General features: G+C 41.5%; 3 protein-coding genes and 2 non-coding genes across 8 annotated transcripts; 2 read left to right on the forward strand and 3 right to left on the reverse strand.

Moving 5' to 3' along the window:
- Window positions 1-11,231: 11,231 nt before the first annotated feature.
- On the reverse strand, window positions 11,232-81,017 carry NUP155 (nucleoporin 155). Its single transcript, XM_056112050.1, has 35 exons — window positions 80,794-81,017; window positions 78,184-78,321; window positions 76,503-76,599; window positions 75,033-75,103; window positions 72,454-72,546; window positions 70,977-71,143; window positions 67,944-68,049; window positions 65,516-65,589; window positions 64,300-64,391; window positions 62,588-62,685; window positions 60,799-60,951; window positions 54,458-54,558; window positions 52,671-52,841; window positions 51,572-51,682; window positions 49,135-49,229; window positions 48,460-48,548; window positions 48,005-48,067; window positions 47,107-47,254; window positions 44,058-44,124; window positions 41,802-41,917; window positions 40,939-41,036; window positions 39,176-39,306; window positions 37,825-38,016; window positions 35,400-35,538; window positions 32,978-33,113; window positions 28,063-28,216; window positions 27,772-27,876; window positions 26,527-26,681; window positions 20,668-20,797; window positions 19,992-20,105; window positions 18,587-18,707; window positions 17,807-17,917; window positions 14,422-14,558; window positions 12,141-12,247; window positions 11,232-11,441 (listed from the first exon to the last, which is right to left on the reverse strand). The coding sequence occupies exons 1-35, from the start codon at window positions 80,948-80,950 to the stop codon at window positions 11,303-11,305; spliced, it is 4,176 nt and encodes a 1,391-aa protein (XP_055968025.1). The 5' UTR covers window positions 80,951-81,017; the 3' UTR covers window positions 11,232-11,302.
- An 8,167-nt stretch (window positions 81,018-89,184) lies between these two features.
- WDR70 (WD repeat domain 70) lies at window positions 89,185-397,797 on the forward strand. 2 transcript variants are annotated; one of them, XM_056112067.1, is made up of 18 exons: window positions 89,185-89,274; window positions 89,366-89,431; window positions 91,439-91,522; window positions 101,779-101,905; window positions 111,761-111,944; window positions 143,276-143,335; window positions 154,387-154,520; window positions 170,188-170,341; window positions 196,281-196,357; window positions 268,412-268,586; window positions 333,965-334,064; window positions 337,270-337,354; window positions 338,764-338,902; window positions 365,163-365,263; window positions 367,285-367,364; window positions 369,213-369,329; window positions 371,748-371,910; window positions 397,629-397,797. In XM_056112067.1, the coding sequence occupies exons 1-18, from the start codon at window positions 89,250-89,252 to the stop codon at window positions 397,714-397,716; spliced, it is 1,959 nt and encodes a 652-aa protein (XP_055968042.1). In that variant the 5' UTR covers window positions 89,185-89,249; the 3' UTR covers window positions 397,717-397,797. The 2 variants fall into 2 exon arrangements, with proteins under 2 accessions (XP_055968042.1, XP_055968043.1); XM_056112068.1 differs by having other exon boundaries at window positions 89,216-89,274; window positions 89,372-89,431.
- LOC130021476 (U6 spliceosomal RNA) lies at window positions 385,026-385,132 on the reverse strand. The gene has a single exon (XR_008792176.1). It is a non-coding gene; the product is annotated as a U6 spliceosomal RNA (small nuclear RNA).
- A 50,973-nt stretch (window positions 397,798-448,770) lies between the features above and the next one.
- GDNF (glial cell derived neurotrophic factor) lies at window positions 448,771-476,896 on the reverse strand. Of its 3 annotated transcripts, none has more exons than XM_056112177.1 (3): window positions 476,549-476,896; window positions 472,083-472,181; window positions 448,771-451,833 (listed from the first exon to the last, which is right to left on the reverse strand). In XM_056112177.1, the coding sequence occupies exons 2-3, from the start codon at window positions 472,153-472,155 to the stop codon at window positions 451,355-451,357; spliced, it is 552 nt and encodes a 183-aa protein (XP_055968152.1). In that variant the 5' UTR covers window positions 472,156-472,181; window positions 476,549-476,896; the 3' UTR covers window positions 448,771-451,354. The 3 variants fall into 3 exon arrangements, with proteins under 3 accessions (XP_055968152.1, XP_055968151.1, XP_055968153.1); XM_056112176.1 differs by having other exon boundaries at window positions 472,005-472,181; XM_056112178.1 differs by lacking the exon at window positions 476,549-476,896 and adding an exon at window positions 474,430-474,566 and having other exon boundaries at window positions 472,005-472,181.
- Window positions 476,897-500,928: 24,032 nt separating this feature from the next.
- On the forward strand, window positions 500,929-501,090 carry LOC130021451 (U1 spliceosomal RNA). The gene has a single exon (XR_008792157.1). It is a non-coding gene; the product is annotated as a U1 spliceosomal RNA (small nuclear RNA).
- Window positions 501,091-576,716: the final 75,626 nt, after the last annotated feature.

Genomic DNA, 576,716 nt, shown 5'->3' on the forward strand with positions numbered 1-576,716 from the left:
CTCGTAGGGAGCTTTATCTCATTTATCTCATATCTCGGGAAGCTGAGATATACCAACAATATGCAATTATTTACAGAGGACATCTTCTCCACCATATTCGACGATGTATACTTATGTGAAAGTTTTGCAATTTAAAAGGATGAGGAAAGATAACGAGCCATTTAAAGATGCGAGGACTGCGCCCTGTGGGACCTGATGACGTCAAAACTCTTAAAAATCACCTCGTTATCTACGTTGCAAAGGTTTCCCGTCTTCTCTCTGCTGAAGTGTACATCAGTAACGCCGATGACGACGAAATCAACATCACGAATAAGTGAAACGGAAAACAAAAATCACACTCACCAAACCTCAGCCGGGGGAAAGAGGTTAATGCTCACCCCCAAAGTACCTTTCTTCCAAACACACAAGGCGAACGCAACGCCCAGGGAATCTTCCAAGTTCTGCTGCGATTCCCCTCACAGAGGTGTCGGAGGGAGCCGCGTACACTCCTCGGTGCTGGGTTTCTCGCCAGCTCAGGGCAATCACGGCAGATTCCCCGCGACGCCCTGGGAAAGATCAGTCCCTGGGGCCCCGCGCACGGTAGGAAGGAGCCGCCCGGCGCCCACCGCGACCGGCAGGAGGCCGCGACCTCTCAGGCTGGGACCTCGCCCCACGCCGGCCGGAGGACCAGCGGTCCCGCGGGACTCCCGCGCCTTTCCCCTCAGGGATGCTGCAGCGGCGGGGACGACGCCAGCGGGGGAGCGAGGCAAGGACGAGGCCTGGGCGGAGGGACCTTGATCCAGGGGGCCGGGTGTGGGGAGGGGCCGTGCAAGAAAGGAGCAACGTGTCGGGAGGCTCCGAGGAGGCCGCGGCGTGAGGTGCAGCGGGACTAGGAGAGAGGGGCAGGCTTCTTCGGGCAGTTACCTCAGCCCGTCCCGGGCGGCGAAGGCGCAGCCAGGGCGACGGCCCAAGCGGGCAGCGCGGCGGCGAAGCGGGAAGGTGACGGCTGCGGGCCCAGTGCCCGCCCTGCCGCGAGCCTGCGTCCAGGCGACGACGGAGCGCTGTGTGGGTGCGCGGGGGGGGGGGTGGGGGGGAGGGACGCGGGCGGCGATTTAGGCGCACGCCCGCGGCCAGCCGGGAGCACGGGCGGGAAGCTCCGAGGTCTCCTCCTCCAGCCCGTGCTCCCCCGCTCCTCTCCCTACCTCCCAGCCCGCGTCTCAAGCCCACCCCAAAGCCCCGCCCACACTCCGGGCCCACACGCCCCGCCTCCTATGCCCCGCCCCACACGCCGTCCCACACGCCCGCCCACGACCAGCTTCATACGCCCCGCCCCACAGCCCCGCCTCGCACGCCCCGCCCCGCCCCGCCCCGCACGCCCGCCCCACACACCCAACTTCTTACGCCTGCCCTACACGCCCGTCCCACACGCCCCGCCCCACACGCCGTCCCACATCCCGCCCACGACCAGCTTCATACGCCCCGCCCCACAGCCCCGCCCCGCCCCGCACGCCCGCCCCACACACCCAGCTTCATACGCCTGCCCTACACGCCCGTCCCACACGCCCCGCCCCACACGCCCCGCCCCACAGCCCCGTCCCACACACCGCCGCCTCACACTCTCACACTCCGGTCCTATACGCCCCTTCTCACAGGCCCGGACTCAGATGCCACGCCCACACGACGGCCCTATAAGCCGCTTCCCACACGTCCCGCCCCCCCCCCCCCCCCACGCGGCCTTCAATATGCTCCATCTCATAGGTCCGTCCCACACGCCCCGCCCCACACGCCCCGCCCCACAGCCCCGTCCCACACACCCCCGCCTCACACTCTCACACTCCGGTCCTATACGCCCCTTCTCACAGGCCCGGACTCAGATGCCACGCCCACACGACGGCCCTATAAGCCGCTTCCCACACGTCCCGCCCCCCCCCCCCCCCACGCGGCCTTCAATATGCTCCATCTCATAGGTCCGTCCCACAGCCCCGTCTTTTGAATGCCCCGCCCCAGGTCGCCACGCCTCCAGATCCGCACGCCAGGGCCAATCTTCGCCTAGTCGCGCCGCCAGCCTCCCGCTCGTTCCTCAGGGCAAACTTATCCTTGCCTTTGGAGTGCGTAGTTACTGTGCATCGCTTTTTTTAGAAAACCTTAACAGACTGGCAGGTAATTTACGGAACGTCACCTAGTTAGTGGAGATCTGCCAGTACCCGAAAATAATGAAATTGGTGAACTGCCCGTACCCCTTAAAGATCTGGGTGTGACTTCAGTCGGCACTATTAGAAGGGTAAGTTAGCCTCAAGTCTAGCCATTTTCTGTAAATTAGGTTTGGACGTCTAACAGTGGCATGTCCCAGCCTGCCTTCTTCTTTTTTTAATGTAGGAGAACTATTTATTCAGCTATTGATTAAGCTGATTGAATTGGGCATGAACTCCACATTACTTTTTTAAAAAATGTAATTCGATATCCATGAGATAGACCATTATAAAGCTGTTTATAATTGGGTTGTAGTCATACAATGATCCAGCACCCATCCTTCCTCCAGTGTTGCTCCTTTCCTCACCACCATCTCCCAACGTCCAATCCTTAACCCCAGCCTCCCTCTATGGGAGACACTTTCCTTCTTGCTCTCTCTCTTCTTTTCCTTTTATGCATTATGGTTTGCAAAACAGGAAATAAGAGGTCATGGTGTTCTTTCAGGGCATTTGGTATGTTTATCAGGACATTAAGGCTCAAGTAGCTTTTCAACTGGGTGGAAGCTTTGGGGTGTGGATGTGACTGCCAGGGCTTCCTGAAGTACAGGGAGGTGAGGGGGAGGTAGCCCATACTGACTCTGAGAAAGCTTGGAGATTTCAATCACAAAACCCGCATACCAGATTTTACAACAGATTATATCTTGGTGAAGTTCGTCCCAAGATGGTGGAGTCAGGCCCGGGGTAGGTACAGCGGTGATTTTGGATTGTGAAAACAAGCAGCTGCTGGAGCCTCTGCTTGAGTGGCACAGGTCAACCCACTCCCCTCTGATTTACCCCGGTCTGTTCAGCCATGAGCAGGTCCGAGCTTAACTGCGGCTTTTGATCTTTTTCGAGATTTATTTATGGGTCTGTGAAGCAAGCCTGCCCTCTTCTATGATGATGTCACTGGTTGGCTGAAAAAAGTGCCCAACACTCAATTGGCGAGTTACAAGATGGTGTGTTGTTTTGTTTGCCTTTTTGCGTGGGGTAGTTTGGCCCATACTGGGTGGTGACACTAGTGGTGATGCTCAAGGGACCATAATGGGGGTCAGTATGCAAGGTACATGCCTTAACCCCTACACTATCAAGCCCGGGTTGGCTTATCTGAACAATGTATATAGGGCAGGAGAACTTTCAGCAACCTTAACTACATCTCTATGTGTCTGTGAGGAGTAAGTGGTAACTGGTATTTTACCCTATATATATCACAAAGGCTGTAGAACTGCAGTCACTCAAGTCCTCCCAGTCAGGAACATCTTTTTGCTCCCCCTGACTGAGGATGGAACCCAGGTCTCCTGCATGCAATATACTACCACTAGGCCACGTCCCTGACTGCTGTCCCCTCAGGAACATGTTACATATTTTTTTTCTAGAGTTAGCACAAAAAGTCTCAAGCAGACACATTCAGGAACCAGTGGCTCCTTGGGCACCTGGCTTGCAAGTGTGAGGCTATGAGTTCCAGGCCCGGTGCCAGCAGCAATGCTGTGTGAGACTCACAGCACCCCCACACCCCTACCATCACAACTAAAGATGTTCAAACTGCTTACAAAAATCAACAACAAAAAAATCCACAAAATGGGGTGGGTAGATGAACAGACTTTCCTCAAAGAAGACATGAATTGCCACATCATATGAAAAAGCGCTAATTGTCATGATTGCATTGTAGCACTGTCCTCCCATTGTTCATCAACTTGCTTGAGCGGGTACCAGTAACATCTCCATTGTGAGACCTGTTGTTACTGTTTTTCACATATCAAATACATCACGGGTAGCTTGCCAGGCTCTAATAATTGTAATGATTAGGGAAGTGCAAATCAAAATAACAATAAAATATCATTTCACACCTTTAAGAATGGTACATATACAGGGCCAGAGAGATAGTGAAGCAGGTAGGATTCTTGACTTTCACACAGCCAACCTGGGTTTAATCCCAGCATCCCATATGGTTCCCCAAGCACCACCAGAAATAATTCCTGATGCAGAGTCAGGAATAACCCCTGAACATCACTGGGTGTGGCTCCAAAACAAAAACATTTCTTAAAATGAATGGCACATATCCAAAAGTCTGGAAAAAGCTAGTGTTAGGGGGCCTGCGATGAGAAAGAAACCCGTACCCCCTCTTTTTTTTATTGGCTCACCCACTCTTGGTGGCAATGTCATCTGATTTATCCTCCATAGAAAGCTATATGAAGATATGTTAGAAAATAGTAATACAACTACATACGACCCAGTGATACCACTTCTTGGCATCTATTTCCAAATATAAAAACACGAATTCAAAAACATATTTGCATATCTATGTTCATTGCCACACTTTAGTATGATAGCCAAGATTTAGAAACAACCCAAATGCCCTGCTACAGATTAATGGATCAAAAAATTTTGATCTATGTATGGGATGGAATACAATGCATCTCTAAGATAAAACAAAGTCATGCAATTTGTAGCAACACAGATGGAACTAGAGTATCATACTGAGCAAAGTCAGTCAGAAGGAAAGAGGTAGATATAGAGTATACTCTCAGATACACCACAAATGTCCAAGGGCAACACAATGGAAGAACTAATTCACAAAATTGAGTGAAGTGGGTACTTGAGAAGAGAGCGTTGGAGCCCTAGTGGGAGAAAAGTGGGTACACTGGTTATGAGTGTGGTGTTGGTATTATATGCATGAAAAGTATTGCAGACCACATAATGTCAACCAATTTTAAAAACTGGGAGCTAGAGCAGTAGTACAGCAGGGAGGGTATTTGACTTGCACATGGCCAACCCCCATTTGCTCTCCCCAGTGCTTTCCAGGAGTGATTCCTGAGTGCACAGCCAGGAGTAAATCCTGAGCACCACTGGGTTTTTGAACCTCCTCCCATACACACACACGCACATTCATTAGAATGTTAGAGAGTGGTTCGTTCAAAGGAGTAAATCTATTTTGTTATTACTGGGCGTGAACAAGGCCCTGGGTTTGATTCATGGCAGCGTATAGCCTCCTGAGCATCATCAGGTGCAACTCCCATGGCCCCCAGAATCTCTAGGGAAGCCCCAAACCAAAAAGAATTTATTATACCAAAGACTCTTTTAGATTCAATTAGGATGCTGATGAATGGGAGGTGAATAGCAACAACAAAAATTCTATGTTCACCAGGCACTATTTCATCCATTCTAAGATGCATTTTCTATTATTTTGGGTTTTTTTTTTTTTTTGTGGAGAGGGGATGGACATACCTGGTGGTTCTTGGTGTATCAAACTGCCAGGTAGTTGGCTTAGTGACGGGGCTAAACCCAGGGGTACCACATACACAGCAAATACTTTAACCCTTTGAGTTATCTCTCTGGACCAAGAGATAACACTTGCTACTTGGGGGGCTGGGTGGTGTCACACCAAACAGTTCCCGGGGCACTCAAGAATTACTCTTGGTAGTTCTCAAAGGACCATATGCGATGCTGGGGATCAAACCCAGGAGGCTGCATATAAGGCAAGCACCCTACCTACCCACTGTTCTATCACTTGGACCCCCGGAACTTGCTATTTTAGCCTCTCAAATTGGATGAGTTTTACAGCTTCTGTCCACCAGGTGGCAGTAGTTGCCTGTAAGTGTGCATTAAAACTTGCAGAATGAAGCTGTCTGTGGCTCAACACAAAAAGGCTAACTAGGGGCTGGAGGATTAGCACAGCAGGTAGGGCGTTTGCCTTGCATGTGGCAGACCCAGGTTCGATTCCCAGCATCCCATATGGTCCCCCGAGCACTGCCAGGAGAAATTCCTGAGCGCATGAACCAGGAGTAACTCCAGTGCATCTCCAGGTGTGATCTAAAAAAGGAAAAGAAAAAAAAAGGATAACTATTGCTTAGGGCTGGACAGATACCACAGCGGGTAAGGCTCTTATCTTGCAGACAGTCAGCCCAAGGTTTATCTCTGACACGTCTAAGAGTGTTCGCAGAGCCAGAAGTAAGACCGAAGTTGTGGCTCTGAAATAAAAACAAAGGGGTCGCAGTGCCGCAAGCAAGTCAACCTGTACCGAGGGCAAGTGCTTCAGCAGCCTGATGGTGAATTCAGGCTTCTTGATACTCCAAAATTGCCACTGTGCCCAGAACCCAACAACTCAGGACCAAGTTTCCCGAGAATTTAAACAGCCAAAATTAAGGTATGTGGGAACCACATCCACAAACCACCTCCTGTTCAGCTATACAAGCTCATTTATCAGCCTTGCTTCAGAGACACGTAAATAAGTCTCCAAAAAGATCAAAAGCTTTACTTTTGACTGTGCACATGGCTGAACAAACTAAGATGAATCGTCAGCCTGGTGTCTGCCCACGCAGAGCTTTTGGCAGCCACCTGTTGCCAATACAAAATCGCTACCATCCCCTGGCCAGACTCCATCATCTCAGGACGGACCTCACCAAAATATTAACCTGTTGAAAGTTCGGATAGGCGGGTTTTGTGACTGAAATCTGTAGGGTTTTTCGGAATTGAGGTGGACTACCTCCCCCAACTTCTATATTCCTGGTCAACTTCCAACTTTTGGGGTGGGGGGGTAGGTGGGCAGGAACAGGGGTAGCAAAGTCAAGCCCAGGACTACATCCATGCTTAGCACACATTCCACCCCTGAGCTCCATTCATGGCCCCACCATTTGCCGTCATGGCAAATAATCTGAGCCATTGTTTGGGCCATTACCTCAGCAACTCTCAGATATAATCTAGCAGACTGGGCAGAGCTTTGCATTCTTGACATTCTCTGCCAGGACATGGGACATGCAGGGCCCTGGTGACTGCCTGGCAAGCATGTTGTGAACACATACTTTAAGCTCTGAGTGAAAACAAATTCAGAAGGGGGCTTTGCTTGCTTGCTTTACTATGGCTGTTTCTCTGGCAAACCTGCGTTCTCTCTTAAATGTGTTACCTTCTTTTACCTGAAAATAATATTTACTGTAATATTATATATATATATATATATATATATAAATCTGGACTCAGGGGCCAGAGACAGTACACACATTGTTGCTTTAACACACAGCCAACCTGGGTGTGATGATCCCCAGCATCTCCTATGGTCCCCTGAGACTGCCAGTGCCATACCCACTGTTCCTATCGGCCCAGCCCATGGCCTGTCAATGTAAAATCATTTTTGGAACTAACTTACTGTCCTAAATTGGAAGCAATTATTTAGCAACCCACAATATAGGAACCAACATAATCAATTTATTCAGCTCCTAGTGTATGTATGCATAGTGAGTGTACAGAATCAAACCCAATACCTCAAATGATTATTTTAAATGTACAGACATAGTATGAAGGGCTGGATAGTAAACCATGCGGGGCACTTGCCTTACACTCAGCTGAGCCAGGTTCAATCCCCACCACCATGTATGGTGTCCTAAGTACTGCCAGGAGTTATCCTTGAGCACAAAGCCAGGAGTAAGTCCTGAGCACCATTGTGTGGTTCAAAGACTTTAAGGGGGAGGGTATAATATTTAAATTATCTGTTGCTAGTATTTAGAATTGCAACTTACTTTTGTGCACTCTCACCTTCTATCTAGAGATCTTGATAGAGTTGGGAAACTGGAACTAGTAATTTTTTGTGTGAATTTTCAACAAAGGGGAAGAGAAACAACAGTGGGTAGGGCACTTGCCTTGCATGTAGCTGACCCAGGTTTGATACCCAGCATCCCAAATGGTACCCCAAGACCGCCAAGAGTGATCCCTGAGTGTGGACCAAAAACAATGAAAGTTAATCTTCCTGCTAATAGTGACTGCAAAAAGCATGACCAAGAGTCTTATAACAAATATTTATTTCAAACCTGTCACAATGCTGTAAATGGCTTACTTGAAATGAGAATAAATGGTATATGACTAATATTGGAAGCAGAATAAAATTGAATAAATAGATTGCATTATCTCCTACAATTTTTTTTCTTTTTTTGCTTTGTGGGTCACACCTGGCGATGCACAGGGGTTACTACTGGCTCTGCACTCAGAAATTAACCCTGGCGGTGCTTAGGGGACTATGTGGGATGCTGGGAATTGACCCAGGTCGGCCACGTGCAAGGCAAACGCCCTACCCACTACCTATTGCTCCAGCCCCTCTTCTACAAAATTTTGGATTTAAAAAGAACACTTAGTTTCAACATCATTTGGTGAAAGTAAAACTTAGAAGAGTTTAAATGACTTATTAAAAAATATAATGAAAAATCTTTAAAGAAAATTGAAGAATGAAAAAGAATTGAAAGAAATTATGTGCCATCCCAAGACAGATTCAGTATTCTAGTTCTTAACTTTCTTGACACAAGTATGATTACCATATTCCCACCATATTCCCATTCACAGATAAGTGGGAAAAGATGGAGGTATAAAGTACCCCAAGAGTTATGAGGTAGGACATAAAAACTAAAGGTCAGACTAAAATGTAGTAGGTGTTAACACGGTTAGGAGAAAGATGATCAAGGAACAACATTCTACTCAAAACATCCATCAACTGCATGCGTCTTAGGGTTAATATCTCATACCTTGCAGTTAGTCAGTGCTTATTTTTCTTTAACCAATCTAAAATGATCTATATATTACCAGAATGTCTTTACTGCCTACAAAGAACACACTTAGAAAAATATTCAAATGATTCACATATACTCTAATCATTCATTGACTACATCTGTTTAGTAGGCACTATAAATGCATGAGCATCACAAAGAAGGTGGAATTTAATGCTTCAAATGACTGTCTCGACAAAAGGTTAGTATCTATGTTCTAGAGGAATAAAAAGAAGTGGTCCTAATTTTCTCTTTCTTAGGAAACTTACCCTTCAAAGGGTATTGAAACTTGTCCTCTGAATCTGGGATTCCTTTCTTTTTCCTTCAATCCCAATCACAAGAAATTTAATGTATTTTGTTTGGGGGCTACACCCAGAGGTGGTCAGGGATCACTCCTGGCAGGGCTGGAACATCATCTGGGATCAAACCTGGCTCAGCAACATGCAGGGCAAGGCAAGGCAAGAGCCCTACTCACTTCAGCCCAAGTAGAGATTTAATTTTAACCCACACTGGGTTAACACGTTTAGATTATTTCTTTATATCCTTTCTGAAAGTTCACTGGCACAGAAGGTGAAATTCCTGTACAGGTTTTGGGGGCACACCTGAGTGCTTTCTCAGGGGCAGGGGACCATGTGATGTGGGGAATCAAACTACAGATTCCCATATGCAAAGCAGGGGCTCCAGGCACTGCTGTGACTCTTGCTCTGAATATCCCCTACACAGATTTCTCAGACTCTGCCTTCTTCTCCTCGAGAAATCTTCAAGCTCTCCTTAATGGTCCAGAAGTCTGGAGTCAAGCAGTGGAATTTTTCTTCCTTTCAACTCCAACTGGATCTGGAAGTGATGGAAGTACTTGTTTTTCACTACTGCTTCGATGTCTTAGTTTCTTTTTTTTCCTCTTGCTTTCTCTCTCCCACTGGTGGGAGCACTTTATTAATTTTTTGGCTATTTGGGTCACACCTGGTGATGCTTAGGGTTACTCCTGGCAGTACTCAGAGGACCATATGGGATGCCAGGGATTAAACCGAAGTAGGCTGCGTGCAAGGCAAACGCCCTCCCCACTGTGCTATCACCCAAATGTCTTAGTTTCTTCATTTTTTTTCTCCGAAAGACTTTCAACAACGTGGAAGCTCACATACCACATGTGTGTGAGCTGCAATCTTGAAATCCTTTTTTTTTTTCCTTTTTGGGTCACACCCAGCGATGCTCATGGGTTACTACTCCTGGCTCTTCACTCAGGAATTACTTCTGGAAGTACTGGGGGACCATATGGAATGCCAGGGATCGAACTGGGTCAGCCGCGTATACAAGGCAAATGCCCTACCCACTGTGCTATCACTCTGGCCCCTTGAAATCCTCTTAAAATGTCCTATGTAACAAAAGGGCCGGACCATTCAGCTCAGTAACCTACATCACTTTTTCAAAAAAATTATTTTATCTTATTTATTTTTCTTTTGGAGTCACACCCAGCAATGCTCAGGTGTCACTCTTGGCTCTGCTTTCAGGAATTACTACTGGCGGTGCTCAGCTGATTATTTGGGATGCTGAGGATTGAACTCGGGTCAGCTGTGTGCAAGGAAAACACCCTACCCGATGTACTATCACTCCAGGCCCACCTACAGCACTTTTAAAAGCTATAGCTTCAATATTGTGAGTTGAATACAATGAATATTCATATCTATATATTTGGGGGAGGAAGGGCGGCATGCGGTTCTCAGGTTTTACCCCTGGCTTTGCGTTTAGGGGACATGCCTGGCAGTGCTCAGGGGACCAGGGATGCCAGGGATCAAACCTGGGTCAGCTGTATGTAAGGCAAGCACCCTACCCACTGTACTACTGCTCCCACCCTGTGAAAATCTGAATTTCTAATATGTACCGAGATGATGGCAATAAACTAGCTTAGTGCACAAACACACTGAATGATTTCTCTGTCAATTACTAGTCAAATGACCAAAAACACTAGCAGAAATAAAGGGATATGTTACCTGTCTATATAGTTCTTACAAAAAGAAAATTAGTTCCAAGTAGGTTACCTGTTTAAAATAACAATACAAGGTAAACAGGGTATACTTTAATCTTCAAGTAGTGTTACTGGCCAAAAAGCAGGTAGAGGAAATTTCCTTAAAAAACAATCCCAAAACCTAAATGTTTTAAAGTATTTATTTGACTACTTAAAGATTATTGGATCCAATATTATATGACTGTACATGTTGAGCTAGCCTGTTTAAGGTTTGATATCAGTATCCAGGTATCCTTGGACTACCTTAAAAATGAATAAAAATTTAAAATTTCTGCTGTAGTAAAATTTTTCAGGTAAGTTTCTAATATTTTTATGTGGGTTAGATAATGTAATCTTATTTCAATTGTTTATACACTGATAATTAAAAAAAAACAAAATAGCAGTAAAAAAGAATTCATTTAGCAAAAGTACTGTTTGTAGATACTAGTCACATTAAAAACACACCTGTATGAAAATTGTTCTTAGCTAGTTAGATTTAGACCATTTGATATTTGGATTTAGCTGAGCATTTATTTTACAGATCAAAATGTATGGATGAAAATACATTACAATAATTAATGAATACGTTCTAATTTAGCTTGAAGAGATTTAAAATTCCCAGTGATGGCTTGTACTATTGCTGTAGAGCACATTGACTGAAGCTCAACCAGATAACCACAAACAGCATCCAGGCAGAGATTTGTAAATCTTCTCCTGTAACATAAGAAAAAAATTGATGAGTTACCTATATGTTTGGATAAATTTTCTCTTATACAATTTCATTAGCTTTTAAAGTTCATTAATTCTCTTAAGAGTCCATCAGTATTTGAGTAAATAAATAGAAAATGAATAAAAGAAGGGCTGGAGAGATAATACAGAGGATAGACCTTGTAGAATGGATTCAAGATGAACATATGGGGAAAAGAACTGTCCAGATTTTCATATAATCCCTCCCCTGCCCCCTCTCAATCTTATCCTTCTGCACATCTGAGGCCAGATAGATATGACAGGCTGAACATACATGGGAGACCCAGGCTCAACCCTAACACTGCATGGACCCTCAAATCCTGTCAGGAGTGATCTCTGGCACATAGCTGGGAAGCCAAGCACCACCTGCTGTGGCCCCCAACCAAATATTCCCCACGTCTTACCCCTTCTCTCCAAATTTGTTTCCCAAATATTTAAAAAGCCTTTTCTATAATAAGATCTCTTACACAGGGTCAGAAAGATAGTACAGTGGGTAGGTGCTTGCCTTAATGCAGTTGACCCGAGTTCGATCCCTAGTAACCATATGGTCTCCCAAGCCTGTCAAGAGTGATTCCTGAGTGCAGAGCCAAGAATAAACTCTGAGCATCACTGAATGTGGTCCTAAAACAAAACATAACAAAACAAAATAATCTCTAATTCAGTTACCTCTCACAATTTAGAACTTGACTAGGATTCTCAACATATCTTGCCAAAAGAAAATGTATACAATCTAAAAGGTGCAGTGGCTTCTTTATCCTGTTCCAGAACGGATCCTATAAAAGAAAAGAAACACCGTAAGTTCTAAGAAAAACTGGTAGTTGACATTTTTTTCTTTTTTGGTCACATATGCTCAGGGGACCATATGGGATGCCAGGAATTGAACCCAGATCAGCCTTACCCACTATATTATTTCTCTGGCCCCTGACATTTTTTTTTTAACATTTAACCATTTATGTTGGTTAAAAGTTACTAGCAGGCCAGGAATGTGGTTCAGAATCTGTCCCAGGAATGTCAACACAAACACCCCCCAAAATCTGTCCCTGATATGGCCAAACACACACACACACAACACACACACACACACACACACACACACACACACACACACACACACACCCCTCAAATCGAAATCCTTACCACCAAACAATCCAGTCATCAGAATTCAGAAAATTTACTGATATTAAATTTATCTTATTTAAATAAGTGTAAATAGGGGGCAGAGCAATAAAACAGAGGGTAAGGCATTTGCCTTGCATGCAGCCAACTTGAGTATGATCCTTGGCACCCCATATGGTCCTGAGTCCCTTCAGGAGTGATCCCTAAGTATAGAGCCAGGAGTGAGCCCTGGGCATCTCCAGGTGTGGCACAAAAAGAAAATGACAAAAATGTATAAATATCATATGGTTACCAAATTATATATCTGGTGTTGTTAGTACCTGAATACTCATTGTGCTCTCATACAGGAAAAATATTTGGTTGTATAATCCACTTTGTAGAGATGTAATTTCTTATATAGGGGTACAAGGAAAGCAGCAAAATATATCCATAAATATGATACCTATAAATATGGCACATATGCTGCCCAAGCCCTGTGCTGCTTGTGCCCACAAAGCTGAGCAGATGTGGCATTGCATCTCTCTTCCTGAGATGTGTACTTGCATGCCTAAAGCTGGGAGATGTGTAAGGACTCTCTCTACCCTTGGAAAAGCCAGGGTTCTCTCAAGCACGTTACTCTCCACTCTCTCCTATTTTCTCTCCCTCCTCCCCTTCAAAACCCCCCAAATAAAATCGGTTTTTTACATCTAAATAAATAAATAATAGTGTGCTTTTTGTGGGAGACCACACCCAGCTGTACTCAGGGCTTACTCCTGGCTCTTGTCCAGGGATCATTCCTGGCGTGCACAGAGGATGCGATATGGGATGGCATATGGGATGCTTGGGATTAAATCTGGGTTGGTCACGTGAAAGGCAAATGTCCTAGCACTCATAACTATCTATCCAGCACCTCAAAATAATCTTTTATGATGACACATAGGCAAAGAAACTCACATTATCACCTTTAAAAGCCTGAAGAAAAATTTCACATGTTTTTTAAAAAAAAAAGGCAGCAAATTTCAGATGCAATGTATTAGATCAAGTAACAAGACAAGCTAAAGTCACTGTCACTATCCTCCCATTGTTCATCGATTTGCTCGAGCAGGCCCAGTAACATTGAGACTTGTTACTGTGTTTGGCATATCGAATACGTCACAGGGAGCTTGCCAGGCTTTGCCATGTGGGTGAGATACTCCTGGTAGCTTGCCAGGCTCTCCAGGAGGGGTGGAGGAATTGAATTAGGGTCAGCCATGTTGGCTGCATGCAAGGCAAACACCCTATCCGCTGTGCTATTGCTCAGCCCAATAAAAATTCACTCATATCTAAAAGACACAGTTAATTTTATTTCTGTCACCGTCACTGTCCTCCCATTGTTTATCGATTTGCTTGAGCGGGCCCAGTAACGTCTCCATTTTGAGACTTGTTGTTACTGTGTTTGGCATATCGAATAAGTCACAGGTAGCTTGCCAGGCTTTGCCGTGCGGGCGAGATATTCTCGGTAGCTTGCCGGGCTCTCCGAGAGGGGCGGAGGAATCGAACTTGGGTCAGCCATGTTGGCTGGGTGCAAGGCAAATGCCCTACCCGCTGTGCTATCGCTCCAGCCCAACTTTATTTTTATTTTCTTAATTTTTATTTTTTGCTTTTTGGGTCACAGCCAGCGATACTCGGGAGTTACTTCTGGATCTGCACTTAGGAATTACTCCTGGAGGTACTCAGGGGACTATTTGGGATGCCAGGAATCTAACCCGTGTCGGCCGCATGCACCCTACCCACAATATTATTGCTCCAGCCCCACCAAAATAGTTAACTTTAACTCAACAGAATTCTTGTTTTCTTAAATTATTTTCCTTACCCGTGACTTGAACAAGTGATCATATACTTCCAGTAGTCTAGGCAATGGCACTCCAATTTCAGTCATTGTCTGTATTACAAAACCCACATCCCAGTTCAAAGTACAGACTTGTTGTTCTAAAAACTGCACAATAAAATCTGGAAAGAGAAAAACATCAGAAAACGGATTGTTAACTTCTCCTCTCCAACTTCACTAAGAATCAATAAAGCGTACTTTGTTTGCAAAATTGTTAAAACTTAGTAATAAAAGAACTCATATTAAAGGCTAGTGAGAGTTCAATGGGCTTTTGCATGCAGGACTGGGTTCAACCCCTGAGCACACCAGGAAAAAATTCCTATTCAGGTATTTCAAATCATTTTAATTTAGCCTTGGAAGGCTAAATCCTTTCTGGGGCCAGAATGATAGAAAAGCAGGTAGGCTTTTGCCTTGCACACGACTGACTGGCGTTTGATTCCTCATACCCCATATGGTCCTTTGTGCATTGCCAAGAGTGATCCCTGAGAATAAAGTCAGGAGTGGTTCCCAAGCATACACCCGAACCAGAACCAGGTTTGAGAGTTTGTATGACAAGAGCCTTACACTCTATGCTATTTCTCTGACCTGAGGCAATTTCTTCTGATGGTTCTAATTACGTAATCAGGACCCCATTCTCACTTGTTACCACCTGTCTTCTTGTTCTTGTTCTTTATTTTTTAGGGGGCAAGAAACAACTCAGTTCTTAGGGAGCACATACTGCTGTGGACCAAACCCTGAAGAAGTATGCATTCAGCCCATTGTAACTCTCAGCCTGTTACAAGCAGAAACTTATCATACACAAGAGCATAACAATAATGGTCAAATTTGTTTATGATAACTGAAATTAGACACCAAAGTGAATTATCTGGAAAAATATAAGAAAAAACTGCCACTGAATCTGCATCTCCTCCAGAATCTAACAGTCAAAAATAGGCTAAATAATTAAAGTTCTAGAAAGTCTCAACTTTGTTCCACCTAACGTTTATTAGAGTTTGTTTTTCATTAGGAGAATAATAGAAATGGAACCAAACTTACCTGATGTAAGAACTGTGAGCATTTTCTTATTTTTCCAATAATAAATCAGTACTTAGCATTCTATTTTATTTTTTTTATGTCCAATTGTTTTATAAGAGAAGAAAACAGATCAGAACAAAGCACAGTCATAAAATTAAAACCAACTTGTCTGGTACCTGCCTTGCATCCTGCCAACCCTGGTTTGGTCCGTGGTACTCACTACATATCAGGGGTCACTCCCAGCACACAGAGCCAGGAATAGCCCCTGAGTACCAATGGTTGAGGACCAAACCCTCCCTTACCACCAAAATTAGAAATCTGTCTGGCTGAAAAAGGGGTTAAAAAATTAAATTTTAAACAAAAACACTAGTTATTTTAAAGAAAAATAATTCTCTCAATAGGAAATCAGTTGAGGGCCTGGAACGATAGCACTGCGGGTAGGGTGTTTGCCTTGAACGTGGCCAACCCCTGGGTTCTATTCCCAGCATCCCATATGGTCCCCCGAGCACCGCCAGGAGTAACTGCTGAGTGCATGAGCCAAGAGTAACCCCTGTGCATCACCGAGTGTGACCCAAAAAGGAAAAAAAAAAAAAAAGAAACCAGTTGACTTAATCACTGGTCACCTGTAGGATAACAATGGGTTTGTCCTTTCAGTCTTGCCACAGGGAACTTAGTTTACCTTAAAGCAATGTCCTTTCTGTATGGACACAGGAAGACAGTTAATATTATGCTTTGTAACTTGGGAGTTGATTGACTCCAATAATGTTTACTCCTGGGCATCTGCTCTCGACTTAGTTGCCCTTAGTTCCTAGCACTCCAAAAACAAGGTCCCGACGAGGGACTGAATGGACCCAGGGCAAGCTGTGAGCTACCCTGGCATCGAAATGGGCTAGGCCAAAGCACCACACACTCAACTATAAATTGAGAGCATGATCATAGACAAATGCTGTCATAATTCAAAATTAACGATGAGACTAGGACCCTGCTGGGGTTAGGAGGACTAACCTGGCCTGAGGACTGTGAAAGACATCCTCAGGAAGAACCAAACTTTAAGTTGATATATCTCTTACTGTGCTCATATAGAATTGCTAGAAATATGAGAAGTAGATTTACTACAACTATTTAAGTGGATTATTAGCTGAGGAAAGAAGAAAGTGACACACCCTGAATGGGATCCTGCCTTTAAGGGGATCTCCTAGTAATCCAGAGTAATCTCTTTTAGATGATATTTTATCCTTGAGTTAATCTCTTGGAGGAGTGATCTTACCTCTCTTTGTTGATTTGTTAATGTTCAACACACCTTTGTGTCACCACCCTATGTGATTGCTATGTAAACCAAGAATGTAAGAGCAGAGGGAAGCAGATTCAGAATCCAGAGGCCAGAGTCAGAATCTAGAGAGCAGAGTTAGAATCCAGAGACCAGAATCAGAATCCAGAAGGAGATTCAGAATCCAGGGACAGAGTCAGAATCCAGAACGAAGGGCTCCAGAGAGAGAAGCAGAAGAGCTCCAGATATATATATATATATATATATATAGAGAGAGAGAGAGAGAGAGAGATTGGAAGAGACCAGAGGAGAGACTACAGAGACAGAGCCAGAAATAGAGAGACAGAGAGAAGAGAGCACAGCATCACGCACAGAAGCAAAGCACAGAGGAGCCATCCTGATTCGGTCCATACTCAGCAGCTCAAGAGCACGGAACACTGGCGACGAGAGACAGCTGCCCCGACTGCCCGTCAACACACATCATCATCTTCACATCCCTCCGCCCGTGCCTAAGATCTAGTTTTTACATTCACCCATGCATAAAAAAAAGTTTGGGAGGGTGGGGGACTGGAGCAATAGTGAAACAGGGGAGGCATTTGTTTTGCATGCAGTGACGTGTGAGTGAAGAGCCAGGAGTAACCACTATGCATCACCAGGTATGCAGCCCCCCTCCCCGCAAAAAGACCAGTCTGGGGGGGGGGGGGCAGGGTAGTTAAAGATGACTGGGAAGGCTGGGCCACAATGGTCAACCTGGCAGTGTTCAGGAGTCATGTCCATCAGTGCTTGGGGTACCATATATGGTGCTCACAAGCAAGGCAATCTCTTAATTCTGGTACTATCCCTCTTGCCCCCAGCAGCACTTCCACTTTCTCTTCGCAAACAGTGTATGGTTACCAACAATACAACCTCTGTATGTTAGCACTAGCTAAGCTAGATAGATTTGGAAAGTTAGTCAAAGAATGTTTCATACTTATCAATTAACTCTGCCAGCTTCTGGAGGGCCATCTTTTGAAGAAGTAAAATTAATATTCTGAAAAATGAATTATACAGTGAAATAGTTTCATTACAACACCTGTGATTACTGCTTACCTAAAGGAAAGAAGCGAGGAGTGCCAGCATAAATTTTCCCAAGGAGCACAATCTTGAGACTAAGAGCATGCATTCGATCTGGAGAGCTCAATGCCACACTTTCATTCAGTTCTGAAAAAACATGTCATTAGAAATCCAACTTGTTTTTGATGTAAAACATTTGGTTACTTTCTAAATATCTGTAAATATTTTGTACTTTTTTGCTTTAAACAAAATACCCTAGAATTGACAAAGCCGACTTAGGATTTTTGTTAGTGTTTGATATACTCTCTTTAATTAGGTCACTGATTAGAAGATTCCTTTTTGGGGGGTGGGGGTGCCTCACCCGGCCATGCTTAAAGGCTACTCCTGGCTCTGTGCTCAAGGGACCATGCACTGTGAAAGATCAAACCTGGGCCTCTTGCATGCAATGCATGTGCTCAATCTAGTAAGCCATTTCTCCAGCCCCTCATTAAAAGAACCTGTCTCTCTGACTTAATACTCAACAGGTCCTTTTTCTAAAAATTAAACGTTTCTCTTTACTATTCACTGGGATCATTCTATAGAATGACCAATCAGTGGTTTCAACAGCTGATCTGCAGACAAGCACTGGGAGGCAGGTGTGAAACACTTAGAAAATACTGCACTACAAGATGACCCTGTGCCATATCCAGTATTACCCATTTATCTCCTACCTTGGCATAAGACATTTTCATGACAATTATATGAATTGTTAGTTGCTTGGATTTCTTTATCAGGTCATTAAACAATATGTTAATAGACATAAAAGTGAACCCTTACCTTTTTCTATGATATCTTGCCAAAGTGTCTGTACCAAAATAGGATCTGAATAACCGGCACAATGAATTATTGCAAGTTTACACTCCGCAAGTTTAAAGGGATCAGCAAATTCCCCATAAAGCTGCAGGAGAAAATGCCAACATTATATAACCAGAGGTCAGCACTCCAAAATGAAAAGTTATGCACTGCCTGAAAATGAAAAATAACCAGTATCTAACATTCTTATAAAATTATGTGTAGCCAGCCAGAGCTGCAGATTTAAAAATATTTAAATGAAGAAGCAAGTAGGAGATCACAGGGCAACAGGCAGGACTTTGGGCACATCACTGGCCCAAGTAGAGGTGAGATATATGTATATATCTAACCAAGGAGCCAACAGCACTGTAAGCAGGAGACCCAAACTCCAACAACTGAACTTACAAATGTGCCTGCAAAGGAGGTGGGACATGGGAGGAAACTCTGGGACAGGAGTGGTGAGACCGGTGCTGGAACACTGTATTTCTGAAACTCTATTACGAGTAACTTTATAAATCACAGTGTCCTGATGTAAAACAAAAAAAGTTAATTGATTATAGTTGATCAATAGTCTGGGGGAAAAAATCAGGAAAAACAAAACAAAAAGATGATCATAACTGGGGCTGGACCAACAGTACAATGATTAGGGCGTTCGCCTGGTACGAGGTGTACTGGGTTCCATCCTCAGCATCCCACATGGTCCCTTGAGTACCACCTGTGGTAATTCCTGAGCACAGAGCCAGGAGTAAGCCCTGAGCATTACCAGGTGGAGCCCAAAAAAGCAAAAAAAAAAAAAAAAAAATCATAATTTGAGTCAAAAACATTTATTTCAGTATTTGTGCTTCCATCCTCCACCCCACCAAAGATGGTAATTTAATGGCATTTGAGAATTAGTTGGCTAAACTAGGGCTGAAGAATGATGGAAATACTGATACATCTACCTTGAATCATGTTCAAGAATAACTGAAAGTGGAACTGCCCATAAAGTTATAGTTTCAAGAAGTTTAAAGAATTAAGCAAAGTACTTATGTGCATGTGTGTGTTCTCAGGAAGAAGCCTAGAGCCTTACAGATGTGAGGCAGGTGCTCTGCCATGGAGCTGTTTCCATCCCCAACCCTTAAGAAAAGCATTTTCATAAGACATGATCAAGACCATAAAATAGTTGGTGAGGAGTTTTAACAAAGTCCCTATGAGGCAGGTAGATTCTTGAAAACTGTCTGCTATCTCAGCTCTTTAGTCTGATTTCTCAGGTGATGGCAGCCCCAACACCACACTGTCAGCAATGGTTCATCTTACTTTGAGACAGACAGGTCTTTCCCACAAAAGTGCCAAATGAGAAATGTGTGGCTACTAGGTGATGCTACAGGAATTTTACTTGCTTTCTTATTACCTTAGTTATGTCCATTAGCTCAGAATCCAGCTGAGAAATTGCATCCTGCACAGAAGAATGATGGGAATACTGCCTTTGTAGTGTCTCTTGGATTTGAAGCTGGATCCTAGCAACCTAGTTTAGACAGAAAAATGAAGTCCACATAACAAATCAAAACAAATCAACAGCTGCTTGAACATTCACTTTCAGTGATTTTTTTTTTTTTAAAATAAAGGGCTGGAGAGACAATGTAACAGGTAAGGCTTGTCTTGCATGCAGCAGACCCGGGTTCAATCCCCTGAGCCCTGTTAGGAGTTCTGAGCACAGAGCAAGGAGTAAGCCCTGAAAGCAGTTGGGTGTACTTCACAAGCCCCCATCGCCCACACAGAAAAGTCTGCTGTCATACAAGACAAGTAGCCTTCAGCAAAACATTTTTATAGGCAGCATACTGTCGCACACACAGAGCCTTGGCTGCCCTCCATATGTGTTTCTCCCATGACTGCAGTCAGACAAGTGGCAAATGCTTCCGAGTCTCCTTTACAGGAAGTACAATATGGATAAGGTCTATTTAAAAGAACATGAGCGGAATTAAAAGATGTCATTTTAAGACAGAATTTTTTTTGCCAGGGAAAGAGGGAGAAGTAGAATTATGTGGCTACTCAACGTAGATGAAGCTTAAATGTCTTTTAGAACTTACTTCCATTTTTTCTTCTAATTCATGAAGGAATTCACCATCTGCAGCTATTGATGAAATGGCAGTGGAGCTTTTGGCACTAAGAATGGCTCGAGCAATGTACTCTAGTCGCTGCTGAAGTGAAATTTCTGTACTAGGGAGAGCAAAAACCCTTATATTTATTTGTAGGAATTCTTAAGGATCCAAGATACACACAGACCAACAGACCAATTACGATGCCCTCCCTCCCTTCCTCTCCCCACGATGCTCAAGGGTTACTCCTGGCTCTGTACTCAGGAATTACTCCTGGCGGTGCTTGGGGGACCATATGGGATGGCCCCCAGGTGTCTTGAACTCAGGTAAGTCTCATGCAAGGCAAACGCCCTACCCACTGTACTATCATGCCAGCCCAATGCACTATTTTCTATCAAAGAAAATGGTCATTTGAAACTTGAAAAACTAGAGACTTCTGGGGACCAGAGAATGCATGCAGCCAATCAGCATCCCTGAGCACCAGCAGGAGTGACTCCTGAGTAGTCAGGATTAACCTCTGAACATCATTAGGTGTGGTAAAAAACCAGAGAACAACAACAACAACAAAAAACTTGGGATTTTTAAAAGAGAGATTAAGACATGAAGGTAATAAGGAAATATGTATGGTTATTTAAAAACTTTCATTTTCAATCTTTTTTCAAATCTCTTTTAGTTTGGGGGCCATACTGTCTGTGCTCAGAGAACCATATGAGATGCTAGTGACCAAACCCAGGTGGGCTGCATGCAAGGCAAGCGTCCTACTCACTATACTATCTCTCTGGTCCCCCAAACCTCCATGTTTTAAAATATAATAATGGATACCCAAAGGCGATGGAAACAAGGAACACGAGAACTGGTATTCAGTAGGAAACATGCCACCTGAGGGGGCTGGGGCTGGTGGTTTGTACAATGAGGGGGCAATCTTATTGAAGGGAAGGGTTCGACCAGGAGCAGGAGGTGGCGCTGAAAGATGGTAAAGTGTTGTGTATGAAATCCTATCAGCAACAGCACTGTAAACCACACTGCAAAAATGTTTCCAACCTCATCGCTATCTTTTCTCTTACCACCTCCAGCAGTCCAACTGGCTTACATCATTGTATCTAAAGCAACATAATGTGAGGCAGTGCTTCTGCACGAATTATGCCTTGTGCTGGGGCCACATTTCCACTCTTTCTTTCCCTTCTTTCCTCCTTCTCAACCTCTCCCCTCTCCTTTCTCTTTGGATTTTTGGGGCACACTCAGTAATGCTCAGGGATTACTTCCGGCTCTACACTCAGTACTCTTGATGGCGCTGAGGAAATTTATATAGGAGATGCCAGGTATTGAACCCAGCTGTGTGCAAGGCAAGCTACCTAACAACTGTACTACATCTTCAGCTCCTCCACCATTTCTTTACAATACTTGCTACTAAATTTGAGATCTAATTTTTTGGGTTTGGGGATCACACCAGGTAGAGCTCAAGGGTTACTCCTGGAGGGGGTAGAGGGAATATTCATGGTGCCAGGGATGAACCTAAGCTGGTAATGGGCAAGGCAGGTGCTACCAGCTGTACTACTTCTCCAGCCTGAGAACCCATTTTGTTTATTTATTTAGTTTTCTTTATACATTTTTAAAAAAATTTTATTAGTAAAACACCATGAGGTACAGTTGTAGACTTACAAATTTTTGTGCTTGGGTTTCAGTTATACAATGATCAAGTACCCATCCCTCCACCAGTGCCCATTTTCTACCTCCATGGGTCCCAGTATCCCTCCCACCCCCATCCCCCCCATCCCACCCTGCCTCTGTGGCAGGGCATTCCCTTTTGTTCTCTCTCTCCTTTTGGGTGTTGTGGTTTGCAAAAGAGGCACTGAGTGGCAATCATGTTTGGTCTATAGTCTACTTTCAGCATACTCTGAGAACCCATTTTAAAGATAAATTGTCTAAGTCCTTTTCTGACCAACTAAAGCAGAGTTCTACCAGGTACTCTACAAGATTTTTACTATACTTATTTTTACTGTACTTTACTCCAAACTTCTTTGTCTGATTTCTTATTTGTTCTGATTAAAGCCACACCCATAGGTGCTCAGGGATCACTCCTGGAAGTGTTTATGGGACCATATGCTCTCATTGCAGGGACTGAATCCAGGTCAAGTACAAGTAAGATCAGTGTCTTACCTATGGTACCATCTCTCTGGTCCCTGTCTCTATCTTTTCATCTCTTCTTTCAAGTCTTGGCTATGACTGGTACAGAAACCCTATCTGCAAGCAGACTTACAGGGACAGTAAGCTCTGCACACATCTGCATCTCACTGATGGCAGCTTCACTTTTTCCTACTCCTATAAACCTATCTCTTCAGCCCCTCCACCACAATTTCTTTACAATACTTGCCTACTGTCATTTGGACCCAATTTTTTGACATTATAAAGCACTTTGAAAATAAGTAACTAAATTTAGTGGTTGAAAACGTCTCAGATCAGCCAGTATTAAACCTTTGAAAACCCAGTTCATTTCTATCTACATTAGGGAAAAATGTCTTTCCTTTACTGAGGTCTTACTTAACCTTTCCAGAATAGATATGGCTTCTATAATATTCACCGCCCAAAAAAGAATCCAAAGAACTTACTTTCTCCTTTCTTTCAAAGCACATACATGGATCACATTAATTAGCACTGAGAATTTTTAAGGTTACATATAATGAAATCTATATTTAGGAGATCTATTTCTAAAAGTGCCTTCTCTTCATTCCCCACTCATCTTTTAAAAAGCCCAAATTAGCTGAACATTTAAAAACTAAATTAATAGCCCCAAATTACTTAAACAGAACATCTCATAGTTGTCAACTTATTTGGTGTCACTTCTAAATGCAAAAAGGGTGTAGTGAGAAGAAATGTAATACATGGGACTTGTATTACACCAGTTGGAACAAAATCTTCTTCAAATTAAGAAAAAAAAATTTTTTTTTTGTTGTTCTGGATGTTAGGCCACACCTGGTGATACCCAGCTCAGGAGAACCATATGAGGTGCTGGGGATCCAACATAGGTCGACAGCATGCAAGGTAAGCACTTTACCCACTACACTATTGCTCTGGCCCCTGGGAAAAAATATTGATGTGAAAAGACAGTAATCTGAAAGCTAAGAAATGATGAACTGGGGCAAGAGGATGCTATACCAAGTAGGGCTCTTGCCTTGCATGGGGTCAACCCAGGATCAATCCCTGGCACCCTATATGGTCCCCTGAAACCGCCAAGAGTCATCCCTGAGCACAGATCCAGGAGTAAGCCCTGAGAACCACTAAAAAAACCCCAAACAAACCAAAAAGAACAAAAGTTAAGCTTTCTGAATATTTTATGAAAATATTTACATTTTTTATACCAAGGATGAGGCCAGAGAGATAGTACAGTAGGTAGGGCGTTTGCCTCGCAAGCGGCCAACATGGCTGACCTGAGTTCAATTCCTCCTCCCCTCTTGGAGAGCCCGGCAAGCTACCGTGAATATCTCGCCCTCTCACCCGCACGGCAAAGCCTGGCAAGCTACCCATGATGTATTTGATATGACAAACACAGTAACATTGTCACAATGGAGATGTTACTGGGCCTGCTCGAGCAAATTGACGAACAATGGGAAGACAGAGAAAGTGACAGTGATACCAAGGAAAAAGATAAACATAAGAGAGGAAGGAAAATTAAGAGCCTTTTAAAGTTTATGAGCAACAGATAGAGAAGGGAACACCTAGTAAAGGGTGTTTGGAGGATCCTCTCAAGATGAGAGATGCATGCTGAAAGTAGACTACAGACCAAACACAATGGCCACTCAATACCTCTACTGCAAACCACAACACCCTAACAAAAAGAGAGGGCAAAAGGAAATGCCCTGCCACAGACGCAGGGTTTGCATGGGGAGGGATGGGAGGGTTACTGGGATCATTGGTATTGGAGAATGGGCACTGGTGGAGGGATGGGTACTCAATCATTGTATAACTGAAACCCAAGCACGAAAGTTTGTAAGTCTACAACTGTACCTCATGGTGTTTCACTAATAAAAATTAAATGAAAAAAAAAAGAAAATGATCACACACTGACAAAAAAGAAAAAAAATTAAAGTTTCTGAGCAAAAAAATCTAAAGATGGCCTACAAAAAATTATATGGCAATTAATTCAGAATTATCTAAAAAGCAATAATCTAGAAATAAGATACTGAATGCCTGCATGAAGGCCCACTCCAGATTTACCTCTGGCAAAGTATAGTATTTAACAGATACTTTTATCCATATAAAAGTAACGAATAGTATTAAGATACAAAATGTTTTTTGTATTCACTGTTGTTAATTAAATATTCAAAAAATGCCATACATTTTAAATTTTACAAATTATGAATTAATCCATGTGTTTAGAGTAGTTACCAGCTTAAATGATCTTTTTCCCCTTTACTAAACCAAAGAAAAAATAAATAAGTCACTTATGTATATGTCATTTTCTGTGAGGGAGAACTTGGAAAACTCAAGTGGATGTTATGAGAATGAGGGTAAGAACAAAAGCATGCTCAGGCTCCATGCAATGATACACCCAGGTGAGTTTAATACACACTGTGCACTCACACCTGTTATTGGCTGTCTGGACTCTGGGATGAATTTTATTAACTTGAGTTCATTGTGGCTTGATCACAACAGGCTCCTCTTCCTAATTTTATTTCAACCTTTTTTTTTTTTTGAAGGAGGACTGCTTGTTACAGTGATCAGAGAGCTCAGTGCTGCTGGGGTTTGAACACAGCATTTTCTAAACCTAATGCATGGGCTGTACCATTTTAGTTCTATCTCTGGTCCTTGTCTTGGAAACTTAAATAATCTCCAGTTTTCAAAAATAGCACATGATATTTTGGGGGATTAGGAGGGTAGAACCTAGCTGCACTCAGGGCTTATTCCTAGCTATATGGTAAGGAACCACAACTAGAGGGGTTAGCAGACAATACGGAGTGCTGACGATCAAATCGCGGTCTGCCATGTGCAAAGCAAGTGCCTTACTTGCTGCACTATCTCTCCAGCCCACTTGCGTTATTTTGGCAAAGAAAATTAACAGATGAAAAAGGAATAATGGGTATGGCGCTTACACTCAGCCAACCCAGGTTAATTCCTGGTACCTCATATGATCTACCTGAGCACTGCCAGGAGTAATTCCTGAGCATTACTAGGTATAGACCTAAAACAAAACAAATCAAAGAAAAGAAATTGCAACTGAAAAATAGAACCAAATTAATGATGTGTCTAGGTTTTCATTGTTTTTTAAAATTAATTTGTTTTTTAAACCTCATTATGCTGTTTTTGATGTAACAATCTAACTTAAAATTTCAATACTTCCCCACCAGGAGTAATTCCTGAGTATAGAGCCAGGAGTAGCCCCTGAGCATCAACAGATATGACCCCAAAAGAAAAAAGAAAAAGAAAAAATCAATGCTTCAACAAATTCTTAAATATTCTCATTTATATGCACTAATATATTTTTTAAATTTAAATCAATGAGGATAGTAGGCAAAATTAGATAAAATTTAGTAAAAATATGTAAATCAAAGTTTTCCTTTTAATGAAGATTAGCAAATACAGGCTGGAATACATACAGCTCAGTAGCAAGGTATTTGAGGCCCTGGGTTAGATCTGGAAACCTCATTCCTCCCAAGATTAATTAACTACTGTAAGTAAAAATAACAACAAAATTGTAAACACATACTTTAAAGGGATTAAAAAAAACAAAAAAACCCACAAAAAACAAAAAACAAGCAGAGACTGAATAAAGTTTTTCTTAATTTCTGAAATCCATCTGTCACCAGATAAAGCTTAACCATCAATCATTCTTACAGGAAGACTATTATACCATACCTATGCATGTCGGCCAATTTGGACAGGACACGAGCAGCATTACTGAAACTTCTGTTCTTCTCATAGTATCTCCAGAGTAAATCCATATAACGGACCTTGTTTTGATCAACTTTGGCCATTCGGACTAGATATGGTTCCAGAAATGGAGAAGCAATCTGAAAATTGTAGAGGCACTCAGAAACATTTCCTGACAACCCACTCACTCTTATGTAGTAAATTCAACACTTAAAAGATAACTATAGGTATGCCAACTTTATGAATACTTAAGCAAAACTGACAGTACGAGAATAGACCAAAGAACAATTTTCTCTATAGGTTTTTTTGAAAGGCCCCCACCAGGTGGTGCTCAGGAAATCACTCCTGGCCAGCCTCAGGGGACTGTAGTGGTGAAGATGCAGTTGTGAAGATGCAGCAAGCAGTGAAGTATGCAGCAAGTGCCACACCCATTATACTCTCTTTCTGGCCTCTCATTATGATTATTTGGGCTAAGTGCCACGGAGCAAACCCAGGAACTCACACATATGAAGCATGTGTTCTGCCACTGGGCTATATCACAACCATATTATATGGATTTATCTATTTGGGGGTCTTTCAGATCACACCCAGGCGTGTTCTATGTTGCCCTGGATATTCTAGACTCACTGCTCCGAGTTACCTTCAGGAGGTGCCGGGCTGTCTATTCAGTGGTCGGGATAGAAGCCTGGGTTCCCGCATGCAAAGTATTATCACTCTGAGCTATCTCCTGGGCACAAATGACTACAGTGTTTCCACAATATGAGATATCACAGCTGCATTAGGCTGATTAAAAAATAGTAATCTATTTACAAATCATTTAATGAACTTGAGAAACTGGTTTTGATTCTGAGACTCCGAGTACAAAGGCAAACTTGCAAATCATCAAATGTCACATACTCATTTTACTGAGGAATACAAAAACACAGGGAGTCAGTCAAAAGACATGTGAGGTGACAAAATGACTTACTGGCAGAGCTAAGATAAAATTTGGGTACTGTAATTGATAATCTAATGATTCCCATCTCGCAATATAAACACTGCTGCTGAAAGCTTAAATAACAAGAAAAGTAAGTATTAGCATACTTTGTCCACTAGGAACATTATCATATTATTTGGCTTTATACTAGTAATCAATAGTAGATAATGAAGAAAAAACAAATATCTATGTGCTTACCCCAGTGACCTATTTAAGAATATAAATTAATAATACAGCAATAAAATATTTCTTACCTGCAGCAGCTTATCTGCAAGATCAGCTTGTATAAGCCAGTTATAAAGGGCAATGCTGAAGAGTTCATCTTTCGATCGTTGAGACAATTTAAGCATTTGCTCAAACTACAATAGAGAAAGCAATAAAAATTATCACAGTTTAAAGCTCTGTTATTAATATAAAGGCCTTAAACACCTGGAAGAAATCAAGATCCTTACATCGGAGTTCTAAGAACTGTCCCAAGATAAATCACCACCACCACCTAGAACACTGAAACCTACTGTTTTTAGAATAAAAATAAGGTTCCTTACGTGATGTCCAGCTTCTTCGTTACTCAGCATATTGGGGTCAGAGGACAACACAGGAGGCCCAGGTTTTTTGGGTACACTGGGAGACTGAGGAGCAGCCTTACTTTGATTCACCAGTTCTTGAAGTGTATCAGTAATACACTTATAACTGTTCAATCTGAAAATGAGATTAGAAGCAATTACATTATCTAATCAGAGACCAACTTTTTAATTTTATCTAATTTACATAAAAAGAATCTGAAGATTAGTTTGGAGTGTCTATGTACTTATTTAGGTCCCCCCCACTCTTTCTCCTTTGGTTTTTGGGCCAGACTTGGCCATGCTCAAGAGTTACTCCTGGCTCTGGACGCAGGAATCATTCCTGGAGGTGCTTGGTGGACCATATGGGATGCCGGGGAACAAACCCAGGTCAGCTGCATGCAAGGTAAGTACATTACCAGCTGTACTATATCTCCAACCCTGTATGTACTCACATTTAGTATTAAGAGTAACCCAAATAATATAATACATCATATCAGTACAAGAAAAAGTAAAAATCATATAATCATATCAACAGATGCAGAGAAATCATTTGACAAGATCTAGTACTCATTCATGATAAAAATTCTCCATACAATGGGAAGTTTAAAAATTTTTCCTCAATATACTCAAAAAGCCACTACAGCAAGTATTATACTCAATAGGAAGAAATGAAAAGCCGTTCCTCATAAAAGGATCAGGCATAAAACGAGGTTGCCCAATCTCACCACTTCTATTCAACAAAGTACTGGAAATACTTACCATAGCAATTATGCAAAAGATATAAAGAAAAGGAATACAGGAAAGGAAGAAGTCAAGTTATCACTATTTATACTTTAAGAAAACCCTTAAAGACTTAAAAAAAAAATAGACTTGCATGGTAAAGTGGCAGGCTACAAATATCAACATGTAAACATTCAAGCCTTTCCCATAGAAAAATAATGAATAAGGACCAGAGTGACAGTATGGTAGGTAAGATGTTTTGCCTTGCACTCAGCAGCAGAAACAGGTTTGAGCCCCAGCACCTCATATGGTCCTCTGAGCACCATCAGGAGTGATCTCGAATGTAGAGTGAGGAATATGCCCTGTGCACCACTGGGTCTGACCCAAAAATAAACAAATGCCATTTACAACTGTGCCTCAGAAAAACCAAGTACGTAAGAACAGGCTTAAGAGTCAAAAGACCTACACAAAGAAAACTGCAAAACACTGTTAAAGAAACAAACAAAAAATGACAGAAAAAAATGGAAACATCCCCTGATCATGGATTACGTGGATTAATATCAAAAGTTTAGCAATACTGAGGTTGGAGAGATAAGGAGTTTGCCTTGAACACGGCCAACCTGGGTTTGATTCCCAGCATCCCATCTGGTCCCCTGAGCACCGCCAGGAGTAACTCCTGAGTGCAGAGCCAGTAACCCTTGTGCATTGCCGGGTGTGACCCAAAAAGAAAAAAAAAAAGAAGAAAAAAGTTCAGCAATATGACTGACTGGGTGTAAGATTTGGTTTAAAGTTATTCTATTCTAAAAACATAGCATCAAACATTTTAAAACTTCAGCAATGAAATTAGTACTCTAGCTTGTCTAAGGAAGAAAAAAAAGGGATAACATTTACTAAGTTCATATTTCATATTTCAGATACTTCAGAAAGGCTAATTGTATCTATACATAAGAGTAGAAAAAAATTCAACCTCTTTTATCTTATATGGAGTGATAGCACAGCGGGTAGGGTGTTTGCCTTGCACGCGGCCAACCCGGGTTCCCTCTCGGAGAGCCTGGCAAGCTACCAAGAGTATCCTGCCCACACGGCAGAACCTGGCAAGCTTCCCGTGGCCTATTCAATATATCAAAGGCAGTAACAAGTCTCACAGAGGAGACGTTATTGGTGTCCACTCGAGCAAACCGATGAACGGGAGGCAAGTGCTACAGTGCAATATCAAAATGGTAACACCCCAAAGCATTCTACAGATCCAGTGCAGTCCCCGTAAAGATATCCACGATATTTTACAAAGAAATAGATGAAACTCCTGAAATTCAATAGAACAATGCCCACCCTTCCCCCTGCCCCAATCCAAACAGTTTCAGCAATCCCTGGGGTAAAAGAAGATGAAAATGAAAGGCACCATTTTTCGCAACTTCAAACTACGAAGTGGTAGAAATTCAAACAGCATGGTACTGGCATAAGGATACGCCCTCTGGTCAGCTAAACTTTGATAAAGGAGCAAAAATTATGAAGCGGAGCAAAGAAAACTCTTCAACAAGTGATGCTGGAGAAACTGGTTGACCACATGCAAAAGAATGAAGAGCCCTAGCAAATATCATGTTCAAAAGTCAACTCAGAAGACCTTGTTATCAGATCTGAACACAAAAGGCACACAGAGGAAAATATTGACAGAATTCTTCTTAACATTGAAGCTAGAGGTATCTTTAAGGCTGAAAACTCCACTGACCGAGCAAGTGGAACCAAAGATAAACACATTCAATTTTTTGTCTTTGGCTTTGGGCCATACCTAGTCATGCTCAGGGCTTACTCCTGGCTCTATACAGGGACCACTCCTGGCAGTGCTCAGGGGTCCATAAGAAGTACTTGGATTGAACCTGATCAGTTGCGTTCAAGGCAAACGCCCTCCCACTCAGGACTACATTAAGACGCTTCTGCACCTCAAAGGAAACAGACCAGGGGTTGGAGCAATAGTACCTTGAGTAGTATGCTCGTTTTGCATGCAGCCAATCCGGGTTCAATCCCTGGCACCCATAAGACCTGATGATCTCAGCAAGAAATATTCCTAAGTATAGAGCCAAAAGTAATTCCTGAGCACCATGAGATGTGGCCTCAAAACATTAAACCTAAATAAATAAATAAAGATCAGAATCCAAAAACCACCCACAGAGTGGGAGAAATTATTTGCTCACCACCATATGATAAAGGGTTATTATCAAAGATAGAGTGTAAAGTTCTAGTAGAACTTTTTAAGTTAAAAAAAAAAAACCCAACCAACACTATCAAAACATGGGAAGAGAGATGAACAGAAACTTCCTCAGAGAAGAAATACAAATGGTGAAGAAGCACATGAAAAAATGCTATCACTAATCAGGGAAATGAAAATCAAAACAAAACTGAAATATTGCCTCACAACAAAGAGACTGGTATTCATGACAAAGGAAAATTAGTAACAACAAGCAGTACTGGTATGGATGCAGGGGAAAAGCTCACACTGGATTCACTGTTTGAGAAAGTGATAACTATGTTAGCCTCTTTGGAAGGCAATATTGGACATTTCTAAAAGAAACTAGGAATTGAGCTTCCATGAGCCTCATGAAAATATATCCAAAAGGCCCAAAAACACTGAATAAAAGGCATCTACATTCCCATGTTCATTACAGTACTAATCACAAAAGCCAAAATCTGTAATCACAAGAGCCAAAATCTGTTAACAACGCCAACTGTCCAAGGACAGAAGACTGAACAAAGCAACTATGGTACAAACATACATAATGGAATACAATATAGCCATTAGGAAAGATGAAGTCATGAAATTTCCAAGTACACGGATGCTTAGTGAAATGAGTCAGAGGGAGAGGGACAGACATCGAATGATGAGCTCATATGTGGAATGTAAAGAAACAGTAGGAGAACAATGTCCAAAGACAACAGAAATAAAAGGCAGGAGAACTGGTCCTCAGTAGGAGGCTTGTCACGGTGATTGGAGCAGGGTTAGGACAGGGAAGGGACCACTAGGGCAATGATAGGGGAGCTGGTCACTCTGGACAGGAACTGGGTGCTAAAAGGAAGTAAAGTGAGATGCATGATACCTTTTTAGTAACAGTATTGCAAACCACACTGCCAAAAGGAAAAGGAAAAAAAGGAAAAAAAGTGCCTGTAATAGGCTGGGAGACTAGAGAGAAACTGGGGTCACTGGTATAGGGAAGAGGACACTGGTAAAGGGATTGTATAGCTAAAATACAATCATGAATAACTTTGTAATTCAGTGATTCAATTAAAAAAAATAAAAAGCGATCTCATTTAAAACTGACATTAGGGCCAGGTCTAGTGTTCAAGCCTTATGCATGGCCCTAAGCACTGCTGACAAGTTGTAAAATTATTTTTCTAATTCAGGCTATCTTTGTTCAACAAGAGACACTTAAAAAGCATATTTTTGTTTTTAGGTTTTTGGGTTTTCTTTTTTGCAGTGCTGGGGTGCTTGGGAATGTAACTCAGGGCTTCATGCATGAAAGGGTATGTTGTGCTCTATTGCTGCTGTGCAACATCCCTAGTACAGTTTTATTTATTTATTTATTTTTTGGTTTTGTTTCGGGTTCACAACAAGCGATGTTCTGTAGTTAATTCGGGCTCTCAGGGGGACCATATGGGGTGCTGGGGATTAAATCTGGGTCAGCCGCATGCAAGGGAAGTGCCCTTACCCATTACTTCGACCCCTCCCCCTGAGACCAGTTTGAAAAGGTTTACTAAAGGCTGTATTTGGAAGAAAAAAAAAATTTTTTCCCCCTTCGGGGAGAGGTTCGGGACACACCTGGTGATGCTTGGGGGACCATGTGATGCTGTCAATCAAAATCGGGTCAGCCACATGCAAGCAAGTGTCCTATTCCCTGTACTATAACAGTGGCCCCTGTACTTGAAATATTATTCTCTTATATTTATCATTCTTGACATAAAAAAAAAAATCTATAGCCATAAAACCATTGATGTAATAAAAGTACTTTCTGTTCTGTTTTGGGGCCATCCCTAGTGGTGCTCAGGGCTCACTCCTGGCTCTGAGTTCCTGGATCACTTTTGGTGGGGCTCAGGAACCATAGGGATGTGACAGGGATTAAACCCAAGCTGGCTGCATGTAAGGTAAGAGCATTCCCCATTGTATTATCTCTCCAGACCCTAAACTTGCCTTTCTTGGAAAGCCTGAAGGCCCACGACATCTTCTTCTGGTTCTCCATGTTTATAGAAATGAAGTCCAAGACCCTGAGGGTCCTTCTTCTCTGCAGCAGTTAGAGACAGTTCCACAACACCCTCATAGAAACGCACTGTGCAAAAAAAACGACAGTGTAGAGGCTTATACTGACCAGGACACACACACACACACACACACACACACACACACACACACACACACACACACACACACACAGAGAGGCTTACATTGAGCTACATGTGGTACGATAATTAAATCTAGGACTTCTACATGCAAAGCAAAGAAAGTTCAGTTTGTTTAGCTATCTATCATTTCTCTGGCCCATGGATATATTTTTTTACAAGCTGGACAATAAAAAGATAACAATGACTATTTCTCTAGTATATATATTAATTACTTTGGAGATAGCATATCGGAATATTTCTCATGAGTCTAACTGACTTAAGTCCTAATGTGCCTTAAAGCCATTAAATACATGTACTCCAGTGGTAAAAAAGAAAACTTACACTTTAATTTTTAAAATAGAGTATTCTAATTGTATATATTTTTAAAAATATCTTGAAATTCAAAATACTTTTTCTTATTTTGAATGTCAAGTTATTACTTTTACTGTATTTAATTTAAAGTGAGCAGGGTTAGTCAAAAGAATTTAAAACATTTAAAAAATGTGGTCAGGGATGTGATACACCACACATCTCACAAGTGTGAAGTCATAAATTCAATCCCTGGCATTAAAAATAATTTTTTAAATTAAAAAATAAAGGCCATCCTGTGAGGCAAGTGCATCAGCAGCCTGATGGTGCCTTCTGACTTCTAGATGCCCCAAAATTGCTGCTGTGCCTTTGGCCAGACCACAAAAACTTGGGGCAAAGTTTACCAAGAAAGTAAACAGCCAAAATTTCGGTATGTGGGAGACACACCCACAAACCACCTCGGGCTCAGCTATATAACTGGAGGCCCAATTAGATCCTGATCGAACTGCTTAATGGTCATGACCCGAGACTCAGAAACAAATCTCGGAACCCAGCGGCTTTTGGCAGAAATGCGTCTGGTCCCTGCAGTAGGTTACCAGTGCCGGGCCACCCCAGGGGGGAAAGGGTGCTGTCCCTCCACCTGCTCCCCCTTGGTGGCTCAGTGGCCACCATCCTCCAGAGGCCACTGGAAAGTCAGGTTTGGGCCCGCAGTGATGAGACACATGGGGCCTCATGGGATGGGGATTAAGCCGGCCCTTTCCTCCCCACCCCAATGAGACTCTAAGTTGCCACCCACAAACAGCCTCTCTGGCTCCTGATCAAGGTGCTTAATGGCCATGATCCAAGAGACTCAGAAACAAATCTCGGAAACCAGCAGCTTTGCGCAGAAATGCGCCTGGTCCCTGCAGTAGGTTACTGTCGCCGGGCCACCCCAAGGGGGGAAAGGGTATTGTCCCTCTGCCTGCTCCCCCTTGGCGGCTTGGTGGCCACCATCCTCCAGAGGCCACTGGACAGTCAGGTTTGGAACCACAGTGATGAGACACATGGGGCCTCACAGGATGGGGGTGGAGCCGGGCCTTTCCTCCTCGCCCCAACGAGACCGAGTCACTGCCCACGAACCACCTTCTGGCTCCTGATAAAGCTGCTTAATGGCCATGACCCAAGAGACTCAAAAACAAATCTCAGAATGCAGCAGGTTTGGCAGAAATCCCTCCAGATTTAATTGTTAAAATTTCAGAATTCCAAAATCATGCAATCATTACTGTGGCCGCTCAACATATGTTATTCATAACCAGTAATAGAAAAATTTACAAAGTTTCCTTTTTGGCAGATCTAAGTGTTGGGGAAAAATCCCAAACAATAATGGTGGGTCTGGGGTCAAAATATTGAATGAAATCAAAGTAGAGGGAGAGTAAAGTGGAAATTATCTGCACCACAGATAGGAGGAGGGTATGGGATAGGGGATATATGCTGGGGTTTTTGGTGGTGGAAAGTGGGCACTGGTGAAGGGACAGGTGTTTCATCATTGTATGACTGAGACTTAAACCCAAAAGCTTTGTAACTGCTCTCATGGTGATTCAATAAATAAATTTATAAAAAGAAAAAAAAAAGTAAGGTGGAGTTCATGCCCAATTCAGTCAGCCTAATTAATGGCTGAATAAATACCATTACTCCTACATTTAAAAAAAAAAAAAAACCTCTTTGCAGTCAAATTGGTAAATTCAGTGTAACTTGCGAGATTATAATAAGTACTTTGATAAAGATAAGCAAAAACTGTTTTAAAATTAATTAATTAATAAGTCAATGCCTTAAGTTAAAATAAATAATTTACACTAAAAAAATAAATTAAGGCCATAAACTTGTTTTGCTCACACAGACATTCACATTCTTTTCTAAGAATACATGAAAAATATCTAATGTCCCACCTTGTCTATATTGGACACAAACATTGGAAAGGTCCACTTGATTGCTAATTTTTTGATACTCCTTTAATGATTCCCTTAACATTCTTTCCTTTTCAACCTTATTTTGAATTTGTCGGGAACGTTGCAAAAGTTCATTTGCCTAGAAGCAGAGATAATCAGAATTAAAAAGATATAAAATCAGGTACTAGATTAATGTTTCTCAATGCGGTAACAATGTTCCCGAGTGCTGGAATGATGGGAATTGGCAGATGTAAATAACAAATGATACAACTGGGCAGGGCTGGAGTGATAGCACAGTGGTAGGGCATTTGCCTTGTGCATAGCCGGCCCGGCCAAACCAGGTTCGATTCCTCTGCCCCTCTCGGAGAGTCCGGCAAGCTACCAACGCTATGTCCCCCGCACGGCAAGCCTGGCAAGCTACCCGTGACATATTCAATATGCCAAACACAGTAACAACAAGTCTCATGATGGAGACATTACTGGGCCTGCTCAAGCAAATCGATAAACGGGAGGACAGTGACAGTGACAGTGACAACTGGGCGAGGTGAGAGGCTATTGCTATTTGCTTAAATAAATAGGTTCAGGGTTCGGGGGTGGGGCTGAGTCCATCCCCCAAAAAAAGAGTGGGTAGTTGGCCAAATAAGTTTTTAAGTCCGTGCTCTGTGCTCTACCTGGCACATATACTTGCTTATCTCTTCATTATTTCTCTTCCTTGTCTCTGTCTGCATTTTTCCCCCTCTGGAGAAAGCTGCTCTCTCTTCAACACTTATTTTCTTTCTTTCTTCCCTCCCCTCACATATTTCTAAGTAAGTTTCATGGAATAAAAATACCAAAAATAATTTTTAAAATAAAATAAAACCAGGGTTTGGGAGATAGCTCAAAGGGCCTCGGCACCACATGGTTCCCTGACCATCACTGGAAGTGAATCCGGAGCACCAGAGTACGGCCCCCAACAAAGTAAAATAAAATAATATACAGACTCAGCAGTGAACCCTGGAAGACAGCAGCTTGCCAGGAATCTCTCCAGACTCCATGCTGAGCCGATTTCACTTGGACACCTCAAATGGAATGGATGTCCCTATTCTGTCCACTCCAAATGAACCCCCGGTGGCCACAAACTTTCAGAAGAAAACCAAGTATGTGGGAACAGGGTCTGAAGACACCAGGTCATATGGTGGGGAGGTTTGTCCTTTCCTGTCTCCCAGCCCACCCCTTTGGGGTTCTGTCTGCCATGCCCACAAACTGACTCAGGGCGACATTTAAGTGTGCTACTGGCCTGGATCCAGAGACTCACAAATGAATCTCAAAATAGATTAGCTCCCTACAGAGATGTCTCTGGATAGCAATCATTTACATATTTAGAATTCCAGAAGCATGCGACTGCAAAAGTGGCCACACAACCTCTCATGATATTTATAAGCCAAAGAAAACAGATTATCTAGAATCTGCCTTTGGCAAGCAGGCTTGAAGAGTGGTGGGAAAATTCAAAATAATGGTGGTGGGAAGGTGTAATGGTGGTGGGATTGGTATTGAAATATTAACTGTAATCAATTACTGTGAACAACCTTATGAAAATAAAATTTAAAAATTAAAAGAACTATATAAAAAACAAACTTCCGTCTTAATTTTAGGAGAAAAATTCTGACACAATACTAGCTATTTATAAATCCTCTCACAAACATACTAAGATGGGCAAATCTCGACACTATTGGTCACCAAGCAGACCCTATGACAATGATTGACAATGATGCATAAATTTCCACTTGGGCCAGAGTGATAGTACAGCAGGTAAGGCACTTGCCTCACACGTGATGACCTGGGTTTAATCTCAACATGTGGTCCGCTTAGCCGTGTCAGGAGTGATTCCTGAGCGCAAGGCAGGAGCAACCCCTGACCATTGCCCAGTGTGATCCTAACCCCTCCCTACAAAAAACTCCCTACAAAAAGATGTTTTGTTGATACTTCTTACTTTCCCAAAATGAGGCTTTAGTTAACCACCCCTTTAAAATCCTATAAATAAGTAAATAATTAAAATACTATAAATTTTTTTTCTGGGGCCTCCCAAATGGTGCTCAAAGGTCTAGGGGGGACTCCCAAGATAGAGACAACATGCTAGATGGCTCAATTCTAGGGTCCACATATACAGGGCTGCTTGGAAGGCCAGGCAGTGACTGGCCTTATACTAGCTTCCTGGTCCTCAACGATTCTTTTTTGAAGTAACTTAAATCGGCCTGAATTTTAAAATATGCACCTCAACCCCATTCTTAGGCAGATGCTTGAAGCTTCTGAGGCCTTCAACAGAGGGCGAGAGAGTCAAGGTCACATATTAAGTAAAAGATGCCAGTTCTGATTCCAGCTATCATGTGTTTTACATCATTCTATGAAACCTTTCTTAATGTAGGTGAACAGGAAACAAGGCACATACCTTAGAACAAATGGCATCATCAGTGCTATACAGAAGTGGGCAGATATCCTGTAAGTGTGAACTAATGCCGTCAACAGCAGCATTATCTCGGATATAGCAGTTGATAAGAGAAGCAATTAAGGCCCCAGTCAGTTCTTTGTCCCGGATTACTAGATCTTTAAAAGTGGTAATTTTCAGCTGTTCTTGAAATTCCTAAGAATAAAAGAAACTACTTTTTGGAACAAAAATATAATATCACATTTCCACATAGAATAAAATTTCTTTAAAAATTTAATACAAATAAAACCATTCAGATTATATTTCAAAAGAGAAAAATAAGAAAGGATACGGAGTTATAAATTTCTGCAAACTTTAATGCAATCACACAAAGTTAGAAAACTCACAGATATAGTTCAAATCTCTTATTTTACAACTCAGAAAAATCTAGGTACAGTAAAAACTAGAGACCAATCGTTCAGTCAAGGGAAAAAGCTACATTAAGTCTTAGATGTAAATTAATTTTTTCCTAAATAATATCAGAATTATGTAATTCAAGGTCTTCCAACACTGGAGATAACACAGTGGGTAAGATGTTTGCCTTATAGGAGGCTGACGTGGGATCACTGGGATCAGTCCAAGGCACCCCGCAGCCCCATCAGGAGTGAGTGCAGTGCTCAGGGCTTATTCCAGACTTCAGAGTGAGGAATAAACTCTGAACATCACCAGGTTTACCCCCAAATAAACACACACACACACACAAAAAAACAGGAATATGCCGTTGAAATCACTCATCACCTTAAAATTACATGCGATACTTCTAGTGTGTGTTTGTGATTCTACAGATATTTTTTAGGTTCAGGAGAATTTTGATCAGATTCCAAAAGTGATCTGTAGCTCAAATAAAGTCAAGTAAATCATTCACAAATTACTGTAAAGTTCTCATATATTGTAACCTGTGGTTTTGACAGAGGATACCTAGTTTCCTCATGATAGTGCAAGCATGATAACAAACTAACATAATTAAAACCTAGATGTGTTCCAAAACAACTCCCAAATTCAAATCTAAGATTAAAGCTCAATGAAATGTAAAGTATAGGGCTGGAAAGCCCCCAACAACCTGAGCAAATGCTTTGCCTGAAGGAGGCCTAGGTTGGAGAATCACCATGAGAGAGAAAGAGAGAGAGGGAGAGAGAGAGAGAGAGAGAGAGAGAGAGAGAGAGAGAGAGGAGGGGGAGGGGGAGGGGGAGGGGGAGGGGGAGGGGGAGAGGGAGAGGGAGAGGGAGAGGGAGAGGGAGAGGGAGAGGGAGAGGGAGAGAGAAAATTACTTGTAGTATTAAGGTATGATCTTGAGAAAAGAAAAAAAATATCCTACCTTCTGCAGCTCTCCAACAATGACAGCGACTTGATGTTCACAAAGAAGCTTCCACAGAGCCAGAGCCTGGTAGGATTTCCGAACTAACTGCTGGATTGCCTGAAGTGAAATTTTTTCATTCACTTGAGCCTCTAAAGACAAAACACAACTGATAAGGTTTCATAAAATAACATTTCAGTAAAACTTTTATTTCAAGTAAAATGAAATTTTTCCAGCTTAGGATGTACCTCAGTGGCGGAGAAAGTCTCACATGCATAAGGCCATCAAAAAGACCATGAACAGTTTTACAACCGTGTATTTCAAGGTGGTTCAATTGAAAAAGAAAAAAGGAAATCAAGTGTTTGTTTGTATAGCAATACTGCAGCAGGTAGGGCTCTCACTGTTCACACAGCCGACTGGGACTTGATCCCCGGCATCCCATATGGTCACCCAAACACTACCAGGAGTAATTCCTGAGTGCAAAGCCAGGAATAACCTCTGAGCATAATCAAGTGTGACCCCCCCCCAAAAAAAAGAATGGAAGGCCCTTAGTGGTAGGGCATTTGCCAGGTATGATGAAGGCCTGGGTTCGATTCCCAGCACTGGCCAAAAAAAAAGACAAAAAAAATGAGAAAACTTGGATGGCAGAGATACTACAGTAGGTAAGGTGCTTATCTTCCATATAGCTGGCTCAGATTCTATCCTCAGCATTCCTTATTGCCCTCAAACTCCACCAGGGGTGATCCCTGAGCACAGAGCCAGAACTGAGTGTGGTCACAAAAAGACGCAACAAAAAGAAAGAATTCTTATTAAGGAATAAAAAAGAATTCTCAAACACAATATAAGTAACTTTAAAGATATTATGGTAAGTATAACAGACCAGACAGCCAAGGGGAAATATTCTAGACTCCATTTCAATGATACGCCTATGGCTGTTGGTCCCAAAGACTGGAAACGAAACTGGAGCTTTCAGACAGGAAAAAATGGGAGTTACAGTTCCATGAATTCAGAGTTTCAGTTTTAAAAGATACATAACTTGGGAGGTGCCCAAGCACCGCAAGGAGTGATCTTTGAGCACAGAGCCAAGAGTAAGCCCTGAGCCTCACCAGGTATGGTCTAAAAACAAAACAAAATTAAAAAAAAAAAACAAGAGACTTGGAAATGTAGTGACATGTAAACAAGAGATACACTGAAATGATGAATACGGCAAATTTATGTAACATATATTTTATTACTACAACAAAAAAATTTTCTTCTTTTATTTTGTAAAACTACATATATCTAATGTAGAATAGAGGGAAAACACTTATGGACTGAATAATGTGGAAATAAAAGATCCTAACTTATCCAATTCCATTGATATTTCAATGAAAAGAGCAGCAGAAGAGATAGTACAGCAAATAAGGCTCCTGCCTTGCACACGCCAGGCCGAGGTTTGATTCCCAGCATCACATATGGTCCCTCAAGTCCCACCAGGAGAGATCCCTGAGTGCAGAGCCATGAGTAAGCACTGAGCACTGCCGGCTGTGGCCCCAAACAAACAAAATCTGCTACTGGCTTTATTCCACTCTAGAGAAGCCAGTGTTCTCTTGTGAATATGATCCCCCCACTCACTCACACTTTTTTAAAGTAAATTTCTTTTAATAAAGCCATTTTGCTTCACTAAAGAAAAACCTATTTACACAAAGCAGGTCTTATTGAGGAACATCCATTATTTTCTATTAAAGCAATATGACTCTTTACTGGGGTCCTGAGCATTTAACTGATCAGCAGCAATGATTTACCATGTAACTTCCTCTGAAGCTCCTGCTGCATTTGCTGGGTGTTTCCATTTTCAGGCCGCATGAATCCTATGAGCCTCTGAGGTACTTTGGCAGTAGTACTGAAGCAGAAATTACACAGTGAGTATTTGTGATACTGAGACACAGGTCATAGAACTCTGTCATTTAAAGTATACAACTTAACTTTTAAAATATATTCATATGCTATACAATTATTACTGCAATAAAAGACCTAGGTGAGAACATTTTTATCAATTTCTCTAGCAATCAATTATTATAACCTCCCCACTTCTTCCCTAAGCGAGCATTAATTTCCGTCTCTACAAATCTGCCTGTTCTGAAATTTTGTTAGTTTTTGTTTTGTGCTGCACCCAGAGGGGCTCAGGCCTTACTCCTGGATTTATACCTGGCAGGGCTCAGGGACCATATGTGGTGCATGGGATCAACTGATAGGTAGATCATGTGTAAGGCTAGTGCCTTATCTGCTATACTACTTCTCTAGCCTCTGTTCTGAATAGTTAAACATACTAGAACATATTATGCATAATTTTCCTTTGGAGTTTTATGAAACAGTCCTTGGAAATCAATGAAACAATTTATATCTGAGCATGTTAGTCTCTCAACTCTGGACTCAACCTTCAAGCTATGTATGTATAAGACACATAGCAAAGATTCAAAGACCTGAGCAGATACATAAACCCTCTGTGAAAATCTAAAATACTTCAAGTGGGATTTATGTGAGGGACAGACTCAAAGAGCATAGCAAAGGCTTTTGAAACTAAACTGACATTAGAATCACTGTCAAGAACATAAGACAGAACCTGTAGTATGCATAACATCTAATACTAAATCCTTTTTGTTCTTACTTTGGATTTCCTAATGGTCCACCGGCAAAATGGGAGTTTTTGTCTAGAAATTCTTGCAGGCCTTTTAGTTCTTGTAACACTGACTCCAGCAGTTGGGAAGAAACACTACTTTCAATCTGTAAGAAAGGAAGCATTCTCAACAGTCTAAAAAAGATATCAGAAAAGTTCATAATAAAAAAACACATATTCTATATATGCGTAATTGAATACAAAGTTCAAATTGTGAGTCACCCTACCATCAGGAATAAATACTAAAATTAATCCTTATATCAATTCACGCTATTGACCAGAGTAAGGGCTAGATACTCACAAGTCTCCTTATCAACTTTTATTTTATTGGTATCATTTATAGATAGTAAAGTTGAAAAATCTTAAATGAACACCATGATTAGCTTTTTACATCTGTTTTCAATTTTGTTTGCTTGGTGGGGGGGGCAATCCCAACAGTTCTCTGGATTTATACCTGGCTCTGCATTCAGGGATAACTCCTAGTAATTTTGCAGGGCCATTAAGTGGATCTGAGGATATAATTTGGGTCAGACGCATGCAAGACAAGAGCCCTACCCTACCACATACACCTCAACTTTTTTTTTTTTTTTGCTTTTTTGGGTCACATCCAGCAATGGACAGGGGTTACTCCTGGTTTTGCACTGAGAAATTACTCCTGGCAGTGCTCAGGGCACCATATGAGATGCTGGGAATCAAACCCGGTTTGGCCGCATACAAGGCAAATACCTTACCTGCTGTATGATAGCTCCAGCCCCCACGCCTCAACTTTTTACATTTTAATAGTTACTCCTCAGAACCAGAAAACAAAAAGAAATATCTCCAACACCTATGAAAGTTCCTTGACACCTCTTTCCAGTGAAAAATTATTATACAAAGATTAAAGCAGCAGCACAGCAGGTGGGAAGGAGCTTGGCTTGCCTGCTGGGTTCCACTCCTAGCACCACAGAGGTCTGCCGAGCCACCAGGAGTGATCTCTGAGCACAAGAGCTACAGAAAGCCCTGAACACAGGTATGCGCCTCCCCTCACCCCGATCATGAAACCTTACTTACTCTAAAATGGTTTTTGCCTATTTATGAACTTCATGAATAAAATCATATGTTAGACTAAGAAAAATTCTTATATTTATCAAAATCGAGATGAATCAGAAAGACAGAACAAGGTATAGGGCTATTGCTCTTTATGCAGTAGACCTGGTTTAAATCTCCTGTATAACACAGTGTCCCAAGCACTGTCAGGAATGACCCCTGGCACAGAATCAGCAACAGCCCCTGAGCACCAACACCCAACAACCCCCAAAGCAAACTTGATGGCAGAGAGAAAGAGAGAGAGAAAGAGAGAAAAGAAAGCGGCAAGGGGAGAGAGGAAGGAAAGGGGTAAGGGGAGGTAGGAAGAGAGGGAAGGGGGAGGGAAAGAGAGAAGGAGCAAGGAGGGAGGGGGAGGGAGAGAGAGAGAGAGAGAGAGAGAGAATATTTTAAGATAAACTGTGTTCAGGGACTGAGTATAGCAAATAAGGTACTTGCTCGCCTTGCATGCAACTGACAGTGTCTAGATCTCTAGCATCCCATAGGATCCTCTGAGGACCGCCAAGAGTGATTCCTGAGTGCAAAGCTGAGAGTAATCCCTGAGCAGTACCAGATGTGACCCAAAAATAAAAATAATAAATTGTTTTCATATTTCAAGTTAAAACATCTTGCGAGGCTGGAGTGACAATACAGGGTTAAAGAGTTCATCTTCATATGCCAACTCAGGCTCAACTCAATTCCCAGCATTGCAAATAGTCCCCAGAGCACCCAAGAGTGATTCTGGAGCATAGTCAGGAGTGTGTCCTGGGCACTGGTGAGTGAGAATGCCAAATGAAAAAGGATGCCCACCCCCTCCCTGGAAAAAATTAAAACAAATAAAAGAATGGGATCAGAGAGAGATATACAGGAGATAGGGCACTTGCCTTGCATGCAGCTGGCCATGATATGAAAGCCCTGAGCACCCCCAAGAATGACCCCTGAGCACAGAGCCCAAAAAAGAAAAAAGAAATGTATTGATAATGAATGGCAGAAACGTATTGGTTAATGAGATAACACAATAAGATAATACATGGACAATGTACTAGAGAAATGCATAAACATGTAACTGAAAGAATAATCACTGCACCTTATTCATAACATCTTAAAACAAAGAACAATTAACTACTAATAGCACAAACCAATTGCATAAAGATAATGGAATACGGTATTACACAACATACTTACTGCAGTGATCTCTCTGTTGCCACTCCTGAATATTCTCTCCACAACTAAACTAGCATCCCAGATATTTCTAGAAAAAAAAAGTTTCAATTATTGTGCTGTAGTCGAATAAATGCAATCATGATATAATGAGTACTTCTTATGTCTTGATGCATTTTTACAGCACAGTAAAAGTTTTACTTAATGTTTTAATAAGCCTATGAAAGAATAAAAAAATAGCAAAATTTCCAATTCACTATATCTAAATCATTTCATATGAAGAAATGTTGTTAAAAAATATAATATGGGGCTGGAGTTAAAGTGGAATGAATGGGCATGCCTTGCAGGCAGCTGACCTAAGTTGCATCCCATTTGATCCCCAGAATACCACTAGGAAAGATCCCTGAGCACAGAGCCAGAAGAGAGCCACGAGCACTGTTAGGTGCAATCCAAAAACTCAGGGGGAGAAAGAAAGAAAAATATTAAGATCTGGGTAACAAATTTGTTAAACAGAAACTTATAATGCAAAAACAAACTTACATAGTTCTGTCCTGTTTCATATTTTTAAGCAAATGACTTAAACAAAAGCATACATCTGAAATCTAAGATATACTACACATAATATAGTACTCTAACTGCAAATTGCTAATTTTTTATTCTTCAGTCATACCCATTCCCTTTATGACACTACTTTAAACCTCTCATATTCTATGGGAGGGGACAGTTCAGATAGAGAAGGGAGCACGAAATGGAGGGTGTTTGGAGGATCCTCCCAGGAGGGGAGATGCAGGTTGAAAGTAGACTGGACTGAACATGTTCGCCACTCAATGCCTCTTTGGCTGATCACAGCGCCCAGGAGGAGAGAGAGAACAGGGGGGAATGCCCTGCCACAGTGGCAGGGGGGGATGGGGGGATGGGAGGATGGGGGGGGAGGGATATTATCCTGGTGGTGGAAAATGGGCACTGGTGGAGGGATGGGTATTTGATCGGGGTATGACCGAGATCCAAGCACAAAAATTTGTAAATCTACAACTGTACCTCATGTCGTTTCACTAATAAAAAAGGAAAAAAAAAAAAAGTAGTCTGATTATACAATCTAGCAATTTTGCTCTTAGTATTTTGCCCAAAAAAGAGTTGAAAACTATGTCCACACAAACCCTAAACTCATATTTATAGTAACTTTATTCATAATTGCCAGAAATACTAAGTTAATGTGTCCTGCAAAAGATGATTAAATAAACTGTGGTATACCCATACAATAAAATATTACTCAGTGGTAAAACAAACAAGTACAATATGTTAAAAAATGAACTTTTGGGGATGGAGCAAATGCACTGTGGGTAGAGCATTTGCCTTGCACGCGGCCGACCCGGGTTCGATTCCCAACATCCCATATGGTCCCCTGAGCACCGCCAGGAGTTATTCCTGAGTGAAGAGCCAGGAGTAACCCCTGTGCATTGCCGGGTGTGACCCAAAAAGCAAAATAAATAAATAAATAAATAAGTAAATAAACTTTAAGCAACAAAACTGACATGGAGGAACCTTAATAGGAACACTGTTGAATGAATGAGTCTGAGTCTAGAAAGACTACATTTTGCATGATTCCAACCTTATGGCATTCTGGGAAAAAATATAATATTCAATAAATAGACCAATTACTAAAATGATTAAGATGTTAAATTTAATGTTATCTGTATTCAACCACAACTGGGGACTTTTAGGAAAAACTCTGATATTATCTTAGTGGATATATAATATGCATTTCATAAAATCTATAAAACTGAAAAAACATACAGAATGACTAATGTAAACTGACTTTAGTTAAGGGCATATCAATACTGGCTGATAGAAATATATGTAGGATAGCAATACAAGTTGTTAATAATAAAGGGAAATTGATGTGCATAGTGTGAGGGATATATATGCATATACTTAAAATTTATGTTTATCAATTTGGGGGCTTTTATGGATTTTTATGCCACTCCCAGCAGTGTTTACTATTTGATATGGTGCTGAGGTGACTATCTGCAGTTGCATATATTTGATTCTCAATAAGACTAAGATTTGGTGTATGCGTTTTATTCTTTGGTTGAACAATGAGATGGATGCATATAGAAATAAATTTTAATCTATACCACAAAAAAAAAACAAAAAAAAACCTCTCATAAAAGATTTATTTCTACCTTTTGAATTTGGAATGATCTGGAGATACTTTCCTGGCCAAATGGATGCAGTAGAAATGAAGGAAGGCCAGTTAAGATTGCAGGCATCAAAGGGACCAGAGATATAACTTAATGTGTACTTTGCATGCAAGAATAATGGGTTCAATTGCTGGCACAGTATGGACCCCAAATGCTAGGGCACCAAGAGTGACCCCAGACCAAAATCTAGAATAGAGCTCAGCACCACTAGATGTGGTCCCTAAGCAAACAAACAAAAATATAAACCAAAATAATGAAAAATGAAGAAGGCATCAAAATCCCTTTCTACTTTCTACTCTAAGAGAACCTTGGAGTGAATCAAGTGAATAATCCCTAGCTAACCAGTTAGTGGATGAGAGAGATCACATGCAGAACCCGAAGTCCCAGCTGGGGCCATTCAAGCCGAGGGAAGAAATGTGATTCCAAACATGTCAGAGTACAGCCACGATTGGCAGAGTTCTTGTCAACCCTGCACATGTGTATGTCTACCAAAAACCAGAACTGCAAAGCTGACTAATAGGCAAACACCACTGAGTAACCGGATGCTATATACTGTTGATGTAGACATATTTTGAAACTATGTATACAAAACAGCTCTACGTGTGTGTGTGTGTGTGTGTGTGTGTGTGTGTGTATATATATGCATGTGTGCACGCACACACACACACACATACACATACACACAGAGGGAGAGAGAAAGGGTTAGATAATTAAAAACTGAGTGACATAAAATAACCTTATTGATAAGACAAGTGAGCTGACACCTTAAATAAAAATTAGTAGGAATGAGCCCCCAAGTTTGAGTTACAGATAATTAGTTACACAAAATAGGACACGACAAACAATAGTAAATTATTCCATTGAAAACTTACCCCATGATTCGAGAAAAGTAAATGCAAATACCATTGTGTTTTCCAGAGTACACCATCTCTGCTCCACCCATACAACTCATACTTGAGGCCTGAGCTGCTGGGTTTCCAGAAATACCAACCGGGGTTGACATGGCATGAGGATGTATACCTTATATGCACAAGAAAACAGGTCTCATAACTCATCCTTAGATGGTACGAACCACCAGTAACCCAAGGTGGTTAAAAATACATCCAGTGGGGGAAAAATCTTCTAAAATGCTGCGATAATCAATACTTAGTTTGGCTATCTTCGATAACAAGTCAAACTTCGACTCCAATATAGGTTCCAAGGTAAGCTTTCACCTGTGGGCAGCTTGCTTGCAATCACTGATCCTTACTTAATGCTTAACTTCTCAGGGCGTATTACTAGCTGGTTGTGTTACTAGCTGTTTTTAATCCAATTATAATGTCACCTTATAATTCGCATATAAGAGAGGTCATTCTCTTTTCCCCTGTTCCTCTGAATTGACTTCACTCAGCACAATGCCCTTTAATACTATCCATGTACAGCAATTCACAGAATTTCATTTTTAAAGCCAAATTCATTTTTACTTACTTTCAAGTGGCTAACTCAAGTTAATCTGGTTCACACTAAATATTTAAGGTTAATAATTCACAATGCTAGTTCATCACACATAACAGAGGAAGAATCAATCAAAGGACAAGGGCTGGAGTGATAGAATAGCAAGAATGGCACTTGCCTTGCACACAGCTGACCCAAGTTTGATCCCTGGCATTCCATATGGTCCCCCAAGCCCCGCCAAGAGTGATCCCTGAGTCAGGAGTAAGCCCTGAACACAGTCAGATTTAGGCCCCAAAACAAACAAAAAATAATCCAAAACACACACTAGAGCGATACCTTGAGCTGGTGTCCCCAAAAACGATGGATTTGGATATGGACTACCACTAGAAAGAGGAGAACCTGAAATGGAAAGAATGTAAACAATAAAATAATCCCCAATCCTTCAAATCTGATAAAAATCAGTGCCAGAAACTGTTCCTAAGAACTCACAATATACTAAAGAAATTAGTGCCTCAGCTCCTTTCCCGTGAGCTTTCTAGGGAAATCCACTTTGGAAATCATGAAGGTAGGCACCGGTTATTAAATCATTCATTTCCTTTCTTTTACATTAATTTTGCCCTTAGCTATGTTAAAAGATTCAATATTATTATATTCTCACTTTTTGGAGTCAGAAATCTGTAGAGTACGTCATAGAAATAAGTAAAATATAATAGAAATTTTTATTAAGGTAGGCAACAAACTTTCTGAAATTCAAACTTTACTGCAAATTTGTTTCAATGTTTCATACTCACTAGAGTACACAGGTGACCCGAGAATAGGACCAACATTACTTGGAGCAGGAAGAGTGGGTGGAAACTTCATCTGTGCTTCACCACCATACCTAGATTTGTGACAAGAAGTTGTTATTCAGAGAAACTGGCATATTCAAAGCTGGGAGTCTTCCAATTCCTGTTTACCTCCCAAGAAAATACTTTAGCGATTTTATTGTATTGACAGTGAAATATGTGTGTGAATACCTAATAAAAAATAGCCCTATAATACATAAAATTATTAACAATATGACACTAGAATTTTTTTTTTTAACTATGGCTGGGCTATATGTAAAAATATCCTTTAAAATTCTAAATTCTTACTCTGGGCTATGTGTTTTCCAAGTATCCTTAAAGATTTTAAGAATCTCTCAAAGTGAACGATACACTAATGCAAAAATCAGTATTTTTAAAAGTGAAAAACATGGAAACAGTAATTATGAAATAGAAAGACTTGTAGAAAGGAGACAAACAGAACTTGGAGTATCTAATATGGCATTATGGCGAATTACATGACATCACTAACTAATTTTAGTTGCCTGCCTAGATAGATTCTCAGCTCTTTGGCAAGACCTGAAACTATCCACATTGGCCAATGCCACAGGCCAACGCAACCGCTTTTAAAAGTGGCAAAGATGAAAGAAAACTGACATCTACCTGAAGAAAGCCCGAGCAGCCCAAGCAGATACTTCTCTGTCACAGGCAGCAGTAGAGCATGCAAGGATAAGGCAAGTCGCACAAGCCTGGTCTTCCTGCAAAAAAGGAGTATCTTCCCTTACATTAAACAAACACCACACACGCAAGCTTTGCTTACTGCTCTCTCATCTCTGTCTGGCATAGAGCAGGTACTTACTAGCTGATGGCTAAATGAAACCACAGTTGGTATAAAAAATAAATAGTATTCAATGAATATTAAAAGTATTCTCTTTTTCTTTTTATTTACTTTGTTCAGGTTCTAGCTTACTCCCTAATTTTTCCTTTCGCCTTTTAGAAAACAACAATTACAATGGTCAGTATTGATTAATATCATTTGTCAGTCATTACTTTTAAGAGTTTGGCATATGGGAGCTGGAGCGATAGCACGGCAGGTAAGGCATTTGCCTTGTACCGGCTGACCCAGGTTCGATTCCCAGCATCCCACATGGTCCCCTGAGCACTGCCAGGAGTGATTCCTGAGTGCAGAGCCAGGAGTAACCACTGAGCATCGCCAGGTATGACCCAAAAAGCAAAAATTAAATACAATTTTAAAAAGGGGGAAAAAAAAAAGTTTGCCATATGCCCAGATTAACTTTTATGTATACAGACTGTTCCAGGCCGAGAAAATTGGAAAAAGTTGTATATAATCTCCCAAAAGCTATTCTTTGCTTTTTTGCTACCCCAGAGGGGCCCGTATCCTGGAGGTGTGTGTAGGACCATATGTGGTGCTGGAAAGGCAAGCTATCTTTTTTTGGGGGGGGTGGGGAGGCTTACTCGTGGCACTGCACTCAGGGACTGAATCCTTGCTCGAGGCATGCAAGACTAATGGCCTACCTGCTGTACTACTGTTCTGCGCTCCCTCTACTCACTAGTCTATTTCCCCAAGCCCCATTCCTTTCATCCTGCATTCTCTCCTGAACATGTATCTCTCTCTCTCCCCCAACTCATATTTCTCTAAATTTAGAACTATTTCGCCTCACATAAAAAAAAGGGGGGGGGGCTTGGCACATACTATTAACCTCCAATGTTATTATAACGCATAATTTACACATAACAAACTCAAGTCCACAGAATTTAGGTTCTTTAACCATATTGCAGAGTTCATGGTCGAATTCAATCTCTGCATTCTTTGATTGTTTGGTCTGGGTCACAACCAGTGATAGTCAAACTTGAACCTGGGGCTCTAGCAAGCAGAGCAAATGCTCCAGCCCTTTGAGATATATCCCCTTTTAAACCATGCATTCTTAGTGTTGATTTGTCGATTCTAGTTATGGCTTTGGAATATTATTATCTCCCATTATTACTGACTCAATATTTTCCAGTTAATTAAGCAAAATTCCTTATAAAAAAGAATCCATAAATGCCAGTCACTTTTATGAAAAAAGCGTTTACTATGAAACTTGAACATAGGTCAGCTCGGGGCAGAGGGCAGGGTTTGGATGATACCAGACAATGCCTAGAGTTATTCTTGGCTCTGCACTGAGAAATTACTCATGGTGGTACTCAAAGGACATATGAGATGCCAGGGATTGAATCTGGCTAAGTCATGTGCAAAGAAGCACCCTACCCACTGTATTATCGCTCCAGCCAATTACTGGTATACTTCATTTATTTATTTATTTATTTATGGATCACACCCAACCATGTTCAGGGGTTACTCCTGGCTCTGCACTCAGGAATTACTCCTAGAGGTGCTTGGGGGACCATATGGGATGCTGGGGATCGAACTTGGGTCGACTATATGCAACGCAAATGCCCTACACCCTATACTATCGCTCCAGCCCCTTATTGGTATTCTTTAATAAGAACTTAGTAACAACAGAGTTAAAAATCTGGTCAAAAAGGATTGAAGGTGGAAAAAAATAGGAATACCACATTTGCTTGTAAATATGACCCCATCACCACCTCAAGTGACCCCTGAATATATGATCAAGTACAGTATCTAAGAAGCAGTGAAACCCCAAAACAAAACAAAACCCACAAAAAAAAAAAACGAGCATTTACTGTAACACTTGTATTAATACTGCCCTCAATTATCAGTACATATGGAGTAACTATAGATTTTTAAAAAACAAGGTCCCCACAGCCCAGAGATAAAGTACAGGAGGTAAAGCCTTTGGTCTTGCATGCAGCCACTTTGGCTAACCCTTGATTGGACCACTGGTACCTCAAGTAACCTCCTGAGCACTGCAAAGGGTCACTTCCGAGCAGTTAGAAACAGTCCTAAAAACTGCCAGGTATGGCCCAAGCACACACACTTACCACCCCCAACACTCCCATCCCCAACCCAACACTGGTAAGATTACCTACTAATTTAAATATTCTGGTAATCTAGCAATCATTTCCCACTGTTTCAATATTTATAATATCATGTTAAAAATAAAGTACAAGTAATTACCTGATGTAATTTAAAGAATCTTTCGATCTCTTCTCCATCTCCACCCACATTACTCACAAGTAGATGTCTCAGTTGATCTACAGGTCTAAGTTTATGAAACATAAGACTCCCCTAAGAAGATAAAATATGAATATATGAATAGTAGATAACAGCAAGATCACTGGCTACCTTATTTAACAAAATCACACACCCCAAAAACCCTTCAATACACAAAGCCAGCTGGGCAAAATGTTCATCTACATTTCAACTGACAACCTAAACCTGGAGTTATATTTCCACAGAGCATATTTAATAAGATACCTACTCTCTTCTCCAGACTAAAAAGATACAAGCTTGGTTATACACAACATGACAAAACTTCATGTGCACATCATTCAAGTGAAGCTAAACTTCTGACAAGAGCGCAAGTAAACAGCAGAATGTGGCCTGTGATAAGAGTTGACTCAAACTTCAAGAATAAACTAAAATGATATGCTATTTTGGCACAAGTATGTCTACTTAGAAAAAACAATGTGGGCCAGAAAAATAGCACAAGGTCAACCCGGGTCCTAACCCTGGCACCTCATATGGTGCCCTGAGCACAGAGTGATCCCTGAGCACACAGCCAGGAGTACCTCCTGAGCACCACTGGGTATAGCCCGAAACAAACAAACAAAATGGTGGATATGAATTTATACAAGCTACAAATTCCAAATAGAACAGACCTAAAGGACGTAACAGTGCCAACAAATATCATGGATAAATACATTTAAGAACCTCAGAATGACTAAGATTTTTTACATATGACATAAATTCCCCCAAATTAATGAGTAAAATTTGACTAATAAGAGAGAAACCTCAGTAAATTACATTAAATGACAATCTCAAATCTCAAAATAGTGGATTTGAGATTAAATCACTAAAATGTAGTGTCACTTGGGCCAAAGCAATAGTACAGTAGTAATTTCTGAATGAAGAGCGAAGAGCAACCCCAGAACATTACTAGGTGGGTGACTCAAAAACCCAATGAACAAGCAAAAAAAGAATATAGTTAAGAGTAAACATTCCCATGTATTTACGTGAACTTGACTTAGCAACAATGGTACAACGCTTGACATACCTGTGCTGAGAGGAGAACAAATTTCTTTGGAGGTAACATGTGCTGCTGTACAACCACAGGTGAGTCAGTTATTGGAATATGATCCTTATTTAAGGGTGTGATTATCTTATCTACTTTCAAGTCATCTATTGCAGAAAGAGCCCAAGAATGACCATCAACTCTGGTAGTCATCTATGTTAAAGGAAATAATTTGTTTACACATTATTACAGATATAGAGCAAAATCTTATAAAAACATGTAATAATATTAACACAAATATTCTCAAAAGCCTGAAATTCTACACTATTATATATCTAATCAGACATCTTGGAGCTGGAGCAATAGTACAGTGAGTAGAGTATTTGCCCGGTATGGGCTGACCCAGGTTAGATCCCCAGCATCTCATATGGTTCCCCAAACCCTTCAGGAGTGATTCTTGAGTGCAGAGCCAGGAGTAAGCCCTGAGCACCACTGGGTGTGAGCCTATACCAAAATAAACGCAAAACAAACCCACTCAAAGCAAAACCAAAAAGGACCAAGGGAAAAAAATGCTAAGAACTCAAAGCTCAAAACTGTCTAAATGTGCAATAAATTAAATGCTCAGCTCCCAGATTCCATTGTCTGACATCTATCTTATTTGTTTTCCTTTAGTATCGTTTTTCTTCTACTGATCCATTTGAAAATATATGGTGAGGGCTGGAGGGTAGCTCAACGGCTGGTGCACATGCTTTTACAAGACGAAGGCCTGGATTTGATTCCAGCACCTGGTCCCCAGGCATGGGGAGCGACAATGTGGGGAGAAGCCGGGAGCACTGCTAAGTAGTCTCAGCTCTTTTCAGCTGGGGGCCTGAAATAGGTGGCCCAGAAGAAGGTCTGGGGTGGGACAGGCTGAGCTGTGCCGGATCTCTGTATCAATGAAACACAATTTTTTATCTGTGTGTACACATTTATATACAAATCAAGTTCCTTACAACTACATCTTCAATTAAAATTCTACCAAGAATTCTTGACATGACTCAGGTTTAAGTCTAACTTACTTGGGTTTCCATCATGGGTTTTTGGAAAGGAAATGTATCATGATTGACACACCACAGAATGTCATATATATATGTAGGGAAGAAATGTGAAAGATGAAGAAAAGCTGGTAATTCACTAATGTGGGGATTCTCTAGTTGATAAAATGTTTGATCACTGTGTATGTTTTAAAAGTTCTATAAATAAAAAACTGTTTGACCCAGTGAGCATTACAACTGAAAAATGTAAACAGCAGAGAGAAGAGTATGTTAATTGGCTAGCACCTGGTTGAGTACTACAGTGAACCCAAAGACCACTACAACCAGGATGTGAGTGAGCTCCACAAGGAGAGAAGGAGGCCCCTGGCAAACATGCCTGCAAAGATGACAACTGCAGGAATGAAACCCTGGTGAGCACTGTGGAGTGTGCTAGCACCCCAACCTGCTGTGTTGCACCCAGACAGGGCTATGTGCAGCCAGAGCCCAGCCATCTCCACATCTCCACGACAGCAATGGAGTGAAAACAATTCTTTCCCAGGTCTGAGAGATGATACAGGATGCATGCAGCTGACCCAGGACCCAAGACCCAGGTGCAAATCCCTAGCAACATATCTTGTCCCCTCAAGCACTGCCAGGAGAACTCCTGAGCACAGACCCAAGAGTAAACCCTGAGCACTGAATATTGCTGGGTATGGCCCAAAACAAACAAAAGCCAGATCAAGTTCCTTATAACTACATCTTCAATTAAAATTCTACCAAGAATTCGTGACATGACTCAGGTTAAGTCTAACTTACTTGGGTTTCCATCATGGGTTTTTGGAAAGGAAATGTATCATGATTGACACACCACAAAATGTCGTTATCTTCGTTTTCTGAAGCTGCCATCAGTAGGATACCTAGAAATTCAATGCACAGAATCATATGGTGCCACAAACTACACATCCTCATTAAATCTAAATATTAATTACAGATACACACACAGCTTTCATTTTTGTAAGAAAACAAATTACAAAAATAAGTCCATGAACAAGGTCATATAGCCAAGGCCAGGTCAATCCCTGGAACCCTGCACTAGCACTGCTAGGTTTTATCCTGGACCTACTGAGCACCAATGCGGGTTGCCCTGGTGGTCCCCTGCAGCAAGCCTCTGGCCCCTTGCACTGAACTACCTACCTAGCTGACAAGAGTATCCACAGGAGTGGCTCCTGGGCCACCAGAGTACTGCCTAGGAGGCACATCCCCCGGCCCCCAAAACCTAATACAGGTGTGCGAGCAATAGTATAGCAGGCAGGGCACTTGCCTTGCAAGCAGCAACTGGGATTCAATTCCCCCATACCCCACAGTCACCAAGCACTGCCACAGGCAATTCCAGAGTGCCCAGTCAGGAGGAAAGGCCGTGAGCACCACCAAGTATGGCCCCAAAATTAAAAAAAAAAAAAGAAAAGATAATGTGAGAGCTGTATTAGGCCAAATCAAGAGTAACAGTGGTCACATTATTGGTGTGTGCGGGGTGGGACACAGGGAGACAGGGACAGAATCTTTTGTTTTGGGGCCAAACCTCAGAGTGCTCAAGGTTTACTCTTTCTTGCCTTTTGGCTAAGGTATTACTTGTGGTGGGATTTGGAAGACCATATGGGGTTCTGGGAATCAAATTCAGGCCGGCTGAGTCCAAGACAAGCACCTTACAAACTGTATTATTTCTCTGGTCCAAGGAACAGAATTTTTTTTTTTAATTGAATCACCATGAGAACAGTCACGAAGCCTTTCAGTTCAAGTCTCAGTCGGTCATACAATGATCAAACACCCGTCCCTTCACCAGTGCACATTTTCCACCACCAAGAACCCCAGTATACCCCCCTCCCACCCACCCCCCGCATGTGGCAGATTTCCACTTTACTCTCTCTCTTTACGTGGATCACATTCAATATTACGACAAAAGACCCAACATTATTATTTGGAATTTTCCCCAACATTCAGACCTACCAAGAAGACATCATTAGATAATTTGTTTTCTATTGCTGATTATGAAGAGAATATGATGTCGTGTGGCCACAATAACGGCCATGCGAATTTTCATTTCTGATATTTTAGTAATAAACCTAGGGGGTGTACTGCCAAAAGCCCTTGGGTTCCGAGACTGGTTTGTGTGCCTCTGAGATCATGGTCGTTCAGAAGCTGGAGGAGGCGTTTGAGGGAGGTAACCCGGAGCATTGTCATGGTGGGAGCAGGGCCGATTCCACCCCCTATCCCACAAGGCCCCTCATGCCTCATCAATGCAGTCTCATACCTGGGTAACAGAATTCTTATGAGAAAAAATAATAAAGAGAATTCCCCAAAGATGAGGTAAAAATAAGTTACCTGGATCTAAAAAACTCAAAGAATTCCCAAACTAAATAAACACACTATCAGATTTTTTTTTCTTTTTGGGTCACACCCAGCAACGCTCAGGGGTTACTCCTGGCTCTGCGCTCAGGAATTACTCCTGACAGTGCTTCGGGGACCATATGGGATGCTGGGGACTGAAGCCAGGTCGGCCGTGTGCAAGGCAAAATGCCCTACGCACTGTACTATCACTCTAGACCAACCATCAGATATTTAAACCAACCGGACTCAGATCGCAAAGTCAGTCTCTTCGTACAGAGTTCAAATTTCTGCTCATTTCTTTTCCCCCTCATTGGGAATGCTTTATTTTAATCTTTGCACATGTAACTTAGGGATTAGTAAGATATTTAAACATAATTTATATGGAATATTTCTTATAAGATTTATATCATCATTCCTAGCTTTCTAGTGACAAAAATATGACATTAAATTTTATTTTGCTCACGAGTCCCAGAAGACACCAGAGTGGGAGATCTCTCCGGGCCCCTTACTGAGTCAATTTCATTGGGGCACCCCAGATGGAGCAGGTGCAGTCTCCCCACCAACTCTAGATGGAATCCCAGTGACCAAGAGCTTTCACAAGGAAGGCCCAGGTATGCGGGTTCCAGGACTAAATCCCCATGTTGAGTGGTGGCAGAGGTGGCGGGTTGTCCCTTCCCAGCTCCCTGCCCGCTCATCGGTCTGGCTGTCATGCCCACAATGTGCCACCAGGCGCCATCTTAGCACACCAACAGCCCCAGTCCAGAGATAGCCAACTGAATCCCAAAATTGATTAGTGCCCTATGGAAATGTCTCTGGAACCCAATTTACAAACTAGGATTCCAGAAGTGCGTGGCATGGTTCCCAAGATATTCTAAATCAGCAATGGACAATAAATGATCTGGTATCTGCCCCTGGCAGGCAGGCTTAAATGGTGGTGGGAACATTCGAGCAAAACAAAATACCAAAAAGTAGAGAGATAATATTTATGGGGAAATTGCCTGCCATGGAGGCAGGGTGAGGACTGGGATGGGGGGTGGGGGGATATATGCTGGGGATACTGGTGGTGGAGGGTGAGCACTGGTGGAGGGATGAATGTTAGATCATTGTATGGCTCAATCTCAAGCATGACAGTTTTGTAACTATCTCACATTTTTTTTTTTTTTTTATAATTTATTTATTTATTGAATCACTGTGGGAAAAGTTACAGAGCTTTCGGGTTTAGGTCTCAGTCATGTAGATACCGAACACATTTCCCTTTACCAATACTCATTTTTAACCCCGAACCCCAATAGACCCCCACCTCCCACCCCTCCCAATTCTTATGAGGCAGATGAGTTCTAGTTAATACTCTATCTACTTTGACTAGATAGATTATTTCGATAGAAGATGCACCATTATTGTTTAGAGTTTACGACCCACCCCCCCCCCCCCAATCAGACATGCTGAAACAGCGTTGTGAAATGATTTGCTTTCTACAACTTGGTTTAAGAATAAAATGATGTCGCGCGGCCGCGATAGCGGCCACGCGGTTTTGAATTTCTGCTATTTTACTTATTGACCCTGGAAGAATTTCTATTAAAAGTTAGCTAGTTAAGAGATTGATTTCTGTGCCCTGGAGTCGTGGCCGTGCCGGAGAGCCGCTCGTGGGGGGCAGCTGGCGACCTCGGTGGGGCGTGGGGGACGGCCCACAAAGCCCCCCTTCCCATGAGGTCCCCGCCGCTTCCCCGAGCCCGGCTCAAACCCGCTTCCCACAAGGCTCCCGTGTGGCCGCCATCTTTCTTTCCAGAGAGGAGCGGGCGGGCCGGTCAACGCCCTTCCCCCTCTGGGCAGGCTTGGTGGCGCGAATCAACACAAGTCCATTTGCTTTTCTGCTCCAAGCGGCTGGTTCTCTGTGCTAAGTCCTTGTGCCTCCGGGGCCGTGGCCGTGCCGGAGAGCCGCTCGTGGGGGGCAGCTGGCGACCTCGGTGGGGCGTGGGGGACGGCCCACAAAGCCCCCCTTCCCATGAGGTCCCCGCCGCTTCCCCGAGCCCAGCTCAAACCCGCTTTCCACAAGGCTCCCGTGTGGCCGCCATCTTTCTTTCCAGAGAGGAGCGGGCGGGCCGGTCAACGCCCTTCCCCCTCTGGGCAGGCTTGGTGGCGCGAATCAACACAAGTCCATTTGCTTTTCTGCTCCAAGCGGCTGGTTCTCTGTGCTAAGTCCTTGTGCCTCCGGGGCCGTGGCCGTGCCGGAGAGCCGCTCGTGGGGGGCAGCTGGCGACCTCGGTGGGGCGTGGAGGACGGCCCACAAAGCCCCCCTTCCCATGAGGTCCCCGCCGCTTCCCCGAGCCCGGCTCAAACCCGCTTCCCACAAGGCTCCCGTGTGGCCGCCATCTTTCTTTCCAGAGAGGAGCGGGCGGGCCGGTCAATGCCCTTCCCCCTCTGGGCAGGCTTGGTGGCGCGAATCAACACAAGTCCATTTGCTTTTCTGCTCCAAGCGGCTGGTTCTCTGTGCTAAGTCCTTGTGCCTCCGGGGCCGTGGCCGTGCCGGAGAGCCGCTCGTGGGGGGCAGCTGGCGACCTCGGTGGGGCGTGGGGGACGGCCCACAAAGCCCCCCTTCCCATGAGGTCCCCGCCGCTTCCCCGAGCCCGGCTCAAACCCGCTTCCCACAAGGCTCCCGTGTGGCCGCCATCTTTCTTTCCAGAGAGGAGCGGGCGGGCCGGTCAACGCCCTTCCCCCTCTGGGCAGGCTTGGTGGCGCGAATCAACACAAGTCCATTTGCTTTTCTGCTCCAAGCGGCTGGTTCTCTGTGCTAAGTCCTTGTGCCTCCGGGGCCGTGGCCGTGCCGGAGAGCCGCTCGTGGGGGGCAGCTGGCGACCTCGGTGGGGCGTGGGGGACGGCCCACAAAGCCCCCCTTCCCATGAGGTCCCCGCCGCTTCCCCGAGCCCAGCTCAAACCCGCTTTCCACAAGGCTCCCGTGCGGCCGCCATCTTTCTTTACTATCTCACATTTAAAAAATTTATTTTTAAAAAAAATTTTAATTGATTCAATTTTTTAAAAATGTAACGTGGAGTTCACGCCCGATTCAATCAGCTTGATCAGTGGCTGAATAAATAGCAGTACCCCTACATTTAAAAAAAGTTTTTTTTCTATTGCTCTAGTTGATTCAAACTCTCTCAGAAGAGAATGGTGAGGAAGGCCTAGTGGATGTTTTCATCTATAGTTTTAGCCATTCTACGTTATAATGATGATGTCCTACCCTCAGACCAGAAACTAAAAAATAGAAAAACCAACTTGTACCCTCTCTCTTGTCAACCTTCCAAAACCTCCTGCATTTCTATACACAACAGCTTCAGAGTTGTAAATACATTGATTTCTTAATCTATATTTTGTACACTTTATAGTGGTTCTGTAAAAGTGCTAATGCAACAACAACATTTTCACACAGAAGTGGCACTATTAAGACCCGTTATAGTAAGTAGCACTATAAGATCCCTTATAGTAAATAAGTAATGACATCATATTCTTTTTTCTACCATCCACATCACAAACTTTTGTTCTTATCTCACCAAAAACAATGGCTTTCAAAAATCATTGTCTGAGGAACTGGAGAGATAGTACAACAGTAGGATGTCTGCCTTGCACGCGGCTGACCTGGGTCTGCAGCTGACCTAAGTTCAATCCCTGGGTTTGACCCTGATCCCCAAGATTCCATATGGTCCCAAGTACCGTCAGAAGCTATTCCTGAGTGCAGATCAAGGAGTAAGCCCCAGAGAAACACCCAATGTGGCCCAAAAACAAAAAGCAAACTCATTATTTGTTTTATATTTTGTGGGCTTTTTTTGTTCTGTTTTGGGGCCACACCTAGTAGTGTTCAGAACTAACTCCTGGCTCTGCACTCAAGATATCACTTCTGGAGATACTGAAGAGGGGTCATATAGGTCTACTCAGGATCAACTCTGGTTGGCCGCATGCAAGACAAACATCTTACCCACTGTACTCTTGCTCAGTCCCTCTAATATTCAAAAATATTAGAATATTTTTGCTTGATTTGGTTTTCCTGCTGAAGAGGCATATGTATAAAAACTAAAATATTTCCAAGTTGTAGCAATTAAATTAATTTCATTTCAGAGGCTGAAGCGACAGTACAGCGGGTAGGGTGTTTGCCTTGCACATGGTTGACCCAGGTTCGATTCCCGGTATCCCATATGGTCCACAAGCTCCACCAGCAGTGATTCCTAAGTGAATAGCCAGGAATAACCCTGAGCATCGTTGGGTGTGACCCAAAGTCAAAAATTTAAAAAAAAATTAATTTCATTTCAGAGAGCCTGAGAGATAATGCAGTGGGTAGGGCGCTTGCCTTGCATGCAGGTGACCAGGCTTGGCTCCTGGAACTCCATACGGTCCCTTGATCCACCAGGCGTGAACCCAAAGCACTAAACCAGGAATAAATCCTGAACAGAGTCAAGAGCAGCCACAAAGCAAGCAAAAACCCCATCTCATTGAATAAACTGTTATTTTCAAACACCTCAAAACATATACCGCATTTTCCGTTTGGAGAATGTGGGATACTCAGTGTTGCATACCCCCAGCACTGAAAGACCATAAAGTACCAGGGATCAACCCTGAATTTTCCGCAAAGTACACACTCCAACCTATTTAGTAACTGCACCGATCCCTAATTTTAATAATCTTAAGAATCCCACTTTAAGTGCTTATTTCCGAACTTACATTTACTTTTTTTCCCTTTTTTTTATTGAATCAGAGTGAGATAGAGCTTTACAATCTGAACTTACCCTTACTGTAAAGAGCTTTGTGCACTTTTGAAGGCTTTTCCACTGTTGACGATGCTGAGAATCCAGGAGGTAGGCGGACATGAACCAGAGTCAATGTGTTAGGTCGCGCTAATGGCTGTCTGAACGGACAAGTGCTGAAATACAATCTTACACCTGAAGAAGAGTAAAATTATTAATAGGTAATAGAAAATGAAGAAGACCCAAGGAATATGTTATTACTCACAGTCTTAGGAAGATATACATCATTCTCCTAATATTTCAGAACCCTTTTTTAAAATTTTTGCTTCTGAACTTTCTTGCCAATTTTTTTTTTTTTGAGGGTCACACAAAAGCAGTCTTCAGGGGCTACACCTGGTACAGAACGAGGAAGATCATCTGATGCTGGAGACTGAACTTGGGTCTCCCACATGTAAAGCATGGCCCTTTAAGCCAGACTCCGCCCCCGCCTCTTTCTTGTTGATCTTAAATCACTATTAGCAGAAGTGGATTTCAATGACATTGTCATTATCCATACATTCTATACAGACAACCTGAAAACTATAAGCATAGGAGCCTGAGTTCTAATTTAGGTTGCCACTGAAGTTAAAAAATGACTTTATTGTTCAGGACTGGTTTTGCTTATTTATAAAAAGATAGAATCTCAGGAATCTCAAATTTTCAAAATCCTTTACTTTGTGAATTATTCGTAATGCAATGATAATTTAGAAATGGAAAATGATACAAAAGCAAAAACAGGTTTGGGTTCGCAGTGATGAGACACGCGGGGCCTCATGTAATGGGGGTGGAGCCAGCCCTTTTTTCCCCCACCCTAACATGACCCCGAGTCGCCACCAATGAACGGGCCTCTCTGGCTCTTGATCAAGCTGCTTAATGGCCATGATCCCAGAGACTCAGAAATAAATCTCGGAACCCAATGGCTTTTGGCAGAAATATGTCCAGACCGTGCAGTGGGTTACTGTCACCCCAAGGGGGAAAGGGTGCTGTCCCTCCACCTGCTCCCCCTTGGTGACTCGGTGGCTGCCATCTGCCAAAGTCATTGGACAGTCATGTTTGGGCCCGCAGTGACAAGACACACGGGGCCTCACAGGATGGGGTGGAGCCGGCCCTTTACTCCCCGTCACGAGACCCCAAGTTGCAGCCCATGAACGGCCTTTCTGGCTCCTGATCAAGCTGCTTGACGGCCATGATCCAAGAGACTCAGGAACAAATCTCGGAACCAGTAGGTTTTGACCGAAATCCCTCCAGATTTAATTGTTAAAATTTTGTTAATTCAAAATTGTGCAACCACTACTGCAGCCACGTGGTATCATGTTATTCATAACCAGCAATAGAAAACAAATTGTCTACTGTTGCCTTTTTGGCAGATCTGAGTGTTGGGGTAAAATCCCAAATAATAATGGTGGGTCTGGTGTCAAAATATTGAATGTAATCAAAGTAGAGAGAGAATAATGTGGAAATCATCTGCCCCACAGTTAGGGGGAGGGTTGGGATGGGGGTATACTGGGGATTTTGGGGTTGGAGAATGGGCACTGGTGAAGGTACGGGTTTCACTGTATGACCGAGACTTAAACCCGAAAGCTCTGTACTGCTCTCACAGCAATTCAATAAATAAAATTACAAAAAATGAAAAAAAAAAATAAGGTAGAGTTCATGGCCAATTCAATCAGCTAATCGGTGGCTGAATAAATAGCAGTACTCCTACATAAAAAAAAAAGCAAAAACATTTTCAAATTATAACTCCCAAAATCTGAAAACTGCATATACAGACAGAAATATAAATAAAACATACCTGCATGTGTTACAGCCAGTAACTGACAGTCCAATGATTCAGAGTTTTCAATCACTGCTATCTGGACAATTGGTTTAAAAACAGAACGATCTATGGTTCTAAAAGAAAACAAAAAATTTTCGGTTTTAAAAATGTATTGCTTTTAAAAAATTCACAAAAATTTTACACAAAATCATACAGAGCATTTTCTATCAGTATTTCTACAGGTCTAAAAAAATAGTTTAAAACTTCTTAGGAAAGCAATACAATAGCCACAAAGAACTACCAAAAACTCTTGCATGTTTGTTACATTATTATTATGATGATGATAAAGCCTGCTTCAAGGATTCTAAAAGGGTACATCTATTAGATTAATAGAAGATAGGGAACATGGTATTATTATGGCATAAAAAATAAAACAAAAACAGAGTATTATAGCAAAAATCAAGAACAAAAATGGGGATAAAAACAAACCTTTATATTAAAGAGATCTAGTCAACATCTTAACCATGTATTCAACAGTGGGAAAACTAGTTTGATGAGTTTCCTTTTCCTTTCTTTTGTGGTGCCTGCAGTCAAACTCAGGTCACACACACAAAAGGCATACACTTTACCACAGAGACCCATTTCTGGTCCTATTAGTCTTCTGATACAGTGCTACTAAAAGTTCATATCAAATTTAGTGACAATAGCTTAAAAAGAATCATTCTAAAGGTTGGGGCCATACCATAACAGACAGGGAAAACCAGTTTCAAACCCCAATACCACCTAAGCGCACCAGGAGTTATCCATCAGTATAGAACCAGGTGGTGCTCGTGGGACCATATGGAATGCCAAGCATTGAACCTAGGTTGGCAGCGTGCAAGGCAAACACTCTACTCGCTGTACTATCTCTCCAACCCTGTGGCAGCACTTTTTGAGATCAGACATTACACCATCTTCTAATTTAAGTTTTCTCAAAAACAATGCAGATAATAAAACTGGAAACTGTGTGCATTGTGTCCAATATTAGACTAAATTTGAACCATGCCAATCTAAAGGGGGACTTTGAGACATGTAGCTCCCTAGTGAAAACAACTAACTGGATAGACCAACTAAAACTTAAAAGCTCCAGGGCTGAGAAGATTGTATTGTGGGTAAGGCGCTTGCCTCATGTACAGCAAGCCCAGTTTTGAATCCCAACACCCCATATGGTCCCCCAGTCCCGCCAGGATTGTTCCTTGAACTAGAGACGGGAGTAGCCCTGAGCACCACCAGGTGTGGCCCCAAAGCAAACAAAACAACACTTAAAAGAACCAAGAACAAACATAGGCAGTTATACAGTTAAGCAGCTATACAGATGGACCACTGTTCCTGAAGTTTTGACCATTCATCTTAGATTATATGGAGCAATACTACATTGAATAAGGCACTTGGTTTGCACACAGCCAACCCAGGCTTGATCCCTTGCATCCCATATGGTGCCCTGAGCCTGCCCAGAGTGATTCCAGCGTGCAGAGTCTGGAGTAATCCTTGAGCACCACTGAGCCCCCAAATCAAAAAAATTTTTTATTTTAATGAAAAAAAAAATGAAGGCATTTTCAGCAGCCCTTTCAAATATAGCCAGTGATGTCATTTCCTTAAATATCCCTAGATTTCCAAAAAGGTTTTGAGGAAGTAATATTAGTACGCTGCACATTAACAGCAGAATTACACCTTTCAAATGAAATGCCAAAAATAAATTACATTATTACCTAGCAATGTTCCCAGCAGCAGAGACAATAGAATTCTGTGACACTGAGGCAACTCTGCTCATTCCTTGTCCATCCTGACCCAAATCATAAACCTGTGAATAAAAATTACACAATGAATTAAACTTAACACAAACTTAACACTTAACACAATGAATTAAACTTAACACTTAACACAATGAATTACAAACATTTTACAAAATAAAAATTCAAATACAACTTTATTAAATATAATTTTTCTTTTTAGGAATACTTTGATTTTGGTATCTCATAGCAGTAAAGAAATAACTCGAAAATTTTCATTATAAAGTCTGAATTTTTTCTGCTGGGGGAGCAGAGATAGGGGGTTGTCAAACCCAGTGATACTCGGGGTTACTCCAGGCTCTACACTCAAGAACTATATCCAGTGGTACAGCGGGGCCACATGAGATGCCGGGAATAGAACTTGGGTCGGTCACAAGTAAGCTAAGTGTCTTACTCACTGTACTATCTCTCTAGTTACTAACGTTAGAATTTTTAAAAAATGAAGTTCATAGGAAAAGTCCAAGAGTGAACTTTTTTTTTTTTTTTTTTTTTGCTTTTTGGGTTACTCCTGGCTCTGCACTCAGGAGTTACTCCTGGCGGTGTTCAGGGGACCATTTGGGATGCTGGGAATCGAACCCAGGTCGGCCGCGTGCAAGGCAAATGCCCTACCCGCTGTGCTATCTCTCCAGCCCCAAGAGTGGACTTTTTTTCCTAAAAAATTATGTTCAAAAAAACTAAAATGTTCCATCGGACTAACGATCTCATTCTATGGGCTAAAAGCAATTTTTTGTATGCTGGAGGTCCAAGTTTCATATCCAGCTCCACATGCTTCTCTGAAAACAACAGTTTAAGTAATCCTCGAGCACTACTGGGTATAGCTCCCCAAATAAAACAAAACAAAGATCCAAGACATCCCTTTCCCCTAAAATAGATAGCACTGTAACACTACCTAGCCGTAATTCATCGACTTTTGCTCGAGTGGCACCAGTAACATCCCCATTGTGAGACTTGTTACTGTTTTCGTATTCATATCAAATACACCACCGGGAGCTTGCCAGGCTCTGCCGTGTGGGCGGGATACTCTCAGTACTTGCTGGGCTCTCTGAGAGGGAGGGAGGAATCCAACCCGGGTCAGCCACATGCAAGGCAAACGTCCTACCCACTTTGCTAATGTTGGTGTAATATTAATACTTACTTGTATTACTCCTCTCTCAGATCGTGTATATAAAATATTCCTAGAATTATCAACTGCAATTTGAACAATAGGATCTAAAAGACAAAAAAGAAAAGAGAAACCCTGAAATTAACAAATCAAACAGTAGTGTAAATTGCTCACCTAAATCTTTACTGGGGACTGGAGAGGTAACACAGAGGGTAGGGCACTTGCCTTGAACACAGCTAACTGCGAGTCCCATATAGTCTCCCAAGAACTATGAGGAGTAATTCCTGAGCGCAGAGTCAAAAGTAATCCCTGAGCATCAACAGTGGCAACCCCCCACCCCAAAACAAAACAGAAAAGAACTTTGCAGTACATGACTTTCTATCACTTTTAGATTAATCCTAGGAAATTTACATAAGGACAAAAATCAAGAATTTGAGAAAACAGTGAAAAAAGCAAATAGCAAGCAGGCTACATTATGCACATCGCCCTCAAAGTTATTCTGTCATCTAAATGAATTTTAAGACAAAGAACAAATTCTATCCTTTCTTTTTTTGGGGAGGGGGTTAAGGGGGGCATCACACCCTGCAGTGTTCAGTGTTTACTGCTGGCTCTATACTCCTAAATCACTCCTGGAGGTGCTTGGCGGACCACATGGGATGCTGGGGACTGAACCCAAATCGGCTGCCTGCAAGACAAGGATCTATCCAATGCACTATTTCTCCAGCTAACAACAAATTCTAGATTTCCTCTGGATAAGAACTGTATGCTAAAAGTAGGTAAAGGAACATACATGATAACCTCTCAGTACCTGTATTGCAAACCATAATGCACAAGGGTGGGGGTGGGGTGGGAATTGGGGTAAGAAAAGAGAAAGGAAAGAGGGGAGGAAAGGGGGGGAGAGAGAGAGCCAGAGAGAGCCAGAGAGAGAAAGATTGAAAGGAGAGGCAATGAGCATTGGTGGTGGGAAATGTACAGTGGTGGAGGGATGGGTGTTAGAAAATTGTATGACTGAAAACCAACCATGAACAGCTTTGTAACTGTACATCTTGTGATGATTCAATTAAAAAAATTCTAGATTTTATTCCTTTCCTTAAAGAACGTTATAGTTTGCTTCAGTAATTCACTCAACAAACCGCAAGAAATTTAGTTATAGAAACATCTTTAGGTGTATTTATTTTACTAAAGCATTCTAAAAGCATTATTTTCATCTAAACCTCTCAATTCTTAAACAATCACATATAAATTTCATACTGGAGATTTAACTAACCCCTCCCGCCAAAATTAAGTGGATTCATGCAAAATTGAATCAGCTTAATCAATGACTGAATAAATAGCAGTACTCCTACATTATTAAAAAAAAAGAAAAAAATTAAGTCTCAGACTTTTATTTTTTACATGTATGTGTATACATATATGTAAATAAACACATATTTCTATATTATACATAATATATATAAAATATATAACTATATGAGCATATGTACATATATATAAATCAGATCATGCTCAATAATTTATAGAAACTTTGGAATAAAACACACAACCTGTTTGGTATACCTCTTGTCCTTTCAGAGACTTCATGAATCTACCCCAGGGCAGAGATAGTACAGCAGGTAGGGCATTTGCCCTGCACGTACCTGATCCAGGTTCAATCCCTGGCACCTATGTGGCCCACCCAAGCACCACCAAGAGCAATTCCTGAGTGCACAGTCAGGTATATGCCCTGGGTATTGTCAGGTTTGACTCAGAAACAAAAAAGAAAAAAGCAACTTGTGATTTCATACCAGACTATTTAATAAAACATTGGGGGGGGGGGGGGGGGCGAGGACATTTGAGTCCCAGCTGGTGGTGCCTAATGGGACACTCCCAGCTCTTGTGCTTATGCTCAGGGGACCATCTGGTACTGAGGTGAGCCGCACACAAAACAAGTCCCTTAACCCCTGTACTAACTCTCCATCCCTGAGAAATTTTCAATTTAAGGATAAAGTTAGATATTTTCGTTTATTTTTGGTTCCTGGACCACATCCGGCAATGCTCAGGGGCTATTCCGGGCAATGCTTAGGGGACCGTATGGGGTGTCGGGATCAAACCTGGGCCACCCTCATGCAAAGCAAAAGCCTTACATGCTGGACTCTCTCTATAGCCCAGAAATGAGACTTTCTAAAGAAAATATTAAAGTCAATAATATTTCAGATTTTTGTTTTCCAGGGACCCCCATGTATGGCTCAGGGGTTGAACACTTGCCTTGCATTTTCAACACCCTGAGTTTGATGGGTTACACTGCCTAGAGGGCAAGAACGGTGGAATCCCAGCATTACTGGCGGGGAAATTTCTGGATTCAAAACAGTGTGTGACCTCCAGCACCACAAAAATATGTGCTCCATCACATGGCCATCCCAGGATGGGATTACAACCCTCTAATACAACAGCAAATCTGTGCACCAAATTGGTTTCTACTTACCATCTTCCGAGAATGTGAATTGCAGCAATGAAGGAACAAGGAAAGAAAGGGAGCTCTTTGAATGGTTTATTTTCCTACACCTTTGGCTAAACCAACCTGCTTCTGCCTTGAAAGAAAAAAGGATTCGTAAATGTGGATACTCCTTCCTGTCATAATAACACTATATATTCATGTTTGAAACAATTCTCAAATCTTAGTGAAACAACAGTAATTATAGACATATTACTTAAAAGTATTATTTTCAGCTCTGTAATTAAAAATAGAAAATATATTTGGCTATCATAAAATCACTGCTTTCAACTTATTAGCTGTGTCTATTTCAGCAAGAATGGCACTGCTATATTAGGAAGCCCACATTTTAATTATGTTAATTATTTTGAAAATTATCTTATTAAGAGGCCAGAGCGATAGTACAGCAAGTAGGGTGCTTGCCTTGTGCACAGCCAACATGAGTTTAATCCCTGGCAATCCATATAGTACCCCAAGCACTGCCAGGAGAAATTCCTGAGTGCAAAGCCAGGGGTAATCTCCGAGTATCATCAGGTGTCAAACAAAAACAAAATTCTTTTAAATAATAATAATATTAATTTTATTAAAAAAAATTCTATTTGAGGGCTGCGACATAGTATGAAGGTTAAGGCATATGCTTTGCATGCAGCCAATCTTGGCTAGATTCTTAGGCAGTACTTATGGTCCTGAGTACTACCAGGAGTGATCCTGAGCACAGAACCAGAAATAAGCTCCGAGCACAAATAGGTGTGGCCCAAAAACCAAATCAAAAAAAAGCCCTCCTATTTGAAAGTAGAAAGCAGGAGACTGGAGCAATAGTACAGCAGGTAGGGCATTTGTTTCACCTGCTGCTGACCTGTGGTCAATTCCCAGCAGCCCATATTGTCCCGTAAGCTCACCAGAAGTGATCCCCAAGCACAGAACCAGGATTAAGTCCTGAGCAATGCCAGGTGTGACCCCCCGGACCAAAAAATAAATAAGTTCTAAAAATAAAAAGGCTACAGGATCTTCTTATGGTACAGTGAGTAGGGAACTGCTGCAACCAATCCAGGTTCAATCCCTGTCATCTCCTATGGTCCCCAAGGACTGCGAGGAGTAACTAAGAAGAGTCAGGAATAAGCCCTAAGAATGGACAGGTGTAGCCCCAGAAAGAGAGAGAGAAAGAAAGAAAGAAAGAAAGAAAGAAAGAAAGAAAGAAAGAAAGAAAGAAAGAAAGAAGGGAGGGAGGGAGGGAGGGAGGGAGGGAGGGAGGGAGGGAGGGAGGGAGGGAGGGAGGGAGGGAGGGAGGGAGGAAGGAAGGAAGGAAGGAAGGTAAGTCGGTCGGTCAGGCCTGGAGATAGTGCAAAGGGTTACTGCAAGCTACGCATGAGGGAGACCTGGGTTTATCCACCAAGCACTGCTGAAACCTAAACGTGCAGACTGTAATCCCTGAGTACTGCCAGGTGTGACCCCCAAACCAAAAACATTATAAGCACTACTCATAAATGCCAAACTACACAAAGTATAGGCCTTTATGTAATCTTTTCCCATTATAGCTAAAATGAAATCTAAATGACAAACAGTGACATCATAATCTACAGTCTCAATGACTGGGTTCTGCTAGACTGTAAAGCAGTTTCTAGGGTTCAAATCTAAACAGTGATACTAATTAGTTATGAGACTATTAGACTATTATTTTGCAAGTTTAATGTTAACTTCATAAAATGACAACAATATAGTATGGAAAAAACAAAGGCACTTTAAAGAAAATACAAACGACCGATAAAATACACACACCAAAAATTCTCAATCCATCCAGTAGAAATCAGTATCCCTTTATCAGATTAATCAAAATTAGTAATTCAATCATAATATTAAAACTGAATTGAGAAAACAGAAACACATTTATAAATGTCAGATAAAAGTCCAAAACATTTAGAGGGCAATTTGGGAATACTAAATATATAAACACAATAACCCAAACATTAGAATTTTAAGCCTCTACCCTCAAAAATATTTACATACACAGGAGGCATATCACAGCATGATTCACAAGAAGGAAAACTGAAGTCCAGCAGAAATGAAATCCAGCAAGGTAATGTGCAAACAACCCTCTAAAGGAATTCAAACTCTCAGAAAGCACTACAACTTGCTGTTCATCCCTAGGCTTGCTTAACTAAGTATGACAGTATCACAAAGAAGGAGGTATGCAAACTCCCACCCCGTCATCTCAAAAATAGCAAGAGAGCCAAAGAAAAAGTGCAGGGGAAAAGGCTCTTGCCTGGTATTCAGCACCACAAAAGGCGTCTTGGCACCACCAGGAATGTGCCCTGAGCACTGCTGCTGGGAGTCCTCCCACCCTTCTCTCCCCCCAAAAAAACAACAAAAATATGAAAATACAGATGAAAAAGAAAATACAGATGCATGAAAACAGAAAGACCAGGGCCAGAGACTGTACCGTGGGAAGGGCACTTCCTTGCAAGTGGTCCACCTGAGTTCGATGCCAGGCACCCCAGATAGTTTCCCACACCCTGCCAGGAATAAGTCCTGAGCACAGAGCAACTGAGCACCACCAAATCCTTATCTCCCCTCACCCCACAAAAAAAAGTTAATAGGGAGCCAGAGAGATAGCCTTCTGGTCAGGAATACATGAACTGCAAACATAAGGCCCAGGTTCAATCAAAAGCACAACATGAACCCCAGACCAGAGAGCTTGGAATAGTCCCAAAGTACCACCAAGTGCAGTTAAAAAAATAAAATAAAAAAATCAATGAAATAGTATTTTAATAGACCTGGAGAGACAGTGTACTGGGCTGGATCACATGTTCCATACAGAAGTCGCAGGTTCAATCCCCAGTACCACATGGTTCCCAAAGGGAGTGAATCCCTGGGAAATGAACCAAGAGAAACCAAGAGGAGAAAAGGTGGTAGCCCAAACACCAAAAATATACATATAACTGTTTGTGTAAGCAGAAATAAAAGTTACTCTATCATTTCTCATGTAGGAGGAAGAGGAAAAAAATGTTTATGAAATGACAGACTTACTTGGTATGCTACTTCATATAAACATCCATCCTTTCCAGCCAAGAAGATTCTGCCATTATCAGTGGATGTTATTGTTAAAAGGTAAGTATTGTCAGTAGGAAGAGAATATAAAGGATCTGGAAGCAATTGCATTCCACCACACATACTGTCATTGAGAACTCCAGAACCTATTATTTAAAAAGAAAGAAGAATATAGAAATACTTATTAGCTTTTAAGAACGTCAAAATGTTCACTGTATTATCTTCAGAACTGATATACTTACTGAATTCATATCATATTCAGGATTCTAGAACACTCAAAAAACTTTAAAAATCTGAAATAATTTGATAATTCAAGTTAAAGAGAATCTACAACTATATAACATAAAATATATGATATGATTATTATTTTTTGGGGGGGGGAAGAGTCATACCCAGTGATGCTCAGGAATTATTCCTAGCTCTGCACTCAGGAATTATTCCTGGCGGTGCTGGGGGGTCAGGTGGGATGCTGGGGATTGAACCCTGGTTGACCGCACACAAGGCAAACACCCTACCTGCTGCACTATCACGCCAGCCCCTTATACATAATTATTATATAACATAGTAAACTATCAAAAAGTAACCTACATTGAGTCAGCCATGTGGCTCAAGTGGCAGAGCACAAGATTGGCCCGTGCAAGGCTATGAATTCAATCCCTAGCCTTGCATGCCACTCCTCAGATTCTGTACCACTGGGAGTGGCACTGAGCCCCAGCAATCCTGACGGTGACACACCTCAAACGCCCACAAAAAAAGAACCTAAATCATTCAATTTTTGGACAAAAGAAAAAAGAGATGGTGCTAATAATCACTAATTTAAATCACTCAAAATGAGTTATTATTACCCCACTGCTAAAGCTAAAGAAGTCACTGAATGCGACTACAATAAACTGCAAGTTTCTTATGACAGTAAGAGAAAAAAAAATGTAGTATCTTTCAATTCAGGCCAAAACGGCCATTTAAAATTATTTATTTAGTATCTGGGCCATACCTGACTGTGCTCAGTCAGGGCTTACTTCCGACTCTGCACTCAGGTATCACTTCTAGTAGACTCAGGGAACCATATGGGGTGAATATGTGATTGAAGCGGTATCAGCTGCAAGCAAGGCAAGCACTCTACACATCATACCATCACTCGACACAAACAACACGCTTTAATTAAAAGACAAACCAAAAAAACCCAACGACATTGGAGCCTGAGTGAGCAATAGTGCAGCATAAGGTGTTTACCTGACACACAGTCAACATGGTATCCCACATGATTCCCCACATACCACCAGGAGTGAACCCTATGCATCGTCAGGTGCCCCCCATTAAAAAAAAAACCTAATAAATCAAATTTAAAGAACAACATTTGCGAGGAATGTGGCTCAGTGACAGAGGCATAAGCCTTGAATTAGTGAGCCCATGACTTTGATCAAAAGTACAACAAAACACAACATATGGACAGATATACCTGTTTGCAAATTAGCATAGCTGAGTCCAAGAATCACTATGTCCACTGGAGTTGCCAAAACCAGAAGGTGTCGGACATGTGGCTGAAAGATGCCTAAGATAAAATACATGCAGGTAAGGATTATTATTCAATAAACAGCCAGCACATAAGCAGTAAGAAAATAATGTTTTTAGCACGAATGAGTCCCCAGAATTCTGACATGTTATACATAAACCTTTAGAACATAAGTAAAAAACGTCAGTCACTAAAAGATGATTCCTGGGCTAGAATGACAGTACAGTGGATAGGGCACTTGCCTTGCATGCAGCTGAACAGGGTTCCATCTCCAGTACCTCGTATGGTTCCCCTGAGGAGCACCACAGCCAGGATAAACCCTGAGCGTAGCTGGGAGGGAACCAAAACCAAAAGAAAAAATTCCTTTTTTTTCCCCCCTCCATCATACCTGGCGATGCTCAGGGATGGTTATTCCTGGCTCTGTACCTGGGAATCACTCGTGGAAGACCATATGGCAGCTGAGGATCAAACCTAGGCTGGCTACATGGAAGGCAAATGCCCTATGTCTTAGCATAAACTAGCTTTACTTTTAGGATTGACTTTTCAAAGTATGAATCAGTACTTTCTGAAGGGATGTTAATAAATAAGGAAAAAGAAAGTTTTAAAAAATTTATTTTAGGGTGAAAGTATAGGCGTAAAGTGCTTGCCTTGAGTGCCTCAAGAGGAATGATCCTTAAGCACAGCCAAAACAAAGCAAAAAGTTTTATTCCAGGGGCCAGACACTGCCATGCATGCAGCCAAACCAGATTTCATCCTAGGTCTCCCCTGACTCAGGAGACAGCCCTGAAAGTAGCTGAATGTGGCCCCAAAATAAAACAAAACAAAATTTTTTTTAAGAAAGGTTTATAGGGCTGGGATGATAGTACAGGAGACAGGGCATTTGCTTTGCAAGTGACCAACCCAGGTTCAATCCCCAGCATCGCATATGGTCCCCCAAGCACCACCAAGAATAATTCCTGAGTGCAGAGCCTGGAGTAACCCTTGAACATTGCTGGGTGTGATTCAAAAAGCAAAAAAAAAAAAATCTAAATCCTGTTCTTCTATGGGCTTCTGAGACCTAAAATACAAATATAGGGGCCTGAGAGATAGACAGGTAGGGTGCTTGCTGTAGAATAACACTGCCACAGGGAGCTCAAGTTTATTGGGTTACACCCATCACAATGCTCCCGAGTCACTCCCATTCCTCTGTTTATCTGTAAACTCTTCTCTGTGCTTTCCTCCCTGGCCAGTTAATCACCTTTTCTCCCAATTCAGATTCTGTTATCTTGTAAGATCAGATCCTTCTAAGGACACTGAACTTGTATTGTAAGTTATGTCCTTTGCATAGTTTACCTTAAAGCAATGTCCTTTCTGTATGGACACAGGAAGACAGTTAATATTATGCTTTGTAACTTGGGAGTTGATTGACTCCGAATAATATTTACTCCTGGGCATGCTTTCTTGACTCAGTTGCCCTTAGTTCCTAGCACCCCAAAAGCAGGGTCCCGACGAGGGACTGAATAGCAAGCTGTGAGCTACCCTGGCATCAAAATGGGCCAGGCCAAAGCGCCACAGATATTCAATTGTAAGTTGAGGGCATGATCATGGACAAATGCTGTCATGATCCAAAAGTAAGTAACGACGAGACTAGGACTCTGCTGGGCTAGGAAGACTAACCTGGCCTAAGGACTAATATATATGTATGTATGTATGTATGTATATATATCGGAATATATAGCGAGATTTCCTCAGGAAGAACCAAACTGTAAGTTTATCTCTTACTGTGTTCATGCAGAATGACATTGCTAGAAATATTAGAAGTAGAGATTTAATCCTTGAGCTAATCTCCTGGAGGAGTGGTCTTACCTCTCTTTGCTGATTTGTTAATGTTCAACCCACCTTTGTGTCACCACCCTACGTGACAGCTATATAAACTAAGACTGTAAGCCCGAAGGAGGCTTGGGTTGGAGAGAGCAGAGACTGAGGCTCAGGCTAAGACTCGGGCAGAGGCTCAAGATTGGAATAAACTACAATTGATACCGACCAGCCTGGCCCTCGTTCATTGCTTCGCCTGCCCATCGCCATCGACCTCCCTGGGGTGGGGGAAACGGCTCAAAACTACCAAACGCAGGTGGAGGGAGAGATAGAGCGCTGCCGGACCTTCTGAAAACACACACTTGCCTTACATGCAGCTTATTTGGTTTCAACCAGAGCACAACATATGATCCCTGAACCCTTGCTAGGAGTAATCCCTGAGTAAAGAGCCAGGACATAAGCATAGCAAGGACTGGACCCCAAACAAAAAACAAAAAAAATGTCCAGACAGAGGCCAGAGCAGAGGGTCGGCCTCTGTCTTGCACACACCAACCCTGGTTCAATCCCTGCCATCCCTTATAGTCCTGAGAGTTCCCTAAGAGCAGAGCCAGGAATAAACACTGAACATTGCCAGATGTGGCCCAAAAACAAACAAAATGAGATGTTATTCAGTTAAAACAGAGATTATATATATGCAAATATAATGTTATCCTTCAAGTTTTCTTTCTTACCAGCTTTCGGTTTCACAAGTCCCACAGCAAGGATAGTCTCACTAAGTCCATCAAAGTAGGCAAGGTCTCCTCTGTCAAAAGTCAAAAAACATGTTTACATGTTTAAAAGAAATGCGTATATATTCTATACATAAGTATGAGAGAAAACATTTTTTCTCTTAAATCTATTTTTTTTCCATTACATCTCAAGCTCTACAACACTAATAAACCAGTAGTAGTAGCACACCAGCTTTGATGGGATGTAATGCAAAAGGCAACCAATCTCGACTAACCAGATAGTAATATATCTTGTTACACAAGGCCTCACCTGAAACATCTTAATAATCTTTCATACAAGGACTTTATGTCTCCATGGTGAGATACAATAATTTACACTAATTTTCTTCTAAGGAAATGTTTTTTGATCATTCTGTTAGTAAAATTATTGATGACAAACAATATAAAATAAATCATTGAGGGCATGTTATGGGGACAGGCTTAAAGGGCGGTTGGAAAAATTGGAGACAATGGTGGAGGGAGGATGGAAGTGGTGGTGGGATTAGTGTTGGGATACTGAATGCCTCTGACGAATCATCATGAACAGCTTCAAAAACTAGTGTTTACATAAAGTAGGGGGAAAATTTACATATGTAGGCCTTACATACTCAATGTAAATTGCAAAATTTACATTTATATATTAATATAGAATAGACTCTATATTAATATAGAATTGATTTAAGTTTATTAATGACAGATGAGACATGATTATTACTATGAGATTCAAGTATAAAATTGAATGTAATATGCTTTAGATTCCAGAATTGAAAACTTACATATGTAAATGAGAACAGGCATTTCATTATATCGTATTAAACGGTTTTAATTTTATTTACAAAGGTCAAAATTATAGAGTAATCACAAATTGGCTGTTACGGATTTATTTTCTGACCATTCTCTCTACCATTTCTTACAGTTTTGTTGGAATAAACAATATAAAGTAAATTTGTTATGTGCCTAAAGGGGCTGCTTGGAATTGAGAGGAAAACTAGGGATATGGTGATGGGAAGGTCACATTGGTGCTGCTGGAACACGAAATGCCTGAAATGACTGTATAATGAACAACTTTGTAAATCACAGTGTTTTTAATAAAAATTAATTTAAGAAAGAAGCGTGATCCCTAAGAGCAGAGCCAAGAGTAAGTCCAAGAACTGGCTAGTGTAGCCCCTTTCCAAAAGAAAAAAATATATACATTTCAAGTTCATCCAAGTAACACAGTAACAACAAAGTCTCCAATGGAGACGTTACTGGGCCTGCTCGAGCAAATCGACGATCAACTGGAGGGCCTTTACTTTTACTTTACTTTTCAAGTTCATATTAGACCACCAAGATGCTGCACAAACAAAAGATGAAACAGCAACTTCAGAGTAGAACTCTAGCCAAAACACTTTCAAACTCGTCTCCCGCTCAAGCAAACCAGCCTTCAATCCATACCCATCTTCATAGTTCCACATGAATATGTCGCTGTCGATGGTGAGCCACGCTCTGCTGATAGGAGGGAACACACCCATCATGCAATTACACTGCATATCTGTGAGAGTATGGATGTAAGGTAGAAAGATTTCAATCTCCTGTTTCTTAAAGTTTTTTTAAAGTTTCAATTTAAAAGTCATGATTTAAAAATTATGACCTATCGGCCAGAAAGATGGTACAGGCAGGTAGGGAGGTTGCCTCGCACAGGGCCGAACCAGGTTTGATCTCCAGCAAAGCAAAGGATACCCGAAGCCCCACTTAGGAGTCACCCCTAAGTGTGACATCAGGAGGAGGCCCTAAGCATCACCAGGTGTGGCTCAGAAACAAAAAAATTCTAACATGTTTATTCTTTAGTAAAATGTGCAAAAGAGAGCCAAAGAGAGGGATGAGAGGGTTAAGGGCATGCTTTGAAGGTAGGGAGTCCCTTGCTGAACCCCCAGCAGTACACAGGGAGTGATCCCTGAGAACTACCAGGTATGGCCCCCCAAAAAACAAACAAAATACAGAGCAAAAGAAACAACTTAATTTCTAAAGGTTTAATAAAAGTTATGTGACAGAAATAGTTGTAATCTATAACAACTGCTATCAGTACATTTGAAATGTATTCTGAAGAATGGATTCATTAGCTGGAAAGAAACACTGATCATGAACAATCTCACTGAATTATGACACTAGAAACTGTTTTACTGGAGACCTTTCATATTAATAGTCAATGATTAAAAAAAAGACATGTTAAACTAGGTGGCATAGTTAGATGACAATTTTTGAGCTTTTTAATAGCACAACAAAAATAAAGTCTGGGGCAGGAGGGATAGTACAGTTGAGTATGATGCTACTCTTAAAAGCTTCCAATCTAGGTTTGATCATTGGAATCTCATATAGTCCTCTGAGCACCACTAGGAATAACCTAGGGGCCCAAAAACAAAATAAAAAATAGACAAATAATTGATTTTTGTTTCATTATGAGACAATGGAACAACTGCAAAAAGAAAATAATTCCTAATATAAGGAAATGTCTCTAGCAGAAAGTTAAGAAATATGGGGTCAGAGATTGTTTAATGGGTAGGACACTTTCTTGAATGTGGTTGAACTGGGTTCAATCCCTGGCACTCCATATGGTCCCTAGAGCTCTACTGGAAACGATCCCTGAGCACAGAGCCAGGAGTAAGCACCAAGCATACCAGGCATAGCCCAAAAGCAAAGAAACAACAACAAAAAAAGAAGTTCCTTGTAAACAATCCACTTTCTCATGGCCCACAAACAATTCAAAGGTGACTCAACTTCAATATTCAATGTATGAAATGTTCTAGGCACATAGCAAAGTAGCCATAGTTTAACTTATTTTCAGTTAAACTCTTAAATGAACTCATATACAACATATTAAATAAAAAATCAAAGCGGGGTTGGAGAGATAGCACAGCAAGTAGGGCACAGCTCTGCACAGGGCTGGCCAGATTCGATCCTTAGCATCCCATATGGTCTCAAATTCCTGGGTGCAGAGCCAGGAATAACGGCCAAGCATCTCTGGGCATGGTCCAAAAACCAAAACAAAAACCAAACAAACAAAATAGTAAAAATTCAAAGTGCCACCAATTTAAAGTTTGTTTGTTTTTTTTTTAAGAGTTAAATTGCGGTAGGATACGTCCAAATTGTTCCACAAGCTCAGGTGGGAGAGGAACTCTTCGAATGGAACTGATCTCTGGAAGATTCGGCACAGATAGCAACCCAGGTCCTTGTAGAGGATAATCCATATCTGACATGCCAGATACAGTGGGATTACCTACAAAAAACCAGAAACATTTAATTAACAAAGTACTGTATACCAATAGGGGATACAAAACTATACACTAAGGGGCTCTATGCTTTAGAAAAACTAAAGTTCTGACCATAAACAAAAGAGACCAATGCTTTTGTTTTGGGACTACACACAGCAGAGCTCAGGAATCACTGCTGGAAGGGCTTAAAGTTTATATAGGATTAAACCTGGGTCAGCTGCAGGCAAGGCCAAAAGTCCTACCCACTACTATCTCTCTAACCCCAGATGACCCATGTTAAAATGGGGGTAACAACAAGCATGGAATGTTAAGTTCAGTCATTTAGTTTTGCCTATTTTACTAATATAAGTGGGAAAATGTGAAACCATGGGACATTTACAAGCACTAAAACTTTGTAAAAGGGTTCACTCAGTCTGTCATTCCTTTTCCTGAACAAGGTGCTCAGTAAACCTAACTGATGACTATACAATTCCCAGCTACAACAATTCCAGTAACATGCCCAACCATACTTCATTTATATTACTCTCCGTTCCTCTCCTTAAAGCAAATCCCAAACATCCCATTTAAAACAATTAAAACTTAATTGTAATAAGTGTGTTGAGTGGCAACAAAAAAAAAACACAAAAGACAAAGAACTTTAGTGAGGATGTATAAAAGGCTAAGAAACTTTATAGATGGTCAGAGCAATAGATCAATGGGCTGAGAGCAAGCTTTGCATATGTGCAGGTAAGATCCAATCCCTGACACTAGGGTAGAAAAGTAGGAGTGGAAAAGGCTCTTGCCTTTGTTGTGGCAGAACCCAGTTTGCCACAACCCATGTAGCCCAGAACTACATATGGGACCCCAGCATCTTGATGGATCACTGAGGAGCAGAAAGCCAGAAAAGACCCTCACCACCACCAACTGTGGCCCCCAAATCAAGCAAAACAAAAACCAAATCAGTATGTTGCACTTTGTGAACCCCTAAGCAACTAGTTAAGAATAAGCCCTAAATCTGGAGAAAGTCTGTCAAGCAAAGATAGATATTCCAGATACTCCAGAAATGGGGTGGGGGGAGTGAGGGAAAAGGTAGGGGGAATCCAGTGTGACTGGATCAAAGGGGCTGAGAAGAAGATGGGAGAAATCAAGAGAATAAGATAAAAAACAAGAGAACAAAAATGGAGAAATTAAGAGAGAGCCTGGAGTAATCCCTGAACATCCCTGGGTGTGGACCAAAACAAAAAAAACGAAGTTGCTAACACCAAGAATCCAATCCAGGGCCTCATATAGACAAGACAGGAACTCTACTACCAAGCTATATCTCTGGTCTGTACTCAACTCTTTATTATTAAATATTAAGGGCCACTTCCCACAGTGTGTGTATGGGGGGGTACACCACGTATCTTTTAAACTTTGCACTCCCTACTCATTTCTTTCAAGACTGAAGTCTGGGGGCCGGAGTAATAGTACATCATGTAGGGCATTTGCCTACACGTGAGGGTCCCAGGTAGAAACCCAGCATTCTATATAGGTTCCCAGAACACCACCAGGAGGGATCCCTGAAAACAGAGCCAGAATTAAGTCCAAAGCACTACGCGGATAAGTGGGTGAACCCAAAACAAGAAAAAAACACTAACAGGAGGCTTACAGGTGTCTCTAAGTTCACATCCGACGTATCATGCTGGCCAAACTATCTTGGTCCTTGCCTACTACCTAAGCTTTTTTTAATCCTCTGCTTTTTCTATTTCCATTTCAGTTAAGAATCACTTTTCTGTTTTGTTACTGTTTGTTTGGGGGCCGGTAGTGCTCAGGGAAAACCCTGGTTCGGTTCTAGAGGTCATAGGTAGTGCCAGAGATAGAACCTGCAGTTGGCTGCATGCAAAGCAAGAGCACTGCTCGCTTTACTATATCTCCGGCCCCAAGACTCACTTTTTTTTTCCCAACAGCCTAGGTAATTTCATATGTGTTGAGAAAGCACCCTCCTTGTCCATAGTAGCTGCTAATTTCCCTGTTGCTTCCCTTAAATTTCACTGGAAGCTTCCTATTACACTAACCGTACACATAATACAACGAGCATCAGAGACACCATAGTAAATCTCCCAGTTATTTCGCTCTTCGGTCTCACTGTAATATGAATTCAAGAAATTAACAAGAAAGTGTATGATCAGGAGAGATCCTTCACATCCCGCCTTAGCGTTAAACGTTTCCTTGAGAGTCAGGGAGACACTTGTTAGTTACACTCACTGCTTCTTTCTGCTTAAGACTTTTGTTGTTGTTGTTGTTGTTCACCCTTATGGTCTTGATCTAAAAATGAGGAAAAGGTGAAAAACAAAGCAAATGGAAAATGGGTTTTCTAGTGCAGCAATCAGTACTCCAAGAAAACTACGCCTGTCTTAGCTGGGCCCACCCTGAAAAGAATAAAACCCAATCCTTCTTAGGGGGTGGGGGTTAGAGTGCTCTGAAGCGAGAAAGCAGCAAAAAAGGCTCCGATCACTCACTTGGGGCCGACACCATGAGTAGGTCGGAAAGGTCCGGGTACATGCGGTCTTCCTGCAACAGTCGGTCGATGAGCCGCCCGGCATTTTCCAGGGCTTCCTGCAAAGCCGCAGCCGCCGTGGAGGCCGGCATCGCCAAGCTCGATAAAGCTGACGGCATCTGTAAAACTGGATTCACCAGCGTCCGGCCCAAAACACAAAAAACCCCGGAGAGAAAATGAGATCAACACCCGAGAAGCTAGCGGAGAGCCGCCACTTCAGGCGCGCGCGCCAAAGGAGCACGGCGGCGCCTAAACATGACGCACTTCCGGCCCGCCCCGGGCGCTCTCGGAGGTGGCCGGGCTGGGGCCGGGGCCCGGGCCGAGGCAACTATCAGCTGAGCTGGACCTGGAAGGGCGGGGCGAGGGAGCCCGACGCATGGCCGGGAGGGCGCGCTCGGGAGTGGGGAAAGGAGAAAGTGCTGGGAGAAAGACGGAAGCCAGAAGAGAGGGAAGGGAGAGGGGAGGGGCCGGGTGTGGGCCGGGACGGATCGGGTGGGAGCGGAGGAGGGCACGGGGGGGGCGTGGTCACGGGTGCAGGGGTCACGCCCCCAGGCTCGCGGGGGTTCTTGGGGGTGGGGGGGATACTCCGGTCCTGCTGCAGCTCCTCAGCCCTCACTGTGGTGAAAGTGCCACTGGCCGTTGCTGAGAAAATGCCACCTATATTGCAATCCACATGCCCAAAAGGAGAGAGAAAAAAAAGGAAAACGCCTGCCATACAGGCAGGCAGGGGGTGGGGGGTAGGGGGATGATGGAAGGGAACCTGGGGACACTGGTGCTGGGAAATGTACACTGGTGGAAGGATGGGCGTTAGAACAGTGTATGACAGAAACCCAATCATGAATAGCTTTGTAAGGGTCTATAACAGTGATTCAATAAAAAGTTTTTTAAAATGTGCCACTAGGCTTCTTTCCTTGTCTTGTCTTTTTTTTGGGGGGGTGGGGGAGGCTAGGGACACACCCAGCAATCCGCAGGTAGTTATTCCTGGTATGCCATTGGTGGGTGGCCCCCATCCCAAAAGGGCCCTCGTGTCTCATCACTGCAGGCTCGTACCTCTCAGGCTAATAGACTCTGAAAGATGGCGGTCACCATGCCGCTGAGGGGAATAAAGTGGAGGAACAACACCCTTTCCCCCCCCTCCCGTGACACGGACCGTAGCTTAATTCACAGTCCAGAAGCATGAGCCACCGTGAAATACACTTACAAAAGTTTCATGTTTGATATTCTGCTATACAATGATCAATCACCCATCTCTCCAGCAGTGCAAACTTTCCACCACCAATATTTCCATTATCTGCAGATGTGGCAGGAGAGAAAAGCATTTGCAATGCCCGCCGTTCCTTCACCAACTACAAGACCAAGATGACTGCCCTCCGATGTACTAATAGATCTACCACATTTTCCAGAAGGGCAATGGAGAAGATTATCCAAGACTTCTACTCAGATCTCTTCAATAGCCATCTCCACCTGCCCACATACCAAAATTCTGCAAGATGGATATGTCGTTCCCAAAGTTCTCCCTTCCGAAATTTGACATGCCATTTTGTTGGTAAAGAAGCAAACAGCACCCGGTCAAGACAAGGTCAGACCCGAACACCTGAAGAACCTGCCATCAGTACTCATAAATATACTGGCTTGGCTCTTCACACACTACCTGTCTGAATACAAGGTTCCATCTCAACGGAAAACCAGCAGTACTGTACCACTGTACAAGAAGGGAGACATCCACGACATTGGCAACTATCACCCTATCTGTCTGTGTCTATCATCTACAAGCTGTTCACTCTTGTCATCCTGAATAGGATTGGCAGAACACTAGATGAAGGACAACCATGCAAGCAAGCCGGGTTCCACAAAGGATTCAGCACAATCGACGACATGCACATGATAACCAAGCTCATTGAGGTTTCTCGGGAGTTGAAGATGCCACTCTGTCTAACGTTCATTGATTTAAAGAGTCTTTGATTCTGTTGAGACGGAAGCGGTCATCGAAGCCCTAGCTGAACTGGGCATTCAAACTCAATACATCAGGGTCTTCCATGAGCTGTATTATGGATTCACCACCAGGATCTCACCATTCTACAAGGAAGTGATCATCCATGTCAAGAGAGGGGCTCGGCAGGGTAATACCATTTCATGGAAACCCTTAATTTCCATCCTCGAAAACGTCATGCGATGACTGGAATGGGAAGGAATGGAAGTGAAGATAGACGGTCGGCAACCACACCACCTCCGCTTTGCTGGTGACATCATTCTAATAACACCAAACATTAGCCAAGCGGCACAAATGCTGGCTGACTTCGACCGTGAGTATGGAAAGGTGGACTACAGCTTAATCTCATGAAGACAATGTTTATGAGAAATAGCTTTGTTCCTCAATGGAAGGACAACAGAACGAGGGAAGCTGAACTCTGTTATCTTGAACTTCAGGCTCAATGGACCTAGGAACAGAGATCCTCTGCCTATTCCCAGCAGCCCGGCAGACCTCCATTACCTCCACTATCTCCACTACCTAGCCGCTGACACACTCCAGGACGCTTTCCGGAACGCATGGCCACATTGCGGCTGCACGACACATCATAAAACACTTAATACAAGATTACCACACCATATTAGATTGTGTAGAAATATGGTTTGAACCCTGGGAACACCTACAAGGATGATTAGAGGCTGCCCTAAAAGCCTTTATCCCTCTCGGAGAGCCTGGCAAGTTACCAAGAGTGTTCCACTCACACTGCAGAGCCTGGCAAGCTATTCCTGGTGTATTTGATATGTCAAAACCAGTAAATACAATGGGTCTCATTCCCCTGACCCTGAAAGACCCACCAATATGGCAGCATTAAGAAGGATAAGTAAGGAGAAGCTGATAAAATCTCAGGGCCAACCTAGGCTGTCGCAACGAAGAAAGACAAAAATGACTGTCTGTACTTTCAATTCACGTACTCTGACATCGGATGCATCCATCGAGGACCTGATTATGCAAGCGTGAAAGATCAAGTATGATATCATTGGTCTGACCGAGATAAGAAGGCACCAATCACATCACGTCATTTTTGACACTGCGGAAGAACTGTTCCTCGGAACATGCGACAAAAGAGGCATCGATGGTGTCGGTGTCCTTGTCTGCACAAACTAGCCATAAACATTGATTGATTCGAATGCCTAACAACCCGAATCGGACGATTACACTTGAATAGATGTGGCTCACTGCCAGCAATTTCTATCTTTGTTGTCTACGCACCAACATCCAATTATGATGAAGGAGAAATTGAGAAGTTCTACATGGAGCTGGAGAAGTTCTATAAAGAAGACCACACCTTCTACAAGATCATTCTTGGTGATTTTAATGCCAAGATAGGACTGAGAAGATCAACCGAAGAACTCTACATTGGGATGCATGGCCTAGAATAGAACGAACAGGGTGAGAGACTGTCTGAGTTCATCATGTCGACCAAGACCATCTGTGGTAACTCACAATTCCAGAAGGCTGAATCTAAACGTTGGACATGGGAGACTCCAGGTGGACTGTTCCACAACAAAATTGACCACATATCCAATCGATGGTCTTGCCTGACCGATGTTGCTGTTGTCCCAAAATTCCAAAAGAGATCGGACCACCATCTCCTTTGTGCAAAATTCTACTTCACAGAGTGGGGAGAAAGGGCTGCAAATTTTAAGAAGAGAACTCCCAGAATGACCACCAACTAGGAGCTCTTTGACACTATTGCGGCAACATGGGAAGATGCCATCATTGACAACATTGACGAGGAATACGATCGACTGGTTCAGCACCTCCATAATTGTGCAAAGAACGGCCGACAGAGAGAGAGATAACCACAAAAAGACGCCTGTCTTCGAAATCTCTTGAGCTCATTCACCAACGTGGCTTGGCGCAATCCTCAGGCAACTGCAAGCAAATGTCCGAGCACGCAAAGCAGTGCAGACAAGTGATAAAAGAAGACCTCAAAGAGAGAAGAGCAACAGTGCTGACAGATGTGGCAGAAGCTGGGAAAAGCATTCGCAATGCCTGCCTGTCCTTCATCAACTACAAGACCAAGATGACTGCCCTCCAACGTCCTGATGGATCTATCACATCTTCCAGAAGGGCAATGGAGAAAATTATTCACGATTTCTACTCGTCTCTTCGATAGCCACGTCTACCTGCCCACATACCAAATTCCGCAAGATGGATATGTCGTTCCCAAAGTTCTCCCTTCCGAAATCTGACATGACATTTCGTCAGTAAACAAGCGAAAAGCACCCAGCCCAGACAAGGTCAGACCCAAACACCTGAAGTACCTGCCATCAGTACTCATCAATACACTGGTTCAGCTCTTCACACACTGCCTGTCTGAATGCAAGTTTCCATCCCAATGGAAAACCAGCAGGACTGTACCACTGTACAAGAAGGGAGACATCCACGGCATTGGCAACTATCGCCCGATCTGCCTGTTGTCTGTTGTCTACAAGCTGTTCACTCGAGTCATCCTGAATAGGATTGGCAGAACACTAGATGAAGAACAATCATGCGAGCAAGCCGGTTTCCAAAAAGGATTTAACACAATTGACCATATCCACACGATAACCAAGCTCATTGAGGTTTCTCGGGAGTTGAAGATGCCACCCTGTCTAACGTTCATCGATTTAAAGAAGGCCTTTGATTCTACTGAGACTGAAGCAGTCATCGAGACCCTAGCCAAACAGGGTGTTCAAACTCAATACATCAGGATCCTCTGTGAGCTGTATTACAGATTCATTACCAAGATCTCACCATTCTACAGGGAGGTGATCAATGATATCAAGAAAGGGGTTTGGCAGGGTGATACCATTTCACTGAAACTCTTCGTCCACCCTCAAGAACATCATGCAACAACTGGAATGTGAAGGAATGGGAGTGAAGATAGACGGCTGGCAACTGCACCACCTCTGTTTTGCTGATGACATAATTCTTATAACATCAAACATCTGCCAAGCGGCACAAATGCTGGCCAACTTTGACCATGAGTATGGAACGGTCGGACTACAGCTGAATCTCACAAAGACAATGTTTATGAGAAATGGTCTCATTCCTGACTTTCCATTCACTCTCAACGTGATGAACATCTCCGAATGCAACAGTTATGTGTACCTAGAGAAGTCAACATGACGAATGACCTGGCACCTGAGTTGCGCAGGAGGAAGAGAGCTGCTTGGAACTCCTTCAAGAGCCTCAAAGAAACAGCTAAGAGGACGAATAACCTCCAGCTCCGGGCACATCTCTTTGATTCCACTTATCTTCCTGCATTAACATATGTCTCAGAGACCTGGGCCCTACAAAAATAGGATGAGAACACTATCCGGGTCTCCCAAAGAAGAATCGAAAGAGCTATGCTTGGAGTATCACGCTTCACTCAAATGAGAGAAAGAATCCGGAGTTCCGACCTCCGTCAATGGTCAAGAATCAGGGAAGCTGTCTCATTTGCCAAGGCGTCGAAAATCAGATGGGCTGGACACGTAATAAGATTTGGAGATGACTGCTGGACTCGAGCTATTACTGATTGGATTCCATGGGACGTCAAAAAGATCGCCTGGCCTCCCACCTATGAGATGGTCAGACTTCTTCGTCAAGACCCTGAATGGTCAGTTTGAGGCTCTTCATATTCCTAGAACGAGCAGATGCCATTGGGCTACAGTGGCACGTGACAGGAATAAATGAGACATTACTGGCGCCTGCTGGAGCGAATCAATGAGTAACGGGATGTCAAGTGATGAAGTGATCAAGAGATCCCCTTCGTTTCCATCTCAGTCCTTACCCTGCCTCTACAGCAGACATTTGTTCAGATACTCTCTCTTTGGTTATGGGCATTATACATATATACATGTGTATATATATATATTATATCTTTTTTTGCTTTTTGGGTCTCACCCAGCGATGCTCAAGGGTTGCTCCTGGCTCTGCACTCAAGAATAACTCCTGGCAGTGCTGGGGGGACCATATGCGATGCTGGAAATCGAACCCGGGTCAGTCGCATGCAAAGCAAACACCCTACCCGCTGTACTATTGCTCCAGCTCCCAGGCATTATATTTTGTTTGTATATTCCCACCACCATTCAAGCCTGCCTTCTATGGGCAGGCACTAGATAATCTATTTTCCATTGCTCACTTTGTATATATCAGGTTCGGAGGAATAGTCCTGGTGCCCACACATCAGAGCCATGCTTGTAGAAGCTCATGGTTGCCGGGATTCCATCTGGAGAAGGCAGGAAGACTGCACCTGTTCTATCTGGGGCACCCCGGTGATATTGACTCGGTTTGGGGCCCTGAGAATTTCTGGTGTTGTGGTGCCCGCCATGTTTCTTCAATGCTGAGTTGGTATGGGATTTTTAAATTAAAAAAATAGTGTAGTTTGGGCTTTGAGTGATAGTATGGCAGATAGTGCTTTTGCCTTGCATGCGGCTGATCTGGATTCAATTCCCAGGACCCCATATGGTCCCCATAGCCATGCCATGAGTGATCCCTGAGTGCAGAATCTGTAGTAAGCTCTTATTGAGCATTATGGGTGTGTTCCTCCACCATAAAAAATATAGTTTAGGAAATGTGATTCCAATAGTATCACAATGCTATTCCAATGGCATTGATATACAAAGTTCCTGTACCCTATCATAGCCAAGAGTCCCAAGACTCTTTGCTATTGTCCTTTTGTCTCCTCTAACCTAACTCTTCATCCTCTAACTCCTTCTCTGGGTAATCAGTTTTGTGATCCAAAACCAAGGCTTTGCCCTTGTCAGATACTGTTTACTCCCTATCTTTGTTTCTCTACAGCTCCAGGGTGTAGGCAATTGCAATATTTCATCTAGTGCTGTTTCTTATGGGACTTAAATGTAAAATTACAAACACTCAGATCATGGGCTCCACTGATAGTACAGCAGGTAGGGTACTTGCCTTGCATGTGGCCAATCTTGGATCAGTCCCTGGTATGCCATATAGTCCCCTGAGCTCAGGGCCATAAGGGAGCCTTAAGCACCACTGTGTATAGCCCCCAAACCAAGAAAACACAATTAGTCAGATCTTTCTGAATATGTATTAGTATACGTTAGACCTGTGGCTTGTTATTGCAAAGAATGATGTGTTTAATGAATCATTCACTGCATGAGGGATCTTCTGATTAATTTTCTCTTATTGAAATTCTATTTATTTGTTTTTGGGGGTCATACCTGACGATGCTCAAGGGTTACTCCTGCCTCTGCACTAAAGAGTTACTTCTGGCAGTGCTCAGGGGTCCACATCAGATACTGAGGATACAAACCAGGGTTGGCGCATGGGAGGCAAGCTGCTGAAATATAAATAATAATTCTTAGCATCAATAGAGTTATGTTGCAAAGACACTAATAATTTAGGAAGTGAAAACATTATGGATTAAGTGTTTTGGGGAATTATAACCATGCACAGCTTGTCCCAAAGCTTGATTTCTTCTGAAGTTATGATATATACTTTAAAGTTAAAGATATGATCATTACAACCTTTAATAACATATTAGTGATTTCTTATAGAAGACTTAATGCCCCCTCAGTGAAATTCAACAATCTTCACACTCTTTCCTGTAAGAAAACTTTTGGGTAGCATTTCCAGCATTTTTTCATAACAAACAGTACAAAATATATCACTTTGGTTCTGATTTGGGGCAGAGGTTGAGATTTAGGATGGAAACATCTCAAATATGGTGGTGGGAAGGTGTAATGGTGGTGGGATTGGTGTTTGAAGAGTAAATGTAATCAAATATTGTGAACTAGTTTATAAAATAAATTAAAAAAGATATGAGCTTTAGCTTGATTTCTCTTAAAATTAATCCTTTTTTTTGGGGGGGGGGCGCACCTGTTGGTACTCAGGTGTTATTCTTGGTTCAGTACTCAGGCATCATTCCTGGTGTCCTGGGGGGGGCCATATGGAGTGCAGGGGATCAAACCCAGATAGCATCCAAGGCCAGTGCCTTGCCCTCTGTACCCCAGTCCCTGCTCAGTTCTTTTTGACCTTCCAGCGTTTTCAGTTACAGGGTAGGTATGTTTCTTTGTTTAAACACACCTACCCTGTGGAAAAGTGGAGGAGGTGGACGAAGAGCAAAAGGAATTTTGTTGGCTTTTCTTTAGAATTCCATGAGGCTGAAAGTGTCATCTGGGAGTTCAAAATGAAAGGGTGTTCCCAGACACTACAGGCACCTTTCCCACTTCCTATGGGAAGGCGGCCTCGGTGACGCAATTCCCTTGCAGGCCTGTGGGGGCGCTGCGCCATCCGCGGGCTGCGCTCCCGCCTCGCCGTAGCCCCTCTTGGCGCCGGTGGCCCTGCGGACGTTCTGCGGCGACACTTCCGGCCAGCTTTGCCGCGAGTCTTCATCCTCTGTTTGGGATTTGGGTTGTGCGTTTAGTCTGTGCTACGGGTGGCCGGCCATGGAGCGCCCGGGGCCCAGCGAAGGTGGGTTCCGCGGGCGAGCCCGTGCTGGGCGGGCCGGGCGGGCCGGGCGCACCGTACTAACGAGGCCTTCTCTCTCCTCTTCCTGTTCCAGTGACAGCTGCAGACCCGTCGGGACCGGACCCGCAGCTAGCGGTCACTATGGGCTTTACGGGGTTCGGTAAGTATTATTACCAAGCGGGGGAGTGCACATCCTGCAGTGCCCAGGGGTTGCTCCTGGCTCTGCACTCTGGGAGCGCTCCTGGCAGGCTCTGGGGACTATATAGAACGCTGGGAATCGAACCCAGGTCAGCTGCATGCAAGGCGAGTTCCTTACCCGCTGTCCTATCGCCCTGGCTGCCTGACTTAGCCCCTTCACCTTAGGGTGAACTGTTCAGGACCTCAGGACAGGAGGGGAGGTCGTGCTGTTACCTGCCCTTCGCCTCCCCTTGTGACAAGCCCTTGTCACCTTAGCTCTGGTGTGTCTCTAGCAGTTTCTGGACAAGCTCTTCTCCCCTACTTCTCCGTTGGGACAGACTCACATGACACTTCAGGGCCGCCTTAGGGAAGGAAAGTTCACACTGTCATCCACGCGGTGGCTGCAGTCCGGTGTGTCTGTGGTCCCCGCTCTGATCCTGAGACTAAGCATTAACCATTGGCTGCAGTTTGCAGTGAGACAGGCCACTGGGCTGCCAATGGGAATGAAGTGAAGTCATGGTTGTTGCCAAGTCCACTTAGATTCAAGGCCTTCTTTGCCACAACTACCTATATCAGGACTCATAAGGAAGGAAAAGGTCTGTGTGTGCGCGCGCGCGTGTGTGTGTGTGTGTGTGTGTTTAGCGGGGGCAGGTTGGGCCATACCCGACAGTGCTTGTGTTACTCCTGGCCCTGCGCTCAGCAGTTACTCTTGGCAGTGCATGGGTGACAATATGGGATGCCAGGGATCAAATCCTACTTGCAGTGAGTATCCTGTGTACTATTACTCTGGCCCCTAGAAAAGGGTCTTGAGGTGTAGCCACTTTTTTTTGCAAATAGTTTTGCTGTTTAAGAAGAAATGACTATTTTCTCAACTCTAGTTTCTCCTGAGTGCGATCAGGACTAAGTCTCAAGCAGTATTCTGTGTGTGTGTGTGTGTGTGTGTGTGTGTGTGTAAAGGTAGCAGACATAGTTCTTTTAGACCACTTGCCTTGAATGTGTGGGGCTCTGCGTTGATCCTGAGGCATTGAGGAAACCAAAACAAAACAAAAAAAATTGAGTATGTATCCTTGAAAACTTACTGATATGCACTGTCATAATGTTCAGAAAGGCTGTTTCAGTTCATATCAAATCAGTAGTACTTAAAAATACCATTTTTATATATTTGTGCCATTCCGGGAAGTAGGTATTATTTTTTAAAAAGTAGGCAACGAAAACAAATGCAACATTGCAGCCACAGCTCACTCATTTTCTTGGAATTTACTTGTGTCTTTGGATCTGCAACTCCTATTTCCTTATTTACTCTCAGATGTGAGTTTTTGGTTGCTTAACTTTCCTTCCTATATTAATTATCATCTTAACTGTCTCATCTTCCAAGCAGCTACAGTGCCTCCATCCCTCAGCTTCATGTCTGACTGCCCTGCTTAACTGTTCTGTATCCTTACTTCAAAGCGTGTTTATGATTAGAATAGGCTGACTAGGATAAGCACCTTGTTTTGGTTACTTTCTTGGGGAACCATACCCTCTGGTGCTTGGAGGGGGGGTTTCCACTCTTTGCTCTCTCTCTCTCTCTCTCTCTCTTTCTCTCTCTCTCTCTGTTTTGCACTTAGGGGTATTAGGGGGATCTACCTCCTTGTCTTTGAAGTCTATAAACTTAATCAGAACCTTTGCGAGCCCTTTTGCCATGTAATGTAACATATTAACAGCTTTCAGTGATTAGGGTACTGACCTCCCCCATTTTGCCTTACTCATCAGTATATGTTTTCAAGGTGTAGGATCTAGGTGAATTAGAGGAGGACAGAAAAGTTGGCTCATTGATGGTGCTTAGTGATGAGATTGTCATTAAAGGTTCCCTGGAAGTTCATTCTTCCTTGCTTTTCTGTGGTAATCTTGTCGCCATCTATAAATGAGACAGCTCAATGGCTATTGGTTAGTCGTTATATATTGAGTACCTCAAGTTTCACCAGCTAGGTTTTGTTTATTTCTACTTTAGGAAAAAAAGCTCGGACGTTTGATTTGGAAGCAATGTTTGAACAAACTCGAAGAACTGCTGTGGAAAGAAGTCGAAAAACACTGGGTAAGAAATTCACTTATCTGCTCTTTATTGACTTAGATATGGTATACACCTTTTGTAAGTAAATTGACAATTACAGTTGAAAAGACTGAAAACAATTCAACATTATTAAACCATATGTGTTGGTGTTTTGGGGTAGAGTTGAAGATTTAAAAAAAACGAATTAAATTAATTTTTTTTTTTTTTGCCATATATAGTGGTGCTTAGGGGCTACTCCTGGCTTGGCACTAAGGGCTCACTCTTGGCAGTGCTCGGGGAACCATATGTCATGATTTTAGCCCAAGTCTCCCGTTTGCATAGCATGCACACCAGCGGATTTGAGCTATGTCTCCGGCCTCTTATTTTTTATTTTTAACATACTAAAGTTGTATATAAAGTGGATAAGAAACTTTGAGTGTTAAGATCTTTTACAAGTGTTGCTATGAACAGACAACTAAGTTAAAATTTAAGACTCAGAATAGCAGTTTCTTTATTACCTCTCATCCCACCTCTATCTGATTTCATTTCATTTTTTTCTTTCCTGCTTACAGCGGAACCACTATTTGGAAGGCTGGGCGAGAGGTGGCTCTCAGAGCTGTGTACACCACTGACTGTTGACCCAGACAGTGTAGAAAATTGAGACATACACTGACTGGCTGCTGCTGTTGAATCTCTGCACTAGTAATTGCACTAGACTTGACTTTGAAGGCCTTACTTTCCAGACTGGCATCTGGGTTGATACCAGGTGGTTGGTAATTCTAACTACTTCCTCAGGGTTATGGAAGGTGACTGACCGCTCTACTGCTTTCTTTGGATCTCATTCAGACCATTCTCTCACTAGACAAGGGATAGAAGTAACCTGATAGAGCAGAAAAGACTGGAAATTCAGACAGAACTACTGGAAAAATTTAAGTGAATGATGTTCTGGTACTTGTCACTGTTGATTTTAAAATAGTATATCTTAGGGCAGTAAATATCTAGTACTTGGAAAGTGAGCTTGATGTGAAGTGATTTTGGTTTTTGGAAGAGGAGCAATTCTTTTATGGTTAAACAATAGTTACATAATGATTTTTAAAACACCTTCGATTATTTTGGTACTTTTAAATATAGGAATACAATAGTGACTCCCATGTACCTGTCACATATTTACTGTACCCACACCTGGCTATGCTTAGGGCTTACTCCTAGCTTTGCATTCAGATATCACTTCTGGAGAGTTCTGGGAATTATTTGGGGTGATGGGGATCAAACCCACATCAGTTGCATGCAAGGCAAGTGTCCTACCCATTGTACTGTTTCTTCTGCTCCAGAATACATTTATAATTTGTATTTATCACTTTTACCATAATTGAATACAAGTTTTGAGTGGTTATTATTTACCTAAGGTGTTTGGAGCCATACATAGTGATGCTTGAGGTGATTCTCAGCTCTGTATTGACTTAAAAAAAAAAGACTTTCTTGTTTCTTTGAAAAATATTTTATTTCTTTTGGTTTTGAGGCCCCACCAGGTAGTGCTCAGGGCTTTCACCTGACTCTCTGCTCAGGAATCATTCCTGGTGGGTTTGGGAGACCATATGTGGTGCCCGGAATCCAATCTGTGTTGGTCATATATAAAGCAGGCACCCTACCTAGTGTAGTATTGCTTTGGCCCCAAGGTTTTCAGAGTTTTAAATTTTCTTAATTTTTCTTTTCTTAATAAGCTGCCTTAGGTTACTGAAGGGATCACAATTGAATGTAGTACCTTGTAAGCAGTAAAGCACTTTATTAATAACTTTTTTTTTGGTCTTTTGGGGGAGGGGAGTGAGGGAGGCACATCCGGTGATGCTCAGGGGCCACACTTGGTAGTGCTTGGGGGAATCAACCATAAGTAGTCTTGGGGATTTGAACCATGTTGTGGTTATAACTTCTTACAAGGCAAGCCCCTTAACCTTTAGGCTATTTCTCTGCCCCTAAATAGCACTTTTATTTATTTATTTATTTTGCTTTTTGGGTCACACCCAGCTATGCACAGGGGTTACTCCTGGTTCATGGACTCAGGCATTACTCCTGGCGGTGCTCTGGGGACCATATGGGATGCTGGGAATCAAACCCGGGTCGGCCCCGTGCAAGGCAAATGCCCTACCCGCTGTAAATAGCACTTTCAAATTTTAGTTTCCTCAGTAAAATGTGTGCATTTCATAGCAAAAGAAATCTAGTGAAGAGCTACTAAATTTTTACATTTTGAAAAATTATTGCAAAGCCACGTTTTCATCATGATGCTTCTGAATGAATTAAATATGTTTATTTGTTTATTTCTTGGACTTAAATTTCCCTCTATCCTTCATTTAAACACATAAATCCCAAGTTTCTTAAAAATTCAGAAATTCTGATGTGGGCATTATTTGTTTTATTGTTTTGTAGGTTTTTTTTTCCTATCATTAACATTAGACGTTAGGAGCGAGATAGTACAGCAGGTTGGGTGTTTCCCTTGCCCGTGACCAACCTGGAATTGATCTCCAGTATCCCATATGGCTCTCTAAGCACTGCCAGGAGTAATTCCTGGGTTCTGAAGCCAGGAGTAACCCTTGAGCATTGTGTGTGGCTCAAAAACCAAACCAAAACAAAATGACCAGGAGATTCAGGAAATTAAGAATTTTGGTTCTTTATTTTTATTCATATTTTTGGCTTTGGGACTGCACTTGATGGTGCTCAGAACTTACTACTGGCTCTGCATTCAGGAATCACTCCTGATGGTGCTCAGTGGATCATATGTTGTGCCAGGGATTGAACCTAGGTTGACTGCATAAAAGTCAAGCACCCTAACATATATACTATTGCTTTGTCCTTGAGAATTTGGTCCTTTCTCATGACATACATAATGGTCTATATCAATAATAAATAGTTTTGGTTGCTGAATACTATTTAAAAAATGAATCACTGTAAGACCTCAATAAAGTATACAGTATGTACAATGTTATAATAATAGCATACATTTTCCTCAATATTTTAAATGTATAAAATTTTATTATTGAAGTAGTATGGTTTAAAGTAGTATTAATGTGTATTATAAATGTTTTTAATTTTTAAAAAATATTTTAATAGCTTTATATGTGAAACATATGAATCCACAGATCCCTTTTATGAAATGTTATTCTATAAATAATAAATGGGGAAGAAAAGTTCTGTTGAATTCTGTTTCTTTTGGCTGTGGGGATGGGGTAATGATGGGTGTCAGAGGTTGAACTCAGGACCTCATCTATGCAAACCATATTCTGTGTCACTCAGCCATATTCCCAGTCCCTCATTTTGGTTTAGTCAATAATGTGGAAAAGAGTTGTTCTAAAATGTTTTTCCCTTTCATGTCTTTAAAAAAATGAAGTAGCGGGTTTCAATAGGAACCTTTGAATAGAAAATTCTTATAGATATGAAATTAAATTTCTGATTGAAAAAATTGTATCCTTTATCAGTATGGAACAAAGTAGTTCGGAGAACTTAATCCCCAAACTTAATAACTTATTAGTTACCTAGTAGGTCACTGTTTTCAGACTGTCTGGGACAAGTAAGCAATAAAGCACATTATTTTATAGCCCTTTGAGAGACAGGCAAGCTCAGCATTGCGTATGGTAAATAATAGTCTGGTAATTTCAGTTTCTAGAAAGTTTGATCAGATCGCAGAAAGGTTTTTTTTTTTAAATTAATTTATTTATTTATTGAATCGCTGTGGGAAAAATTACAAAGCTTTCAAGTTTAGGTCTCAGTCATGCAAATATCAATCACAATTCCCTTTACCAATACTTATTTTTCACCACGAAGAACCCCAATAAACCCCTCCACCCCCCCCAATATCTGTGGGGTAGATGAATTCTAATTAACACTGTCTACTTTGACTAGCTTCATTGTTTGGATAAAGGTTGCACCATTATTATTTAGACTTTACCTTCCCCCCAAACTCAGCCATGCTGAAAAGGCATTGTGAAATGATCTGCTTTCTACAGCTGGGTTCAAGAATTAAATGATGTCGCGTGGCCGCGATAGTGGCCGTGCGGTTTTAGATTTCTGCTATTTTATTTATTAACCCTGCAAGTATTTCTACTGAGAGTCAGATAATTAAGAGATTGGTTTCTGTGCTCTGGAGTCATGGCCGTGCCAGAGAGCCACTCGTGGGGGGCAACTGGTGACCTCGGTAGGGCGTGAAGGACAGGCCGGAGCGCCCCTCCCCCCCCATGAGGTACCCATCGCGCCCCACCCCCGGCTCAGACCTGCTCTCCACCAGGCTCCCATGCGGCCGCCATCTTTCTTTCCAGAGAGGAGAAGGCGGAAGGGAGCAACACCCTTCCCCTCCAGGCAGGCAAGATGGCGCGGATTAATGCATAGTCCATTCGCTTTTCTGCTCCAAGCCGCTGGTTTTCTGCGCTAAGTCCTTGTGCTTCTGGGGCCGTGGCCGTGCCGGAGAGCCACTCGTGGGGGGCAACTGGTGACCTCGGTCGGGCGTGAAGGACGAGATCGCAGAAAGGTTTAGGTGTGGAACTTCACTTCCTATGCTGGGCCTTCGTAACTTACTTAGCTTCTTTGGGCCTTTTGTTCCTCAACTGGAAAATAAGGACTATAGTACCTATTGTTTAGTACGTTTGTTTTTGGGCCACATCTGGTGATGCTGAGGGGTTACTCCTGACTCTGCAGTCAGGAATGACTCTAGGCAGTGCTCAAGGGACCATATGGGATGCCAGGAATTGAAATGGGTTGACTGTGTGCAAAACAAGCACTTTACCCTCTGTACTACCTCTCTGACCATGTTGTACCTATTTATGCTGCATTGTATCATTAACATTCACTAAGAGAGTACAACTAATATATTCTCCCACATAACAAAATGGGAGGTAAATTTATAGAGTGATGCATTATTGCATTCATTGATGCCTTGGGGAGAATTCCTTCACAATATATGTATATCAGGTCATTGTATACTGTCTTACAGTTTTTCCTCTTATACCTCAATAAAGCTTAAAAAAAGTACTACAGAAGTTGGTACAATTAAAAATTAATTTGTAACAAGGGCTTAAAACAATAATGTCATGTACTATTATTTTTGTTCATTTTTCTTTTTTGGACCATGCCACCTTTTTTTTTTTTTCCTTTTAAATCAACATCTGGCAGTGCTCAGGCCTTATTCCTGGCTCTGTGCTCAGGGATCATTCCTGGTGGGACTCAGGAGTATATTGTATCGCGGGCAATGAACTTGTGTGGGTTCAGCACACAAGGCCAGCACCCTACCTGCTGTACTGTTGCTCTAGCCCTCAGACACACTGACATTTTATTTTATTTTATTTTTTTATTTTTATTTTTTTTTGCTTTTTGGGTCACACCTGGTGATGCTCAGGGGTTACTCCTGGCTCACAATGAACTTGTGTGGGTTCACCACACAAGGCCAGCACCCTACCTGCTGTACTTTTTTTTTTTTGCTTTTTGGGTCACACCTGGTGATGCTCAGGGGTTACTCCTGGCACACAATGAACTTGTGTGGGTTCACCACACAAGGCCAGCACCCTACCTGCTGTACTGTTGCTCTAGCCCTCAGACACACTGACATTTTATTTTATTTTATTTTTTTATTTTTATTTTTTTTTGCTTTTTGGGTCACACCTGGTGATGCTCAGGGGTTACTCCTGGCTCATGCACTCAGGAATAGCTCCTGGCGGTGCTCGGGGGACCATATAGGATGCTGGGAATCGAACCTGTGTCAGCCATGTTGGCTGCGTGCAAGGCAACCGCCCTACCTGCTGTGCTATCGCTCCAGCCCCCCACACTGACATTTTAAAGGAAAATTTTTCCTAGTACAAAAATTAAATTTCTAAATGAAAAGATTTCTTGACAGGAATGGAATGGTAGTTTGGAGTTCTTATCTCCAATAACTGCAGGTGGTGCTCCAGGACCACTCCCAACTCCATGCTCAGGTTTGCTGCTGCCAGTGCTTGGGCATTGCTTTTTTTTTTTTTCTTTTTGGGTCACACCTGGCGATGCACAGGGGTTACTCCTGGCTCTGCACTCAGGAGTTACTCCTGGTGGTGTTCAGGTGACCATATGGGATGCTGGGAATTGAACCCGGGTTGGCCGCGTGCAAGGCAAATGCCCTACCCTCTGTGCTATCTCTCCAGCCCTGCTTGGGCTTTCTTGATACCTGCCCAGGATGAAACCTGGGCTCCAAGCAGGTGCTCAATCCTCTGACCTAATTCGTGGCCACGTTTTTTTTTTTTTTAGACTAAGGCTGATGTTAAGATGGTTTGAACTATTTATGATAAGTTATAGACAATTCAATGGAAACTGGTTCAAATAAAAGTTTTAGTATTGCCTGTAGTAAGAGTTCTGAAATTGGACTCTTTCATTCTGATTCCTGACATGAAGTACCAGAAGTTTTCCTTTTCTTCCCTGTCTCTGCTAGCTTGAGGTGTTGGTCTGTCCTAAGCAGATTGTCCCAGTGATTCGTGCTTTGTTAGTGAAATTTTGTTACCTGCAGATGACAAGTGTAGGCTGAAAGAATACTTTTGTCTTCTTTTAGGGGTAAGAAAACCTTTCTCAAATGTACCTCTAGCAGATGACCTCTCATCTTAGTTTGACACGTCCTGTTCCAAAGTCAGTGATCAGCTAGAGTGAAATGGTTTTCTTGCAACAAACATCACCCTTTTTAGGTAGGGAGTAACCAATCATCTCTTGAAGCATAGGCAGTTCCCTGGAGAAAATTTTGGTTTTCTTAGGGGAAACTTATTTTTGGGTAAGAAGCCAGACCTATATGAGTATTAGTATTTTTTATTAAGGTCAAGGCCCTGAGACCTAAGTTTGGATCCAAGTGTGGCCCACACCTTTGCATCTCTCCTTTCCTCTCACTGCTCCAGATACCTTATTCTCTTCTTGTGAGGGTGGGGTCACACAGCAGTCATCAGGCTCTGTACTGGCTGTGCACTCAGAGATTACTCCTGCTGGTCTTGGAACCTTACTGAATACTGAGAATTGAACTCTGGTTTGCTGCATGCAAAATGGATGCTTAACCCACTGTCCCTAAACTGACTCACTAATAAAGTTGGACATTATCCTTTTGATTGTATTTATATACATAAAGTGGACATTATCCTTTTGATTATATTCATAATGTTGGACATTACCCTTTTTATTTTGATCTTTCAACCTATTCTAGCGCTGGAATGCAGAATTGTTGACTGAGCCCAGTGAAAAGTGTGTGTGTGTGTGTAACTCTGTCTCATACATACACACATTAACTGTCTGTCTCATACATACACACGCTTAACACAAATTCACCTGAGCTGGAGCTATAGAATTTGCCTTACTTTTTCCTGGAGAGTTTTATCATTGAACTGTTATTACTGTCTTTTTGTTTTGGGCCACACATGATGGTGCTCAGGAGACCATATGGTACTTAGCATGGGGTCCCGCAAGCAAAGCACACATTCCAGCCATTTGAGCTATCACCCTGATTCCATCTCCCATATTTTTTTAATTTTGTTTTGGGAACTCATCTGGCAATGCTTGGAGTTACTCCTGGCTCTTGGAGTTACTCCTCTCTCAGTATTTTTTCCTCCTAATTTTGAATTTTGAGCCACACCTAGCAGTGCTCAGGACTTGGGGGACCAGGTGGGGTACTGGGATTGAACACAAATTGACTGTGTGCAAGGCAAGTGCCCTACCCGCTGTACTATTGCTCTGGTCCTTTGAAGGTTTTTGTTGTTTATGTTTTGCGAGGCCACATCTAGCAGTACTCATGGTTTATTCCTGGCACTGTGCTCAGGGATCAATCCTGGTGGAGCTCAGGGGACCATAAGGAGTGCTTGGGTTGGGACCTGGGTCAGCCATGTGCAAGATGAGACCTTAACCTGCTGTACTACCTCTCTGACCTCTAATTTTGCACTATTATATTTTGTTTTTGGGCAACACCTGGCTATGCTCAGGGCTTAATTTTGGCTCTGTTCTCAGCAATAACTCTTGGCAGCGCTCAGAGAACCATAATGGGTGCTGGAAATCAAACTCAGGTGGGCCGCATGCAAGGCAAACACCCTCTGTACTTTCTGGCCCCTTGTTTTTCATTAGTAAGTTAAGGAAAAATGTTGCAAAGTTTTTTCAGTTTATTTAGGATGGTGTCAACTGGGAAACTATTCTTTTAATTAATTTCCTTTCTATGTACCCCCAGCTGCAGAGTGAGATTTATCAAAAAAATGGTTAAAGTTTCATGAATAATTTCTTTTTGTCTTTCAAATAGCAAATCATGTTATGAATCTAATGTAATTGATCTTTTCTCAGGATTTTGGTAGGATATATCAGACCAAAAATGAGTTGGAGAGTTTAGAGATAAAGTGGTGAATTTATGGTTAAAACATGAAAATACAAAGCAGGAGGTACTTCTGACATTGGATAGCAAGAAGAAAGCTTTCAAGTTGCCTAAGATTGAATGGTAGGGAAAAAAACAATATCCATAGGCCCTTCCAGTATCAGACCTTGAGGCTTGGAACCAGAGGAGAGTGTAGAAGACTGGAGAATGAAGAAGCACTGGCGCATACTGATTAGATAATGCTTTTATGTTACAACTGCTTTGAAAACAATTTGGTTTCAAGTGTGCATGTATGAAACCAATAAACAGGAAAAATGAATAAATCCCTTTGGGGTATCAAAAGTGAAATTAAGGGGGGGCTGGAGAGACAGTATAATGGGTGATTGTTTTGCCTGCACTGACCTGGCTAGAATCCCAGCATCACATATGGTCCCCTAAAGCACTGTCAGGAGTATTCCCCAAGCCAGGCAATAGTAAGCACTGCTGGGTATGTGCCATCCCTCTTTCCCACCCCTCTTCTCCGCCAGAGAAGTTAACTAAAATCTTAATTTTTAGATACTTTTTTTACTTCTATTTTTTTTTTTTTTTTTGCTTTTTGGGTGACACACAGCATTGCTCAGGGGTTACTCCTGGCTCTGCACTCAGCAGTTACTCCTGGCAATGCTTGGGGGACCATATGGGATGCCTGGGATTGAACCCGGTTGGCTTTATGCAAGGCAAATGCCCTACCTGCTGTACTGTCGCTCTGGCCCCTACCTCCACTTTTCGTATCTTTTTGTTTGTTTGTTTTTGAGGGGGTCACACCTGTCGATGTTCAGGGATTACTCCTGGTTGGCTTGGGCGGCCATGTGGATTGCTGGGGACTGAACCTAGATTAGCCACATGCAAGGCAAGCACCTTACCTGCTGTACTATCTCTCCAGTCCCATCCACTTTACGTTTATTTTTATGTAGTGCCATTGTGGTTCTTAAACTGTTCACATGAAAGTTTTTTGAGGAGGATTTACCATTGAGTGATAGATACTGACCCTCATGTTCCCCCTTGGATCCTTTGAGCTATGTCCCTAAACCCTTGTTTATGGAAACATGCTCATTTTGCTTAGTGTATACACTAATTTTTGTATGTGTTCCATCACAGTTTTTATTGGCTGTGTTGATTTATAATAATTCAGTTGTTTCCCAGTGTTGGGCATTGCGGTTAATAGGTTTTTGCTCTTACTGGTGATATGTTAATTTTCATCTTTTAAATAAAACCTACACATTTTGATGTCTGTTAGAAATATTTATATGTATATATATATATTTTTGTTTTTTGGGTCACACCCGGCGATGCACAGGAGTTACTCCTGGTTCATGCACTCAGGAATTATTCCTGGTGGTGCTCGGGGGACCATGTGGGATGCTGGGAATCGAACCTAGGTCGGCTGCGTGCAAGGCAAACGCCCTACCCGCTGTGCTATTGCTCCAGCCCCTAGAAATATTTTTAAAAAAGTCTTTTCAGAAGCAAAATCTAACTGTTGGAATTAAAAAAAGAAGGTTTTTTACTAAAATACTGTGATCGGTAAGGCATTTGCCTTACAAGCGGCCAACATGGCCGACCTGAGTTCGATTCCTCAGCCCCTCTCGGAGAGCTGGGCAAGCTACCGAGAGTATCTCGCCCGCACGGCAGAGCCTGGCAAGCTACCCGTGATGTATTCGATATGCCAAACACAGTAACAACAAGTCTCATGATGGAGACATTACTGGGCCCGCTCGAGCAAAATCGACGAACAACAGGAGGACCGTGACTGTGATTCACAAAGTTGTTCATGATATAGTTGTTTCAGTCATTTAGTGTTCCCACACCCCAATGGGACTTCCCTCCCCCTGTGACCCTAGTATCCCTCCTAACCCCAGCCTGTCCCCTTAGTCACATAAATTTACTTTATATTGTTTGCTAACTGTTGCAAATTTTTAAAAAATCTTTGCAGAAGCAAGAGAAAAAGAGGAAGAAATGATCAGAGAGAAAGAGCTAAGAATGCAAAATGAAGATATTGAACCAACATCTTCAGGCTCCAATTCCAATGTGATGAGAGATAGCTCCAAATCATCTTCCAGGTGCTTGACTTTTTTTTTTTTTGGTCCACACCCAATGGTGATAAGAACTTACTCCTGGCAGTGCTCAGGAGGACCTTATGAGGTGCTAGGGACCAAACCTAGGTCAATCAGGTGCAATAAGATAAGCACTCTACCTGCTGTACTATTGCTCTGACCAGTGTTTCTTAAAAGGGTCAATAAATTTTCATTTTCTGGGGTGTTCATGTACATAGCACAATGTAGGGTAAATTCCAGCTATTAAAATCTTTAACAATTTTAGCAATTTTAGGCAGGTTAATTCCCTACTTTATTTTGTGGATGCTCAATATTCATTATTCATTTGTAGTGATTATTTATTCCTTTTTTCTTTTTTTTTTTTTCTCTTTGTGTTATACCCAGCGATGCTCAGGAGTTATTCCTGACTCTGCGCTCAGGAATTACTCCTGGCAGTGCTCAGGGGACCATGTGGGATGCTGGGATTTGAACCTGGGTCATCCGCATACAAAGCAAATGCCCTACCTGCTGTGCTATTGCTCTAGCCCCTCTGTTTTTGGGTCAGCCACATTCAAAGCAAACACCATACCTACTGTACTATAGCCCCAGCCCTGATCTTTACTTTTTAAATGCATGCCTCTGTAATTGTATATTATAATTATATGCTATGTATAATACATGTTATTTATAAAATTTTTCTTATAGTTATTTGAACTCTATTTTGAAATTGCTCTTATTCACTCCTGACTATATACATTCTTTTCAGTCTGATATATTTTTGTTTTTGTCTTTGTGCCACACCCAGTGATGGTTAGGGGTTGCTCCTGGCTCTGTGCTCAGGGATCACTCCTGGCAGTGCTCAGGGAACCATATGGGATGTTAGGGATCGACCCCAGGTCAGCCATGTATATAAGGCAAGCACCTTGAGTGTACAGTGAGTACTGTATACTGTTATCTCCAGACCCTTCAATCTATTTTAAATAACTTTTCATATTAATATGTTGAGAGTCTATTTTACAAAACTTAAATAATTAAAAAAAAACTAGGGTTATAAAATTTGATTTTGAGATTTCCTAACTTTATTTATTTATTTTTGTTCTCGGGGCTATACCCGGTGATACTCAGGGGTTACTCCTGGCTCTGTACTCAGAATTACTCTCGGTGGTGCTAGGGGAACCATATGGGAATGCGGAGGTTCTAACCGGGTTGTCCTCCTGCAAGACAAATGCTCTCCCTCTACTATCTCTCTAGCCCCAGGGGAGGCCCCTCTTAACAAACGAATTTGAAAGTAAAATGAATATTATTTATATATTTTGATCCTAAATAGAAATGATGCAACTGTGTGTCGTATTTAGTGCTTACCTAAAATTTCTTCAAAGAAACTGGCTGTGGACAGAGAGAGAGTGTACAGGGAAGGTGCATTCTTTACCTGCTGTTGACCCCTGTTTGGTCCCTGGCCACACATCATCACCTCAGCAGAGAGCCAGGAGTAGACTCTGAGCACCACTGGATATTCTTCCCCACTCCTTGCCCTCCAGATTTGCTGAAGAAAGAAATTCAGATTTGATCGGTCACTGTTTTCTCATTAATTATTTGTCTGGCTCTGACTCAGGGTTTTGTTTTTGTTTAGTTTTGGGGCCACACCTGACAGTGCTCTGGGTTTACTCCTGGGTCTGCACTCAGGAATTACTCCTGGCAGTGCTTGGGGAACTATATGGGATATCAGTCGTGTACAAGGTAACTGCCCCACCCACTGTACTGTTGCTCTAGCCCATCTGACTGAAGTTTTGGCATGAAATCAAATCAAGGCATAATTTAAACCTGAAATTTTCTGTTTTCTGCCAGAGACATTTTTGGACATAATTTCAAGGACTTTTGTTTTTCAGAATATGAAAATATGTTAAAATTGTTATTTTTTTCAGGGAGGGGGCTTGTGCACATTAGGAAAACAAAACAAACAAAACAAAACAAATGGAGTGAGAAGCTGCATAAAAGCTGCCGCATTCCATCCAGTTTCATGTGGAGGGCCAGCACCATCAGCTGTGGATCCGTTCAGTTCTCAGCCCAACATTCCCTGCTGAACCTGCCACCCACGTAAAGCATGGGCGCTGCAGATTTGCATTTCTGTCCACTCTAATGACCTGACTGAGTCTGGTTATGAAAGTGAGGCTTTTATTTACTTTTGGGTTTTGGGACCACTTCCGGTGGTCTCACGGGCTTGTGTTTAAGGGTTACTCCTGGCAGTGCTGAGGAGACTATATATGGAGCCAGGAATTGGACTGGTATCAATTGCATGCAAGGCAAATGCCTTACCCCAGAAGTGTCTCTCTGGCTGTCAAAAGTGTGACTTCAAAGTTGGAGATTTGTGGTTTAATCACAAGGGAGAAAAAGATAAGTGTGACTACGTTAATATTAGCATAATCATTCAGTTAATGTGTATTGAATGCCACGGGTCACACCCCGCTTTAGGCACTGAAGATAGAGCTCTCAGCAAGTCAGATGAGATCCCTGAGGTTCTTTTATTATAGTGGCATTATCTTTTGTTTCTTTTTGGGTTACACCCGGCAATACTCAGGGGTTCCTCCTGGCTCTGCACTCAGGAATTACTCCTGGAGATGCTCTGGAGACCAAATGGGATGCAAAGGATCAAACCTGGGTTGCCTGAGTACAAGGCAGTCTTCCTACCCGCTGTACTATCTTTAAGGCCCCTACAGTGGTATATTTTGTTTATATTTGTTTATTTGGCCACACACGGTGATGTTCAAGGGTTACTCCTACTCTATACTCAAGAATTAGAATTAGTCCTGGGGCTGGAGTGATAGCACAGTGGGTAAGGCATTTGCCTTGCATGTGACTGACCCGGGTTCGATTTCCAGCATCCCATATGGTCTCCTGAGCACCGCCAGGAGTAATTCCTGAATGCAGAGCTGAGAGTAACCCCTGTGCATCACTGGGTGTGACCCAAAAAACAAAAAGCAAAAAAAAAAAAAAAAATAGAATTAGTCTTGATGGGGCTTGGGGAACTGTATGGGTGCTGCAATCAAATCCAGGTCAGCCTCATGCAAGACAAGCACCCTACTGGTGCTCCTACCCTAGTTATTACAGCGGTATTTTAGAAGATAAATAGTGTTGCTTAAAAGTAAATAACCAATTAAATAGGATAATTTAGCAATGTTTGTAATGAAGATAATATAAACCTTCTAAGGTAATTAAGATATGGCTTATGAGAGCTTGTTGAAATTTAGAAAAGGAGGACACTGAAGGCCTTATGACGGTGATGCTCGAGGAAACCTTGGGTGATGAGCAAGGGGCCATGTCCTGATGACCATGTCCATTGGAGAGACTGATGCATCTAGAGAGCATCCTGCAGAATCAAGCAGACCTATTCAGTTAGAAGGACATGGCGGTGATGGAGCAGAGAGAGTGCAGCACGTATGGCGCATGCTACACCAGCCCAAACATAAGAAAGACTTTTGGAATGGACCATGGTGAACTCCACTGCACAGAGAGGCTCTCTTTCAGCAACTTTGCTAGTTTTGTCTTTATAAGGATAATTGTATTTGGGAGAAGGTGCTCCAGGATGTATTGTGAATTCTACACTGGAACATGGAATATTGCAATCACAATAGAGTTACATGAACTCTTCAGTTTCCCAGTGCATATAAAAATTACTTTTTTTGGAAGGGAGGTCACACCGGCAATGCATAGGGTTTGCTTCTGTCTCTGCACTCAAGAATTACTCCTGGTGGTGCTCAGGGGACCATATGGGATGCTGGGAATAGAACCTGGGTTGGCTGCGTGCAAGGCCCTACCTGCTGTGCTATCACTCCAGCCCCAAAATTATTTTTTCTTGCTTGCCCCTCAAATCTGTGTTGTCCCTTGAACATGTATCTCACTTGCTTGTCTCTGTTTCTTTGCTTGCTTTTTTTTTTTTTGCTTTTTGGGTCATATCCAGCTCAGGGGTTACTCCTGGTTCTGCACTCAGGAATTACTCCTGGTGGTGCTCATGGGACCATATGGGGTGTTGCGAATCGAACCCAGGTTGGCCGCGTGCAAGGCAAACGCCCTACCTGCTGTGCTATCGCTCCAGCCCACTGCTTTCTTATTTTTTAAAAAAATTTAAAAAAAATTTTTAAATTTTATTTTCATCAAGTTGTTCACAACAATTGATTACATTCAATATTTTAACACCAGTCCCACCACCATTACACCTTTCAGTCACCATTAGTTTGAATTTTCCCACTACTACATAAGCCTGACCTAGGCAGATGATAAATAATTTGTTTTGTATTGCTCTTTGTGAATAGTCTGGATGTTACACGGCTGTACGCTCCAGATATTTGGGATCCGGAGGCATCTCTGCTGTGTGCTGTTTTCTTACGATGTTCATTTGTGAATCTCTGGATCATGGCTGTTAATGCACTTAAATGGTGCCCAGAGGCAGTTTGTGGGCATGACTGCCAGGAAACCCAAAGGGTGGGGAGATGGCGGGAAGACGCCCATTCCCAACTCCGTGAAGCCTGGAGTTTTCAATCACAAGTCCCATGTACCTGGGTTTTTCAGCAGATTCATTCTCGTGTGGGGAGCTTCAAACGAGCTTGTGAAGGTTGGTCATGACTTTGCTTGATTATTTCCATGCTGGAGAGGCCTGCATTCTCTTTTGAATATGTACTTCTTCGTCTTTCCCCACCTCACATCTTTCTAAGTAAGTTCCAATAAAAACTACTTTGCTTCACACACACACACACACACACACACACACACACACACACACACACACATACACGTTATGGGTATTTTTTCTTTTTGGTTTTTGGGCCACACCTGACAGTTCTCAAATGTTAGTCCTGGCTTTGCACTCAGGAATTATGTCTGGCAGTGCTTGGGGGACTTGCGAGATACTGGGTATTGAATCTATGTCGTCCTCTTGCAAGGTAAACACTCTACCTGCTGTACTATTGCTCTTGTTCCAAGGTTTGTGTGTGTGTGTATGTGTGTGTGTGTGTGTGTGTGTGTGTGTGTGTTTTGAGGGGGAGGGGAGCATACCCATCAGTGCTCAGGGTTTGCTTCTGGCTCCGAACTTAAGGATCACTTCTGGGAGGGCTTGGGGAACCGTAGGGGTGCTGGGGATCGAACTTAGGTTGGCCATGTGCAAGGCAAACATCTTACCCTCTTTACTATGTTTTAGCCCTAAAAGTTACAAATTTTTGTTTTTGGACCACACCCTGCAGTGCTCATGCCTTGCTCCAGGGATGGCTTATTTTATTTTGTCTTTTTGGCTACATCCAGCAGCTCAGAGGTTAACCTTGGCTCTGTGTTCAGGGATCACTCCTGATGGGCTTGGGGAATCCTAAGGGATACCTGGAATTGAACCTGGGTCAGCCACATGCAAGGCAAGCATCTTATCCTTTGTAGTATTGTTCCAGTCTCTTTGGATAACTTCTGGCAGTTTGGGGAAACTGTATGGAGTGTTGGGGGATTGAACCTGGTTTACTACTTGCAAAGCTTTACCTCTTCACCCCTTAAAAATTATTATTAATTTTATTTTGGGGGCTATGCCTGGCAGTGCTCAGAGCTTACTCCTGGCTCTGAGCTCAGGGATAATTCCTGGGAGACTCCAGGGACCATATAGAGTCCTGGGGATGGAGCCTGAGTTGGCTATGTGCAAGGCAATTTCCCTGCCTGCTGTAATATCTCTCCAACCCTAAAAATCACACATGTTTTTTTTTTTAAACTAAGTTTTATTCTAATAAGTGTGCATTAGTATATTCTTTATAACTACAAATGTGACTAAAAACTAAAAATCCTAGCACCATCTGATTCTTTAGTGATCTATAATCTTTTTGGTAGTAGAGTCTTCTAAAAAATTAAATTATTTGGGAAGTTCAGTAAAGCTATATGTAATAAAATGAGGTATGTCTTCATCCCTTACAGTATTTAACCTGGAAGTAAGAAAAAACAAATCTTGTTTTCTTCCTCAATATATATATAGTACTTATTGTCATCAATTAGGTGATGGAGATACAGCTATGAACACAGTGGACATAAATTTCTTTTATAGACTTTACATACCAGGGATTTTAAATTAGAAGGCAAGGGCACTGAATTATATGAAGCATTTGTTTAGTTAGTACAACTAAGAATGTAATCCCCCCCCTTTTTTTGGTGGGGAGGCCTCCCCGTTGTTGCTCAGGAGTCTGGGGACTGTTTCTGACAATACTTGGTCCAGCAGTGCCAGCTTGATGCTCAGGTGTGTGGGCTGCTGCTGCGGCTGCTGCTTGGACTGCGCAGGGCTCCAGGTGCTAGGGCTCGGGGGTACAGGTTTTGAGGTGCAGGAATTTGAGGCCTTGAATACAAGGCCCATCCTTTTTGCTATTTTCCTAGCCCAAGGAATGTAATTCCCAACCTTTTGGCTTGTGGTATGAGATAGAGGGAGGGTACGCGCTTTCAGAATGTCTTAAAGGTGTTTGCTAAAGACTCTAATAGATGCTCTAATGGGTGGTCTTTGGGTGTGTTATGTAGAAAAATGATTAAGGATCTATTTCCTAGAGTAAGGTTTTATTGGGCTGGAGCGATAGCACAGCGGTAGGGGTTTGCTTTGCACGCAGCCAGCTTGGCCGAGCCGGGTTCTATTCCTCCGCCCCTCTTGGAGAGCCGGGCAAGCTACTGAGAGTATCTCACCCACACGGCAAAGCCTGGCAAGCTACCCGTGACGTATTCAATATGCCAAAACACAGTAACAGCAAGTCTCAAAAATGGAGACATTATTGGGCCCGCTCGAGCAAATCTATGAACAACAAGAGGACAGGACAGAACAGGAAGGTTTTATCAGGGTATAGAAATACTATATTTAAATAACTATGTTAGCAACCCAGTAGACCTGGATTAGCAATGAGAAATAATTTGTATTTCAGAAAATGTCTTAGGAGTACAACGTCTTGGGAATGTTATTTGCTTCCTTATGACTGTCTGCTTTTGCTTCCTTGCCAAATGGTGATTGTATCCTGATACAGTAAATAGAAGCATTGGCTATTTAGTGATTTTTATTCATGTGGATATAGTTGTTTGTTTTTCTTCCACATGCTAGTAAGTGTCCTGACTCTATGGGTGATGGTGCTGTAATGGACTTATAATGAATTACTCCTGCCACATTTATCTCCAATTATATATATATATTTTTATAATTTATTTCTTTATTGAATCACTGTGGGAAAAGTTACAGAGCTTTCGGGTTTAGGTCTCAGTCATGTAAATATCAAACACATTTCCCTTTACCAATACTTATTTTTAACCGCGAACCCCAGTAGAACCCCACCTCCCATCCCTCCCAATTCCTGTGAGGCAGTTGAGTTCTAGTTAATACTCTATCTACTTTGACTAGATACATTGTTTCGATAGAAGATGCACAATTATTGTTTAGGGTTTACGACCCCCCCCCCCCCCAATCAGACATGCTGAAACAGCGTTGTGAAATGATTTGCTTTCTACAACTTTGTTTAAGAATAAAATGATGTTGCACGGCTGCTGCGGTTTTGGATTTCTGCTATTTTACTTATTAACCCTGGAAGAATTTCTATTAAAAGTTAGATAGTTAAGAGATTGGTTTCTGTGCTCTGGAGTCGTGGCCGTGCCGGAGAGCCGCTCATGGGGGGCAGCTGGCGACCTCGGTCGGGTGTGAAGGACGGCCCATTACGCCCCCCTTCCCAAGAGGCCCCTGCCGCGCCCCCCCCCCCCCCCCCCCCGTGGCTCAAACCTGCTGTCCACAAGGCTCCCGTGCGGCCGCCATCTTTCTTTCCAGAGAGGAGCGGGCGAGCGGGTCAAGAGCGGGTCAACACCCTTTCCCCTCCGGGCAGGCATGCTGCCGCGGTTTAACACATAGTCCATTTGCTTTTCTGCTCTAAGCGGGTGGCTCTCTGTGCTAAGTCCTTGTGCCTCCGGGGCCGTGGCCGTGCTGGAGAGCCGCTCGTGGGGGGCAGCTGGCGACCTCGGTCGGGCGTGAAGGACGGCCCATTACGCTCCCCTTCCCATGAGGCCCCTGCCGCCCCCCACCCCCGCGGCTCAAACCTGCTGTCCACAAGGCTCCGGTGCGGCCGTCATCTTTCTTCCCAGAGAGTCCAATTATATTTTATTCCTAATCTCTGATTTTGTATATAGGTAAGATAAATAAAATACTTTTTTTCACATAAATATAAAATAATACTGAGTTGTATATTTAATGTTTGACTTACACATTTAAAAACATTGAAAAAACTTAATAGTTACTAGGAGGAACAGGGTTTCCTGAGAAATTAACGCTGCCTTTTCTTTTACATTAGGCTAATTGCAATTCTGATCTTAATCACGGTCCACGGTCCTCCCGTTGTTCATCGATTTGCTCAAGCGGGCCCAGCAACGTCTCCATTGGAGACTTTGTTGTTACTGTGTTTGGCATATCGAATATGTCACGGGGAGCTTGCCAGGCTCTGCCGTGCGGGTGAGATACTCTCGGTAGCTTGCCGGCTCTCCGAGAGGGGCGGAGGAATCGAACTCAGGTTGGCCATGTTGGCTGCATGCAAGGCAAACGCCCTACTGCTGTGCTATAGCTCCAGCCCGCTGATCTTTTTTTTTTTTTTAAGTTACCTTGCAATTGTGTATCTCACAGTGATTGATTCTTTTTTTTTTTCTTTTTTTAATTAGTGAAAAACCATGAGGTACAGTTATAGGCTTACAAATTTTGTGCTTGGGTTTCAGTTATACAATGATCAAGTGCCCATCCCTCCACCAGTGCCCGTCATCCATCACCACAGGTCCCAGCATCCCCCCCACCCCCCATCCCCCCACCCCCCGTCCCATCCTGCCTCTGTGGCAGGGTATTCCCCCTTGTTCTCTCTCTCTTCTTTTGGGTACTGTGTTTTGCAAGAGAGGCTTTGAGTGGCAATCATGTTTGGTCTATCGACTACTTTTAGCATGCTTCTCCCACCCTGGGAGGACCCTCACAACACCCTTCATTTGGTACTCTCTTCTCTATCTGAGCTCCAGCCCGCTGATCTTAATATTAACTAATAACATTTGGTGAAACTGGGCTGGAGCGATAGCACAGTGGGTAGGGTGTTTGCCTTGCATGTGGCCGACACAGGTGACCTGGTTTGGATTTCCCCGCCCCTCTCAGGGAGCCCGGCAAGCTACCGAGAGTATCTCGCCCGCCCGGCAAAGCCTGGCAAGCTACCTGTGACGTATTCCATATGCCAAAGACACTAACAATGAGTCTCACAATGGAGACGTTACTGGGCCTGCTCCAGCACATTGATGAACAACGGGAGGACCGTGCTACAGTGCTATTTGGTGGAACTAGAAAAAAATATCCTGTAACATACTTACAGAATTATCTTTTTTTTTTTTTTTGACTTTTTGAGTCACACCCAGCGTTGCTTAGGGTTATTCCTGGCTCTGCACTCAGGAATTACTCCAGGCGGTGCTCAGGGGACCATATAGAATGCTGGGAATCGAACCCGGGTTGGCCGCGTGCAAGGCAAATGCCCTATGTGATGTGCTATCACTCCAGCCCCCAGAATTATCATTTTTGTCTGTTAATACATAACTTTATATGCTGCACTTCTCCACATTATTATAATTGTATGTTTTTTTGTCAAGGGTTTTTTTTTGTGTGTGTGTGTGAAAGAGATAGTTGTTATTAAAAATTATTTAGAAAAATGTGAGGGGGAGAAAGGAAGAAGTGCATGTTCAACAGAGGATACAGGCTTCTCCAAGTGGAATATAGGGAAGCAAATAGATAGATCCAGCAAGTCAGATACATGTTCAGAGGAGAGCAAGGGCTTCAGAAGCAAGCTTTACTTTGTGCTTTGTTGAAGCAGAGATGAATTGTTTCTGCTTCTGTATTTTCAGGGAAACAAGTAGCAGTGGAAGTGAAGAGAGCTCTGATTCTTCTGATGAGTTAATTGGCCCTCCCGTAACCCTTAAAAAGGCGGATGAATCAGTTGATATGGAGGAAGATATTATTGGTCCTTTACCCCCACCTCTCAGTGAAGAAGAGGATGATGATGATGATGATGATTCAGAAGAGGAAGAGGTAAGTGTTTCATCTGTCACTTAAGAATTTAATGAGGTCTGGCACATATGCTGCCTAAGTCCGTGCACTGCTTGTGCCCATGTGAGTGAGCGCGTGTGGTGCCCGAGCACTTGTGTTGTCCACATCTCCCCTTTTGAGATGTGTACTTTCCTTCTCATGCTGGGGTGTGTGTAGCAGCTCTTTCCACTCTTAGAGAAGTCTGGGTTCTCTCTTGATCACGTTACCATCTCTCTCATTTTCCCTCCCTCCTCACCTTCAAAAACCTCCAAATAAAATCTGTTTTACTTAAAAAAAAAAGGATTTAATGAAGTTTTTAGTGACCTTAAAGATCAGTTCCTTTGTCAGTTATTCATGAACAATTAAAAAATGTTTTAAAAAGTAACTGAATTCACTACCCAACAAGTTTTGTTGATGCAACTCTAAGGGATGTCTATCAGTTACAAAAATTCAGAACAAAATAATAGTGGATAAATATAAATAATGTATATTGTATATCACAAAAATAATGACTAGTATAGGAAAGAATGTATTAAAAAGTAAGCATTTTATTATATCATGCTAGCATTGAGTATATATATATATGCTTGCATTCTGTATATGTACACACGCAATTTATTTCTTGTATATATATATGTATACACACATATATTTGAGATTACAAGGAAGCTTGGAGAATTTAAAGGCACAGCAAATTGAAAATCATTGTGTCTAATGTGGAAGATGGGAATCAGTTTATTTTGAAGTTTTTATATTATATTTTATATTATATATTATTATTATCTTTGAGGTAGGGTATAGGTTAGGATTTTAAAAGTTACTGCCAAGAGACTAGAAATAAACTGTGTGACTTACAGAACAGTAAAGGGAAAAATACAGGTCTAGAGAAATAATACAGGGGTTAAAGCACTTTCCTTGTGTGTGGCCAACCTTGATGCAGTCCTGGTACTATGCATGGCTTTCTGAGCACTGTCAGGAATAACTCCTGAGCACATGAGCCAGGAGTATCCCCTGATTACTACTGAATGTATTCTCAACCCCCCCCTTCACTCCCCAAAAGATGAAAAATACAAAGACAATTGGTTTTTTGTATATTTGATTTTCTCTCTTTCTCTACCTTCCCTCCCTCCCTCCCTCCCTCCCTCCCTCCCTCCCTCCCTCCCTCTCTCCCTCCCTCCCTCCCCCCTCCCTCCTTCCCTCCCTCCCCTCCTCCCTCTGTCACTCTCATCCATCCTTCCTTCTTCCTGCCTTCCTTCTTGATTTTGGGACATACCCAGGAGTGCTCAGGGCTTATTCCTGACTCTGTGTTGGGGATCACTCTTAGTCATGCTTAGGTGATAACATGGGGTGATGGGGATTGAGTCAGATTTACCAAGAGCAAGGCAAGTGCTTTTACCCCATACTATCTTTCTAGCCCCCATTGTTTCAGTAATTAAACATACCCACAGTAGTGTTTGGTTGCTCACATGTTTGGCTGTGGTGCTTGCGGTGGGGTTGCACATCAGATTGTGATGCTTATACATTTAGTGCCACACTTGGCAGTGCTGGAGAATTCTTCTGGATCTGTGCTGAGGGTTGCTCCCAGAGGTGCTTGGAGGGGACCATGTGGTGCCAAGGATGAGCCAAAGTTGGCTGTATGCAAGACAAGTGCCTTAACTAACTCTGTACTGCCTCTGGCCCAACAACATCAATTTTAAGGTGTACTAATGCATAATTCAAAGCTTATTACCATTGTTGGTCGCGTGTAAGGCGAACGCCCTACCCGCTGTGCTAGAGTTCGATTCCTCCGCCCCTCTCGGAGAGCCCGGCAAGCTACCGAGAGTATTCGATATGCCAGACACAGTAACAACAAAGTCTCCAATGGAGACGTTACTGGGCCTGCTCGAGCAAATCGACGATCAACGGGAGGGCCTTTACCTTTACCTTATTACCATTGTTAAAGGATTACTTATGAAACAGAAGTGGAAATTTTTTTCTTTTCCTTTTCCATTTTCTTTACAACACATGTCATATCAAATGTATCTAAGCGAAGGACACAGATCATGGCTGAAATAGTATGGAAATTAGGAAATGTGAATATGACTTAATAGAAGTCTAATTCAGGTCAATTATTCTGACTTTGAATGAAGGAGATGTACAATTTTCAGGTTTTGTCATTTGATAGTAGATTGATAGCAGATGGATGTTAAAGATAGGCTGTATTTTATTTTATTTTTCTTTTTAAAATTTATTATTTTTTAATTGAATCACTGTGAATTACAGGATTATAAAGTTACTCAATGTTAAGTTTCAGATGTACAATGTTCTAGCACCAATCTATTCAGCAGTATCACTTCCCTCCACCAATGTGGTGGAATTGGAGTTTCCCTCCAGCACCCCAGACTGTCTCTATGGCAGTTCCTTTCCCCCTTCACTATTGTCCTGTGTTCCCTTCCCCAATTTTTGCTCCCTTCCCTCCCACTCCCCACCCCCTGCCCCCGCTGGCAGGCTTCCTACTGAAGACCAGTTCTCCTGCTCTTCGTATTAGGCTGTATTTTATTTTATTTTTTTATATTTTTGCTTTTTGAGTCTCACCAGGTGATGCTCAGGGGTTACTCCTGGCTCTGCACTCTGGAATTACTCCTGGCGGTGCTTGGGGGACCATATGGGATGGTGGGGGTCGAACCCAGGTCCACCGCGTGCAAGGCAAACGCCCTACCTACTGTGCTATTGCTCTGTCCCCTTTATTTTATTTTTATAAAGTTGTTCTCAGTGATTTGTTTCATTCAATATTCTAACACCTATCCCATCATCATTATACCTTCCCACCACCATTATTTTAAATTTTCCCATCCACCACCCAAGACTGCCCCAATAGCAGGCCCTAAATGATTTTTTTTGTGTGAGTTCAAAGCATGGGTGCATTCGATAGTGAGGAACCATTTCCCTGACCAACTGCAACCCTTGAGTGAAGGAACTGGAGGAACAGGGACACAGTCAGGTTGGTAATCAATGACCGTTTATTTCATTCCCACTTCTCTCTTACAGCATAGTTATACTGAAATCGGGAAGTGTGGAAGTACACCTAGGTGGTGTTGAACATTATCATAATGATAAAGAGATGTGAAGCTCCTCCTTCACGGAAAGTTTTTCTAGGAGATTAACTCAGGGACAAAATCTCATCTAGGGGTTCAGCACCCTAGATTACTAGGAGATCAAGGGTAGGATTCCATTTAAGGGCATATTGCTTTCTCCTTTCCTGAGCTAGTAAACCACTTATTTCTAATAAGTTTGTATGGACACAGTAAGAGATACATTAAGCCTAACAGTTGGCTTTTCCTGGGGACGTCTTGCTATACATCCCAGACTCAGTCTTCAGGCCAGGTTAGTCTTTCCTAACCCCAGCAGGGTTGATTAGTTACTTCTTTTTCGAGTCATGACAAGAGTTTGTTCCATGACCTTGCTCTTAAATTGTTATACTTCTTAAGGTATAAGAAGTTTAGCCTGGGGGCTGGAGTGATAGCACAGTGGGTAGGGCGTTTGCCTTGCACGCAGCCAACATGGCCAACACAGGTTCGATTCCCAGCATCCCATATGGTCCTCCGAGCGCTGCCAGGAGAAATTCCTGAGTGCATGAGCCAGGAGTAACCCCTGAGCGTCGCTGGGTGTGACCCAAAAAGCAAAAAAAAAAAAAAAAAAAAAAAAAAAGAAGAAGTTTAGCCTATCAGTTAACTCCCGTGGTACCAAATCATAGCATTAACTGTCTTCCTGTGTCTGTACAAAAAGGACATTGCTAAACCATGCAAGGACAAAGAGAAAATCAATATAGGATTACAAGTGCTTGATGGAATTAGGTATGCCTTGGGAACACTATGGTGGGTGTAACTTAATAAACCTAAGCTCCTTGCAGGAGGAGTAAGGACAAACCAATGTTATCCAACAATTTTGTATTGCTTGTCATAATTAATTCACTAAAAATACTCAAAAAGATTTCCTTAAAAAAAGTGTGTGGGGGCTAGAGCAATAGCATAGCGGGTACAGTGTTTTCATTGCACACTGCCAACCCAGGTTCGATTCCTAGCATCCCATGTGGTCCCCCGAGCACCACCAGGAGTAATTCCTGAGTGCAGAGCCAGGAATAACCCCTCTGCGTTGCCGGCATGACCCAAAAGCAAAAAAAAAAAAAAAAAGTGTGTGAAGATTGTTGTTTCTCACCATGGAGCCATTAAACTCTTGTATAAGAGATTACCAAAGTGTTGGTACAGATTAAGCCTTGTGTGTTAATATTTTCTTAATTAAGATTGGTTGCCTTCTACTTTATATCCCATCCAATGTGGTTTGTTACTCTTGGTATGTAGTGACTATATCACTGTCACTGTCATCCTTTTGGTCATGGAATTACTCGAGCGGGTGCAAGTAACGTCTCTATTCCTTCCCTGGTATATCAGTAGTATGAAGTGTAAGATGTCACATGGCCCTGTGCTCCAGGAATTCTAAAATTTTGATGGGGTGATACAGCTGGGGTTAAGTTTTTAACTAAATGGTGACGTTGGGATCCGGAAGCATCTCTGTAGCTCACAGATCTCTTTCAAGATTTATTTAGGCTCTCAGAAGAACAGGGGAGTGGGGGGAAGTCACCTTCTCCGACTCCAGGAGAGCCTGGAGATTTTGGTGACAAAACCCACATAGTAGAGTGTTTCAATAAATTCATTCTGGGATAAGGCTTGTCCAAACCTGTGGGGCCCAGCTGTGAGCATGGCGGTGATTGCATTCTGGAGGTTTTCGTCCCTCAGGGCTCTGTTTGGGCAGGTGGGGGACTTACCCTTCCCTTTCTGGAGTGCCCCAGTTGTGAGATTCATAGGCTGTATTTTAGTTCTGAGCAAGAACACAGATTTTTTGCTTTGTTGTATTTATGTTTGCTATTCACAGACTTCCAGGTAATAGTCAGCAAAGAAAATCTAATGATTGTCCTGAATGTAAATTTTTATTGTGATATCCTGACAGTCAAGTTAGCATAAGTCATATTAGGTAATTTGCGTACCAATATTTTGCCTCTGTTAGAATGTTTCTGGCCTTTGAAAGAGGGTTTTTGTTTGTTTGTTTGTTTTTTGTGGTTGCTTGGACTCAGGTTTCTTACTTATCAGTTCTGAAACTGACTTTCCACTTCTCATTTGTAGTACTGGAGCACGTTGACTTTTCTTCTTTGAAACTCTTCATTTTCTGTTTCTTTACACCATTAATTTGCTGTGGGTCTCTTTGTTCATTCAACAGATAACTCATGAGGTTTACAGCAGTTAATAAAGCAGACAATTCCTTGCTTTGATGGGGTTTGCCATTTCTAATAGTTTCTTTTATTATACATTTTCTTTCATTTTCCCAACCACAAGTATTTCCCCAGGCTCTGTCTTTGCCTATCTTATTCTTATTCCGGGTGGAGATCTTACATCTTCCCGGCCCTTTGACTCAGGACAAACAAGGAATTCACTCATGACAAACATGGAATAACCCCATCTCATTAAAATGTAGCATTCAACTTCTTAGCCACATAGGAAGCATGTCCACATATAAGCTACAGTATTCTAAATTTGGCTCCCAGAGCTTAAATTTAGTTTTTCATTTTCTCTCAAACTTTGTGGTAACACTTAATTTTTCTCTCTGCTTCCAGCATCTTTTATTTCAATCTCTTTTCTTTTCTGCTGCAAGGTTCAACTGTTTGTGACATGAATCATATTGCAAATAATGGTACTCATAGCCTAAATGAGAAAAATAAACCACCAAGCAGGCAGGATTCCATCTGGGGATTCCTGAGTTCAATTTGATTATTTTGTTGTTCAGAAACATGCAAAGTGCTGTGGGTTTTTAGGGAGAGGTTCCATTTAGTTGGAAAGCAGCCAAGTCACATACTTCACTGGCCAGATATTTCAGCAGGTACTATTTGCAATCTATGGAAAAATACTTAAAAAACAAAACAAAACATACAACCCAAACTTTTGTTTGGCAGTTGCGCCACCCCTGGGGTACTTGGGTGGCTTGGTGCTTTGGGGGAGCTTGTGGTGCTGGGGATTGAACCTGAGGCTCCTGCATGCAGAGCACCTCTTCTAGCCCGTTGAGCCATCACTGGGGCCCATAAAATAACTGTGCTCCATAACTTATATTCAGTTCATATTCTGAATATGAGAGTCTGGACGTGGATTCTGTAAGATGGGGTGTGCCCTGCATCAGGTCTGGCAATCTGTGTTGTAGAGCAAGGCTCTATAGGACATTTTTTTTCTTTCTGGGTCATACCCAGTGATGCACAGGGGTTACTTCCTGGCTCATGCACTCAGGAATTACTCCTGGCGGTGCTTGTGGGACCATATGGGATGCTGGGAATCTAACTCGGGTCAGCCACGTGCAAGGCAAACACCCTACCCGCTGTGCTGTTGCTCCAGCCCCGCTCCATAGAATGCTGACAGGGTGTCTTCTGATCTGCCTGGGACTGTTCACGGAAGCTGCCACAAGCTAAGTTCATTAGGAAGCCTCAATTTTAACATGTTTCTGCTTGTGAAAATTTTATCCAGCCTTTCAGAATGGCTTCCAATAGGATTTCCTCTAACCTTTCCAGATGCCAGCTGCATGTTCTACTTCCGAGACTGGATTTCTAGCAAGCCTAAACCATTTTTCTTGTGAAATGATGATTTCTGTGTTCATCTTAACTCTTTGCCTCCCTTTTGCCATTATAGAGATTTGCCCACAAATGGTAAATTAGAACATTATTAAAACTTTTATGATAGTGCCTTTTGTATAACGCAGACACAGAATAAATATTTGCCAAGTAGAATTAAGTTTACTTTGTTTTCATAATTAAAATGTTCATTTTAGTAAAATTGTAAGTGTTTTCTCTTTGTGGCATATCAACCACTACATTTTTGTTTGTTTGCTTTGGGCTTTTTTTCGTTGGTGAAGCCAGAACGTTTTTATTGAAACTTATTTAAAAAGATGTGAAGGGAGAGTAAGAGAGAAGTACATGTTCGAGAGGGAGCACAGGCTTCTCCAGAGTGGAAATAATCAAGCAAAGAAATATAAAGATAAGCAAGTGAGATACATGTTCAAGGGAGAACATGGGCTTGAAGAACTTCACCTTCTAATTTCAACTTGGGAAGCGGGAATAGGGATAGCAGAGTGAACTGAAGACACATGAATAGGAAAGTAAAAATTGAAGCCTTTTTTTCCTTTTTTCATTTAGTTTTATTTTTATAAAGTAGTTCACAATATTTGATTACACATAATACTCTTAATATTTCTTAATAATATTGTTTTTATGTATTTGCTAGAACACAAGTGATTTTTGATTTTTTTTTTTTATGAGTGAAACACCATGAGGTACAGTTGTAGATTTACAGACATTCGTGCTTCGGTTTCAGTCATACAATCATCAAGTGCCTGTCCCTCCACCAGTGCCCCTTCTCCGTCACCAGTGATCCCAGTAGCCCTCCCATCCCCCACCTCACCTCTGTGGCAGGGCATTCCCTTTTGCTCTCTCTTTCCTCTAGGGTGTTGTAGTTTGCAAGAGAGGCATTGAGTAGCCATCGTGTTGGTTCTATAGTCTATTTTCAGCACACATCTCGCATCCCAACCGAGTCCTCCAAACATCCGTTACTTGGTGTTCCCTTCTCTATCTGAGCTGCCTTTTCCTCCAGCATGTGCTGCCGGCTTCCAAGCCATGGAGCAGACCTTCTGGTACTTATCTCAACTATTGTTGGGTGTTCGACTCCCACTCTGTTACTTTATATTCCCCAGATGAGTGCAGTCTTTCTATATGTCTGTCCTTCTCTTTCTGGCTCATTTCACTTAGCATGGTACTTTCCATGTAGAATCACTTGTATGTAAATTTTATGACTTCATCTTTTCTATCAGCTGCATAGTATTCCATTATGTAGATGTACCAAAGTTTCTTTAGCCAGTCATCTGTTCAAATTGAGCCTTTTCTGTGGCAACAGTTTCTTGTGCTTCATCCTACATTTAATATGTTCTCAGCAGAATAGTTTTTAATAACTATTAAATTTGTCCCATGGCTGAATGAGATCAATGGATTTAATTGCAAGTGCTTATGACCCAGTCTATCAAATTAGGCAAAAAAACAAACAAAAAAAGAAACAAAAAACAGAAACAAAAGTCAGGCCTCACACATGTGAAGCATATATTCTACCACTTAGTTACATTCCTAGCCTAGTCACAAAAGCTTGAAAAAATGGCTGTGTAACCCAGAGCAGTAATACAGGGGTAGCGAGCACCACACAGTCCCCCAAACGTGCAAGGACTGATCCCTGAATGCAGAGCTAGGAGGAAGCTGAGTGTGAGCATAGTGAAGTGTGGCCCAAAGCAGCAAAAACAACAAAATGAATTTTCTATTTAAAAAAATATTTTAGGTCATACCTAGCAGTGCTCAGGAGGTAGGTACTCCTGTGCTTGAGGGATGCACCTTGTGGTCCAAGAGAACCATAAAGTGCCTTCGATGAAACTGGACCTTTATTGTGAAGGCATGTGTGAGTCCCGTTGAATTGTCTCTCTTGTCCTGAAAATGAGTTTGATAGCACTAATGTTTGAGGGAGGGTGGGGGGAAACATGTGGACAGTGGTGGTGGGAAGTGTAAGTTGGTGAAGGAATGGGTATTGGAACATTGTATGACTGAAACCCAATCATGAACAACTTTGTAACTGTGTATCTCACAGTGATTCAGTGAAAACAAATTCTTTTAAAGTTTGAGGGAAAATCACCAGAGAACATATTGATAGATACAACTAAGATCTTTACCACCTGAATGTGATTCTGAACATGATTGGTGTTTTGTTTGGAAGTGGGGGAATAGGGATTTGGAGGTCACATCTGTAGGCACTCAGGGGGCTGATCCTAGCTCTGTGCCTGGGGTTTGCTCCCTGAGGTGCTTTGGGGGACCATGTGGTACTGGGGTACAAACCAGAATCAGCCTCATGAAAAACTAGCACCTTAACTCCTATACTGTATCTTGCTCATTCTTGTTTTTGTATTTTATCTGCATTTTCTTTCAGTTGATTTAGTCTAGTTCTTCTAAAGTGAATAGATTGCTAATGTTAATGTTGCACACAACAACAATATGGACATTCTTCAAATATTAGAAATTGAGCTCCCGTTTGACCCAGCAATACCACTTCTAGGAATATACCCAGCAGCCCGAGTGCCTCAGAACAGACAAATGGGTAAAGAAACTACGGTACATCTACACAATGGAATAGTACACAGCTGTTAGGAAAAAAATGAAGTCATGAAATTTGCCTGTAAGTGGATGAACATAAAGAGTATCGTGCTGACAATGAGATACCATCTCACACCTCAGAGACTGGCCCACATTCAAAAGAACAAAAGCAACCGATGCTGGCGTGGATGTGGCGAGAAAGGGACACTCCTTCACTGTTGGTGGGAATGTCCACTGGTTCAGCCCTTCTGGAAAACAGTATGGATGATTCTCAAAAAATTAGAAATTGAGCTCCCATTTGACCCAGCAATACCACTCCTGGGAATATATCCCAGAGAGGCAAAAATGTGTAGTCGAAGTGACATCTGCACTTGTTTGTTCATTGCAGCACTCTTTACAATAGCCAGAAACTGGAAGAAACCTGAATGCCCAAGAACAGATGACTGGTTAAAGAAACTTTGGTACATCTACACAATGGAGTACTATGTAGCTCTTAGAAAAGATGAAGTCATGAAATTTACATACAAGTGGTACAATATGGAAAGTATCATGCTAAGCGAAATGAGTCAGAAAGAGAGGGATAGACATAGAAAGATTGCATTCATCTGGGGGATATAAAGTAACAAAGTATGAGATTAATACCCAAGAATAGCTGAGATCAGCACCAGGAGGATTACTCCATAACTTAGAGGCCAGCCGGGTATCCTAGAGGAAAGGGCAGTTCAGATAGAGAAGGGAGCACCAAATAAAGGATGTTTGGAGGATCCTCCCAGGAGGGGAGATGCATGTCGAAAGTAGACTATGGACTGAACATGTTTGCCACTCAATGCCTCTTTTGCAGACCACAACACCCAAAAGGAGAGAGAGAACACAGGGGATTGCCCTGCCACAGAGACGGGGGGATGGGGGGATGGGGGTGGGAGGGATATTATCCATGGTGGTGGAAAATGGGCACTGGTGGAGGGATGGGTATCTGATCATTGTATAATTGAAACCAAAGCACAAAAAATTGTAAATCTACAACTTTAAAAAAAATAAAATAAAATAAAATAAAATAAAGGGAAAAAAAAAAGAGTATCGTGCCGAATGAAATGAGTGAGAAGGATAGGGATATATATATAGAATGATTGCATTCATTTGTGGTATATAAAAATATGTATAGTAGAAGACTGATATCCATGGCCAGGGAAAACTAGGGCTTAGGAAGACTGGTCAATAGTAGAAATTAACCCAAGTGTGTGTGTGGCAGAGGGTAAGGTAGAGAAGGGACCAGCATGACATTAATACATAAATAGTTGGAAATGAGCATGCTGAAGAACTGAGTGTTAAAAGTAGAAAAAGGGATATGCACAGCAGTGTTTCCCTATCTGTATTGTAAACCAGAATGCCCAAAAGGAAAGAGGGAGGGAGGGAGGGAGAAAGGGAAGGAGGGGGAGAGGGAGGGTGGATAGAGGGAGGAAGGGTCGAAGGGAGGGAGGGGGATTAACGGGACACTGGTGCTGGGAAATGTACACTGATGGAGGGATGGGTGTTTTAATACTGTTTGACTGAAACCTAATCATGAATAGCTTTGTAAAGGTCTATCTCACAGTGATTCAATAAAAAAAATAATTTGGGGAAAAAATATTGCAAACAACAAATTCTTTCACTCATTCATGCTTTATTTCTCTGAAGTAGTAATAAAATAATTATTTGAAATGCAGATGAAAGTGGTATTCAAGTTATTACTGAACTCAGTCAAACTCTGACTGCTGTTATTTGGAAGTATTATTGCTAGTTTTCTTTGAGTTTACTTAGTGACCAGAGCTTCAAGAAAAGAGGGGAACTACTTTTTTATTTCCTATGTCATTTTTATTTAAAAATTATTTTTTGCTCAATGAAGTAAGTAGTTTTATTTAAAGAAATTTACTTAGAAATGTGGGGGAGGAGGAGAGAGATTTGTATTCAAGAGAGAACATGAGCTTCTCCAGAATAGAAAAGCGCGCATCTATTATTTTTAAACGGTAGCTTTTACTTGTGCTTTATTCCAATGTCCTTTAAAGGTAAAGATGGTTGTAAGAGTTAAGTGGAGACTTGGGGATTACAGGGATTTTCATTATCCTTACTATTCTGTTTCCTGTTACTACAGAAAATTGAAAGTTGCATATTTCCGACTGTAACTAAAGACTCTATATAACAGTGACTTTTTAGTTCTGAGCACCTGTTTTCTGTGACCTTTCTCTGACCCCCTGGCTGGCACGTTCTGTGGTGGAGTGTCCAAGTTAGAGCCCCCACTGGTGCTTTCTCCGACTTCTAGTTTGAACCTCCTCATCCCTTTGGCCTTGGTCATTGCCAACCACCTGTATCAGTCAGTCTCTCCCTCAAGTGTGGGGAAAGATTAAAGAATGAAACTTTTTTCCTCCTGAAAAGCTGATAGTAAGAGATGGTTTGTGTAAATACAGATCTAGGGATTGGCTTATACTAAACTGAGATTTTTTGGGTTTTATGATTGTTTTCATCCTTATTGCCAATATTTGATGAACACTCTTAATTTCAGCTGACTGGAAGTAATAGTTAACTGTTTTTATAAAATGGTACAAGAAGGAATTGGTGGCGTAGCCCAGTAGAAGAGTACATATATGAGCCCTGGGTTTGACCCATGACACCAGATCAAAAAATTTTTTTTTGATGTAAGGAAGCTTAATTATTTCAAATTCAGAGGAAAATATATGTGCTTTGAACCACACCAATGTTATTACACCTGCAAGAGTCTGTCAGTAGAGGATGCTAGAAGCTCTATTCGAAACCCTGCAGTAGTTACCCTTATAGTTTCTGAATTGTCAATGTGTGGAGGGTTTCACTCTTTAAAATGGGCACTAGAGGGCAATAGAAGATTTTGACTTTTGGCAAAAATCCACTTTTTCCCCAACTGTCTCTTGTACAGAGGCAGGGAAGAAAAGAATCTCGTAAGGAATGTCTTTTACAAATTGGAAAGAGAGGTTTACATTTGAGATTAATGCTAGAACAATAACTTTCCCCACTTTATATTCTTTTGTGATTAAGACAAATACTTAAAAATTTTTTTTAAACTTGTTTTTCCCTTCCTAACTACTGCTCAATGTGCCCAGGGTCCATTTCATGCATTTTGGTGCTTCCCCAATGATGTGAACTACCCCTAGCGCTACTAGGGGGACCTGTCATGCCAAGGATTGAATTTGGGGCCTTAGCATACCAGTCATTTGCCTTTTGAACTGTCTCCCCAGCCCTTCACTGTTTAAGTTTTTAAAAATCAGTAACAGATTCCTATGTAGGATAAGACTTAATGACAGGTATTTTAGGGATAGTGTCTTTATAACAAAGAATTCAGTTTATAAATAAGAAGGTTTGTTTCTCTGTTCACCTACATAATTCACTGGCTTTAGAGGAGGCGGCAGGGGTTGAGTCACACCCAGCGGTGCTCAGGGGTTACTCCTGACTCTGCACTCAGGAATTACTCCTCGCTGTGTTCAGGGAACCATATGAGATGCTGGGAATTGAACCTGGGTTGACTGTGTGCAAGATGAGCGACCTGTCCGCTGTATTATTTCTCTGGCTGCAAAATTTATACTTTTAAGAACATACCAGATTTTGTCACTTTCCTGACTCCTTTGTTGCTTTCTTATCATTCAGTGCCCCAGTTTCTTCTGAAAAAATTAAGAAATCCAGGCTCCTTGCCTTGATCTCAAAGATACTGTCTGGATTGATATCTGCAGATTTTTTGGATTTATGCTCCTTAAGTGACTGGAGCGATACCGCAGTGGGTAGGGCATTTGCCTTGCATGCAGTAACCTCGGTTCGGTTCCTCTGTTCCTCTTGGAGAGCCTGGCATGTTCGATATGCCAAAAAACAGTTACAATAAGTCTCACAATAGAGACATTACTGGTGTCCACTCAGTCAGTGAACAACGGGAGGACAGTGTTACAGTGTTATGCTCTTATACTGATTTTATTCCTCAGATTTTATTTCTGTACTAATATCTACTCTTCTGCCATTGTGTGTGTGTGTGTGTGTGTGTGTGTGTGTGTGTGTGTGTATGTGTGCAGTGTCCTTCCAGTTTACTTCCTCATGGATTTTGTTTACGCTTTTCTCTATGGAATAACCCTTAGAATTCCTACACATGACTTCCTCAGTTCTTTCGTTCCTTCCTTCCTTTGTTTGTTCATTCGTTCATTCATTCGTTTGTTTATTCCTTCCTGCCTACCTTCCCTTTTTTTTTTTTGTTGTTGTTTATTTGTTCTTTGACCACAATGGCAGTGTTCAGGGGATACTCTTGGCTTTGCACTCAGGAATCACTCCTGGCGGGACTTGGGGCACAATATGGGATCCTTGAAAATAAACCTGGGTCTGCCACATGCAAGGCAAGTACTCTTAACTCCTGTCACTCTGGTGTCCCTCTGTTTCATTTAGGTATTTGGTCAAGTGTTACTTCTTTGATTTCACATCATTTACTACTTTTAGGCACTTACTATTACCAGACATTCTTGTTTAGGGCAGTTTGGTCTTTCTCCCCAAGGTAATGTAAGGTCCGTGAGGGCGGTAGTACTGATTCTCCACCTGTTGCATCCTGGTATCTGGTACTTAGTAGATGCTCAAAAAATATTTGTCTTTGGTATGATTGTAGTTACTCTCTTCCCACTAAACTTTTCATTGATTGAAAGGTAGTTTCTGACTAGTCCTTTAGAAATTCAGGAAGCATTCCTTTACCTTCTTCTCTCTAGGTGAGTCCTGCCACAGTGCTCTGGGCAAGGCCATAGTCATTTGTAAGCTCCCTGTTAGGAAGACTTTTGTATCAGTTTCTCATAGGGCCCTTTCTGCCTTTGAGCACTATTGTTTATTTTGTTCAGCAAACATTTTGTACACAAGTGGTATAAATGACATGGGTATTATGAGTTTTCTTTTTCTTTCTGGTTTTAATGCCACACCCAGCGATTCTCAGAGTTTGCTCCTGGCAGTGTATGGGGAGGGGACCATATGCAGTGTTGGGGGTCAAACCCATGTCAGCTGTATGAAAGGTGAATGCCTAAGCCACTGTACTGTATCTCTGGCCCAGCATTTTTTTTTTAAATTTTATTCAGTCACTGTGAGTCATGTTTGGGTTACAATCATACAATGATCAAACACCCGTTCCTCCACCAGTGCACATTCCCCACCACAAATATCCCCTGTAAACCTCCCACCCCTTCTTTCCTCCCCTCCCCCTGCCTCCATGGCAGACAATATTCCCCATACTCTCTCTCTACTTTTGGGCATTATGGTTTGGCCCAGCATTTTCTTTAATCACAATAGTAACTGACAAATGGCTTGAATTTCATAGGATTACTAATTTCTGAGAAATTTCATGAAGACTTTGAGATTTTTCTTTATTGTTTTATAAAATCATCCATATTTTGATTTTTTTTAAAACTTGACTTTATTTTTGGGACCACATCTGGCTGTACTATGTATTATGCCCCTACCACCTCCAGCCATACTCAGGGCTTGCCCCTGGCCCTACTTAGGGATCACTCCTGGCAGTACTTGGGGGACCATGTTGGGATGCTGGGGATTGAAAGCAGGTCAGCTGTGTGTAAGACAAGTGCTTTACCCACTGTACTATCTTGCCAGCCCTCAAACTGGCCATATATATATATATACACATATATATATATCACTATGAGATACAGTTACAAGTTTTCATGTTTGAGTTATAATCACACAGTGATCAAACACCCATCCCTCCACCAGTGCACATTTCCCACCACCAATGTCCCCTGTCCCTGGTATATCCCTGCTTTCTCACCGTCCTCTGCGTTCATGGCAGTTTCCCCCATACTCTCTCTCTACTTTTGAGCATTATGGTTTGCAATACAGATACTGAAATGTTATCATGTTTGGTCCTTTATCTACTTTCAGCACACATCTTCCAACCCGACCGGTTCCTGAAGCCATCATTGTCCTAGTAATTCCTTCTCTATTCCAGCTGCCTTCTCCCCCAGCTCATGAGACAGGCTTCCAACTATGGGGCAATATTCCTGCAAACCGGCCATATTTTTAATCCTGCCAGTCAGTCTTGTAAAGCCATAAAGTCATGTTACGCTCTAATAAATTTTAGTTGAAAAAATTACCTGATGATTTCCATAAAATGAGACTTGATTGGTTCTTTGTGGATTCCAAATTTAGTGTATTTTAAGATTTGGTTCAGTTATGACTTAAATTTTGTTAAGGTTTAAATAAACTTCCATTTAACATTTTAAATCTCATTTTAAGACATTTCTTTACTTTTTAAGCCATATCCAGCTGTGCTTGGGGCTTGCTCCTGGCTCTGTGCTCAGGGATCACTTCTGGCAGTTCTCGTGGGACCACCTACAGCCCTAGGAATTGAACTGGGCACTTAATCCCTCTACTCTCTCTCTGCCCCATTATGTTTATCTATTTGGTTTCTGTGCCACACCCAGCAGTGTTTAGGGATTACTCCTGGCTTTTGCACTGAGGAATCACTCTGGGCGGACTCAGAGGGCTATAAAGGATGCCGGGAAAAGAACCTCGGTCTGCTATGTGCAAGGCAAATGCCCTACCTGCTGTACTCTCTCCAGTACCAGTTCCTTTGTTGTTGGTTTTTTTTATTGGGGCCAGGAACCAACCCCAGGCACGTGCATTGTGCTTGAGGTGTTGAGCCCTCACTTGTTTCATCCCCCATCACCTTTCTGAGGGTACTTTGAATTGCAGTAATTTAATTAAAAAATTTTGGAGTGTGTGTGTTTACTTGGGGCCATACCCAAGTGGTACGCGGGTATTACTCCTGAATCTGTGATTGGGGTTTGCTCCTGGCAGTGTTGGGAGACCCTATGGTACTGGAGATGGAGCTAGGGCCTCCCGCATGGAAAGGAAGTGCTCAGTTCTTGAATTGTCTCTCCAGACTGAAATGCAATAATTTTAAATTTTGGTGAAGTTCAGTTATTTTATCCCCTTCTGTTGCTGCTTGTGCTTTTGGTGTCAGATCTTAGCAGCCTAATCCAAGGTCATGGGTATTTATGTCTGTATTTTTTCTAAGGATTTAGTGGTTTTAGTTCTTAATAACTTCAGTTTAATTTTGTTTATGATTTAATGCTCTTTTTTGGGGACAGATGGGGGAGGAAACAGTGCTTGCAGTGCTTGGGAATCAAACCCAGGACCTTACACATGCAATACTCCTGAACATTTTTACCCTGGCCTTTGATATAGGATTCTTTATTCTCTCTCTCTCTCTCTCTCTCTCTCTCTTTTTTTTTTTTAGGTGGAGGGTGGTGGTGGTGGTGGTGGTGGTGGGGATAATGGTGGTGGTGGTGGTAGCGTAGTTATTGTTGGTGGTGGGTGGGGGGGGACATTAGAACTTTTATTTGAAATTTTCTGTACTTCTTGTACTGAATGTTTGCTTCCTCCTCCAGATTAGAGATGTTTTGAGCAACTACATAAAAAAAAAAATTTTTTTTTCTTAAGTGTTGGTCCTTTTCTCTCTTTATCTGGGATTCTTTTGATTTTTTTTTTCTTTTTGGGTCACACCCGACGAGGTACAGGGGTTACTCCTGGCTCTGCACTCAGGAATTACTCCTGGTGGTGCCTGGGGGACCAAATGGGATGCTGGGAATTGAACCCGGGTCAGCCACGTGCAAATGCGTGCAAACGCCCTACCTGCTGTGCTACTGCTCCAAACCCCTTCTTTAATTATTTTAATTTTTTTTTTTGAATTGAATCACAGTGAGATACACAGTAACAAAATTGTTCATGGTTGGGTTTCAGTTATATAATGTTCCAACACCCATCCCTTCCCCAGTATACATTTCCTACTCTGGGACTCCTTTAATATGAATGTTATTCCTTTTGATCTTGTCCTTGAGATGACTTAGGGTATCATCATCCTAAATTTTTCCCCTCCCCCCTTATCTTTCCTTCCTTTTTGTTAATTGTTTGCAGTAATCAGGGGTCACACACATCCTGGGTGTGGTGCTTGCACACTTGGTTGTGGTGCTTTCTGCGGGGGTTGTACACTTTAAATTTACACCCATGCTCGCAGGGCATCATCCTGATTTTTTTTTTTTGGGTCACACCTGGTGATGCACAGGGGTTACTCCTGGCTCTGCACTCAGGAATTATCCCTGGCGGTGCTCAGGGGACCATATGGGATGGGATGCCGGGAATCAAATCCGGGTCGGCCACGTGCAAGGCAAACACCCTACCTGCTGTGCTATCGCTCCAGCCCCATCATCATCCTGATTTAGTTATGCTCACACCCAGTATGTGGCTGTGCTCACTGGGGTGCAGTGGTCATTGGTGCTCATACATGTGCTTGCTGGTAGTCACACTTTTGGTTTTAGTCCTCATGCATGTTTAGCTGTGGTGCTCAGACACATCTTGTGTGTGCTGAAGATCACACAATCTGTTGTGCTGGAGGTTCCAGACAGCAGAACTGCTGAGACCATGCTCAGTGCAGATGATAGTACCAGCCTCAGATTCATCGTCTCCTGCTTGTAAAACATCTGCCCAGTCACTCCTGGGCCCTCGTAAATCTCTCTTTTAAATTTTTGTTTTCATTTTGTGGCTCTATCTGGATGAGCACTTGTACTTTGCTTTGTCTTCCAACTTACTTGTTTACTCTTTTATTTAGACTGCTGTTTGTCTCTGTGTTGTACTTTTTAGTTTCATTATTATATTCTGCATGTCTATGATTTTGGCTAGTCTTTTCCTTAACCTTTTGAATTTCATCCATTCTCACAAGATTGGTGAACATCTTTAAATCCCTTGCTCAAACTTCTCTCTCTTCCCTCCCTCCCTCCCTCCCTCCCTCCTTCCCTCCTCTCTTCTCTCCCTTTACTTTCTTCCTCCCCCTATTTCCTATTTTGGATCATACCTGGCTGTACTCAAGACTTGCTACAGCTTCTATGCTCCCATACCACTCCTGGCAGGACTCAGGGGACCATATGGGGTGTCCAGGATCGAACTCAAATCAACCATGTGCAAACCTGCTGTACTGTCATTCTGGTTCCAATAATTGCTATCATTTGTTTCTTTAGGTTCTTTCCCCAAAATTTATTTATTTATTTATTTATTTTTGCTGGGTTAAGTGCTGTTCTCTTACTCGTTTTGCCCAGTTCTCTGTATTTAATTCTGTATTTTTTTTTTAAAGAAATGTTTATTTCAGTGGTATACTCAGGGGTTACTTACTTCTGGTGGTGCACGGCGGATGCCAGGGATCAAACCTGGGTCTGCTGCATGCAAGGCAAATGCCCTACCTGTGCTGTACCATCACTCTGGTCCCTTTAATTCTGTTTTAGGCAATGCCTGTACCTTTTCTAGTACTGAGAATACTGGCGCTGCTCTATTCTTAGGACAGAATCCAGGAGCACTACTGAGATGCTCAAGGTTGGTCGAGACTGTACCCCCTGCCTGCTGTGCTGGGGCACCACTTTGGGTAGGACTTTCAGAGCTGCCAGGCAGTGGCTCATTGTCCGTGTTGGCCGTGTCTCTGGGCTCAAAGATCCTCTGTGTTGGGGCTGTACTTACATGGCTTGTAACTGCCCAGAGTTGCTATTCGTTGTGTGCGTCTAGGTTGCCTGCAGTGTTGGTGCTCTCTGGGCCAGCTCCAGACTGCAGTGCCTATAGCAGTATTGGTTCTGTCAGGGTGCCTGGCTGCAGGATGCTGGCCCTCAGCATGACTCCTTTATATTTGTATTTATTGGTATTATGGATTTTAAAAATAATATAATTTCTGACAGATGTATATAATCTATCCTTTTTTTGATAGATTTTGCACAAATATAAATTGCTTAACAGTGTACTCTTAGGTCATATTACGAAGACGTATTCTTTAAGATTTGCAGTTTGCAATAGGGCATTAATGGTTTGAAGGTAATTTAGAGGTGTTTTGGGAATACGGTTAATTAAAGAATTGAAACCAGCTGTGAGAATTAGCTAGGAAATTGTTTTTACTTCCTGTAATATTTTAGGTATGTAACTTTACATTTTTAAGGAATAGTTTAACCATTTGATAAATGATTTGTTTTGAAGGGCACCTAAAGTTTTTTAGGGCACTAAGTGTTGAGACTTAGTATTATATATTTCTTAATTATTTTTGTTTGCTTATGTGGGTTCTATTTCTTACATTTGTAAAAGATTTGGTAAAACACATAACATTAAATTTACAGTCATGACTATATTTAAATGTACAATTAAATTGTGTTACATTATTGTATAGTCAATCTCTAGAATGTTTTTATCTTGCAAGGCAGAAACTTTATACTTTATTTCTCCATTTATGCATCTCTCGTGACCTGAATTTGACTAGCTGAGTAGTACTATGAGTGTCCCTCTGTTTTTAAATAGAGACCATTCCCAGTAGAACTTGACTGGACTGTGGTGGGCCTGGGCCACTCTTGGCTGTTTTCAGCATGGTGGTATAGGTCTTACCCAGCCAGGCACTACTTGAATTGTCTCCTTGTCCTGTAGTAATTTATCTTTTGTGACTTCCTTATTTCACGTAATTTTCTTCAGCTTATTCATATTTCAGGCAGAATCTCTATTTTGTATAGCTGTTGTCCATTGACAGATCTTTGGGTTGCTTCTACCTTTTTGATTATTGTGTGAAGGTCCTTTGCCCATTATTATTTTGTCCCTTCTGTCCTCACTTCCTTTTACTGTTGTTGAGATGCCTGGGGTTTGTACTAGCACCTTCCATTCTATAGGTTGCCTTTTTCACTGTAGATTACGTCTTTTGATGCACACAATACTTTCATCTTTTTTAAAAACTCAGATCTTGCTATGTTACTGTATATCACTCTTTTAATTCTAGTGAAAGAAAAATATTTGTACTTCAAAAAGTGTCAAGACTTGTATTTCCTATGTGTCCTCTACATTTACCCAGAAAACTTCAATTTACTTTTTCAAAGCTATTTCAGACATTTCTATTTTTGTGGGGGTGGGGGGATCCATACATGGCAATGCTCAGAGATCACTCCTAGTTCTGTCCTCAGGAGTTACTCCTGGTGGTGCTCAGTGAATTGAATTTGGGTTGGCCGTGGGCAAGGCAAGTGCCTTAACCATTGCACCATCTCTCTGGCCCCTCAAATGTTTCTTTAATATGATCTTTTCGTTAGTTCTGTTTCCCTGCCCAGAACAGAAATGTGCCTGTTCCCCCTAGAGTTGTCTGTGCACTTGAAATGTTTTAGTTTGCTGGTTTACCTATCTGTTTTTGCTTTATTGAACTGTCAGTTCCTTGAGAATGAAACTTTGTGATTGGCTTTTTATGCTTTTGTTCTTATTTTTGGTGGGGGGCTCTCCCCAGGTCTGGGGGGCCACAGGTCTATCCAGGGAAGTGCTTGTGAGGCTGTCTGGTACGGGGATTGGATCTGAGGCATTGCACATGCCATACATCTGCTCCAGTCTTTTGAGTTATCTTCCTAGCCCCTGGTCTGTATTTTTTTTTGTGATATATACATGTTTAATTTTTTTTTTCATTTTTATTAGAGAGATACCATGAGGTACAGTTGTAGACTTACAAATTTTGTGCTTGGGTTTCAATTATATAACGATCAAATACCCATCCCTCCACAAGTCCCATTTCCTACCACCATGGATCCCAGTATCCCTCCCATCCCCCAACCTCCCCCATCCCACCCTGTCTCTGTGGCAGCGCATTCCCGTTTGTTCTCTCTCTCCTTTTGGGTGTTGTGGTTTGCAAAAGAGACATTGAGTGGCAATCATGTTTGGTCTATAGTCTACTTTCAGCATGCTTCTCCCATCCTGGAAGGATGCTCCCAACACCCTTTATTTGGTGCTCCCTTCTCTACCTGAGCTGCCTTTTCCCCTAGTATGTGTGGCTGGCCTCCAGGCCATGGAGCAAACTTCCTGGCACTAATCTTGGCCACTCTTGGGTGTTAGTCTCCTATTTTGTTACTTTATGTTCCCCGGATGAATGCAATCTATGTCTATCCCTCTCTTTCTGAGCTATTTCGCTTAACATGATACTTTCCATGTAGCACCACTTGTATGTAAATTTCATGACTTCATCTTTTCTAACAGCTACAGAGTACTCCATTGTGTAGATGTACCAAAGTTTCTTTAACCAGTCATCTGTTCTCGGGCACTCAGGTTTTTTCCAGATTCTGGCTATTGTAAAGAGTGCTGCAATGAACAAACAAGTGCAAATGTCACTTCGACTATACATTTTTGCCTCTCTGGGATATATTCCCAGGAGTGGTATTGCTGGGTCAAATGGGAGCTCAATTTCTAATTTTTTGAGAATCGTCCATACTGTTTTCCAAAAGGGCTGAACCAGTCGGCATTCCCACCAGCAGTGAAGGAGGGTCCCTTTCTTGCCACATCCACGCCAGCACTGGTCTGTATTTTTTTAAATCTTTAATCTAATCTCAGTTCCTGATATGTGGCATGTTCCTACTCACTAAATGTGAGTGAATGAATACATGAATTAATTTTAAGTCAGCCCCATTGGATCTCCAGAGGTTTGCTAGAATAGGGCTCTTAATTCTGATTTCCTGGTACGGTACTGTTAACTCTTTCCCTTCCATGGTTTCTGGGAGAGAGTTGCACTTGTCTTCAAGCTTGTGATTGGTATACCCATCATCTCTTCCCAGCTCCCAGATACTTTGTGACATTTCTTGATTAAGGCAGGCTTTTTATTAAGGCTTATAGGGTTATCCAGATACAACTCTAAACCTGCGACAATTTTACACTGGAAAGATTCTTTTCTGATTTGCAAGTATTTTGTAAACATTGTAAGTATGTGGGTCAGATGGAATTGCTCCTGTTATTCCAGTTATGTTTGCTATCATTTTAGTTATTGGGGGTGGACCAAAGAGCCTGGGAAATAATCCTTTGCTTGGCATTTCAAACCAAACCCAAACAAAAGCTGGTATCTTTCCCCCTCTTCCATTAAGACTGTAGCTCTTGTTATGAATTCTGGTAATAAAGGACTTCATTGAAGTCTCCTAGTTTATGACGTTCTCTGGCAGGAATATTTTGAAAATATTTTTACTGTTACAGCAAATTTCACACTAAGCCATATTTCAAAAAGTCATTAGTAAAGATCTGGAAAAAGAACAGTCACCATCAACTGATATGTACGAAAAGATGGATTGCTACTATTTTAGATGATTTAGTTGTGCCAATTATATGAGCTTTTCATGAGTTATGCCCTAGATTATTTCCAGTAAAACTTGGATTTTAAATATAAACAATATTTATTTAAACATTTAATTCACTCCTAATGTAAATACTAAGTTGTTCTGTGTTTTTGTACGTTTTATTATTTCTTAAAAATTTTAAATGTCATAATTGGCTATATATAGATGCATTCTGTATTGAAGTCAATGAAGTGATTTTTTTCTTCCTTTTGGTGACAGTGTTTCTGTTTCCTGAGTGATTTAAAAATAAGTACTTATGAAAAGAGATGCAGGCTTGTGATAGATTCTTCACCAAGTGAAACATTTGAACTGTTTCTCCTGGTTCCTTTAAGAGTGCTTAGCTTCTTAAACTTATTTTTAAAAAGTACATGAATTATTTTTAGAAAGTAGAAAAGTTTATTGGAAGAAGGAGAAAGAAACTGGAACTCCCCCTATTGTGGGCAACTTAGTATAGGACTAACTTTATGCATGAAATTTTATTGCTTATAAATAGTCAACAGTGAAGGGAATAGTGGACTCACCTAATTAAATATAGGGGTAATCCAGAATTCATTTATTTGATTTTTAGATTACTTTGGACTATCTATTGGGATGTTGGTATCTCTGAAGTAGATATATGTAGTACGTCCCAGAGCATAGTAAAACATACTGAAATGTTTATACTGAAATGTTTTTGTCTTGAAATAAACACAAACTACAGCAGTTTCTTTATTTGGGCAGTGGGGGAAGGAAGTCCAAACCTGATGTTTCTTGGGAGACCTCACAGTGCTGTGGCTTGACCCCAAGTGTCCTACATATGAAGTGTTAACTCCAGTCCTTTGTGCCATCTCCTCGGGCTTTCCAGCAGATTTTTATATTTTTATTTTTGGGGGGCCAGAGAGATAGTACATTAGGTAGAGTGCTTGCCTTGTATATGGCTGACTGAGATTTGGTCCTTTGCACCCATATGGTTCCTTGGGCCCTGCCAGGAGTGATCCTTGAGCACAGGGCCAGGAATAAGCCTTGAGCACCGCTTGATTGAACCTCCCCAATTTTTTTCTTCTGGTAGTGTTAATGTCGACCACCCCACTCCCCTCAGCCCTCTGTTTTACTCCCTTGCCATTGATGGCCTTGTTCTTTTTTTTTTTTTTTTTTTGCTTTTTGGGTCACACCCAGCGATGCTCAGGGGTTACTCCTGGTTCATGCACTCAGGAATCACTCCTGGCAGTGCTCAGGGGACCATATGGAATGCTGGGAATTGAACATTGAACCTGGGTCGGCCATGTGCAAGGCAAATGCCCTACCCACTGTGCTATTGCTCCAGCCTGTTCTTTTGTCAGAGTGCAAGATTTGTTTTTATTCACTCTTGTCCATCCATTACATTTTTCTTTATATATCACATTTGAGTGAGCTCATCTGATATTTTGTCCTTCCTCCAACCTTCTGTGCTTAATATGAAACCCACTAGTTTAATCCAAGAGGTTACAAAAGGCCAGATTTCATCTTTCTTAGTGCTGAAGTTGTATGCCATTGTGTGTATACCTACCACTGTTACTTTACTCATCTGTTGTTGGGCATCTGAATTGTTTCTGGCTCTTGGCTATTTTAAACGCACTGCAGAGAAAAGAGGTGTACTCATATCTTTTTAAATTAATTGCTTCCAGTTGTTCTTTAGGTGACTGTGATATGTGTTCCTGTCCAGTGCCTTCTTGACTCATAGTTGATCTGTGGGGGCAAGGACTATAATAACCTTTCAGATGTAAACATTCTAAAATCAAACTGCTTTTGCTTCTCTCTACATTATAATTTTAAATTTGATTTTACTCTGAGATACGATAATTTTGTGTTAAAGGTTTTTATTTTTTTGATGAATTTCTATTATTTATGACTCTTAGTCACTCGACTGCTCTGGTGAATAGTTCTTTTGTTTTGGGACTAAATCTGGCATTACTCAGGGATTACTCTTGGCTTGGTATTCAGGGATCACTCCTGTTGTGGCTTGAGGTTCTTATGGGGTTCCAGGGATAGAACCTGAGCCAGCTGCCTGCATGGCAAGGGCTCTACCCCACTGTACTATGGCTCCAATTCTTAACTGCTCTTTTTTTTTTGGTCATAAAATTAATGTTTGAAAGTAAATTATTATGACCTAATCATGATGGTCAAGGAGACATTTGTCCATTAATTTACTTCAGATACTTTTGTGTCTGCCTCACACCAACAGTTTTTTGTACTGGGGATCCAGTTTCTGTCTCTATATCTTTAACAATATGGATACTTTTTTTCCCCCCTGCTTTTTGGGTCACACCCGGAGATGCACAGGGGATACTCCTGACTCTGCACTCAGGGATTACTCTTGGTAGACCATACAGGATGCTGGGAATCTAACCCCGGTTGGCCGCATGGAAGGCAAATGCCCTACCCGCTGTGCTATCACTCCAGTCCCGGATACATATTTATAGTCTTTGAGAATTGACCATTTTGCAGTTTGTTTTGGGAATGGTGGTGGTGGGGAGACAGATCAGAAACTATAATGCAGTGTGATATGTGCTGAAATGAAGAGAGGAAGAGGTTGTGGAGTGATGAGAACCAGGAATTAACCTAGGGTTTGACATAGGGAAATACTTCGAGGAGGTGGTGTGAAAGACCAGTAAGAACTTGCTAGAGAGGTTCTTTCTAGGAAGAGCAAGCTGGAAGTAGACAGTGTTAATTTCACCAGAGATCTGAAGTAAGCCTTGAAATAAATGGTTGTTGCAAACTATTGAGTGCTAAACTGGTAGGTGCCTTTATCCTCTGTTTGCAAATAAGGAAATAGAATCATATCTGTCTTGATTATCTTGAGGCTGAAAGAGAATCAGTGAGTGACAGAAGTAGATTATAAAACCCTTAGTCTGTGTGACCCAGAGTTTGACTACTGGAACTACAATCCCCCAAAGAAATATTCTACAAAAATCAAAGTCCTCCCCAAAGCTTAAGCCTTTCTCACTTTTTCTAGATTCTTTTTCCCCAGGAATGAACGGTTTTGAGGTGGAGGAAATGGTTAAATAGTTACCATGTTGCTGAAAGTTTGGGTGTGCAGGTTAAATTTGAAAAGTGTCCAGGAGAATTTATAATGGTTTGTATGTTTATTCAAGAAATCATAATTAAGAATCTCTTTAGGTGCCAAGAACTATCCTTTGCAATAGGAATAAAGTACATAAGTGGTTAAAATAGTTAAAAAAATCAAAATATGAAATAAAAAAGTGGAGAAAGGGTGAAAGAAGAGACCCTGAATAAAAGCTCACATGTGAAAAAGCTTGATTGCAAAATAAGAAAAAAAATCAGTGATACAATTCACAATAGCCAAAATCTGGGAACAACCCAAGTGCCCTAGAACAGATGACTAGTTAAAGAAACTTTGGTACATCTACACAATGGAATACTATGCAGCTGTTAGGAGAGATGAAATTTGCCTATAAGTGGATAGACATGGAGAGTATCATGCTGAGTGAAATGAGTCAGAAAGAGAGGGACAGACATAGAAGGACTGCACTAATTTGTAGAGTATAAAATAACATAACATGAGGCTGACACTCAAGTACAGTAGATGCAAGGGCTAGGAGGATTGCCCCATAGCTGGAAGCTTGCCTCAAGAGCAGAGGCGAGATAGCAGATGGAATAGAGAAGGGATCACTAAGAAAATGATAGCTGGAGGAATCAGTAGGGATGGGAGATGTGTGCCCAAAGTAGATAATGGACCAAACATGATGACCTCTCAGTGTCTGTATTGCAAACCATCATGACCAAAAGTAGAGAGAAAATATGAGGAATATCGTCTGCCATGGAGGCAGGGGGAGGGTGCGAAAGGGGGAGTATACTGGGGAGTTTGTGGTGGGAATGTTCACTGGTGGAGGGATGGATGTTTGATCATTGTGTGATTGTAACCCAAACATGAAAGCTTGTGACTATCTCATGGTGATTCAATAAAATTAAAAAAAAGTCAGTGATACAGCAGTAAATATAGGGAAATCAGTTATGTGTTTATTTTTTTAAAATATACTGAATTTTATTCATACTATTTTATTTTCAAATAAACATTTAAAAAAATTTTTTTAATCACCAGGAGTTACAGTTGTTCATCAGTAAGTTTCAGGCATACAGTGTTCCAACACTGGTGTCTATTTCACCAGTGTCTGCTTTTTCCCTCCCACCCCAGATTCTGCCTCTAGCTCAAGCAGTCCCTCCACCCCGCCACTGTCCTACAGTTCCCTTCCCTAACCTAACTCCCCACCCTGCCCCAGTGGCAGTTTCCTACTGAAGAACAGTTCTGCTCTTCATTTGTGTTGCCTTTGTAGTTTTGTTACACCCTTACAAAGTTTCTTTATATCCTACATGAGAGAGATCATTCTGTTTCTGTCTCTCTCCCTTGTACTCATTTTACTCAATACGGTACTCTCCAGATTCATCCACTTAACAGCAAATTTTATCTTTGCTTACTGACAAGTAGTATCCCGTTGTATATTTGTAATGTAGTTTCTTTGTCTAGTCATCTGTTTGTGGGCATTTGGGTTGTTTCCAGGATTTGGCAATTGTGAATAGTGCTGCAGTGAACATAGGAGTGCAGATGTCTTTTTGGCGTTATGCTTTTGGATCCTTGGGGTACATTCCGAAGAGTAGGATTGCTGGGTTGTATGGACGCTCAATTGCGAGTTTTTTGAGTAATGACCCAATTGACTTCCAAAAAGGCTGGACCAGTCAACATTCCCACATGTGAATAAGGGTTCCCTTTCCACATATCCTCACTAATACCAGTTGTTCTTTTTGAGGTGTGCCAATCTCTCTGATGTGAGGGGTTATCTCATTGTTATTTTGATTTGCATTTCCATGATGATTAGTGATATAGAGCATTTTTTCATATGCCTTTTGGCCATTCGTATTTCTTTGAGGAAATTTTTGTTCATCTCTTCTCCCCATTTTTTTTGATGGGGTTAGATTTTTTTTCTTGTAGAGTTCTACCAGTGCTTTATACATTTTGGACATTAACCCTTTTTTGGATTAGTGGTAGGCAAAATTTTTTTCCCGATCTATGGGCTGTCTTTGTATACTGATCATTGTTTCTTTTCTCTTTTTTTTTTTTTTTTTTGGGTCACACTCAGCGATGCACAAGGGTCACTCCTGGCTCATGCAGTCAGGAATTACTCTCGGCGGTGCTGGGGGTGGGGGAACCACATCGGATGCTGGGGATCAAACCTGAGTAGGCTACATGCAAGGCAAATGCCCTACCCACTGTGCTATCGCTCCAGCCCCTCATTGTTTCTTTTGAGGAGCTGAAGCTTCTTTATTTAATGTAATCCCATTTGTTTATAATTGTTTCCACTTGCTTGGTCAGTGGCATTTCATCTTTAAAGATTCCTCTAGCTTTAGTGTCGTGGAAAGTTCTGCCTAATTTTCCTCTGTGTACCTCATGGATTCCAGTTTGATATTAAGGTCTTTGTTTCACTTGGATTTGACTTTTGTGTATGGTATTAGAAAGAGGTCAGAGTTCTTTTTTTTTTTCTTCCTATGGCTGACAAATTTTCTTAGCACCATTTGTTGACAAGACTTTTGTTGCTGCACTTCGTATTTTTTGCTTCTTTATCAATTTTAACCAACTATATAACTGTGAGTCTGTCTCTGGATTTTCTGTTCTACTCCACTGATCTGAGGGTCTGTCTTTATTCCAGTACCATGCTGTTTTAGTTAGTGCTACTTTATAGTACAGTTTGGGAAAAGTGATGCCTTCCATCTTTTTTTCCTGAGGATTGCTTTGGCTATTTGGGGCAGTATTTGGGGGAGGGGTACAGGGGTATGTTCCATACGAATTTCAGGTGTGTTTTATTTTTTTAAAAAATCTCATGGTTATTCCTACAGGGACTGAATTTAATCTATTTGATACTTAGGGTAGTATTAACATTTTGAATGTGTGAATCCTTCCAATCCATAAACAGGTGATGTGTTTCCATTTTTTCATGTCTTCTTTTATTTAAAATACAGTTTCTAATTTTCTTAGTATAGGTATTTCACCTATTTTGTTAAGCTGATTTCTAGGTGTTTGATATACTGAGGCATAATTGTGAATGGGATTAAAATTTTAATATCTTGTGTGTTAGTTTAGTTAGTTTAGTTTTTCAGACACACCTAGCAATGCTTAGGGGCTACTCCTGTCTTTGCACTCAGGAATTACTACTGGCAGTACTTTAGGGGCCACATAGGATGCCGGGGTTCAAACCCACATGGGCTGCATACCAGGCAAACACCCTGCTGGCTTTCCTATCACTCAGACCTCAGTATCTATCTTTTATTTCATTATTCATGTAAAGGAAAGCCATGGGCTTTTGTGTGTTAATTTTGTACCTGCCATTTTACTGTGCAAACTATTGTTTCTAGGTGCTTGTATTATAGAGTTTTTAGGGTTTTCTAAATACAGTATCATATCATCTGCAAATAGGGAAACCTTGACTTCTTCCTTTCCTTTTGGGTATATTTGATATCTTTCTCTTGCTAATTGCTATGGCAGGTACTTGCAGTGCTATATTGAATAGAAGTGAAAGTGGACAGCATTATCTTGTGTATGATGTTAGAGGGAAGGCATTTAGTTTTTCCCCATTGAGTATAATTTTTATTGTGGACCTGTGATTAAAAGGGCTTTGGTTATATTGAGGAAAGTTCCTTCAATTCCTATTTTATTGAGAGTTTTTATTGCGAGTGGGTGCCGAATCTTATATGCTTTCTGTGTATCTATGATAGGATTATATGATTTTAATTTTTTTACTCGCATTGATATGGTATATTACATTTATTGATTTATATATGTTAAAACCATCCTTGCATCCCAGGAACGAATTCCACTTAGTAATGGGGTATGATCTTTTTTTTTTTATGTTATGGTGTATGATCTTTTTGATCAATGTTAGATTTGATTTGGTTGTATTTTGTTGAGAATCTTTGCATATGTGAGTATCTTTGCCTCTGTCAGGGATTTTGGTTTGTAATTCTCCTTTTTTGTGGTGTCTCTGTCTGCTTTTGGTATCAGGGTAATGTTTGCTTCATAGAGGTGGTTTGAGAGTGTTTGTGTTTCTTTTATTTACTTTAAAAAGACTGATTTATTTAAAAAATTAAAAACTAATTTTTATATTTTGGTTATAATCTATTAATAATGATTTCTCATGGGCATAATTCCAACAGCATACTCACCACACCTAGCAATACTGTTTCTTGACAGCTACTCCCAAAACACAGAAGCATGAATTAGAAAAGAAGTATGCACACCTATATTTGTCACTGCATTTAGTACAATAGCCAAGATATGGGAACAACCCAATTGTCCAAAACAGATGACTGGAACAAGAAGTTGTAGTATATGTACAGAGTGGCACATCATGCAGCTCCAAGAAAGAACAAGATCATACAATTCTCAGCAACATCAATGGAACTAGAGGATATCATGTTGAATGAAGTCAGTCAGAATATGTGTGTTTAATATGGGAAGTACTTTTGTTGTTTCTATGCTGAGGAGAAAAAGCCACAGCAGGGGAAAAAACTTAAGATAAAATAGGAAGAGCTGGTGATTTATTGATCAAGGAATCCAAACAGTGAGAAATAGGGGCCAGTGTAAGGTTGCACACATTTGATTAAGTAGATTGCAGGATAATCTTAACATAAATTTAAAATGGCCATTTTAATATAGAATTTTAGTATAATTACCCTGCTCTTAAAGGATACTTGTCTAAGCAATAAAACTTGTTATTTAAATGATCATTGTGGCTTCTTATCTATGGTTAAAGCATTCATCTTCTCTCTGTTATTTTGTTCATACCCATATCTGTCATGGAATTCATGTTGTTTGATCAGAGTCTTTGATATCTCTCTGAAACTATAAGATTGGGGGGATAAGTAGAGGCATGTCTAATGTCACCTGGCATGTGATATAGTCTCACTTTAGTAAATGTTTATGGAATCATTGAATCAATGACTGAATTCCCCACTAGTATGCTTTTGAATAGTAGTTTGTTTGTTTTTCTTAATGTAGAAGGATTAAAAAGGTAGATATCATCAATATTGCAAACCACAATGCCCATGCCCAAAAAGGGGTGGGGGTGGGGGTGGGAGAGAGAGAGAGAGAGAGAGAGAGAGAGAGAGAGAGAGAGAGAGAGAGAGAGAAAGCCCGTTTGAGAGAGAAGGAGAGAGAGAGAGGGAGGTAGGAAGGGAGGATGGGAGGGAGAGAGAGGAAAAGCACTTGCCATAGAGGCAGCAGTGGGCCGGGGGTGTGGGATGATGGAGGGAACCTGGGAACACTGTTGCTGGGAAATGTACACTGATGAAGGGATGGGTGTTGGGACACCGTATGACTAAAACCTAAACATGAGCAGGGTTGTAAGGGTCTGTCTTACAGTGATTCAATAAAAAAGTTAAAAAAAATGGTACATATCTACCGTGTGCAGATTTCATTTTCTGTTGCAGATGAAGAATGTAAGTTGTCTGATGTGCTCATATTCTAATTTAAAAAAGAATTTTAATTAAAAATTTATTTTAAGCCATACTTGGTATTACCCAGGGGCTTCTTCCGGCCATGTGTAGGGGACCGTGTCGTGGTAGGGGCTAAACCTGGGGCTCCTACATACAAAGCATATGCTTCAGCCCTTCGACTTATCTCCCTGGCCTAAGGAATTTGAATAATTTTGCATTCTCAAAAAAAAAAAAAAAGAATCAACCCAAACCTATGTGTATATATACAATTAAAAGAGTTTCTTTGATTTTTATTTTTGGAGTGTTAAGATAAATTATTACATTTTCAAAGTGACCAATATACATAGAAATATAGAAATAAAATCTCCTTGAACTCTTTCCATTGATTTTAAACTTTATGTTAAAAATCCAGTGATGCAATGATGAAGAAAATTGTGTTTCCTGTGAATGTTGTTTGTATTTCCCTCCAAATACCTTAAGTTCCTCATTGATGTCATGGAATTTTCTTCTTTCAGAGTCCTGTACGAAAGATCCCAGACTCACATGAGATAACATTAAAGCATGGCACGAAAACAGTAAGTTAAAAAATTTTGATAATTCTAACTTAATGATAGGGCTTTCAGGGAAAAGTGAAATAAAACTACACTAATTACTACACTACTGATTACTACATTACTATTACTACTGATAATTCTAACTTAATGATAGGGCTTTCAGGGAAAAGTGAAATAAAACTACACTAATTAATAAAACTAGACTAATTACTCATTCAACTTATAAAAGCTATAGGCATTAAGGAAAATGGAAATATTACATTTCTATTCAGTCAACTTAGCCATTGCCTTTCATTTAAAATAGGAACACTTATTATTGTCATTATTATTGTTGGCTTCAAAACCTCTTTTTCCTTGATATTGGAAAATTGCAAGTATAAAAAAATGAAACTCAAAAATAGTTTTTTTTTATGGTGTGGGAAAATTTCTCATTACCCTTAGTTTTATTTCTTTATCAGTATAAGATTTGATTATTTTTTAGATAAATGTTGAGATAAGTAAATGTAAAAGTCACTGTATTACTCTTAAGATTATATTACTTAGATTCATAGATTATAGTTTATATTGCTATTCTATGTTATTTAAAGATTAATAATAAGTATTATTGAAATACAAGGTGAAATCTTTTACTATTGTACCATTCAAAAGTGACAGTGGAAACATGCTTGTGAGTGAACAGAAGAATAAAATAATCTTACCTTCCCTTTTCCTTGTTTACTTTCTTTGCTTTTGGGCCACACCACGTGGTTTCTGGGGTGTCTCCCAGCTCTGTGCTTGGGGGGCCATGTGTTGCTGCGGGTCTCTCCTGGGCTTCCTGCACAGAAGTTTGTGCTCCTGCCCGCTTAAATATCTGCCCAGCCCTTTGTTTTCCCTTTCCAAAGAAGCTATTCTTTATTTGATGCTTAACCTAGAGGGAAGTAGGAAAATACACATTAATAAATAAAATAGGCCTAGAAATGACACAAAAGCTAGATTTAATAGACATGGGTATTAAAGTAATGGTACTATCTCACTTTTAATTTTTTACTTTTGAGAATAACATTTTAATAAAAAATGTAAATAAAATGTTTACATTGCAATGCAGTTTTTTTTTTCAAGGTAGTTTTTATTGAAACTTTTTAGAGTGTGTGTTCAAGAGAGAACATTGGTGGGGCTGGAGCGATAGCACAGCGGGTAGGGTGTTTGCCTTGCATGCGGCCAACCCGGGTTCGATTCCCAGCATCCCATATGGTCCCCCATGCACCGCCAGGGGTGATTCCTGAGTGCACCAGGTGTGACCCAAAAACGGGAAAAAGAAAAAAAGAGAGAGAGAACACTGGTGTCTCCAGACTGGAAAAATGGAAACAGAGAAACTTAGAGACAAGAAAGCAAGACACATGTTCAAGGCAGAATATGGACTCGAAGAGCAAACCTCAAAGCTATAGACACTAAGGAAAATGGAAAGATTACTTTTCTATTCAGTTAACTTAGCCATCACCTTTCATTTAAAATGCCCTGCATTGGTGGTTGTGACCCCTGTGCTACAAATGCATCCTCCCCTGCAACACACACAGTTTAGCAATAGTCACAATAATAACAGAAAAGTCTTAGTTTTTTTTTTTTTCCCATCATAGTCATGATAATTCATACAAGTTGCATTAACAGATGCTTTCTGAGGTCCTCAGTAAGAATTTAAGACTTTGGAGCCGGAGAGATAGTGCAGTGGGTAAAGTGACTTGCATGCAACTGACATGGCTGTAATCTGTGGCACCACGTAGGGCTCCATGAGCTCAAAGCCAGGAGTAAGCCCTGAGTACAGCTGGATATAGCCCCCCAAACAAAATTTAACCCCCAAAAAGAATTTATGAGTTTAAGGGATCCTGAAAAATCACTGCCCTGAAGAATCACGGCCATCTGGCTGGGACCCTAACTCAGTTTTAGAGAATTTACTTTGCATATCTGAGAACTTGGGTTTGATCCCTTGCATAGATAAGCAAAATCAATTAGAGATTTTAATTGTACTGTTAGTTAATAATTGTTTTTACGGTTCTTTGTCTTGCTTGTAAGTATGTCAGCTGTTGGGGGCCAGAGTGATAATAGAGCGTGTAGGGCATTTACCTTGTGTGTGGCCAACTTGGGTTTGATTACTAGCACCCCATCTAGTTCTCCAGGTACCGGGAGGAGTGATTCCTGATTTCAGAGCCAGGGGTAAGGCCTGAGCACTGCTGAATGTGGCTTAAGCTCCCCCACCTCAAACCTCGCAAATATGTCAGCTGTTAGGAAGATAACTTTTTTGGTCTGGTCTCTTTTTAAAAAAATACTATAAATGTATTGAGTGGGAGAGATAGTATAGTGGGTAGGTTGATTGCCTTGCATGCTGATCTCCAGCACTATATACAGTCCCTTGAGCACCACCAGGAGTGATTGCTGAGCATTGAGGAGTAAGCTCTGAGCACCACTGGGGGTGACCTACGAAAAAATTTTTATACATTCACAGAAGCATAGAGAGCACTATTAGGAACCCATATATTTATCTGTGAGCCTTAATAATGATTTGTTTAGGGCACTCCTGTTTGTTGTGTGCTTGACTTTTCTAATTCCACCCCTTCCTGTTTACCTTGTGGAATCAATGAAAAGGAAATTTCAGATCTTATCTGTAAATCTTTTAGTATCACTGTCTCTTGTATTCATAAAATGAATAAGAGGCCCGCGGCTCTCTTTCACCTCCTGAATTTGGTGCTCTCTGACCGCTTACCCATCCGGGACGGCCGATGCCAAGGGCAGACAAAGGAGGACACGAGGGCCAGGCTGGTTGGTATCAATTGCAGTTTATTTCTTTTTTCATTTATTTCTTTTTTTCCTTTTTTTAATTTTTCTTCTTATATTTATTTATTGGGGCTGGAGCGATAGCACAGCGGGTAGGGCATTTGCCTTGCACGCAGCCAACATGGCCGACCTGAGTTCGATTCCTCTGCCCCTCTCGGAGAGCCCGGCAAGCTACCGAGAGTATTCGATATGCCAGACACAGTAACAACAAAGTCTCCAATGGAGACGTTACTGGGCCCGCTCGAGCAAATCGATGATCAACGGGAGGGCCTTTTTATTTATTTATTGAATCACTGTGGGAAAAGTTACTAAGCTTTCAGGTTTAAGTCTCGGTCATACAATGATCAAACACCTTCTCCTTCACCAGTACTCATTTTTCACCACCAAGAACCCCAATATACCCCCTCCCACCCCTCCCAATGCTTGTGAGGCAGGTAATTTCTACTTAACTCTTCTCTACATTGATTACATTCATTATTTCGACAAAAGATGCACCATTATTGTTTAGAATTTCCCCCCCAACAATCAGAATTGCCGAAAAGGCATTGTGAAATACTTTGTTTTCTATAGCTGGTTATGAGAATCATATAATGTCACACAGCTGCAAATTTGGATTTCTGCAAAGAGCCAGATAATTATGAGGTTGGTTTCTGTGTGTCTAGTGTTATGGCTGTGGTGGAGACCTATTCGTGTGGGGCAACTTGTGACCTCGGTAGGGTGTGAAGGACCAACCGGTACCACCCCCCTTCCAATAAATTGCAGTTTATTTCAATCTTGTCTCCATTCTCCTATGACTCTCCTTACCCGAATCTCTTTTCCTTCTCCTGGATTCCCCTTGATTCTCCCTGATTTCCTGATTCTCCTTGATTCCTCTTCCCTGGACACTGCTCCTACATTCTTCTTGCCTGCATTCTTTTCCCATGTTCTTCTCCTCTGTCCCCTTTGCTAGTCTTTCCGTGCTCCAACTCGCTGTCCTGGTCTCTGTAGTCTCTCATACTTTCCAAACCTTGGTGGTAACAAAGTCCGGTAGCACAGTCAACATATCAAAGCCCTTCCTGATCTCCTGCAGCCAGGAGATCTGCTCAAGGGCAAAATACCATTTAGGGTGCATTTCTCCTTTTCTTAGTCCAATAGCCATTTAAACATTCATCTTAAGTTCTCCTTAATAATATTAGTCATTTTGTTTGGACACAGTAAGAGATACATTAAACTTATAGGGTATCTCTCCTGGGGACATCTCCCTGTAGATCTTAGAGTACAGTGCTCAGACCAGGTTAGTCTTTCCTAACCCTAGCAGTGTCCTAATCCAGTTTTACTTTTTGGATCATGACAGAATTTGTCCATGACCATGCTCTTAACTTACAGTTAAGTATTATGGTGCTTTGGCCTGGCCCTTTTCAATGACAGGGTAGCTCACAGCTTGCCTGGATCCATCCAGTCTCTCGTCGGGACCCTGCTTTTGAGGTTCTAGGAACTAAGGGCAACTAATTAGGGGATACGGGTGATTGTCTGGTTGGGGAAACAGCACAAAGAAAGAGGTTACAAATAAACACTGAGAATAGGAGTGCCTCGGGACCACTGTGATGGGTGTAACCTAATAAATCTAAGCTCCCAGTGGCAAGGCACTATAGCACTGTTCTTCCATTGTTCATCGATTTGCTTGAGCGGGCACCAGTAATGTCTCCATTGTGAGACTTGTTACTGTTTTTGGCATATCGAATATGCCACGGGGAGCTTGCCAGGCTCTGCCCTGCGGGCGGGATACTCTCGGTAGCTTGCTGGGCTCTCCAAGAGGGACAGAGGAATAGAACCCGGGTCGGCCACATGCAAGGCCCTACCCACTGGCTATAGCTCCAACCTGTTGTGGCAAGACTGAAAGGACAAACCCGTGTTATCCTACAACTGTCTAAGAGATAAAGTGGGTCATATCTTGCTGCTTTCCTTTTCCATTTCACAGTCAGAACATCTTTATTATTAAGATTCATATCCAATAATTTTTACTATAATCCAATATCCTATTAGTGTTAAAATTTCTTCAAGTGTCCCATAGTTTTATAGTTAGTTCATTCAATTCAAAACACAAATGATGTCTGACTCACTCTGGAGTCTCGTCATTGTTATGTTTGTATAAATGTGTGACAGATTTTCTGCTCTCTTTTCATACTTGCCATTAAAGAAACATCTCTTTGGTGATATACACTGGGGTATTATGGTCATCTGAATGATTCCAAGTAAGTGTGGTGCTTTTCTGGTGTGGCTTTATTTTAATGGTTTTCATGTTCAACCTTTTTGGGTCATTTTAATTCGACAGTCTGATGAGATTGGAAAGTTGACTAAAAAATCAACTGATGATTGTTTATGAATGTTACCTATATGTACAAACACTTTCTCGATATTGTAGAACAAAATAACAATTATTATCTATATTGGATTCTAGACTTCCGTAAAAGAACTATCTGCTTTTGTCTGATACTTTCAAATTAAGTTTGTATTCAGGATAGTGTCTTAGGTTTTTAGCAACTGTATATATAGACAGCCCTAGTTTTTCTCAGTTACCAGTTTCAGGAACCTCTGCATATTGGGTCTGTGTCTTCACTTTGCTTGGTTTTAATTTGCATCAGTTTCAGTTGAAATTGTATGGTCTAATGCCAACTGAGCACTACCCTTGAGGAATAGCACAGTGGCCTAGAGAGCCTGCCTTGGGTGATAGTCATTAGTTCAAATCCCCCGTGCCCACATGTGCCAAATGCGATCTGGCCAAACAGCTCTGCTGTTTGAGTCTGGAAACTCTGCAGCCTGCCATTCCCAGCTGTGCCACAGCCAGGCGTGTGTAAGCAACACAGAAAGGGGTGTGTCACCCCTTTTGAGATCCGTGGCCAGCATCTCTTAACTTCTGGTGAACATATGTTTGTGTCTGAACTGCAACTATTCATGATGAGCACCACAACCATAACTTGTGTGCCTCATCTGACAGTGCAGCCCTTGGCAAAGCATGTGAGTGAGCACTGCAACTACAGAAGTGCCAGTCTCGGTGAGCACTGAAACCGAGTGAGTGAGTACTGCAGCTGAATGAGTGAGCATTGAAGCCTGACGTGTGACTGACAGGGAGCACCACACAACTGCAACATCAGCGAGGAGGAGAAGGTGAAGGAGGGGGAATTATAAAACAAAACAAAAAGGTGCCAAAATACAGTGGGTAGGGTGCTTGCCTTGCATGTAGCCAATCTGGGTTCGATATTTGCATCCCATATGATCCCCTGAGTACCACCAGGAGTAATTTCTGAGTGCAGAGCTAGGAGTAAGAGCTGAGCACTGCTGGGTGTGCCCTCCTCGAAAAGCACCCTCCAAAAATTACTTAAGCATGTCAGTATTAATAAGTTCAGTTATTATTTAGTTATTAGTTGATTATAAACATCAATTTTGGCTATTTGATACAATGCTGTAGTGAATAGGGGATCATGTGTCTGTAATTTGTGTTTTTATATTTCCTGGATAGGAATATAGGAATGGGTTATATAATAGGTCTTGACTGTTTTGAGGAACCTCTATACTATTGTAGATACCGGCTGCACAATGCCTACAGCAGTGTACAAGGATTTCTTTTTCTCCTCAGCCACACCAACTCTTGACATTTGCGGTCTCTTAATACAGGCCATTCTCAGAGGTACAAACTGATACCTCATTGTGCTTTTGATTTGTATTTTCTCAGTGTGGTTTTGATTTCTATTTGAGAATAAGTGGTGAATATATTTTTTCATATGTCTGTTGGCCATCTGTATGTCTATTCAAATTATCTATGATTTGATTTTGTTATATATTTTAGTGTTTTTAAGTTGTATTGGATTCTTTATACATCTTAAATATAAGTCTCTGTTGGATGTATGATGTACAGATATTTTCCACTTTCAGTAGGATGTCTTTTTTTTTTTTTGGTCTCCCATGCTGTGTTCAGGGCCCAGCCATACTTGGTCAGATTGAACATTCAGTTCACTGCTTGGGCCAGCAATGTGATACTGCCCCTCCTCCTTCTTTTTTGGTGAGGGGTTTTCAGAGCCGCTCAGAGCTTATTCTTGGCTCTGTGCTTAGGTATCACTCCTAGCAGAGCTTCAGGAATTATATGTGGTGCTGGGGATTGAACAGGAGTTGGCTGCATGCAAGGCAAGGACCTTACCCACACTATTCCCACACTATTTCACTAGCTCTGTTTTTTTCCATTAAATGGTAATACCTTTCACTGTACAAAAGCTTTTCAGTTTGATATAGTCTTATTTGTTTGTTTTTGCTTTTGTTTTCCTTGCTGTTGGAGCTGTGTCCCCAAACATATTACTGAGGTCACTTTTGTGACCTATTTCCTTCTGTTTCGGATATATTTGTTTTTGTTTTTGGGTCCTCCCGTTGATCGTCGATTTGCTCAAGCGGGCCCAGTAACGTCTCCATTGGAGACTTTGTTGTTACTGTGTCTGGCATATCGAATACTCTCGGTAGCTTGCCGGGCTCTCCGAGAGGGGCGGAGGAATCGAACTCGGGTCGGCCGAGTTCGATTCCTCCGCCCCTCTCGGAGAGCCCGGCAAGCTACCGAGAGTATCTGATATGCCAGACACAGTAACAACAAAGTCTCCAATGGAGACGTTACTGGGCCCGCTCGAGCAAATCGACGATCAACGGGAGGGCCTTTACTTACTTACTTACTTACTTGTTTTTGGGTCATACCAATGCTGAGGGGTACTCCTGGCAGTGCTCGGGGAACCATATGGGAAGCCGGGGATCAAGCCCACGTTGGCCATGTGCAAAACTAACATCTTACCCACCATACTATCACTCTGACCTACGGTTTTGGATATTATGTTCAAGCCTTTAGTCCATTTTGAATTAACTTTTGTATTCAATGTGAGATATTTGTCTATTTTCATTATTTTGTAAGTGGCTTTTTATTTTTTCTAACAGTGTTCATTGAGCAGACTGTCCTTTATTGTTTGTTCTTAGCTGTTTTATTGTAAATCAACTATTCATACATGACTAGGCTTATTTATGGGCTCTCAGTCATATTCCATTTATATCCATTCTATTCTTAAAATTTTATTTACTTTTTATCATTTAGCTTAGGAGATATTTTATAATGGTGTAGGTTTACAGTTCGTTTTGTTGTACAAAGTTACCGTACCTCACTACCACCAGAATGCCTGAAACCTTTCCTTCTGTCACCTCTAGTCCACCCACTTCCACACAATCCTCTTGGGACTCTCAGCTTTGTAACTCAAGGACAAGGGTTTCTCATCCCTTGGGACTGTTCATTCCCTTGTTTCTCTGCATTCCACAGATGAGTGAAATCATCTGGTATTTTCCCTTCGCCCTCTGATTTATTTCACTCAGCTTGATACCAGCTAATTCCACCTAAATTGCATCCACCTGCAACATTGTATTATTTTATTCCAGTACCATACCGTTTATGGTACTAAGGCTTTGGTGCTTAGTTTCCAGTTGGGAAGTGTAATTTTTTCATTTCTATTCAATTGTGTCAAGTTACTTTTGCTATTAGGGTCTTTTGTGTCTCCAGAAAATTTTGGTAATGTTTGTTTAGTTTTCTTGAAGAATCTCATTGGAATTTTAATAATTGAATTGAAATTGTGTATTTTATTTTTTGTTTTTTTTTTTGGTGCCACACCTGGTGGTGTTCTCACTCTGAGCTCAAGAATCTTACTTGTTGGGGCTTGGGGAAGCATATGGGGGTCCTGGGGATCAAACCAGGTTGGCTGTGTGCAAGACAGGCACTTACTCACTACATTATTGCTCCAGCCCCTGAATCTGTATATTTCTTTGGGTAAGAGGGCAATTTTAAAAGTTATTTCTTTCAGTGATATAAACATGGAATATCTTTCCATTTCCTTGTGTTTCCATTTTTTTCTTAATTTTTTTATTTGAACCAGCATGAGATATGTCACAAAGCTGTTCATGATTGAGCTTCAGTCATACCGTGTTCCAATACCCATCCCTCACCAGTGTGTATTTCCCACCACCAATGTTCCCAGTATCCCTCTTTATTTTTTGTTTCCAGTTTTTTTTTAAATTTTTTAGTTTTTGAGCCACATCGAGTGATGCTCAGGGGTTACTCATGGCTCTGTACTCAGGCATCATTCCTGATGGTGCTTGGGTATCAGATGGGTGCAAGCAAGTCATGCGCCCTACTTGCTGTACTATCTTTAGTCCCATGACTTCTAGTTCTTTTAAGTGTTTTAAAGTTTTCATATTCACTCCCCTTGTTAGTTTTATATGTGATTTTATTTTATTTAAAAAAAATCTTTTGTTTTTTGGGGCTGGAGTGATAGCACAGCGGGTAGGGCGTTTGCCTTGCACACGGCTGACCCGGGTTTGATTCCCAGCATCCCATATGGTCCCCTGTGCACTGCCAGGAGTAGTTCCTGAGTGCAGAGCCAGGAGTAACCCCTGAGCACCGCCAGGTGTGACCCAAAAAGTAAAAAAAAACAAAAACAAAAACAAAAAACTTTTGTTTTTTGGGCCATAGCCTGCTTTGCTCAGGGCTGACTTCTGGCTTTGCGCTCAGGAATGACTCCTGGCAGAGCTTTGGGGACCATATAGGTTGCTGGGAATTGAACCCAGTTTGACTTTGTGCAAGGCAAGCTCTCTACTCACTGTACTGTTGCTTCAACCCCTTGTATTATTTTAAATGGAATTAAATCTTTTTCGAGTTCTTTGTATATAGAAATATGGTAGAAATTTGTGTGTATACATAGTTTGTTTTGTTTTGTTTTGAGGCCCCACCCAGCGGTGCTTAGGGCTTACTCATGGCTATGTACTGAGCAGTCACTGTTGGCTGTGCTCAAGGGACCACTTGGGACTCAGGGGATAGAATCTGGGGCATCTGTATGCAAGACAAGTGCCTTACATAGTCTCCCACTTTATTGCACCCATTTAATGTTTCAAATAGTTCTTAGTGAAGTTTTTAGGGTTTTCTCTGTTTGTTATTTTGTGATTTACAAATACTGATATTTTGACTTCTTTTCCAATTTGAATTCCTTTTATTTTGTTTCTTTTTTTTTAATGTATTGCTCAGACTAAAACTTCAACCCTATGTTGAATAATAGTGGTGAGCATATACATTTTTTTTATTTTTAAAGGAAAAGCTCTAAAATTTTAATACTTATTGGTATTCTTGTTAACTAGAAAAGTTAACAGAGAAAGCAAATGTTTTATGAAGCCAGTGTAAGTGCTATTATAATGTGGTTACTTAAAATTTTAACTTTAAAATACATAAGATACGTAAGATGGTCTTTTAACTATATCACGTCACAGTCACAGTCCTCCCATTGTTCATCAATTTGCTTGAGCGGACCCATTAACGTCTCCATGAGACTTGTTGTTACTGTGTTTGGCATATCGAATACGTCACGGGGAGCTTGCCAGGCTCTGCCGTGCGGGCGAGATACTCTCGGTAGCTTGCCAGGCTCTCCGAGAGGGGCGGAGGAATCGAACTCGGGTTGGCCATGTTGGCTGCTTGTAAGGCAAACGCCCTCAGAATAATAATTTCTATTTTGCCTTTTGTAAGTAGCTTACTTCAGTTTCCATTGGCATTACTCATTCCAGTAATTTTAGTTTATGGGTCTTCATTTTCTGGTAAACTATCTTAGTTCTTCAAAATTACTTATTGAAAATGCCGAATTATTTGCAAGATTTCTTCCTATATACTAAAACCACTTAATTCATCATAAGGAATTGCAGTGTCAGTCATCCTAAGTACATGAAACATTGGAACAAAGCTTGTAATTGGATTGTTAAAATATTTCCTCACTATTTTAAGTTTTTGCTTTTAATAAAAAAACATTGAATTATCATGAGGTACAAAGTTACAAAGTTGGTCATGATTGAGTTTCAGTCATACAATATTCTAGCACTGATCCCTTCACCAGTGTTGCTTCCCGCCACCAGTAACCCCTGTTTCTCTCTCTCTCTCTCTCTCTCTCTCTCTCTTTCTCTTTCTCTACTCCCAGTCTGTCTTTATAACAGACACTTTTCTTTTTTTCCTTGTTCAATTTAGGCACTGTTTTCCCACTATTTTAAATGAAAATATAGTCATTGAAGTAAGTTATGAAAAGTTCTTAAACATTCCCACTCTTCAGGGGTGCCATTAGTTGCTGTTTTATACTTATGATGCATATAGGATTGGAGGTCAGGGTGGTTAAGGGATCAGAAAAAGGAAATGAGGTTTATAATAGGCTAGAACTAACTTTTCTCCAATTACTTTTTCAAATCAGGTTTCTGCTTTAGGTCTGGATCCCTCAGGTGCCCGTCTGGTGACTGGAGGTTATGACTACGATGTTAAATTTTGGGATTTTGCTGGAATGGATGCTTCCTTTAAGGCATTTCGATCACTGCAGCCCTGTGAATGGTATGTACTGTGTTACAAGATCTTCGGTTGGAAGGCATGAACAACAAGTTTATATATTCATGTATTGTCTTCATTATTCAAAGGAAGGTAAAATATCTTAGGTTTCTTTGCTTTAATTCTTATTGTTGTTGTTGTTTTGATTTGGGGCCACACCTAATGGTGCTCAGGGATTATTCCTAGCTCTGCACTCAAGGATCAATCCTGGTGGACTCAGAGGACCATGTCGGATGCAGAGGATGGATCCCAGGTCTGCCATGTGCCAGGCAAGCATCCCACCTGCTGTACCATGTCCCAGGCCTCCTAATTCGTGTTTTAAAAACATTTTCTGCCTGTTGAGTTTTGAAATATTTTAATTAGAAGTTAAATACACTGGCTCAGTGTATTTTGTTTGTCTTGGGCAGTGCTGGCAGTGCTCAGCATTTAATAGGGGTGCTCAGTGTTTACTCCAGACTATGTTCAGGGATTACTTCTAATGGGCTTGAGGGAACCATAAAGGATACCAAGAATTGAAAGCAGGTCAGCAGCGTGCAAGGTAGGTGCCCACCTGCTGTCCTATCACTTCAGTCCCTGGCATAGTGTATTTTTTTTTCTGTTTCAAATGAAGGGAAATTCCTATAACTCTTCATAATTTATTTTTTAATTTTTTTATTGAATCACCATGATATATACAGTTACAAAGTTGTTCATGATTGGATTTCAGTCATACAGTGTTTCAACACTTGACCCTTCACCAGTGTATGTATGTTTCCCACAACACCCCTACCCCCACCGCAGCCTGCCTCTGTAGCAGATGCTTTTCTCTCTCTCTCTCTCTCTCTCCCCGCCCCCTTCTCTCCCTCCCATTTTTTCTGTCTCTGTCTCTGTCTGTCTTTCTCTCACTCTCTTTTGGGCATTATGGTTTGTAATACAGGTACTGAAAGGTTATCATCTATATCCCTTTATCTATTTTCAGCACTCAGTTCTTTTCCAGAGGGTCATTTCTAACTATTATTATCAAAGTAGTCCCTTCTCTGTCCTAACTGCCTTCTCCCTCAACTTGTGGCAAGCTTCCTGTCATGGACTAGTCCTTCTGGTCCTCGTTTCTGCTGTCATTGGGTATTAGCTTCATACTGCTTTTTTATATCCTGCAAATTAGCGCAGTCATTCTATGTCTGTTGTGTTAATAGAGTGTGCAGAGTTTAAGAATCTAGTTTTGGACCAAAGAGATCTTACAGGTGTTAAGGCTCTTGCCTTGTATGCATCCAACTCTCTTTCAAATTCCCAGGACCACATATGGTCCTTGAGCACTCAAGGATCTCTGTTGCGCACAGAGCCAGAATCAACTCCTGAGCGCTGCACGGTGTAGCCCCTCTCCCCCAATCTAGTTGTGCCTTCAGCCTAATCTCTTAAAGAGATAATGTTTTTGTTAAACTTGCATTTACATGCGAACTCTGGATTTTGTCAAATATGTGGAGCTGTTTGGTTCTGGACCATTGACTGTTTGGTTTCCAGTGAACCTTTTATGAAGGTGATGGTTGGGGGGAAAAAAGGAGATGTTCTTTGGAGCATCTGAAAGGCTAGTGTGCTGGTATTTTTCTTAATCTTAAAGGACATGTCATGTGAATTGTTTTTGCTTAGTTGCTGATAAATGCTTAGATAATAAGTGTTTGTATGTGGTTGAGAATTGGATCTGTGGCTGTGAATTTCTCTGGTAGCTATTTGACTAACGTGCCTCTGGTTTGTTGTCTATAAATCATACCAATTTGTAAATTTTGAAGCCATAAGTCTTTAGCTATCTTTAGTAAAGATTTGAGAATTCACATAGCAGATCTCCAATCAATTGGACAGGGGGAAAAATTCCAGAAAAACAAAAATAAAAAGGGAGTGTTTTCAATGACAGCTCTATTATAAATAGTCCTGATGATTTAAAATAGTAATATGTGATCTTGAATTAGTATGATGCCATTTAAAAATATTGTTGTATCCCCTTTCCCACACGATATTCTCTTGATTCATCTAGGATTGTGTTTTCCTACTATCTTTGTAGTTATAAACTCACCAGCACTGTCTGGCACTCTCTTACTGATCATCTCTGAATGTAATGCGTATCATGAGTATCAAAGTAGGGCTCTGTCACTGAACTCTTTACTAATTGTAATGTCATCATTGAAAATGCAGAAATGCCCAAGAATGAGTTCATGGTATTTTATCTTCCATGAGATGTAATTAAATGTTACATCTTATATATAGTAGTATATAATAGTGTTATAGCAAAGGGTAGGTGCATGAGAGAAAGAGAGTTCTTAAAAAACATACAAAGTTAATATAATATCTAGTACTGGAAACATTATAGGAACGTTACTGTTTGTAATCATGGAAACTATTTAACTTCATTGTCATTTGCCCCTAATTTCGAGATAATATTGCTCTACTTTTCATGGCATTGGGTGTTTTCGACTCAATTTACATTTTATATCTATTTATTTCAAAAAAATTCTTCCTGATTTTTAAATTTTTATTTACTTATTTTTTCTTTTTTGGGTCACACCCGGCGATGCTCATGGGTTATTCGTGGCTCTCCACTCAGGAATCATCCCTGGCGGTGCTCAGGGGACCATATGGGATGCTGGGAATTCAACCCCAGTCGGCTGCATGGAAGGCAAATGCCCTATCCACTGTGCTATCGCTCCAGCCCCTCTTCTTAATTTTTTAAAATCACTTCCCTTGATATCAGTCTCTAGCATTTTCTATGGCTGACTTAAAGCTTGATTATAATCCTTATTGTATCATACCAGGTGGCATATTTTGTACAAAGTCATTAACATGCCACTATTAATGACTAATAATTTAGATTGATCCTTGGATTTACTTGGGGTGGAGCGATAGCACAGCAGTAGGGCATTTGCCTTGTGCGCAGCCGGCTGGCCAAGCTGGGTTTGATTCTTCCACCCTCTCGGAGAACCCCGCAAGCTACCGAGAGTATCTCACCCACACGATGGAGACGTTACTGGGCCCGCTCAAGCAAATTGATGAACAACGGGAGGACAGTGCTACAGTGCAGTGCTTGGATTTACTTGATGACATCTAATTCCTCTGTTGTAAAGTTGAGCATATGTACTTGCAGTAGGTAGAAAATGTGTGAGATGTTTCGGTATCTTCTAATTGTTCAGTTTCTCATTCTTCCTTCAGTATGTTTAGCATCCACTGATGGCTCATACCTGATTCAATAGTTCAATGAGGATTTTAAGTCAGTGATTTTCTAATTATAGGATTTCATCTATATTTTGTCTTCTCGTCTTCCTCCTCCTCCTCCTCCTCCTCCTCCTCCTCCTCCTCCTCATCTTCCTCCTCTCTTCTTCCTCAGCAGTCGCCTCCTGCCACACCCAACAATACTTAGGGATTATTCCTGGCCCTGTACTCAGGAATTACTCCTGAGTGCTCAGGAAACATATGGGATTGGGGGTCAGACTGGGGCTAGCTGCATATATGGCAAACCCTCTACCCACTGTGCTCTCTCTCTGGACCATTTTTCAGTATCTTCTAAAAGAACAACTTTTCTTCATTAACCATTGACTTAACATCATTCCAAAATACCACCATGCTTGGTCATTACATTTAGTTTCATCTTGAATGTTGGGTAATGAATTGTTGCTGTGGCAGTGTGCATGGTTTTGTTTTCCTATTCTTTCCCCTTTTCTCTTTTGAGTATCACTATTTGTGATTTTGAAATGTTCATGTGTTTCAGTCAATTGCAGTCATTATTCTTTCTGATGCTTAAATTGTTCCAGATTTGGCCAGTGGGAATCTTTGAGTAGTATGTAGTTTTGACATGACCTCATTAGTCTTTAAAAACTTACTTGTTTTCTGACACAACATGATGTAGGCTTCTTGGACATTCCTTCCCATGTCTTGGAATCAGCATTTCCCCATGGAGCCCTGGTGTGTAGTCTCTCTCTCTCTCTCTCTCTCCCTCTCTCTCTCTCTTTTTCTCTCTCTCTCTCTCCCTCTCTCTTTCTCTCTCTCGCTCTCTTGTTCATTGTCTAACTTATTAAGTGATTTTGGAGCTTTACTTAATGCACAATTGAAATCTTGCTTAAAATGTTTAGCACTGAACCTCCTCTTTAGAATTTTGAATTATTTAAATTTATAGCTTCTTTGCATTTGCGTTTCTAACAATTTTTCAGGTGCTACAGATGTCCCTGGTTTGAGGACATACTCTAAACAGGATTGCATTCTCTCATTAATGGAGTCTAATGGCCAGTTTTCCACTTTGATAAATAAAAAGCAAGAGTTTTATTTATATTTTTATTATTATTTATATTTCATTGAAGATTTTAAAATGTTGACAATGTCATATAACCCTCCTTTGATTCTGCAATTTTTTAAGGTATGTGGATTCTATCACTGGGAGACAAGGATGCAACATAACTACACGCTTTGCTGTCCATGTGTAAATTGAATAACGCATGCACAGTGACCAATCAGCAACAGTCTTTGAAAAAAGTGGTGATTGGTCATTGGTCAGGATGCACATCTGTTATTTATATAATGATATTTGAACTAAGAGCTAGCAGCAAAGTTTGTACTTTATGCAATTACTCACAGTTAATATACCATAGTAACTAAAATTTGAACCATCTTGTCAGAATATGGTATTTATCTCAACCATGGTAGCTGAAATTCATGCATATCAGAACCATGCGAAGCAAGGATTGCCTTAGTTTGACATAAAAATACCAAATCCTCAATGGAACATATAGAACAAAACAGTTTACTGTGGAAAATAAATTACATCCCTTTACCCTGATTTTCTGGTCTACTAACATATCAACAAGTTAATGATTAAGGATTTATATGCCACGTGTTTGTTTTAATTTCTGGGATAATTTAGTCAATTATCCCAGAATGTTGTTTGGACAGATGCAAGACAATCACTGTACAATAAGTATTGATTTAAGTGATTGTGTACTAATTGTACTAATCATATTTAGTGAACCCATCTGGACCAGGGCTTTTGCTCCTGGAGAAAACTGTTATGTTTCCTTTCTTGTGATTGGTCTGTTTAGATTTCCTGCTTCCTCCTGACTCTTGTGAGGTTATATAGTCTATAAATTCATCCATTTCTTTTAGGTTCCCTGTCTTAGAGGCATGGAGTTGTTCATAGTAACTTCTTATGATCTCTACTCCTCCTCTCCCCCTGCCCACCCCTCTGTTTTTGGGCTACATCTGGCAGTGCTCAGGACTTACTCCTGGCACTGCAGTCAGGTATTACTCCTGGTAGGGCTCTGAGGACCATATGGGATGCTGGGGATCGAAGCTGGGTTGACAGAGGTTAAGGCATTTAACTTGCAGGTGACTGTGGGCTGCAACAATGGTTCAAATCCTGGCACCATATATGATCACATAAACACTGCCAGGTGTAGCCCGAAAAACACAACTACAGCAAAAATTCTCCCCAAACCAAAAAAAAACACCTATAAATTCACAGTTTAAGAGTAAATACCAATTGTACCACACCCACAAGAATTACTGTCTTGTGGCTGGAGTGTTGGTACAATGGGTAGGGCACGTTGCCTTGCACAGAGGCAACCTGGGTTTGATTTCAGCACCCTTATGGTCCCCTCAGCCTGCCTGGAGTAAGCCCTGAGCAGAGTTCAAAGAAAAAATTAACAATTCAATACCAATACTCTAGTATTTCATGAAAACTAGATTCAGAAATTTCAAAGAAAAATTCTATTACTAGACTCAAAATGAATGAAGTTAGTGTTCTAGCCATTATACACAATATGTATCATCTCTGATAATTTAGGTAAGCTTGTGTCATAATTCTTGGTTAGGGTAGATTTGGGGTAAGTTTTTATTACTTTACCAGAATTTGTTGAAGTACTCCTCTCCCCCTCTTTCTTTCATGTAGTAGACATGTAAATTCAGTCTCACAACTAAGTATCTGGGGCCTGGAGCCATAGGACAGCAGTGGGGGCGCTTGCCTTGCATGCGGCCTACTCAGGTTCGATCCTTGGCATCTCGTGTGGTCCCTTGAGCACTACCAGGAGTAATTCCTGAGTGCAGAGCCAGGAATAACCCCTGAGCATCGCCGGGTGTGACCCAAAAAGCCAAAAAAATAAAAAACCCAAAAAACTAGCACTGTTAAGTCACTGTGCATGATAGGTAAGAATGTGGGTTTAGAGTTAGATAAACATGAATTTGAATTATCTTGATGAGTTCATTTTCTAGTCCAGTTAATGGCTTTGGCCTTTGGTCCCTGACTGTAGGTAGTGTTAATGATACCCATTTATGTGGTTTGTAATAATGATTAACAGTGAAATCATGAATGCAAGTACAGGGCACAGTGTCTGATATTTAGTCAGGCACTCAGTAAATATAAGTTGGTTTCTTTTTTTTAAATTTTAGTATTAGTTTAACACGGAAGAATTGTAGTGTACAAAGTCTTATAAGTTGCTATCTCTCCTATCTTTCAAGTATTACTTCTCATTATTGAGTTGTTAGTATAAGATTAGATTTACCCAGACTGCTATTTAGATTGTCATCTGTCTTGATTTCCCCTTTTAGTTGTACTGGTTTCTAGTTTTGATGCTATTGTATCTCTTCTTCCATTTTCTCCCCCCCCCCAATCTTATTCTCACCCTTTCATTCCCTGCAGTTTATGAAAATATCTTAGGCCAGTTCACTTTGCTAATTTCTTGCTATTTTCAGTTCCTTTTTGCTGATAGCAAACTTTTAAAAAGTTGCATTTATAAAATGTAGTCAAAGTAGTTCTTTTTTAGTATTCAGTTCTACGAGTTTTGAAAAATGTATATAGCAGCACTACCTCGTCAGGATATAAAACATTTTCTTATCTAAAAAAATCCCCTTTGAGTATTCTGCAGTAAATCCTGTCCTTGTTTGCAAAGTGTTTTTAAGTTTGAAGGATCCCATATTTATATTCTTTCTACACTATCTTATGTGTCTCATTTATTGACAAAATATATTTATTTTCTTGAGTGACTGTTCACAAGTCTGTAGTGTGTAAAATTTTCATTTATATTCTCCAGTTTGTAAAAGGAGGAAGAGCAGTTGTTTCTATGCTGACTTAGTGGCCCACATCAAAGAACTCTCTCTTCTAGAAAGGTTGGCAATGTTCAAAGGATCTTTCAGAGGGTGATGGTCATCTCTTAGGAGATGATTTTTCATTTCTAGGGTTTAGGAGTCAGTATCAAATCCCTAATGGGTAGACTGAATCTAACACTTTTATTGTATTTTTAAATAGGAATGTACATTTTAATAAAAGGGGGGTTATAATAAATCATATATAATCCTAGATAGAAATTTTCAGTGACTTTTGTTTAGTTTGACAGATACAGAGATCATTTTTTAAAGTTCTAGCTTGGTAGCTATTAGTACATTTAAACTAGTTGACAGTGTATTTTCAACTAATTTTTCAATGAGAAGCTCTCACCTTTTTCTTTTTCTTGTTTTGGTGGAGGGGCACTTCCGGTGATGAGTAAAGAACATTCCTAGCTTAGGGCTCAGGGCTTATCCTGGCTTGGCTTAGGGGAATCATGTAGTACTATGGATTGAACCTGGGCCTTCTGCATGCAAAGCACATACTCCAGCCTGTTGAACTCTCTTTCTGGCCCTAGACATCTATTCTTAAATTAAAAATATATGATAGAATATTGAAATAGCAGAAGATTTACTTTGGCATGGATTAAGTAGTGTTTCCTGATACCCTGGTACTCTCTTAACAGTTGTTTTTTTCTCCGTTTTTTTTTTAATTGAGGTATTTATAAGAGTAAAGTGTATGTGTTTTTAGGTCTCGTGTACATTGGTATCACATTGTACCCATCCCCTCACCATGCCAGTGTTCCTCTTCCACTGTTTAGGGCACCATTCTCATCCACCTCACTCCCGTGGCAGTGATTCATTCTTCTTGGCAGAGGGTTTGTTTGATTTTGGCCTCGTTTTGTTTTTTTATATATCACATATGAATTAAATCATCTAGTGTTTGTCTAACTCGGTCTGACTTATTTTCTTTAAAATAATCCCCTCTGGTTCCCTCCACATTGTAGTAAAATGCAAAAATTTATCTTTTCTTACAGCTGAATTTATCTTTTCTTATAGTATTCCATTGGGTGTATATACTACAACTGCTTTATCTAGTCATATGTTGTTGGGTGGGTATTTGGGTTGCTTTCAAATCTTGGCTATAGTAAACAGTGCTGAAACAAATATTTGTATGCATGTGCCTTTTAACTTAATGTTTGACTTTTTGACTCACTTTTCTTTCTGAACAATGCTCCCCTCCCCTACAGATAATATATTGCATAACTGGAAGGCATAGACTGTCTACTTAAATACTGCAGGAAGGTGACATGCAAATATTAAAGTATATTTTTTCCTCATTGTTACTGCTTTCCCTCCTAGAGTATAGTAGTTCTATAGTACATAGTATTTGCGGTTTTGAATTTTTTTTGAAGGGGTGCAGAAAATCAGAAAAGACATAGGAACATTTCTCTGTCGTATTTTGTAGTAGTAATGAAAATGTGTATTAAACTTCTACTAATTTGGAATAAATTTGAAATCTTCATTGTATCCACTTCAAAAGTATTCATTATAGTGGGGTGTCTGAGTCACCATTCTGTGGTAATAGGAGTCCCTGGTGTGTTTGGTGCTGATGACTGTCCTTCTAGCTAATGGATGAAGAAATGTGTTCACAGGCTGGTAACCAGTGGCAGTTTATTCAAATCAATCAGGATTATTGTAGAGAAATCGTTGAAAGGTTGGGGGACAGCAGTTACAAATAGGTGTGGTTGGACATTAACATAAGCAGTGAACAGTTATAAAGTCCCTCCTTCAGGGCAACTTCTTTTAGGAGATCCACCAAAGGATGGAATTTCATGTTGGGGTTCCAGCACTCTAGATTCCTTCTAGGAGATCCACCCTGGGGCAGAATTCCATCTAGGGGCATATTGCTTTCTTCTTTCCTTTACTGGTAATCCATTTAAACAATCATATTAAATTAACTTCTTAATGTATTTCTAGTCATTTTGTCTAAACACAGTGAGAGGTAAGTCTATACTTTAGATTAAGCTTAAAATGGTCTCTTTGGTCTCATGGTAAAGGGAGGCTTCTCCTGGGGACGGACATCTCGCTATATTTCCCAGACTACAGTCCTCAGGCTAGGTTAGTTTTTTGTAACCCCAATAGGGTCCTTATTCAGTTACTACTTTTTGGGTCATAAATCAGAGTTTGTTCTGTGACCATGCTTTTAACTTACCGTACTTCTTATGGCCCTTAGGCTGACCCATGTCGAAGCCAGAGTAGCTTACAGTTTGTCCCGGCTCCATCCAAGTCCTTCTGAAGACCCAACATTTTTTTAAATTAATTTATTTTTATTTTTATTTTTTTGCTTTTTGGTTCACACCTGGCAATGCTCAAGGGTTACTCCTGGCTTTGCACTCAGGAGTCACTCCTGGCAGTGCTCAGGGGACCATATGGGATGCTGGGAATTGAACCCAGGTTGGCAGCATACAAGGCAGACACCCTACCTGCTGTGCTATTGCTCCAGCCCCACACCCAACTTTTTGTGTGTAAGGAACGACAGTCAATCTAAAGGCAACTGAGGCTTAAGTCATGTAAATATGATAGATATGCAGGGGTAAATACTCTTTGGAGTCAGGTAACTTCCATATTATAAAAACATAGCATTAACTGTCTTCTTGTGTCTATACAAAAAAGGACATTGCTCTAAACTGAAAATATGCAAGGGAAAGAGAAAGGAAAGAGAAAAGCAATATTTTACTCGCATATACAAAAATCCAGAGCTATCAGAAGGTTTGACTTTACAAGTTCCCACGTGTGACTTGGAGATAATTCTGACTAACAGATAGAGAAAGAGCACAAAGGAGATATTAAAGATAAACAGGGAAGATTGGGAGTGCCCCCAGGAGCACTAGAGTGGGTGTAATTCAATTAACCTAAGCTCTCTGCAGGAGGAGAAAGGACAGCCCCCTATTAAGCCTAAAATGTTTAGAACTATAATCCAATAGTCGGGTGCTAAAATTTTATTATACCCCTCAAATAATTTTATAGACCTTGGAAATGATTAGTAATAGTAATAGCAATATGTGTTTCAGGTACTATGTTAGATCCTTTAAATGTTGTAAATTATCATATTTATTTATTATTTTGTTTTTTTGGTCACACCCTTGATGCTTAGTGCTTACTGCTGACTCTGTGTTCAGGAACCACTCCTGGCAGTGCTCAGGGTACTATACGGGATGTTGAGGATCAAACCTAGGTTGGTTGTGTGTGAGGCAAACACCCTACTCACTGTGCTATCCCTCTGGCTCTTAAGATTTTATTTTTTATAAGGGCCACCCCTGACAGTACTTGACTGATGGTGCTCAGGGGCCATCAGGGTATTACCTGGTGGTGCTTGGGGGCATTGAGTGCTGGAGGTCCAACCGAATCCCTTGAACATGCTAACATGTATTCATTCTACCACTCACATGGTCTCCCTGGCCCCTTTACATAATTTTTAGTTCTCATCCCAATCCTGCACATTTTATTTCCCTTTAGCTGAGGAAACAAGGGTTCAGCAAAGTCTGTAGCTGATACATGAACTTTGTTTCTAAAAAACACCTCTGCTGAGTGCTAACATCTGTCCCATCTATTTCTTTTTCCCACTGGGGAGACTGAGTTTAGTGAATCTAAAGGGCTTGTTCATCCTCGCGCAGCCAGAGCGAGGACTTGGATCCCGGGCCTCCTGACTCACATTCCGGTGCAAATTTCACTCCATCAGGACACCTTGGCTCCTGAGCTCCGAGTGACATCCCCAAACAGCTGTGTTTATCTGTCCTACATGTCCCAGCTTGTTTTGCTAGCTGAGCAAAAACTACTTAAAAGGATCCTCAATCTTCACCTTCCCACTCCCCTCCACTTACACTCATGCACTCCCACTTGCCCCGTGAATAACTTCACAGAGAGAATTGTGCAATGTCACTAAGCCTTCCCCGGTGTCACAGTTCCTCCCTGAGAGAACAGTCACTTCCTCCTGACTCTAGTTTACTGTCAGATTGGCTTTCCCTCCCTTCTCTTTGATCGGAATCTTAGTGTTTAGGCAGGAATTTGAGGAGCAGATGTTCTTCCCCTTGAAAAACCTCTTTAATTCTCCTTACTACTGTGTCTAATGGCTCAATCTTGTCCTTTTTAACTCTGTGGTCAACAGAATTAAGAGAAAAGTGGGACAGAATGGTCAGCTTGATACTGAACATTTCATTTTATTGGTGACAAAGAGAGCACATGAAGAACTTACGAGACAGTGTGGGGAAAGTAAAGTTTTCTTTTACGCTAAAAAGAAAAGTGAGTATTAATGAGGTCTCACTGAGATTTGGTAGTTCCCTTTGAAAGTAACTCGAGTCATTTGATAGAGCAGTAGCTGGGTAAATGGAACCCATAGACTGTTTCCACTTGTCAACTTAAATTTTTCCGTTTTTTTAGATTTTGATTTCTCTCTGGGAGTGAAAATGATTCCTCACCAAAAAAATGTTCACTTATATTACTTGAACTTTAAGGGCCAGTGAAGAAAACTCAGTTTCCCTCCAAATGGGAGTACTGTGAACAAAAATATGTCCTGTGACTAACTGGTTCTCTTATTTTTACATACTTTACTTAATTTGGGTTAGCTGTCTGAACTAATTATCAATTATTTAGATATAAAAAATTGGACCAAATAGCCTATGGTTTCATTCATTCTTTATTAACTGCTTGAAATTTGCTTTATCAGGATCTGATTTAAGTGTTTTTAGTTTTTGTTTTGTTTCTGCCAGGGTGGGGTTGGGAGGGGAAAGGGGTTTGGGGCAGTGCTCAGGGCTTAGTCCTGCTCTGTGCTCTGTGAAAAATATTTTTGAAGATCCCACATTAGTTTTTACTGAGCAGACAGTGAAGGGTAAATTTTGAAGTTATCAGTGTACAACTGTCACATTTGCTCAAGCATAAATTTTCTCTCTTACTATTACTGGTGCCATCTCTGGACTTTTGCTTTGGGCCCAAGTCAGAGAGGTTTTCTGAAGATTCTCTCCTTTCCAGTATTTTAGGAAGGCGACCTTGAGGCCAAGAAGCCTTTAATTTTTTTCCAAAGAAGGGGCTTGGGTGGCATTCCTCTTTGATTTTTCTAGATCTCTCTATCCTGGGCATTTGTGGTTTGAAAACTTCATTTTCTCCGTAACCAGGACATTTTGTTGCAATTGTGGTGCAATAGGTCATGTTGTTGTCATTCATTCTACTAAAGCCCACTTAGATCTTCCTTTACTTTCTCTTCATCACTGGAATCAGTACCCTGAATCAAACAAACTGTCCACTGTCCTCTCGTTGTTCATCGATTTGCTTGAGCGGGCCCAGTAACGTCTCCATTGTGAGACTTCTTGTTACTGTGTTTGGCATATTGAATACTCTCAGTAGCTTGCCAGGCTCTCTGAGAGGGGTAGAGGAATCGAACCCGGCTCGGCCAGGCTGACTGCGTGCAAGGCAAACACCCTACGGCTGTGCTATCACTCCAGCCCAATCAGTGTACTGAAAATGGATTTTTGAAGAACAAATATTTCAAAACCAGTCTAGGATTTCATCACGATTGGGTAAACAGTCAGGATACATGTTGAGCAGTATTTTCTGGTTATTGTTATTGTCTCTGTAAAGAAGCAGCTTTAATAGGAAGTGTCTGATTGAATTTGTAACTAACTAGGCAGAATAATTCTGGTGCACCCCAGCCAGACAGTCATACATTTTAGCTTTTAAAAAATATCAATGTATTATCTTTCCAGAAGACAAAATTATAGAGTTGATAATTTTCCTCCCTGAAATATCCACTTCTTCGTCTTGAAGTTGTAAACTTAGAAATGAAATAGAACTTCAGATAGAGAAGGGAGCACCAAATAAAGGATGTTTGGAGGATCCTCCCAGGAGGGGAGATGCATGTCGAAAGTAGACTATGGACTGAACATGTTTGCCACTCAACGCCTCTTTTGCAGACCACAACACCCAAAAGGAGAGAGAGAACACAGGGGATTGCCCTGCCACAGAGACAGGGGGGATGGGGGGATGGGGGTGGGAGGGATATTATCCATGGTGGTGGAAAATGGGCACTGGTGGAGGGATGGGTATCTGATCATTGTATAATTGAAACCAAAGCACAAAAAATTGTAAATCTACAACTTTAAAAAAAATAAAATAAAATAAAGGGAAAAAAAAAAGAAATGAAATAGAACTTAAATAAAAAGGTAAAGGTAAAGGCCCTCCCATTGATCATCGATTTGCTTGAGCGGACCCAGTAACGTCTCCATTGGAGACTTTGTTGTTACTGTGTTTGGCATATCGAATACGTCATGGGGAGCTTGCCAGGCTCTGCCGTGCGGGCGAGATACTCTCGGTAGCTTGCCGGGCTCTCCGAGAGGGGCGGAGGAATCGAACTCAGGTCGGCCATGTTGGCTGTGTGCAAGGCAAACGCCCTACCGCTGTGCTATCGCTCCAGAACTTAAATAACAGCCTAAAATTGTCTTTTTTTCTCAAGTTTATTTATTTCAAGATTGTCTTGAAAGGATAACTTATTAGATTTTTTTTAAGTAACAGAATTGCTTACATTTAGGAAATTATGAAAAACAGCCTAACAATATTCGTTTATATGCAGCTTACTGAGGTTGGATCTTGGGCTCTTCATGTGGTCCCTTGAGTACTGTGAGATATGATCCCTGAGCACAGAGCCAGGAGTAAGCCCTGATACAGCCAGGTGTGGCCCCCAAAACTAAACAGAGCAAAATAAGTTCATTTTTAATGTTTAGTATAGAAATTTCATGAACTCTCTGTAAAGCATAAAAGTATTAAGGGATTGCTCCCAGTGGTGCTTGGGAGATCACACATTGTTGGGGCTTGAATATAGGACTTCTGCATATAAAACATGTGCTCCATTCCTTTAAACCATATTCCCCACTAAACACTGAGACAAGAGTAGCTCCAGCTATTCCCCCTTTACTCTCTCCTCTCCAAAAAAGAACACTATAGAAGTAGAATGCTGATATGCATACAGATCAATGGAGTAGAATCAAGAATCCAGAAAAAACGTTTGTTCTAAATTCATTTCGATAACATGAGAAAAGCAGTTTAACTTGAGGAAAGAATTTTTTATTTCTCTTCCTTGCTGTAGTTGTGATGACCTGATATTTGGTGGTATTTGGTTGCAGCATTCATAGACTGCCGTAGTGGTCTGGTGGGTTACTCAACACTCTGCTCTGGTGCTCTGGTAGGGTATTTACACACTGTTGTGGTACACTTGTGGAGTACTCACACTCTGGTGCTCTAGTAGGGTAATCCCACTCTGTTGTGGTGCTCTGCTGGGGTATTCCCACTATGCTGTGGTGCTCTGGTGGCATATTCACACCTTCTGTTGTAGTGCTCTGGTAGGATATTCCCACTCTGCTATGGGTGGGGTATTCACACATTCTGTTGTGGTGCTCTGGTGGGGTATTCACAGACATTGTGACAGTGCGTTAGGGATGGTCCACACGTTAGTTGAGGCGTTTGCCCTTGTGCTTGCTGGGAGTCACGCTTGTTTAGTTGTGTTCATGCACATTTGCTTGTAGTGCTTGGTCCACCTTTTCACCTGTTCAGGTAAAACACTCTTAACACCTTCAGTCCTTCTGCTCCCTGGGACTGCTCAATTGTTAACGTGCTTGCACACACTGGCTGTGTCCTGCAGATTGCACGCTCCTTCATGACCCCTAAAGCAATGCTGCCAGGACTGCTCTTGGCACATGGAATGACTTTGGGGGTTGACTCAGGCATCATGCATGAACGGCAGGCATTTTTTTGCCATTGTACACCCTCTAGGCCTGAAAAAAAATATTCATTTCAGTTTATTTAAACCACCTTCAGTAGTGCTGCAGGGGCCTGGTACCATGTTCAGTGATGATCAGGCAAAGGTGCTAGGAGATAGAAGCAGGGTCACCTGCTAGGTGGAGGAGGGACCTGGGAGCTGAACCCAGGTCTTGCACATGCCGGGCTTATACATCAGCTCTTTGAGTTTTCTCTCCAGCCTAGGAATATGTATGTTAACAAATAATGCTGGAGCAGGAGATCCGAACTACAGCAACCCAAACTTAAAAATATGCCTGTCAAGGAGGCAAGCTGGGAGAGGGGTGAGTGGGTAGGTGGGTGGGGGAAACTGGTGAGTCTGGTGAGGAGAAGTTGACACATTGGCGGGACTGGAGCTGGAACATTGTATGCCTAAAACTCAACTATGAATGACTTCATAAATTGCAGTCCTTTAATTAAAAATAAAAATACATTATTCAAAAATGCTGCTGGATAGTCCCTATATTAAAGAAGGATGGTGAACACCTACCTCACACTATATAGAAAAATTAGCAAAGATTGAGGAGAATTAGCTGTTGAGGGAGGATTGGTTGACTTGAAGATTTGGGTGGGCTGAGATTTTTTAATAGTGTTATGAAAAGTGGGAAATGCTAACAGGATAGTCACTGGTGCTGAGGGCCCAGTTGCAATTAATGCTCCCGACTTTGGAGAATTATCGATTTTATGAACATGCATAACCTCCCCCCCACTCCCCCACAATGTTTAATGTATGAACTGTACGCTTAGATATTTTACAAGATAATTTTCTTTTGCTTTTCCTCAGCCATCAGATCAAGTCACTGCAGTACAGTAATACAGGAGACATGATTCTTGTTGTATCTGGAAGCTCTCAGGCCAAAGTGATTGACAGAGATGGTTTTGAAGTAATGGAGTGTATAAAGGGAGACCAATATATTGTGGACATGGCCAATACCAAGGTAAGTAACATCAGGTAGAATTTTTTAGCAAGTTGAATTAATTGATTGCTCATCTATGTGTGTTAACAACTTGTCTGAGTTGCCATAATTCATCCCAAAGTTAGCATCCTATTTTCAAAATTTATATTTTATAATTCTGTGAATATGAGGAAGTTCTTTTATTTCATATGGTGTCAACGGGGGCACTTAAATGACTATAGGGTTCAAATTGGCCTTAATCGATGGTTTACAGTCATTGTTCTTTCCCATGATGTTCCTTTCTTTATCCCACTTCCTTTCCACATGTCTAGTCTGGGCTTTCTCACTGTGTGGTGGACTTAATTGGATTTGACTTCTTGCTTGTTGACTTGCTTGTGAAGATGAATATGGAGACTTCAGTTTTCTCAAGGTGTGGCCTCAGGTTTTCCACAGCCTCCTGGAGCCAATGGGAATCTGAGGAGAGAGGAATCACTTATCACTTAATCACTTAATCCCCGTTATTCATCGATTTATTCGAGCGGGTGCCAGTAACGTCTCCATTCATCCCGGTTGCGTGCTAGTGTAGCCCAATGGTATCTGTTCGTTTTAGGAACATGTAGAGCCTCAAACCGATCATTTAGGGTCTTGACGAAGAAGTCTGACCATCTTATAGGTGGGCGTCCACGTGATCTTTTTATGTCTCGTGGAATCCAATCATTAATGGCTCTAGTCCAGCGGTTGTCTGTAAACCTCATTACGTGTCCAGCCCATCTGATTTTTGATGTCTTGGCAAATGAGACAGCGTCCCTGATTCTTGAGCGTTGACGAAGATCAGAACTCCGGATTCTATCTCTCATTTGAGTGAATCGTGATATTCCAAGCATAGTTCTTTCGATTCCTCTTTGAGAGACCCGAATAGTGTTCTCATCCTGTTTTCGTAGGGTCCAGGTCTCTGAGGCATATGTTAATGCAGGAAGAATAGTGGAATCAAAGAGATGTGCTCGTAGCTGGAGGTTCTTTGTCCTTTTAGTTATTTCTTCAATGCTCTTGAAGGCATTCCAAGCCGTTCTCTTCCTCCTGCGCAACTCAGGTGCCAGGTCATTCATCATGTTGATTTCTCGACCTAGGTATATATAACTGTTGCATTCGGAGATAGTGGTTCCGTTGAGAGCGAATGGAGCGTCAGGAACAAGGCTGTTTCTCATAAACATTGTCTTCGTAAGATTCAGCTGTAGTCCGACCTTTCCACATTCACGGTCAAAGTCGTTCAGCATTTGTGCCGCTTGGTTGATGTTTAGTGTTATTAGAACGATGTCATCAGCAAAGCGGAGGTGGTGTAGTTGCCGACTATCTATCTTCACTCCCATGTTTTCCCATTCCAGTCGTCGCATGATGTTCTCGAGGGTGGCATTGAAGAGTTTTGGTGAAATGGTATCACCCTGCCGAACCCCTCTCTTGATATGGATGATTACTTCTTTGTAGAATGGTGAGATCTTGGTAGTGAATCCGCAATAGAGCTCACGAAGGATCCTGATGTATTGAGTTTGTACGCCCTGATTGGCTAGGGCTTCCATGACCGCTTCCGTCTCAACAGAATCAAAGGCCTTCTTTAAATCAATGAACGTTAGACAGAGTGGCATCTTGAACTCCCGAGATACCTCAATGAGCTTGGTTATTGTGTGGATATGGTCGATGGTACTGAATCCTTTTCGGAATCCAGCTTGTTCACATGGTTGTCCTTCATCTAGTGTTCTTTCCAGCTTGTTCACATGGTTGTCCTTCATCTAGTGTTCTGCTAATCCTATTCAGGATGACTCGAGTGAATAGTTTGTAGATGACAGACAATAGGCAGATTGGGCGATAGTTGCCAATGTCATGGATGTCTCCTTTCTTGTATAGTAGTACAGTCTTGCTGGTTTTCCATTGGGATGGAACCTTGCATTCAGACAGGTAGCGTGTGAAGAGTCGAGCCAATGTATTGATGAGTACTGATCGTAAGTTCTTCGGGTGTTCAGGTCTGATCTTGTCTGGGCCAGGTGCTCTTTGTTTCTTTACCGACGAGATGGCATGTTGGATTTCGGAAGGGAGAACATTGGGAACGACATATCCATCATGTGGTATGTGGTATGTGGGCAAGTGGATGTGGCTATTAAAGAGATCTGAGTAGAAGTCATGAATAATTTTCTCCATTGCCCTTCTGGAAGATGTGATAGATCCATCATGATGTCGGAGGGCAGTCATCTTGGTTTTGTAGTTGGTGAAGGACAGGCGGGCATTACGAATGTTTTTCCCAGCTTCTGCTGCATCTACCGGTACTGCTGCTCTCCTGTTTTTGAGGTCATCCTTGATGGCTTCTCTGCACTGTTTTGCCAGTTCGGACGTTTGCTTGTGGTTGCCTGAGGCACGTGCCAAACCACGTTGGCGAATAAGTTCAAGAGTGTTCGAAGAAAGACGGTTTTTTGTGGTTATCTCTCTCTTGGCATTCCTTGCACAATCATGGAGGTGCTGAATCATTCGATCGTATTCCTCATCAATGTTGTCAATGATGGCATCTTCCCATGTTGCCGCAACAGAGCCAAAGAGTTCCCAGTTGGTGGTTGTTCTGGGAGTCCTCTTCTTAAACCTTGCATTCTTTTCTCCTCGTTCTGTGAGGTAGAATTTTGCACGAAGAAGACGGTGGTCTGATCCCGTTTGGAATTTTGGGACAACAGCAACATCGGTTAGGCAAAACCGCCGATTGAATATGATGTGGTCTATTTCATTGTGGAACCGTCCATCGGGAGACTCCCATATCCAACGTTTAGATTCAGCCTTTTGGAATTGTGAGTTACCATGGAAGGTTTTGGTTGACATGATGAACTCAGACAGTCTGTCACCCTGTTCGTTCCATTCCAGGCCATGGGTTCCGATGTGGAGTTCATCGACTGATCTTCTTGGTCCTATCTTGGCATTAAAATCACCGACAATGATCTTGTAGAAGGTGTGATCTTCTTTATAGAATTTCTCCAGCTCCATGTAGAATTTCTCAGTTTCTCTTTCACCATAACTGGATGTTGGTGCATAGACAACAAAGATAGAAACTGCCGGTAGTGAGCCACATTTATTCAAGTGTAATCGTCCGATTCGGGTTGTTAGGCATTCAAATGAATCAATGCTCATGACTAAGTTTGTGTTGACAAGGATACCGACACCACCAACGCCTCTTTTATCACATGTTCCAAGGAACAGTTCTTCTCCAGTGTCGAAAACAGCATGATGGGATTGATGTCTTCTCGTTTCGGTCAGACCAATGATGTCGTACTTGATCTTTCGCACTTGTACCATAAGGTCTTCAATGGATGTAGCAGATGCCAGCGTACGAGCATTAAAAGTACAGACAATCATTTTTGTTTTTCTGCGTTTTGGCAGCCTATGTCTGCCTTGGTGTTTTATCAGCCTCTCCTTCCATATCCTTCTCGACTCTGCATATTCAGGGTTAGGGAAATGAGATCCATTTATTACTGGATTTGGCATATCAATTTGGTCTATTTGGCATAGACCACGGATAGCTTGCCAGGCTCTGCCGTGCGGGTTGGATGTTTAAGGATATTTAAGGTACCCTGAAAATTTAGAGAAAAGTAAATAAATAGTCGAGAGGAAATAAATAAATAAAAATAAATAAATAAAGGAGAGAGGAAAGACTCCCTTATTCTGTGGGCAAGAGGCAAGATCACATTGTAAGAAAGTGATTACATGGGTGGCAGATAAGGATATAATCATCCTAGGAAGCCCAATTTACCACAGATCTACTCTAGACTAAGGAGAAGAAGGAAAGTAGATCTCATATAAATCTTTCTTAAAAAATATTTTTATTATAACCCTATGATATGCCAAGTTATTTATAATACAGTTGCTGCAGGCATTTTCTGATCCAACACCAGTCTCATTACCAGTTCCACACCAGTGTGACCTCCCCTCCACCAACGTCCCCAGTTTCCCACCCACCACCCCAGTCTTCCCAATAGCAGGCACAAACAAATTTACTTCATGTTTTTTGTTAGACAAAGGCAAATAGAATTATCAAAACTTAGATTAATAAGCCAGTCATATAGACTTTTTTATGTGAAGATTTTAGTGGGATAGTGGTATTTTTAATGAGTGTATATTTAACTATAACCACAACAATGCTTTACGACTTAGTGGCTCATTTATAATTGCTAACATATCTGTGACTTGGTTTCTCTTGACTGGGTTTGGCTTTAGGCTACAGACAGAATCTAGATATGTTCCCTGTGTCTTTATTTTTATACATAAGTAGACTACCTGAGGACATGTATTTTTTATGGTCATGGTAGAAACACAAAAAGAAACCTCAGCTCTGGAAGTACTTTTCAAGCTTCGCTTATAATCATACCCATAAAACGAACATTCTGCTGGCCACAATGAATCACATGGCCATTGGTAGCATCAATAGAGTAGCGATTTATGTCCTAGAACAAATCTCCACACTTGGAAGTGCTAAGGGCTTACTCTTGGCTTTGCTTTGCTCAGGGATCACTTGGGGCCATCTTGGGGGACCATATTCTCCAGGTGCTGGGGACTGAACCCAGGTGAGCCGTGTGCTAGGAAAATGCACAATCTGCTCTACTATCTATAGATATCTGGAAATCTACTATATCCAGACCAGTCATTCTGTTTTCTTTGGTGTTTTGTGTTGGTGGTTTTGGCCTTTTATTAATTTTTTTTAATTAAATTTTTTTTTCCCTACTCTGTGCTCAGAGTGTTCTGGGTTCACTCCTGGTATTACTGCTTAGAGCCACTGTCATGGTGCTTAGAAGATCATACAGTTCCAGGAATTGAATCTGGTGCCTTTACACACCAGGCATATGCTGCAGTATGATCTGAAGCCAGGTCCCCTGCCCAGTGTTTCTGTTTAAATGGCTCCGAAGTGTGGCTGAGTGTCCAGTGAGTTACCAGTGATGCAATGGTACTATCCAGAGTGCATGAAGGCTCTGATGGGTCTTGCAGAGAGAATGTTTGTGCTCATAAGCTGTGTTCAGTCAGGAGTTACGGTGCAGTGGGCTGTGAGTTCACCATTAATGACTCAAGAAAAAGTGTTAAGTAATATGTCCTTTGGGCTGGAGCGATAGCACAGCGGGTAGGGCGTTTGCCTTACACGCGGCCAACATGGCCGACCCGAGTTCGATTCCTCCGCCCCTCTCGGAGAGCCCGGCAAGCTACCGAGAGTATCCGATATGCCAGACACAGTAACAACAAAGTCTTCAATGGAGACGTTACTGGGCCCGCTCGAGCAAATCGACGATCAACGGGAGGGCCTTTACCTTTACCTTTTAATATGTCCTTTAGTACAAACATCGCAAGCAAAGTTATATATTGATTGGTGGATAAAAACTTGATCAGAGGCTTCCAAGGCCTTAATTCTGTATTATAATTGGGTGGTTGCAGAACTTAACAGGCCATAATTACTGTAAATAATATGAATTGACTGTAGTCTATTTTTGGTGCTCTAGTTCAGCTTATTGGAATAAATGAATTTAATATGTTTCAAACAGCGTCTGTTAAACCCTAGAGAAGTGCTTCTTAACCTTAATGAGGATCACAGTATCATGCCTTTTTCTGTTTACTTATTGACTGTCCAGTCTGTATTAGATCCATGAACAGAATTCATATCTAATTTAAACATCAAATCACATACAATTATATTATAATGGGATATTGAGAAGTTTGTTTCTTTTGTCGTGTTTTTTCATCCTGGTCGAGTTTTTCCCTCTCTCCTTAGAATCATTGTTAGGCAGCCCAATGAAGAGGTTCTTTGAGCTGATGACTCTTGGTGGTAAGGAAATAAAGCAAATAGGACTCCAGGTTTTTTTTTCCTATTTTAAACTTGATTCTCTTATTATCTGTTTATTTGAAGCTTTTGAGAATCCAGAATTGTATTTTGACTCTGGTTTATCGAAATGAAAGCTTTAAGAATATCTACTTATAATAATAATAAGAATAATTTGGAGAGCCCGGCAAGCTACCGAGAGTATCTCGCCCGCACGGCAGAGCCTGGCAAGCTCCCCATGACGTATTCGATATGCCAGACACTGTAACAACAAAGTCTCCAATGGAGACGTTACTGGGCCCGCTCGAGCAAATCGATGATCAACGGGAGGGCCTTTACCTTTATTATTCTTTAAGTTTTTGTTTATCATAGACAACTTTCCTTGGAAATTAGTGTGAGGAAGAGAATAAACATATAGCTTCCCTTTCCCCCTCCTTTGTTGCTGCTAGTATTGTCCCTGAATGGGGGTAGCACACTTGTCTGTGACGTTCACCCTGAACCTCGGGGCTGCCCATGCTCTTCAGCTGTGGTGCTTGGACCTATTCTGGCTGTGCTACTCTCCAAGGGATCGCTCTCCTTGCTGCTGGGCTTACACTTGGAGCTCAGTGCGGACTCGAGATGACACACTTGAGTTGCAGTGCTCACACAGATCTAGCCATGGTGGGCTGGAGATTACACATTGTATGTGGCATCTAACTTCTCTCGGGCCAGGCGGGAGTCAGCTCAGAACCTCAGTGCTTGCAAGCCAGGAGTTTTAAGGTGCTTTCAGCCAGCCATTCCCCAGGTCCCCAGAAAGTTTGTTTTAGCCAATCTTAGTCCTTCTTGAGTATTTTGCTATTCAGGGCATCTTACATTATAAAATGACTAAGAAGATTGTGGATTTAGCTTTTAGCCACGAAAATTTCAAGAAGAGAGAAATCCATTTGGTTCTATTTTTTTCCTTCTGTTTTTGCTTTTTGGGTCACACCTGATAATACTCAGGGTTACCCCTGGCTCTGCACTCAGGAATTACTTCTGGCAGTGCTCAGGAGACCATATGGGATGCCAAGGATCAAACCCGGGTCAGCCACATGCAGGGCAAATGCTCATAATCTCTGTAATATTGCTCCAGCAGCCCTCCAGTTGGTTCTGATTCTGGTAGTTTCTGCAATCTCATATACTGAAGTACATGTAGTAAGATGAGTAGGAGTGGGAAGTAAAGGTGGATAAGCGAATTTTTAAAGAAGAGAGAAAATCAAAATGTTAATTATCAATTGCAAAACTGCTATATAACTGTATATCATCTGTCCCTCCCTTGCCCCTTTGTTGTTATTTCTATCTTGATTATAACATTATGATTACCATGTATTCTTTCCATTTCCTAGAAGCAGCAACAAAGGACTTTGTCTAGTAGATGTTACTTTTGATTCCTTAACTGTAGGTTTTAGTTTGAATGATGGATTTTAGAAATGCAAGCATTATTATTTGAAAGTAGTATATTTTGTGACTTTCACTCCTTTTTACTTTTTAACTCCTTTTCTAGTTATAATTATTGACCCTGTGACGCTACTGAAGAATTCAATGAACAGGACGTTAAAGTAAAAAGTGAAATATATCTGTTCTATTACAATTAAATATTATATACTCCAAATATAAACAGACAGTTCTAAGTTTGAAGTTAAATTTTTTGTTTGTTTGTTTGTTTTTACTTTTTGGTCACACCCTGCAGTACTTGGGGCTCACTCTGGGCTCTGCACTCAGGAATCACTCCTGGTTGATTAGGACAAGGACTATATGGGATGCCAGGAATTGAATCTGAGTTGGCTGCATGTAAGGCAAGTGCCCTACCCACTGTACTGTCTTTCTTCCCCCTAAGTATGCAGTTAAATAGTATTGTCATGTATGTTTGTGTGTATTTTTGTCTTTTTATTTGTCTTTTTAAGCACCTTGATCTATAACATTATTAATGATAGGGTTTCATGTATATACCATCCCAACATCATAGCATATTTACTTCCCTCCGCCATTTGCTTCAGTCTCACCCCAGCCCCACCCCCTCATTTATCATTTCCCGGAAGTGGTAAGCTCAGTTCTGTTGCCTTTGGCCATTTGTTCCTACTATGTTTCTTTACAGCCACATAAGAAAGAAATCATTTTATCTCTATTCCTCTCCTTTTAATTTCACTCAGCATGATCCATCCATGTTGTGTTATATTGCGTGATTTCATTTTTTCTTATTGCTAATTGTATTCCACTTGTTGTATTCTAAATCATATTTTCTTTACACACAAATCTGTGATTGGAGTCTGTGTGTGTGTTTCTTTTCTTTTTGGGGGGGATGGGCCACACCCAACAATGTTCAAGGGGTTACTCCTGGCTCTGCACTTAGGAATTACTACTGGCATCATGTGGCACATCATATGGAGTGCTGGGGATAAAACCTAGGTCAGCCATGTGCAAGGCAAACACCGTACTTGCTGTACTAGAGCTCTGGCCCTGTGTGTGTGTTTTTAAAAGTATACTTATAGATGCATGCCATTGGAATTGCCCAAGTCCCAGCTTGGGGTGTTACTTTCTCTTCCCTCAAGGAACTTTTTCCTCTCATAATTCCTAAATAAAATTATATTGCTTCACTAAAAAAATGTATATTTGTAGTGGTACAGAAATATTTTTTCCTATTACCTATTACAGTAAAATGCACTGTGGAGAGATTAATTACTATTTCTGTGTTCAGGAGTGGCCCCTAGCAGTGCTTAGGGTACTGTAAATGGTGCTGGGACTCAAACTAGAGTCGTGGCTCAAGCAGCCACTTCCAAGACAAGTTCCTTACTTTCCGTTAAGGAAAACATATGATTATGAAGTTTTCAATCTCTCATAAGAACTATTCCTGTATATCAAAGCTCCATGTAATAAGTTTTAAGTTAAATTAAAAATATTATCATGATGCCTAAGGTAAAAGTCTTATAATCAATTTCATATAATAAGCTTTCTATTATAAATCCATTTGGAGTTGACATAATTAAGCATATTCCCTCTGAATTATCTTCAACTCTTTTCTTTCAACCTTAGCATAAGCCTGTACCTTTTTTTGTTTGTTTTTATTTTTGGACCACACCTAGTGATACTCAGGGGGTTACTCCTATCTCTGCACTTGGAATCACTCCTGGCAGTGTTGGGGTGGGGGTGGGGGGCAAATGGAATACTGGGGATTGGGGATTGAATTTAGGGCAGCTGCATACAGGGCAAACACCCTACCTGCTGTCATTCTGACCAAGTACCATTTATGTTTTAATTGTATGATTAAAGTGGGACAAATTAGGTGAAGAGACCCAGACTGTGTGCGCCTTTCAGTGGGTGACCTTCCCAGGAGAGACTTTAATTATGGAAATTGTAAGTTTCTTAAGGAAACTCAGGAAAAGTGGTTTTAAATGTTTTATTTATATTTGAGTAGTACATGCAATTATTCTGATATCTTATCAACACCGAAAAAGGGCCTTATTATTTGGAGATCAAATATATTAGTCATGTACTTTTAATGGTAATTGCTGTTGTCTAAGTAGTAAAGTATTAAAAATTGTGAATTCTAGGTATATTTTGTTTCCTTAAGCAGTCTTAGCTGATGTTGCAACCACAAATATAAACCAAAAAGGAGTTCAAGGACTTAGAGTACATTGTGTTTTCATCAAGTTTCTAGGTAATAAAAACTACTGACTCTGGTTTATGTCCTTTTGCTCTCTTCCCATCATTTTGGGGATACTTTCTTCTGTTCTTGTACAACAAAATGTTCCAGTCTCATTTTTACTTTTGTTATGATGTTACCCATTTCTCCAGTGATCCTGGATCCTTATATCAGGAACTGACCGATGAATTTATTCATTGCTGTTGAAGTGTCATTGCTTCTGAACTATTTCAGAGGGTAGAGCTCTGGAGGAGATATTAATTACCCCCCAATCAAAATGTATAAAAGCTTTGTGTAAATGTGTATGTGTGTGTCTATCCACTGTCTACTGACCTCCCTTTGTTCATAGATTTTTGCTTGAGTGGGCACCAGTAATGTCTCCATTGTGAGACTTGTTAATGTTTTTGGCATATGGAATACGTCATGGGTAGCTTGCCAGACTTTGCTGTGTGGGGCGGAACACTCTCTGTAGCTTGTCAGGCTCTCCGAGAGGGGCAGAGGAAACCAACATGGGTCGGCTGCATGCAAGTCATACGCCCTACCTGCTATGCTGTCATTCTGGCCCGTGTGTGTGTGTGTGTGTGTGTGTGTGTGTGTGTGTGTGTGTGTATAACTTTGTTACTAAGCAATGCATAGTAATTGTAATAACCTTGTATATTGATATCATATACTTTGACCCTGGCTTAACTACCTAAACTATAATTCATAAAAGTAAAAAAATATTAAAAATCATGAGTTTGTTCAGATACATTTAATTCTTACTAGATTCTCATACTTTTCCCCATCTGTATGTCCCGCTCCCCCCAGTTTTAGCCCTGCCCCCACACTTTTTGTTGCTATTATTGTTTCTGCAGTGACTGGAGGTTGTACACACTTGGCTGGTGGTACTCACTTCTTCAAAGTGTGTGCTTACTACGTGCTGCATATCTTAGTTGCAGTGTTCACATGCACTTGGTTTTGGTACCAGAGATCACAAACAGTAGAGCAACTGACATCACACTCCTGCACGTGGGTGGTTCCAAAGATTGAGTCTGAGGCTTCAAGGGCCTGGTGCTTGCTTGGCAGGTGCGCTACTGCTAAGCACTGCTGGTTCCTCTCCCCTCCTTTTGTTAGTCTTTCACTCTCCCAGCATTGAGAAACAACTTTCAGCACCATCACCGTATTTGTTCATTTGTTCAGTGGGACAGTGCAGCACATGTTGTTTCTGAATGGTTATATCCGTAGTCCTTGTTGGAAGAATTCAGAATGTTGCCTCCCTTCCATGGTTGTCTCCTTCAGTATGGCTGAGAATCATAAGTAAGAGATGCTTTTTTGATTAGGTTATATAGATGGCACAATTGACTTTAAGGAAGTAAGATTAGGGCCAAGAGATAGCTTCAGAGGTTAAGATGCTCGCTTTGCACATGGCTGACCCAGGTTTACAAACTGGCACTGCATATGGTCTTCCAGGACTGCCAGGAGTGAGTACTGACCAGAGCCAGGAGTAAGCCCTGAGCATATTACGGTATGATCAGGCACCACCTTTCTAACCCCTTCCCAGTACAATTAAAAAAGAAGAAGAAAGCAAGATTGTCCCTAATGGATCCAGTCTAATCACATGAACCCTTTAAAGGGAATTCGCTTTTCCTGCCAAAAAGATTTAAAGTATGGGAGGGATTTTGAGGGAGACTTTCTGTTGCTGACTTTGTTGAAGATGGAAGCAGGCCTTGAGTAATAAAGTTGGATCAATAGCTAAGTACATTCTCAGGTACAGTGTTGAAGGTATGGCCTGGTTTCTTCTCAGTGTTTACAGTAAAAATATGAGAGAAGAAAGATAAATCGAGAGGAATCGTTATAAAAGGGAACCAGAACTAGATGATTCATTAATTTTGAGCAGATGGCAAAATAATGTCAAGATGAAGAAATTGCTTCTGAAAGTGTGCCATAGGGAGAAAGCCAAGGATGTGTATATTCTTTGGCTAAGACTTCAGAAAGGTCAAAAGGTCAGAGTATTCAGTTATATTGAAGGCTTTTTCAAGAAAATGAAGCATTTACTTCATATCTCAGCCTAGCCAGGTGAGCCCTGGGAAGCTTGCCTTTGTCATGTGCCTGCCTTTACCTTTACCTTTACCTCTAGATAAAGAATGGATTGTTTTGTGAAGATTTGAAGGCAGGACTTTTGTCCAATTCAGACTCAACATGAGAAAGATTCTCATGTGCTGGCTCTCTAGTTGGAGGAATCTGAGTGGCAAGGAGAGTGCACAATTTTCAGGTGCTGAGAGCAGTCTCCCGCCGACAGACCACAGGGAAATGGGGCAGCTCAGAACCACCACTGTAATGAACTTGATCCTGCCAGTAACTGGAGTGAGCTGGGAAACAGATTCTTCCCTAGAGCCTCGAGAAAGAATGCATTGCTACCAGAGACCCTGAGCAGAGACTCCAGCCGGTAGTGGTGTGGCCAGGCTTTAGATCAACAGAACTGCAAGCTGATTAACTGGAGGTGCTGTGAACCCCCCAGTTTCTGGTGATTCATTATACATCTATGGAAGACTAATGTAATTCCAGAAAGAACAATTGGACTAAGTGATCAAATCTCTGAACAAAGAGTAACTGGAGAGTTAGTGCAGTGGGTAGGGTGCTTGTCTTCCTGACGCAGGTTTGATCCCTGGCACCTGCTGTGGTCCACTTACCCCAGCCAGGAATGATCCCAGAGTGCAGAGCCAGGAATAAGCCCTGAGCATCACTGTATGTGCTCCCTCCCCCTCCTTAAAAAAGAAAGAATAAGAGTAGTTGGTAGGTTTGAGGGAGAGGTGGAGTATATTAATTTGGGACTGGAAAACTAAGGATAGGTATGTAGGCAGATGTTAGATTTGGTGTGCCTTAGATAGGAAATAGAGAGCATCTCCATCTTCAGGTTCATTGCTAGTTTAATGCTGGGAAATGTTGGGAGGAAGTTTTCAGTAGATATTAAGACTTCATATAACCATTAAGGGTTGTAACAGAAAAATTACTGAAGAATTTTAGGAGCATTAAAGACTACAAATATATAAATTTGCAGAGATAATCATTGTACATAGTCATACAATATTCTCAAGTATTATTCAGGGGCTTGGGTGTTTGAATGAAAGATAATGATGAGGGGAGGAGTTATTTCAGTATAAAAGTTATTTGTTTCAACTAGAGCAAAAAGGATATCCAGGGAGTTACTGAGAGAATGCTTGAAATTTAGAATACCAGAAATTAAAAAAAGCAAACAGCAAAAAAAGAAAAAAAAAGCTAAAGAAGTAGGAGATTTATGTGACCAGAACATGGTACTTATTTTCTTTTTCTTTCCCCCTTTTTTTTTTACAAAAAAATTGAATCACTATGAGATACATAGTTACAAAGCTTTCGTGATCAGGTTTCATTCATACAATGTTCCAGCACCCATCCTTCCACCAGTAGAGCATGGTATCTAGAGTCTAGAACATATCAGGTGATAAATATTGGAAGTGCATGATAACAAAAATGGAATTATTCATGGTAATGGCAGAATTTGCTATGATTAGGGTTTCAGAAATATCTTGGAAGAGCTGATTGTAGTTGACTAGATGAGATTTCTCTCTTCAGTATGTTCAAGTGGATTTTGAAATTGTTAAGGAATTAGCAGAACTTGACTTTGGAGTTCTTGATTCACAGAAGAAAATGATCAGAGTCTGATAGATTTCAATGGGATAAAGGGAAGCAGTGGATGGCCCATGGGCCCAAATTATGCCACCCGTTAAACAAAAGTTTTATTGGAGCACAGCTATAACTACTCATTTAATCTCATCCATGATTGCTTTTGCATTCCTCTGGGAGAGATGAGTAGTTGCAGCAACGCCCAAATGCTTACTACTATCCGGCTCATTAGAGACTTTGCTTACTTTCAAATTAGAGCTATGAATATTTTCTCCAGCAGAATGTACTCATACAAAATTTTGCTGATAATCAAAACAAAATGGTGATTCACGAAAGCCTGTGACTGAACTCTGATTAGGAGGAACTTTGGGATCCAAGTGCATGGCGTATTTATTCTCTGTTTTATCTTTTCACAGGAGTTGCCTTTCTGTGTGATATACCCACTGTGCTAAATATGTGGGAACTTTCATTCTGGACCACAGAACCTCCCCTCATTCTATAACCATCAGTAATATTCATTGCAACGGGCAACATGCCTTGCTCTGGTGCTCACACATATTTATCTGCTGTGTTGCTGTGGGAATTTGGGGGCCTCATACATAAGGTTGTGTATGTGAAGTCATAGGGACAACCACAAGACTATATATATACAGATTAGTGTACTTTTCTCTCTCATTGCTTCTTTCTCTCTCAATTTCCTTCTCAGAACCTCTTTCCCCTCTTCTTATTCCTCGTTTCTCTCTCTCTCTCTCTCTCTCTTTGTGTGTGTATGTGTGTGTGTGTGTGTGTGTGTGTGACTGTGTGACTGTGTGACTGTGTGACTGCGCGTGCTCACCAGGAAACCGGTCAGGTACCAATCATCTTTCTTCATACAAATCAGCATATTAAGAGAGCCCAGTAGATGATTCTTTGATTTAGGCTCTTTCCAATTTAAACTGTTAAATTAAGTAAGGGATTTCCCTTATGTCCAGTAGCATCTTCTCCTGTTTAGATAAAGGAGAGAAAATTTGTTTATTTGATAAAAATATGTTTTAGTCTCTATTCTTTAGTCGGTATCACTCTAAAAGTTTTCCACTGTTTAGATCTATATAAGAATCCTTAGTTGAACTTCATTTTTGTTATGTCTAATTTTGGTCACTGTTTTAATAAAAGGGTACTTAACATTCCCATTGCCTTTGTCATGTGCCTGCCTTTACTAGCTAGAAACTGCATTAAGTCTTTCGGATTTTTTTTTTCTCTCTCAGTTAAACTACTATTTGTGTTCATATTCTGGGTACAAAGCATGAAAGGACCAGATGTTCTGTTTATCTTAATGTCCTCTGTACCTGGGATCATTTTTTTGGTTCTTTAAAAAGTAGCCTTTATTTCCTAAGATGCTGTTTAAACTCGAACTAGTGATTATCAGTAAAAGACCTGCTTTTTGCTTTTTTGGGGTGTGCCTGGAAGACCTGCCTGGGTGGGTGAGATGGCAGGGCATTGTTGAGAGCGTGCCTTGCTATGGTGCTCACACAATTTTTTCTGTTGTGTTGCTTGCGGGCATTGGGGACCATCATGCATCATTTGTGTTGTGTATGTGAGGTTGTGATGGTTGTGTATGTGAGGTTGTGATGGTTCCGTTCTTGACCGAGGTGTTCACTGTGGTTTGCAGTCCATTAGTTATGGTGCCTGTACACATCCTGACACAAAGGTCCTTCAAAGCAATGAACTAGTATGTATTACACTGTAATGGAAAACACCTGTCATAAATTTATCCAAAGCCATATACTGTACAGCATAGAGAGTGGATCTTCATAGAAACTGTGGACTTTGGATTCAGCAATGTGTTGGTGTCGGCTCATGAGCTGTAACAAATGCCTCTGATGGAAGACCTTGATAATTGGGGGAGACTATCCATATGGGCAGGGGTCTATGGGAAGTCACTTTACCTGCCACACAGGATTGCTTTTAACCTAAAACTGTGATAAAAAGGGGGGGAGCTTTTAAACACAATAAACTGTCCACCTCTTGATTATTATTCCCTACTTTCCCTCTTGCCTTTTGAGGACAATTTTAGACACTTAAACGTGTTCATAACATTTCATATACCCACAAGTATTGTGGGAGAATTCCAATTTCTCACTAACTGGTTGTTTTTCTGTTTATTGTTATGGTATTATTATGACTCTTCTTTAATTCAGTTTTTGCTTTTGAAACAGATTTTTCTAAGAGATAGCTGTAATATTTTTATTCATTTTGATTTAATTTCAGACCTTAGAACAACAGCCCATAGAGCTTCTTTATATTCTCTTTCAGAGTCACCGCTTGCTAGCATTTACCCCATTGATTTATCCTTCCTTCAGCCCTTCTTCCTTCCTTCATTATTAATACAAACTCTCTTTCTCCCACACTCCTCCATCTTGTAGAGTTCTACCAGTATATCTTTGATATTAACCCCTTACCAGAAGGGTATTGGTTGAATATTCCTTCCCATTCCATAGGCTGTCTTTGTATACTGGTCACTATTTCTTTTGAGGTGCAGAAGCTTCTTAGTTTAAAGGTAGTCCCGTTTGTTTATCTTTGCTTACACTTCCTTGGTCAGTGGCGTTTCATCTTTGAAGATGTCTTTAGCTTCAATATCATGGAGAGTTTTGCCTACCTTTTCTTCAGTGTACATTATGGATTCTGGTCTGATATGAGGTCTTTAATCCATTTTGATCTGACTTTTGTGCATGGTTTTAGATGGAGGTCTGAGCCCATTTTTTGCATGTAACTGACCAGTTTTTTCAGCACCACTTGTTAAAGAGGATTTTCTTGGTCCACTTCATATTTTTTGCTCCCTTATCAAGATTAAATGATCATATATTTGAGGGTGTGTGTCAGGATATTCAACCCTATTCCATTGGTCTGCACATACTCTTATAATTTTGCAGTACTTTCTTTTCTTCTTCTTTTTTTTTTTTTGCCGCAAGAAAAGGATCTATGATTATCTTGTGCTTTCCTATAAGCCTAGTCCTAGAGTCAATCCAAGGGTCCTGGTTCCTTTCAGTCGGAGAGGATTTAGAATCCAGTATTTCTGTGCTAAATTTGCTAGAGTATCACTGCCTCTAAGCATTCTCTAGGTAGTCTCAATGTATAGATAGAGGATAATGTACATATTCATCTATAGCTGCATTTTTTCCTTCTAATTTTTATTTAGTCACAATAATTTACAAAGTTGTTCATAGTAGAATTGCTTCAGGCATACAGTGTTCCAACATCAGTCCCACCACCAATGTCCCTTCAATGCTGTTTCTATCTACCTGTTTAAAATGATGAGTTTCTATTGTTATCTTTGATTTCAAACATCATGAATTTGCTGTAGCCTGTCTCTTTTTTTTCAGTTTAGTAATTCTCTTCTCTAAACAGTGAGAAATCTGACTCCCATTACCCTTAACATATTTCCTCATTTATTTAATTCTTCATTATATTGAAAGCAGTTTCAGAATTGTTAATGCATACCACTGCAAAAAAGAAACAAATGTATTAGCTAGAATTTGTTGCTTATTTACAGTTCTTTTGGTCTTCAGACTAAGTGCACATATTAGTTTCATAGGACTACTGTAATAATTTACTACGCATTTGTTGGCTTAAAACAGCAGAAATTGTTTCTTTCACAAGTTTGGAGGCCAGAAGTTGAAAGTCTAAAGGCACAACCCTGCTACTTATGTGGTACTAGCAGGGAACCCCCCTGTGCCGTACTCCAGCTGGGGGCACCTCCAGGTGTCCCATGATTTGTAGCTACTAAACATCAGTCTCTGCTTCTGGTTTCACAAAGCCTGGTTGTCTGTCTTCCCCTGTTCTGTCTCTGAGAAAGGTACTTGTTATTGGATTTAGGACCCACTGAAGATATGATAAGGAATCATCTTGATTCCTTATCATATCTGTAATTACTCATTTTCCAAATGAAGACACACAGACTTTTGCATTTAGGGTATGGAATTTTTTTTTTCTTTTTAAAACACTTCAATTTGTTGAGGTACTATGGTTTACCAAACTGTTAATGATGGTTTATTGTGTACATAATTCCAATACCACACCAATCACCAGTGTACCCCTTTCCCATTCCCAATGTCCTCAATGACCCTCCCTTTCAAACCTTTCCCTTTCCCTGGTTCAGTTCTTTGGCTCAGTTCTCCTGTGTGTTGCTTTGGCCCTTTGTTGCTGCCTTGTGATATATATATATATGTATATATATATATATATATTTTTTTTTTAATGGGATCACCTTGATTTGCAAAGGTACAAAGCTATTCATGATTGAATTTCAGGTAGACAATGTTCCAGAATCAGCCCCTTCACCAGTGGCTGCTTCCCTCCCCAATGTCTCTACTTTTCCTCCTGCCCCCCAGTCTGCCTTGATGGCAGGCACTTTATACTTTCTGCTCTTTGTTTTTTTTAGAGAGTGTCCACCAATGTTATAACCCCGTCCTACCCCCACCTTCTTCTTTCCCCTAATGGCCAGCTTCCTACTGGAAACCAGTTCTCATACTTTTTGTTTCTATTGCCTTTGGGCCTTTGTTATGCCCCTATTATGTTTCTTTATATCCCGCATATGAGAGAGATCATTCTGTGTCTCTCCCTCTCACTGTGACTCAGCATGATACTTTTTCACTCATCAGGATACTCTCCAGATCATCCTTGCATCAGCAAACTGTTTGATTTCATCTTTTCTTATGGCCTAGTAGTATTCCATTGTGTACCATGCCGTAGCTTTTTTCTCTCTTCATCTGTTCTTGGGTGCTTGGATTATTTCCAGATTTTGACTATTGTGAATAGTGCTGCAATGAATACGTGAGTGCAGATATCTTCTCTACATTATGCTTTTGGGACCGTGGGGTATATTCCTAGGGGACAAATTACTGGGTTACCTTGCTGTGTACTTTTTGTTTTATTCTTTTTGGGCCACACCAGTGGTGCTCAGGGCTTTGTCCTGGCCCTGCTCTTAGTGTTTACTCCTGGTAGGGCTTAAGCAACCATATGAGTATGCATGCAGGACAGACACCCTACCCGTTGTCCTTATCTTTCTGATCCCCCATCTTCCCATGTACATTTAAGTCCCACATATGAGAGAAATCTTTCCCATGTATCTTTGAGTCCCACATATGCTGTATCTTTCCCTTTAGTTCTGACTTACTTCATTCAGCATCAAATCCTCTAGTTTTATCATCTTGTGACAAATTGCATAATTTTGTTCTGTCTTAGAGATGTTAGGTATTTTATTGTCTATAAATATGTTACAACTTCTGAATCCCTAGGTGGGCATTTGGGTTGTTTTCATATCATGGCTATTGTAGTAAATGCTTTAAATTAATGTTTCTGAGTTTCGGGAATGGATGCCAAGAAGTGGTATTCCTGGGTTGAATGGGAATTCTATTCCTCTTTCTTTTGAGAGATTTCTGTATCGCTTTCCATGTAGGCTGATCCAGATGACATTCCCACCAGACAGTGACTAAGGGTTTTTTCTCATCACAATCCCTCCAACACTGGCTGTTTCCAGACTTTTTGATATATACCATTCTCACTGGGCTGGAGCGTTAGCACAGAGGCTAAGGTGTTTGCTTTGTATGCAGCCGACCCGGGTTTGATTCCTCCGTCCCCTCTCGTAGAGCTCAGCAAGCTACCAAGAGTATCCTGCCCACATGGCAGAGCCTGGCAAGCTCCTTGTGGCGTATTCTATATGCCAAAAACAGTAACAAGTCTCACAATGGAGTCATTATTGGTGCTCGAGCAAATCGATGAACAATGGGAGGACAGTGCTACAGTGCTACCATTCTCTCTGGTATGATGATATCTCATTGTTTTGATTTGCATTTCTCTAATCCTGAGTGACATTGAGCACTTTCATTTGAATATTAATCATCTGCTTGTCATTTTTTGGGAAAGTGTTCTTCTCTCCTTCCCATTTGTGGATGGGGTCATTGAAATTTTTTGTTGAGTTTTGTGAGTGCTTTATAGATCCTGGTTATTAGCCCTTTGATCTGGTGTATTGTGTGCAAATGTTTTCTCCCATTCAGTAGTATATGTAATTGCTGTTCCAAGGACTTCCAAAACTTTGTTGAGTAAGAGTCCTGCTATTAAACATCCTTGCCTTATGCCTGCTTTCAGGAAAAAGGCTTTCGGTTTTCCACTATTGAATATGATATTGTCTGTGGGTTTTTTGTAGATAGACATTATTATCTTGAGATATTTACTATGTACCTCTTTCTCTATATTATGTGATAATGTATATATATATATTTTTAATTTTTATTAGTGAGATATCATGAGGTACAGTTGTAGACTTACAAATTTTTGTGCTTGGGTTTCAATTATACAATGATCAAATACCTATCCCTCCACCCATGCCCATTTCCCACCACCACGGATCCCAGTATCCCTCCCACACCCCATCTCCCCCCCCACCGTCTCTGTGGCAGGGCATTCCCTTTTGTTTTTTCTTTCCTTTTGGGTGTTGTGGTTTGCAAAAGAGGCATTGAGTGGCCATCATGTTTGGTATATAGTCTACTTTCAGCATGCTTCTCCCATCCTGGGAGGATGCTCCCAACACCCTTTATTTGGTGCTCCCTTCTCTATCTGAGCTCCCTTTTCCACTAGCATGTGTGACTGACCTCCAAGCCATGGAGCAAACCTCCTGGTGCTAATCTCGGCCACTCTTGGGTGTTAGTCTCCTATTTTGTTACTTTATGTTCCCCAGATGAATGCAATCTTTCTATATCTATCCCTCTCTTTCTGAGCCATTTCGCTTAACATGATACTTTCCATGTAGCACCACTTGTATGTAAATTTCATGACTTCATCTTTTCTAACAGCTACATAGTACTCCATTGTGTAGGTGTACCAAAGTTTCTTTAACCAGTCATCTGTTCTCGGGCACTCAGGTTTTTTCCAGATTTTGGCTATTTTGAAGAGTGCTGCAATGAACAAAGAAGTGCAGATGTCACTTTGATTATACTTTTTTGCCTCTCTGGTATATATTCCCAGGAGTGGTATTGCTGGGTCAAATGGGAGCTCAGTTTCTAATTTTTTGAGAATCGTCCATACTGTTTTCCAAAAGGGCTAAACCAGTCGGCATTCTCACCAGCAGTGAAGGAGGGTCCCTTTCTTGCCACATCCCCGCCAGCACCGGTTGCTTTTGTTCTTGTGGATGTGGGCCAGTCTTTGTGGCGTGAAATGATATCTCATTGTGGTTTTGATCTGCATCTGTTTGATAATTAATGATTTGGAGCATTTTCTCATGTGCCTTTTTGTCATTCGGATTTCTTCTTTGAGAAAGTTTCTGTTCATTTCATCGCCCCATTTTTTGATGGGGTTGGATGTTTTCTTCTTGTGGAGTTCGACCAGTACTTTGTATATCCTTGATATCAACCTCTTGTCGGATGTGTATTAGGCGAATATCCTTTCCCATTCTATAGACTGTCTTTGTATTTTGGTCACTGTTTCTTTTGAGGTGCAGAAGTTTAAGATAGTCCCATTTGTCTATCTCTGTTTTCACTTGCTTGGCCAGTGACGTGACATCTTTGAAGATACCATTAGCTTCAATGTCATGGAGGGTTTTTCCAACTTTTTACTCAATGTACCTTATGGATTCCGGTCTGATGTTGAGATCTTTAATCCACTTTGATCTTACTTTTGTACATGGCATTAGGCAGAGATTTGAGCCCACTTTTTTGCATATGTCACTGTCACTGTCCTCCCGTTGTTCATCGAGTTGCTCGAGCAGGCCCAGTAACGTCTCCATTGGAGACTTTGTTGTTACTGTATTTGGCATATCGAATACATCACGGGTAGCTTGCCAGGCTCTGCCTTGTGGGCGAGATACTCTCGTAGCTTGCTGGGCTCTCGGAGAGGGGCGGAGGAATCGAACTCGGGTCGGCCATGTTGGCTGCGTGCAAGGCATACACCCTGCCGCTGAGCCATCCAGTTTTGCCAGCACAATTTGTTAAAGAGGCTTTCCTTGTTCCATTTCACTTTTCTTGCCCCCTTATCGAAGATTTGATGGTCATATGCTTGGGGGAGATGTCAGTATATTGAACCCTGTTCCATTGGTCTACAGCTTTGCCTTTGTTCCAGTACCATGCTGTTTTAATTATTACTGCTTTGTAGTAGACTTTGAAGTTAGTGAGGTTGATTCCTCTCGTTTTCTTTTTCCCAAGAATTGCTTTAGCTATTCGTGGGGGCTTATTGTTCATATAAATTTCAGGATTGTTTGCTCCATTTCTTTGAAGAATGTCATGGGTATCCTAATAGGGATCGCGTTGAATTTATACTGTGCTTTGGGAAGTATTGCCAGATAATGTATATTGTTATGTGCCTTCTGTCCCTATTTTTGGAAATTTTTTTTTATCATGAATTGATGTTGCATCTTCTCTGCATTAATTGATATGGCAATATCATTTTTAGTTTTTTGTTGATACGGTATATTACATTAATTGAGTTTCATATTCTGAATTATTCTTACATCCCTGGGATGAGCTCCACTTGATCATAGTGTGTAATCCTTTTGGTATATTGCTGGATTTGATTTGATAGGATTTTATTGAGGATCTTTGCATTTATGATCATCAGGAATATTGGTCTATAATTTTCCTTTCTCTATTTTAGTGTCACTGTATTTGGAAGGATTTCTGTTTCCTCAATATTTTACTTTATTTATTTTTTGTTTTTGTTTTTGGGCCATACCTGGTGATGCTCAGGAGTTATTCCTGACTCTGCCCTTAGAAATTACTGCTGGCAGTGCTCAGTGGACCATATGCTGGGGATTGAACTCAGGTCCAATGTGCAAGGCACTTTCCTTCCCACTCTAATATAACTGTGTCTCCAGTTTCCTCAGTATTTTAGAAGAGCTTGAGGAGTATGAGTACTAAATCTCTGAAGTTTTGGTACAACTCACTAGTGAATTTATCTGAACCTGGGCTTTTGTTCTTGGGGAGATTTTTAATTACTGTTTAATTGCTTTACTGAAGATTGGTATGTTCAGGTTTTCTTTTTACTCTTTGTTCAATCTTAGAAGTTTGTATGATACAAGAATTCATCCATTTCTTTTAGGTTCTGGAGCTTGGTCTTATACTTTGTTTATAATAACCTTTAAGACTTTTTAAATTTCTGAGCTGTCAGTTGTAATTTCTCACCCATCATCTCTGATTCTATTTATTAATTAATTTATTTTTCCCTCTTCTAGTCTTAATGCTAGCTGGAGCTATAGCACAGCCGGTAGGCCATTTGCCTTGCATGCAGCTGACCTGGGTTTGATTCCTCTGTCCCTCTCGGAGATACTGGCAAGCTACTGAGAGTATCCCCTCTCGGAAGCTCCCCATGGCATATTCGATATGCCAAAAACAGTAACAACAATTCTCACAATGGAGATATTACTGGTGCCCGCTTGAGCACAGGAGGACATGCTACAGTGCTATACTTAATGAATCTAGCTAAGAGTTTCTTAGTCTTGTCTATTTTTTCAGAGAACCAACTGCTGATTTCAGTCACCTTTTTTCCTTCTTCTTTTCTTTATCACTGATTTCCACTCTAATTTTATTATCTCCTAGCTTTGAGATTTATTTTTTCTTTCCCCAGTTTTTCTGAGAAGTTACAGCATTGGTTTGAGCCTATTGTTTCTTCCTGGTATGCATGTGAATAGCTATAAACTTTCCCCTTAATAGTGCTTTTGCTGTTGGACCTAAGGCCACCATTCATCCCACTACAAGATATGTAGTTGGAATATTAGCTTCAGCTTGTTCTTACAGAGTATTGTTATTCATTTAAAGTATTTCTGGCTTTATTAGATTCTATTTAGATTAAATTTTAGGTTTCTCTATTCTGAACATGTAAAATGCTAGTGGTTTTAGCAGTCATTTCCATATTTATAGATACAGCCTGACAACTTATAATCATTCTTAAGAAAATGGACAAGCGTTCTGATAGGGAAGAGTGGAATCGTATGTGTTTCCTCATATAGAAGGCAGGGCTTACTTGAGCAAGTGCGATATGAACCAAGATCAACGTGTTGAAAAGAAGCCATGTATCAGGGAAAAGAGATTTTTCAGCAGGTGAAAAAGAATATGGGAAGGACTTGGTATGGCAGAGAGCTGCGCATATTGGAGAAAATGAAAGAAGGCCAGTGAGGTAGCACATGTTGAGCTAAGGTGAGCAGAAAATAAGTGAAATTGTAAATAACAGATAGGAACCAGAAAAGTAAGTTCTTGTAGACCGCAAAGATGCTAGAAAGCCAGTAGAAGATAAGCATGCTAGAAGAAAACATGTTAGAAGTATATTTGTAAAGGGTTATATTGATTGCCATGTGGCGCACAAGAGTTAAAAGTGAAAGAGAGAGCCTAGTTAAACAAATCTGTTATAGTATGTAGTCATTAATGGGTAAGCATGAGATAATGGTAGCTCATACAAGAGTATGAGGTGGTAGTGATGACAGTGCATCAGACTAAGGACTAATATCCAAGATATATAAAGCACTCACAAAATTTAACAACAAAAAAATCCAATAGCCCTATCCAAAAATGGAGAGGAGATTAACAAGCGTTTTCACTGAGAAGACATACAGGCTAGAAGGCATGTGAAAAAGTGCTCCGCATCACTAGTGATGGGGAAATGCAAATCAAAACTGATTGCAAATGAAGTGAGCAAGAACCAGTTTTTTTTTTTCTGAGAAGCCATTACATTTAAAATGCCCATGACATGCAAATGGAAATGTCAAGTTGATAAGTTGATAAATGTACAGGTGTAGTACACAGGAGAGGAAAATAGATTTTTTCTCATTCCTGAAAAGATTTTTTTTAGGAGCCAGAGAGATAGTGCAATGGGTAAAGTGCTTGCCGTGCATGTGGTTGTCTGAGGATCTGCTCCCACCCCTGGCACCCCGTAGGGTCCCCTGAGCATCACCAGTAGTGAACCCTGAGCCAGGGATAAGCTCTGAGAACAGCCGGAGATGTGCTGCCATTTGCCCCCATTTTCTCTCTTCCCCCTTCCCCCGTATCTTGCTTCAATTCTTTTGTCCTTATCGCAGAAAGAGGTGTCACCTTTGTGGTCACCAGATAGTCTGTTGGCATGAGCAGAACACAGGGCTTGGTCTGATACCCTGAGGTTTTGGAGATAACCTTGGCTGAAAGCAGTTTACCAATTCATGGGTTCCAGTCTGCTGAAACCCAGATTCAGATTGTTAGTACTTCCCAGAGAGTTATTTTCCTTTTCATGTAAATAAATATGTGCGTTTGCCTCCTTTGCCATAGTTTGTACCATTTTAGAATATGAGATGCTGACATTATTACCCTGTAAAGTATTTGGCTCTTTCCTGCCCCCTCTGGACCTGACCAGCACAAGGCCGCTCTTGCTGACTCTGCTACCTGCTAGAGAAAAGTGTGTATTTGAAATAGTCTCTGTGGCTGCTTTCTGTTATATCAGTTCTCAAACCAACATCACACTCTTTAAGTTACAGTGTTTTAATCTGACATTTTAGACTGAGTAGGGCATATTTTCCTGAATTGTTTAAAAGCTGTTTTTCATTTCTCATGTAATTGTTGGTACAGGTATATTGTACAATCAAATCTTAAAAATGCACTTTTTTTGGGGCTGGAGTGATAGCACAGCGGGTAGGGCGTTTGCCTTGCACGCAGCCGACCCAGATTCGATTCACAGCATCCCATATGGTCCCCTGTGCACCGCCAGGGGTAATTCCTGAGTGCAGAGCCAGGAGTAACCCCTGTGAATCGCCAGGTGTGACCCAAAAAGCAAAAAATAAAAAAAGCACTTTTTAAGAATCGTAGACTTTTTCTACCATCTACTTGCCTTTGCCTAGTTTGGTATTATTGTTATTTGGTGGGGGGGGGGGGGTGGGGGTGGGAGGTGCTGGTACCAAGAGGTATATGGGGCTCCTCTCAGTGATTCTTTGCTCGGGCCTGAGGATTCATTGAAGCTCATTGCCTGTAACCTGTGTGCTAGGGATCACTCTGCCACCAGCTGGGCCATAACCTCTGCACCTTCTCTAGGCCTTGCCTTTGCTATTATTGTTGCTATTACTTTACATATAGCTGGAGCGATAGCACAGCGGTAGGGCCTTGTGTGCAGCCGCCCGGCCGACACGGGTTGGATTCCTCTAACCCTCTCAAAGAGCCCGGCAAGCTACTGAGAGTATCTCGCCCGCAGGGCAAAGCCTGGCAAGCTCCCCGTGACATATTCGATATGCCAGACACAGTAACAACAAGTCTCACGATGGAGACATTACTGGGCCCGCTCAAGCAAATCAGTGAACAAGGGTAGGACAGCGCTACAGTGCTACTTTACATATGGGGCTTATGTTTGCTGAAGCGTTGTTTGGGGATGTGGACCACCCCTGACTCAGCTCAATGGCTACTCCTGGTTGTACGCTCTGGAATCATCCCTGGCAGCGCAGTGGTTCAAACCAGGGTTGCCTGCATGCAGGGAAGCGCTTAAACTTTTTTCTATCTCTTCGGCCCCCCCTGCCTTGATTATTTATAAATAATTACTTTTCTTCTTTTTTTCATTAAGAAAAGAATCCTAGGCACCTTTCTGTCTTTCTAATTGAGGGTTTACCTTCTCTTAGTTTCCCCCCTTTATTTACATCCTGAGAAAGTGCCACATATACTAATGCTAATTTCTTGGTAAAGGGTTGTACAAGTAAATTAAACCGTGTAAAAAATAAAGATCTATATATAGCATATTCTGAAATAAAATTGAGAGAAAAAAAATCTGAGTTTGTAATTAAATTGGGCTTTTGGTGAACTAAATATTTTTGTTTTTTACTTTCAAACATGATATAATTTCTGATCAGTTTATTTTTGTTCTTTTGAAATATTTTTATCTTTTTTTTTAAGGGTCACACAGCAATGTTACATACTGGCTCATGGCACCCCAAAATAAAGGGAGAATTTATGACGTGCTCAAATGATGCGTGAGTATTGTTAGAAATTAATCTATTAATATCTTTTTTGCAGCATTTTTATGTCTAACAATATTTATGGTAAAGTAGGAATTCTGAAGCTTTGTATTTTTGTTAATTTTACTGTAGCCAGTAGCTAAGGTGATTAAATAAACATGGAAACTTTGACAGTGTGAGTTGCTATGAATTCTGGTAAGTTTGTTGGGGAACACAATGGGTCAGATTGGTGCTGTTAAGTGTACTCAGACTTTGAGATTGTAATAATTTGTTACTTTTTATTGTAAAGCTGATTTCTTTCTGATATAAGATGAGTATATAATCCAGTATCTAATAATATAAGATGATCATATAAATGATTGTTTTTCAGAAGTAATCATAGAAAAAGCTGTTTAGGTGACTGTTAAGATTCTTATGCATTATTGCTGTGGCTGAGGAATGAAGACTATTCTACAGAATGTTTGAATACTTTTTCTTATTTTGTTATGCTTTAATCTACCCAAGAATGTACTACATATAGTAGCACTTGCAGCACTGCCCTCCTGTTGTTCATCTATTTGCTCTAGTGGGCACCAGTAATGTCTCCTTGTTACTGTTTTTGGCATATTGAATACGTCTCGGGTAGCTTGCCAGGTACTTAAGAGAAAAATTAAAAAGAAAAATGTTATGAATGAAAATCCTGCAAGTAAAATCACTTGAAAACAAATAACTTTTTTTTTGCATTTTTTTGGGGGTGGGGGGGTCACACCTGGCGATGCACAGGGGTTACTCCTGGCTCTGCACTCAGGAATTACCCCTGGCGGTGCTCAGGGGACCATATGGGATGCTGGGAACTAAACCAGGGTCGGTTGCATGCAAGGCAAATACCCTACCCACTGTGCTATTGCTCCAGCCCCTGAAAACAATTAGCTTTTGTTCTCAGAAGCATGTAAAGCTCAGTCTGAAGAATGGGTGCTCATAGTTGTACACAAACTACATGGTATTACTTAAGTGAAACCTATTTTACATTTAAAAGGACATTTTTGTTCTTAGATTTGTAGATTTGTGTGTGTGTCTCTCTATTTGCATTCTGGCAGTTATAATTTCTCTCACTAAATGTCATGATTGCTGTTGATATTTTTGCATATTTTATTTTTATGTAATCTTTAAACAAAAACGTGTTTTTATTTCTGGATTGTAATTTATTAACTTGATTAATATTAAAGGCGTAGAATTTTTGGAATTCTTATACAATGGAAACGATTAAGTATTTTCAACTAAAATTTGATTGCTAGAGCATTGTAATTTATTTTTCCTTTTTTGAGGGGGTGTGGGGGACAGTACCGGGGATCGAACTTAGCTTTCCTGAATGCTAGGCATGCACTTTACCATAGAGCCCATCTCTAGCCTTAAACTCTATAATTTTAATCTTTTTTTAATCTTTCCAAGTAAACTGTACATGTTTAAAGTGGTATTCTTTAGTTAACATTATGAAATTCAGTTTAGTGATTCACCTTTATAGTACTCCATGACTAAGTAGTTTATTCTATGAATTAGATAATATTTTTTAATTAAGTTTATTAAAATTTCAGCATGTTATTTAAGAAAATGAAAGGTGAGAAATAATGAAATAATCAACAAAGTTGACAACTTGATGAAATTTGGTCTTTTTTAATAGTAAAAGTTCAAAGTAAAATAAAATTAGAACAAGTTACCAAAGCATGATAAAACTATTTACCAAAATTAACAATAAACATTGTATTAGATGTTGGAGTACGAAGGTAGTAACATTTAAAAAAAATGCCTACAATGATTTAGGGACACTGTGTGTTGTAGATTTAGAGACTGACTATATGTTCTATAAGAAAATAAATACTTGATATTAATGTTATAAACTATGGATGTTTTTCATAAGGAAAAGTTGGAAATACTACTACCTTAACTCCATCCCCTCCCCATTCTCTTCCCTTTGTGGTTACTATTGTTTTTTATGTTTGTTTGATTTTTTTAGGGGGTATGGTGGATATACCTAGAAGTTCTCAGGACTTCTGTACTCAGGGATCACTCCGGGTGGGTTTGGGTGGTCATATATGATGCTAGGGATGGAACCTGGGTTGATCCCCAGCACCACATGTTTTGCATGTAAGGCGAGCTCCTTACCTGATCTACTATCTCTCCAGCCCCTTCTCCTCACAATGTTGTAATTTTGGGGGGTCTTGTGGTTCCTTGTGGTAAGTGCAAATTTCAGTTGTGGTGCTCATGTGTGCCTAGTTGTGGTGTGCAGAAGATTGCACAATTGCTCTGGTTCCAGGAATCCTAATAGCAGTGTTGCAGGGTCTGTCTTGGTAGTGTGGGTGGTGCTAGGGATTGAACTCATGACCTCATGCTTGCAAGGCAGATGTTCTACTACTCAGCCACATCCCCAGGTCTAGTGCCTTAACTTTTATTCCATAAACTCAGGTATGAACCTGAACTTAACACGAACCTGAGATCAAACCAATTTGGGAAAAAAAATAAATGGTGAAGAGGGTAATACGTCAATCTTTTCTGGTTTTCCCAAAAATGAAAATGAGACATAGATAGTAAAGTAAAACTTACGATGTTATACTTGAAATTAAATGTTCACAAAAAGTAGATAATAATGAGGATAGAAATGCTTCTTACTTAGCCAGAGAAAGTCAGTTCTACTTTTAGATTTATAAGCTCTGATGTGATGTTATTTTATAATTTAAATTGTAGTAGTCTTTCAGAGGGAAAGTAGAGAGGCTAGGTATGTAGCTCAGTGATTTTCAATCTTTTATACCTGCTGGCAAGTGAAAATAGGGTGCTTTACAGAGCATGGAGACAGAAATGAAAGCCATTATTTATAATATGGATATTTATATTTCAGTATTTGGAGTAGTACCACTACATGCCTCAAATGTGTTAATTGGCAATAACTTTTCTGTGACTGGCAGGTCTTTTCAACTCCGGTCTGCTGACAATTGAATACTATTGCCCTAGCTGAGACTTTTCTAACTTTTATAGACTAAGCTCCACGCTTGTGAAGCACCTTGACGTAGACCATCAGAATTGACATAGATGCATGAGTTAAACCAGCTTAGACAGAACTCCCAAATGACTGCTCACCAGTATACTCAAGTTTTAGCCATTAAAGTTTGGAAATGTTTTGTTCCACATAACTTATTAACTGATAGATGTGATATTATTGAATCATCTTGCATAGAATCATGTTTCTATAGAAAATGATTTTGTTTTTAGAAGTTGTCAGCAGATATGCAACTAACTTTAAATGACATAGCAAAAATAAATTGTGTATGTGTGCTATGTGTATATATTGGATATGTATGTATTTGTGTATTTGAGCCAGATAGATTGAGAATACAAACATTGGGGTGAGGCTCGTCCGAAAGTGTGGATCATAAAGATTAAATTTATTTGTATTCCACTTAAGCTGTTTTTTGGAATTTTTTCAATGTATTTTAAGTTTCTATTTTTCAGTGCTAATTTAGATAGCTTGATCTTTTTAGAAATTGTGTTAAAAGGAAGAAAGAAAATTAATTGGCTGCATTAAATCATATGAAGAAGGATCTCCTAGGTGTGTTCTGGAATGATAGTATCTGTGGGATGTTCTTGGAGAAAGATCTGTAGAATCTTTGTAATTAGTCTTTGGCACAATGATTTTCTATGATTCTAAGAAATAAGTTAACATAGAAACCAGCATTATCTTAACACAGTGATATAGTATCCTCTCCTAAAATCATAATATAATATTTGTTATACTCTGAATGTAGTGCTCCTTGGATGGAAATATAGATCACCACTAGTAAACGCTTTCCATGGTGAGAATCAGTGAAATATAGTCAATTTTAAAATTTGGTTGCAGCTTGTAAAGATGAATTATACCAATTAAAGTTTTGTCAAGGTATAATAGAAAGAACATGCACTTACCAGATCCTGTTTAACTTGGCTACTCAGACTGCTCATGACTCTCAGCTGGTAATGCACTGAGTCTTGGTTTTCTCTAAAATGGGATAATGAGATTAAAATCTGGATTAAATGTGTGAAGCTTTGTGCACAGTTGGCATTCACACAGAGGCTTAGCCTTGGATTCATTTGGGTTGGATTAAAGACTGTGCATAGTTCTCAGTCTATAGTTTTCTTAGAGTTTATCTTGCATCTTGAATACCAGCTCCTGTGTGGACTAAGATGGACCTCTTAGACTTTTGCCGAAGAACTGCTGTGCAGATTTTTTAAAGTAATCAATAACATATAAATATAATTATAAAATTCTCTCAGGAACAATGTTCAGTTCACAGAAATGAAACCCAGCAAAGCAAATGCTTCTAGAACACATTTTTTTTCCTATTTTATTTTCTGGAAAAGAGAAAAATACACCAATTAGTTGTGTTTGAATATAACATAACATCTTCATGATTTTATAGAATTAGTACACTATGGCATAATTTGCCTCAGAAAGTTATAGCATGTGGAGGCATCATTACAGTGTTTTAAGTTCTTGACTGCTATTTTATTTTTTTTTCCTTTCCTATTCTCCCTTCTTGCTCTTGATATAATTGTCTTATGAATGCCTCATTGTTTAGCTTAAAATAAATTTTGCACTAGGGCAGGGATAGCGCAATCTGTGCTTTTTAGAATTTGTGTAAGAGAAGGAAAAAGCAGTTAGTCTAATGTATGATGTTTGGCTGATTTGGGTGGGAGGTTAGTCTATATCTGGCTGGTTCAGGCAGGACTGCACTGAAAAGGTGACTCCTGGCTAGACTAAGGGACCATATGAAGTGTTGTGGGCAGAATCTGAAGCAGCTGCAGACAACGCAAATGACTTAACCCTTGTGCTATCACTCTTGCTCGAATTGCTTTTTATAAAAACATTTAAGTGTGGCTGGAGCAATAGCACAGCAGATAGGGCACTTGCCTTGCACGAGGCTGACTCGGGTTTGATTCCCAGCACTCCATATGGTCCCCCGAGCATGGGTAGGAGTAATTCCTGATTGCAGAGCCAGGAGTAACCCCTGTGCATTGCCGGGTGTGACCCAAAGATCAAAGATGATTTGATGATCATTTTTAATTGTTATTTAACATTATTTGATTATTATTTAACATAATTAACTCAAATTATAATCAAATCTATGTCATTTGATGATTTGATCAAAGATCATTTTTTGTTGTTGTTAACAAAAAAAGTCTAAGAAAAATTAAGTGAGGAGGTACCATGATTTAAAATAATGTTAATGATGGCTTCCTTTGAACTTAATTCCAATATCATATCCATCTTCAGTGTACCTACCATCCTCCTGAAGGAATTTTACATCAAACACAACTATCAAAATTATAACTAGAATTTAACAGAGTCTCTCTCCTGCAAAATTTCCCATTTGAATTTAGAGTTCTGGTGGAATATCTTTGTAAGATATAGGAGGCAAAATTTACTAAGGGACTTTTGGAGTTGGGGGTGGTATCACACTTGGCTATGCTTAGGGCTTACTTCTGGCTCTGTGCTCAGAGATCACTCCTGCCAGGGCTCAGGGAACCACAGATTGTGCTGGAGATTGAATCTCTGTCCGCCATGTGCCAGGCAGGTGTTCTACCTGCTTGTTGTACTATCTCTCCATTTCTATTAGCACTCTTTTTAACTCTCAGTTTGTGAATCATGAGAATTTATTACCAAATAACTACTGTAATTGAAGTGTATATGTTGGTTTTGGTTTGATTTAGTATCTGCTGACAGAATTTTTGTAGGCTTGAATAAAAGCAAGATGTAGATTTTTTTTTTTCTTTTTGGGTCACACCTGGCGATGCTCAGGGATTACTCCTGGCTCTGCACTCAGAAATTACTCCTGGCATTGCTCAGGGGACCATAAAGGATGTTCAGCTGTGTGCAAGGCCCTACCTGCTGTACTATTGCTTCCAGCCCCAAGATTTAGATATTTTAATTTTATCAAAAATTAATTTGGCTCTTAGAAATTTTATTCTCAAAATAATTTTGTTTAACTATTTTTTTAACTGTATTTCATTTGTACTTCAATAAAAAGTTGGTAAGAGTTTCTTTTTGAGATGAGAGAGTTGATAAGATTTTATTTATTTTAAAATTTTATTTTTCACACAGCGGCTCATGGCAGAAATGCATCGGGACCCCACATTAGATTACTGTTGCTGGGCCACCCCAGGGGGGAAAGTGTGCTGTCCCTCTGCCTGCTCCCCCTTGGCGGCTTGGTGGCTGCCATCCTCCAGAGGTCATTGGACAGTCAGGTTTGGGCCCTCAATGACGAGATATGTGGGGCCTCATGGGATGGGGGGTAAGCAGGCCCTTTCCTCCCTGCTCCAACGAGACCCCGAGTTGCCACCCATGAATGGCCTCTCTGGCTCCTGATCAAGCTGCTTAACAGCCATGATCCAAGAGACTAAGGAACAAATCTCGGAACCCAGCAGGTTTTAGCAGAAATCCTTCCAGATTTAATTGTTAAAATTTCAGAATTCCAAAATTTAGCAGCCACTACTGTGGCCGTGCAACATCATATGTTATTCATAACCAGCAATAGAAAACAAATTTCCACAGTTTCCTTTTCGGCAGATCTGAGTGTTGGGGTAAAATCCCAAATAATGGTGGGTCTGGTATCAAAATATTGAATGTAATCAAAGTAGAGAGAGAATAATGTGGAAATCATCTGCCCCACAGGTAGGGGGAAGGTGTGGGTTGGGGGGCATATTGGTGTTTTTGGCGGTGGAAAATGGGCACTGGTGAAGGGATGGGTGTTTCATTGTATGATTGAGACTTAAACCCGAAAGTTTTTTAAATGCTCTCACGATGATTCAATAAATAAGTAAAGTAAAGTAAAGTAAAGTAAAGGCCCTCCCGTTGATCATCGATTTGCTCGAGCGGGCCCAGTAACGTCTCCATTGGAGACTTTGTTGCTACTGTGTCTGGCATATCGAATACTCTTGGTAGCTTGCCGGGCTCTCCGAGAGGGGCGGAGGAATCGAACTCGGGTCGGCCATGTTGTCTGCGTGCAAGGCAAACGCCCTACCATCAATAAATAAAATTATGAAAAAGTAAGGTGGAGTTCATGCCCAATTCAATCAGCATAATCAATGGCTGAATAAATACAATACTCCTACATTTAAAAATTATTTTTCATAAAGTTGTTCACAATAATTGATTACACTCAATATTTTAACACCACTCCCACCACCATTACTCCTTTCCACTACCATTATTTCGGATTTTCCCACTACCACTCAAGCCTGCCCCATAGGCAGATGCTAGATAATTTATTTTGTATTGCTTGTTATGAATAGCATGAGATGTTGTGTGGCTGCAGAAGTGGCCATTTGCTCATGGAATTCTAAAATTTAAATAATTGGGTCCAGAGACATCTCTGCAGTGAGCTGCTTGGTTCCGAGATTCATTGTGAGTCTCTGGATCATGGCCGTTAGTGTGCTTAACTGGCATCCAGAGGCAGTTCGTGGGCATGTCAGCCAGGACACTGAAGGGGCATGGAGATGGGAAGGACCAAGCCATACCCGATCCCTTGAGGCCCGGACTTTTCAGCCACTGGTTCCATGTACCTGGGGTTTTCATTGGGTTCTGGCAGTTTGTGGCTACTGGGATTCATATGGCGCAGGTGGAGGGATGATGCCTGCTCCTGTCTGAGGCACCCCGGTGAAGTTGACTTGGCTCTAGGTTGGTTGATAAGATTATAAAATAGTCAGTTTCAGTTTCAGTTCAAATTTCTCAAGAGATCAGGTTTAGAAATTGTAATTAGGGTTTATAGTTTAGTTGCCCTGTCAGTGTCACCATTCAAATTAATGTGTGTTAATCACAATTTTAAATCTCAGGCCTTAATAGAATTTGTTTTTTTAATTTTTATTAGTGAAACACCATGAGGTACAGTTGTAGATTTACAAATTTTTGTGCTTGGGTTTCGATTATACAATGATCAAATACCCATCCCTCCACCAGTGCCCATTTTCCACCACCATGGATAATATCCCTCCCACGCCCATCCCCCCCATCCCACCCTGCCTCTGTGGCAGGGCATTCCCTTTTGTTCTCTCTCTCCTTTTGGGTGTTGTGGTCTGCAAAAGAGGCATTGAGTGGCAAACATGTTCAGTCCATAGTCTACTTTCAACATGCATTTGCCCTCCTGGGAGGATCCTCCAAACACCCTTTATTTGGTGCTCCCTTCTCTCTCTGAGCTGCCCCTTCCCCTAGAATGCCCGGCTGGCCTCCAAGCCATGGAGCAGTCCTCCTGGTGCTGATCTCAGCTATTCTTGGGTATTAATCTCCTGTTTTGTTACTTTATATCCCTCAGATGAATGCAATCTTTCTATGTCTATCCCTCTCTTTCTGACTCATTTTGCTTAGCATGATACTTTCCATGTTGTGAAATTTTCGTTTTTGTATTTGTTTCAAAGCCACACCTGGGGATGCTCAGGAGTTATTCTTGGTTCTATACTTGGGAGTCACTCCAGACAGTGGTCAGGGGACCATATGGAATACCTGGGATTGAACCTGGGTCTGCTGTACGCAATCCAAGTGCTTTTCCTGGTGTGCTATCTTTAGTCCCAATCAACTACAGAATTCTTTTTTTTTTTCCATTTAATTAAGGAACTGTATGTTACAAACTTATTGATAGTTGAATTTTAGGCATGTAATATTCTAACACCAATCCCACCACCATTGTCAACTTCCCTCCACCAGTGTTCTTTATTCCTTCTCCACTCGAACCCCCACCTATCAACGCCCTCGCTGTCAACTTGACAGCCTCAACCATAGAATTCTTAAGTTAACTTTTTATACAGAAAACTGAGGTTGGGTTTTTAAAAATATTTTAATGTATTGGAAATAGAATAATGTCAATGTTCTCCTCTCCCATCTTGAAATAATAGTAGAGAGCTAAAAGCCCTGGAAGTGTCTAATTTTAATTGGAAAGTAAAACATAGTTACTGTTTTTTACATGCAGCATTTGGAACTCTCAAGCTAGTTTTTCCTTAGGGATTGGTAATAGTCTAAATATACAATTTTTGTTTCCTGCAGTCAGCTATCTTGAAGTGATTTGAAAGTAACACTTCAAAAATAGTCTAGAGATGTATTTATTAATTTTTAGTTGATTAATGATTTAAAGTAATTGAATGTTGGTCTAAAACAATCAAATGCTAGAGGTTGAGGGGGAGTCTTTCAGGCTTTACTTTAGACATGAGTTTTCCATAAGCATGTTCATTGGTGAAATTATTTGGTTAACTCATAAACCTGCTATAAAATATCTCAATTAAAGCTTGGGCTGGAGATGTAGTTCAATAGTAGAACACTTGTCATGTCACTGAGGGCCCTGAGTTTGATCTCTGGCACTGCCAAAATTAACAACAGCAATCAAAATCCTGTAGCATGATCCACCAGGTCTATGTACAAAACAATACTATAAATTATGTTTTGTGACTCAGATCTAAGCTAACAGTACACTAGTGGGAAAGCCAATATACTAAATAGGCAAATTTTGCACATTTTAATTAAAAAACATTTTTTGTCGGGGTGACACATGGCTGTGCTCATAGGTTACTCCTGGTTCTGTGCTCAAGTATCACTCTCTCTAGTGCTGTGGGAGGGGTCATATGCGGCACCAGAAGAATAGCACCATTATTGTCAATAAGTTAAATCTTAAGTCAGCTCAGCTTTAACAGTAGTGTTTATTAAATTTTATTATGGTATTATGGAGCGATAGCACAGTGGGTAGGGTGTTTGCCTTGCAAGCATCCAACATGGCCGACCCAAGTTCGATTCCTCCACCCCTCTTGGAGAGCCTGGGAAGCTACCAAGAGTATCTCGCCCACACGGCAAAGCCTGGCACACTACCCGTGACGTATTTGATATGCCAAACAGAGTAACAACTGTCACAATGGAGATGTTACTGGGCCCGCTTGAGCAAATCGATGAACAACGGGAGGACAGTGACAGTGATATTCGTCCTTAATAATTGAATATGAATCTCTGTGAATGGCTAATGTGCCTATCCTGCTATTCTGGGGGGCTGCCCTTGCTGGCCGTTTATGATGGATATCAAAAAGAATATTGTTTTTGTGAAAATGGATGAATTGTACTTAGTTGCAGAAATGGGAATGAATAAGTTTTTTTTTAAATAGTGACTTTGATTAAAAACTCCATAATTAACAAAGTTGTTCATTATACAGTTGTTTCACAAGCATTTAATGTTCCAACACTACCAGTGTGACCTTCCCTCTACCGGCATCCCCAGCGTCCCTCCCAACCCCACCCTGCCCCCTTTGGCATATAAGAAATTTACTTTATATTGCTTATTCCAACAAAACTTTAAGAACTAGTAAATTAAAATGATCAGAAAATAAATCAGTAAGGGCCAGTTAGTGATTACTATAGGATTTTGACCTATGTAAATAAGAAAATTAAAACCATTTAATATAGTATGAAAGAATGTTTATTCTCACATATGTATATTTTCAACTCTGGAATCTATAGAATAAATGAACTTTATATGTTGTGCTTTTTTTTTAGCCCCCAATTAAAAATCTTCGCCTTTCCCTTTGGTTGTCATGTCCAAGGATTCCACACATTTGGCTGCTGTGCGTGGGAGATTAAGCATTTTATTACCGGGTTGGGGATCCCAAGTGGCATTGCTGCTGGGACTACATTTGACTTGTGAGGTGGGGCTGTGTGCCCCGCTCAGGCCTCAGCCCAGCAGGACAGATGCTCTACCCTTGAGCCTTAGACCCTTCCGTTGTCTGATCTTTGCGTTTTTCAGCTTATAATTAATGTTTTTTCTTTGACTCTCTGCTAAAAGACTTGGCCCCCAGAAGTGACATTTCTTTTTAAAATTATCCTTTTCATTTCTCCTTAAGTTTCTCTGAGTACTTTGCAAATTGATGTAGACATTTTCTTATTCTCTTCTCTTCTGTTATGCCCAATTAGCCCATTGAATCCATTCCCAATTTTGATAAAATCATCACTGCTCTTTTACAGTTCCATTTGACAGAGGTGATGAATTTAGAGGGGGCACGTTATTATATAGTTTGCAAGAAGTCTGAATAATGAGGTGCCTTGTTTGTTGTGTCTTTTTAAGTCCTGTAAGTTTACATGACTTTGTGAAACTATTTCTGTTTTATAAACCCTTCTTTCTGGTGAATAATGCTTCAGAAATTTGTCTTGATGAAAATATTAGCTTTTGTTAGTGCTTTTAAAAGTTCTTGGTGTTTAAAAAAGTACTTGGTGAAAGTCACTTGGTAACATTTGTCTGTGACTGTAGCAGTAATAATAAACTAAATAGATTACAAAATACGTCTCTTAAATTATTAAATGCAGGGTTACCTTTGATATATATTTCCTTAATGTGTTGGGTTCTAGTAATTAGAATTAGACAAGTGATATTTTTAGAAAGCTTTGCTAGCCTATCAACAAATAACACCTAGTACAGTACCTAGAAACAGTTTTGTTTATTTAGTGACACTTCATCGAGTCACTTAAATCATGCAGTTTCAGTCAATAGCTGTGTCTTATGGAATAGATAAAGGAAATTCTTTCCAGCAAAAATTGCATTTCTTAGCTACAGAGAACAACTGAAGTGAAAAGTCATCTTGAGATTTATACCACACAGTTGTGTTGTGTTTAGCATTCTTTATCTTTCCTACGCATTTTTCCTTATATGGCCGCCAAAAAACTGAAGATAATAATCTTTTCAATAACCCACTGCAAATTTTTTTCCACAGGCAAATACAGCTTTTGAAAACACAAATTTTGACTTTCTTAACTTCATTCTGTTCCTGTTTTAAAACCATGTTGTCTTTTAATTGGCATTGATTGACAACTTCCCTTGTGCCTGACTTTAGGGAAACATTGGATACAGGAAATGGCTCTGGCTTTTTTTGGAATTCATATTAAAATGGGAAGGTAGTACACAATGGAATACTACATAGCTGTAAGGAAAGAAGAAATTTGCTGCTACGTGGACTGAACTGTAGAGTATCATGCTGAGTGAAGTTAGTGAGAAGGAGAGGGACAAATAAAGAATGATCTCTGTCATATAGTATAAGAAGAAACAAAATAGATGAATAACACATGCCCAAAGGGAACAGAAATAAACTTAATTTGTGAAATACCAAATGGTTTAGATTTTGTTATGCTGTTGTAGATCCTTATAATAAAAAATTTTTTCCTGCTGTGACATACTGTTTTATTACCGTAGTTTTTAGTTGTGGCACTATATGCACTTTTGTTTTTTAAACTTAGGTTTCTATTTATTACTGGACATTAGTTTGTTTCTGGACTTAAGTTTTTGCTTCTTCAGTTTCTTCTGTGATATCTATTTCTTTTCTGCAATCTCCTTTTCAGGTATAGGACCTTTTAAGTACTGTAATTTGTCAAGCCATCTGTTAACTATTTTTCTCTATTATAATGTGTGGACTGGAGCAATAGCACAGCGGGTAGGATGTTTGCCTTGTACACTGTCAACATGGCCGGCCCAAGTTCGATTCCTCGGCCTCTCTCAGAGAGCCCAGCAAGCTACCAAGAGTATTTCTCCCGCACGGCAAAGCCTGGCAAGCTACCCGTGATGTATTCGATATGCCAAACACAGTAACAAGTCTCACAATGTTACTGGACCCGCTCGAGCAAATCAGTGAACAACGGGAGGACAGTGACAGTGATAGATAATTGTTGATTATTTCGATGTTTGCAACTTTCTTCATACTTGAATTTCTTCCTTTAAAAAAGTATATTTGCTATTAATGTTCATATTTAGATGTAGAAAATTATGTGGGAGAGTTTCATTTGCCAAGAATTTACTTTTGTGTACTTAATCTTTGAATTATATGATTTGATTAATTTCATTAGTTATTATTCTCTACTTACTTTACTTATTATTCTCTAGCTTCTATTTGTTAATGTCTGGTGTATCAGATAGCTGGGTGGACTGCCCCAATAGGACTTTTTTAGTCTACTCGTTTTGGATGTGAAAATTTTATTGGAAAATCTAGTTTACTGATTCTGGATAAAGGTAATTTAGTAGCACTTATTACTTAAATCTTTATTTATTTGAGTCACAGTGAACACATTTCTTCATGAGTGGCATTTTTCTTTTAGAGATCCTTGAGTTTAAGCAAACTTGTCAGTGTTGTTTGAAATATCAACTACAGTGTTTATCTTCACGTTTTTCAGTAGCGCATTCTTTTTGACATTTCTTGTGTGCATGTCTAGTCAACCTAAAGTCCCTTTTACTTGGGCATATGATTTCAGACTGTGAGATATAGCAATAGTAATCAGAGGAAAATGGAAAGGGTAGGCTGGTCAATTTGCCTGTGGAAGTAATTCAATTCGAAGAGTCAAAGAAAAGTCCATTAAAACTAAATGTGCAGTTAAAACTTAAAGTGCAGTTAAAACTTAGAGATGTTATGTGCCAGTTTCTAATGTAGTAAAATCTTGCCATAACACTCGGACAGCGGCTAATCAATTTGTGAACAGTAGGATGACATTAAACACAATAATACTGTTTCATTCGATTGATGAACTGATGGGGGTCAACCTATCATGGAGGATGGGAGTGAGTTTCCTTCTGCTTTGCATCTGAAGCATTGTCGAGGAATAGCCTATCATTTAGGAATTTTTCCTAGATTGCAATTTTTAAATTTCCCCTTGAAATTAAATTATGCATTAGAAATGAAATCTAATCAGAAATAAGAATTTGGGGTCAGATACCACTGGAGTTAAAAAGATCAGCTGGTAGCACTTGTATTCTAGAATGAAACGTGTGATTAGCCAGCACAAAAGATTATAGCTTTTGTTTCAGCACAGAAAAATGAACGTTTGACATTTAGGAAATTCATGAAAACAACAACAACAACAACAGCAAAAATAGCTGAACAAAAATCATGGATGTTAATGGCTGTCCAAGTGGTAGTTGTCATTAATGCTGATGAGCTTTGAATTGAGCACTTGCTTTATGCCGGATGGACTGTTCTAAACACATTTTATATATCAACATATTTAATTCTCTTATAAGAATGGTACAAGCTCCTTTTTCCCCCCTCTACTGCTTTTGGTTTGTCTGTCTCCTTGTTTATTTTGTTTTTTAAATAGGAATATGAAATCATTGCTTTGTTTTGGATATGCACTTTTGGCAAAGGAGTGAGGATGCTATGATTCTGTGGGAAGAGGCAAGTTCCAATTTGTAGCAGAGACTTTGATAACTACATAATTTCAAATGCCAGATGTCTTCTAATAAGCATTTTATCGTGAGGGTTGGAGAGATTATACTGAGGTGCTTGCCTTAAAGCTCAATTATCTATCGCTGATGTGGTTCTCTGAGCACTACCAGAAGTGACCACAGGTATGACTCAAGGAAAACAACAACAAAAAATTTTTACTCTCTTAGCTCTAACTATTTTATTGAATATGTTTTCCATGAATACATCTATGAGATAGTCTGACACATAGGATTTGAGTTTATAATAAAAAATGGATTTATTTACATTTCACTGTGTGATTGATTTCAATTTCATCGTGGAATTTATTTTTTAAAATAATTGAGTCACCGTCACATACACAGTTACAAAGTTGTTCACGACTGGGTTTCATACTCTGTTCCAACACCAGTCGTTTCACCAGTGTACTTTTCCCACCACTAATTTCCCCAGTTTCCATCCGCCCTCCCTATTCACTCTCTCAGGTACCAAAAGGTATATATTTTGTAATTTGTTTTGAAATATATATTTATAATTTAGATGACATGGTTGTACGGTTCTGATTCATGAAGTTACTGGACCCATCACCACTAAAGTGCCCATGATGTTCATCACTGCTCTTGTATCACCTCTGATCTAGCTTCATTTCCTGCATCTTTCCCCCATGGTAGTTCTATAATTCAAGGCCAAGTCTTAGTCATGGTTTGATACTATTTCCGTGTTACCTTTCTCTGTATTCAATAGATAAGTGAGATCATCAGGTATTTGTCCTCCCTTTGACTTATTTCACTTAACATGATCCCTTGCAGTTCCATCCATGGTGCAGTATACTGCAAAATCTCTTCTATTCTTATAGCTGACTAGAGTTTTGTTGTGCATCTTTGCAGCAACAACTTTTTTTTTCAAATCCATTTATCCATCATAGAACATTTGGGTTGTTTCCATATCCTGGCAATTGTTTATTTAACAACAACAACAACAAAAAAAAGCAGTAACTGGTTCAATTTGTTAGAAGATTGATGACAGTTGGAATCACCGGACCTTCCAGGATGCCTTGTTAGCTGCTCATCATTGATTTTATTACATAGCTAGGGCTTGCAAAGCCAGTCTTGTGAACAAAATATAAGTTAAAGTGGTTTGGTATGACCTTAACTTTGTTTGAGTCAGTAATAGTGGTTCCTTGTACCAATGAGTGGAGAGCTCATGCCTCTGTTCACTATTACTACATCCACTGAGCATTTGCTTTAATTCCATGGGCTGGATTGATCTATTATACATCCTGGCAGGGTTAAGATGCTGAGAAGAGTAGCTGAGCTTGACTCATCTCACCTCAAAGTTATGGTAGGAGAAAAGCTAGTTGGAAGTAGCCTAAAGTCTTCAGTAGATTTTCATCCATTCAAATGTTTTCTAATTATTTTTCTTTTCTTTTCTTTTCTTTTCTTTTCTTTTCTTTCTTTCTTTTTTTTTTTTTTTTTTTTTGCTGTTTGGGTCACACCTGGTGATGTACAGGGGTTACTCCTGGCTCTGTATGGGGTGCTGGGAATCAAACCCGGGTCGGCCACGTGCAAGGCAAACGCCCTACCCTCTGTGCTATCTCTCCAGCCCCCTCTAATTATTTTCAATTCTGTTAATATCTCTTTGAATATTATTTAAGTGTCATGAAGGCAGAGATATTTTATTCTTAGTGGAATCTTCTTTAAGTTTCTCTCAAGTTCTAGAAAATGGAAACCAGCCAATATTGAAAATGTATTATTTTAGGTAACCTTTAAGTCCTTATTTTTAAGATTTTTTTTAAAGAAACAAACTTCACTGCTGATTGATATTGCAGAATTGACATTTGAAATTGTATAACATGTTTGTAGAAGACTTGCTCAAATGCATGATCACAGAAAAAAAAATTAGCCAACTTGATTAGTAGAGTGACAGTTCTTTAGAATCAGGCAGAATTCACTTCTGACAGCTGTTATGTTGGCATGGTGCTAAGGCTTGTTTTGTTCCCAACAAGGACAGAATCTGCTGGATGAGGGTCTCAGCAATAGGTCCTATCATTATGAGTTATTTTTATAAAGGAACTCTGTTGTATTGGCAAGACTTAATCTCTGGCAGATAGAATTCCTATTACTTGGAGTTTATATTATGACATTGAATTTTTAAAAAAATTTTTACTAGTGAAACACCATGAGGTACAGTTGTAGACTTACAAATTTTTGTGCTTGGATTTCAATTATACAATGATCAAATACCCATCCCTCCACCAGTGCCCACTTTCCACCACTATGGATCCCAGTATCCCTCCCATCCACCATACTCCCCCACCCCACCCTGCCTCTGTGGCAGGGCATTCCCTTTTGTTCCCTCTCTCCTTTTGGGTGTTGAGGTCTGCAAAAGAGGCATTGAGTGGCAATCATGTTTGGTCCATAGTCTACTTTCAGCATGCATCTCCTATCCTGGGAGGATCCTCCAAACACCCTTTATTTGGTGCTCCCTTCTCTATCTGATTTACCCTTTCCCCTAGAATGCCCGGCTGGCTTCTAAGCCATGGAGTAATTATCCTGGTACTGATCTCGGCTATTCTTGGGTATTAATCTCCTATTTTGTTACTTTATGTTCCCCAGACGAATGCAATCTTTTTATGTCTATCTCTCTCTTTCTGACTCATTTCGCTTAGCATGATACTTTCCATGTAGTACCACTTGTATGTAAATTTCATGACTTCGTCTTTTCTAACAGCTGCATTGTGTTGATGTACCAAAGTTTCTTTAACCAGTCATCTGTTCTCGGGCACTCAGGTTTTTTCCAGATTCTGGCTATTGTAAAGAGTGCTGCAATGAACAAACAAGTGCAAATGTCACTTTGATTATACATTTTTGCCTCTCTGGGATACATTCCCAGGAGTGGTATTGCTGGGTCAAATGGGAGCTCAGTTTCTAATTTTTTGAGGAATGTCCATACTGTTTTCCAAAAGGGCTGAACCAGTCGGCATTCCCGCCAACAGTGAAGGAGTGTCCCTTTCTCGCCACGTCTGTGCCAGCACTGGTTGCTTTTGTTCTTTTGGATGTGGGCCAGTCTCTGAGGTGTGAGATGGTATCTCATTGTGGTTTTGATCTGCGTCTCCCTGATGATTAATGATGTAGAGCATTTTCTCATGTGCTTTTTTGCCATTCAGTTTTTTTCTTTGAGAAAGTTTCTGTTCATTTCATTACCCCATTTTTTGCTGGGGTTGGATGTTTTTGTCTTGTGGACTTCAGGCAGTACTTTATATATCCTCGATATCAACCCCTTGTCGGATGTGTATTCGGTGAATATCCTTTCCTATTCTGTAGACTATCTTTGTATTTTGGTCACTGTTTCTTTTGAGGTACAGAAGCTTCTTAGTTTAAGATAGTCCCATTTGTCTATCTCTGTTTTCACTTGCTTGGCCAGTGACGTGACATCTTTGAAGATACCATTAGCTTCATTGTCATGGAGGGTTTTGCCAACTTTGTCTTCAATGTACCTTATGGATTCTGGTTTGACGTTGAGGTCTTTAATCCATTTTGATCTTACTTTTGTACATGGTGTTAGGCAGAGTTCTGAGCCCATGTTTTTGCATGTTGCTGTCCAGTTTTGCCAGCACAATTTGTTAAAGAGGCTTTCCTTACTCCATTTACATTTCTTGAGCCTTTATCAAAGATGAAATGATCATATGATTGAGGGGAAATGTCAGTTTATTCAACCCTGTTCCATTGGTCTGCAGTTCTGCCTTTGTTCCAGTACCATGGTGTTTTAATTATTACTGCTTTGTAGTAGAGTTTGAAGTTAGGGAGGTTGATTCCTCCCATTTTCTTTTTCCAAGAATTACTTTAGCTATTCGTGGGGGCTTATTGTTCCATATGAATTTCAGGAGTGTTTGCTCCATTTCTTTGAAGAATGAATGACATTGATTTTTTAAAGTAATAATCTATAAAAATTCTTTTGCCTTAACATAAAGTTAGCATCTGAAGTTTTAGGTGCGCTTTTAATTCATGTATAAAATTATTTCATTTGTTGATGTATAGGGAAAAAAGTACATGAGTTGAGATTATGAAGACTTAAGGTAATAGGGAGGGAAACCAACATTGGAAGAGAATGGGCAGGACCCTTGTATTCTACCTAAGATAAACTCATGATCCTGGAGTCTGCATCTGAGAGGGTGATACAAAATGCGTTATTAGATTTTGTATTTAAGTACAAAATTTTCCTTGTTCTTTAACTTTCTAGAAAACACATAGGACAAATAAAGTGTGTTTGGAGAATCCTCCCAGGAGGGCAAATGCATGTTGAAAGTAAACTATGGACTGAACATGTGTGCCACTCAGTGCCTCTTTTGCAGACCACAACACCCAAAAGGAGAGAGAGAACAAAAGGGAATGCCCTGCCACAGAGGCAGGATGGGATGGGGGGGGTGGTGGGAGGGATATTGGGATCCATGTTGGTGGAAAATGGGCACTGGTGGAGAGATGGGTATTTGATCATTGTATAATCGAAACCCAAGCACAAAAAACTGTAAATCTACAACTGTACCTCATGGTGTTTCACTAATAAAAAAAATAATAATAATAATAATACCAAAGATAGAGCCCTAAACTCTGGAATTTATGAGCAGTGAGATGTTAATAATGCACTCAGCATAGGGCACAGATTTGAAATTTGAATGTTATTTATTGACTTTGTGGCTCAATTTTCTTATTAAATATGAGTAAATCTTTACGAGTAAGGTAAAGTTAAAGGCCCTCCCGTTGATCGTCGATTTGCTCGAGCAGGCCCAGTAACGTCTCCATTGGAGACTTTGTTGTTACTGTGTCTGGCATATCGAATAAATATGAGTAAATAAGATAGTTTTATTATCCTAGCTCTTTCACTAGAGGTGGCAAAAATTGATTTTCTTTTCTTTTTTTTTGGGGGGGGTGTGTCAGAACTTTCTAGACATTCAAGCAGTCCTCAGGAGGGTCAGTGTGGGGGCCATTACCGTTGATCCTTAGCCAGTGGGGCCAGATGGTTCAATGCTCAGGTCCATCTGGGCGCCCTTTAAGCAGATTAACGGCCATGATCTAGATTTACCAATAAATCTTGGAAGAGATCAGCATACTCCAGATTTCTTCAGACCCCCAAATCACCATCTAGGTAAATCAAAATTAACTCCTGTTCTAGCACCCTATAAAAAAATTGCAGAATTTCAGGAGTGTGTGGCTGCTTTTGCAGCTGTGTGACATTTCATAAAGTTATGCCACTGATATACCAGGAACAGCACACCACATTTATTGGATGTAAGGTAGAAGACAACCATTCTTGATAAAAAATATATACTGATACATGTACATATCACTGTCACTGTCACTGTCCTCCCATTGTTCATCGATTTGCTTGAGCGGGTCCAGTAACGTCTCCTTTGTGACAATTGTTACTGTGTTTGGCATATACAATACATCACGGGTAGCTTGCCAGGCTTTGGCGTGCGGGCGAGATACTCTCGGTAGCTTGCCAGGCTCTCTGAGAGGGGCGGAGGAATCAAACTCGGGTCAGTCATGTTGGCCGCTTGCAAGGCAAGTGCCCTACCCGCTGTGCTATCACTCCAGACCATGTACATATATATTTATATATATATATATGTATACACACACACACAAGACTCAAACTCTAACAACATGTTAATGATCCCTCTAATTCAGGGATCCAAGGGATTCAGTGGCTCCAAGATGAGATACAACAATTTTCACACACTTTCCTCTAAGGAAACCTTTTTGGATTTTTTTTAGTAAATTATTCATAACAAGCAACACAAATTAAATTATTTATTATCTGCTTTTGGGGCAGGCTTGGGTGGTGGTGGGAAAATTTGAACTAATGGTGGTGGGAAAGTATAATGGTGGTGGGATTGGTGTTGAAATATTGAATGTAATCAGTTACCACTAACAACTCTTTGGGGCACACACACACACACAAAAGAAAAAAGGTAAACAACAGCAACAAAATGCTCAGGTCCAGCAGTACTTGGCGACTACCAAGACCACCTGGGAAGTACTCAGGGTTCACCACACACTTCGCTATACTTGGAGTGCCATATGGTTTTACGGATTATATGCATTACAGCATACACTCAAGCCTTTTGAGTTATTATACTGCCCCTTCTTTTCCTTTTGTAAGATTAAATTGTGAGCATAGAGTTGGTTTGACAGATGTATACAATCTTCCCATGAAATTCATGATGTAAATAAGAAAATAAGCTTAGGGGGCTGGAGAGATTGTACAGCTGGTAGGATGCTCACCTTGCATGTGGCATACTTGGTTTTGATCCTTGGCAATCCATATGGTCCCCCGAGCACTGGCAGGAGTAATTCCTGAGCTCAGAGCCAGGAGTAACCTCTGAACATCACTGGGTGTGCCCTCAAAATAAAACAAAATTTATAAGAAAAGGAAAATGATCTATTTCTGCTGCTAATTATGAGTCTCACTGTTAGCACTGTTTGTTCGAGTTTTAGATCACACCTCGTGTTTGAGAGCAGCTTCGGACTCTGTGATGAGAGGTCCCTCCTCAGTGGTGTTTAGGGGACCATGGGGTATGAGAGATTTAAGCAGGGTAGTCTACATGGAAGGTAACTGCCTTAACCTCTTTACCATATCGCCATCCCTTCTTTAATAACGCTACCTATTTTCATTGGAATATTTCTGAATTATGGTCTTAGGAAAGGTTTTCCCCCTGCCCATTAACACTGATGTTTTTCTAATTGTTTTTGTTTGATTTGAAAGACAGTTTAAGAACAGCTAATGTTTTCATGTACAAACATTTGCAGTAACTCATGCAGTTAAAGTTTAAAAACAGAATAAACTTTTATAGCCCTTTAAAAATACTTTGGCTATAAAAATGAGTTCCTTTATATGACATTTTAACAGTGCAGAAAATGATTGTATATCTTGCTCTTTCTTGATGTTCTAATTGTGGCAAATTGATTTCTGCTATAAAATAGTAGTATGAAGAAACTGCTAAAATTGCTGTAGATTGTTTTTGTTTGGGGGCCACACCCAGCAATACCCAGGGATTACTCCTGGCACTCAGGAGTTACTCCTGATGGGAGTTGGGGGATGCTGGTGTTTGAACCTGGGTCAGCTGCTTCCCAAGGATTCACCTTATCTGCTGTACTATCATCAAATTACTATAGGTTTGAAAGATTTATTACAGCTTCAGACTGTGTACAGTTGAGAACAATTGTGTTTGTCAGCACAATTCAGGGATACTCATCTGGATACATTAAACTCTGAAGTATAAATAACAATTATAAGGTTGTTTACAACCTCAGTAAGTCTGGTATTTCAATAATTTATTTTTTGCTTTCTACAAGATTGCCTTTGTGTCATTAGTGTCTAAGTTGGAGAAATAGCTTAGCTGGTAAGCATATTTTGTTGCAAAAGTTATTCTTGTTTCATTTTAGCAAGATGAGTTGTAGTCATTTATCCTTAGAGTTTGTTATCTATTGAAAGAAGAACTTTGAGTCGTTTTTTGAAATTGCATATCAACTTGATGTGTGAAATTATTTAGGTTGTCTATATTTGCAGCTATTAATTCCTAGGAAAATAGGAGTCTTTACATCTTGTATATTAGTGATATGCCTAATATTAGCGAAATTTTAATTTTTTTGTTTTTGTTTTGTTTAAGGTAAGGTAAAGGTAAAAGGTAAAGGCCCTCCCGTTGATCGTCGATTTGCTCGAGCAGGCCCAGTAACGTCTCCATTGGAGACTTTGTTGTTACTGTGTCTGGCATATCGAATACTCTCGGTAGCTTGCCGGGCTCTCCGAGAGGGGCGGAGGAATCGAACTCGGGTTGGCCATCTTGGCCGCTTGTAAGGCGAACGCCCTACCGCTGTGCTATCGCTTTGTTTTGTTTATATTAAAAATACTGTAATTTACAAAGTTGTTCATTATACAGTTGTTTCAGGCATTTAGTTTTCCACCACCACTAATGTGACCTTCCCTCCACTAGTGTCCTCATTTTCTCTCCCATCCCCATCTTGCCCCATGGCTCATAAAAGATTCACTTTATATTACTTGTTCCAGCAGCATTTTAAGAGATGGGAAATAGAATAATCAGAAGATAAATCAGTAAGAGCCAATTTGTGATTGCTATATGATCTTCACCTATGTAAATAAGGAAAATAAAACTCTTTAATACAATATAATAAAATACTTACTCTCATTTACATAAGTATATTCTCAGCTCTGAAATCAAAAGTATATTGCATTAAATTTTATTTTGTATTTGGTTCTCATTGTGGTAATAATCATGCCTTACAAATCTTTAATAAAACTTTTTTTTAATTGAATCACTGTGAAATGCAGTTACCAAGATTTCATGTTTGAGTTTCAGTCATACAATGATCGAGCACTGTTCCTTCATCAGTGTACATTTTCCACCATCAGTGTCCCTGGTATCCTTACAGCCCCATCCCACACCTCCCCCTGCCTTTATGGCAGACAATTTCCTTCTTACCCTTTCTCTACTTTTGGCTATTTAATAAAACTTTTAAGGAAATTCTGTGCTAATGTATTTTGGAGTTTACATGAAATAGGCTAAGTCTACTTATGTACATTTCCTCCTCTACACTTCATATAAACACTGTTTTTTGCCAAGTTGTTGATGATGATTTCTTGTAGGAATTCAGTATTCCAGCATCAGTCACACCACCATTATCACCTTCCCTCCATCACTGCCTTTGATTTTACCAATCACCCCTCAATCCTGATCTCATGACAGACAAACAATAATTTATTTTATATTGCTTGTTATCAATAAATTGCTAACAAAATGATCAAAACACATTTTCCTGAAAGAAAATCACTGTAAAATGTTGTATCTCACCATGGAGAGAGTTAAGTCCTTGTCTAAGGGATTACTAAGACGTTACAGTTAATCATTGTGTCACTGTTTGATTAGTCGAGATTGGTGGCCTTCTATATTATGTCCCATCCAATCTGGCATGCTCCTACTGGGTTATGGGTGTTTTAGAGTTTGGAGATGTCACTCCAGGCACTCCAGAATTTTAGATTGAGTGGTACAGCTAAAGTTAAATTTTTTACTGATCAATGGCTTTGTGGTGTGGTTGTGACTCCTGGGCTTCTGGAAATACAGGGTGTTAGGGGAAGTAGTCCATCCTGACTCCAGGAAAGCCTGGAGAGTTCAGTCACAAAGACCAGAATACATGAGTTTTCAGCAGGTTAATTTCTGGGTGAGAATCCATCCTAAGACAGTGAAGTCCAGCTGAAGGCATGGCAGTGATTTTGCTGTATGGCAATAGTGGTTTTTGTTTGTTTTTTTGTTTACACTATGGATTTGTCAAAGTAACAAATCCTTAAGTATATAATGTCATTTCTATATTTTGAAGAGTTTTAGAGATGTATGGATATTTTGTGCATTAGAGTAAATGTAAAGGTAAAGGCTCTCCCGTTGATCATCGATTTGCTCGAGCGGGCCCAGTAACGTCTCCATTGGAGACTTTGTTGTTACCGTGTCTGGCATATCGAATACTCTTGGTAGCTTGCCGGGCTCTCCAAGAGGGGCGGAGGAATCGAACTCGGGTCGGCCATGTTGGCTGCGTGCAAGGCAAATGCCCTACCCGCTGTGCTATCGCTCCAGTGGGAGATAATTTTCTAGAAAAGAGTAGACAAAGGTTTACAGATCAAAAATTTGAATGTGCTTTTCATATTAAACTGAAATAAATAATTATTTTTCTCTTTAGAATTATATGATTAGTTAAGGTCTATAGTGTTACCCCCCCCCCCCACACACACACCTTTTTGATGGTAGGGTGGAATTCAGAACCTTTACATATTGAGCTGTATCCTCAGACTTACTTTTTATTTTATTGAGATATAATTCAACTGCTATTAAACCTTTAATATTTTTTGCTTTTGCTTTTATTTTATTATTATTTAAAAAATTTTTATTAGTAAGACACCATGAGGTACAGTTGTAGACTTACAAATTTTTGTGCTAGGGTTTCAATTATACAATGATCAAATACCCATTCCTCCACTTGTGCCCATTTCCCACCACCAAGGATCCCAGTATCCCTCCAACCCCCCATACTCCCCCACCCCACCCTGCCTCTGTGGCAGGGCATTCCCTTTTGTTCTCTCCTATTGGGTGTTGTGGTTTGCAAAAGAGGCAATGAGTGGCAATCATGTTTGGTCTATATTCTACTTTCAGCATGCTTCTCCCATCCTGGGAGGATGCTCCCAACACCCTTTATTTGGTGCTTCCTTATCTATCTGAGGTCCCTTTTTCCCTAGCATGTGTGGCTGGCCTCCAAGCCATGGAACAAACCTCCTGGTGCTAATCTCGGCCACTCTTGGGTGTTAGTCTCCTATTTTGTTACTTTATGTTCCCCAGATGAATACAATCTTTCTATGTCTATCCTTCTCTTTCTGAGTCATTTCGCTTAACATGATGCTTTCCATGTAGTGCCACTTGTATGTAAATTTCATGACTTTTCTAGACTTTTCTAACAGCTACATAGTACTTCATTGAGTAAATGTACCAAAGTTTCTTTAACCAGTTATCTGTTCTCGGGCACTCAGGTTTTTTCCAGATTCTGTCTATTTTGAAGAGTGCTGCAATGAGCAAACAAGGGCAGATGTCACTTCAACTATACTTTTTTGCCTCTCTGGGATATGTTCCCAGGAGTGGTATTGCTGGGTCAAATGGGAGCTCAATTTCTAATTTTTTGAGAATCGTCCATACTGTTTTCCAAAAGGGCTGAACCAGTTGGCATTCCCACCAGCAGTGAAGGAGGGTCCCTTTCTCGCCACATCCGTGCCAGCACTGGTTGCTTTTGTTCTTGTGGATGTGGGCCAGTCTCTGTGGTGTGAAATGATATCTCAATGTGGTTTTGATCTGCATCTCCCTGATGATTAATGATTTGGAGCATTTTCTCATGTGCCTTTTTGTCATTCGGATTTCTTCTTTGAGAAAGTTTCTGTTCGTTTCATCGCCCCATTTTTTGATGGGGTTGGATGTTTTCTTCTTGTGGAGTTCAACCAGTACTTTATATATCCTTGATATCAACCCCTTGTCAGATGTGTATTGGGCGAATATCCTTTCCCATTCTGTAGACTGTCTTTGTATTTTGGTCACTGTTGCTTTGGAGGTGCAGAAGCTTCTTAGTTTAAGATAGTCCCATTTGTCTATCTCTGTTTTCACTTGCTTGGCCAGTGGTGTGACATCTTTGACGATACCATTAGCTTTAATGTCATGGAGGGTTTTGCAAACTTTGTCTTCAATGTACCTTATGGATTCCGGTCTGATGTTGAGATCTGTAATCCACTTTGATCTTGCTTTTGTACATTGTGTTAGGCAGAGTTCTGAACCCATGTTTTTGCATGTAGCTGTCCAGTTTTGCCAGCATAATTTGTTAAAGAGGCTTTCCTTGGTCTACTTTACTTTTCTTGCCCTCTTACCAAAGATTTTAGATGATTGAATGCTTGGGAGGAGATGTCAGTATATTCAGCCCTGTTCCATTGGTCTACAGCTCTGCCTTTTGTTCCAGTACCATGCTGTTTTAATTATTACTGCTTTGTAGTAGACTTTGAAGTTAGGGAGGTTGATTCCTCCCATTTTCTTTTTCCCAAGAATTGCTTTACCTATTTGTGGGGGCTCATTGTTCCATATAACTTTCAGGCGTGTTTGCTCCATTTCTTTGAAGAATGTCATGGGTATCCTAATAGAGATTGCGTTAAATTTGTACAGTGCTTTGGGAAGTATTGCCTTTTTGACAATGTTAATTCTCCCGATCCAGGAACAGGGGATATCTTTCCATTTTCTCATGTCCTCTTTTATTTCCTGGAGTAGCGTTTTGTAGTTTTCTTTGTACAGGTCCTTTACTTCCTTAGTTAAGCTGATTCCTAGGTACTTGATTTTTTGGGGCACAATTGTGAATGGGATTGTTTTCTTCATGTCACTTTCTTCTCTTTCACTCTTTGCATATAGGAAAGCCATGGACTTTTGGGTATTGATTTTATAGCCTACAACTTTACAAGTCTATTGTTTCTAGGAGTTTCTTGATAGAGGTTTTAGGGTTCTCTAAGTATAGTATCATATCATCTGCGAATAGTGATAGCTTGATTTCTTCCTTTCCTACCAGATGCCCTTAATAACTTTTTCTTGCCTAATTGCCATTGCAAGTACTTCCAGTACTATATTGAACAGCAGTGGAGAGAGTGGATATCCTTGTCTTTTCCCTGATCTTAGGGGGAAGGCTCTCAGTTTTTCTCTATTGAGGATGATGCTTGCTGTAGGCTTGTGGTAGATGGCTTTAACTATATTGAGGAAAGTCCCCTCTATCCCCATTTTGGTGAGGGTTTTCATCATAAACGGGTGCTGGATCTTGTCAAATGCTTTCTCGGCATCTATTGATATGATCATATGATTTTTATCTTTTCTTTTGTTTATATGATGAATTATGTTGATTGATTTCCGAGTCTTAAACCATCCTTGTATCCCCGGGATGAATCCCACTTGATCGTGGTGTATGATCTTTTTGATGAGTAGCTGAATTCTATTAGCTAGTATTTTGTTGAAAATCTTCGCATCTGTGTTCATCTGGGATATTGACCTGTCTCCTGGCTCGGCTCCCAGGAATTCTCCTGGGTGTGTTCAGGGATCCATGTGGGATGCTGGGGATCCATCCTGCGTCCACTGTGTACAAGATAAATGCTCTACCTTATGTACTATCACTTTATCCCCACTTTCAAAAAAATTTTTTGGGGGGTCTTTTTACAGAATTGGACACACCCCTTTTAAATTTTTAGAATATTTACTTTCCTGAAAAGGAAACCCCACACCTACCCAGAGTCACACTTTCTCTCTTTGCAGCCCAATGTATCCTGCTGTGTATATGTGGTTCCTTTTTAAATGTGGCTACATTTAAAAGGTAATTGAAATAATTTGAAATGGAAATAAACATTTAACTTCATTGAGATTTTTCATATTAATGAAGTTATATAGTTTAATTCTTCAGTATGTTAAATATTAGTAGCAATGTGTTATTAAAATTATATTTACCTCAATGGTAGGCAATGATTCATTACCACTGTATGCTGTAATTAGATATAACATATTGTTAATTGCATAGTATTAGGACATTCATTTTGATCCTTCTTTTTGTTTTTTTCTGGTGAAGCTGTTAACTTCAGAGACTGGAATAAATCCAATATGCTTGATTTTTTAAAAATAGGGGCTTCACCCATTAGTGCATGGGGAGGGACAGGTCTCCCCTTGGAGGCCTAATGTTGAAGCATTGTGGTGTTCGGGTGTCACCAGGGCCACCCTTGGTGGTGATGGTGGTGATCCACTCTGCAGGGGTGTGAACGCAGGACCTCACACATGCTGGGCATGTGCTCTGCCACTTGAGCTCGCTCCCTGGTTCCAATTAGAATGTTTTTCCAAAAAAAAAAAAAATCTTTGCTTAGACTGCTTTCTAACAAAATATAAATAAATATGCAGATAGCAATGATAGAAGAAAGGTTTAAAATACACTGCTATTTCTCTCAGTCATGGAAGCTTCCTTTTTCTGAACATAAGCATCAGGCATTCTTTAAAGATCATACTTCCTTGTGCACGAACACAGCTCTTCAGTTCCTTGCCTGCTGTGTGACTCTGGGCACTGGATTGTTGGAAGGAATGGTGCATTAATAACCACCAACCTTAGCCTTCAAGGTTGGTCTAGCTTTTCCTGGTTTAAATCAAGCACTGAGAGTGAGAGGTATAGGTAATATTTATTTGAAGTTGGCATTTGTTCTGAGGATTGTTGGTGATGAGATACGTTTTTAAGATATGTTCACAAGATAAGTCCTTTTCACCTGGGACTTAGTTTAGTAGAGAGCTGTCAGAAGCCTCCTAAAATTGTTATTATATAAAACTTCAATATGTGTATGGAGAGAAGAGGATGTTGTGAAATTGATTACATAAATTTCTGGGACAAGGGCCTATTTTAACTTCTCTGACTTCACTTAAGAAGTAGTGACAGAACCTGAGGTCTCCAGAAATAAATAATAGTAATTCTCTGTGTTGGTTCCTCTAAGAGCTGTTTTTTTCAAATTCTGTCTCTGTAGTAATGGGCAATAACAAATACCGTCACCATCTAAGATACTAGAAGAAAGCACAATTTGAACAGGTACTGCATTTTCTAATTCATGCATCAGCTGTGTTCTCTGGATACAAAGCTCAAAATGTTATCTTTTATTTGCAAATAACCAGGAAGGCGAAAACAGCCACTGCTTTTTATTGACAAGGAACCTTGGAGCCTAGACTAGCTGGAGAGGTGGAAAATGAGTACCGTACAGTTGGGCATTATCATTTTTATTTTATTGTGGTATTGTGGTACATAAAAATATCACCTAAAGCTGTGGTCTTGGGAATATGCTTATATATAGAAGCGCATGTTGAAATTTTACAATAGCTTTCAAGGGAAGAATGGATTTTACTTACAGTATTATTCTACCTACGTAGTTTTAATCATAAATCTCCATATAACTTGATGCTCTTGGGTAAAAGTAAAGAAAAAAGCTCTGCCACCTAAATATAATAAAATAGGTCTTGATAAGGCCTAATGTATAAGTCCTAATGGTGTAGTTTGGTTATGAACTTTGCAGTTTATGTTAAAATTTCATGGGAGGTGAACAATTTCATGAGCATCAGGGGATGCATTTTCTTGGTGTGTCTTGAGCAGGCTGGTTTGCCCTTGCTTATAAGAAGAGTTCTTTCATAGTGTAATTGGGTAGTCATTTGAAAAAAAAAAAAAAGGTGGTGCTGGCTAACCTTTGAAAGTGATATTCTTTTCAGCCCTGGCAGGCTCAGTGTTCTATCTTTGTCTCTGAAATCCACATCGGAAATGCCAAGAGTTCCCAAGCAGGAGCTAGCAGAGGTTGTTGTCAGGAGGATCCTGTGGCACTTTTCAGAAATTAGAGGGTCAGCCACCAAAACTAGGCCACATAGCCCAAGGATCAAGTGCGCCCAATAATACCCCGAGATTTGAATATCTGCATGCCTACAAACTTATCTGTTCTTTGGCTTGGTTTCTACTCATCTTTTCTAGCCCAGCACAGTTTTTGTGGTTATTAAATTTTTTTTTATTAATACCAATCTGCACATGTGCAAATACATTTCCACTTAAATCTAATTTTCTAGTGAGTTGGCAGGTTTATGTGTATTTGCTGCAAGAACCCTTTCCTTTTGCTTGGTCCACCTGTTCACCTGGCTCTTTCTTGTGTAAGAGTGTAATCGTTAGTCCAATGGATGTTTTTACAGATATTTTCTCTGTGACTTGTTTTTTCTGGGTGGGGACTGAGAGGTGCACACGCAGAGGTGATGCTTAGGGGTTACTCCTAGCTCTCTACTCAGGATTTACTCCTGGAGGTTGGGAGACCATATAGGATGGCGAGGATTATATCTGGGTTGGCTTTGAGCCGAGGAAGTGTCCTACCTACCTGCTGTCCTAGTGTTCCAGCTTGCTTTTTTCCTAATTATCTAGTATACATTTTCTTATAGACTGTAGAGATCTGACTTTGGTATAGCACTCTGTCTTTTGCTCTGGCTCTGTATTCAAGGATCACTCTTGTTAGGGGTCTGGTGACCATATAATGTGCCAGCAGTTGAACCGGCTTGGCTGCGTGCAAGGCAAGGGCCTTGGCCATTGTATTATCTCTCTGATCTCTGGTTTGGTCTCTTAATTAAACCAATTAGTTTGTTATAGAATGAAATGAAGTTATTACTTCCTCAAACCTTGTTGGTAGCCTGGCTCGGATTCAGAAATTACTGCTGTACAACAGCTTTCTGTGAAACCAGTGGGAAATGAGGGCAGAATTGTCCAGTGCAGATCCTTTAACCTTTCTGATCATGGAAGTATTTTACAGCTGACTTCTTTATAATATACTGTATTAAAATAGTGTGTGGAAGACTGATTACAAAAATGGCTCTGATCGTTGCCCCTCTTGCAATACGACTCTGCAGAGGTAGCTAGAGTCTGTTTACTTCTTATATCTGGACTGGACTTGGAAATTTCTTTGGCTGGTAGATGTGGCAGAGGTGATGGTGTGTCAATTACATAGCTAAGCCTCAAGAGGCCTTGTGCATTTCCGCTCATGGAACCCTGTCTAGCTGCCATGAGAATTAGCATGGGCTAGCCTGCTGGATGTGTCCCCAACATACCTGTCACCCACCCAGGAGCCAACCAACCACAGTGTGTGTGAGGGAGACTGTCACAGGTAAGCCAGACTTGCCAGTGTATCAGACTATTACACAAACATCAGCCAGCACAGAGAAATGGAATTGCCTGTGACCTTTAGAGTTAAGAGTAAGAAATGTTTATGTTTTTAAGCCCCTGGGTTTGGGATAGTCTGTTATGCAACACATTGAGCACCCTTTCTCTTTCCCACCCCCACCCCGGCCCCAAGTGTACACACACACACACACACACACACACACACACACACACACACACACTCTTCAATGATAGGGCCTTTTTTTTTCTTTCTGCAGGGGAAAAGCCCTTTAGATATCAGTTTGCTTTTTGGTCACCTGTTGCTTTCTCAGAAATTTGTCCTGAATGATATTTCTAAAAAATTATTGAATCAGGGCTACAATGATAGTACAGAGTGCTTGCCTTTCATGCAGCTGACCCAGGTTCTATCCCCCAACACCCCAAATTGACCTCTGAGCATGGCCAGGAGTGATCCCTGAGCACTGATCCAGGAGTAACCCCTGAATATAGCTGGGTATGGCCCAAACCCCCCTCCCCCAATGAATAAATCAGACACAAAAGTTTATTTCTAATCATTTTGGGCTACCCTTGAGTCCCTTGAGTGTTTGTTGAATTGAAACTATCAAATGATTCTTTTCTTCTTTTTGTTCTTTTTCAATAGTATTTTGTGTATCATCTGTTTAGATTAGCTTTATTTGAAGGGGAACACCAGGAAGTTCCCTGTCATCTTGTATCCATTTAAAAAATTTTATGTGTGCTTTGTGTTTTGATGTTGTGTGTTAAGGATTTCTTCATCATTTGAAAAATTTCTTCATTTGTTTAGTCAAAAAATAGTTTTGAACACTTATAGTATGTATAGGCACTGTGCCAGGAGCTTTCGTGAGCATACTGTCTAGAAGATACAGACTAATAAACAGCAGTCTAGCAATAACCTAAGAAAGAAACATGTAACCAGATGCAAAAACAGTACTGCCTAGTATCACAGATAGATGGAATCTAAAAAGAAGAAAAAAAAACTATTGAAGTCATAAAAGTCGAATAGAATGCTGGTTGTCTGTTACTGGAGTCCAGGGGGTTACAGGGAGAGCTTGATAGAAGGGGACACACTTCCCGTGATAAGATGTAGAAGAGCGAATCTAATATAGATCATTGTGACTCCTCTTGATAATAGTGAATTAAAGAACAGAAATTTGCTATGAGGGTCGAACATAAGTATTCTCTTACACAGAAAATAGCCCTGTGTGGTGATACAGTGCTCATTAATTTGAATGCAGTGATTCCTTTAGCACACAATTATGTCATACAGTTAGGTCATACACGTTATATTGTATGTTTAAAATTTTTTTTTAAATTGAATCGCACTAAGATACACAGTTACAAAGGTTTTCATGATTGGATTTCAACCATATCTTGTTCCAACACCCATCCTTTCACCAGTGCACATTTCCCACCACCATTGTTCCCAGGCTCCCTCCAGTGCCCCCATACCTCTGTGGTAGGTTTCTCTCTCTCTCTTCTCTCTCTCTCTCTCTCTCTCTCTCTTTCTCTCTCTCTCTCTCTCTCTCTCTCTCTCTCTCTCGCTCTCTCTCTCTCTCTCTCTCTCTGTCTTCCCCACCTCGCCTTTCCTTTTGGGCATTATGGTTTGCAATACAGATACCAAAAGGTTACATCCCTTTACCTACTCTCAACACTCAGTTCTTGCCCAGAGTGATCATTTCCAACTCTTATTATCATACTGATCCCTCCTCTATTCTAACTGCCCTTCTCCCCCACGCACTTGTGGTAGTTTCTATATGTTTTATAATGTAGTTCTGTTAACTATGTCTCAGTGAGGGAAAAAGTATTTTTAAAGTTCCCATTTAAAACAATAAGAAAAAAGAAATAAAACAATAAGAAAAACAGTTTGGGCATCAGTGGCTTCCCCAAGGTAATGGAATGTATTTTTAGACATAAAGGATAAAAAGAGAATTAGAAAATTTTGCATAAAATAAAAGATTAAATTTTATGCATGGAGATGCTTAAAAAAAAACTAAAGCAAGGATCAGAGTGATAGTACAGTGGGTAGGGCACTTGCCTTATATGTGGCTTACCCAGGTTCAGTCCTCAGCACTCTCTATGTTTCTCTAAGTCAATCAGTAGTGATCCCTGAGCACAGAGCAGGAGTAAGCCCTGAGCACAGCCAGGCATGGCTCAAAACCCAAAAAATAAGAAAACCAAAGCCAAAGCAAAACAAATCCTCTCAAAACTAAAGGTAACAGAAATAGTTGAATATGTCTATATTAGTAGAAAATATGTCTAGAATAGTATAAAAATATATAGTGCTTTTGTTCAGAATGTAATTAGGAACTAGGTCATACAAAATGTGTAAGATATATTTGCATTTTGGGGATATAAATGAGAGGGAAGTGGCTAGAGCAAGGGAGTTCATTGAAGAGGATTTTATAGCAATTTATCTAAGAGGTGATGAGATCGTAAATCACAAAAATAGTAGTGTGATGAAGTAATGTAGATGAATTCAAATAAATGGCTGTATTGCTGTTCTGCATTTAAGAGGCCCTGACATTGCCAAGAAAAAAAAAGGGGGGGCACACAAAATTTCTGGACAGAGGGAGGAGGGAGGAGTGTTTTGTAAAGGACAGCGCTGGCTGGATTTCTGCAGTCGAGGGCCACCCGGAGAGTAGAATGGTGTTTGGGAGGCAGTTTTAAATTTTTATAGTGTTAAGTTTGAGATCCTTATGAAGTTGCAAATAAGTGTCCAGAAGCCAGTGGACATTTGGTTCTTAAAACTAAGAACTATCTGTCTAGAGATAAGCATTGGCTGTCTTAAGGACACACACATTTACACGTGAATTGAAACTATGGAAGGGGATGGGATCAGCCACAGAGAGGAGAGAGAGGAGATACTCAGAGATAGTACAGCGGGGAGGGTAGGGAGTTTTCCTGGCGTACAACCTACCTCAGTTCCATCTCCAGCATCCAGAATGGTTTCGTTAGCACTGCCAGGAGTGACTGTTGAGCACAACGGGTTGTGGCCCCCAGACAAACAAGCAGACAAACAAAAAACAGAAAAAACACGAGAGAGAGAGAGAGAGAGAGAGAGAGAGAGAGAGAGAGAGAGAGAGAGAGAGAGAAGAGAGACTTAGTTGATAATGGTCATCAGGTTCAAAACCTTGTTCGGATCAAGTGAAGGGAGAGCTGAAGAAAGTTCTGCGGTTTGAAGAACATGTTATCTGTTTCTAAGCACAGCTGTTCTCACTACTTAGAATGTTTTTTCTTAAAATCAAACTCATAAAACTTAACAACAACAACAACAACAGCAACGAAAAACCACACTAAAAAGTAGGCAGAGAACCAGAGTATACTTCTTCAAAGAAGATATGCAAATAAAAAATAGGTTCATGAAAAGATGTTGATTATCTCTAGTTGTTAGGCAGTGCAAATCAAAGCAGCAATGGTGTGTCAGTTTATACCTTTGAGAACGGTTTTTATCCAGTACCCAAGAAACAACAAGTGTTGGAGAAGATGTAGAAGATGTGGAGAGAAGGAAATCCTTACACACTGTGGGTGGGAATATGTGTGAGTTGGCGCAGCCATTATGGAGAGCAGTATGATTATTCTTCAAAAATTTAGACCGGAATTACCATTAATCTAGTGGTCCTACCTTTGAGTATTTATAAATAAATTAACTACTAACTCAAAGGATGCATTCTTGTTTTGGTTACAGCAGTATCTACACTCTCCAAGAGTTGGAAGCAACTGATAAATGGATAAGGAAGGTGTGCTGTATGTACAGACTGGAATACTATTCAACTCTTAGAAAAGATTTACTCATTTACTAAGTTTACTTCCATTTGCATCAACGTGGATAGGCCTAGAGAAGTGAAATAAGCCAGATGGAGAAAAACAAACACTATATGATCTGATTCATATGTGGCATATAGGGAAAACAACAGACGAACTAAATAAAATAAAAATGAACATTTGGACAGAAATACCAAATTAGTGGTTACCAGAAGGAAGGCAGAGGGGAGGTTGGTAAACTGGTACAAATGGGAATCAAATGTGTGGTGAATTGGACTTTCAGGAGTGACTTAATATAGTATAAACAGATGCGGATCTCTAAAATACAATATAATTTCATTTCAGTGAAAAATTCTTTACCCCTTTTTGTCTTGGAGTTTTATTAAACTCAAAGTATATTTTTCAAGGTGTTTCTCACATGTTCTCTCTGCTGTGAAGTCCTTACCAGCCAAATAAGTTATTTCCGTGTTGTGGTGTGATGGTTATCCATAGGGTTATATTCATCCCAGTGATTCAGTCTATCTTTGTCCTTCCTCCATATGGCAGTGAATTCCTGAACTCACCTAGTTTGTATCATTTGTATTTTCAGGTCTGGAGTTTTGTAGAATTCCCCTGTTGCTGCTGCTGCTTCTTCCCTTCCGCTCCCGATCCTGCCTGCACCTCCCCATTCCTCCCTCCCTCCCTCCCTCCCTCCCTCCCTCCCTCCCTCCCTCCCTCCCTCCCTCCCTCTTCCTCTGCCTCTTCTTTGTATCTTGATAGTTGAGTTTTGGGGAAACAATTTTCCCACACCTATCCCATCACAAGTGTCAACTTCCATTCACCAATGCCCGCATTTACCTTCTCTCTCACCTTCTAGCCTGCCTCCTTGACAGGCACAGTTTTAAGTCTAATTGTGTAGTCTGGATCTCCTCTTTTGTTTCTTAATACTCTTCACAGTGTCTAACAAGTTACATGCAGCTTAGTATTTGTGAATTTGAATGCATGATATTGAATATAGTTCTCGGCAATGTTACATTAAAAATCGCACATTAACAGTCACTTCAGAGCCTATATATATATATGTATATATATATATATATATATTTTTTTTTTTTTTTACTGAATCATTGTGAGATACAGTTACAAAACTTTCATGTTTTAGTTTCAGTCATACAGTGATGGAACACTCATTCCACCACCAGTGCACATTCTCCACCACCAATGTCCCCAGTATTAACCCCCACCCCGTCCTCCTATGGCAGATAATTTCCCTCATTCTCTCTCTCTACTTTTGGGTTTATGGTTTGCAATATAGATACTGAGAGGTTATCACGTTTGGTCCTTTATCTACTTTCAGCACACATTTTCTATCCCGAATGATTCCTCCAACCACCACTGACTTAGTGATCCCTTCTCTATTTCAGCTGCTTTCTGCCCCAGCTCATGAGACAGGCTTCCAGCTATGGAGCAGTATTCCTGACCCTTGTATCTACTGTCCTTGGGTGTCAGTCTCATATTATATTATTTTATATTCCACAAATGAGTGCAGTCCTTTTATGTCTGTTCCTGTCTTTCTGACTCATTTCACTTAGCATCATACTCTCCATGACCATCCACTTATAAGCAAATTTCATAACTTCATCTTTCCTTACAGCTGCATAGTATTCCATTTTGTAGATGTACCAAAGTTTCTTTAACCAGTCATCTGTTCTCGGGCACTCAGATTGTTTCCAGATTCTGGCTATTGTGAACAGTCTTTAATGCAGTGATACCTATTGAATTCACTTTTTCACATGCTCTTTTTTTATGATACATGTCCTGAACATAAGTAAAATTATATTCTATAATATGTGTCATCAATGTAACCTCAGAGAAGTAGGATGGTAGTTTTCTCTAATGGGCTAGGAACAAACTATCTTTGCTCTTCTAGTAAGCCTCTGAATCCAAAAATGATGTTTTAGTAGGAGAATGCCAAAATAAATATGATTTATTTGGCTAGTTTATTTTTGTATAGAGGTTAGGACACCCAACTATGCTTTGGGGCTGATCCTGGTTCCATACTGGGGACCTAATGAGGTGCATGAGATGGAACATAGGGATTCAGCATGCAAAACTGGATTTTTCTAAATCCTTGTGTCATTTTGCATATGAATATTGAACCATTTTCTGTGGAAAAATTAAACTACCTAATTTCTTTACATTGGATGAGAGTTACTCTTACACTGTAGCACTGTCCTCCCGTTGTGCATTGATTTTGCTTGAGCAGGCACCAGTAACGTCTCCATTGTGAGACTTGTTACTGTTTTAGGCATATTGAATACACCATGATAGCTTGCCAGGCTCTGCCGTGCGGGTGGGATACTCTTGGTAGCTTGCCTGGGTCTCCGAGAGGGATGGAGGAATCAAACCTGGGTCGCAGCATGCAAGGCAAACACCCTACCAGCTGTGCTATTGCTCCAGCCCACTCTTACAGACACACATATACTATATATATATACATATACACACACATATATATATATGGGTAATAGTTTAACTCAGCTTTTATACACACACACACACACACACACACACACACACACACACATATATGGGTAATAGTTTAACTCAGCATATAACACCCACTGCGTTGCATACATGCCTTTAGTTCTTTTTAGTTAAGAAAACATTCATTTACAAGACTGTATGTATTTTAGGAGTAAATTTTCTCCCCTCTTCTAAATATATCTTATCATGCATACTCACTACAGCTCATTGGTACCTGCCTCCTTCATTCCTTCCTTCATGCTTCCTCTCCTAACTTCAGGTTGTGGTTAGAGGTCAAGGGTTTGTTTTTGTTTGTCTTTATTTCCTTCCTTTGCTTTTTTTTTTTTATACTACATGTGAATAAAATCATTTAAAATTTGGCTCTCTCCTTACTGACTTCGCTCAACACAGCTACCTGTAATTTCATCCGTGTTGTCACAAGAAGCAAGATTTTTATCTTATATGAGGGTATTTTTTTCCTCCATACTTCAACACTTGTTGCTTCTGATTCTTCCCCTCACCCCTCTTTTTTTTAGCATTAATTAACTAATTTACTTATTGGGGGAATTAAGCTTGATCGGGGCTTGATCTTTTGTTGTATTTCTTTGTAAAGGATATTTAGAACTATAGGAACCAAAATAATGATCTCTCTTTTTTTTTTCTTTTTCTTTCACTTTTTGGGTCACACCCATCGATGCACAGAGGTTACTCCTGGTTCTGCACTCAGGAATTACTTCTGGTGGTGCTTGGGGACCATATGGGATGCTGAGAATTGAACCTGGGTTGGCTGTGTGCAAGGAAAAAGCCCTACCTGCTGTGTTATCACTCCAGCCCCAGTAATGGTCTCTTTAATGGGGGTGGGGTGGGGTGGGGAGTTTAAGAACTACTATTTGGTATTTAGTGATTATTTTACTTAGGACCAGCAAAATGGGACCAGTTCATTTTAGCAAGAATTTTTAGTTCCTAGGAAAAGTGTAAGGAGAAATCCAGTGATAATAACTTCAAAGCCTGCTCATAAATAAATTGCTGAACTGAGGGATATGGTCTGCTCCCAGAATATGTATGAAATTATATGTAAAGGTCAGAAGAGCAGCATTACTATGTACAGCCAGATTCCATCTGTAGTAGGCAATCTATTCCCTCGGGCATCTAATGAGATAGTTGAGCTTTGAGGGAGAAATATGCTGTGTAAGTCTGTGTTGTATAATACAACGATGTAGAATATTGATATGGAGCTGGGACAACTTGGTAATGTCACTAAGGAAAGGGGCTATTGTGCCTCTGTGGAGGGTGGGTCACTGGGACCTCTGCAAAGTTGCTGGACCTTTGCTGGGCATCATAACCAGTTCTGCTCAGCTGATTGGGTCAGGGTGCCCAAGAAATTGTCCTAATAGTCCCTTTCCTTTAACACTGTGCTCTAGCCTTAACACCCTTCTCTCTGTTTCTCACACCAAGCTTTTTCTCACATAAAGGATTTTCACTGTGTTCTTTCTCCTTTCCTTGATCAAAGGCTCCTAATCGTTCAATAAAGGTTTCAGTGTCAGAACTTTATGATCTCTGGGACATTGTCCCCTTTTGTGTGGACTTTAGCACTCTTCCCTGACATTCATTCCAATTTTGTGACACGCTTGTATCTTATCTTTTTACTACTAATTACCATAGATATTTTAATTTATTTATTTTGACATAAAGTGTTAGAAAAGTGAAGTTTTTCATGATTTTTAATTAATTGCTACCCAGCTCTTTTTTCCCCAGCGCTGTTTAACAGTCTTTTCTCTTTCTCCAATGTATCAAATGTAAGGTGGCAAAAGTAACTTAGACAAGGGACTGGAGAGATAGTACAGTAAGTAGGGGTGCTTGCTTTGCATGCAGTTCTCCTGTGTGTGTGTGTGTGTGTGTGTGTGTGTGTGTGTGTGTGTGTGTTTTAATTTAATTTTTGCTGCCAGGGATTGAGCCAATTACCTCACACATTCAAGGTAAGAGCTCTAAGAATGCTACCACTGAGCCATATTCTATTTTTGACATGGTAATTCCTAGGTTCCTATATGATGATCACATGTCTCGTTGATGGTTGTAGCTCAGAGTATAACTAAACTAGATAGTAAATTTAGGCCTGAGAGTGATTGGTGAGGTGGTAGTTGAAACCATAGGGTTTGCACAGTTAGTTCAGAATCCTGAGAAACTCCAGCTTTTTAGACTCACTTCAGATATGGTTTAGCAGAAGAGACAGGAAAATTTAGAGGGAGAGGAGGTAAAAGCTGTAGAGGCAAGGTGGACCAATGATGTGCCTAATTCATATTTGGAAATCAAGGGGTTACTGCTGGTCTCACACAATTCAGTTCCAGAAAAGTAGCAGAAATTAAAAAAAAAAAGGCCATATGGAAAATGTAAAAGAGGTGTTGGTCAAGAAGTAAGAAGGAAATAATTTTTTATTTTATTATTTTTGTTTTATTTGGGGGCCACACCCAGCTAGTTGAGTGTTTACTCCTGACTCTGCACTCAAGGATCAGTCCTGGAGGGTTTGGAGGACCATACCACTATGTAGTGTCAGGGATCAAACCCAGGTTAGCTGCATTCAAGGTAAGCGCACCACATGCTGTACGATCACTCCGGCCCCAAGATGATAGAATTGTTGTTGGGCCATACTTTGTCGTGCTAAGTGGACAACGTGGTGCTGAGGATTGAACTCTGGTTGGTTGCATGCCAGTTATCTTAATTCCTGCATTACCTCTCTGACCTAAGAGGATAGAATAAGGGAACTATCATTGAGGACGGTGCATTGATGCTGGCAGAGTAGAGAGGAAGAATGAATCTAATACTTTGAAAAATTATAAATATGCAACATTTTTAGGATCTTTGCTCTCTTTTAGGTTTCTTTGTGGGAGTGTGGGGGCACAACTGGTGGTGCTCAAGGCTTATTCTTTCTTCTTTTCAAAATTTTAATTTTATTATGCTACTATTTGATTATTATTTATATGGTATTTAAAGTCTATTTGTCTTCTGTTATTAAAATGTATGAAATAGGAGCTACTTTTTTATTTTAAATTTTTATTAGTGAAACACCATGAGGTACAGTTGTGGACTTACAAGTTTTTGTGCTTGGTTTCAGTTATACAATGATCGAGTACCCATCCCTCCACCAGTGTCCATTCTCTACCACCAATGAGCCCAGTATCCCTCCCACCCCCATCCCCCATCCCATCCCGCCTCTGTGGCAGGGCATTCACTTTTGTTCTCTCTCTCTCCTTTTGATTGCTGAAGTTTGTAAAAGAGGCATTGAGTCTCAGTCATGTTTGGTCTGTAGTTTGCTTTCAGCATGCATCTCTCATCCTGGGAGGATCCACCCAACACCCTTTACTTGGTGTTCCCTTTTCTATCTGAGCTGCCTTTTCCCCTAGCATGTGCGGCTGGCCTTCAAGCCATGGAGTGAACCTCCTGGTACTTATCTCAACTATTCTTGGATGTTAGTCTCCTATTTTGTTACTTTATATTTCCCAGATGAATGCAGTCTTTCTATGTCTGTCCCTCTATTTCTGATTCATTTCACTTGGCATGATACTTTCCATGTAGTACCACTTGTATGTAAATTTCATGACTTCATCTTTTCTAACAGCTGCATAGTGCTCCATTGTGCAGTTGTACTAAAGTTTTTTAAACCAGTCATCCATTCTCGGGCACTCAGGTTTTTTCAAAGCTTATTCTTGCCTATGCTCAGGGATCACTTGTGGCAGACTCAGGGGATCATATGAAATGCTGGGGATCGAACATAGGTTTGCCACGTGCAAGACAAGTGCCCTACCCACTGTGCTATTTTTCCAGTCCCTTTTTGTAGGCTCCTTACCAGAGCATTGGCACTTTATTTTATAGATTTAAATATAATAAACCCACTGTTAGTGGAAACCCTATAAATGTTAGAGAATTGCAGAGTAACAGTGTAATCAACATGTGGAACCAGCCTTCCACAGCTTAACCATTCATCCAGAATAACTTATCAGCTTCTCGACTATATATCCATGACCCTTAGTTTTGATGATCAAAACAATTTTTTTAATTGTTTTTCTATAACATGTTGGGTAATTGAACACTAAATTCAAGAAGCTTATTTGAGCTAATTTGCAAGGCACAGTTCTTGGTGTCAGAGACTCAGAAATGACTAGAACTAAGCTCTGCTCTTGAGTTGGTTAGTCTCATGTGATAGAGAAAAAATACAATCTGCTGTGGCAAATGAAATATTATGGCATCATGATTTTCAAAGTTACCCATAATTGATTTTGAGGCATATCATGTTACAACACCAATTGAGTCACCAGTGTCAACTTCCCCCTTCCAGTGTCCCCAGACTGCCAACTTGATATTGGTAAGTTTGGGTCTCCTGCTCCCAGTGCTATTGGTTCCATGCTTCAGATATGTAGATCTGCCCCAGCTCTACACCACCAATGTGTGCGAGGCTTCTATGGAAGGTTTCATAAAAGAAGTGTGACATACCGGACTCTTGGAAACAGGATATAACAATAAATTCTGCCTGGAGAAGCCAGAGGATGCATCCCCATGTGGGCTGTGACCTGAACCTGACCCATGTTTCTTTGTGTTTTTGATTGAATCACCGTGAGATACAGGTACAAAGCTTTCATGATTGAGTTTCAGTCATACAATGATCGAACACCCATCCCTCCACCAGTGCACATTTTCTACCACCAATGTCCCCAGTATATACCCATCCCTCCCATCCCATCCCTCCCCCGCCTCTATGGCAGACAATTTCCCCATATTCTCTCTCTACTTTTGGGCATTATGGTTTGCAATATAGATACTGAGAGGCTATCATGTTTGCCTGACCTGTGTTTTTTCCACATGTTGTATTCTTGTTTAAATAGCTAATTTGAGGTTTAACTTTTCTGCATTATCTTACTCCCGGCATTTTTGTTCTCCCTATTCCTGGTGTCTCCAAACTGCATTTCTTGAAGACACGCAAATAGAGATACTGAAGCAAAGAAACCAGATCGCTTTCCAAGGACATGGGTGTTTGTTTTGCTCGGTGTTTCTAGTCCTTAGACAGTACTCAGCCTTCACGTTAATCCTGAATGACAGAATGAAAGAAAAAGGGAAGAGGAGGAGGAGGAGGAGGAGGAGGAGGAGGAGGTGGAGGAGGAAAGCTTAAAGAATATATTCACTTTCAGAACAAAATAAAGAAGGAGAAGAAAATCCAACAGACATTTTGGAAAAATTAACTAGAGTATTGAGAATTTGGGTTATAGTCAAATTTGGTTGTAGTTAAATTTCTTTATCTGTTTCATTCTTTTTTGTTTTGTTTTGTTTTATGTAGGAGTACTGCTATTTTATTTATCCAGCCACTGATTAGCTGATTGAATTGGGCATGAACTCCACCTTACTTTTCTTTTGCATAATTTTATTTATATATTTTTCCTTATATTTATTTATTGAATCACTGTGGGAAAAGTTACAAGGCTTTCAGGTTTAAGTCTCGGTCATACAATGATCAAACACCTTTCCCTTCACCAGTACTCATTTTTCACCGCCAAGAACCCCAATATTCCCCCTCCCCTCCCAATGCCTGTAAGGCAGATGATTTCTACTTAACTCCTCTCTACATTGATTATATTCATTATTTCAACAAAAGATACACCATTATTGTTTAGAATCCCCCCCCCCCAACAATCAGAATTGCTGAAAAAGTATTGTGAAATACTTTGGTTTCTATAGCTGGTATGAGAATCATGTAATGTCATATACTGATTTTGGATTTCTGCAAAGAGCCAGATAATTACAAATTGGTTTCTGTGAGTCTGGTGTTATGGCTGTGCTGGAGAGCCACTCGTGGGGGGGCAACTTGTGACCTCGGTTGGGCGTGAAGGACGAGCTGGTACCTCCCGCCTTCCCATGAGACTGCAATTGCCTTGTCACTGCCAGCTCATACCTGGCTTTCCTATAAGCTTTGAGGCGGCGGCCACCTTGCTGCCAGGGGGTGGAAACGGTGGAAGGGAGCAACACCCTTCCCCTCCCGGGAGGCATGGTGCTGTATTTTAACGCATGAACCATTCACTTTTCTGCCATAAGCTGTCAGGCTCGAATTTAAGTCCTTTTGCCTCTGGAGCCGTGGCCGTGCCAGAGAGCCGCTCGTGGGGTGCAACTTGTGACCTCAGTAGGGCGCAAAGGACGAGCCGGTACCATCCCCCTCCCATGAGACTGCAGTTTCCCCATCACCGCTGGTTCATACCTGGCTTCCCAATAAGTTCTGAGGTGGTGGCCACATTGCTGTGGGGGGGAAAAAGGCGGAAGGGAGTAACACCCTTTCCCTCCCAGGGAGGCATGGCACCATAGTTTAATGCATAGTCCATTCACTTTTCTGCCACAAGCTGTCGGGCTCTAGATTGAGTCCTTTTGCCTCTGGAGCCATGGCCATGCTGGAGAGCCACTCGTTGGGGGCAACTCGTGACCTCGGTAGGGCATGAAGGACGAGCCGGTATCGTCCCTCTTCCCATGGGACTGCAGTTGCCCCATCACCACTGGCTCATACCTGGCTTTTCTACAAGCTCTGAGGCAGCAGCCACCTTGCTGCAGGTGGGGGGTGAGAGGGATGGCGGAGGGAGCAACACCCTTTCCCTCCCAGGGAGGCATGGCGCTGTAGTTTAACACACTTTTCTGCCGCAAGCTGCCGGGCTCTGGACTAAGTCCTTGTGCCTCTGGAACCATGGCCGTGCTGGAGAGCCATTCATGGGGGGCAACTCATGACTTCTGTAGGGCGTGAAGGACGAGCCGGTTTCGTCCCCCTTCCCATGAGATTGCAGTTGCCCCCTCACCTGAGGCTCATACCTGGCTTTCCAATAAGCTGTGAGCCACCTTGTATGTGGTCCAGATGCATTTCTGCCAAAAGCCGCTGGGTTTCGAGATTTGTTTCTGAGTCTCTGGGATCATGGCCTTTAATCTGCTTGATCAGGAGCCAGAGAGGCCTTTTGTAGGCGGTAACTCGGGGTCTCGTTGGGATGGGGAGGAAAGGGCCGGTTCCACCCCCATCTGGTGAGGCCCCCGCGTATCTAGTCATCACTGCAGGCTCAAACCTGACTGTCCTATGGCCTCTGGAGGATGGCGGTCACCGGGCCGCAAGGGGGAACAGGCCAAGGCACGAAACCTGTTCCCACCTGGATTGGCCCAGCACCAGTAACCTACTACAGGAACAGGACTTATTTCCGCCAAAAGCCTTTGGGTTCCGAGATTTGTTTCTGAGTCTCTGGGATCATGGCGATTAAGCAGTTCGATCAGGAACCAGAGAGGCCATGCCTCCAATTATATAGCTGAGCCGGAGGTGGTTTGTGGGTATTTCTCCCACTTGCCTAACTTTTGGCCGTTTACTTTCTTGGTAAACTTTGCCTCAAGTTTTTGGGTCTGGCCGAAGGCACAGCAGCAATTTTGGGGTATCTGAAAGTCTGACATCAGTGCTGCTGATGCACTCGCTTCACAGGTACAGATTGACCTGCTGGTGGCACCATACCCCCATATCTATTTTATTCTTGTGAATACTTCCAACAGGGAATCATTCATTCCATCTCCCCCCTCCCCCAACCAAACTTTGAAGATGGAGTTCTAATAGACAACAACTTTTACAAACAAGGAGTCCACTGAATATTTTATAGCATATTTTCTTTAGAACTCTACTTTGTCTTCTCTTTTTTCCTCTTGCCTCAGAAGTGATGTTCAGGTTGCCTTAGGTCCTTCATGTTTTCTGTTTTGTTTTGGTTTGGTTTGGGGGCCATACCTGGCATTGCTCAGGACTGACTCCTAGCTCTGCACTCAGGAATCACTCCTGGTGGGGCTCAGGGGACCCAGGGGTTGAACCCTGGTCAGCTGCATGCAAAACAAATGCCCAATCTGCTCTGTTATCTCTCTGCCCCTCATAGTGGTTCTTCTCAGCTGGGCAGGCAGTCAATATGAGGACCCAGCAGTGCTCTGAGACCTTCTAGGGTCCTGGGGGACTATGTAGTGCTGGCGATTGGCCAAATGCAAAAGCCATGGGCCTTATCTCCTGTGCTGTCTCTCGTCTGGCCCCTCGTCTTCTTTTAAAATTTTATGTAATTTTATTTCTTTACATTCCTTTCAATTTGGCTCTTCTGGGATTTTGAAGTTATGTACGTAAAAATTGTTGAATTGTATTCTATGTACTGATTCTTTGGAGGACACACTTACTTTTCTTTTAAAACAAATGCTTTCTGCCACTTAGTGTCTTTTGTTGTATGCTTACAACAATATGCAGCATGAAAGTATAGTAGAATTCTAATATGTCTAAAAAATTAGCCCAGATACCAGGGTATGAATTAGTGAAAGTAATTTAAAATTTTACCTATTTAATGAATTTGTTTAATTTTTTTCACTGCCCTGTTTTCAATTTTCCACTCATTGCATGTGAATTAAATTAAGATAGTTTATTTAGAAGCTGCATTGCCAAGCAGCTATGGAAAGCTTCTTTGGCTTACATTTTGAAATTTTTTCCCCTTTGTCTTCGGCCAATAACTCAACCCTTTTGGTGTCCCATCTGCTTAACACACGACAGCTATGGAACATTTCCATTTATCTGGGTCAGAAATAAAGAGACCTATAAGTCCCCTTGATATTACCTGCCATTGCTGTGGGTCCCACTGAAGTTAAAGACAGAGGTCCCTCACTGTTACCCCAGGAATTGTCGCAATTAAACCTATAGCTATGAATCAGTACCTTCATTTTGAAAAGTTCTTCACTACATTCTAGAAATTATTTAACTTTGGGAACATAGAAGCATTCACTTCAAAGGGCTAACACGTCATCGCATGCCACCATTCCTTAAATCACTCTTCATGGTAGGTTCACATTATCACACCAGGGATTTGCTTTACTTTTGGACTCTTAAGTCAGCGTTCCTTTTAGAGTGTAAACCAGTCTCGAGCAGATACCATTTTTGTAAGGGCAAAGAATTTTATTTTCTCCTGACTCTATGGCTAGTACACCTGTGAGCTTTAAAAAATAAGCTTTTAAATTCATAGCCTTGAAAGCAGTTTTGCAGGCATTGAAGGAGCTTCTTATACAGCAAGACAGACTTCTCAACACTTCACCATCAAGTGTGGCATTTGTTCATGGCAATTTTGATTGCTGTCTGTCTACTAGATTATAGAAGGCCTTTTTATTCCTAGTTTACTGTGGGTTTTATTTATTTATTTATAAATGTAGGAGTACTGCTATTTATTCAGCCATTGATTAAGCTGATTGAGTTGGGCATGAACTCCATATTAAAATTTTTTTTAATTGAATATCTGTGAGATAGACCATTACAAAACTGTTCATAATTGGGCTTCAATCATACAGTGATCCAGCACCCATCCCTCTACCAGTGTACATTTCTGACCACCAATGTTCCCTGTTTCCCTACCACCATCCCAAAACACCCTCCACCCCTAGCCTCCCTCTATGAGTGGCACTTTCCTTCTTGCTTTCTCTCTCATTTTCCTTTTGTGCATTATGGTTTGCAGTACAGGTGCTAAGAGGTCATGGAGCTTGTTCAGGGCATTCTGTATTTTTATGGAGATGATAAGGCTGGAGTAGCTTTTCAATTGGGTAGCAGCTTTGGGACATGGATGTGACTGCTGAGACTTCTGGAAGTACAGGGAGTTTGGGGAAGGTAGCCTTTCCCTACCCTGAGAAATACTGGAGATTTCATTCACAAAATCCGCATACTCAGATTTTCAGCAGATTTTGTCTTGGTGAGATCCATCCTAAGATGGTGGAGCCAGGCCAGGGGTATGGTGGCGATTTTGAATTGTGGAAGCAAGCGGCTGCTGGGGGCTTGGCTTTGCTTGGGCAGGCACCAGGCCAACTCGTACCCCTCCGATTTACCCTCGTTTGTTCAGCCATGTGCGGGTCTGAGGTTAATTGTGGCTTTTGATCTCTTTCAATATTTATTTATGGGTCTCTGAAATAAGGCCAATAAATGAGTTTGTATAGCTGAGCCGGAGGTGGTTTCGTGGGCATGGGTCTCACATTACCTAACTTTGGCTGTTTATTTTCTTGGTAAACTATGTCCCATGTTGTTGGGGCCCAGCTAAAGGCACAGTGGTAATTTTGGGGTATCAGGAAGCCTGAAGGCATCATCAAGCTGCTGATGCACTCGCCCTGCAATATAGGTTGACCTGCAGTCGGCACCATACCCCCTGGTTTTATAATTTTTAAATAAGCAATTAGTTTTAAATTTATTTTAAATGCTGTTTATTTATTTGCTTGTTTGTTTGTTTGTGTCCACACCCAGTGGTGCACAGGACTTACTCCTGGCTCTGCACTTAGGTATCACTTCTGGTGGGGCTTAGGGTGGAGGTCATATGGGGTGCTGGAAATTAAACCTGGAGTTGACTGCATGCAATGCAAGTGTCTTACCTGTATCTACTGGCTTTTTTTGGGCCACACTGTGTGACTCAGGGATAACTTCTGGCAGCCCTTAGGGAAACATGTGGTTCTGGAGATTGACCCCACATCAAAAATGTGCAAGGTTCCATTCCCCATTCCCTCCCCACTTCACTCATCTCTCCTCCCCTCTCTCCTCCCCTCCCTTTCTCCCTCCCTGGCTCCCTCCCTCTTTCTTTCTTTCTTTCTTTCTTTCTTTCTTTCTTTCTTTCTTTCTTTCTCTTCTTCCTTCCTTCCTTCCTTCCTTCCTTCCTTCCTTCCTTCCTTCCTTCCTTCCCTCTCTTTCTTTCTTTCTTTCTTTCTTTCTTTCTTTCTTTCTTTCTTTCTGTCATACCTGGCGATGCTCAGGGTTACTCCTGGCTCTGGACTCAGGAATTACTCCTGATGGTGCTCAGGGGACCGTATAGGATGCTGGGAATCGAACCTGGGTCGGCTGTATGCAAGGTAAATGCCTAACTTGCTGTGCTATACAGCAGCCTCCTTCCTTCCTTCCTTTCTTTCTTTCTTTCTTTCTTTCTTGCTTTCTTGCTTTCTTGCTTTCTTGCTTTCTCTGCTTTCTCATGTCCACCTGTGCTCAAGGCTTCCCCTGTGCTCTACACTCAGGGATCACTCTTAATGGGGCTCAGGGGACCATATGTAGTGCCAGGGATTGAACCTGACTTGACCACATACAAGGCAAGTAACTGCTGTACTATTCCTAGAGTCGACTTATAGTGTGTGTGTTTGTGTGTGTGTGTGTGTGTGTGTGTGTGTGTATTGAGGACGAGGCGTGGGCAGAATGATAGTACAGTGGGTAGGGCATTTGCCTTGCATGCGACTTGACCTGGATTTAATCCCTGGCATTTCATATGGTCCCCTAACCACTGCCAGGAGTAATTCCTGTGTGCAGAGCCAGGAGTAACCTTTGAGCATTGCCAGGTATGGGACAAAAACAAACTTTTTTTTAAAAATCAATTCATCGTTGATTTACAATTTTGTGGAATTTCAGTTTAGATTTATTCATTATATGTGAATGACACCACCTCCACAATCAACAAAATCTCTCTCTCTCATATGGTATATAAAGAAACATAGCAAGGAATAGCAGTTAGGCAAGAAAAAAGATATTAAGGGCATTCAGGTAGGAAAGGAAGAAATCAAGCTCTCACTATTCACAGATGATATACTATATTTAGAGAACCCTAAAACCTCTACCTAGAAACTCCTACAAACAGTAGACTTGCATAGTAAAGTTTCAGGCTATAAAATCAATACCCAAAAGTCCATGGCTTTCCTGTACATAAATAATGAGAGAGAAGAAAGTGACATGAAAAAAACAATCCCGTTCACAATTGTGCCCCAGGAAATCAAGTACCTGGAATCAGCTTAACTAAGGACGTAAAAGATCTGTACAAAGAAAACTATAAAATGCTACTTCAGGAAATAAAAGAGGACATGAGGAAATGAAACTGTATCCCCTGATCATGGATCCAGAGAATTAACATTGTCAAAATGGCAGTACTCCCCAAAGCACTGTATGAATTCAATGTGATCCCTATAATGATACCCATGACATTCTTCAAAGAAATGGAGCAAACACTCCTGAAATTCTCATGGAACAATAATCTTTCACGAATAGCTAAAACCATTCTTGGGGAAAAAAATGGGAGGAATCAACCTCCCCAACTTCAAACTCTACTACAAAGCAGTAATAATTAAAACAGCATGGTACTGGAAGAAAGGCAGAGCTGCAGACCAGTGGAACAGAGTTGAATACTGACATCTTCCTCCAAACATATGATCATCTAATCGTTGATAAGGTGAGCAAGAAATATGAAGTGGAGTAAGGAAAGCCTGTTTAACAAATGGTGTTGGCAAAACTGGACAGCTATATGCAAAAATATTCGCTGAGATCTCTAGCTAACCCCATGCACAAAAGTAAGATCAAAATGGATCTATGACCTCAAAATCAGACCGGAATCCACATTGAAGACAAAGTTGGCAAAACCCTCCACGACATTGAAGCTAACGATATCTTCAAAGATGACACACCACTGGCTGGCCAAGCAAGTGAAAACAGAGATAGATAAATGGGACTATCTTAAAATAAGAAGCTTCTGCATCTCCAAAGAAACAGTGACCGAAATACAAAGACAGTCTAGATAATGGGAAAGAATATTTGCCCAATACCCAGCTGACAAGGGGTTGATATCAAGGATATACAAAGCGCTGATTGAACTCCACAAGAAGAAAACATCCAACCCTATCAAAAAATGGGGTGACAAAATGAACAGAAACTTTCTCAAAGAAGAAATCCGAATGGCAAAAAGGCACATGAGAAAATGCTCTGCATCACAATCATCAGGGAGATGCAGATCAAAACCACAATGAGATATCATCTCACACCACAGAGACTGGCCCGCATCCAAAAGAACAAAAGCAGCCAGTGTTGGTGCGGATGTGGTGAGAAAGGGAACCTCCTTCACTGTTGGTGGGAATGTCGACTGGTTCAGCCCTTTTGGAAAACAGTATGGATGATTTTCAAAAAATTAGAAATTGAGCTCCCATTTGACCTAACAATACTACTTCAGGGAATATATCCTGGAGGGGCAAAAAAAGTACAGTCGAAATGACATCGGCACTTGTATGTTCATTGTATGAACATTGTATGTTCACAATAGCCAAAGTTTGGAAAAAATCTGAGTGCCTGAGAACAGATGATTGGTTAAAGAAACTTTGGTAGATCTACACAATGGAATACTATGCAGCTGTTAGAAAAGATGAAGTCATGAAATTTACATACAAGTGGTTCTACATGGAAAGTATCATGCTAAGTGAAATGAACCAGAAAGAGAGGGACAGACATAGAAAGACTGCACTCATCTGGGGAATATAAAGTAACATAATGGGAGTCAAACACCCAAGAATGATTGAGGTAAGTACCAGGAGGTCTGCTCCAAGGCTTGGAAGCCAGCAGCAAATGCTGGGGGAAAAGGCAGCTCAGATAGAGAAGGGAACACCAAGTAAAGGATGTTTAAAGGACTCGCTTGGGATGTTAGATGCATGCTGAAAGTAGACTATAGACCAACCATAATGGCCACTCAATACCACTATTGCAAACTACAAGACCCTGAAGGAAAGAGTGAGCAAAAGGGAATGCCCTGCCACAGAGGTGGGGTGGGGTGGGGGGGATGGAGTGTGGTGGTGGGGGGCTACTTGGATCATTGGTGGTGGAGAACGGGCACTGGTGGAGGGATGGATACTCGATCTTTGTATAACTGAAACCCAAGCACGAAAGTTTGTAAGTCTACAACTGTACCTCATGGTGTTTCACTAATTAAAAAAAAAAAAGAAAGAAGAAACATAGCAAGGAAACATCAAGTGGACAGAGTCATCAGAACTGGAGATTTTGTCTATAGAATTGAGCTTACCTGATGAGGGCAGGTAGGAGGTGGGTCCTGGGGTCACTGATGGATGGAAGTAGGCACTTTGGTTGTGGTGAAGTGTTGGGATGATGTTTCATGAAAAGTATAATGAACAATATCATAATCACATCTCAAAAAAAATGATGCTGGAAATTAAAAGTAAATTTCTCTCTTTTTTTTTTGAATCACTGTGAGATAGTTACAAAGCTTTTGTGTTTGAGTTTTAGTCATACAATAATTGAACACCCGTCGTTCCACCAGTGCACATTTTCTACCACCAGTGTCCCCAGTATACCACCACCCTCCCCCTGCCCATCCCAACCTTCCCCCTGCCTCTATGCATACAATTTCCCCCATACTCTCACTTTACTTTTGAGCATTAGGTTTGCAATATAGATACTGAAAGACTATCACGCTTGGTATAAAAGTAAATTTCTAAACCACATCGCCAGCACTTTAAAAATAGGGTTATTTATTTTTTGCTTATTATTTAATTTTATATATCTTATTTGATAGGAAAAAAAGGAATCAGAAGAGGCTCAAACAATACATAGCATTAGTGTTATAAGAAATGAAGTTTAGGTTCATGGGGAAGTAAGGCTGAAAAGGATAAAGCTACTTACAAAAATACTTCCTTCAAGAAGTTTTTTGAAGGAACTGAATGAGAAAATATACCTAAATCTCTATTATAGTGTTTTGTCCATAGTAAACACTCTATTACAAAATGTACTATTTGTTAATTGGGAAGATACTGTTATAATTACCAGTGTTCTTGGTTAAGAAGCTATCCCGGTGGACATTTTTCTTTTATATTTCTCCTTCCCTCTCGGAGAGCCCTCAAGCTACCAAGAGTATCCTGCTCACACAGCAGAACCTGGCAAGCTCCTCGTGGCATATTCGATATGCCAAAAACAGTAACAACAAGTCCTACTTCGTGTTCCTGGAGTGAGCAGACAGGGAAGAATGGAGACGTTACTGGTGCCCACTCAAGCAAATCAATGAACAGTGGGATGACAGTGCTATGACAGTACCAGCCATGACTCTACTCAATGGCTGGAACAATTGCATAGTGGGTAGGGTATTTGCCCGGGTTTGATTACTCCACCCCTCTCAGAGAGCCCGCAAGCTACCAAGAGTATCTCACCCACATGGCAGAGCCTGGCAAGCTCCCCATGGCATATTGATATGCCAAAAACAGTAACAACAAGTTTCACAATGGAGACATTATTGGTGCCCGCTTGAGCAAATCGATGAACCACCGGAGGACAGTGCTACAGTGCTACTCTGCTGAAAGAAGAGCTGTATGCTTTCATCATATGGATCCTGAACCCTTTCAACTAAGCATGTCTCCAGCTTTGTTCTGGTCACTAGCAAATCCAGAAATTCAATTTTAGATTGAATATGGCTGAAGCTATAATCCAACTTTACTCATTGAATAGAAATACCTCCTCCTAATAATATATATATATTTATATATAAATTATAAATTATAAAATTGTTATAATTATATACATGTTGTATATTATATAATTATATATAAATATATATTTTATATATTTATTTATATATTTATATATAAAATATCTCCCACAGGAAGGAAACTGGGACCATAAGTAGTAGAAAAAGTACACTGGTGAAGGAAAAGGTTTTGGAACATTATATGACTGAAACCAATCATGAACAACTTTGTAAATGTGTTTATTAATGTGATTCAATTAAAAAAAATTTAAAAGGGGCTGGAGTGATAGCACAGCAGGTAGGGCGTTTGCCTTGCATGCAGTCAACATGGCCGACCCGGGTTCGATTCCCAGCATCCCATATGGTCCCCCGAGTACCGCCAGGAGTAATTCCTGAGTGCGTGAGCCAGGAGTAACCCCTGAGCATCGCCGGGTGTGACCCAAAAAGCAAAAAAAAAAAAATTTTTTTTTAAAAAGAACAAAACTGCAGGACCAGAGCAGTAGTACAGCGGGTATGGCATTTGCCTTGCACATGGCCAACTGGCGTTCAATTCCCATGACCCATATGGTCCCCCGAACACCGCCAGGTGTAATTCCTGAGTGCAGAGCCAGGAGTAACCCCTGACCTTCTCTGGGTGTGACCCAAAAGCACACCCCCCCCTTTGAAAAAAAAAAAAGGAAAGTGAAAACCAAGTACAGCAGCATTGCAGCCTTAAGAAATTATTCTTCAGTGTACCATTTGGGCAGCAGAGGGCCCAGAGCAGTAAACTCTCATAGATATTAAATGTGACAACTGGAAGCAAATTCTTTTGCATTGGCTGTTCGGTATTAAGTGGTATGTCTCTTCTTAAATTCAGAAGTTGGAGGAACTGGAGAGATAGTACAGAGCCAGGCCTTGCACATGGTTGATCCTGTTTCAATCCTGAGCACCTCCCAGAGTGATCCTCGAGCACAGATTCAGGAGTAGCCCTGAGCACTACTGGGTATGGCCCAGCTGCTCTCCCTTAAAAAAGTATACATAAAAGTTATACATAATTTATGTGTTTACAAGTTCCAGTGTTCCAGTTCACACAGTACTTTAGATAATTCCCAGGAATGAGAAACATATGTAAATATTTTTACTTATAGAAATGTCAAGTCAATATCAAAGCTTTTAATCCATTTTGAACTAATCCATTTTGAACTAAGTACAGTTTGAGATAGGGGATTTTTTCTCTTCCTTCCTCAGCACCATTTGCTGAAGAGGCTCTTCTTGTTCCCCTACACCCCTACATTCCCAATCCCATTGTCACAAATTGTCGCAAAAGTGCCTGTGTGTCTGAGGGTTTATGTCTGGGATCTCATTTCTATCTTTTTTTTTTTTTTTTTGCTTTTTGGGTCATACCCGGCGGTGCATAGGGGTTACTCCTGGCTTTGCACTCAGGAATTACTCCTGACAGTGCTCGGGGGACCATATGGGATGCTGGGAATCGAATCCTGGCCAGCCGCGTGCAAGGCAACACCCTACCCGCTGTGCTATTGCTCTAGCCCCAATTCTGTCCTCTTGATAAGAAAATCTGTCATTTGTTCAGTACCACAGGGTTTTGATGCGGGTTAAAGTCTGGAAATGCAAAGCCTCTCATCCCCTCCTGCCCCCGCACCGCCCCCCCCCCCCCCCCCCCGGGATAGCTTTGGCTATTCTGGAACTTTTATGGTTCCTTACAAAATTTAGAATTTTTTGTTCTTTCTCCTTGAAAACTACCATAAGTCTTTTGATGGGAATTGCATTCCATTTGTAAGATGCTTTGGATTAGATGGTTATTTTAATGATGTGGATGAACAAGAATATATTTCCTTTTTCTTGTGTCTTCTAAGTGAAGTGAGTCAAAGGAAAAAGACAAATAACAGATGTTTTCCCTCCTATGAAGAGCATAAAGGAGCAAGGGACTGAACTCCAATGGAAATGAACTCTGAGATATTGTCAGTAGAACTATGATTGGTGAGGAGAGACCTTGCCATAGAAGTGGAGGGATCCAGGCATTCTGGGGCCTGGGGAGTCTTTGCAGCAGTGCAAGCATAGAACCATCATACTGTTGTAAAAATAATAGTAATATTGAAAAGTGTAGCACTGTAGCACTGTCCTCCCGTTGTTCATCCATTTGCTTGAGCAGTCACCAGTAACGTCTCCATTGTGAGACTTGTTGTTACAGTTTTTGGCATATCGAATACATCACGAGTAGCTTGCCAGGCTTTGCCGTGTGGGCGGAATACTCTCAGTAGCTTCCCAGGCTCTTCAAGAAGGGCAGAGGAATCAAACCCGGGTTGGAAGGCAGACACCCTACCTGCTATGCTATGGCTCCTGCCTATTGAAAAATGTATTTGTTTAAATTGACTCAAGAACCTTTAGTGTATTTTGCCTTAGTTTTGTACAGTTTAGACAGCGATTTAAACATAGCTATCTTGAAGAATTAAGGTACTTCAAGATAGTAGTAATTACTGGATGAGAACGCTGTTTGGGTCTCCCAAAGAGGAATTGAAAGAGCTATGCTTGGAGTATCACGTTTCACTCAAATGAGAGAAAGAATCCGGAGTTCTGACCTCTGTCCACGATCAAGAATCAGGGACGCTGTCTCATCTGTCAAGGCGTCAAAAATCAGATGGGCTGGACACATAATGAGATTTGGAGATGAACGCTGGACTAGAGCCGTTACCGACTGGATTCCACAGGACGTCAAAACGACCGCATGGCTGCCCACCTATGAGATGGTCAGACTTCTTCGTCAAGACCCTGAACGATCGGTTTGAGGCTCTTCGTGTTCCTAGAACGGACAGACGCCATTGGGCTACACTAGCACGCGACAGGGACAAATGGAGACGTTACTTTCGCCCGCTCAAGTCAATTGATGATTAACGGGAAGTCAAATGATCAAGTGATCAAGATAGTAGTATTAAATATTAAGCATTAAGTATTAAGCAAGACTGGCCTAGGTTAGAATCTGAACTGTGGCTCTCACTCATGATCATGAACATAAAAAACAGTTTCGGACACCAAGTCTATAAAATGTGGAATGATAAGTGTATTTACCTCAGTACTGCACTTAAAATGGGATACAGTGTGTATATTTTTATAATGTGAACATATGAAATAAAATATGTATTTTTTTAAAGCCAGCATTCACAGCTGTGCGACATCTTATTATCTCATTCTTAACTTTGGACAGCCTGGCAGTTGACCGAATGTAACCTGCCCACACGGCAGAGTCTGGCAAACTCACCGTGGCGTACCCAATATACCAAATACCAGTAACGATGGGTCTCATTCTCCTAACCCTGAAAGAGCCTTGAATATGGCGCTTTTTAAAATCTCAGGGCTGGGACGAAGGAGACGTTACTGGTGCCTGCTCAAGGCAATTGACGAACAACAGGATGATCGTGATCGTGATAGTGTTGATATTATAAGGAATTAATTGTGTTGCCTGGTGATGTAATTATATATAGTAGTAATGCTGTGGCCAGGAAACATTTTGACATCCTGTCTCTGTGTGACTGAAGCCTTGGAGAGCTTGCTGAGTTCTAGCCTGTTTTCAGCATGGGTTTTTCTTGTGTGTAGCACTGTGTTCACATCATCTCCACTGATGCCTTTTTTTAAGCTGACTCTGATGGGGAAATGTTTCCTGGGTTCCCCTTGTTCTGTTGATCCCAGTATTTATTTCAGTACCCCTGTTCAAGACATTAAACTATGTTGTGCATGTTGTAAGACTTTTCCTGAGTCTACGTTGTTTATTTCTCCAGCTGAACCTGTGTGTTTCCATTGTTGCTGATTCTCATTGATTTATTCCCAGGGAAAATGCTACACTTGTGAACAGATATGTGGGGTGGAGAAATGAGGTGGGTGGGGTGGTGGTTGGAAAGAATGTGAGGGATGGAGGCATATATACGCACTGGAAGTAAATGGAATCTCTTATACTTCTGTCATTGTGAAAGTTTTCTCATTGATTGCTTTCATTGAAAGATAAAAGTTGTTATTTATATCATTAAATAGGAAGAATTATATTTATATAACACAATACGTTGTTACACTATTAAGTCTTTTCAAATCCCTGTTTATTCCTTTGAGATACAATTAATGTTTAATTTTAGTTTTCATTAGTTTTATAGATATGGAAAATTTTGGTATTCATTTCAAAGTTTTCACTGAATCATCGATATTTATAGCATATCAATCTAAAATTGTGACCTTCCTGTTTTCAGGGACTAATATTGTCAAGACTGTGAAATATAAGTAGGCAGTAATGTTCTTGACAGCAGGTATAGGGTTGATTATTCTACTCCTCTGAATATTGATACTAATTATTTCTTAATCCTTTCATTTTTTCCCTCAGTAAGGTTAAGATAATAATAGTACCTTCACAGAGTTGTCAGGATAAAGTGCTTGGAAGAGGGCTTACTTCATTATGAGGACGTTAGCTAAATTGGCTATCAGTTTAAATCTTAGCTCTTATTCAGATGATTATTTCTATGTTCTGACTTCATTATCAAACACAGTTTGGTATTCATGATTTCTGAGAATAATCATCAAATACAAGCGTTCTTTTGTAGACTAATTTATTAGAATTGAAAAGGTTTATTGTTTTTGGTGTAAGCTTCTAAGTAATGTTGACTTCACTATTTAACTCTACAACTTGATTAAGCATTGTTTAGCATTTTAGTCAGGAAAAGTCATCCATTCCTTTTCAAAGGGAGAATATTTATCTCATTTTCAAATTTTCACTGACTCACTCTTTGGCACATGCAATTTTATCTTTAGAATCTGTTTCGCAGATGTGAACTCTGCTGTTTAAAACTTGATGCGTTGAATGAGAAGTTCATATATATGGTGCATTTTTGAGACATCTAAATGAAATAAATAATAATGGCTATAATTATTTTCAACTTCAGTGGCTTGTTGGAAAGCCTGCACCTGCTAATATTCTGGGAGAAGTTGGTCCAGAAATACTATTGAGCCCTGGCAGCATCCGGGTAAAGGGTGGGTGGTGGCAGATTTCTGTGAGATTTGTCATACCCGCTTGATCCTATGCTGGCTACCATAATCTCTTTCCTCTTCCCCTTCTCCCCCATTCTCCACCTCCTCATACTGTGCTCTGTCTTGTTCTTGTCAGAAGGTAATAATTACTTAGGATAAATTAAACAGTCATCTGTAATTACACAGATGAGTACATCTTTCTCCCTCTCTTAAGGTCAAATCCAGTCATGTTTCTTTTTTTTAACTTGATAAATTGACCAGTGGGCTAGCACTGAGTGACTTGCTTTAAGCCCTAGATGGATGCATTGTGAATTTGCCCCTCCCCCAGTGCAGTCAGAATTATAGAACTTGTCTCTTCTCGGTGCTCTGTCTGTAATAGCTGATTTTCATAAGTGACATCTTCATGTATGTTTTCAATTAGCAATAATATGGAAGCACGGATATTCAGCATTTTAATTTCATTTCCCCATGTCTTTGTCTCTTCAAGTTCACTGTTAATGTACTTAACAGTATCATCTCTCTCTCTCTCTCTCTCTCTCTCTCTCTCTCTCTCTCTCTCTCTCTCTGTCTCCGTCTCTCTGTCTCTGTCTCTCCTTGTTTTTTTTGGGCCATACCCAGCAGTGTTCAGGGGTTATTACTCCTGACTTTGCACTCAGGAATCACTCCTGGTGGTGCTTGGAATGCCCATATGGGATGTCGAGGATCGAACACAGGATCCAAGGATGCAAGGCAAGCACCTTAACTGATGTATTGTTTCTCTGGCCCCAGCATCATTCTCTTTTTACCGTGTTCTTTGCTACATTCCTTACTTGGGTCTGTGCTCTTTTGCTGTGGATCAGGCTCTAATACTAGAGAATCAGCCAAGGCAGACTTTGGGGCACATGACCCATCCTTCATGGTCCCAAATATCTTATTGGGGTTGATTCTATTGTGCCCCATAATTTATAGAATATTATGTCCACTCCCTACTGGGGACAGTCTTTGCACAGTCTTTCCCCTCCAGTCCTGTTTGCACATTCATTTCCTGATGCCCCCATTTCTCAACCCCACTATTCCCTTTGAGAAGGCCTTTGCTCACGGTGTTCTGCCATAAATCCCTCCTTGGAGTCTGCCTCACAGAGAGAGTCAGAAAAAAACTGCCTACCATTCAGGCAGAGGGTGGGGTGGGGTGGAAATGGTGGGAGGGATACTGGGGACCATTAGTGGTGGAAAAACTATACTAGTGCACTAGTACACTAGTGGAGGGGTGGGTGTTCCATCATTGTATGGGTGAAACTCAGGCCATGAAAGCTTTGTCACTATATCTCGTGGTGATTCAATTAAAAAGAAAGAAGAAAGAAATTACCTCACGGTTCCTTCTTTCCATTTAGGAGCCAGATCAGATGTTCAGATCTTAAATTCTGCCTCCAGCCTGTTCTTTCCATTGTCTTGCATCTTAGCTCTGCTTTATCAGTTCCCATTTGTATTTAAATAGCATTTTCAGCTGAAGTACTCTTACCTGCTGTTTCTCCCATATCACCTCTCACTTCCAATTTTATATCCTGACTTCTGCCTCCATCAGCAGAAAGTTGAATTATGTTTTCTGATCCGTTATGGCACCCTCTTCAATGGTAAACTCTGGCCATTGAATTTCAGTGAAATTATTTGTATGTAAGTATTTATTTCCTTTTTCCATGTAGACTTTAGGTTTTTTTTTCTTTTTGTAATTTATCTGTTATTTTATTCTTATTTTTTTTAGTACTTTAAGATCTGGCTTCTATGTAGTGATTAGGTTGCATTTACCTTGCCTGTCTCATTTTTTTTTCTAAGTATTTTGTGTTTCAGTGGTTTTCCTTTTTGCCAGAGATCAAATGTAAGGACTTGTACATGCAAGGTGTATGCTCTATCACTGAACTGCATCCCTGACCCATTTCCATGATGTTTAATAGGAATGTAAGCATATAGCCTATTTAAAGATTTTTATTGTTATTGAGGTAACATCATTTACAGTAGAATTAATGTTAATGCTTTAGGTGTGCAAAGTTTAGGGACCCTACCACCGCAGCTTGTAGCCTATTTTAAATGAAAAGTAATGGAAAGGAGAGGGTGTGTGCAGATCAAACAAGGGGCCTTGTGCAAGGAAAACATGCACCCCTCACCTCTGAGCTGTCTCCCTGGACCCTATTTTCAAAGAATATGCTTTATTATTTATAGAATATGCTTTAATATAAGGCTGGAGTGATAGCACAGCGGTAGGGCGTTTGCCTTGCACGCAGCCAACATGGCCGACCCGAGTTCGATTCCTCCGCCCCTCTCGGAGAGCCCGGCAAGCTACTGAGAGTATCTTGTCCGCACGGCAGAGCCTGGCAAGCTCCCCGTGACATATTCGATATGCCAAACACAGTAACAACAAGTCTCATGATGGAGACGTTACTGGGCCCCCTCGAGAAAATCGATGAACAACGGGAGGACCGTGACCGTGATGCTTTATTAGATAAAAAGGCGTCATGATTTACAGTTCAGCTGAGTTTCAGGCTTATAGCATTCCAACACCAATCCCACCACCAGTGTTGACTTCCCTCCACCACGGCCCCAAAGTTCCCTTCCACGCCCTGAGTCCTCCTGGACACGTACATTTTAAATTTTGGTTGTTGGGGCCAGGGTGATAGTTTAGTACATAGGGTATTTGCCTTGCACATGACTGACTTGGGTTTGATTCCTCGGATCTCATATGGTCATCCGAGCACTGCCAGAAGTAATTCCTGAGTACGGAGCCAAGAATAACTCCTGAGCATCACTGGGTGTGGCCCAAAACAAAAAAAAATTGTTGTTGTTGTAGTTTGATATATTATTGGCTACGTCTTTTAGATATATATTTGTGGCCTCTACTTCCTGTGGTTTCGTACCTCCTATGTTAATGCTATAAGTTTAGAATCTGAGATTCTTTTTCTTTTATGGATTGGGCATTGTTGACACTGGTGCTGCTACTTTGAGTCCTGTAGCCAGTGAGTCTGTTCCTGAGATTAGGGACTGAATTGTATCCTTTCTTCAGAGCTTTCCTGTACTTACTTCCCTCTGGCCCTCAAACAGATGTTGCAGGGGCTTATCTCTGAGGCTAGAGGTGCTGACTGTTCTGCTGCCTGCCCCTCACCCACTCCCCAGGTGGAGTTCCATACCTTGAACATTGCTGAGCACCACACGTTACCCCATGCTGGGGTTTCTTTCTTGGCAAGGGTATTTGTCTTTTGATCTCTTCTGCTGGAGGTCCTTTTGCAAATCCCTTTGATGGATGTGCTGTTTGTCCAGTTCTCAGGTCATCTTCTGAATAACAAATTAAACTAAGTTTTATTGTGGATGTGCTGTGACTGTAGGAAGGGATAAAGCACAGGTTCTCCCTGGTCTCTTATCTTGGTCTCATATAACTCCCTAGAGTTTTCATTGGATGTTGGTAAGAAGCTCTTGATTACACTTCCATGTCCAGTAATCCAGCAGGTCACTTGTGCTAGAACTCTATAATTTAGAGTCTTTTGCTTCTTAATCTACACATAGTAGACTTTGATCTCTCTTCTATTTGATTCTTAAGAAATCTTCTTCAAAAAAAAAATCTTGTAAATTAGAAAGCAACCCCCCCCCCCAAACCTTGTAAGTTAGGATGCTGGGGTGAAAAAAAGAAATCTTCATAAGAAAATCTTATGGCACTGTCCTCCCGTTGTTCATCGATTTTCTCGAGGGGGCCCGGTAATGTCTCCATTGTGAGACTTTGTTGTTACTGTGTTTGGCATATCGGATACGTCACGGGTAGCTTGTCAGGCTCTGCCATGCGGGCGAGATACTCTCAGTAGCTTGCCGGCCTCTCCGAGAGGGGCGGAGGAATCGAACTTGAGTCGGCCATGTTGGCTGCGTGCAAGGCAAACGCCCTACCGCTGTGCTATCGCTCCAGCCCTATAAGAAGATCAGATAGTGATTATTTTATTAACAAAAAAAAAGTTGGAATATATTTTAGATCGAGAATCCCTGCCAACTAAACATATACACATGGTTCAATTTCCTCATTTGGGCCTCAGAAATGATCAAATATTCTTGCTCTTTAATTAATTAGCCTTTCAGTTATACTTACTCTAGTTGAAACAGAAAAAAAAGGGACAGTATAATGATTTTATTTATCTCCTCCTCCTCCTCCTCCTCCTCCTCCCTTTTTTAAATCACTGTGAAAACAGTTACAACAGGTTTAAGTCTTGGTCATACAGTGATCAAATATCCATCCCCCTGCCTATGTGGCAGATGATTTTCACTTTACTCTCTCTTTACTGTGATTACATTCAATTTTTCGACAGAAGACCCACTATTATTATTTGGAATTTCCCCCCCCCCCCCCAACTATCAGACAGCTGAAAAAGCATCATTAGATAATTTGTTTTCTATTGCTGATAATGCAGAGCATATGATGTTGCACGGCCACTGTGATTTTGGATTTCTGGTTTTTTAGTAATTAAACCCTGAGGGATTTCTGCCAAATGCTGCTGGGTTCTGAGATTGGTTTGTGTGTCTCTGGGATCATGACCATTCAGGAGCAGAGGAGCCATTCGTGGGCTGCAACTCGGGTTCTTGTCTGGGTGAGGAGAAAGGCCGGTATCGCCGCCCCATCCCGAGAGGTCCCACGTGCCCCATCAGGCAGTATAATGATTTTAAGTCTGTTACAGAGTTCTGCAATCTTCTTAACAATCTATTTCATTTCCACTACCCTAAAAATAATCCACATTCCATCATTTCTAATTCTTGCCCCCTGCCCTAATACTGAGTTAGTAATGGAAATTCATGAGGGAAGGTGTGAATTACTCCTGAAGTGCTCAGGGCCTACTCTCAGCTCATTGCTCAGGAGAAATTTCTGGTGATATTTGGACAAATGTAAGTCCAGGGATTGAACTGAACCTCCCATATGGAAAACATGTGTTCTAGCTCTTCGAGTTGTTGTCCCAGCCACTGTGCTTCATTTTAAGTTAATTTTGGTGTGGTGTGAAATATAGGTCTATACTTTTTTGCATATAGGTGTCCAGTTATCTCAGCATTTAAAAAAAGACTTAAAAACTTTACTGGTGATTACTGCATTGTTTAAAACCAATTAGTTATAAACTTACGGGTATATGTGTCTATCTGTTGTAGCATTCATTTTTTGACTCTGGATTTCATAAAGCCTAACTTGTAATTTTAAATAAAAATTAGCATAAAATGTATCCATGCTAATGCAGTTGTATTTGTACTGCAATTACTGTGTGTGTCTGCTTGTGTGCATGTGTTTATAAAGATTATTGTGGGTCTCTGTTGAAGCTAGAATATTTTCCTGATTTCTGAAGAGCTTCCATATCTTGGTATTTGGGCAGTTTTGAAAAGTAGATTGTTCTTGCCTAGATTTGTTCTGCCACAGGTGCCAGCAGTTTCAGACTATTACATCACTCAAGTTCCTTGTATAGTTTTTGAGAAAAATTAAGCCAAGATCTCTTAAGTGATTTCCATGCAAAATTAATGCTTCCCTTGACTTCTGCCAATTGTTATGATGCGTTTAGGCAGCAGATGCCAAAAAAGTTTAGAACTTGTATCTGGAAAGAATTCAGATTTTTAGACAGAAAGCATTTGTGCCTGGGGTAAGATAATGGTCCCACCTGTGTCTTTTTCTTGTCTTCTGGGAGTCTTCATCGTATGTCCCAAAAGGCCAAAGCAGATCCTCTTTCTATTTAAAAAAATTGTTTTTTAAATGAAACACAGTTTTAACTTTGTAGGACCAGATCTAACTTCAAGTTTCAAAATATGTGTTCTTTAGCTCTTTAGGGCTGGAGCGATAGCACAGCGGGTAGGGCGTTCGCCTTACAAGCGGCCAACATGGCCGACCCGAGTTCAATTCCTCCGCCCCTCTCGGAGAGCCTGGCAAGCTACCGAGAGTATTTGATATGCCAGACACAGTAACAACAAAGTCTCCAATGGAGACGTTACTGGGCCCGCTCGAGCAAATCGACGATCAACGGGAGGGCCTTTACCTTTACTTTACCTTACCTTTAGCTTAAAATGTTTTGACAGCTACCTAATGGCCTGCCACTTTAGCATCTTATTTTTTTGTTTTGTTTTAGGCATAGAGTCAGAGAATCAAAGCCATTAAAACCATACTGTAATTAGTCATTGTCAGATCTACATAAATTCATTTCATATATCTGTATGTCAGATTAGCTGCTTTTTTCCCTGTACTATTTTGATAACTAGCTTAGTCTGTTAATATGCCACTGAAATAAGTAAAACATACTCAGTTGTTGGGTTTATTAACTTTAAAATTTTATTTATAATGTAATAAGGAAGAAAAGAAAGGAACTAGTATTTATCGAGTGCCTTCTGTATTCCAAGTACTGTCCTAGACATGTTTATATCCCTAATCTTATTTAATCCTCATAACCCTTCATGCTTGGTATTATTATTCCAGTTTTAGAGATGAAGAACTTTAAACAAGCTAGATAATAATACTTTATGCTTACATAGGGCCTTTCATATAATTGTAAAGTATCATCTGACTTTTGGAGATGTTCAATCGGAAAAAAAAGACAAACTAGCATAGTTTCCCCACTGTTGCATAGCTACAGATAGAAAAAAAAGATGCACATGGTATTTCTCAACTGTTTGTGAATATTAATTATGGGGAGTATAGTGAATGGAGATAAGAGACAAGCCATACAGAAGGGAAATTTTCGGTGGCCAGATAGAAATGGAGTAATCGGATGTTCATATGCAAAAATACAAACAAAGCTTGTCCTTGTACCCACAACTCAAATAGATCACAGATTTAGTTTTTTTGATTTTTTTTTTTTTGCTTTTTGGGTCATACCCAGCGATGCACAGGGGTTACTCCTGGCTCTGCATTCAGGAGGTGTTCAGGGGACCAAATGGGATGCTGGGAATCGAACCTGGGTTGGCCACGTGCAAGGCAAACGTCCTACCAGCTGTGCTATCACTCCAGCCCCCAGATTTAGTTTTAAGACCTAAAAATAGAAAACTTCGAGAAGAAAACAAGAGAATATCTGACTTTGGGTTAAGTAAAAATTTCTTTGTTATGATTATATGTTTAACATTATAATGAATAAATCATACTCAATATTTAAAATGAAAGACTTTGCATAATAAAAATAAGCTGCAGGGGCTGGAAAGATCTTACAAGTGGTAAAGTCACCTGCCTTGCATATGGTAGGTCTTCATATAAGGTTCCCTGTGTCCTACGAGGAAGGATCCTTGAGCACAAAGCCCTGAGCACCACTAGATATGGCCAATCCCTCCATCCCCATCCCCAATACAAGCTACAGATTTGAAAAATATTGGACAGTCACACTTGGTAAAAATAGAGATCTGATCAAAGTTGATAAAGAATACATTCAGAGTATCTAGATAACTAAAAATGCATTAATACGAGATTAGCTAGTTAATAAGGGCAAAGAGCATGTCACTAAAGAGGAGAAATGAGTAGAAAATAGGACATGGCAATATTCTCAATACCATTGCTAATTGAGGAAGTTGATTAAGGCCGCAATGTCCATACATACTAGAATAGTTTCACTTTTTTTTTTGTGTGGGCCAAACCTGGCAGCTTATTCCTGGCTTATTCCTGGCAGCTTATTCCTGGCTCTGCACTCAGGGATCACTCTTGGTAGGCTTGGGGGACCATAATGGATGCTGAAATTGAACCTGGATCAGCTGAGTACGACACAAGTGCTCTGCCCATTGTACTAGATCTCTGGCCTCTAGAATAGCTTTTTTTTTTTTTTTAAAGAAACCAGCACCTGATAATATAAAGTGTTGACAGATTATATGGAGCAATTGGGACTCTCATTCATTGCTGGTAGGAATGCAAAATAGAAGCCCCCATTTGAAAAAAGTTTGTCAGTTCTTAAAGGTTAAACATATGACCAGTAATTTTATATGTATATATATGTATCTATATATATATACACCTATATCTGATTATATATATTTGTATATATCTATTCATATTCTCGTGGCTCTGAGCTCAAGGATGACTCAGCAGTGCTAGGTCACCTTATAGGATGTTTGAGATCAAACTCAGGTGGTCAGCCACATGCAGAATTCTTCATGTCATTCAATCTAGAATAATCTCCAGTAATTCAGTGAATAAACAAGCAGAAGTAAAAAATTAAAAAATGGAACTACATCAAATTAAGAAGTTCTGCACCTCAAAGGAAATGGTGACAAGAATTTAAAAATACTCCACAGATTGGAAGACATTATTGACATACTACTCATTTGAAAAAGGGTTAATGTCCAAGATATATAAAGCACTTGTAAAGCTTAGAGTAATGACAGCAAAACAATCCCATCAAAACAAAACTTACAGTTGCCCAGTAAATAATGAAAAATGTTTTCTATCACTTTTCTATCACCATCATGGGCTGGAGTGATAGCACAGCGGGTAGGGCATTTACCTTGCACACAGCCGATCCGTGTTCTGTTCCTCTGCCCCTCTCAGAGAGCCCGGCAAGCTACCTGTGACATATTCGATATGCCAAACACAGTAACAAGAAGCCTCGCAATGGAGACGTTACTAGGTCCACTCAAGCAAATCGATGAATGGGAGGACAGTGCTACAGTGCTACAGTTTCTACCATCATGGAAATGCAAATCAAAACAGTAGTGAGGTATCACCTCAAACCAGTGAGATGGGCACACATAAAAGAAAATAGAAATAGCAAACATGGTTGTTTCTGTTGATGTGGGAAAAGGTAATCCTCATCCATTGCTGGTGGAAATGTCATTCCAGCCTCTTTGGGAAACAATATGGACACTTCTTAAAAACAAAGGATTGAGCTTCCATACTACCCATCAATTTCATTTCTTGGCATCTACCCCAAGGGCCCAAAAACTGTGTTCAGAAAAGACATTTGTGCCCCTATCTTCATTGGAGCACATTGACAATAGCCAAAATCTGCAAGCAACCCAAGTGTACAAGAAAGGATGACTAGATAAGGAAATTGGGCTATATATACACATATGTATAATACTGCTCACTTATAAGAAAAGACAAAATCGTTTGTTTTGGTACTATGTGGAATGGCTTTGTAGAGTATCATGCTAAGTGAAGTTAGAAGGAGAGGAACAGATAAAACATGATAACTCTCATGTATGGGATATAAAGAAATTTAATAAGGGAATAACAAATGACCAAAGGCAACAGAACCTGAGAACTGTTCTATAGAACTGAGCTTAACGTGGTGCTTGGATGAGGAGTTGCGGGTTGGAGGGGAGGATGAGAAAATAGTGGAGGAGGTGCACACTGGTGGTGATGGGGTATGTTGGAATGTTGTGTACATGAAACTCATGAAATATTAACAGTATTATAAATAAAAAATCTAAAAATATTTCATTTTAGGGTAACTCCTTTCAAGTCTTTATTGTTTATTGGAATTTTTTTTTCTTTTTGGGTCACACCTGGTGATGCACAGGGGTTACTCCTGGCTCTGTACTCAGGTATTACTGCTGGTGGTGCTCGGGGTCCATATGGGATGCTGGGAATTGAATCTGGGTCAGCCACGTGCAAGGCAAACTCCCTACCCTCTGTGCTATCTCTCCGGCCCTGATTGGAAATTTTTTGTTATTATTTTTTGGGGAAAAAATTTTAATTGTAGCTTAGGTTGTAATAGTGTCGATGTTTATAATTTTGATGTACAAATTTACTGCATCTTTACCACCACCATGGTGCCCAAAACTCTGTACCACTGTCCTTATATCATTTCTAGTCTGCCTCTTCCTTCTCCTCCTCTACTCCCGCTGAGGCCTTTATTGTTTTCTTAATATGTAATTAATTCTACATCTTTCCTCTCTGCTTTTACTGAAAGCCATTAATTCTGATATGTTGTATTTAATATTTGTTGGATTCAAAATATTTTCTAGTAGCCCTTATGATTTTCCTTTATTCATGGATACTTTAGTATTATTTCTTAATTTCAGAATGTTTGAGTAAATATATATTCATATATACATTTCTGTTATTGACTGCTATCCAGTTTTTTTGACAATGTATAATGGTAAGAGTTCATTCTATTTTTGTAGTTGTTTCTGGGCCACACCCAGCACTGTTCAGGCCTTATTCCTGGCTCTGCACTCAGGGATCACTCCTAGTGGTTCTTGGGGGACTATGTGAGGTGCTGGGTATAGAACCTGTGTTGGCTACATGCAAGGCAAACGTCCTGGCTTCTGTGCTGTCCTTCCAGTCTCAAGTTCATTCATTATTAACATGTTCATATTTGACATATTACCTTGAATATGACTATTTTAGTATTTTTTTGTTTGCACCTAAAATATTATATTGTTGGGTGAAATGTCTTATATATGTAGGGGTGTGTGTGTGTGTGTGTGTGTGTGTGTGTGTGTGTGTGTGTGTGTGTGTGGTTTCAGCAGAGGAAAGAGTCTATTCTGTTAGCTACTAAGAGAAGTGTGTTTTTTTTTTCAATTTGGTTACCCTGAAATTACAAAGGTGTTCATGATTGGGTTTAAGACATTAAATATTTCAGCACTAATCCCTTCACCAGTGCCCACTTCCCTCCACCAATACTGCCTGTACCCTTCCCGGCTTTGCCTCCCACCCACTAGTCAGCTCCATGAGAGGTGCTTTTTTTTTAATAGTAAGTTTGTGCACTGTGGTTTACAATACTGTTGCTGATAGGGTTTTATGCAGAACACTTTGCCAACTTTCAGCACTCCCTCTTTCTCTTTGTTGAACATTTCCTTCTACCACAGCCATTGCCCCCTCCCTTTCTCATCCTCCAAGACTCTGCATCCCTTGGGTGGCATGTTTTCTACTGTAAAGAAAGGCTACTCAAGTATTTTGCTATTTCCTTTTTGCTTTCCATTAAATTTGCTTTCAGGGACAGGTAGCATGGTTGTATAATTTTAATTTACTTTTAAATAAAAATTTCCTTTTCGCCCCATTATTTTCCTTTTCCTGGAATCACTTTACTTGACATTAATATCGTCACTTCAGTTTTATTTTTTTGTGCTCAAGAATCACCACTGGTGGTGCTGAGGGGGTGGGGGGACCATATGCAGTGCTGGGAATTGAACTGGGCTTGGCAGCATACAAAGCAAGTGCCTTGCCTCCTGTGCTATCTCTCTGACTCCACTATTTTCTTTTTCTTATGTTTACTTGGCATGCCTTGCTTTCTATCCATTGTTAATCTATCTGTATTTTAATTTTGGGGCTACATTTTAGAAGACAGTGTTTTGAGTCTTTATTTAATTCAGTCTGTCTTTAACTTTTATTAGGTCTTTAGAAGAATTTTTTGCTTAATTTAAATTTAAACTTTCCATGTTGCTTCTTACTTTATATTTATTCCATAACCTCTTTATTGTCATTTATTATTTTTGACCTGATTAATTTTTTTTCCATTTTATCACCATCATCACAGTTGTGAAAAATGTGTTAGTTATTGCTCTAGCTTTGTAATACACATGTTTGATGAATCAACTCTCTCTGTTTTTTCCAGAGTTCATAGTTATGTGTTTACTTTAAAAAAAAATTTCATAAAATTGTTCACAGTGGGCTGGAGTGATAGCACAGCGGGTTGGGCGTTTGCCTTACAAGCGGCCAACATGGCCGACCCGAGTTCGATTCCTCCGCCCCTCTCGGAGAGCCCGGCAAGCTACCGAGAGTATTGCGCCTGCGCGGCAGAGCCTGGCAAGCTCCCCGTGACGTATTCGATATGTCAAACACAGTAACAACAAAGTCTCCACTGGAGACGTTACTGGGCCCGCTCAAGCAAATCGATGAACAACGGGAGGACAGTGACAGTGACAGTTTTCACAGTGATTTATTACATTCAATATTCCAACACTCCAACACTAATCCCACCACCGTTACACCTTCCCACCACCATTATTTCCTATTTTCCCAACCACCACCCAAGGCTTTCCCAATGGCAGTCCCTAAATTAATTTATTTTGTATTGCCTTTTATGATTAATTTGCTACAAATGATCAAAAAGATTTTCTTAAAGTATGTGAAGATTGTTACATCTCACCCTAGAGCCATTATGCCCTCGTATAAGAGATTATTAACACACAGGCTAAGCCTGGCTAAGCCTGTGTGTTAATATTTTCTTAATCGAGATTGATTGCCTTCTACTTTATATCCATCCAATGTGGTGTGCTACACCTGGTATATCAGTGATGCAGAGTATGAGATGTTGCATGGCCACTGTTTTTTTGGTGGAGTGCTCCAGGAATTCTAAAATTTTGATAGGATATTCAGCTGGGGTTAAATTTTAAACTGGATGGTGACTTTGGAGTCTGGAAGCATCTCTGCAGCTCTCTAATCTCTTTTGATATTTATTTATGAGTCTCTGGATCGTGGCTGGTTAAGGGGCTTATTTACTGCCTGGGTCAGTTCATGTGCATGACTGCCAGGCTCCCAGAAGAACAGGGGGATGGGTGGAGGTCACCCATCCCTGACTCCGTGGATACTTGGAGATTTTGGTCACAAAACCTGCATACCTGAGTTTTTCAACAGATTCATTCTTTGATGAGGCTTGCCCAAACCTGTGGAGTCCGGTTGTGAGCATGGCAGTGATTGGATTCTGGTGATTTTTGGTTACGGGACCTCTGCTTAAGGCAGGTGGAGAGACTTCCTGTCCACCTCCAAGATGCCCCAAATCTGAGATTCAGGTTGGCAGAGTCTGGATGCATCTCTGCAACTCACTGATCTCTTTTGAGATTTATTTCATGTTTACTTTAAAAAATTTTTTTAATTGAATCACCATTACAAAACTGTTCATGATTTCATTTCAGTCATACAATGTTCCACCCATCCCTCCACCACCAATGCACATAGTTTCCCTCCTGCCACCCTCCTATCCCCACTCCTCCTGCCTACCTCTATGGCAGGCACCTTTCTTCTCTCTGTCTCGCTCTTTGTCTCTCTCTGTCTCTCTCTCTTTCTCCCTCTCTCTGTCTCTCTCTGTCTCTCTTTCTCCCTTCTCCCTATTTGTGCACTATGGTTTGCAGTATAGGAGCTAAGAGTTCATTGTCTTTGTTCAAGGCATTTAGTATTTTTATCAGGAAGGTACATCTGGAGTATCTTTTTTTTTTTTTTAAACTGTGTGGCAGCTTTGTGGTGTGGATGTGAACTGCTGGGGCTTCTGGAGGTACAGGGAGGTTGGCACCCATCCTGACCCCAAGAAAGCATGGAGATTTCAGTCACAGAAGCTACATACCTGAATTTTCAGCAGATTAATAGCTCAGTAAGGTTCATGCCAAGTCAGTGCAGTCCTGCTGGGGGCATGGCATCGGTTTTGGTGTGTGGTAGCAGCCCCCTGTTTGCTTCTGGGGGCTCTGCTTGGAGGAAAATCAGGCAATTCCATGCCCCTTTGATCTACCCCAGTCTGTTTAGCCTTGCATGGTCTGAGATTAACTGTGGCTTTTGATTTCTTTTGAGATTTATTTATGGGTCTCTGAAGCCAGGCCAGTAGAAAGCTTACATGGTGGTGTTAGAATTGGTTTGTGGGGGTGACTGCTGGTGCTTCTAGGCATAGAGGGAGAGGTAGCCGATTCCCCTCCAAGAAGCCTGGAGATTTGAGTCACAAAACCCGTATACCTGAATTTTCAGAAGATTAATATCGCGGTGAGGTCTGTCCCAAGATGATGGAGTACAGTTGGGAGCATGGGGGTGATTTGGATTATGGGGCCAAGCAACTGCCAGGGGATTGGGTGGGCACCAAGTAAACCCATTCCCTTCTAATTTATCCCAGTCTATGTGAGTCTGAGATTATTTGTGGCTTTTGATCTCTTTTGAGATTTTTTGAGTCTCTGTAGCAAGGCCAATACATGAGCTTGTATGACTGAAGTGGAGGTGGTTTGTGGGCATGGCTTACACATACTTACACATACCTAAGTTTTGGCGATTTAATTTCTCAGAAAACTTGATCCTGAGTTGTTGAAGTCCGGCCAGAGGCATAGTGGCATTTTGCAGTGTCAGGAAGGCCAAGGGCACCATCATGGGCACCATCACGCTGCTGATGTCCTTGTGACCCCCATCCCGCCATGTCCAGGTTGACTTGGCAGCGGCACTATGTCCTCTTAGCCTCAGTGGTGCTGGCAGTGGTGGCCTGGCAGGGACTGGCACTGAGGCCAGGGCTGTTTTTGTTCATGACTCGGGCAATCTCCAGACAGTTGTCACTCAAAGAGGTTTTCCTCCATAATATGCTGTGTGCGGCACTGGTGGTGTGGACTGGTCTGGAGAAGAAATGGTGGTGGAGACCTCCTGCCAGCGTTGAGGTGCCCTCGCCGCCCTCCCATGGTGAGAACTAGGGCACCCCCTCAACTCTGGGACCTTGCAATCCACTGCCTTGGTGAATCAGAACTAATAAAAATGAGAGATTTCAAGTAGAAATTGCCACTTGGCTGTTTGACAGCGTGATTCAGGTGGCTCAACTTATTTTATTGAGTAAACTTGTTTAAACTCATTTTATTGAAAAATAATGATTAGGTTAATAGGGCTGGAGCGATAGCACAGCGGTAGGGCGTTTGCCTTGCACGCAGCCAACATGGGCGACCCGAGTTCGATTCCTCCGCCCCTCTCGGAGAGCCCGGCAAGCTACCGAGAGTATCTCGCCCGCACGGCAGAACCTGGCAAGTTCCCTGTGACGTATTCGATATGCCAGACACAGTAACAACAAAGTCTCCAATGGAGACGTTACTGGGCCCGCTCAAGCAAATCGATGATCAACGGGAGGGCCTTTACTTAACTTTACTTTTAGGTTAATAGGTTTAAAAGGTGAAGCTGTGGGAGCTGGAGAGAGAGCGCAGCAGGTAGGGCGTTTGCCTTGCACACGGCCGACCCGGGTTCAATTCCCAGCATCCCATATGGTCCCCTGAGCACCGCCAGGAGTAACTCCTGAGTGCAGAGCCAGGAGTAACCCCTGTGCATCGAAGCAGTCTCTGTGGAGTCTTCTTATTTCAAATTCTTTTCTTATTCTTTTTAGGACTGTGAGGACTTGGGACGTTGAAAACCCAAAGAAGCAAAAAAGTGTGTTTAAACCACGGACGATGCAGGGCAAAAAAGTAATTCCTACCACATGCACATATAGTCGAGATGGAAACCTCATAGCAGCTGCCTGCCAGAATGGAAGCATACAGATCTGGGACCGAAATATGACTGTAAGTAAAGGACATTTAAGTCTACTTTTTAAAAAAATAAAAGAAGAAACCACCTAATAAAGACAAACATTATGTTAAAATATTATGAAGGTCAATTTCCTGAGTTTAGCTCTAATTTAAACTTTAGTGTTAGTTGACAAAACATTGGGACTTTTACAGTAAACAGCATTTCAGCGAACATTCCAGTATTTTCCAGTGCGTATTAGACTTTTTTTAAAAGATAATTCCAATTTTTTTGGTATAAAATTTAAAAGATCATTTTCTTTTAAAAATTTTGAAGCTGTGGTTTTCGGTGCTGTTAAGATAGCAGTGTTTCAGGCATTTAGTATTGCTACACCCTCCATTGCCTCCCTCTCTCAGTAAACTCTGTTCTCTGGGCTATTTTCTTTCTTTTTTTTTTTTTAATTTTTATTAGTGAAACACCATGAGGTACAGTTGTAGACTTACAAATTTTTGTGCTTGGGTTTCGATTATACAATGATACCATCCCTCTACCAGTGCCCATTTTCTACCACCATGGATCCCAGTATCCCTCCTACCCCCACCCCTCCCATCCCACCTTGCCTCTGTGGCAGGGCATTTCCTTTTATTCTCTCTCTCCTTTTGGGTGTTGTCGTCTGCAAAAGAGGCATTGAGTGGCAGTCATGTTCGGTCTATAGTCTACTTTCAGCATGCATCTCCCATCCTGGGAGGATCCTCCAAAAACACTTTATTTGGTGCTCCCTTCTCTATCTGAGCTGCCCTTTCCCCTAGAATGCCCGGCTGGCCTCTAAGCCATGGAGTAATCCTCCTGGTACTGATCTTGGCTATTCTTGGGTATTAATCTCCTATTTTGTTACTTTATGTCCCCCAGATGAATGCAATGTGGGCTATTTTCATAGGGTCTGTTTTTACCAGCCTCTCTCCCCAACCCCCATTAATATGTTCTTTTATACTCCACATATATGAGAGATCACTTGGCATTTTTCCTGTTTCTTTTGACTCACTGTGCTTATTCAGACATGATTCAGTATAATACATATGACAGCAACTTCAGGAATTTATCTTTTCTCATAGCTGAGTACTAATCCATTATATATGTGTATACACACACACACATATATTATAATTTCTTTATCTAGTCATCTGTTCTTGGGCAGTTGGGTTTTTCCCAGATCTTGGCAGTTGTGAACAGTGCTACAATGAATATAGGAGCACAGTATAACTTACTGTGTATCTTTGCTCTCAGTTTTAAACTTGAAGAATTTCATGGTTGTGTAAAAGAATACATTTCATTAAAAGATTTAGAGAAACAGCAAAATGACCTGGACCATCCAACTGTAATCTTGCAATTATTTCTAATTTAAATAATACTAAGTAATTTGGGGCTGGAGTAATAGCACAGCGGGTAGGGTGTTTGCCTTGCACGTGGCTGACCCGGGTTCGATTCCCAGCATCCCATATGGTCCCTCGAGCACTGCCAGGAGTGATTTCTGAGTGCAGAACCAGTAGTAACCCCTGAGTATTGGCTGGGTGTGACCCAAAAAGCAAATAATAATAATAATAATAATAATAATAATAATAAGTAATTTAAGCAATATTTTAATATTTCATGACATTCCAGTTGAATATGTATCAGATTTTTTTCTTTATAGTTTTAGGTCATTGTTAAAATAAGTTTTGAAATGGGAAAGATCATAAATTTTTAAAAAATTTTTATTAGTAAAACACCATGAGGTATAGTAGTAGACTTACAAATTTTTGTGCTTGGGTTTCAGTTATACAATGATCAAGTACCCATCCCTCCACCAGTGCCCATTTTCCACCACCACGGTTCCCAGTATCCCTCCCACTCCCCATCCCCCCCAATCCCACTGTGCCTCTGTGGCAGGGCATTTCCTTTTGTTCTCTCTCTCCTTTTGGGTGTTGTGGTTTGCAAAAGAGGCATTGAGTGGCAATCATGTTTGGTCTATAGCCTACTTTCAGCATGCTTCTTCCATCCCAACACCCTTTATTTGGTGCTCCCTTCTCTATCTGAGCTCCCTTTTCCCCTAGCATGTGTGGCTGGCCTCCAGGCCATGGAGCAAACTTCCTGGCACTAATCTTGGCCACTCTTGGGTGTTAGTCTCCTATTTTGTTACTTTATGTTCCCCAGGTGGAAGATCATAAAATTTTTTAACTATAGAAATACTGTCTTTTGGTTATTTCTCTTACTTACAAATATGATTAATTTATTTGCATTTATAAATGGTAAAATTTTTGACAAATGGAATGATTCAAATTACAAATGTTAAAATTAAAAAAGTTTACTAATTTTATAACAATGCAATTTTCTTTTAGGAAAAAATTTTTGTTAAATTTTTATTTTATTAAATGTTTATAAAATGGCAGGCACTATTCTAAGCATAGGGATGGCTACACATTCTCAAAAATTCCTGCCTTCATTGTGTTTGTCATTCTGCTTCCTTTAAACTAACATTTTTTCCAAAAACATTGTTGTTCATACTTTTATAGTTTTAATAGGACACCAGGAATAGTAGTTTATTGTTATTAATTTTTATCTGCCTTTTAGGAAAATGTCTTGTCATAGAATAAAGTAAAAAGTAATGATAGGGAAAAAATATCCATGTAGATAATGCTGGAAATATCCTTGGCATTTTGTGTTTGTCAGATCTTTTTATTTCTGTTTTCATCTGAACTATAAACTCCATAAAGCTTCATAACAGCACAGAGATTTAAAAAATTCTTTTAATTGTAAACTGAGTTTTAAGCAAGCAATAAATTTTTTAGTAACTGGTTTTTATCGTCTTTTGGTGTTATTGACTTAAACAGAGATTCTGAAATCTGACATTTTCTTGTGGAACTGTTGAGTGCTATATGTAATAAGTACACTGAGAGGTATACTGGTTTTGGAACTATTTTTCATTTATATAAAGTTCAGTTTATAAAAAGTTTTTATAAAGTTCAGCATGAATTTTAAATATTGCCTTTTTATATCTCTTTAAATTATGAATATCTTCTATTTTTAGTTCTGTTGAAGACAAAACTGTTTAATTTCAGTCTTCTTCCCAAAGGTCTTCTTTGTTTTTGTTTTTGTGCCACACCCAGTTATGCTCAGGGGTTATTTCTGGCTCTGAGCTCAGGGATCGCTCCTGCCAGGGCTCAGGGGACCTTAAGGGGTGCCAGGGATCAAACCCAGGTCAACTATGTGCAAGGCAAGTGCTCTGTCTGCTGTACTGTCGCTCCCGCCCCATTCTTAAAATCTTTTACACCATTCTGCTAATCCAAGCCTTTGATTCTGTCTTGCTGGAACTTGATAACACATAAGTCTATGACATTATTTGACATCACATTTATTATGTTTTATTCATCTTCTATATTTGCGCATTAAATGTGTTTCCTGCAGACAAATCAGAATAGAAAAAAAAACTTGCTAGCAGAAAATACACTTGATTTAAATACAATTGACTTAGCTATTACTTTTACAACAATAAATCATCTATAGGGACCTGTTACACTGAGGTAAGAAAGCCTAAGAACTATAGTTTTTCTTGGCTTGTACTCCTTGAAACCCTGCAGCATTCTTTTTCAGTTTGCAAGCACCACCCTTTATAAAATGATAACCTCCCCTCCCGGGGCAGCCTCCTGTCCTCCAATTTTCTTCCATGGTGCTGATCAGTATCTGACATGCTTTGTTTTCCTCAAATAGGATGTTAGCTCCCGGATATAAAGGCTTCTTGTCTGTTTTGCCCCCTCCAAATGGCAATGCTTCACATTTAGCAGATTCTCAGTAATAGTTTATTAAATGAATGCGTAAACGAACATTTTCAGATAAGGCAATATAAAATGAGATTGTTCACTACTAAGAAGAGATTTAAAACACTATTTTAGGTAGGGAATGAGTGCTAATACAGGGCTTTAGATGCAGCAACCTCATTTTGATCCCTGCTACTGCCTGGTCCTCTGAACATCTCCAGGTGTATCCCTGGAGGCTCCCAAGCGCTGCTAGGGCAGCTCGGGTCATTACCATAGGGCCTGAGCAGCACCACATCTTTGGGCCCTTGCACTGATCCCTTGGCCAGTTTAGCTAATTATCATGGGAAGGGATCCCAAGAAATAAATGAGAAATGATTCTAGGTATACATAAACTGAGTGAGATAGAGATGGAGGGGAAGGAAGGAGAGCTAGATAATGATTTTAGTTTTGACATATTGCTAATGATAGAAATATTTAGCATGTAGAAACATAGAGGTGGGTTTTATGAAAGTGTTTCCATGTCTTAAGTATAGTTTTTGATAGCATGAATATCTTTATCATACCTGATAGTTTCTCTTCTAATTTTTTGTTGGTTTCTGTGCAAGGCTACATGCAGTAGTGCTCAGGGGCTACTTCCAGGCACATTTCTTTGGGGAGACACTGCCTGTAGTGCTGGGGGTAGGCCCAGCGGGTGCAAACCACAGGTAGCAGGGATCAGACCTGAGTCTCCAGCCTGTAAAGCTTGTGCCCAGCCCTTTGAGCTATTTCCCTGTCTCCAACTGTTTTTAAGGTATCTACCAACATTTTTTTCCACTTTGCTTAAAGCACATTGCAATTCTTTAATATTATAAAAGATCTACACAATTTTAGACTCTTGGTTCAGCGAACATGCTTTATTTGCTTGTGTTGCAATCACAAATTAGGTTTGGACAGGAAAATGTGAATCCATCATATTCATGGGATTTTGCCTTTCCTAGACACAGGTTTTGGGAGGGAATATATTTTCTTTTTGTTTTTCCTTTTTTATGATTTTATTTATTGAATCACCATGAGAACAGTTAGTTACAAAGCTCTCAGGTTTAAGTCTCGGTCATACAATGAAAAACCCGTACTTTCACCAGTGCCCATTTTCCACCACCAAAGCTCCCAGTATACTCCCCATGTCCCTAACTGTGGAGCAGATGATTTCCATACTACTCTCTCTCTACTTTCATCACACTCAGTATTTTGACATCAGACCTACCATTATTATTTGGGATTTTACCCCAACACTCAGATCTGCCGAAAAGGCAACAGTAGACAATTTGTTTTCTATTGTTGGTCATGAATAACATGATGTCGTGGGGCTGCAGTAGTGACTGTGAGATTTTGTAATTCCAAAATTTTAACAATTAAATATGGAGGGATTTCTGCCAAAATCTGCTGGGTTCCGAGATTTATTCCAGAGTCTCTTGGTCCTGAATCTCTTGGATCATGGCTGTTAAGCAGTTGATCAGGAGCCAGCGAGACTGTTCATGGGTGGTGACTCGGGGGTCTCATTGGGACAGGGAGGAAAGGGCCGGCTCCACCCCCATCCCATGAAGCCCCATGTGTCTCATGTGTCTCATTACTGTGAATTCAATCCTAACTGTCCAGTGACCTCTGGAGGATGGCGGCCACCGAGCCGCCAAGGGGGAGCAGGTGGAGGCACAGCACCCTTTCCCCTCTGGGGTGGCCCGGTGCTGGTAACCTCTGCAGGGACCAGACACATTTCTGCCAAAAGCCGCCGGGTTCCGAGATTTGTTTCTGAGCCTCTGGGATCATGGCAGTTAAGCAGCTTGATCAGGATCCAGAGGGGCCATTCATGGGTGGCAACTCGGGGTCTCGTTGGGGTGGGGAGGAAAGGGCCGGCTCCACTCCCATTCCATGAGTTTCCGCATGTCTTGTCATTACAGGGGCAGGGAATAAATTTTGATGGTATTTGATTTGGCAATAGGATACTGCTAGTAACTTGACCAACTGTCCACCTGACTGCCTCCTCCTGCTGCTCTTTGGCCTGCCATCCTAGTTGTCCCCTTTGGGAAAGTGACCACATAGGACAACGCCTTAGCAGGCAAGCTTCAAGCCTGTGAGGTGCTGCAGAGATGCTTCTCCAGCTCAGTGGCTGATCAGTGTCTGCTCTCCTCTTTGCCAGAGAATGATTGGTATGGATGAGAGAAAGCTGGGGCAAGAACTGTTAATCACACCAGGAGAGAAGCCTCTGGGCAAATGAAGCCTCTGGTGAATCAGAGAGCAAGCATGCAGGAGAGAGAATACAGAAAAAGTCCTAATAGTAGTGTTGCTAGTACAACCCATCTTTAAGCATTCTCCAGTCACTGTTAGATTAGGTTGATTTATGCTCTTTTCTATAAAGTTATATATACATGGGTTAATTTTTTGTTTGTTTCTTATGTATTGAGAGAGAAGTTTCAGTTTGCTTTTTGCTTGAAGATTAGCATGGATAGGAATGGGAAAGGTGTAGGGCTTAAGTCATTTGCCTTATCTCTGATTCACCCAGGTTTCATTTCCAGGTTCAAACATCACCTCTTTACCAAACCAAAAATAAAAATAATAATAATAAAGCTAACATGGATAGGCAGTCCTTTAACTGAGTGGATATAGCTCTAATTTCCCCCGCCCCTGAATTTGTTTAAATGGAAGTATTTGAAATGTGTATTTTTCCCTAAACATTGCTATTTTTATTAAATGTCTCTCCTCTCTGATCTTATCATTCTGTCTCTATCCTATAATGCTTATACAAATCATCTACTGTGCTGTTGTATTTTGCTCTATATCTTTATACCTCTCTCTGTCTATCTAGCTAACTACCTAGTTATCTAAATTAGCATTTCAATTAATGTTTGTGAGCACCCACCACTTTTCTAAATAGGATGAGAAGTGAGTGGCCAGAGCAATAGTACAACAGGTAGGGAGTTTGCCTTGCATGTGGCTGACCCAGTTTTGATCCCTGCTTCCCAAATGGTCCTCAGAGCACAGCCAGGAGTAATTCCTGAGTGCAGAACCAGGAGTAAAATCAGAAGTGAAAACCACCAAGTAATTTGTTAGAGTCATCCATAGGATAGCTTGACACCAGATTCCACAGGACTTTCTTCCCTGAGTTTCCTAACAGCATTGTTGTTTTTCTTATTTGTCTGATGAGGACATATCCCTGCTATATCAGGTTACTTGGAAGACATTAGGTAATGCATTTTAGGCACCCAGACAAGGACTAACAAATAAAAGATTTCTAATAATTGTTGGTTCTCCTTTATCTTTTTAGTTCCTAGTTTAGTTGTGTGTTTTGTAGAAAGCAAAAGTTAAAATTTAGGTTGCTCTTAAACTCTGGTTGTGAAAGTGTCACAAATCTGCATTTAATAGATTCCTGGATGACTAAATTGATGGTAGATATTTAGGGAGATAATATAGATATCTGCTATAACCTGCCAATCATTCTGCATCTGAAGAATGAAGTGAAGCCACTATAAATTAGAAGGTGATATAGCCCTTGGTTGGTATGCTTGCGTATATAGATGAATTATAAATATTTTTTATGAACATTCAAGAAAAAACATCTGACATACAAATTTCTTTTAATTTTACTTTTTTTTGACATGCACATGTTTTGAAAAATGATGTCAAGAAAAGTATGTCATTGATTAAAACCACGAATAATGACAAAAATATGCAAAATTACTTGCAGGCCCTCAAACCCTAATTTTCAATTTTTTTTCTGTCTCCTTTTGTGTGGGGCCACACCTTGTTGTGCTGAGGCTGTACTCCTGGCTCTGTGCTTAGGGATCACTCCTGGAAGGTCTTGAGGGACAATATGGGGTCTGGAGATCAACCTCAGGTTAGCCTCAGATAATGCCTTACCCACGGTATTATCTCTCTGGCTTCTAATTTTCAATAATTTCAACAAAAGCATATAGTTTTTCTTACAGTGTTCTTGTAAGATACCATATAGTGTTGAAAGTAACATTTTAAAGTGAGAAAACACTAATTAAGACTTTTAAGTGGCCAAATTAAGTTTTCTTTTGTGTAGAGTTGATTATTATTCATGTTTGTTGAAGCTAGAAGTAATAGGATAATTAAATTTAATATTCCAGCTAAACATGATATGCTGGACAATTTCATTTTCTTCCACTGAAATGAGAGAAAAGATATTTTTTAAAGTGTAAAGCCATGTGAATGAAGAGATCAGTGAGGAGATGACAGCAGAAAAGGCTCTACTGGAAGTTGGAACCCCAAGGCAAGAATGGTTTTAGAGTACCCAAAACCTTAGCAGTGGGGGAAAGGTTGTGAAGAATTGATGTATCCAGTAGTTCCCTTCTCTATGCAACCAGATCACTGGTATTATCATACCTTCATTCATCCCAGATAATAACTTTTAGAGAGACTTGTATTTCATGCAAAATTGAGTTCAGGTAAAATCTTCATCTAGAACCATGTTCCCTCACCCCTTCTACTACTGCTCTTCCTTTTTCTATCACTACTATAATAATAATTATCATAGCATTTATTGGAATATTTCTATGAGTTAGTAGTTTTCAATCTTTTTATATCTGAAGACTGACCTAGGTCAGTCTGCAGACCAGTCCTTTTTTTTTTTTTTAAATTTTTATTAGTGACAAACCAAGAGTTACAGTTGTAGACTTACAAATTTTTGTACTTGGGTTTCAATTATACAATGATTAAGTACCCATCCCTCCACCAGTGCACATTTTCCACCATCAAGGATCCCAGTATCCCTCACACCTCCCATCCCCCCCACCCCACCCTGCTTCTGTGGCAGGGCATTCCCCTCTGTTCTCTCTCTCCTTTTGGGTGCTGTGGTTTGCAAAAGAGGCACTGGGTGGCAATCATGTTCGGTCTATAGTCTACTTTCAACATGTATCTCCCCTCCTGGGAGGATCCTCCAAAAACCCTTTATTTGGTGCTCCCTTCTCTATCTGAGCTGCCTTTTCCCCTAGAATGTGCGGCTGACCTCCAAGCCATGGAGCAAACCTCCTGGTGCTAATCTTGGCTGCTCTTGGGTGTTAGTCTCCTATTTTGTTACTTTATGTTCCCCAGATGAATGCAGTCTTTCTATGTCTGTCCCTCTCTTTCTGACTCATTTCGCTTAGCATGATACTTTCCATGTAGTACCACTTGTATGTAAATCTCATGACTTCGTCTTTTCTAACAGCTACATAGTACTACATTGTGTAGATGTACCAAAGTTTCTTTAGCCAGTCATCTGTTCTCAGTTACTCAGATTTTTTCCAGATTCTGGCTATTGTAAAGAGTGCTGCAATGAACAAACAAGTGCAGATGTCACTTCAACTATACTTTTTTTGCCTCTCTGGGATGTATTCCCAGGAGTGGTATTGCTGGGTCAAATGGGAGCTCAATTTCTAATTTTTTGAGAATCGTCCATACTGTTTTCCAAAAGGGCTAAACCAGTTGACATTCCCACCAGCAGTGAAGGAGGGTCCCTTTCTCGCCACATCCGTGCCAACACTGGTTGCTTTTGTTCTTGTGGATGTGGGCCAATCTCTGTGGTGTGAGATGATATCTCATTGTGGTTTTGATCTGCATCTCCCTGATGAGTAATGATGTGGAGCATTTTCTCATGTGCCTTTTTGGCATTTGGATTTCTTCTTTGAGAAAGTTTTTGTTCATTTTGTCACCCTATTTTTTGATGGGGTTAGATGTTTTCCTCTTGTGTTCAACCAGTACTTTGTATATTCTTGGTATCAACCCCTTGTCAGATATGTATTCGGCGAATATCCTTTCCCATTCTGTAGACTGTCTTTGTATTTTGGTCATTGTTTCTTTTGAGGTGCAGAAGCTTCTTAGTTTAAGATAGTCCCATTTGTCTATCTCTGTTTTCACTTGCTCGGCCAGTGGCATGAGATCTTTGAAGATACCATTAGCTTCAGTGTAATGGAGGGTTTTTCCAACTTTGTCTTCAATGTGCTCTATGGATTCTGGTCTGATGTTGAGGTCTTTAAGTCATTTTGAGCCTACTTTTGTATATGGTGTTAGGCAGCGATCTGAGCCCATTTTTTTGCATGTTGCCATCCAGTTTTGCCAGCACCATTTGTTAAAGAGTCTTTCCTTACTCCATTTCACATTTCTTGCTCCTTTATCAAAGATTAGATGATCATATGTTTGGGGAGATGTTCAGTATATTCAACCCTGTTCCATGGGTGCAGACCAGTTCTTGAAATCCGCTGGGCGAAGCAGTATTTTAAGCACTTCAGATGTGATTGTCTATTTAATCCTAAAAACAGTGTTGTTATACAAGTACTTTTACTATTGTCATTAAAAAAATTTTTTTTTAAATTGAGATACCTGGATCTACTGTTAATTATACCTTTCATAGACACGTTATTCCAATATTACACCACCACCAGAGAGCCTTCCTTTCTCCATCAGTGTTCCAAAGAACCCTCCCCTAACCCCCACCCCTCTACTTAACTGGTAGATGCTTGCCCTGACATGGGATTTAGGGGGAGGGTACATCTTTTATTGTTTCCGTTGTTTTTATTTTTTTTTTGAGTCATGCCTGGTGGCTCAATGCTTACTCCTGGCTCTTGCTCAGGGGTTTCTTCTGGCTAGTCTTGGGGAACCACATGGAGTGCCAGGGATGGAACCCAAATTGTCCATGTACAAGGCAAGCATGCTGCTTGCTGTACTGTCTCTCCTGTCCCACAAATTTTAGTCTTTTCCTGATACCACCTGAGGCCAGAAGCCTATGCCTGAAGTGCTGGCAGGAAACAGATGTTGGTGTTTGTGACTACAATAGTTTTTGCCTGTCTTGGAGCTGCTGGGCCTCTGGATCAACTTCTCACCTAGGCCTTGTGCAAGTAAAGAGCCCAAAGGTCTTGTGTGCATTTATAGCTTATAGATTCTGCTGTGTGATCTGTCACTGTGGTCAGCTGCCTCTGATACTGCCACCACCTGCCACAGCACCTCCATGTACCTTCTTCACCCCTCTCCCCACCCTGTAGCTGTTAGTTAGCATACTATATAATAGCTACTTTATACAGTATAACCCTTTACACGTATTTGCTCCTGGAAGAACTCTTAGCTAAGTACTTCTTAGCCACACTTCTCCTCTGTAGGACCACTCATGGAATCCTTTGGTCTTTTCTGTTATGTTACTCTGTGGGTTGGGGGTGGGGGAGGGCCCACCTGGCTGTGCTCAGGGATCACTCCTACTCGTCCTCAGGGGAACCTTATGTGGTGCCTGGTATCAAGCTGTGTGTGAGGTAAGCACGCTAGCCAGTGAGCTATCTTTTCATTGCATTTTTGACCTGGTGCAACTCACACGGCTCACTTTTCCACCTTGACAATGCTTCCACCCTTCCATTTTTAAGTCATAGGTTTTTGAAGAGTACTTGGACACAGTTAGCTCAGGGTGATGCTGTTTCTTGAGCTGCAGAAATGTCCATTTAGTGACTCAACATTGGCTCAAGAATTGTGTAGCAGTCTGGGTGTCTTATCTGCTTAACCTCATCGTCTACCATTTTTCCTCTTGCTCACTGAACTCCAGGCTCCCTGACTTCCTTCTGTGCTACAAATATAACTAGGCCTTGTGCCAACTGGCAGCCTTTGTTGTCCTGAGTGACTCTTTTTTGTCATGGCTATTGCCCTGAGTGTAGCTTCCCATTCTGTTAAAATATCATTTCAGAGACTCAACGGAAGTTTAGTAGTAGAAGTTACTGAAGAACGTTGTATCAAGAGCTGGACTCATGGCATTGCGTAACTAACTGTATGTAGAGATCCCCCCCAAATATTTTGAAAAGTTATTATCAGTACTTGTGTGAGTTCCACACTGATTTATATACCTCGGTCACATAAAAATTTCTCAGATGAAAGGGTTGTTGCAACTGGAAAATTTTAAAAAGTCCTAGACTAGACTACGGATAGATTTAGTATTCTTGCATCTCCTTGTGTTGTATCTATACTGTTGCCTTGTTTTTATGCCATTGTGCCTGCACTATCTTTATAAAGCTTATTTTGTCATTCATTTGCTTTGATTTTTATCTGCTTATTTTTTTGTCTCCCTCTAAACTTCCTAAAATCAGGGACTTAAAATATTTCTACTTTCCTATTTCTAAAAAGAGAATGGAATTTGAACATGCTTCTAGTAGTATTTATTAGATGAATGGGTGATATCAGAACATCATACTTTTTAATTGTGATTTGTTTTTGGTTTTAATATGGAGTGATGCTTATTGTATCAACAGTATTTTGGCCACACCCGCTGGTGCTTAAGGCTTACTCCAGGTTCTGTCCTCTGGACTACTGGTGAGGTTCAGGAGACCACATGGTGTACTGGAGAGTGAAACCGGTCTGTTACATGTAAGGGCAAACACCCTGCCTGCTATACTGTCTCTCTGGACCCCATGTATCCAGTTGTTTTCTATAAATAGATTTTAAAGCGGCCGCGTGACATCTTATCAGAACTTTTCTTTATGACATCTTATTGTCTCATTCCTACTTTGGACAAACTTGCAGGCTATCGAATGTAGCCTGCCCACAGGGCAGAGTCTGGCAAACTCCCCGTGGCCTACCAAATATGCCAAATACCAGTAACAATGATGGGTCTCATTCTCCTAAAGAGCCGTGAATATAATCTCAGGGCTAGGATGAAAGAGACGTTACTGGGGCCTGCTCGAGGCAATCGACGATTAACAGGATGATGAAATGAAAAAAAAATGAAAAAAAGCCCATAACAGCCATAGTTAATATTGATTGAGTACTTCATGTAAATTATGTCCAGTGTTATGTATGTATATGTGTGTGTGTGTGTGTGTGTGTGTATGTATGTATGTATGTATGTATGTTAGTATTTGACCCTGGGAACAATCCTGTGAGGTGTGGGTGTCACAATTAACTGCTTATTTTAGAGGAGACCACTAAAGCACAGCAGAGAAGGGTTACCAGCCTGGCCTGAGCCATGCAGCTGGTAAATTGTGGAACCAGGTGGTCTGCACTCGAACCTACACTTCTAATTACTGTGCTGCCCATTTTAGGCTCAAAAAACGAGGATCCTGATGGAGATATTCTACAACTAGATGGGCTGATGGTTCCACAACTCTCTACATTTACCACAGATAATTAAATTGTGCCCTTAAAATGGATGAATGAAATGATACTGAGATATACTTTGATGGGAAAACTAAAAAAGTTAAATGATCCTTATTTATTTACCTGTGGTTTTTATTTGTCTGTTTGTTTGTTTTGTTTCGAGGCCACACCCAGGATTTAACTGGGCGCAGGGTTTACTCCTGGTTCTAGGCTCAGGAATTACTCCTGGTGGGCTCTGGGCATCATATGGATTGCCTGGAAACAGGCCCTGACTGACTATGTGCCAGGCAAGCACCCTATCTTTTGTACTATGCTCTAGCCCTTGGTCCTTGTTTTAAAATTGATAATTATTCAACACTGAATCTGCAGTGCACTTTATTTGTTATTTATTTGATTTGGGGCCACACCCAGCAATGCTCACTCCTTACTCCTGGCACCTGTACTCAGGAATTACTCCTGGCAGGGGATGAAGTAGGTAATACTTTGTTCTACTAAGTTTATGTGTTCTATGCTCTTCAGAGGCAAGACTTTTTCCTGTAAGCATTGGGTCCTCAGGTATGTGAAGCATGTGATAGGAAATTTAGTTTTCCTTTTCCCTCTTTTATTTATTTATTTATTCATTTATTTATTATTTTGTGGCACCTAGGGATTGAACATAGGGCCTCACATATGCAAGGCAAATATTTTATTGCTGAGCTACATTCTTAGCTCTCTGATAAGGACTTAATAAGTATTTCTGAATTAAATTTTGAGGAATTTAATTTACTTTTGTGCTCGGTACTTAATTTTATCCCCAAACTTCATATTTTCATACTCCAATTTTGAGATACAGACCTTGTGCATTATCTTTAAAAGGGCTAAATTGTGCACTGCCTCAGTGCATAGATATTAATATATGTAGAAAGGAGAAACTAACATGAAAATAATGTATGAAAAAATGCCTAGACTTAGGAGGTCTTACACGGATCAAAATTGTTCAGGAAAGCCTGAAGAAAAATTAAAATTGAGTTAGCATAAATAGTCACAAGATTTAAAAAGTATTCTTAAAGCATGTTAATGCCCAAGTATAACTAGAAGAATTTGATTTTTTCCCCTAAACATGGTAGGAACAGAAAACAGAAAACTTACATGAATATTTATGGAAGTGTGTTGATATTTAGGGCAGGAAAAATGGAGATCAGTCATGAACCCAAAACCTCCAGTTTAAGTTTTATATGATTGAGAGCTGCTTTTACAAGGTCAAAGTGCCTTACTGCTATCTTGTCTCTCCAGCCCCCTTACTGGGGGTTTTAATGATTTCAGTAATTATTACTCCTTTCCTCTACATGGTTTTAAAAAAATTATTAAAGTCACTAAAGCATCACAAATCAAGGCTAAATTCCACCCTTGTTATTGGTGGTAAAAGCAGATTGTCAAAGACTTGTTGAGTATCTTCAAGGATAATGAAAACAAAGATGAAAAATTATAGGAGAACAACATGGTCTCAAGTTACCTTTTTAAAGAAATCATTCTGGCTATTCTGAATGGAAATAACCACAGAAGGGAAAGGTGAAGGGAAAATACTGGAGATGGATTGTTGTAGAATTGAGGTGATTTTTGGGGGGGCGAGTTGGTACTGATTGGGTTTGAGAGAATTTTTTGAAGCTGAAATTGACAGGTAAAATATCATGGAAAGGTGACTTTTCTCAGTAATTTAAATTATATTTTTAAAATAGTTGTATACTGGTATAATATAGACAGTGTAATTTGGAAAATCATTTCAGAACACATGCTTGATCATTCTCTGGCATGGGGCCTGATTTATTTATTTACTTAGTGGTAAGTTTAGGAGTTGAAAGTATGAAAGGTAGTATGAAAAGGTGAAATTTGAAAGTATTTGGGTAGTATGAAAGCCCACTTTAATTTTTGTAGTATGTTTTAGCTAATTTTGATCAGTTTTACATTCATCATTATCTTGTGTTGATTAGTAATGTGGAACAAATGCTACTTAATGCTTAGCAAAGAACAAAATAAAAAGAGCTTTGGTATCTTCTCTAGTTTGAGTAAAGTCTTCTGCAGTTGTCCTGACAGGGCTGTTGTGTTGTCTAAAATGGTCAAACTCTCTGCAGGATGTCTGTAGTCGCTAGAAAGCCTATATAAGGGATGCCTCTCTAGGAGAGCTATTTCCTGAGCCATGTGACCGAGCTTCAGGACAGCTCTGATTAATTGTGTAAGCTGACGGGGCCAAACATTACTGTTTCAACCATTATAAACAAAATAGTAAATGTTAAATGTTCACTCAATAGAGCCACTAGTAGGGCTTTTATATACAGAAAGTAAGGTCTGTGCCAAAAAATGTGAAACAGTTCTCTGGGCTGCGTGCATTCTCTTTTAACTTACTCTTTGATTCATTGCAACTGCAGAAGTGATGCAACCAATGATGGTTGGAGTTCCAGGACGCTTGGTACTGCAGCAAATCCCACCCACACCCTCCTTTTTTTTTTTTTTTAACTAATTAAACAAGCCTTAATAATTGACCTCATTTCTTCAAACATCTTTTTTGATATATCTGCAGTCTTGCATGATTCTGTTAAACTTCAATAATTCATAATATTTTAAATAGTTCTCAGCTTTGTCAGAGTTATTGCCCAGGCTCATGAATAGGTACATAAAGAATTATTTTCTCTAAGATGCCTGATATAGAATTTTGCAGTTTGATCTAAAGGGTGTGTCATGGATAGAAAACACTTGTGTTCATGGAGTAGATGGTTAAGAAGCCGGTTACTGTTTGCATTATGATCCTCAGAACCAATTTTTATACTCATTCAGTTTGAAATGTGGCAGAAAGCAGAATTGTTGTCTTATGAAGAGGAAATAAAAGGATATTAGAAGCCCTACCTAGCAATGCTATTGGGGGCAGCCAATCCCAGCAATGCACAGGGGCCACCAGAGGTGGTCCACCAGTGGTCGCAACTTACACGTGTATCTTTGCCCTGCACACACAAGCAGATGTGATTGAAATGGAAACTTACCATATGATTCCTAATCTTGTAATGAGCAATGTACTGTGATTTCTTTTTATTCCACTTGGTTTCATTTTTTTAAAAGTACCAATTATAATCCCTTCTATTGATTGTAGTGAGTATAGAGAAAGCACTTCTAAAGCATATCCCAAATATAATTTGTTCCCAGCAACTGTGTGAGGTAGGCATGACTAATCCCAGTCCTTTCTGAGCATATTGAAAGCCTGCACTTAAACAGTAGACCCTTGGGCTGCAGAAGAAATGGTTTAGCGTATTGAGTGGTCGTGGTTATTATGAACACAGCAAGCACTTGAATGGTGCTGGAGAAGGGTATGTGTGGGGGAGGGGCTGCAGAGAATGAAAACAGGCGATAGATGGATGTGAAAATGATTCACCTGCCTGAAATTTGACCTGAGGCTCTGACAGCATCCGATAAGCCACTGGGGAAATCACTTGTGAGTAGAATATACTAAGTTGTTGCTGACTTAATAAACTAGAAGAGTTAGTTTGCAGAGCTCTACCCATCAGAGTCCTATAGCTTTCCCCTAAGATCACATCCTCGTGAATCTAATAATTACAAATACATGTCAGTTGTTTGCTAACTCTTTTTATAACGCTTTTTTTCTGGGTGAGGGTTTTTTCATAGCTCTGGTATGATGAAAAGATTTTGCTTCCTGGGGCTGGAGCAATCGCACAGCGGGTAGGGCATTTTCCTTACACGCAACCGACCTGGGTTTGATTCCCAGCATCCCATATGGTCACCCGAGCACCACCAGGGGTAATTCCTGAGTGTATGAGCCAGGAGTAAGCCCTGTGCATCACCAGGTGTGACCCAAAAAGGAAAAAAAAAATTTGCCTCCTAAGTTTTAGTTTCTTCATTTAAGTAATACGCTTCATTTCTACATTGTTACAAGGATCAAATGTAGTCCTCTTTGTAAGAGTTCACATCGGGGTGCCCATCAGAGCTGAAGTGTGTGCTCTGTTTTCCAGCTGCTTATATTCCTTGACTTCTTAATATGTCATTGAACTGAATAAGGTTGTGTGCACCAAGAAGTCAGTTGGCTTTGTTTTCATGTGGCCAGAGAACTCACCTTCTCACTCTCCCCTATCTCTACATTAATAGTGGTGGTGGTGATGGTGGTGGCAGCAAGAGTAGTAATATTAGTAAAACTAATTAGTAAAACACTGGGAGCTCCAGTTACCCACTGACCATATGTATAGCTCTTTGAGGTTAGTATTCTTATCTTCCCTTAAAGCTAATTTAATTATGATTGGATCATTTACCTGAGGTTGCCTGGTAAGGAATAGATATACTTGGGATTTGACGCCAGCCAGTCTGGTTTCAGTGTCATTTTGGTTTTGGTTTTGTTCTCATGTCAGGAGTCAAACTCAGGGTCTCATATGCAAGGCATATTCTCTATCACTATCTGGCTCCAGAAACAATGCTTTTAGCCATAATCTGTAGGACTTTTCAGAGTAGGACTGTCATTCATCCAGCCCTTTTAAAGGGTCCATCAGCAGGGAAGTATTCGAGGTCTCATTCTTTTCTATAGGTTTATCAATAGACAGGCAATGCATGCTTGGCAACTTTAGTAGAAAATCTGACTAAAATGGACAGGATTCTTATTCTTACTCTATGCCTCGAGATCGCCAGCATTGCTGGGGGGAAGGGGTTGCAGTCAGGAAAGGGCATAGTGCAAAGGGTATTCCTAGATTCTTCTATGACACTAAGGGAGAATTAGAGGCTTCAAGGAAAGGTATCAATTTGGATTCAAATAATTGGGTACAGAATGACTACTAGAATCTTTGCAAACTTTATTTGTATTTTTAAGTGTTATCACCTTAACTGAGTGCATTAGGAATATATCTAAATATATATACATATGTGTATATATACACATATACAGATACATATATGCATATATATACATATATATGGGGTGTGTGTGTGTGCATGTGTGCATGTGTTTGTGTGTGTGTGTGAATCCATTGACCTGAGTGAAAGTAATTTGTGGAGTCCACATACATTGAAGGAAATAATTTATTCTATACTATATTTATGCTCTTTATTTTATTACTGAGATGGTGAATCATGGTTATAGAAATGCCATAAAATTTAAACATTTTGCTAAGTTTAAATGGCCATAATTTAAATGGAATTCTTTGTCATTGACTAGATCTAGTAGCCAGATGACATTTTGCTATTTTATTTTTAAAACTGGGACGATTTGCCTATAAAACATTTCTTAGCACAGCACACTTCCCAAGTACTATGAGTTAAAACATATGGAGATGCTAAAGATATTTGCATGGGGCTTTTATGTTTTCCCACACATAAAATACTTATCTTGAAGAGAGAAAGATATTTTAGACATTTCTTTTGCATACTAGTTTGAAGTTACAGCAAAATGTTTGATAGTAATTATTTTTATATTGATAAAGTCAATAAAGTTGAATAGTTTTGTTAAATATAAGCAGGAAAAAAAGCCTGTTTGCCCCTGAATCTATCTGTATTTGTGGAGAGTAGCCCCTTGAATAATCCAGAAAGAGATATTGTGTGTTGACATGTGCTTAAGTTTTACAATGACTGCTTGTGTGAGTGTGGTTTCCCCATTTACAGAGTTCTGGATCAACTGCTTTTGTAAGTTTTCTGGAATTGTAGAGATCCTCTCCCTGGGCTGTGATTTAGGTAGTAGTGAAAAGGGAGAATTGGTTCTAATGTAGAAGTGAGAGTCACAAACAATATTTAGGGGTAGCAGAGACCCTGATGATCCAACACTCAGTTTTGTTTTTCCTCTTTCCTCCCATTACTGTTGCGATTACTTGCGGTCACTTTTGCTTGTGGCACTGGGGACTCACAAATAATAGTGTTGTTTAGATTGCACTTAGAATGTAAGGCACTACCATATTACCATGGTTCAAAATCACAGTCCTGGGACTGGAGAGATAGTATAGTGTGTAAGGTGCTTGCCTTGCACAAAGCTGACCTGGGTACAATCCCTGGCATCCCATATATTACCCCCGAGCACTGCCAGGAGTGATCCCTAAGTACAGAGCCAGGAGTAACTTTGGAGCATTGCTGGGTGTGTCCCTGACAATGCTCAGAGACAAAACAAAATAAAATCACAGCCTCATGGCTGCAAGGTAGGTTTGTGACCATGGAGTGTCCCCTTTCTTTTTTGCTTTTTGGGTCACACCCATAGATCCACAGAGGTTACTCCTGGTTTTGCACTCAGGAGTTACTCCTGGCGGTGCTTGGGGGACTATATGGGAGGATGGGAATTGAACCAGGGTTGGCCTTGAGCAAGGCAAATGCCCTACCCAATGTACTATCGCTCCAGCTCCCCACTCAACCTTCTGAAATGATCATCATGGCCATAGTGCCCTATAGACCAGTTCTGAGTGTGGGTCTGGCTCTGATTCTGACTGCCTTGTTCCTTCACAGTCTTTGAGCTGTGATACTGTCTCTCCAGCAATTATAGGCTTCCTCTCTGTTCTTTCAGTAAATTTATTTTCAGCTACAGTTGGGAACTCTCAACTGCTGATGTACAGATCTACTAACATTCAGAGGTGAGTCAAAATATTGGTAATAAGCTAGAATTCTTAGCATATGATTTTAATGGCTTTAATGTCTTTTTCCTGTGTTAATTTGAAACCCTTTTGAACTTTTAACCGTCTCTGTCTTTCTCATCTTGTCTGTTAAGACAGTAAAATGAGTCTATATTACAAGAGTTATAAGACATGTGTGTCAGTACTTCAGGGTCTCTGTACATCCCTTCAAAGGGGCCACAGGTGGGCGTGTGCAACAGTGTCAAGCAGGATGGTGGTGGTCTCAGGTATAGTTGGGGACACTTTCTGTTTGTTTGCTTAATGAAGATAGATTTCTTTCTTTCTTTCTTTTTTTTTTTTTTCCTTTTTGGTTCACACCCGGCAATGCACAGGGGTTACTTCTGGTTCATTCACTCAGGTATTACTCCTGGCGGTGGTCAGGTGACCATATGGAATCCTGGGAATCGAACCTGGGTTGGCCGTGTGCGAGACAAACGCACTATCCTCTGTGCTATCACTCCAGCCCCGATGAAGATAGATTTCTAGGCATGAGCGGAGTGGTTTTTATTTTGTTTAGTTTTTGTTTGTTTGTTTGTTTTGAAAAGCAAACTGTAGGCCAACTAAGTTTGGAGGCGCTGGTATAGACCTTGCTTATAAGTCTGGACTTGAGTACAGGTTCTTTGAGCTTATCTGGACAAAGGTTTTTTGATTTTAAAATGAAGATCATAACAACATCTACCCTTGGTTTCACTAGGATGACTGTGTGCGCACACGTGTGTGTATGTGTGTGTGTGTGTGTGTATGTGTGAGCGTGAGCACACATGCATGCTAAAGTCAGTGCTTTGTTTCTTATCAGTCTACAAGTTTGTTTTTTGTTTCCAGATAGAATTTGATAGGTCACATTTTTATTTATTTATTTTTTTTTTTTTTGGTCACAACCAGCAATGCACAGGGGTTACTCCTGGCTTTGCACTCAGGAATTACTCCTGGCAGTGCTCTGGGAACCATATGGGATGCTGGGAATTGAACCTGGGTCAGTCGCATGCAAGGCAAACACCCTACCCACTGTACTATAGCTCCAACCCACACATCTAGGTTTTTAAACCCTCTTTATGCCCACAGTACTTTCTCTTGAACTTCTCTAGTGTGTGTCTTACAGAAGAAGGTACACATTGATATTGTGATCTGAGCAGATTTGTGAATTGGTATGTTACTGAATAAGTTTTATCCTTGACACTTGCTAGAATATATACAGTGTCTGAATTTTTAGCAGATATGCTAAATAATAAGAAAAAGTAATAGCTGGACACTTCAGCTTCAGAGGAAATTATTTTGTTTGTTAGGAGACTCAGAATAAGCAAATAGCTTTAATTAATTATCTTTAAATATATTCAGAGTAATTTAATGTACATAGCACTTAAAAGAAAAAAAAATAAGTAGATGTTTACAATCCAGAAGAACAAAACTAAACTATTCACTGACTGCCCAAGGGATGAGTAACTTAGAGCATTCAAAAGAAGTAGAGAACATAAAAACAACCCCAGAGAGAGTATTTGTGTAAATAATGAAAAACAATGCCATTATGTACAGCCTTTGAAATTCTTTCCCTAGTTGCCTATTTGACTAAGTTTTCCTTAGAGAATTATCATACCAATATGATGGAAAAAAACCCTGAAAAATTTCCTACAACTTCACACTTTCTGATCATGTGCTTAAGACTCAGAGAAGCCACTTTAATCATTATAATATGACACTCTTATTTCCCAGTGGATATGGACATCATTATCCATCTCTGAAGACTTGTCAAAACTTTCCTGAAAGTTTTATTGTATTCAGTTAGCAGTCTATTAAAGGAAAGCCTGAGTCCTCACTGGCACTGCCAGTGAAATAGGAAGTTAAAAAAAAAAAAAAAGAAAAACAAAGACTCCCTAAATACTTTCACTGCCTCCTTTGCAAACCCAGGCCTCTGCACTGTGAACCTGACTTACACTAGAGTCTTAAGTAGGTCTTCCATTCCTCACTGTCTTGGTTCTGCTCTTTCTGGTCTCACTTTGTTGTGCAGCCTCTGCCCATGGCTCTTGCCTTCTCACGTTGATGAGGCCTGTGTCATCTGTTTCCCCTTAGAAGCTGCTTGAGGGCAGTGGTGCTTTTGGCTTGGCTTCTGTGACACTCTTTGATGGTGATGAGGATGATTAAGTGATTTGCTCCTTTGATTTCAAGCATGCTCTTCTGGTTAGCACATTCAGAGAATCAATACTATCACAACTGTTTCTCAGTGTTCATCTCCTTTCTCCTGGCCTGTGTCATATCAGAAAAAAAGAATAGTCTGTCTGTCATTTTCCGGGTACCAGAAGCACGCTTGCACATTTTATGTTTATCACTGCATCTAATTTTCACCTTAATGCTCTGTGGTTGGCATATTTTTTCATTTTACAGTTGAGAGAAGTAAGGCTTAAAGAAGTTTATGAAGGTGCCTCATATGCCCAACTAGAAAAGTGAAAGCCAAGAAACCCAAGTCTGTCTGATTCCAAATCTTTGCTCTCAACCTTTCTCTGAGTCTTCACGGACATTTGTCTATGCAGTTGATTCCTTTTCTTGTCTCTAAATTTATCTTTAAGAAATAGGATAAAATATGTGTATAAATAGAGTAAAATCTATATTAAATAATTTTCTAATGGATGCTTACAGTGAGTTAAAGTGATTGTGCCTCTCTTAATCTTGAAAAGCTAGTGCATTTCACTGATAAGTCTTTGTGTTTTTAGAGTAAAAAAATTATAAAATTGTCTAAAAGAACTATTTCATTTATATTACACTAAAAATGTTATATTCATTGTTAATGCTGTTTCAAATATGGCAGTGAACATTCCTGATAGTGCTGTCAGTGTTGGTATGTTTTGCATCTTTATAATTCTATAGCTATGTCTTAGCCCTTCTGCTGTGGTATCCACAAGTCTTGATAAATAGACTATTGTGTGTGTGTGTGTGTGTGTGTGTGTTTTCATTGAGATAATGATGGAGTTAAAAATAATCACAATAATGATTTTTAAAAGAACACGCTGACATTTAGATCTAAAGACTTTCTCCTCTAGGCTATAAAGTCTTAAAAGTAGGTCACACTTTGAGATTAAATCCTGAACAGTTTCTTGGTCTCTGTATTAGCTTGCCCTTTGATCTTGAAACCGTACTTAATTCTTGATTTTAGTAAATTTTAAATTGTCTCTCCAAATTTAAGATTACTTTATGAAATGAAAAAATACGAGTCATCTAAAAGAAACAAAGAAACACATTTGGAGTTTTTTATTCTGTTCTCTTGAGGAATCAGAACATTTCTTCAGTGATTTAAACTAGAAATATGAGACTGCTTAAAAGTACGGAAGTTCATGCTACTGAATAAAATTGAGTATAGGGTAGAATCCCTGAAATTCTCTCAGATTACAGGTTTCATTAATCAGAAGACAGTAGAGTAAGAGCTTATTGGCTATATCCTAAACATAGCCTGCTTTACCAAGTTAGTCTAATTAGCAGTCTGTTTGTTTCTAGTACTTTATTTATCACAAAAAAGGTGCTGTGGGACTTGGGCTATTTGTTTCAGTCTTATCCCGGTTACAAACCACTGCAATCATGGATTTCTGCCTTACTTCTTTTATTTCTTTGCTTCATTGCACATTTTCATATACTTTGAATTGCTCTTCTAGGCTATATGGAATTTTTGAAATTATTGGAACTAGATAATGCCTAATTCCAATAAGGGTAATCATCCAGTTCAGTTTCTGACTTTAGATACAGATAACTAACTGATGCACCAATTTCGCAAAATAAAAAATAAATAAAGGGGCTGGGGAGATAGTCCAGTGGGCTGAGAGCATGCTTTGAGAATGTAGGAACTCCAAGTTTGATCCCTGGCACGAGATGGCCCCCTGAGCACCCCTAGGAGCAAGCACAGAGCCAGGGGCATCCCATAAGCACCACCAGGTATGGTGAAAAAAATAACCAAACACCCAGTCAGTCAACCTGATGTTTGTTGTTTCATAGTAGTATAAATTTTGTTAGTTGCCAACCAATTTAGATGACCCATTCTATGTCTAGAAAAGGTTAGTTGGTAGAGTTATAAATTAAAAATTACTCTAAGTCATAGTAACTCCATTTTGCATCCCTCTGAAATATACCTACGGAGTTTAAGATGTAGAGTCCATATACAGTTATGTATAATTAAGGAGTATTTATTTCGTGATAAATTAACTGATGATAGTTTATGTTCAATTTTAGCCTACTTCATCTGTCTCCTCTTAGTATTTCTCTAGGTAGCTCATTTTCCCTCCCAAATAAATGCTCTGTAGCTTCTATATCTTCTCTCTTCTTTGTCTTTTTCTTCTTATTTGGGGGGAGGGTGTTTGGTGATTCCTGGCTATGCTCAAGGAGGATTCTTGGCTCTCCACTCAGGGATCACTCTTGACTATGCTGGGAGACCACATAGGGTGCTGGGGTTCAAACCTGGTTAAGCCACATGCATGACAAGTACCTTGCCCACAGTACTATCTCTCCAGCCCCTCTTCTTTGTTTTCATATGGAAAGTAACCAATTTAAGTGATCAAATTTATAAAATAAGTATTATATTCTTAATTATGTTATTATTTATATTCAACATTATAATCTTGATCTCTTTTGCCAAACTTTAAAATAGGAGCATTGTAACAGTTGAAAATGAGCATGTAGGACTGGAGCAGTAGTGGGTAGGGCTATTGCTTTGCACATGGCTGATCTGGGTTCTATCTTTGGCATCCCATATAGTCCCGCAAGCTTTCCAAGAGTGATCCCTAAGCATAGAGACAGGAGTAAGCCCTGGATACCTCTGGGTGTGGCCCAAAAACAAAACCAATAACAACAAAAAAAGAGAATGAGCGTGTATATTCTAATTATATCCAGATATTTAAGAGTTTCCATTTATGATGGTCTGAAAGAGACTAATTCCAGCATGAAATGCTTAAGATAAGACATAAATTACGCACTTAGGACAAGCAGAATATAAACAACTATAATTGAATTTGCAAGAAAGAATTACTGTCTTAGAGTCACAGTGCTAAGAATGCCTAGAACGTGCCCTTCATTACTGACTCACAAAGTTACTGAAACTGAACAGACTTTGTCTAGTACCTAAGAAATCACAAGAGAAATTAAGAGTAACATAGCAGAAAGAACATAAAAAGAGAATAAAAATGTATCCTATATATTTTTTTATGTTTTCAGTTTCTTTTCTCTTTCCTTTGTTTTGGGGGGGGGCTCACTTTCTGGGCCACACACCCAGCGGTGATCAGGGGTTACTCCTAACTTTGTGCTTAGAAATTACTCCTGGTGGGCTTGGGGGACCATATGGGATGCTGGGGATTGAACCCAGGTTGGCTGTCTGCAAATCACGTGCTATACTATCACTCCTGCCCCATGTCTTCAATTTCTTATCGCCAGTTTTGAATTAATTTCATCAGTAGTTTCTAAATACAGAAAATGATCCATGTTCCTCAGATCAGCTAATATTTATTTCACAAATAAAGTTGCTACATCCATCATCTCCACAAGATTATAATCCAGAACAAAATATGAATATAAACCAATGAGAATTATACACATGTAAAGTTTGTTTTTATGAGTAGAAGAGATAAAAGATATACATATCACTCATTAGTATCACTGTCATCCTGTTGTTCATCGATTACCTCAAGCAGGCCCCAGTACCGTCTCCTTTGTTCTAGCCCTGAGATTTTAAAATCACTCATTAGTAAAAAATAAAATCTCATTTGTTAGTAAACCCAAAGTATTTCAAACTTAAAACAATAGTTCTATAAAATATAGGATCAGATCATTCTTTTTAGGAAATGAGCATTACATGTTTAAAAAATTCAGACTTTTAAGTTTTGATTAAATTTCTTGGTCATTTTGAGAAGCAAGTTTTAAATTTTCGAAAATATTTCAACCTTTATTCAGATTAAAAGATGAAGAAAGAACTCATTTCCTTTCTAGCATTTCTTTGTTGGTTTATTTTTATTTCTCTTTTGGGGCCACACCTAGTAGTGCTCATGTCTGATTCCAGACTCCTGACTCAGGGATCACTCCTGGCGGGGCTCAGGGACCATAAATGCTGCCAGGGATCAGACCTGGGTCAGCCCATAGCACAGCAAGCACCTTTCCATTGTACTGTCACTCCATCCCCATGTAGTTTTTCTAACAGAAAGACTAGAACCTGGCTTGTGCAGTTACTGTTTCTAACCAGTTCAGAAAAGGTAGGGAAATAGGCAGTCTTTCCCAATGGCATTTGGAAGTAGGCTGAATCTTTTCCCAGTGACATAATGTATGACTGTTGCGATACTAGGTAGCGTATAACTAGATATTTTCAGCAAAAAAACTGTCTGCTTGAGCCCTTGAAATTTCTCATGAGCCCTCAAATCAGTTGATACTTCGAACTTCTAGGTGGCAATTTAGAAAGGAAAATAGTTTTGCTTTTCAATAGTTATCCCATGAAACCTTCCTGAAATGTCATTACCTGTGATATTTCCAGCTTTGCTAAACTGTTTCTCCTGTTAAAAATAATTTAGGAGTAACAGAAATTTAGTTTTAAAACTCTGCTGATTGAGAGGAATATAGCTCAGAGGGAGAGCTTGATTTGCATGTGTGAAGCCCTGGCTCCACAACAAAACCAAAATAAGAACCTACCTCTGTTACCAGAAGAATAACTTAATGGCTTTTATTCAGTTGTGTGTCTGTGACGCTTTGAACAAATTTAGCCACTCTTTCCTCATTCACATTATCCCATATCTGCTGTGTCCACATGTCTGGATATATCACACATGAAATGCTAAAAGTCAATACTTCTCTCATGAAAAGTAATTTTATTTTTGCTTTGATTTTCTCAGGTTCATAAACCATTTAGCAAAAACTAATGAGCTGAAATATGTGTAAGAGAGTGGTTTGAAAAAATGTAAAATAGCTTCTAGAGAGCAAATTTGTCTCCTCATTTTCTTTTCCAAGAACCCCTTAATCTGACTAAAGAAGAACCTCATAACTGTGTGGGAAAAGCAACTGAAAATGTTTATTTTTTGATGTGTACCAAGTTCTATGCTTTGTAACTTTGTCTTCACTTACTTGCTTAACTAATGTGGTGATAATTTTTGCAAGTTATCAAACCCCTTTGGTTTGATTTCCAAAAGAAAATGTCTTTTAAGCTGTTGAATTTATTTGTTTCTCATGTAAATTTTGAAGCTACTCCACTGTAAAGTAGGATGACACAATTTAGTATTTATTAATTGTGGTTAATACTAATGTTGACTTGAATGAATGCATCTTGGTTTTGTTTTGGACCATTCCTCGCTCAGGACTTACTCCAAGCTTTGTGTTTGGGGATCGCTCCTAGAGGGGATTGGGGACCGTATGGTGGCCAGGGATCAAACCTGGATTGGCTGCATGCATGGCAAATACCATTTCTGCTGTACAGTCTCTCTAACCTCTTATTAGGGCATTTTAAAAGGGATAATATTTTCCAGAGAAAGAGCTATTCTTGTACCTGAGGTTTTCGGCAGATTAGGTTCTCTGTGGAGAACATAAAAAGAGAATAAAAATGTATCCTATATATGTGGAGCTCAGTCCCAAGGTAGTGGGATCTGGCCCAGGTATGGCAGTGGCTCTGAGCTATGGACATGGCTGCTAGGGCTAGAGTTGGAGCTGACCTACTGCACCTTGAGATCTTTCGGAGGTCTAATCTGGGAACAGGTGTCCAAGAAATATTTGTGGCTAGTTGATCTCTTTTGAGATGTATATATGAGTCTTTTGATTGAGATTTATTTAAGAGTCTCTGGAACTAGGCAAGTAGATGAACTTCCATGGTGGCACCACTGGGACATGGGCATGGCTGCCAGGTCGCCGAGTACAGGAAAGTGGGTGGAGGTCTCACTTCCTGACTCCAAGAAGGCCTGGAGGTTTCAGCTACAAAGATCCATATATTTGTGGACTCAGGGTGGAGGAGGCAGCCCCCACCCTCACAAAGACCCATAGCCATTCCCACATCCCAAAGCTGTGGCCGTGCCCCCAACCAGACCCCATCAAGACTGAGCTCTGCTGCAAACTTCAGGTACATGGGTCTTTGTGGCTGGAAATACCAGACCTACTTGGATTCAGGATGGGTGGCCTCCTCAAACTTCTGGGAGACCCGGCAGCCATGCCCACATCCCAATGCTGCCACCATGTAGCTCATCTACCAGCCTTGTTCCAGAGACTCATAGATAAATAAATCTAACTGCCAGCTAAATATTCTGGATTTACAGTGTGTGGCTGCATTTGTGCCTGTGCGACATCTCCAAACTCTACCACACTGCCATCCCAATAGCAGCACACCAGATGGAGTGGATATAATGCAAGAGCCAGCGGATCTCAACTAACGCAGAAGGCTTAACTTGCAACAACAGCAAAGTAAACCCTCAGACCAGGACTTAATATCCCCATAGCAAGATACAACAATTTTCACAAATTTGCTTTTACTGAAATAGTTTTTTTATCATCCCTATGGCTGGAGCGATAGCACCACGGTAGGGCGTTTGCCTTGCACGCAGCCAACATGGCCAACCCGAGTTCAATTCCTCTGCCCCTCTCAGAGAGCCTGGCAAGCTACCGAGAGTATCTCGCCCGCACGGCAGAGCCTGGCAAGCTACCCGTGATGTATTCGATATGCCAAACACAGTAACAACATAGTCTCCAATGGAGACGTTACTGGGCCTGCTCGAGCAAATCGATGAACAACGGGAGGACAGTGACTGATATCATCCCTATAGCCATTTAGCGGTAACAAGCAATATAGAATAGATTATTCTGGGCCTGCTACGGGGGCAGGCTTGAGGGGTGTATGGGAAAATGGAGACAATGGTGGAGGGAAGGTGAGAGTGGTGGTGGAACTGGTGTTGGAATATTGAATGCCTGTAACAATTCATCATGAAAAATTGTAAACCACAGTGTTTAAATAAAGGGGGAAAATAAGAGCTACTCTTTCAGTAGTAATCGGTTGATAGCTAAATCATCAGAAACCTCTGTAAAATGATATATTAACAAGCATGCTTAGTATTCTTCACCAACTTAGTGTCATCTGGAATTTATAAACAAAAATAGTAATTTGAGTGATTTCTTTGGTTTTGAATAAAACAACACAATAAAGTTAAACACTTTCTTACTCATGGGATTTGAGTTGTAGCTAAATGAGGGTTTTATTTATGAAAAGAAAGCAACTTAATATTTCAAATATGAAAATTTTGTTTCATCCACAGAAATGGTAGCCCCTCCTTTCTCTGGCCTGGAACTTTTGTCTTCTCCATAAAACTAACCAGTTTGCCAGGAGCAGAGCAAAGTCTTTGTCCCTTTCTTTGCTTTCCCCAAACTTAACTAACTGAAGGAAAGGTATAGAGATAAGAGGTCAAGCTCAGAGTAGCGCTGCATAGACTTAATTTAATTCTGGTTCTAATAAATTGTATGACCTGTTCCTTCATGTATAGAATGGGGAGGGTGGGTATGAAGATAAATGTAAATTAAAGCTTATTTTCGAGATGGCATATAATAAATGCTTACTAGAAACTAATTTATGGTAATTATTATACTCTGTAACTATATCTGTGAAATAGTTGTTCACAATTGGGTACATTTTTATCTGTTTTGCAAGATTGCAGAGCTTGGGATACAGCGCCCTGTTGAAATTATCTTGCTCCATAGGAGACCTAGTCTAGTGCCTCATTTGTAGGAGAAATTCGGTAATTTTTGAGGATATGAGTTGAGAAGCCAATTGGATATTGATAAAAGAGTAAGTATGTGGTTAGTCTTCCACTGAAACCATACGATCTTCAATTACAAGGTGAAAAGCACAACACTTTATCTTATTAAATGTATAAATTACAGTACTCTGTGATGTCGACTGACATAAACTTCATGGCTTAATCACATCATACCTTAATTATGTTACTGTCATTTTTAGTGACATTTTTAAAAATCACGTAGAAAAGTAATAGCAGCCCAAACCTGTTAATATTTTATTGTTTGACTCATAATTTGTTTTGTTTTATTTTTTGACTACACCCAGCAGTTCTCAAAGCTTGCTCCTGACTCTGTGCTCAGGGATCACTCTTAGTGGGGCTCAGAGAACCATACAGAGAGCCAGGGATTGAACCTGGATCAGCCATGTGCAAGACAAAAGCCCTACCTGCTGTACTACCCCTCTGGCCCTGACTCATTATTGATTAAGTAAAAGTAAAGTAAAAAGTAAAGGCCCTCCCGTTGATCATTGATTTGCTCGAGCGGGCCCAGTAACGTCTCCATTGGAGACTTTGTTGTTACTGTGTCTGGCATATCGAATACTCTCGGTAGCTTGCTGGGCTCTCCGAGAGGGGCGGAGGAATCGAACTTGGGTCGGCCATGTTGGTTGCGTGCAAGACAGCCGCCCTACCCGCTGTGCTATCACTCCAGCATGGATAAAAATCTCTTAAGTTTATGAAAATAGATTAATGTGCTTGTAGGTGAATGTTCCTGCACTCTTGTTTTATAGCAAAAATATTTGGGTATTCCCCATAAATTTAACTGTTTTATATGCTAGTTAGGATTTATTTATTCAGAAAAGATCCCTTTGCAGGAGAGATTACAGTATACTAACTCTTTATACAGGGTATTGATTATTGACCAGGCCAGCTTGAATACCTCCCACACACTCCACTTGGGGTGCCCCTGAACAGTGGCCATCCCTGAGTGTAGATGATTCGTAAATATTGAGAATAGATGAATTAATGTATGAGTTAATAATACAGAAGTCCACAAAAGCCTAGTTTGTGAACAGGAATGACTGGCCAACAGTTCGTCCAGCCCCAGCCATTTATGAGCCATGGTTTAGTTTGGTTTTATGCTAAGTCAAAATTAAACATTCGAAACTTCCACATACTTCAAGGAAGAGATTGCAGAAAGGAACTAGGCAGTTTGCATTTGGACAAATCCGATTTGGGTCTCTATATTTGAAGCTTCATTTCAGTACTAATCATATTTTCTACCAGAGGGAGGAATCTTCCACATTCGTCTTCTTCATTTTCCCTTCTTAGAAAAATGATTTAGAAATAGACTGTTATTGTTTCAATTTCTGTTCCTTATTGACCTCAAAATTCATAGCTTAGCAGACACTTAATTTTCATGTTTTTGATACTTCATATTTCTTTTTTGGGGACCATGATTAGGTTACTTATTTATTTGTTTTGGGGCTACACCCAGCAGTGCTCAGTGCTTACTCATGGTTACTCTCAGGGATCACTCCTGGTGGGGCTGAGGGACCATATGAGGTGCCAGGGATCAAACCTGGGTCAGCTGTGTGCAAGGTAAACATGCTACCCGCCGCACTTTGGCTTCTGCCCTGAATCATGGATGATGATGACGATGATGATGATGATGATGATGATGATGATGATGATGTTGCTGTTTTTGGGTCACTTGGTGATGCACAGGGGTTACTCCTGGCTCTGTACTCAGGAATTACTCCTGGCGGTGAGCAGGGGACCATATAGGATGCTGGGAATCGAATTCAGGTCAGCCATGTGCGAGGCAAACACCCTACCTGCTGTGCTATTGCTCCAGCCTCGAACCATGATTTAAAAACTTTTGGTATAATGTACAAATATATATGTATATATATGTATACATTACTCTTCGTTGATTCTAACTTAACTTCCCTATTGTATGGTTTAATTGTCTAAAATTTACAGTGATTTCTTTCCTGGTTCTGAATATAGTCTATCTCAGTCAGTGTTTCATGTACACAAGCAAACAGTTTATTCTGCCATTTTGGGAAGTAGGTTCTTTAAATTCACTCAGGTCAAGTTGGTAATACTGATATGAGAGTACTGTGATATTATCTATATGTTTGCTGATTTTGATATACTTGTTTTATCAGTATTGAGGAAGAAGTTGAAATTTGAGGAGGAAGTTGAAATTTTCATTGATTTATAAATGTTTTGGGCTTTTTTGGATCATACCTGGCAATGTTCAAGTCTTACTTCTGTCTCTGCCCTTGGGAATTACTCCTGGATGTGCTTGGGGGACCATATGGGATGCCAGGGATTCTACTTGGGTGTACCGTGTGCAAGGCAGGCAGTAAACCCAGGTAGGCAGTGGATAGCAACAGTACCCACTATACTGTTGCTTCAACCCCTGTGTTGTTTTTTGTTTGTTTGTTTTTTGGTGAATTGCAATATTTTTTTGGTGCACACCCATCTAGAATTTTGTTTCCTTGTGAAATTGACCACTTCATTATATAACACATCTTTAATTCTGTTAATCTTGCTTTGCTAATAGTTTTCTGTGTTTCTCTTAATTTGTTTTTCTTGTTACATCTTTTCTTATTCTTTCATTTAAAATTTAATCTAAGTTTCTTCTATCTTTTTAAAGATAGAAGTTTTACTGTGTAATGTACAACAAGTTTTACTTTTTAGCTCAACTGTTTGGGCCTATGACAGCCAGTGCATGCAAATTTAAATTCAAGTTGTAATTCAGTTCCTTGGTGGCAGTAATCGTGTCTCATGCTCTCAATAGCTCCATACAGCAAGTGACTGAGTATGAGTGTAGAGCTTAGGCAGGTTGCCTGCCTTTTGCATTTGTGTCATCTAAACCCTACACTGTGTCTTTGGGGGGGTTGAGAGAAGAGGATGACCTGCCTTTCATCATTCTCTATGGCATGGAACCTTTGCCTCAAAGAAGCAGGGACCAAACGTGAACGAGAATTCCTTTCTCTGTTATGGACACATGTTTTTTTGCCTTGGCAAAAAGTAGTATCCGGCCATGGTCCTGGGCTAAAGCTCATCACCTGTGTTGCCACCTACATATGGTGTTAGGGGTTTTAGAAGCAAATGTATTCATGAATAAATACCCTTTCATAACTTGGCATGTTGATAACTAGCTAAGCTTTAGTATTTTTCTATCAAAACTTAGATTAAATGGGCAGTTTAAGAAAATATTATGAGCTTGAAAAAATAGTACACTTTTTACAAATTAGTAAATATTTTATACTATAAAAGTCATGTTTAATGGTTAATGTCTGTTTTTTCCTTTCAGCTTTAAATCCCTAATAAAGATGACCATTGGCACCACATGTTTGCTAGGGCTGGAGTGGTAGCACAGCGGGTAGGGCATTTGCCTTGCACGCGACCAACCCAGATTCGACTCCCAGCATCTCATGTGGTCCCCCGAGCACCTCAAGGAGTAATTCCTGAGTGCAGAGGCAGGAGTAACCCCTGTGCATCACCGGGTGTGACCCATAAAGCCAAAAAAAAAAAAAGAGAGTGAGTGAGAAAACTGTCAACTTTGATTAAAGTGGTTTTGATACTCTTCCCACTTCTTTTTTCTGCTTAATGAAATCTTAGAAATAAAGGAGTTGCATCTTTTTTGCTTCAGCTAATAGAATTTGTTTTCTTATATTAAAGTAGTCTGCTTCTCCATCAGCCTAATGTTGCAACATAGAAATGGTGCTAGATCCTTTAGTTTATCAAGAGATAAACTAAAGTTTATCACGCTTTAGTCCCTGATTTCTTAATGCTTGTGGGTTATAAATCTATAAATCCCCATTCATTTCTTCTGTATTTTATTTTCTTATTTATTCTGATTGAGCACAAATGAGTACTTTTAAAAAGTATTCCTCAGACAGTTGATCAGTGTTCATTTTTGTAGTTTTAGTTTAATCACATTACTAGAGTTATAATAGAGTAATGAATGAGAAAATGTAAAAAAGTTTTAAACAAAGAAATATAACAGCCATTTTGATAAGGAGAAGTTATTAAACAGACTGTAAATTAGAGTATGATCTTCCTAGGAATAGTGAATATGTTTTTACATGTATAGTAACAAGTCTCACAAATGTTACTGGGCCCGCTCAAGCAAGTCGATGAACAACGGGAGGACAGTGACAGTCACTGTGACCACAAACATGGCATAATACCAAGAAACCCAGAAAGCAACCAATAAACATTTGCTTCAGATTGATTTTGATGAGTAAAATTGGAGTTCCTGTTTTTGTTTTTGTCTTTTGGCAACACCTGGCAGTATTTGAGGGACCTCATGTTGCTGGGGATCAAACCTGGGGCTCTAGCATGTAATATATATGTTATATATGCTCTAACATTTTGAGCTATCTCCTGGTACCCAGGAAATCCTGTTTGCTATTTTTGTTTAATAAGGTAATACTATGTATAGGGTAAGCAAAATACTCTTGTTTTTGGTTGTTGTAAAGGCATTTTCTTAAATTTTTTATATTTAAAAGGGGGAAATTTAATTTTTTAATTGAGATATGAAGTTGAATTTATATCACACAAATCCCAGTTTCAAGTTTTATATAAAAATATACATTCAGGGGCTGGAGTGATAGCACAGCAAGTAGAGTGTGTTTGCCTTGCACACTGCCGACCTGGTTTCAGTTCCCAGCATTCCATATGGTCCCCTTAACACCGCCAGGAGTAATTCCTGAGTGCATGAGCCAGGAGTAACCACTGTGCAACACCCGAGTTTGACCCAAAAAGCAAAAGAAAAAATAAATAAAATAAATATAAATATACATTCAGACCAGATATCTGTGGGGGTATGGTCCTTGGTGACAAGGCAAAAGATTGCTGATTTCTGTAATAGACATTTGCTAGCATTTTAAATGGTGCTTTATTTTCTACCTCCCCCAAAGCCCCGCACCCGGAGTTTGCTCTCTAGTTCAATTTGATAAAAACTCGTTTTATAGGTTAGAAGCATTCCAGATTTATGGCATGCGTTTTCTTTTTGGCCTTCTTTGACTTTGATAATCCCTTCCTTTTTCCTGTTCATTCATCTCCTATGTTCAGACCCACTCAGCTTTTCTCTGGTCCATGGATAACCATCATTCTTTTCTCGGTGATCTCCCTGCCCAGGGTTTGTACCCTCATGGACATCTCTCAGTTCCTGCCTCCTGGGTCTCTCAGTCTCCTTCAGTGCAGTCTCTAAGGAAGGGGTCCTTGGTAATCCTTCCACCTGTGCATTTAATCATGTCTTCCTGCTTCCTCTGAGACCTCATTCGATCCGTTCTTTACTCCCTTTCCTGTGTTTTCATCCCTCCTGACTCATTGAAATTAAAGCCCATGTTTCTGCTTTTCATTTTTCTTAGATAAAGAACTCTTCTCTTCACCATGAGGTCCCTTAAGCATATGCTTCCTTTTTTTGTTTCTGCCCAGAGTGCATGCTATTTGCTGTGCTTCACAGTTTCCCAGAAATAACTTTGGTAGACAAAAGGCAGGGGCTCCAGTTATTCTCACACACAGTCCTCCATTCCCCAGCTACAGGCTCTCCTCATTTGCTCTTCCCTGAACGGCTATGGGTGGGTCTAAACTCCTGTTCTCTCATTTCCTGTTTATCTCACTTCTGCAGGATTATCATTTTTGTTTATTTTTGTTTTCAGGCAACACCCAGTGGTGCTCAGGGCTTACTTCTGGTTCTGTGCTCAGGGATCACTCTCAACAGGGCTCAGGGGACCATAATATGGGGTGTTGGGAAATTGAATCTAGGTAGACTTCATGTAAGGTCCACTGTACTAGTGCTCCATTCCCTTTGGGTGATTTTTTTTTTTAATTGAATCACTGTGAGATAACACAGTTAGAAAGTTGTTCATAATTGAGTTTCAGTCATACAATGTTCCAACACCTGTCCCTTCATCATTGTATGTTTCCCACAACCAATGTCCTCAGTTTTCGTCCTGCCATCGTGTCTCTATGGCAGGCATTTTCTTTTCTCTCTGTCTGTCTGTCTGTCTGTCTGTCTCTGTCTCTCCCTGTCTCTCTCTCTCTTTCTCTCTCTCATATTATGGTTTGCAGTACAGGTACTGAAAGATTATCATGTTTACCTCCTTTCAGCACTTTCAGCTATCATTGTCACAGTGTTCCTTCTCTGTCCTAACTGGAGAGGTGATCTTTTAAAGGAAAAAAAAGTGCTCATATTAGTTTTCTCCTTAAAACCCCTCAGTTGTTCAACATTGCTCTTAGATTAAAATACAAGGGGCCATAGCGATTGTACAGTGGATAGGTGTACAGTGGATAGTGCACAGCTGACCTGGGTTTAATCCCCGGCACCCCATACGGTTCTGAGCCCTGTAGTTGTGATCCCTGAATACAGAACTGGGAGTAAGTCCTGAGTGCATCCCGGTATGGCCCCAAAGCAAAAGCAAAAAATTCAAACTCTATTGAAAATCCCGTCCTAAGCAATAGCACAGCGGTAGGGCGTTTGCCTTGCGCGCAGCCAACAGGGCCGACCCGAGTTCGATTCCTCTGCCCCTCTCGGAGAGCCCGGCAAGCTACCTAGAGCATCTCGCCCGCACGGCAGAGCCTGGCAAGCTCCCCGTGATGTATTCGATATGCCAAACACAGTAACAACAAAGTCTCCAATGGAGACGTTACTGGGCCCGCTTGAGCAAATCAACGAACAACGGGAGGGCCTTTACCTTTACCTTTGAAAATCCTAATATTTTTATCATAAGCTTTTCATTATTACATGCTTCTGGTTTGTTTTGTGCTCCCACCTGTAGTTCCAAAAGCAATATGCATTGTCAAACATCTTGAGTAATTAATAATCTGAGTTCTTGGGACCAGAGCAATAATACAGCAGGTGGAGTCCTTGCCTGGCATGAGGCAGACCCAGGTTTGATCTCCAATATCACATGGTCCCCTGAGCACTGCCAGGATTAATTCCTGAGTGCAGAGCAAAACAAAACAAACAAAAATCTAGAGTTTTCTAGCAACTATTATTTGTATTCCTAGTGAATTCCTGCTTAATTATCAAAGGCTATAACCAGGCATCTTCCCAGTGGAAAACTGATTTTACTTTTCTTTCCTTCCAACACTACCATTTTACTCCATGGCAGAGCTCTCCATATTTTTGTGGTTCTACTCTCTCTCTCTCTCTCTCTCTCTCTATATATATATATATATATATGTATATATATATATGCACACATACATACATATATGTATATATTACTATATATATTGTTTGTGGACACATGGCCATTATTTATTGCACAATACATCACAAGTATTTGTTTTTATGCTTGTTCCTCTTTCTTGGCAGACCTTGAGAGTATGCAGTCATTTTGCTAATCTTTTGTTCATCTGTAACACCTAGCATAGTGTCTTATACTTACTGAAGACATCATAGATTTCTTCATGGGTTCAAAATTAATGTCAGAGTACTAATTGATTTTTTTAAAGTTCAGTTTATAACTTTAAAGTTAGGTAATAAGTCTAATTGAATTATGTGTCTCTGATTCCACTGTACTTAATGCTCGCTGCTGTGTTGAATAGTTTTAAACTTAGAACAGAAATGTAGCTTTCAACCTCATAGGATGGTCTGTCCAAATAACTAGGGGTTTTCCCCATATTGTTTGCTGCATGACACAAACTCATCCATGCATTCCCTTTTTAAAAATCAGAGTGAATTAAGCAAGAGAAAAAATTCGTGAAATTTATGGCCATCTTTCTCCTGGCTTCCCGTTCCCCTCTCTCCTCCGTCTCCATGTAGCTGCAGTGGAACCATTTCTGAAATGGACAGTTAGTGATCTGCTGTGCTGTTCGTGATGTCTCCCTTTCCATTCTTTCACATCTTCCTTTCCATTCCCCCATGTTTTGATCACCTTCACGGTCTTTCTCTGTGCCACATTCAAGATCTTGTCCTTAATTAGACTTTAGAAAGTTTGTTGTCACTAGGAGAACTGTTCCACATCCCTTCTGCACCTGCAGCTGATAACACTTGCAGTTCTGAACCTCAAGCATATGGTTCCAGAGGAGAAACATAACAGCACATTGGTAATGTTTATGTTGCGGGAGCTCGTCTTCTCCAAGCATCTGCTGCACAGGCACAGAGACTGATACATGGTTTCAGCCATTGGCTGCCAGGGGAACAGAAGGGTTGCCACAACAAACTCGACAAACACCCCCCCCACACACACAAGTCCCCAAGAAGTGTAAACTCATGCTGCTGGAAAAAAATCGAAATTAGTAAAGGGCAATACATTCCTTAGCTTGGCCTTAGCTCTGTCCCCCGTGTTCCTTGGTAGCGATTGAACTGCGGCCTGAAGCAACTGGGCCATCTCTGTATGGAGAGGATATTTGTGATGCACTTGGCCTCGCAAGGAAAGCGCATTTGAAATCTCTCTGGTCATTCAGAAGTTGCTTTGTAGTGGACTTGGACCGTGCTCCCCTTGGAAGCTCAGTCTTTGGGCTGACATTGATAAGGTCGCCTCCAAGGAGACCTAGCATCCTCTTTGCCCTGGCGCCACCAGGCTCGTCACCCTCCTCCCCCTCCCATTCCCTCTTCCTCCCCCTCCCTCCTCCTCCACCTCTCGCTGTCCCTCACTTGAACTGGCTGCCAGAGTTCACAGACAGCTGGGCAGAGAGTGGCTAGATCTGCCCAGCTGCCCGGGAAGCTTGGCGGCCAGGCTGAGGGAAGGAAGCATCGGCTCTCTTTGAAGCTTGGCTGCCAGTGGATCTCAGGCAGCTGGACTTCAAAGGGGGCACCGCCGGGCTTTCCCTCCCGTCTGGGCAGGTCATTCCACGGCAGGCACTGTGCTTCCGGTACTGGCAGCGCGCCTTTCAAGTTCCTCTTCAGTTCAAGAGCTGAATTGAGAACTGTACTTGTGTTTGTATTTGTGTTTCCTACATGATATGGACTCCCTCAGATCCCACCCTCTTTTACCCAAAACTTAGGGAATAAAGACACAGGCGAGAAGGTAACATCGAATAAAAAGAGCAGCTTAAGGAGATCCTCTGCAGTAAAATGGGGTTTCCTTAGTGCCAGTCATAATTTTTGACATTACTTGCCCCCTTTTTGTTGTTTGTTTGTTTTTTGTTTGGGGCCACACCTGGCAGTACCCAGGGCTTCTTCGTCTGTGCTCAGGGATCACTCCTTCCCATATGGGGTGCTGTGGCTCAAACTCAGGTCAGCCACATACAGGGTAAGCATCTTACCCACTGTCATATCTCTCTGGCCACTGTTACTTGCTGTTTGACTTTTGGTGTCATCTTGAGTGAAGCGATAGCACAGCGGTAGGGTGTTTGCCTTGCATGGAGTTGGCCCGGCCGATCCGAGTTCAATTCCTTCATCCCTCTCGAGAGCCCAGCAAGCTACCAAGAGTGTCTCGCCCACACCTCAAAGCCTGGCAAGCTACCCCTAACGTATTAGATATGCCAAACACAGTAACAAGTCTCACAATGGAGACATTACTGGACCCCCTCAAGCAAATTGATGAACAATGGGACGACAGTGTTACAGTGCTTTGAGTGAAGATAAATCGACCTGTCCTTATGGAGTGAATTTATCTGGTGACCTAGAACTGGGTTTAGCCCTTGGCAATGACTAGTTTTATCTGTTTCTAAAAACTTGTGTTATGCTTACACTTTTTTTTTTTTTTTTTGCTTTTTGGCTCACACCCAGCGATGCACATGGGGTTACTCCTGGCTCATGCACTCAGGAATTACTCCTGGCGGTGCTCAGGGGACCATATGGGATGCTGGGAATTGAACCCAGGTTGGCCACGTGCAAGGCAAATGCCCTACCCGCTGTGCTGTGTGTTCCAGCCCTTGCTCACACTTTCTCTCTGCTGCCTGTCCCCACCTCTGCTCTGCAGAGTCCAGTTTTAATTTTAATTCGGGGGTCAGAGCACAGGGAATGTGAGGTCAGAAGAGCCCGGAGTATGTTCCTGTAAGTGGTGGTGGAGAGTATATATCCTGGAACAAGGCTTTGTGGCTTCAAATCCTGGTTCTATTGGCCCTGAACAGCTAATCTTACCTTTGTGCACCCCTGTGCCCTCCCTGGATATCTATTATTACTGTGATAATCTATACAAACCCAGAAGTAAAAGTAAAAGTAAAGGCCCTCCCGTTGATCATTGATTTGCTTGAGCGGGCCCAGTAATGTCTCCATTGGAGACTTTGTTGTGGGCTGGAGCGATAGCACAGTGGGTAGGGCGTCTGCCTTGCACGCAGCCAACATGGTCGACCCAAGTTCGATTCCTCCGCCCCTCTCGGAGAGCCCGGCAAGCTACCGAGAGTATTCGATATGCCAGACAAACCCAGAAGAACCCCCATAAAACATGGCCACATATATATGAAGGGGTTTTGATTTTTTTTTTTTTGGTTGTTTAAGTCATGAGCATAGGTTTCGAAGTTAAAACCAGGTTTTGAAATTTTGCTCTGGTAATTTACCAGTCATATGTCTTTGGGTAATTATTATCTTTAAGCTTCCATTTTATTATATGTAAAATAAATTAATAACTGCATGGAGCTTTGGAAGCTATGCAGGATGATATGAGGAAATATATGTTTTATTGCACCAAGGAGCAACTTGTTGAATAAAAGTAACTGTTGTTGTCACTATTATGATTATTGCCTTCATCATTTGTGTTAAGAGTTGAAATAATTATTGAATCATGAGACAGCTTCAAGTTTACATGGCCCTGATTTTACAGTAAGAGTGCCTTTTCTTAAGAGTTGATTGTTTTCTTAGATCAGAGTCAGCAAGCCATCTGCCACAATCCAACGTGTTACCTTTCTTTTATAAATAAACTTTTATTGAAACACAGTTTTTTTCCGTTTGTTCATGCACTGGCTCTGGCTGTTCTAACTCTAAAACAACAGAGGCGACTTGATGCCACAGAAACAGATAGTCTTCAGAGTGCGAAATATTTACTTGCTGGCCTTTTCCAGGAAAAAAAGATACTGACCCTTCCACTGGGTAATGCATTTCCAGTTAATGTTAGCTCTGGCTGTATTAGATAAGTTCTGTGGAGTTGGAGGTGGGGTGGGGAGGAGGAGTATTCAAACAGGTTTAAAAATTTTGAAGAGGTTGATTTATTGAAGGATTACTATTTGAAAGACTCGGATTTTTTTTTTTTTTAGTCTCGGATTTTTAATATACACTGTACATTGTGAGTCTTAAAGACAGGACTATAGCATGAAAATAAACTCAGCTTTTCACACTTCTTTGGCTAAAATGCCACCCATCCACCCCTTGCCCCTGGAGATGATGATTTTACACAAATCATTCTCTGAGAAGTCCTGCTTAGAGACTGTCTGTCTGGAAGGCTTGGAGGCTGTCTGTTTGGAAAGGCCTGTCTTCTTAAATCATTCCTCTTGGAGATTTTAGCTGATACCCTCATTTGGAGACCTATGGAGTAATTATGAAATATTAGTTACCCCATTGTTCCCTATAAAATAGTATTTTAAAAAATCAGAATAGGTAAATGTGCCAGATATTTAAATGATACGATTTGAAAATATTGTCCATCTTTAAGTGATTATATATGATATCTCAAGATTATTAGCAGAATCTCAAAGTCTGAAGCTTCATATCATCCCTTCTTTAAACCCCAGTTGTCTGAATTTTCTGCAGGGATTTAAGTAAGTTTTTGCACCCAGCTTTTTGAGGCATAATTCTAGAGTGACTAACTGGTATACAAGCTGATCTCAGTTAGGGTTTATAAAAAGGGAGATTAATGTGAAGGTAACTTGTGCTTTAGCCATAAGGGGTTTGTTTCATAGACTAAAGTAAACACCTTGAATTTCAAGTTGCAAGCACATAGGGAGCCAGAAGATTCCAGAGCAGTGGCGTCATGTTCTGTCTGTGACTCACACGTCTTAGTGCCTGAGCTTTCTCCTGTGGCTGCAGCTTCCAGCTGGTCATCAGATAGAGCCTAGGTAGTCACACACAGCAGTCACCTGATCAGAGATGACCAAAGAGGCATAGAGTTGCAACATTGTCCAGTTAACAACCAAGTCTGGACTGTCTCTTTACCAAACACAGTTGCAAAAAAAAAAATAAATGCTAAGTCATAGCTGTTTTCTGAAATGCAGTAGTTGGAATTATGAACTTAGAACAAGAGTGGAGATCCTGCTGTAGAATTCAGCGCTGCACAGACAGAATTGCTGACTGTGTCTCCTCTTCCCCCACTCTCCTTCTCTCTCCCTCTTTCTTTCTCTTCCTTTTTATACCCACTTCTTTACATACACACACACACACACACACACACACATGCACACACACACTCATGCATGCACACACACGCACGCACTCTCCCTCCACTTCCTTCCTTGCTCTCTCGTTCTTGTTATGACAGAGGTTAATTCTAACATTATGTTAGAATTTTTATGTTTCTGAATGTTACCCCATACATGATTTATAGTTGATGAAGTAAATGTTTCATGAAAAAGAATGAAGATTACATGTGGTTCTTTTCCCCCTTTTCCATCCTGCAAAGTGCTTCAAGAAAATCTACCATCTCTTTATAAATCTGTGTTGTGGTTGACACTATAAATATAGATCCTAACATTTACTTTATAGGAATGGTGAATCTACATTTCAGAATCTGTGTCAGATAGCACTTTTTGCTTTTAAATGGTTTCATTAAAAGAAATGAAGTTGGCGGGGGTGGGAGGTTGGAGATGAAGGAGAAGGAGGAGAGAAAGGGAAAATTATCTTGGCTGGACATTGTCTTTTTAAAAAATGGTAGAAACATAGAAAATTGTCACCATTAACCATGAAATATGCTTCCTTGAAACGTTCTCAAAAGTTCAGAGTTTATTTGCTGTATTAAGTAATATTCTTCTTATAGGCATCATGATATATGATAAATAGGATATCACACTACTCTAAGATTCATTGAGACCCCTGGAGTTCAGATGATGTGTCTGGGAAAGATGTAATCTAAAGTTGACCTGCTTGAAAGAATCATAAATGTAGGAAAGAACTTCCATTTAGTACCATGGAGAAAAGGAACTCAAGCACAGTCATCTCTAATAAGTCCTCTAAGAATGAGATAAATGTTTTCTTTCACTTCTGTATTGTCTCTTCGTATCATTGCCTTTTTGGTGTCAAAGAATATATAGAAGAAATGGTTGCATGCAGCTGGTTGGGAAGAAACTACGATACCTCAAGGTAATAGTTATCAAAATAAGGATGACCGAATCATAATAAGGATTCAGGAACATTGCTGGGAAGAATTCTTATTCTTAGGAATAGATACCAAAAGCAAAAGAGAATTTTACTGGTTATATAAACTATAAGACATGAGAAAATTGAATACATTTCAGTTGTAGACTTATATTCTATCATGGTATTATTTAGTAGCATGGTAGAGATGTTAAGAGATTCAACCTTTTCAAGAAGTTGGTATTTTATTAATCTAACTTATGTATTATCTACCTTAAAATACTGACAAATACATATTTACTCTCTGCATAATACATCCCAGATTCTTTCTGTGTTGTATTGGTTAGCTTTTGCTGCACAACCACTGTCACAATCACTGTCATCCCATTGTTCATCAATTTACTCAAGTGGGCACCAGTAACGTCTCCGTTCATCCTAGCCCTGGGATTTTAGCAGCCGCTCCTTACTCGTCTTTCCCAGTGTTGCCATATTGGAGGCTCTTTTAGGGTTAGGGAAATGAGACCCATTATTGTTACTAGTTTTGGCATATCAAATACGCCACCTGTAGCTTGCCAGGCTCTGTTGTGCTGCATAACCAACTTCTCTAAAACTTAGTAACTTAAGACAACAAAGATTTTGTAATTCTTGTGATTCTCTTGGTCAGTTGGACAAAATTTGTGGTTTGGACTGATTTGATTGATTTCTCCTCCTCCGTCTATTGCACCTGCCTTACTAACATCTCAGATGGGGCTGGGTGGGTTAGGCTGAATTTACTCTTCCATCTGTCAACTCTCCAGGATTTAGCTTCTGCCACAGTGTGACTCGGCATCCTGGAACCTAGCCAGCGTATCTCACATGGAAGCTAGATTCCCAGAGCAACAAAGAACAAGTCCCCATGTCTTTACAACTTTACTTTTGTTTCTTGTTTGCTAACGTCCTCTGAGAAAGAGATACAAAACAGCATCGGATATGTAAGAGATTTATTTGTAAAACTTCTGTTGGGAGTGGGAGGGGTGGGATGGATGGGAGGCAGAAGAATATCCGACAGTGGTACAAATCTGACCCTAGGATGAAAAGTGGGAAGGAAGGAGGACGGCTGAGGAAGAATCTCAAATTACAGTACACTTCTGGGCAAGCTCTGGCCAGTCCAGAGGGAATGCCTTGAGCTAGAATCACCCCAAGTTTTTCTTAATTGGCTTCAAAGATAATGCCTTACTTAGCACAGCAGCAGCAGCTGGGACTATAGCTTGGCTAGGTTTATAGTCATCAGCTCCTGGTTCAAGGACTAAGAAATATTGCCCCACCAAGAAAAAGTGTGCTCCATCTGAGGAATCTGAATTCCTCTGTGATCATTAGGTTTCTGAGTTTTAAACGGGCTAGGGTATGGGAGTAATCACAGACCCATGATTTCTTATCCAGGTGACAGTTCTTGAGCTTTAGCACCTTCATCTTTTTATTTTTGGGGGTAGCTACTCAGCACCTTTCTTGTCAAACCATCTGCTCTTCCCTTCAGGATGACATATTCTGTCTGCCATCTCCACAACTCTCTATGCATCAGATCCTCTTGGTTTGCGGGATTTGCTCCAACCTTGACAGCCATAGTATTTGTAAGTTTTTTTGATTTTTAGCAGTTAAGCTCTGTAAGCTGGGCACCTTCATCCCCAGGGGATATCAGAAACCCAGGTCTGTGACATTTGCTGCCACTGAGCTTCATGGTGATACTGGTCTCTCTCCCTACCAGAATTCCTGTGGATGTGCCCATAAAAAAGATTGGTTTCCTGGTTCAAACTATTAGAATTCATTCTGGCATGCCTGCTTTTCCTACTATCTTATTTTCTCTATCATCTGCTAGAGCAACTGAGGCATTTTTTAAATTAATTTTTATTAGTGGAACACCATGAGGTACAGTTGTAGACTTACCAATTTTTGTGCTAGGGTTTCATTTATACAATGATCAAATACCCGTCCCTCCACCAGTGCCCATTTTCCACCACCATGGATCCCAGTATCCCTCCAACCCCCATGCCCCCCATCCCACCCTGCCTCTGTAGCAGGACATTCCCTTTTGTTCTCTTTCTCCTTTTGTGTGCTGTGGTTTGCAAAAGAGACATTGAGTGGCAATCATTTTCAGTCTGTAGTCTATTTTCAGCATGCCAGCATGCATCTCCCATCCTGGGTGGATCTTCCCAACACCCTTTATTTGGTGCTTCCTTCTCTGTCTGAGCTGCCCTTTCCCCTAGAATGCCTGAATGGCCTCTAAGCCATGTAGTAATCCTCCTGGTACTGATCTCGGCTATTCTTGGGTATTAATCTCCTATTTTGTTACTTTATGTTCCCCAGATAAATGCAATCTTTCTTATTTATTTATTTATTTATTTATTTATTGAATCACCGTGGGAAAGGTTACAAAGCTTTCAGGTTTAGGTCTCAGTCATGCAAATATCAAACACATTTCCCTTTACCAATACTTTTTTTTTTTTACCATGAAGAACCCCAATAAAACCCCACCCCCCACCCCTCCCAGTCCCTGTGGGGCAGATGAATTCTAGTTAAAACTCTATCTGCTTTGATTAGATTCATTGTTTCAATAAAAGATTCACCACTATTATTTAGAGTTTACCCCCCCCCCCCCAAATCAGACATGCTGACAAAGCATTGTGAAGTGATTTGCTTTCTACAGCTGGGTTCAAGAATTAAATGTTGGTTTTGGATTTCTGCTATTTTACTTATTGACCCTGGAAGTATTTCTACTGAAAGTCAGATAGTTAAGAAATTTGTTTCTGTGCTCTGGAGTCGTGGCCGTGCTGGAGAGCCGCTAGTGGGGGGCAACTGGTGGCCTCGGTAGGGCGTGAAGGGCGGACCGAAACGTCCCCCTTCCCATGAGGTTTTAGTCGCCCCCAGTCCCCCGGCTCATACCTGCTGTCCACAAGGCTCCCATGTGGCCGCCATCTTTCTTTCCAGAGAGGAGAAGGCGACTGGGGCAACATCCTTTCCCCTCCGGACAGACATGATGGCCTGGATTAACGCATAGTCCTTTCACTTTTCTGCTCCAAGCTGCTGGGTTCTGCATTAAGTCCTTGTGCTTCTGGGGCTGTGGCCGTGCTGGAGAGCCGCTCGTGGGGGGCAACTGGTGACCTCGGTAGGGCGTGAAGGACGGACCGGAACGCCCCCCTTCCCATGAGGTCTTAGTCGCCCCCACACCCCCGGCTCATACCTGCTGTCCACAAGGCTCCCATGCGGCCGCCATCCTTCTTTCCAGAGAAGAGAGGGCGAATGGGGCAACACCCTTTCCCCTCTGGCAGACTTGATGGCCTGGATTATCGCATAGTCCGTTCACTTTTCTGCTCCAAGCTGTTGGGTTCTGCATTAAATCCTTGTGTTTCTGGGGCTGTGGCCATGCTGGAGAGCCACTCGTGGGGGGCAACTGGTGGCCTCGGTAGGGCGTGAAGGACGGACCGGTACGCACCCCCCTTCCCATGAGGTTTTAGTCGCCCCCACACCCCCGGCTCATACCTGCTGTCCACAAGACTCCCATGTGGCCACCATCTTTCTTTCCAGAGGGAGGAGGGCGGAAGGGACCAACACCCTTTCCCCTCTGGCAGACTTGATGGCCTGGATTAACGCATAACCCGTTCACTTTTCTGCTCCAAGCTGCTGGGTTCTGCATTAAGTCCTTGTGCTTCTGGGGCTGTGGCCGTGCTCCAAGCTTAACTATGATTTTCAGAGAGAAACGTTAGGTGGTTTACTTCGCATGGATCACTTTGTATATAGAGAGAGTAAAAGTTTTGAGTAAAAGTCCTAGTTCCCGCATACTCGAGCTGTGCTTGTAGAGGTTTCTGGTCACCGGGGGTCCATCTGGGGGAGGCGGGATGTGGTACCTACCCCATGTCGGACTTCCCGATGATCTCGGCTCTTTTTGGAAACTGTTTATTTATTTATTTATTTATTTTTTCCTTCGGGATCTGTGGATCCCGCCCTCCATGTAGTCCTTCTCTTCGGCTGAATGCTCTAAATGCAATCTTTCTATGTCTATCCATCTCTTTCTGACTCATTTCGCTTAGCATGAGGGCTGGAGCGATAGCACAGCGGTAGGGCGTTCGCCTTACAAGCGGCCAACATGGCCGACCCGAGTTCGATTCCTCCACCCCTCTCGGAGAGCCCGGCAAGCTACCGAGAGTATTGGATATGCCAGACACAGTAACAACAAAGTCTCCAATGGAGACGTTACTGGGCCCGCTCGAGCAAATTGACGATCAACGGGAGGGCCTTTACCTTTACCTTTCGCTTAGCATGATACTTTCCATGTAGTATTTACTTGTATGCAAATTGTATGTAAATTTACTTGTATGTAAATTTCATGATTTCATCTTTTCTGACAGCTACATAGTACTCCATTGTGTAGATGTACCAAAGTTTCTTTAACCAGTCATTTGTTCTTGGGCACTCAGGTTTTTTCTAGATTCTGGCTATTGTAAAGAGTGCTGCAATGAACAAACAAGTGCAGATGTCACTTCGACTATACTTTTTTGCCTCTCTGGAATATATACCCAGGAGTGGTATTGCTGGGTCAAATGGGAGCTCAATTTCTAATTTTTTGAGAATCGTCCATACTGTTTTCCAAAAGGGCTGAACCAGTCAACATTCCCACCAGCAGTGAAGGAGTGTGCCTTTCTCACCACATCCGCGCCAGCATTGATTGCTTTTGTTCTTTTGGATGTGGGCCAGTCTCTGAGATATGAGGTGGTATATCATTGGGGTTTTGATCTGCATCTCCCTGATGATTAATGATGTAGAGCATTTTCTCATGTGCCTTTTTGCCATTCGGATTTCTTCCTTGAGAAAGTTTCTGTTCATACCCATTCGCCCTCTCCTCTCTGGAAAGAAAGGTGGCGGCCGCATGGGAGCCTTGTGGACAGCAGGTATGAACCAGGGGTTGGGGGCGACAAAAACCTCATGGGAAGGGGGGCGTTCCGGCCCGTCCTTCACGCCCTACTGAGGTCACCAGTTGCCCCCCACGAGCGGCTCTCCAGCACAGCCACGGCCCCAGAAACACAAGGACTTAATGCAGAAAACCAGCAGCTTGGAACAGAAAAGCGAATGGACGATGAATTAAACCGCGCCATCATGCCTGCCCGGAGGGGAGAGGGTGTTGCCCCATTCGCCCTCTCCTCTCTGGAAAGAAAGATGGCGGCTGCATGGGAGCCTTGTGGACAGCAGGTATGAGCCGGGGGTCAGGGGCGACAAAAACCTCATGGGAAGGGGGACGTTCCGGCCCATCCTTCATGCCCTACCGAGGTCACCAGTTGCCCCCCCACGAGTGGCTCTCCGGCACGGCCATGACTCCAGAGCACAGAAACCAATCTCTTAGTTATCTGACTTTTAGTAGAAATACTTCCAGGGTTAATAAGTAAAATAGCAGAAATCCAAAACCGTGTGGCTGCAATAGCGGCCACGTGACAACATTTAATTCTTGAACCCAGCTGTAGAAAGCAAATCATTTCACAACGCTTTTTCAGCATGTCTGATTTGGGGGGGGGGTAAACTCTAAATAATAATGGTGCATCTTTTATCGAAACAGTGAATCTAGTCAAAGTAGATAGAGTGTTAACTAGAACTCATCTGCCTCACAGGAATTGGGGGGGTGGGAGGTGGGGTTCTATTGGGGTTCGTGGTAAAAAATAAGTATTGGTAAAGGGAAATGTGTTTGATATTTACATGACTGAGAACTAAACCTGAAAGCTCTGTAACTTTGCCCACAGTGATTCAATAAACAAATAAATTAGAAAAAAAAAGTTTCTGTTCATTTCATTGCCCCATTTTTTTTATGGGGTTGGATGTTTTCTTCTTGTGGAGTTCAACCAGTACTTTATATATCCTTGATATCAACCCCTTGTCAGATGTTTATTAAGCGAATATCCTTTCCCATTCTGTAGACTGTCTTTGTATTTTGGTCACTGTTTCTTTTCAGGTACAGAAGCTTCTTAGTTTAAGGTAGTCCCATTTATCTATCTCTGTTTTCACTTGCTTAGCCAGTGGCGTGACATCTTTGAAGATACCATTAGCTTCAATGTCATGGAGGGTTTTGCCAACTTTGTCTTCGATTCCGGTCTGATGTTGAGGTCTTTAATCCATTTTGATCTTACTTTTGTACATGGTGTTAGGCAGAGTTCTGAGCCCATTTTTTTGCATGTGGCCGTCTAGTTTTGCTAGCACCATTTGTTAAAGAGACTTTCCTTACTCCACTTCACATTTCCTGCCCCTTTATCAAAGATTCAGATGATCATATGATTGAGGGGAGATGTCAGTGTATTCAACCCTGTTCCATTGGTCTGCAGCTCTGCTTTTGTTCCAGTACCATGCTGTCTTAATTATTACTGCTTTGTAGTAGAGTTTGAAGTTAGGGAGGTTGATTCCTCCCATTTTCTTTTTCCCAAGAATTGCTTTAGCTATTCGTGGGGGCTTATTATTCCATATGAATTTCAGGAGTGTTTGCTCCACTTCTTTGAAGAATGTCATGGGTATCCTTACAGGGATTGCATTGAATTTGTACAATGCATTAGGAAGTATTGCCATTTTGACAATGTTAAGTCTCCCGACCCATGAGCATGGGATATCTTTCCATTTTCTCGTGTCCTCTTTTATTTCCTGAAGTAGCGTTTTGTAGTTTTCTTTGTACAGGTCCTTCACTTCCTTCGTTAAGCTGATTCTTAGGTACTTGATTTTCTATCTTTTTCTTGCCTAATCGCTATTGTAAGAACTTCCAGTACTATATTGAACAGCAGTGAAGAGAGTGGGCATCCTTGTCTTGTCCCTGATCTTAGAGGAAAGGCTCTCAGTTTTTCCCCGTTGAGAATGATGCTTGCTGTAGGCTTGTGGTAGATGGCTTTAACTATGTTGAAGAAAGTCCCCTCTATCCCCATTTTGGCTAGGGTTTTCATCATAAAGGGGTGCTGGATCTTGTCAAATGCTTTCTCTGCATCTATTGATATGATCATATGCTTTTTATCTGTTCTTTTATTGATATGATGGGTTATGTTGATTGATTTCCAAACATTAAACCATCCTTGCATCCCTGGGATGAATCCTACTTGGTCATGGTGTATGATCTTTTTGATGAGTCATTGGATTCTATTTGCTAGTAGTTTGTTGATGATCTTCACATCTGTGTTCATCAGGCCTGTAATTCTCTTTTTTTGTGGTATCTCTGTCTGCTTTTGGTATCAGGGTAATATTTGCTTCGTAGAAACTGTTTGGAAGTGTTTTTGATATTTCAATTTCATGAAACAGGATTGGGAGTAAGTCCTCTTTAAAGATTTGGAAGAATTCACTAGTGAATCCATCTGCGCCGGGACGTTTGTGCTTGGGGAGACTTTTTATTACCATTTCAATTTCCTTGATGGTGATAGGTCTGTTCAGGTATTCCAGGTCTTCTCAGTTCAGCCTTGGGAGTCTGTAGGAGTCTAGGAATTTATCCATTTCCTCGAGGTTTTCATGTTCCATGGCATAAAGCTTCTCAAAGTACTCCCTGAGGATCCTTTGAATTTCTGTAGTTTCTGTTGTAATTACTCCCTTTTCATTTCTGATTCAGTTTATTAGGGTTTTCTCTCTCCCTTTCTTTGTGAGTTTTGCTAGAGGCTTATCAATCTTGTTAATTTTCTCGAAGAACCAGCTCTTGGTTTCATTGATCTTTCAGATTGTTTTTTGGGTTTCCATCTCGTTAATTTCTGCTCTGAGTTTTATTATTTCCTTCCTCCTGTTCGGGTTTTGCTCCTTTTGTTGATCCTTCTCCAAGCTCTTAGGCTGTGAGGTTAGGTTAGTTATGTGGGCCTGCTCCTCCTTCCTGAGGAATGCTTGTAGAGCTATAAACTTTCCTCTTAACACAGCTTTTGCTGTGTCCAATAGTTTTTGGTAACTCGTGTCCTCATTTTCATTCGTTTCTAGGAATCTTTTTATTGCCTCTTTGATTTTCTTTCTAAGCCACTCGTTGTTCAATAGCGCACTGTTTAATTTCCAGGTGTTTGATTTAGTTTTCTGTTTTTGTGTGTGATTTACTTCTAATTTCAGCGCATTATGGTCTGAGAAGATTGTTGATACAATCTCTAGCTTCTTAATTTTATGGAGGTATGTTTTGTGGCTCAGCATGTGGTCTATCTTGGAGAATGTTCCATGTACGTTTGAGAAGAATGTGTATTCAGCTTTTTGTGGATGAAGTGTCCTGTATATATCTACTAAGTCCCTTTCTTCCATTGTTTCCCTCAGATGAAGTATGTCCTTGCTAAGCTTGAGTCTGGTTGATCTATCAAGAGGTGATAAAGCGGTGTTGAAGTCTCCCACTAGTATTGTGTTGCTATTGATGTCTTTCTCGAAGTCTATGAGTAGTTGTTTTAAGTACTTTGCTGGTCCCTCATTAGGTGCATATACATTTAGTATTGCAAGTTCTTCCTGTTGTACAGATCCTTAGATCAATAAGAAATGGCCTTCACTGTCCCTTGTGACCTTCTTCACTCTCAAATCGATGTGGTCTGATATTAGGATGGCTACCCTAGCTTTTTTATGGGAGCTGCTTGCCTGTAGGATTGTTTTCCAGCCTTTGACTCTGAGCCTTTGTTTGCTTTGACTATTGAGATGTGTTTCTTGCAGGCAGCAGAATGTTGGGTTCAATTTTCTAATCCATCCTGCCTCTCTGTGTCTTTTAATTGGTGTGTTTAGCCCATTGACATTTAGAGAGATTATTGTTATGGGGTTTTGTCCCATTTTTCTGTTGAAAATTGGTGTATTTGAGGGGCCTGTCTTTTCTTAAAGTAGCCCATTTAGTTGTTCTTGTAACCATGGTTTTGAGTCTATGGAGTTCCTTAGCTGTTGTTTGTCTGTCAAACTGTGTGTTGTTCCTTCTGTTATGAATGAGAGTCTCACTGCGTAAAGTATTTTTGGTGAGGCATTTATTTCATATATTTTTTTCACTATATTCCACCACTGATTTCGGCCATAATGGGTTTCATCAGAAAAATCAGCTGTGAATTTTAAGGATGCTCCTTTTTAGGAAATTTCTTTCTTTGATCTTGCTGCTTTCAGAATTTTGTCTCTATCTCTGGTTTTGGTCATTTTGATCAGGATATGTCTTGGGGTATTTTTATTTGGATTTCTTCTAGCTGTACCCTTCGGACCTCCTGAATGTGGTCACAGGTTTTCTTCAGCTTTGGAAACGTTGTTGCAATGATGTCTTTGACAGTTTCATCTTCATCAGGGTTTTCTTCCTGTCCCTCTGGGACTCCAGTAATTCTTAAATAACCTTCTTGGCTTCATCACAATCTTCTCTTGCCTTTTGTTCCTGAATTGTGAGTCTCTTTTCCATTTTCTGGTCTTTTCTGGAGTCTCTGAACTTCATCTTCGAGCTCACTGATTCTGTTCTCAGCAGCTGTTACTCTGCTACTGAGGCCTTCCACTGAGTTTTTCAATTGCCTACCAGGTTTTTCAGGTCTGACATTTACGTTTGCATTTTCCTCATTTCTGCCTTCAAATCCTCTTGTCTTTTATTGGCATTGCTTTCCACTGTTTCTTTTAGCTCCCTAAGCATCCTAAGTAGCTCCCTTCTGAATTCCTTGTCAGAGAGGTTGTGTAACACTGTAGTACTATTGGTGTCTTCTGGGCTAGCCTCTTCAATACGAAAGTTTGCTGGGCTTTTGCGTTGCTGACCAGTGTGGTTCAGACCTTCACGTTCACTGTTACTATTCTGCATGATATGCAGAATGAATTGAGATAGGATTAACGAATTATTGGCTAATGTGTTTGTAGTGGTTGAGCTAACCTAGAGAAGGTTCCATCTAAAATGGTAACTTATGGTTCCTCTGGGATATGTAGTGGGAGAGTAATTCGCGGCCGCATTAGTGGCCTTGGCTCCGGAAAGGGTCCCTGGTGCTGGGCGCCAGGCGGTACCTGTTTGAATGAGGAGAGAATGCCCGGAGCTGTTCAGCTTTGTTTCTGTGCAATGTGCCTCAGTTCCCATCCCGCGCAGATCAAGGCTGAAAACCCGCTGTTTTAGGGGATCAAGCTAGCTGCGCATTCCCAGAAAGAGTCCCTGGCGCTGGGCATCAGGCAGTACCTGTTTGAATGAGGAGAGAATGCCCGGACCCATTCAGCTTTGTTTCCGCGCTATATCCTTCAGTTCCTGTCCCGTGCAGATCAAGGCTGAAAACTGGCTGGCATATTCATTTTTATTTCACATTGACTATCTTTTTTCCAGTCCTTTAACTGAAAGTTTGCCCCCCATCTCTTGAAATTCTCTTTTTTTCTTTTTGGGATCGTACCCAGGCTCACTGCATGCAGGGCAAACCACTCTACCTATTGAACTATCACTCCGGCCCCCGTTCTTGGAATTCTATTCTGAGAACGTGTCCCAAATCAATGAAACTTGTGTATCTAGTCTTAAGCAGAAGCCCCCTTTGATGGAACATCATCAGCATTTAAGCTCAAGATTAATTGTGACTCCTTTCAACCTAATTCTCGTATCTCTTTGAATATGTAGTTCCCGTATTTCCCTCTCCCTCACCTGTATTGAGGCACAGCCACTCCCCTAACTGAGTGTGCTGAGAAGCCCCCCTCCTCTTCATCCTAGCATGGTGACAATTGCCTTGTGGGGGAGGGGCAGTTGCAACATTTTCCTTCTTGTTCTTCCAGAGGGTGTAGCTCTTCCTAAGACATGGCAAACCTGTGGAAGCCATGAGGCCCTAGGGGAGTCTATAAATTCCTCTTTCTGGGGAGAGCCATCCAAATATCCTTCTGTCTCAGAGTTCTCAGTTAGAGTCCTGATCTTAGAATAACAGATCTACCTTAGTTGAACAGTTGAGTGTCTCTGGAGCATTATAAAAATAAAAGATCATTTAAATTTGTTGCTTTTCGCTGCCTGTTCTTCCACTGCTGAAGACCTCTTTGAAGTTCATCATAGTGCCTTTGACTCTCCCACTTAGTCTTTTTGAGGGAGTGAAGGTGAGGGTGGGAAGATCCATTGATGCTCAAGGGTTACTCCTGTCTCTGTGCTCAGGGATCACTCTTGACAGTGCTTAGGGGATCATATGTAATGCTGGGGATTGAACCCAGGTCATCCAGCCATGTATTTGCAAAGCAAATCCTTTACTATCTGCTTTATCTCCCCAGCCCTACATTTTGTCTTTAAATATTGTTGGTCTTCAGTTTCTCCTTATCTCTGCAGGGCATCAACATGGCCTAGAGGTCACCCGCCAGGTTCTTGGTTTTATTGTCATGGTCCCTCCTGTATCTGTTAAATGCCTAGAGCATTGAATCCCCAGGAAATTCTTGTTATTAGATCCAAGAATTACTTTCAGCAGTTAGATTACTAACAAGTCTGAGGGTGTATCTGTACTATATAGGTCACTTTTCCTACCAGACAATGAGCAAGGCAACCTTAAGTATTAAGTCTTTTCCTGAGTCTTACCTTATCACTTGTGTTGTCAGATCACTATCAGCACTACTTGTCTGGATCCAAAACAGGATTAAATAAGAAATGGAAGGGGAGATGGCAAGCCACCTGAGAAGCTGAAGAGAAAGTGAGGAAAGAAGGGAAGGAATGCCACAGGCTCATGAGCCAGTGAATGGATAACTGAATGTCAGAAAGTGAAGTCAGTACCCTTGAGTATTATTTGAAAGTAAATTGAAATGAACAGCAGGTTCATATTACAACACGGACCGACTTCCAAAACTATGCTAAGTGAATAAAGCAAATCACGAAAGAGCATATCCTGTCATTTCATTTCTATGGAAGTGTTCAGAGGGGCAAAGATAAGACAGAAACTAGATTAGTTGTTTAGGACTGAGGGACTAAAGGTAATTGGTTTGGGTGGAGGCTGGGGGTTGATGAAATGTACTGAAATTGATTGTGGTGATAGTTTCCCAACACTGAAAATACTGGAAAACATGCACGGCATGAAGGGCAAATGAATTCCAGCTCAGTAAAACTTACGTGACCAGAGAAGGAAAGGAGAAAGGGAGGGAATGGAGAAAGGCTCTCTGACTTAAATAGCACTCCACTGAGAGTCAGGCTGATTAGGATCCCTTTTGCCAGGGGCTTGGTCATTGGTAGGAGCAGGTCAGGACGCCTGGTCACGGTGAAAGTGGAAGTGCCAGTCGGTCCTGCTTTTCCCAGCAAAAGCTGCAAGAGGCACTTTCTCATGACTGCATGACCTGTGAGTCAAAGCAAATCTCATGTCCAAAATCAGACTCCATGTAGAGAAAAAGAGCAAAGTTATAGTGTAGAAGCATCAGCCACACTTGCATTAATCCACTCATTTCTCCTGAAATCCATTAATTTGCATTGGATTCTGCAGCAACTTATGCAGTCACTGTCACTGTCACTGTCCTCCTGTTGTTCATCGATTTGCTTGAGCGGGCCCAGTAAAGTCTCCATTGTGACAATTGTTACTGTGTTTGGCATATCGAATACATCATGGGTTGCTTGCCAGGCTTTGCCGTGCGGGCGAGGTAGCTTGCCGGGCTCTCCGAGGGGGGGCGGAGGAATCAAACTCGGGTCGGCCATGTTGGCCACTTGCAAGGCAAACGCCCTACCACTGTGCTGTTGCTCCAGCCCAAATTTTTACAAATATATATGGTCACGGTCATGGTCCTCCCATTGTTCATCGATTTGCTCGAGCAGGCCCAGTGATGTCTCCATCTTGAGACTTGTTACTGTGTTTGGCATATCGAATACGTCACGGGTAGCTTGCCAGGCTTTGCCGTGCAGGCGAGATACTCTCAGTAGCTTGCCAGGCTCTCTGAGAGGGGCGGAGGAATTGAACCTGGGTCAGTCAGGTCGGCTGCATGCAAGGCAAACGCCCTACCGCTGTGCTATCGCTCCAACCCAACGTATGAAGTAGGCATTTTTTTGTTCTCATTGCAGAGATGAAGAAACAGGTACAGGAGATAGACTAGTCCAAGATCCATACGGAAGGAAAGCACTGGTGCCTTGACTTGCACTTGTCAGACAGGCTCCGCGTTCTGTCCTCTTCCTCAGTGTGCCTTACTTTCACATAGTATATTAACGTGAATAGCAGGAAGTGGTTAAGATGCTTTATTGTCTGTTTTCCCTCCCTAGAATGAAGGCTTCATGGAAATAGGGATTTGCAAAGCACCTTTTTTATGAATGGCTCTCCATAGAATCCTCATTATCCTTATTGCAGGTCTCCCACATTAGAATGGCAAGAGGATAACCTATTCAGTCAATCGATGTTTACTCTAGCATTAAACTTGGCATTAAAAACTAAATCCAGACATACTATTTTAAATTCTGGTATAATATGTATCTCTAATGTGATTGAAAGCTTAGCATTGGTGGGGATTGTTTGGTTGTCACTAAATTGAAAATACATTCCTGAGGAGAAAGAAAATTTCCTGTCTTGATCCTTTCCAATCACCCTTAAAATAAAAAGAAAATCACTGTCTATTGAGATTGTGGGGTGGAGAGAAACTAGGAGCAAATTGGTAGGGAAACCAGGTTGTAGTATACTCCATTAATTAGACAGCTAAGTATTTACTTGATCTTGTTCTTGGAATTTGTAGATGGGCAGATTAGTTGCTTTTTAGCACCTTCCTGTGAGTAGGTAGCTATTATACACTGAATGTATTGTGTTGTGGCTGGTTCTAGTTCTGGAGGGGGAGCGGGTTGAGTTTCCCTCCCCGCCCTGAGCAGAGCTCCAGCAGCTGAAGACCTCCAGAACCAGCCACAACCATGCTGAAACCACTCTCCATACGCATGAAGGTACCGGCAGAGGAACAAAGGCATGGCGGGTCCCGAGCTGAGATCTCCAAGCCTGCTCAGATCAGGGCTGAGCATCCTCTACCCAGATCCTCCATCTTCCAGTAGGCAGGGGTCACACCACTAACTGACCCCCAGCGCCGTGTAATCCCATCAATAGCCAACACCCAGAGACTATAAAACCCAGCTCCCAGAAGCGACATCTTATTATCTCATTCTTACTTTGGACAACCTGGCAGGCTACCGAATGTAACCTGCCCACATGGCAAAGTCTGGCAAACTCCCTGTGGCGTACCCAATATGCCAAATACCAGTAACAATGATGGGTCTTATTCTCCTAACCCTGAAAGAGCCTTGAATATGGCACTTTAAAATCTCAGGACTAGGACGAAGGAGACGTTACTGGTGCCTGCTCGAGGCAATCAGGATGATTGTGATTGTGATCGTGATCGTATTGTGTTGACACCAGGCAAGCAGGGGGATAGTAGGTTAAGTATAACTCAGTCGCTGGAACCAGGGAGAAAGGTTGGAATGGGAAGATATGAAGAGCATTGCTACTTTTTTTAAAAAATTTTTTTATTAGTGAAACACCATGAGGTACGGTTATAGATCCACAAATTTTTGTGCTTGGGTTTCAGCCATACAATGATCAAGTTCCCATCCCTATACCAGTGCCCATCCTCCACCACCACAGGTCACAGCATCCCTCCAACCTCCCATACCCCCCATCCCACCCTGCCTCTGTGGCAGGGCATTCCCCCCTTGTTCTCTCTCTCTTCTTTTGAGTCCTGTGTTTTGCAAGAGAGGCATTGAGTGGCAATCATGTTTGGTCTATAGTCTACTTTCAGCATGGGAAGATCCTCACAACACCCTTTATTTGGTGCTTTCTTCTCTATCTGAGCTTCCTTTTCCCCTAGCACGTGTGTCTGGCCTCCAAGTCATGGAGCAAAATTCCTGGTTCTAATCTCAGCCACTCCTGGGTGTTAGTCTCCCATCTTGTTGCTTTATGTTCCCCAGATGAATGCATTCTTTCTGTGTCTATCCCACTCTTTCTGAGTCATTTCGCTTAACATGATACTTTCCATGTAGTACCACTTTTATGTAAATTTCATGACTTCATCTTTTCTAACAGCTACATAGTACTCTATTGTGTAAATGTACCAAAGTTTCTTTAACCAGTCATCTGTTCTCAGGCTCTCAGGGTTTTTTCCAGATTCTGGCTATTGTAAAGGATGCTGTAATGAACAATTGCAGATGTCACTTCGACTATACTTTTTTGACTCTCTGGGATATATTCCCAGGAGTGGTATTGCTGGGTCAAATGGGAGATCAAATTCTAATTTTTTGAGAATCGTCCATACTGTTTTCCAAAAGGGTTAGACCAGTCGGCATTCCCACCAGCAGTGAAGGAGGGTCCTTTTATCACCACATCCGCGCCAGCACTGGTTGCTTTTGTTCTTGTGGATATGGGCCAGTCTCTGTGGTGTGAAATGATATCTCATTGTTGTTTTGATCTGCATCTCTCTGATGATTAATCTGGGTGAAAGCGCTATGTGCTGCAGTGATTGTAAAAGTAGTTATAGGAAAAGTTGCGGGTTTCAATTTTTTCACATTGTGCCACAGATGGTTTTTAGTCAGGTTGACCTTGATTTCAAAATATGAGGATATGTGTCATCATGGACTGTCAAGTCATGATTTATGTAATTTTAAGGTCTCTCTAGCTCTTTTTTATTTAACTGGAATAAATTTTTGCTAGCTAAAGTGAAGTTAATCATTGAGAAGCAATCTGATCCATTTCTTCTTTTAAAAAGCAGTAAAATAGGGACCTTTCTCATCCTTCTCAACGCTGCTATATTGGTGACACCTTCAGGGTCAGGGGAATGGGACCCATTGTAATTACTAGTTTCGGCATATCATATACACAATGGATAGCTTGTGAGGCTTTGCCATGCGGGCGGAATACTCTCGGTAGCTTGCCAGGCTCTCTGAGAGGGATAGAGGCTTTTGGGGTGGCCTCTAATCGTCCTTGTAGGTATCCCCTTGGTTCAAACCATATTTGAACCCTATCAAATATGGTACGGCAATTCTGGAAGATGGATATTAAGTGTATTATAGTGGATGGTCGAGCTACAGCTGAATCTTACGAAGACAATGTTTATGAGAAAGCCTCATTCCTGACGCTCCATTCACTCTCATCAGAATGACCATCTCTGAATGCAACAGTTATGTGTACCTAGGTCGAGAAGTCAACATGATGAATGACCTGGCACCTGAGTTGCGCAGGAGGAAGAGAGCAGCTTGGAATGCCTTCAAGAGTGTTGAAGAAATAGCTAAGAGGACGAAGAACCTCCGTCTTGGGGCACATCTCTTCGATTCCACTGTTCTTCCTGCATTAACATACTCCTCAGAGACCTGAGCCCTATGCAAACAAGATGAGAACGCTATGAGAACGCTATTCCAAAGAGGAATTGAAAGAGCTATGCTTGGAGTATCACATTTCACTCAAATGAGAGAAAGAATCCGGAGTTCCGACCTGACCTCCGTCAATGATCAAGAATAGGGACGCTGTCTCGTTTGCCAAGGTGTCAAAAATCAGATGGGCTGGGCACAAAATGAGATTTAGAGACAACCACTGGACTAGAGCCGTTTCTGACTGGATTCCACGGGACGTCAAAAGACCACGTGGCTGCCCACCTACCAGATGGTCAGACTTCTTCATCAAGATCATGAACGATCGGTTTGAGGCTCTTCCCATTCCTAGAATGAACAGACGCCATTGCGCTACACTAGCACATGACAGGGACAAATGGAGATGTTACTGGCGCCTGCTCGAGCAAATCGACGATTAACGGGAAGTCAAGTGATCGAGTGAAAATAGGGTCAAAAATGAAAAGAACAGCTTACAGATTTCATGTCAAAGATGCTTCTCAATGATTAACTTTGTAGTCATTCCTCCTCTTCCCCACCCACCTTATAGTTTTGGGGACATACCTAGTGGTTATTCCTGATTCTGCACTCAAGGAACATTCCTGGCAGGCTCTGCGCGTGCTGGCTATCGAATCCAGGTCGGCCATGTGCAGAGCAAGCACCCTATACTGCACACATATGAGATTAAACTCAGGCATGGGCCTCAGACATGTGTAGGGCATGTGCTCTTCCACTGAACCTCATCTCCAACAAGAAATCTTACTTATTAAAGTGCTGCCATTGATAACAGAAAATGTCACATTTAAAGATGTAAATCTATACAACAATATAAAATAATAGAAATCAGAAGGACGGGGTGGAGCTTATTTGGTGGCATTGCTCACTTTTATTTAAAATTTATGAAGTGAGGCCATATTTACAGCATTCAGCCGAAGAGAAGGACAACATGGAGGGCGGGATCCACAGATCCCGAAGGGGGAAAAAAAAAAAACAGGTTCCAAAAAGAGCCGAGATCATTGGGAAGCCCCAGATGGGGTAGGTACCACATTCCGCCTCCCCCAGATGGAACCCCGGTGACCAGAAGCCTCTACAAGCACAGCTCGAGTATGGGGGAACTAGGACTTTTACTCAAAACCGCGCGGCCGCTTACACAGCTTACGCGGCCACACAACATCTCTCTATATACAAAGTGATCCATGGGAAGTAAACCACCCAACGTTTCTCTCTGAAAATCATAGTTAAGTTTGGAGCACGGCCACAGCCCCAGAAACACAAGGACTTAATGCATAACCCAGCAGCTTGGAGCAGAAAAGTGAACGGGCTATGCGTTAATCCAGGCCATCATGACTGTCCGGAGGGGAAAGGGTGTTGCCCCATTCGCCCTCTCCTCTCTGGAAAGAAAGATGGCGGCCACATGGGAGCCTTGTGGACAGCAGGTATGAGCCGGGGGTGTGGGGGCGACTAAAACCTCATGGGAAAGGGGGCGTTCCGGTCCGTCCTTCACGCCCTAACGAGGTCACCAGTTGCCCCCCACGAGCGGCTCTCCAGCATGGCCACGGCCCCAGAAGCACAAGGACTTAATGCAGAACCCAGCAGCTTGGAGCAGAAAAGTGAACGGAGTATGCGTTAATCCAGGCCATCATGTCTGCCCGGAGGGGAAAGGGTGTTGGTCCCTTCCACCCTCCTCCCTCTGGTAAGAAAGATGGCGGCCACATGGGAGCCTTGTGGACAGCAGGTATGAGCCGGGGGAGTGGGGGCGACTAAAACCTCATGGGAAGGGGGGGTGTTCTGGTTCGTCCTTCACGCCCTACCGAGGTCACCAGTTGCCCCCCACAAGCGGCTCTCCAGCACGGCCACGGCCCCAGAAGCACAAGGACTTAATGCAGAACCCGGAAGCTTGGAGCAGAAAAGTGAATGGACCATGCGTTAATCCAGGCCATCAAGTCTGCCGGAGGGGAAAGGGTGTTGCCCCATTCGCTCTCTCTTCTCTGGAAAGAAGGATGGCGGCTGCATGGGAGCCTTGTGGACAGCAGGTATGAGCCGGGGGAGTGGGGGCGACTAAAACCTCATGGGAAGGGGGGCGTTCCGGTCCGTCCTTCACGCCCTACCGAGGCCACCAGTTGCCCCCCACGAGCGGCTCTCCAGCACGGCCACGGCCCCAGAAGCACAAGGACTTAATGCAGAACCCGACAGCTTGGAGCAGAAAAGTGAACAGACTATGCGTTAATCCAGGCCATCATGTCGGCCCAGAGGGGAAAGGTTGTTGGTCCCTTCCGCCCTCCTCCCTCTGGAAAGAAAGATGGCGGCCACATGGGAGCCTTGTGGACAGCAGGTCTGAGCCAGGCGTGTGGGGGCGACTAAAACCTCATGGGAAGGGGGGCGTTCCGGTCCATCCTTCACGCCCTACCGAGGTCACCAGTTGCCCCCCACGATCGGCTCTCCAGCATGGCCACAGCCCCAGAAGCACAAGGACTTAATGTAGAACCCAGCAGCTTGGAGCAGAAAAGTGAAAGGACTATGCATTAATCCAGGCCATCATGTCTGCCCGGAGGGAAAGGGTGTTGCTCCCTTCCGCCCTCTTCCCTCTGGAAAGAAAGATGGCGGCCACATGGGAGCCTTGTGGACAGCAGGTATGAGCCGGGGGTGTGGGGGCGACAAAAACCTCATGGGAAGGGGGGCGTTCCAGTCCGTCCTTCACGCCCTACCGAGGTCACCAGTTGCCCCCCATGAGCGGCTCTCCAGCATGGCCACAGCCCCAGAAGCACAAGCACTTAATGCAGAACCCAGCAGCTTGGAGCAGAAAAGTGAACGGAGTATGCGTTAATCCAGGCCATCAGGTCTGTCCGGAGGGGAAAGGGTGTTGCCCCAGTCGCCTTCTCCTCTCTGGAAAGAAAGATGGCGGCCGCATGGGAGCCTTGTGGACAGCAGGTATGAGCCGGGGGACTGGGGGCGACTAAAACCTCATGGGAAGGGGGGCGTTTCGGTCCGCCCTTCACGCCCTACCGAGGCCACCAGTTGCCCCCCACTAGCGGCTCTCCAGCACGGCCACGACTCCAGAGCACAGAAACCAATTTCTTAACTATCTGACTTTCAGTAGAAATACTTCCAGGGTCAATAAGTAAAATAGCAGAAATCCAAAACCAACATTTAATTCTTGAACCCAGCTGTAGAAAGCAAATCACTTCACAATGCTTTGTCAGCATGTCTGATTTGGGGGGGGGGGGGGTAAACTCTAAATAATAGTGGTGAATCTTTTATTGAAACAATGAATCTAATCAAAGCAGATAGAGTGTTAACTAGAATTCATTTGCCCCACAGGGACTGGGAGGGGTGGGGGGGTGGGGTTTTAATGGGGTTCTTCATGGTAAAAAATAAGTTTTGGTAAAGGGAAATATGCTTGATATTTGCATGACTGAGACCTAAACCTGAAAGCTTTGTAACCTTTCCCATGGTGATTCAATAAATAAATAAATAAATTTAAAATAAATAAATAAATAAATAAAATTTATGAAGTGAGAAAATTTCCAAACACCCCACCCCCAATATTTGTTCCTTTAACATAGTGCCTAGGTGAGACAACCTAAGATGTGTAGCAGATGAATGTTTGGTAAAGTCCTTTTTCCCTAGATAAAGGGAAAAATTACTTATAGTCAAAACCCCCATTTTCATTCAGCTCATTGATCATAGTTATACCATCACCAGTTAGATCCAACAGAATCTTCAGTTTTGAACCATCACATTTGCTCTATGTCTTTGTAAACCCATCATCTTTTTCAGGGCAGTGAAAAACACAACCCAGTGGGGTACAGAACCAGTTTAGGAGCAGCAGATTTCCTAACCCTATCTCATTCCCTTTCTGCATCAAGTATTAGAATGCGATATGATTCCACTGGAATGAAAATCCTTCAGAATTCTTTTTAATTCCACATTACTGCCTTGTATATAAGTACATGTGTGTTAATATTAAATTATTAATATAAAATCCATATATTTAACTCTGACATTCAAAATATGATATATTAATATGATTTATTTTATTAATAAAAAGGTGCATATTGATCAGTTAATCAGATAAAAATATTATGTACATAACATTTTTTGTCTTTTCCTTAAGAATCACAGAGCTCAACTAGAAATAATTTATAGTGATAAGTTCATATTATCTGTAAATAATTTATATAAATTTAATCTATGCTTAGTAATATCTATGGGTAAATGTATTATAAGTTCATTATCCTGAAGATAGAATTGTGATCCAGAGTGACTAAGTCATTTGTCCCTGTCACACTGCTTAACTTGTCATTAACTAATTTAGGTTTTGTACCTCCTGGGTCTGGCCCTACTGTGTGCATTGCTGCATTGTCTTGCCACTCTGGAGATGATAGGTCTTTCTTCTTTTTGGATGTTATTAGCACCAAGGTAACAGTACTTTGACTAAAATATTTTCTTGACCCTGCCTCCTACTTCTTTTGTTGCTGATTTACTTAATCCGCCAGACCTCTGATTTCTTTCCACTCTGTTTGTCCCCATCCTGTTCCCAGATTTCCTTGTTCTTGTCTTGCTTTAGACTTTCTCATTAGCTCTCTTGTTGCTTTATATGTTTCTCTGTAGTCTTCTAGAGGACCATTTGTCAGCTCTACTGTAAGAGAACGGACTTTTGCCCATATTTCTAAGACTGCTACCCAGAGGGAAGGAAGGGATAGTGTTGAAGTGCTGACTTGCTTTTGTGTGGTGTAAGGTTGCCCATTATTACTGAAAGCTTTTAGGTGAGAACTCAGCAATTGATAGCAGGGATGTCTGCGAACAAATAGACATATGCTCAGTGTTGTGACTTGTTCTTCAGATGCTTTGCTGCAAGACCAGTGGTGATGAGACCTACCTGCTGTCCTCACTAGCAGCGTCTCTTCATTAGGGAAGGTAGATTTGGGGTAACTGACTCCACTGTACTAGCCTGTGCTAGTTACCAAGTCATCACTGAGGAGTAAGAAGATTGTAATGGAGTTACTTTTGCAAATCGTTTTAACTTGACAGAAGCTGAAGTAACAAGACAATTATACATCAGGAGAGGTAGACTACAGTGTAGTTTAAGAATAGCCTTTTGGGGCCAGACTTCCAGCTCTACCACTTCCTAGTGAAGTCACTTTCACACTAAGGACTTAAGATTCTGTGCTTTCATTCCATAAGCTGTAAAATGGAGAGATTAACAGAACCTAATGTATGAGAGGTTATGAGCGTAAAAAGACAGAATAGTAAAGGTATAATGATTTCTGGGTTAACCACCTCCACCACCACCACCATCATCTTCCTAATCATCGTCATGAATAAAATTGTTGTCCTACATGTACTTTAAAGATGAAAGATTGTGGGGTGGAGCGATAGATAGCACAGCAGGTCGGGCATTTGCCTTGCACACGGCTAACCCGGGTTCGATTCCCAGCATCTCATATGGTCCCCCGAGCACTGCCAGGAGTAATTCCTGAGTGCATGAGCCAGGAATAACCCCTGTGCATCACTGGGTATGACCCAAAAAGAAAAAAAAAGATGAAAGATTGTTCAAGAGTAAATCAATTTAAATTAAAGACTGTGATGGTAAAATAATAGTTTTAAGACCTGCAACTCTAAAGAGTGTCCAGCATAGATCAGTAATACAATGTTATTTAATCATATTAATTTAATAAAGGTGCATTAATAAATAATTTGTGCATTAATATCTTTCATTTCTATTTACTTTCAGTCAGTTGTAGGAAACAGTCCCAATAATGTTACAATAAAAGGAACTGATTGCTTTGTTATCTGGTATTGCTCAGAACTTACAAAGAAAGTCTAGGAGCATCAGCTACTAGGACTTTTATCTTTTGCAGAAGTGGTGGTGGTTATGGTGGTGTGGGGGCCGGGGCAGGGGTGACTGCCAAGTAGTGCTCAGGAGTCCCAGGGCCCCTTCCAGCCAACTGGGCCAGTGATTTAATGTAAGGACCTGAGGAAAAGGTGCTGCTTGGTCTAGAAATTTCCTGAGCCACCCCATTAATATCAAACCATAATGCGCAAAAGGAGAGAGAGAGCAAGAAGGAAATTATCTGCGACAGAGACAGAGGGGCTGGGAGAGGGTAGGGGTGGTGGGAGGGATACTGGGGACATTGGTGGTAGAAAGCATACACTGCTGGAGGGATGGGTATTTAATCATTATGTGACTGAAACTCAAACACAAAAGCTTTGTAACTATCTCATGGTGATTCAATTTAAAAAATGATAAAAATAATAATAGAAATAAAAAGAAGTGTCTAGAGTTACATCTGATGTTGCTTGGGGCTTCCAGGGTTATGCCCAGTGATACTTGATGGAGCAGGTGGTTTCTGGAGTAGGATTGGTTTGGCCGTATGAAAGGACTACTCCTTAACTTATACGCTCTCTGCACCCCTTTTCTCTTTTTAAGTAAATATACAGGGCCTGGGAAGTGGCTCGATGCCTTCAGCAGACATTTTGCAGGTGCGAGTCCCTAGTTTGGGGCCGTATGATACTGCAGGGAGTGGCCCAAATATAAAGCAATCAAGTATATCATTTTTACATCTTTGGGGTGGGGGTTCTTAGAACAACAAAAACTCTATTATCAGTTGAAATTAGTATTTTATTTATCATTTTTTGGATGATAGTGTGAGGTTCAGGGGACCATATGGGGTGCCGAGGATTGAACCCAGGTCACCTGTGTGCAAGACAAATAAACACCCTACCTGCTGTCTTATTGTTGTGGCCTTGGATTGAAATATTCTTAGGGAAAAAATGTTCTTATCTGAATTCAGGTGAGATACTAATGACCTTTTGTTTATATTTGCACACAGGTTCATCCTAAATTTCACTATAAACAGGCTCATGTTCCAGGCACAGATACCTCTTGCGTGACTTTCTCCTATGATGGTACTGTCCTTGCCTCTCGTGGAGGTAAGTTAAACACTTCTTTTTGATGTGATTCTATTTATAAAATGATCATATTCAACTTTGATCAGTGTCACACTTACATTCTAGTGATTAATAAAGCTCCCTGCACTTTTCTAATGTACCTTTGCCCATGTGATTTTTTTTTTCTTTTTGGGTCGCACCTGGCAATGCTCAGGGGTTACTCCTGGCTCATGCACTCAGGAATTACTCCTGGCGGTGCTCGGGGGACCATATGGGATGCTGGGAATCGAACCAGGATCGGCCATGTTGGCTGCGTGTAAGGCAAACGCCCTACCCGCTGTGCTATTGGTCCAGCCCCCAATGATTTTTTTTTTACCAGTGTGTGTTTCCTATTTAGCAATGTCTTAAAAACAATATCATTTTCTTAATTAAAAGTTAGAACACATGTATTGGTGTGGGCTAATTTTTATTTTAATGTCAAATTCTATAAGATTTTGAAGTTGCAAGTATCATTTCTGGCTCTAATTTAGGAATTTTATAGGTAATGATCAACATTCTTTTCTATTACCATTATATAATTCTGGATGAAAATTTTCTCTTTATTGATGGTTCATTTTTTCTTTCAAAACAGTAACACTCATTCTATGTGATTGTATAACAAATTTCTATATTTACACTCATTTAACACTAGTTGAACATAGTTTGCTTTAACTGCTTTGGTAAGTCTTCCTCACATGGATAAACTGTGTGTCTATAGGAGATAAGGGGCGGTGAAGACAACTTAGGAGCAAAGCATCATGGGAAAATATGGGAATTAACTGCTGATCACTATAGTAGGCCCATTTGTGGGGAGGGAGGGAGAAAAGAAGGCAAACAGATGGGAGCAATGTTACAGATGGCCTTAAATATCTTCTTGAAGACTTATCTTTATTCTGTAGGCTAAGTGAATCAGTCTAGCAACACCACTGCCAGCTCTCAGCATTATACATATTCACAGATAGTGGACACCTACTTGGTACTACCCTTATGCTAATGATAGGAGCACATAATTTAAAACATGGACCAGGCTCCAGTTTTAAAATTACATGGTATATAATATAGTCTAGATTCCTGATCTTAGCCTGGTTGAGAGGATACTGCAAGTGAAGAAAAGATGAAGAGACCAAGTACAGCTTTTCCTAAGTTGAACATCAAATAATTTTCTTCCTTGGTCTAGAAATTTAGAGCTTATGGTAGATCCTCCGAGGTACACTTCAGTTATAATCTGACTTCTTAAAAAGATATTAATTTAACAACCACAAGGACTGAAAATAGTTCCATTCATAATAGACTCTTTTTTGCCCACTAGTGTGCAGGTAAAGCTATCCGTTAACATTAATGAGAGTGAGCCGCATAATTCCCTTCCCTTCAGTGTAACACTACCTATGGCTATTATTTTTTACTTTACTGGGGAGTACAATTTTCAAAAGCTATTATGAAAGGAAATAGGAAATCATTATATCCAAACTATCCTCCTTGCTCCTAGTACATAATTGTAAAAAAAAATGAAAAAAGCACTGTATATTTATTTTCAGCTTAGGGTTTTCATAGTAAAGGTGAGTATGTATAATATGTGTAATTGGATCACATCTTTCTAACCTGTTACGTGAGTGCTGACATGACTTTTAATTAAGACCATATGTATTCTTGTGGCTGGAGTGATAGCACAGTGGGTAGGACATTTGTCTTTCATGTGAACGACCCGGTTTGATTCCCAGCATTTCATATGGTTCCCCGAGCACCACTAGTAGTAATTCCTGAGTGCATGAGCCAGGACTAACCCCGAGCATCTCTAGTTGTGACCCAAAAGCAAAAAAAAAAAAAAAAAAAAAGACCATATGTATTTTTTACTTAAAAACTGTGATTCTTACTTTGAATGTAGTTGGATGCCCTTGAAAGGTTTTCCAAATGGTGTGCTCCACTTGAACACTGTTACTGTCATCTTGTATCTCTGGAATGGGATACAAAAATTTCTGAGGTAGCATTGATAGTTACTGCCTTGGAAATATTGAACCAACTATTTCTATCAAAGTCATGTCAATACTCTGAGTAACTCTTGGGCAAGCACAGCACGTATATTGTATCTCATCCCTTTCCTTACTGTTTTATAGAATATCACAGGTGGAAGTCTGTTCAGCAAAGAGGAAATTTGCTCCTGAGAGCTCCAAAACTTGTTGGGTTAGCCGTACCATTCAAGACATTTTTGATGGTTTTTATTGTTTGAGGATTTTGAGTATATGTAACTTTATTTTTAATTTAAAAATAAAGTTGGCCCACCCATGAATACTCCAGGGAGCAGGTGGTGGTAGGATTCAAACCCAGAGCTGTTGCATGCAAATCCTGTGTTCCAACCCTTTGGGCAGAAATCCTGGCTCCATTGTCTCCTGTTTTTGAGACAGAAAGTAAAACAATAACACTTACAAAGTTGTTCCATTTCATAATATGTGTAATCATCCCCTCCTTCCATTAGTTGTGGATTTTTGCTCTTTATTTACCTCACTTGTTCTTTGTATTTATTTCTTTTTTGAATCTAGGGGCTGAGGTAGTTCTCAGCCATGGACATTGGGGAGAAAGAACAGAGCTTATATAAGTTTCAGCTTTCATTCTGATCAGAAATTAGTAGCCCTGCAGAAAAAAAATTTTTTTTGTAAGTCTTAAAAGAGTGTTTATTATATTTTAAATAGCTTTTGAAAATTGTACTCCCCAGTAAAGTAAAAAATAATAGCCATAGGTAGTGTTACACTGAAGGGAAGGGAATTATGCGGCTCACTCTCATTAATGTTAATGGATAGCTTTACCTGCACACTAGTGGGCAAAAAAGAGTCCATTGTGAATGGAACTATTTTCAGTCCTTGTGGTTGTTAAATTAATATCTTTTTAAGGAGTCAGATTATAACTGAAGTGTACCTCGGAGGATCTACCATAAACTCTAAAAATCACTCTTTAAAGTGAACTCTCCAGAGGTTCCTTACAGCTATAAGCTATAAGATGCAGCATCTGTCTGGGAAGTAATTTCTAAAGGCTAATAACTTTTATTTTTATACTATTCTTGCAGCTACTGCCCGTTGAACAGTTGACAAAAAGCATGCTAGATGCATCTGGTTCCTTCCTTACATATTAACTTCAGCAAACTAACTACATTTGAAACGAGTTTTTCCTGCGCAATTCACTTCCTGTCTTATTATTTCCATTTTCTGTCCTCTATTAGGTGATGATACATTAAAATTATGGGACATTCGACAGTTTAATAAGCCACTTTTCTCAGCCTCTGGTCTTCCCACCATGTTTCCTATGTAAGTAGCATATTTTTAATAGCTGATAAACATATGAGAATCAAAAAGAAATGTTCATTATAATTTCTATGGTGTTTGTTTTAGACCTAGAAAAGAGACTTGAAGAATGATTAAAGTCTATTTTATGAAAGGCATTTTATTTTTATTTTGTGCATTTCAGAGATTCAATCTTTTTAAAAGTTAAACTAAAAAATACTTGTGTTTGTATGTGCTGTGTATTTATAGTACATACATATCCATATAAGCTTGGGAGGTTATAAAATATTTTAAGGGATTTTTCTTTAAATATTGTATACTAGGCCTACATTTTTTAAAAATTTGAACCCTCACACTTTTATGAAAAAGACAGTTTTTCATAGAGCATCATTGTATATTGCTTTCTTATCATTCTTATCTCTAGTTCAGTATCCTTCACTTGCTTTGACTATCTTATTCTGTACCCAAACACAATTATCTCCCTTCTACTAGGATGACAACAGAAGCATTTAAAATATTCTTCTGAGGCTATAATATACACATACACACACACACACACACACACACACACACACACATATACTTCCACAATTGTCACCTAGGAAGACATTTTACATCTGTACTAAATAATGACCAATAGGCATGAAAATAATGAAGGCAGCTGTATACACATAGAATCCTGATTTTAACATAGCCCATTGCCAGTGACATTTGCATGTTTTAAAACAAACAGATGAACATTCACTAGCCAATATGAATTTATAGCCAACAAGAAATTTTTGAGCTATTTGCTTGGTACAAATAATGCTTCCTACGTAAATTCTTTGAAGCATGCCTTAGGTTGGTTATTCACATCCACATGTCTAAAAAGAGTTACTGATTCATCAGTTAAATTCCTGTGGTGCAGACTGTTTCTTTTTCATGGTGTTTAACTTGACGAAACTCTGTTTGGCGATGGTAGTAGTGTTGTGGATTTAAAACTATTAAATATATATATGCATATATATAACAAAAATAAAAAAACACATATTTCCCAATCTAGTGACTTTCAGACAGTCATATAATATCTATTTGTTTGTGTCGGTATTTTTTCCATACTTTCTTTGCATTAAAAATATTATATTCTATAGATATTAAAAGCATAGAGTCTGGAATCAAACTACCTTTTATTTGAATCCAATCCATATCAATCATTTTTGTGATCTTACACAAGTTTTTATAACTTCTCTCTGCCTCAGTTTTCTTATCAGTAAGTTGGAGATTATATCTACCTTATAGGTGTTGTGAAGATTAAGCCAAATAGAATTAGTGTTTGACTTCTGTAAGTCCAATACAAGTTAACTTTTACTATTGATATTTATATTTTATTTAAATCATTCATTATCACTTACTATAGAGAGATCATAGCTCATACATACAAACTCTGTTTGTAGGACCGACTGCTGTTTCAGTCCGGATGATAAACTCATAGTCACTGGAACCTCTGTCCAGAGGGGATGTGGCAGTGGCAAGCTTGTTTTCTTTGAGCGCAGGACTTTCCAAAGGGTTTATGAGATCGACATCACGGATGCGGTATGTATGTATGTATGTATGTATGTATGTATGTATGTTTCTTCTCCCTAGTCTGTGAATTTTGCCTCTGAGATACTCCCTTTTTTTTTCTGTTTTTGTTTTTGTTTTTGTCTTGGGCCACGCCCAGCAGAGTTTAGAGGTTAGTGTTGATTGTATGCTCAAGAGTTACCCCTGCCAGTGCTTGAGGATCATATGCAGTGCAAGGGAACCCAGCAATAGGGTTGGCTGCATTACAAAGCCTTAACCCCTGTACTATCTCTATAGCCCCGTTGTTTGTTTGTTTGTTTGCTTATTTATTATTTTTTTTTTCTTGGTGGGGGAGGCTGGGAGTTAGATCACATCAGACAGTGCCCAGGGCTTACTTCTGGTTCTACGCTCATCTCAGGCTTCACTCCTGACAAGCTCAAGGGACCACATGAGGTCCAGGAATCAAACCCGGGTTGGCCCTGTGCAAGGCAAGCACTCTAGCCACTGTACTATTTTTGCCAGCCCTGGAGCGATAGCACAGCGGGTAGGGCATTTGCCTTACACGCGGCCAACATGGCCGACCCGAGTTCGATTCCTCCGCCCCTCTCGGAGAGCCCGGCAAGCTACCGAGAGTATTCGATATGCCAGACAACAGTAACAACAAAGTCTCCAATGGAGACGTTACTGGGCCCGCTCGAGCAAATCGACGATCAACGGGAGGGCCTTTACCTTTACCTACTTTTTTTGTTTTTTAAATAGTATGAGCCCTGACAAAGTATATAAGGGCCATAGCGTTTTGCTTCAGCGTAGAAATTAGTGTCCTCACCTGAGCCATGTTACCTTTAGGTCCAGAATTTCATTTAGGCAAGGCATGATTTCCCGTTGGTTAATCATTTTAAGAAGAGCAGAAGCTGTTTGGTATGTAGGAACGGAGAGAAGCTTCACTCCGTGTGCACTTTTGTGAAGATGCGGGCAGTATAGATTGAATGAAAGGATGTGCTCAGAAAGTGATGAAGTAGCTCGTTGTTTCCTAAACCTTTCGTTGGATTCTGCTTGTCAGAATTTTCATTGAGTAGGACTCAGCTTCCAGAGTTTAATTTCAATATTTGGTTATTTGAAAATGTTAAGACTTTTAGGATATTTTTACGTGCAAGAAAAAGAAAATACTTTAGTTTTCTCATAGATGTACTTGAGTATAAAAACACCATCATTCATTCATATGCTAAACTTAGAACCAAATTTAATGTAATAGTGAAGATTCCCAGAGTAAATGTGAATTTCTTTAAAGTATATAATATTGATATGGTGTAGCAAATTATTGTCATTTCCTAAGTATTCATACTTAGAGGCCAAATAATATCTGTGTGGATTTTCTTTACCTTGTTGCCAAATCCATTAGTGATATCCTATATCTTAAACATTGTTCTTATATGTATTTGTCCATTTTTTTAGCTTTTTATAAATAATAAAGACATATGAGACATTATTATGCACTGAATTCAGACAATTCAACAACTGTTTTTAAATCACCAGTAAAAAACTCCTATCTCTAATGTTCTGTATTACTATGGAGTTTTAATTTGTAGGCTCTGATTTGAAATCATGGTATAGTTAGAGGCAGTGAAATAACAATGAAACTAATTCAAGACGGGCACTTAAATTATAGATTTTAATCTCATGACATAATTTGAAATTTGCCAGCACTAATAATAATTTTCTGGGGTGCATCAGGAGCCAAGTAAAATAGTAGAATCAAAGAAAAATACTCTTGATTCTATCAACTTTAATCTCTGAAATTGAATTATTATAATTGGTTATTCCAGAAGTTATCTGCATTCTTTTATATTTCTTAATGACTATACATTTCAGAATTATTCATGTTGTTATATTTTCAAGTTGGAATTTTAGTAGAAATGTAATTAAAAGGATATGGAAGCATGATTGTACTTACAAAAATATGCTGGATTTCTGTAGTGTGTATAATACGCTGTTTGCTGTGTGACTAAGTTGTTTTTCTAGCTAGATTCTTTTCTCCACTTACCACTGCCTCACCAGTATACATTTTTGGGGGGATATACGCCTTCAGGATATATGCCTCATATGCACAGCTACTTAATTTTGTTTACTTCCATATCATTGTTGCTTAGGACAGTATCTGGAAAATAGTTGATTAATTATTGTACTGATTGATAGTTGTTAAATATGTTAGTTCTATTTTTGTGCAGATAATGTATATTGTAGAGCATAGGTCTGTTGGAGCATAATGTTGGAGAGAAATTATCTATTGGTAAAAATAGATAAACTGGCCCTGTATTTTATAATGAGAAGATGAAGTTAGAACATCCTCATTCTGAAGGATTGTCCAGATCTAAATCTTAGAAGTGAGGGGGTTTGGAGCCGCCAGCAGGTCAATCTGTACCTGTGAGGTGAGTGCATCAGCAGCCTGATGGCACCTTCAGACTTCCAGGTACCCCCAAATTGCTGCTGTGCCTTTGGCCAGACCCCAAAATCTTGGGGCAAAGTTTACCAAGAAAGTAAACGGCCCCGCCCGCTCCTCTCTGGAAAGAAAGATGGTGGCCGCACGGGAGCCTTGTGGACAGCAGGTTTGAGCCGGGCTCGGCGGGAGCGGCGGGGACCTCATGGGAAGGGGGGCTTTGTGGGCCGTCCCCCACGCCCCACCGAGGTCGCCAGCTGCCCCCCACGAGCGGCTCTCCGGCACGGCCACGACTCCAGGGCACAGAAACCAATCTCTTAACTATCTAACTTTTAATAGAAATTCTTCCAGGGTCAATAAGTAAAATAGCAGAAATTCAAAACCGCGCGGCCGCGCGACCTCATTTTATTCTTAAACCAAGTTGTAGAAAGCAAATCATTTCACAACGCTGTTTCAGCATATCTGATTGTGGGTGGTGGGTCGTAAACTCTAAACAATAATTGTGCATATTCTATCGAAACAATCTATCTAGTCAAAGTAGATAGAGTATTAACTAGAACTCATCTGCCTCACAAGAATTGGGAGGGGTGGGAGGTGGGGGTCTATTGGGGTTCGGGGTTGAAAATAAGTATTGGTAAAGGGAAATGTGTTTGATATTTACATGACTGAGACCTAAACCCGAAAGCTCTGTAACTTTTCCCACAGTGATTCAATAAATAAATAAATTATAAAAAAAAAAAAAAGAAAGTAAACGGCCAAAAGTTAGGCATGTGGGAGACACACCCACAAACCACCTGCGGCTCAGCTATATACTTGGAGGCATAGCCTCTCTGGTTCCTGATCAAACTGCTTAACGGCCATGATCTCAGAGACACAGAAACAAATCTCGAAACCCAACGGCTTTTGGCAGAAATGCATCCAGTCCCTACAGTAGGTTACTGGCGCTGGGCCACCCCAGGTGGGAATAGGTTTCATGCCTTGGCCTGTTCCCCTGGCGTCCTGGTGGCCACCATCCTCCAGAGGCCACTGGACAGTCAGGTTTGGGCCCACAGTGATGAGACACGTGGGGCCTCACGGGATGGAGGTGGAGCCAGCCCTTTCCTCCCTGTCCCAACAAGACCTTGATTTGCCACCCACAAACAGCCTCTATGGCTCCTGATCAAGCTGCTTAATGGCCATGATCCCAGAGACTCAGAAACAAATCTTGAAACCCAGTGGCTTTTGGCAGAAATGCGTCCGGACCACGCAGTAGGTTACTGTCGCCAGGCCACCCCAGGGGGGAAAAGGGTGCTGTCCCTCCACCTGCTCCCCCTAGGCGGCTCGGTGGTTGCCATCCACCAGAGGCCATTGGACAGTCAGGTTTGTGCCTTCAGTGACAAGACACGCAGGGCCTCATGGGATGGGTGTGAAGCCGGCCCTTCCCCCCCCCCCGACCCCATCGAGACCCCAAGTCGCTACCCACAAACGGCCTTTCTGGCTCCTGATCAAGCCATTTAATGGTCATGATCCCAGAGACTCAGAAACAAATCACGGACCCCAGCAGCTTTTGGCAGAAATGCATTCAGCCCCTGCAGTAAGTCACTGTCACTGAGCCACCCCAGATGGGAATATGTTTCATGCCTTGGCCTGTTGCCCCTGGCGGCCAAGGGCCACCATCCTCCAGAGGCCCCTGGATAGTCAGGTTTGGGCCCGCAGTGATGAGACACGCAGGGCCTCATGGGATGGGGGTGAAGCCGGCCCTTTCCTCCCCATCCCAACAAGACCCCAAGTCTCCACCCACAAATGGCCTCTCTAGCTCCTGGTCAAGCTGCTTAACAGCCATGATCCAAGAGACTCAGGAACAAATCTCGGAACCCAGCAGGTTTTGGCAGAAATCCCTCCAGATTTAATTGTTAAAATTTCGGAATTTCAAAATTGTGCAACCACTACTGTAACCGTGCGACATCATATGTTATTCATAACCAGCAATAGAAAACAAATTGTCTACTGTTGCCTTTTTAGCAGATCTGAGTGTTGGGGTAAAATCCCAAATAATAATGGTGGGTGTGGTGTCAAAATACTGAATGTAATCAAAGTGGAGAGAGAGTAATGTGGAAATGATCTGCCCCACATGTAGGGGGAGGGTGTGGGATGGGGATATACTGGTGTTTTTGGTAGTGGAGAATGGGCACTGGTGAAGGGATGGGTGTTTCATTGTATGGCCGAGACTTAAACCCAAAAGCTTTGTAACTGCTCTCACGGTGATTCAATAAAAATAAAAATTATAAAAAAAAATGAAAAAAAAAGTAGATGGAGTTCATGCCCAATTCAATCAGCTAATCAGTGGCTGAATAAATAGCAGTACTCCTACATTAAAAATAAATAAATAAATCTTAGAAGTGTGATTCCTCCCTCCCTCCCTCCCTCCCTCCTTCCCTCCCTCCCTTCCTTCCTTCCTTCCCCTCCCTTCCTCTCTCCCTTTTTTCTTCCTCCCTTTCTCCCTCCCTACTTTAATCCCTCCCCTCCCTCCCTCCCTCCCTCCCTCCCTTCCTTCCTTCCTCCCTCCCTCTCTGCCTTCCTCCCTTCCTCCCCTTGCTTCCTCCCTTCCTCCCTCTCCCCCTCCCTCTCTCCCTCTCTCCTTTTCTTCCTTTCTCTGTTATATATAATACTGTTAATTGTAATGTTTCATGCATAAAACATTCCAGAACTACACCCTCCAATAGATTGTCTGCTTCCCTCCACGCTGTCCTAGTGTCTCCTACAACATCCTACTCCCCCCCCCCCCCCCCCATCCTATCCTTCCCATCTCCCTACTAAGGTTAGTTTTCTACTAAAGACCAATTCTCAGTTTCTGTTGCCTTTAGGGAGTTGTTGCTTCCTTGCTCAGTTTCTTTATATCCCACAAATGCGGGAGATCATTCTGTGTTTCCCTCTCCTTCTGACTAACTTCACTCAGCATGATATTCTTCAGATTCAACCATGTAGCTGCAACTCCATCCTTCCTTACAGCTGAGTGATGTGTATGTACCATAGTTTCTTTATTATCTAGTCAGCTGTTTTTGGACACTTAGGTTGTTTCCATATTTGGCAATTATTAATAGTTCTGGATTTTTCTTGGAATTGTTTTGGTGAGAAGAGGACTCTTTCTTGGCTGGGACCTTTTGGACCTCTTAAATCTGGGTGCATGAACCTGTAACTTTGGGAACTTCTTAGATGATATTTTTGACTAATGGTTCTTTATTGAAATTGTGTTTCTTTTCCTCTGGGACACCAGTGATTCTTATTTTGTTCCTCTTGAACTCATCTCATAGTTCTTTCATGTATGATTCATTTCTTAGATTTTCTTCCATCTCCTGTTGGTTTCTAGACGTTTCCTGCATCCCATCTTGAAGCTCACCAATTTTCTTCCTCAGCTGTTGTTACTCTGCTGTTGAGATCTCCTGTTGAGTTTTTTTTTATTTCACTTACCATGCTTTTCACTTACTTCTGAATGTAGTTTTCTCAGTTCTGTTCTCATAGTTTCTTGTGCCCCTTTCATTGTATCTTGGAGCTTATTAAATATCTGTATCATGGTGTCCCTGAAGTGATTATCTGAGAGACTGTAGAGCTTGTTGGTGCTCTTAGAGCCTTCTGGGGCTATTAGCTTTATTACTTGGATTTGGTGGCCTTGTAGGCAACTTCCCCATTGTGTCAGCTAATCTCTGAGGTAGATTTACTGGGTTTACTGCCATGAGAACACTCTTAGTGATCTCGTCCCAAGAGGCAATAGGTCATACCCTAGAATTGTGAACTTCCATGAGGATATGGGTGTCTTCATTGTGAAGTTTGAAGGGGTAGGAGTCTCAGGGCAGTTCAGTGTTCTGGCAGCGGCTGGAGATGCCCCTGGGATCTGGCACCTGTGGTTTGGATCTGGAACACCTGGCACCATTGGCTTCCCTGGGTGCCCGGTCGGCTGGGACTTCTGGAGTCCTGGTGCCCGGTGTTCCAGGCTGGCTATATGGCTTCAGGTGGAGCCTTATCTGCTAGTCAGCTGGACAGGAGATGCCACTGAGAGACAGCTGAGGCTCTGCTGAGGTGGGGGTTTGTAATTCTTTTACTTCATCTTGGCTCTCTTCCTCTGAAGAAGTCCACAGCCCCTCTTGAAAGTGTAACACACTCTCTCTCCCTTTTCTCATTTTCCCTCTCTTTCTCCCTCCCTCCCTCCCTTCCATGATTTCCCTTGACTAAATATATCCCTCCCCCCAAAAAATGTTGATATTATCTTGTGATATCTTCCGCTCCCCTCCCCTCCACCCCATCCCCTTCCATTGTAGTAGATAAAGAACTTCAAATCAGGACTTAACTACACATCTTAAAGCAGCCTTTAAAATTGCTTAGTTAGGATCTGTTTGCTTTTGTTTATTAAATAAAGTTGCTCACAGCACTGTTCACAATAGCCAAAATCTGGAAACAATCCAAGTGCCCTAGAACAGATGACTGGTTAAAGAAACGTTGGTACATCTACACTGTGAAATACTATGCAGCTGTCAGGAGAGGTGAAGTCATGAAATTTGCTTATAAATAGATAGACCTGGAGAGTATCATGCTAAGTGAAATGAGTCAGAAATGAGTCAGACATAGAAGGACTGCACTCATTTGTGGAGTATAAAACAACATAAAATGAGGCTGACTCCTAAGGATAGTAGATACACGGGACAGGAAGATTGCTCCATAGCTGGAAACTTGCCTCATGAGCAAAGGGGAAAAGGTAGCTGGAATAGAGAAGGGATCACTAAGAAAATGATGGCTTGAGGAACTGGTTGGGATGGGAGATGTGTGCTGAAGTAGATAAAGGACCAAAAATGATAACCTCTCAGTGTCTGTATTGCAAACCATAATGTCCAAAAGTAGAGAGAGAGTATGGGGAATCATGTCTGCCATGGAGGCAGGGGGAGCATGGGAAAGGGGGGGGTATACCGGGAATATTGATAGTGGAGAATGTATACTGGTGGAGGATTGGGTGTTTGATCATTGTGTAATTATAATCCAAACATGAAAGCTTGTAATTATCTCACAGTGATTCAATTAAAAAATAATAAAGTTGCTTACAATAATTTACTACATTCAGTATTCCAACACTAATCCCACCACCATTACATCTTCCCAACAACATTGTTTCAAATTTTCCCAACCACCACCCAAGCCTGCCCCAATAGCAGGCCCTAAAGAATTTATTTTGTATTACTTGTTATAAGTAATCTGCTGAAAATGATCAAAAAAAGTTTCCTTGGAGAAAAGTATGTGGATATTGTTGTATCTCAACCTGGAGCCATTATGCCCTTGTATAAGAGATTACAAACATATTACAGGTTTAGCTTGTGTGTTTATATATATATATATATATTTTTTTTTAAATGGAGATAGGTTGCCTTCTACTTTACAACCCATCCAGTATGGTGTGCTACTCCTGGTACATCAGTGGCATAGAGTATGAGATGCCGTTCCAGGAATTCTGACATTTTAAATAGGGTGATACAGCTGGAGTTAAATTTTTAACTGCATGGTGACTTTGGGGTTCAGGGGTTTCTCTGTAGCTTGTTGATTTTTTTCTGAGATTTATTTGTGAGTGTCTGGATCATGGCCGTTAATGAGCTTAGATGGTGCCAGAGGCAGTTTGTGGGCATGATGGCCAGGCTTCTGGAAGAACAGGGAGATGGAGGGAAGGTTGCTCATTCCTGACTTTCTGAGAGCATGGAGATTTCGGTCATAAAACCCACATACCTGAGTTTTTCAACAGATTCATTCATGTATGAGGCTTTTCCTGAGCCTGTGAGATCTGCTGTGAGCAGGTTGGCGATTGGGTTCTGGAGGTTTACAGCCGCCTGGGCTCTGATGGGTCAGATGGTGGGCTCACCCACTCCCCTCTGGGGTTCCCCCTGATGTGTTTGCTTTTTTTTTTGCCTCCTTAATATCAGACTGTTTCTGTTTATACAATGGGATGGCGTGTTTATTAAGGAAGAAGGGACTTTAAGTTGCCCCTTTGACTTTCACAAGATTTTAGGCTTTTTAGAGTGTAAGAAAACAAAATATTGGATTTTTTAAATGTTTTTGAAAAAAAAAAGGGGGACACTTTGCTTAGAAGACAGAAAAAAAGTACCCACCTCTTTATTTCATTTTGTTCATTAAAACTCTGAGTTTTAATTTACATGATAGGCTTCAAATCAAGACTTGAACAGTGTGCTGGTTTAACCAGCATGTGCAGGGGAGCTGTTAGTTTCACCCAGGAAATTACCCATTTACTTCAAATTGCCCATTTACTCCAACCGGGTGTGATTGCTAATACACCCTGCCCCCCCCCCCTCTCTAAAACCAGATAATCTCTTGGGATGGTCAGGTTCTAGAATAGCAAGCTTGACTTACATATACTTCTAAGTCCAGGACTGTAACAGTCAAAACAATTAATTTCCCAGTAACTCAAAAGTACTACAGCTTTCAGAGTGGTTTTATAAAATAGAGCCATTGCAATTTTTACATGTAATTTTGAAGTAGACTTTTTAAAAATGCAAAATTTGGGCCTGAAAAATAGCGAGCTAAGACCTTGCATGTGGCCATAATGTATGTGTATGGTCCCATAAGCACTGCCAGGAGTGATCCGTAAGCACAGAGCTAGGGGTAAGCCCTGAGCAGCATGGGGTGTAGTTCTTCACCCATAAAAATAATAATAAAGCAGAATTTATTTTCTTTTTACTTCTCTTCATTGCCATATGCTATGGATTTTTTTCCCTCCAGTGTAGGAACTCAACTCCCTTTAGTAGATGACAGCAGTGTCTTTAACATTTAATGTTTTTACTGTGTGATGTTTACACACATTTAACAATTCTGCTCTAATTATTTTTGGATGTTTTCTTTGAAGTTCAATTGTTTTTTCTTAAGTTAAAAGCATACGTACATATGCTTCTTTTATTACCCAATTACTGTGTGATGTTTGCATACATTTTATAATAATGCTAAAGATAGTTTTAGATGTTTCTTTTGTAACTGAGTGTTTTCTCAAGTTAAAAAATTATATTTATTATCAAATTTATTGTGTGTTTTTAAAATTTATCATCAAATTCTTTATGACTGCCGTAGTGTATGTGGCCTTTTTCTGTGAGATGAATTTCAGGATATAAATTGAATCTTGAGTCTATAAACTCACTTTTGTTTTTATGTGAGGGCCCTTCCCTGTCTATTTTATGTGATCAAAGCATAAGAGAAATGAATGAATAAAATATAATTCAAAAATACATCAATTTTATTTATTTATTTAATTTGCAGTAGGGCGTTTGCCTTGCACGCAGCCAACATGGCCAACCCGAGTTCGATTCCTCTGCCCCTCTCGGAGAGCCCGGCAAGCTACCGAGAGTAGCTCGCCCGCACGGCAGAGCCTGGCAAGCTCCCCATGACGTATTCGATATGTCAGACACAGTAACAACAAAGTCTCCAATGGAGACGTTACTGGGCCTGCTCCAGCAAATCGATGATCAACGGGAGGGCCTTTATTTATTTTATTTTATTTATTTAATTTATTTTTTTTTTAGTGAAACACCATGAGGTACAGTTATAGACTTACAAATTTTTGTGCTTGGGTTTCAGTTATATAATTATCAAGTACACATCCCTCCACCAGTGCCCATTTTCCACCACCACGGGTCCCAGTATCCCTCCCACTATCCAACCCCCCATCCCACCCTGCCTCTGTGCCAGGGCATTCCCCTCTGTTCTCTTTCTGCTTTTGGGTGTTGTAGTTTGCAAAAGAGGCATTGAGTGGCAGTCATGTTTGGTCTATAGTCTACTTTCAGCATGCTTCTCCCATCCTGGGAGGATCCTCACAACACCCTTTATTTGGTGCTCTCTTCTCTATCTGAGCTTCCTTTTTCCCTAGCACATGTGGCTGGGCTCCAAGTCATGGAGCAAAATTCCTGGTACTAATCTCAGCCACTTCTGGGTGTTAGTCTCCCATTTTGTTGCTTTATGTTCCCCAGATGAATCCAATCAAAAATACATCAATTTATTTTAAATAGCATTACCTTTAGGATAAATATAGAAATATTTTAATTTCTTAAAAGTTCCAATTGTTTTGGTAAATGCTGTGAAATAGAATTCTAGACTATCACTAGCTTAATAATTTTCATCAAATCATGATTTGTTGAAAAATGACATAGAATTTTCTTCTTAACTAATATAAATCAAGGAGCATGGATTACTCATTATACTAGTATATCACTATTTACACTCTTTTAACCCAAGCAGAGCAAACAAAAGAAAAGTAAAAGAAAAGAAAGAAAGAAAATGATGCCAGACATTCCTTTGAGTAAAAAGAAAAAATAATGGAAAGGAAAGCCCAAGAAATTTCTCACTTGAGTCCACTCCCCATTTTATTTGTTTATTTGCTTAGGTACTTTGATGAGAGACCTTTGTGAACACTATAAACACTGAACAAAATAAGGAAGAAAAAAACCATAAAGCTATATCATCTAGCATATGGCTACTGAAGGCAAGTGAAATTGGCTTTGAAACTTTCAACTAGGCAGTGTTAGGCATTTCCAAGTTGATGGAAAATGTCAGTATCAGCATAAAAATAATATAATTGTAAAGGACTTTTAAAGTAAGGGAAAATTTCACTTGTGATTATGTAAAAAGCATTTGATTAACTTCAGAAATAGTTTAACCGCTGGAGAGAATAGATGGCAAGGAACAATGTTTATATTAGATTTTCACTTCATATTATTACTACTTATTCTCCAGAATTTCTGAGACTTGAAGTCTAGATTACACAAACCTCGTTTATGTTCTTACAAATGGAAAAACGTTGGCAGGGTTGGCTGGACAGATAGTACAGTGGGCAGCGCTCTTGCCTTTCTCACTGCTGGCCCAGGTTCAATCTCTATCATCCCATATGGTCCCCTGTGCCCCATCAGGAATGATTCTTGCGTGCATAATCAGAAGTAAGCCCTGAGCACCTCCAGAAGTGACCCCCCAGATCCCAATACAAGTGGAGAAAAGTGGAATTAAAAAATGATGATTTTTTTTTGTTTTGTTTTTTGGGGCTGGAGCGATAGCACAGCAGGGAGGGCGTTTGCCTTGCATGTGGCGAGTTTTATTCTTCTGCCTTCGATTCCTTTGCCCCTCTCAGAGAGCCCATCAAGCTACCAAGAGTATCTCGCCCGCATGGCAAAGCCTGGCAAGCTACCCATGAGGTATTCGATGTGCCAAACACAATAACAAGTCTCACAATGGAGACGTTACTGGGCCCGGTCAAGAAAATCGATGAACAATGCGAGGACAGTGACAGTGGCAGTTTCTTTTGTTATTGTCAACTTTGTTTCCTTCCCTAAAGGATGGGGGAGAACTTGAATTTTTTCTATGAGGATCGGGATTTGTTTACTTTTTTGTTGGTGGTGGTGGTGGTGGCCATGGTGGCTTGTTTGTTTTATACGTGGTGATGCTCAAGAGTTACTCCTGGCTCTGCACTCAGGAATTACTCCTGATGGTGCTCAGTATCTCTTTGAAATGTTGAGGATTGAACCCAGGTTAACCGCATGCAAGACAACCCTACCTGCTGTACTATCACTCTGGCCCCATATTTACATTCTTCTACTGTATCTCTGATTCTTATTGTCATGTTGGTTTAAAGTATTATTTAAATCAATTCATTAAGTTGCAATTTATGTATGAGCCCAAAGGAAAAAGTTTCTTATTTAAGACCTCTCTGTAAACTGTCTCTAGAGATCTTCTATTACATGTACTGAAGAGAAAGGTTTGTGTTGTGTATTTCTTTTAAAACAAATTTTTATTAGATCAACTATGTTTCTATCTTTAATCAATTATGTGAAATTACAAAAAGACCTTGAGATCACATAGATTTTCCTCACCTTGTAATTCTGCTTTTTCATGATATTCTTCCAATGAGAGACTATCAGAGTAATTATTCATATTTTAATTGTATTATCTATTATAAAACTATGCATATTAAATTTTTAATTAGAAAATAAATTATCACAAAGAAAGAAAATATAGCCTAACAAATCATATCAGTGATTATGCTTCTGATAGAACATTGAAATGAATAATTCCAAAATTGTTATGTGTTAATATACAACATGTAAGCTGGAAGCATTACCACTTATATAAAGTTCTTGTGTTCATATTAGAGATAATATTGATAATTAAACCCAAAGTGATTGAAGGGGATCAAACCTAGGTCAGTCATGTGTAAGGTAAGCACCTTACCTATTATACTATCTCTGCAGTCCCTATTTATCTTAAATTTTTTTAAGTATAAGGTATGTGCTGACATTTATACCAAAGTCAACATCCATTATTTGTACTTATGGAGGAGGGAAGAAAGTGTCTTCAGATTAATGGGTGTTCCAGAAGTTCTCAGAATCGGTTTTACTTGTGTCTTTGTTCTTACATTTGGATCTACATGTCTCTAAATTTGGAATTCACTTGAAACAAATTAATGAACCTGTACCTATGAAAGCTTGTCTCCAATAGAAGCTGAGTGTTCTCTGTTCTGTTTTGTGCTGGAAATGGGCTGGTCATCTATCTTACTGATATAAAGTCCTAGTTCTGGCAGAATTGCAGTCTTTGAAAGTTTTCTAGAAATGAAAGATTCATTGCCCAGTCAGAATCATGTAACAGTCCCCAGAAGGAATAGAAGATATTGGCAGTGAGAATGCCAACTGGAAAGATTATTATATTACATATAATATTTGGCATTCACCTGCCTTTTAAAATACCTTAATGTGAAACACAAGGTGTGTGGGGGAGTGGGGAGCGTGGGGGAGTGCCTTTGGTTTTCCATTATCTGATTTTTTTTAATTAAAGCATAATTAGGCAGCTAGTTGACTAGGAAAATAACAGTTGCTTTGAATTATGTATTTTTTTTAAAAAAAAATGTGATATCAGCAGCTTGATGAAATTTTACCGTAATTTACTTCCTTAGGAGAATTCTACAAGGCAGATACATGGAAGTATCCAATTAACTTGCTTGTATGTAAGAAAATACCTATATTTTCCAATAACCAGGTGCTAAGCTAGTACACTCAACATAGTATACAAAGTATTTGCTCACTGAGAAAAGGGTTTAGTGAGGGAGTTGTGAGAACATTGGATCTTCTGTGATATACATATGATGCTTGATAGGAGTAATTTGAAGATGATTACCTTTTAGGGTCAGTGTGCCAGTTCATCAGTTCCTGGCTTTAGAGATAACTCCCAATATCTCCCAACATTGATGGCAATTGCATCAATGTTTTACTCTCTAAGAAGCACCATAATCAGTTACTGCCACTTTCTGAAGAAATAGTTTCAGTAGTCACTAAAGAAAAGAGATGCCAGTTGGGCTATAATAAAAAAAAAAAATGCTGTCTTTATTCTATTTCCATGATTTGGATTTCTAAATCAAATTTAGTAATTTCTATGACTTTCTGAATTAAGCAGCCTACATACCAGAGTTATTTGAACAGGATAGGAATGAAGTTGGCGGTCTGTGCGCGCGCGCGCGCACACACAGACACACAGACACACACACACACACACACACACACACACACACACACCTTTAGGAACTTCAGCGTCCAAGGGGAATGATATCAGTTAAATTTGAATCAGTTACTTCTTGATTCTCACTACCTAATGAGTATCAAACTGTGGATGTTATAGGAAAGTAGTTCTCAGAATCTGAAGAAATAATTGAGTGCGTATCGTAGGCATACGAGAGTAGAGGAAACAAAATCTACTAATTTCCTGGGGACTTAGCTGCTAATATCTACCTTATCTTAAAATATCTTAGGTAGGGAAAATGATGGGAGCTACATTTCTGTGGTTCTTTTTTTTTCTATTATTATTATTTTAAATGGTATAGTAATACTAATGTATACTGTTAATGTGATTTTTAACAAAAGTATGAATCCATGTGTCTGCCATCAGCGCAGTAGGGATACAGAACAGTTCTGTCACCTGCCAGGAATTCCTTTGTGTTGTTCTCTGTGCTCACACTCTCACCCCATCCATCACTCAGCACCCCTGGCATTTACTGATCCTTTCTCCAAACATATTGTTGTTTTCTCAAGACTATCATAAGTGGATTCAGACACGAGGTTACCTTTTAAGAATGTCTTTTAATAGACTGCTTTTGAGATCCATCCAGGCCTTTGTGTATATCATTAACAGTGTGTTATTTGAGTATTGATCTGCTGTTTGGGTAAAGAGCAATTTGTCTGCTTTTAAATGACATTTGAGGGGCTGAAGCGACAGTACAGTGGGTAGAACATTTGCTAGCAAGCAACCAACCTGAGTTCAGTCCTCAGCATCCCATATGGGGCCCCCCGAGTGTGCCAGGAGTGAACTCTACTTGTAGAGACAGGAGTAAGCTCTGAGCGCTGCTGGGTGTGGCCCAAAAGTTTTTTAAAAACGTCATGTGGTAATTTAAGTCGTGGTAATTTTGGAGAGTATGAACAGAGCTTTGATACACATTTTTTCTCTAGGGTAAGTGCTTAACAATAGGCTTGTGGGGTAAGTGTAGGGTGAGTGTATATTTTAATTTAAATTGTACAAGGAGCTGTCGTGCTGTTCCTTAGAGTGGCAGTACTATTCTACATTGCCAACAAGTGTGAATGCACTTTCCACTTGCTTCACATCTTTCCCAACACTTTGTAATGTTGGCATTTATTGTACACAGCCTAGTAAGCGTCAGGTGGTATTTCATCGTGGTTGTAATTTCTATTTTCCACTCAAATATCTTGAGTGGTGAAGTGCCTATTCAGTGTTTCTCTCCAAGTGTGCCATTTTAAAGTCAGGTGGTTTGTTTTCTTACTGTGGAGTTTTGAGAGTCCTTTCTATATTCTAGATATCAACTTATTTCAAGATTGTGTTTTAGTATATTCTTCCAGTCTCTTATTTTTTTTGCTCTATTTTCTTAATGATGTCTTTCACAAAGCAAAATATTTTCATTTTGATCAAGTTTAAAGTATTTCTTTTATCCGATACACTAAGGATGACTTGAGTAACTCCTGATAACATATTTTATTCTGCATTGTTTTCTAAAAGTTTTATTTTTTATTCTCAGTTCCATGGCCCATTTTAGACTAGTTTTTATGTAATAGAATGAGGTATGGGTTGAGGCAAGGCCAGGACTAGATCAGATTTATGCACAAAATTAAAGCAGGTGAAAAAATATCAGTAACCAAAATAATAGTATTGGGAGCTAGGAATGTAGATCAGTATTGGGAGCTAGGAATGTAGAAAGTACTTGCTGTGAGGTCCATAGTTCAACCCCCTGGCACCACACTGAAATAAATAAACAATATTTTAATGAAGCATTGTAAAAAAATGGATATAAAAGTGGAATCAATAACAGTGCTCAGTCAAGCCATATTAAAGCTAAGTGAAAAGGAAATCTCAGTGGTTCCTATTTTTATATCTTAAATTTTGATGTTTATTCATCAAAATAATTTATTTTAACACATTTTTTAAGAGAGACGAGTATTTGAGTGGGAGAAATAATCACTTCTGCTTTAGTGACTCTAAATTCTGAATGAATATCCCCACACACCCTGTGCTTGTCTTTCAGTGTCCTCCAGTAGGTGCTTGGTGCTTTCTGCCCAGGTTTTAGAATTGCATTTCTAAACAGTGAAATGTTTCTCTGCCTTACCTAAAGCCAGGATATTACTTTAAAATTGACAAAATTACAGCAGACACAGAATGAAATGGTAGGGCTTGTAGCCAACGTGCCTAGGAGAATGCTTCTCCATGAGCTGGGCCCTTACAAGACAGTCATGCTGTATGTCTTGAGACTGAGTCCCCTCTCTTCTCTGACCTAACAACACACAGGCAGAGATGCTGACTCTTGCTAAATTAGCATCAGGCTCAATCTGCTAGAGTCCATCAGTATTACCCACCAGAGTTCATTTCCTCACTTACCTTAGAACAACAGCTTCACCCTCCTCTTTGAAAATTAGATTCACTTTGGGGGCTGGAGTGCCTTCACACCTGGAGTACAGGTGTGAAGGCGCTTGTCTTGCATGTAGCCAACCACAGTTCCATCTCTAGCAATGCATGTGTCCCCTGAGCACTGCCAGGAGTGATCCCTGAGCACAGAGCCAGAAGCTCTGAGCAGCACTGGATATGGCCCTAAAAATGAAACAAACAAAAATAAGTCAATAAAAAGGGAAAAAGGAAAATTAGGTTTCTTAAGATTTTTCCACTTCCCTGAAGAGCTCATTCTGAGAACCCTTACTACCACATCTCTCTGAATTAGCTTTGACCGCCCATTCTCGCACAGAGCTCGCATTCTTCAGTTCTAGTGGAGCTGGACAACAGCTGATCAACATCCTCTGTTTCCTTGAAGATTATAATGTAACTGCTCAATCTTCCCTTTTCTAAGTGAAGCAAACTTGTGGTGTTTTATTTTTTTAAAAACAGCATTTTGTTGTGCTTTATGTTCTCTCAGCAATTTTATTTTCTTCTTCTATGCTGTCATGTCATACTTTCCTATATTCTCCAGTAACCAAAGTGGAGTTAGTAACTATATCCCCAATGCTTACTAACAAGTATAATTGGCACATAGTAAGCCTTTGGTGCAAAATGTACTGATTAATTTTGCTCTTCACCTTTTAAAAAAAAATTTAATGAATCCCCGTGAGATACAGTTACAGACTTACAAATTTTTGTGACTGTTTCAGTCATAACAATGTTCGAGTACCCATCCCTCCACCAGTGTCCATTCTCTACCACCAATGTTCCCAGTATCCCTCCTGCCACCCCCACCCTTTCCCACCTCCTGCCTCTGTGGGCAGGCACATTCCCTTTAACTCTCTCTCCTTTTGGGTGTTACGGTTTGCAATACAGGTACTAAGCAGCCATCATGTTTGGTCCATAGTCTACTTTCAGCACGCATCTACCACCCCAAGCGAGCCCTCCAACCATCATTTATTTAGTGGTCGCTTTTCTATGCCAGCTACCTTTTCCCTCAACTTGTGAGACCGGCTTCCAAGCCATGGAGCGATCCTCCTGACCCTCATCTCTACTATCCTTAGGTGTTGCTCTTCATCTTTTATTCTAGTATGTTTTTATTAGAACATACTGTAATTTTCTACTATCTTTTCTTGATTTTGCTTTTTGTTAATTTTTTCTAATTCATTTGAAATTTCAAAATCTAAATGTTTTCTTTTAGATTTAGTGAATGAAGTACACATTACATTTTAATTGCTTTCTTAAAACATGAAATAACTTTTTCATGTAGGCCTACTAAAATGGCTGTTTTGAATTCAATAGAGGAAACACAGTTTTAATGCTGATGCTTAAAATGCTGGTGATTTAGAACTAATGAGACTGATTTGTTTTGGTTGTTACACTGTTAATAACTATGATCTATTCTTGGGTCTATTTTCTAAAGTACACTCTGAAAAAAGCATTTGTTGGAATTTGATGCTATATTTGTACAAAATGATAATCATTCTTCCTAAGAATAGAAGACTAATTTTGAAATGCTCATACACAAACACTTCATTTCTGTTCTCATCTCTAGTCTCTTAAAAGAACCAATTTATTTTCTATAAATTCATTTTAACTAGTAGATTTTTGATTCAGGTACAGTTATTTGGGTGTAGTATTCAGTATTCTCCTTTATAATACTGTCTGCTGTAGATATTTAATATTTTGAATATCCAAATTCGAGATCTATGATGAGATGCTTTTTTACTATAATTATCTGTTTGACAAAGTTTCATTTTGGGAACTACAGCAACATAAAGGACCTACTTCAGATTTCATGAAATACTTGAAAGAAAGGAGTGAGAACCAAAAGTCTGGCTTGTCCAGTTCATTAGTTTATCTATTTTCTAGTGCCATTTAACTTGGAAACATGCTGTATTAAAAGATACTGTGTCAGATTTTCAAAGGAATGTTTTTCTGTTTACTCTTGTTTCCAGTCTAACCTTTGGATTATACAAGAAAGGGTTTTTTTGTTTTTGTTTGTTTGTTTTTGTTTTGTTTTGTTTTCCTTCTTTATATAAGAGATTTGATTTAATTGATATTTAAACTTATATTTCCTTGTGTAGACTTTATTGCTTGAACAGCAAATCATTAAAATATTTTCCTCAGCCCCATGGAAAAACACCCTTTAACTCTAACATGTAATACAGTAGTGACTGCCACTCTGTTGTCTAACCCCGTTCCATATTATGTCTTGATAAGCCAGTGAAAGACTATGCCTTGTCGGGTTTTCCTTTTTCTTTTCTTTTTTCTGGCCACACCTGGTGATGTTCAGGGGCTACTTCTGACTCTTCACTAAGGAATCATGCCTGGCAGTACTCAGGGGACCATATGGGATGCCACAGGCATGTGCAAGGCAAGCACCCTACCCACTGTGCTATGTCTCCAGCCCCCTGGTAGGATTATCTGTGGCAGCTTTTCCTCTCCTAGCCTGAATTTGATGAATGATCTTTGGTAACAAGTTTTCCAGCTGTTCTACCAGAGCTTTGACCAGACTTTCACAATTATGTATAGTGCGGGAAAGAAAGAGGTCTGTAATTGCCAAATATCCCAGTGTATTTTTTTCCTTTTGGGGAGTGATAGATAATGCTATGTCTTCTATGAAGAAGTGATGTGAGATCTCCACAGGACTAAATAAAAGAGAATGATTCATAAAACGTCTTTACCAGTACTATATTAATATAAATAGTGTTTTACACATCCTATACCGTTTCTCTTTTGAGATTCAGTATTTCTCATAATGTTTTTGATTATCTTCTATACTTGTTGATTTCCAAGAACTCATCATATGCATTTTTTGTCTAGTAGATATATAATTTTACTCATTTTCATTTTGTTTTGTTCATATAAGCAAAGGAATAATTACTTTTATCCTTAGGCCCATCTCTGACTATTGATAAGTGAAGAAGAGTGAGGGTCCTGGGTGTCTATAGAGTACATGGAGAGAGGTTGACCTTCTATCATGCTTCCAAGACTTTTCACAGACTGAGTCCCCATACTGGGTGATAAGATGAGATATTTTAGCCAGAAAAGGTTCATGGTGACTATCTGGATTGCAGTGCTCCTTGTTCCTCTCAAGCCTGAGGGCCTTGGCACACCCGTTACCCACTATATGCCCACCAATGGAACATTCTGTAGAACTTTGAGCAATAAGCGCCTAGCAAGTCCTGCTTCTGGTAGACTGCTATGGTGTGGGGCCAGAGACCAGTGTCTTGCCTGGTGGCTTCTACCCTTCCGTTTGTCTCCTGCTCCAGACTCTCATTAATAAGACAGATTACCTGAATTTCTTCAATCATTATTTGTGCTTTCTCGGCCTTCCTAAGTTCTTCTCAAACTAATATTTCGTGTTTTGAGTTAGATGAAGAAAATTGCATTTAATTTTCTTACCCAAGAGACCTTCCATTTTCTCTGAGAACTTTTTCTCGTCGTGAAATTCTTTAGGCAATTTTATTATCAGATACAGATGTGTTTCATTTATTGCCAAGGACAACTACCAGTTTCCAGATTTTTGCTGCTTTAGCAGTTACCTTAATTTAAGAGTTAAGGCTGTAAATAAACTCATTTTAATAAAGTCATTTTTCCATGAGTTTGGTGGGAATTAATTTGAGAATTGAGTGCCAATTAATTACCTGGCAAGTGCAGGTAACACATTTTCTTTGTTCATTTGTTTGCAGTCACTCTTTTGTACAAATGGTGTAGCAGATTTTCTTCTCCCCATTGGGCTTCTTCTGGTTTATCACAGAGAGAAGGGTTTGGAGCAGGAAAGGGAGAAGATTGAGAAAATTTCCAGCAAAGAATGACAGTTGCACAAGAAAATCCTTGGAGATGGAAGAGAATGGAGGAGGGAGAAAGGACGGGAATGTGCTCTCTTTGAGAGAAGAGCAGGGAAAATATCTGTGTTTAATCTTTTCCTTTTAAAGGATGTCCCCATGGAGAGCAGATTGGTGTTGAGGAGACTTATTTATTGGCGACTGAAGCTTACTCACCAGGTTTGCTTCCTGAATTGGAGAAAGATGAGGCCAAGCCCCAGGGCCCATATTTGCTGCAAAATAAATTCAAGTTTAAGAAAAAGGTTTGGGAGGAGAGAACAAATGACCTTGAAAGATTTGAAGAATTCTCATCTTATTCCTCTCCCTCTCCGCCTCAGTATTTCCATGTGTAAAGCCGTGTTGTTTTCTCCTTAGTGAAAGTAACTTGGGTTTGTAAAAGTCTTTAGTTCTTTCTCCACATTTTCTCTAGAGTGCCTTTCTCTAGAGCACATTTTCATCAGTCTTCTTTTTATTTTTCTCTAGCTCACATTTTTCCTTTTGGCGGGGGAGGGTGGAATCTCCCAGGTTAAGTTCATGAGCATCCCACTGGTAATTCTCTCGCCAATTGCAAGGGCCTAAGGACGTGGTGCTGCTTGGGTCCTGCAGTGTCATGGATACCCAGATACCCAGGGTCCCTCCAAGGGTACACATGCAATGCTTGGGGACCCTATAGTGCTGGGAATAGAATGCAGGTGAGCACAAGGCAGGCAAGTGTCCTAACCACTGTACTATCTCCCAGCCCCTTGAACTCACATCCTTATCTGTGTCCTTTGCTTTGGAGATCAGCATACTCATGATCTTTCCAGTACATTGGAGGCTTCCAAGATTTTCTGTGACTAGGAAACCACCTCTGTCCAAGTCTGCAAAACTACGTGACAATCTCCTTCACACCCAGGTGTGCGGATCTTGATTTAGAATTCTGAAAATTGTTTGTTCTTCCCAAGAATCACTGAGTTGGCTTATCCATTTTTGTATTATACGACAAAAACCAAACGTGAAAAAAACAGATGGAGTTTGGTTTATAATGTGGGTCAGCAGCTGGGAAGGATCAGGAATTGGTGTTTCATCATAATCATGTTTAAGATATAAAATTATAAAGGATGTTGGGCTTCTTTTAGCATGTAAAAGAGAATAAGGGGGTGGCTGTTTGGATATGTGCATTACAGACCTCTAAGATGTTACACAGACATTGATTTCTTTTATAGTAACATTTGTGAACTGGGTAGTAGCTGGCTCTTTCCTTTATGGTTTTAGTAATACCATCTGCTCTTTAATATAAACATACTGAGATTTCTACTTCTGGTTTAGGTGGATTTGGAAATGATTTAAGATCTCCCACATCTCTACCTTCTCATCTTCCAAAAAAGGATTTTACATAGTTAAGTAGAATGTGGGAGCAAGCTTTGGATACAAAAAACCCTCCATGCTGATACCCCAGTGCCTTCACCTGCAAATTATGTGATGTAGAGTGTATTGGTAAGGTTACCTTCTCTCCCTCGGCCTTAGTTTCTTCTTTCATGCAATGGAGCGGAGATGTTTAATTTTGGAGTAAGTTGTGAGGGTTCAATTACTTAATAAAATGTTTTTAATAGTTACTGATTCCCTTTGTATCATGTCCTGAAATACATAGTTATGTTCTTATTGATGGCTTTCTCCTTTCCTCCTTTGCTGCCACAATTTCATTTAAAGCAAGCAAACAAAAAATCCTCAGTAGGGGGCCAGAGCGATAGTACTTACTTACCAGGAGTAATTTCTGAGTGCAGAGCCAGGAGTAACCCCTGAGCATTGCTGGGTATTACCCAAAAAGTGAAAGAAAAAAAAAGTCCTCAGAAGTAAATAATTTGGAAATTTTTAGTTGCCTTTTTACTTTTGCACAAGAACTATTATTTGTATATATTTCCCCCACCCCCTTCCGTCCTTCCTTATTTTGGGGATCTATGTAGAGGAAGATCTCTGTGCCCAGTACATAAAAGTCTTCTAACCCCTGGCCACCTTGCTTATGTTCACCTGGCTTTGCTTTCTTGAGAGCTTCTTTTAGCACTGAGATCTTTGGAGCAGATTGTGGTTATTCCACATGGCCAGTTTATAATGCAAAAGTGAAAGTGGGCCTTGGCTTAAAAAGACAAACTTAATTTTCTGATAAAATGGGGTTCAGTTTAGGTAGCTAAGGAAAGCCATGAGTGGGCCCGTGGGTTTTGCTAAGATGAAGATTAGAGTAGGAATAAAAAGGTCTTCTTACTTTCTCTTTGCACTAGAGTGGGCTCTGCCATTTGAATCTCATGAGAGCACGAGCTGTTATGTCAGGATGTCCTTCTTCGAGGTCCTTTGATTCACCTGTACTTTCTACCCCTCCTTTGCCGAATTGCTCAATAATTCTGGTAGTCTCAATGTGTCGGGCCTGCAGCCATGGAAGAACAGAGCTTGAAGGAAGTCTTGGGTGGATGGTTGATGGAATAAATGCCCTCTCGGTAGTTGTAGCTTGTCTGTCTACCTATAGTTCCTCTGGCTTCTAGCAGGCACGTGTCCCATTGTTGTTAAGTAAAGCCCGGGATGTGTGTTTGACAAGTTAGCAGCATGGCAGTTCTGCTTGCTCCCCAGCCCTGCTGCCGACTCAGGGAGTGTTTGGTTTGGCCTGTGGCCAGCTCTCTGCTATAAGATGCATTTCCTTGACAGGACAAAGTGAGGAGCAGCATTAGCTGCAAAGTTTATAAAGGTTAGCTAAACACACACAATAAATATTAATAAACAAAAAAGGCCCACCCACCTTTGACCTTGAATTCTGTTTCTTCATTCCATGTTTTAGAATCCCTGTAGTATTTGATTAATAACCAGTCTTAGGGTAATTGAGGCTTAAGTACTCTCTGCCTGAGTTGACTGCTTGCAGAGCCCTTACTGGCTGTGTTTAGTGACTCACACCCACAGGAGATGGGAGCTCTGGAATGGCCTTTTAGTTCAAGGGGGTCTCATTAGCCTTCTCCCTGCTGCTGTGCTAAAAGACAGGTAAGTGTCCTTCTTTTTTATCACTGCTGCTGATCAACTACCCATGTGTCTAAGAGCTTGGGAGGGTAATGGATGGGAACAGGAATAGAGGTGCAGTGCCCCAAGCCGGGACTCCCTGGAAAGCAACCAGACATTGGTCTCTTGGCCTGGGCACTTGCCTCTCTAACATTTACACCCTCAGCGTTGAGGGAGAGAGTAACAGTAACCCGCTGCCCCTGGAAACTGCCTGTTTGGCTGTGTGTCTTGGAATTTACCAAGCCTACCTTGTGGATCTTCTCCAATTCTGCACCCTGTTCACTTGAAAACATGTTTGAGAACCAGTAATCTTAGACTGCTTAGCCAGACCTTAGAGAGTCAAGGAAGAGAAATAATTTTAGTACTGTGCCCTAAAATTGTCCTGGGACCATGTGTGGGTGGCTGAGATTTCTCAGGGTTCTTGCAAACCCCTCTCTCTTGCTCACTGGTTCGTACACATTTCTATTTTTAGACTCACATTAAGACTGAACTAAGCCTACAATGTTTCTAGGATATTTGAAGATAGTATATGATCTGGGGAAATGAATTTTCCCCATAGGTAGAGGAATTAACTTGAAAATTGTTTCCAACTATGCTTAGCAAAACAATCCAAAGACGGGTGAACTGTAACTTTCATTTCTTCAGCAAAAATTTACTGAAAACCAGACTCTAAGGTACTTGGGTACATTGCTACCTAAAAAAGATTAATATTGTTTCTCCTGTGGGTCCTATGTTCCCGAATAGGATGGGGAAGGGAGAGAGACAATAGGCATAAATAAAAATAAGTTATATATTAGGTTAAAAATGAAAGTGCTCTAGAAAAAGCAAAGAATGTGACCGAGTAAGGGGAATTGCGAGGAATCATTTTTAAGTAGGATGATCTGTTTAAGCAAATATTGAAGAAGATATGTATTGATTCCAGTGAACTTATCTCAGGACAATTTATGAAATTATAGTTCTCATATGTCCCTCTACCTGCCTGTGACCATCTAGAGAGTCCATTGTCCATGGTTCAGATTGGGGTCAGTGGCAAAGCCCCATGGAAGTCAGGCTGTGCTTGAACTACTGATTGACGTACTTAAAGCCCAGAAATTTTATTAGGAGAAAATGTGATGACATCATATGCTTGCATCATGAAATAGGTCACAAAAGCAATGCATACAAAGAAACATCCCTCTCCCACCCCCATCAAGCTCTAGCAGTATGATTATTGTCTGACTTTATTAATATCCACTCACTGTTGTTTGTGTTTTATAAGTTTACTCTTCTAGCAGACACTGGATAGCAGGCAACATAGATTAAAGAAAAATTAGGTGGGGATGGCAGCCACAAATTTCAAAACCTGCCCTTTGTGTAGGTACCTCCCAAGTGGTGCTCAGGGGGGCACACGGCCATACCCAGCAGTGCTCAGCAAGACAGGCTCAGCAAATTCAGTGCTCACGACTGGGGATGCTTGTTGCTCAGGCCTTGCCTATTCTTTCAGTGTATGTTCCACTAGGGCCACCTTGGTAGTGCTCGGTGTCATCACGGGGACCACACCCAGTGATGCTTAGAATGTGGTGCTGGCGACTAAATCTGGTTGGGCACATGCAAGGCAGTTGCCCTGACCCTTGTACTATCTCCTGCCCCCCAATCCTGTCTTTTCATCTCCATTTTTTTCCTCCTGATGCCTGTGGTGGTGGGGTGGAATGGGGAGGGAAAACACAGCCACTTGGATTTTGAGAACATCTTAATCCTCTTCAGTGGCAGGAAACCTAAGACCCACTCTTGCAAACATGAACGAGAAGCCCTGCATAGCCTTTGACATGCCTACTTAATTCTTCAGGAATATCAGGAGGATTTGAAGTTATTTGATGTGCTTTGGAGGGGCAGTGTGGCCATACCTAGTGATGAGCATACCTAGTGATGCTCAGGACTGGCCTGACACTGCTCAGGAGTTTCTCCTGGAGGTACTTGGGGATCGAGTTTGGGTGGGCCACATGCAAGGCAACGGCCTTAACCTCTACACTATCTCTCTGGCCCTGAGAGGTGGAGCTTGAATGTCTATCAGAGATTCCCAGTTATTCTCTTTTTAACCGAAGAGGATACTATTTACTAGTGCCCATTTTTCCTTAGTCCTTGTACATGGGTTGGCATGCAATAGGTTCTTTATGCACACAGAAGTGATGCTTCAACTCATTTCTTACTTTTCCAGGTGAATTCTCCAGTGCCTAATCCAGGGTGTCTCTGCTTACCAACTTTAGTTTTCCTAACACCACACCTATTAATTCTATCCTTGGTCAGCCTGCCCTCCTCTACCTTCTTACTGGAGACTAGAATTAAAAACAGGCGGCAGTTCTCACCAAGAGCTCGTGGTTCTCTTTTGATCCCAGAGCACCTCTTATTTTCTTCGCCAGTAATGAATTCAGAGGATCAGAACTTAGAGTGAACCTTCACTTCAACACAGCTTTTCATTCAGGTTAATGTCGGGCCTTTGTAATCTGTGTCTGTTTCACTTCTGCTATTGTCCTGCTGGTTTTTCTCACAAATAGGAAGATATTATTCAAGGCAAGCAAGTATGAATTGTTCCTGAAAAAAAGTTTTATGAGATTTGGATCTTTGGGAACTAAAAACAGTAACCACCTGGCCTCAATCTGCTGTCCAGAGGGACATATTGTGTGTGTAAAAGCATGAAGCGCTGAGACCTAAATCGGTTGCAGTGGGAAGCAGCCCTGAATTATGTAGGTTCGGTCTTTCAGGATGCCAGGCTCACAGTGCTGGCTGGGAGAGCTCGGCTCCGTGGTTTTCAGGCTCGTCAGGAAAGGAGGGCTCGTCTGTCAGGCAGGGAACGGCCTTTTTCCTTAGCTACCACAGAGGTAACTGAAGGCAGGTAACTTGACTTCAGGAGCAAGGCCTTCGAGGCACCAAAGAAACCTTGTTAAAGCTGCAGGTAACCAATCAGGCAGCTGAGCGACTGAGCGAACTAGCCAGCAAGGTCCCAGCCCCAGTTCCTTCTTCCATTGGCTGTCTGGTTGATTGCCATGCCTTTCCTTTGCAGAGTGTTGTCCGTTGCCTGTGGCATCCGAAGTTGAACCAGATCATGGTGGGAACCGGAAACGGATTGGCCAAAGTCTACTATGACCCCAACAAGAGTCAGAGGTATTGCAGAAGTGTTGCCTCTTTTAGATGGATGACAACAACTGGGGGGGGGGGGGGGGGAGGGCTGTTCTTTGGCCCCTGCCTTTATTTATTTTCTCCTTTGATGGGGACCTACCCTTTTAGAAAAAGCAGCTGGCACAGAGTAAAGCCTTAAACTCCTAGAATTGTGCTTTAAAGAGGATTTGGAAATTACCCTTGATCTAGACCGAATTCAAAGTGAAAGTTTCCTAGGGATTTGCAGTTCTTTAGCTGAAATGTTGAGTGCAAAGGGGGGAGACTTGCCCATTTTGCATTTTCGCATACCACCCTGGACAGTGGCATTAGCAGTGTACATGCAAGGGATTAGCCTAGCAGGGAGCTCACAGCTTTCAGGAAATGGAAATGGGGAGTCCATTTTGTTCCCTTTCTGTTTAGGCTTTTAACAGTTCTCAGTTTGAATGTTTAGTGGGATGGTCCTCTACCAGCCAAAGAGACAGAATAGGTATTTTCCCCTTCAGTCTGCCCACCTGCAAAACCATACTTAAGCTTTTCGATGTATCTCAAAGATCCGAAAACATCATTAGAGACTCCATCGGTCCCTCAGTAATTTCCATTTTTCTTGCCACCAGCACTCAAAAGGATGTTTCTTGTTTGGGTTCCCCCCACCCCCTTGTTAAGGTACAGTCTCTGTTTAGCTCTTTCTCGAGAGTTAATGCTAGTTAACCAGTATAAAAATTTACAAGCTAAATTTATGGGGGTCCCCCATAAGCCTGCTTTAAGAGCCCGCCTTTTTTGAAGTGAAGGAAATGCATCCTTCAAGCCTCACTGGCGATGGCCCCTGGAAGCCCCAGTAGACTCTAAGCAGCAACTGCCTCATAGGTCCCAAGCATCAAACTGGGTGGACCATCCCTGGGAGTGATCCCCAAGCTTCTTGGGTGTTGCTGGGGAGGCCCCCTCCCCAGAAAATTAGGAGACCATCTCTGTTAATGGTAATTCTGGACTCTAGGTGGACGCTAAGTATCAGCAGGCATCCCTCTCTTCAGAATGTTTTGGACTAGGAGCCCATGCCCTACAAAATCAAGCTATAGATTGCAAAATTTCAGAATTAAGAGGATTGTCTTTGTGTATTTTTTCAATAAAGCAATTGAAGATGCTAATGTAATTAGAATGAGGAGTCCATTTCACTTAAGAAAATAATGGAAACTGCATGATTTCTTGCACTTAGAGGGCACTGTCTTTGGAATCTGGGAAAAGTATGTTTATTTGTATTTGTTCTTTCTAAAAGGAATCACTCACTATTCCAAAGGAAAAGAAAAGATTCTAAGCCCACTTTTGTTTGATCCCACACATTCTTGGGCTGTAGCCCCTGGATAACATTGCCAAGCTGTCTCGGCTCCAGGCACTTGTATTCTTATAATTGAGATGTGGACAAATGCCATTTGGGGTATAGACCACCCAAGATGGCTTCATCTGGGCCATAAATGAAAACTTGCACCCTATGACCTTTAGGGTGAAGGGCTTGTTAATCTTACTGTTATTCTAAGGTCTTAACTTGTTGCTATTTTCTATAGATAGTGTTTTGACTAACTTCTTATTGCCTGGTTGCCTCTCTCATTCATTCTTTCTTTTCCTTTGCTTTTTTCTTTTTTGGGGGGGGCCACACCTGGTGAAGCTCAGGGCTTATTCTTAGCTCCATGTTCAGGTATCACTCCTAGGGGTGCTTGAGAAACCAATATAGGGTGCCATGAATTGAACCCAGGTCGGCCACATGCAAGGCAAGCACCCCACCCGCTGCTCTCGCTCTCCAGTCCTGCCTCTCCCGTTGTTTTATTCAGTAGTCATCATTTGCTGGCAGACTTGCTTTCCCATAAGTTTATTCTCTTATCACAGAGGGCTCCATCTGTTGCTGTCCCCTTAGAAAGTCAAGGACTTGGCAAGATGGTGTGTACAGTGTGTTCCTGAAAGTATCTAATGATTTCAGCATAGACTTTGTTTCTAGGACCAAGTAAAGAAAATAATTTGCTCTTACTCTTACCCTGTAGGGGAGCGAAGTTGTGTGTGGTTAAAACCCAGCGGAAGGCAAAACAAGCAGAGACTCTCACCCAGGACTATATCATCACCCGTAAGTTGTCAGTGCTGTCTCTCTAGTGTGTGACTCTCTGCTGCTCTTAGCGTGGAATGGATCTCAAGTTCCAGGGACAGAAAAAGCCCCCAGTTACATTGCACACAATTTCCTGCATGTGGCTGGGACAGACAGTCATGTAAGAGCTAACCACCTTAGCTTCTGCAATTTATTTTAGGGATAGCATTATTTCATGTAACTTTCAACCCAAGAGAGAGTAGGATATTAAAGTCTAATGCATCACGCCATAGCAGCCTTTTAAAGAATAACAATCTGTTCTAAGAATATACACGAATGAGGTCTTAGAATCAGGGAACCTGGGTTTGTCTAGTTCTATCACTGAGTGCCAGTGGTTGTCAATCAGCTAACCTGATCAGCAGAATGAAGTGGCCCTTCTAAATTCTACCCTCCGAATTCCCTGATCATGTGAGGGGCTGATCCAAGACATTTTACATCCACAGCCATCTGTAGCATGGGCAGAAATCTCACTGGGCCAGAGCAGTTGCTGCCACATTTGTCCCACTGTGTAGTTAGCATGGTAGGTCTGTGTGTCCCAGAGCCACGGAGCAGCTAGCTGCAGGTACCCCTGTGGGCTTTATCGCTATCTCGGTCTAAAGCCCAGGGTGGGGGTGGGGGGGCGCGTGGGCACTGTACTGCTGTTTCCTCTTTGCTGGTGGGTCCCACGTTAGACTAAATCCCATGGACCTTTTGACCTATAGAGAGAGATCTCACGACACTTTTTTGCAAAAGTGAAAGTGTTAAAGTGGTGTCATAGCCAATCTAGCTCATGTCATCACACAGAGCCTGCTTAAATTCCTCCAGGTTGTTTGAAGTGAAAAGCTATTTCCCCCTCTCCTAAAAATACTGTTGTGTCACATTGCCTGACAGTGAGACTGTTCTCCAGCTCCCCTGCAGTCGTGTTTTCCTGGGGAGAGATGCCACCCACGCCCCTGTTGGCTGTGCGTGAAGTGTAGTGGGTGTTGGAACGCTGGACATTTTTGTCCATCATGCTATTAATTCCCTTTAATTCCCTATTATGCCTTGACCCTTTTATCCCCTCCCTGTGGAAAATATTTTCTCTTTTAAAAGAGGTTTTAATCTGCCTATAAGGATCCAAAGAAACTATTCTCGTGTGTTTTGAGTAGAAGAAAAGATAGTGGATTCTTCCCCCAATAATTCTTCTCCTTCTTCCCCAGAGCTTCTCTTTTCAATCCCTATTTTCTTTCATATTCTGGATCTTCGACATGGAGTAAACCTCCATCAGCAGACCCACCCCCTTCAAGTTCTCGTACAGGCAGATTTAGGCACCCCCTGCATTCAAGGCAACCTTTATCCCAGTTTCAGTGGGATAAGTGCTCCTCCCTTCCGGTTACTCAGTGTTGTCAACTCCTCCTGAGAGGTGGTCACATTTCATAAACGTGTGAAGTGATTCCAGTGTTTATGAGGCATCTGAGGAGACTTCAGGGCTGACAGGCAAGCAGCTGGCATTATTCACATTTGGGTCCTGTTAAAAAAAAAAAGAAGTCGTTTCATTAAGTGTTTTGTTTCAAATGCCTAGAAATTAAGCTTAACTGCTACCCATGGTTTGGGAAATGGGGGACCTCACTGATGTTTCCATGACAGGAGTTGACAGGATTTCCTGAGTGCTGTTAGTTGCCAGGAGAGGTGAACAATGAGTCTGGTCTCAAATGAAATGGCTAATTGGTTACAGTAAGACTGTCTTTTGTTATTAGATGAGGGCTGTCATTATGACTTCCATTTCATCTTTTAGTTAGTCATACTTTAGTTATGTTTTTGTATGGAAGGGTTATTATTATAATGAAATTTTTCAAATGTGACTTCTTGTAGCTCATGCCTTGCCTATGTTCCGTGAACCCCGCCAACGGAGTACGAGGAAACAGCTGGAGAAGGACAGACTGGATCCTCTCAAGTCTCACAAACCTGAACCTCCTGTGGCTGGCCCAGGTGACTATAATCTAGGGGGTGACTTGCCAAGGCAGAGTGGGGGAAATGACACAGAATTGGGAAGATTCTTGGGCCTCAGTACTGCATAGACTTTGTACAGACTTCAGAGACTTTGTACTGCTAAGTGGTTTTCAAACATTTTCTATTTTAGCACTAGAACTTTTTGCTTCAAGGAATCCAATAAGGAATTCCAGTGCATAAACATGATAAAAGCAGAGCTGCGGTGCTAAAGTAAAGAAAACTTTCTTTTTCTTTGGTTTCCAGTATGAGCCTATTTGATGACCATGGTAGATTTCTGAGGTTCCAGTGAATCCCAATGTTTTGGGGACCACACCTGTTGATGCTCAGGGGTTACTCCTAGCTCTGTACTCAGGAATTACTCCTGGTGGGCTCAGGGGACCATAATAGGTGCCGGGAATTGAACCCAGGTCAGCTGCATGCAGTGGAAGTACCTTACCTGCTGTACTGTCTCTTCAGCCCGGAAATCCCAGTATTTTAACCACTGGTTCAAACCTCTTAACATTGACTTCCTACTTAACACATTGGGCACTTTGACCAGAATCCACTCTGACTTAGGTTTCACACAAGGCAGGAAAGGCAGACCATCATTTACATTTGTGCTGGTAAGGTCGAGCTGCCCGTCTTTCTGGGAGATGAGTGAAAATCTTCGTAGGGTTTTTAAGAGAGTTGATCCCAGAAGGACACAAGGCACCCTTGACTTCACTGGCATCCCATTTTTAGCTCTCTCCTGTGGAGTTTCCCTTTGTCCTAGACTCCTAAAACTTTCATTTTTTAAACATGTTCTATCATCCAAACTAAATTTTAGACCTAAATCTCTTTGGCTTCTACCTTCATCACTGAAAAGGTTTCGCACATCCATCTTAAATTTTTTTTTGTTTTTCTCTGCCACCAACATCTGAATCAACGTGGCTGAACAATATTCTTTTTTTTTTATGTTTTCTTTTCTTTTTTTTTTTTAATGAAACACCATCAGATACAATTACAGACTTCCACACTTTCGTGATTACGTTTCAGTCATACAATGGTTGAGTACCCATCCCTCCACCAGTGTAAACAATATTCTTGCTTGGTTTATTGAAGTCCTCCAGGCTACACACTGGGTCTCTAGGCTTTCTCCTCTACCCACTGCCATCTTCTTCTGTTGTTACTTTATTTTTTTTTAATGCCTAAACTTTTTTTAAAAATTTTTATTAGTGAGACACCATGAGGTACAGTTGTAGACTTACACATTTTTGTGCTTGGGTTTCAATTATACAATGATCAAGTACCCATCCCTCCACCAGTGCCCATTTCCCACCACCACAGATCCCAGTATCCCTCTGCTGTTACTTTAATTCCAGTCACATCTCACTTTCTTGTCACCACTGCCCCCAAGTCTTCAGGAGCTTCCCAGCGTCCATTCACTTTGCCAGAGAGTGAGATTCGCTCTAGCCTGACTAGCCCGTTTTGAAGCTTTACACCTTACTTCTCTCCCATCTCCCTTGCTGACCTGCAGAGAAGATGCTGTTCATACCTGCCCCCAGTTGCCAACTGAATTTTCTCTTCCTCTACTTTTGTACTTTCACCCTTCTTGTTGTTGAAAATGACCTTCTCTGTTTTCTAAGCTTTCCCAAATTGGATCCATCTCTTCCATACAGACCCACTCAATCACGTTGCCTACAGATCACTTTCTTTCCTCCCAAGTGCAAGTATGGTTACTGGTCAGACAGACTCTTTGGCAATTAAGTATTCATTTCCTTAGTTAGTCTAATATTTTGAGTTTAAAATTAACATTTTGATACATTTCATGTGGTTTTTTATTCTCTTCAAAAATCATACTTTTTTTTTTTAAGTTTAACCATAGGTAACAGTATCTATTGGAGGCTCTATCAGGGAACAAATCCCTGCTCCTTTGAAGAAGGGCAATTATAATGCAATAAAATAATGTGAATAGTGTGTTCACCTTTTCTATTTTCTCTCCTACACATTCTTAGTAGATGCCAAGTACTGTGTAAAATTAACATGTAGTAAATATTATTTTTATAGGAAAACTAATTGTAATTCCTCCTGCATTGCTAGCAATTATATATATTAAACACCTGATACAAATGTTTCTTTCTATTTAAAAATTGTATGGGTACATTGAGGTTTGGTGATTTCCCACTTTGGTTGGGATTATCATCAATGAAAGATCACAGAATGATAATCAAATACTCTTAAATATGTGTGTACTTCAAACCAAAGGGCTGAAATTGTTTCTGCTAGATCAGGTAAATTTGAGCTCTGGCCCCACTTTGTCTTTCATTGAGTGGACTTCCTTGGAGGCCAGTGCTTGTCTGATGAGTGCAGTGCATACAAGACAGACACATATATTGTCTTGTCTTTTCTTATTTCTGATCTTTTCTCCCTTTAAAACAGGTCGTGGTGGCCGGGTTGGAACCCACGGGGGCACTCTCTCATCATACATTGTAAAGAACATTGCTTTGGACAAAACCGATGATAGCAATCCCCGAGAAGCCATATTGCGTCATGCAAAAGCAGCCGAAGACAACCCATATTGGGTTTCTCCTGCTTATTCCAAGTAAGAAAAAGAGGAAGCCTATTTTGTTTGATGAATTGGGGGAAACATAGTATTTCCTTCTGGGTTATGATGTCTCCACCTGTTATTTTACTCTTGAACATGAAGTATAGGACAGGTAACTTAAAAACATTGTTCAGTGCTTTCTGTTCTCTTATTTGACAAACTCTGGGAATTAAAATACAAAACTAGTTACTAATAGTGGTGGAGTGGGGAGGGGGAAGAAGACCTGAGTAGAAGATATGGGGACAATGCTGGAGGTCGCAGGTGCTTTGGTGGAGGAGAGGTGTAGTCGTTTTGCATTTTGATACCATAAAATTTAACACATAGTAACCACGTAAATTATAATAAAGGATAGTAATTAAGAAAATATGGGGTTGGGGGCCAGAGAGATAGTTCAGCTGGTCAGGTACTTGCCTTACATGTGGCCAAACAGGTTCAGTCTCTAGTAACCTCTATGGTTCCTCCAATCTCTCCCGAAGTGATTCCTCTCTGCAGAGCCAGGAGTAACCCCTGACCACCTCGGATGTGGTCCCCAACAAACAAAAGAAATAGAAGAAAGCAAGGACTTTGAGATAGTTTTAAAAGACTCTCAATGAAAACTGCAAATTTGTGTTTTTCACTTGGTTGCTTCAGCCTCCTAGGGGGCATGTTAGAATTAGTGGGGTGGGGGTGGGTCATAGCCTTGTATTAGTAGAGGGAGGTGCTTTCTTTTTTTTTTATTTTAAAAAGGTAGGTTTCCGGTTTCACTGACTAATTTTTTCTAAAAAGGGGGTAGAAGTTTAAATAAGTTTGGAAACTCTGCTATGAATAAATTACTAATTTGGCGATGTGCTTCGTAATGATAGCCTAGTGTGAGGCCATGATATGAAGTCCATTATACACAGTTACAGCCACACAGTCCTTCCGTTATTCATCGATTTGCTCGAGCAGGCCCAGTAACCTCTCCATCATGAGACTTGATGTTACTGTGTTTGGCATATCGAATACGTCACGGGGAGCTTGCCAGGCTTTGCAGTGCAGGCTCAATACTCTCGGTAGCTTGCCGGGCTCTCCAAGAGGGGTGGAGGAATCGAACTCGGGTCGGCCATGTTGGCTGCGTGCAAGGCAAACGCCCTATTGCTGTGCTATCACTCCAGCCCCCATTATACACATGTTTTATAAAAAGGAAAAAAGGGAAGCATTGCGTGTATGTTATCTTAGTTGAGTTAAAAGCAAATGAGGGAGCAGTTTTCTGGCTTTTACATGTAGTGCTGCATGTTTAAGTAACACTTCCTTGGGCAGGGAGGGGGCCAGCCTGCTCAGATTCCCTCTGCCCATGTAACATGGGTGGACTTGCAATGGTTTCTGAAGCCACTAAACCAGGTCTACTACCACTCGAGACAAGAGCTGACATAGAATGGTGGGATTTTCAATGGTTAGTTTTGAGCTGATTTTAGATTTCTGAGAACAGTTACAAAAACAGCTAAGATTTCCCAGGTACTCTCCACTGAATTTCCCTGAATGGTAACACCCTCCACCAGGAGAGCAGCATGATGTGGAAACACAATGGACTTCCCTCCAGGCCTTATTTGATCACTTCCGGTTTCCCCACTTACCTCCCTCTCTGTTTCAGCAACCTGTTGCTTGTAACTGTTTCATTGAGACTCCACCACCATCAGCTTTTCAGTCTTGTCTTTGTGACTTGATACCTTCAGTGATTATTGGTCTGTGACTGTAGAATTTCATTGTTTGGATTTATGTGCTATTCCTTGTGATTGAAATGAAACTGTGCTTTTGAAGGGAGTAGCCATAATCAGGTTGCCACGCACCATTCCCTGTGCATCTCTAGACCTTGAGGACAAGATGCCTTGGGGACTGGGATTCTGATTTTGATCATTTGACTAATGTCAATTATTTTGGAGTCGGGGGTAGGGGGGGAGTGGTGGTGGAGGGGATTGGGCTACACCTGGTGATTCTCAGGGCTAACTCCTGAGTCTGTACTCAGAGATCACTCCTGGTGGGCTTGAAGACCACATATGGTAGCAGAGATTGAACCCTGATCAGCCACTTTCAAGGAAGAGTCTTACCCACTATGGTATCTCTAGGTCCCAAGGCCAAGTTTCTTTACCATAAAGTTTACCAGCATCTTTCCTCTTAGACTTCTAACTTCTTTGTTTTGATGTTTTAATTTTGAAAATACTTTTCAAAATTAAACTTTTGCACTCTAATTTTATCATCCATGGGTAGATTCTCCTACAACAGGAGAATTATCTTAAAAGTTTGTAAACAGTTTTTTTCCCTTTTTTTCCTCGAGGTTTGGGCTGGAGTGATAGCACAGCGGGTAGGGCGTTCGCCTTACAAGCGGCCAACATGGCCAACCCGAGTTCGATTCCTCCGCCCCTCTCGGAGTGCCTGGCAAGCTACCGAGAGTATTCGATATGCCAGACACAGTAACAACAAAGTCTCCAATGGAGACGTTACTGGGCCCGCTCGAGCAAATCGACGATCAACGGGAGTGCCTTTACCTTTACCTTCCTCGAGGTTTAGTAACTTAGAATACTGCTTAGAGAAGTCATTGTTCATTCTGCAGATTTATTTATTTTTCAAGTATTTTTTAATTCATTAATATGGACTTCAGGGTTCTCTATTCTAGGGTTAAAGTCTAGTACTATCATTATTTAGGATGCTGCTCAAATTCTTCTAACTTTGGCCAGTAGAATCCCTTTCTTTCAACAAATTCTTTATTTATATGTTTAAGCACTTTCTTGCCTTCTGATGTCACAAGATATTTCATGCTAATCTTTGCTTTTCTTGCCCTCTTTCACTTCTCCAAGTGCTGGTTCCGTTTTGTTAGATACTGGTATTTAGCAGCAGTTTGTTGTTAGGCATGCTCATGCTATTAAAGGATCATTCTGAGTCCTCCCAGCTGACAAAAATCAGATATACATGCATGTACGCTCACCTACACATACACAGACTCATATACTTCTCCACCTGTATTTATGTATTCAAAAAACCCACAATTTTTATTTCTCTGTTGCCTCTCATTGCAGTCCTTCCCACAAGGCTCTTTTATCTGCTTCCTCTTTCCATATGTGTGACTTCTTTCTCTAGGAGTGAGAAACTCAGTGCTCATTGATACATTCACTTGTTCAATTCTAGTCTGGACATGAAGTAGTTTCAAAATTACTGACCCCCATGAGCACTTTCCCTAACTGGACCACAACTTGTCTATAGACTTTTTTGTTGTTTTTGTTTTATCTTTTCTGACCTTACTGTCTATCCTGTCAAAACACTTTTTTCCCCAGATTGCTCAGAGTACATTATAGCTTCTTCATTACCATTAGAGTTGTCTTTCATTTGTGTTGAGATACTAGTAGGCTTATTTGTTAGTGTTTATGTAATTTCGGGTATGTGTCGCAGGGATGGGAGAGGGAGTGGATGGTGCTGGGTGCTGAGTGAGCCTTGGAAGAAGAGACTCAGAGAAGTACCCCCATAACCCCATCCTCACACCAGCCTTTCTCATTCTTTTCCCATTCAGCCCCTGTACAGCTTCAGTCTTTTCAATTTTCACTTTGTCTTCCTTGGTTTTCTTTTGTGTAGCTGAATATGGAGTAGCTTTTCCTTTTTCCTCACTTATCCCCATCCCTCAGAACTCACTCTCAGTCCCCAAAGTGGATGCTCATTCTTTCACAGCTGCGTAGTAGTTGCTCCTCTATGTGACTGTGCCATGGCTCAGTCACCCACATATCTGTGAATGTTCCTAGTGTTGTCGAGCCCCAGGGACCCGATGGGGTGCCCCATATGGCAAGCACCCTACTGCTGGACAGATCATCTCCAGTCCCCTGAATGTTCCTAGTGTTTTGTAATTACTAAAAATGCTATACTGTAGAAACTTGTAGCTGTGTATTTTTGTACTATCAGAACTATATTCAGTTGTTTTCTTGATATCCTCATGTATTTTTATAATCCTCTCATCAAATTTGAGAACACTGGGATCCTGAAGAGTTGTCAAAACATTAGCGTGCTGGAGGATGGAGTGATAGTACAGCAGGTAGGGCATTTGCCTTGCACATGGCTGACCTGGGTTCGATTCCCAGCATCCCATATGGTCCCCTGAGCACCTTCAGGGGTGGTTCCTGAGTGCAGAGCCAGGAGTGACCCCTGTGCATCACTGGGTGTGACCCAAAAAGCAAAAAAAAAAAAAATAGCATGCTGGAAAAAGTTCTTGGTGAACTGACCCACCTTACATATTATTCTGCTATCATCATTCCTCTTTGGTATTAGGAGCTGTTTTTTATAAGAAAAAAAAAAGTATAGTGCCTTAGCTTGGGTTCCTTAGATTCAGGCTCTGAAATTAAAATGCATATTCCCCCCCCCCTCTGGACTGCACTGAAGATACACTTTATTCTATTTTGTCAATTTTTTTTTCTTTTATTATTTTTTCCCCTTTATTTTATTTTATTTATTTTTTTTTACAGTTGTAGATTTACAATTTTTTGTGCTTGGGTTTCGATTATACAATGATCAGATACCCATCCCTCCACCAGTGCCCATTTTCCACCACCATGGATAATATCCCCCCACCCCCATCCCCCCATCCCCCCCGTCTCTGTGGCAGGGCAATCCCCTGTGTTCTCTCTCTCCTTTTGGGTGTTGTGGTCTGCAAAAGAGGCATTGAGTGGCAAACATGTTCAGTCCATAGTCTACTTTCGACATGCATCTCCCCTCCTGGGAGGATCCTCCAAACATCCTTTATTTGGTGCTCCCTTCTCTATCTGAACTGCCCTTTCCTCTAGGATACCCGGCTGGCCTCTAAGTTATGGAGTAATCCTCCTGGTGCTGATCTCAGCTATTCTTGGGTATTAATCTCATACTTTGTTACTTTATATCCCCCAGATGAATGCAATCTTTCTATGTCTATCCCTCTCTTTCTGACTCATTTCGCTTAGCATGATACTTTCCATATTGTACTACTTGTATGTAAATTTCATGACTTCATCTTTTCTAACAGCTACATAGTACTCCATTGTGTAGATGTACCAAAGTTTCTTTAACCAGTCATCTGTTCTTGGGCATTCAGGTTTCTTCCAGTTTCTGGCTATTGTAAAGAGTGCTGCAATGAACAAACAAGTGCAGATGTCACTTCGACTATACAAAAAATGCATATTTTTAAAAATTTTTATTAATGAAACACTATGAGGTACAGTTGTAGACTTACAAATTTTTGTGCTTGATTTTGATTACACAATGATCAAATATCCATCTCCCTCCACCAGTGCCCATTTTCCACCACCACAGGTCCCAGTATCCCTCCCAACATCCAATCCCCCATCCCACCCTGCCTCTGTGGCAGGGCATTCCCCTCTGTTCTCTCTCTGCTTTTGGGTGTTGTAGTTTGCAAAAGAGGCATTGAGTGGCAATCATGTTTGGCCTATAGTCTACTTTCAGCATGCTTCTTCCATCCTGGGAGGATCTTCCCAACACCCTCTATTTGGTGCTCCCTTCTCTGTCTGAGCTCCCTTTTCCCCTAGCATGTGTGGCTGGCCTCCAAGCCATGGAGAAAACCTCCTGGTACTAATCTCGGCCACTCTTGGGTGTTAGTCTCCTATTTTGTTACTTTATGTTCCCCAGATGAATGCAATCTTTCTATGTCTGTCCCTCTCTTTCTGAGTCATTTCGCTTAACATGATACTTTCCATGTAGTACCACTTGTATGTAAATTTCATGACTTCATCTTTTCTGACAGCTACATAGTACTTCCATTGTGTAGATGTACCAAAGTTTCTTTAACCAGTCATCTGTTCTTGGACACTCATTTTTTTTCCAGATTCTGGCTATTGTAAAGAGTGCTGCAATGAACAAACAAGTGCAGATGTCACTTTGACTATACCTTTTTGCCTCTCTGGGATATATTCCCAGGAGTGGTATTTCTGGGTCAAATGGGAGCGCAATTTCTAATTTTTCGAGAATCGTCCATACTGTTTTCCAAAAGGGCTGAACCAGTCGGCATTCCCACCAGCAGTGAAAGAGTATAACTTTCTAGCCACATCCGCGCCAACACAGGTTGCTTTTGTTCTTTTGGATGTGGGCCAGTCTCTGTGGTGTGAAATGATATCTCATTGTGGTTTTGATCTGCATCTCCCTTATGATTAATGATGTAGAGCATTTTCTCATGTGCCTTTTTGCCATTCGGATTTCTTCTTTGAGAACGTTTCTATTCATTTTACTCCATTTTTTTGATGGGGCTGGATGTTTTCTTCTTGTGGAGACCAAAATACAAAGACAGTCTACAGAATGGGAAAGGATATTCACCGAATACACATCTGACAAGGGGTTGATATCAAGGATATACCAAAATGCGTATTTTTTTAGGTGATTTACTAGGAAGATTTCTTGGAGAAAGCAACTCATGATTTGAAGAGGAATAATGAAACCAACCAAGACTGGTGTCAGGCAGAGGTTCCAGGGAGGGTCACTTTGGCTCAGTTCCTTGAGGCAGCCCACAAACATGGACACCCCAGTGTCTCTTGCTCACTGGTAGGGCTGGGGCACAAAAACACCCCTCGCACTTCCAGTTTTCAAAAGTTTTAGCCATCCCCTCAAAAACATCTCACAAAAGGAAGTCCATCATTGAGGTGCCTCCACAATTAATGAAGTAGTTAATACCGCTTGATGATAATAGAGGATTATTGGCTATATATATAATATTAATGAAAGTTGGCAAAACTTTAACCACTGAAAAAGATGTCAATGCTGAAAAGATGAATTTTAGAACTAACTGGTTAGTAAATCATTGTTGGAACCCAAACCAAGAATTTGTAATAACTTAAACACCTATAGTTTATTGTTCTTCCAGTGTGAATTTTGATAAAGGATCAACTTCAACTTAGCGTGTAATTTTTTATGTCTGAGATTTTAAGTAATGTATTTGGTCATCCCTCACAGTAGGGGAAGAAAATGCATCAGTGCTAAGTGGTAGATAATGAATATTCAGAAGCCTCCCTTTAAGCCCTAGATCCTTCATCCTAGAACTCATAGGTACTCACAACCATGTATTTCCTCCCAGGGAGTTCATTATAAATCAGCAAATTTCCGTTCAATTATATTTGTCATTTAAAACCACAGGTATATGGTATGTTTTTTAAGCTGGTGTTTATTTTCATGGGCTCTGGTTTTTACTTAGGGAATTGAATCAAATTCATCCAGTCATATATATGTCTTTCTTCATTCTTTCTTAATATTTACCATACAAGGGCCAGGTCATCTTTCCTAATACAATACTTCAGTGAAAGACATTTACATTCTTTACTTTTTTCTTTGATAAACAGTACCAAAGTTAATATCTCTAAACATATGTGCAGACTTTCCAGAAATACAGTTATCAGACAGGTATTTAAAATTTCTATAGATGGTGTCAAATTTTCCTTTGACTTTGATCCAGTGTTTTGATACCTTTTTCCCCACACCCTGCAAAGAGGCCATGTTATCTGTTTATTTCTTACCAGTCTGATATATGAAAACTTGTATTCCATTACAGTCACATCTTCATAAATGTTAAACATCTTTTGTTAAAAGTATTTTCTCTAAATTTGGTTATATACAAAAAAAAAAGTATTTTCTCTGTGAATTTTCTGTTTATATATTTTGTCCTTATATATGTTGCTTTATAGGTCTTTTTTTTGTTTGTTTGTTTGTTTTTTTTTTTTGCTTTTTGGGTCACACCCGGCGATGCTCAGGGGTTACTCCTGGCTCATGCACTCAGGAATTGCTCCTGGCGGTGCTCTGGGGACCATATGGGGTGCTGGGAATCGAACCTGTGCCGGTCATGTTGGCTGCGTGCAAGGCAAAAGCCCTACCCGCTATGCTATCACTCCAGCCCCATATAGGTCTTTTTTTTTTTAAATTTTTGATTTGTACGAGTTCTTATAAAAAGGAATTTAACCCTTTTATGTCATGTATTGAAACTAATTATATTCATTAAAACTTATTTGCTTCTATTTATTTTTTACTTACATAGCATTTTTCCCATGTGAAAATAATTATTTTAACATATGTGTGTATATTAATTTTTTTCTGGTTTTGGGGCCACACCTAGTGGTGCTCAGGACTTACTTCTGGCTCAGACTGAGCTTAGGGATCACTCATCTTGGGGATTGGTAGACTGATTGACCATATGGAGTGACAGGGATTGAACCTGGGTCAGTCACATGCAAGGCAAATGCCCTCCCCACTCTACTACACGGCAGAGCCTGGCAAGCCACCCGTGATGTATTCGATATGCCAAACACAGTAACAACAAAATCTCCAATGGAGACATTACTGGGCCCGCTCGAGCAAATCGATGAACAACGGGAGGGCCTTTACCTTTTACCGTAGAAAAATTTTCATTAGGTTTTTCTAGCAGAGGTAGAGAGGGCTCTGCTATCCAAGACTCTTGTACTTTTCATTCTCCGATATTTCTATTTAATACTTTTATAGTTTCATTTTTTAGTTTTTGACTCACTTGGAGTTGCTTTCATGAAAGGATTGAGATAAATATAGACCTACTATATTCATGTGACCACCGAAACAAATTACTGTAAACTTGGTGGTTTTAAAATAGAAATAGATCCTCTCACATTTCTCTCTTGCAGAATTTTGAAATCAAGATGTTAGTTGGGTCTGACCTCCTGATGGAAACTTGAGGGAAAAATTATTTCATATTCTAGCTTCTGGAGATTGCTGTCAGTCTTTGCATTGCTTTCTTTCTTTTCCGTTTTATATTGGGGCCACACATGGTGGTTTTCAGGGCTTACTCCTGGCTCTGGGCTCAGGGATCACACATGGTGGGTCTCGGGGGACCGTCTGAGGTGCCGAGGATGAAAACTGGGCTGGTGCATGGAAGGCAACCCGCTGCATTATCACTCCAGTTCTTAGTCTTTTCATTTCTTTCTGCTCTGCTCATGTATGTATTTTCGTTCTTATAAGGATACCTATGATGTCATTTAGGGCTGCCCCAAGATAATTCAAGATGATATTTTGAGACTCATAACTGCAAAAGCTTTTTTCAAAACAAGACAACATTCACAGATTACAGGGATTTACATCAGATATTGGATGGGGATGGGAGGGACCATTTTTCAGTCTTCTATAGTTGAGTTCCAATTAAATTTTTCCCAATGGTTTAACCAGTTGCTCTAGTATTATTTATTTGGTAATTGAATTTTTCTTATTGAATTAAAGTAAAACCTTTACTAAACACATTGGATTTGCATATAAATTTTAGTAGATTTTGGACCTCTCAGGTCAGTTTGAACTATTCCACTTTCAATACCAACTCATATTCATTTATTGTGGGCTGTCCACACTCATTTTCTCCTTAACAGAAATTAGGTATCTAATCTTGCAGCTGTCCATGGCTTTAAACTATCTAGTAACCTCCCCAACCACCTACATGGTTCTACATATTTCTGTTTTATTAGAATTGAGTGCAAGTATATATTAATTTAGATATAATTATATTAATTCATTTTAAAAGAATCGAGTATGTCTTTTTTTTATTTTTTAATTTTTTATTAGTGAAACACCATGAGGTACAGTTGTAGACTTACAAATTTTTGTGCTTGGGTTTCGATTATACAATGATCAAATACCCATCCCTCCACCAGTGCCCATTCCCTCCCACACCCATCCCCACCCTGCCTCTGTGGCAGGGCATTCCCCTTTGTTCTCTCTCTCCTTTTGGGTGTTGTGGTCTGCAAAAGAGGCATTGAGTGGCAAACATGTTCAGTCCATAGTCTACTTTCGACATGCATCTCCCCTCCTGGGAGGATCCTCCAAACATCCTTTATTTGGTGCTCCCTTCTCTATCTGAACTGCCCTTTCCTCTAGGATACCCGGCTGGCCTCTAAGTTATGGAGTAATCCTCCTGGTGCTGATCTCAGCTATTCTTGGGTATTAATCTCATACTTTGTTACTTTATATCCCCCAGATGAATGCAATCTTTCTATGTCTATCCCTCTCTTTCTGACTCATTTCGCTTAGCATGATACTTTCCATATTGTACCACTTGTATGTAAATTTCATGACTTCATCTTTTCGAAGAGCTACATAGTATTCCATTGTGTAGATGTACCAAAGTTTCTTTAACCAGTCATCTGTTCTCGGGCACTCAGGTTTTTTCCAGATTCTGGCTATTGTAAAGAGTGCTGCAATGAACAAACAAGTGCAGATGTCACTTCAATTATACATTTTTGCCTCTCTGGGATATATTCCCAGGAGTGGTATTGCTGGGTCAAATGGGAGCTCAATTTCTAATTTTTGGAGAATCGTCCAGAGTATTTCTTTCATTATGTTTCTTTATCCCTCAACAGTCAAATGATGACATTTAAAAATGTCTTCAGTAGATTTTTCATATCTCCTTTTATGTTCATTTCTTAATGTTTTTTCTTTTTGAGCTATTATAAATAGGTCTTTTCTTCTGTTGATGTATTACTCATTTTTATATGGAAATTGTATGTGCAAGATATATAAGTATCAGTATATTTGTGTCATATTTAGCTATTCACTATATTAATTTTCCTATTGTTTTAAATAATTTTAGTCACTTTGAATATTTAGGTATAAAACTGACAGATGCAAATAATGTTTAAATTCTGTATTCCAGTTTATATCTATTCTCTCCTTTATTTTCATTTGTATTGCCAGACAATATCAAGTTATATCAATTATAGTTTGTATCCTTTTTTTCATTTTGATTTTTAACAAGAGTGACTATGTTAAGACTATTTAATTTTCCAATATCTAGTGGGCCTTTTGTCTAAGTCAAAAAAGTCAAACATCAGCAATTTCATAATGTTCAGTTTAGGGGTATTTTGTTATAGGGCATGAAAAGTTTTAAAAACATGTGTAAAAGATAAAAGGAAGAATCCATCTTTTCCCATTTTATTTGTTCATTAGACAAAGGTTTGCTGCTTTATGTTAGGTACTATTCAGAGGATGTGGGGTTAAGAAGTTTTTATGATGCTATGTTCCAGAAAACAAAGATAGTAAACTTATAAATGATAGATGGTAGCAAGTGCTAAGAGAATTGAAATAATAATAGTCAGGGGTGTGGTCCCACCAGCAGGTCAACCTGTACTCCCAGGGCTAGTGCATCAGCAGCCAGATGGTGTCTTCATTGCTTTCTCATATCCCGCTCTGCCTCTGGCTAGACCTCTACAACTCGGTACCAAATTTCCTGAGACAAAATAAACAGCTAAAAGGTACGTGGGAGCCACACCCCCAAAGCACCTACAGTTTAGCTATATGAGCTCATTTATCGGCCTTGTTTTAGAGACCCATAAATAAATCTTGACAAAAGCCACTATAATCTTGGACCTGCACAAGACTGAATACACCATAGTAAATCAGAAGGGTGAGGGTCAGCTTGGTGCCTGCCTAAGCAGGGCCCCCAGCAGCCACTTGCTTCCACAATCCAAAATTGTCACCATGGCCCTAGCCAGGCTCCACCATCTTGGGACAGACTTCACTGAGACATGATCTGCTGAAAATTTGGGTATGCGAATTTTGTGACTGAAATTTCCAGGCTTTCTGAGGGTCAGGATGGACCACCTCCCCAACCCTCCCTGTTCTTCCAGAAGCCTCGGCAGTCATATCCACACCCCAAAGTTGCACACAGTTAAAAAATAACTACTCCAGCCTTTCTTCCCAGTAAAAGTACTGAACGCCCTGAACAAACATGATGAAATCTTAGTACCTGTATTGCAAACCATAATGCACAAATGAGAAAGAGGGACAGTGCCTGCCGTAGAGGCAGGCTGGGGGATAGGTAGTGTTGAGGGATGGTGGGAGGGAAACGGGGGACATTGGTGGTGGGAAATGTACACTAGATGGATGTTGGATCATTGTATGACTGAAACCCAATAATCCATCTCACAGATATTAAATAAAATATTTAAATAAGTAAATAATAGGATGGTCACTAGCAAGGAGGAAAAGGTGGTATTTTAGATTTGGTGACTAGGAAAGAATCTCTTTCAAAGTGATCTTTGACTTGTATGAAGTAAGAGAGTGAAGCCTTACAGCTATCCTTGGAGACTGGCTGTCTGTGCAAGGAAGACATCATATAGATTAGAGGCTCGCTCATCTGAAATAGGTACTGGCTCTTAATTTCTTTACTGTGTCACTTCGGAAGTGATCCTGTGATTTTTTTACTTGATCAAATGAATATGATGACTTATATTACTGGATTTCTTAATATTGAATCATCCTTAAATTTTTGGTTCTGTTTTTTGGGGTGTTTTGTTTTGTTTCTGGAGGGGAGGGATGCCCACACCCAATAGTGCTCAGGGCTTACACCTTATCTGGACTTGGGAAACCATACGTGGTACTGGAGATCGAACCCTAGTCAGCTTCATGCAAAGTAAGTACCTCACCCGTTGTACTATTTCTCTGGTTCAGTGCTTGCATTTTTACTATAAACCATAACCTCACTCAGTTATGAATTAGTCTCAGTCAGATGTTAGGCTGGCTTTGTAAAAATCATGTTTGCTTTCTCTATATAAGCTCACAGTTTGAGTATCATTAAATCTACCAACTTTGTAAAGATTTGGTGGCATTTACCCGTGAAACTATCAAAACATGGGTCCAGAGCGACAGTACGATAGTACAGTAGGTTGGGCATTTGCCTTGCACTATGTGGCTGACCCAGGTTCAGTCCCCGGCATCCCGTATGGTATCCCCCACTCCCCACCCCTAGCAGTGTCAGGAGTAATTTCTGAGAGCAGAGCCAGGAGTAACTTACTCCTGATCATTGCTGGATATGACCCAAAAAGCAAAAATCAAACAAGAAAACAACTGTCAAAACGTAAAGCTTTTGTGAAAGCAAGGGTGAGTACAAAATCCTTAATCTCTTTCTCTTTCCCCCATCTCCTCATGACAAATAGTCTGTATCTATTTTTCTGACTCTTTTAAGACTTCTTTGTAATTAATATATTTTTTAGCTCTTCAACAAAATATATTGGAACATTCTAGCTTCTATAGACAAAGGAAAATATGAAACAATCGCTTGATCGCTTAATCACTTGACATTCCATTATTCATCGATTTGCTCGAGCAGGTGCCAGTAACGTCTCCATTCGTCCCTATCGCATAAAAATATGGAACGCGTCATGAATTTGTATGTCATCCTTACGCAGGAGCCATGATAATCATCTTTGTATTGTTCCAATTTTAGTATATGTGCTGCCGAAGTAAGCACTGTAATTAATATTTTTTGAAAAATAGTATTCATCAAGATTTTCACTTTCCTTTAAATAGAATGAACTGAAGCAGAACTTATTTTTGTCACTGATTATTACCAAGTATTTTCCAGTATCATAGGTGATTTAGTTACATTTAAGATTGAATAATGTGTCAGTGTAACAGTAGCTCTCAGACTGTCATATCCTCACCTTACATGTGAGGATACAGAAGCCTAGAAAAGTACAATTACTAATGATTGCAGTTGAAGCTAGGCTATTCCTTTTGCTCCTTGAACTGATGAACTTTTCAGAAGACTGTGCACTTGATGAAATTGCACCTTTCTGCTGCTACACTTTACCCTCATCTCTTTCCTTCCACACATTTTGTCACCTACACTTACTGCATACTAAGTTCATGTCATGCTCTATCTGTAGCATGTACTTTGTTAGCCAGAATCGCAGTGCTGTTTCGCCTGTTTGCCGGCTAGAGTATACTGTTTACTGCCAAGAGGCAAAGTGTTTGAAAGGAAGCTAATATTTAAAGGGATCTTTTTATAAAGGTCACTGTAATTGAGAATGTGTGTCTGGTTGTTTTTCTTCACTGCAATTGACTTCTGTCAGTGATGAAATGAAGATTTACTATACCTTGCTTTATCCCGGGAAAGTCCAGTTAGCTTCACACAGATCTGCCTGCCTGCACATGACATAAACTTACCTTTATTCTCCAGTGATAATGACAGAGAGACTTTGGACACTTCTCATTTATTGAGTATTTAAGTTTTGTGGCCTGGCACCAGCAGTGTAATAGCCGTGAAAGTTTTAAACACAGCAGAATGGCAGAGGACTCTGGCTTAGCCACAACAGACAGATTCAGTTACAGTTTCTTGTTAAAAGATGTTGCTGGAGGGAGGGGAAGGGATTTGACGGGGGATGAGCAAGCTATAGATCCAGAACTCAATCAGTTTATACATCAGCCAGGGGTGGATATGTGTGGGATTCTGGACCCTGGCCAGCAGTCTGCCCGCCTCACTGCTCTGTCAGCCAGGGTTGTCCTTCTCACAGATAAGTTGCCTTTATTGCTGGTCCTGTCCATTTAAGCTTTGCTGTATATGTGTTGCCTGACATGGGATACATGGATATGTGTGTGTATTAAATTATCAGTCTCATCTCTAAAGGATCCATTTAAAAGTCACTGTGAGTTAGTAGTGAAGAGGCCACACTGTGTACGAGTGAAGTTCTATGTACCCTGTGTCAGAAAGGCAAATCCACAGAAGAAAGTATAATTTTTTCCCCCTACTGTCTTCTATGGGAGAGCCCGGCAAGCTACGAGAGTATTCGATATGCCAGACACAGTAACAACAAAAGTCTCCAATGGAGACATTACTGGACCCGCTCGAGCAAATCGACGATCAACGGGAGGGCCTTTACCTTTACCTTTTACTGTCTTCTATGTAATGACTGATAGTTGACTTTGTAAAGGCCAGTTTTCCTCAAGATGAGGTTTTGGTCAGCCTCAATCAGAGTTAAGGGTGGGAGTGGGAAGGTTAAAAAAAAAATGCAGATTTGGGGTTGGAATGATAGCACAGTGGGTAGTGTGTTTACCTTGCACATGGCCAACCTGGGTTCAATTCCCAACATTCTATATGGTCCCCCAAGCACCACCAGGAGTAATTCTTGAGTGCATGAGCCAGGAGTAACCCCTGTGCAATGCCAGGTGTGACCCAAAGAAAAAAGAAAGGAAGGGAGGGAGGGAGGGAGGGAGGAAGGAAGGGAGGAGAAAGAAAGAAAGAAAGAAAGAAAGAAAGAAAGAAAGAAAGAAAGAAAGAAAGAAAATGATGAAGATTTCCAGGAAGTCAGGTTGATGACTCAAAGGGCCAGAGCCAATGCTTTGCATGCCGGAGCCCCAGGTTTGATCTCTAGGACAGCATGGTCCTCCAGCAAAGCCAAGAAACTCTGAATGTGACCAGAATTAATAATTACAGAGGCAGATTTCTGGACTCCACCTCAAATCATGTCAGTGAACTTTGAGGTTGAGACTGAGAATCAATCTGTAGCCCTAAAAAAGACTCCCAGATGATCATTTTGCACAATGGAGTTTAATAGTAATACAAAAGTAATTATTCAGAATAAATTAGAATTAGGGGAAATAGCTCAAAGGGGTAGTGCCAGGATTCTATTTCTGACATAGCAAAGTATCCTGAATACTACTGACATACCCCTGAAACACCATGAGATGAGGCCCCAAAACTAAAAAATACCAAAATATGAACTACAAATTCTTTCTCTCCTGCAGAGGTAAAATATACAGAATAGGTTATTTCAATATTGAGATTTACTGAAGATATATATGTACATGCATATATTCTATTCTACCAAACACATTCTACATATACCTTTTGGAAAACATTTCTAATTACTAAGAGAGGAACATCTGTTAGCCAAAGCTAATGTATATAATTATTATAATAATACATTAATTATATCTATACCATGCCTGCTTGCTTAAAATCTTGATGTAGATACAGATATAAATTATTTACTCTTCACAATAGCCTACGAGGCATTATCGTCCCATTTTACAGATGAGGAAATTCACCCTTATAAGTTGGCTGATGCCACATAGACAGCAGGTGGTAGAATTGGGGTTTGAATCCCCAAGACATCCTGACTTCAAAGTCAGTTTTCTGCTTTTGATAGCTGTAGAGATCAACTTCTCATCTTAGAGCAACTGATAGAAATTGTTAGGGAAGCTGAGTAATAGTAAGGCTTAGAAAAAATGATATATATGAGACAGCATAGCAGAGCAGGACATTAGACCAAGAATCAGACAGCTTGGGGTTAGTTCTTACTCTGATCTCTTGCCATTCACTTTGCTTCACCCAAGCTATTTGCCCACCTATGAATTACCCACCTGATGACCAGGTAGTTAAAAGTGATTTTAGAAGGTTCTTTGCCCCCTCCTTCCCTCAACCCTTACCTTTATGTTTCTGGTTTCTGCAGGTTTCATATATGTCCCTTTCTTCATCCTCACTCAATCTTCGAACTCTCACACATAGTACTGTTCATTGGCCCTATTTTAATAAGTGTTGAGATGTGTTTGTCTTCCAAAATATTATGTGTTCATTTCCTGAAGAAAATAGAACATTCTTTATCTGGAAATGTCTTGTTGCTGCTCTTCTTTTTATGCATCCCTAATATTTTCTAAAAATTTACCTTTAATTAGCTTTCTACCGGAAAGAAGGCACCATTTCATACGAAGTCGTTTGGTCAAGTTCTTTATTTGATCTTAATAATTCTGCATTTGTGATGTCTGGGTCAGAGTTCATGTGGGCTATATTCATCTTAATAGGGTTAACAAGTGTGTCAGATTGTCAAGTCATGGCTATAATTGACTTTGGCTTTGAGGTTTTCCTTCATAATAAACAATGGGCCCTGAGCCAAAAAAGCTTGTGGTTTATCCTGGCATACTGATGACTGAATAATGCAAGAGATTTCCCCTCTTGCTTATTCTGTTTCCCCGGAGCTTGATTCGTGCTATTTGGATGAATCATATCCAAAGCATATCCTTAATTTAAAAGAATTTGACTTGTGGACTTTCCCTCCTAGTTGAAAACATCTTGAAGCTTTACTTTTAATGTTCCAGGGGAGGTGGAAAAGCCTGTCTAGAGCTCAGAAGAGACACTTCCAGTGACTTGCATAAACCAGGCAGCTCAAAATGCCCTTTGACTGGGGTTGGATTGCGGTGGGAAATCTGTATTATTACTCACTGTGGTACACAAAATTCTTCTGGAAGAGAACACTGATGATACACTGATTTTTGTTAGTTTCTGCCATTTTTTTCTGCAACACAGTTATTGGAAGATTTGTTTTGTGCAAATAGCCTTGAGAACTCAATTTACAGTAAGTTCAGCGGGTAAAAGTAATCAGCACAAAGTATCAGTTAATCAGTTTATCAATAGTTGCTTCCTGAAATATGAACATAATAGCAGTTTCAAACTAAAACCAAACAAGAAACGCTTCAGCCCTCCTCTGATTAATTTAATAGTAGAAATATCTATGCTGATATCAAATCTGCTCCCTTTTCTTGGTAATTCTAATAAACAAATTGACGTATACAGTCAAGTGGGAAATGTTTTCTATTCTCTGAATAAGTTAATTAAAGAGGAAACCATGATTCATATCAGCTTTCTCTAAGCTGAGTTTCTAGTGTTCTTGGGAAAACGGGTAAATGTGGATCATTTCAGTCAGATAGTCCGGATAAAGCTAATTCTAATGAGGTGGGCGCCTAGCTGGTTCTCTGACTGACTTACCTCTTCCCTCTGAACCTGTGCGTGTGGCACCCACTGTTATTCCCTCTACTGGATGGAGTGTTTCCTCTTCATAACCTTTTGATCCAAACAAGGAGGATATTTCAGTTGACTACTTATTTCTCTTAAGAGAGAGGGTTGTAGAATTCTGGAGGAACTGATTAAGTAAAAGACAGGAAATGGATGGCTAATAGAAAGGCTGTCTTGAAACAGTAGAATATAATTCTTGCACACTGGCTCCATATATGTTTCCTGGATTCCTGCCATGTTGTTGCCCTCTGTTTGGTTTGTTCTCCTCTTTCTTATGGAGACCTTAACAGAGTCTGTGTTAAGACCAGCATACAAATTCTGTTGCTTCAAGCAGCCAGAAACGGATCCATTTTACGGACGGGTGGAGATGGGCACTCTCAAGTGGTGCTGATGTCCCCATCAGTTATTCTCAGTCTGCCAGACCAGTGGTTTGATGCATGAGTTCTAAGATGAGCTGCTGGGGACACCTGGGCCACCCAGCCCTGCTTGCAGCCTCCCAGGATACACCCTATTTCGGAACCATGTGGAACCAAAACCTGGTCAGGTGCATGATCACTGTCCAGTCTCTCAGCCCCAGAAAGGAATCCATTTTTGTGACCAATGGCAATAGTGTCTTAGAGGGGTTTTGTTGTGTATTGGTTTCATATTGACTTTAAAGAAACCCAAGCACAAAAATTTGTAAGTCTACAACTGTACCTCATGGTGTTTCACTAATAAAAATTAAAAAAAAAAAACATATCTGTACCAACTTTTAAGTGTTTTCAAACCAGTAACGTTTGATCTTTTTGCATGTGTCTTCTCACTCCTGCTTGACATAGGTTATTTATTTTTATAGCAGTTTTTATGCCAAGGGCAAATCAGGCTGTCCCCCAGAAGGAAATAAAAACCTTCTGGTTCTAGTCGCAGCTCTGCTAGAGGTTGCCTAATCATCTCTGTTCCTCATTGTCTTGAAAAGTGGTGACTAAAGAAATCCGTTTTACTGGATGGAGTGTTTCCTCCATCCAGTAAATAAATACTAAATTGATTGTTTTCTTCCTTTCTTTTTTTTCTCTTTCTCTTTCTTTTATTCCTTCCTTCTTTCCTTCCTTCCTTCCTTCCTCTTTCTTTCTTTCTTTCTTTCTTTCTTTCTTTCTTTCTTTCTTTCTTTCTTTCTTTTTCTGGTCTACCTCTTATTTGGATTTCCAAAAGAGAATGGTTGGGGGAGGTTTTGGCCAGCTCTGTGCTTCAAAGGTCAGACCTGGTAGTACTCAGGGGACAGTATGATGGCCAGGATCAAACTCAAGCCTCCCACATACAAAGCACATGCTCAGCCCTTTGAGCTATCTCTTCAGCCCTCCGAAAACTTTAAAATAGTAGCTGCTGGAAATAATTCAAAGATAAAAATTGCTGAAAAGACAGAATAACTGCAACGTTTGAAGCCACAATTCTCTTTATTCCTATAAAAGAGTCATTCCTTAGTCTAGACAGAAATGTTCAGTTTGCTAAAACTCAAGTCTTTTTCAGTTAACTTGTATTTTCTTGACTTTTATTTCCATTGATATAAATTGCATTTTAATGTTCTGTAAGTTTTAGATAAACACTGAAAATCAATGTGTATAAAGACTACATTAAGTGCTTTGCTACAATTCATCTCTACCCTTCACCATACAGTTGACCCTGCAGTTGACCCCTTTATCTGATTTGGCTTCCATCCTCCCCCTTCTCCTTTCCTTCCACTTATATTCTTATAGCTTAAACATTTTTTGTTGTTGTTGTTTAATTTTGTTCATTCAATTGTTTTGTTTCTCTGTGTACCATGGACTAGAGTGATAGCACAGTAGGTAGGGCGTTTACCTTGCATGCGGCTGACCCTGGTTTGATTCGTCCATCCTTCATGGAGAGCCGGCAAACTACCGAGAGTATCCCACCTGCATGGCAGAGCCTGGCAAGCTCCCCGTGGCATATTCGACATGCCAAAAACAGTAACAACAAGTCTCACTTTGTGTTTCTGGAGCGAGCAGACACCATTGGGCTACACTAGCATGTGACAGGGATGAATGGAGATGTTACTGGGGCCCGCTTGAGCAAATCGATGAACAATGGGACAACAATGCAACAGTGCTACAGTGCTCTGTGTACCATGTATGCACGAAATCCTGCATGATGGTCTTTTCTTCACATGACTTACTTCATTAAGCATAATAAATGGTTTTATTAGTGTTATTGATAGAATTTCATCTTTTTAAAAATTAACTGTTATATTCTGTTTTTATTTACCACATCTTATCGCATGTACCTGTTGATGGCTGCTTTACTTGCTACCAGCTCTCTCTCTCTCTCTCTCTCTCTCTCTTTTCCTTTTTTGGGTCATACATGGTGATGCTCAGGAGTTACTTCTGGCTCTGCACTCAGAAATCACTCCTGGCGGTGCTCCGGGGATCATATGGGATGCTGGGGAGTGAACCTAGTTGGCTGTATGTAAGGCAAACGCCCTACCCGCTGTGCTGTTGTTCCGGCCCCACTTGCTTCCAGTTCTTGACTATTGTAAATAATGCTTCCATGAACATGAGGGTAATATATTTCTCTTCAAATTCATGTTTTCGACTAGCTTTTTGGAAAGATTTCTCTCTCTCTCTCTCTCTCTCTCTCTCTCTCTCTCTCTCTCTCTCTCTCTCTCTCTCTCCTTCTGTCTGTCTTTCTCTGACATATAGCTTTCATGGAAGGTTCTGAACTATGCCATAGTGCCTTGGGGGTAGAATGCATGAAACAAAGAGAATGCTTTGTGCCATATTTGCCATTACTGCTTGCTTCATGGTGACAGAAGGCTCCTTAAACGATGGAGATCTCAGGTCATGCTTCTTTGCTTGACCAAGTCTTCAGTAGAGTCCTATGGGCCAATTTCTCTAGATATGAGAAATTTACCATGTTTCAAAGTTTGTTTAGAAGATCAATTCTTACTCACCAGTTCGTTTCCGAGCTCTCCTTTTCTTTTTTCATATCTAGGCTGGGAAAGATGGAGCTGACTCGACAAGCATAGCAATAGAAAATTTCATAGCAATTTGATACATTTATTGAATTTGGATTTTTATTTTGTGGTCTTAATTTTTCTAGAATTATACTCTTTGTCTGTAGGGGATTAGAAATGAGAAAACAAAAACTGGTCTTCAACCACAGATGTTTTGAGAAGCAGTGCTCCTGGTATAACTCCAGGTTGGAAATTAAGTTCCTCTCCAATGTGCCTCTTTTCTATCCTAGGAAAGGATTCATTCTTCCTTATTCCCAAGCCTAAGATCTTAAATCTTATTACATTTTATTAGAATGTGGTGAAAAACGTATAAGTTTGCCATCATAACTGTTTTGCATTTACATTTTAGTAGGGCTGTATACATGTGCATTGTAGTGCATCCACTCTCTAGAATTCTTTCCTTTTGTAGAGCTAAAACTGTAGACCCACTAAGCAATTCTTTATTGTCCTCTTCTCCCAACTCTTGGAAACACTTCTACTTTGATGAAATTGACTACTTCAGATACCTCAAAAAATTGATTTTATACAATATTTAACTTTCATGACTGGTTTCCTTTACCATGATCTCCTTAGTTCATCAAACAGAGGACATGTTTTAAAGTTCTCTTCCTTTTTAAGACTGAATAATGATACATTATATTTATATTCATTTATACATCCTTGAACACTTAAATTGCTTCTACTCCTTTTGGCTACTCTGAATAAGGTTGTGCTAAACTTGGGTATACAGATCTCTTCAAGCCAGGCCTCCCCCTCCCCTCTTCTCTTCATCTTCCCCCTCCCCTCCCCCCTTTCACTTCGCCTAACTTCCCTCCCCTCCTCTTGCTCTTCTTTCTTGCTCTTTCCCCAGAGAATGAACTCAACACATTCAAGGCAAATGCTTTACTAGTAAGCGTCATCTCTGACCCAGATCCTGCTTTTACTTGTTTGGGTCATATACCCAGACAATAAATTGCTAAAATATATAGTAATTCTATTTTTTAAAAAAAATTTTAGGAACCACTATATCCTGTGTTGCTGTACCATCTTATGTTCCTACCAACAGTGCAGAAGAGTTCTAATTTCTCTGTATCCTGGCCAATACATGTCATTTTCTGGTAGTTAAAAAAAAATAGTAACCATTCCTAACGAATATAGTTTTCCCTTATTGTGATTTTGTTCTGTGTTTCACTGATGATTGGTGATAATGAGCAGCTCTCCTACTTGGTCATTTGCATGTCTTCTTTAAAGAAACCCACCTTTCCTAGTCCTTTGCCCATGTTTTAATTGGGTTATTTGGGTTTGGGAGGGCTACACCCATCCGCACTCAGGGTTTATTCCTAGCACTACACTAAGGGATCACTTCCTGGCAGGACTCAGGGGCCCTCATGGGGTGCCAGGGATCTAGCCCAGTCAGCCATGGGCAAGGTAAGCTCCCTACCAGCTATACTTCCCCCAGATTATTTGGGTTTTTGTTGTTGATGTTGATTTATAGGAATACTTTATATTTTCTAAATTGTAATTCTTTATCATATGTGATTCCCATATTTTTTATTCTATACATTGTCTTCCCTGCTGTCAACTGTGACCATTTGATGCACAAAGAACTTTTATTTTGTTGTGCTTCATTTACCTATTTTTCTTTGTTGCCCATGCTTTATGTATCACACCAGATTTTTCCCTTAAAATGTATGCTGTTAGGTTAGCTTTTTAGTCAATTTTGAGTTAATTTCATTTGGGTCACACCTGATGATGCTAAGTGCTTATTCCTAGTTCTGCACCCAGGGATCACTCCTAGTGGAACTCAGGGGACCATATGGAATGCTGGGGATCAAACCCAGCTCACCCACGTGCAAGGAAAGTACCTTATCTGCTATACTTTTGCTTTAGCCTGAGTTATTTTCTGAATGTAGCATGGGCAAGGGTCCAGATTCACTTATCTTCTATGGTGTACAATTTTGTTCAACTCCGTTTGTTGGAAGGAGCCTCATTCTTACACTCCATTATTCCCTACCAAACTGAAAGGTCAGCAAATAATGCTGAGAAAAAATTGAATACGAAATTTATGTTTTGATTTTGCCAGTTTGGGAAAAAGGAGAGAGAAGGGCTGTTTGAAAGCTAAGTCATAATTTGATGTTACACAGGTATGCATAGTATTACTATTTTATGAACAACATGACTATTAGTCCAAAAGTGAAATTTAAAATAAGTTTCATGGAATTTCATGAAAACAGAGCCATTTCACCTTCCAGACAACTTGATATGTCCTAAATTAACTTACCTGGAGAGGAGAAAGGAAGCTGTGGTGATGGTGTTAGTGACCTTGAATAAAAATGCACTCTGTAACTTTTACTGAGTTTAGTGCCTCAGTGCGGAGAAGTAACACTTTTTAAAATTACTATTTTGTCTTGGCTTATAGAAAATTCAGTACTAAGGTTTTTTTGTTTTTTGTTTTTTGGGTTTTTTTTTTCACTCAGCTAGATGCTCTCAGTGCTTTACCTCCATTTGTTTTGCTTTGATTTCGTAAGTCAGTTTTATTGAAGTATAATTTGCATTTCAAGTTTGGACAAATGTATGCAGCTGTGTAATCACCACTTCACTTTCAATTATAGCCTCTTTCCATCCCCCTAAAGGATCCCTGTACTCCTTTGCAATCATTAGGGCCTTTCTATCCTTTGTTAAATAGTTCTGTTGAGTCTCTGCCCTTAAGTGTTAGCCACCAATCTGCTAAAAATACTTCTGGAAGTAGGTGGAATATAAAAGAGTAACTGCTTAAATAAGATAACCTTTTTAAGCCCTAGATTTCTTCGTGGGATCTGCCATTCAGTTGTTTTGCTGCTGTTTTTCTAATCCAAAAAGTATCACACAAACTTCTTAGAACTTGTTTCACTACAACTAATATTGATAAGCTGATATCTTTGGCGGAGGGCTTGGGGTTGGTGGGGGGAGTCCACTCCCGGCAGTGCTCAGGACCTACTTGTGGCTCAATGCTTGGGGGAGAGGGGTCACTCCTGGCTGAACTCAGGTTACCATGTGGTTCCAGGGATTGAACCTGGGCTTCCTCCTTGTAAAGGTGTGCTCAACCCACAGAGTCTTATCTCTAGCCTTGAGCTGATAGTTAATTAAGGATTGCTAGATATCTTTAGAAGTCCATATTCTTTTCTCCTTTGAATTAGGTATCTAATTCAAAAGATTCTTTTTTAAAAAAAAAATTCTTCCTTGACGGGTTTGTGCCTACCTAAGTGGTCAACATCTTTGCCGGAAGATGAAACATGTAAGATCCTGCAGTTGCCTTCCTGTGGCATGTAGAAAGATAGTGGTCTTGCTGTCTAGCATTTCAACAACTTGTGGCCCAGGAAAATATGCAGCTGCTTTTGGGAATATTAGAGCTCTGACTTGTTTGTACATAGCATAACAGTGTCTTTTAAGTGACAACTTTAGCTAGCTGGATTACATATGGGGATGGTATAGTCTCTGGGAAGGTGTGAGGTAGCTAGAGCAAATGTGCCAAGTTACACGTGAAGAATTCTAGCCTGTGGCATGCGTTTGAACATCAGCATGAGCTGTGGATGATCCATACTTCTTCCTCAGGACATTAACAAAGTAGTAAGACTAATGCTTTCACCCTGTTTCCACTTGCCAAGCAAAAGGGATTGTTATCACTATTTTTACTGTTCTGGAGTTACTATGATATGATGAACTTCATTTAACTATTAGTAAAAAAAAATGTACACTAAAGTATCTTCTTAGGGACTTGGCTTTATAATGTTTTCTCATATTACGATAGGTCTCATTTTACTCTGTGGGGGTGATGCTCTCATGGGTGCTCAGGAGGCTTGGGGCCCCAGCTAGTGATTAATTCTTAGCCATCCACTCTGGTGGTTCAATGCATGGGTCTGAGGTTGTGGTGGTGCTGGGAACTTGCGGTGCCAGAAACTACCGTTTAGTGCTCAGGATCTCCAAGGCCACACCTGATGGTGCCTGGGGACTTCCAGGGCTGCACCCAGTAATGCTAGAACTTTTTTAAAAGGACATCTACAGTAGTAGCATAGCCCAGAAGGGGCGTACTTTATAACGATTAGACATTGTCTTGGGATTCTTTTCAGGGGCGAGGGAGGGGGGTAATGGAGATTGAGCCACACCTTATTGTGCTCAGGGTTTACTCCTGGCTCTATGCTCAAGAATCACCCTTGGTGATGCACAGAAGACAGTATGTGGTGCTGGAGTCAACCAACTGCAAGGCAAGCATGTTAACTGCCTCTCCAGTCCCTTCTTGGCATTATTTCCTTTGTGAAAGTGTAGAATGGAGTGCCACTTAGCCAGGTTATGTTTACCAAGCCTATAAGGTCCCAATGTAAAGATTCTTTCTTCTGTCTTTACCAGCACCAAGACAACTGCATTGATATTTCTGTAAAACATCCTAAAATTCTTGACATTTCTATGCATTGTGGAGAGGGTGAAAACAGATAGTATATTTACTTTAATCTTTGTTCAAGTTGCCATATTTAAATTAATAATTTTAACACATTGGACAAAATTATGTACTCAGATTCTCTTACTTTTGTGTGGGTGAGAACCCATACCTGAATTATGTATTTTAGGACTCTTAAATCTAGCAATAATGCAAAGAGCCAAAAATAGAGATCTCATAGATTCTTGCTTGATAAGAGCTAATTTGCCCCCTCCCACCCCCCCGAATTATCTCTTTTGGCCTCCTTTTGACATAATCATGGTAGTTGCATCTGTAATGAGATTCCATTGAATTTGATACAATATACTTAAAGGAAAGGACAGCATATTCAGTTTGCGACAGAGGCAAGGACTTTGTTGTTGGGGGCCATACCCAGCTATGCTCAGGGCTTATTCCTGGCTCTGTTTTGAGCAATCAATCCTGACTGGTTTGGGGGAATTGTATGCAGTACTAGGGATTGGATCCCAGTTGGCTGTATGTAAGAAAAGCACCTTACTCACCGAAGGGAAACCCATCAAAAGAAAGCTTGAATCTTTTTTTAAACATAATTAAATTATTGGTATCCTTTTCTTTGCTGATGAGGTGCAGTTTGCTGATGAGATCATTGAGATGCAGTGGATTCCCCAAACTATGCTTCCACTTGGTCAAAGTAGCAAAGTCTAATCTTAATAAAAACTTGCTGACTCAGTTTTCCTCCCCTCCCTCTTTTAACTTTCTTCTAGGACTCAGCCCAAAACCATGTTTGCTCCAGTGGAATCCGATGATGAGGAAGCCAAGAATGAACCAGAATGGAAAAAACGTAAAATCTGAAGACTGTCTAAGGAGAGCTGTTTGCATGGGGTAGGGTATTGGATTTTTTTAAAACCTAATAAAGCAATACATTTCTATGAAAAGATTTTTTTGTCCCTTTTTTTGCATCCTTGAGCCATTTAAAAGATCGGTAGCTACTTTGAGGGAATACTTTGCCCATATTTTACCTACAGCTTTTAAACTATGTTGAAAGAAATGAGAAACAGCTTCTTAGCCTACTACCAAGAACTTTAAGTACTTGCAAACTTTTTCCAACAACTATGGTCTTGTACAGATTCTCATAAGCTTGAGCAAGTGGGATATATATATATATATATATATATATATATATATATATATCAGCATATATCAGTCTTCAGCAATTCTAGGACCAGTTTAGAAATTGACTCGAAAAGCTTGATGTTTTGATATCATTTCACAACCATTGTTTATATGACTGTAAATAATTCGACTGAGCGCAAATGAAAAGCATTGCCTTACTTAAAAAAAAAATCTGAGTATCCTTCAGTAGCAGGGCACAGCAGTTGAGAGTTAGGAAGCTGGCTTTGAAGTCAGACTGGTGTGGTTTCACATCCTGGTTTTGCACTTTGCTGTCTGAGCCATCCTAGAACTCTGGAACTCTTCTAGCCTTGGACCATGGTAGTAACCTCCCGGTAGGTCCTCACAGTTAGATGAGGCACTTCTCTGAGAACATATAGCAATGCATTTTGCACATAGTAAATACACCCTATTAAATATTTGTTCTTTTAATATAGGGATAACAATAACTACTTTGCCTATTTTCATCAGGATTCAATTAGAGAAGTGTAGAAATACTTTATAAGTGTAAAAACTATATAAAAGACATTAAAAATAATTCTAAAAGCTCATTATGCTTTTGTGGCTATTAAAGTGAAACAAAAGTTGGCAGATTTGTCCAAAGTAGTACTGAATGCATGCAGTAGAATTCCGTGATCTGGCTCTCCAGCAACTTAGCATCGTTTTGGATTTTTGGTTTTTTTCCATGTAAAATACTCCCTACCAGACAATGTTATTGGGTGTCTTTTGTATTCTTGCCTTTTGCCCACATGTTCCTCTCTGTCCTGGTCAATTAAATAATTATAAAGTGAACAATGATCCAGAATGTATGTCAGAAAGTTTTGGTCCATGAGTCTTCACATATCACTCACCTCTTCCCTCAGACTAATTTTTCTATGGTGGCTCCCCACAATGGTTTTGGGTCTTCTGAGACCACATCTGGTGATACTCAAGGGGCATAGCCATACTTTGAGGCTGGGGAGACATATGGTGCCAGGGATTGAATTCAGGACCTTGCACCAGCTAGGCATGTCTCTACTAACTGAGCTTTCTTACTGGTTTCTTGGATTTGTTGTTGTTGTAACACATTCACTCACAACCTTCTTGTTTCTATAGTTTTAAAGTGGCAGTAATCATTCTTCCATAGAGAAAATCTTTTAAAACTTGTTTGTTGTTTTTTGATTTGGAGTCCTTTGGTTTTTCATCCAGATTATACTCAGGACTTATTCTTGGCTCTGTGCTCAGGAATCACTCCTGGTGGTCCTCAGGGGATCATATGTGACACTACGGATCAAATTTGGGTCAGCAGAATTCAAGACAAGTGCTATAGCTGCTGTACTATCTCTCCAGCCTCTAAAACTCTATCCTTCTCAACTCCTTTCTGTCTGTCCACTTTCCCATATCTATCTTTGTCCCATTTCCTTTCCCTTTTACTTCCCTGTATCACTGTATCACTGTCATACCATTGTTCATCAATTTGCTTGAGCAGGTGCCAGTAACATCTCCATTCATCGTAGCTCTGAGATTTTAGCAGCCTCTCTTTACTGGTCCTTCCCAATGGTGCTGCATTGGAGGCTCTTTCAGGGTCAGGGGATGATACCAATTATTGTTACTGTTTTTGGCATATCGAATACGCCACAGGGAGCTTGCTAGGCTCTGCCATGCGGGCAGGATACTCTTGGTAGCTTGCTGGGTTCTCCGAGAGAGAACTAGACTATAAGAGGTCACGTGGCCGCAAATGCAGCCACACACTTCCGAGAACTTCCCTGTAGGTTATAGTAACCCTGTAGGTTATCGTATAGAGGAAGAACCAGGATTTGTTGGGTGCCTCCTATCTGGTGAGAACTATTATAAGATCTTGTTTTCACTCATTTTATTCTCACAAAGATCCCTTGAGTAGGTAAAATGGTTGAACCCATTTCACAGATGAGATTCAGGATGTCAGATTATCCTTTGTCATGGTGATCGAGGGCTATATAAAGATAGCCCAGATCTGGAAACCTCAGAAATGAATAGATACCACCCCGCACCCTTTATCCCCATTTCCTATTTCTGTTAAAATGCACTTTGTTTCAAAATCTATTACAGACCAATATTTTGATCCAGCTGCTTAGAATTTGTAAATTTATTGCTTCTTGGATAAAATCTGAAAACATTTCATAGTTTTCCCATCCTAACATAAACATTGCACCATATGGAAGTGTTCGTCTTGCCTAGCCAAATTGCAGCAAAGGGTTGGAGGGAGGAATGAAAACACAATCATAGTGGTCTTGGCGGAGTCTGCGATGACCTAAGGGGAGAGAAAGGCAAATTCAGCACGAAGACGGTTTTTTCCTTGTTACCTACAACACAGTGGGCCTTTTTATGCTTGACATGATTTATCTCAAGAATTGTTTTTAAAGATTATTTTCCACACAAGGTCGGTAAAAGTACATGCAAGATGTTCCATCTCGATTTTGGTGAACAGAGACCTTAGAACCAGCGCTGGACAAATGTGAGTGTTAGTTTCACCTGTCATCCCCTCTCCAGAGTGGATACCTTTTGTTAGTGGTTCCCTGGGTTCTCGCACTTGCTACACAAAACCCTCTTCAACTACAGGACAAGAACAATCCCTCCCTCACCCTACACCCAGCCCCATTAAACTGCTTATCAACTTCTGTCGGGACTGTCTTCTGAATCTTGTGTTTGCCCTTTCTCTCTTCTTTCACTGCTTCTCCTGTAATTTTGACCTTCTTTTCTCTCACGAGAGCCTCTCAGAAGCTTCTCTTCCAACTAACCTTTTCCGTCTCACACACATTCAGCTATTAGTCAGCTTTCAAAAACTCAAACCTCTCATTTCTTTTCTCTGTTTAGAACCTCCCAGGGACTCCATCATTAGTTCTGATCGCCAAACACTTCGGAGTCAAACCACACTGAACCCAGAAGATACCTGAATGCCTTTGTACACGTTGTCTATCTTTCCTTGTTTGCCTGAGAAATTTTTATCTTATTCCTTATGAAGATAAAATTCACCTTCTCGGAGCAGCTTCTATGACCTACCAATTGATAATTAGTATTATCCTTGGACCCCTCAGTTGCTTGCCTATCTCTCTTGTCTTATGTTGTGTGATATGTATGTATGTGTGCATGATTTCTGAGCCTGAATTAGTGTCTCTCCTGCTAGAAAGTAGATGCTAAAAATCTAAAACTCATTGAGCTCTGAATAGTCAATAAAATTGAATTTGTTTAATGAATATAAGGACCATGTTTTATTCACATTTGCATTCCTAGATGTGAGCTTTGAAAAGAGGATTTAAAAGGTGACTCTCATTGAATTTTTTTAATGAATATAAGGACCGTGTTTTATTCACATTTGCATTCCTAGATGTGAGCTTTGAAAGAGGGTTTAAAAGATGACTCTCATTAAACGTTTTGCTGAGGAAAGGAGAAAAACAGTCACGGGGGAAAAGGGCTAGAAAGAAAAGGAGGTGTGGGATATACTCTACCTCATTCTGTCAGTGGGAAAAGAGACCATTAGTAGTGATGCAAGGTACTTTGCCCCTCTCTGCTGGGATTGTCTGCAGGTAAATATTTGCGTGGCCTGGGATGGAACAGGCTTGTGAACACTTGACTGTGCACTGACTGTCCGGTTGTTACTAAAGCCACTCAAAATCTCTTGTCTTGTTCAGGTTATACCTTCAAGGTCCTGGGACCCTAAGGACCCAAAGATATTTCTGGCATAGATTTTATAAATAAATAAATAAAACATTTAATTTTTAAATAATTTTTTGAATTGAATCACTGTGAATTACCAAATTACAGAATTATTCGTGACTGTGTTTCAGGCGTACAGTGTTCCAGCTGTCTACTTCCCTCCATGGATGCCCCCAGTTTCCCTCCCACCCCCCAAACCTGCCTCTGTGGCAGGCACTTGTTGGTTTTTTTTTCTTTCTTTAATATTTTATTTATTAATTTATTGAACTATCGCTGCCGGTGCTCGGGGGACCATACGGGAATTGAACCCGGGTCGGCTGCATGCAAGGCAAACACCCTACCTGCTGCGCGATAGCACAGCGGGTAGGGCGTCTGCCTTGCACGCAGCCAACATGGCCGACCCGAGTTCGATTCCTCCGCCCCTCTCGGAGAGCCGGGCAAGCTGCCGAGAGTATTCGATATGCCAGACACAGTAACAACAAAGTCTCCAATGGAGACGTTACTGGGCCCGCTCGAGCAAATCGATGATCAACGGGAGGCCCTTTACTTTACTTTACTTTACATGTCATGATATGTATAATTATGTGGAAGAGTTCTATGATAGGAGCGATAGCACAGCGGGTAGGGCGTCTGCCTTGCACGCAGCCAACATGGCCGACCCGAGTTCGATTCCTCCGCCCCTCTCGGAGAGCCCGGCAAGCTGCCGAGAGTATTCGATATGCCAGACACAGTAACAACAAAGTCTCCAATGGAGACGTTACTGGGCCCGCTCGAGCAAATCGATGATCAACGGGAGGGCCTTTACTTTACTTTTACTTTAATTGAACTATAATGAATTACAAAGTTCAAAGATATTTATGGTTGTGTTTCAGATATACAATATTCAATACCAATCCCTTCACCAGTGCCCAGTACCCTCTACCAATGTCCCCAGTTTTACTCCCATCCCCCAAGCCTGCCTCTGTGTCAGGCACTTTTCTCCTCTACCATTGAGTAGTAAACTTTCTACTTTTTATTTTGTTCTTTGGACCCCACCCCTACCCCTTTAGGCATGTGGTTACAATGTTGTTACTGATAGGGAATCATGCATATCACTTTACATCTTTTCATTACTTACTCCTGCCCAGAGTGACCACTCCCCTCCATCATTAGTGGTCCCTTCCCAGATCTATCCCCGCCCCCCCCAACCCTACAGTGGCAAACTTACTAAGAGTAGGAGCTGGAGAGATTGTATAGCGGATAAGGGACTTACCTTACTTGAGACTGACCCAGGTTCTACACTCAGCCCTACAGGTAGTCCTCAGACCTCTGCCAGGAGTGATCCCTGAGCACATAGTTAGAAATTAGCCCTGACCACCATTGAGTGCAATGCGAAAACCAATGCAAAAACCTGCTCTTTGTTTCTTTTGGCATGAGGGTTCTTAACCTAGGGAGGGTGCCTGTGAACCCCCTCAAAATATGCAGCCAACTTTACTACTGCATATATTCATCCCCCACCCCAACCCCATGGAGAGAATCTATAGCTTTAATCGAATTTTGAGATATTGTGTATTGTTAACCATTCTTTCATCTCCGAAGAGGACTATATAAAATTGACCCCTTCAGACTTAAACCAAGATATACTCATAACTCTCCTACCAATCAGACAGAGCAAATGAATCTAAAGCCTCTAACACAATGGTTCCCATCTTAGAGAATTAGGTTATTGCTTTTCGTCTTTTTTTTTTTTTTTTGGCTTTTTGGGTCAAACCCAATTATGCTCAGGGGTTACTTTTGGCTCTGCACTCAAGAATGACTCCTGGTGGTGCTCGGGGGACCATATGGGATGCTGGGGGTTGAACCCGGGTCGGCAACATGCAAGGCAAACACCCTACCTGCTGTACTATTGCTCCGGCCCCTGCTTTTAGTCTTAATGTCTACTTTTTGAAAGTTGGTAGTTCTCTGTCCCATTAAAAAACTAATGAAATTGTCCATGGCTTGGAGGCCAACCACACATGCTAAGGGAAAAGGGAGCTCAGATAGAGAAGGGAACACCAAATAACGGTGTTGGGAGGATCCTCCCAGGATGGGAGAAGCATGCTGAAAGTAGACTATAGACCACCCATTACTTCTTTTGCAAACCACAACACCCAATAAGAGAGAGAGAACAAAAGGGAATGCCCTGCCACAGAGGCAGGGTGGGATGGGAGGGATGGGGGCTGGGAGGGATACTGGGATCTGTGGTGGTGGGAAATGGGCACCAGTGGAGAGATGGGTATTTGATCATTGTATAATTGAAACCCAAGCACAAAAATTTATAAGTCTGCAACTGTACCTCATGATGTCTCACTAATAAAAAAATAATTTAAAAAATTAAAAAGAACTAATGAAATTGAGCTAGAGATATAGTACAAGGATCAAAGACACTTGCCTTGCAGTGCAGCCAACCCCATTCTGTCCCTGAACACTAACACTGCCAGAGGTTCCTCCTGAACACAAATCCAGTATCCCCTTCCAAAAATTTATTTCCGCTTCATGATCATATGCAGGCTGCATCCAAGCATGAACACTTTTTTTCTGTAGTCTAAGAGCAACTATTATGAGATTTAAGTCAACTTAATCAAGAAAAACTTTGAAGAGTAGGAGCTGGAGAGAGTACAGCAGATAAGGGGCTTACCTTACTCGAGACTTACCCAGGTTCTACTCTCAGTCCTACATAAAATCCCCAAGCACACCTCTGCCAGGAGTGCTTTCTGAGCACATAGCTAGAAATAAGCACCAATGGGTGCAAGCATGCAAAAACCAAAAATAAAAAAATATAAGAGACAATTTCAGGCAACTGTGAGGCCTCCAGAGTTTACTAGCCAGTGAGTCACTTGATCACTTGACTTCCCGTTAATCATCAATTTGCTCGAGCAGGCGCCAGTAACGTCTCCATTTGTCCCTGTCACGTGCTAGTGTAGCCCAGTGGCATCTGTTCATTCTAGGAACACAAAGAGCCTCAAACCAATCGTTCAGGGTCTTGATGAAAAAGTCTGACCATCAGGTAGGTGGGCAGCCACGCGGTCTTTTGACATCCCGTGGAATCCAGTTGGTAACAGCTCTAGTCCAGCGGTCGTCTCCAAATCTCATTACGTGTTCAGCCCATCTGAATTTTGATGCTTTGGCAAACGAGACAGTGTCCCTGATTCTTGATCGTCGATAGAGGTTGGAACTCCAGATTCTTTCTCTCATTTGAGTGAAATGTGATACTCCAAGCATTCCTCTTTGGGAGACCCGAATAGCGTTCTCATCCTGTTTTCATAGGGCCCAGGTCTCTGAGGCGTATGTTAATGCAGGAAGAACAGTGGAATAAAAGAGATGTGCCCGTAACCATAGGTTCTTCATCCTCTTAGCTATTTCTTTGATGCTATGGAAGGCGTTCCAAGCCACTCTTCCTCCTGCGCAACTCAGGTGCCAGGTCATTTGTCATGTTGATGTCTTGACCTCGGTACACATAAGTGTTGCATTCAGAGATGTTCATTTTGTTGAGAGCGAATGGAGCATCGGGAATGAGTCTGTTTCTCATAACATTGTCTTCATGAGATTCAGCTGGAGTTCGACCTTTCCACACTCACGGTCGAAGTTGGCCAGCATTTGTGCTGCTTGGCTAATGTTTGGTGTTATTAGAACGATGTCATCAGCAAAGCGGAGGTGGTGTAGTTGCCGACCATCTATCTTCACTCTTATTTCTTTCCATTCCAGTCATCGCATGATGTTCTCAAGGGTGGCACTGAAGAGTTTCGGTGAAATGGCATCACCCTGCTGAATACTTCTCTTGACATGAATGATCACTTCTTTGTAGAATGGTGAGATCCTGGTGGTGAATCCGTAATACAGCTCACAGAGGATCCTGATGTATTGAATTTGAATGCCCTGTTTGGCTAGGGCTTCGATGACCTCTTCAGTCTTAACAAAGTCAAAGGCCTTCTTTAAATCAATGAACATTAGACAGAGCGACATCTTGAACTTTCAAGAAACCTTAATGAGCTTGGTCATTGTGTGGATATGGTCGATGGTGCTGAATCCTTTTTGGAACTAGGCTTGCTCGAATGGTTGTCCTTCATCTAGTGTTCTCCCAATCCTATTCAGGATCACTCGAGTGAACAGCTTATAGATGACAGACAATAGGCAGATTGGTAGATAGTTGCCAATGTCGTGGATGTCTCGCTTCTTGTACAGTAGTTCAGTCCTGCTGGCTTTCCACTGGGATGGAACCTTGCATTCAGACAGATAGCGTGTGAAGAGCCAAGCCAGCGTATTGATGAGTACTGAGGGCAGGTTCTTCAGGTGTTCAGGTCTGACCTTGTCTGGGCCAGTCCAACAAAATGGCATGTCTGATTTCAGAAGGGGGAATGTTGGGAACGACATATCCATCCTGCGGAATTTGTTATGTGGGCAGTGGACGTGGCTATCGAAGAGATCTAAGTAGAAGTCACGAATAATCTCCATTGCCCTTCTGGAATATGTGATAGATCCATCAGGACGTCGGAGGGCAGTCATCTTGGTGGTCTTGTAGTTAGCGAAGGACAGGCGGGCGTTACGAATGCTTTTCCCGGCTTCTGCTGCATCTACCAGCACTTCTGCTCTTCTCTCTCTGAGGTCTTCCTTTATCGCATCTCTGCACTGCTTTGCGAGCTCGAACATTCGTTTGCAGTTGCCTGAGGCATGCGCCAAACCACATTGGCGAATAAGCTCAAGAATTTTCGAAGACAGGCTTTTTTTTTTTTTGTGGCTATCTCTCTTTTGGCATTCCTCACACAGTCATGGAGATGCTGAACCAGTCGATCGTGTTTCTTGTCAATGTTGTCAACAACGGCATCTTCCCATGTTGCAGCAATGGTGCCAAAGAGCTCCCAGTTGGTGGTCGTTCTGGGAGTTCTCTTCTTAAACTTTTCAGCCCTTTCTCCCCACTCTGTGAAGTAGAATTTTGCATGAAGGAGACGATGGCCCAATCCCGTTTGGAATTTTGGGACAACAGCGCATTGGTCAAGCAAATTCAACTGTCGATTGAATATGATGTGGTCTATTTCATTGTGGAACCGTCCACTGGGAGACTCCCATGTCCAACGTTTAGATTCAGCCTTCTGGAACTATGAGTTACCATGGATGATCTTGGTCGACATGATGAACTCAGTCTCTCACCTTGTTCGTTACATTCTAAGTCATGGGTCCTGATGTGGAGTTCTTTGGCTGATCTTCTTGGTCCTATCTTGGTATTAAAATCACCAACAATGATCTTGTAAAAGGTGTGGTCTTCTTTATTGAACTTCTCCAGCTCCATGTAGAGCTTCTCAATTTCTCCTTCATCATAATTGCATGTTGTAATTACAATGGATCTCATTCCGCTGACCCTGAAGGCACCAGTGAGTCAGTTGTGGTAGAAACCGGGAGGGTGACCAGATGCCTGCTTAGATACACAGGAAATCTTCATATAATATCAACAAATTCTTAGAACTGCTATTTTCATGACGGCAATTTCCTTGAACAATATTGTTTAACTTTGTTCATTTGTCTTTTTCTCATCAATGTTGGAACTTAACAACATTGAAGAAAATATATTCTAGGACCTGCCTATACAGCTTGGATCAGAATTCAGGAGAGGCTTCCTTGGTCAGTCGATTTGTGTGTGAGAGAGACGAAGCAATGGCAGGTTGCTAACAGACTCCTGCTGAAAAGTTTCTCTCTGGAATGGGACCTACTGATAGTCACCATGACTGGTACTTTAATTTTCACTAACACCTTCACCAAAGAACTGAGAGCAGAGTGCCTAAAGATGGGAGACTGTGTGCTCTGTTTGTGTATGTGTGTGGGGGGGGGGGGGGTGGGAATATATATAGAAAAGGGTTTTAATGGCAAAGTGAAGGGACATTTACTTGTAAGTAGTTTTCTGAATTATCCTAGAGTTTATATTAGAGATCTGCACATTTTTTAAATAAGAGCATCAGTGCCCCCAGTTGTAATAATATTCATTAAAGAAGATCTGAAAAATGTTTAATAATTGATTAAATGGTCACAATTCTTAAGTATTTGTCCCATCAAGAAGATTGCCTTCTCATGGTTGGAACTATCCACAAGTATGTGTGGGACTGAGTGTAGTTAAGAGAAGAAAATGCTATGACAATAATAGCTGGGAATGATCACACTGGACAATATCTGAGGGTTAGAGGTAGGTAATGGATATTCTTGATAACCTTTCAGTATTAGTATTGCAAATCACAATGCCCAAAAGGGGGGAGAGAGACAGAGACAGAGACAGAGACAGAGAGAGAAGAAAAGCACCTGCCAAAGAGCAGGCAGGGGGTGGGAGGTAGGTGGTTATAGGAGGGAACCTAGGGACACAGGTGCTGAGAAATGTACACTGGTGGAGGGCTGGATGTTGGAATACTGTATGACTGAAATCCAATCATGAATGGCTTTGTAATGCTCTAAAAACATTATTATATATAATAATTATATATAATATATATGGCATTTGCCTTGTATATGGCTGGCCTGGCTGAACCGGGTTTGATTCCTCCGCCCCTCTCGGAGAGCCCGGCAAGCTACCGAGAGTATCGCGCTTAAAAGGCAAAGCCTGGCAAGCTACCCATGACATATTCGGTATGCCAAACACAGTAACAACAAGTCTCACAATGGAGATGTTACTGGGCCCGCTGGAGCAAATTGATGAACAACGGAAGGACAGTGACAGTGACAGTGATATATATATACATAATATATATACACACATATATATAATATATATACGTATATATTGTATATAATATATATGCATATATATTATATATATATTTTAAGAAGATTGCCTTCTCTTTTTTTTTTTTTTTTTAAAAATCTAGGTAGGGCATTTTATTCCTTTAATTCTCATTCCTTTTTTTTTCCCCCCCTTTATTTTATTTTATTTTTTTTAAGTTGTAGAATTACAATTTTTTGTGCTTTGGTTTCAATTATACAATGATCAGATACCCATCCCTCCACCAGTGCCCATTTTCCACCACCATGGATAATATCCCTCCCACCCCCATCCCCCCATCCCCCCTGTCTCTGTGGCAGGGCAATCCCCTGTGTTCTCTCTCTCCTTTTGGGTGTTGTGGTCTGCAAAAGAGGCATTGAGTGGCAAACATGTTCAGTCCATAGTCTACTTTCTACATGCATCTCCCCTCCTGGGAGGATCCTCCAAACATCCTTTATTTGGTGCTCCCTTCTCTATCTGAACAGCCCTTTCCTCTAGGATACCCGGCTGGCCTCTAAGTTATGGAGTAATCCTCCTGGTGCTGATCTCAGCTATTCTTGGGTATTAATCTCATACTTTGTTACTTTATATCCCCCAGATGGATGCAGAAGATTGCCTTCTCTTAGGGAGCTCTACCATGACTTGAGCAATAGAACATAAAAGAACGTACTTTGCTCTTTTCCAGACCCAGAAATCAATGGTCCTGTAGTCTCTGCTTCCATTTCTTTGGAATACTTGTTCTTGAAACTGCCCACATGCTAAGGAAGCCCAGGTGGCCCAGTGGAGAGGCCCACTTGAAGAAGAATAAAAGGACCCTGGCCAACAACCCCAACTGAACTCCCAGCTGACAGCCAGGCCCAGCATGTTACTGAGCCATGTTGGAAAGCAGATCCTGCAGTCCCAGTTGAGTCACATCAGCTGTTTTTGCATGAAGTAGAGATGAGCCAGCACCTACGGAGCCCTGCCCAATTGCAGATTAATGAGAAAAACAAATGATCAGTGTCATTCGAAGCTACTAAGTCTTTGTTACACTGAAACGTATTTGAGTCTTCTAAGAGAGAAAAATCATTCAGCTATTTACACAGTTACAGTGCTCATAGGTTGACAAAATCGTTTGCTAATTTTTTCTTTTTTGTGTCATTTTAAGATTTGTTTATCTTTTTCTTAAATTGTATTTTAGGTTATAACTATTGATATTTATGGCATGCAAAGTTACTAAATCACCCCTCTACCATCCTCCCTCTACCACCATGCCAACGACCCTCCACCACTGCTCTAATGCCACTTCAGTCTGCCTGTTTCTTCCCCACCTCCAGCCCTTCACCCCATGACTGCTTGGTGACCTCAGATGCATAGTCAAAATTCCAAGGGTTTGTTGTCATTGGATACTGTTCATCCCTTGCTTTGTTTGTTTTGTTTTGTTTTTGAGGGGATTGGCCACACCTGGCAATGCTCAGGACTTATTCCTGGCTCTTCACTCAGAAATCATTCCTGGTGGTGCTTGGGGCACCATATGCAATGCCAAGGATCAAATCTGGTTTACTGCATGCAAGTACCCTACCCACTATCCTATCTGTCCAGTTCCCTTCCTTTGTTTCTTTATATACATCTGAGAGTGATTATCTGGTGTTTGTCCACACATACACAGACACACAACTTTGATTAACATAACCCCTCTATATAATTAGAATATTTTAAAAATATTGTTTTTCCTTGTTAAAAATAGAAAATCTCCACATTGTTACACACCACATAATGCAATTATAGATGGTGCTTAGTAGTCCATTATATATCTTCTATATTTAGCCATGTTCTTTTTATTGGCAATATGGCTGTTTCAAATTTTGCAATTTCAACAATGCTGCTGTGTTCTTTATTAAGATATCATAGTTTACGACAGTATTGAAGTCGTTATTTTATAGTAGCAGAGTTAGTACATCAATCCCAATATCATTTCAAGATCTGTACCATACATAAAGTTTCTTTGTAAAATTCTTTTAGAATTATCAAATGGAATCATGGGAGTTAGAAAAATAAAAAACTTTTTTATTTGCCAGATAAAATCATTATAATCCTGGTAGTTGCTTTATTAATGGATGCCCAACTGGAGAGGACAAAGGTGACTCTGGGAAATATTCCTAGTGTACTGGATTGAATAATGTGTCCTCCCACCAGGCCACCTCCCTCCCATCAAATCAAGCTTTTCAAGGCCAATCTTTTCATTAAGTACCTGTAAGCGAAAGAAAATTATGAAGTAACTTCCAAGGTCCAGTTTTACAGTTGAGGTGCCTGTCATTCCCACTCACTGCCCCTCACTCCTGCCCCTGGGGCCCCAAATGTCAGTGTGGACTGGAGTTATTGTGGCAGTTGATGTAAATCACTAGATATTGGGATAATTTGTTATAGAGTTATAGACAACTCAACCCATTTTAATGCAGCCAAATCGTCCTATAGTTTTGAGCATCTAGTAACCCGTTTTCAGAGAAACTAACTGTTCTGTTTACTATTCTTGCCAAAAATGCATCTTAGATAAAATAATGTCACTTGACTCTTCCTGATGAGATATAGTAAGGGGATCAGCAATCAGGAGCTACTTGGGAAAATTCCAGAGATTATATGTAAAGGAAGTAATTATAATATACTTTGCTTTGGTCCTTTGAGTCAGCAGAGTTTCAGCCTCTTTCTTCTCTTCCCTGGTCAACATGGCTGGGAGTCTATTTCTGAACTTCTTTGGCTTCCACGTATAATCACATTCGCTATTTCAGGACAGAAAAATACATTGTAGGTTCCTATTCCAAAGTATTCGTGAAATTACAAACCTATAAATAAGTCTTCGCACACCTTTTGTTTTGTTCCACCCACCCCCACCCCCATCCCCATTCTCAGACAACTTTGGCTGAAGAACCTGCCATAGTTTTGCTGTTTACCCATTACTTTGATATGTGGGTGGCTGACAACTGGACTCCCCCTGAGATCTGCCTGACAGAGCTGACGTGAGCAGATGTATGGAGCTGCTCCTCAGATCTCTGAAGCTCATCAGCCATGGAAAAAGATAAACAGATGATGAAAGACCATTTACTCCCTCAATCAAGGAGTCTTAATCAGTGGTATGTGTGGTTGGTATCTTGGAAGTTGCTTGAAATATGAAGTCAGAATATTTGGGGTTCATAAATTTTCCTTTGCTATTTAGTACTTCTGTGAATTAAGGGAAGCCACATAAACTTCCTTGGTTTCTTTATTTGTAAGGATGGAATTAAGATAATTCACCCAACCTAGATCCAGAAGAATCTTGCAGGCTTCAAAGGAGAGCATGTGTACAAAAAGAATTTTACAAGGCTGAAATGCTAGTATCACGATCACGATCATCCTGTTGTTTGTCGATTGCCTCGAGCAGGCACCAGTAATGTCTCCTTCGTCCTAGCCCTGAGATTTTTAAAAAGTGCCATATTCAAGGCTCTTTCAGGGTGAGGAGAATGAGACCCATCATTGTCACTGGGATTTGGCATATTGGGTAAGCCACGGGGAGTTTGCCAGACTCTGCCATGTGGGCAGGTTACATTCAGTAGCCTGCCAGTTTGTCCAAAGCAAGAATGAGATAATAATGCTAGTATATCAGCCACAAGTTACTGACTTTTTGTGCTTATTTGTTATTAGTGTTAGCGAATGCACAGAAAGGACATATTTTTGGTAGTGAAGTCCAATTTCTTATCACTCTCTAAATCAAGAATCATTTTGGACACATATGCTGCCACACCCACAGGTCAAATTTAATTCTGTGTGTTGGAGAATTGCTGACTAATGGGGAAGTTGTCCAAGATTCAGGTAAGTTTGTTTTAGGTAAGCTCCAAAGCTGGGTGCTTTGGTCTCTCTTGGAGCCATGTAGGATCCTGGTTGACTCTGGTGACCATGTTTGATATAGTGACCATAATGGTGCTGGCACTGACAACATCAAAAGCCTACCCAAATTTAGAAAACTGGGGAAGTTGTCTTTTGTATTTCTTATGGGCTATTCTCATACATACATACATACACACATACATACGGATCAGAATAGCCCATATATACATATATACATGTATATATCTATGTATGTGTAGGTGTATGTATGTATATAGGTAGGTATGTATTTGTTGGTCCTTGTTTTTCCTCCAGCATCAAAAGTATCACTTTCTGTTTTTTAGGTGCTGTGTGGTCTCCACAAAACTCTACTGCCTCTTGTTTATGAGAAAATAGCAAGTTAGCCATAACAAGTAGCCAGTAGTGGTCTTGCTTCCTAGAGACTGAGACTTTTTTCTTCTCATAATATTTCAAAAACAAAGACATTTTTCCGCCTTGGAGAAAAGAATTTTACTATTCAGAGATCCATGAAGTAGAGAAAGGTTATGGAATCAGATTACTGGGTTCAAATCCCAGGATGGGAAGATCAGATAGTCCTTCGGAGCCACAGAGACTCTGGGGATGCCATGAGGGTTGGAGCATGAATGTGTGGCACAAAGAGCAAAACGTGGCAGTTCTTTTTTTCTTTAGTTAAAAACATTTTGCTGATTCAGACTCTGTGGTTTACAATAATGGTTTCCCATACACATAATTCCAACACCACACCCATCACCAGTGTACCAACCTCCCTCTCCCAAAGACCCCATCACCCAACCTTACTTCCACTCCCCCTTCACCCAACTCAGCTGTGTGGATCAATTCCCTCATTGTGTTGCCTTTGCTACTGTGCTATATATCTCAAGTCTCATATATGAGAGAGATCATTCTGTGTCTATCCCTTTTCTTCTGACTGACTTCAATGAGCATGATATCCTCTAATTCCATCATTGTTACTGAAAATTGCATGACTTTGTTCTTTCTCAGAGCTGCATAGTATGTATGTGTGTATGTATGTGTGTATGTGTGAGTATCATCTTCTTTTAAATTTTTTTATTTATTTAGTTTTAATTGAATCAGCATGAGATAGACCCCCACAAAGTTGTTCATGATTGGGTTTCAATCATACAGTATTCCAATACCCATCCCTCCACCAGTGTGCATTTGCCACCACCAATGTCCCCAGTTCCCTCCCACTGCCCCTCAACACCCCCATCCCCCTGCCTGATGGTATGGCAGGCATCTTTCCTCTCTCTCTCTCTGTCTCTCTCTGTCTCTATCTCCCTCCCTCCCTCTCTCCCTCTCTCTATCTCTTCCTCTTGCTTTCTCTTCCTCTCACTCTTCTGCTTTCTCTTCCTCTCACTCTTCTTCTTTCTCTCCTTCTCTCCCTCTCTTGCTCTATCTCTTCCACTCACTCTCTCTTCCTCTCACTCTCTCTTCTTCTTCTTCTTCTTCTTCTTCTTCTTCTTCTTCTTCTTCTTCTTCTTCTTCTTCTTCTTCTGCTTCTGCTTCTGCTTCTGCTTCTGCTTCTGCTTCTTCTTCTTCTTCTTCTTCTTCTTCTTCTTCTTCTTCTTCTTCTTCTTCTTCTTTTCTCTCTCTCTCTCTCCTTTTATGCATTATGGTTTGCAGTACAGGTGCCAAGAAGTCATCATGTTTGTATAGGACATTCAGTATCTGGAGTAGCTTTCTTTAACTGGGTGGCAGCTTTGGAGTGTGGATGTCACTGCTGGGGCTTCCAGAGGAAAAGGGAGATGTGGGAGGTATCCCATCCTGACCCTGAGAAAGCCTTGAGATTTCAGTCACAAAACCCACATATCTGAATTTTCAGCAGATTAATATCTCATCCGTCCCAAGATAGTGGAATCTTGGTATGGGGTATGGCGACAATTTTGTATTGTATACTACAACTTCTTGATCCATTCATCCATAGTTTGGCATTTGAGTTGTTTCCATACCCTGGCAATTGTACTAAGTGTGGAAATTAGCATAGCACTATAGCATTGTAGTGTGAGGGACAAGCCCAAAATGGACAACCAGAATTAATTTAGCTTAGCTTAATAGGAACCCGCATTGCAAAATAACTGGTTTTTCTGCCTCTGAGCAAGGAATTCAGATACAGGTGCCCCAAGTTGCAAGTCACGAGAAGGGGGGGGGTGGTCAGACCAGATAACCAGATGTCTCTCACAAGACCCATGTCGCAAGACCCAGGACCTCCCTAAAAACCAGGACGTTCCTAAGCACTGACAAAAATGCTGATCTTTAAACTATAGGCCAAGAAGTGATGTACCCTTAATTGGATTGGTTAGGAAAGTGTCTGTTGTTAGAAATCTATTGGCTATGAAATGTGCGAGCTCTACTCTAATGGCCGGTGAAGGCCTATATAAGATCCCCTTTGAAGAAGTTAGGGGGCTTGCCTGATGGCTTGACCTTGGCTAGCCAGCTCAATAAACTACCTGCTTGCTGATTGCATTCCTGCGTGTCCTTGCTTGCGATCGGAGATCCAGAGTCGTGCCCTAACAGTAGCACTGTTCTTCCGTTGTTCATTGATTTGTTTGCGGGGGGGAGGGGGGGGCAGTAATGTCTTCATGATGAGACTTGTTCCTGTGTTTTGGCATATTGAATATGTCACGGGTAGCTTGCCAGGCTTTGCCATGCAGGCTAGATACTTTCGGTAGCTTGCCAGACTCTCTGAGAGGGGCGTTGGAATTGAACTCGTGTTGGCCACTGTAAAAAACTCCGAGGACGGCCAGGGGGTGGCCCTGACAGCTCTTCCCCTGGCCGCCCAGGGTGTGTTTCTCCTCTCTTTATCCAACAAACATATAAGCATACATAATATAGATCATTTTCTATGGACACAGTAAGAAGTGCATTAAGCCTATAGAATTGCTCTCCTGGAGTCATATCAATCTCAGACTACAGTACTCAGGTCAGATTAGTCTTTCTTATCCCTAGCAGGGTCCTAGTCTAATCATTACTTTTGGATCATGACAGCATTTGTCTATGATCAAACTCTTAACTTATAGTTAAGCAGTATGGCCAGGCCCATCTCGATGCCAGGGTAGCACATAGTTTAGTGCTTGCCCTGGTTCCCTCCAGTCCCTCGTTATCGGGACTCTGCTTTTTGGGGCACTAGGAAGTAAAGGCAGCGGAGGCTTAGGTGAGAGAACAGATGCCCAGGAGGGAAATATCACTGAGAGTCATATTACAAAAGCATGTCTTCTTGTGTCCATACAAAAAGGACATTGCTCTGAATAAACTATGCAAAGGTCTGAGGGAGAAGAGAAAAACAGTATTTACAAGTCAACAGAGCACAAAGAAAAAAGTTACAAATAAACATAGAGGAATGGGAGCACTGTGATGGAAGCAATCCAATAAACCTGAACTACATGAGGCTATGCAGGAAGGACAAAACAATGTTATCCTACAGGCCACGTGCAAGGCAAACACCCTACTCACTGTGCTATTGCTCCAGCCCCGGAAATTAGCATATGTATGTATATATCGTTTTGGATTCATGGTTTTGTATTACAAGGATAGATGCCAAAAAATGGTATCACTGGGTTATATAGCAGTTCTTATTATTCCTTCCAGGAGCACTGTGACAGGAGTAGATGGACATTTAGGGCTTCTGATTGAGGATATATCTTGGAGATGCTCAATAGGGGATTATGTCTATTTAATAGGAAACAAGAAAGTCCTGGAAAACATGTTGCATTGTTACTTCTTCACCTCAAAAAAATTTTGAATTCCTGCTTTTGAAACCCAGCCCCTTCCTGCTTAGTGCTATCCAAGCATCATGAGTCTACCTCGAAGCTAGAGATCAGCCCCTGCCCCTGAATCTTCCTCCTGTCCATTCATTCTTGATAGCATTCATCTCCAAGGCTGCTTGAACTCCTGCGAGGTTGTCTGACAACACCCGCCTTTCTTCTGACAATGGGTGGCCTAAAGGTAAGATCTGAAATCTTCAAAGGGCCAGATGTGTGATCCTAACAGAGCTCTGCCTGGATTTCCTAGTGTCTTCCAAAAACTTTGTCATTATAAACTGTCAACAACAATAAATATTATTTGCTTAAGTTATGTGTAGTCAGCTTTCTGTTTTCCCCCTTAACTGAGAATCACAGGACTGTAAATAATAAGACAGCCCAACACAGGAAGCAAATGTTAACTTTTTCATCTCTGGAGACATAAGACCAGCAGTCCCTCACCTTTGCCTCACTCTGCCTTAGGAAGTGCGTCATAATTTATGTGGCAAAGCTGACACTTGTCGAGCAGATTGCATTTTACCCACAAGAACAATGTTGTAATTGAGAGAGGAGACAGTCAAGGACTAAGTATGGCATAAATCATTGCTCTAATTAGCCATGTGCCACAAAAATCTAGAGGAAAAACAGCAGCAAGCAGGCCTCTACAGTAGGGTAAAGGAGTGAAGTTGCAACAGAAGATGCTCTGACCTAGGAAGTATATTATAGACCATCTTGAGTTCTAGATTTTATCCAATAAGAAAGTTAATGTCCTATGGGTCAAACACTTTGCCAGGACACGATATTAGCAGTGGTAGCACTGGGACCAGAATACAGATCTCTGATGAGATCCAAATCCCCTCTTCCCATGGTAAGTGGCCTATATTCACTGATTGGAATTAAGTCAAGTGAGCCCTGGAATACCAGCTCTGCCAAATTGTATTGTGACGTTGGGCAAGTTATTTCACTTCTTTGAGGCTCAATATACAAAATTGAGAAACTATTACTTCATTCATGGAACTGTTGTCATGGTTTAGTGACATTAATTAATTAATATAAAAAAACATAACCAAGGGCCAAGAAAACAGCAAATAGTAACAGTTGTTATGGTTATAGAGAAGGTGACATAAATTCAGCCTGGCATAAATTTTCCAGCAATTTTAGACTTATCTCCCAACTTACTTTGCTGTAAGTTCATCTAGAAATAGATATGGGAAAAATATTTTTCTAAATATATGGGTGCAGAATTACATTACATTGAGTAGAGCACTTGCCTTGCACACAGCTGACAGGAGTTTGATTCCTGCCACCTATTATGGTCCCCCAAGCACCTCTAGGAGTCACTTGATCATTTGATCACTTGACATCCCGTTACTCAATGATTTGCTGAGTGGGTTTCAGTATTGTCTCAATGATTTGATGAGCGGGTTTCAGTATTGTCTCCATTTGTCCCTGTCGCATGCTAGTGTAGCCCAATGGCATCTGCTCGTTCTAGGAACACGAAGAGCCTCAGACCAATCTTGACGAAGGGTCTTGACGAAGAAGTCTGACCATCTGGTAGGTGGGCGGCCACGCGGTCTTTTGATGTCCCGTGGAATCCAGTCGGTAATGGCTCTAGTCCGGTGGTCATCTCCAAATCTCATTACATATCCAGCCCATCTGATTTTCAACACCTTGGCAAATGAGATAGCGTCCCTGATTCTTGACTGTCGATGGAGATCAGAACTCTGAATTCTTTCTCTCAATTGAGTGAAGCATGATACTCCAAGCATAGCTCTTTCGATTCCTCTTTGGGAGACCTGAATAGCGTTCTTATCCTGTTTTCGTAGGGCCCAGGTCTCTGAGACATATGTTAATGCAGGAAGAACAGTGGAATCGAAGAGATGTGCCTGGAACTGAAGGTTCTTCATCGTCTTAGCTATTTCTTCATCGCTCTTGAAGGCGTTCCAAGCCACTCTCTTCCTCCTGTGCAACTCAGGTGCCAGGTCATTCATCATCTTGACTTCTCGACCTAGGTACACATAACTGTTGCATTCAGAGATGTTCATTCCATTGAGAGCGAATGAAACATCAGGAACGAGACCGTTTCTCATAAACATTGTCTTCAGGAGATTCAGCTGGAGTCTGACCTTTCCACACTCACAGTCGAAGTTGGCTAGCATTTGTGCTGCTTGGCTAATGTTTGGTGTTATTAGAATGATGTCATCAGCGAAGCGGTGTAGTTTTTGACCGTCTATCTTCACTCCTATTCCTTCCTATCCTAGTCATCGCATGATGTTCTTGAGGGTGGCACTGAAGAGTTTCGGTGAAATGGTATCACCCTGCCAAACCCCTCTCTTGACGTGGATGATCACTTCCTTGGATAATGGTGAGATCCTGGTGGTGAATCTGTAATACAGCTCATGGAGGATCCTGATGTATTGAGTTTGAATGCCCTGTTTGGCTAGGGCTTCAATGACCTCTTCAGTCTCAACAGAATCAAAGGCCTTCTTTAAATCAATGAACGTTAGACAGAGCGACATCTTGAACTCCTGAGAAACCTCAATGAGCTTGGTTATCATGTGGATATGGTCAATCATGCTGAATCCTTTTTGGAACCCAGCTTGCTCGTTTGGTTGTCCTTCATCTAGTGTTCTGCCAATCCTATTCAGGATGACTCGAGTGAACAACTTGTAGATGACAGAAAACAGGCAGATTGGGTGATAGTTGCCAATGTCGTGGACATGTCCCTTCTTGTATGGCAGTACAGTCCTGCTGGTTTTCCACTGGGATGGAACCTTGCATTCATACAGGTAGCATGTGAAGAGCCGAGCCAGTGTATTGATGAGTACTGGTGGCAGGTTCTTTAGGTGTTCGGGTCTGACTTTGTCTGGGCCAGGTGGTGTTCACTTCTTTACTGACAAAATGGCATGTCGGATTTCGGAAGGGAGAACATTGGGAACAACATATCCATCCTGCGGAATTTGTTATGTGGGCAGGTGGATGTGGCTATTGAAGAGATCTGAGTAGAAGTCATGAATAATCTTCTCCATTGCCCTTCTGGAAGATGTGATAGATTACCCATCAGGATATCGGAGGGCAGTCATCTTGGTCTTGTAGTTGTCGAAGGTATTGTGAATGCTTTTCCTGGCTTCTGCCGCATCTGTCAGCACTGTTTCTCTTCTCTCTTTGAGGTCTTCCTTGATCGCATCTCTGCACTGCTTTGCGAGCTTGACATTTGCTTGCACTTGCCTGAGGCTTGTGCCAAGACATGCTGGCGAATGAGCTCGAGAGTTTTGGAAGATAGGCGTCTTTTTGTGGCTATCTCTTGGCATTCCTCACACAATCATGGAGGTGCTGAACCAGTTGATCGTATTCCTTATCAATGTTGTTAACAATGGCATCTTCCCATGTTGCAGCAATAGTGCCAAAGAGCTCCAGTTGGTGGTCGATCTGGGAGTTCTCTTCTTAAACTTTGCAGCCCTTTCTCCCCACTCTGTGAAGTAGAATTTTGCACGAAGGAGATGGTGGTCTGATCCCGTTTGGAATTTTGGGACAACAGCAACATCGGTCAGGCAAAACCATCGATTGAATATGATGTGGTCTATTTTGTTGTGGAACTGTCCACCGGGAGACTCCCATGTCCAATGTTTAGACTCGGTCTTATGGAATTGTGAGTTACAATGGATGGTCTTGGTCGATATGATGAACTCAGACAGTCTCTCACCCTGTTCATTCCATTCTAGGCCATGGGTCTGATGTGGAGTTCTTTGGCTGATCTTCTCGGTCTTATCTTGGGATTGAAATCACTGACAATGATCTTGAAGAAGGTGTGGTCTTCTTTATTGAACTTCTCCAACTCCATGTAGAACTTCTCAATTTCTCCTTCATCATAATTGGATGTTGGCGCATAGACAACGAAGATGGAAACTGCCGGCAGTGAGCCACATCTATTCAAGTATAATCCTTCCATTCGGGTTGTTAGGAATTCGAATGAATCAATGCTTATGGCCAAGTTTGTGTTGACAAAGACACCTACACCACCAACGCCTCTTTTGTTGCATGAACAGTTCTCCAGTGTTGAAAACAGCGTGATGTGATTGATGCCTTCTCGTCTCGGTCAGACCAATAGTGTTGTACTTGATCTTTTGCACTTGTACCATCACGTCCTTGATGGATGCATCCGATGCCAGAACTGTGAAGCCCCACAGAACCAGATAAGCCGAACTCTGTGACCTTGGACTCCAGGCTCAATGGATCCAGGAACAGAGATCCTCTGCCTGCTCCCACCAATCTCTGGTGACCAAGGGATTAAAACCAGAAGCCCCACCCTGCCCTGCCCTGTCTGCTTCCAGCAGCCTCCAGCAACCCAGGGATTATACACAGAAGATCCACCCTACTGGCACCAGATAAATAACTCATCAGCTGACCTCCACTACCTCCACTACCTCCACTACCCAGCCACCACCACGCTCCAGGACGCAACACATCATAAGACACTTAATCACTTAATACCTATCTTCCAAGATTACGCACCATATTTGATTGGGTTCAAATATGGTTTGAACCATGGGAACACCTGCAAGGATGATTTAGAGGCTTCCCTAAAAGCCTCTATCCCTCTCGGAGAGCCTGGCAAGCTACCGAGGATATCCCGCCCAGATGGCAGAGCCTGGCAAGCTATCCGTGGTGTATTCGATATGCCAAAACCAGTAAATACAATGGGTCTCATTCCCCTGACCCTGAGGGAGCCACCAATACGGTAACGTTAAGGAGGATGAAGAAGGAGAGGCTGATAAAATCTTAAGGCTGAACTAGGCTGCCAAAACAAAGGACAAAAGTGACTGTCTGTACAATGATCAAACACCCATCCCTCCACCAGTGCCCATTTTCCACCACCACGGATCCCAGTATCCCTCCCACCCCCAAGCCCCCAATCCACCCTGCCTCTGTGGCAGGGTATTCCCTTTTGTTCTCTCCTTTTGGGTGTTGTGGTTTGCAAAAGAGGCATTAAGTGGCAATCACGTTTCACTAATAAAAATTAAAAAAAATAAAAGTGACTGTCTGTACTTTGAATGCACATATGCTGGCACCTCTAGGAGTGATCCCTGAATATATAGCAACTAATAAACCCTGAGTATTGCCAGGTATGGCCCCAAAACCAAATAAAAAGAAATAGATCAAATTGTCGACTTTGTCTTTTAAAGATAGTTTGGAGAAACAATTAATTTCTTCATTTTTATCTTGCTTTTGAAGTCATAATTTATTATAATTGGAGTCTTCTAGTTAAAAAATTCAGATTTTGTTAATTTGTTTGGGGGCCACACCTCACCATGTTCAGGAGTTAATACTGGCTCTTCACTCAGGGATCACTCCTATTGGGCTGTGATAACCATATAGGGTGTTGGTGCTTAAACCTGGGTCAGCCACATGCAAGGCAAATGCCCTATCCACTGTATTATTGCTTTAGACCCTCGAAATTTGAATTCTTGGGAAGGTTAGTAGATCAAAAACAAAATGTGTTCCTTGCATTTGTGAGGCTCTGGGTTTGATTTCACTGAAAAAAAAAAAACCAAACAAACAAAATTAAATGATTTTAAAAATAGACCTTGGAAATCACTAAAGGTGATAGCTTCTCTCCCCCCTTCTCTCTGTCTCTGTTGCTATCTCTCTCTCTGTCTCTCTCTCTGTCTCTCTACTATATTTCTTTTTCCATTTGCTCTTTTATTAAAAGAAAATGTACAGTTACAAGGTTGCTTTGAAAAGAGCAAAGGTGGAACAAAGCAACATCTCAGGATCATCTGAGGGAATCACAGATGTCAGGGAACTGAGGCCTCAGTGGCAGCACCCCAAGGCTCCGGGTGGTTCCAGCAGTGACTGCGAGGTCACCTGCTTCCCCTTGATGCCCAGCCTCTCACTGTTGGCTGGGGGCCACCATGGCTGAAGGTAAAAGTGGGGGAAGTGAGGCTGCCAAATTCAAGTGTTCCAAAGGCCTGGAAGAGTGAAATGCCAAGAGGTGAAGTGCCTGGAGGCCCTGTGCAGGATTATGAAGGGGTCACTGGCCTTGCTTCTGGTCCATTCCTGAGTGTGCTGTTTGGTGCAACCCAAAGTAGGAGATATAACTCCTTCCAAAAATGGCAGAATCCTTTTTTCCCCCTAAGTTTTTGGGTTACAACTGGTGATGCCCAGGATTTACTCTTGGCTCTGCACTTAGGAATTACTACTGGCAGTGCTCAGAGGACCATATGAGATGCCAGGGCTTGAGCCTGAGTTGGCCACATGCAAAGCAAGATCCATGTCTGCTATACTATCTCTCCAGCACTCCATTTTTATTTTTATTTATTTATTTTTTGAGTTAGTCAATATGGTTTATTTATTTATTTATTAAAATGTAGGAGTACTGCTCTTTATTCAGCCACTGATTAGGCTGATTGAATTGGTCATGAACTCCACCTTACTTCTTTTTCATTTTTTATAATTTTATTTATTGAATAACCATGAGAGAAGTTACAAAACTTTCAGGTCTAAGTCTCGGTCATACAATTAAACACCCATACCTTCACCAGTGCGCATTCCCCACCACCAAAAACCCCAGTATACCCCCATCCCACACCCTACCCCTACCTGTGGGGCAGATGACCTCCACATTACTCTCTACTTTGATCACATTCAATATTTTGACACCAGACCCACCATTATTATTTGGGATTTTACCTCAACACTCAGATCTGCCAAAAAGGCAACATTTTGATTTTTAATGGGCACACTTGATTCTGAAGCAGTATTCACACGGGGACAGCTGAGGGAAGGCTGGGGTTTCCCTTATACACCACTCAATTTTCTGTAAATCCTGTTCTCTTTTTCAACCCTACTCTAGAGAGGCAGAACAATGAGACTTTCTGTTTTTCTCAGAGTGAGACAGACTTTAGCTAGACTTAAGCTAACAGATATGGCTAAGATGATCCTAGGCATTCTTCATAACTATCCTTTTACCCTTCAGATACAGTAAAAAGGGTCTGGTGTAGAAAATGCCAGACTCAAAATCCCACAAAAGTCAAAGCCATGACTGGGGTCTAAGCTATGCCCATGGGCAGCCTCTCTGCATAACTGTGGCCGCCTGGGCATGACTAACCTCTTGCTCAGCCTTGGGTGGAAGCAGTCATTCTTTGGGAAATGAGAGTTGGACCCTTCCCCTTTCTAAAGTCCAAAATGCCATCAGTGAGATCCTTCTCCATCCTTCCATTCTGACAGTTTGTGGTGTCTTACAAATTACCAAAAGAATGTTGCCTGAGGGAGCCTTTCTGGGACAAAACACACTATGGATTCAGTCTTCCAGTAGACAGTGTCCACATAAAAGTGTGCCCCAATATCAGGAGAAACTGAATCTAAACTGCCAAACTGGGCTGTGGCTGTGACTCTGAGGCAGCGCACACACATGTCTGTGCGTGGCCCTGAGTTCAATCCCTGGCACTGTAGAGCCAAACTACTATTTTTTTAAATACTCTTCTAAAATATTGGGCTGCATCAGAGTCATCTGGGGTCAAATATTAGAAAACCCCAATCCGGGGACACCTTCATTCAGTTTTATTAAGTTTCTGGGACTCTACTCAGTATCTTTGAGCTCAAATTTGAAACCGGAAGGTCAAGGACACTGTTTCACCACACACTTCTGTAGTCAACATGGAGGATTCCTGGGCCTGCTGATTCTTGGCACGGGAAACAACAGCATACTTGATGCCTCTGATGTCTGCAAGACCTGGAGACAATATGGTCCGTGGAGACAGCTGGGAGGGACCCTGAGCTGCGACGGTCTTTCAGTCTTGGCTCCTTTTCAACCTTTTGATTATACTTGCCTATAAGTTACTTCAAAGTTTTTTTTTTTTTGGTTGGTTTTGGGCACACACCTGGCAGTGCTCAGGGCTTGCTCCTGGCTCTGTGTTCAGAGATCACTCTGGCCATGCTAGGGGGTCCAGGTGTCAGATGCCAGGAATCAATCCTGGGTTGGCTGCATGCAAGGCAAGTGCCTTATCGCCTGTCCTCTGTCTCTCCCCAAATGTACTTTGAATTTTTAGGTACTGTGTGGCTGTTGAGGCAATGTTGATAGGAAGTAGCACAGTAGCACTGTCATATGTGGTTCATCAATTTGCTCAAGCAGGCACCAGTAACATCTCCATTGTGAGAGTTGTTGTTACTATTTTTGGCATATCTAATACATGACAGGTATCTTGCCAGGCTTTGCCGTGTGGGCGGGATACTCTTGGTAGCTTGTCAGGCTCTCTGAAAAGGGCAGAGGAATCAAACCCGGGTCAGCCACATGCAAGGCAAACGCCCTACCCGCTGTGCTATTGCTCCAGCCCTGACAGAAAGTATGTGCTCATATACTCAGATATGTGACAATCGTGCTCACTTTATGTTTGTGTTTCATGGCAATCGCACTAGAATTTCCCAGCCAGTCATTTCACTCTAGGAGACACTGAAGCACAGAGCTGTACCATTGGATGGAGAGAGGTCCATGGCCACCGCTGTTGACTTTATATTTCAGGTTATGTTTCGATTCCTAAACCTCTTGCAGTCAGAGCCAGATGTGAAATCATAGCCTGCCTGGAAATGAAGAAGGAAAGGATGGGTAGACCTGGCTGCAGGGAGCTTTGTGCTGGGTCACCAAGAATGCTCGTTACTTAAGACTATCACGAATGCTGTTAGGAGGCTGAAATCTCAGGCCTCTGGGTGGAAACATGAGATCCTGCCAGCAGCAGCAGGAGATGCACCCAATCACAGACGGCAGGAGTTTGGGTTGTATTTGACTTTTAACTTTCAGTTATAAAAACTTTTATTGGCACAAGTGTTTACATTTCCTTAGCACTGTTGCTGAATGTGATCAATCTGGAGGGGATTAGGTAAGGTTTTATAACCTAAGGGAGACAGGGAATTCTTTTCAAGTTTTGCAACCCCACATGTCAAAATAATTGTTTAAAATATCTCTCGAGGGCCAGGATGTAGCTCAGCTGTCAAAAAGTATTTGCCTTGCATGTGTGAGGCCCTGAGTTTGATTCCTCGCACTGCCAAATAAGATAATAAAACACCTATTGGCTGCCATTCCGGGACATGTTTCAGATCTTCATATTGGTATCAGGAAGCAGTACAGATAAAAGACCAAAAGGGCCAGAGAGACAGTACACGAGGGAAGGCACTTGCCTTGACTACAGCTGTGTTGGCTGTGACCCTGGTTCAATCCTTGGCATCAGATATGGTTCTCTGAGCATTTCCAAGGGTTACTCCTGAGCAAAGAGCCAGGAATATCCCCTAGCCTTGTCAAATTCTATCCCCTAGCCTTGTCGAATTCCCCCCCATGAGTGCAATTAAAAATAATAATAATAAAGCAACAATAAATCTCAATGTATTTTTAAAATTGGCCTATTTGCTTTTCCTCTATGCACAGCAAATCTGTGCATGTCCTAGTGGCCACCTTTAGAGCAACCTATTGTTTCTCCTCCAAGAAATTGTTCTGTGTCTAGAAAAACACATGTTCTGTTTTAATTAGAAACCGGCGGGGCACTGGCTGGCTGGCCGCACCGTGCCACACTGTCCACCGGAGGGCTGAGTGGAGGCCAGGAGTCTGAGCATATCTTCAGGGTGAGCTATTTGATTACACAAGGGAGGGGAGCTGGTTGCCAGTCCTCCCATCTGGAGGAAGAATTCTGGGTGGCAGGAGCTAAGGATAGGGTGAAAGAAAGTGATACACTGAGGAGAGTGGGGTGAGGTGAGGAGAAGGGGTTGGGCCTGGCTGGTCTGTCATCTGCGAGGCCAGTTTCGTCTCTCCCTGGTTGCCATCTGAAATGGAACTAGGTGGCCTTAGATCATGGGGGGGGGGGAGGGGGGGGGCGGATTCCACTGGGACTCTTTTCCTGCTATCCATATCTATCTTCTTACTATAATCTCAACAAAATCATCTTCCACTGCTCTGGCCAAGGGGCTGATGGACCAACACCTCCCTCTGGCTGTTTTTTAGATGGTAGAATTGAGGGAAATGCAGATTTTTTTGTGAAGACTCTCCCCTAAGCAAAGACAGTATTCCCTGATCTTTTCTATCCACCAATAGTGAGAATTTGTTGCTTTTACAGCTCCCAGGCCATTGTATCTTGGCTGGGGCATCCAAGCCTCTCCCCCAACTTCTGTGCAGAATGTGACAGTCAGGCCTTCCTCGTGTTGTGGGCCCAACTACTCCTCCCATTATCTGTCACAATTCAATTTAATAAGTGCAATACCTGTTTGTTGATGATAAAAAGGCAAAATCCAGGCTCTGGTGGGAAACAGAAGCACCGTTATCACACCTATTTTCCACAGCTACATGGTTTTAGGATCCAAAGCATAGCAAGACCCTGAAAGGCTTGGAAAATTGTCAAGAATGAATCATCTGGTAGAGCAGAGGGAAGCAAATGGGATCAGAGCACTTTAGTCACTGACTAGGTAAAGAGCTTGGAAAAGGGTTGCTATTGTATAAATTACTTAAAATTTGGGCTGGAGCGATAGCACATCTGGTAGGGAGTTGGCCTTGCACATGGCCAACCTGGGTTTGATTCCTCCCATCCCTCTTGGAGAGCCCAGTGAGCTACCGGGAGTATCCCGCCTGCAAGGCAAAGCCTGGCAAGCTTCCTATTGCATATTTGATATGCCCAAAACAGTAACAACAAGTCTCACAATGGAGACGTTACTGATGTCCGCTCGAGCAAATGGATGAACAATGGGAGGACAGTGCTATAGTGCTACTTATAGTTCAAACATAGGTACTACCCTGAATGTCAGTTTTGACCATTCGAGATAACTGAGAAAATAAATTCATTTTTGTTCCTTTTTCAATCTTTTATGTATTGTTTTGCCTCTCTGGACAATTGCTCTCATGCAAGAGTCATGTGAGACCTTTCCAAGTTCGTGACTATCATGGCGGCACTCTCAGCGCTTGTGTGAAGGAAAAGCTCCGAATGATTCTGCAGAAGGCGGCCTTGTGGTCAGGAAGTCTAAGTTTCCAAGCCTTCCTTCTTATTGGACTGTGAGGGACTTACCTCATTAGAGTCCTTAAACCAGAATATTTTGGTCATTTGTCTTGGCCAAATGATACCAGGTTGGTGCAGTTAGAGAAGCAGTGGCATGTGAATGTCCAATTCTTTGTTGGCTGTGCACATACTTGCGTGAGCTTTGTGACTTCTTAGCTCCCTTTCTTTGGAACCTGAGAAGGAACACTAGGATCAGGCATACTTTTCATTGTCCTTGTTTTAAAATTTGGAAGAACCTTGTTCAGCTTATAAGCTAGACCACTGTTTCTTTTGACCATAAAAAGTTTCTGACCTGCCCAGCCAAAAAATCCCACCACAGAAACCTCATTGAGCACGTTACACATTATCCATCCAAATATCAACTCAGATGAAAAGGACCATCTGGCCTGCTGACAATTATCTGTTGGCTTCTGTACAGTGTATTATTGTACAGTGCTTCCTCAGGAACTATAATTAGGCGATTGTGTAAGGAACCCACAGTGTGCATTTGAATAGTAACTCTATTTGGCTCATGATGTCACTTGCTCACTCTGGTACGATCTCATCATATGGCCTTGGCCATGGTGTAGCTGGAATTCAATACACATGAAATCCGACTGAGTTTTCCATGGATCATTTGTGACAAGAGTCTTTACATACCTGAAATAATGATGATGTAAGTACCCTGTATTCTGGAAATTCACTTTTGAGCTTCTCTGTCTTCCCCTGAGACTTTGTTCACCTGGAAGTTGCAGCTCATGATATCAGAGCCCCTATGGGTTACAGAATAGTATATAACTTAGCAGTCTCTTTCCTTTCCTCACCCAGCCATTGACTACATTTTGGATATTCCATCTCTTAAGAATTTCTCTGTTCCTCCCATGCTTCTCCATCTCTATGGCTTCCACTCTGTCCCAGTCAGTGACCTCCCTGGCCATTAGCTCTTGACTGGTTCTGCTATACCTATTCTCTTATTCTCTTAGACTTGCTGCTTCCATAATAACATTTCTGCACAGTCAGTTGGAACATATCCTCGAGCTTTACAAGCCTTCAGTTGCTTCTCTGTATTCTTAGGTGAAGTTCAAATTTCTAATCTGACATAGAAGAGCTGCATATTGAGTCCCTGTCTATCTCTTCTATCTCTCAAACTTACGGCCATGCTGTATCTCACCCATTACCAGCATTGCATCAGATGTGCTTATTCTCATCAACTTGGCCCATTAAGAACTCTCCTCTTTATTTATGAATTTAGAAAGACTTAAGACAATAGAAAAAAAGGGAAAGGGGCAGAAAGTCTTTCATGGTATCAGAGTAGGGAGGAGGGTCTCCTAAGCAAGAATCTAAGAGCTCTCCTATTTATTTACTTATTTATTTATTTTTGCTTTTTGGGTCACACCGGCATTGCACAGGAATTTCTCCTGGCTTTGCACTCAGGAATTACTCCTAGCGGTGCTCAGGACCATATGGGATGCTGGGAATTGAACCTGGGTTGGCAGCATGTAAGACAAACGCCCTACTCGCTGAACTATGACTCCAGCCCCTCCACTCCCTTCTCTTTTTTTTGCTTTTTGGGTCACACCCGGCATTGCACAGGGGTTACTCCTGGCTCTGCACTCAGGAATGACTCCTGGTGGTGCTCAGGGAACCATATGGGATGCTGGGAATCGAACCCGGGTCAGCCTCATGCAAGGCAAACGCCCTACTCGCTGTGCTATCGCTCCAGCCCCTCCACTCCCTTTTTAACCTCCATCCATGTCTGCTAACTGCAGCTCTTTTTTCAAGAACAAGTGTAAAATGCCATTTCTTTGGGAAATCTTTTATTATATTATCAACTAATAAATAGTCCTTCTCCTTTGGGGTCTATGTTATCACTCCAAAGAAATAATCTCCTGGGGAAAAATCTGTTTAAAGTCTCTTCCCCTGTCTGTTTTTGCAAACCTGATCTTATTTTCAGCCCTCTGGGCAGTAAATATTATTCATCAGTTATCATGGTGAAGGAATAAAGATTATTAACTCATTTCTGAACCTATTCTGTATTTTTTTTTTTTTTTGCAGCGTAGCACCCTGGAGGTACCTGGGCTATTTAATCTCCAGCAGCCTCTTGATTGAGATGACAGATGGTTTTGTGACGAGACTCTCTGGGTATTCATAGCCACCAATAGCACAATTTGTTCTGAAAGTCAGCATGGCCTAGAGCAACAAAGTGGAGATAATGAAAGTCCAGAGAAAGGGTCTGTCAGATACGAGTAGGGAGTTGTAAGAGGGCAAAATGAAGCCGAGGTGTGTACTTAAAAGGGGAGTGATTTCTGACTGACATGGGTTGTGTTTTGGCTGCAGTCTTACTTGTTTTTTGATTTTGTTCATATATGTCATGCCTGTAGTATCCACATACACAAAGTGGTATGTGTATATACACATTTATGTATTGTGCGTAGATATGTGTATACACACATGTGAATGCACGTGTGTGTGCTTCTTACCCCACTGGGAATGAGGGAAGAATGGACAACACCCCAGCAATTTCTTACACCCTCCCCCAGGGGCACCAGCGCATTTCTTTATACACAAACAAATGATGTTACTTCCTCTGTGATTTAAAAGAGGAAAGTTTAAGAAGGGGAGAAGGTTGTGGAGTTCATGTCCACTTCAATCAGCGTAATCAGTGACTGAACAAATAGCAATACACCTACATTTTTAAAAAAGGAGGGGAGGAGGGGAAGAAAATGGGGATAAAGTCACCTGATTGACAGTCTGAAATGGGTTTACTGGGAAATTTACTTTTCTAACCTATGACTTCACAACACGTGTCCAAAAATGGTGCACTAAAGAATTTCTTAACTGAGCTGTGAACAGTCATTTTCATACCATTATCCCCTCCAGTCTAGAAGTTGAAGTCTAAAAAACACTGTGGCCAAAGGTTAAATTGGAAAATATAAATTTAGAATGGTTTTTCATTATCAACATTTAAATTAAAATTTCATGGCAGACTTGGTAAGGAGGAAGGGTTTTGGAAAGAGGTGGCATGTGATCAGAGTAGAGAGACACTATTTTTTTTTTTTAAAGCCAGATCATTCCTGGTGAGGGCTGTGTGCTCCCTAGAGTCTTTTCAGGCAGAAGTCTTGGCCCTAGGGAATTTACCAGGTCCTAGGACTGGGCCTCAGCCTTCAGGCTCTGTTCTTGCATTTTTGTTCACAGATCAAGGGCAAGTCCAGGGGCAGATCCATCCTCCCCAAGCTCTCAAGACTGAGATGAAAGCAGAAACTGGATTAGTTCATTTCCAGCGAGAAATCACCGTGGCAAGGTCTGGAATCTCACATTGGCATTGCAGACTCGCTGCCTCCTTTTCAGCAGGCAGACTCTGAGAACAGGCTTGAGTCAGAGGAATCAGATGTCTAGTCGGGCAGGGAGAGAGACTCCAAGTCCGTCCTATCACCAGGACCAGGGCCATCAGTTTCAGATCTTGACTCCTCTTTTCTGGAAGGTCACTGTCCAAATACATAGGCACAGGACCTTTCCTTTACCCCCATTACTATCAAAGCCCATTGGAATCCATTGAAGACAAGATTTCTTACCTCCAGAAAGTTGTTCAGGTATATATTGCCAAACGTTCAAGTTAATGCATACAATATTCCAGACAGCAAAGACATAGAGACACATATATGTATTCTTTGAAGTATCTCCTATATGTAAAGAGGAAGAAAAGTCCCAGTAAGTACTGCATGCTTGGGGTCAGGGAGAGAAAGACAGTGATTGCTGGATTTGAAACTTGAATTTGTTAGGTTATTTTGAGTGCTTGGGAAAAAGGAACCAAGTGGAGTGTAAGTGGTTTGGAGAAGGCACTGTGTAACCACTCAGTGTCATACAGTTGTTTTAAAACATAGTGCCTGTTGCCTGTTCCATTGTATACTAACACATTTAGCTGTGGTAAGATAATAATGATGATGGCAACAAGAAATAAAATGATTCCATTGCTATAGAAAACAGTAACACTGCACTGTAGCACTGTCCTCCTGTTGTTCATCGAATTTCTCTAGCGAGCACCAGTAATGTCTCCAATGTGAGACTTCTTGTTACTGTTTTTGGCATATCAAATACATCAAGGGTAGCTTGCCAGGCTTTTCCATGCAGGTGGAATACTCTCGGTAGCTTGCTGGGCTTTCCGAGAGGGGCAGAGGAATTGAACCCAGGTTGGCTGCGTGCAAGGCAAACACCCTACCTGATGTGCTATTGCTCTGGCCCATGGAAAACAGTATCTTCTATATTTAACTATTTTCCTACTATTAGCAATATAGGTTTTTAAATTTTTTCTATTTCAACAATGCTGGGCTGGAGGGATAGCACAGCGGGTAGGGCGTTTGCCTGCATGCGGCCTACCTGGTCGGCCCAGGTTCAATTCCTCCACCCCTCTTGGAGAGCCTGGCAAGCTACTAAGAGTATCTCATCCGCATGACAAGGCCTGACAAGCTGCCCGTGACGTATTTGATATGCCAAACACAGTAACAACAAGTTTCACAATGGAGGCGTTACTGGGCCCCCTCGAGCAAATCGATGAACAATGAGAGGACAGTGCTACCAGTTCAACAATATTGCTTTTATATTGAGGTATCATAATTTATAATAGTATTAAAGCCATTATTTTGTAGTTGCAAAATATCAAACATAGAGTTACCACTGACCCAGTTATATCCATGCAGGTACCTTCCAAGAGAAATGAACACTTAAATTCACAAAGAAACTTGTCACAAAAGTTTACAGCAACGACATGAAAAACAACCTAACAACCACAAAGTTAAAAGAACCTAAATGTCCATTGACATATAAATGGATTAACAAACTGCAGCATAGCCAAAAGATATCAGTCATTTGAAAAAAAAAGTGTAATTCTGATATAAGCTTATAAACCTCAAAGGCATTCACTATCAGATTCCAATGGGGGTGATTGTGATCTTGTGACAAACATTTCTTTTCTTTTTCCAGAAAATTTACCCATTTTATTGATGCATTACTGTTGTTCTACATTTTACCATATCCTGTAGAAAATACTAAAAGTGCATATACTTTGTAAAGCCAAAGACAAACACTGAATGCAAAGATAAACTATATTTTACACTTTTCCCATCGATAGAATTAAATGTCTATTATTTCTTATTAAAATTTTACATACTCCATAAGTACATCTGATTACATCTTAACAGTTCATTTCACAGTGACATTAGTGATGGGGCAGAGAGATGGTACAGGGATTGAAGCACTTGCATTGCATCCTGCTAGCATCATTAAATCCTCTGCACCACACATTCCCCAGAGCACAACTGGGTCACTCCTAAGCACAGCACCAGGAACAGCCTCTGAATATTGATGGATGTGGCCCCAAAACTCAAAATGTTGACTGGGAACTCAGATGGGGACCTGGATGGAGCAAGCAGAAAGTGTTCTGCAAAATTAGTGTGAGCAAAGGATAAGGGCCTATCAGAGAAGATGGGGGGGGGGGGGGGCATGGATGTAATCTGGCTTCATTGCTCTGAAAGGGGTATTATCAGAAGGGAAGAAAGATGAGTAGAAAAGGTCTGAATCTCCCACCCCCATTTCCCCACCCAGTGCATGAGCCACACTCTGAAGCCAGACTAGTGAACTCAGCGAGACGCAGAGCAAAGGGACCAGAGAAGCAAGCATAGTCCACCTATTGTTTTCTTAAGTGACAGTACACATAGATGGCAAAGGTCCCAACTGGTCACATCAAATAGCCTAGGCAGCAGAAGGCTGGGTCACAGAGTTTTGTATAATACTCCTCGATATTTATATGATGAAACTACCTAAAACAGTCTGTTTTCCAGAATTCATCCCTGTAGGTAAATGCTGCATGACTATAATGGAGTTAGGAGGATTTTTGTAGCTAGACTTTGAACATCTGGGGAGACATAAGCTGCTGAAGGAAAAAGGCAAATGTAAGAAAAAGGGAAATGCAAAAGCATTGCAATGTGAAGCTGAAACAAACATGCTTATGCGATATGATAGTCTGATCCTCAAAGCGGGAGCACTGGCTACCTGGATCTTAGCAGCTGACAGGAAGAGAGTAGACAGCAAGATACTGGCAGAGGCCCCAGACTCCCTTACTCAGTCTGTCTCCCAGTTCCCCAACACGTAGAGCCCACTGGGCATGATCTTTTGGTACTGTTTTATTTTCTTTTGTTTGGGGTCACAGTTGATGGTGTTCAGGAACTCTTCCTGACTCTGTGCTCAACATTGATTCTTGATGGTGCTCAGAGGATCATATGCAATGTCAGCGATTGAACCAGGGTCCTGTCCAAAGTAGCCTCCTACAAGGCAATCATCCTATCTTCTGTACTATAACCCTATTACCTTGCCCTTCTTTCCTAGTAGCCTGGGCACATCTTCAGGGTACAGGCTGTGTCCTGATCACCTATGCAGCAGGAAGTTCTTATTTTCTGCTCATTTGGGCAGAATAGAATTTAGAGAAAAGACCTGCTTTCTACATACTCAGAAAAAAATAAAAATGCCTCCCCAGCTATTTTCTGTAAGTCCTGAGTTCCCAAGTCAGTTTTTTTTTTACTATTTTTTAATAGTGAGACATCATGAGGTACAGTTGCAGACTTACACATTTTTGTGTTTGGGTTTCAATTATACAATGATCAAATACCCATCCCTCCACCAGTGCCCATTTCCCACCACCACAGATCCCAGTATCCCTCCCACCCCCCATATCCCACCTCTGTGGCAGGGCATTCCCTTTGTTCTCTCTCTCTTATTGGGTGTTGTGGTTTGCAAAAGAGGCAATGGGTGACAATCATGTTTGGTCTATAGTCTACTTTCAGCATGCTTCTCCCATCCTGGGAGGATCCTCCCAAAACCTTTATTTGGTGTTCCCTTCTCTATCTGAGCTCCCTTTTCCCCTAGCATGTGTGGTTGGCCACCAAGCCATGGAGTAAAATTCCTGGTACTAATCTTGGCCATTCTTGGGTGTTATTCTCATATTTTGTTACTTTATGTTCCCCAGATAAATGCAATCTTTCTATGTCTATCCCTCTCTTTCTGAGTCATTTCTCTTAACATGATACTTTCCATGTAGTACCACTTGTATGTAAATTTCATGACTTCATCTTTTCTAACAGCTACATAGTACTCCATTGTGAAAATGTACCAAAGTTTCTTTAACCAGTCATCTGTTCTCGGGAACTCAGGTTTTTTCCAGATTCTGGCTATTGTAAAGAGTGCTGCAATGAACAAACAATTGCAGATGTCACATCAACTATACTTTTTTTGCCTCTCTGGGATATATTCCCAGTAGTGGTATTGCTGGATCAAACGGGAGCTCAATTTCTAATTTTTTGAGAATGGTCCATACTATTTTCCAAAAGGGCTGAACCAGTCGGCATTCCCACCAACAGTGAAGGAGTGTCCCTTTCTCGCCACATCCGTGCCAGCACCGGTTGCTTTTGTTCTTGCGGATATGGGCCAGTCTCTGTGGTGTGAAATGATATCTCATTGTGGTTTTGATCTGCATCTCCCTGATGATTAATGATGTGGAGCATTTTCTCATGTGCCTTTTAGCCATTCGGATTTCTTCTTTGAGAAAGTTTCTATTCATTTCATCTCCCCATTTTTTGATGGGGTTGGATGTTTTCATCTTGAGGAGTTCAACCAGTACTTTGTATATCCTTAATATCAACCCCTTATCGGATGTGTATTTGGTGAATATCCTTTCCCATTCTGTAGACTGTCTTTGTATTTTGGTCACTGTTTCTTTTGAGGTGCAGAAGCTTCTTAGTTTAAGATAGTCCCATTTGTCTATCTCTGTTTTCACTTGCTTGGCCAGTGGTGTGACATCTTCGAAGACACCATTAGCTTCTATGTCATGGAGGGTTTTCCCAACTTTTTCCTCAATGTACCTTATGGATTCCGGTCTGATGTTGAGGTCTTTAATCCACTTTGATTTTACTTTTGTACATGGAGTTAGGCAGAGATATGAGCCCAATTTTTTGCATGTAGCCATCTAATTTTGCCAGCACAATTTGTTAAAGAGGCTTTCCTTGCTCAAATTCACTTTTCTTGCCCCCTTATCGAAGATTAGATGCTCGTATGCTTGGGGGGAGATGTCAGTATATTCAACCCTGTTCCATTGGTCTACAGCTCTGCCTTTGTACGAGTACCATGCTGTTTTAATTATTACTGCTTTGTAGTAGAGTTTGAAGTTAGGGAGATTGATTCCTCCCATTTTCTTTTTCCCAAGAATTGCTTTAGCTATTCTTGGGGGCTTATTGTTCCATATAAATTTCAGGAGTGTTTGCTCCATTTCTTTGAAGAATGTCATGGGTATCCTAATTGAGTTTATACAATGCTTTGGGAAATATTGCCATTTTGACAATGTTAATTCTCCTGAACCTGAACAGGGGATATTTTTCCATTTCCTCGTATCCTCTTTTATTTCCTGAAGTAGTGTTTTGTAGTTTTTTTTTTGTACAGGTCCTTTACTTCCTTAGTTAAGATAATTCCTAGGTACTTGATTTTCTGGGGCACAATTGTAAACGGGATTGTTTTCTTTATGTCGCTTTCTTCTCTCTCACTGTTTGCGTATAGGAAAGCCATGGACTTTTGGGTATTGATTTTATAGCCTGCAACTTTACTATATACAAGTCTATTGTTTCTAGGAGTTTCTTGGTAGAGGTTTTAGGGTTCTCTAAGTATAGTATCATATCATCTGCGAATTGTGAGAGTTTGATTTCTTCCTTTCCTACCTGGATGCCCCTAATATCTTTTTCTTGCCTAATCGCTATTGCAAGTACTTCCAGTACTATATTAAACAGCAGTGGAAGGAGAGGGCATCCTTGTCTAGTCCCTGATCTTAGAGGGAAGGCTCTCAGCTTTTCCCCATTGAGGATGATGCTTTCTGTAGGCTTGTGGTAGATGGCTTTAACTATATTGAGGAAAGTCCCCTCTTTCCCCATTTTGGCTAGGGTTTTCATCATAAATGGGTGCTGGATCTTGTCAAATGCTTTCTCTGCATCTAATGATATGATCATATGATTTTTATCTCTTCTTTTGTTGATGTGGTGGATTATGTTGATTGATTTCCGAGTGTTAAACCAGCCTTGCCTCCCCGGAATGAATCCTACTTGGTCATGGTGTATGATCTTTTTGATGAGTAGTTGAATTCTATTTGCTAGTATTTTGTTGAGAATCTTCGCATCCGTGTTCATCAGGGATATTGGCCTGTAGTTTTCTTTTCTCGTGGTGTCTTTTTTTCCTTTTGGTATTCTAGAGATATGAGCCTCAGAGAAACTGTTTGGGAGAGTTTTCGTTTTTTCAATTTCCTGGAAAAGCTTGCGAAGGACTGGCAGTAGGTCCTCTTTAAATGTTTTGAAAAATTCGCTAGTGAATCCATCTGGACCTGGGCTTTTGTTTTTGGGAAGACTTTGATTACAGTTTCTATTTCCTTGATGTTAATAGGTCTATTCAGATACTCTAGATCTTCTTGACTCAGCTTTGGGAGATTATAGGAGTCCAGGAATTTATCCATTTCTTCTAGGTTCTCTTGTTTCATGGCATACAGACTTTCAAAGTAGTCTCTGATCATCTTTTGGATTTCCTTGGTTTCTGTTGTGATATCCCCCTCCTCATTTCTGATTCGGTTTATTAGGGTTTTCTCTCTGTTTCTTTGTGAATGTTGCTAGTGGTTTATCTATATTGTTTATTTTCTCAAAGAACCAGCTCTTGGTTTCATTGAGCTTTCGGATTGTTTCTTTGGTTTCCATGTCATTGATTTCTGCTCTAAGTTTTATGATCTCTTTCCTTCTGCCTGATTTAGGCTCTTTCTGTTGATCCTTTTCTAAGGTCTTGAGCTGTGAGGTCAAGTTGTTTATGTGCATCCTTTCTACAGACCTAAGATATGCTTGCAGAGCTATATATTTTCCCCTTAATACGGCTTTCGCTGCATCCCATAGGTTCTGGTAGCTCGTGTCTTCATTTTCATTTGTTTCCAGGTATCTTTTGATTTCGTCCTTGACTTCATTCTTGACCCACTCGTTGTTCAGCATTGAGTTGTTTAATTTCCAGGTGTTTGATTTGGTTCTCCGTGTCTGTGTGTGATTCACTTCTATCTTCAGTGCATCATGGTCTGAAAAGATGGTTGATACTATTTCTATCTTCCTGATTCTGTTGAGGTATGTTTGTGTGCTAGCACATGGTCTATTTTCGAAAATGTTCTGTGTGCACTGGAGAAGAATGTGTATTCTTTCTTTTGGGGGTGTAAAGCCCTGTATAGGTCTATAAGCCCTTTCTCTTATATTTCTTCTTTCAAAGTCAATTATTCCTTGCTGGGTTTTGTTCTTGTTGATTTCTCCAGAGGTGATAAGGCGATGTTGAAGTCTCCAAGTACTATTGTGTTGCTAGCAATGTCCTCCTTAAAATCTGTTAGCAGTTGTTTTAAATATTTAGCTATTCCCTCATTAGGCATGTATACATTTAAGAGTGTGATTTCTTCCTGTTGTACTTATCCCTTGATGAAGAGAAAATAGCCTTTACTATCCCTTCTAATCTTTTTCAAGGTGAAATTAATGTTGTAGGATACTAGTATGGCCACCCCAGCTTTTTTTGAAGGAGCTGTTTACTTGCAGGATTGTTTTCCATCCTTTGACTTTGAGTCTGTGTTTGCTCTGAGTGTTGAGATGAGTTTCTTGTAGGCAGCAGAATGTTGGGTTCTGTCTCAGTATCCATTTTGCCACCCTGTGTCTCTTAAATGGTGAATTTAGACCGTTGACATTGAGGGAGATTATTGTTATGGGGTTTTGTGTCATCTTTCTGTAAGGGTGTGTTGTGGTTGTAGGGTTTGTCTTGTCTTATATAGCCCTTTTAGCCCTTGTTTTAGGTTTGGTTTTGAGTCTATTAAGTTCCTGAGCTGCTGTTTATCTAGAAAATAGTGTACTGTTCCTTCGATTTTGAGTGAGAGTGTAGCCGGATAGAGTATTCTTGGTGAAGCATTCATTTCAGTGAGTTTTTTTACTATATCTCACCACTGCCTTCGGGCCTGGAGGGTTTTCTCTGATAGGTCTGCTGTGAATCTAAGGGGTGCTCCTTTGTATGTGATTTCCTTGTTTGCCCTTGCTGCTTGCAGTATTGTATCTCTATCGGCAGCATTGATCATTCTAACTATGATATGTCTTGGAGTATTTTTGTTTGGGTCTCTTTTAGCTGGCACCCTTCGGGTTTGACTGTTTCATTGAGTTGATTGAACATCTTGATGACTTCATATCTGAATTCTTTGTCAGAGAGGTCCCTTAGGTATCTAGCACCTACTGAGGCTTCTGGACTTGTTTCCTCGTCCTCTCCCTGTGGTGGGGATTTGCATTGTTTCTTCATGTTGGTGTGTAGGTGTAGTCCTTAGATTTCTTGGTATGAGTAAATTACTTGTGACCGCGTGAGTGGCCAGCTGCCCAAAATCAGGCCACTCCCACTTCTAAAAAGCCACGCCCACTCCTAAAGTGGCCACACCCCCAAGGATACCTGGTGTGTGTCGGGGGAGTAAAGACTGGGTGGGGCGAAGAGATCAGCTCAGCTTGGACAAAAAAGGAGAGGCAGAGAGGATCAGATCTGCTTTGTCTCCCAGCGTCCAGGGGACGCCTGGGGGCTTGCAGGGTGAAATCCAAGTCCTGGGTTCGAGAAGCAGCAGAAAAACTGACCTGGGTGGGGAGAAGAGACCAGCTCAGCTTGGGTGACAGAAAGGGCCCAAGTCAGTTTTTTAAGCTATTGTCTTCACTCTGTATTTCTTTCCTTAAGAAGGTATAAAGTGGTCTCCACTGTTGCCATTTGAAGCATGGTTTTAGGACCAGAAATCCTTGGAGCTTGATAAAAATGAAGACTTCCAGGCTCTTCCCTAGAACTGCTAAAACTGTTTGCATTTTAACAAAATCTCTATGTGTTTGTATGAACAAATTGGAGAACTGGTTGACATGAAATGGAAACAAACACAAATCCTTATAATTCTGTATCACTGTTTGCTCCTCCAAATAAATGTTTGGAGCTTATCTACAGCTTATCCAGGTCTAAATCAGTTTGGTGCCCTTAAAAGCTTCTTTCTCACATGTGTTCTTTGGCTTTGAGTTTCAGACTTCATTCTTTCTTTTGTGTCTTCTTCAGTACAGAAGTGTGGGCAGTGCTTATTTTTCCATATCTAATTCTCCTGAGATGTTGCCTTTATTCCATGTTCCTAAGTCAGTCCAATAGCCTCTGTATTTCGACACCAACCTTGAATAATGAATCAAGTCAGAGCCAAAAGAATTTTGTTTGTTTGTTTTGGGGCCATACCCAGGCCTAACTCTTGGCTGTGCACTCAGCGATCACTCCTGGCAGTGCTCAGGGGACCATATAAGATTCTGGGGATGGAATCCAGATCAACATGCAGTGCTTTACCTTCTGTACTATTATTCCGGCCCCCAAAGGCTCTTTATTTCCCTTGGGAGAAGTTTAGACAGCTTTATATTTATATTCATCTACACATCTATTTCTTTGTTCAGTTGGGATCTTCTATGAAGTTCTTTATTCCTTGATCCATGATTTGAACGTCTCCTAAAGTCACATGAAGTCACATGACTTTCTTAAAACTCATCAGAGAGATATAAAAAGTTTTAAGACAACACTGCTCCTTCCATTGCTCAAATTCTAAATTATTTGTCTGAGCCTATGATTTGGACTCTAAATCCAATAGACCTTTGTATTGAGGTATCTGTTGGTTAACAAGCTTATGAAGAAACTGTGCAATTGCTTTCCTTTTTAAATTTTGAAATTATTTTATGACTTTTTAGTGGGGCTTCCCAAGCAGTGTTCAGGAGGCCCAGAGGCTCTTCCTGGTGATTCTCCATTATCTGGGTCAGCAGGTCAATGCAAGAGTCCGGAATGATGAGTATTGGTCAGACCTTGCAGGACAATCTGGGCCACCTGACAGTGCTTGGGACCTTGAGGACCACATATGGCTGTGCTTGGGGGCTCCAGTGCTGCATGAAGATCCTGGGGATAGAACAGGGCTGGTCACATGGAATAAGTGCCTTAACTCTTGTTCCATACTCTACCCTATAAAATAATTTAGACGGAAAAGTTTTCAGTAAGAGACCCCTCCTTAATACCCTTTAACCAATTTATCCCAACACATCTTCCATAGTTAGGTAGATTGATCAAAGCTAGAGAACTAATTTTGGTACAATACTGTTAAATACAGGCCTTAATAATACAGATCTCCCCAGTTTTACCACTAATATTATTTTTATTTTCAAAGACCCAATACAAGATCCCACCTCGATTTACTTATCCTGTTTCCTTGGTCTCCTTCAGTATGGAAACAATTCTTATATCATTGTTTGTCTTGCATGTACTTAACACCTCTAAATAATGCTAACCAGTTATTTTGAAGAACATCCTTAAATTTGAGTTAAATATTAGTTTGAGGTTTTGCAGTTTCAACAAAAATAAAACAGGAGTCATGTTATATTATTCTCAGTGTATGGTATCAGGGAACATGCTATTGGTATCACATTCCTGTTTATCTTAGCCCTTATCATGTAGTGTCTCTCTACTGTATAGTTGTTATTTTCCCCTTGTAATTAATAATCTGATGAGTGATTCTTTGAGATTATGCAAATATCCTTTTCCACCTCCCAAGGTTTAACCTCCATTAATAGTTCTACTTGTAAAAAAGTGTTATTGTGACACATCCCATGTTTATATTCATAAATATGTGAGGTAAGTTCCTATTTAAATCGCTGTAGTAGGGGTTAATATTAATCAAATCTTCTTTGAATTGTCTTTCTCATGGGGCTGTTATGACAGAGATTAAATCTGACAATCAGCTTAAACACTCTTTTGTTCATTGATTTCTTCATTCATTCATCCATCCATCTATTCACCCATCTATCCAGATTTTCATCCAGTTTTTTGTTGTTAAAAAAATTTGTCCTGTACATACTTAATTTCTTTCAGTTATGCCCTAACCTGTGTGTCCTCTACACCCTGCTGTTCTATTAAGATTGTTTTCTGAACTTCCTATTATGACCACACAAATAAGTCAAGAAGGGAACATTAATTTCTTTGAGCAGATGGTTGTCTAAATCTATCTTTAAAAAGAGGTGCTAAGTTATTTTTCTGGAATGTGCCATCACAGAAAATGACTCTGTCATGGACATCTGCTGTTTTCTCCTGCCCTGCATTCTTCGTCCTTTCTTCAGGTCACAGTCCCCATATTTCTTTTACAGAATTTCACCTAAGTGCAATTTTTAGTTCACATGTTTTTATGGGTGTGGGTCCATTGACTTACACCTAAGATAAGTACAGGTCAGAATTGTCCATCTGTTGCCCCCCACGAGTGGCTCTCCAGCACGGCCACAGCCCCAGAAGCACAAGGACTTAATGCAGAACCCAGCAGCTTGGAGCAGAAAAGTGAAAGGACTATGCGTTAATCCAGGCCATCAAGTCTGCCGGAGGGGAAAGGGTGTTGCTTCATTCGCTCTCTCTTCTCTGGAAAGAAGGATGGCGGCCGCATGGGAGCCTTGTGGACAGCAGGTATGAGCCGGGGGTGTGGGGGCGACTAAAACCTCATGGGAAGGGGGGCGTTCCAGTCTGTCCTTCACGCCCTACCGAGGTCACCAGTTGCCCCCCGCGAGCGGCTCTCCAGCACAGCCATGGCCCCAGAAGCACAAGGACTTAATGCAGAACCCGGCAGCTTGGAGCAGAAAAGTGAACGGACTATGCGTTAATCCAGGCCATCATGTCTGTCCGGAGGGGAAAGGATGTTGTCCCATTCACCCTCTCCTTTCTGGAAAGAAAGATGGCGGCCGCATGGGAGCCTTGTGGACAGCAGGTATGAGCCGGGAGTGTGGGGGCGACTAAAACCTCATGGGAAGGGGGGCGTTCCAGTCCGTCCTTCACGCCCTACCGAGGTCACCAGTTGCCCCCCGCGAGCGGCTCTCCAGCACAGCCACGGCCCCAGAAGCACAAGGACTTAATGCAGAACCCGGCAGCTTGGAGCAGAAAAGTGAACGGACTATGCGTTAATCCAGGCCATCATGTCTGTCCGGAGGGGAAAGGATGTTGTCCCATTCACCCTCTCCTTTCTGGAAAGAAAGATGGCGGCCGCATGGGAGCCTTGTGGACAGCAGGTATGAGCCGGGGGTGTGGGTGCGACTAAAACCTCATGGGAAGGGGGGCGTTTCGGTCCGCCCTTCACGCCCTACCGAGGCCAACAGTTGCCCCCCACTAGCGGCTCTCCAGCACGGCCACGACTCCAGAACACAGAAACCAATTTCTTAACTATCTGACTTTCAGTAGAAATACTTCCAGTGTCAATAGGTAAAATAGCCTAAATCCAAAACCAACATTTAATTCTTGAACCCAGCTGTAGAAAGCAAATCACTTCACAATGCTTTTTCAGCATGTCTGATTTGGGGGGGGGTAAACTCTAAATAATAGTGGTGAATCTTTTATTGAAACAATGAATCTAATCAAAGCAGATAGAGTGTTAACTAGAATTCATCTGCCTCACAGGGACTGGGAGGGGTGGGGGGTGGGGTTCTATTGGGGTTCTTCATGGTAAAAAATAAGTATTGGTAAAGGGAAATGTGTTTGATATTTGCATGACTGAGACCTAAACCTGAAAGCTTTGTAACCTTTCCCACAGTGATTCAATAAATAAATAAATTAAAAAAAAAAAGAATTGTCCATCTGTCTGGCTATAGTTATTGGATAATATATTGATATCTGGGTGGAGGATGCTCAGCCTCCACCCAGATCCTCCATCTTCCAGTAGGCAGGGGTCACACCCACCAACTGACCCCTTGGCGCCGTGTAATCCCATCAACGGCCAAGACCCAGAGACTACAAAATCCAGCTCCCGGAAGAGAACAACGCAGAGTCTCCTGCCCCCGTGCCTGGCTGTCCTCACCAGGGCCCCTTGGAGGGGCAGGTTGAGTTTCTCTCCCCACCCCAAGCAGAGCTCTGGCAGCCGAAGACCTCCAGAACCAGCCACAACCATGCTGAGACCACTCTCCACACGCATGAAGGTACCAGCAGAGGAACAAAGGCATGTGGGTCCTGAGGTTGAGATCTCCAAGCCTGCTCAGATCGGGGCTGAGCATCCTCCATTCAGATCCTCCATGTTCCAGTAGGCAGGGGTCACACCCACCAACTGACCCCCTGGCGCCATGTAATCCCATCAACGGTCAAGACCCAGAGACTACAAAACCCAGCTCCCAGAAGCGCAACATCTTATTATCTCATTCTTACTTTTGAACAACCTGGCAGGCTACCGAATGTAACCTGCCCACCTGGCAGAGTCTGGCAAACTCCCCGTGGCGTACCCAATATGCCAAATACCAGTAACAATGATGGGTCTCATTCTCCTAGCCCTGAAAGAGCTTTGAATATGGCACTTTAAAATCTCAGGACTAGGACGAAGGAGACGTTACTGGTGCCTGCTAGAGGCAATCGACAAACAACAGGATGATCGTGATCATGATTGTGATTGATATCTGGCCCTAGGTGGTCAACTGGAATTCCCTTAAGACACTTTTGGGATTAAGTAAGAAACTCTTTCTAGTGGTTGTCAGGATCATGGGAGCTAATCCTAAGGTTTTTATTGAATGTGTTTGCCACCATGTAGGGAAAGGTAGTCTGAGAATGAGGTGTAAAAGCCAGAGAAGGGGGAAGAAAGTGGAAGTGGGCTACTTCTCAAAACCTCTTTGGGTCACTTGGATTTAGCTTTTTCTGAAATAAAATACATCCTAGGACTTTTAAGTTACATGAGCCAATCAACTCCTTTTCATTGCTTAAGATGCTTAAGATTAGTTTTTATTACTTGTAATCCAAAAATGGGTTTTGAGCACCTGATATATCTGAGGACATATGCTTGGGGTTCTTTGGTATTCAAAGATGAGCCAGACATGATCCTTGCACTCATGGAATCCTTCACTTAGCAGATAACATAAGATCAGAGAACAGATACTACCAAAAAGGATGTTCTTATCACCAACCTCATCTAGACATGAAGGACCACATTGAAGTGAGTGGGGAATGTCTATTGGTGAGAATTTGATGCATTGGAGTAATGAAGAATATTATTTTGACTTCAGAAAAGTATTGAGCAAGGGCTCAACTGTGGAAAGTGCAAGAAGCTCAAAGTATATCTTGAAGCCTCGTAGTAAGTCATCAGTGGTGATTGAAGGATAGCAGTTGGGTTAATAGGGAGATAGTTCAGATCAAATAAAACAAGGGGAAAAATGTATTCCAAAAAATTGTAGAAATTCTGATTAGAAGTCTGTGGAATTTGATTGGAAGGAGAAAAATAGTTTGAGGAGGGTAAGATGAGAGGAAAATTAGATTTTAGTGTTCAGTAGAATTGCATGGAAAGGTATTGGATATGTGGAGCTTATGAAAAGGCTAGTACAAATGTCCAGTTGAACCTCAGTGCAGAGCTGGGAAGGGCCAGATGGAAAAAGAAAGCTGGAGGTGGATGGAATACCAGCCTCTGGGAACATTCTTGCAGAGAGGTTCTGGCCATATTTGATCAAGAATCTTCCTTGTGGCATCATTTGAAAGCCATAGTTTTTATTTCATGCTAAACATTGTCAGAGGGAGCAGGGGCAGATTCATCCTGAAAGTGAGCCAACCTGCCTGGTATGCAAACTTGTAATGGCATTCCAGACCTCAGGACCTGGCAGACTCCCTTAGATCCTTACTCCTGTCTTCCCTGGTGTTACAATGTCAGGAGGGAGAGCCTCCTCTTTCTTGGTGTTTTTGTCCAGCAGAAAAGGACCAGGTCACAACTCCAGCCACCCATGCCCCAACCACACTGTTTCATGAAAGATATTCAGCTTGGCCTGCTGCTGAGAGATGTTATTTTTTTGGCTGTGCACTTGGTGCCATTCTGATCACACTTCACTCTTGCTCTCTCTCCTCCTCTCACCCAGTCCTGGAAAAAGGTGCCATCAGCACTTCCATGGCTAACTCTGGTCCAAGCCACCATCTTTATACACACCCATAAATACATGCACACATACACACAGGGGAAGGGAGGAAGAGAGAGAGAGAGAGAGAGAGAGAGAGGAGATTCTGTCTTGCTGATGTATCTCCCTGCCTCAAATTTTGTGTCTCTTTGGTGTGCACTGAAACAGAACAGATGGAACTAACCTGCACAGTCACAAGCTGGATTCTGCAAACCCTCATCTGAGAACCTCATGATTTTCTGCCTGACTCAAAATAAAATTTTAATTCTCTACCATGCTCCAAGGACTCTACCTGATTTGTTCCTTTATTTCCTCTTCAGCTTTCTCTGCTACCACTTTTCTCCATCCCTTTGAGTCACTGCTCTTGAGACTCAACCTGCTTCTATTTGCTGATCTTTCTCTTCTGGAGTCTGAAGTCTACTCTCTATTTTCAAATGTCCCCCTTCTATCTGACTCAGTCTCTCCTGCCTGATAGTCTTTCAGACCACCAGAAATGACTCATGTCACCATTTCTCAAGAATGATGAGTAAATATCAACGGTTTGCCAGTAGGCTTATTTTGCTTAGGTTGGAAATAAACTCAAATAGCTTGAAAAGGGTCGCAAGAGAAGGTTTGTTGCTTGGACCACATTATGACTTTGGTGGGTCCTAGGCACCATAGTCGCCCTTTCTTCATGAAAAGGTATTAAATATAATATGGCTGTACCAGTGTATAAGATAACACCACCTGATCTGAATCTGTTACTATACAGTCATTATTGCTGTAAAAATTTTGGTTCTAATTTTTAAAAAATATTTTTAGACCTCTGAAAAACTCCATGGCTCCTATTGGCTGTGCCTAGCATCTACATTATCCCAGAGTCCACTCCTCCTTCCCACTGCTCCTTGAACTCACAGTGCCCTTCCGCCCTTTTGGGTCACACTGTTCCTTTATCTGGAATGTCTGTCCCTCATCCTGCCCTATTCATCTGACAAATTCCTGCTCAGACTTAAGACCCAGCTCGAATGTCACTTTCTCTTGCCAGATTTTAGCGAACTGAAACGAAGGGTGCCCAGCTGTATCTCAGACAAACAAGTAATCATTTTAGCATAAGTAGGTTCCAAATATCACACATCCCAAATCTTGTGCAAGACATATTTCTACTAAGAAAAATATGCACGTTTGTCTGAAATTTGAATTGCCAGGCAACCCTGCTCTGTAGCTATCCTTGGCTCATTTTCTTTTCAGGTTTTCTCCCCACCTGTTGCCTGCCCAGGCGTTCCAGCACTTTCTATGCACCTGTCACCATATGTCCTGCACTCCAGTCTGCCTTCTCCTTCTCATTACCTTCATCTGCCAGAGGTGCCAGGCCGTGACCATGCATTAGTTGTCACATCTGAGTGAGTGGATGCTTTCCTTTTATTTCTTCAGCTATCTATTTTCAGGGATGACTTGGCAGCTCTTGCTTTTAATTTCATTCAGGATGTTGTGTGATGAGACAAAAGTGGAGATAACTAATGCGTGGGATTACAGTAACACTTCTGTTAACAAAGACAGTTCCAAGGAGACACTTGGGACTCAGACATCTCATTACCTGAAAAAAGAAAGCTGAGGCACATGACTGACACACCTGTGTCCCCTCCCTACCACTATGCTCTGAGAAGCAAAGGCAGTCAGTGGAAATCTTGGACTTGCCCCTCTATAATTACTGAGTTGGACCATAAACCAGTTGTAACTCCTGCAGGGCAGTGTGTGTGTGTGTGTGTGTGTGTGTGTGTGTGTGTGTGTGGAGAGAGAGAGAGAGAGAGAGAGAGAGAGAGAGAGAGAGAGAGAGAGAGAGAGGTCTTCTGTTTTTGAGAGTTAGGTTCATTAATTTCTGGTTTTCTGCTTTTACTTTGGGGGTGTATTGATTCTTCTAAAGTTTTTTCATTTGTTTTTATTTGGGGGTCACACCAGTGGTGGTCAGAAGACCTTCGTGAAGTGCCAGAGATAAACCCATGGCTCCTGCATGCAAAGCACAAACTCTAGTCTTTGAACCGTCTTTTCATCTCTATAACATTCTTAATTCTCATCACTGGTCACATAGAGCCAGTGTCAGCTGGGCCAAACCAGGTGAGACTGTTGGAAGTCAAGTTCAAATTCGTTTCCACCACCATTTTCAGCAGCAAAGAGCTGAGGGCAGCTCAGGTCCTTCTGAGCACTGCAGTGAGGGCAGTTTGACTCTCCCTGATGAGCCAGAGAGTTTATACTAGGTAGGATTTATAAAGAGCCTGGAGTAAGTGCCCGTTCCTACTGCTAAGAATTCCCCAGCTTTCAACACTTTCTCCCTTCATCCATTGAATGAAATTTTCCAAGCTGACCACTGGGAAAAAAAATCTTGCTTATGCTGAGCAAGAAACCACAATATCCAAATGACCAGTGTTGTATATGTGTATATGTGTGTGTGTGTGTCTGTCTGTCTGTCTGTGTGCATATATATTCTTTTTATGGGGTTACCCAATAGTTTACACCTCTTTACAGAACTCCTGCCCATCGCTGTGTCCCTATCCCCAGCTTACTGGTGCAGACAAATGGCCCAAGGTAACTTCATGGGCTCAACAGATGTTATGAGAACTAAAAGCAACCCCTGGTCCCCTCTACCCAGAGACTTTCACACCCTACAGCCCTCTGGGGCTGGCACAACATTTGTGAATCTAATTTAGGTGCCAAGATGTTCTGTATTTTTATGCGTTTTGTTTGGGTGCCATACCCAAACCAGTGACTCCATTGTGTCTCTGTGTGGACAGGGAGCATTGAGAAGTAGGGCATGTCAGATGCTGCATGGAAGCTGTCTGTTGGACACCCCACATTGGCAGTCACTCAGACAAGCCTTCAGAACACCCCAGTCTTGCTTGGGATTTAAAATGCATCACCCGCTCCTTTGTCTTAGCAGTCAGACCCACTGTGGCAGCTTTGTGTATGCCATCCAAGGACGAAGCATGTGTCCTCCCCCAACCAAGGGCAGTCACGATCTCGCTTCACAGTGTTGTTCTTGCCACAGGAACACACTAAGTTCAAGGCCACCATTTGCACAATTCCAGGGATTCTGCTACATTGCCACGGTGAACTGATATGCGCAACTGAGTTGTGCAAAGTGTTGGCTCCGTCCAAACGTCGGCCTACCTCGGAATGTGGCCAGGATGCTCCTTATTTGTTGGCACTATCCCATAAATCCTGCCCCAATGTCACCTCTAATTAAAACAGCCCTCCAGCTATTTCCATCAAGATATCCTGTTCATAGTCTTTATAAATGACGCATGTATCATCATTTGGATCGCTATACAGATTTACTTTGGGGGAGGGGATTTTTGTCTGGCCCCTTCAAAAAATAAAATATCAACTCCAATATCAAATTTCAAGAACTTAGCACAGGTACTTTTTTGTTTTGGATCCTTGGTGCCTCACACCAATCTGAAGTCACATATGTTTGCCATAAGCATCAATTGAATGAATATAATTCAATTCAACTCTCAGAATACCATAGCGAGTTTTTCTTTTCTTAAGGTAGGTAACTAGCTGCAGAGAGTTGATGAGCTAGGCTATTCACCAGCCTGAGTGATGGCAGAAGCTGGTTGGCTTTCCTGCCCTGGGTATGGTTGATAAAGTATGACAATGACAGCTTGGCCCAGTCATGGTCACAAGGCTTGTGAGAACATATAGAAACACAGAGAGCAATAGAAATGAGTTTTTATTTGTAAAAAGTTACAAAATGATATTGTACAAAAATAAAGTCTGTAGAGAACTTTGGTTGTATAACACAAACGACCAAGACAGATCAGAGAAGTCAGAACTTCCAAAGAAGTGCACTCCTTACTGGGTCGGATGGTAACCGCCATGTTAAAGAAAAATCACAAACTTTACCCTTTCAAGGATTGAGTGGAGTGATGTGCATCCTTGAAAACCTGCTGACGGTGTGCAGGTGGTACTGGGAAATAGCTGTTAACACCCATGGAATCCCACTCTCCCTATGGGAGCTGGGGGTCTAACTGAAGTCGACAAGGCAGACACAAACTACCAAATATGACAGGATTCTAAATCGGGTCATCCTGGAGTTGCATCCAAATTGTACCTCAGGAATGACCAGGCAGCCGGGTCACCATTGGGAGTAGCTGCTCCTCAGGAGATGGGAGAGAAAGGCCCTTTCCCTTTATTTTCAAGCTGTGTGAGAGAAGCAAAGAAGACAGAGAAGGGCAGAAGGAGGGTAAACTTGGATCTTTAAGGACGAGAGGAAGGGACAGCTGGTAATTGCTGCCTCTTGTTTACATTGCAAAAATAACATGATAAGGAAGACCAGTAGTATGTGGTCTAATTGCTCAATCTCAGCCACTAAGGTAGGGATTGATGATTTGCTTGATTAAACTCCCTTTTGTGAATTGGGTAACAAACTCTAGGACAGGCCCCACACATTGCAAATATGTTGACTGCCAGACAGATCCAGAAATGGAACCAGTGTGAGGTGGAGTTTCCCTTCTGTGCTTCCGCCCCTTAAGCATGCTCAGGACTAAGGGAGCACCTTCCGTGGGTGACTGACCACATGCTTTCCAACTGTCCTCTGAGCCACCTTCTTCCAAGGGGAAGGGTTGCATATAGAGGGGTCAGCAACTATTGCCCTTACGCAACAGCTAAGGGGCATTGAGGGCAGCCAGGTGTACCCCACTTCTGGAAGACAGCAGAGCAAGCCATGAGCAGGCTTCTCACCAAGGTGGTGGTGGCAAGACCCTTAAAAAAGTCAGGGCAGAGCCTGGCTACCCAACAGCACCTTGACTATTATGTCAACAGTTGTGTCCAGGACTTTAGCTAATGGAAATTTACCCTTTGATCTATACAGTTATGCATATCATAAATATATGGAGGGGAGTGTGGTCTCAAATATAAAAGAAAGCAAGCAGATGGTGATGGAACAAATGAATAAAGTCAAATGCCAATGGTCTCTGCATACAGCTCCTGAGAAGGGGGCCTGCCAGAAACCCTCCTCGGGCACATTTCTTTTGAGGGGGGTGCGAAATAACAACCTGAAAATAGGGAAGATGTTGAAATTTGGGAAGTTAACTAGGGCTTCTCTGGAAAAAAAAGGTAAAGTAAGTGATTTTTGCCTCATGAAAAACTTTTTAATACTTTGAAAAGTATGGACCCTTGTTCCCAATTGAAATTTCCTTTGTCATCTTTTTTTTGCATTTTGTGAACATAGACTTTGGCACCTTTGAAAAGAACTTCAATAAATAAGGGGGGGAAGAAAGAGAAACTCATTAGTGAATGGTAATAAATAACAATAACTTAAATCTCAATAAATATCTTCTCTATATTTCTGTATCTGAAACAGATGCATTGCATCGAGTAGCTTCTCTGGTCACTGGTGACCACGCATAGACGGAGCTGGGATGTGTGGACCATCTGTCTCTGTAACCCCACAGGCGGGCAGGGCCTTCTCCCACTTGCTCTCTTGCAAGGTTGTTGCCGAAACCACACCTGCATTCCTGTTTCCAGGGACAGCAAGGCTATACGTTCAGGATTGTTTTTAGTCAGGAGAACAGCCTTTCTGGTGCCTAGCCAACTTTTTGGTGCCTCCCCCACACACCATGTTCTAAATCAATCCCCAAACATTCACCAAAATGCTGATGGTGGTAAACCTCAGGTCTCCACTTTCCCATTCAAAGGTTACTATCTCTTGTGCCTTTGCTTAGCTCTTGGTTTGGTTTTTTCCCCCTCCTTTCCGGGGTATGTCTCCACTGAGTGACATTTTTTTAAAAAAAGGAAGAAAGATAAAGAAACCTTTGTTGCTTTCAGCAGTAAAAACATAATGACAAGGAAGAACACCAGGATGACTGATACCCTGGTGTTTCCAGACATGTGAAAACAAACCACAAGAGATACACTGGTTTGGTTTGAAGTTCATCCGCAACTGTGCCCGGGACTGGGCTGGTGGACCGCATCAGCTGAAACCATGGCAACACTCACGCAGGGACCCCAGCCCCGAGCTGCTGGTGACATCGGCTGCTGTCTGAGGAATACCTGCGGCTGTTTTCTCTCCTGTCCAGTTTTCTTTAGCTGGACCCCCCTCTACCAGGCTCCCATAATGGCTGCCTTCCTCCTCCTCTTCCTCCTCCTCCTCCTCCTCCTCCTCCTCCTCTTGTTTCTCCTCCTCCTCTGTCACCTTGGTCCTCATCTTCCGTTCTGGGCAAACATTTCCTGGGAACCTTGGTCCCTTTCTTTGCACTGTAGCCGGAATGCAATACACAGCGGTCTCTGGAGCCGGAGTCAGATACATCCACACCTTTTAGCGGAATGCTTTCTTAGAATATGGTAAACCAGGCTCTCATCTAAGAATGACAGGTCATCATCAAAGGCAGTAGGTCTGCAGCATGCCTGACCGACTTTGTCATTCGCCAGCCTTTTATTTTTGGATAAGTTTTTTAATATTTTGTCGTACATTGTCTCAGCTGCGTCACAGGAGCCACTGCAGTACCTGAAAATCAGTTCTTCCCTGGTTTCATAGCCCAAACCCAAGTCGGTGACATTTAAGTGTATGGCAGTTAAGACACAGCCTCGGTTTCTGCCCCTCTGGCCTCGCCGCCCTTTCCCTCGGGCATTCTCCGGGCCTGTGGGCTGCCGATTCCGCTCTCTTCGGGGAAGCACAGCCATTTGTTTATCTGGTGACCTTTTCAGTCTTTTAATGGTGGCTTGAATAAAATCCATGACATCATCAAACTGATCGGGATAATCCTCTGGCATATTGGCTGTGTAACAAAAAAACAGAAAGGGTCACAGGAGTCAATAACAATGATCATTTCATGTCAAGGTCAAAGGCAACCCAGCTGGGACCCTTGGGGACAGGAGCAAGCACAGTCAAGCTAGAGACTTCTGTCGTGGCCCCAGCACAGAAGCTGAGACTCATTTCTGGGGCTTCTTCACTCAGGAAAAATGCTCCCAGTGAAAGAACACTCACAAAGCGAGTGGCCCACCACTTCCTTACATAAAACCAAGCCTAAGAGGTATAACCTTTGGTTATTGGTTTTTGGGTCACACCCAGCAGTGCTCACGGCTTACTCATGGTCCTACACTCAGTGATCACTCTCATATAGAATACCAGGGATCAAACCCAGATAGGCCACATGCAAGGCAAGCGACCTACTTGCCTCACTATTTCTCCAGCCCTGTTGGGTGCAGTTTTTGTGGAAATCACTTTGCCACTTCACAATTTTGATTTTTTTTTTTTGAGGGAGGGAAGGGGTTTTGGGCCAAACCTGGATGTGCTCAGGCCTTTTTTCTAGCTCCACTGGTGGTGTTCAGGGAACTAGGAGCAATGCTGGGTATTGAACCAGGCTCAGCTGTGTGCAGGGGAGGCACTGTCATCTCTGTACTATCTACTTGGTCCCCACATGACCACTTTCAATAAGTCTATACAGAGGCTGTGGTGAACTGGCTGATCCTTGAGGGCATTTTAAAATCTAACTTAGAGTAGGTTCTGCGGGGTAAGTCTGAAAGAAAATATTCTGGAATGTTCACTGAAGGCACATCATTGAGCTTACCTGCAGGGAGACTGAAACATTTGCTCTGGGGAGGAGCCAAGAAAACTACATTTTTAATAAGCCATGGAGGAATTCTGAGCTGGGTGATTCACAAAACATATTTGAAAAAAAATATTTTAGGAGATGGAAAAGAATGATTTGGTGGTGGTGCTCTAGCAACATGGTCTAGCCAAAAGCATAAGCATGAACACTGTTATAAATCACATTACTTCAATAATGGAGTTAAATGTTTTAAAGATGAAAAAAAAAAAGAACAAGTTTGGATCAGGATATTTTCCACATTGCTACCAGTGCCCTAAAATCAACCCTACTCAATACCTCTGCAAAGCTGAGTGGGACAGAACCATTTTGATGGGAAAAAACAAGTTTATGAACTCAACTGCATTTTAGAATTTCCTTAAAAAACATAAAGAAATACTATATAGCTGCAGGAAATGATGTAATTCACAGCAACTTGGATAGAATTGGAAGATATGTTAAGTGAAGTAAGCCAGAAGAGGGGCAAACACGGGGTGATCCAACTTATCAGTGGTATGAAGAATAACTGGACGAGGGAATGCAAGGTGTTAAAGAGGGAATGTCTAGATCACTGTTGACCCCTGAATATAGAGAGGAGATAGGACAGAGAAGGAAAGAAATTGAGGAAGAAAGTAAGAAGATGCAGACTGGAAGAAATAGGGGGGCAGGCATCAATTGGATACATTGTGATAGTGAGGAGCGTATAACTCTATATTCAAACCACAGATTCAACAACACTGAAAACACGGGGTTCAAATTACAACCAAATTTAAAAAATGTGCCTGTCAAGGTGGAAGGCGTAGTGGGTGGGAGGGAACCTGGAAACACTGGTGAAGGGAAGTTGACCCTGGTGGTGGGATTAGTGCTAGAATATTGCATGTCTAAAAGCCAACACAATAAATTTATAAATCATGGTGGTTTAGTAAATTAATTAGAGGCTAAAAATAAGCCTATTTTTCACCCAGAGAATAATTTTCTACTTCCTTGGAACAACAGAACTTTAAAAAAGTACTATAGTAAGATGGCATTTGGATGTCATAGCAATAAATGGAATGAGCTGCAGGTAATAGAGCGATGTAGGTCCAGCATCTGTCACTGACCATCACAAGACTTCCCACAGCCTTTGGCTGCAAATAGGACAAAGACAAGAGATGTACAATTAGGCAGGTCATAAAGTTTGATATGTACAGCAAAAGCTGTATCAGAATAGAATCTCTTGGGCTTAGAGCCATATTTCAGCATTGGCTTTGATTGATCAAGTAAGAGCTAAGCTTCTCTCTGAGCAACCTGAAATATTTCTCAAGGAGGGAAGCACTTCAAACTCCTCTGCACTGGAGCCCATCCTTTTAGACTTTCCTTACTTATGTTCAGGTAATTTAATGTGATTCAAATTTACATGTTACTTCAGACCATGTGCACCCCCCCTCAAAAAAGTCCCAAATAAACAAACCAACTAAACAACAACTAGCAAGACAGAAGTTTTTCTGCTCAAACCATGTTAAAGCATAGGATTACACCGTGCCCCAACCACACTGGGGTGTTTTGTTGAGAACTGACAGTTAAATTATGTATCAGTTCTAGCATGCCAAACAAAGTCCAGCTGAGAGGACAACTGCTTGTATATACTAGAAAATTATAACGAAGAGTGCGAAGCATGTGGGATCAAGAACACACTGCTCATTGGGTACCTAAATTTGGCATTTAGGGTTCTTTTGCACAGAGACAGCTTCTACCTCATTCCAGCCTGTCCAACCCCAGCAGCACCTGGTACCTCGCATTCCAGCCACACTCTCCTTCAATCTGTCTGGCATCTAGTAGGCAGATGGATACCCACTTCCCTCCTCTGCTACAGACCATCCTGTGGCTTCCATTTCCCTCAGAGTAAAAGGCAACTGTACTGTCTCTGTAGGCATAATAATAATACTTAAAATGTATCAATCAAGGAGACAAGCTGGGGGCTAGGAAGAGAGCCTGGGGTCACTGGTGGTGGGACTAGAGCTGGATGGAACACTGTATGCCCAGAACTCTACTGTCAACAACTTTGTAAATCAGTGTCTAAATAAAAATTAAATTAAAACAAAACAAAACCAGAATTTAAAATAACAACCCCTTTAAATCACTTTGATTTAAAGAAATGGGCTTATTTTGAAAAATGAACGACATGCGCTATTTGTGACTTTTTTCAACATGAAAGAGGAAATTAGGTATGCCCAATTTCCACTAACCCTATTTATCTAGAAATCTGAACTTCTCAAGCAGACATAGTAAGGGTGATTCATCAAAATTCAAAAAAAGTCTTCAAATTCTAAAAAAAGACTCTTTGTTTTACAAATAACTCACAGGATAGGATGAGGGTTCTATTCAAGAATTCCTGAATAGATCATTAACTTATGAACCTGGGAACAGAGAAAGTAAAAAATCGATTAAGAATTAACTGAAGATTAATCAGAAAGAAGGATGAAACATTACTCCAATTTTAACCTGAACAGATGGGAGAACATTCAGGTTACAAAAGTTCAACTGATTAACGATTCTAGAGGCTCGTTGATTTATACATAATACATTACCTCATTTTACATGGCTAGAGTCATAATACAGATTTGAGTCAGCATTTATCTTGTGCTTATTTATTGCCCTATACTTTCAAAGTTCCCTATAAATATCTTTCCTCCTTTTAAAGACTTTATTTTAGTAAAGGGATCAGACTCAGGGACTCACACACATGAGACAAGAGCTCTACTATGACAGAACTACATCCCCAGGCCTTTTAAGATATTTTGATTACACTGCTTTGTCCAGTGGTTTGTTGGGTAAATAGAGAACACCAAGTTAAATGTGAATTTCAGGTAAAAAATATTACATCTGAGGGCCGGAGTGACAGCACAGCGGGTAGGGCGTTTGCCTTGCAGCCGACCTGGGTTCAATCCCCGGCATCCCATATGGTTCCCCAAGCATCGCCAGGAGTAATTCCTGAGTGCAGAGCCAGGAATAACCCCTGAGCATCGCTGGGTGTGACCCAAAAAGCAAAAAAAAAAAAATGTACATTTTTTTAGTATAACATGTAGCAGCCCTAAATACTGTGTGGGGCATACTAATGCTTATGGTAAGAGAGTTTAATCCCTTCTCCTTTTTTTCAATTCACTTAGGCTTCTAAGGGTAAAGCATCGAGCAGCAAGAATGCACCAAACACTTATTTTACGCTGGGGAGAAGAGCTCATTAATTTTGAGTGACAGGGCTTCCTGGTGCCCCAGAAGCAGTCGATAAATGTTTGATGTGCTAAACAGAAGAGTGTAGTTAACAAGAGCTTCTTTAGATGGGAAAATCTTCACGCTTTGCTGTTAATGTGCAAATATTTATGTAAGTCTAAAGTTTGCGAGATAGGTGCTTCTTACTGAGCTGAAAGAACACCCTTTCCCCACATTCTTCTCCTTATTGAGAAAAAAAGTAAATAATAAATATTTATGCTGAAAGTTTTATTGAATATGAGTTTGGAAACCAGAAAAAGGGAATATGATATATTCCAAACCACAGAGCAAATAGGCCCATCATTTGCAACTAAGACCAGGCCATTGGAGTTCATTCATAGAAATGCCTCAACTTAGCATCCCTAGGCATCTGGGGAGAGAGCATAAGAAGCCACAAGCCTTATTGGGTCCATCCTTAAAAATTCTAAAGGGGTCTGGAACCCTGCCCGGCCAAGTAAACTCCTGGGGAAGTAAGGAACCACAGTTCCTTCAGTCTTCCAGGAATCTGCCAAGCTAAGGGCAAAGAGGGGGGTTTGGGTTTGGGTTACTTCCCTAAACTAGGACTAAATAACTATCACTTTCTTCATCTCCTAGTGGACTGGGAGCAATATCAGTCATGAAAATGACCCTCATTAGTCTTCAGTTTGTAAGTAAAATGTTTCCATGCCACAAACAGCAGCAGTATTAAAAAAAAAAAAGAATTTATCTAACACTTGCTCATTTTCCCAGATGTACTTACAGGAGAGAGAGAGAGATTAGAAAACACGTCGGTCTAAAAGCGTGAGTTTTTGTAAGACCAAAATGCTTAAAGTTCTGTAAGTCATCGTCCAGTGTGCAACCAAATATTTTGGCATTATTCTATTTTAAATGTTTTAACTTTTATGTGTCTCTTGTATAAACAGTGTTCTTTAAACAAACAAGGCCTTGGACAGGGGCATGACTCTGGAACCAATTCTTCAATGCAGAGATAGGGTCTCCCTGGGTTATGGGAGGAAACAGTAATGTCACCAGCAGAACAAAGGTCTGGGCCAGTGACTATCTGTGGAATTAATGGGCTCTTTACAGGAGCAACACTAAGGCCTCAGAGTGCTCCCTGTAACAGAGTCAAACTAAAAAGATAGATAATTCGAAACCATTTTGGGTGAACCTGGCGTGTAATAGTCTTCCCAAGGTAGATTTGTCTTTGAAAAGTCACAGGCTAGCTGACTCTATTTTAATCAAAGGAGTCATTTTATACTTGTCCTAGGTTGTTCTCTTCCTCAGCCCAGCGCGGTTCAAGTTTAGGGCAGCCTCCAACCTGTCTTCACCCATGGGCAAAAGGCGGGCACAGAAGGTTGCTGACATAGTGGAGATAACCGTTTCTACAGGAAAGGAATGCGTTCTGAATATGGAGTGAAGGTCCCCGAGCCTCTCACGGTCTCAGCAGACAGGGGCATAGTTAGACCCTAGAACCCTCAGTACAAAACCTCAATGTCATCTTCCATGTGGGAGTTGACCTCTGAACTTGAGGGACCCCAGAGAGAAGGCATGCCCCAGTGTTTCTTGCTCAGAGGTAGACTGGGCCTCTATTACACTGCAAAGCACTTACTTCAGGGTGCTGGGAAGGCAAGATGGTGAAGTCCATGGGGCTGAGCTACTGCACACATGGTGAGAGGTATGCCTGGAAGCAGCACCCTGGTCTACTTAGTGCCCAGTCCTGGGTTTGAGGCTGGAGGTGCCAGGCAGCTCACGTGTGATGTGAACCTCCCCTGAGAGGCTGTCTGCAGGCAAGAGGCCAGTAGAACCACCCCCCACACCCCAGGTTGGGACCATTTCTTCTGGTTTTCATCATATACTTGTACCCCAGGCAAAGTACAAACGGACCTACCAAACTTATGTATGAAAAAAAGGCTTTGTCTGCATATATCACATGTATTCTATAACCACACATATGTACTCCATGCCTTCATGCTTAGGGCCCAGGGATGTGGCTCAGTGGTAGCACACATGACTTACTGTGTGAGGGTTGGGTTTGATCCCTGGGTTCTTGAGCACTCAACAACAAGAATAAAAGATCATCCTAAAAGTGATACAACCTTTCAAGAAAATTCTCAATGAGTGAGGTAGTAATATTATTTTCTTTCACTAGTGTTAAAATATTTTGAGAACTCCAGGATCATGGTGGGTGAATATATAATACAATAGGTAAGGCCCTTGCCTTGCATAGAGCAGACTGAGTTTAATTACTGGCAGCCCATAGGATCCCCCTAGCCCTGCCAGGAATGATCCCCGAGCACAGAGCCAGGAGGTCAGGAGTAAGCCCTGAGCACCACCAAATTATGACCCCAAAAAGGACAATCCCAAAATGAAGTATTCAGAATTCCTCATATTACAGAATTTGATTATTCTACATTTAAAATAGCAGCTTCCTTGATGCACTTTTAAAAAGCCATCAACACAAAGGTGGCATGGATTCCTAAGTTCACATATTAAATGTGACATTCCTGTTTAAACATGTTAAACATCCTTCAAAATTCATTAGATCATAAATAATCTCCACTGATGGGGAAACTGAGACTCAGAGAAGCCAAACATTTGTCCCAAACCACATGGCTAGTCAATTTAGATTTGGTGGTTTTTGTTTCAAAGCTAAGTATTTTCTAGTGCTTCCTGTTGCCTGTTGTTTGTTTTTTTTCTGGGGGGGGGGGGTAGGTTGGATTATTCCTGGGACAAGGTGGGGGCAGTGCTTTGACTGGGAGACAAAAGCAGCATTCAAGGCAAGTGCCTTAACCACTGTTCTACCTTACCCACCCCACCTATTTGTTTTAAAGATTTCAGGGGCTGACGATGGTAAAGCAGGCAGGGCACTTGCCTTGCACAGTGAGACTCAGCTTCAGTACTCAGCACCCCAATGGTCTCTAGATCCCCATGGGGGTGGGGGGGCTGAAGCACAGAGCCAGGAGTAATCCCTGAGCTTTCACTAGGTGAGGCTCAAAAACCACCCCCACCAAAAGAACAAACAGACAAACAATCTCCCCCCCCCCCCCCCCCCCACAAAAACACACCCAAGAACGAATGGAAATTCTACCAACAGGGGCCGGGTAGATGGCTCAACATTCTGAAGAACATAATTTGTGTGAAGGCTCAATCTCAGCACGGAAAGGTGTGGCCAGAACACCAAGACAACTTTTTCCCAAGTCTGAAGGCAAGTGGTGCTTTCCTGGGTGACTAGTGTGAAGCCTCGGTTTCACCCGAACACACTTCAAGCTCAGGGCTTGAAGTGGGAAAGGAACTTTCTGTTGGAAAAGGTCAGCATCAACAGAGGCTCAGCGCCTGATTCTAAAATTAAGCTGCTAGCAGCTCGAGAATGCTGAGAATACAGTGAATTTCTGCCCCCAGGGAAAAGCCCCGCGTGCTGGGGCTCCTCTCCCAGGCCCTGGTGTGCACCTCAACTCTGAGGCAGAGCTGGCGACGTCCCAGGTCACACCGGAAAACCAGCCGCCAAGGGCGGTGGTGGATTCCGCCCAGAGGCCTCATCCCCGGAAGCACCGCGACCTGCTCTGGCGCCCGCGATGGGCTCTTGCAGCAGAACTGGCGAGGGCACAGCCTGGGATTCCAACCTGGCTCAGTCCCCGACCAGCCTCACGACCTTGGGCGAGTCTGTTAAACCACTTCAGGTCAAGCAGACCCTTCCTCTGGGGTCCCCCACAACTCTAAACCCTAAACACCCTGCAGTCTGTGTCTAGGTGGGTAAAACACTCCCTTTCTGTCACCTCCGTCACAGAAGCCGGCCTCCCGTGCATACCTCGGCATCATTCTGCTGTGCCAGCACGGTCCCCCCACACAGGAGATATTTTGGGTTCTAACAGTTCTTAGCCTCTTCAGTTTACCTTTTGGCTCAACATTTTGGCTAGACATGAAGTAACCACTACTAAGCCTGCATCTCTCTGCTTCCTCTGCTTCTTTCTGGAAAGGTGGAAAGGTGTATAGAAGGTGCCCTGTACCTGGGTCTCAGAGCACCCTGGCCCAGCGTCCTCATCTCCACCCATAAAGGAAGACTGGAGCCAGAGGCCTCTGGGAAGGCAGAGTCAAGTCTCAGTCTCCACCACCCAGCTTCAAACATGGAACTTGCCTTTTGCTTCAAATCTCTACTTTCCCTCCCTGCTTTTTCGAGCACAGTTAGGTCCCACCCAGCCTGACTCTAAGGAGCCACCCACACCCCTTGTAGCTGCAACCAAAGGGATCTGTGTGGGGTCTCTGCTGGCCTTGAATACCATTGACCATGTTCTTAACTGTCCTTCAGAGAATGTGCACTGCCAGATTCTGAGAACATTCTAGTTCTCTGAACAATGTGTCAGTTTGCCATCTTCTACCATATCTAGGTATGGATTTTGTCACTTATTTGAATGAATGAACCAGAAGATGAAATCCCATGGTGAGTAAGCCCCTTGGCATGCTGATGTTTCTCATATGAGGCAGTGACTATGCTAGTTTTCTTCTTCGGGGTGGAGGTTTTACCTTACGTTAGTATGACCATCCTGGTCACAGGCTACGTTAGGGTTAACTTCAAAGGGGGGATGGGAGGCACAGCCTCTATTTTCCTGAGAATAATAACCAGCTAAGTCAATTTGCTAAGTCACTGTGGCCACTGCCAGAGCTACCAGAACGTTCTCATGACCAGTGGTTTGTTGACAGTAAGGCATGACATGGGTTTATTTAAAAAGTATTTGCGTTGTGAAAACACCAGTGTTTTGTTGTTTAAAAAAAAAAGAATTTCTGGATCCTCTCAACGCAGAAGAAAAAGACCAGCCTTTGTAAACTTCTTCAAAATACATAAGAAGAGAGAGAAAAAAGGAGACATGGGTCTACTTTTAAAAGCAACCCTGCCCAATGGAATAGTTTTGTTTGTTTGTTTTGTTTCTGGCCCACATTCAGCTGTGATCAGGGCTTACTCATAGTTCTGTGTTCTGGGATCACTCCATGCAGGACTTGGGGGACTCTATGTGGTGCTGGGAATTGAATCTGGGTCAACTGAATGCAAGTGCCTTACCCTCCCATGCTATTTCTCTGCCTCCCAAAACAATTGTACTAACCATTTTTATCTACTCTGGCCAACATGGCACAACTTATCATACTTTTCCTTCAGTTTTTATCCCACAACTTCACTAAGAAAAAAAACGGGTTCTTTCCTACATGTCATGGAAATAATTCCAATGTAACTAATAGACAAAACCCTCCCTTTAGAGAGAGAGGGAGGTGGGTTCTCCCTGCTGTTTCTCTCTTTCTGATGGCCTTGCACTGATTTCTACCTATGTGGTCTATACTTTCATTATAGTTGTGTTAATAATTTGACTGCAATAAAACCTGGCACCCCTTGGGGAAGGAGGTGAATTCTCTTGCTTTTAAGCCAGGCAAACAGTCAGTAGGGTGTCCATTTGTTAGCTAATCCATGACCACCTGGAGTGAGCTAAAAGCATTTCACACACAGCAATCAACACTGTGCTCAGGAGTACCCTATCTTCTGTGCTACCCTCATAGAAATCTTCACAGAGAAAGGTGAGAAAGTTACTCAATCAAATTCAGTGCACAAAAAGCCACTATTAGAGGCAGGTGGTTTTCCAGGGGAAATCCCAAAGCTAGATGCAAAAAAGTCTTTTTCTTTCACTTTCTTCCAAGTCACTGCCCACAGCCCCAGAGATCTCTGAATTTCCGTGAGATTCTTCATCCAATCTTTTCCAGGTGCAGTGGCTAAAAGACAGCCTGAATTCTAGAGGGGCTGAGCAAGAAGGAGTGACTAAGGCGAGGTGAAGGGAAATGACAGCAGGTGAATGAAAAGTCTTCTCTGTCATTTGAGCTTTTGTGCTTCTTGCAGAGAGAGAAAGGAGAGGCTATCCCCAATGTGAATGGATTTTCTGGAAACCCAGAATCTCCAGGTAATCAGATATAAGCATCATTCAAAAGGACCACATTCATAAAACCCACTCAGGCCTTTTCTTCTTAGGAGGAGTGTCTTGGGATGGCCAAAGTGAACATGTGGTAACAAGACAGTTGGACTCAGCTACCCTGCGTTCAGACATATTTGGAATAGATTTATGAGCCCAAATTTTCCATTTAAATGGGGCAAGTGGAGCCTGAGGCTGCACAAGGATTGAGATGCTTGCCTTGTCAGTGACTGGGCCCAGAGCGTTACTGGGAGCAACTCCTATGGACAGAGCTAAGAGCAGTCCCCCAGGACATTTGTCTGTGACCTCTCCTCAAATTTAAAACATGAAATATAACGGAGAAAGTCCATTTATATATAATGGAAGAAAGGTTTTCAGCACTGTGTCTTGAAGGTGTCTAACAAAAGGTGCATAAAAGAAGGCAGATGCTTGGCATGTTTGTACTAAGGCTATGACAGTACAGGAGGCAAGAGCTGGGAGATCGGTTTTAAGTTGGCTCTGGACAAATCAATCCCAAGAAGGATGTAGAAAAGTTTTCTTATTAGACAAGCATATTTCACAGAGGGGAGGCCTTGGAGCCTCTGTCTACAACCTATGGGCAGAAAAAGCAAGACTAGCCTGGAAAGTTCTGCTCCCTCTTCTGTGTTCTTGAAAAAGCCCAGAATTAACCATGGAAAAAGCATCTGGTTTTATAGCACATGTGCTATCATTTTCTAGCCCCTTTGCTATGCAGTTCAATATCTTCATACAGAGACACACAGCCCTCAGAATCTCATGCACCCCTTGAGGCCAAGGTGTGATTTTAAGAGAATAAAATCTCAGCTTCATGTGTGAGCTGGGAGGGAACACTTCTGCTCCCAGTCCTCCTCCCCCAGGCGCCTGTTCTCAGTTGCCCTTCTGCTTGGTGGGGAGATGTGTAAGCCTCATCTGCTCATGTAAGGGGATAAACACCTGTAGGTGCCATATGAGACCGCCAGGCACGCCTGTTCCCTGGGACAAATGGATACGGGTGACTCCTGACCTGAGGACACATTATAAGGAACTTAATGTTCCAAGGATGTTTACCTGACTCTAGCTGTGTGGAAATAACCACAAATCCAAACTGAAGGCAGTCTGCAAAAGAGACTGTGCTGGGCAAAAATCCTAGCACCAAGGAGAAATACAGATTTGGGTCTGTTGTAGGAGAATAAAGAGATAGCAGTGAAATTCAATTTGCGATCCTTGATTAAGGACAAACCTAGAGAGTGAAAAATTGTGATTGCGACAGCAGGCAACATTGAATTTAAACTAGCAATAGGATCAGAGTTAAATTTAAGCTTACTGTTAAATTTCCTGTAATTGATCATTGAATTGTGTTTCTAGGGTTCTTAGAAGATATATGTAAAGATACATATTTGATGTTAGGTTTTCCATTAATTATCAAATGGTTCTGAAAAAAATATGAGGTCAAGTGCTAAGGTCAGTCTTGGTTAAGGGTATGTGGGTGTTCACTCTTCTATATACACTTACTGAGGGGAAGTTTTATATGACTATATCATGATATATTGAAGTGGGTGATTCCAAATTTCTTTATGATCAGACACTTAAGGCAAGACTTGAAGCTTTATCTTTATCTGGCTATCTCTCCATACGTTCGTCTGTCTGTCCGTCAATCCATCCATCCATCCATCCATCCATCCATCCATCCATCCATCCATCCTTCCATCCATCCATCTTTCCATCCATCTACCCACCCATCCAATTAATAGTAGAAGTGTGTGGCTGTCTAGAAAGTTAACACTTTCTGAATTGAAAATGAAGTTAAATCTCTTCTGATAAAAATTTATTTGGGCTGATCAATTTGGATAATTTGCAGCTCCAACATTTTACCAAAATATATCTGAAACACATACAGAACTCCTTGAATATGCTGAAAATGGTATTTGGTACAACTTAAATTATGTGAAAAAATTTTAGATGTCACCTTGGAAACAGGCAGCAGTTTTTTTTTGTGTGTGTGTGTATGCACATACACATATGTTCAAGAGAAAAAGAGTTTGAAGGTTTTTGAAACCAAGGTTTTCTATTTTAATGATCTTATTAGAGTTATATAAAGCTGTTTTCATCTATTGTGCTTACTCATGGTTGTTTCTCAATGACACTTCAACACTATCTGTGCAAACCGACTCCTATTCCAGTGAGTGCTGGGGCACTTGGGTAGTCACCCCAAGTTTCCCATATGAAATCACCCCTTTCTTACAAATAAGAACCTTCCAGAAATCCTCCCCAGGGGATGGAGAGATAGCATAGTGGATGGGGGGACTTGCCTTGCACACAGTCTATTAGGGTTCAATTCCCAGCATCCTATATGGTCCCAAAAGTATTGCCAAAAGTAATTTCTGAGTACCAGGAGTAAAACCAGAAGACCTCCTCAGTATGGTTCATCTATCAAACATTATGGTTCATCTATCAAACATTCTAGAGACATTGTTTTGCCTCAGAGTTAGAGAGTCTTATATAATTAAAAATAAAAAGCATCAATATTAGAGGAGTATTTAGAATAATCCACCTTTGTTTGTTTTCTTTGGTTTGGAGCCATACTCTGACTGTGTACTCAGGGGATCATGGGGTTCAAGGGATTGAATCTGGTTGACTACGTACAAGGCAAGTGCTTTACCCACCGTAATTTCACTCCAATCACCAAGAAATCCATGTTTATTTCCTTAAAATGTCCTTATCTGAACTTGGAGTACTGATTAATATGAGGAATGTAGGCCCACTGCAGCCCAAATGAAAATCAAAGAAATGATCTAAAGAAAACTTAACACTCCCTGCTTCTTTCTATGAGCCTGCTCCTTTGATTTTCCTGGAAATCTGTGTTTCAGAGTTAGTGGATATATTTTTAGCAAGCCAATGTTTGCACTTTCTTAATCTTCTAATATGGGAGTGCAGTCTGCCTTAAGTCAAACAATTTTGACTTTAGGACTAGACGTCTGAGATTGGAATTCTGGCTTCACCACTTACTAGATTTGTGGACTTGAATAACAGTCTCATTTCATCTGTAAAGTGGGAATAATAATATATCCGTTTGTCTGGTAGAGCTCAAACCTACTTGTTTTTAGGACACAAAAAAACTTATTTTCTTAATAATAAATTAACCATGTGGATAGCTAAGAGGTGTTATGGCTCTAAGTTTAGTAGTTTTTATTTGTAGCTATTGACTTACTTGAGAACTATGACGCTTTTTAAAAAATAAGGGCATAATTCATCAAAATAAATAATATGCCTTTGTTATAGAGCCCATCCATGAGCAGTCAGGGCATCTGAGTAACTGTTGTGGCAAAAATAATTTACATCAACATCCTTCTCATTGCCACCTGCTTGCTTGAACGTCCCTACTGCCATTCAAAAGAAAGCAATCATCGCATTTTCCTGGAGTCTGTAGCATTTCATAAGTTGGCTATCACCTGCTGAGATACCCTTCCTTTCTATCACTTCCTGTCACCTGTCCCCACTGCTGACAGAACCCCCTCCTTGTGTATACCACCTGCTCCTTCTCCATGTCATGGCCACAAATTTGCCCATGCTTCTCTCTAGTCTATAATGTGCCTCTCTCCCTTCACTTTACTTACTAATATCCATCTTTCAAATTCCAGCTCAAATCCTCTTTCTTCCCTGAATCTTCTCCTTCTTTGATATCCAAATCCCAGTGACCTCATTGCCAGCAGTTCTTACCATGACCACAGCTCATGTAAGCCCCTTCCTAGACATAGCTCGCTGTCTGACTAATATTCCATCCTCCCACCCACCTGCCTAGTCAGAATTTACAGCTAGAGTTCATCTATGAGAGTTAACAATTTTGCCATTTTTGATGCCTAGTTTATGAAAGATATTGATATTTGTTTCTGGATTGAGCCTAGTGATTAAAAATAAGTGTTAATTGAATGAAGGTTATATGGACCATGAAATGCTGAATAAATAGAGTTATCTCAAAAGTTCCAACTATCTCTTATTTTATTTAAAATTTTGTTGTTGTTGTTTTGGAACCACATCCGGCAATGCTAAGGTATATGCTAATCCCAGCACACTGCTCAGAGACCATGCCTGCTATTTCTAGGAGGTGAGGGAACGTTATGGCCTGGGGGATTGAACCCTAGAATTTCCACAGGAAAGCATGCACCACTGCTCTTTGAGCCTTCTCTTTACTCAATAGCATTTATTCTTCTATTAATGAAATTAGAATCTTTTTAGCATAATTCTTGGGCTTATGGACTATTGAATCCTGAAGTCCTAGGACTGGCTAATTCAAATTAAGTTTGAAATAGGTTTCCAGTCTGGGGCCAAATACAAGGTTAGTCTCAGATCTCAAGTGAAAATCAGTGCCTTTCCAAAGGCGGGAAACAATGTCTTAAACAATGTCTTGATTCTTAGAGCCTGGTTCCAAGTGGTAGATCCCCTTTCTGACTCCAGTAGCTATTTTATTACATAATTGCTCATTTTTACAGTTCTTAAAGCAAATAAGAAGCAATGGGTAATAGCCTTTACTTATTCCAAATTCTCTATCTTATCACATTAGATAAAAAAGTATAACATTTAACCAGCTTGTCAATTCGAAGCTTCCTTGGTCATATAACAAGGGGCTGAAAGTGTACTAAAGTTTAGTAAAAGTTTAATTGTCTGGGTTTAGGAAACATCTAAAGAGCTATTTTTTCTTGATTTAAATGTCCTAAAATTAAATATTTATTTGGGTTGGCTTATTTCTTATGTCTTCTTCTTACGGTTTAGGTAACATGGTTGCAATAGTGTTAACATGTAAGGTTTTGATATATGAAGTTACTGTACCTTCATCACCACTAAAGTACTCCAGACCCTCCACCTCTTCCTTCTGTCACTTCTAATCTGCTTCTTTGTCCGCTTCTCCCGTTCCTTCCACACCACTATCTGGTAATTTCAGTTTTGCAATCCAAAGCCAAGGGCTTATCATATTTGCCATCATTAAAACACAAACATGATGCTCCAATACAGGTAGGTTCCAATTCTCAACTCCCTTATCAAGAGTCTTCCCCACCTTGAGACTGGTGGGAGGGGAATTCCTTGGCGGGGGTGGGAGGGTGGGTTACTCAGAAAATGGTAAAGGAAAGGGCTAGTAAGCCTATGAAGAGCCAGGGGTACAAGGGGGACCAGTATCCCAGGCAAGGCTGAGCTACCTCCTCTTTGTGAGGACCGAAATATCTTCAGTGAGGGGCTGCATGTCTTTTACCCTCCATGTGCTATCTGCTGGAAATGCCACCAATTAAAAACAACGTCTTGGCAGAGGCTGAAGCAAGAGGAGAAAACATAATTATTGGGTGGGTGCAGAAGATCTACCTTTGGAGTATTTGAAGAATATTATAACTTTTTATTATTGATGCTATTCTCTCTATTACACAGTAGGTAGTAGATTAATCTGCTGAGGTTTAAGAGATGTTAAGTAACAGCTGCTTAAGCACCAAGGATGGGATCCAAACCATGGTCTGATCTGGCTCTGGGAACTTGAGCTTTGCTAGTGCAAACTCTGATTTCATGCTCTGTTCCCTCCTTCTGCAGATTAGGGGACCTGGCACCCTGCACAGGGACTCTGGCTTCAAAATGTGAATTCTGATCCAGTGATACGGCTTACATAGATTTTTGTGGGCTAGTTTGGGAATCCAGTAACTTCACTTATAAGATAGTTTCTATAGATTTGTGACTTAGCACTGACCTCATTATATTACATAAGCTTTGGGGTTATCTGTGATTATGGTATATCCCATGAAGTTAATTAGGTATATCACAGATTTCCTAGCACCTAAGACAATCCCTGGCATCTACACATATTAACTATTTGTTGAATGAAGCTGTACTTTTACATCATATTTTTTTATTTTTATTTTTGATCCCACCCAATATTGCTCAGGAACAACTGCTAGTGTGTTGCTCAAGAGCTACTCCCAGCATTGCATAGGGGACCTGTGATGCTGGGAATCAAACCCTGGCCTCCCCCATGCGAGAGCATGTACACTAACCCTTTGAACTATGCCCCGACCCTAGATTACTGATTTTTCACATTCGATGCTTCTTCCTGCAAATCACATTCAGAGTTATGACACATAGCTGAGGTTAAACTATGAGTAAAACTAATTAACCTTTACAATTCAGACAGCTTTGTGCAACACTGTTTTAGTCTAGTTCAAGATCTTCCTCTAACCACCTAGATAGCAAAATCAAGGCTCTGCATTTCACTGGGCTGTGGAAACTGTGATCCCAGCAACTCTGTCACTTTGGACAAGCTACTGTGACCCTTTACGTCTAAGGACCAGCCAGGATTTCCTTGCAGCTTTAAATGCTATGATAGCTGTTAAGTTTTACCATCTAGAGTCCTTATCCCCACTCATTGCCTTTTGAAAGCTATATTGGCAAAAAGCAAAATGAAAGAGTAGAAATCACTACAGGGGAAAGTCGTGGAGGACCCCAGAGGAAAACAAGTTGTTTGAGTTAAATAGGTTAAATGTTGCTGCAGGAGGCAGTCATGCCCACTTCCTGGAGAGTGGACCACAAGGCATGCAAGTGAGCAAGTTATGGATGCTCTTTGGGTTGATCATACTGTGAGAATGCTAGCATCAGAATGGTGGCTCTTTCTTTTACACAGGGACCAACAGAAAACAAACTCTTTAGGGTGGGTGTGCAGATAGGGTGAGTTCAATTCCCTGCTTAACATTGTGGAATGATTGCTTCGTGGTGTGGAAGAGCTTGATCACTGAGTTGTAAGCATCCCCAGGGAAGAAGGACTGGAATTTATGGTACTTTCTGTCTTCAAATAAATGAATGCCTTAATGTTTTGCTACCAGGTGCACAAAGCAGAATATAAATGTCAGCCCTATGACACGGGCATGTTGACACTGGTTGAGTGTTCAAAGTCTGCACACTGTCATTCTTCTGCTTTCCCTGCACTGACAGCTTGCTACTGAAATGAAAATACCTGGAAGGAAGTCAATTTGGCTTAGAAGGCAGCTCAGTTTCTTGCTTGGAACATTTCTCTTTCAACTTTCTACTAGGATCGATGGAGTTAAGTGTGATCTGCTGGTTCACATGTAAACAGTATAGTCAGAAGATTGTCCAACATAACTGAGCATCAGCTTTTGAAAAGGGCATCGACCCTTTCCCTTACATCATAACCTTGCCTGCACAATATTAAGTATTGCTGCTACTTTGTTTGCTTTGTGACTAGTTGTGCTTTAGATGAAGCACAGTCTTAGGGAGTTATTTTGTCAAAGGCAATTCAGCTCCTGACTGTACAATTAGACTCATCTGGGGAAATAAGCATCCAGATACTCAGCTATGCGCCAAAGCAACTAAATCAGAATCTCTAGTTAACACACAGTTAACTAGAGGGTGCCATTCAGCATCAGGGTTCTTTCAAGTTCTCCAGGTAATAATTCCAGTGAACAGGAATTTATTCTCAGGAGTCTCTTTCCAAAGAACTCTCCAAAGAATTTAAGGCAGAGAATTAAGGCTAGGTGGCAAATCTAATGGCCCATAGGTATTTTAGAGCAGAAAGGCCTCTCTTAATAATATAGTTGCAACTGTTCATTAAATTTTAAAGTAAGTAAGTCCAAACTCAGAGTTAGTAGAAAGCAAAGGCAGAAAATAGGTACTAACATTTAAATAAGCCTAGGGAGACAGGATGCAGGATACCAATGAAATCTCTAGGAGTGCATCTGGTTTGTCATAAGGCACAGGTACTTTTTCTCTCCTGATGTCCTGGTCAGAGGTCAGAATATTCTCTATCACTGTGGTTCTGTCTCTCTGGCCTAGACTGTTTGAACCAATAAAAAACTACTTACAATGGCACCGCGCACTAACCGATTGCGCCACTGGAGCCAACATGGCCGACCCGAGTTCGATTCCTCCGCCCCTCTCGGAGAACCCGGCAAGCTACCGAGAGAATCTTGCCCGCACGGCAGAGCCTGGCAAGCTCCCCGTGACGTATTCGATATGCCAGACACAGTAACAACAAAGTCTCCAATGGAGACGTTACTGGGCCCACTCGAGCAAATCGATGATCAACGGGAGGGCCTTTTTATTTTATTTATTATTACAATGGGCTGGAGCGATAGCACAGCGGGTAAGGCGTTCGCCTTACAAGCGGCCAACATGGCCGACCCGAGTTCGATTCCTCTGCCCCTCTCGGAGAGCCCGGCAAGCTACCGAGAGTATTCGATATGCCAGACACAGTAACAACAAAGTCTCCAATGGAGACGTTACTGGGCCCGCTCGAGCAAATCGACGATCAACGGGAGGGCCTTTACCTTTTTACCTTTTACCTTACAATGGCACCAAAAAAATATTAAAAGTTCCATCTAGAAAAATTTACACAGAATATGAATGGAAATTCATGGTTGATACTAAGGTTTTTAAAAATAGGTTTATAAAATTATTTGACAGAAACTCTTGGGAGAGTTGCTCTAATTTTAAGAGGTCAATTTTGTTCTCTTTCCAACCCCAAGTCTGTCTGTCTGTCTTTCTCTTCCTTTATGGAATCACAATTTTCCTCTCTCAGAGTGTCTGGAAGAAGATGCCTTTACTACAATGAAGCATAAAATAAGCCCAACCCATTTCCTGAGCTGTTCGTTTTTTCAGTTCACGCCTATAAAGTGCAGGGGCCTCTCAACTTAAGGCTGACCTGGAGGGTGGTGCTTCCACTGTACATATGGCCAGAGTACATTTCAAGTGCAAAATAACTAGCATAGCCATGAGGTATTGTGGGGGGGGGGGTGAGGGGGGTGGCGCTGGGGTGAGAGGGGATCCTGAATGATAGCCTGGCTACAGTTCACTGTTGCCTTATTGTGTCAAAATCCCTATTGCTCTTTTATACCTGCCCAGCCACCTCTGATACATGATGCTACATACCTTTCTTTATGCACAGACCAAATTCTGAAGACCAGCGAGTAAGTTCTATCAGGGGACATGCCCTAATAAGCTTGCTATCTAAAACATCTTTCATACAGAGAATCAAGGCTGGAGCAATAGCACAGCGGGTAGGGCATTCGCCTTGCACGTGGCCAACCGGGGTTCCATTTCTACCGAGAGTATTTCGCCTGCAGGGCAAAGCCTGGCAAGCTACCCATGACATATTCGATATTCCAAAAACAGTAACAACAAGTTTTTGGCATATTTGATATGCAAAAAATAGTAACAACAAGTCTCACAATTTTTTTGTGAGATGTTATTGGTGCCCGCTCAAGCAAATTGATGAACAACGGGAGGACAGTGCTACAGTGCAGTGCTATTGATAATAGTAATTATTATTTTGGTTTTCTGGCCAAAAGAGAAAAAATATTGGCTGTGCTTCCTCCTGGTTCTGCACTCAGGGATCATTTATGGTGTTTATCAGGAGACATAGGTGGTGCCAGGAATCAAACTGGGCTCAGTGTATGCAAGGCAAGTTCTTTAACTCCTGTGGCTTCAGTCCCAGGTTTATTTTCTAATGTGACCCAGCTTGCCTTTTCTTTAGAGCTAGCATTGTCATGTGCACAGGACAGGAGGAGCTGTCCCTGCCTTCAGGCTTACTGAGCACTAGTTACCTTGAAGTCTCTCTAGAACTGGAAGTGTTTCTGGACTGATGTGACAGACCTACTTGCTTGTATTGAAAAAGAAGGCCCTCGGGGTCACCTCTGACTTTAGCCAGGTTTGAGGAAAATCTGTTCCTTTGCAAGCTCAGTTTAGGAGGGAAATGCCATCGTTTTCAAATTCACTAGTCAGACCAACAGACCCAAACAGAATAGGGGAGAAAGAAGAAATGGTGTGAAGGTACAGTGAGAGAGACAGAGGAGAGGGAAGAGAGGAAGAGAGGGAGAGGGAGATGAAAAGGGAGAGGGAGAGAGGGAGGGAGGGGGGAAGGAGGGAGAGAGAAATAGTAATAGACAGAGAGAGAGATACGGAGACAGAGAGACAGTCAGAGAGACGGACGGCGGGGGGTGTGGGAATGAAGAAGAGACTGAAAGGAGGTCCCATGAGCTACCTCCTAAATGACCAGCACGTGCCATCGACAAACCGCCAGGGGCCCTTGGGCTGCAGCCAGGCATCAGCACCGGCGCGGGAGGCTGGCCGCGCGCGTGAGTGCGTGAGCGCGGGCAGCGGGCGGGGTGTGTGGGGGCTCCGCCAGCGTCCCCCCGCGGGGGAGGGTTCGGTTCTTACAGTCACTGCTCAGCGCGAAGGGCGCGCGGCGGCGGCCGAGGGAGCGGTCTTCGGCGGGCGCCTCGGGAGGCTTCTTACCGGCGGGCAGCGGGAAGGCGGACGCGGTGTGGAGCAGCACCAGGCAGACAGCCACGACATCCCATAACTTCATCTTAGAGTCCCGTCCGGCGGCGGCACCTGGGCGGGCGGCCGAGAGAAGCGGGGAAGGCGCGTTAGAGGAGGGGACGCCCATCCCCGCGGGCGCCTGCGAACCTTCCCGCCCCACGCCTAGTCCCTACTCTTCTCTGCGGCTGCGGCCCACAGCTTCCCTGGGCACCCCTGCCTTTCTTCCTGACTCCCCGTTTCCTTCTTCCCCAGGCTCCCCTTTTGGAGGCGGCTTCTCCCTGGGGCTGGTTCTTGGGGTGCCACCGGATCCGGAGGGTCACAGTGCCTAGCAGAACCACTGTCCTCACGGATCCCAACACAGAGATCCCAGGGTTCCTGACTAGTCTCTTCGACTGTCCTGCAGTTTCTCCTCCACTCCTTGTTGGCGGTGGGAAAGGGGGGGAGGGCAACGGTGCACCCCGCTATTCTGCCCAAGAGACCGCTCCTTCCCGCCTGGCTCCCCCGGCCCTGAACCAACCCTCAACGCCAAGCAAACCGCCGCCTTTCACTTCAGGAATAAAATCAATTGCACCCGGCCCCTTCCCGGGGCCCTGATACAGCTCCTAGCCAGGTCCAGCGGGCCTCTCCGACGGCGGTCCGCCCTCCTCCCTCCCTCAACTGTTGGCCTTCCTTTAACGCTTCCCATCTAGATATTTGTTCACTGGAAGAAAGTTGCAAGATCTTAGACTTATGGTCGGAATGGGAAAGTCTCCGGGGTTACTTTCTGAAACTTCAACTCGGTTTGACAACAGTAGTTCTACCTTTTAAGGTTAGGAACAGGAAATAACTCATGAAAGGATTGAGAAGAAGGTAAAGTCAGCATTCAATAAACGCCTTCCCACCGCGGCTAGGAAGTAGAGATCGCATCGACCTCCAAAATATTAGTTCTTCACCACTTCCCTTGATTTTCTGTTTGCAGCACTGTGACATTCTAGCCTTAAATTTCTGCATTTCCCCCTCTCTATCCCGCTCCAGCTAGCTTCCCTAACCCCGAGAGTCACTCCTGTTCAACGACTCTCAAGCCCAGGCATTTTAAAGCTGCTGGGGCTCTGGAGAGGAGGTGGGTGGGACGGGAGAGAGTTCGGGTTCTACTCAGTGAGGTCGGAGAGATAAAGACAACCCGGACAGCGTCCCATCCAATTTGGAAATGGGCAGGTGACTTGGGCACTCCGGGATGTGGTGTTGCACAGTCCTTTAGCTCACTCAACTTTCAGAGTCCAGGGGAATTTTCAAGTGAGATTTACGCAGCCGACTCTCTCCTCCCAAATATAACGGATTGTTCGGGAAAATCGCAGTGAACTTCAGGGCCAGAGTAAGACAGTTTCCAGGTAAATGCAAACACTTGGGTCCCTTTTCAACAGCATTTAGTTTCTTTCCTCGCACTTTCCCCTTCTAGCGACTGTTCCCTCCTCCCCCTATCCCCACCCCCCTATTCTCCTCCTGGGGTTTCTTAGTAGGCCACCCCGGGAAGCGTTTAATTCGTCTGCCACCTCCCACCGCTGCAGCGATAAATGCATTTCCTTCGGGGCTTCTGTTGGTTCACTGTAAATTGCAGCTGTCGGGCTTGGGGAATTTGTAGGGACCAGGCAGTCCCAACAACCCGGAGCGATGGGTGCTCCCTGCCCCGCACAGCGGCTCAGCAACCGGCGAAACGGTTGAGACTCTGGCTTCGGGCGCATGGACCAGCGGTAGTACATGTAGGAGCGTTCGCGGCGATCGCGGCGAGCACCCACACTCCCCGCACTCCCCGCACAGGCCCCGCGCGCAGGGCGCCAGCTCCCGGGTGCGAGCGACACGGCAGGCGGCTCCCGCGAAGCCGCGAGGCGCGGGCTTAATGCGCGGTTCCAAATCGCGGTGTCCGCCGCCAGGAAGCGGCAGTGGCACCAGATTTCCCTTCCGCATTAAGAGGCTTTTGCATCCCCCCTTCTCCCCCCACCCCCCCGCTTGGTCCACAGAGGGCTTTTTGAATTGGACGTGGAGATCCTCAATTCTAAGTGTGGCGAAGCTGGCACAACGGGAAACTGAAAAACTCCGCGCTTGCTAGGGGTGGCTGCAGGCTCCCGTGGCCGGCGGCGGCGGGGAAGGCGCTTCTCCCACCTTCCCCGAGACGTGGGGCGCTGCCGCCCAAAGGGCCCGGCTCCCGGATTGGCGGGTTACAGGGCTGGGGTGGGGGTGGGGGTGTCTGGGGTCGCTCATCAGCCTGTTGGGATCATTTTCTCAACCCCTTCTTCGTCCCCCCTCTCCTCCCCTCCACACTCCGCGGCTCCCTTGTCTCTTTAACCTGTTCTCACAGCACATCTGCCCGACGGGTCTCTGGCCCCACTCCGAGTGGCTAACGGCGCTGCCACATGCGGGCACCGCTGTCCTTCCCGTCGGGACCTCCAGGCGTCCCCGCTCTGGTGCTCGTATTCCGCAGGCTGGGCGGGCGGTGCGCCCCGGCCCCACGCGCGCAGCAGCGCAGAGGAGACGCGTTAGCCGCGCCGGCACCCGGGCCCCCCCCCCCAGAGCAACCCCAGCAAGAAGCAGCCGCTCGCGGTGGGGCGCTTCTGGGTTCCCGGCACCAGGGGGCACCAGAAACCGCCCGAGTCCTCTCGCGCCCACGCGGCCCGGAGGCTGCCTCAAGTCTAAAACCCGAGAACGAGCATTCTCAGCCCAATGCTCCCCGCAAAACTTCTGGGAGTTCTCCCCCGCGGTTCTGTTTCTCGGGATCCTTCCTCTCTCTCTCTCCTCCCGAGATTTCCTCCTGCCAGCCCACCTCATCTGGTTTCTTGGCAACCTGCGTTCAGGCTCCCTCTCCTCCCTTCTCCTCCCCTGTCACCGCGACAGCCTCACGACGCGCGCGGGCGAGGGCTCCCGCCGCCGGTGCCCCCGCGTCTTCTTGAGACGCAGGCGGGGAAGTTTGGGCTTCGCCTTCAGGATCTAGGTCTCAGGGAGAGAAAAAGGAAAGGTGCTAAGGGTGCTGGTGGAAAGATGGTTCTAAACTCATAGGGGACAGAGTTGAAAGGTGTATTTCTTTGCTTCACCGAGCCCTTAGACTGACCAAGGGCTTATCACCCCATCATCATTGACCTCTAGGTCGGGGGAACCAAAGTTGAAGGATGCGGGAAGCTTTCTGCAACCTGGGGAGTGGCGTGCCTGACTCTCCCTAGGGTCCGGACTGCCCGGTCCGGGTGCTTGGGTATTTGGGCTGGGGGCGCGCGGGCTCCTCGGACACCTGCTCCTTCTTGATAAGGCGACACCGCATCCCCTTCCACTCCCGCGCTCTCGCCAGCGAAAGCGCAGGGTTGGCGAAACCGCGAGGACTAGACTGGTACCCTCGCAGCGCAGGCAAGTCAGCGCCTTGCACTTGGGCTTTGGGGAGGGGGCAAGCGCGAGCATTTCAAGCAGCCGCTGGTCCTTGCAGTACTATATTCAGAAGACTAAGGGAAAGGTCAAAGGATTCAGTCAAGGCCCAATCTCGGGGGTCGCAGGAGGATGAGGGGGCTCCCACAAAAGTCCTCTCCCGAGCCCCAGAGGTTAGTTTGCACCGGGTACAGCTTGAAGCCAACCCACAGCTAACTCACCACTTAGGCGGTGCAAGGCAGTGTGTGGTGGTGGTGGGGGGTGTTATTGGGGAGCACGCCGCACAAAAAGAGAAAAGCACACACACGCACACACACAAACGCACACACACAGATTCTGGCGGCCTAGCGGAGACTTGGTGGACTTTCAAGAGTCTGTTCGAGGCGGAGACTTTGCGTCTAGGATTCTTCTAAGAGCCCCTCTTCCAATCTCACCCAGGGTGAGGTGGTTTCAGGCATTAGAGAAGTGCAAGCAATCGGGTCCCCCTCAAAGGCCCAGGAACGTGGCTTTTGAGAAGGCGCGCGGGAGGGGAACCTTCTATTTTTAGGTTCTTGGCACCTTTGCAGCAAGTCCGCCCCAGGCCCGCGCTTTCTTTGCAACAGCCCCAGAGAAGTTCACTTGCAAGTTCCACTAGCCGCTATGCTACCTCGTAGCTGGCCCTTCAGAGTGACAGTTCCCTGGCGTAGTGGGCTCAGAGTTGATCCCAGCTCTGCACCGCCCCGAATATTGACAGAAGAGCTCCCCACTGAGGTTTCGGGGCGCAAAACTATCCCTTTAGGACATTTCCGGGTTCCCTCAGCATCAGGGGGGCACCGGAGAGCTTTGGCCCACAAGGGAGGCCACCTGCCTCTCCTCAAAGCCTGCCTCTCCCGCGTTTGAACCCTCCCAGTCCTTTGACAGCCCGGCGCCCCCGCTCCTTTGAGGCTTTTCGCTTTCCAACATCACTGCCCGCTCTCGGGTGCAGCCGCGCCCCTCTGTCTCCCGCGCCCGCAGCGCCCATCGCCGCTCCTCCCGGCGCTCCCCCCCCCCCCCGCCCATCCACTCGCCGCCCCACGTACCTCGGATCCGGTCTCTGCAGACCCCCGCTTGGACATTAACTCCAGGAGCCCCGAGTCCCAGCCAGGAGACCCATCCGGGCCGAGGGCAGGAGCGCGGCGCCCCGCCCAGGAGGTCAGGGGCAAGTGTTCGCAATCCAGGGGTCGCTCCGGGCGGCGAAGGCGCGCAGGAGGCGGCGGCCAAGGCTCCCGCGGCCGCCGCCGCGAGCCGGGCGAGGGATGCCGACAGCTCCCCCGCCGGCCCTGGGCGCTCCCGCGGGACGAGGTCGGAGGTGCCGCCGCTGCCTCGGGAGGAGGATGACACGGCTGCGTGCGCGGCGCTCTCGGCCGGGGCTGCGCGGGCCCGGGGCGCGGCGGTGGCTCAGCCGCGGCGGCCGCGCTCGGCGCCTTCTCCCGGCGCAGCGCCTACGAGCACGACACGGGCCGGGCGGATGCTGCCGCGGGAGAGGAGGTCTTGCCTGGCAATCCGAACGAGACACCACGTCAACCAGCGCCAAGAGTCCCGAGAAGACATCAGGGCGCCAGGAGCGCAGGCTGGTCCTTGAGAGCCCGGGCCGGGGGGCCGGGGTGGGGGAAGGGGAGGCGCGGGGCCCCGGGAGGGGAGGGGTTGGGAGGCGGCGGCGATGGGGGAGGGAGAGGCGAGCAGCCGGGAGGCGCCGGAGCCCGCGAGGCGGGAGTTCGGGGGCCGGGTGGGTGCCGCGAGGCGGCCCTCCCCGGGGAGCAGGGAGAGCGCTCGGCGCGTGGAGCCGCGGCGGGGCTCGCGCCTCCTCCTGGCCGGGGAGATCCGGAGGAATGCGCGGAGCCGGGCGCAGCGAGGACGGGGCAATCTCAACTTGACCGCGGCGGCGCCCGCGCTTCCAGGGCGGCCGCGCCGGCGGGTGGAGCGCTGCGGCGGGCTTGCCTCGCGCCCGTCGAAGACCTCTCCTCCTCGTCGGGGGTCCAGCCCTCGGACTTTTCTGCAAGGGCAGAAGGCGACGGCGAGGAGAGGAGCTGCTGGCCCGAGTTCTAGAACCACCACGAAGAGAGATGTGGCGCGAGCGGCCCAGTGCAAGAAGCCGAGCGTTTGCCAGCGGACGCGGAGCGTGGGGATGCATTTATAGGGCTCCCACTCCGTGACGTGCCCTCCGGTGGCTTTTCTGATTCGCTTTCTGACCCAAACACACATTAGTTTAGTCCCCATTTAGTTGAGGGCCAACACGATCTCCAAATATCTGCTGGCTGAAGTCAGAGGCTTTGCATATCATGTATTAGATGGCAGGCAACGAAGAAGGCTTCTGAAGCTGGCCGGCTCCTCGGTACTAGGCTCCATTTTCAGGCGGTTGTAACGTAATACCAGGCGCGGGGTAGGCACATACATTCAAAACCCTCAATTCCAAAGGCGTAAGATCACGTCGACTGGAACAGGTCAGGGGAGGTAGGGCAAAACCTGCTTTTCCATTCAGGTTTTCCCAAATGCAGGTGGGGAACTGAAGCAGGCGCTTCCCTGGGCGGGCTGGGGGAATGGGGGTGCCACTAGGTGTGGGTGGGGTACCTGTTCCCCTCCCTAAGCTCTTCCTAAGGGAGAGGTGAAACCTTTCAGCGTTCCTTTTATTGGTGGTTTTGCCACCAGAAGCAGCCAGAGGCTTCTTTTGTAGAGGACAGGAGGAGGGCAAGTCCTTACATACTCGCCACATAAAGACGTTTCTTTCTTCCAGGGCAAGAACAGGAACTCTGACTTGAAGACAGGGTTTTGAATAAGGCCTGTCTTTGCTAAGAAGCAGAAGCCTGCTCTCTGGAAGCCAAGAAACTTCATTACGAGGTGGCAACGGGGTTGGGGGGCAATGGTGATCCCTCCTTCATTTTTATTAACTTGGGACCAGGGAAAGCACCCACGGGCTCAGTTTTCATCCATGTTCCTCTCCTGGGATGATTCATGGGCTTGTTGGGGAGTATGTATTCTTCAGGGGGCTGATACAGCAGACAGGGGAAAGGTATGGGCACTGTGTGTGTGTGTGTGTGTGTGTGTGTGTGTGTGTTGTGGAGAGGGTGGGAAGATCACCTTTATTAAACCTCTTTCAAGACAGAGAGCAGCTTCTTTGGAGGTTTGTCAGGGAAGTTAGGGTGGGAGAAAAATTATCCTTAGTCACATTCCTGTGGTTTAAGATGAAGTGGAGTGAAAAATTAAGTGGTCCCAATGTACCTTCTCAGAGATATGATGCTCCTGCTGGTTCTGGGGACTGCATATGAATATGGAGACGGGAGGGATAGACCAGCATCATCCATTTGTTCCAGCTTAGCATTGCTCAGATAATTTGGAAGACAGCCCCAGTCAGTGTTCTTGCCCTGACTGATTTCTTTAATTTCAGAACTTGTTGGATGCTCAGTGCCTGGCAAAGGGTTGGCCTTTGGACGTGGTGCTCACTGGGTTTGAGTGCTGTGTTGTGCTAGTGCAGAAAAGATCCCACAGAGTTTGCCCTAAGTAATAAGAGTTTACTGTGGAGGGAAGGATGACCGGAATCTGCACCACTCAGCCACGTGGCTCGAAAAGCCTTCCGGAAGGGCCTCCCGGCCAGGCCTCACGAAAACTGGATTGGAGTTCAGGAACTGGAAGGTCATTGAGGATACGGCTCTGTGACTGGGTTATCTTGCTGCCCCCTAAGAAGCAGGCATCTGCCACCCCACTAACAGGCTTAGCCGCCAAGGTGATTTAGCTCTTCTCTCTCTCACTGTTTTTCTCCCAGTGTCTTTTGGCTTCTGCTCCAGCTACCAACTGCTCAGCTCTGTTGATCCCACATTGAAATGCTCCTTTAATGAAAAGTTTGAAGTAGCTGCACTGGCCATGAATGAAGTGCTAGAATTTGTCTAAACTTTTGTATCAAGCCTCCTTAAGGGGCTACTGGACAGGTGCCAAAGACCTGGACTAGGTACTTGGGCTGACTTGTGCAGGGTATTGGGGTCACATAGCTCAGAGCCTGAAACCTCCCTACTTTTTTGTGTCCCCAGAAGACTTTAACAAATCTCTGTCTGTGCTAAGGTTCAAATATGAATAAACTACAATACCTGGTTCTTCAGAGCTTTCCACCTATATGGGGGGGGGGGGCACATGAATGCGAGTAATCATAGCATGAAATGATGCATGCTGTGATTGGGTATGTGTGAGGTACTCATGCCTGATTGTCGCATGGCAGTCAAATATGGGGGTGATGATGTTTCCCTGGTCTATCTTGGGGCAGTTAAAGGACTTTCTTGGGCTCAGGATTTTTTTTAATGTTACCTAGTGTACTCATAGTCAAAGTTGAAATATCAATTAACTTTATTTTTACAATGGTTAGAATCTATTTATGATTCTTTTTGAAAGAAAATTAAAAGTCAACCTAGTTTGATAGTTTTTAGGATGAAGATTAGTAACTTTCACTATGACAGAACCCAGCAGTTAAATATACTGTATCTGAAGCAGGAGAGTAAGTGTTTTGCATGTAAGGGGCCCAACTTCCATCCTGGCACTGCATGGTTCCTGGAGCACCCTACATGTACCCTCCCCCCACCAATACACAGTGTTTGATATTGACAAGGTTTCCTTAGATTCAGATATACAGGAATCTTAAAACAAAAGTTTCTTCTTTGTGTGTGTGTGTGTGTGTGTGTGTGTGTGTGTGTGTGTGTTGGGGGGGGGACTGGGGAGGCTTACCTAGTGCTGTTCTGAGTAGCCTGAAGTACTGGGGCTCGCCACATGCACGGCAAGCATCTTATCCTGTAATCTCAAAGTTCCTTCTCAAATGAATCAGGAAGCAAGCCTTTTATATCTTGGTTTAATGTCTTATTTTATTCTTCTCATGCTGAATTAGGCCCCAACCAACTCCAGTTCCTTGACTCCATCTTCCCCTTTCTTTGGACAACAAGTATTTATTTGAACTACTCCTCAGCAAAGTTCAGAAGAAACCAATTTGCAGCAAAACTTTTACTCTGAGTAGGTAGATTGGCCCCTGATAATCTTCCACCATACCATTGCTTTTCACCTGGAAAACTCTTCCTGAGAATTGGAAAGAGAGAAGCAGGTATTGTTCCAGCTGTTTTGGGGGTAAAAGGCCCCAACCCCTACTAATTTCCCATTTTTAATGGTTAAAGGTTAACCATTAAGTCCCATTCCACCATTATCATTGTTCTCACCAGAGCTGATTGGAGATTTCTCACCAAAAGCTATTCTCATGCTTCTTCCAATCTTGGGGGAAAGAAAACGTAGGCAAAATGATAAATGTAAAATACAGAGTAGGGTATCATGGGGCCATAGGTATAGCATACCACCTGCAATATTGGAAACTCACATTAAGCATTGATTAGGTAGAAAAGCAGAAAGAGGGGAAGGAAGGCGTGTGTGTGTGTGTGTGTGTGTGTGTGTGTGTGTGTGTGTGTGTGGTGGAGGGAGGCTATGGCTGCTAAGAGAAGGTGTATGTGGAGATCAGTGCTGAAAGCTGCATGGCAGTGGGTCAGATTTTGGTCATCCCCAGAGCATCCTCCATGAGCTCCCAGTGGGACTTTGCAGCTGCTTTGCTTACAAGGGCCAGGACCTGGGTCCCTGCAAACCCTCACAATGTGGGCTTTCAGGGGTGAAACAGAATCCATCACTGGAGAAGGGCAATTTCCTTTTCAAAGTCACCACTTTATTGGTCAGGGATTTGTTTTATGCTTTTATGCTCTTGAATAGTCATTTTCATCACCAATACTCATAACAAAAGGATAAATCTGCTGACCTTCAGACCACTTCAGAAATGAGAAAAGAGAAAAAAAGGAAAAGGGGAAGAAATGGACAATAGTGACCTCTGTGAAGTAATCAAAAAAGACAATTTTTTTTGGAATAAATTCTTTGTTTGTCTGTCTTTGGGTCACTCCAGCAGTGCTTAAGACTTTCTCCTGTCTCTGCACTCAGAGATCACTTCTGGAAGGCTTGGGGGACCATATGGTTTGTTGAGGATCAAACCTAGGTGGGCCATGTGCAAGGCAAGCATGTTACCAGCTCGCTGTTCCAGCCCCTCTTATATGGATCATATTGATTATTCATTCATTTAGTTTAGGTTCTTTAGACCAATGTTTATAATCATGGGCCAAATTGCCTGTTATATGTTCTTATAATGTTTTAAAGGGAACACAAGTGAAAATGGCATAAATGGAGATCCTACTTCATAAGACTGAGGGCCAACTGATTCTTGGGTGGCACAAAAAAATAAACAAGATGGGAAGGGCGCCATAATTGGAAGAAGGTTGAGAAACACTGCTATAGATTATTTTTTAAAAATTTCTCCTTTTCGGAGAGAGAGAACACAGGGGATTGCCCTGCCACAGAGACAGGGGGGATGGGGGGATGGGGGTGGGAGGGATATTATCCATGGTGGTGGAAAATGGGCACTGGTGGAGGGATGGGTATCTGATCATTGTATAATTGAAACCAAAGCACAAAAAATTGTAAATCTACAACTTTAAAAAAAATAAAATAAAATAAAGGGGAAAAAAAAATTTCTCCTTTTCAGAAAGAGTGCTTCAGTCAGAGGACAGAATCGGAACAGACCTTATTACTATGTGTATAGTTTCATGGCTTCCAGTTGAGGTTGGCAAACTTTTTCTTTTAAGGACAAGAATTTTCAGTAAAATTAGTAAATATTTTAGACTTTGTAGACTATACAGTCTCTTGTAACCCTACTCAACTTGTTAATCAAAACTAAAGCCAAAAAAAGCCAAAATGTGTAAATGAATAGGCATGACTGCATTTCTATAAATCTTTATTACTATTAATATTTGAATTTGATATCATTTAAATGAATTGTCAAATATATTCTTTTGTTTCCTCCTCCCTAACCATTAAAAACATGAAAAAATCATTAGGTCAAATTTAAAGTAGAAAGAAAAAAAAATTTTTTTTTTAATTGGTGAAACACCATGAGGTACAGTTGTAGATTTACAAATTTTTGTGCTTGGATCTCGGTCACACCATGCTCAAACACCCATCCCTCCACCAGTGCCCATCTTCCACCACCAGGATAATATCCCTCCCCACCCCATCCCCCCCATTCCCCCCTGCCACTGTGGCAGGGCATTCCCCTTTGTTCTCTCTCTCCTTTTGGGTGTTGTGATCAGCAAAAGAGGCATTGAATGGCAAACATGTTCAGTCCAGTCTACTTTCAACCAGCATCTCCCCTCCTGGGAGGATCCTCCAAACACCCTCCATTTCGTGCTCCCTTCTCTATCTGAACTGTCCCCTCCCATAGAATACCCGGCTGGCCTCTAGGCTATGGAGTAATCCTCCTGGTGTTGATCTCAGCTATTCTTGGGTATTAATCTCATATTTTGATATTTTATATCCCCCAGATGAATGCAATCTGTAGAAAGAAAATTTATCTATTATATTTATTTATTTATTAACTGAATCACTGTGAGATACAGAGTTACAAAGTTGTTCATGATTGGGTTTCAGTCATGCAATGTTCCATCACCCATTCCTCTACCAGTGTAAGTTTCCCACCACCAATATCCAATATACCCCATTTGTTCTTTCTCCCCCCTTACTCCCAGCCTTCCTCTATGGCAGGCACTTCTCTCTCTCTCTCTCTCTCTCTCTCTCTCTCTCTCTCTCTCTTCTCTATCCTTTTTGAGAATGATGGTTTGCAATAAAGGTACTAAAAGATAATCACCTTTTCCCCTTTACCTACTTTCAGCACTCAGTCCTCGTCCAGAATCATTTCCAACTATCTTTGTCATAGTGGTCCTTCTTTATCCTGGTTGCCCTCTCCCACAGTCACTTGAGGCAAACAGTGAAACCTTTCAGCAATAAGAAAATTGAAAGTAGAAAGCTTACTCTAGTTTAGGTTAGCATTGTAACTTTGAACTTATGTATCAGTCCTAGAATTATAAAATTCCAAAGCCAAAAGGAAACGGAAATCTCCTAATCTTACTCTTTGAGTGATATACCCTACCACCTCAGAAAAACTGGGATCCAAATACTCTTCTGAGGGTGTGTGTGTGTGTGTGTGTGTGTGTGTGTGTGTGTGTGTGTTTATGAAGGCAGCGAAAGGAGCTCATTGTGTCATGTTGTTTTCAAATTGAGATTGAACATATTTTGTTGAGACAAGCAATGAGTCAAAATACAGAGAAATCAATGGGAATCTTTATTGGGGGCAGAGGGTGATGCCAGGCTGAATGGGGAACAGAACTTGGAAAAAAAGTCGACTGCTGCTTTTTAGAGCATAGCAGAGCTCCCAGGCTGAACAGAGTACTAAACAGAGGTTTTCTTCTCCCCTCTCCTTAAGAGCTATTTTAGTTCTGTGATTGGCTTTTGGACAGCAGATTCAGACGATCTCATCTCAAAGGCATAGATGTCTATTAAGGGGCAGAGTGAAGGAAGAAAGGAATCTTGACCCCTATCTCCTGACTCTTTTTGTGGATCCCTGGTATCTGTTGCAGAGCCTTTGGAATCCTTCCCTAGGATTGAAACAACAGCAGACATTAAAGATACAGTAAAGGAAGACTGCAGACTCCGGGATAAATGCTCAGCATATGGACTTTCAAAAGAAAATATTCAAAGGGGCCTCTATTGGCCACAGATTAGCTGCACAATTTGGACATCAATCTAGATTCTTCTACTAAAATAGAACTGACCATTTCTAGCTTTGGTGACAGCACAGTTAAGACAGCCTCTCTTCTCTGCTACTATTGCCTCCTGCCCCGACCCCCACTGCCTCCTCCCTTTTTCTAGTGGCCAAACAGATTAGTCAACAAATCGTCATCAGCATTTATGAGTTTGAGAGGAGCAAGTAGGGAATGTAGTGTGAAATTGGGGTGTTAACTAGTCCCCGTTAAACTAGCAGTCTGGCAGAGACTAGTCCCCACCCTGGTGAGCAGTTCCTGCAAGTGGAGCGCTCAAAGCTTGTGACCGCAAACTAGGAAGAAGTCAGGCCCAGAAGCAGCAAGTTAGGATGGAGCTCTGTCCTGGACAGGTGGGGGAGCTTGGGAAACATCTGGAACCCCCAGCTTTACCTATTCCCTGCTCCCCACTCTTGTTCCTACTCTTTCTCTCTCACTGGGATTCTGTGTGAATAGATGAGAAAATAAACCAACATTTCTGGGTTCATAAATTACTCCCTGGGACTAATTTATATTGCACGTGTATTTCCTGGTCACTGGGGTACTATTTGGTAAATTATTGCTCTCCTGCAGTGCTATAAGTGGAACCCTAGTGACCTGAAAGAGTTAATGCATCCCTGAAAGCAATTCGCTTACTCCTGGGGCATAATTTACACACTGAGAGGATCTGGCTGACTATATGTGAAGTGCTTGGTGTTTTTGGAAAAAATGTTACCTCTAGAAATGCAGAGAATTCCTATTACAAAAAAGGGTATTTGCAAACCATTCTTCACAAAATTCATCATACCACTTTTCCCAGAACAATTTGATAAAATAGGCTGTTGATATCTTTTCCAGAGCCATTCCCTAGCATATACTCAATATGAGGGTAGGGAATAACAAATTTTTAATATGTCTTCACTGTTTTAAAATGGCAGGTCAGGAACTGGAGAGATAGTGCAGCTCATAAGGCAGTTGCCTGGTACACAGCTGAGCTGGTACCCGTTTGATCCCCCAAACCTCCATAGGGATCTACATGTTTAGCTTCATATGAGCTATTCTAGAGGAATGTTTCTTAGCTGAGGGCTGTATGGCCCCTAGTGAACAGACTCCCAGAATATTCCAAGGGAGCCACAGATGAAAATCGCATAAATATGGCATTAGACTAAGGGGCCAATCAGTAGCACCGGTGATCAATAGAAGAGTGGTGCTTGGTGAGGAGGGGTTCATGGTCAGGAGAAGGTTGAGAATCATCACAGTTCAGGACAGTGAGCAATCTGTAAAATAAAGTCTGCACATTTTACAATCCCTGTTCTTGGGGCTGGTTGGACCTCTTAGATGTATACTTCATCTCTGCTTGCTGAGAGCTGCTCCCCCAGCCTGTTCCTTTTTGATTCAGCAACTTTTCCTGAGCCTGGGTAAGGTCTGAACACTGTTGGAACGAACACAGCTGTTTGTGTTTACTTCTTTGCTTGTGTACTTGTATCACATGAGATGTCAGCCCTACTCGAGGAGCCTGGTAATTACCATGGAACCCGGCAGCAGAGGGAGCAGGAAACTCAAAACATCGAGTTCTCTGCGTGACAGGGAGCCAGGGTTCTGAAGCCCTGAAAAGAACCTCTTATTGTGAAGACCACAGACTTCTCTATTTGATGATGATAGTGGTGATATAATTTTAATGTAAAACTCTTAAAGGCGTCTTTACAGACCAGCTTGTTGCTTCTGCTTTATAACATTGCAAAGCTTTATAAACTGTGGCATAAATCATGTTGGTTAGAATAAAGCTGGCTTTGTATCTTTAAAAGCATGTTTGGAGGCTTCTATGAAGTGGTTTCAACCAAGCCACAAAAATGAGAAAAAACGTTTATTTTCAGATGAATTTTAGGAGACTGCCGACTCCTAGCATCTATGTGCTAAACATGCATGCTTCTCCCACCACCCTCGACCCACTTTGAACAATTAAGTGGTTTCAAATATTCTTCTTTGTGATTTATGGGATTCCAGGTTTGACTAATGTTCAAAGCATATTAGACGTGTATTAAGTGTATGTGTATTTTCCCATCCAGTGAAATATATTGCTTATTAAATGTAATGCACAGAGATCAAGATGAGAAAACAATGATGGCATGCAATGGTGTTTGTTTGATATCAGCTATTTTAGCTTGGCAGGATCTTGGTTTGCCCATAGTCTATATAGAGGAAGTCTTGAATATGTTTTACACCAGATTTTAGCGTGAGTCATTTACTTTCCTGTGTTGACCACTTTTAGAGAAGAAAAACTACTACAGGGTGGCATGCTTGGGTCATTAGTTTTTTTCATTATGATTGAGAGACTGTTTCATCAAACATTGTTTCAAACAGATGTGTGGCAGTGTTTACTGAGGGGAGAATTCAAGTCAGGCTGATTAATTAGCAGTGAGTTAAGACCTTTCCCTGCTCCTATCTGGGCAGTCTGGGGATTATGGACCTGTCAGTAGGACAGATTCAGAAATTGGGGGAAAAAAAGACAAACAGCAAACCCAACGTCAGCTCATAATGGTCAGGTGTAAAATAGGGTTTTATAACTATTCTATGTGTTTTTCATTTGCAGTGTGGGTTTTTCTGATGGGCCAATATAGGACAAATAGAGAGGTTAGTCTACTTTTTTTGTAAGGAGGTTTAGGCTTTGTGGATCTGATAGTTCACCCCAGTGATTCAGCGCTGTCATTGTTGAACTGATCCACTTGTCATTGAATAAGCATGCCTATATTCTAATAGAACTTTACTTCAGGACACTAACAATGTGAGTTTCACTTAATTTTCATTTCTCATAAAATGGCTGCTTCTTTAGTCATGTAAAATGAAAAAATATTCTTGGTGTTGCTGGACAGATAGTACAGTAGGTAAGACGCCTGCGCGCATGTGTTTGACCTGGGTTCTTTCCCTTGTACCACATATGGTCCCCTGAGTGCCAGCAGCTGTGATTCATGAATGTGGAGCCAGGATTAAGCCCTGAGCATCACTGGGTGTAACCCCAAAATCCAAACAAAAATTCTTAGCTTTCTGGGCACCATGGACCAAAGTTTGCTAACCATTGAACTAAAGCAAAGGGTCTTGAGGCAGTTTTTGGTTCTAGTTCTTTTTCTGATTTTGCAAAAGAATAATTATTTTGAAATCTTGGTCTCTCTATACATATCTATATATCTATATCCATATCTATATCTATATCTATCTATCTATCTATCTATCTATCTATCTATTTGCTTTTTGGGTCACACCTGGTGATACTCAGGGATTATTCCTGGCTCATGCACTCAGGAATTACTCCTGGCGGTGCTCAGGGGACCATATGGGATTCTGGGAATCAAACCCGGGTCAGCTGTATGCAAGGCAAATGCCTTGCCCGCTGTGCTATCTATCACTCCAGCCTCTTAGTCTCTACATTTTTAAAATCAAGGATAATAATAGGAGCATATTTTCTTCCCAGGATCACTGGCAGTGTCAAATGAAAGAATGATTGAGAGTTTCTTGAAGAATGTGAAATAATAAGATATTTACTATCTTTCTGATTTACACCAGGAATGCATTTGCTTCCAAGTAGGAAGAACTGGACCCACAGGGGTTTAAGTCATAAAGACATTTGTTGGTCAGTGACCTAAAGTACATGATCCCAGGCTGGTACGGTGTGGTTCACAAGAAGGTCACTAAAGATCCTGGTCTCCACTATATGTTCTGTTTATGGTCATATGTTGATAGTTACTTCTTCATCAATGAAAGGTGAATATTATAATTCCAAAAGTATTTTCCTGATGTGAATGAATCCCAAATGAGAAGGTAGAAGTTTGGGTTAGGCTATAGACAGAAAAGGATTAGCTTCCAACTCTTTTGTCTATTATCAAGGAGAGATCACCCCTGTTATCAAGGAGAGACCTTCCCACATCTCATTGTTCAGAACCAGTTCACATGCCTATCTTTGGGCAATTACTGGCCCCAAGTAGGACTGACATGCTTAATTTCTAGACTGATCACGAATCAGTTTTGGAACTGGACACAATGCTGCCTTGAACTGTCAGAGTTTTCCTAAGTAGGACGATGGGGATGCAACTAGAGGCGTCTGCCATATAATTTTTCTTCTCTGGTTTAAGTTGTGTGGCTGGCATCAGATAGAGAGAATAGCTGATGAGCCAATTTCCGAAGAATGTGCAGAGAGGAATTCTCTAGGTGCCTGACAAGCTGTCCTCATTGACACATATGTTTGAAGGGCATTGTTGGGAGCTGACAGGGCCAGGCTCCTAGCTGAGACTGCCAGGAGGGAGAATCTCATGAGAAGCTTAGCTAAGAAGGAAGTGGAAAAAAAGGGAACCTGAGGGTCATCTCTATAAGACTCGCAGAACATAATAGAATCAGGATTAGCTTTCTAGTTTATTTTATGTAATGTAAACCCCACAGTCATTTTTCTGAGGCAGCACTTCATTGTAAAATTTATGACAAAGGTTAGAGAGATAATGCAGAACTGAAGGCTGTAGCTGGTCCCAGTTTGTTCCCCCACACCTCATGGCTCCTGAGCGTCATTGGCCCCCGAACATTGCTGGATGGGGTCTGGGAGAACCTCAGCATGGCCCAGATAGCCTGGGCAATCCCCAACACTGCAGAGCCAAGCAGCATCACATGTTTCTACATTTAACCATAGGCCCAGTTGATTGAGATACTCAGGTGCCTCTTGAGCACTTCTTGGGAGTCGCCCAGCCCAAAAGAATTCAGAACTGGTAATACTTTTATAGACGTGGCACGTTGTTAGAAAGTTCAGATTTCAATTCTAGATTCACAAAACAAAAACTAGAGGTCAAATCAATAGCTTGAAGTTTAAGATACTCATATTTTAGAATTTTTAAAAAATAAATATTTTACCTTTAAATTTCTTTAAAAGGTGGATCTGTAGAGTATCATTCTGAGTGAAGTCAGTCAGAAAAATAGGGACAGAATTATCTCTCTCATATGTGGGATATAAAGAAATATAGTAAGGGAGCAGCAATTGACCAAAGGCAACAAAAACTGAAAACTTATCTACATAACTGAGCTTACCAAACTGGGGGTGAGGGATCTGACACTGGAGCAGTGATGGAGGGGTATGGACACTCAGGTGCAGGGTGTGGGACTAGAACTTTGTATGCATGAAATTCTGTTGTTCACAGTATTGTAAATCATTGTGCTTCAAATAAATTTTTTTTCAAAAAGGTGAAATACTTTGATGCACTTTGTGTCATTATTATTTTTGTTTGTTTGCTTTTGGGGTCACACATGGTGATGATCAGGGTTTTCTCCTGACTCTAATCTCAGGGATCACTTCTGGAGGAGCTTATGGAACCAAATGAGGTGCCTGGGATCAAACCCAAGTAGGCTGCATGCAAGGCAAGCACCTTACATTCTGTATAATCTCTGTGCCCCCTAGATTTTTTTGGTGAAAGTATTTCTCTTTTCATTTCTATATTGCTTTAACACACACCTACTACATTTCATTGAGCTAAGTAGACCTTATACATTGATTTATTGGCAAAGCATGAATAAAACAATTCTATAGAATAAAGAGGTACAAAAATGTAAACTTAGATTTCTGACAGTTTCAAAGTGTAAGAACTAATGATATTTCCGAAGGAATTAAATACTACTTCAAAAGGAAGTCTCATACAGATTGTATGCTCTGTTCCTACAGACCAAATTTTGTTACAAGGCAAACAGTTTTACATCGTGTGTAAATAAAAGGTTCTTCAAAACTCTAAGACAACTTCCAACAGAATCTTTCTCTTTGTGTTTGTGATCCACCTGGCAGTGCCTGGAGGCTACTCCTGACTTAGTGCTTAGGAAGTCAGATGGAGCTGGGAATGGAGCCTGTGGTGCCTGCATACAAGCATACACTTCAGCTCTCTGAGTTATTTCTTGGTGCTCAATGAACACTAACCTTGAACATCTCTTCTTTTTTAAATGCTGTAATTCTTTTTTTTAAATGTAGGAGTACTGCTATTTATTCAGCCACTGATTAGCTGATTGAATTGTGCATGTACTCCACCTTACTTTTTTTTCATTTTTTATAATTTTTATTGAATCACCGTGAGAGCAGTTACAAAGCTTTTGGGTCTAAGTCTCAGTCATACAATGAAACACCCATAACCTTCACCAGTGCCCATTCTCCACCCCCAATAACCCCAGTGTACTCCCATCCTACACCCTCCCCTTACCTGTGGGGCAGATGATTTTCACATTAATCTCTCTCTACTTTGATCACATTCAATATTTTGACACCAAACCCACCATTATTATTTAAGATTTTACCCCAACACTCATTCTGCCGAAAAGGCAACAGTAGACAATTTGTTTTATATTGCTGGTTATGAATAACATGATGTCGCATGACTGCAGTAGTGGCCGTGCGATTTTGAAATTCCGAAATTTTAACACTTAAATCTGGAGGGATTTCTGCCAAAACATGCTGGGTTCCGAGATTTGCTCCTGAGTCTCTGGGATCATCTCCGTTAAGCAACTTGATAAGGAGCCAGAAAGGCCATTCGTGGACGATGACTTGGGGTCTCGTTGGGGTGAGGAGGACAGGACAGGCTCCACCCCCATCCCGTGAGGTCCTGCGTGTCTCGTCACTGTGGGCCCAAACCTGACTGTCCAGTGACCTCTGGAGGATGGCAGCCAGCGAGCCGCCAGGGGGAACAGGCCAAGGCATGAAACCTATTCCCACCTGGGTTGGTAACCTACTGCAGGGACCAGACGCATTTCTGCCAAAAGTCTCTGGGTTTCGAGATTTGTTTCTGAGTCTCTGGGATCATGGCCATTAAGCAGTTCGATCAGGAACCAGAGAGGCCTTGCCTCCAATTATATAGCTGAGCCTGAGGTGGTTTGTGGGTGTGTTTCCCACATACCTAACTTTTGGCCATTTACTTTCTTGGTAAACTTTGCCCCAAGTTTTTGGGGTCTGGCCAAAGGCACAGCAGCAATTTTGGGGTATCTGGAAGTCTGAAGGTGCGTGCCATGAGGCTGCTGATGCACTTGCCTCACAGGTACAGATTGACCTGCTGGCGGCACCATACCCCCTATAATTCTTTGATTACAGTAGAAGTGTCTTTATAACTAAGTCCACGCTCATGCCTGTGATTGCTGTGTTCACTTCTCCATCATTTAGTTGCTAATTTTCTTCTTTCCTCTTCCTCTTCCTCTTCATCCTCCTTTCCTTTCCCTTTTTCTCTCTTTCTCCCTCATCTCTCCCTCCTGCTCCTTATTCTACTTTTTTTCTAAGCTGACACAAGGTTCTTGATCTCATGTAATTTATGGTCTAGGTAAGGAGATCAGTATCAAACATTTGTTTGATTACACTGATGAATACCTAAAAATTTAAGACAATAGTCTGAAGAAAGGGATATTTCAGTGAGAGGACAAGGAACCTGAATTTTTGTGGTCACTGGTGTGGGAGCTGGGGGTAGCGGTAGGACTGGGACACTCAGTTGTGCTCAGGGCTTACTCCTGGAGAACTCAGGGGTACCATATGGGGTGCTGGGGATCAAATCAGGGTTGGCCCAGTGCAAAGCAATTGCCCTACCTGATGAACTACTTCTCTGGCCTTGAATCTGACCTTAATTGGGTGGGAATTAGGAATAGTTTACTTGAAGAAAGAGTGCTTGAACTCAAATTCAAGAGGTGAATGGGTTAGTCAGATGTAAAGAACTTTCCCAACAGAGAAACATGTGTGTTTGTCCATCCCTCCCTCTCTCCATCCATCCATCCATCCATCCATCCATCCGTCTGTCCGTCCGTCCGTCCGTCCGTCCGTCCATCCATCCATCCATCCATCCAGTTTTTCCAAAACAATATGATAAAACCAAATGATTGTGAAAATGCAAGCAAGTAGAAATCCTCTCTACTGTTCTCTGTCTATAAGCCTATTTTAGAGATCAGAGAAATATGTTTAAAAAAATCTCAGAACATGTTAGGAGATTATTTTAAGTAACAATCTCCGTGAAGGCAATTTCAGCCCTGACTCCTGCTCTTCTTGCAATGGGAATTATCTGCATGAACATCCAGATACCAACCTCACTCTGCATTTCGATATTGGAGATGGAGTAGAGTGCAGAGGGTAATACCTAGGCACTATCATAGCCCGACTTGCTCCCATGGAAATTTCAATTTTCAGTTAATAATTGAAGCAAAATTCTGTATTAGCAGAAGATACATCTAATTTTACAATGATTTTTTTTTATCCCTAGGGCTTTTAGGTTCAACCAAAAAGAAATGGTATTTTTATCTATTTATTTTTGAAATAGTATTTTTTTAAAAGGGGATTAAATTGTTCTCTATTTTACAGAACGAGATTTCACCATCTTACTGCAATCCCCAAGAATATGGTTGCTCATACTAACATCAGGAGTTGATTTGGGCTCACTTTTAGTTACAGATGTTGATGGTAAATGTTCCGCTGTGTTCACAGTATCTTGGCATTACCTGGAATGAACATTTAGATCCAACATAACTCTCATTTTACATATCAGTTCAAAGAAATTGAAAGTCAGATAGTTTAAGTAATTTTTCAAGACATTTAAAATGTGTGCCCCAAATCACATTACTGGCTTTGTTTTGCACAGGCTTTATGACTGTACAAGTGAAGAACAAGCTAGAGTAAGGGTCTTCTAAATCCAGGTCAGTAGGAGGATGCTGGAGTCTGACTCTACACCTGGATCTTTTGCTGGTTTTATGACCTTAGACTATTTGTATAAATTTCTTTCTCGTCTATCCTCAACTATAAATGGCATAGAAATTGAAATAACTTTCCCAGCAGTATTATGATGATGAAAATACCTGAGAACCACCAAATCGGCAGCAAATCCAGTTCAATAAGTGCTTGGTGCTTTGTATTGCTTATACCAAGAGAAAGAGGACAGAAATGATCATGAGACATTTAAGAGGCATGACTTGTTCCCTCTGCTCTTTGTGCTTGTTTTCATGAGAAAACAATGTCCTATGCACGAAGTCATCCCAGACAAAGGCAACAGATGGAACAAATATGAACTATAATGACTAATATCACATTGAACCTTTTTGCACTAGTCTTTTTGTGGCATATGCACGAATTTCTTATAATTAAATAGCTAAATAGGAATTACAATCTAAGTGGTCCAGTAATTTTCCAAAGTAGTTGTATCTTGTACACTGTCAGAATTATCAGAGTTCTGGTTTCTCTGTAGCTTCACTAACCCTTGAGGTTATTGGTCTATAGTTTACTAATTCCCATGATGTGTGATGCTATCTCAATGTTGATAATCTACAGAAGTGAATTTTTTTTTGGTTTTTTTGAATGCTTATATTTCTCATTGCTTCAGGTAGTTATTTCTATATTTCTAGATAATATAGTTGTGATTCCTAATGTTAATATAATAGTTGTTATATTGATACACCAACCTACTGAATCATTTTACTTTTACCTATACAACATTAGTATGCAGCTATAAAAGAATGTATTAACACACAATTATTTTATAATATTTTTTATGATATATTTTGCAGGACATTTATGCTACTTTCAGTTTAAAACAATAATAATACTATAAAATATCTTTTAGCGTAATTTTTTCAGAATGTAAATTTTAGCACAGCGGTAGGGTGTTTGCCTTGCGTGCAGCCAGCCAGGCTGAGCCAGGTTCAATTTCTTCGCCCCTCTCAGAGAGTCCGGCAAGCTACCGAGAGTATATCACCTGCACTGCAAAGCCTGGCAAGCTACCCGTGATGTATTCGATATGCCAAACACAGTAACAACAAAGTCTCATGATGGAGATGTTACTGGGCCTGTTTGAGCAAATCAATGAACAATGGGAGGACAGTGACGGTGACAGTGATGATTATTTTTCCCGGCAAGCTACCGAGAATATCCTGTCCACACGACAGAGCCCGGCAAGCTCCCCATGGTTTATTCGATATGCCAAAAACAATAACAACAAGTCTCACAGTGGAGACGTTACTGGTGCCTGCTCGAGAAAATTGATGAACAATGGGGCGACAGTGCTACAGTATGCTAGATTATTATTTTTATACCTGTGAGATAGTTATAAAGCTTTTCTGTTTGAGTTTTAGTCATACAATGACCAACTCTCCACCAGTGCATATCTCCCACCACCAAGGTCCCCAGTATCTCCCCCATCTCATCCCTCCCTCTGCCTCTGTGGCAGACAATCTCCCCCATACTCTCTTTTGTATTGCTTGTTATAAATAGCATATGTTGTGGCCACGCTCTTCCAGGATTCTAAAATTTTAGATGGTTAGGGTCTGGAGAAATCTTTGCAGTGAGCTGCTTGGTTAGGAGATTCTTTTGTGTGTCTCTGGACCATGGCCATTAAGGAGCTTAAGTAACAGCCGGAGGCAGTTTGTGGGTGTGACCTCCAGGGTCCCATGGGGATGGAGGAATGAGAGGGACCAGTCCATCCCCTATCCCTTGAAATCTAGAGTTTGCTGTCACTGGACCTGTGTACCTGCACTTCTCATTGGGTTCTGAAGATTGGCGGCTGCCAGGGTTCTAGGTGACAGGTGGAGGGACAACGCCTGCCCTGTCTGAGGCACCCCAGTGAAGTCAACTTGGCTTAAAATCTGAAGACATTGCTGCAGCAAGTTGCTTGGTTCAGAAATTCTTTTGTGTGTCTCTGGATCATGGTCATTAAGGAGTTTAAGTAGCAGCCGGAGGCAGTCTGTGGGTATGACCTCCAGGGTCCCATGGGGGTGACGAGATGAGAAGGACTGACCCATCCCCTATCTCTTGAGGCCTGGAGTTACTTTAGCATAAATCTTAATCTGCATTTTTGCTCACTTTTTCAGGGTTAATGTCTGGATGTAGAATAGTGTTTGTTTGTCTTATTTTCTGTGACTGACCCCATGGGTTAGAGGTTGCAGGTACTTTATTGTGCTAAATTGCCAAATAGTTCGGATGAGGATTGGATTCTGTTTGGGGATGTACCCTCTTTGCAGGATTTCAGAGGTAGTGGGAGATGCTACTGAGTCAGAATCACCTGAGACAGCTGACACACTGACATTACTCAGTGTGTTTTATTCGATACATGTCAGCTCTCAGTCAGTGCTCCATCCTTTCTTCTTCCAGGTTGCTGATCATTACTGTGGATTTCCAAACCTTTCTGCCTCTTTGACTTTTAGATACCCAGTGGTTTTACATTCTGGTCCCCTTGTAGTTGGGTAGCTAGTGGTAAACTCATCACTAGTTGGGGGTGGCATAAAATGTGTGTGAAGGGGGTATACTACCACTGCTCTCAGCAGAGAATTACTGATGTGAGGTTGTGCAGAACATTCCCTCTTCCACAGGCCTGGCTGCATGTAAGTTACTCACCACATTTTGGGTCCTGGGTGAGGGAGACAGAGCATTTCCTCCCTCCCCCTAGCCAACTAGTTAGGAAGATGCAGTAGACAAAGAAAGGCATCTTTTTGATCACTTTTGAGATTTTGGTAGCACTTGAAACCACAGCATGAACTAGCCTGTTCTGGATGTGATACCTTCGGCTCCTGATTTTGATGAGAAACTCACCTATACCCATTGTCCAGTTCCAAGCCCTTTGCCATGTACGGCCCCAGTGGTTAGAAGTCAACACACTGGAGTTCACTTTGATGTTATGTAATACACATAGATCACTTATGTACTTTAAACATGTACTTCCTATATTCATATATGATGGCAAGTAAACAAAAAAATTAGTACAAGAAGAAATAGATGGATGGTTACAGATGGGGAAGGGAAGGCATATGGATGGACAGTTCAGAGGGAGAGAGAAGACTGAGTAAGAGCTGCTGCAAAAAAATATTTTTGGTGTGGGGGAAGAAGGGAAAAAGAGAGTGAGAGTGAGAGAGAGAGACAAAAGCACATGGCCAGTGGAAAATAACGCCCCCTTTTAAACAAGCAGAGAAGGTCTGGACTCAAGGCCCTGTGGTCTTGCTCTTCTGTTTACAGAGGAAGCCTTTCATGCATGCATGATATATGAGGGTGTTAAACCATTGAGATCCTTTATGCTAACAGACCATTTGTCTTGGATTTTCCAGATTTCTAGGTTGTCTTCAAGAAGTACATCATTGACTCTGAAATTAGCTGTTGTGTGGACAGATACATTACAAGTCTCTAAATTATCCAGTTGTAGGAACTTGTCATCCCTCTGCGTTAATGGCATTCTGCTCGGCTTCAGCCCTCCTGTCCAGCAATTTCAGATCTCGTTTCTTCCAAATGCCAGAGCCGCTACTCCTCCTCCCTGCTTTTCTTTGGCACTTACATTTGCAACCACTATTTTCTAGTCCTCTTTCTTTTTGCTTCTGTGATGTTTCCAAACCATGGATTTTCCCTGAAGAGAAAAGGGAGTCTTCTGCATTGGAAAGTGAAAGACTCCCTAACTGTTCTCAAGGGTCCTTAACACTTAGAGAGAGAGAGAGAGAGAGAGAGAGAGAGAGAGAGAGAGAGAGAGAGGAGTATGTGTGCATGTGTATATGCGTCTATAATAATAGAAAGGTAAAAAACTATGTGTCATGCATTTCTCTATTTATAAAAGTGAGTTAAAGTCTTGTTTAGATATGACTTGGAAATTTCTCTGAAAGGATGTCCCAACTTACCAGATGTGGGGATGGCTTGCCTGGGGTGCTTTGAGGTGAAAATTTTTCTACTTACAAGCACGTGCATTCCCTTCTGCCCAGGCTTCCAAAACCATTTGTCATCTGCATCAGAATCACGAAGATGGCAATCACCATGGAGATTCCTAGGTTACACTTTGGACTCACAAAGCTAGAAACTTTGGGGGCAATGGGGCAAAACCCTGCATTTAATAAGTATCCCAGGTTTAGAATCCTCCTAGCAGATCTCTACTAACCCAAAATCATTTCCCATTTACTCATGGACAAAAAAGCAACAAATTCTTCCAGCTCTAAGTCAGGAACTTGAGCAAGGGAGACCCCCCCCACACACACACACATACTACCCAGACTCTCCTGGCTTGCTGGGTCTCATGTTGGTAAATAAGAAGTTGGTGTTCTGAGCTAGTGGAGCTTCTTCTGTTCAAGAATGATTAGTCAGAGCACCATTTTGCTTTATCACTCTTGAATCCTCCAATATTCAAGAACTACACAACACCTGTCAGGCCCACACAGGTGTTGTGTACATTCCACCAAACATCGCATCATTCATCTTTCTATCAGCTAGAAAAAGTGGAGCTGAGATTTAGGTCCCTAGTAATCCCCAAATAGACAGGATCTGCAAGATAGTATGAATGAAGGCAGAGCTCTCCTTTTCTCCTGAAAGCATGTGTGGCTTTCTGTCATGCACACATACGGATCAGGGACTTAAACTTGTGTTTTCCAAAAATCTGTGTATAGTTTATTCATTTATTAATGTGCTTATTACTGTAGGCCTGCTGTGGGCCAGTATAGAGAGACAGAGCCGAATGAGACACAGTTCTTACCCTCACACAGCTTTTATTTCAGAGCTTACAGGTTCTTCTGTGCTTATTTGTAAAGATGACTTTAAAAATTTATGTTTCAAATAGAGCTGGACAATTCTTCAAAATACAAATTAGGAACTCCTAGACTTGGCCCTTGTTTGCCTGGCTTTGTAAATGTTCTTTTCAGTCAATCTACCTTCCCAAATATTTCACTCCATATTTCAAATATTTATACACATAATTGGGAAGAATGAATCAAAATCATGAATGTGACATGGCACGTAAGTCAAAATAGGAAGTTCAAGTTGTTTAGCTGTGGATTTTGATTGGTTTCCATTAGGAAACCCCCTCTCAAGAAAAACCTTCACAGAGCGACACACTTCAAAGAGGTTCCCAGTGATGCTGTGTTTAAATGTGTTAATTGGGCCTAATTGCAAACAGCTGGCCAGCTTTAGCCACTGTTTGAATTGGCAGTAACTTCCTCTAAGCAGGGGTCATTTCTTTTTTGGTTACATTCTAGTCATATTGGAACCTGAATTTGTTGTAATTTCAGAATGTGTCACTAACCAAAGGATTATGACTAACAAATAAAAATATAGAGGTACCATATTTGTCAAACTTGAGGTCCCTGGGAACTTCTGAGCAGATGCCTTGCCTTGATGCACAGTGTGGGGTCATGGTTCTTCATTAGAACATATGGGGAGATTTTCCCCACAACAAAAGATCCCTGGTGTCAGATAGCTTCCAAATAGGAGCATGAAATGATCTTTAACAGTCTTTTTTTTCCACTTAACTCTTGAATCGTGTGTTTTGGTTTTGGCTTTGGGTTTGGACCATACTCAGTGGTGCTCTGAGCTCACTCCTGGTTCTGTGCTAAGGGATCATTCCTGTGCTAAGGGATCATTCCTATGGTGTACTTGGAAGACCATAGGCAGTGCTAGGGACTAAACATCTAAACCAGTGCTTTAACCCCCATACTATTTCCCTGACAACTTAAATCTTAAATTCGTAGTGTCTACATTTGTGGAAGGAGAAAAACAATCATATTTATATTAGGTGAAATTACTAATAGACTTTTTGATAGAATATTGAAGCTTCAAGAAGCACTTGCTGGAAGCAACATATTGATTCTTTATGAAAGCTGTGATTTGCTGTACATTGAATGGTTCAAGGAAGAAGGAGTGCTGGCAGGCCCAAACCCACCCGCTCATGGCATCATGAGAAGATTCATTACTGGGAATTTGCCTTTAAGTATAAGTGGCATGTTGGCTTGCTTGAGTTCATTTGGGAGCAAGTACCTTGGAGTTTGCTTATTCCAGAAGTGAAAGAGCCGTGGAATTTTAACACCCCTCTCACCCACCACTGGTTGCTACTATCTGGGCATGAATTCCCTGGCACTTCAACTATGCAAGTGTAAGGGGGGGGGTCTCTTAAGATCCAAAACTGTGCTTTTGCAAAAAAGTCAGATAGCTGAGTACTAAGTTAATCCTTGCCCAGAGGGCTGGGATATGGACTGACTATATCTGCTATGTGGGTAAGAACGCATTTGAGGATGTTGCTAGGACTGAAATGAAGATCAGAAAGCATTTCTCATTCTGTACTGGGGGAGATAACGTGCAAAGCCTTCCTGAGAGCATTTGAAACAAATTGTTCCTCAGAGTCTGCTAAGTAAAATTGAGGGGATAGAGAGAGAGGAGATAATGAAAGTGATGCTATGGGAGAATAGTTGAATTAATTCTTGTTTTCTCTGTATGATAGCCATGGTTTCCTTATTTTCTGGATAAGGAAACTAAGCACTGGAGATGTTGAATAACTTGTCTAGGGACACAAAAGTGGAATGGTAGAAGCAGGACCTGAGTTCTGGTCTTTCTGATTTCATAACACAAATTCTGACTTCTTAACACAAACAAAAGTGTGAAAGGGTTGGAATAAATTCTATTTTTCTATTTCAGTGTGTGTGTATGTGTGTGTGTGTGTGTGTGTGTGTGTGTGTTCTGGGGATAGCATCCACAGCCTCACACATACAAGGCATATGATTACCATTGAGCAACACCTTCATTTTTCTTTCCTTCTTTCTTTTTTATTCCAACTCATATTTGTAGAAAGACATGGTTTTTGGGTTTTTTTGAAATTCAAGAGAGTCACTATCATTGCTCCCTTAAAAGCTATTCCCTAGGCTCTCCCCTAACTAGTGTGGGCCCTAGCCATCATAAAATAGTTCAGGGACCAGAGAGATAGCACAGTAAGTAGAGTATTTGCCTTGTTTGTGGACAACCTGGGTTTGATCCTTGGCATCCCATATGGTCTCTGGAGAACTATCAGAAGTAATTCCTGAGTGCAGAGCCAGGAATAATCCCTGAGTACTTGTGGGTGTGCTCAGGGAAAAACTAGGGAAAATAAAAGAAGTTTTTATGCCAAGCTTAAATACTTAAGAATTCTAAGTCAAATATACAAACTGTAAGGTATGTCCCTTGCTTTTAGGGTCCTGCGGTGGAGGCAGGAATGTGGAGCCCATGCTGGTAGTCTGTTCCTCTCCTGCTTTCCTGGTAGCCCCTTCCAAGAAGGCAGTGCACACCAGTGTGTAGACTTCCTGCTTCACACATCCAAGTCCCATCTCTGGAAACAGCCACTCTTTGGCTGCTTATTGGACTTACTGTGCATACTGGAGATGAGCCTGCAGATATTGATCAGTTTATTCCATGGGAGTAAGAAGACTCTCTAACCTGAATTGAATATGTTCACTATTATATATTCCTTTCCCTCCCTTGGGGGAAAATAGAGGGTTTAATATATACTAGAACTACCACTAGAACACACCCATAGACACTCTCAATTGGTGCACATTCATTATGAATCCAGTTACTACTAATTGCAGCTCTATATTATATTTGGGATCCATTTTTTCCCGAAAGTAACTAGTGTTTCCTGGGTATAGGTAATTGCCAAAAGGCATGTATCTTAGAAAATCACTACTAGGTACAAGATGGTAAGTAAATTGTTTATTTAATATGCTGACTTTGTTGTAGAGTCTGGCAGGGCACAGTGATAGGACGATTCTATAGACTCACCCAAGCTCATTGTGCTATGAGTTCCATGAGTTACTCCAGATGATGAACTTACCAGGGTGCAGTCACACGTGGATTATATAGGACGGAGCACACATGGGCTCCTTAACCAGTCCTAGGTGAGTTCAATCAGAAAAGTTATGATAAAGCCAAGGAGCATATAGCTAGCCTTGATCCATTACAAATTTCAGTGTGGAGCCTTCCAGGAAGGATCTAGAAGGTGGTACCTGGAAGGTAGTTTCTGGAAAGTTCCTGAACCATTTGAATCATGTGGATCAAGAATATTTTTTACCAACTTAACTGGCAGGGGAAACACTGATCACAGAGGAGTTTTTCCCAGAGTGAGGCTTATCCATTGCACTCGGGATGTGCCAACCCCTGGGATATCTCCAAATGTGGGAAACTTGACTGTGTAATTTGTAATAGTGAGAGACTACGTTCACGCTCTTTCCTAATTTATTAATTAAAAAATAAAATAAAAAAAATATATTAACCCTTCCTTGCCAGCACCCTGCCAGGGGCCATCTTGGAGAGGAATAGGAAAGTTTGGGAGGAAATGATATAATAAGAGACTCATTGTTTTGGGGCCACACCTGGTGATGCTCAGGGGTTACTCCTGGCTCTGTACTTAGGAATTACTCTTGATGGGGCTCAGGAGACCATATTGAATTCTGGGAATTGAACCCAGGTTGGCTGCATGCAAGACAAGTGTCCTACCTGCAGGATTATTACTCTGGCCCAAGTAGGAGACTCTTTATATAATCAAGTTGATGACACTTAAGTGTCATTTCCAGGAGACAGATGAGATTAAATCTCTAAAGCTACAATTCATGGAGCTACATTTTCCTTACATAACTCAGTGTAGAGTATGTCAATGTTGAGCTTGTTAAAATTGTCTTGGTCCCGCAACTGTTCACCCACGGCTACCTGTGTGCAGGTACATAGATGTGCACACATCAATGTGCACAAGTGGAATTTATGAGTCTTTCTCTACTACCACCTCCCCTAATCCATATACACAGAAGCATCTGTGTGAAATGTAGACCTGATCAAAGATTTCAAAGGGGAGTTGAAGGAGATTCCATTGCACAGCCCACAGTAAGTTTGTAATCCTTCAGTTCTGTGCTTCATTTCTAAGATGTGTCTTTTTCATACTTGAAAGCTTCTAAAATCAACATACTGTGATGGGTTTGTAGTAGCTTATAATTTCATAGAAATAAATACAATAGAATATGTCTTTGCCCTTCATCAATTTGAAGAAATATTTATAGTCCTCTGCTTGATGTCTTTCTTCAAATGTGACCAGAGGCTTATTCACTCAGGAAGAGTCTAGTATCAGATCACGTCTTAGGAGTTCTACCATTACCTAGAAAAGCAACCAGGGACAAGTCATTGAACTACTCTTGGCCATTCTTTCTATTGCTGTGAAGTGTGGATAACATTATGACCTACCTACCAGGTTAGTTGTAAGGGCCAAGTGAATTGAAATGAGACTAGTGCCAGGCAATTCTAAGCACTTAGGTTAAGTAGTTTTATAATTATTGGCTCATTAGTCCCCTCTCACATAGGTCCAGATTTAGGTTTTCAATTGAGTTTTTCTTTCTTATTTTCTGATTTAGTAATTTGATGATCATTGTTTGCTAGCTTTGAACACTCCTTGGGATCTTGCTTCTCCTCCTCAAAGTAGTTTTCCCAAATGCTTTCTCCAAGCAAATCTGTTACTTCTTTAAAGGAATAACAGATAAAAGGAATACTGATAAAATGCTGTATTTATTTTCTGAGGCACTTAGAGTAGTTCTAGGAGATAATGAGTATGATCTTGACTGGAATAAAGGAGTTGGGAATAGAAGAAAAATAGATTGAGAATAGGTAGTCACTTGAAGGATCAATATAACACACCTCTATGATATTAGCCCATATATGTGGTGGATTTCATACCCTCTTAGATCGCTCTGCAGGTGGGCTGAGGAGTAGCTGCTCCCTTCTCATATATAACACTGGTTGTAGAAGACAAGTTAGTGGATGTAACTGGGAGATTAATTTGGGTTTAGATGAAGAGTTAAAGATTCAAGAACAAAATTCAGAGATAGGCACCTTAGAGAAACACAAATGAAAATATTCACCCCCAGCACATCTGTGTTTGAGGTGTGTCATAGCTCTGTATGCCCTTGTAAGATTTTCCAGACCCTTAGTGCTGGTGTTTGAATGACTACAGCCCTGGTTTACTCTTCAGTGAGGCTGGATAAAATAATCACCTCTTGCAAATGGAAAATTTCTGCCATGTGGGCTTAGCCCTTCCAGCTCTAGAAATCAAACACACAAAAAGCAAGAGTGTATCTTGGCACAGGGTGACTAGTACCCTAAGTGGTCCGTACTCCACCCTGCTAGTTCATTTCACTGGTGACCTTGTCTGCAAGACCAAATAGCTTTCTAACTGCTCACCTCTGGAACAAAGTAAAAATTTCTGAATGGGGATTGAATTTTTTCCCTGGTTTGTTTTGGTTTTAATGAGTCAATGCTTTATTTTACTATGAGTGTTTATAACCAACCTAAATGTGCAGAGGGTCTTGAACCTCCCCCCACAACTATTTCCTATTTGTTCCCAGAAAAATTCCTATGCCAGATTTTGTCATAGCAACAGAGACAAATATCAAGACAGCAATACAGAGTAAACTTGGGACAGGGTTTCCCTTCTACGTGGCTTGAGTTTCTGTAGGGCATCTATTTTCTGTGCAAAACACCGGAAGGCCAGAGTTGGTTTCTGCCAATTTCTGTGGGGGATCTAGTGGAGTTCAGCACTGACTTTCAGGACCCTGCAGGAAATGCATGGCTCAGTTGATTGGGCCAGGTGCAGGAGGACTGAGTTAGTTGTTTGTTCCTCAGGCTTTGCACCTGTTGTATGCTGATCTTTAATTTTTGTATTTCACGTTTTAAAAATTACATGTATTGAATTATTATTTCATTGTGCTTTTCCTCAGAGGAATTTAATAAACAGGCCTGTTGTTTATTTTCTAAATTGTTTCCTCAAATGCTCTTTGGAAGAAGGCAGGGTATATATGAGTAAGCAAACAAAAACAAGACCAGGGAATCTTGAATACTTATGTGCATTGTCCCACATACGGTCTTTTCTTTTTTGTTGTTGTCACAGTGACACAAGGCCAGACTCCTAGCCTATAATCAAGATAATCTCATTTCTCTACCATTCAACCTGGAATCAAGTGTTGGAAGCACTTTTGAGTTTTAAACCAGTCATTTTATGTTTTGGTTCTGTATAGGCATATATTGGTAAATGTTTAGCAACTGACTCACTGACATAAAACCGTCTCTCTTTATATAGATCACAACATTGGTTTTGGTGTAAATACTTTCACCATGGTCAATTTAAGAAACCAAAATTACCTTATGAATGTGGGACTGGAAAGAGATGCAAATAATTTACTCTGGGGAGCTGGTGGAAGTTGGTTATTCCATACCACTGGTTCTGTAGATCTAGACCAGGAGTTCTCAATCTTGACCCTTTTGACATTTGGTGGTAATAATTGTGGTCAGTGTTGGTTCTCTACATAGCAGGACATTTAGCAGCGTGCTTGGCTTCAACTGCTAGGTGCCAAGAGCATGCCCTTTTCCCACCAAGTTATGACAAATATGTCTCCAAACATTGTCAAATATTTCTTGCAGGGTCAAACCAACTCTTAGCCCTGGATCATTCTACATAGATGGTGGCTAGAGAGCTATTTAACAGATAGTAGGTCTTTACCAATTGTTCTCCATGAACCACTATGAATATGTAACTGAAGGGTTTTTCCTGCTATTTTGGACATTGTATTGAAAAAATAGACCACAGGTCTTTGAGAAGTAATGGGCACATCAGTGTCATAAAGAATTAAGGCATCAGGGGTGAGAGAAATATCTCAAAGGACTAGTACATTTGCTTGGCATGCAGTAGACCTGAGTTTGATCTCCAGCACCATACAGTGTCTGAGTGTAACCCATAAGCAGCATTGAGTGTTGCATCTCCTAATAAAAACAAAGACAGAACAAACAAAGCAAAATAATTAAGGCACTGATGTAAAGTATGGCCTCTAGGGGAGAACCAAAGTAATCCCATGGACTAGATTTAAGAATAGAATAAATCCTAATGGACAGCAGAGATCCCCCAGTGCAACCTTTACTTTTTGTGGGTAAGAATTGAGACATAGAGACAGAAATGACTTGTCCTCGAGGACAGAGAAAGTTGTATATGTTCTTGGGAGAGTCATGGAGGTGATGTGTTAAATGCTTTGAACTGCTCCTGTGATATATTGGGAAATAGGACTCACTCTACCTTATAGTTATAAATGTTGTGTGGACTTTACAGAGTTTGGTTTTGATGACCATAATCTGACACCCTCCCTGACTCTAACTTCCCTCCTCTCCCACCTGGAAATATCTACTCATGAAAACCACATTATAATGAGAGACTTCTGTTTCAGGCTGAATTATTCCATCAGCTTCAGGAATGAGTATTTAAATGTTCTTTTCAACAGGGTCAAGCTGCTTGTTATTAAGGAACAAATGTTGGAGATTGTCATTGATTCATCTCTCTTTCCCACTCTGCTCTGGGCTTTCTCATTGATGAACTCTCTCAGATCAATCCCAAAATCATTTAAAGTGAAGAACTTAGAGAATAAAATAATTTTTTAATAAAAAATCCCACAAGATTCGAGTGGTAGAAACTAAGACAGCATTTTCTAACTTGCATTGAGAAATGTTTATTTTAATCTATGGACATGCCCAACTAAAACGAATCTAGTAGGGAGTAATTGTTTTCAGTAGTAGAGTTCCTTGGCATTGCAACTTCTAGGGAGTCAAGGTAATCACCAATAGTGTAAGTCAGTATACTTCAAATGCCAGTAAATTTGGCTTAACTAAGAGATCAAGTTCTGCTTTTATTAAGGGATTGAATAAAAATGAAAGGAGTGCTTTGAGCCATGGATCATTAAAAACTTATTAACACGTGACAAGAATTAAGATCTGGTAAGTTTTATGGGAACATTCATGTATTTATTCCAGATTACATTTTTAATAATAAGAAGTATTGACTCTGGGGAAAATTCTCCACAACCCAAGGTTATCATTGTGCTTCTTTTTTAGACCCTCACTAGGTTCACAGTGACCTTGTAGACTGCCCTGTGGCTGTCACCTTTTTTCATTTCCTTGCATCAAGGGTTATTTTACAACAATCACTCTAGGCCTACAGGCAACCTGGAACAATTGGTCTTTCTTGGATCTGAAGTTTGAATTGGTCTAATCTTGCTACTTATTATGATGAAGTTGTCTGCATAGCAACAAATGAGGCTTTTAAAGCATAATCTTTTGGAAATGCTTTTTCTATATGTTGTCATGAACTCTTCAAAAGGCTCATTATACATCTTATACATCTTGCCAAATTACTGTCTAAAGAAACATGCTAATACATGCTCCTACCAACTGTCTAAGAATATCTGGTTTATTGTTTTAAAAAGTCAGTATGATAAGAAATAATATCTCATTATTTTATTTTTTTGGGAGGGTCACATCCAGCAGCAGTGCTCAGGACTTACTCGTGGCTGGAGAAAACATTGAGGAATGGAACCTGGGTTGGCCATGTGCAAGGCAAGCAACCGGACCAATGTACTCTTTCTCTCTCTCTCTCTCTCTCTCTCTCTCTCTCTCTCTCTCTCTCTCTCTCTCCAGGTCCTCTCACAGCGGTAGGGCATTTTGCCTTGCACGTGGCTGACCCAGCTGACCCAGTTTCGATTCCTCCCCCCCTCTTGGGGAGCCCAGCAAGCTACCGAGAGTATTGTTCCCTTATGGCAAAGCCTGGCAAGCTCCCCGTGACGTATTCGATATGCCAAACACAGTAACAACGAGTCTCACAATGGAGACATTACTGGGCTCACTCGAGAAAATCCATGAACAACAGGAGGACAGTGCAGACAGTGCATGTAACTTTAGTGAGATTGATTATCACATTTTGCATGCTTGTTTTTGGAAGAACTTAATTGAATTAAATTTTCCCCTGAATTTTTGGTCCTACCCCGCTGTTCTCAGAGCTTATTTGTTAGTACTTTTAGTACTTTATCCACTATACTAACTCTCCCATCCTTAATTTTTTTAAATTAGTAGTTTTAGGCTCACAAATCAAAAGCAAGGACATAATCTTCTCTCCTCTTCCCTTTCCCAGCAGTTTCAGAATATCCCTATTATCAGTATCCCCACTAGAGTGGTGTATTTGTTACAGTTGATAAAAGTAAAGTAACGGCCCTCCCGTTGATCATCGATTTGCTCGAGCGGGCCCAGTAACGTCTCCATTGGAGACTTTGTTGTTACTGTGTCTGGCATATCGAATACTCTCGATAGCTTGCCGGGCTCTCCGAATTACAGTTGATAAAACTACATTATTACCTGCAAGTTAATCATATATTTACCTTGGGGTTCATTCTTGGTGGTGTATATTCTATAGGTTTAAACAATATATAATGATATGATATCTTATAGCATCATATGGAGTTTTTTAACTGTCTTAAAAATCTTTGTGCTTTGCTGCTGGGAGATATAACACATGCTAGGCTAGACTGACCTAACTTTGATGCCCAGTACCACGTAATCTCCAGAGCAACTCCAGTGCCATCGATGACTACTGGGGTGGCCTGGGTGGTCCCCCACACTACAGTACTTAAGCAACACTGCCTCTTCTGGTCCTAGCACTGAATTACTGACTGGTTGGCTGATTAATGCTGGGAGTAGCTTCCTGAACATGGCTTGCAAATCCCCCAACTCTCAACAACAAAAATCTGTGCTTTGTTTATTCACCTGTCTCGATTCCCAAGCTCAAATTCTGTCCCTGGAAACCACAATTCTCTTTTTTTTTTTGGTGGGGGGCATTCAGGGATTACTCCTTGCTCTGTGCTCAGGGATCATTCCTGGTAGGACTTGGGGGACAATAACGGGGTGCCAGGGATCAAATCTAGATAGTATGTATATAAGGTAAATGCCCTAACCACTTTGCTATCTCTCCACCTTCAACTACAGGTCTTTTAGGACTTTTCCTCCTGCAAAATGGAAAAAGGTAAAATGAATTGCTTTTATTTTGAAGGAAATGTCCTATTAATCCTCAAAATTTCCAAGAACTGATGGGGGCTGGGGAGCAAGTACTTGCCTTTTGAACTGACACCAGAGACTTCTAGTGCTTAGAGTACATTCTCATAACACTGCCCCTGCTTTAAGAGCAGGATCAAGAAATGCCCAGGCACAAGTTATATTAGTCATTGAAAATAGTTCTTTTGCTAGACTTTTCCTGTGAATATTTATTGTTTTAACTACTCATCTTTGCCATGTGATTCTTCCTGGCTCTGCAGCACAGATGTGAAAAGTGAAGAGAGCTTGCCTTTGGAATTCATTTCTAAAAGTGGGAAATGTACAACTAACTTTGGAACTTTTAAGGTATTAATAATATTTTCTACATGTGTCCATAGCTTCATGTAGAAATGGATCTAAAAGGCGGTCTATGGAGTGTATCTTACTCCTCACAGAAATATGGTTAAACCTGATGGGCTGTTTCAGACTGGATTTGAAGAGTTGCCCAACGCATCTGTCACTATCTGGTTTTCAGTTTTTTGCCTGAATGCCTTGATTTTTGTCTTAATTTTTTTAAGGTGGTCAAGTATCTCCGAATGCAACAGTTATGTGTACTTAGGTCGAGAAGTCAACATAATGAATGACCTGGCACCTGAGTTGCGCAGGAGGAAGAGAGCGGCTTGGAACACAAGAGCGTCGAAGAAATAGCTAAGAGGACGAAGAACCTCTGGCTCCGGGTGCATCTCTTCGATTCCACTGTCCTTCCTGCATTAACATACACCTCAGAGACCTGGGCCCGATGCAAACAAGATGAGAACGCTATTTGGATCTCCCAAAGAGGAATTGAAAAAGCTATGCTTGGAGTATCACGTTTCACTCAAATGAGAGAAAGAATCCAGAGTTCCGACCTCCATTGAGGGTCAAGAATCAGGGATGCTGTCTCGTTTGCCAAAGTGGCAAAAATCAGATGGGCCAGACACGTAATGAGATTTAGAAATGACCACTGGACTAGAGCCGTTACTGACTGGATTCCACAGGACGTCAAAAGACCACATGGCCGCCCACCTACCAGATGGTCAGACTTCTTTATCAAGATCATGAACATCGGTATGAGGCTCTTCGTGTTCCTAGAATGAACAGACGCCACTGGGCTACACTAGCACGTGACAGGGACTAATGGAGATGTTACTGGCGCCCACTCGAGCAAATCGATGATTAACGGGAAGTCAAGTGATCAAGTGATCAAATATTGGGAATTTACTTAGCTTGTTTATAATCATGAATTTATCTTATTTATTTTTTGGTCACATCTGGCAGTACTCAGGGCTTATTCCTGGCTCTGTGCTCAGGGATAACTCCTGACTATGCCAAGAGAAACTTGTGTGGTGCTGGGAACAAAACAGGATCAGCTTTTTGCAAGGCAAGCACCTTACCCGCTGTACTACCGTGCAACCTTATTTTGTTCATCAAAATGACCAATGCACTGTGAGGTCTATGAAAACAAGAATCCATGCTTACTTGGTATCCCCTGTGTCTAGCATGTAATAGATTATTTTTAAAGAAAGTAGTTTATAGTTTATTGAGATGTAAATAATATTGAATCAAGTGCATGATTGTGGGAATGGTATTGATAGAATAAACTCTTCACATTTTCATATTTGATATATGTATACCCTCAAGAACTCATCATCATGATAACAATAAGGAACATATCCATCACTTGCAAAGTTTTCTTGTGTTACTTTGCACACCTTTCCCAGCTTATTCCCACTGTTTTCAGACAAGCCTGGTGGTTTCTGTCATTATAGATTAGTTTACATTCTCCAGAATTTTATATAAATGGAATCAAATGACATGAACTCTACTATTTTTTGGGGGGGGGGCTGCCTGTTTTCAGTCAGCAAAATTATTTAGAGATTTCTCAATATTTCTCCACATTTCAATAATTTATTTATTTTAGTTGTTGACTAATATTTTGTTGTATGAATAAAAACAGGCAATACATTTTTGGCATTACATTGACTTTAAGTTAATTTAAAAATATAATTTTGGAATGAGTATACAATGTGGATACTACTCTATTTATACTGAGTAGATCCATGTAGAAATTCAAACTACAAATTGAGAGTTGACATGGTAGAAGACTTTTATTGTTTTATATATGTTCTCCTTTCCTTTGTAGTGATAGAATGCCTTATTTTTCTATTTTTTCTTTTTTGATATTGGTTTAGATTTTTTTTCCTACTCAGGGACCACCAGTTTACACACTGGTGCTTGGCAGGCCATGAGGTGCCAGGATCAACCCTGAATCTTGCACATGTAAAGTATGTGATTTTTCAGGCCATACCTGGTGTTGCTCAGGGATTATTCCTGCTCTATGTTAGGGGGTGATTCCCAGTGGTGTTTCTTAGGGAACTATGTGGTTCTAGGGACAGTATCTGAGTCTTACACACATGCACAGTTATTTAAATCAAAATTATTTTTTTCTATATCCCTAGAATGTTGATTTTTAACTGTGCATTGAACTGTCTGGAATAAAGCCTGAGTTTTCCAGACCTCTGTGCAGCTTCATGTGACCCTGTTGTCATCAATATGCTATAAACAGAAGGGGGTGTGTGTGAAATCTCATGAAAGTCTCCTTGAAGAAGGGAGGATTTCCTTCTCTTCTTAACCTTTTGTTATCTGGAATGAATACATATCTGGGATTCTAGCAGCCAGTTTGGACTAAAAGAGCCCTTGAGAATGGGACTCAGTGGTGGCTGAGCAATATGAGGCAGAGTCATTGGCCCCTGAAACCAGAGTGTCCAGCCATCCTGGGTAGAATAAGGTAAAAGGTAAAGGCCCTCCCGTTGATCGTCGATTTGCTCGAGCGGGCCCAGTAACGTCTCCATTGGAGACTTTGTTGTTACTGTGTCTGGCATATCGAATACTCTCGGTAGCTTGCCGGGCTCTCCGAGAGGGGCAGAGGAATCGAACTCGGGTCGGCCATGTTGGCCGCGTGTAAGGCGAACGCCCTACCTGCTGTGCTATCGCTCCAGCCTGGGTAGAATACTCAGACGTTAAGTCTGAGAGTCAGAGATATAAACTTCAATCTTGTTTTGGCTTTATTATTGTGTGTGTGTGTTTGTCTATTGTTTTTGGTCCACACCTGGCAGTGCTCTGAACTTACTCCTGGATCTGTGCTCTGTGCTCAGGGATCACTTCTGACAGGTCCATATAGGGGGTGCTGGAGGTCAAACTGAGGTAGGCTGTGTGCAAGGTATACACCTAACCCACTGTAATACCTGTCAAGTCCCTTGTTTTAGTTTTTTAAAATTCTCTTTCATGTTTCTTTTTAGTTGTTCTGATATTTTATTTGTAATCATCATAAATTACAGTTATCGAGTTATTCATTACTAAGTTTCAGGCATAAAATGTTCCAACAACAATTTCTTCACCAGTGTCTACTTCCCTCCACCAACATAGCCAGTTACCCTCTTGTTCCCCAGCCTGTCTCTAGAACAGGACTTCCCCCTCCACCACTGTCCTAGTGTTCCCTTCCCTAATTAATAGTGCTCCACCTCCTTAACCACTCCAATCCAATTTTTATATTTCTTGGAGCCAAAATAATACTAACCCATAGGGCAAATTAGAATAGAGTTAGAACAAGATGGAGTTTAATGTTCAGCAACATTAAAGATTCTTTATTTGTACAATGTGAACATTCCCTCTTCAATCTAGAAAGTATAGGACTAGAAACCTGGCATCAGTTAATGAAGTTGCTTGGTGAGTTCTGGAAGCTCATGGACAGATCACTGCTATTGGAGTCTCCTTTTCCATTCTCCATGGCTCACTGCTAGCCAAAGTGTTTCTTTTTGTTTTTTCAAATTACAGTTATTATAACTTATTTGGAATTGGTTTTCATAGATGTCTAGCTTCATGTAGTGTACAGAAACTCTTTAATTTCTAGTACTGGTTTGGCACATAACTCCTTAGTTTGAAATATTTAAAGCATAGAGAAGAGTACATATGTAGATATCATTTACCTGGTCAATAGTATTCTGAAGAACAGTGGTTGTCAATTGTTGATGGAGCAGTGTGTGCAAAGTCCCACTCTATATAACTTATTTCAGAACATTTCTGATGGAAATGGGAGTGGAATGCACAGGTTCTTCCTTGGTGAATTTCCCTCCTAATTATCCCTTCCCATGTTGGGAATCCATGACATACCCTTGTTAGGTCCCACCTAACTGGAATGGTTGCCAAACTCAGCAGTTGGGGGACCAGTAGGGAGAAATAAATAAATAAAATAGCAGACCCAGGAAAAGGCAGCCAATCCCGAGCTGCCCCTGCAGGAAGGTCCTAACTGCCCCGAGGCCCACCAATCAGGGAATAGGCTAGTTAACAGTTTAGGGTTTGGGGTATAAAAGAAGCTTGAAGCTGTAGGGGCTAGCTCGCTCTCTTAGGAGACAGCCCTGATCAATTGATTGATCAGTCTCTGGACTCCGCTTGGCCCGAAATAAAGCTCTGCTGAACTTTGGCATGCATGTTGCACATGTTCCTTAGATCATGGACCCTAACACCCTCACAGATCTTAAAGTGCCCTCTGGACACTGATGAAAACCACAGGAAAAGATCGTATCCCAATTCCAGAAAGTTTTCTGATCCACCCAAATAAGAGATATGGTGCTCTGATATTAAATTCGATACCGTTAGTTAAGAAAGGAGCCCATGAAACTCCCTTTTATCTATCTTATTCTAGCTGTAGTTCTATAATCTATAGCCGCACACAGAAGCTATAATCTAGCTTCCACAGAAGAACAGAGCTATTCAGAGGAGGAAAACAGTCAGACACAATGAGACACAACTGTGAGCAATTAGACCCCCAAGAGAGGAAGGTAAAAATGAATTTTAAAAAAAGCAAACCACCATATGAGATCATTCAGAGTAAATGAAGTTCCCTTAGTATATTCTAGCTGTTCATAAAACATGATTTTAAGTGTGTGTGTGTGTGTGTGTGTGTGTGTGTGTGTGTGTGTGTGTAAAGTAGGAGTAGATGTACAGGAGTGTATAGTATATCTATTATCTAGTATTGTGCATAATGTTGGTGATGATGATCTTGGGGAAGAAAACTCATAGTTTATTTTTTACATTGCTTTATAGTGACCATGTTAAAACTTCAATCAAATGATTATTATGTGCCAGGTACTGTTCCAAATGTTTCTGATTATTCACTTATTGAACCCTCCTTATGCCTTTTTAAAGTGGTGACTGACTCCAGAGACACCTACGAGTGAAGTCCCTGCCTAGCCGCACACCGGGAGCCTGTGTGAGCTGGGATTTCAACCCAGGCATCGTGGCACCAGGGCTCAGGCTTTTAATATATACCATCACTTTAGAGAATTTCTGGTATTTAAGCAATAAAACTGCAACTATTTTTCAGCTAGCAAAAATGTTTCTGTTATCTGGAAAGTGTGCTTGTCCTTGCACAATCTGGGTAAATGAAAGAACAAATTGAAATGCAACTGGAATCAGTTCTCTTAATGGGGTATTTTAACTGCTTTTTCCTCTTCCTCTGGCCAGTTAGGAGCCCACAGGATGGCAGACTGACTTGAACAGCTTGGAGGAACCAGAAAACACCCCACAGTCAGACTTGGCGAAGTCAGGGGAAACACATGCCCCCCTTTCCGCCCTCCCGTCTGAAGGACAGTCACATTTTTATTTGTGGTAGCGTCATCCTCCTGGTGGCTCAAGAGGTATTTTGAAGTTGACATAAAGGCTACTGTAATTTTTAGAGGCATTTTCCTTCTGGCTTGTGTTTATATATTGTGGTACAAGAGTCAGATGATTTCAAGCTTCAGAAGTGAATCCTGTTAGGCATGACGAAAGTGCCAGGATGTGGGGTGCAGCTCAGCATGTGTCACCTCAGGCACTGGCTCTGCTCTCCCTTAGGGTTCCACCCTGGAGGCCTCTCATGCTTGGAGAGAGCTATTGCCTGGGCTCTTCCTGTGGCTATGCATATTGGTATGAATTCATTTCTAGCTCTCTGGAATAAAACATTTTTATTTCCCAGGGAATATTCTGATTTCTCGGGAAACTCTGGAGCCCATTTTCTTAAGAGCTGTGGCTTCCACAGTTTTGGTCACATAAAATACCACAGGCTGGGTGGCATTTATAAAAAAAAAACATTTATCATTCACAGTTCTGGAGACCAAGAGCCTGAGATTAGAGGGGCAGCATGATTGGGTGCAGGTGAGGGCTCTTTCTAGTTTACAGATGGTGGCCCTTTTTGCTGAACCCCTTGAGAGATTGGGTTGAGAGATTTTATCATGCCTCTTCTCAAAAAGGTGATAACCCCACATAAGGACTCTATCCCATGAACTAGATGCTTCCCAAAGACTGTCTTTTAATACCATCATATAGTGGGTTAGAGTTTCAATATATGAATTCACACGGGACACAAGCAGTCTGTGGCAGCTGGAATGTTAATTTATTATACACTCCCATTAGTTCAGTCTCATTATTGCTGTAAGTAACTGGGTTACTGGTGACTTATCACATGTGTGTGGTTCACCAGTCAGGACTTTAAAAAGTATAATGGTTCTAGTATTATTATAGATAATACCAAATATGCAACCTTAGATGTAGTCATTAGTATGAGGTGGTTTCATTGTATATAAGAAAAAATAGGCACCGGGATTTGTCTTAGCAGCAAAGCTCATGTCTTGCCTGTATGAAACTCTAACTTCAAACACAAACTAAACCATTTACTTATTAAGTTGCTGTCAGATGCCTGGCAAAGAGCCTGAGTAGGGATACATAAAATAAATGTTATTTTTCCCTTTTATCTTCTTCTGGATCTTTCCACAATATAGTAAATGTGAATAAATTACAGATCAAATCAGATAGTTTTTAAGGCAATTCATTTTGTTTCTTTTTTAAAGTAGAGAAATAAAATCATAACAAAAATGTTCAGCACATTTATCAAATTCTTAGTGAAATTAAATTCCTGGTAATTTCTTAATCATACCAGACTGATCTCAACATACGATGAACTTATTACCTGTGGTCTATGGAATACCAAATGAGTTAAAGGGGGATACCTAGATCACCCTTGATCCAAGTGTTTATAGGAGAGAAGGACAGAGAAGGAAAGAAATCAAGGGGGGAGAAGAGAATGGGAAGTCATGGGTGAACAGGCATCAGGGCTTCAGTTATACTGGTGATATGGGTGAGTGGCACAGCCATATATCCAAAACACAGACTCAACAAAATTGAAAACATGAGATTGAAGCTGCAACCACTGAAACTTCGTAAATTTGGAATGGGTTGAGGGGTTTGTCTAGGGAGGGAGTATGGTGGTGGGATTGGTGTTGAAATATTATATACCTAAAAACTCAAGCATCAATAACTCTGTAACTATTAGTTATTTAATTAAAAATGATATTTTACATGTAAAAAAAAAATCATACTAGGCTGTCTCAAGCCAGTCTGACTAATTTCCCATTTCCCCATACTTGCCCACTTGGTAAATAAACTCCTTTTCAGCTTACAAATCCCAGTAAATATGTGAACACTTTTGTGCTATTTTAGCACACAAGCATACCTCTGCTATAGACCTGTTTCACAGTGTCCTCTCACTGCTTTACATGCCTTGCATACTGTCATTTCCTTGAGTATAACTGTCACCTAGCACAGCGAGTAGGGCATCTGCCTTGTACGTGGCCAACCCGGATTAGATTCCTCTGCCCCTCTTGGAGAGCCCGGCAAGCTACCAAGAGTATCTTACCCACACAGCAAAGCCTGGTGAGCTACCCGTGATGTATTCAATATGCCAAAAACAGTAACAACAAGTCTCACAATTTGTTGTAAGACATTACTGGTGCCCGCTCGACCAAATCGATGAACAACAGGAGGACAGTGACAGTGACAGTGATAGCTGTGACCTGTATGGATATCATAAATGTACCTCTTGATTAGGTTACATTAAATGACTATGGTATGGGATTCTAAAAATGCAATTAGCCACCCAAATCATTAACTTAGAGTTAATAAACTGGGTGGGCCTGTCTGAATCACGTGAAATGCTTTTTAATATAATTGACCACTTCCTGAAGGAAGAGATTCTCTCACTGACTTTGAAAAATGAGAAAGCCATATTTTAAGAGTACAGAGCCACATGACAAGGTGGCCGCTAGGATCTGAGAGTAGTTCATGGCCAATAACTATCAAGAAAAATGGGATCAGCTATATAGCCACAAGGAAGTGAATTCTGCCAGCAACCTAAATGAGCTTGGCAGTCGACCTTTTCTCAGTCAAGACCCTGGATGAGAATGTAGCTTGGCTGACACCTTAATTACAACCTTATGAGATCCTGAGCAGAGGATCCCGTTTAGCCATGCCCAGACTCCTGATCCATGGAAACTATGAGATAGTAAATATATGTTGTTTTAAGCCACTAAAGTTGCGGTAACTTGTTATGCAACAATAGAAATCTAATATGGTAGGCAGCTCTTAAGCATTTGTCGAATTTAATTTAATCAGGGAAATAAATATTTTAAAAGAATCACTACTAAAATTTTGGCCCATTTCAAGAATGTTGACATCCTAAAGAGTGGCTCTCTCCCTTTGAGTCTTCTATCCGTTTGTCAATTTCACAAACTTCCAGGGTTTCTATAAATACTACCAGCTTCTGATTGTCTGGAAGTAGGAAGTGAGATTCTCTCCAGCCATCATTTGGCATTCTTTAGGAGATAAAATGGATAAAAATTGATGTTGAAATGAGACCACCATCGTTTTTCAGTCTGCTCACTGCGTACAGAGTTCAGAATGATTAGAAAATGTAAAACACATGTGAATGGCTCAAACCTCTTTAGTTAAATCACATTTACATAGATCAGTTTTCCCGAAGGACATACATAAGTTAGCTGAACTTCAGCAATTAAAACACACACACACACACACACACACACACATACACACACACATAACACACACACAGCTAGAAACTTTTGTTAAAGCCAAAAGAACATGGGTAAATTAAACTATATCAGATGTAATGGTTTGTTTTGGGAAGAGTGTTTGGTTTGTTGTCTATATGTGTGCATGTTTTTGAAAGTCAGATAGAAAAGGCAGAGCATACAAGATCGTTAGCTGCTGGACTAGAAAGCCAGTCTCCGGGGTTTATTAGTTCCATCAAAGCAGTTGATACCATCAGGATCTCCCTTGATCCAGGTCAGGGACAAACACTGGCTCTCCACATTCCAGAGCTACCTCGGTGGTGGCAGAGGACGGTGAACACAACTGAAAAAGGTCCGATCCTGGCCTTGGCATTCCACCAGAGCAAGTTCCTAGGACCTTTGAACTACCACCTTGGGGGCTCAGGCAGGGGGAGTGGGGTGGGGAAATCCTTCTTGCTGTTTTGTCATGTGGAGAATAAGAACAGACTTTTCAGTCCCTGAGACTCTTTCTTCCCACTGCCAGCATTTTCAGTTTCATTTGTCTTTGGCCACATGTAGCTTCCTGTTTCTAAGAAAAGAGGCCGAAAGAACTTTTTGAAGGCCTCACAGACAGTCTCGAAAGGCTTCATGGGCAGCAAACAACTCTCAGCAAACAACAATTTGATGAGTTAAGTGTAAACGGATCAGAGACATATGGATTACATTTTTTGGGAAATACACATGGGCTTATAATGTAAAGCGGGGAAGTGGGGGTGGGGTAGGTTAGAAAAGGGAATGCTTGGAAAAATGTGGTTCGGGTCTTGCCAATTGCAAAATGTTTGAAACAAATAATTTGAGATGTTTTGCCCAACCTAAAGCCTGGCTGGATTCACCCTTTCCTTCTATTTATGTGTCATTTCCAGGCTCTGCAAACATGCCAATGTTGGTTTGGGTCTTGGGGAAGACTTTCGTAAATGTAATTATTTTGAAAGATCATTGTATATAAGTTCTGTATAGCCCCTGAGTGTGAAGGATGGGTTGGTTTGGGGGAAGAGCTTGGCATTTTGAAACATCTTTTACATCTTTTTCTGCCTTTGTACATAAAAATGACTTCTAAGTCCCTCTGGTATTCTCTTTGTGGGGAGGTTATAAATGCAGGCTGTGCTAGTGAGGAGATACAAAACTTGAGAAATTCACTTAACCTCAGTCTTCTCACCTGTACAATGGGTCCAATAATGCTCCAGGGTCTATTGAGATTGAGATGCTCTATGATGTAATGTTAGAAATGTATGTGACTGGAAGGATAGTAAAATAGGTGAGGCACATGCCCTGCACATACTTGACTCAGATTCAATCCCTGGCACCCTATATGGTTCCCCAGCACTGTCAGGAGTGGTCCCTGAGCACAGAACCAGGAATAAGTCCTGAAGCACTATTGAGTGTGGTCCCCAAAACAAGCAAAAAAAGAAAAAGAAGTGTGTATGCTGTAGGCATATTCTGAATACCATATTCTGCCCTATGTGAACTTGGGAAAATCTTTAGCCTTTCCATGCTTCAGTTTCTTCAAGTGTATATGAGCATTCCCCACACAGAATTAACTTGAGAAATAACCATTGCCATAGCTAAGAAACTCAGCCTAGCATCTGACCTGTAACAGGTGCTCAGCAAATGCTAGTACTTGTTACTGTTTATGATTGCTCTTGTTTCGTGAAGTGTTTGGGCATTGTGAAAGTTAAGGCAAGTTCACTTTGAGGCTGGGAATAGGGAAAGCCCCTTCTGTCAATTGTGAATCGCCTTTACTTCTTTCAACCTTAAATTAAAACCAGGTAAATCCCTCAACCACAAATTAAGCTTGTTATTTTTCTCCATTCTAGGTTGGATCCTTTTTCTGTCATTTGGCACTCAATGACTCTTAGTTTGAGAACCCAACTATATTGTTCTAGAGCAAAGGGAATTCTGGGTACTCACATGGAAGAAAATCATGAGTCCAGAGTTGTACTAAAAAAATGTAATATGTTGCTTTTCAAACTGGGGTCTGGGTTTTTGCCTTTCCTTGGCCAACTAACAATAATGTTATTTTATATTTGATTTCTGCTATGGACTAGCTTATTGGCCAGCAAATAATCACTCCTCCCCTCTTCCCCTTGCAGCAAACTTCACTCTTCTGTGACACACTGACACTGGGCTGGACAATGTGACTTCCTTTTTCTAGAGGAAGGTGAGTGGATGTGATGCACATATAGTTTAATTTTTTTGAAAATCAATTATTATTTTCCCCCTTCCTTCTTCTTTGTTGTTGCAAGACTGGGAGTTGCACCACTTGGTTGCAGTGCACCAGAGATTGCACACTTTGGTGCCAGGGATCCCATATGGGAGTGCTGCTGGAGTCACACTTGGTATGTGCTACCCTCTTGACTGCACGGCAGGTGCTCGACCATTGTGCTATCTCTGAGCCTACATGGGGCTTATAGGAGTTGGCTGTCATTACATGTTTTGGAGCAGCAATCTTCAATATTTTTATGGAACTGTGGACTGGGTACCTGACCTTCATACTGGTTTGTAGCTGGGCAGTTATAACCATGGCAGTAGATTAGAGGTCTTTAACCTCTGTACATATGTGCAGTAATACTTAGGCCAGAGGTTGAAGAATGGTGGTTTAGATTGCTTTATGTACTCTTTCATTTTCTACCATAATAAGCCTCCAGGGAGTCCTTGATAAGGAGCATGTGAGCTACATTGAGCATACCTGAAATCAATGCAGAGCCTAGAACTAAGCAGCTGAGTCCCACTTAGGTCGGACTCATCAACCTATAGATCTGTGAGAATAAAAATAAATGTTGAAAAGCCAGTCTATTTGAGGTTGGTTTGTTACACAGCATTGTTGCAGCCATAACTAGTACAATTAATAAATAAGTTTTAACTAATATTCATGTACTTTGGTGTGAAAAAAGTTCAAAAAGTCTTGTGTTTATTGATTTGTCAGCTCATCAATTCAGTTTTTTTATATCTTGTGCTGATTTCTATGCATGTATATCAGGGAGAAAGGGAGAGAGGGACATAAAAATAAGATAAATGACTTAGAAAGTAAGAAAAAGTAAGAAAAGCTGGTAGCCTGCTTTCTAGAGGGAAGAGTAGATTCTTTGAGAAGGAAGCAAAGGTGGGCATATCATTTATTAAACGGGTGAATTGTTACTTCTTCATATCCTCAAGGTAATAGATTTCTCTGCTGGCATTATTTTGCATGGTCATGTTATTTTGTCCATTTTTTTGCATTACATTTGCTCAACTTCTGGATTTACAGGAAGAAAGTGAAAGAACATTGCACACTGGCCTGGGTTGTGCTTTGTGTTTATGTCCTAATGAAAAATTCACTTGGGCTTAACCTCAAAATAACATTTTTGATTCTAGACAAGACTGAAAAGCTCTACTAACAGATTCAAAAAACATTCTTTTAAGGAGCAGATGCAGCTTACTTCTTCAGCCAGAGTTGCTTTTTTATTTTCATTATTTGTATCTGAGGTCACAAATAAGGTGCCAGGGAGTTAATTCTAGGGATTTCTAGAACACTTGTTTGCCAAAGTGCACAAACACCCAGTACACAGACATGAGGGGGTCTTACGATATTGTCACTTTTGAATATATTGAACTACAGGCTAGATTGAGGAAGGGAGCATGGAAAAAGAAGATTTTTATGAAATTTTTATGCCCCTTGTCATGTTAGCTTTTTTGCATCATAGTTTCTTAAAGAATATTAAAAGTTTTGAAAGCAGTCTCAAATATAAACATAGTGCCAGCATCTAAAACTTTCTTTAGAAAATAAAAAGGGATTTAATTTTGGGTGTCATCTATTGCAATGAATTAAGTAATGACCAATCATATTGTATTTGTAGGCAGGTAGTAGGAAAAACAACATTTTAGATAAGATTGTGGAAGGATGATTCTATTTCCCTGAAGGAAAGTCTGTATAGGGTTTTTGAGGCCAGCAAGAGGCCATCTGAGATCTCTTTATGGCTGGACTGGGTTTGAGGCCATCTCTGCCATCAGCTTGTGCTCAGGTTATTTACTGCCTTGATGACCATCTGAATTTGGGTATCAAATTATTTGTCTGCCTGTTTGTACTGGGTTGAACGACTTTGAGGACAACAGGAGCTGCTTAATATTTTAGAGCCAGAATTTGACACTGGCTAGGCTGGGGAATTCTGCTGTCATGAGTCTATGACCAATAGCAGCATTTGTTCAATCACTGGTCCATAGACTGGTGCCAGTCTGCAGATGTAGAAAGGTTGTAAACGACTTGTATAATCAGTTGTTATAGCTGCTGTCTGTGGACTGGCATGTGGATGTAAAAAGGAAGAAGAAAGCTGACCTATAAGGACAGGTGGGGAGAAGAGGGTCTTAAGATACTATTATACTAAGTTGAATAACAAGTAGCTTGCAAACTTGTACTAATAGTTGTGTTTATTGAGCATCAGTGGAATTTATAATAGAAGTCATTTTCTGGTAATCTCTAAAAGAATAATATCATAAGCAATAAAATCATTAGTGCAGCTAATAGAATGGGAAGAGAGAAGTCATAAAAAAACCCTCAAAAATCAACCTAGGAAATTGTAGGAATATAGAGAAAAAACAGCATGATCTAAAAAGTTATGTGGTGGGGTATTTAAATATAAATGAGCCAATTAGTACAGTGAATGTTAATGAGAAAAATGTTAAAAATGAAAGGTAAAGTTTTTTTTTCACAAAAGGTTAAGTTGATGGACTGAATAAAAAGCAAAATCTAAGATCTAAGTAAGGTAACTTAGAACAGATATAGCTCAGTAGGTTACATGACCCTTTATCTGTTTCTATAACTGACCATTGGCTTTCCAAATACAACATTTGTATTTCCAAAGAGTGTTCAGACACTTTTTTGGGGGGGTGGGGTCCATACCAGCTGTACTCAGAATTTATCCTGGCTCTGTGAATCACTAGGAATCACTAGAATTCTCTTAGGAATCACCCAGGGGATCACATGCAGTGCTAGGATCAAATCAGGCATGCAAGACAAGTACCTTAACCATTGTACTATCTTTCCATACCCTATACCCTTAGATATTTTGTGTAATTTTAATAGTTAAGACCTCCCTCAGAGTCAAGAGTGGGATAGAGTTTAGTTCAACTCCTATCTCTACCCTGGATACAATATGTGGCCTTGGACAAATGAGATCATTTGATTTTCTTCCTATAAAATGTGTAGTATTTGTCTTTTTTCTTATAGGAATGTTGCAAGGTACCCACATTCTTAAATATGTGAGATAAGTTGCTATCTTGATCGCCTCCTTATTGCTTTTTTTTTCAATAGATTATCCATGATAGACAGGCATAACCTACGACTGTACCTCATGGTGTTTCACTAACAAAAATTTTTAAAAAATGTAAATGATGGAGAATGGGCACTGGTGGAGGGATGGGTATTTGATCATTGTATAACTGAAACCCAAGCACAAAAATTTGTAAGTCTACAACTGTACCTCATGGTGTTTCACTAATAAAAATTAAAAAATAAATAAATAAAATAAAAACTGCTGCTGCTGCTGCTGCAAAAAAGAATGTTGCAAGGAATAAGAAATATTTTGGCTGTAAAGTGATTAACATGGAGTATGCCATGTAATAACTGTTAAATACACGTTAGCTAATATATTACCAATGCTGTTAACTGTTTTTTAAAGTCAGGTTTTAGTAAAACTGCTGCAACAGATTTTTTTTTATTATTTTCCTAATATTAATCCTGAGAAACTTTATAAAGAAAAAAATTCAGCTAAATAAAAATGTTATATGCTAAACGGGCTGGAACGATAGGACAGTGGTAGGGCATTTGCCTTGCACGCAGCCAACATGGCCGACCCGAGTTCGATTCCTCCGCCCCTTTTCGGAGAGCCTGGCAAGCTACCGAGACTATCTCGCCTGCACAGCAGAGCCTGGCAAGCCACCCATGATGTATTCGATATAACAAACACAGTAACAACAAAGTCTCCAATGGAGACGTTACTGGGCCTGCTCGAGCAAATCGATGAACAACCGGAGGACAGTGACAGTGATATGCTAAACATGCATAACTATCCTGCCTATAGTAATAAGAAATTAGAAACAATCTAACTATCCAATTCACCCATTTATTTATTCATTCATTGAATTTAACAAATAGTGATTGAGATCCTATTTTGTGTCAAGCACTGTTTCCCATTGGGTTATACCAGTCCTCAAGACAAAGATCCCTATTTTTGTTATGGGGAATGTGTAGATTACTATAGGGTAGTAATGATGTTTCATAGCTATTAAAATAATAGCAATGAAGACACAAAATTTGTTTATACTATGGTGTAGATTCCAAAAGCAGAAGAGGAAAAGAGGCGTACGTTAAGAATGTAGGTGGGGTTGGAGAGTCTAAAACAGAGCATCTGAAAACAAAAATAACTCCAAGACTGAAAGGTCCATATTTTTTTTTATGTGTAATGATGGACTTTATTTTATTTTATTTTATTTTTTTTATTAATTTATTTCTTTATTGAATCACTGTGGGAAAAGTTACAGAGCCTTCGGGTTTAGGTCTCAGTCATGTAAATATCAAACCATTTCCCTTTTCCAATACTTATTTTTAACTGCGAACCCCAATAGAACCCCACCTCCCACCCCTCCCAATTCCTGTGAGGCAGATGAGTTCTAGTTAATACTCTGTCTACTTTGACTAGATACATTGTTTTGATAGAAGATGCACAATTACTGTTTAGAGTTTACGACCCTCCCGCCCCCCAATCAGACATGCTGAAACAGCGTTGTGAAATGATTTGCTTTCTACAACTTGGTTTAAGAATAAAATGTTGGTTTTGGATTTCTGCTATTTTACTTATTAACCCTGGAAGAATTTCTATTAAAAGTTAGATAGTTAAGAGATTGGTTTCTGTGCTCTGGAGTCGTGGCCGTGCCGGAGAGCCGCTCGTGGGGGGCAGCTGGCGACCTCGGTCGGGCGTGAAGGACGGCCCAGAACACCCCCCTTCCCATGAGGCCCCTGCCGCCCCCTGCCCCCGGCTCAAACCTGCTGTCCACAAGGCTCCCGTGCGGCCGCCATCTTTCTTTCCAGAGAGGAGCGGGCAGGTGGGTCAACACCCTTTCCCCTCCGGGCAGGCGTGCTGGTGCGGTTTAACACGTAGTCCATTTGCTTTTCTGCTCCAAGCGGGTGGCTCTCTGTGCTAAGTCCTTGTGCCTCCGTGGCCGTGCCGGAGAGCCACTCGTGGGGGGCAGCTGTCGACCTCGGTTGGGCGTGAAGGATGGCCCCTTACGCCCCCCTTCCCATGAGGTCCCTGCCGCCCCCAGCCGCGGCTCAAACCTGCTGTCCACAAGGCTCCCGTGCGGCCGCCATCTTTCTTTCCAGAGAGGAGCGGGCGGGTGGGTCGAAAGGTCCATATTTTTGTTTTTCAATAATTTGAAAAATAACATTACTATGCTTCACAATATTATGCTTGTACATATAGACATATATGATTGAGGGAAATGTATTGGCACAAGGAAAAACTTCTTATGGTTTAGAAATCAAAGAGAGGCCTGCAGGCAAAGGCGGAAATTGCCGTATGCAACAGGAGAGAGAAAATTGCTATTTCAAAACAAAAATGACTATTCAGCTTTCCTGTGTCTTGGGAATGGTGGGTTTTCATGCCAGGGGAAGGTTGTTCTTTGTAAAAGGAAAACTTATTAAACAGATGCGTAAAAGAGGCTCCAAAGACCCTGGGAGGAGAATTAGTTTCAGTTTAAATTGGTCCTATCACAAAATGACAGAAAATTCTCATTCTCCCAAAGTAGGCTGGGGAGGAGGTAGATGTAGGATTTGGAGTCTGAAAAATAGAGAGTGAGCAAGAGAAGATGGAGCGAGAGAGGGTGAGAGTAGTAGGGAGAGAGCTTGAGGAGTGCCAGTGACTAATGTTCAGTTTTAAACTATTTCCTGTCCTGTTTTCCTACACTCCAGTAAACATGATCCTCTGCACAGAGGTCTCCATTTATATGGGGATGGACTGGCAGAGCGGGAGTGTCCGTGAGGTCAGGCACAGGAGATTATAAGTCAGGAAGCAAGATGATGAGAACGAACCAAGAAGTTCCCAGAAGGGAGAATTGGAGAATGAGGGAGCCAGGAGACTGCCCCCAGGTACTCAATCAGGAGGAGCACGTGGTCTTCTCCCCTGGAATGGGGGCTCAGGCCACATTGTTTTGATAAGAACACAAAACAGGTGCCGTGGAATGTGTGGGGAGGATCCGAGGCCTCCTGACCAGAGGCTTACCTTTTCCCAAGTGAACGTTTCTATAGCCTCAAACTGCTTTGTCCCCACCACTCACAAGAACATCCTTTTATTTTTTGTTTATTTATTCATTTAGTTTTTGCTTTTTGGGTCACATCCAGCAATGCACAGGGGTTACTCCTGGCTCTGCACTCAGGAATTACTACTGGCGGTGCTCAGTGGACCATATGGGATGCTGGGAATCGAGCCTGGGTCGGCTGCGTGCAAGGCTGCGTGCTATGCTATTGCTCCAGTCCTAACATCCTTTATAAATTGATTGACAGACCATCTTTGCAAATGGATACCATTTTTTTCCGGGGAGTCTTGCTTTGTTGAGGGGTTAACAAGATCTGGGAGAAGTATATAGCCTTTCTAGGATGGTCTTTGAGAGGACGTAGGGGTTGGGCAGATCAGTAAGTTTTGAAGGTTGATGGGTTTGTTTGAGAGAAGGGAACAAGTGGACATGAAGTATGGTCCAGGAGGAAGCAGCGTCAAGTCTTCTAGAGGCCTGAGTACTGGTCTCTAGACCCTTGGCCACTGGTCCCATTGACCAGGTCTCTTTTAGGAATGGTGCTCAGCTTAAAGGCTTTTGGAATTGTGGGGCTGCCTGGCTGGGTGGGAGGTTTCTGTAGAGAAGTGCTTTGGCTGTAGATGATTTAAGAACAGTAATTTAAAAAAGTGACTTTTTAATGGTCCTCCTGTGCCAGCAATTTTGTTTTGTTGTTTGATTTTCTTTTTTCTTTTTGGCCACATCTGGCAGTGCTTAGGGTTTACTCCTGGCTCTGAGCTCAGGGATTACTCCTGGCAAGGCTCAAGGGACTCTGTGGGGTGCTCATGTTGGAACCTGGCTTTGCCAAGTACAAGGAAAGCGACCTACCTGCTGTATTATCTCTCCTCCCCTCCCCCAGAAATTTTTATTTATTATTAGTTCTTTAAAGACCGGAGCTGGAGTGATAGTATAATGGGTAGGGCATTTGCCTTGCACGTGGCTGACCTGGGTTCGATTCCTGGCATCCCATATGGTCCCCCAAGCACTTCCAGGAGTAATTCCTGAGTGCAGAGCCAGGAATAACCCCTGAGCATTGCCAGGTGTGACCCAAAAGGCAAAAAAAAAAAAGACATTTATATTGATTGAGATTCATGGTTTATATAAAAATAGTTTCTCATGCAAATAATTTCAACACCACACCCATCACCAGTGTACCTCCTGCCCCTCTGCTCAAGGACCTGACCAGCCCTCCCTTTTTACCCTTCCACTGCAACTGTATGGATAGGTTCTCCTGCAGTGTTGCCTTTGGAGCTTAATTGCTACCTTTTTGTGTATTTTTAAATGCCTGCAATTTTTTTCCATGCCCAAATTTAAGCCCTGATGATAAAACCCCAAGGAAAGTTGCCCAGGGGAATCAGGAAGTGGCACGTGCTGGAAAGAACCCCAAATTCCTTAGACAGGTAAATAAGAGATTTCTCAGGACTGAACTTGAAAAACACAAGCAGAGCAAGGGCGGGCCAAGAAAGTCCTCAGAAGGCAGCGTCTGAGCAGAGGTTCAGCAAATGGGGCTGCCAAGCCCAGTGGAGGCTCAGTCCACTCAGGCAACTCACTCCCTGGGCACCAGCCTAACAGGAGCATCTCAGCAGAGCGAAGGAAAGACCTGGTTTCAGGTGTGGCAGGGAGCATGGAGAGGCTTTAGAGAAAGGTGATGGTTGTGGCTAGATTTGGAGAAATTCTTAACCAAATCTGGAAAGGACACTGGTGGATCCTGAAGACCCTGGGGTGCTCCTCTGGTGGGGATATGGGAGGGAGTCCAGACCACTTCACAGCCAAGCGTGTTTGGGGACCTCTGCTGGGAAGATCTGGTCTGAGGTTCCAGTGTGGTTTTCAGGGCCTGTAATTAATCTGTTCTCCTGGAGAGTGGGGAGCCTGGGAAATAGTATCATTTTCTTTCTTTTATCTTGGGGGCTCTAGGCTGAATACCTGGCATTACTTAAGGCTCACTCCTGGCTCTGTGTTCAGGGATCATTCCTAGTGGTTTTGGGGGCTGGGAGTGGGGGTTTGCACTAGTTGGTACTGGGATTCGAACCCCAGTCAAACATATCCAGGACATGCATCCTTCCTGAGTACTGGGAGAGGTAGGTTATATTGGAGACCTTGAGAGATTTCCTAGGGATTCCCAAATGAGTTCCTGGGAGCCTGTGCCTTTGACTTTTGGGCCCAACTGGTGGGTAATGACTGGTCACAGATGATGCAATTCCCTGCAAAAATGCATTTGGCCAGCCAGCTGCTTCTGCAAGACACACAATCAGAAGCCTCCTGGGTCAGAGTTTTAATAAGGCCTCTTGGGGGTTCTGCTGCCCACTAACTTTTGAGATGTCTGACAGGTTCAGAGTGGACTCTGGGGGTTCTTTTTCTTGAGGTGATAGCAGGGAGGTGTCTCCCTCCCCCAACACCACAACCCCCAGACTGGTAGGGAGTGACATTGATATGTGGATCCAATGAAGGAGACACAGGCTACTTTTTTTTTCCAAAGCTGGAAAAACATTAGTTAGCTAGTAGATCTGTGGCTTTATTACTAAACATTCCAATGTAAGACAACTTGATAATTCAGTTCCAGTGTCTCATTTATTCCTCCTTGGTTTGGAGGAGGCAGATGAATGGTCGAAGCCACTCTTTAGTGTGTGGGGAACTTCTCCCAACTGTCTGACCTAAATCCTTAGAGCTATACACACCAATCTTGTGGCTAGCTCAGCTCTAGAAATATTCTCTCTTCTTTCTGGTCATCTGACTCCAAATTTATTGGGGGAAAAAAAGGGAAACAAAGGAATCTAGAGTGGTCCAGAAATTACCTCTTGTGAGTAAGGTCCAGGCATCCCTGTGTAAAATGGAGCCTTAAGGTCACACCCTTCTCACCTGACCACCCCCAAGGCTGGCCTGGGTCATTAGACAATTTGGGGAGGTTGTAGGGTAGAATAAGGAGGCAGGGTTGGAGGGCCAGAGAGGGTGAAAAGATGACTGTGCAGGTGAGCCATCCAATCATCGGCATGTTCTGTGTGTTTGTATATGTGAGGAATGATGGAACTCAGGATTTTACACCTGAAGCATGTGCTCTACCAGTAGCCACTGCTCTAGCCCCAGGCAAGTCCTTAATCTCGCAAGAATATTGGTTGTCTTCCTCTATAGATTAGGTAAATTTACCAGCATGTTATGCAGAACCTTGGCAGGGAGGCCAGATGTGGTCATTTATTCTGACTGGCAGGTTGGGTAATGTGATGAAGGGGATGCTAGGGAGGCCTGCTGAAGAGAATGTGGTCTCCCTTCTACAGAATTATTTTCTAGGGTTCTCTATCATGTTGACACTAATTTGAATTTATTAAGCCATATCCAAGACTGAGTCACCAGAAGTGTCCCTAGCATCAATAAGTTTGACAGTTTGCCTAGAGGGTCTCCACGTATAGAATCACCCCAATGTCTCCCAGTGGGTAGAGAGGGTCTTTCTGTGTCCAGTAAAAGACCTAAGATATTGGACCGGGAAGGCAGGGGAATGTCCCAAGGGCAGCCTAGACATTCTAGGACTGTCACTAAGCATTTTCAAATTTGTCACCATAAAGAGCTCTCTTGACCTGAGAGCTGACTCAGGTAGGTGAATATAATCCCTGCTCTGTGTTAAAGAGGGTGATGGAGAAAAGGAAGTCAAGGACAGAAGGTCTGTTTGAGAGTAAGCAACCAGCCAGAAGGCAAATGTGGGTCATCTCAGGTCACTGGGTTTAAAGGCATATGGCCGAGCTGGGCACTTATTCATGCATCAAATCCCTGTGACTGTCTTCCACGGGTCACATAGTCCTAAAGATTGTGTCTTTGTTGGGTCTTGGACATCCCTTGTTGTCCGGGAGAAAGCTCAAGATTTAGCCTTGGTTTTATCCCAGCCAGATCACTTACATGTTGTGCAACCTTGGGCAAATTACTTAACTTCTCCTAGCTTCAATTTCCTTGCTTATAAATACGCACTTTGCAGCGTTGAAAGGGAAGCTGTTATAAAACATAAATAGATTGTATATGAAGCACCTGGTACTGAATAGACCAGTGACTGAGCAAGGAATGTTGTGGCATTATCTCTGATACCTGGCCTGACTACCTTCTTGTGTGCTCCTGTGGGAGTCACGGTTACACGGAGCTTTGGAGCTGCTGGGAGTACAGCCATGCAGGCAATCCCCTTCCCAGCCCCTTTGAAATAAGATATGCAGCTGGTCTCTTCTTCATCAAGGTTTTAGGGAAGGGACATGTGACAGGAAATTGCACAATCCAAGGCACTGCAGGGTCTGGGTTATTTGGGCCTCAGTAATGGCTTGAGCAAGGAAGAGGAACCAAATAGCTTGGGGAGACCGGGAGTAACACATCCATCTCCTGGAATCAGGGAGTCTGTGGGAGGACAAGGCTCTTTCATGCTCGTACCAGCTCCCTGGGACAGCTCTTTCCCCAAGTATGTTTTGCAGTGGGCATCTGCAGTCTCGGAGGCAAAACATCTGAGGTCCACCCTTGACCCTACACTGCTCTTCTCTGCTCATCCCTACTGTGAGCTCACTGTGGCATGTGTCCTCTGTCACAACCTCTAACTCTTGAATTTTGCTCATCAGATTCCTTTGTCCCTGGATGGGTGCGAATTTACAGTACAGAGCCTTAGTAATGCAGAGGAAGCTCCTCTTTGTTTTCATTTCCCACTGAGAATCAAGTGAGAGTAAGACTCTGTTCCTAGAATTTATTAATTTTCTTTTGGTTCCTAATGTCATCGACTACCAAATGTTTGTATATATTATTTGCCACACCCAGAATTGCTCAGGGTTTACTCCTGACTCTGTGTTCAGGGATCTCTTGTGGTGGGCTTGTGAGATAATGTGGGACGCTGAGAATGGAACGTGGGTCAGCTCTGTTCAAGGGAATAGCACTGCTTGCTCTGGCCCCCATCAAATGTTTCTATGCCAACATGGCTCATTAGCTGGTTAATGACCTTGAATTTCTGGCTCCCACTTGATGACTATTTTTCACACAGAAATGCTTAAAAAACTCCCTGGTTAGTCAATTTGGATGTATCTGCTGTGAGCTGAGAGACAGAAGACTGAATCCAGCTGAAGCTGCTGGTCAGTGCCTTTTACCAAACAGCCAGAAACTAGTACCATCCCCAAGTTACAGACTGCCACATTCCGCAGTCCTCTAGAGTTGTTTTACGCCGGGAATTTGAAGTGAAGCCGGGACCATGAACTGCCAGTGTCTTGCTTCATTGCTCTCCCTTGTCATCCTGATTCTCTTGAACTACTGGTAAATCTGAGTTCCAGAAGGAAATCTGATGGTGCCCAGGTACTCTGGCCTTTGGGGTGTTGGGATCTTTGTTCATTAAGAAAGGTAAAGGTAAAGGTAAAGGCCCTCCCGTTGATCGTCGATTTGCTCGAGCGGGCCCAGTAACGTCTCCATTGGAGACTTTGTTGTTACTGTGTCTGGCATATCCAATACTCTCGGTAGCTTGCCGGGCTCTCCGAGAGGGGCGGAGGAATCGAACTCGGGTCGGCCATGTTGGCCGCTTGTAAGGCGAACGCCCTACCCGCTGTGCTATCGCTCCAGCCCCATTAAGAAAAATGAATTTTAATTTGGTAAATGATCAAATGTAAGTCAGGTATTTTCTTGGTAGTTGTTATCCATAGCACAGTGGGTAGGGCGTTTGCCTTGTATGCGGCGGACCCAGGTTCGATTCTTCCCTCCCTCTCAGAAAGCCCATCAAATAACTGAGAGCATCCTGTCTGCACGGCAGAGCCTGGCAAGCTCCTTGTGGCGTATTTAATATGCCAAAAACAGTAACAACAAGTCTCACAATGAAGACATTACTGGTGCCCGCTCGAGCAAATCGATAAACAACGGGAGAACAAAACAGTGCTACAGTTATCCAGAGGAACTATTTACTTTAGTTTACAGATTTGTGATTTTTTTAGAAGAATGGCATTGACCATTAGCAAAAGAATACAGACTGTAGGGCCAGACAGATAGTACTGTGCATAGGGCACTGGCCCACCTTGCATATTATATATGGTCCCCTGAACACCACCAGGAGTGATTCCTAAGTGTACAGTCAGGTGTAATCCCTTAACATCACTAAGTGTGGTCCCCAAACAAACAAACAAACAAAAAAACAGAAAAAGATAAAAAAAGATAGAAAGAATACAGACTGTACACTAGGGTAAGAAAAATGAAAGAAAATATTTGTGTAGACTTTCAACTTATAGAAGATTTGAATGATGTTAACACTTACTAATAATAACAATGATTGTTTATATTAATTTCAAAGTATATGGAATGTAATATTCTTGTATGGTTTGCCTCGAGTATGTATGGCTCTGGAGAACATAAGGATGATATCATGTATTTCTCTTTAAATCTTTAGATATTTAGGGGCCAGATCAATAGTAAAGAACTAGCCTTGCACAATCCAATCAGTCCCTGGTATGATATAAAATTCCTTGAGCCCAACAGAAATGATCTCTGAGGGCAGAGCCAGGAGTAGGCCATAAACACAGCTGGGTATGGCTTAAAAATAAGCAAACAAAAAAGTAATAAATCTTAAGGCATTTACCTCATCTTTATCATTAATATAAATATCTTGTAGCTAAATAATACTTTTGCAGTGCCTTGAGGTATCATATTAATCTTTTTCTGTAAGTCAGTGTTTCCAAATGGGTGCAATTTTGCTCTCCAGAGAACATTTGGCAATTTATGGAGACCAACTAGATGCCACTGGTCTCTAGTATATGGAAGTAAAAGATGGTGCAAAACATTTTCATATAGGCCCTGCTTCTACCAATGAAGAACAATTCGCAACTGAATAGTGCTGAGGTTGAGAACCCCTGCTCAAAACTATGGCTTCTCCACCTCTGAGAGTTAACATAAGGTGAGAGAGGTTTCTGAGAGGAGGGTACTGAGCCTGGGCTCTGGAGGTAAGCAGGAGTAGTTGAGATTTTGCATCTCTCTGACCTGAATAACACTATAGTGCCCTCTCCTTTAATCCAGTCCCCATTTTTAGGCGATATGCATGGTCATTTATGGCAAAAGTAAGAAGAGGACTTTGATTTTTTCACTGACCAGCTATATGACTTTGAGTAGATCACACAAAGTTCTCTGGGCCTCCGTTTCCAAAAATACAAATATTGGTATATGTGATCTCAAAGGTACTATTTTGATTTTACATTCTGTGCTCATAAAAGACACACACAAAAATAAAGCCCACTTAAAACTTACACTTTCATCTTCTAGGTGTTGATCACAAGAGCTCCCTGATGGGCTGAGCCTCCAAATCAGGGTGTCTTTGCCCTTTCTTCCTCTTATTACCTCATCAATTCCTGACCGACCCCCCACTTTAAATTTTTTTTTAATTATACAATTTCTAAAACCCTGGGTTTTCAAATAGCTTTCAGTAAGTTAGAACTCAATAAATATTTCATAGCTAAACCCAAAATAGCAACCTGACTCCTCCCTCACATTAAACAGATTGAAAAAATCTCCACAGGAGAAAGCGGTGGGGAGAGAATATCTCAGAAATTGAAGACATGTGTGGAGAGGATGGTTTTAGCCCTCTGGCTGTATCAGAGAGCCAGATGCCCAGAGTGTATGTAAGGATAACCTGCCAATTGTGGCACTCATTCCAGATGAATGGCAAGCCTATCGACAGAGGTCAAATGTAGGTATTTGCATCAGTGGAAGGAGAGGCTGTAGCTTGTCAGTGCTTGCTATGACTATGCCTAAATAAGCATATTAATAGAACAGGACTTAGTAATAAGCGCTATTGTAAAAAAGTCTAATAACCTTCTCTGACTTCAGTCCAAGTGTCAGGACTGGAAACAGTCGACCACTTCTGTGAAAGATAAAATTGGTGAATTGAGGGCCAGGGAGAGAGCTTGAGTGGTAGAACATAGGCCCAACTTTGCGAGGCCCTGGGTTTGATCCCTGGCACCACACGCTTCCTGCTGAGAACTTCCAGTTCGAGCCTGGTGTCCTCCAAGCAGCCTGAGCACAGTAGGCTCATACAGACCCCAGTTCTGCTTAGAGTGACCCTGGTTCCCTGAGCATGGCTGGGTGTGGCCCTTATAAAAAATAGCAAACTCAAACTATCCTTCTGAGAAGTTAAATTCTGCATCACTTACAGTTGGCTGTCAGAGACATTAATATATACAGGAACTGCAAAAACCCAAACATCACTTTGTTCTTGTAAATTTATTCTACTGCAAATTTGGTAACATTTAATAAAGTTATAACAAGTTGGTAATATTTGATTAGTCTTGTCATTTAATAATGATCCTTGGAACCCAGAGACATACTAGACCATGAACTAGGAGAGGAGGGTTTGGAAAGTATTGATTGGGCCTATTCCCATGCACTGTTGACTGTACCGAAGCCCATTCTCCTGCCCATCAGATTGTTCTGGGCAATCTTCCCCCAATCTGGTCCATTCTGGAGAACTGTAAAGTGAAGCTGGCACTTAGAAACCCCAGTTTTATGAATGTCTCAGTTACAGATTTCTGGTCTTAATTACAGGGTTGGAGAAGTGATGTGTGTTTTCTAAGATTAGCTTTTACACCAGCTACTGTAACTGGCTAGGCTTGAGCTCTTGCAGAAGCAGCCTGGCAGCTGGAGAGAAATGGCTTTATGTGATGGGGCAAAGAGTCATGGGAGTGTGGGGGGAAGCCTTTTACAGAAACCATTTTTTACTGTGTGGTTTATGTGCACTGGCTAACAGTTTTGACTTGGAAAGGAAGAAAGGTAAGTAAATGATAGTGGTGAGTCCATTAGGTTTTTAGAAGTTGGAAAATGAAAGTTGGTTTCATGAGCACCCTGCGAATCTACATAGAGCATCTGGTACTGTCCAGGTATGCACAGAGGAGACTGGCAAATCATCCAACATAGGCTCTGCCCCATCAACCGTGCTCTAGCTTTTACCCTATTATTTTTACTTCGTTTAAATTACAACTACAGGGGCCCAGAGCCCCCATGCAGCTCATCCAGGTTCTATCTCCAGCACTCCATATGGTCCCCTGAACCCGTCAGGAGTGATCTCTGACTGCAGAGCCACTACTAAGTCCTGAGGACTGCTGGATGTGGCCCCCAAGCCAATAAATAAATAATTACACAAGTATTTAGCTTGGATACTTCTATCATTCATCTAGTGCCACAACAACGTGCGTGACAAACCAGCTGGAAGCTCAGTGACACAAAATCCGTCTTTAAGTCTATGGGTCTGCAAGATGGCAGGTTAGGCTGAACTTGTCTGGGTACTTCTGATCTTGGAGAGACTTTCTAAATAAGCCTGATAATCGCCAGATTTTGATAATGTAGTATAAACTCAGCTGAAAGGTTCTGTTCACCTGTAGCTGAGTTCAAGATTTGTCTGCTAGCTGATTGGCTGTTGCCTGGGAGGATGGGGTCATGGAAGCCAAGTGTTTCTCTTCTTCCATCCTGCTAGCTGGGGCTTCTCTGTGCAATGACAGGCAGGAAGATAAAAGCAGAAAACATCTTCGTGCTGTCTTTCAGTCCTTGATTTATGTCAGGCCCGTGTGTTGGTGAAAGCAAGTCACAAGCTGACAATGAAGGAGTGAAAAATATATGCTACCTCGATGGATGGGCTGAAGCGATAGCACTGTGGGTAAGGCATTTGCCTTGCACGCGGTGACCCGGTCGAATCAGGTTCAATTCCTCCGCCCCTCTTGGAGAGGCTTGGTTAGCTATTGAGAGTATCTCGTCCTAGCGGCAAAGCCTGGCAAGCTACCCATGAAGTATTTGATATGCCAAACACAGTAACAAGAAGTCTCACGATGGACACGTTAAGATGAACACGTTACTGGACTGGCTCGAGCAAATCCGCGGGAGGACAGTACTCCAGTGCTACCTTGATGGATAGAGCTTCTGAGGCAGTGTAAAGGACTAAATACTTTTCAGCAAGAAGAATGCTAATAAATACATTTTAAAAAGATTTTAGTCAAGAAAAATTTACATTGTTGCAAGAAGAAGTAGCACTGCACTGTAGCACTGTCCTCCCATTGTTCATCGATTTGCTTGAGTGAGCACCAGTAACGTCTCCATCGTGAGACTTGTTACTGTTTTTGGCATATCGAATACCCCACGGGGAGCTTGCCACGCTCTGCCCTGCAGGTGGGATACTCTTGGTTGCTTGACAGTCTGTCGGAGAGGGATGGAGGAATCAAACCCGGGTTGACCGTGTGCAAGGCAAACGCCTTACCTGCTGTACTACTTCTGACAGGAAGAAAAAGCACTCTAGAAAATTTGAGATATACGTTATAACTACTAAAGATAATTTCTTTGGGGGCCAGAGTAGAAATAAGAGTAAAAAATTTAGATAGCCAGTGGATTAGAATAAACCTTGACTTCCTTTCAAGAACTGGAATCGTGGAGAAGTATTAAAACACAAAGTAAATAAAACAAAAATTAAAAAAAAAACAAAAAAAAACACATCCTAAAAAAGCAGATGAACCCTGAAATTGATAGTGGAGTCTAATAAGGTAAACTCGTTTAATCTCTCTGTCGATCAGAGACTAGAATTCTGACCCGAAAATGCTAGTTAATAGTTAACAGTGCGCTATTGAACAACGAGTGGCTTAGAAAGGAAATCAAAGAAGAAATCAAAAGATTCCTAGAAACGAATGAAAATGAGGACAGGAGTTACCAAAACTTATGGGACACAGCAAAAGCTGTGTTAAGAGGAAAGTTTATAGCTCTACAAGCATTCCTCAGAAAGGAGGAGCGAGTACACATAAGTAACCTAACCTCACAGCTTAAGAGCTTGGAGAAGGATCAACAAAAGGAGCACAACCCGAACAGGAGGAAGGAAATAATAAAACTCGGAGCAGAGATTAACGAGATGGAAACCAAAAAAACAATCTGAAAGATCAGTGAAACCAAGAGCTGGTTCTTTGAGAAATTTAACAAGATCGATAAGCCTCTAGCAAAACTCACAAAGAAAGGGAGAGAGAAAATCGAATCAGAAATGAAAAGGGGGTAATTAACAACAGAAACTACAGAAATTCAAAGGATCCTCAGGGAGTACTTTGAGAAGCTTTATGCCATGGAACATGAAAACCTCAAGGAAATGGATAAATTTCTAGAATCCTACAGACTCCGAAGGCTGAACTAAGAAGACCTGGAATACCTGAACAGACCTATCACCATCAAGGAAATTGAAATGGTAATAAAAAGTCTCCACAAGCACAAAAGTCCCGGCCTGAATGGATTCACTAGTGAATTCTTTCAAATCTTTAAAGAGGCCCTCTTCACTCCTGACCTGACGGCGGCGCCCATCTCATCTTAATTCCAGGTCAGCACAGCTGCCGGCTCGCGATCCTGGGACCTCCATCTTTCCCTGCAGGACCCCAGGTGTCCCCCGAGATGCCTGAAGAGAAGCAGTTTTGAGCGTCTGCCCTGCCCTCTTCACTCCTGACCTGACGGCGGCGCCCATCTCATCCCAAACCCAGGGTTCTGTAGAGGCGTGGCCTCTTCAAAGTGGGCGTGGCCTCAAAAGTGGGCGTGGCTTAATTTCTGGCGGGCCAACGCTCACGCGGCCACAGGTTGTTTTCCCACACTAAGGAACCTAGTCCCCAAGGAATCTAGTAACCCAACCTACTCAGCAACATGAAGAAACAGAGAAAATCTCCAACACAAGGGGAGAACAATGAAAACAATCTAGACCATTCTGTCAATACAGCTCACCTAAGGGACCTTTCTGACATAGAATTCAGGTACGAAGTCATCAAGATGTTCAATCAACTCAATGAAACAGTCAGACAGACAGCCAGTAACACCACAGAAAAAATTGATAAATTACGAGAAGAAATGAGAGCAGAAATGTCACGATTAAAAGATTCCATAGATGAAACGAGAAACTCAGTTTCTTCTCTTAAAAATAGAATGACCACAGCTGAAGAGAGAATCAGTGACCTGGAAGATCAGCTGCAACAAGTCAACACGCAACAACAGACAGTGGCAAGGGACCTCAAAATGACTCTACAGAGAATCAGAGTCCTAGCAGATGATTCCAAGAGGAACAATATTAGAATCATGGGACTACCTGAACCTCAGGGAAACAATCCCAACCAAAAAAACACCGTCAAACAAATCATTGCTGAAAACTTCCCAGAGCTGCACAATGCAACCATTCAGGTTCAAGGAGCCCGAAGGGTGCCAGCTAAAAGAGACCCCAACAAAAACACTCCAAGACATATCATACTTAGAATGATCGATACTGCCGATAGAGACACAATACTGCAAGCAGCAAGAGCAAAGAAGGAAATCACATACAAAGGAGCATCCCTTAGATTCACAGCAGACCTATCAGAGGAAACCCTACAAGCCCGAAGGCAGTGGCGAGATATAGTCAAGAAACTCACGGAAATGAATGCTTCCCCAAGAATACTCTACCCGGCTAAACTCTCCCTCAAAATCGAAGGAACAGTACACTATTTTATAGATAAACAGCAGCTCAGGAACTTCATAGATTCAAAACCAAACCTAAAGCAAGGCCTAAAGGGGCTACTATAAGAAAAGACAAACCCTACAACCACAACACACCCGCACAGAAACATGACACAAAACCCCATAACCATTCTCTCTCTCAATGTCAACGGTCTAAATTCACCAGTTAAGAGACACAGAGTGGCAAAATGGATACAGAGACAGAACCCAACATTCTGCTGCCTACAAGAAACTCACCTCAACAGCCAGAGCAAACACAGACTCAAAGTCAAAGGATGGAAAACAATCCTGCAAGCACACAACTCCCTCAAAAAAGCTGGGGTGGCCATACTAGTATCCGACAACATTAATTTCACCTTGAAAAAGATTAGAAGGGACAGTGAAGGCTATTTTCTCTTCATCAAGGGATACGTACAACAGGAAGAAATCACACTCTTAAATGTATACGCACCTAATGAGGGAACAGCTAAATATTTAAAACAACTGCTAACAGATTTTAAGGATGACATCACTACCAACACAATAGTACTTGGAGACTTCAATATCGCCTTATCACCTCTGGATAGATCAACACGAACAAAACCCAGCAAGGAATTATTGGCTTTGAAAGAAGTAATAGAAGAGAAAGGGCTTATGGACTTATACAGGGCTTTACACCCCAAAAAGAAAGAATACACATTCTTCTCCAGCGCGCACGGAGCATTTTCCAAAATAGACCATGTGCTAGGACACAAAACATACCTCAACAGAATCAAGAAGATAGAAATAGTATCAGCCATCTTCTCAGACCATGATGCACTGAGGATAGAAGTGAATCACACACAGACACGGAGAACCAAATCAAACACCTGGAAATTAAACAACTCGATGCTGAACAATGAGTGGGTCAGGAACGAAGTCAAGGATGAAATCAAAAGATACCTGGAAACAAATGAGAATGAAGACACTAACTACCAGAACTTATGGAATGCAGCGAAAGCTGTATTAAGGGGAAAATTTATAGCTCTGCAAGCCTATCTTAAGTCGATAGAAACGATGCACATAAACAATTTGACCTCACAGCTCAAGACCTTAGAAAAGGATCAACAGAAAGAGCCTAAATCAGGCAGAAGGAAAGAGATCATAAAACTTAGAGCAGAAATCAACGACATGGAAAACAAAGAAACAATCCGAAAGATCAATGAAACCAAGAGCTGGTTCTTCGAGAAAATAAATAAGATAGATAAACCACTAGCAACACTCACAAAGAAACAGAGAGAGAACCCTAATAAATCAAATCAGAAATAAGAATGGGGATATCACAACAGAAACTAAAGAAATTCAAGAGATCATCAGAGACTACTTTGAAAGTCTGTATGCCATGAAACACAAGAACCTGGAAGAAACGGATAAATTCCTGGATTCCTACCATCTCCCAAAGCTGAATCAAGAAGATATAGAGTACCTGAATAGACCTATTCACATCAAGGAAATTGAAACTGTAATCAAAAGTCTTCCCAAAAACAAAAGCCCAGGCCCAGACGGATTTACTAGTGAAATTTCCCAAACATTTAAAGAGGACCTATTGCCAATTCTTCTCAAGCTTTTCCAGGAAATTGAAAAAACAGAAACTCTCCCAAACAGCTTCTATGAAGCCCATATCTCTCTAATACCAAAAGGAAACAAAGACACCACAAGAAAAGAAAACTACAGGCCAATATCCCTGATGAACACGGATGCGAAGATTCTCAACAAAATACTAGCCAATAGAATACAACAACTCATCAAAAAGATCATACATCATGACCAAGTGGGATTCATCCCAGGGATGCAAGGATGGTTCAACATTCGGAAATCAATCAACATAATCCATCATATCAACAAAAGAAAATATAAAAATCATATGATCATATCAATAGACGCAGAGAAAGCTTTTGACAAGATCCAGCACCCATTCATGATGAAAACCCTTGCCAAAATGGGGATAGAGGGGACTTTCCTCAATATAGTTAAAGCCATCTACCACAAACCTACAGCAAACATCATCCTCAATGGGGAAAAACTGAAACCCTTCCCCCTAAGGTCAGGGACGAGACAAGGATGCCCACTCTCTCCACTACTGTTCAATATAGTACTGGAAGTACTTGCAATAGCGATTAGGCAAGAAAAAGATATTAAGGGCATCCAGATAGGGAAAGAAGAAATTAAGCTCTCACTATTCGCAGATGACATGATACTACACTTAGAGAACCCTAAAACCTCTACCAAGAAACTCCTAGAAACAATAGGCTTGTATAGTAAAGTGGCAGGCTATAAAATCAATACCCAAAAATCCATGGCATTCCTATACTCAAATAGTGAAAGAGAAGCAAGTGACATCAAGAAAACAATCCCATTCACAATTGTGCCCCAGAAAATCAAGTACCTAGGAATCAGCTTAACTAAGGAAGTAAAGGACCTGTAACAAAGAAAACTACAAAACGCTGCTTCAGGAAATAAAAGAGGACACGAAGAAATGGAAAAATATCCCCTGTTCATGGATGGGGAGAATCAACATCATCAAAATGGCAATACTTCCCAAAGCACTGTACAAATTCAATGCAATCCCTATAAGGATACCCATGACATTCTTCAAAGAAATGGAGCAAACACTCCTGAAATTTATATGGAACAATAAGCCCTTACGAATAGCTAAAGCAATTCTTGGGAAAAAGAAAATGGGAGGAATCAACCTCCCTAACTTCAAACTCTACTACAAGGCAGTAATAATTAAAACAGCATGGTACTGGAACAAAAGCAGAGCTGCAGACCAATGGAACAGAGTTGAATATACTGACATTTCCTCCCAAACATATAATCATCTAATTTTTGATAAGGGGGCACGAAAAGTGAAATGGAGCAGGGAAAGCCTATTCAATAAACTGTGCTGGCAAAATTGGATGGCTACTTGCAAAAAAGTGGGCTCAGATCTCTGCCTAACACCATGCACAAAAGTAAGATCAAAATGGATTTATGACCTCAACATCAGACCAGAATCCATAATGTTTATTGAAGACAAAGTCGGCAAAACTCTCCATGATATTGAAGCTAATGGTATCTTCAAAGATGTCACGCCACTGGCCGAGCAAGTGAAAACAGAGATAGACAAATGGGACTATCTTAAACTAAGAAGCTTCTGCACCTCCAAAGAAACAGTGACCAAAATACAAAGACAGCCTACAGAATGGGAAAGGATATTCACCAAGTACACATCCGACAAGGGGTTGATATCAAGGATATACAAGGTACTGGTTAAACTCCACAAGAAGAAATCACCCAACCCCATCAAAAAATGGGGTGAGGAAATGAACAGAAACTTTCGCAAAGAAGAAATTCGAATGGCAAAAAGGCACACGAGAAAATGCTCTACATCACTAATCATCAGAGAGATGCAGATCAAAACCACAATGAGATATCATTTCACACCACAGAGACTGGCCCACATCCACAAGAACAAAAGCAACCGGTGCTGGCGCGGATGTGGCGAGAAAGGGACCCTCCTTCACTGCTGGTGGGAATGCCGGCTGGTCCAACCCTTTTGGAAAACAGTATGGACGACTCTCAAAAAATTAGAATTTGATCTGCCATTTGACCCAGCTATAGCACTCCTGGGAATATATCCCAGAGAGGCAAAAAGGTATAGTCGAAGTGACATCTGCAATTGTTTGTTCATTGCAGCACTCTTTACAATAGCTAGAATCTGGAAAAAACCTGAGTGCCCAAGAACAGATGACTGGTTAAAGAAACTTTGGTACATTTACACAATGGAGTACTATGTAGCTGTTAGAAAAGATGAAGTTATGAAATTTACATACAAGTGGTACTACATGGAAAGTATCATGTTAAATGAGTCAGAAAGAGAGGGATAGACACAGAAAGATTGCATTCATCTGGGGAACATCAAGCAACAAAACGAGAGACTAACACCCAGGAATGGCCGAGATTAGTACCAGGAATTTTGCTCCTGACTTGAAGGCCAGCCACCCTTGCTAGGTGAAAAGGAAGCTCAGATAGAGAAGAGAGCACCAAATAAAGGGTATTATGAGGATCCTCTCAGGGTGGGAGAATCACGCTGAAAGTAGTCTATAGACCAAACATGATTGCCACTCAATGCCTCTCTTGCAAAACACAATACCCAAAAGAAGAGAGAGAGAACAAGGGGGAATACCCTGCCACAGAGGCAGGATGGGACGGGGGGGGGGGGATGAGGGTGGGGGGGATGCTGGAACCCGTGGGGATGGATGACGGGCAGTGGTGGAGGGATGGGCACTTGATCATTGTATAACTGAAACCCAAGCACAAAATTTGTAAGCCTATAACTGTACCTCATGGTTTTTCACTAATAAAAAAAAAAGGGAAAAAATAAATAAATAAAATAAAATACTGTCGGTAAAAAAAATAAAATAAAATAAAATTAAAAAAAATCTTTAAAGAGGACTTACTCCCAATCCTCTTTAAGCTTTTCCATGAAATTGAAACATCAAAAATACTTCCGAACTGTTTCTACGAAGCAAATGTTACCTGATACCAAAAGCAGACAGAGATACCACAAAAAAAGAGAATTACAGGCCGATATCCCTGATGAACACAGATGCAAAGATCCTCAACAAACTACTAGCAAATAGAATCCAAAGACTCATCAAAAAGATCATACACCATGACCAAGTAGGATTCATCCCAGGGGTGCAAGGACAGTTTAACATTCAGAAATCCATCAACCTAATCCATCATATCAACAAAAGAAAAGATAAAAAGCATATGATCATATCAATAGATGCAGGGAAAGCATTTGAGAAGATCCAGCACCCCTTTATGATGAAAACCCTAGCCAAAATGGGAATAGAGGGGACTTTCCTCAATATAGTTAAAGCCATCTACCACAAGCCTACAGCAAGCATCATCCTCAATGGGGAAAAACTGAGAGCCTTTCCTCTAAGATCAGGGACGAGACAAGGATGCCCACTCTCTCCACTGCTGTTCAATATAGTACTGGAAGTACTTGCAATAGTGATTAGGTAAGAAAAAGATAGTAGGGGCATTCAGGTAGAAAAGGAAGAAATCAAGCTCTCACTATTCGCAGATGATATGATAGTATACTTAGAGAACCCTATAACTCCACCAAGAAACTCCGAGAAATAATAGACTTGTATAGTAAAGTTGCAGGCTATAAAATCAATACCCAAAATTCCATGGCTTTCCTATATGCAAACAGTGAGAGAGAAGAAAGCAACATGAAAAAAACAATCCCGTTCACAATTGTGCCCCAGAAAATCAAGTACCTAGGAATCAGCTTAACTAAGGAAGTAAAGGATCTGTACAAAGAAAACTACAAAACGCTGCTTCAGGAAATAAAAGAGGACATGAGAAAATGAAAAGATATCCCATGCTCATGGGTCAGGAGAATTAACATTGTCAAAATGGCAATACTTACCAAAGCATTGTAAAAATTCAAAGCAATCCCTATAAGGATACCCATGACATTCTTCAACGAAATGGAGCAAACACTCCTGAAATTCACATGGAACAATAAGCCCCCACGAATAGCTAAAGCGATTCTTGAGAAAAAGAAAATGGGAGGAATCAACCTCCCTAACTTCAAACTCTACTACAAGGCAGTAATGATTAAAACAGCATGGTACTGGAACAAAGGCAGAGCTGTAGACCAATGGAACAGGGTTGAATACACTGACCTTTCCCCTCAGTCATATGATCATCTAATCTTTGATAAAGGAGCAAGAAATGTGAAGTGGAGTAAGGAAATCCTCTTTAACAAATTTTGCTGGCAAAACTGGATGACTACATGCAAAAAATGGGCTCAGAAATCTGCCTAACACCATGTACAAAAGTAAGATCAAAATGGATTAAAGACCTCAACATCAGACCAGAAACCATAAGGTACATTGAAGACAAAGTTGGCAAAACCCTCCATGACATTGAAGCTAATGGTATCATCAAAGATGTCACGCCACTGGCCGAGCAAGTGAAAACAGAGATAGATAAATGGGACTATCTTAAACTAAGAAGCTTCTGTACCTCAAAAGAAACAGTGACCAAAATACAAAGACAGTCTACAGAATGGGAAAGGATATTCACTGAATACACATTTGACAAGGGGTTGATATCAAGGATATATAAACTACTGGTTGAACTCCACAAGAAGAAAACATCCAACCCCATCAAAAAATGGGGCAATGAAATGAACAGAAACTTTCTCGAAGAAGAAATTCAAATGGCAAAAAAGAACATGAGAAAATGCTCTACATCATTAATCATCAGGGAGATGCAGATCAAAGCCACAATGATACCATCTCACACCTCAGAGACTGGCCCACATCTAAAAGAACAAAAGCAACCGATGCTGGTGCGGATGTGGCGAGAAAGGGACACTCCTTCACTGCTGTTGGGAATGCCGACTGGTTCAGCCCTTTTGGAAAACAGTATGGACGATTTTCAAAAAATCAGAAATTGATCTCCCATTTGACCCAGCAATACCACTCCTGGGAATATATCCCAGAGAGGCAAAAAAGTATAGTGGAAGTGACATCTGCACTTATTTGTTCATTGCAGCACTCTTTATAATAGCCAGAATCTGGAAATAACCTGAGTGCCCAAGAACAGATGACTGTTTAAAGAAACTTTGGTACATCTACACAATGGAGTACTATGTAGCTATTAAAAAAGATGAAGTCATGAAATTTACATACAAGTGGTACTACATGGAAGGTATCATGCTAAGCGAAATGACTCAGAAAGAGAGGGATAGACATAGAAAGATTGCATTCATCTGGGGGGACATAAAGTAATAAAATAGGAGGCTAACACCCAAGAATAGCCGAGATACATACCAGGAGGTTCACTCCATGGCTTGGAGGCCAGCCGCACTTGCTAGGGAAAAATGCAGCTCAGATAGAGAAGGGAACACCAAATAAAGGGTGTTGGGAAGATCCGCTCAGGATGGGAGAAGTATGCTGAAAGTAGACTATAGACCAAACATTATTGTCACCCATTGCCTCTTTTGCAAACCACAGCACCCAAAAGGAGAGAGAGAACAAAAGGGAATGTCCTGCTACAGAGGCAGAGTGGGATTGGGGGGATGGGGGTGGGAGGGATACTGGGATCCATGGTGGTGGAAAATGGGCGCTGGTGGAGGGATGGGTATTTGATCATTGTATAACTGAAACCCAAGCACAAAAATTTTTAAGTCTACAACTGTGCCTCATGGGGTTTCACTTATAAAAATTAATTTAAAAAATGCCTCAGTTGCCCTAGCAGATGACAGAGAAAATAAGCTATTTGGAAAAGCAGGCATGCCAGAATGAATTCTAATAGTTTGAACCAGGAAACCAATCTTTTTCATGGGCACATCCATAGGAATTCTGGTGGGGAGAGAGACCAGTATCACCATGAAGCTCAGTGGCAGCTAACGTCACAGACCTGGGTTACTGATATCCCCTGGGGATGAAGGTGCCCAGTTTACAGAGCTTAAGTGCTGAAAACCAAAAACACTTACAAATACTATGGCTGGCAAGTTTGGAGCAAATCCCGCAAACCAAGGGGATCTGATGCATAGAGAGTTGTGGAGATGGCAAACAGAACATGACATCCTGAAAGGTAGAGCAGATGATTTGACAAGAAAGGTGCTGAGTAGCTATCCCCAAAAATAGAAAGGTGAAGGAGCTGAAGCTCAAGAACTGTCAACTAGATAAGAAATCATGGTTCTGTGATTACTCCCATACCCTAGCCTGTTTAAAACTCAGAAACCTAGTGATCATAGAGGAATTCAGATTCCCAAGATGAAGTACACTCTTCCTTGGTGGGGCAATATTTCTTAGGCCTTGAACCAGTCTACAACTGTACCTCATGGTATTTCACTAATGAAAATTAATAAAAAATATTTCAACACCAATCCCACCACCATTACACCTTCCCACCAACCTATCCTTCCCCTAAGGCAGATGCTAAATAATTTATTTTTTATTGCTAGATAAAGCACTTTAAAATACATAGTTTACTATTAGCCCCAGGAGGATGGTTATCTTTCTGTTTATCTGTAATTATACCTGTGAATGAGGCCACACCTGACTGTTTATTGGTACCGTGATGCTTCAAACAAGTTTCTTTTCACTTTTGAGGCTTAAGTTATGGTCTCTGCTCACTCATTACCCATCTGGAATGTTGTGACACAAAAGCAATATCCTGTTGAACCTGGTGGGTGCTGTGACTTGGTAGTTGGATGCTCTTTTTTCAGGCTTAACATGAAGGACCCTTTTCTTGGGGGTTGTGAGGACTCGGTGGGCTAACACACATACAACCTGCCAAATGAACTGGACTCAGTGGGGAGATGCAGAGTTATACTACTCTCCTGTCATTACTCCTCATTAGGTCATTAGGATGGATTTTTTAAGAAAAATGCTATTTAGAAGCCAAGATTTGAGTGCTTGGTGTGCTCACCGTTTGCATGCTACTGCTGTTCCAAAGCCATCTTGGTGATCAGCACTAAAATGTGAATGTGTTTGTACATACCAAATTCCACAGGATGGGTATGTCGTTCCTAACGTTCTCCCTTCTGAAATCCGACAAGCCATTTCGTTGGTAAAGAAGCAACAGCACCCGGCCCAGACAAGGTCAGACCTGAGCACCTGAAGAACCTGCCGTCAGTACTCATCAATACACTGGCTCGGCTCTTCACTCGCTACCTGTCTGAATGCAAGGTTCCGTCCCAATGGAAAACCAGCAGGACCGTACTACTGTTCAAGAAGGGAGACATCCATGACATTGGCAACTATCACCCAATCTGCCTATTGTCTGTCATCTACAAGTTGTTCACTCGAGTCATCCTGAATAGGATTGGCAGAACACTAGATGAAGGACAACCATGCGAGCAAGCAGGGTTCCGCAAAGGATTCAGCACCATCGACCATATCCACACGGTAACCAAGCTCATTGAGGTTTCTCGGGAGTTCAAGATGCCGCTCTGCTTAACGTTCATTGATTTAAAGAAGGCCTTTGATTCTGTTGAGATGGAAGCGGTCATTGAAGCCCTAGCCAATCAGGGCATTCAAGCCCAATACATCAGGATCCTCCGTGAGCTGTATTGCGGATTCACTACCAGGATCTCACCATTCTACAAAGAAGTGATCGTTGATGTCAAGAGAGGGGTGCGGCAGGGTGATACCATTTCACCGAAACTCTTCAGTGCCACCCTCGAGAACATCATGCGACGACTGGAATGGGAAGGAATGGGAGTGAAGATAGATGGTCGGCAACTACACCACCTCCGCTTTGCTGATGACATTGTTTTAATAACACCAAACATCAGCCAAGCGGCACAAATGCTGGCCGACTTTGACCGTGAGTGTGGAAAGGTAGGACTACAGCTGAATCTTACGAAGACAATGTTTATGAGAAACAGCCTTGTTCCTGACGCCCCATTCGCTCTCAATGGAACGACCATCTCCGAATGCAACAGCTATGTCTACCTAGGTCGAGAGGTCAACATGACAAATGACCTGGCACCCGAGCTGCACAGGAGGAAGAGAGCGGCTTGGAACGCCTTCAAGAACCTCGAAGAAATAGCTAAGAGGACGAAGAACCTCTGGCTCCAGGCACATCTCTTTGATTCCACTGTTCTTCCTGCATTAACATATGCCTCAGAGACCTGGGCCCTACGCAAACAAGATGAGAACGCCATTCAGGTCTCCCAAAGAAGAATAGAAAGAGCTATGCTTGGAATATCACGTTTCACTCAAACGAGAGAACGAATCCGGAGTTCTGACATCCGTCGACGATCAAGGATCAGGGACGCTGTCTCATATGCCAAGGTGTCGAAAATCAGATGGGCTGGTCACGTACTGAGATTTAAAGACGACCGTTGGACTAGAGCTGTTACTGATTGGATTCCATGGGATGTCAAGAGACCGCATGGCCGCCCACCTACCAGATGGTCAGACTTCTTTGTCAAGATCATGAACGATCGGTTTGAGGCCCTCCATGTTCCCGGAGCGAAGAGATGCCATTGGGCTACACTAGCACGTGACAGGGACAAATGGAGACGTTACTGGTGCCCGCTCGAACAAATCGACGACTAACGGGAAGTTAAGTGATTAAGTGATTAAGTTTGTACATATACACACATGTAAACATTTTTTTATTATTGGAAACTGTGGTTCCAACACAGATGTCTCTAACTGTAATTCAATACCAGCACACATGTGAGCTTTCCCCCTTTCTGTATTTGTTTTCCAACAGTGAAGAACCTTAATTAATATCAGTATTAACATAAATATAATTTTTTACATCAACATTAATATTAGTATTTATTAGTGTCAATTAATACCAATTATTATATTATGCCAATAATATTCTTTATTAATATTCTTTGAATTGACTGATATCCTTGAATATTAGTCTTTTATCTCTGATGCAACTCCTCCCTGCCAGAAGTTCCTTGCTTTGCAATGATAAGAGGTTCTAGGGGCCATCCAACCAGCTCTGAGCCATCCACTAGCAAGTCTTTGATATATATTCTATTATGAGCTTCATAACCTATCTGGGGCTTGTAGATCCCAAAGACTACATGTAAGAGAAAATACTGAGGATCTCTGAATTTGGGAATCAATTATATCTTTATTTTCCAACTTCAAATTGGGGTTTTACCCTGTTCTTTAACCAAAAATGTAGTCAGCACATTGCAGTAGTGTTGAGAGTGCCTGTGACTTTCAGTCACAGACTCACACATTTTCTTTCTTTCTTTTTTAAAAATTTTTATTAGTGAAACACCATGAGGTATAGTTGTAGACTTACAGATTTTTGTGCTTGGGTTTTAGTTATACAATGATCCAGTACCCATCCCTCCACCAGTGCCCATTCTCCATCATTTACATTTTTAAAAAAATTTTTGTTAGTGAAACACCATGAGATACAGTTGTAGATTTACAAATTCTTGTGCTTGGGTTTCAATTGTACAATGATCAAACACCTATCCCTCCACCAGTGCCCATTTTCTACCACCACGGGTCCCAGTATCCCCCCACCCCCCATCTCCCCATCCCTCCCTGTCTCTGTGGCAGGGTATTCCCTTTTGTTCTCTTTCTCATTTTGGGTGTTGTGGTTTGCAAAAGAGGCATCGAGTGGCAATCATGTTTGGTCTATAGTCTACTTTAAACGTGCTTCTCCCATCCTTGGAGGATCGTCCCAACACCCTTTATTTGGTGCTCCTTTCTCTATTTGAGCTCCCTTTTCCCCTAGAGTGAGAATCACACATTTTCATATCACAGCCAGTTGTTACTGAAACTGATATTTATACTCAGCACTACTTTGAAATGCTGGTGGTCCTAAGACCCTCCTTTAGGTATCATTATTCATTGTGCGATAGTAAAAGAAATCTGTGTGAGAATACAAAACATTTTAACATGATAAAAATATTTTAAAATTAGTTTGATAGTTGTCCTTCAACATATTTAGCATCCTTTATATTTTTATGGGTTAAAAATAATTTTATTGAGATGGCAGGTATCTAGTCTTGAACTGGAATGAAATTCAAGGGAGCAAATGAGCAAAAATGTCCACCTTCACACTCATCTTTTGAATATTAAGAGAATTCCCCCTTATTTAACATATTTGGTATGCAGTGTAGGTGAGATTTCCCTCCCAGAACTCATTTAAGCAACCACGTGAAGAGATGCCCAATTGGTGGAGGGTCACTTCTGAGGTATTGGCTACCTGCAGCACCTGTCCTGTCCTGCCCTCAGGCTGAACCTGCTCCAGACCATTGGGCACCCTCAGGAAGATGGTAGCTCACTGTCTGGGGTACTCCTTGGGGTAGGTCACTAGTGCTCCCTGCACCCTTCTATATGAGCAAAGTTGTTCCTATGTGAAATGGGAAGGGAGAGTCTCTAAGGCTCCTTCTGGGTCTCTAATATAAGAATACACACAGCCTCCTTGGATAAGGTCAAAGCCTAGCTAGAGTGGATGAGCGTTGGCTTGCATTTTCTCAGACTGCAAGTTGGGGTGTGTGGCTCTGAGTCTTCCCTAGGTCCTTATCTTCTTCTCTCTGAGGTGCTGGAGTGGAGAAAGAAGGAAGGCCTCAGAGACTAGCAGGATGGTCAGTATGTTTGGGGGGGTGACTCACCCCCTTATTCACCCCCTGGGCCCCAGAGAGTCTATTCTGCAAATAGACTGTTCTGTCTGATCTCTCTTCCCCAGGTTAGGTTTCTTGACCTTTGTAACACTCAGGTCACTGCACTGTCTGCTCAGGGTGTCACTTTCTGTGACATTCTCTCCATAAAGCCTCTTCGGCACTCCCTCTGCACAGCTTCTTGACCCACATATACAGAGCAGCCAGTGCTCCTTGGAGAGAAGCAATGTGAATGAGTGAGGAAGAAGCAATAGTAGAGGACTTCCACAGGCCACAATTTCCTCTATTTCTGTTTTTGACTCTGGGACTCTGAGATTAGCAAGCATGAGAATTTAACATGGCCCAGTGGGTACTGGCCTTCCCTGGAGCATGTTGGGTAAACCTACTTAATTCTTTCCCCCCCAAGATTGGTTTTGAAGAGTTCGTAAACCACAAAAGATGATTACTCATATTGCATCACCTTCTCACCTTGCTTTTGAGCACAGACATTATTACTTATCTATTAAGCTTTAGTCCATGTGGTTTTAAAGTTATTTCCAAAGTCTAATTCATTCTCTGAGGTTGAAAATAATAGATAGCCATCCAGAATTTTCCTCATGTTCCATGTCCTATGCTATGTAAATATGAATCTTCTCCTGTGAAGTAGACACAATTGACCCTCATTTTTAGAGATAACAAAACTAAGAAAGAATAATGTTAATAAATATTCTCAGATGGATAGGTAGCCAAACTTGGAGGTTTGAATCAGTGGTAAAACTGGAGTCTGGACTCCTAATTACTAGTGATCCTCAGTGAATCCATGATTCCTAGTGAATCCATGCCATAATATTGTGTGTCTAGCACTACTCGAGGCACCGAACATTCATCACTGAACATAAACAGCCTAAGATTTCTGCTTTTCGGGGTTTATACTTGGATGGAGGGAACAGAAATAAGAAATAAGAAAAAATCCAGGTAAATAAATTACATGGCATATTAGGTTAAGGTTAATTGTTTTAGATTATCAATGAGGATATATATCTGCATAAGTCAACCGAGCTAAGATTTGCAGGAGTAGATGCACACGGAGAGTCAGTGCCAACATCCTTAGCTCTGAGCTTACCTAACATGTTTGAGGAAACAATTTGGTACACTTTCAGTTTTAAAGGACTTCTAGACTGTTGGAAAGACTTTGTCTCTGACCTGGAAATAGGTGTAAAAGAGGGACAAATCCATACAGGATTTGAAGCATCTATGGGACATGATTAGACTTGTACCTGAACAACCCTAAGAGAAGACAGGATAGTCATCCATTACTGCATAACCAAGTAGACATAACAAGGTCCTGATGCAGATACAGGTGAGAGATATGCTTGAATTAGACCTCAAAGGTGTGTCTCTGCAGCCAGCAGTTGCTCCCAGGTATATTAACTTTCCTTCAAATGGGATGAAGCCTGGGTAAAGAGAACTTGAAGAAAATGACCATACCTCTAGGTAAGCAAGAGAGAAAGGGGTTGACAGGGGTTGGTCACCAAACAAGCACTGCCTACCAAGCTCCCGATAGAAACCTGAAGTAGGAGTTTGAGGAGAGAAGATTCTAGCCTAAGAAAACTCAGACTACCAAACAGAACCAGGAAAGGACTAGAAACAGGTCTCAAATTCAAACTGGGAAGGTGTGGGAAAATATAAAATAGAAATTTGGCTTGCTTGATTCCACTAGACACCAATGTTAACAACCCTGCACTAGACAAGGCATCAAAGGGTCAGCACCGTATGGAAGATGGAGCTGAGAAGGAAAAGTATTGACTCCTAAGTGACGGATCCTAGATTTGGAGATTTTCATAGAAAGCCACCAGCAGTGCATCTGGGCTATGGTGGCTGAACTCAGGACTTTGGCTTAATTTTTTGGAACTTCCATTTGGACATAGCTACTATTGCACTGGTTGCTTGGAGACTTGATTATGAGTGGCTGTAGATAGTGCTATCATTCGACACCAATTTGGCGTAGATGTGGAGGTTTTGAAACAATTCCTAGGATAAGTTCTGGTTCTTGTTAGCAGCTCAGGAGGCTTTAACTAATGACTAACATGGGGCTTTGGGTTATCTATTGGTTCCTTTTATCCGTGCTCACTCTTTCCTGTTAGCATGGAAGGAGGAAAGGTCAGGGGAGCTGTTGTGCTCAAGAATGCCAAATGTGGAATCAGGGAGACCCAGAGAAAACAGAGCTGTTGGCAAAGCAACAGACTTTATGGGACTCATTCCAATGTTCTCTCTTGGACTGGGCTAAAAGGAGAAAGGAGGAAAGGGAAGGAAATTATGTTGCCAAAGGATGGTGGATAGTCATTTTAATGCATAGATGATCTGGCTTATTGCAAATAAACCACACATCAACTAAAACATGGGAGCAGACAATATTGAAAAGAAAGGGAGATACTGACAATGGCTTTGAGAGGCAAAACTTCAGCTCATGCTCATCTGCTGCATGCTCAGTATTGGAAATCCCTGTGACATTCTGCCTGCTTCCTTCAACCCCCTACTCCAGGGATCCTAGCCTGATTTTCCTGTTGTGGTGCTTCCTTAGGAGGTTGCTAGATCTCCACTTGTTGGTGAGAGAGCTTAGACACCGCGGAAACCTCCCTTCCAAGTTCTAGGTAAAATGTTTGTGTCTCTAGTTCAGAGAACATTGCTACCACTTTCTTGGGTTTGTGAATTGTAGCTCACCTGGAATATTCAAGCTGGCAGGGACCTTGGCAAGCTGCCAAACCACATCTGTTATTAGGATGATGAAGACTGAGAACCAGAGGTGGTTTGTCCAAGATCCTTTGGCTTGCTGGACCTAGATATGTGCTAGAGCTTGTTTAGTATTTTAAAACTTAGTTTTTCTTTTAGCAAATATTTATTGAGCATATATTGGGTGGTAGATACTATTGTAGGCATTTTGGTGAATAAGGCATAGTCCCCACCTTCTGTAGCTAACAGTCTGTTGTGGAGTCACTATGTTGTTTTAGTCTTAGGTTAATAACACTGGTAAAAAGAACCACTATGGAGTGAGTAGGGGATGAGAAACAGAAGTAGTCAAGGGTTGTGGAGTGACTGTTTTTAGAGGGAGGTCACAGACTTCTCACCTGGCTTCCCTGAGTAGATAAAAGGCCTCACCAAGCACCACACTGGTGGTTTAGCCTTTCAGTCAGAGAGACATTCTTGTTACCTCTCTTTACTTCATCTCCCGTGTTCATTGCATCAGCAACTCAATGTCCACTAGTTGTCTCCAGACCACTGCTTCTTTTTCTACTCTCATGAGCCCACCACCTGATAGGTCATTTCACTTGGACAACCACAATGATTTGATACTCCACAATATAGTCAGAACTTTTATTTTATTTTTGTAGTGTTGAGGACAAAGGTAATCCAGAGCCTCACACATGCACATGCAAGGTATGTGTGTTCCACTGCTGAGCCATATGCCTGACCCATTGCAATCAGACTTTTTTAGAATATGAATAAGATTTGACAATCATGCAGTTGGCTTTTTTTTTAAAAATCATGGTGTCTCATTCCACCTGGAATAAATCCAAATTCCTGCTTACCAGTCTTGTCGCATCTCCAACTTTCCAGTTACATTAATCTTCCTATTGTTTCTCATTCCTAATTGGTCTAACCTACAATATTTAGAAAATAACAAAGACAGTTGTCTTCTAAAGCCTCATCCTTCCATATATAACTGGCCATTGAGTAGGGCAGTTAGTTGGCTTGGGACAGTATTAACACCCCTTTTATTTTCAAAGTTGATATAGTGGTGGACATGGTATGGGAACATTGTTCTCCTAAAACCCATAAACATTTATACTTTTTAAGCAGTTTGAACTCAAGTGAAGATAAAATACCTAACTTAGCTAAACTGTTAGGACTGATTTTCAAAAAAAAGTCTCATAATAATTATGTGTATACCAGCGTCTGTGCAAATGAAACTGTAGATGACATGCACAGCAATGACAAAAAGATGATCCAGCTTATAAGGTCACCTGTTATTAAGGTATGTGGGTCATCAGCATATGGCTTCTCTTCTCCCTCCTTTCTGCCCTCTTTCCCTTTTCCAAACATACGTGAAATAGGTATCAGACAGACACAAAGTCCTAGAAGGTGGAAACACCTGAGAATAAATAAGCCTTGGTTATGCCCTCCAGAAAATTTGAGACATCTGCACACAAACACTGAGAAATGAAATGGCAGTTATGTGACAGGGATATGTTCAGATTTTGTGTATGCTGTTCTATAGACAAAGTCACTGACTTTTGGCCCACACGTCCTACAGTTTACCCAGATGTTTGGCACCCCCTAACCCAGCCTGATTTCTCGCTGCTGACCGGTCTCTCTCAGCACTCCCTCTCTTTCCTCCCTTGGTTGTTCCCATTACTCAAGGTTTGGCAGATTTCACGCAAGCACCACGCCAGGACCTCTTCCCAAGGAAAACGATTAAGACCAAGGCCTTGGGTCTTTCCTGTCTTCTCACAAGTCACTACATAATTTTCTTGTTCTTTCTCTGTTCCTTCCAGACCCAAGTCGGCCAAGGCAGGATCTCAATTAGCTTCTTGATGGCCCTTGTCTTCCTGCCAAAAGTGTTTCTGACTGCTTGGCCTTCCAGTTCCACAGACTCCAGCTCCTTAGTGGTGCCCTTGGGGAGGCACAAGGAGGCTTCCCAGACCTCAAAGTGCTATTGAGATTGTCCTCCCATAGGGGAGGCAACCTGCCCTGCATGGGGGAGCTGGAAGGAGCTCCGTGTGTGGTTTCGAGAGCAGTCAGGGCTAAAGGTTGCAAACACTTAACATGATCTTCTGGGAAATGTGCTTTCTGGTGGTCATTGCTGTCCCCTGATTTTGTGAGATGTAGAGTTGGTGAACATTCTGAGTGAGGACCTGAGGGTCAAGATCTCTCTTAATAATTCTTTCCTTGACTCCCCTTATCCTCCTTTGTATTCTTAGATCTCCACCCCTCATCTTAACTTTGGTAGATCTGCTTGGTAAGGGGTAAACTAGCAAATAAAATGAACTCAATAAGCATCATTCTCTCTCCTCCGGGGAGATGGAACTCTGCTAAGTTATTGATGACAGGAGAGGGTTTAAGAAGAATTTCGATGCTAGGGCTCCAGTGGGCATCAGGAGTGCTTCTGGGCTCGAACTGGGCAGTAGAGGATCTGAGAGTGGGTATGGAGGGAATGGTGGGGTCATTGTAAGCTTTAGTTGCTCACTAAGGTACGGTGAAAGTAGCTCTTGGTGCCCTGGGGACTGCACTCAGCCTGGCTGGGAGCTGGGTGGCGGTGCTGAGGGCAGCCGTTTCATTCTTCACTTGGTCTATCAAGTGGCCGTGGAAGAAAATGGTGGAGGAGGTGTTGCATTTTGCTCAGGAATGATTTCTCCCTCCATCTCAGCTAAAGAGAGACAGAGAATGGTCAAAGGCAGAATGTGCATCTGACCCGAGGAGAGTGGGTAGAGAGGAGTACAAACCCTTCACAGGAATACAGCCCCTCACTGTCTCAAGGGCAGCAGAGTCATATATAAAAGTCAAAGCTTATTTCCATACCCTTCCAGGAGATTAGATCACGTAGAGAGGCCTATGACTTACACCATGAACATGGCGGATGTGATCTGACTACAAGAGGTACTTTATTACAAAGCATTATTGGATCCAGATGTCACGGGTCCCCAGAAGCTTTCCTGCATGAGCCTTTCTCCCCAAATCTGTGCTCTACCAGGGCTCTGAGAAAGATGCTTGAGAAGAAGGAGTTGGGATTGATAGTCACCTGGGATGGGGCCAGGACTGCCCTGGGCTGTCCAAAGTAGGATGGTGTGGTCTTGGTCCTGCAGGCGTGGGAAGGACTTGGCTCTCCCATTAGGTGCAGGTGATCTTGGGGCAGGAGGGAAGAAGCAGTAGGTTCAGCATTTCTTTGCTGGGAAGGAAACAACCAGGGGATAATAAACCATATAAATGGAAAACATGTTTCTTAAAACAAGGCCGTATGTCAGCTACAGACAGGGCTCATGAGACGCATTCTTTTGTGAGGATGAAGCTTCACAAGAACACACACATGTATTGTTCACACACACGAATTGTTCAGAATTGTATATAAACATATGTCCAGTCAAATACCCTTATGTACAGAAATATTTATGTATATATATTAATCACAGGTTTGTATGTAAATAAAATTAAAATTTTTTTATTCTTATAAAGTTTTTCATGATGATTTGTTTGTTATATTCAATATTCCAACACCAATCCCACCACTATTGTACTTCCCACCACCATAATTTCCAATTTTCCCAACCACCACTCAAGCCTGCCCCAATAGCAGGTCCTAAACAATTTATTTTTATTGCTTGTTATGAATAATTCACTAAAAGTGATTAAAAAAGTTTTCCTTAGAAAAAAGTGTATGAAGATTGTTGTATCTAACCATGGAGCCAATAAGCCCTCATGTAAGAGATTACTAATATGTTGTTACAGGTTAAGTCTTGTGTGTTAATATTTTTGTAATCAAGATTCTACTTTACATCCCATCCAATGCAGTGTGCTATTCCTGTTATATCAGTGGTGTAGAGTTTGAGATGTCACAAGATTGTGCGCTCCAGGAATTCTAAAATTTTGAATGGAGTGATATAGCTAGAGTTAATTTTTTTAATTGAATCACCATGAGATACAGTTAAAAAGCTTTCATGATTGGGTTTCAGTCATACAATGATCAAACACCTCTCTCTCCATCAGTGTGCATTTCCCAGCACTAATGACCCAATAGACCTCCCAGGAGTTAAAATTTTAACTGGTTGGTGACTTTGGGGTCTGGAAGCATCTCTGCAGCTTTTTGATCTCTTTTGCTATTTATGGAGATCAACTGAACACAACATGTCACAGTCACAGTCACAGTCCTCCCGTTGTTCATCAATTTGCTCGAGCGGGCCCAGTAACGTCTCCATTGGAGACTTTTTTTTTGTTGTTACTGTGTTTGGCATACAAATACATCACGGGTAGCTTGCCAGGCTCTGCTCTACTGGGCTGGAGTGATAGCACAGCGGTAGGGCGTTTGCCTTGTGCGCAGCAAGCTTGGCTGAGCCAGGTTCGATTCCTCCGCCCCTCTCAGAGAGTCTGGCAAGCTACCAAGAGTATTCAGTATGCCAAACACTGTAACAAGAAGTCTCACAATGGAGATGTTACTGGGCCCGCTCGAGCAAATCGATGAACAATGGGAGGACAGCAGACAGTGTTTGCTATTTATGAAAATAAAATTTATATTAAGCTACATATATAAGATGCTGTTATTTTGTTATATATATGATATGAAATCATATATGTAATATGGAGATACACATAGCACTGTAGCACTGTCCTGTTGTTCACAGATTTGCTCGAGCGGGCCCAGTAATGTGTCCATTGTGAGACTTGTTACTGTGTTTGGCATATCGAATACGTTGTGGTTAGTTTGCCTGACTTTGCCACGCGGGCGAGATACTCTTGGTAGCTTGCCGGACTCTCTGAGGGGATTGAGGAATCGAACCAGGCTCAGCCAGGCCACCCTCTCACAAGGCAAATGCCCTACCTGCTGTGCTATCGCTCCAGCGTCAATTCCAGTTGTCTACTATTATTCTTTTCTTTTATCCACCATGTTCCTAATACAAGAATTACTTCTTTGTTTACCAGGTAAAAGTTTGTAATCATCACTTGGTCATGCTTATAGAATATAATTATATTTAATTGTGATGATTATAGGCTTAAAAAATTTTTAAAGGCAAGTGTTAAATAAAGATTAATTGTAAAAGAAGAGAACGAACCATTTCTAACCCAAATGCCAACTTATATTTCTTACTCTAAAGTCAAATAAAAATAAATTTTTAGATATATGCTATTCAAATTTATTTTCATCATTTGATACTTGGCACTTGCTGCTTATTATTACCAGCTTATATCCACTTAGCCTGGTATTTGGAATCCTAATCTCCAATATGCTGGCATTTGAAAGGCCTCATCTTCGGATGTTCATTCTTCAGAAGGTGATTAGGCCAGGGAGAGCTCATTAATGGGATTAGTATGGGGTCAGAGCAATAGTACAGTGGGCAGGGCTTTTGCCTTGCACCTGGCTGACAAGGTCCAATTCCCATCATCATATATGGTGATTCCTGAGTGCAGCACCAGGAGTAACCCCTGAGCATTGCCAGGTGTGACTCAAAAAGCCAAAAAATTAAATGGAATTAGTGCATTTGTAAGTGATCTTTGAAAGCTCCCTTGTGCCTTCAGCCCTGTTGAGGACACAGTGTCTGTAAATTAGGAACTGGGCCCTCAGCTGACTCCCAGTTTATGGGACCTTCATCTTAGCTTACCAGACTCCAGAATGGTGGGAATTAAGTTTCTGTTGTTTACAAGACATCATTTAGGCTGTTATGTAATCGCAGCCCAAATGGAAACTAAAAGCATTGACACTTGCAAGTTGACTGTTTTTCATTGGTGCTTACAAGTCTCTCTCCTTTTAAACATTTCTGACATAGACAAATTGACTTGTGTAGTTCAGCCTCAACAAAATAGGCAGAGCCAGGAGTGGTGATGGCTCCTTTCTTTATATCTCCATTTGTTTGTGCATGTGTACCTGTGAGAGTGCGCAAGCGCGCACACACACACACACACACACACACACACACACACACCATATTTAATATCTGGTTTTCGTGCTTGAAAGCCTATAGTTAAAGGAGGTGATTTGTCCTGCTGAGTTTTTAAAGCCTTTGGGATGGAGTGCTGTCTTCAGTGAAGGAATCCATTATTACAACATCCATGAACTTAGGGTTTGTACTTGACCCAACTTTAATTTTATTGCCAAAAAAGGCTTCCTCTTGGGACGTGCATTCAAGTCCTTTGGACTGTTGGGGACAGATCATGTGGAAAGTCTCTGATGTGATTTCTAGAAAGAAATCTGTATTTAGGGCATTCCTCAGACTTTCTGAAACCCGTGAACAGTTCAACCTTGAGAGAGCTATTCTCTTAGGTATGGGCTTTCCCTGATAATTGAATATTTGGAAAAGAAGCTACTTTTGTATCCATAATTTTGTTGAAAAACTTGATCTAATGGTGAAATCCTATTCCTGGTATATATTGCAAACATAAATGGATTTTTTCTTCATTGTTGAATACCATGAAATGGTCTTTTGATACACAGGAGATGAGGCATTTGATACACAGCAGATGAAGTTATAGAAGGAAGTTCAGCACAGTTTTCCTGCAACTGGGAACTTGCCATTTCCCCCTAATTTTCTGGTATCCATTTGTTTTCTTGATGCTATTCATGATGATTACAATAAACCTGAAGACTTTTTATACCACAATAGTTATCATTGCCACCACTTCCCGAGCTACCACCAAAGTGTGGACAGCCTCTACATGCAGGTTTGCCTCTACTCTCCCAAAGCAAAATGTTCCTATTTGTATGATTTGAGAAGTTACTTTTAGATCTGGGATGACCATAACCATTAATGCATTTGAAGAAACTTTGGAGCACTCTCAGACCCCTAAAATAACCTACCACAGAAATAGCACAGGGGGTAGGGTGTTTGCCTTGCATGTGGCTGACCTGGGTTCGATTCCTCTGCCCCTCTCGGAGAGCCTGACAAGTGACTAAGAGTATCTCACCCTCATGGTAAACCCTGGCAAACTACCACGATGTATTCAATATGCCAAACACAGTAACAACAAGTCTCACAATTTGTTGTGAGACGTTACTGGTGCCCGCTCGAGCAAATCGATGAACAAGGGGAGGTCAGTGCTACCCAGTGCATAGAAATATTTTACTTTGGGATACTGAAGGGAAGTTGTAAACTTCACTCAGCTTCATAGCAGCTCATTTTATTGGTAAAGAAATAGAATAGACAGTGTCTAAATAAAATAGTCAGGGTCAGAAACTTGCTAATATTGCATTTGGTAAACTGTGGCGTGTGGCTCAACTAAGGTCTGATATTTTATCACGTACTCCAATCACTGAGTTTCACTTCTTTTCTCAAAAGGGAAAAATGGTAAAACGGTTTTGGAAAGTTAGGTTAATAGGAGTGTGTGTGTGTGTGTGTGTGAAGACCCAATAAGTATAAGTTCCAACAATTTACTGAATTACACAGTTAAAATACTTGGACAGATGGTGATTTATCTTCCGTTCCTGCCTAAAACTTTTCTTCCTCTCTTAGAGACCCCTTTCACTTTTCCCTTTCCAGAAACTTCCTGAAATTTTTTGATTCAGCAGCTTTTGCAATGCCTATTGCTGTTTTGCTTAAGGGTAAAATTTGGCAATTTTCAGGACTACTGAACAGATATTTTAAGTTTCTGTCAATTTCTTTGCAAATAGGAGAATTAAGGGGGGGAAGGGATAACCTTCTCTCTCCTACTTTCTAAAGGAAAGCTAATCTCTGGGGACCTTGGCCAAGAATAAATGCAGAGAAGGTATTACTTGCCAACCATTGTCCTTGGGTTCAGACAGCCTCCTCCTGTCCTGGCCCCAGGATATAAATAGAGAGAGACATAGGGGAGACTGGCAGAGATCTTGCTGACAGTTCTTCCACACTTCCATAAAAGATGACCCGCTGCCTATAGAAAGGTCTGTCTCATAGCTGGGCAGCACCCCTGTCTTGTAGATGAAATTTCTGAACAGAATTATGCTCTATTAAGTTTTAGCTCTGTTTTGTGACTGTCCACTGTTCTGTACCCCTATTAAACCTTTATGAGGTGCTGGGAATGAGAAATGAACAAGGTCTAGTGTCCACACTAAGAGCAATCAGTATCCTTGGAAGACAAATACCTAACCAGGTGACAGTATGAGAGCATGTCTTGAGAGAGTATGGAATGGATTCTTCCTGGGGTAATCCAAGGAGACCTCATGGAGGAAGTGGGATTAGAGCTGAGTCCTGAGAGATCAGGAGTGTATTAGACAGCCAGAGGGACCAGCACAGACAAGACATTCTCCCCCCCGCCCCCCCAACACACTTTATTTAAACAGTATGGTTTACAAAGATTTGTTGGAGGCATTCAATATTCTAATACCAGTCCCACCACCACACTGTCACCTTCCTTTCACCATTGTCTCCATTTTCTCAATCACCCCTCAAGCCTGTCCCCATAGCAGGCCCACACAAGTAATGTATTTTATGTTGCTTGTTACCACTAAACAGCTAACATATAATCAAAAAAATATTTGTGCAAAGAAAATTTGTGAAAATTGTTGTATTTTACTGTGTAAATTCACACAAGGTGGGGGCTCGGCACCCACACGGCGGCGGCTCTATCTCTCCCGCCACCCATGTTCGGTAGTCTCACCCTTCTACCACCCCGGAGAGGTCGATGGCGATGGTCAGGCAGAGGAAGGAACGAGGGCCAGGCTGGTAGGTATTAATCGTAGTTTATTCTGATTCTCTCCTCATCTGTCTCTCTATCTCTGCCCCCATTCTTCCTCCCCCAGCTACTTCATTCTCCTTCTCCATTCCCCTTCATCCTCCTTCTCTGGAGTCTGGGTTCTGATCCTCTCTGAACTCTCTTCTTCCTTCTGCCCTTCTATCTCACTCCTACAGTACAGTTAAATCCTCTCTCCATGAGGAATTGGGGAAACAATTACACATAGGTGTGGTCATAATCAATAGGGGTGGAGATCAACAGGGGTAGAAATCTTAGCCTCAGGGAAGACCGCTCCTAGGACAGATCCTTCCTCAGCAGGAGGACCCACCCTAGAGCAGAATCCCATGGGCGTGCCTCTCCTCTCCTTGTCCGACAAGCGTACAAGAATATAATATAAATCATTTTGTATGGATACAGTAAGAAATATCTTAAACTTATAGAATTGCTCTCCTAGGGCCATCTTGATCTCAGACTACGGTGCTCAGGCCAGATAGTCTTTCCCACCCCTAGCAGGATCCTAGTCTTGTCGTTACCTTGGATCATGACAGCATTTGTCCATGATCAAACTCTTAACTTATAGTTAAGAATCGTGGCACTTTGGCCTGGCCCATTTCGCTGCCAGGGTAGCTCACTGCTTGCCCTGGGTCCATTCAGTCCCTCGTCGGGACCCTGCTTTTGGGGTGTTAGGAACTATGGGCAACTGAGGCTTAAGTCGAGAAAGATGCCCAGGAGTGAATAATATTCAAGGCCAATCAAATCCTAAATTACAAAGCATAATGTTAACGGTCTTCCTGTATCTATACAAAAAGGATATTACTTTAAAGTAAACTGTTCATAAGGCATAAGGAGAGGAGAAAGGCAATATTTCACTCATACATGGAAAATCGTAGATTTCTGGGAAACTGATCTTACAAATTAACAAAGTCTGATTAAGGGGAAAGCTGATTAACTGGGTGGGAAGGAGAGCATAGGGAAGACTATTTACATGTTTACATGTAAACACAATGGAAGTGGAAGTGCCTCTGGAGCACTGTGGTGGGTGTAACCAGATTGATGGGTGTAACCAGATTAATGGGTGTAACCAGATAAAACCTAAGCTTCTTGAAGGACAAAGCAATGTTACCCAACATCTTACCATGGAGACATTAAGTCCTTGTCTGAGAGTTTACTAAGCTGTTGTTGCAAGTTAACCTTCTGTGTTAATGTTTCTGTTAGTTGAGATTGGTGGTTTCTACATTACATCCCACCTGATCTGGTGTGCTACTACTGGGATGTCAGTGTTGTAGATTTTGGAGATGTCTCATGGCTTTGAATGTTGCTGCACTCTAGAAAATTCATAATTTTTAATTGGGCAGTCTGGCAGGAGGCATGGTATGTGGAAGTGGCTGCTGGTATTTTGTTTGGGCAGGAACTGGCCCTCCCTGTTCTGAGATTGCCCTGGAAGTCTCAGCTGGGAACAAGTATCCTTGAATGTTTTGCTTGCAGCTAGTTGATCTCTTTTGATATTTATTATGAGTCTCTGGAAGAAGACAGGTAGACGAATTTACATGGTGGTGACAGTGGGGCATTAGCATGGTTTCCAGGTCTTCTGGAAGTATAGGGTCGAGGGTTGGAGGAAAGTCCCCTGTCTCGACTTCAAGAAGAACTCAAAGTTTTATAGCTATTTTATTTAAAAGGCGGTCACCAGGTGAATTAGTTCCAATTCCATTACCCATACTCATGAAATTCATAGCTTGTGTTCTTGGGTGAGAAAAGAGGTAAAAAGAAACAGAGAGCTTCCTTCCTGCTTAGTTTGGCAGAATTAACATGCACTCTTGTTGAAAGCCTTGAATTTATTTCCTCATCCCATCTGGACTTCCAGGCTGGAACCCGGAACAGTTCTCCTCCTCTTCTTTTTCTATTTACATTTTTCTTTTGAAATGTATTTCAAGGAATGGAAAAGACCAAGTGTCCATTCCTTTCACTCCACTTAATCAAAAACCTCTGTGGCCTCAGGAAGTTCAGCATTTTTTCCTTTCTAGCCTCCCCCGGGGGCATGCTGGGAGATGGGAGATGGGCCGAAAGGAAGGATGTCAAGTGTGGCCTGAGGATGCCTGCTCGGAGATTGTTCAGGTTCCTTCAGTGGTCTTGTCTTTTGAGGTAAGGAGTTCACTCTTGGCTGGGACTCTGCCCTTTGGTGAAGGCTTTCCTGTAAACGTATCCTTCTTGGAAACATTCATTCCCAGACCTTTGTCCTGTTGAACCATCAGCCCTTGCCATGCATCTTTATTTGCTGTGTAGTCTTTCTTTGTTGTTGGGTTTTGACTTAGTGTTTGCATGTGATAGGGAGCATATATGTCTATCTAGAGGTGTGGTGGAGGGAGGCTGAACAGGCAGAAGAGACTACTGGGGAGTGAGGCAGAATAGGCAGGAGAGGCTATGTAAACTTAGATTTTGATGAGAGTTTGGTGCAATGAATCATTAATTTCCAGTGATCATGGGAGGGAACCCACAAGTTAATAACTTTAAAAAATCATGCAGTTAAATGTTGCTTAATTGTAGAATACATTTTTTCCTATTCTGTTTTTCTCTGGCGGTGTTGTATTTCTTAGGTTATGGTTCTCTCACACATTTGCAGTACTAGGTGTCAGATTCATGGCTGTGATGCTCCTTATCATACAGCTGGGGACCCAGGTGGCAGAGTACATGGGACTGTGCTTGATGCAGGTGGGCATCACTGGAGTTAAAACTGAGGGCTTTTGTCTCTCAAGGCAGGCATTTTTGCCACTGACAAATTCCACGGGCCTAACAATACATCCCCGGATTGACCTTTGTTTGTCTCATTTGATCAGAAACTACATGAAATTTCAGTTTAGTTGTTTATTTTTGGGGGGCCCACACCTGAATGTGCTCAGGCCTTACTCCTGGTTCTGTGTTCAGGGAAATGCTTGAGGAATGCCATGTGTATGGCAAATGCTTTACCACTGTTCTCTCTCTCCTGTCCTGAAATTTCAAGGGGTTAAAGAATGCTGGGTCCCAGATCTGATGCATCACCACGAGGCCTCTAAACCAGGGAACTCAGGTCAGGTGTGGGAGATGGGGAAGGTATGACTTATGTATCTGCCTGACCTTTCATTCCAAACAAGGTGCTTTGTTTGGGCTGGTCTTGGCTGTGATTCTCTAAAAACATACCCACATATCGGCCAGTGGCTTCTTTAGTGGGTGTCAAAGTTCCTAAGACATAGCACCCTTTATTTGAGCAGATACTTTCAAGGGATGGATGAACCTAAAGGCCAAATCCTAATCCCTCAAAGATCATATTTTTAGTAGCTTTCCCAAGGCAACCTGAGAAAGGGCAGAAAAAATGGACTCACCACTTCATAGTCTTATATTTGTCTACGCCTGACCCCCCTCTTGGTAGGAGAGCTCTTTCAGTTACCACTGAATAATCAAGTTAATTCCAACTACTCACTCATTACTAGAGTCTCTAGTAATGAGTGCAGGGATGCTCAGTCATGGCAAAATATTCAATGTGGCTAGAGAGCAGTTATTAAAATATGGACAGACCAGAGAGATAGCACAGTAGGTATGGTACTTGCCTTGCATGCAGTCCACCTACATTTAATCCCTGGCATCCCATATGATCGATCCCATGAGCAGCATCAGGAGTTATTCCCTGGCAATAGGGTCAGGAGTAAGCCCTGAGCACTGCTAAATATGGCTCCCCACCCCAATATGGGCACCCAGATCTTACTGACCAAATGAAACTGCATCTCTGGTTGTGAAACCCACGTCCTGAATAAATACCTAAAATTTTTTCTCCAGATGATTGAAAAGGCAGAGAAGATTAAGAACCCTGTTCCAGTGTGAAGGAGGAAATGAAGTTTTTCCCAAGAATCTTTAATTTACAACCAGACAACAGTTTGTTAACATAAACCTAATGTCATTCATTGCCCTGAGAAAATAGTTCTCTTCAGGAGCAGGTTAAAGCCTAGAGCAATTTTTTTTCATTCCAAATTTGCAAGTGATCCAGATATTCCTTGACTTATCCAAAAAATGATCCTGGAACCAGAAACTAGAAACAAATGTAGAGAATGGCGCTCTCCTTTTCCAAAATAACTTGAAGGCAGCCCCATCAGTGGGACTAGGGACCCCCATCTTCCCTAGTTCTGCTCTACACTTCCTCATTGAAATTTGAGAGTAAATTTGTTTTACATTAGAGATAATTAATGTCAGATCTTGGATCCATTTGTCACAACAATAAGGCAGCTGTTTATAATACAGACTCTCAGCCTTTTCGCTGCCTGATCTCCCCACCCTCACCCTCCCCAAACATTCTACAAAGGTGTCTAAAGGATAATAGTCAAAACCATCATCTAGAGTTGTCTCTGGTTCTCCTCTTTGTCTTCTGAGCAGCACACAGGGGCCTTGGAGCAAAAGTCACTGAAGCCCTGGTGACAATATGGAAAAACCCATTTTATCTCTTTCCTGCTCTGTGCACAGTGACTCAACATTGGTAGTTTAACATGGACATGGTGGCAGTGACTCTTCCAGTAGAAGGGTGTTGTCACTAGGGACTCTCTTTAATAACTCTCCAAATAAATTTCTAACACCTGTGGTGTGACCCACAACTTCATGCTGTCTGAAAGGCATCTTAAACTTCTCATACCTAAAAATGAAACATCCATATTTCTATCTTCAACTCCCCCTGGATATTTCTTTAGAGTTGTTTTCTTCCTCTCTGAAATGTAGTGAATGGGAACTCTATCCTTCCATTAAGTGAAAAACCCAGAGAATCTTTGACACCTTTTTCACACTCCTTGACTTTACTTTCATTAAGGTCCATTAGCAAATCCTGTTCTTTTCAGCTTGTACTCTTGCCACCTGTTTCAAACCACAATATCCTTAGTGGAATCATTGAAATGCTTTCCTCTCTGTGCATGGAAGGACTTCCCTGACCTTCTGAGTCTGCTCAGCAGTGATTCTCTCTAACATATATAGCAGAGAAGTAGTGCTTAAACAAAAAAGGCAGCTTATACACACAAATCGGTCTCAGAGACTATAAAATCCAGATCCCGGACGAGAACAGTGCAGTCTCTGCCCCCGCGCCTGGGTGTTCCTTCCCGGAGTCCCTTGGAGGGGAGCGGGTTGAGCTTTCCTCCCCGCCCCGACCAGGGCTACGGCAGCCGAAGACCTCCAGGACCAGCCACCACCATGCTGAGACCACTCTCCGCACACATGAAGGTACTGGCAGAGGGACAAAGCCACGCGGGTTCCAGGGCTGAGACCTCCAAGCCTACTCGAATTGGAGTCGAGCATCTTCCACCCAGATCCTCCAAATTCCAGTAGGCGGGGGTCATACCCACCACCTGGCCCCCTGGTGCCGTGTAATCCCATCAGCGGCCAAGACTCAGAGACTATAAAATCCAGATCCTGGAACCGCGCGGCCGCATTCGCGGCTGCGCGACATCTTATTATCTCATTCCTATTTTGGACAAACTTGCAGGCTATCGAATGTAGCCTGCCCACAAGGCAGAGTCTGGCAAACTCCCCGTGGCCTACCAAATATGCCAAATACCAGTAACAATGATGGGTCTCATTCTCCTAAAGAGCCGTGAATATAATCTCAGGGCTAGGATGAAAGAGACGTTACTGGGGCCTGCTCGAGGCAATCGACGATTAACAGGATGATGAAATGAAAATGAAAATACACACAAATAAGAAGAATAACCAGTGCTGGTGTAGATGTGGGAAGAAAGGGATTCTTATTCACTGCTGGTGAGAATGTTGACTGGTTCACACTTTCTGGAAAACAGTATGTACATTCCTTTAAAAAAAATCTAGAAAATGAGATTCTATTTGACCCAGAAATTCCACTTCTTGGAGTATACCCCAAAAGCCCCAAAACAAAACAGAAAAAAAAACCACTGGAATCCTTTTGTTCTTGGTAGCATTATCCACAATGGTCAAAATTTGGAAACAACTAAGTCTCCAAGAATAGGTAACTGAATAACAGAACATATACTGGGTCATAAGAAAAGAAAAGTTGTGAAATTTGCTGTTACATGGAGACACCTGGAAAGCATGTTGAGTGATGTTAGAAGAAGAGAGACCGACATGAAATGATTTCTCTCATATGTGGGATATAAAGAAACATCATGGGGAGATAATAAATACCCAAAGACAATGGAAAGAAATAACATGAGAACTGGAATTCAGTAGGAAGCATGCCACTTGAGGATAGCACAGGAAGGGAGCAACAACTGTGATGGAGGGACATATTCAACTGGGAGGAGGTGGTTGTGCTAAAGGTTGGTAAAGTGTTTGATACTCTATGTATGAAACTCTATGATCTTTAAATCAGCACTGTAAATCACATTGCAAAAACATATACATAAAAGCGCATCTCGTAGACAAAGACTGGTAGAGGGGAATAAATGAGGGAGTGAGTATTGGTGGAGGAAAGTGGACACTAGTGGAGGGATTGGTGTTGAAAGATTGTATACCTGAAACTCGATCATGTTTTTGACTTTGTAATTTCATGGTGACTAAATTAAAAAAATCTAATTCAATTCCCCCCCTTGTCAGTTTAAGCCACTGTAAAGCTCAACACTCTTGTGGTTTTTTATATCACTAAGATTAAAACCAGTCTTTGCCATCCCCATTTTTCTGGTCATAGTCTCTCTCTCCCTCTCTCTCTCTCTCTCTCTCTCTCTCTCTGTGTGACGTAAATTTTCTCACAGTTCTTGAATAGGTCAAGATGGCCCCCTCCAGGACTTTTGTACATAAGTTGCTTCCACATGAACACCCTAGCCAGAGCTCTGCCCAAATGTCACCTTATTTAGAGAGTTTTTTTCTTTTCCGATGAACTATCAAATAGAATATCTCACCCAACTCTGACAGTCTCTATCTTTATTTTTCTTCATGGCAGTTATGGTCACCTCACACTTCTTTATTATTTTTGCTACTGGCCACCCTCAGCCAGCTGCAAGGAACAGAGCTCTGTCTCTGAGAGGCTGCAGATCCTGGCTCCCAGAAGAGTGTTTGGCAACTGATAGGCAACAAATATTCATCCAGCAAGTGGGTAAATGTTGTCAGGGTGTATGCACACTGAGCACATCTGTGTGTGCACACCTGTACTTGAAATGGTCAATATTGATCACTTTTGGCAGTTGTCCTTACTGACCACATGGGGAGTCAACAGTACTAGAACGCAAATCTTCATTCAGATGAGGTCTTCTCAACTGTGAAAGAGCAGATGACTTGCTCCAGGGACTGTCAGTGATGTGAATATGTTTTTCTTTCATAGGCAAAATATTTCCAAAAGCAGAACATCCAGATAATATCAGTCAGCAGTGCATGGGATATTGGTCCTTCCCATGTGTTACGGTTTTTGTCTTCATCTCCAAGCCCTCTAGGAGAGAGACTTTCAAAGAGACTTTCATCCTCTTTGGATAGGATAATGCTTTCCAGAGCACTTGGAGAGAAGCTCGAATCTGCTCCTGTATCACTGTCAATGAGGGTCCCTCCACACTGGCATAGTCATGGTCAGGGAGCACCTTGAGCTTTGTATCTAGGGTCATTGGCCAGGGAGTCTCCAGTTGTTTGTCTTCTGAGATCTGCACTTAACTGCAGACCTCGAGCTCAGAACTCTTCAAGAATGGCTGGAACCACATGGATTTTCAATACAGAAGTAACTCAGCTCTGTAAGCCATAGCTGTGCCAAGCCCCCTTTCAAGGAGTTATGCCCCTGGGGAAGAGGTCTCTGGCCCCCCCTCCGAAAAAAAATCAGAAGGAATGTGGATTTCTTTGAGGTGTCGTATAGCGAATTCAACTAGCTTCATCTGAAGTTTCCCAATGAATGTTTGATGTGAATTTATTGCTTAATAAAATTTACTAGAAAGGAATGGAGGCTGGTAGGGAGATGTTTGGATTGATTTTCAAACAAATCAGGATTTGAGAACCATTAGAGATGAGGACTCTCACGCTGATGCCGAACAAACGGCAGGAGAGCTTTTCAACAAAACTTGCAGTTATTTTTATGCGAATTTATTGCTCAGAATTATCTAAGAGTACATTCAACTTCACCTGGGAGGCATTTGTCCTTGAAGTAAAATTCAGCTACAGACTTGCATATTTAGATTTGGGTACTTGCTTAGAATCTTCCTTGAAAATGGACACAATGTCCCTTAAAGAACAAGTTCAAGTTTATTGGAAAGTACTTTATAAAATTTCTCCCCGAATGGAGTAATGAAGCCTTTTCAAGGCTTAGATCTCCTTGGGGATAAATAACCTTTCAGATGTTGGTATTGCAAACCCACAGTTCTATCTGCTGAGGTGTGGAAAGGTTTACTAACCTCTGTGTGTTCCCATTTATAGTCAGCTTACTTTCTTTAAGCCTTGCCTATAGCTGGAGGCCAGGCTGCAGAAGTTTCTTGCAGGATTTCACCCTCTGAGAAGCGGGGAACTTGTGTATGAGTCCAATTCCTTAGTAAACTCTCATATCCTCTGTATGGGCTCTATAGAATATCTATGGCAGCTGGACAGCTTCCCAGACTAGTAATTCATCCAGAGAACATGATCACTGTTGCTCACACTAGTTTCAGCGTGTGAATGCATTTTTGGAACATTGGTGCTTGGGTCTAAATCCCAGCTATCAGCTGTGGAAAATGGGAGGTGTTACATATGGGACAAGTTACATATCTGTTGCCCACCTCATTTTCCCTGTCTGTAAAATGGTAATAGCAACAATAGTAATACTGAACTTGCAGGATATTTTTGAAATTAAGTGCTCTAGTATAAGGAAAGTGTTTATAATTCAACACATCATATGCTCTTGGTAGATGCCATTATGATTGTAATAGTATCCCAATATGCCTGAATTTAAACATCTTGCCCCATCTTCAGTGACTTCATTCCATCAACTTCTCTAGGATATTTACATATCTGATAAATTCATTCTGGGGTGGTTGGGTAAGGTTATCCTTGTTGATCTTTGTTATGTCCTTCTTTTGGGCTGGAGCGATAGCACAGTGGGTAGGGCATTTGCCTTGCACATGACCGACCTGGGTTCAATTCCTCTGTCCCTTTTGGAGAGCCCAGCAAGCTACCGAACCGAGAGTATTTTGCCCGCATGGAAGAGCCTGGCAAGCTCCCCCATGATGTTATTCAATATGCCAAAAACAAGTCTCACAATGGAGACATTTCTGGTGCCCGCTCAAGCAAATTGATGAACAACGGGAGGACAGTGCTACAGTGGACAGTGCTACAGTGTGTGTTTGCATCTTCCTTGGGTGTCTCTACTTACCTTAAGAGCTTGCGGGCTCATTTAACTGTCAAACCTGGAAATATTAGGGCACTTCTCATTAGATAGCTTCCTATTTTTGAAGAATTTATGCTTTTTATTCCTAATTAGGCAATTTATGTAGCTATAAATAACCACTGGCCATACTGTCTAGTTGGAGTACGGGTAAGGCGGGGAATGATCACTGAAGGAGCCTTCAGGTGTGAGGCTGGTTTTCTCTCCACAAAAGTGAATTTGCTGCTGATTTGCAAACTCTGTCTCATGGGGCAGGAGGTGGGAGCAGCTAGACAGACACTTGGTGTATGTCAGATCCAGTCCGACAGGCAAAGAACAGAATCTCGGAATAAAGCAAGCATTAGAATGCCTGAAGGGAAGTCACAAAGAGCCGGGAAAGGAGCATATCACATCCTACCCTTGAAATGGGAGCCCAAGTTGATCGCCTACAACACAGGGTTGGTGAGGCAGAAAAGAAAGGAGGAAGTTAGGGAGGGTCAAAGGGCAACCAGGCAATTTCCAGGAGTTTACTAACTCGAGGTGCTTCCCACGGGATGTATTTACCTGCTCTGTCAGTACAATAATGGAATCTCTAACCCTGTGAAGGAGATTTACAAATGGATATAAACTTGTAAGTTCAATAAAAGTCTCAACTTACAGCTGGGGATGTGGCTCAGTGGTCAGCACATGCTTTGTACATGTGAGGCCCTGGGTGTGATTCCCCGGGTACCAGTGGGTGCAATTCCTCCTCTGTCTCGTAATCTCAACTTATATTTGACTCTAAAACACACAGAATCTGTCAATATCTTTCCCTTTGTTTTCCATGGAATTTTCTTTTGGATCTTCTCCTTTCTCTTTGATATTATCTTTTCAGGCCTTCTACAGGCTCCTCCTCCTATTAAATGGTGATGTTTAATAACATGAGACTGACACCCAAAGACAGTAGATATAAAGGTGAGGAAGATTGCTCCATAGTTGGAAGTCTGCCTCATGAACAGGCAGGGAGAGGGCAGCTGGAATAGAGAAGGGATCACCCAGAAAATGATGGTTGGAGGAATCAGTCAGGATGGGAGATGTGTGCCAAAAATAGATAAAGGACCAAACATGATAACCTCTCAATCTCTGCATTGCAAACCATAACGCCCAAAAGTAGAGAGAGAGAGAGTATGGGGAATAATGTCTGCCACAAAGGCAGTGGGGCGGTGGGAAAGATGGGGGTATACTAGGATATTGGTGGTGGGGAATGTGCACTGGTGGAGGGATGGGTGTTTGATTATTGTGTGATTGTAACTCTTTTTAGTTTCCTATATTGCTTTTGGGTTGGAGCTGGAGCAATAGCACAGCGTGTAGGGCATTTGCCTTTATGCGGCCAACTGGGCTGACCCGAGTTCGATTTCTCTGCCTTCGATTCCTCCACCCCTCTCGGAGAGCCCGGCTAGATACCAAGAGTATCTGTTCCTCACGGCAAAGCCTGGCAAGCTACCCATGGCCTATTCAATATGTCAAATACAGTAACAAGTCTCACAATGTTACTGGGCCTGCTCGAGCATATCAATGAACAACGGGAGGACAGTGACAGTGACAGATATTGCCTTTGGAAAATTGAACACAATTCTTACTTCTCTCTTTAAAAAATTTTTCTAACACAAATCTATTTCTCTCTGACAAAAATCTTTTTTCTTTTAAAAATGGGCATAATTTTATAAAATGTAATTGAAAAAATGATACAAATGAAATTTTCACATGTGTATTTGCCCATGGGCTGGAACAATAGCACAGCAGGTAGGGCATTTGCCTTGCACGCAGCCAACATGGCCGACTCGAGTTCGATTCCTCCGCCCCTCTTGGAGAGCCCGGCAAGCTACCGAGAGTATCTCGCCCACACGGCAAAGCCTGGCAAGCTCCCTGTGACGTATTCAATATGCCAAACACAGTAACAACCAAGTCTCACAATGGAGACGTTACTGGGCCCGCTCGAGAACATTGATGAACAACGGGAGGACAGTGATCCAGTATTGCCCATAGAACTTCCTCTAGATCATCAATATAGATGATTTCCTGTGCCTTGTTTCTATTAATTCTACCTAGTTCCCACATATATAAGCTTTCATCTAATTTCTGTCATTGTAGATTAGTTTTATTTATTCTAACTTCATACATGCAATCATAAAGTATTTTACAGTTGATTTTTTCTGCTAAAGAAAATGTGTCTTGAGGCTGGAGCTATAGCACAGCTGGTAGGACGTTTGCCTTTCACACAGTCGACCCAGGTTTGATCTCCAGCATCCCATATGATCCCCCGAGCACCACCAGGAGTAATTTCTGAGTGCAGAGCCAGGAGTAACCCATGAGCATCAACGGATGTGACTCAAAAGGCAATAATAATAATAATAATAATAATAATAATAAAGTGCCTATGAAATTTACTCATGTAATTAAGCATACTAGCTGGTCACTTAATTTTTTTTTATAATGTGTATTATTCTATCATTTGTTCTCTTGTTGGTTATTTTCAGAGTTTGATTTCTACAAGTAAAGTTCTAAGAACATTCTGTACCCTTCTTTTGGAGGATAGAAATACACTTCTCTTGAATAAACATCTAGTATAACTTACTGGATACTAGGATCACATATAGTACCAGACAGCTTGATAGTTTTGCAAAGTAGGTGAACCGCTTTTCATAGTTATGAAAAGTTCTTGTTGCTCCACATCTCCTCTAACATATGGTATTGTTAGTCTCTTTAATTTTAGTTGTACTTCTCAGTAGTGATATCTTATTGAAGTTCTCACATGTATTTTCCTCATTAGGAAATCATGCTAAGAATTTATTATATATTTATTAGTCTATTTGATATTTTTGTCCATTAAAATTAATGTATCTTTTAAAAATGGATTTAAATGTATTCTTTACATGTGCTGGATATGTCATTTGTCAAACATATAAATTGTAAGTGTGTTCTTGTCAGTTCTGTCTTATTTATTTACCTTGTTAGTGATGGTATGTTTAATTTGACATAAACCTAGTTTATTGAAGTTTCATAATTAATTCATTTTTGTTTAAGAAATCTTCCTGAATATCATGAAGGTATTCCCCTTAATGTACTTGTATTTTAATTGTTTTGCTTTTATATTTAGGTTTCTGTTCCATTTCCTGGTCTTATGATGATATATTCTTATGTATATAACCTATGCCTTTTCTGACTTAGGTATTTTCAAAATTCACTGATGTATGCCTTAATTATAATCACAGTCACGATCCTCCCATTGTTCATCGATTTGCTTGAGCGGGCCCAGTAACGTCTCCTTCATGAGGCTTCTTGTTACTGTGTTTGGCATATTGAATATATGTTAGCTTGTCAGGCTCTGCCGTGCAGGTGAGATACTCTCGGTAGCTTGCCGGGCTCTCCGAGAGGGGCGGAGGAATCAAACTCAGGTCGGTCATGCTGGCTGCGTGCAAGGCGAATGCCCTACCCACTGTGCTATCACTCTGTTTTTCCCTGTGCATGTACTTTGAAGGTTCTTTCAGGCTAGAAATTAGTTCCTCAGTTCTGGGGCAAGTTTTTATTTTTTAATGTAGAAAAAAGCCACAATTGTTGATACAATTCTATAATTAAAATTGATTAGATCACAAAGCTGCACATTAAAATCAATAGCATAAAAATTAATTTATATGAATGTTGCTATATCTTATCTCAGGTCTAAAAATATATTAAGCTATTTGTTGCTTCAGGAGGTTTCCAGAGACTTCAGAATCTATGATCTGGGCCAAGGAGTTGTCAAGGTAGTGTCTGTGGGAGGAGGGTGTGGCTGCTAGGGCTTTTGGAAGTCTGGGGGGTTGGAGGGAGGCTGCCCACCCCAATTGCAAAAATAACACTAGAGTTTTCAGCCTGGGCAGTGGGTGCTTGAAATTATTCACAGATTGGTTTCTCTGCAGAGAATATTCATGCAGAGTTAGAGCTGAGCGCTTGGTGTGGCTGCAGAGGTGGGGTATGGGTGCTTCAGCATGACCACCTCCTGAGGGTGCCTCCTTAGGGAGGTTTCAGCTGTCGGAACCCCATAAATTTTAACTGCCTGGCATGCATTTCCAGAGAGATTTAGTCAGGAATGGGTCGAGTGGGGCCTGTGTATGAGTCAACGTGGTGGCACTGTGGGAGGTGGGTGTGGCTGCCAGGGCAGTGTTTGAAGGGTATTATTTCTTGATAGTTTATTTCATTCTCTTTTTAGAATTCCAGTATCAGAAATTGAACATTTAGTGTCGATTATCCAAGTCTTTACTGTTTTCTTTCTTGGTTTCCGTCTCTTTCATACTTGACAGGTTTTAGATTTCTTCATCACCCTTTTTCTTTACCATTGATATCATTCATTAGTTATAGTTTCTTATTCTATGAATATTAAGTCTTGTTTTCAAGCTGACAGCCCTTTGTAATCACTTTAGTTTGAACCTCCTAATTTGTGAAATTAGTTTGCCTTCGTTCAAATACATTATGTTGAGTTTGTTGCTTACTCCTGCCCACTTTTTTGTTTACTTAGTTGTATGTTTGTATCTTCTTAGATGCACTTTCTTGCTCAGTATTTTTTGATGCTTCTGCACCTACTCTGCCACCCACATGATAAAATCTAAACTCCTTACTTATCATGACGTTATTTTCCATGGGTTCTACTTTAGTTTCCATTTCTCCCAAAATAACCTCTTTCCACAACCCATCCTGTTAACACTGGATGCTTGTTCCTAGAAATCTCCACTCCGTTATTTGTTCATTACTTTTTAAGAAGAAACTTTTAGATCACTTAATTAAAAATTTTTTTATTTTTGACTTTTTTCATTTATTTTTTTATTGAATCACAATGAGATACACAGCTACAAAGTTGGTCATGATTGGATTTCAGTCCCAGAATGTTCCAACACCTATTCCTTCACCAATATACCTTTCCCATCACCAATGTCCCTAAATCTTCTTAGAAGTTCAGTGCATAATTCAATAAAAAAGATTTAATATGTAGCAATCATAATATTAGTGAAAGTGTTAGGTAAAATCAATTAATTTTTAAATATAGCAGCAACATTTGCCTAGAAAATTAGAATGAATTTTTTCTTACAGTTTAGTATTGTCTAGTCTCTTTGTGACACCTGCCTGTGCTAACTGTCAAGTTATAATTAATTTGTAAAGTTTCATCCCTAGAGTTAAATCCTAAAGAGAGGCTCTTCCAGATAACCTTTTAGGCTTTTTTCCAGAAACAAAGAAATCTTTGTTTCTCTCTGACCTCATGACGCATGGTATCTGTCAGTGGAAGACACAAAGTCGTTATATCAGTTTCTGTCTCTACCCCACTTTGGGAATTTGGGAGGATTATACTTCTGGTCCCTTTGAAAACATGTATATCCAATGGACTTTCTATAGCCAATGAAGTGTGAGTAGAATTGTGCTTAAGAATATTTAAGAGCCGGAGTACTATTCTCCATCTTTTTCTTCTTCAAAGACACCTTTGACTGGCTCTTCAAACCCATGTTCTCCCGTGAACACATATCTTGTTTACTTCTCTGTTTCTTTGCTTGATTATTTCCACTCTTGAGAAGCTTATGTTCTCTCGTGTACTTCTTTTTTTTCCCTCACAACTTTCTAAATAGATTTAATAAATACTATCTTGCTTCACTAAAAACAAACAAATGAACATAACTTCAATGATGACTATTATACACTTCATCTGGTGGGGTCTGTTAGCCTGTGTGTCAGATTAAAGATAAAGTAATGCAAAGGCCCCCAGCTGCTTATGATGGAGATATAATATTAACAAGAAATTAATGTATTATTTTAAGTCACTGAGCTGTTGTTTATTTTGAAAACATACCATAACTTAATTTATCCTGCCTAATACACTGTCTCAAAGCTGTCACTGTATCTTTTCAAAATTAAAAAAAACTTTAGTTAAACTGTAAGTAAAGTTTACAGTAGTTTATTTACTGTAGTTTACAAAAATTGTTTATAATACAATTGGCATAAAGCATTCAGAGTTCCAACAACAATCCCTCGACCATGTCACCCTATCTCTTAATAAGGTGATTGAAATTGTAGCTTACAATTTATTTGAGGTAAAAAACATTATCATTATACTATTTTTTATAGACTAAGGCATCCAAAACATTTTCATGTTTATACTATACCAAATAATGCTATTTTAAATCTTTTGCATGGTACATGGCACTGATCTGAGGATTTTATTCATATTTTCTCATGTAATTTTTCTTTACCACTTGTACTGAAAAAGAAAGAGCTGTAGAGTTAGGTGTGCTCTTTATCACACAGCTGGTGAAAGGCAGAAGCAGCCATAAGACCCAAGTAGATCTGATTCTCAAGACCACACTCGTATCACAATCCATCCTAGGAATAACAGATGAACTTGCTGCCTGATGGGAGACTATCATCAAAGCAGACGC

Source organism: Sorex fumeus, unplaced genomic scaffold (assembly GCF_029834395.1).
Source record: "Sorex fumeus unplaced genomic scaffold, SorFum_2.1 ptg000015l, whole genome shotgun sequence".
Lineage (NCBI taxonomy): Eukaryota > Metazoa > Chordata > Mammalia > Eulipotyphla > Soricidae > Sorex > Sorex fumeus.

Coding starts and splice junctions, on each gene's coding strand:
- NUP155 (XM_056112050.1), bottom strand. CDS start 80,950: ATGCCGTCAGCTTTATCGAGCTTGGCGATGCCGGCCTCCACGGCGGCT. Junction 62,686..64,299: donor GCTGCTGGGAACATTGCTAG/GTAATAATGTAA, acceptor GTTTTCTTTTAG/AACCATAGATCGTTCTGTTT. Junction 39,307..40,938: donor GCTTCAGAGGAAGTTACATG/GTAAATCATTGC, acceptor TTTTGTCTTTAG/AGGCTCAAGTGAATGAAAAA.
- WDR70 (XM_056112067.1), top strand. CDS start 89,250: ATGGAGCGCCCGGGGCCCAGCGAAG. Junction 268,587..333,964: donor TCTGGGACCGAAATATGACT/GTAAGTAAAGGA, acceptor ATTTGCACACAG/GTTCATCCTAAATTTCACTA. Junction 334,065..337,269: donor TGTCCTTGCCTCTCGTGGAG/GTAAGTTAAACA, acceptor GTCCTCTATTAG/GTGATGATACATTAAAATTA.
- GDNF (XM_056112176.1), bottom strand. CDS start 472,155: ATGAAGTTATGGGATGTCGTGGCTGTCTGCCTGGTGCTGCTCCACACC. Junction 451,834..472,004: donor CTTCGCGCTGAGCAGTGACT/GTAAGAACCGAA, acceptor TTTGTTACACAG/CCAATATGCCAGAGGATTAT.